We start from the raw sequence: 412,580 nt of genomic DNA on the forward strand, positions 1-412,580 counted from the left end.
CAGTGTTAAGACAAAGACCCCTTTCTATACAGTTCCACCCCTCCTACACCTCTTTCCCCCTCCCCACCCCCTTCCTTACTGCAGGCAAAATTGGCAGTGGAGAGGTTTTGAGTCAACAAAGCAGTGGGCTGGGGAAGGGAGCCCTGAAGGGGATTCCTGTCTCGGAGACATTTGCTGACAGTAGTTACTGTGACAACAAGGAGGGCCTGCCACAGACCCCCAGGCAGCCCCTGCTTCCTGCCAGTGGCCCCTGCCCAATTCCAGCTTCCTGGGCACCCCCCCCCCCCCCCCCCGTCCCACTGCACCCGCTTATTCACTCCTTTATTCTGTCATTTACTCCACAATCTTTGGATACCAACCATGTGTCCGGCACCTGCTTGGCTGTCTCATTCAGTCCTCACTGCTACCCAGGAAGTGGTCTGTTGTTCTTCCTTTAACAAAGTAGAAAGCTGAAACTCCAGAAAACTGAAGTGACTTGCCCAAGGTCACACAGATGATAGAGCTGGGATTTGAACCCAGGTCTGTCTGAATTCCCAAATCAGTGTGTGGCCAGAAAGCCAGGTGCCAGGTGGTGAGCTCCTTGAAATTTGAGACTTCACCATCTTTAGCTCTGTATCCCTAGACTGTGCCCAGGGCCTGCACACAGTAGGAGCTCGGTGCATGCTTGCGGCATGAACATTAGGTTATTGGGGGGGGGGGTGGCAGGGGTCAGCAAAGGTAGGAGGCTTCGGAAGAGTGGGCCTTCCGGTTCGGAAGCAGCCATACCCAGATCCTGCAATCCATGCGCTTCAGGGCGTGTATAGAATGCCCACAGTGTGCCAGGCACTGTATTAGGATCCCTGGATACAAAGATTTTAAAAACTCATTTGTGCTTTGCCCTAAAGGAGGTCTTTGTTTAGCTAGGGAGACAGACAAATAAACGGATGGAGTTAGCGGTGCTGGAGAAATAAGTATGAGGTGCTGCGGGATTCCAGGTGGAACAGGGGCCTCCATGTGAAAAGCAAAAACAATAAAGGCTTTTATAAGACAATGTAGAAAAATATCTCCATGACCCCAGGGTAGGGAAAAATTTCTCAAACAACACCCAAAAATAACACTAACCATAAAGGGAAAGATTGATACATTTGAGTGCATTAAAATCAAGAAATTCTGTTCTTCAAAAGACACCGCTGAGAGAGAAAAGGGAAGTCCCAGTGGGGAAGAGATTTGCAACACATTCAGCCACCAAAGGGCTCATCTCCAGAAGGTGTCAAGACCTCCCACAGAGGATGATGCGGGAGACTGACGACCCAGTGGAAAAACTGGACTGCAGAATTGAACATCGAAGGGGCCAATAAATATGTGAGAAGGTGTCTGACCTGATTAGTAATCAAGAACATGCTAATTCAAATCCCAGTGAGATTGTATTATGTACTCGCCAGATGAGCACACATGGAAAAGTCTGCTCCAACCCAGTCCTCGTGAAGCTGTGCAATGAGGAGTTGTCTGATACCTATTGTGTAGCAGCCCGTCCGTAGGTAAGTCGTCAGGTCAAAGATGGTGCGCCTCAAAGGCGAATGCGTGTAGAAGAATGTTCCTGGTAGGCATGGTTCATGAAGGCCCCAAACAGGAACCAAGACACAGCATAGATTGGGTAGCCAAGTACAGGGGAAGGGAGGGGAGAGCACAGTGGATTCCACCTGAGGGGCTGCGGTATCTGGGAAGGTGACCTCTGAATGAGCTTTTGGAGGGTGAGGTTTCCTAGTTAAGGAAGAGGGAGGGAGAGCGTTCTAGACAGAAGCGTCCCCGAATGCACAGGTGGGGTTTCCCAGCAGTTCCCGTGTGTCCTGGAGGCAGCGGGTTGGGGTGGCAGGCAGGGAGGCGGGAAAGGCGAGCAGAGAGGGGTTGGACTTGTCCACGTCAAGGCCTCCGTGAGCCATCACAGGGTGTTTGGCTTAAATACAAATTTGGGAGTGAGTGAGGAGCAGGGAGCCCTTGGAGGGAGGGAGACTAGTTGGAGGCCATTGCAGAAGATGGTACAGGATGGAGAAGAGAGTGGCTGCGTGCTTGGTGGGTCTGGGCACCATCTCTGAGACAGATGGGGATGGGGGATGTGAAGGAGCTGAGGTGACTCCCTGGTCTCTGGCTTGGGGTGCTGGGTGCATGGGGATGCCACAACGGAACATCCAGGGACCGAGGAAGGAGCAAGGGAGGGGTTGGAGGTTTGAGGAAGGAGCTAAGAGCCGTAGTTGGGGACATGCTGCTTTGGTGTTGCTGCAGGATAGACAGGTGAACATCCGGGACAGCAGGACAAGCTTGGACACGGAGCTACAGATACCAGAGCCATTGGAGCAAGAAGCCGTGGGTTTAGATGAGAAAATTCAGGGGTATGGGAGCCAGGTCAAGACCAGCGGTCATAGGGGGAGTCCTGGGAACCAAACAGAGAGGCAGTGGGCAGAGGAGAAGTGAGCGGCAGACACAGGGAAGGGGCAATCAGAAAGTAGGAGGTTTGGAAGAAGGCGCTGGTGTCGCAGCAGGCTGAGAGAAGGCTGGGGGTCTGCGATGTGAAAACAGGGTATTGCAAATGGGGGGGTGGGTCTGGACTAAGCCCAAGGGAGGAGCAGAGGGAAGTTGGGGGGGGTTCTGGTTTGAGGATCTCTGTTTTCTCTGATAAGTCTGTGTGAGGGAGGGGCAGGCCGGCAGCCTGGTAGGGTGGTGAAGGCTTAGAACGGGAGCTGACCACCAGGGGCCCAGTAGCCTGGAGGGCCAGGCTGACGTCAGGGACCATAAATCTGGAGTGGCACCAGTTTGCACGGTTGGGTGATTTTCCTATGCCTTCTCGCAGCCTGGGAATCCTGATGAGGAAAGCAGATGACTGGAATCCCCCAGGGCTGGGAAAGGCGGGGCCGGGGGTGTGGGAATCGAGGGTGCCAGGGGGAATGAATGATGTGGCCGATCACAGGCAGGTCGATAGGGGAGGAAGAGAGCCAGGAAGGAGCTGACAGCCTGGCAGAGTGCCTCGTTCAAAGCCAGTGCTCTGGTCCCGTAGCTGAATGAGCAAGACAGAATGGGGGAATTGGAGAAATCTCAGTGAAAGGAGACCAGGTTTGATGGGAAGGAAAGAAAGAAGTTGTGGTCCAAGAGGGGGATATTGAAGTTTAAGGTTTTATAGGAGACATTCCAGGCGGGATGTGGGTGGCTGAGGTGAGGAAAAGAAGGTCACTGAGGATGGGGAGGCAGGGGAGCCAAGATGTGAGGAAGCTGGGGTGTCCATGTGGACATTCAAATTACCCAGGATGATGGCAGAGGATACAGAGGAAGACTATGAGCCGGTGACCAAGTCCTCAAAAGTTGTCAGGTGACCTCTGGGTGGATAGGTGCTATCGGCCGGGTTGGGGTAAAGAGTATAATGGCTGGATGGTAGGACCCTGGAGGTCTGATTTTGAGTGGGAGAGGAAGGATAACGGAGGAAGGTGGGAGAATGCCGACTCTTTCCCCAGCCTGGCCAGTTGCCTCTTGCAGGCTCACCTGCTCACTCTCTTCTTGGCCTTCGTTGTTCTTTGAGTCTGAAGGACTCCACTTAATCCTTGCGTATATACAACTCCAGTACTTGCTTTTCTCCCCTCAAAATGGTAGGGCAGGGCCTTGCCTGTAGAGTGGATTGTGGCCCCAGTCATATTCTGAGAAATGGGCCATGCACGCAGCACGAAGAGGCCTGGACACTGCAGCTTGGGATGTTGATGGTGGAGCTGTTCTGGATCAAGCTACACCACCTGCCAGGCTTCTCTGCCTCTTCCCCATCTCCTTGGGACATGCAGAACTTTTCTACCCTTCAACTCCCACATGGAAAATGAAGCCAGTACAAAGAAATGCTGAGTGTTAGGGCATGAGCTAAGGTGCGGTGGTATCAAGTATCACGGTGGCTCACTCTGTTTAAAATGCCTCATCTCCTGTAGCCCCTATCAAAATCCTGCTTGACCTTCAAGGCCCCTGCAGGAGGTGTCACCTCCTTTCTGATCTCCCCCTCTCAATGTCAGCCACTTTGATAGCAAGATTCTTGGTCCTTCCATTTTGCATTTGTGTCCACTTGGTCGCTAAGAGTCTGTATTTTCTATACAACTTCATTCTTGAAGGCAAGACTTCTGAAGGGGCCATGGGGACAGTTAAGGCACAGCCTTTGTGGGAAGGAGCTTGCATTCTGGCCATACAGTCAATGAATTCTGATTGATTTCTGATTCTGAAGGGCTAGGACTTGCAAATAGAAGGCTGGGAGAAAGGTGGGTAGGAATTACCCTGAAACCACGGGGAGAACCTTTCAAGGTTAGAGGCTACACCCAGGGATCTGGATGTGGCGGGTAGGGGGCAAGGGTCAGGACTTCTGAATTTTTGGACCCCTCAGGTGGTTCTGAGTCTTACTTCTAGTTGGGAACCACTGTCAGGGAACTATAGTTAAGCATGCTGGGGACTGACAAAGGAAGAAGAGAAAAATTACATTCAGACTGGCCACATAATAGTGACAGTCATTCATGAGCCCTGTGCACAACAAAAAACTCATCACTGTGAAGCATAGTAACAATTGGGCACGTCGTTCGAAGGTGCCAGCTCATTTTTTTTTTTTTTTTTTTTAATGTAGGTGACATTAGATTATGGCTCTCAACTTCTTGGGACTGGCCTGGCTGTTGTTGCCCAAAGCACCATGTGTTAATCACCGCATTTCTCTCACTGGTTCTCCTCCTGACTCGGTCTTTCAATCTTTTGGCTTCCAGAGCTGGGTACCCAGGAAGAAGAAAATTAACACACACCGAGCTCCTACCATATGCCAGGCACTTGAAACACTTATCTCTTTTCATCCCCAGAGTTTCTATGTTGGGGAGCACCGTGGGGGAGAAAATGGTTCAGAGCAGTGACCTCTGCTGAGCCAGGTTGAAGCCGAGGTCCTGAGGTTCACCAGCATGAACTTGGAGCAGTCTCTTCACCTCCACAGCCTCGGGGTCTTTCTTTGTAAAATGGGGCTAAGTCAGTTTACCTGATCGGGCACATGGTGAATGTGTGACGCATTACAGCTCTTTCTTGCCATTTCCTCCATTTTACAGGTGAATGAGCGGAAGCCCAGTAGCTACCCGTACCGGCACGCAGGTCGGCTGGCTGGTCCAGGCTCTTCCCTCCACCGTGCCACCTCAGGGCAGCATGGCCAGTTAGGGAATGTGTGCCACTGAGGGGAGCTGGGGGTGGGGGTGGGGAAGAGCACCTGTGGCCGTTAGGACTGGCTTTTATGAGCACTTTCCACCAACTGGCTCCCTCCCCCAGGTCTGCAGCACGTTGAAGTTCTTCCTGTTTGCTCCCAAGCAGATGGTGCTGGAATCTCTCTACACCAACTCCCATTCATAAATCACGGCCATTCCCCTGGTGCTGGAGCAACTTTCTAATTACAGTGGGGGAGGTGTGCCTGTATGTGTGTGTGTGTGTGTGTGCGTGTGTGTGTGCGTGTGTGAGTGTGTGAGTGTGAGTGTGTGCGTGTGTGTGTCTGAAGAGACTTAGACACTGCTGGCCAGAAGATGCAATCTCTTTCCCATTGTGGGTACAGCATTCCCCCCTCTCCACCCCTCCCAGCCCCCCCTGCTTTATGAGGGAAGTTGGAGGTCTGAGGCCTGAGGGGGGAGGCCCTGGTGGGAGTGTTTCCTGCTTCGGGTGGTACCCCCCTCCCCCACCAGAAGGGACCCTAGGACCAGGCAGCCATTCTTACCTCACACTTCCTGGCCCCAGGTACTGGGCATGGTGGTAGGGCAAGGGGAAGGGTGACGTTAACAGAGCCCCTAGTGCGTCCCTGGTGTCCTGACAGGTACTTGAGAGGTTGTAAGGGGAGTGGGGGTTGGAAATAGGGATGGAGACTTGGTCCCAGTCCGATCAACTCTTATCTGCCAGAGCTGAGAGTGAGTGGAGGGCTGGGAAGACAATGACAAGCTTGAAGGAAGCCAGGCTGGGGACCCTTGCTGGGCACCATAGCTTAGACCCCAGCGCTCTCTGGGTCCCTTATCTCAGGCCCCCAGGGCTGTGTGTGAACATTATTTCCATACATAGTCATACACCTGAGTGGGCAAGTGAATTTGGATACTGTTGTGGATCTGGGGCCTCGTGCTTTTGTGTGTCTGAGCAGTCTGTAAATGCTAAATCATCGTATGTGGCGTCCATACTAGTGTGTGAGTAGGAATGGGCCTGTGTGGGTGGGGTAGAGATTTGATTGTGTGGTTTGGGTGTAGAGAAGAGGGTCGTAGGGAGGGGTTGTCTGTGTTTAGGGTGGGAGTGGAGGGGCCGTGTGTGTTAGAGACCAGGTGAGCAGGTGTGGGGTCTGTTGTTTGTCCAGCCTGCACGCGTTGGGACAGTGTGATGCTGCATGCCCGAGTCCCAGTTCCCTCTACCCCTTCCGTTCTGAGCACCTGACGATGGAGGCTTGTCCATGGGTTCGGATTCTCTCCCTAGTCCCTGGGGCTTCACTTGGAAATCTGAGGCTTGAACTGGCCCCTTGCAGTTTGCCATGACAGATGGGGGTGGGGAGGGGACAAGGGCATCTCCCCAACTGGGGCAGGCCAGGAGGGGGCATTCAGTCCCCGAACACCCCCACCCAGAGACAGTGGTTGCCCTGGGGCCTCAGGGCCGACCCTCAGTGTCTCTCCTCCCCAAATCCTTCCCTTTGTCAAGGGACCCCAATAAAGGTGATAAATGTGATTCTGCCTAGGACCCTTCTCTGGGTGAGTCTGCCTTTCAGGGAGTCCTCTTTTTCCTTCCCCTGCTCCCAGAGAAATCTGAGACTTTACCTGCCTGTGTTCCCTCACCTGCCTCTAGCCCTCACCCCAGTGTTAGGTGGCACATGGAGGGGAGAGGGGTACAGTCACCAAAACAGAGGGTCCTGAGAGGGAATGCTTTATTTGCCCTGCCCTCTTCCTTCCCCGCTGCTCACCTTCATCCCTCAGCACTCCCCTAAGCACCTCCAAGCTGTCCCAACAGAATATGAGTGACACACTTGCCACTTGCCTGCTGTGTCTCCAGCCACACGGTCATTGTACTTCTCTAAGACTCAGTTTCTTCATCTGTAAAACGGGGATTAAAATATTATTGTAAGGACTGATGGGGGCAATGCATATGAAAGGGGCTAGAAATGATGAAAGGCTATATTCATGTGCCAGCTATTATTACGGCTGGTTTTTCTTTTAACTAACCAGCACTATCCATTTCACGGATGAAAAGACTTGACCCTGTGTTGCTCCCGGGCTTTTTGCCAGGAGCCCAGCACTCGTTTGTTGCCCAGCCCTCATCCCAGTCCTTAGCAAAGAAGAGGCCCCCCCTTGCTATCACTTCCTCCACCTGCCCCACCTTGCCTACTTTGAAGACTCTTAAGTATCTTTCAGGCAACAGCTCAAAGGGCACCTCCTCTGGGAAGACTTTCCTGATCCCAAGAGAGTTGGAGTCTCCTCTGCAGGGCTCCCCGGCTCTCTGAGCACATCTTGTGGCGGCTCTTATCAGCCGCTCTGTAATTGTTTGTTTTCCCAACACTGTTTCACAATAACTGTGCAATTTACAAACACTGCCGGTGTGGTGTGATCTAGCTGCTATAGCTACTGTTGAGGTCCCGCCCAGGTTCTAGTTCCTGCGGGGTCCTGCGGGGTCAGCCCTTCCAAGGTAGAGCCTCCCCTCCCCCGAGCTCTTACCTGTGACCACCCCCATCCTAGGGGCCTGACCTAGAACCTGGCTCCGGGAGGTGCTTGGTAAATGGTTATTGACTGAAGAAACACATGAATGAGGGAAGGAGTAGAGACGCAGAACAAGACAGAAGGGAAGAGATGCTTCTCGTTAACATCTCTTCATAAAAGCCAGCGAGTTCCTACCTCCAGCTGGTGTCTGAATTGGGGCTGATCATAAAACAGGGAGGCCCCTGAGGCTGAGGGCGGCTGGCTGGCCAGTGGGCTTTATAGGGCGGTTTTATGGACTCAGCTGAGATGTGGTGATGAGAAGCCAAACTTTAAACATCCTCTTAAAGTTCGCTTTCACTCCCTCGGGGTCTGCGAGCTGAACAGTATTGAGGAGAGGCCTGTTGAGGAGGTACCAATGGAGGGATGAGGAAGATAGCATCATCCACAGGGACCAAAAGGAAGTAGGCTTCCTTCTGGGGCTGGGATGCAAAGAGCAGGTGCACGTGATGCGGAGGGGAGCAGGTGGGCTGACTTGCTACTCTTTGACTTAAGGGGTCATTTCGTGTTTACTTGCTGCAGCTTCACCGATCTCTGCTCCCAATATCACCCTGCTGTCTCCTGACCTCTCCCATTTTTGAACCAGACAGAAGTTTCCAGAAGGAAAGAGGAACCCAGGTAAGGATCAGAATCTGCTCATAGGCTGTGAGCCTGGCTGAGCCCCATGCCAGCCAGGCCTGTGAGTGCAGGGCCCATGGCTCCCCACCTCTGCTGTTCACCTTGTGGGAAAGAGAAAAGCAACCAGCCTGAGCAACTGAAGAAAGGGCTGGGGAGGGAATTAGAGCTGGAAAAAGGTCAAAGAGACAAGGAAAGAGAAAAATCCAAGAGAGGAAATAGTGGAAAAGAAATGCAGGAAGGGGATTAGCATTCAGAGAGGCCACAAGGCAGGCTTCACTGAATTTATGCTGTTTGTCTAAATGGAATTGGAAATACAGCAGAAGAGTTTGTCTCTTGGAAGTTCTGGCCAATTTGGCCCACTCTCTGCCATCTCTGCTCATTTTGAGTTATTGTGCTCATTGTGTCAAGTATTCATTCCCCAAAAGTTTATTGAGCATCTATTATGGGCCATTCTACAGTCTTGCCACTAACATTAGCACAAGAGTACTAATAGAGGCTCACATGCCATGTGTCTAAATGCCTAAGATTTATAAGTCAAGCTGGCTACTTCCCATAATGAGAGGGGCCTTGCACACATGCACTGAATACTAATTTACACATCCAAGCGCATCCACAGTTTCCAGAATCAGGTGGCACTGCACCATTCTTTGGTCTCCTGATCTCCAAATGGGGATAGAAGCCTATGCTAGCCCTACAAGTAGGCTCAGAAGTGGGGCCTTTCCAGCCTGGGTCTAAGGGTGGCACTACCAGGAACCATACAGGGGCATCTATCCAAGGCTACAATTTTCCGCTATGCATTCTGAGTGTATCATTCTCCTAAAATATCACCACTTTTCATTGTCAACCAGCAAAGGTCCAGCTCCTTACTCTGATCTGGCTTGAAGCTTTCATACCTGATAACAAACTTTTCCATTTATAGCGTTAAAAAGACTGTAAAGCCCACTGGTGGGGTACTTGGGTGGCTCAGTGGGTTAAGCGTCTGACTCTTGGTTTTGGCTCAGGTCATGATCTCGTGGGTCGTGAGATGGAACCCCTGGGAAGCCTGCTAGAATATTCGCTCCCTCTGCCCCTCCCCCCACCCTCGGGCCTCCTGCTCGGCAGGGAGCCTGCTTCTCTCTCTCCCTCTGCCGATCCCCCTGCTTGTGCTCTTTCTCTCTGTGTGTCAAATAGATAAATAAAACCTTAAAAAAAAAAAAAAGAAAAGAAAAGAAAAAGAAAGCCACAGGCCCCAAATAGTGTCACTTGGGCCAAGTCACCAAACCAGGGCTTAATACAGGAGGATGACCCGGCCAAGCTTCCCCATCCTTAGAGCAGTGTTAGCGTTTTTTTTTTTTTTTAAGATTTTATTTATTTATTTGACACACAGAGCACAAGCAGGGGGAGCAGGAGAGGGAAAAGCAGGCTCCCCTCTGAGCAGGTCCCTGGGATCATGACCTGAGGGGAAGGCAGATGCTTAACGAACTGAGCCAGCCAGGTGCCTCAGGAGTGCTAGCGTTTTAGAGGTGGGCAACCTCCACTCAGAGGGGTTTCCCCAGCTGGTGAGAGCCTTGAACCCAGTACTGGCTGATTCAAGCCCAGGGAAGGTTCTAGGCCCTGGAGAATGCAGGGCTCTCACCTACTGGCGCTGGGGCAGAGGCTCCTGGCTTGGTCCATGTGAGCTCAAGTAGCCTGGATTGTCCCAAGGGCCTGGTGTCCTTGTGGCCAGTCTTCCCTGGACCTGCTTTCAGAGGTTAGGCTTGTGGCTAGCCGGTTTGCTGGCAGGATTGATGGCTATCTCTTAGGGAATGGAGAAGTCAGAACCCAATTAAAGGCTTTTCAACTCCTGCCAGAGTCCTCAGCCACAGAGAGGGTGCCCTTGGCTTTGGGGGCCTGAGGCTCATTCTCTGGAAGCCACTAGCCCTAGCGGGACTGAGCAGCCCCCTACATGCCCAGCTCCTACCGGCCAGGAATGATCAAGGTCAGGTCAGGAGGGGCACTGCTCTGCCACCCTTCTGCCACTTCTGTGGCCTGGCCCTGCAGGGGCTGGAGGGGCTGGAGGAGAGATGGAGAGACCCTGGACGTGGGAACAGGGTCCGGCAAGACTCCACCCCATCCACACCCTGCTGAGTGGATGAGTGCCTGGGTGAGGTGGGGGGAAGGGGCCTGCTCCTCCTTCCTTGGCTTGGCCTTGCTTGATTCCCCGGGGCAGGAAAAAGAAGGAAGGGGAAAGAAGAGCGATTGAGCACCTATCCTGAGCCAGAAGCTTTACATACATTAGCACATTTAATCCTCACAGCAACCCCGAAGGGAGGATTATTATCCTCATTTTACAAGTGACAAAAATGAAGCTCAGAGAGGTTAGACATCCCACTCGGGCCCACACAGCCAGTGAACGGTGGCGCGCGGATTCAGATGTGGGTCTGCCCGACTCCCAGCCACGCTCTCTCGCTCTGGGGAGGATGGCTTGACCACCGCCCACCCCCACCCCCAGAACTTCCAGGCCCGGGGCGTTCCCAGGCACACTCCATGTGTGCATATGGCCTCTGGAGACCTAAGCCTCCCGACTCTTAACAAAGCCCCTTCAGACATTTCCGGACACTTCCCACCCCTGTTCTGGGGTCCTTGGGAAAACCAGGTTGCCTTTGAAGGGGCCCCCCAGGCCCATCAGCATCTCTACTATTTCACACTTTCCCTTCAGGATCATCAGATGAGGAACAGCTGGGCCTGCAGATTTATTAGGGTTTTGCAAGGGATTCTATCCGTTCTTCCGTCCCCAGCTAAGCCCCACCCCCGCTCCCATTAGTAGCCTCTGGAAAGCCAAGAGAACTCCTTTGTCAATGCCCCAAACCCACATAGCTGGTGTAATTCTTGCCTCTCTCACTCCTCGCACCCGGCAGGAACCAGCCATACATCTCCCCAGAAACACCAGAGAAGAAGAGAGAAGAGAGGAAGAAATCAGAGCGATTAGGGAGGGTGGGGATGGAGAGGGAGAGAGAAAATTCTACCTCTCTGTTTCAGAAAACAGAACACAGGACAGCCCTGGCTGGAGAGGCAGGAGACCCAGATTTTCCTCCTGGTTCCATCAGCTGCGTGGCTGGAGACAAGTCATGTGATCTCTCTGGGCCTCAGTTTCCTCTCTGTCGATGGGGGACAGTATCCACCCTGAGTACCTAGAGGGGGAGGATATGAATGTGAAGGCCAGGGCTTTGCAATCTCCGAAGGCCTGTCCCAGGCCCTTCTCGTCTCTAGCTGGCACCTGGGAGCAGTAGGTGCTATGCTAACGTGTGAACCCCGCAGGGTGGCCCACCCTCATACACTGAACATACAACGTGACCATGGAGTTTTCCCACTCACAGCCTTCAGAAACATTGAGCATTTCTCATTTTTTCCCCACTGACCTACACCTGTGTGACATACATGTGTGGGAGCCTGTGACGGTCATGTGACATGAGGAGAGCCAAGGGGAGGAGGCACAGGAAGCGGTGGGCGCTGGGGCACAATATGAACATTCAGCGCCAAACAAAAAACAAAAGGCCGCAGCTATCCCAGGGGTCAGGGTTCCACTTGTAACCAGTTGTCACAGGTACCACTTGCAAAAGCTGGCCAAAGCCCTCAGGGAGTTGAGCGGAGGCCCAGGCTGATGATGATATTTTAATAATGAATCATTATTAATCATTCTAATTATTAAATAAAGTATATTAATATTTGATTAACTATTAAGGTACTAATGATGGTGCTTGTGAATTAGTGGCTCCAAATGATTGCGATAATCATTGCAATAACGCTATGCTGAAGGAATTTTTTTGCCAATAGACAAATCAGAAAGCAATCGAGGTATATAACTGGGATTGCAGGGCTGATATGTAATGACAACAAAAAGTAAGGACGCGGGTGTCCCAGGGCCGACTGTCAGCCCGGACCACCAAGCTTGGCCAAAGGGCTCCGTCACAAGAAGGCTTTGTGCTAGCCCTGGCCCAGCCTCTGGAGCCCACAACAGCCGAGGCAGGAAGGCGGCCTGGGCCTGGGGGCGGCTGAGCCTTGAGAGTGGGCGCTGAGATGCTGGTGCAGGAACTGGGGGAGTAGGGCCAGCACAGTGACTGGGGAGAGCAGAAGTGAGAGCCAGCAGAGGGTGATGTGATGAGATGTGGGGGGTGAGAAGCACGCTGAGAACTGGCAGCAGAAGAGCTCTCCTGAGCTTTGTGCCAATCCTGCAGCCAAGTATTGCAATATAATCACCAGGTGTTAAGAAAATAGAAATAGGGTCTCCAGGCACCTGACAACGTGGCAGGTGAGGAAGGCAGAAACTGACAACACGGAGAGATGACTGAGGTCCAGGGACAGTGAGGCGCACCTACCTCTGCCCGCAGGAGCGGGGATGGGCTGCTAGAACCAGAAAGACAACCATGCCTTGCCCCTGTAATTAGGCAAAATGCTTACTTTAGTTGTTTAATAAAGTTGTAGTTGACTCTGGGTGATTTGGCTATTCACCAGGAATTCTGTAATTCCTTTGTTTTAAAGTCCCCACTTAAGAACTTCAACCGGGACTGGGGCGCCTGGCTGGCTCAGTCTGTAGAACATGCAACTCTTGATCTCGGGGTTGTGGGTTCAAGCCCCACATTGGATGTAGAGCTTAGTTTGAATAAATAAATAAAACTATTAAAAACAACAACAACTACAACAACAAAACTTCAACCAGGAGAGACCTGCCTACAGTTCTTGTGTCCAGGCAGAACCATTCATGCTGTAGAGTCCAAAAAGGGACATCCTGATCAGTGGATCCTGACCAGGGACCTTGCTGAGTTTGCAATTCCCCGACAGGGGTGAGCAACCCAAAAGTTAGGATAAGTCCTGCTGTCTCTTGGGCAGAAAAGCAGGGTCACCTGATAGAATTGGGTAGTTACACAGCCAAGAAAGACCTCAACATTTTCGTTGACCAGCCAGGAGATCAGGAGATGGAAGAGGAAGACTTGGGGTGATGGCCTCTGATTCCCCTGTGAGAGATGGCTTTTAGGAGTTATTCAAACCTGCTCTGAATTCTTCCAAGATCCAGTTTGTCCAGGTCCTTAACCAACTAGAAATGGCAGTCAGCTTGGATGTAGGCAATCTAGCTGGATTGGATTGGAAGGAGAAGGGCATTTTCCAATATTCAGACATTGCCTGTTGTGGGAAGGGGCTGGGATCGGGGTTCACACTCTTCTTGGCTTGAATCCCCAGAAACCTAATGGAAGGCTTTGCCCTTTTTGTAATCGTGCTTACTGTGTGGTGTTAGAAGAAAGGTGAATGCACGGAGGCCGCCATTCTTTGTTGTAAAATGGGAAAATGCCTATGACCTAAATATCTCCCAGGGCCCCAAGTCTGTCAGTGAGTGCTAGTGGTGCCCTCCGCTGGGGCAGCTTGCCAGAAGGATGTGCACACAGTAGGTTCTCATGAGCACGGGTGCCCTCCCCTCGCCCTCCTGGCCTGAGCTCAAATAACTCATTTAAGTTTATTGTAACAGGTCAAGGCTCACTGGCAGATTTGCTTAACCTCACACCACGTTGGGTATACACATTCCTTACTCTAAATAACGGTCACTCGTTCTCCCCCTGCCTTGAAACAACAGGCATTTCATTCACCTCAGCTGGCAGCGCCCGGCAGACCGGCTAGCTGGCTCACACAGGTTGAAACATGCTGCAGCTTGTTCCTGCTCCGTCTCTCCTCCTCCTCAGCTCTTCTACCAGCCACATGCAAAAATCTGCCCCATTACTCGATTATCGCATTTCATATAAAATTAGGTATTGCAGGTCTCCTGTTATTCATTTAGCTCGGCACAGTCTGAGGGCATGACTCAGAGGCGCTCCCAGTTTCACCTCTTTCTAGTCACGGCCTCCTCCTTTATCCTGACCCCAGGGAGACCCTGTCTTGTCAGGACACCCTTCTTCCCCCCGAGGCTTGGGTTAAACTACACTCTCAGGTCCCTTGGTTCCAGGACAAAGGGCCTTTTCTGACCAGCTCCAGTTCCACCCCCACGAACCCTCCCTCCCCAATGTCTCCTGGAAGTACCCAGATGAATGACCTCCATTTGCCTCCCTCATGGTGTGGCCTGGAGCCCTGTGGAACAGTCCTGTGCTTACCCTGGCTCTGGCGGCTTTTTCATTCTTCTCCCTGTCACGAGACTAATGGTTTCTCTAAAAAGCCTCAGCACTCCGGGCTGCAGTGTCAGCAGCTCTGGGTGGCCCAGCACACACTTCCTCCAGGTACATGTGAGCATGCTGAAAATCCTGGTCCCACCCGCACATCCCAGCCTGGTAGCCTCCCCCTGTTCTACTTTGCAGCCTTCACATTCTCAACTCCCACATTTACATTTCACTGGAGTCAACCCCAGGCTCTCTGGGATCCCCTCATCAATCCACAGTGATGTTTTTGGCTATACCTCCTGCCCCTGGAAATGATTTCCCACCACTCCAGATGCAGACACATGGACCTCCTTCTCTTCCCAGCACACTTTCCTTTCTGTGCCCAACTGTCCTCAGAGGTGCCAGGAAACGCATTTGGGGTTCATTTGCTCATTCAGCAAAGTTGTCTAAGTACCTACTATGCATAAGACCACATCCCTTACCTTCAGGATTTATAATCTAAGAGGAGAGTTGAGAAAAAACCTGTAACTATAACATAGGAGAATAATAATAACATAGGAGTAATAACATGGGAGGAAATGCCTCTTTTGAGGGATAGGATGCCGGTGAGGCTTCATCAGCATATCACTCTGGGAATTCTGGGTTATCATGTCTGAATGCCAAGGACTCCTAAGAAACTTTAGAGAAAACTTTGGGTCTGGTAATCAGGTCTCAAGAGATTGGGTAAAGACTCTTAAAGACAAGACTAAGGATGAATCAACTGTGGTTCTGCCCTGTGGACCTGGAACTCACCATCAGCTAGAGGGGGGTGAAGGAACATTGAAAACTCCAAGTTCCTGTTGATAAGAATAAGCTGAATCAACTTCCTAAGAAAGCCTCTCCTATAGGTTCCTTTTGGCAATAAGCCCTCCTAATTGCTCAAAGTCTATGAGACTATTTGAAGCAAAAATTATAACATTGTCTTGTGGGTTTTATAATGTATGTAGATGAAATACATATGATAACTAGAGCATAAAGATGGGGGTAGAGAGTAATGGACCTTTGTGGTTGCAAGTTTTCTACATTTTACTTGAAATAGTAATTCTAAGTGGACTGTGAAAAGTTAAGGATGTATATTATAATCCTTGGGGCAATCATCAAAAAATTAATGCAAAGAGGTACAGCTACAAATCCAATAGATAAATTTAAATGGAATTCTAAAAATCCAAAAGAAGGCAGGGAAGGAGGAACACAGAAATAGAAAACAGAGGGAGCAAATAAAACTAAATGTAACCATATCAATAATTACATTAAATGTTAATGGACTAAACATTCCAATTAAAAGGCAGAGATTGTCAGAATAGATAAAAACGAAAAAAGACCTATTTGTAGTCCACAAGAGATACTTTAAATATAAAGACACAGATATGTTGCAAATAAATGGATGAAAAATGATATACATTCAAAAGCTGGAGAAACTGTATTAATATTAGGTAGAATAGACCCAAGCCAAAGGATATTACCAGAGATAAAGAGAGATATTTTACAATGGTAGAAGGAAAACATAACTATGTATGCAACTAATAACAGTGCTTCATGCACACAGTGAAGCACATATTGACAGAATTAAAGGGAGACACAGACACTACCGTAATCAGAGGTGGAGATTTCATCAGTAAGGGTGGAGTTGTCTGATTGCACATCTGGGACCAATGGGTTTGGGAGGGCATCCTCTAGGCCAGGGCTGGGCTGTGGGCTGTGGACTGTGGTGAAATGCCCGATGGAAGAGGCCGGGAGGGAGTTAAGCAGCAGTTCAGCAACAAAGCCTGGAGAGATTCTTTGAGGATGCAACATTAATGGTTCCAGGTGATTTTTATGGAGACCCTATGGCTCAGGCCCCACTTGAGGTGGGGAGGACGTGGTTGAGGGTATTGAAGCTGGTTCTGAAGATAGCGGTAATAAAGCCCATGTGGCAATGGTCACTCTGTTGGCTGTTCCAGAACAGGATGCCAAGTAGTAGAGCGGAAAGCAACAACGGAAGCCAAAACAAGCTTCACTCATTTCATTATTAGCTGCTCAGGATCCCTTTATAATATACCTGATGATGCGGGCTCAGGTGTCAAAGATTACAGCAAGAGCTAACCTTATCCTTAACTGTTACCAAGACTGATGGGGTCTGGAGAAGCCAGAGGTAGCCCAGTATTTCTCAAGCTGAGTATGCATCAGAATCCCCCGAAGGGCTTGTTAAAACAGATTGCTGGACCCATGCCCAGAGTTTCTGTTTGAGCAGGTATGAGGTGGGATCTGAGGCTGCTGCTGCTGGTCTGGAGATATTCTCGGAGAACCACTAAGGTAAACAAAGTGCCAAGGGGGCCCAGAAGAGGGAATAGGCCTTTGGCACACTGAGTCAGCATAAAAAGTCATAGTTGGAGGTCAGGGTGAGGGGCCTGCCAGCTAGAGGAGAGTCCAGGAGATGGTGCACTTCTGGGGCTGAACTGGAATGTCCATGGAAAGAGCAAAGTGGAGAAGCCTGGTAAGGTGGACCCGACTTAGCAACGAAGAACACAGGTTCAGAAATCAGATACGTGATTGCGAATCCTGATTCTGATACAAATTTGTGGCATTACCTAAAAGGGGTTACCTAGTCTCGCAGAGCCTCAGTTCCACAATCTGCCAAGTGGGGCCAATGCTAATGGGTACTGTCCGGATGGTTAGTGAGGGAGCGCACGTAAACGCCTGGCATAGGGTAAGAGCTCAGTTAATCAACGCCAGGCTATTGCTGAATACAAGACTAAGGATTTGCAGGCAGCAGAGAGAACACGGCTGACCCGTCTGTGGGCTGACATTGAATCAGGCCTGGGCTTCAGCCAGCTAGTCAGTATTTTGTGAAGCCCTTCCTGAGGACGGGGGTCTTTTGGCTCAAAGAGTTCCCGGCCTCCTGCTCAAGTTCGGTCACTTTCCTCTAAGTCAGGTTGCCCCTCACCTCCGGCCCTGCTCTGTCCTTCCTGAGGCCCTTGGCAACCAGGCTGGGGAGCTGAGGCCGCTCCACCGGGGGCCCAGGCAGAGAAGCTGCAAGCCACCTAGCCTCTGGATTTATGCCCCTGGCTTTGAGTTATCAGCGGGCATCCAACAGAGCAAACGGCAGCAGCTTTGGGATTTCTTTTTTTAAAGTAAGAAGCGAAGGGGATTTAGTCCATCTGTATTAAGGAAAGGGAAATCATTCCCCGCCCCCCAGCCCCACCCTGTGTTCTGAGATAAAATGGTTCATTTCCATGAAAATTGAAACTCAGAGAAGAATCCTTGCTGCGGTGTCTTTCGGACTGTGAGCTTAAAGGGGGGTGGAGCCCTGTGCCCCGGACCGGACCGAGAACCGTGCTTCTTCCTTATCTTCTCTGGGTACCACCGAAGGCCCCAGTGCATGGGCACTGGCTTCTGAGTGGCCCTTGGATTGTTCTGAGCCTCTGTGCCGGCGACTCTGCAGGAATGTAGGTGCTGGCTTAGATCAGAATGAGGTTTCCATAACCCTTTGGAAATTGCATTCAGGCTCCTATTCCCCATCTTCCGTGGGAGCCAGCTTATTCCCTGGGCCACTACCCCTCACCCTAACCCCATATAATTCAAGCTTGCTTTTCTGCTTCTTACCAGTCCACTACTATGGCCTTCGCGTGTCTCGTGACCATGTCCTTTTGGGGTCTTCCCATGGAGAATGGACAGGGACAGAGTGGGCAGGCACTGGTCCCCAGTGGCTAGAATCTCCCCTGGCAGTTTCCTTACCCTGGGACTCGTCCACCAGCAATTCTGACCCCTTAATAAGGGTGCCCGGGCCCCCAGTACCACCTCAGTTAACCCCCCCTCCCCGCTTTCTGTTTTTGTGGTTTGAGTGGAGCTCAGGATGAAGCCAAGCTTGGTCATCTCGGGGAAGCATTGTTCGTGGTTGGAAATCATGAGTAAATTTTGAAAAATAGTCAAAGAAAATCCTGCTTAGGGAAGCAAGTTTCCCAGCAGGGGGAAAAAAAGCCAACTGGCAAAGTCCAACAGGAATAATCAGAAATAGTCTCTGGATTATTCACCTCTGGTATCACCCACCCCCTCCCCATCCTTCCCTGAAGCATGGGTAACCGAGAGATACCCACATTAAGGTGATTGTCTAGGAAGAATCAACTTGGACGTGAAGCCAAATTCCTGAGCAGTTTCCACTGCAGTCCAGATTCCCTCACACTGCCTTCTCCAACTCCTTCTTCATCCAAATGCAGTTCACATTATGCATCTGCTACCTGGGGGCTGTTGGCCCTGGCAGATGTTTGCGGCAGAACCCTGGGACCGATCCAAGGGTTAGACCTTCTGGGCCCTGCGTGGGGAGGTACAGCTTAAAGGTGTAGGTGGATTTATCTCATCGGCCAAGTATTGCCTGAGTGAGTGTCTGCATGCACAAAAGGGCAGTGAACTCCTCTCACTTAGCCTTGCAAATCAGTCCCCCAACTTTCCCAGCCCATGTGGGGGTATTTCCCTCCCTTGGGGCTGAGTAGAATAAATGAGGCAGCAGCTCAGGTGGGAGGCGGGGGACCTGGTTCTGAACTGGCTGAGTCATCCCACTGCCCCCCCCCCCCCCCACCCTCTGCCATAGCTTTCCTTTGGCTCCATCTTCCCTTGCCCCAAGTAGGCATCAGCCCCCCTGCCTCCACTCTCCATAGAGACGCCTTCTTCAAAAGCAAATCTGAGCATGCAAATGGCTTGAGATTTGCACACAAGGAAAATCAGGTACAGAGCTCTGCAGAGGCCTGGAAAGGAGATTGTAAGGGAAGGCTCAGCCCGGCTTAGGCCCGTTCTTAGTCTAGGGGGGCCAGGGGGCTTTCTACATGCAAGTATGGCTTGGTCCCTGCTGGTCCAGGTTGTGGTCTGGGGGAGACGCCCCGCTCTTAGGGGACGTCAGCACCAGAACCACAGGAGGTGCTTAAGTAAGCCCCGTGCTTCCTTTACCACCCTGGGGGGAGGAGGGTGCTCCTTTCGGAACCCCTTCGGCGAGCACTCTGCTCGGTGGGGCGTGGTCCTCCAAGGATGCTTGTGGAATGACTCTGGGTCATCTGGAATGCAGCAGGTCATGGGGGTGAAGGTGGCTCACGGTCCTTTCGCAAGCCCTCCTCCACCTCCTTGGGACCCAGGAGTGGCAGGGTTTTTGAGATTTGACAGGCTTATTTTTAGTCTGGATTCTAGCTCACAAGCCCAGTTGTTTTTCAGTTTTGCCTAATTTGGGGCAGGTTGTGGTGGTGTCTCCCAGGACCCTGGCTTGGGCTGTTGAAGGTCTGAAGGACGTGAGCTGTCGGGCAGGGAAGTCCCAGCAGCTTCCGGTCCCAGGGCATAGGCAGAATACAGCCTCATCAGCCACCCTGGGGCCTGGGCCGGCCGCTCCAGTTGGAAGGGGAAGGAACCTGGGCCTCCCAGCACTGAGCCTTTGGTGATTTGGGGTGGGAGGGGTGTAGACTTAACATCCTGTTTAAATTTGGCACTCTGTCGCATTTTTAACAGGGGTTACGACCCGCCCTCCTCCCTTTCCCAGGCCTATCCTTACATATTCCTCTAATCAATTTTTCACTTTTGGCTCTAATTCGGCCCTTCACCTTGGAGCTTTGGGCCTGACCGAGGGAGGAGCAGTGTGATGATCAGTGTGATTTCTTGAATGCTGCCTCTGAACAGAGCTGACCACGGAGAGGCCTCCTGTGGAGGGAAGCCCAGCAGCCGCGGGGGCGGGAGTGAGGGAGGTGGGGTGTGGGGGGGGTGGGGTGTGGGTGGGGGGGGGGTGGGGGGCGGGGCACGAAGATGGGCCCGAGGAGAGAGGCGTAGAGGAGGGTGATAGAGAGGAGATGAGAGTCAGGGTGGGGCTGCCTTTGGGAGGGCACTGTGTTGTCGCCCATGTTGGGGCTAGAGTGGTGGTACAGGAGGTCTGGGAGGCAAGGCAGGAGAGAGGGGAAAATGCCTAATGACAGCCAGCCACAACCGCCCATGAGCCCGGTTCCCTGGCCCACCGGCCATGTGGCAGAGGCTCTGCCGAGCGAACACCCAGCCCCTCTGTGACTCCCGGGCGGAGGAGCCCACATTCCTGCCCAGCAAAGGCCGCTTTAATCAAGGCTCCAGATCCTTCCTGCAGCCGCCCGGGGGGGACTGTAACGCTAAACACATTAGTGTGTGAGATTGAAAGGTAACACATTCTCATGGAAGCCCCCGGAACAATGGGCCTCGGGTCTGGGTTTCATTTGGAGGAACTGTGCGGTGGGAATTTCTCTAATCAAATAAAAGGAAAAATGAAAAACTTTATCGTTCGCAAACTTTAATGCTCTTAATTGCATTAATTTGAAAAACATACAAGGTCTTTCTGAGTGTTGTGTTGGAGCCTGATAGGAGAGGAAGCTCAGGGGCTGGCTGGGGAGAGGCATGGGTCTGATGGCAGCAAAGGGTGCCTGGGAGAGGTGGCTCACCCCCCGGTCGCCCCTCCCAGCCCTGGTATTTCCGGGGCCTCCGAGGTGGCTGAAGAGCCCTGAGAGCCCCATCAGGCCACTTGGCTTGGACCTGCTGCTGTCACTCATTCCTCATCTGCCCAAACCTGAGGGGGGAGGGCAGATCCTCTCTGTTCTGTCAGCACCCACGGCCCAGGGCCAGCTGCTCATCCTGCAACACACCCCACCCTGGATGCTTCCAGAAGCCCAAATCCCAGTCTGCCCATTCATTTCCATTTTCCCCTGTAGGACCTGTTGGAGTTCACCAGCCTCTTCCTCTGTCTCTGTGGTGGATGGAACAGAAAGAAACCACCTGCATGAGGGCCCTGAGTCTGTCAAGACGTGGGTCGAGTTCCCTGAAGCCTGAAGGAGTCAGAGCGTTCCCCCTGCTGCCGGGCCTGGTGCTGTAGGTGTCAGGCCGGCCGCATTTCTCACGTGGAGTTCAAGGGCCTCTCCGGTGTGGCAGCTGAGGGACGATGAACCGGGCCCTGCAGAGGGCTGTGGAGCTGAGGCATGGCCCTCCTTGAGAAGCTGATGAGGGCTGGAGGCTGCTCCTCAGAAAAGTGCAGATTTGTGCATGTGTGTGTGTGCGTGTGTGCACACACACGCACACACACACGAACAGGCTTGCACACGATTTCAGAGGTATCACAAACACCTGTAACCCGTGTCTGTGTGGGAAGAACCAGTTTACGCCCTGCTCCTGAGTCTTGGCAAGGACACTGACTTGCTGGAAGTCCTTCTGCGGGGAGTGGAATTCCAGGACTGAGGGTGAGGACGGCTCTCTGGAGTTGAGGAGGACCTGAAAGGCTGATGTTGAGGCATGTGACTCACAGAGAGATGGGCCAGGCTCTGGGCATGTGGGGCTTTAACCCCAAGCCCTCCATTCTCAACTTGCATGACCTTGAAGCAATGAACCTTCTTCTGTAGGAATAACGTCAAGTCCACCAGGGCGGTGGGGAGTAGTAAACGAGGTACGCTGCATGCAGGGCAAGCAGGAGGGGCTTCGTAAATGTTGGTTCCCCTCAGGCCCTCGGTCCTTAGGTGACAGTGGGTGGAGTGAAGACCGTGTGTCCATGGAAGTTACAGGGTTTTGTGTTTAGTGGCTACCAGAAAGGGTCCTCTATCCATCCCACAGTTTTCTCCCTGAATCACTGTTGTCTTGTGGCTCCTTCAACCTGAGATTCCTGTCTCATCTTTGAACTTGTAGTGAGCTCATCTCTTCTCTCAAGTGTCACCTCCTCTGTGAAACCCTGAAAAATCCCTGGAAAGACTGATTTCCCCCGGGGGGAGGTAGGCTGGGGATGTTGTTGTTCCTATTCTCCAGAAAAGTGAGCCTCTGAGAGGTTTGTTGACTTGTCCAAGGTCACACAGTAGCAGAATCAGGACCCTTACACCCGATGCTGGCCCCCATTAGCTAGTGCTTGCCATGAGCCCAGCACTGTGCTAGTCATTTTGGATCTGTGCGCCTGGTGCATTTTACAGAACCCAGTGTCTTGGCTCCAGGTCCACATTCTTTCTCAGCACCACACTGCCTCCCAAAGACAAGGTTGGAAAACCAGGAGGCTCCCAATGCTCTTTTTAAATCTTCCTTTGTGAAGAATTCTGTCAGCCATCAGCCAACACCAGTTACTCAGGGCTCTGCGTGTGGACTAATGAGGGACACAGTTCTTGCCCAGGGGGAGTGCAGGTCCCCAGGGAGGCCAGACCTGCAGCCCTCCAGGGGGAAACAAAAGAGAGACAGGACAATCTGTGTCCCCTAAGCATCCCACCCTCATTTCTGCCACTTCCCAGCTGTGTGACGTTGAGGAAGGACAAACCTCAGTTTCCCTGTTTGTACCACAGGGAGCAGGAAGCGTGAGACCTTCGAGGACATCCCCAGCCCTAGGACTCCAGGAGTCTGTGACTTTTGAGAGTGCGTGGGCTAGCAACGTCCCAGGTGCAGGGAAGCCGCGAGCAGCGGACGTTCTCACCAAGGTGCCTTGGTCTGCTCTAATCTTGCAGCCTCATTGTCTGCCCGAGCTCAGACTCCGGAGGAGGGGCTCATCAAGGATAAGGGGAGTCCTGGCTGAAGATGATTTACAAAAGCAAGGATGTGCCCAGGTTAGGGGGGCCTAATGGTGTGCTAGAGAGCAGGCAGATGTGCTCCCTAAGCTGGCAGATGTGATTTTTTAAGAACTTCTGAAGGCAGAGTCCTGGGGGAGAGAATCTTGTGGGCTCGTCTCTTCTGTGCCCCAGCACATGCTCAGTGACTTATGAACATGACCTGATTTAATTCTCCCATCCCATCTATTGGGAAAGAATTTTGTGCTCCTCCCCCCACCGCCTTCTCCAGCTCCCTCCTTCAGGGCAACTCAGAGGCCAAAGCAGCCTAGGAGGTGTGGAAGGTTATCTGGCTGGGAAGCCGCAGAGCAGAGATTCAAACCCAGGCCTGGCTGGTGCCAATTCCTAGGCCCTGTCCACCCCACCATGTCACCCTGCGTCTCATCTCCATTGGGCAGGAGCGCAAATGACAGAGCTGGCTGCTAAATTTCAACCCCGGGGATACTCAGAGAAGAAAACCTCAAATGAAAGGGTTGCAAACTGAATGCTCGTGAGCCTTGGTCTAAGCAAATCTAGTATACCCAAATCTAAAAATAGCTCCTTATATTGGAACTCTTTCCCATATGAATTCATTCCCATATGAAAAAGAATCACTGGTTCTTTTCTTCAAGAAGCCAACTCCATTAGTGCATTAAAAATACGACTCCAGTTGCCAAATGTGATTTCATATGCAATCCCCTCTCCCCACCCCCAGTCCCAACACACTTCTCACTCCTGATCCCAAAGGAATACTCCGCCTTGCCTAAAGAGAGGTTCGCCTCCAGTGAGGGGGGCTGGTAATCAACATGGCAAACACATGTCCTGGATTTTCTGAGACTGGCTCACTTTCTAATATTAGGTTTCCATTGTCCCATGAGAACGCTTGGAACGATCAGGCCTTGGGGTCTGATGCTTTGGTTCATAAAACGTGGAGGACACTGTCCTAGCAAACCCATCTTCTAGGCTGGCAGGGCTGAAGGACAGGCCTGGCCAGAGAGGGGGTGATGTGGGGAGTCCAGAGAACTAGCCTATGTGGTGGGCTGGCTATGGGGTGAGTCAGCTGAGAGGCAGCCCCCTGGGTTCCTGGGATCTATTAGTGAGCATGCCATGCAAAACAGGCAGGCTGCAAATATCCTGGGCTCCCTCACAGGCGCTCCTCTGCCTGGGAAGTGGGCGGGCAGGACCTGGAGGGTAGCCAGGGAAGAGCAGCTCCATGATTAAAGGTTTGGAGACCAGGACTTTTGAAGCAAGGCTGGGATGGCTGGTTATTTATGCATTCAGCTCTGGGCCTTGCCTCCAACCGACCCCACCCACCACCCAGCAACTCTGACCCACAGCCCAACTCTGGGCTGCACGCTGGGCTCTGGGAGGGTGGCAGGGAGGGCAAGGATTTCCAAAACCTTGACTTGAGGACTTGGAGTATGTTGGCAGGGGCTTTAATGTTAACACATGCATCATGAGTCTTCCCAAAGAGCCCTTGGGGTAGGAATCACTAGCCCCATTTTAGAGTGGAGACACTGAGTTTAAAATGCTTTGCTCAGGGCGCCTGGGTGGCTCGGTCGGTTGAGCGGCTGCCTTCGGCTCGGGTCGTGGTCCCAGGGTCCTGGGATCGAGCCCCGCGTCGGGCTCCTTGCTCCGCGGGAAGCCTGCTTCTCCCTCTCCCACTCCCCCTGCTTGTGTTCCTGCTCTCGCTGTGTCTCTCTCTGTCAAATAAATAAATAAAATCTTTAAAAAAAAAAAATGCTTTGCTCAAGGTCACATGGCCAAGTCGAGCCTGCACCCAGGTCTTTTTTAAGTTTTCATTTTAATTCCAGTTAGTTAACATCCAGTGTTATAGTAGCTTCTGGTGTACAATATAGTGATTCAGCAGTTCTATACATCACCTGTGCTCATCAGAACAACAACACAACAAGTGCCCTCCTTGTTCCCCATCACCTTTCAACCCACCCCCCACCTACCTCCCCTCTGATACTCAGCAGTTTGTTCTCTGTAGTTAAGAGTCTGTTTCTTGGTTTGTGTCTCTTTCTCTCTCTCTCTCTCTCTCTCTTTTTTAAGGACCCAGCTCTTTGGATTCCCTTTCATCTCAGCAAAAACAGACATGGCAAAGTGTGAGATAGAGAAATCTGACTAAATCCCTCCAATGACTGGGTTGTTGCCCCAGCATTGTCTGTGTGTGAAAATAAGAGTCCTTAAAATAGTAATCAGAAGGAGGTTGATGCTACGTACCACTTACTGAGCAGCTGCTACATGCTCAAGATCACAGTATGTAATCCTTACCACAATTTCCAAGGTAGGTATTATAATCCTTGTTTTGCAGATGAGGAAGCTGAGGCTCCAAGCATTACCTGAATTGCTCATGGTTGCAGACCCAGTAAAAGGCAGAACCAGGATTTCAGCTTTCATTGTTTGGTCTTCAAAGCCCACAATCCTTCCAACCCCCCATGCCCCACATGACACCGATGTCATGGTTGCTGGTACTGCTGTATCATTGGAAAGAAAGCGTGGGGCATGACTGAAGAGCATTCTGGGAGCATTCTTAAAGCCAGGGAGGGTTATCCCAGGAGCTGCTGGCTGACCAGCTATTTCCTAGAGCCCTACACTAGCTCATTCCCTTGCTTGGGCTCATTCTGTTTCCTTCCTGCATTAAAAATCTTTTGTGTGGTTCTAGGGGCGCCTGGGTGGCTCAGTCCATTAAGCATCTGGCTCTTGAGCTCTCCTCAGTTTTTTTTTTTTTTTTAAAGATTTTATTTATTTATTTGACAGAGAGAGACACAGCGAGAGAGGGAACACAAGCAGGGGGAGTGGGAGAGGGAGAAGCGGGCTCCCCGCTGAGCAGGGAGCCCGATGTAGGGCTCGATCCCAGGATCCTGAGATCATGACCTGAGCCGAAGGCAGACGCTTAACGACTGAGCCACCCAGGCGCCCCTCTCCTCAGTTTTGATCTCAGGGTCATGTGTTTGAGCCCCACGCTGGGCTCCATGCTGGGCATGGAGCCTACTTAGAAAATAAATAAATAGGGGCACCCAGGAGGCTCAGTTGGTTAAATGTCCTACTCTTGATTTCTGCTCAGGTTGTGATCTCAGGGTTATGGACTAGAGCCCCGGTCAGGCTCCACACTCAGCAGCCAGTCTGCCTCTCTTCCTCTCCCTCTGCCACCCTCCCTGCAACTTGGGCTCGTGCGTGCACTCTCTCTCTCTCAAATTAATAAATAAATAAAATCTTTCAAACCAAACCAAACCAAAACAAAAAAAAACTATTAAAGAAAGAAAGAACTCAGGACTAGGGGTCCCATAGGCTGGGTTTTGGTAGCCTTGGTCTATGGATGCCTCTGTGCCCTTGGACAAGTCAGCGGCCCTCTCTGGGCCTCGGAACTGGCCAGTGGGCTTTCCACTGGAGTCAGGAAATACAAGGGTCATTAACAGAGGGTCCCTGACCTCCAGGAGTTCCTGTCTAGAGAGGAATGTAGTCCGGTAAGTAGATAATTGTAAGCAAGATGGTTACTTCTTTAGAAGGATGGATAGCGCATTGAGGGGAAAGAGGAAAGAACAGAGAAGACAGTGACCAACCCTGCCTGGGGGAGGCAGGGAAGATCTTACAGAAGAGGTGACATCTGAATAAGGATTTGAAGGATGATGGCAGTTTGTCAGACAGAAGAGTGGATGGAGGTACCCCACTTCGGGGTTTGGTGGCCTGTATTCATCACCTCACCTCTACCTCTCTTCCTGAATTCCGATAATGATGTGCCCTGGGTCGCTACTTAGCTGGAGGTATCCCGGCACACTTTCAGAAACCTCAACTCAGCCACTATTTAAATCCTGGCAAAACCCAGTGTGAGAGCAGCTCGCAAAGGAAATGGGTGGTAAGATTGGAGCAGAAACCAGAGAAGCAAGCCAGAAGAAGGGGTTTCAAGAAGCAAATATTCAAAAACACTAAGAGCTATGGGATCAGGAAAGATGAGGATGGTGAAAAGCAAGAAAATTGGGTCACCTGGGTGGCTCCGTCGTTAAGCGTCTGCCTTCGGCTCAGGTCATGATCCCAGGGTCCTGGGATCGAGCCCCGCAACGGGCTCCCTGCTCCGCGGGGAAGCCTGCTTCTCCCTCTCCCACTCCTCCTGCTTGTGTTCCCTCTCTTGCTGTGTCTCTCTCTGTCCAATAAATAAATTAAATATTTAAAAAAAGAGAAAGAAAAGCAAGAAAATTATTGGAATAAAGAAAAAAGACTGGAAGGAAGTATTCCAAAATGTTCATAGTAGTTTCCCCCTCGTGGTGGGGGGATCACGTATAGGTAATCATTTTTCTGCTCCTCCCTACAACTCAGTAACTTGCCAGTTTTTCTACAATGAAGCATTTATTTGATAACCAAGAACAAGAACGACGGAAACTTGTTTAGAAAAGAAGTCACTGGTGACCTTGGCAAGAGCAGCTTCAGTAGAGTTTGCCGCCAAGCCAGATTGCAGGGCATTAAGAAAGTGGCAGGGGGTGAGAAAGCGGAAGAAGCATGCGAGGAACACTCAGAGAGCTTTGGCAGTAGATGGAAGGACAGGGGTGATACCTGGAGGCAGCAGGGCCAAGCAAAGATGTTTGTTCTTTATTCAGTGTGGGAGGGACTTTTAACGGTAAAGAAATGTCCTGAGTTAAAAAAAAAAAAAAAATCAAGATCTTATAAAGGACTTTTCTGTCTCTTCTGGAAGTAAGAGACAGAGGGAGAAAATTTATTGGAATTTCTGGGACTTTTTTGTGGCTTGTGGGGACAACAGAAAAAAAATAATATGAAACTAGGATTGTCTCGAAACATGTAGGCTTTGTGGCTGCTGCTGAATGTTGTGTGGGTTTGGTTTCCAACTGGGAAGGAAGGAACAAAGGAAGGTGACGCTAAAGAGGGTGCAAAGAAGTGGGGGACACCCATGCTTACAGCAGCATCATTTACAAGAGACAAAGGCTGGAAGCGGCCCAAGTGTCCGCTGATGGGGGGAATAGCTAAAATGTGGTGTGTACATATGATGGAATATTATTCAGCCTTAAAGAGGATGGAGATTCTGAACCATGTTATAACATGGATGAACCTTGAAGACATGATGCTAAGTGAAATACGCCAGTCACAAAAGGACACATGCTATCTGATTCCACGTGTACGAGCTTCTTGGAGTAGTCAAACTCAGAGAGACAGAACGTAGGGTGGTGGTTGCCAGGGCCTGGGGGGAGGGAGGAATGAGGTGTTATTGTTTAATGAGCACAGAGTTTCAGTTTTGGAAAACGAGAGACATTCTGCGGATGGAGGGTGGTGACGGTTGCCCAACGTCGTGAATGTACTTCATGCCAAAGAACCGTGCACACAAAAATGGTTAGAATGGTAAATTGTATGTGATGCATATTTTACCACAATCTTTTAAGGTGAAAAATACGTAAATATAAGAAGAATTACGGAAGGAGAAAGAGGAGGGGGAGCCGAGTCGGGGAGGAGTGGAGATCTAGGACTCCTGGAAGGCGGAACTGGGGGCCTGGTGTCCCAGGGGGGATGCTTTTGGAGAAGTGCAAAGGACATTTTGTATTCAGAGCAGAATGAGTGGGAAGAGTGGGAGGAGAAATGGAAAGACGTGTGATGGAGTAGGGAATGGGATCAGGTACCCAGAAGGAAAGTCTGCCCCCATGTGCTATGATGGCTAAGGTTTAGAGAGCAGGTTAGAATCATTCATTCATTCATTTGCTCGGTGAGGTGTGACTCTCGCACAAACAGGACCATCAGCATATACACAGTGCCTTCGTGTGAATGAGAGGAAAAGCCCTCAACCTCCTTCCTGGGCAGACACAGCCTCGAGGGTGCAGGGCTTAGGAAGTAGACAGTATCTCTGAGGGAGTGGGGATTTCAACCCCTACCTGGCCGCTCAGCCGAATGTCTTTTTTTTTTTTTTTAAGATTTTTATTTATTTATTTGAAAGAGAGAATGAGAGAGAGAGAGAGAGAAAGAGAGAGCACATGAGAGGGGGGAGGGTCAGAGGGAGAAGCAGGCTTCCCCGCTGAGCGGGGAGCCCGATGTGGGACTCGATCCCAGGACTCCAGGATTATGACCTGAGCCGAAGGCAGTCGCTTAACCAACTGAGCCACCCAGGCGCCCTCAGCCGAATGTCTTTACACTGTAAACAACTTACTCAAATGTACCCGACGGCCTGTGTACCAGGCACTGTGCTGGACCCCGTAGAGTTTCCTGAGCTATGGAAGTCCCAGCCCGTAGTGCCCTGAAGTATTCAATGTTGTGAGGATTGAGGGAGCAGAAGAAGAGAGGAGAGGCAATCAGTTAGACAGCATGGCCTTGAACTCCATGCACTTTGCTTCTGTGGACAGGAAGCAGAGATGCAGAAGATGACAGGAGTGAGTGGGGCTGGGGCACTGGCACTGCAGACCTGATGCAGGTCAAAGGCACAGGGACATGGAAAGGACCACACTGAAGTAGCTAATCTGAGGTCTAGGCTTCGGAGGCAGCCTGGTCTGATTGGGGAGGAAGGGACCCGAGGAGAGCAAGTAGGTGTGAGGTGTTTAGTCTACTTATCCCCTGGAGGAACTGGCTGGTAACACTGGGCGCCCTGGGGCAGTGCTGCCTCTCCGTACTAAGCTTGGCACGCAGAGATGCATGGTCAGCAGCATTGACTGCTTCTGGATCATCCCTAGGGCAGGATGCTTACAACCAATTTTAGCTAGAGGTTGTCTCACCTGCCAATTGTATCTGGTATGATCTGCCTTTTCCACTATGAGCACAAGATAATGATCTTCAGCCTATATGTGTCCCGAGGTAATAGATTTTTGGGGTTGGGGAGACCAGGGTTCAAATCCCAGCTTTTAGCTCTACAATTTATAAGCTATATAACCCTGGATAAGTCTCAAGTATAAACTCAATTATACCATGCCCCAGGAGTTTATAAAGATTGAATGTATATAGCACTTAGCACAAGGACTATAAAAGTTAATAAATTCTCGGTAGGTGTCATTTCATATGTGTGTGTGTGGGCATGCGTACACACACTCTTTTTGGAATGTCTACATCAGTAAGGTCAATGGGCTGGTACAACGTAACGGTTGGGCTGGCTCAAGCTTCTCTCTGTGGGCATACCAGAGACCCATTCTGTTTGATTTGTCTTGGGTCTCTTTTCTCCCTTCTGGTTTCTTCTCCAAATCCAGTGAGCTCAGAGGTAGGGTTGCCTCTGCTGATCATGGCGGGGCCTTTCAGAGCTTTAACACCACAACTTGTACTTCTGTGGTATTTGTGGTGAAGTATGATGTAGAATGCTGACTGGTACACTGTAGTGAGGTAGGGATTGCTGTAGAGAGGTGAGGGACCTGTGATGAGGTGGGGTGCACCGGGGGAGGTGAGGGACCTGTGATGAGGTGGGGTGCACCGGGGGAGGTGAGGGACCTGTGATGAGGTGGGGTGCACCGGGGGAGGTGAGGGACCTGTGATGAGGTGGGGTGCACCGGGGGAGGTGAGGGACCTGTGATGAGGTGGGGTGCACCGGGGGAGGTGAGGGACCTGTGATGAGGTGGAGTACACTGGGGGAGCTGATGGCCACTGAGATGAAATGGGTACAGTGGTAAACTGAGGCCAGCTGTGGGGAGGAGAAATGCTCTGGTAGGGAAGCTTGGCCCTCCACAGCCCTATTTGTCTTTCCATGTCTACTCTTCCATTCTTAAATTAGACTTCTCCTGGCCAGGGTCCCTTCCCTAATGGACCTAAAAATACCGCTCTCCCACAGACACCACCCTCAGAAGAGCCCTGTGACCTCATGCCCCTGCTCCTCCCTGCCAGCCCTCCTTGCTGCGGGACAGTGGTTCACTCTGTACGGAGCCCACTTCACCAGGTGTGGCCCTGGCACTGAACGTGGTCTGACAGATGGACGAGTCCAGTAAGGAGCACACACGGGTTGGTTCAGCACACATGCCCCGAAACCTCCCAGGTGTCACCCACTGTGCTAATCTCTGGGGATGCAGAGCTGAGTAAAGACTGGTCTCCACTCAAGGAGCTCAGTGTGGTAGGGGACATAGACCTCCTGGATTCCCCTGGGCTTAGAGTGAGGCTTGAACCACATACTCAGAGCACAGAACAGACAACTAGCTCTGCCTGGGAAAGTCTGGTAAGGCTTCCCAGAGGTGGTGACCTCTGAGGTGGGTTTTGAAGGGGGAGTAGGAGTAGAGAGCCAGGGACCAGGCTTCTAGGTTAGCTCTCAGTGGTTCCGGAAGGTTCTGACCAGGGTAGGGGTGTGTGTGTGTGTGTGTGTGTGTGTGTGTGTGTGTGTGTGTGTGTGAACCTCTAGAGGTTCTCCAGGGACCTACGGTGCCATTCCGATTTGCTGAAACCCATGGGGACCTCAACAGGGTGATAGGGGGCTACAGTGGGGTACAGCTGTTTCTATTTAGAGGGAGGCAGGAGGGGGTTGGTCCGAGAACGCGGCCATACCCATCTCTCCCAGTTGTAATCCATTCATTTCCAGTCAAGGAGGGAGGAAGGGATGGAGGGAGGGGAGGAGCTGGGTGGGCTGGGCCGGACTGGCCTGGCCCTGGAGGGACTGGCCGTTGGGAGGATGATGTTTATTTGACTATGGTGTATATTTAAAGGTCTCAGTTACAATGGGCCCCGGGCGCTCTTTAACAAGCTGCAGCTGTCCAGTTGCTCATTCACTTTCCTGACATCTTTTCTGGGCGGTTCCTGGGGGAGCGGCCCGGGGGCCTTGGAAGGCTGACAGCCTGCCCCGAGTGCCGGAGCCACCGTGATGAATGGTGGTGCTGCCCCATGCAGGCTAACGTCTTCCTGGAGCAAGGCCTGTTTGTGTAAGACAAACAATCCCAATCAGCTCCGGAGAAGGCCCCCGGTGGAGGCCCCGGCCTCACCTGCCACCACCTGCCACCACCTGCCACCGTCAGCCCCTCTGCCTCCCTCGCTGGGAAAAGTCACTTCCAGGCCAGGGGCTGTAGGCACTGTCCTCAGATGGGGACAGGGCAGGATCTCTAAGGCAGCATGTCTTTGGAGGTGAGTGGAGAGAGAGAGAGAATTAACCCTCCACAGAGAAGCGGCTAAGCAGGCAGGTGCCACGGAAGAGCAGGGACTTCGGGGGCCGGTGTCTGTTCTCCGCTTCTCTCTACCTGTGTCTCTGCTCCTGTTACGCCTCTCTTCGCCTCAAGTCCCTCAAAGATAGAAAAGGCCAGTTTGTCAGATCGACGGTTCTCAACCCTAGCTGCACACTGGGGCCACCTGAGGAACTCTTACGAAATATGCCCAGGCCCCACTCGCAGAGATCTGCTTAAAGTGGGTTTCAGAAAACTGCATTCCCTCCCCCACCCCGCCAAGTCTTCAAGTGACTGTAATATGCAGCCAGGGTTCCAAGCCATTGCTTCGGGTGGTTCCCAAGGTCTGACTCTATGGCTTATTAGGCCTTCCTTGAACATCCCCGGTTCCTTAGCACCCACCTCCGGGAAGCCATTAATCTGCAGAATGTGAGCCCCCAGATGTCCCTCCTCTGGGACTTCCTCCTGAACAAACCCACTTGGACTGGAGTAGGAAGGGACCTCAGAACTCAACTGGTCCAAATTGGCTTGAGCAATGGCAAAACCGAGGAATCCTCTGTGTGAGCAAACCTAGCCCCCATGGAAAGGGGTTCGTATCTGCAAGGCAACAACAAGGTGGGAGATCATTCTCCTCTGTAATGAGGATGAAGAACAAGACGGAAGCCCCGGGATTCTAACTTCGCCCTGTCTTCCCACCTAGATTGCAAGACCCTTACGAGCAGGCGTCAGATCTCCTGGTTTGGTTTTGTTATCCTCCGCCTGACTTAGCATTCCGTGACTGTGTGGATGGACCGACAGACCGCTGCACAGATGGATGGATGGGATGAATGGATGGAGCCATCCTTGTTTGTAGATTTGACTGTGCGTCCCCCGGCCTGCCATCACTGCTGTCCCTGCTGTGAATAATGGCAGGACAGGGACTGTCCTTCAGAGGCACTGAAGGAACCTGCTGGCCTTGGGACTAGGGAGAGGGCCGTTAATAAGGAGTAAGCATCCTAATCTGGTCTTTACAGACTTGCCGCGAATGGCAGAGCCAGATTACATGCCCATGATACTCCGCTGTGAATTCACAGCACCCCAAGCCCAGCAGAGCACAGTCAGGAGTTTCCCTGTCCTCAGAGGTCATTTGGCCAAAAAAGCCATTTCTGCCAAAGGAAGAATGTGGTTCTGCACATACTGGATGGGGAGGAGAGGGCCCCGGTGGGAGGTGAGGACAAGACTTAGAGCTATGCCCTGGGTCCGAGGGACCCGCAAACTCTTCGTTCCCCAAAATACTGCTCTCCACTCAACCCGCCACCTGCTGTGGAGCCCACCCTTTGTTGAGGGTGCAGAGGGGAAAGAGAAAGTCCCTGCTCCCAAGGAGCTGACAGTCAAGGAGTGGAGACCATCAGGTAAAGAGCCAAGTGCTAGTGAACCCCTGAGGAGAAAATGCTGGCAGGTTGGGGAAGTCAGGGATGGCTCCGCAGTGAAGACCACATTTCTGCTCAGTAGGAGTTCTTCAGGGTGGGTCCCAGGAATCTGAATTTTTTAAAAAAATTCACCAGGGAGTTCTGTTGTGCAGACAGGCATAGGAATCTTTTGGTTCGTGGACGGCAGGGAAGGCATCACAGAGAGAGGGGGTTGCCCGTGCAAAGGGAGGGCGGTGACCCAGGGGCCACACAGGAAATGGCAACTAGTCAAGTGGGTCTGGAAGCCAGTGTATTTGGGGGAGAGAAGATGTGACTAGGGTGGGAGGATGGACTCCAAATACCTTTTTGTTAAAATAGTCTAAAATAATTCCCCCAGGAAGCAGTAATCCATTTCAGTCCTCCTCTTGCGTACTGATTTGCCCAAGTTGCAGGGAGATCTGGTGCCGATTACCAGGTCTCGGTGCATTAAGTAATGCAACAATAAAATTTGGGTCATTGCAGCACAAAGTCCCCTTTATTTTGACAAGTGTAGTTTTTACTCTGAAGTGTTATCATAAATAATTAAATTAAACCAGTAAATGGCTTGTAGTATGCTTTGCTGAAGTAACAGAGTCTCTGTAACCCCAGACACTGAGCCACTCCTTTGGGGGCTGCTTGGCTCAGAAACGTTTGGGAATTTGTCAGAGCTCAAGGGTATTTGAACAAGTCAATGGACAGGGTAGAGCAGAAGGCTCATCGCATTTCCCTGCTGGCCCCCTTTCCCATTGGTGTGGCTTCAGCTGTGCCCCCCGCCTGTCATCTGACCTGTGGTGGCTTGACTCTTGAGGGGAGCTGCTCCCTAGCCCTGAACTGGCCTGGGCTGGAGGGGCCGGGGGGCCTAGGACACAAACTGGCCAGTCCTTTTTTTTTTTTTTTTTCTTTTCATAACCTTGCCCACACGCCAGGACATCGGTAAGTAGATGCTTTAGATTTTAGTGGGGAGGGCTTGCAGGGACTATCAAGACCATATAACTCCGCACCCCTACCTGTTATTCCCATATAGACAAGGAAACAGAGGCTCAGGAAAGGGAGGTGACTTGCTCTAGTGTTTGTTGGCTGATGGGTAGGGACAAGCAACATGCAGAGTGAGTGGAGAGGCCTCAGACCCAGAAGGACAATGTACTAGAGAGGCACAGGGGCTGGAGGGCAGAAGGCAAGGAGAAACAAGTGGCCGTGAGGTTTTTGGGAGGGTGGGAGCTTTGAGCCAGGTTCTCGGGGGACATCAGGATGAGACCCTGAGGAATGATTGCCAGAGTCCTCAAGCATCCAGACTTCTGCCCACTGCATCTAGACAGTTCTTACATAAAGCAAGGGAGAAGCCAGATCTTTCCAGTAGAGAGGGAAAAAAGGTGCTGGAGAGAATACCCAGAGGCAGCGCATGTTGGTTAAAAGCAGGGAGAAGTTTCCAGACCCTCCTCAAAGTAAGCAGATGGCCTTTCTCCTTTTTTCCACCCACTCCGTGCCCCTACCCATACTAGGCCAACGTCCTCCCTGTGGGACATTCAAGCATCCATTTCCCTCGTCCCCCCAAGGGTCTTCAAGAAGGTGGCAGCTGGTAGCTGGTTTGGAGAGGGGTGCATTTCCATCACCCCCTCCTTTGGTGGTCTCCTAGACCTGTAGGACTCCATGCAGGGACGCTCCATTCTTAGAGCGAGAACTCCCAGCAAGAGTTCCATTACCTGGGCTCCCTTAGAGTCCCAGGCCTCTTCCAGGAACTCCCAGCGTTGGGGCCAAGCCAGCTCTGAGGCGAGCATCGCAGATGGCTATTCTGGATGGAGGAGCCCATCAGAATGAGGTGCCTGACAGCACATGTGGCCTTTCCGCCCCGCCCCCCACCCTCCCCAGACCGGGTGTTTTTCATGGTGCCTTTGGTGGAAAGGAAAGCATGTTGTTCTAACTCCATGAAACACGGAGCTATGTGAACAGTAGACCTGGAACTTGGAGCAAAAATTACCTACAGGGTAGGCAGAACCACACCAGAAATCCCAAAGAGGAGGCAGCCGAGGCCCCAAGGTTCCAAGGTGGCGTTTACCAGGATACACACTCAGACGTTGGTGAGGTGTTGGGTGGTGTGGACTTTTGCCCTGGGGCTGTGGAAGAAGGGCGGTGGAGGCCTGGTGGCCTGAATGGCCCCTTCTCTCTTCCTGCCATGCAAGACATCCTTCACACGGCTAGGGACAGGGGAGGGGCAGTGAGCTTGGCTGACCTGGAAACCTTGTCAGGTGCTGCCTGGCTCACTGGTGCTAGGCCACCTCTTGGGCAGTGGTGGCAGAACAGGGGTGGAGAAGGAAAGGTGACCCGCACACCAGCTGGGGTCTGACACTGCCCCTAGAAATCCACCACCAAGCTGGGTCCTCAGGGAACTTCTGAACTGTCCTCCCCTCCAAGAGCCTCTCCCTCTTCAGAGTCTCCATCTATTGGGGAAGCTGGCTCTGAGCCCTGAGGCCCAGCTGGGGACCCTCTCTGTAATTGATTTGTCTCTGTGCCCACCGCCATACATAGTAGGTGGTTAATAAATGCTTATTGAACAGAACAGGGCCTCTCTAAACCAGGCCTGATACATGGGGCCTTGGCCCAGAGGGAGCAGTTTGGGGAGAGGCCGGGGAGGTCCGAGCCCCGTGCACTGCCCTCGGCCCAGCCCAGTCACCCATCTCTCCCCTGTCACAGTCAGAGCCTGTCTCCTCTTCACTGAGTATGTCTGCGGCTACTGCGTTCCCTCCCTGTCAACATGGTGCGGAGATGTGTGGCCAGGTTGGGGGTGGCCCGCAGCCCCAGTCAGTGCCAGGGCTCACCACACCCTCCTTCCTCCCCACCTCCCCAGAGGTGGCTTGCTTGGCCATGTGACAAGGAGCCTGCAGAATTCATTTAGTGAGAAAGGATTTGATGCTTCACCTCCCACTCCTCCAGCCAGGCCAGAGAGCACCTGGGTGCCCCTCCTGCTCTCCCTCCCCTTGGGCCTTTCACCCCCTAATCCATGGAGTGGGGAGGGGTCACGTGGACCCCCAGCTCTCGACAGGAAGCTGTCGGCACCACTGGCTCGCAGGGCCGGCTCCCTCACCGCCTGGAAGGCAGGCTGCCTTCCCCCAGCCCAGCTCACTGAAACCCAACTCCTCTTCCCAGCTGCAGCACGAAAGAGCCCCAGGCCCGGCCTTCCCGGGGGACCCTGCAGCCTGCAGATCTCACGGTCAGGGAATTTTCCCCTGTGCAGTGTTCCAAGCCGGCAGAGCCTCCAGCACAAAGAGCAGGGAGAGACAGCAACCGTCCTTCTCGCTTCACCAACCTCTTTCCCCCAGTCTAGAGGCAGGGGAGACCCAGTGGACAGACGCTGTTCCCTGGAACCCAGGGGCAGAGGAGCCCCAGAGGACAGAGACCATCCTTTCTGGGGAGGCTGGAGCCTTGGGAAGCCATCCCTGGAGGGCCCCCAGCCCAGATCAGTTTACAGCAGTTCCCATTTCTTCCAGCTCTCCCTGCCGGCCCTGACATCGTCACCACCACCCCACCCCCCCCGCCCCGCCCCGGGCCTGACATCCCAGTGGCCACGCTTGGCGGGCGGCCTGTGTCATAGTCAGGCCTGCTCAAAAAGGCCTCCCATGATCCAGACAGAAGGGGATTGCCGCTGGGCAGTGGGGAGCCACTGGTTCCAGAACTCACCCATCCCCTTACCTGGAGAAAAAAATCTATGTACAAAAGAAAAATTGGGTTTTTTATTGTTGTTCCTAAAAACAGACTTTCTCAAACTCCGCTAATAAACTGCTGTCAAGCAACAATCCTGAGAACAGTCCAGAGACGACCCCTCAACCCCGATGTTGCTTTCTGCAGTTTTCCGTTAGCCACGGTCAGCTGTGGCCAGTTTGGAAGCAGATGACCCTCCTGACGACCCTCGGAAAGTCAGAAGTAGCCTAACACTAGGTCACAATGCCTACAGTGCCCGGATGTCCTTCGTCTTGCTTCATCTCATCACATAGGCATGTTACCACCTCCCATCACCACAGGAACAAGGGTGAGTACAGTCCCAGAAGATATTTAGAGAGAGAGAGAGACCACCTTCACATAACTTGTTACAGTAAAATTGTTCTATTATTACTTAATGCTGTTCATCTCTCACTGCGCTTAATTTAGAAGCTAAACTTTATTATAAGGATGTCTAAACAGGAAAAACATAGGATCTATAGGTTCTGGTATGATCTGCAGTTTCAGGCATCCATGGGGGTCTTGGAATGGATCCCCTGCAGATAAGGCAGGGGGAACTACTGTATAATAGAGCAGAAAGATTCAGAAAGCAAGGAATGTTCAAACCCCAATTTTACCACTTACTACCCAGTAGGGACACCCCAAGTTACAGTATACACAAAACTGAGCCTCATTTCTCTCTCCTGTAATACGGGACTACTATCATTTGCCTCCATTCACCTAGCAACCATGAAGAGCCTGCTATGTGCCAAGCCTTAAGTCTGTTGCTGGAGACTGAAAAATAACAGGATCTCCACCCAAGGGGGTCACATCAAATAATGTGTATGAAGGTGCTTGGATAACTGAAATGTTGAAATAAATAGATGAGGGCCAGCTGTAATGATCTCATTAACGGTCTGTGAATGAGGCTGCTAAAGTGATTCTTACAGTTCTTAAAAACAGTTTTAAGCAAACCAGACTTGTCTCTGTAAACTGGCCTGCACTATTTATTTGCTTAGCAAACCATTTCTTCATAGATAGTGCAAAAGGAAAGACTTCAGACCAGCCTGAGGCCGACTTTATCCCAAATTCAGAGTCAGTGGGGTCTGAATTAATTAGGTCTTTCTGTAGCTTAATGTATAAACCTGGGCTCAGGAAATTTGGCCTTTAAAGCAGGTGCCCTTTCAAATGAGGTGGGTTTCATGTAACTATTTTAACTTCAGCTCCATTACCCTTTATGGGCTGCAGGGGGGAGAGGGGGCTGGATCTGGTGTAAGTCTGCTCCCGTGAGTGGGAAACCAAACCAAAAGAGCGGTAAAACAGTGTTTCCCAACCTGTAAATTCACACTTGCAGCCATCACCTGGGGGTCTCCTCCAGCCCCTTGCGGGCAGGGGCCAAGGTTCCCCATCCTACTTACGGGGCTAGTCGCCTACTGGGGTCTCCTTCTTCTTTGGACTTTTCCCCCAGCCCAGCTTTATTGAGGTATGATCGACAAATAAAATTGTATGTATTTAAAGTGTACAACACAATGATCTGATATACATATGTATACATTGTGAAATGATTACCACAATCAAGTTAATCAACATGTCCATCACCCCACATTGTTTCTTACCTTTTATGGGGTGAGAAGGCCTAAAATTTACTTTCTTAGCAGATTTCAAGTATACACTACAGTATTAGTAACTATAATCTCCATGTTGTACATTAGATCCCCAGGACCTACTCATCTTATAACTAAAGGTTTGTGCCCTGTGACCAATACTTCCCATTTCTTCTACCTCCGAGCTCTTGGCAACCATCATTCGACTATTTCTAGGAGGTTGACTTTTTTTAGATTCCACCTTTGAGTGATACCGTATTTGTCTTTGTCTGACTTATTTCTCTTAGTATAATGCCCTCTACTTTCATTCATGTTATTGCAAATAATAGGATTTCCTTCTTTTTTATGGCTGAATAACAGTCCATTGTGTATATATATCATATATTATATATATCTGAAGTGTATATATATATCTATATGTATATATATGTCACATGTTCCTTATCCATTCGTCTGTCAATGGACACTTTATACCTTGGCTATTGTGAATGATGCTGCAATGAACGTGGAAGTGAAGACTTTTCTTTGATGTAGTGATTTCATTTCCTTTGGATATTTACCCAGAAGTGGGATAACTGGATCAAATTGTAGTTCTAGTTTTAATTTTGCGAGCAACCTCCATACTGTTTTCCATGATGGTTGTACCAATTTACATTCCCACCAACAGTGCACAAGGATTCCCTTTCCGTCACTTCCTGACAACACCTGTTATCTCTGTCTTTGAAAATAGACATCCTAACGGTTGTGAGCTGATACCTCATTGTGGGTTTGTTTTTTTTTTTTGCCTTAAGATTTTATGTTTAAATAATCTCTACACCCAACGCAGGGCTCCAACTTACAAACCTGAGATCAAGATTTGCATGCTCTACCTACTGAGCCAGCCAAGTGCCTTCATTGTGGTTTTTATTTGCATCTCCCAGATGATTAGTGATTAGTGAGGGTTGAGTATCTTTTTACATAACTGTTGGTTATTTGTATGTCTTCGAAAAAAATATCTAGGTCCTTTGCCCATTTTTTAATTGGGTTACTCTTTTTTTTTTATTGCTGTTGAGTTGTGAGAGTTCTGTATATATTTTGGGTATTGACTCCTTTCTGGATATATGACTTTCAAATATTTTGTCTTATTCCATAGGTTGCCTTTTCATTTTATTCCTTGTTTCCTTTGCTGTGCAGAAACTTTTTAGTTTGATGTTGTCCTCATTTGTTTATTTTTGCTTTTGTTGCCTGTGATTTTGGTGTCAGCTCCAGAAATGAATTGCCAAGACCAATGTCAAGGAGGTTTTCTTCTAGGAGTTTTACAGATTCAGGTTTTATGTCTAAGTCTTCAATCCATTTTGAGTTGATTTTTGTGCATGGTGTCATAACGTAAGGGTCCCACATCATTCTTTTGCATGTGGCTGTCCAGTCAGACTTCTTCTTCTGGCTGGTGGGTCATCTCCAAACTCCCTAGCCATCAGGGTCATCTCAGCCACTGGGTCACAGGTCACTCTCTGGCTTAGGAACCTCTTGGCTAATCCTGAAACTCCTCAAACCCCCCCCCCCCCCACCCATAGGTCTTTCCCACCGCCTCTTACTATCTGCCCAGGGGGATTCCAGGTCAACTGTCCCTTTAGCCAGTCCAATACTGTAGCCACTAGCCACATGTTGAGCCCTTGTGACCAGTCCAAACTGAGATGTGCTGGAAGGTATAAGATACTCACTAGATTTGGAAGACTCAGTCTGAAAAAAGTCATGTAAAATATCTCATTCATAATTTTTATTTTTGATTACATGTTGAAATAATAATATTTTGGATATATTGGGTTAAACAAAACACTATTAAAATTAATTTCACCTGTTTCTTTTTAATTTTTTTAACGTGGCTACTAGAAAATTTGAAATGACACCTATGGCCCCTATTCGTGGCTCCCTTTAGATCTCTGTTGGACAGTGCTGTTCTAGGGCATCATGAGTAAAAAGTGCCTAGGCAGATTTCAGTGGCCTTTCTAAACCTCTCCTTCCCTTTGCTTCAAATGGAATTCAAAGTACCTCCTTCTGATGATTCTTGGGAGAACCTGGATGAGCTGAATTGTGAGAGCACCTAGCATATCCAAGTTAACTCAATGCATGCTGGGTTCCTTACCTTTCCCTTCCAAATCTCATTTCAAGTGCCTCCTAGAACAGTGGTTCTCAACTCCGAATGCACACAGATTCTCCTGGGCAGCGTTTTAAAAATATACCCAGCCCTAGGGGGGTAGGGGGATGGGTTAGCCTGGTGATGGGTATTGAGGAGGGCACGTTCTGCATGGAGCACTGGGTGTTATGAACAAACAATGAATCATGGAACACTGCACCAAAAACTAATGATGTAATATATGGTGATTAACATAACAATAAAAAATTAAAAAAAAAAAAATATACCCAGCCCTGGGCCTCATTCTGGCTTTATTGGCCTGAGTGGGGCCTGGGCATTTACATAATTTCAAAGCCTCCCCGCCGCCCCCCCCCCCCCCCCCCCCCCCCCCGCCATCATTCTTATGCATAGCCAGGGTTGAGAAACTTCTGCTCTGGAAGAACTCACTCCATCACCCCTCAATGCTCTGACCCCCTTGCTTTATGTGGCGCCCCTGTAGCATCTTACATGTGTTTTGTGCTATTTTAATTATAACCAACATTTCTGAAAGCCTACCAAATGTCTGGCACTTTCCATATATTGTCTCTAATCCTTACCACAACTCTGCAAGGTAAATTAGATTAACCCCATTCTGCAGATGAGGAAGCTGGGGCTTAGAAAGGTTAAAGTAACTTACTTGTTCAATAAGTGGAGGGGAGCCATGGGGAAGACTTCAATCCCGCTAAGTCTGACTCCAGACTGCGAGCCATCGACCACCTGCCTACACTGACTTCATTTTAAATTCTTCAGTAACGAGAATATAAACTTCCGGGCGCAGGGATGGTTTCTTCCTGCTTGCAACAGGACTTATGATTCATTCAGTACCCCTTGATAAGTACTGAATAAACCTCAGGGTGGGTCTGTTTGAGAGCAGCCCTGAGCAGACTGCTGGGCTGGGCCCCAACATGGGGATGACTGGGGTCTGTGCTGCACTCTAAGCAGTGGGCCATGGCGTTTGGGGGGTACCTTCCCAGGCAGGCCCCTAACAAGTGCGGGAAGGCTCTGGAAAGGACAGCAGGCCCAGGGGCCTGATTTTTGTGCTTCCTGGGTTGCTGGCAGGTGACCCAGTCCCACCCCCCCACGGTACCTCCCCTGCTAAAAAGGACCCCTCCCCAGTCTGCCACAACCAAGGGCTGCCTGGATTTTCTGGACCACCTCTGGGTCCATATAATTTTATTCTTTTCAAAATAGGTGGTTTATGAAAGGCTTGGCTAAATGTGATTCAAGCTTTCTACTTTCGTAAGACTTCAAATACAAACATGCTTAAATCAGACAGTGAAAGCCTTTATCTTTACTCACACGACAGACTCACACGCAGCCGTGCAGAGGACAGGCCAACTGCAGGTGACATGGGAAGAAAATTGTAGTATCATGACAAGTGGTGGGAAAATCCAGATGCACATTCTGGAAATGGCATAATTACAATTATTAAAAGCTTCAAAAATAAAAAAGAGGTGGGAGATCAGGGAAGGAACTACGCGAGAATGTTACCAGGGGTTGTGTTGTGGTGGTGAAATTACAGATAAGTCTTTTTCTTCTATGTGCCAAATTTTCTGCAATACGTCTGTATGGCTTTTATAATAATTGGAAGGAAAAATTCCTTTGGGGTGACCCATCCCAACACAAACCATAAGTCTGATCTGCACTGCCTCATCCTGTCCCTCAGTCCAGGCCACCTCATCCCTACCCCTTCCTGGGGGATGACGCCAACAGAGCTGGCGACGCGCAGCAGGCCACCCTGGCAAGCTGGCCAGCCCCTTCCTTGGGATGAGGACTTGGACACCTTTTTCCACAGCCAGTCTGGGAGTGGAAGGCTGAAGGGCTGTGTCCTCCTCTTCGAGAGCAGGGTCCTTTGGCCTCCATAATCCGATTCCTGTTGTTCTGCAGGAAGGGATGTGGGAAGGCCTCCTTCTGGAACTCCCTGGCGCCTCCCCAACATTTGGAGACAAGTCACCCTGGACATTTGTTGCAGTCAGGCACAAGGGCAGGGCCACCTCGTGGTCTGAGCCTGGTGCGTGCAGGGTGGGCCAGTGTCCAGAGGTGCAGTTCCTGAGAGCAAACCACCTTCCTTTCCTCTTAGGTTCTCTCCCTCCATGGGGTGCCTGGGGACCCCACCCAGAAGCTAGCCCCACCCTGCCATGTTGGGCCAGCCCACAGAGAAGCAGGCAGTGGGCAGAGTGGTTCTGAGCTTTGGGCCCAATCAGACCTTGTTCAAATCTTAACCGGTTTTGCCGCTAACTAAATGAGCAATCTCAGGAAAATGACATCTGATCAGAGCCTCCTCTGAAAAATGGCGCCCTGTCCGGTGGGGCTATGGTTAGGATCAAATGAGAAAAAAATGGACAGAAGGCAACTAGCACAAGCTTTACAAGCAACAGCTATCGGGGTTTCTGTCAGCCTGGGCCCTCCCGAACTGGGCTCCTGGGGTTTAGGGAGGACCTTGGGGTTGGCGCCTTTTGGTGCTTTGCTCTTAGGGCCCTGCCTGTGAGGCTGGCTTTGGGGAAGGCACGTGACTTCGGGCTGGCTACCGACCCCCTCCTCTTCTCCCTTCCTGCATGTCTGCTTGGCTCTGGAGGAGTGAAGTCATCCCTGAGGGAGAGCACCTCACTCTTCTTCAGGGGGTTATAATCCCTGTCCTCTTGCTGGAGGTTGGATGATGATGATGATGCCAGGGCTGCCCCCATCTTGCCCCATCCTGACCACCCCCAGGCCCACCCTGGCCACCCCCCACTGCAGGATCAGGCAGCAAGAGACAGAGACTCCAGTCTAGAAACATACACGGGCTTTGGGGGGGCCTTCTGAGGGACAGTGGCTGTCTTTATAGCACTCGCAGTTCTGTAATACTAATCATAATAATTATCATTGTGTAGCGCTCTGTAGTTTGAAAAGCACTTTGTCATACCTCATCCTCTCTCCTCCTCTCAACAAACCACCTTGTGGGGTGATATTGTTATTCTCATTTCACAAATGAGTCCGCTGAGGCTCAAAAAGAGTAAGTGATGAGGACAGATAGGTGATAAAGTGATGTCTCCTGACCGAGAATCCTGGAAAGTAAACATGGTAAATGGGGTGGAGGGCGGTGTTCAGTGACAAGTCTCTCGGGGCCTCTCCCTTTGTTTTGAGACCCTGCACACACCAAAAGGAGGTCCTTTCTGTCCTCCCTTCAGTAGAGAAAGTGTGAATCTGATTTACGTGGAGGTGGGGAAAACAGAGGTGGAGGGGAGGTAATTTTCCCCAGGTGCTGGGTTTGAAATTAATAAGCTGAGAAGGCAGATGCCTCCCTGCCATGGGTGGCGCTTCAAGCATAGGGGGGTTTGCTGGCCCCACACCTGGGCCCTGTTAGGTGGCTCCCACCAGGACATGACCCAGGCCTTCCCACAATGAGGCCACATCCCTGGACGGGAACAAAGTTCTCCTTTCTGGTGCACCGCTGGCCCTGGGGGCAGAGAAATCTCTGCAAGACCCCCCACAGTGCGCAGAGGGGTAGGAAAGGAATCCCTTCTTCCAGTTGTCCCGCGCCTGGGTCAAGTGCCCGTGTCATCTGCCTGCCAGGATGGGGGCAATGGGGGCAGACTCGCTAAGAGCAGGTGAGAGCTGCTTGCGGATGGCTAGTCCTCATTTCCCCGCCTGCGCTGCGGCGAGAGTGCTGGCCCAGGGTCCCCCACCGCCTGTGAGGCCCAAACCCAGTGACAAACACTTGCTTCAAGAGGCTTTGACTTCCATGTTGCTGTGAGGTGCCGGGGGGGGGGGGGGGCGCGGAATTGGGGGAGGAAAGGAACACCTGGACAAAGTGTCCCAAACCAGCTGTCACTCACTTTGGCCACTGCCTGTCCCTCTGCCTTTGTGGCTGGGGCCGGGCCGTGTGGTGGGACTATTTCCGGCATGCACAGCAGGGGCCCAAATGTCCCCTGCAGCCGGCCAGCTTCCCAACATGAAACCCTAGCCCGGAGGTCCCGGGCCCCTTCCCGGGACAGCAGGCAGGCAGGGCCTCACACTGGTTCCTGGAAACTTTATGGCCCCACTCCCAGCTCTGCTTCGTGCCTCTCCCAGGGATTGCTCGAATCATAAAATAAGGCATTATAATAACAGTTACCATTTATTGATCACCTACCGTAAGCCAGGCACTGTGTGAGGTGTGTCATTTCTATCCTCTCATTAGTCACCACCTTGCCTTGTTTGTTCGATACCCTGCTTTAGACAGAGGTATGCTATGTAGAGAACAGGTATATCGTTTCTCATTCATTAAATTTGTTGCTGATGGATCCGTCTGTACATCTATTAGTCTCTATCATTTTCAAGGGAAAATTTTATATTGTTTGGCTTTGCGGCAAACTTTCAGAAAACTTTGTCTGAGCCAGGCTGCTGGTGGCCACAGTGGGCAGGACCTCTGCAGACATGTCATCTACAATTCATGAGCATCTTTCCAGTTACAGCTGTTCTTTGCATCAAGGAGGCTGTATTTTAGATGTTTCTCTGCCTGTCTTTCCCTTGCTCAACAACCGAGGCCTTTCCTATCAGAATTGGGTGGGGGGGGAGTGTGGACGTTCTGAGTCCAGCTACAGATTGGTGGGTCATGGTGGCCTTGGCAAGCCCTCCTCCCAGCCACTGGGGTCCTGGGACGCTGCCCCTGCCCAGAGCTGCCAGGAGAGTGGAGGGTTTGAGGGGAGGGCTGTTGGTGAAGGGTGGGAATGGGGATAATTCCTCTAGCTGGTGGCAGGAGCTGGCTAGCCAGAGGCCTTTTTCACGGCCCAATGCAGTGCGGCTCTTGTGTTTATGAGCTTTGTGAGAGTTAGATGGCTCTGTATTAGCCACAGGTTTTTTGGGGTCACATCAAAGGTTAGAAAGCCGTGGAAAAAGTTCTTTCCCCATGAATCACACTTCCCAAAAATGTAATTCTCTGAGAGGAGCCAGCTTGCTTTATAGAGCTGACAGGAGAAAGGGGATAGCAGGGGCTCCTGGGGGAGTTTTCCTGAAGAAACCTTCTCTGAAAGGCTGGACAAAGGAATTCTCAGAGAGGAGGGGAGTCAGAGAAAAAGAAAACCTCACTGGGACCAAGTTGATGGACTAGCCTTTGAGGAACGGGGTGAGGTGGCTCAAGGGCTTCAGATGCTGTTGGCCTGGAAGGGCTGGGGCCCTGCATCGCTTAACTCCAGGGAGTGCCCTGGCTTGTACAGTGCACAACCTGAGCAGCCACACAGGACAATCCTATCTTGCCTTGTTCCCTCCTAGATGGATTAGTTATCTTTTTAATGGGCTGCCATAGAATCCTCTAGATGGTCATAGAGTATAATTATCTATGTACTTTCCTGCACCCCAGCCCCAGCCACTTCATAGTTAGGCTTCTGAGGACAGGGCCCATATCGTCTTAGCTTTTGCTTTCCAATCTGGCATATTGTATATGCTCATTAAATGTGTGTGGACCAAATAAATAAACATTGTTAAAAGAGTTCTTCTAGCATTTGGGGACTGGGATGGCTAACTCAGAAGAGCTTTGATTTCTTTGAAGAAAAAGTACTATCCAAATATACCCACTCCTTTAAGACCCAGATGGACTGCTACCTGCTTTAGGAAGCCCCCTTGAGGAATTTTTGTTCACTTAGTCCCTCCTTCATTTCTCAAACACTTATCAGCTCCTCTCTCAGGCACCATGAGGGGCTGCCCTTGAGAAACCCGGTCGTGGTGGGATGACAGATATGCACGCTGGTTGTTAGAGTAGGGTGGTCAAAACTGTCAGAAAGGCCCATATGAGGCGTGGGCAGGGGCTACAGGGCACAAGGAAGGGAGTGGCTCATCTCTGTCAGAATGGCAGGCTTTACAGAGGGGTGAGGGGCAGGGCTTGGAGGAGACATGGAGGGAAACGGTCTTTGCTCTGCTCCTATCTAGGCTTTGGTTCTCTTGAGCACAGAAATGTTAAGGGTCTACTCCAGGGTCACATAGCTTGTAAGTGGGTCTCAAACCTGATTCCATATCTTGTGACATACCACCATCTCGTTTTCTGTGCTGGAGCCTAGGCCTTAATAAGGCATCCATCCAAAAGCCCTTGTAGTCTCCCAGAGCATTTGATGTAGGATGAGTCCTCACCAGTGGGTATGGAGTTTATTCCTGCACCATCCTAGGGACCTATGCAGGCCTCCTTTTATCTGTGGTTGCCCTGTTAGCAATCCAGCTTGTTCCCAGCTCCTCACCTGTCTCGCTCAACAGTTTGATGCTCTGCTGACCTACTTAGCAGCTCTCATGCTCTCTGCTTTGTTCTTCAGGACCTGCCTGGCTATCTCTCTCATGGTGGATTATTTCGGTTTTGAACCCTTGGGCACCTCGCCTCCAGCTTGTCATGGGGCACTGAGGGCTTCAGTTCCTCCAGGTCTGGGCACCTCACTCCACCAAGCCTCCTGCAGTGGCCGACCCCAAACAGCGTCCCAGCCACCCCTCCCCCCAGCTGCCAGATACCCGCAGCCGTCTCCTCTGCCAGGACTCCTTCTCCTTCAGCTTACCAACTGTGACGCTGCCCATCCCTGCCCACTGCATTGCAACAGCCAGACAGCCTCGGTTCAAGTCCTGCATCTGCAGGTTTTCAGAAGTTCCTTAACTTTCCTGAGCCTTGTTTTCCCATCTGTAGAACGGGAATAATACCTCACAGAAATATATGGACACCAGTTCTGTACCTGGTACATGGCTTAGGAGTGAGAGTTGATAGCAGCTACTGCTTATAAAAGCTTTTCAACAGCTTTTCATCTTGGCTTTGTCTCTCTTAAGCAGGGTGAGGTTAGGTGTCTACTCCAAGGTCTCCTGGCTAGTAAGTATGTCTCTGACCTGATTCTTCACCTCCAGATATTGTGACATACCACCATCTCCCTTTCTGTGCTGGAGCCAAGCCTTGATAACTTGTCCATCCATCGGTCCCGATTGTCCCTGAGGTGTGCAGAGAAAGCCTGCATTCACCCATTTTACAGGGAGGCAGTTTGGGCCCTGTGCAGATAAGCGAGGTGCCCACATTTGCACTGCTCATCAGGAGGCACCCGGGTGGGAGCCTGTTTTGATTCTGCATTCTGTGGTCTCAAACTACATCTTCCCACCTCTTTTCCTCCACTGTTAGAGCATCCCAGCCCTCTTCTGAGAAAGTCCTCTCTCCCCACGTGCAGAATACCAGTGAGGCTGGTCTCCATGGCCCCAAGCAGAGAGCGGCGAAAAGGACCCTCTAGATAGAGGGTCGAACGCTGGAGCTTTGGGAGCTGAAGAACACAGCGCCTGAAGCCCTGGGAAGGAGGACGCTGCTGGTTGAGATCCCCTCTTCGTGCCCGTGAGTCAGCCCAGACTGCTCTCCCCGCACCCGCACCCCGGCCCCTGGGCCAGAGCAGCCCTGTGGCCGGTTGGCGGCTGTCGCCCAGCCCCCAGCCTCCTCCCCGGGCGCCCCCCCCCCCCCCCCCCCCGCCCCGGCCGCCAAGGTTGGCAGCCTCGTGGCCACGCTGCTCGACTCTGCGCCTCTGCTCCTCAGTTTATTCCTTCCAGATACACAGTTGCTGCTTTTTATTTGGATCACTTTTCTGCGTTATGGTATTTCGGTTGTTTTTCCAATCTCCCTTCCCCCCGCCCCCCCGCCTTTCCCCCGTGGCAGGATTCCTAAGAAGACTAGTTTTTGGAGAGAGCGGCGAGCACATCTGCTCTGTAGCTGCAGCATTCCAGCAGGGCCCCGTCAGGGGCTCGGGGCTCGGGGAGCCGGGCGGCGGAGGCGGGCGCGCGGGGCCCAGGGCGCCCGGCAGTTGAGGCCGGTGGCGGGCACGAGCACTGCGGCAGGCAGGGCCGAGCAGCCCTGGAGCCGCGGTTTGCCAACGGCCCGGCCCCGCGGACTGTGGCTGTTGGCTCCCTCGGCTCAGGTCTGTGCGTGCCCGCCTTGCGCCGGGAAGGAAAGCAGGAGCCTTCGAAAATACCCTGGCTTCCGTCTCCTCTGTCAGCAGCTCTGAGGGGTGCGGGTCCCACGTGTGGCGGGTGTGGGAGTCCGCGGGGAGTGTGGCGGCGCACGGGCGTGTCCTAGAAAGAGTGCGCTGGTGGCACGCAGGCTTGGACGTCACGGGGCGTGGGTTCGAGTCCTGTCTTCCCCACCTACAGCTGCGTGCGCTCGGGCAAGTTAGTGTGAAGGCGGGAACGCTTCCCTCACAGCAGTGTTGTGAGGGTTTACGGGGCCGATACATGCAAATGCCTCTTGGCACATAGTAAGTGCTCAGTAAATGTTTTCGTTATTATTATATATGCATGGGGATAGGTGTGGAATTTAGTAGATTTGGGGTGTGCTTCTTGGACTCCGGAGTGTGAGAACTGCCAGGGGAGCTTGTTAAAAGTGCTGGATTCTGGGCCTCACCTGCAGAGATTCTGATTCAGCAGGGCTTGGGCAGGCTCAGAATTTACTTTTTTTTTTTTTTTTTTAAGATTTATTTATTTATTTGAGAGAGAGAGAGAGAACGAGCAAGAGAAGGGGAAAGGGAGAGAGAGAATCTGAAGCAGACTCCTTGCTGAGCTAGGTGCCCGACATGGGGCTTGATCTTAAGACCCTGAGATCAGGACCTGAGCCGAAATCAAGAGTCAGATGCTCAACCGACTGAGCCACTGAGGAGCCCCCAGAATTTACATTTTAATTCAGAGGCCCTGGTGATGCTGATGCACTAGTCTGGGGTCTGATCTGGAATCGTCTGAGGTATCTGGGTTAGTTGGTCCTTGAAATCCTGGGCTCTGGTACATCCATCAGAACCGCTCTGTCGATGTGACTGGAGACTGGCTGAAGGGGTAGAATGGGGTGAGGCCAAGAGGTAGGCAGGAGCCACCCCAGGCAGAGCCTCGAGGCTCTGAGGAACTAGGGTTGTTGGGGTTTTAATCAAGGGACTGACAAAGTCCTACTGAGTAATTTGGGTTGGGCCAGCCTGGTTTACAAACCCAGGGCACAGCAGATGCAAGGAGGGTGTAAAATTGCAGTTTGCTCAAGGCCAGCGTGGCAGAGGGTCTATGCCCTGAAAGCAGAAGAAGCAGTATCTGGAGAGAGAGAGAGAGAATCCTCCAGATTGAGCAGCTGCGCCAACTCCCTCCTCCCTCAGGCCCAGCATTGGAGCTGTTGGCAGAGCATCCAAGCAGGGTCCGCCTGGGCTCTGTGAGCCGAGTCCCTGGGCGGCCGAGCCAGGCCAGGGCCAGACTGGAGGGCATGGCTTAGGATAAGAAGCTGGCTCTGTCAACTCATCCACTCAGGAGCTTGCAGTTTCTTGATTTATTTTTCTCTTTCTCTCTTAGTAAAGATCTTTCAGAAGAGTTCTTTGTTTTGACTGAGCTGGGAAAGAAGGAGGTGGGCCGTGCTGAAGCCAGTTGCCCACTCCAGAGAGGAGGCTGGGGAGAGCAGCTGTGGGCCCATGAGGCTGAGGTCTGGGCAGCTCTGAGAGCTGGGTCCCCCTCCCCTGGGATCTCCTTTCAGATGGTGAATTTGCTGTGTCTGTAAGTGCATGTGAAGGTGAGTGAATGAGTGTGAGTGTGAGTGTGTGTGTGTGTGTGTGTGTGTGTGTGTGGATGTGCATAGGTTAGTGTTATATATGTGCGTATTCCTTCAATTCATTTAATAGTGGCCACAAATATTTACTGAGTGTGTCCTCTGTGCCAGATGTTGTTCCAGATGCCTGGGATACATCAGTGAGCAAAATGAAGATCCCTGCCCTCAAGGAGCTTACGTTCTATGGGGATTTTGTACATCTAGAGGGGATGGATGGGCTTGTGTGTGTGTCTGTTGTGCATTCACACGTGAAGAATGGGGAAGAATACATGAGTACACAGGCAGACCTGGGTCAGGAACCATCTGCCATTTTCCAAGCATATGATCCTGGGCCAAATACTTAATTTTTCTGAGCCTTAGTTTTCTATGAAATGGGAAAATAATGTCTTTGTCTGACAGTTGTTGTGAAACTAAAGGTAAAAATACCTGGAGAGCTCTAGGCAGAGTGCCTGGTCTATGATAGTTGCCAAGTGATATTTTTTCTTCATGTCTTCCATGAAGTCGGAGGAGATATACCTACGTGTGTGTGCCAAGTTCATGTTTGTGTCTGGGTGAGGTCTGAACATGTGGGTTCTCCCCAAGTGAGAACCTCTGTCCCTCAGAGTATATCTTGTGCTGTGGAGATGTCTCAGGTCTGATTAAAAGTGTTGGTGTTGCCTGGAAAGTTCCTTTCTAAACAAGAAGGTCTGTTAGAAAGCAGGGAGAGAAAGGTTACTAAGTCTGGAATCCCATGCATTGGCCCATTTAAGCCTTGGCTTGGGTCTGTCATGAGTCCTTCCAGCTGCAGTGTGAGTCTGTTGTTTGAAGTTCTGTTTTTAGTGCACACGAAGAGTCTTGGCCAACCCTTACTTGAAACCCCCAGCTGCAACAAACTGCAGCTTCTCTTTCCCCAGTTTCGCCACCCCCTGGCCATGCCGAGACCTTCTCAGTGCCCAGATCATTCATAGGTGTAAATCTAGAAGATGGATCCAGAACCAGGACCCAAAAGACAACTGTGGGGGCAGGACTGCATTTCTGGGTAATCTGTGGGGACTTTGAAGATCCTTGCTTTCTCCCACATGGCCAGGAGAGAGGGGGTTCGAGTTCCTGTTCCCCTCCTCTAGACACTTTCCCACTCAGAAAGTCCATGGGTTGGGCCATGTGCTCTAAGAGGCTGACTCAGAGTGTCTACCTGCAGCAGCCTCAGTGTCCCTCCTCTGTTCCATCTCTAAGTGCCCATAGGATGTCCAGCTGAGGAGTTGACACTCAATGTGCCTGAAGCCATATCCATCTCTTGATCCCAAGCCAGCTCCCTCTGGGTGTTCAGCTGTTCTGATGAACAACTCCAGTTTCTTCCATTCACTCCAGCTTGAAATCGCTGAGTCATGCTTCATATGTCTTTCTGTTTCATTTCCTACAGCTAATCGCTTATCAGATCATTTCAAGTTAGTCCCCCAACCAGGCCTTTGCCACTCCCATTCCTGCTGGTCAGAGTGTCATTGGCTCCTATTTGGTCTCCCCCTTGGCCTCCTTGCCCCCAGCTCCCCTCTCCTGACCAGCCAGTCCACCTTCCTAGAGCACCGGCATGTGCTCGGTGCCCACGTCCCCCACTGCCCCCCACTGCTCCCTTCAGCCCCAGCGCCCTCTCCTCTCCTCCATAGACTCCACTCCAACCTTCTGGTCCCTTCGTGGTTCCCAGGACACTGTGCACACTCCTGCTACCCTACCTTCGCTGGAATTGTTTCCCTTGCCTGCAATCCTTTTCCCCATCCCAACATTTTACCTAAATCCTAGCCATCCCTAACACTATATAACACTCATGGTTTTGGAAACATTCTGAGCAGGGGCGCCTGGGTGGCTCAGTCGTTAAGCGTCTGCCTTCGGCTCAGGTCATGATCCCAGGGTCCTGGGATCGAGCCGAGGGTCGGGCTCCCTGCTCAGCTGGGAGACTGCTTTTTCTCCCTCCCTCTTCCTCTACCCCTCACCCTCAGCTCATGCTCTCTGTCCCAAATAAATCAATAAAATCTTAAAAAAAAAAAAAGAAAAAAGACAACACGCTGAGCAGGTGGGAAAAGAGGGGAGGAGAGAACTATAGTTGCTAGCAGTTTGCTAGAGGAAGAGCATTTAGTTCAGGTTTGGGGTAGCCTTTTCTTTGGGGAAAAGCAACGTAAGCCTGAAAACCTGTAGTCACTGTCAGCTGAATGCAGATGTTCATTGTTCTGGTTCAGCAATGTAAATAGCCATGCCTTGGGAGAGAGGGACTGCCTTTGCGTTCCTTTTTCTCCCAAGGTTTGAGGAGAGGAGTTGTGGAGGAGGGGAGAGCCTGGACTGGTCCCTGTACAGGAGACTTGACTATTTTCAGCTCGAGTTTGGAGAGTTACTTGCAGGAGATGGCAAGCGTAGATAAGCGGGCTTCCAGAAGAGGTTGGAGAGGGTCTGGCACTGTTGCTTTGGGACCCAGGGGACGTACCTTGGCACAGAGTGGGGGAGCAAGATACTCTGTCCACCCCTACAAAGATGCAGCAGCTCTCTAGAATCCTGGGGGCATCACAAGAGGCAGCAGTCATGGATATAGTGGGGGGGAAACCCCACAAGGACCATCTCCAGCAGAGGCTCCTTTCATGGGCTTCCGTGAGCCCCGCATGGTGACTGCTGTGGATAGACGGATTTGTGACATCATCGGAGATGCCCCATTGGGAGCTCCCAGAAATATTTGAGGGAAATATTGCAAGGAATGGGGCTCACTGTCACTGTAACTCATTGTTAAAGTAGCAACAAATCATTTATACCCTCAGCAGGTGAAAACGAAATACACTAGCGATAGATATAAAAACCATGCTGCACCATTAACCACGATTGCCTCTGGGTGCCAGCCAGTATCCCCGAGCGTTCATATTCGTCTTTACATTTTTACGGAACCTTCCAAATGTCCCACTATAAGCATTTGTAATTAAAAAAAAACAAAAGCCATGCAGAATATTTTCTCTTTCCTTCCCCTTCTGGGCCCAAACGAAGACTCAGCCAGGCCTAAGGCCGAAGGCCGCTGTGGTTTCTTCCCCTACTAAACTCCTACAGCGATTCTTGGGTGCAGACTCGCATCCATTCATTGTTTTAGACCCTTGAGCCCGCTCCTTCGGGGCAAGGAACACATGGCCTTCTCCTTGCCCCCTGCCGCTCAGCTCACTCTGGTTTGGGGAGCTACTTCTCAGAACCCGCTCGGCCCTCACACTTGCTGTGCCATCTGCTGACACCCCCTCTTCTGCAGTCCCCCCAGACAGGTTGTGGGCTCCCTGCTTATCACCTTCAGTTTGGACTCGGATATCACTTCTCAGTGAGGCTTTCCCTAGCCAGGCAATTTTATTATTTTGTTTATTTATTTTTAAAGATTGTATTTATTTATTTGAAAGAGAGAGCATGAGACAGCACAAGCGGGGGGAGCTGTGACAGAGGGAGAAGCAGACTCCCCGCTGAGCAGGGAGCCCGATGTGAGACTCGATCCCAGGACCCTGGGATCATGACCTGAGCTGAAGGCAGATGCTTAACCCACTGAGCCACCCAGGCAACTTTAAATTGCACACCCTGCCAGCACCCTTTCCCTGGTCCGGCTTCATCTCTTCCTATGACACAGATCTCCACCTGCCATGCTATGTGTTATACTTCTATCCTTTATTACCTGTCCCCTTACACTAGTATGTAAGCTCTGGGAGCGCAAGGATTGTTGTCCCTTTTGTTCTCTGCTGTAATCTCACTACCTGGTATGTACAGAAGATGGACTCTGAGAAACAAACGGAAGGTTCTAGAGGGGAGGGGGGTGGGGGGATGGGTGAGCCTGGTGATGGGTGTTAAAGAGGGCACGTACTGCATGGAGCACTGGGTGTTATATGCAAACCATGAATCATGGAACACTACATCAAAAACTAATGATGGAATGTATGGTGATTAACATAACATAATAAAAAAAAGATGCTCAAACAATATTTGTTGAATGAGTGAATACATTTTATGAGACCGATAGTTACCACGTACCAGATACTGTGGTAGGTGCTTGTAATCCCCTCATTCAGTTTTCACAGACTTTGAGGTAGGTAGCATTCTCTCTTTTAAAGAGATCTTTTAAAGAGATCTCATCTTTTAAAGATGAGGAAACCAAAGCTCAGAGAGGTTGGGTAGCTCCGCGGGAGCCGCATGCTATCACGCAGCAGAGAGTAGGACTGGAGTGCAGGTTCGTCTGCTCCAGGGGCCAGGAGCTTTCCATTTCAGCTCTCCTCTGTCCCCCTGGTTCAGGTAATGTGGCTGTCCCTCACCGTGTTCGACACCCAGTAGGGCTCCTGAATATTCTCAGGCTGAGGCTGTTGCTTCCCTTGCACGAATTCCCTCACTGCTGGGACCACAGAGCTGCTGCTTAGAGGTGTCTTTGCTCAAAAATGGGCTCTTCTCCCTTCTTTTTTTTTTTTTTAAAGATTTATTTATTATTTATTTTGAGAGAGAGAGAGAGAGAGAGAGAGAGAGCACATGAGAGGAGGGAGGGCCAGAGGGAGAAGCAGGTTCCCCGCTGAGCGGGGAGCCCGATGCGGGACTCGATCCCAGGACTCCAGGATCATGACCTGAGCCGAAGGCAGTCGCCCAACCAACTGAGCCACCCAGGCGCCCTTTTTTTTTTTTTTAAAGATTTATTTATTATTTATTTTGAGAGAGAGAGAGAGAGAGCACATGAGAGGAGGGAGGGGCTCCTCTCCCTTCTTGTAACAAAAGACCCATAACCCTACAACTGGAGAAGCCAACGTGCCCCTCTCCCTCATCACTGCCTCTACTCTCTAGCCTGCATGCTCTAGGTTATGGTATAAATGAGCAGGATGAGAGCTTTTCTTTCCTTCTCTCTCGGCCCCATTTTCCCAAAGGGAGGTTGGTCGCTCCCCTAAGAGCCTTCTGAAGACCGGAAGGGTGGAATGCCCATAGGAACCCAGAAGATTTAAGTTCAAGTTCTGTTATCTGCCGCTCACTAGCTATGTCATGAGCTTGGGCAAGTCATTTAATGTATGCACTGACAGAATGGAAGGAATTCTTCTTTCCTGCTGGTTTCCCTATTGCACTGTAATATTGGCCAATGTAGGACCTGCCTCATGAGGCTGTTGTGCAGACGCGTGAGACAATGCAGTTGTCATACTTAGCACCATGGCTGACACATAAGGCTTAGTAAATGCTGGCTCTTATTGTTACCGGACATGCCTGGCTTGGGAACTGGGTGGGGTCTGCATTACATTCAGTCGGTAGAATGTGGTGTGGGGTGGGGATTGTTGCTGACCACTACTTCAATCACCCATGAAACTTTTTCCTAGAGTTTCACACTTCCGAGTTTGGAATTCCTTGTTCAAAGTCACAGTCATGACTTTTAAAAGGCCTTGATTAGGACACTTTTCAGAATACCTAACCTCCCTAGGCAGTACACTGTGTTTCTGCTGGGAGGTGATTGTTACCATCTCTGCTGGGCTGCACGGTTTGAGGAATAATTTGTACAAGCATCAGTTGCCATCATGACCAAGGCAAGGAGCATAATTATCTCAAGTGGGAACTGTGATTGAGCCTGTGAATTGAGGCCTGATTTACAGGGGCTATAAATGAGCTGCCTGCCACCTCTGGAGCATTATGTGCCTGCTCCATGCTGGGGCTGTAATCAACCTGAGCCTGTTTTCAAACACCCATTCTCCAAGTTCCAGTGGGTCCAAAGTCCGCACCCTGGTAAGCGTCAGGATCTCTGCAGAAGCTGTGGCTAAACTGAGAACTTCCCATTGGCCGTTGTCAAGAGAATTTCCTTTCCTGGCGTTGCTTCCTAGTTGTCGTATAATAATAACAAGTACGGTTTGAAGTCATCCATCTGCCACCACTCTCCGAACAGCAATGCCCTGCTCTCCTCACCCGGTGTTTCACCCAACACACACTAGTTCTGCTTGTGCCTGAAGGAGGGCGAGAGAGGGGATCCAGGCCATTTTTCTCCGCCGTGTGAATGACCATAAGCAACAGGAGGCGTTCATCATCTCTTGCCCTCGCCATGGCCAGTGTCTGCTCTACACATGGGCCCAGAGGCCAGACTTTTAGTACTTCTGAGAAGCCGATGATGACATTTGTGACATGGGAGGTCTTTCATGCTGAGGCAAGGGTACGAGTTCTGGCAGCCCTTTGTGCCATGTGCAAACAACACTGGGAATCATATTCGCAGGCCCGCAAATGTTATTAGATTGTTCCATGGCATAGAAGTCTTAGTTTGAGGCTTAACGGAGAGAACAGACTAAAGTAGACTGAGGCAACATGGCCTCTAAAGGGCAAAACATGCTGAGTTTGAGCAAAGAGACACATTCTACACGTAGTCAGCACTCTGAGCACACTGGGGAGAGAGTAGGCAGAGCTGGAATCCGTTCGCAGAAAATTCTTCAACTTTGTTTTAGCTTCCTTTTTACCCCCCTGCAGGCCAGCGTCTTGTCATAATTAGCCTGGCTACATAATACTTGTTTGTATCTCCAGAGAGACGGCAGTGTTTAAAGAAAGAACGTGAGTCCAGAGACAGATGACCCAAGTCTGGAAGGACTCCCACAAAGAAGGAAATGTAAAATGGTGAAAAATCAAGCTTTTGACTCAGATTTTAGTTCCAATCCTTCTTATACACTATCTGTGAGACCTTTCTGGCTTTTCTGACTCTCTTTGCTTAGTGCAAAATGGAACAGATATGTACCCTGTAAAATTGTAATAAAAATCATCAAAAGATATGTAAAGCATAAAAAAGCTGGCTTCCCTTAGGTATTAAATAAATGGCAAGAATTACTGTCTTGAACATCTACAAAATGGAGGTGTTTAGTAATACCTACTTTGCAATGTGGTTGTGAAAAGCAGGGGTAGGAATGCCTTTGGCCTATAGTAGATGTTTAATAAATGGTACTGTTATTAGTCCTGTCTTTGCTAGGTGTTAACACATCCAAATTTCAGCAGAGTCACATCTGGTACAGGTAAAACGGGGTGGGGGGGTGTATTTCTATGCTATTTCACTGCCATAAGGACTGCAATGGGAACTGAAGATAATTCTACAGGCCCTGCTTGTGTTTTGGAATTGTGATAACTGAAATCACACACAACATACTGGAAGCCAGGAATGGGGAACAATGTGCTAAAATGAAACACACTAGATTGGGGGGCCAGGGACTTGTGACCTTAGGCAAATCACCAAGTAATCTGACCCTCAGGTGCACACACTGCTGGTGAGAAAATACAAATGCGAGAAATATCACTGTTATTGTTCTTTGCAGGTAAAGCCAGTCTTCCCACGTTAATCTTTGGAACCCAGCAAAGTCCTTGGCATATAGTGAACACTCAGTATTTGTTTGTTTAATGAACTATGAACTGCCCAGAAGTCATCTTTTCATTCATTGGTGAACGTTTTTGCCCATAAGCTTATAGTTTCGATCTCAGTCTAGTTTGCTGGATCCCTGGGCCTGTGTCCCAAAGTATTTATTTGTATTCCACACCAACCTTAACATAGTCAGAAATGTTATTTGAACACAGCTGAAAGCAGGAAAAAACTGGCAGTAAAGTGTAGAAAAGCGGCTCTTCCGTATATGGCAGCTGCGGGGTTGGGGGTAGCTTCACAGTCCCCTCTACACCCATCTCTGGTTTGGTTACCACTTTCCCTATTATTCTCTGTATCTTTTCCACAGGATGTATCCCCAGAGTGAAAGTGGCAGGCATTGCAGAGGCCTGAGCAGCTCATGTGGATGATCCTTCATGGCTAGTTAAGAATGTGAGCAATGCCTTACTAGTCTCCTCCAAACGGGAGGTGGCAGGTGGAAAACAGCACGTAGAAACAGGGATGAGGGCCCTAGGCTGCCTAGTGCCAGGGGAGAAATCTTGAAATGGAACTTCTCGATAGTAGGGGACATCACATGTACCCTCCACCCACAGGACACACCGCATCACATGTACCCTCCACCCACAGGACACACCGTTCCTGAATTGTTACAGTATTTGGTTTGTGACAGCTTTGATAGAGAGCTGTTGAGAGAACGGAGATGGAGGGGACCACAACACTAACAGTCACCATCACTATGCACTGAAATGAGTTGTTCTGGAAAAAGAGCCCTGGCAAAGGTAGGGTGTTTTCCAGCTCCATCATGAATCAAGTCTTCTTCCCATGTTATTGAGGGGCACCTGTGCCCTTCAGTTATTCCCAATACCATCTCCCACCCCTAACTTCTGCTTTTCCTTTCCCTCCCCTCCACATGCCCCATCCTTCCCCCTCAACCCCCAAAGTCCGACTGAAGGTAATTTCAGGCAAGCCTCACCCAATCAGCCCAGCTGGGTTAGGGGTCCCTCTGCAGCCTTCAACTCACTGTTCTGTAATTTCTGGTTTATTTTCTTAATCTCCAGTTCCAAAATGTAGGACCTTTATCTTGTTCAGCATTCTATCCCCAAATGCCCCAAACACCACACAAAAGAAGATGCTCATCAAATGTTTAATTTATTAAGTGTACCAGGGTATAGTTCTAATTTACTGTATTTTCATTTTTCTCTAGATACTATAATAGCTAACAAATAGAGGTACAGGTCAGTCTTTTTCTTTATACAATATAGACAAAAAGCACTGGGAAGCTAGCCACCAATCAGCTATTTGTTTTCGTGGTACCAGATGATCACACTGCTGAGTTCCTTGAAACCATTAATGTACGGCATTACAATGCTGCGTCATTTGTTCAAGATCACAAAACAAAATGTAAAGTTTTCCATCCATTTTACAAAACCTGCCAAACCACAACAAAATCCTACAGGAAAAAGTAGACCAATCTCATTTATAAATATCAATTTAACAGTATGTAAAATGTAACAAAACACAGCAAGATACAAAACCTAAATCCTAGTTACACAAATACAACTTCTAATTAACGACCTACCCCCAACGATACTACTTATGACTCCGACAGTAGCTTTTTCATAACCACGAGGACCCCGCTGGCCACCTTTCCACCAGCCCTCATCAGGGGCAGATACCAGCCCTATCACTGGCCCTGGCCCTGGCCCTGGCCCTAGCCCTAGCTCTCATACTGGCCTCAGCTCTGGCCTTGGCTCTGGCCCTGTCAGCCTCATCTGCCAGGGCCTCACGGTACTGCACTGGCCAGTGCTGGGGTTCTTTCTTATGGAGTTTGGCCACGAACCCCAGGACTTTCATCTTGCTGATTTCCAGGTTGCTCCGGGGACCCCAAGAGAATTCACATTCCGGCGGATTGGTGTGAGGCACCTGCCTGTAACTGAGGTATCGCTGCTGCACAAAATCTTCCATAATAAGCCTCTTCGGGTACCCGAAGAGGAAGTGATACTTTGAGGGGCGTACCCCCAAACGACGTAGCATCTCCCAGACCTGTGTCTCCCTGGCACTATTACCTTTCATGTAGATAAGGCCCAAGATCATTATTAAGAGACCCAATCTGGGGCCATCTCCTCCCAGATCCTCCTCCTCCTCCTCCTCCTCCTCAAGAGGTTTTAGTTTGTTGATCAGGATGTAAGTGTGGTGCTTGCGGCCAAACCGTTTCAGCTCGAAACCAAAGACATACCGCAGATGCTCTGCGGCCCTTGCGATGATCTCAGGGAACAGATCCTTCAAGTCTCCGATTACGTATTTCACCATCTCGGAGCGAGTGATGGGACTCTTCTTCTTGTCCTTCACCAGCAGGAACTGCACCAGCTCGGCCACCGTCCGATCCAGACGGCGGTAGGCCCTGCGCCGGGCCAAGGCTTTGGCTGCCAAGGTCCTTGCGCCTTTTGGGGTGAGGGCGGAGTCCGCAGCCCCCTCCTCCCTCCGGGCGCCAAGATCCTCCTTGGGGGTCTCTCGCAGGAGGGGGCTCGGGACCTCTTTCTGAGAAGCGGTCAGGGCCTGAGTCTCACCGTCACGGCCGCCATCCTTCTCCCTCTCGGCCTGAGGGATGGGGAGAGCCCCGTTCTCGGGTTTCAGCAACATGTTTCGGGCAGGCAGGTGCAGAGCGCGTACAAGGCCAAGGGGTGTGCAAGCCGCTGCGCAAACCCCGGCGGAGGGGGGAGACAGAGCCTGGGGCAGCGGGAGGAGGAAAAGGAGAGAGGTCAGAGGGGGCTTTCGGGATGCTGGGCTGCACTGCAGAAGTCTCGGGACCCTTGCCGCAACGCCTCCGGCGCCGAAGATTTGCGCGCCGCCCCGGCGCAGCCTCAGTGTGCGCCCGCGCGCCGGTTCGCCGGGCCACTTCCGGCCAGCTCAGCCAAGATGGTGGCCCCGGGGCCGCGCCAAGCCCCGCCCCTTCCGGCTCCCTACGGGTTTGGGTTTGCACGCCCGGGCGGTGGGAGGTGTACCCTCAGCGCTGCCTTTTAGGCTCCAGAGTTGGGGCAAGGTAATCAGGGCTTTCTCGTCCAGGGCATGCAGAATGGGAAATGTTTCCATGGACAACGTTGAAATAGGGTTGGCGTTCTAGCCACGTCTTTTCAGCAAGTGCTTATTTTAAGTGTATCTAGGATTTTGAGTGATTTTACTGGCCCGAGTGCAGAGTGCAGGGAGGTGAAGGCTGGGAGATAGGGCTGTGAGGGCCAATCAGGGAAGAACTTTGCACAGGATACTAGGGAGATTGAAATTTATTCTAAACATGATGGGAAACTACTACTGGGAGTTTAAGCAAGGGAGTGCCCGGACCGGATCTCTCTCTTTACAGTCTCTCTGGTGGCGGTGTGAGGGATGGTTTGGAAGTAGGGACGACCAGAAGCTAGGAATCGATTTTGGAGTCTTTTTATAGTGCAGAATAGGAACTGAGACTTGGTTTGTCTTGTTCATTGGTGTATCCCCAGCGCCTAGAACAGTGCCTGGCACCTACAGGCTCTCCATAAATATTGTAAAATGTAGGATGAGGGGGCAAGGATAGATTCTACAGGGGTGAAAGGAAAATACAGCTGACAGAAATATTGGCCGATTGGAGGAAAGGGGAGATTCTTTGACCTAATCAAACTTAACTACTTCCATTACTTTTTATCTTTTTGCATACCCCCAGTTCTTTCCTCTCTCCTCACTTTCCCTCCCACCCTCCTTTTTCCTCCCTCCCTCCCTCCCTCCTTCCCTTCCTTCCTCCCTCCCTCCCTCCCTCCCTCCCTCCCTCTCGCTCTCTCTTATTTCAGGACTCAGCTTAAATGTCACCGTTCCAAAGCCTTCCTTAATCTCCATGCATGGAAGTTATTTACTGCTATCTCTGAATCACCATAGCAATTTACATTTATTTAGCATTCACTTATATAGACCTTATTATATCCTAGGCTCTGTTCTAACCACTTTTCGAATATTAGTTTGTTTAATTCTCATTGAGGTACTGTTATCATCATCCCCATTTTATAGATCTGTCTTTCCTATGGCATTTGCTATTTGCTAGCTATGTAATCTTGGGCAAGTTACCTAAGTTCCCTGCCCCTCAGTTACCTTATCAGTAAAATGGATATAATAGCAGTAACAACATTATGGAGATTATGTGAAGTAATGCATATAAAGTATTTAACGCAGTGCTCAGCACATATTGAGTGTTCAATAAATGTTAGCTATTATTTATTGCATATTTTTAATGTGCTGATACTGTGCTAAGTGTTTACATGTATTAACTCATCTAGTCATAACAGCCCTGCTAGATAAGTGGTATTATTATTCCCATCTTATAAGTGAAGTAACACAGAAAGAGGTTAAGTAACTTCCTCAACATCACGACTGAGATTTGAACCATATAGTATGACTCAAAAGACCATGCTCTTAACCACGATATTAATAGATGTTAATTATTATTATTGACCATACTCTGCTTTGTATTATAATTATTTTTGTGCTTATCTTATTACCCTCCAAAACCAAACATCCTAAAAGCTAAGGCTATGTCTTTAACTCTTGAAGAACCCCTCAGAGTCAGCACTCAGTATATAATTGTCACTGAATAAATGACGAAAGGTTTTTTTTTGACAGGAAATAACATTTAAGTAAATATCTGACAGTCAGATTTTTCTAGATGTAATCATGAGCTCTTCACTTTAAAAACTTCTGAAAATGTATACTCACTTATAGTATCTGACTTAGAAAAACTGCAAGTGTGTGAATGAAGCAGAAGGATGTTTATTACGGTCTAGCTTGAGGCTGTTACTAGTTTTCATTGTGCCAAACATTCTGTGTACAATATAATTTCATCCTCACAAATCCCTATGAAGAAGGTATTTTTACCCTCATTTTACCAATGTGAAAATAGTCACAGAAATCACCTGTCTCAAACCAATCATCTGTTAAGAGCTGGACTGGAGACGAGAACCTAGAGCTCTCTCTTCTGAAGACTGTACTCATGACTGTCTTCACGTACTCATGCTGGACTGCCTGGTTATCTGTTTCTCCTGAAGGTAGAGAGAACCACTCCTACCTAGAAGGACTGTGCTAGAGATAAAAGAGTTCATTTACGTATTCTCTCAATCCAAGCATTGCCAAGAAGATATGTAGGAGATAGATGCATGGGAATGAGCATATAGGAGATACACTGAATGGAAAGAATTTTGAGGGAAAAATTTGCAGTAATATGACTGGATTTTAGAAACTGAATGAATAATGTAATAGTACACATCAAAAAAAAAAGGAACTACTGATACAACATGGATGAGTCTGGCGGACATTATGTTAAGTGAAAGAAGAAAGATACAAAAGGTTACATACAATAGGATTCCATTTACTTGGATGTTCAAGACAGGTTAAACTAATCTATGGTGATAGAAATTAGAACAGTGGCGGTCTGGAGTGGGGTTGACTGGAAAGGGGTATGCAGGAACTTTCTGGGAGTGAGGGAAATGTTCTGTGTCTTGATTTGGGTGTAGGTATTTGTCAAAACGTGTCAAACTGTACCCTTAATATCTATGCATCTCACAATATGTAAATTATACCTCAAAATTATTTTAAAATTAAAATACTAAATGAATAAGCCTTTGGGTATAAGAGGTGGGGGGGCGGCATGAAAGGTGAATGGCTTTGTTTTTACCATTTGCCAATCCCTGGATGCTACAGTGTTCTACCGGAAGGGACCTAGACAATCGTTTTTACCGTTCTGATCATGCCTACCTTATACAGGACCAGCAGACTTTGTAAACAACCCTTACGTAAGCTATTAGAAGGGAGGCAATGCATACCTCTTTGTCTGGGGAGAGAAGCAGCAAAACAAACACTTTGATAACTATTGCTTGAAACCTTCTTGAGGGTGGATCTTTCTTTGAAAGCCCACAGTGCTTAGCCCCTTTTAGTCTGCAGAAAGGGATAAGGGAATTACACTGGAAAGGCAGAATTGCGGGATGAATTATCTTGGAAATGTCCAGCACTTTGTGGGTGTAGAAGAGGTGTGTCCCAGAACAAAGCCTGAACTAGGTCAGAAGTCCTGAGCGCTGGTGTCCCTCCTCACCCACTCATTTGGTGACCTTGCCCAGGACACTCAACCTCTTTGGGCTACTGTTTCCACATCTGTAGGCCTCCTTGCCTGGCCTGTCCCCACAGAATTATTTTGAGAAAGATTATAAATGCAAACATACTTTTAAAGTGCTCTACATTAAGAAATACAAAATGTTACAGACTTTTTTTTTTTTTAAAGGATAAGTGGTAGAAAAATCTCAGTAATGAGTGTGACTCGTCTCTCATGCAGACGTTTTGGAACGAGTTTACACATTCCTGGTTGAAAAAACCGTCTGGCCAAAAAAGATTAAATAAAGAAATGTCAAGTCCTGACACTCCTTCTAAGGCCAGTGAACGCTTTGGTGGGGAGCCAGGGTTATCTTGTTGGATTCCTTCTAAACTTGGCAATAGAGTCCTCCAAACTCTTGAGTGCCTTCTTCACAGAGATGCTGAGTAACATGTCACCCCAGATTTGAGTGAGTCCCAGTCTGCACAGGTGCTTGTGCCCTTGCTATTTCTTCCGACAGTTTTGACAGCCATGCAAGCTGATCCGGCTCGAAGGGATCAGAGGAAGAGCTTTGTCCCGTATTCCTGGGCCAGGCGGGGGGGTGGGGGGGTGGGGGGGTGGGGGGGGTGGAAGGAGCTCAAGCTCAATTCTGTTACAGCGGAATGGGCAGAGCGTGAACCCGTGGGTCCTGGAGGAGCGGCTGGGATTGAGGCAGGATGGCTGGGCGGATGATTCGACCTGACTTGGGTAATGAAGATTGTTTGTTACTGTTTGAAGAGCAATTGTGTAAGCAACAGTGCTTCTGTGTTAGGCTGCCTGTGACCCACCAGTATCTGTAACCTAACACCCAGTGCAGAGGAGGAGCAGAGCCTGACCAGCGGGGGAGGGGAGAGATGGGGGAGGAGGATGGCGTGCACAGGGCCCCCTTCTCCCTCCTCCACCGTCCCACCCCCTCTCTAAACCTCGAAGGAGAGTTGGCGAGAAGGCATTTGCCACCTGGACACAATGAGACCCAGTGCGAGGGGCAGGCGTGAGGCTGGCTGCGAGCCAGGGCCCTAGTCTGAATGGCCGTCGCCAAGGGGCTGCCAACAGCCCATCTCTATCCCTGAGGGGCCAGGCCAGGACCCAGGCGGGGGCCCTCAACATCCAGCGCCGAGGCCCAACTCACACCATTCGCTGGCCGTGATCAGAATGCGTGGGACCCACGGGCTTTGAGCAGCTGAACAGAGCCGTTTCCCCTCCGCGGGCCGCCGGTTCGTTTGGATTAGAGCAGGCTCTCCGGAGTCCCTTTGTTGGCTGCTTGTTATTCCGCACGCACGGAGCACTGTGCATTCATCTTTATTAGTTCTAATTGCTTCCCTATTCTAATGGGATCTTGATATTCCCATACAATTGAAAGGAAACGTATTCATTAAAATAATTCTTCTCCTAACTGCCGCTTCAAGCTGCTCTTCTAAGTGACATTGTCTCTCTAGCTGTCGCCTGCTGAGGCCTCTTATTAAGACTCTAGTCAAAAGCCAACTTTGGGCAGCAAACTTTCCTTGCAGGAGTTTCCAGACACTGAAGAGAGGGCGCTTTTTAATCGGCTCACACACTGAAGTTGGAGGCCAGCTGGTATAATTGGGGGTGCTGCTCCGGGGGGCTAGGGGGAGAAGGGCTGGCCTCCAGCTCTGCCTCCTATAACAATGACCCCTTTCTGCACACCAACCGGCTAATTTCGAGGGCTCCCCCCCCCGTGCCCCCATCATCTGTGTGAAACTTCTTGTTTATGCCACAAGCAGTTACTAGGTGTGTTCTAAGTGCGAGGCGCTGAGTAAGGTGCCGTGAGAAGTGTGAAGACCGAGCTGTAGTCTCAAGGTGTTTATGGTCTCCGTGGGTGGCTCCCAAGTCCCGGTCCCTAAAGTTAGGCAGGAGAGGAAAGGCTGGGACCGCTCTCTCTATTCAAAAAAGCTTAATGGGATAGAGAACTTAGACAAGCCGGCTGCTATTCCATAAATGTGTTTGGTTTCATAACCAAAATCTTTCAAGCCGTGAGATCAAGGGGGTAATACAAGAAGCTTCTTTGGGACGTTGGGAGCCATTGATCTATCTGGGGGGGAAAGAAACCATTATACAAAAGAATGACTGCGAAACGTATGTTCTTCCCACGAGTGGTGCAAATAACATGCTGGAGGAGTTGGGAGGAGGGGAAGGGAGCATGTGCTGGGTCCTACATTGTTGTCCGAATGGGATTTTATCCCTGTAACAGCCCTGCGAGAGAAGCGCGATTATTCCCCATTTTACAAATGGGATCGAAGAGGAATTAGGTGCTTCGTCTCGTGTCAAGAGCTGGAGGTTCCAAAGCACAGGCTGTTTTCAGGGCAACGCGTGATCTGCCCCGTGTATCTGTCAGGAGCACACCGGGCAGGAGCCGTCAGAGTTTAATGTGGAAGGTGGCGTTCGTGTCCCCTTGAGGCCTTTGGGGGGACTGTCAGAGTGGGGTGCACGGGAAGCAAGCGTCTGAGCAGGAACACAGAGGCCGGGAAGAAGCTGGAATATCGGGAAGTGACGGGAGTCCAGGTGGCCCAGTGACTGGGGAGCGTGTGCCGGAGCAGTGGGAAGGAGGCAGAAAGGCGGGTAAGGGCCGAATTGTCAGGGGCCTTGCCTGTTGGGAGTTTGGATTTTAGGCTACAGGTACATCTCCAAGGAGGACCCCTGAGCCTCCAGATAAACACAATATCTCTTTCAGGAGCGCCGATTCTCCTTGAGGTGAATAATTTTAGGCATCTTCATATTAAAGGAAATTCAGATACATCATGGAATAGAATGTGCAATTCTCAAGAGTTTTTAAGAGGAAACAGAAGGCTTCAAAGAGCGGTTGGGTGTGCTGGCAGGGGCTTCAGGCTGCGCGGTCCCCTGGGGGCACTGAAGGCATTGCTTTCCGTCTGCTGTTGGCGTACTTCAGCGGGAAAGTTTGAGAACTACTGACTTGGGATAAAATGTTTTGGTTTCGGGAATAAAATAATTAGCTATATTTTCAGAAGGGTGGCAGGGGCTTGGAAGATAGATTGGACAGGGCAGGGACTGAGGGCAGGAGTCCAGTGAAGAGAATGTTGTGGTAAACTCTCAGGAGACATGAAGGGCTCAGGGGGCTGCCCAGGGGCCTCAGAGCCCGCCTCTCTGCCTTGGCCTTTCTGGAGGGGGGCCATCCGAGAGAGCCCACCTCCCCCCACAAGCCTCTCCTTCCTCTTGAGGGGCTCAGCAATTACTCTAGGATGGCCAGGAAGGCGGTAGCAGAAGCAGCCAAAGGAGGGCCTGGGCCAGGAGCGGCCCCTCGCAGATGACCTTCGTGCCCTGGTCATGTCACTCACCTTACGGCCCGCCAGCCACCTCCCAACCCAGCAGGTTTGCAGCTTTAACTGCCCCTCTCCTTTTGGAGGGGTGACATTTTTTAGATAGTTTAGAATTTGTCTTTTTTTTTTAAAGATTTTATTTATTCATTTGAAACACAGGGGTAGAGAATGAGAGAGAGAGAGAGAGAGAATAAGCAGGGGGAGAGGGAGAGGGAGAGGGAGAAGCAGGCTGCCCACTGAGCAGGGAGCCCGATGCGGGGCTCCATCCCAGGACCCTGAGATCATGACCTGAGCAGAAGGCAGATGCTTAAACACCTGAGCCACCCAGGCACCCCTAGAATTTGTCTTTTAAAGCATTATTTTTTTAAGCATTAAAAAGTTTGTTAGTGCTTTATTTTTTCTCATTTTAGAAGGGATTGTTTATTGTAGAGCACTGAAAAAACCTTGAACGTCCAAAAAAATAAAGCAAAAAATACCTATAATTCCACTACTCAGGGGTAACCACAGTTAACAAATACCTTGGTGTGTATCCTCCCCCAATTCTTCTAAGCATATACATTTTAATTTTTTAGTGGAGTTATCTAGTATATGCTGGTTTATATACATATGCTATATATTTCTTTACATACTGTGCATCTTTCACATTAATAAATATTTTTCTGTAACAGTGATTTGTGATTGAAAATATTCCACAGACTCCCTGTTACCTTTATTTTTATTTTTTTAAGATTTTATTCATGTATTTGACAGAGAGCGAGCGAGCACAAGCAGGGGGAGCATCAGGCAGAGGGAGAGGGAGAAGCAGTCTCCCTGGTAAGCAGGGAGCCCGATGCGGGGCTCCATCCCAGGACCCTGAGACCATGACCTGAGCCAAAGGCAGACGCTTAACGACTGAGCCACCCAGGCGCCCCTCCCTGTTACCTTTAAAGCCTATTTTTACATACTTAAGTTGTTTTAAGTTTTTCCTTATTACATACAATGTGATGAATTTACTTGTGGCTAAATCTTTCACAAGGCAATATTACAAATAGTATTTCCTTTTATTTTATATTATACAAATAACCATTTCATTGCAGTGAAATGAAAGTTAAGACAAGAAGAAAAGTAAGCACCTGTCTTCCTACCATTCAGATATCATACCTGTTTACCTTTCAGAGCCTATTCTTACAGACTTTATTCTATGCACGTATTCGTATCTGTACCCAAATACATGCACCCAGTAAAGTCTGTAAGTCTAGTATAAATATATTTTTATGAAAATAACACTGTTTGCCAACCTGCTCTTCCTTCTTACTATGTAACGATTATCCTTGTCATTTGGCAGTGTTCAGTATTACTTTATTGCTTTCTAGTAATACATTGTATAAGTATACAAACATTTCTTTGTCCTGTGGTTCCTCATGTGAATTTTTTCCGCAGCATTCTTTTTTTTTTGAGAGAGAGAATTCTTTAAATATTCAGGATGTTAAATTTTTGGTCATTTCGCAAATTTTTCCTGGGTTATTTATTTTCCCTTGAGGCTTGTTTAAAGCAAGTGTTTTTCTCTTTATTTTGTGATTATAGAAATAAAACAAGGTCATTGTACAAAAGTTAAAAAATATAGATAAAAATAAAAATAATTAAAATTAGATAACCCTAAATCCTCCTAACTGGAGATAACCACTATTAATATTTTAGAATGTATCTTTCTAGGTTTTCCTGTTTCCCGATATATAGAAGAAAATGGCCATATAGATATGATTTTTTTAAAGACAAAATTCTTCTATATATATTTCTGTGATCTACTTTATGCACCAAATCCATTTTGAAAATCTCTCATGTCAGCACAAATGAATCTGAACCATCATAGATTAAATTAAGTTTATTTTAAAAATAGACAATACTTGGTGTGCCTGCCTTGCTCAGTCGCTAGAGCATGTGACTTTTGATCTCGGGCCCATGTTGGGCAGAGAGATCACTTAATAAAAAAATTTTTTTAATAAAAAATAAAATAGACAATACCTTAGTTCAAAAATAGTTCAAAAATCAAAACAATATAAAAAAGTAGATATTGTGGGGTGCCTGGGTGGCTCAGTTGTTAAGTGTCTGCCTTCAGCTTGGGTCATGATCCCAAGGTCCTCCTCATCAGGCTCCCCGCTAGGTGGAAAGTCTGCTTCTCCCTCTGCGTCTGCCTGCCGATGCCCCGGCTTATGCTCTCTCTCTGTCAAATAAATAAATAAAATCTTAGAAAAAAAAGTAGACATTGAGAATTCTTGCTTCCATGCATGTCCTGCTTCACCTGGTTTTCTTTCTTTCTTTTTTTTAAACAGACAGGGTTTTATTACTTTCAGGTGTACAATAGAGTGATTCTACAATTCCATACATTACCCGGTGCTCATCACTAACAAGTGCACTCCTTAATCCTCATCCCCTATTTCACCTGGTTTTCTGATTTCCATTCCCACAGGTCACCGCTTTTAATAGTTATAATGTTCTTTTTTGAAAATACAAGCAAATGCAATTATGTATGCCCCATCCTTTCTTACACAGAAGTTAGCACACTATATATATATTATCAGGCACCTAAAAAAACCCCCAAAAACCTAATAGTATACAGCGGAGACTTTTTCTTATCACTACATAGAGAGTTTCCTGGTATAACATGGTATAGATGGATCATAATATCTAACCAATTTCATATAGTTGGGCATTGTGGTTATTTTCAAACTTTCAGTATTACAAACAATACTCTAATACATGCAAATGTAATTTTTGTATGTGTGCTAATATATTTGCAGGAAAAATTCTGAAGGTGAGATTGATGAATCAAGGGGTAAGTATATTAATATCATTAATAGCAAATGCCAAATTGGACTTCATAGGGGTATACCATTTTGTATTCCTACAGCATTGTAGGAGGACGCCTATTTCCCTACAACTTCCTCCCATCAGTGTATTTTGGATATGTACAAATCTGATAGGTGAAAAATGGGTATATCATTGCTACTACAATTTACACTTTCTTATTAACGAAGTTGAACATTCTTTCATGTGCTTAAATCTGTTTTTGTTTTTGTTTCTTACCCTGAAAACAGGTATTTTTTCTATTTGGTTATTGGTGTCCTTGATTCACAGAAATAAATTATATATTATAGTGATTGACCCTTTGTGAAATGAGTTGTGATTTCTTTTCCTCCAGTTAGTCATATACTTTTTTTTTTTAATTATGATGCTTTTATCATACAGGAATTTTAAGACTTTTATACAGCTGTACTTATCAGTCTTTTATTTCATGATTTCTGGATTTTTAATCAATTAAAAAGGTCTTTGGGGCACCCGGGTGGCTCAGTTGTTAAGTGGCTGCCTTCGGCTCAGGTCATGGTCCCAGGGTTCTGGGATCGAGCCCCACATCGGGCTCCCTGCTCAGCGGGGAGCCTGCTTCTCCCTCTCCCACTCCCCCTGCTTGTGTTCCCTCTCTTGCTGTGTCTCTCTCTGTCAAATAAATGGATAAAATCTTTAAAAAAGAAGAAATAAAAATTTTTTTAAAAAGTCTTCACTATAAGATTATAAAGGGGTTCTATTCTAGTAATTTTTAAAAATAATTTTTAAAAATTTGAGTATAGGTGACACACAATGTTACATTATTTTCAGGTGTACAACATAGTGATTTGATCTTCTGGTGATTTTATGGTTTTATTTTGTGCATTTAAGTTTTGGATCCAGCTGATGCTTATCCTGGGGTACTGTATAAAAAACTGGCCCAGTATCTTTTTTCCAGGTAGCGAAACACCATTTATTAAAAAGTCTGTCTTTGCCTCACTAACTTGATATTTAGCATATATCAAATTTCATGTATGTTTCTGTCCCATTGGCCTGTTTGTGTATATAGCATCCTTTTTGGTACTGAGTGGTATTGCTTCCTATGTATATAAAATACTTTATTTGACAAATTTATTTTTATTAAACATCTAGGTTGCTTCCAATTTTTCAAATTCCATGGAGTGCCTCAGTGAATAAAATCCTTGCACACATTTTATGTATGCCTTTGTGTTTAAGTGGATCAATTCTTTCCCTTGGATAAATTTCATACATGGAATTACTGGGTCAAAAGGTATGTGCCTTCTTAGGCTTTTTTCGTACATCTTGCCAAAATGCCTTCTAGAAAGATTGTACCAATTTACACTCCCTCCAACAATGTATAAGTGCTGATTTCCCCTCACCCATGCCAGCTCTCAGTATTATCATTCTTTTTAATCATTGCCAATCTGATCAGCAAAAGAGAAAAAAGTTCTCTCATTGCTGTTTTAATTTGCTTTCTTTGAATGCTAGTGAGGTTGAATATTTTTTCAATTTATGGTGGTTTTTGATGTACAGAAGTTTTTAATTTTTTATGTAGTCAAATCTATCAATCTTTTCCTCTATGGTTTCTGCTTTTGTTGACATATTTAGAAAGTTCTTCCCCATCTTAAGATTATAAAATATTCACTTATTATTTTCTTCTAGTACCTTTATGGTTTCATTTCCATCTTTATCCATCTGGTATTAATTTTAATGAATGGTGTGAGCTGGGAAATAACTTGTATTTTTTATTTATTTATTTCCCAAATGGATACCCTGTTCTTTCATCACTGTTGAAAAGCATATATTTGTGTGTGTGTGTGTGTGTGTGTGTGTGTGTGTGTGTATAACTATTCCTAAAATGAACATCTTGAACAGCTGGATATTGAGGGTAATCCAGCTCTAGGCTTTGGGTCATCATTAGAAATATCAGTTATCATACTAAACAGGCACATACTGCGCTTTCCAACATATGTGGGCTTTTGAGTCAAACTGACCAACATTTGACATTCAAATTCCAGCATTGCATCTCCATGCTTAGGCAACTTTGAGCAAGCTCATAATCCTCCTTGAGTCTCGGTTTCTTCATCTGTAAAATGGGGTCATAATACTTACCTCCTAGGGCTGCGATGAGAATTCAATGAAGTAATGTGTGTAGCAACTGTCAACATATGCCAACATGTCACAGACAGTCAATGCGCATCACTTGTTCTTCACACACACACACACCCCCGCCCCCGCCATCTCATGATCCCCTGAGGCCCTTACTGTAAATAGGATATGCTGGAGAGGGAAGGGGTTGAGTGCTGTCTTTGCTTTTTATAGGCTTTCTATCTTTACACTTGTGATCAGACTCTCATTTGTTATGTCTTGCTGCTTTTAGTGTTGTTTCATTAGCAGCTTTTCTCTCCCCTTCTAAATATGCTGCTTTTCATTTTCTACCAGCTAGCAAACCAGACAACTGGATTGTTAGAAGTGTATATAAATTAAGAGTAACTGGGATCTGAGTGAGGGCCTGAGGGACTCTCCTGTTGTATAATGTAGTGGTTCCCAAGTCTGACAGCACATTCAAATCACCTGGAGAGCTTTTAAAGCATAGCCATGCCTGGGTCCTATCCCAAACCAATGAAATCAGCATCTCGGGTGGTGGGGCCCAGGCCTGGGTGTGTTTAAAAAGCTCTGCAGGTGATTCTCACTTGCAAGTGGGGCTGAGAACCCCTGGCTGAGTGCACTGGCTTTGTGAGATCTGTATTCACACCTAGTGGTCTTCCATTCTGGCTCTTTCCCAAAATGTGCCTCAAGTCAGGGGGGTGGGGTTCGCTATGGAGCAGAAAAGGTCAGCTGGTGGAGATGTTAGGGATGTTCTGGAGGCTGCTGCTTGCTGAAGAGAGCAGCTCCAATTGTCACGTCTTTGTCGCCCGGAAACTCACTTTCCTCTGGACGTTCGGAAATGATGTTGGCAATTTCTCTTCAAAAAAACAGAGCTGTCCCAGTCCCTTCCCTGATGCCTCCCGCCTCTAGGGTCTTCCTGGGACCACCATGGTTTTGACTCCTGAGGAGAGTGGGAGGCAATGAGAAACAAATCTTGAGAAGATACGTTGAGGTTTATTTCTATTTTGTTTATTTGCTTACATGTTCCTTTTTTCTCTTGGGCCCTTCTCTGTCCCCCAAAACACATGTAGGTGACACATGTCAAGCCTGATTGTTTGCCAGCTTCAGTGGATCCACTGTATCCATGGCTGGAGCCACCCTCTCCCAAAGGCGGGCTCACCCCCACCAACTGTTGGTGGACCTACTCTGTTACCTGGTGAAATAGATACAAGTGTGCTCAATACGGCCCACAGGAGGCCCTAAACATCGAGTCTCTTTGCTACGAGATCAGCCTTCATCTCCTCTCATGCTCCAGTTTTGAAAACCTGACTGTGGGCTTAGCCCATGGGCTTAAGTCTCCTTCTAGGTCTCTCCCTGGTTCCACCAGACCCAGTGGGAAGGAGTCACTGCCTTTCCTAATTAATTAAAACCAACTCCTCCGAGCTTAGCAGTGAAGGGAGAAATCTCTGTGGAGAGAGGTGCCTGGAATTTTCCCTTGGGGTTTCTCACTCCTCACTGACAACTAGTTGTGTCCCCACCTCTAATATACACATACACACACAGGGAAGCCATAGACCAGGCTGGATCCTTCAGACCAGCCTTTATTGCAAGTTGGCGATAACAAAAGAGGAATAAACAGAGAGAGTAACATGACTTCATATAATCTCATTGACAAGATATGACTTGATCATGAGAGTGCAGGGCCTGCCTCCTCCTCTTGAGGGGGCTGCCTCCATGTGGTCAGTACCGCCACAGCAGCCCTGGCCTCGGGGCGGAAGCCTGGACAGCTGCCCCTTTGAATGTTCAGATGGATCCACCAAAAGAATGAAGCCAAGAAGCAGATGAGGATTCCCCTTCTATCTGGTGCCATCATCTGAATTTAGTTTCTTGTCTGGGGAGCTGCCTCTTCCTGGGAGGGCTGACATGATTGCGTCTTCTTTTGTGGGAAATGGGACCTTGGATTCAAGTAAGGCCTTCTGGACCATCAAGGCTGCATGCAGGAAGGAATGGAGTGGACACACGACAGCTCACCTAACCGCCTTGACTGCTACAAGTGTGGCTTTTTTTCATTCCTAAGATACATTCAGTCGAGAGGCCTAATGTCACAACACTGTGAAATACTCTGTGGTGTTGATTCACCATGGAGCCATAGGTGAGCAAACCAGTGGTTATTTTTTTTTTTAAAGATTTTATTTATTTATTTGAGAGAGAGAGAGAATGAGAGATAGAGAGCACGAGAGGGAAGAGGGTCAGAGGGAGAAGCAGACTCCCCGCTGAGCAGGGAGCCCGACGCGGGACCCGATCCCGGGACTCCAGGATCATGACCCGAGCCGAAGGCAGCCGCTCAACCGACTGAGCCACCCAGGCGCCCAAACCAGTGGTTATTTATAGACTGCTGATGATACACTTTCCAAAGAGGTCCAATAGTTGTCTAGAGGGAGGAAAATACAAGTGTCTGGCAATTTGCTGAGACTTTTCCTCTACCTGGAAGTCCAGGTGACATAGATCTGCCTATTTGGGTGCTGATTTCTTCTTTACACCCAGGAGAGACCTTGTCCCCCATGCACTGGGGAATGGCCTCAGCCTACAACCCCAACCAAACAAACAGGACACAACAAAAGACTGGGGCCAGAGTGCGATGTGCTCACGCACTTACCTAAGGCTGTCTGTCTGGTTTGTGTTCCTGGAGGTTGTATGGCTATCATTCTTTGTTCCTTATCAGTCCGATAACCCCATAAACTCTGGCCCAGTGATCCTCCGTGGAGTCAGTGCTGCCCCCTAGAGGCATTTTAGAAACGCATGCTGTATTTCTGTTGGATTTGTTGGCTGTGTACTACTTGGGGAAGGCAGAGGGAACCAGACTTCTTGCCTTAGGTGGGCCCGTTTTGTACAGTGAAGATTTGTCCTGCACTTCAAATGACCTTTGAATGCCCCACCAGACATTCATGTAGGTAGAAAATCTCCTTACATTGGTCTGAGCCTAGAATGTAATTCCATTTTGCATGTAAACACAAAGTACTTTTTGCAGTTTTAATATACATTGACTTTTTCAAAATGCGAATGTCATATAAATCAAGAGAATACTGTGTTTTAGGTTTACCAGGAGTTGTTCGCCATTTCAGGAAAGCACAATACCAACAGCAAAATGCTCATGGTATTTGAGTTGCCAAAAGAGCACACCTCTGTTCATCTGTGTTCATACAGATCTGTATGAATATATAGTACTTTATTTAGTCTTGTTTCAGAACCTCAAATCTAAAGGAGTACCCATAATGTTCCAGTCAATATTTTTTACTTCTCTTAAATTCAAACGTATTCATTATAAGTGGGTATAATCACTTTCCATCTTCTAGTGTCGTTATACTCAAACATTTACAGATTAAAATGTATAATTTTATTCTAAATTATTTCCCTTTAGTTCTGTATCCTGTAGTTATAGCAGTATATTGATTCTTTTAAAAATTATGTGTCTAGGTGGGTTCTATTATCTCTAACTTTCATTTCAGAACAGTAAAGGTGGTCTCGTTTGCTGTAAAATAGTCACTGTAAACAGGGAGCATCGGGTGTGCTGGGATTGGGCCTCGCCACTCTAGGCAGCCTCCTGGAGGGTGTTTTGATTTATCTAATTTTCACAATAGCTCCGTGAATAGCTCTGTTCCTACAATGACCACCATTTTGCACAGGAGGAAACTGAGTCACAGAGACATGAGGTAAGTTGCTGCTGGTCACCTATCTGGAAAAGGGGGGGAGCCAGGCCAGAGAGTCTAGAACCCTCTCACGATACCAGGTCACTCTTCTGCCTTCCACCCACTAGATCGGCCCCATCTCCCTTGATTTGTCCAGGTGCCGAGGGCCTTTCTACCTGGAAGCCCATTCTCTGGCCTTGCCAGACCTCTTACAGGGCTCAGCAGGGACTCAGACTGGAAGAAAACAATGACTTTTCTCCTTTGGATCGAAGCTCAGTAGAGTAAATCCAAGGGAAGTGTTTGGCACAGAGCAGACCACTAATAAACTTTGTGGAGTGAATGAAGGACTGAGTGATTTGGTTGTGTTCTAGGGAGAGTGGAGCTGGGTCTTTCAGAACAGCCACTGGGCTTTTAATAATTTATTTCAGTAAATTGATGTGAGCTTTCCAGGGGTTGACACTAGGGTCAGAAGGCCCCCAGCTCAAGGATGGACACTTCCATTGTCTCCCTGGGGGTTGTGGGAGGCTGGCCACTCTTTTTTTTTCCCCCAGGAAGCACAGCTGTTGAAATAGGAACCAGCACATGTTTCTCACTCCTTCCCCATACTCACTGACATGGGTTCCAGGCCCTGGAGGTGGGTGTTTTGTAAATCACAGCCTTTCTTTGGGCCCTTTGGTCTGGAATCTGACTCTGGTCTGGGGATATCAGCTCCTAGATTAGGCAACCTGCAAAGGGATGCTGCTCTGTGTTTCTTATGCATCTTTGGCAGGGTCTCACTCGGAGCTGCTTCTTCTTTCCTACATTCAGCAAATATTTTCTGAGCTCTTGCTTTGTGCCAGATACTGGGGTGCAGGAATGAGCCACAATACATGGTCCCCACCCTCCAGAAACTCAGATTTAGGACAGAGGACTGACTTCCGCAGCAAAGTGCGGAAAGAGTGGTGACAAAGGAATATATAGAGGCTCTGGGAACCCAGGTCTGACCCAGACTGGGGAGAAAAGGGAAGCCTTCCTTGGGGGGTGGGGGTGGGGAGGGTGTCAACTGTGCTTAGTCCCAAGGGAAGATCATGATTTAGCAAAGACAAAACCTATTAGGATCCCAACAGGGAAGGAAGACACACTTAAGTTACGATAATGTGAGGAAGGTTTGTGTACAGAGGGGTTATTTGCAAAGGTGTGGGTAGCGGGGGGGGGGGGGTGGTGGTGGCGGGGGGACATCACAGACACCACAGGAACCCAGAGCCAGCAGCAGCAGAACTAGTACCACCTTTAGGCCAAAGGATGTGGCCGGGGTGGGGGGGGGGGAATGGGGGGTGCTCCTGGACTCTGGGAGGAAAGTGGTGTAAGTACAGGCCACCTTGATAGAAGGAGTGACCTCCCATCTAGGACCAGCCAGCCTGATACAACCTCACAGGGAGGGATTACATACTCTATTCTCACTCTTTCCTATCCTTGACTCTCTGCTGGTGCTCCCTATTGGCCAAACCTAACCAGAACCCCGAGAGCACTGGAGTTTGTGGATGTGATCCTACAGGGCAGTCTCTGGGGCACTGAGCTGGGCAGGGTGTGCATCTGAGAGGCAAGGAGAAGGCATTGCACACACTGGCTTGGGGAAGGCATTCCCTAGCAGGGAACTGTGTGAAGTCCCAGAGGTGGGGGAGAGGCTACCAGTTGGGGAAACGCATTCTTTAAAGCTCTGGCACAGCCTAGGGGGGCCGCGAGAGTTGTCCATCAGGAGAGGCCTTCTATGGCCTTCTGAGCAATTTGGAAATTTAACCCAAAGGCAAGGGCTCGCTAAAGAGTTTAGGCAGGAGGTGATGTGATTAGATTGGGGTTTTAAAATGGCCACTCGGCCCCTGGAATGCAGATGATCTGGAGGCATCACTTTGGACTAGAGACAGTGAGGCCTGAACCAAGACAGTGGCAGGGGAGAGAAAAAGACGTGGATGGGTTTTGAGAAACTTGTAGGAAGTAGGCTCAAGAGGTGATGAGGAATTGGATGTGGTGGTTGAGAAAGAGGGAGGTGTCAGGGCAATGCCCTGGTTTTTCCCCTTGGAGCTCAGGCAGGGGAGGGAGCAGTCTGGCTGTCCAGCTGTCACCTCGTGGGCTTTGCTTTCTGGATTCAGGGGAAGGTTTGGATGGGCCCTCGTTAGCAGGACCTTTGCTTTCACGGGGGCTTTGCAGGGGCTCCCTCGTTCATGCCACAGGTTGGCCTCACTTCACCTGTTCTGGGAGCAAACTAGTGCAGAGAGCAGAAGACCCCCCTTTGCTGCCACCCTGGGGTCTCCTGAGCTGGGACCTGCTCCCCTCCAAACTCCTGCCCTTCCCATCTGGAGAGAGGTTGTGTTTTCTTTTAATGTGCTTCATTGCAGGGGCAAATGAGGTCCAGCTGAGGGGAGGGTGCAGCACTGCGGGCAGAGTACAGCTCGGGGAGCTGGGGCAAGCACTGGGGCCATCATCCCTAGTTTTATTCCCCAGCTCTTCTGAAGGCCCCGTCCCCAGAGGCTCCTCATTCCTCGCCACCAACTCCGAGGAACCTGCTCCACGGTGTCAGGTCCCATTCCTTGGAGTTCTCTGCCCAGAAACCTGGAATAATTTTCTTTTGTTTTAGAGGGAAGTGCTGAGGTAGTTCTTTCGGGTTCTGAGAACTCGGGTAGTCATGGCAACACAGAAGGGTGGGGTGGGTGAGGTGGGGGCATTTCATTTCAAATGCCAGATTAAAGGAAAAACTTCTTGGGAGTTTGCCTCATTAAGACACAGCTGGATGCAGGCTTGCCCGAGGATTTTCTGGTTCAGGATTTTACCCGTTACATTTTGCCTATGTTTTCTTACCTGATGGGCAGTCTTTTGGGTCTTCTCTCTGAGAGTTTTGGCTCAAAGACTTCTCTAGGAATTTCAGCCCATTCCTGGCAGGAGAGTTGGTGGGAGTGTTTCTTTTGTTCCTGTCTGGGGCCCTGTCCTGTAAGCCTTTGTCTTACAATGGGACCTCAGCTTAAAAAGGGGAAAAAAAGGTAACGTGTTTACTGAGGTTTTTGTTCCATCTGTGAAAGGAAAGATGTTCACTGAGCAGCCGGTTTTGCTCTGTTCTCCCCTTTGGGTCCAGGATCTTTCTCCCAGAGTTTCACCTGGCCCAAGGACCACGTGGAGTCCAACGCTGGCCCTGGCTCTGGGGTCCTACAGGGGATCCCTCCCAACTGTTGTCTGAGGGAATCTAGGAGAAAATGAAGGTGGAAACGTTTAACCCAGAGACAGAATTCAAGTGTTTTTTTTCCTGAACTGCACTGTATATCCTGACTTGAGGCGACTTCAGCATTCTCCTTTGCTTTGCTGGGACTGGACTCCCCACTCCACCTCAGTCCAAGCCTTCTTTCCCAGCAGGGAATTTCAGTTCCAACCCCAGAAGACACTCAATCACATGGCAGTTGTCCAAATGTTAGCTGAACTCTTTCCCCGCACTCAGTAACCAAGTCTTGTCATTTATTCCTGCAAAGTCTCTCCTAGGTTCACCGTGTTATTAATGCTCTTATTAACAGCAGCCCCAATTATTGAACACTTAGAGCCAGGATTTCGACGTGTCACCTAATTTAATGGTCACCCAAAACCCTGCGAGGCAGGTACTATTATTCTCATCTTACAGAGAAGGGAACTGAAGACCCAGAATGCTAATTTGTCTGGAGCACATTAGCTGCTAAGCGGCCGGGTGGCGTCTGTCTGTCTGATGCACACCCGTGTCCTTTCCACCACGGCATAGCCTGTATCCTCGGCCACCACCACGGCTTTCCTCCCCTCCCACAGATCATGGCTAGCTCTCTGCACAGGCCCCACACCTCATTTCCTCCCTGCTCCATCCCAGCCAGCATGGAGCCTCTGAAAGGTCTTCCTCGGGCTCCTTTCATTGCTCCCCTACTGGGCTCAGTTTCGCGGGTACAGAGACCACAGCTGTTTTGTTCGCCGCGGTGTCTATGGAACCTAGTCCATAGAAAGTAAACAATATACTTACTTACTTTCTGAGTCAATAGAAAAGGCCTCTTTCTTCCACCAGCCCTTCCTTTATTTTCTGTTTTTGGGTCCTTCCCAGCTGGAGCCACTGCTACCCTCCACCATCAGAGGTGGCTTACCTGGTTCCTGAGCCAATCCTGTCCGGGCGGGTGGGAGCCTATCAGAGCATGCGGGCGCCTGAGCAGGGCCCCTTCCTGTGGAGCTCCCATAGCTCTGGACGCTCCTAAGTCTGCGGGGAAAAAGGTTTTCTGCCATGATAGACCCAAGATCTAGGGTACAGGGGGTGAGTCCTGGGCCCCGATATGCCCCCGGATCCCATCCTTCCTTACTTCCCTCGCATATCAGCCTCGTCTATAGAGTAGCCATTTATTAAGCACCTACTAGGTCAGACACTTCACATACATTATCTCCTTTAATTGTCATAAAAAACCTCAAAAGACAGATACTAGCAACTCCATGTTATACCTGAGGAAACTGAGGTTTGAAGAGACTGCATCACTTGCCAGGGGGTTCACAGATAGGCAGAGGTGGACGGGGCTCTGAGCAGGAGCGTATCTCAGGTTGGAACTTTTGCGATTTTCCTTCACTGCCCTTCCTCTGGGGGGGCGGAGGCAGGGCTTCTGCTGCATTCTACCCATCAAACCTCTAAATCCCTCTCCATTTCCTGGGAAGCCGACAATCTCAGGAGCTAACAATCATAGTTAGAACAGGTACAATTTTGTGGGCACCTGTATATGCCAGAAGCCCCACAAAGGACCTTATTTAATCTTCAGCCCTATGAAGTGCTTGCAAGGAAACAGAGACGTTAAGTGTTGCCTCCCATGTCATACGTCCATGCAGTGAGGGAGCAGGGATGCAAACCAGGGCTGCTGGGAGTCCAAAGCTCCTGCTCTTTACTACTCTTGCAAAAGCTGGCGGATGGTGCTTTCCTCTCCTCGCTGCACCCCACTTCTAGCTGAGGCCCAGCTGCCCAAAACCAGGTTGGCCCTGCCTTTCAGCCTCTGGACTCCTGCTGCCTACCCCACCTGCCTAATGGACCAACCTTCCAGCTCAACCCGGACCGCGGCACATTGGCTTGCCCCTCTGGCCGCTGCGCTTGGCACTGCTGGCCAACCTGGCAGGCAAGTCAATTCCTTTGGCCTCGCTTCCTCCACATCCCAAACTTTGCCCTTGCCTGTGTGCAGTGGTCCTTGTGTGATTCTCACCACCCGCCACCTCGACGGGCTAGGAGAAGCTGCTCTGACACCTCATGGCTTTCCAGGGTGGTTTGAGTGAGTCCAAACTCCTCTGCTTGGCTTCCTGGGCATCGTGGAGCTCCCAGCTTCTATCCACCAGTGACAAGCCTTCCCTGTGGCTCTGGGGCGCCACATTCTGGGGCCAGTCCCTGTCCTCAGCGGAGCCTGGCTCAGGGCTTTCTTGCCGGCTCCCGGCTCCCTGGTGACCGGCTGAAAGCTGATTCTGCCCTGTCTGCCATTCAATGCCTGCCTGAGTCCCCCTGCATTGACTCCTGCACCCTGCCTCCCTCAGCCTCCCCAAAGGAGGGCCCTAAACCTCAGCATGTCCCCACAAGCCCGGGTCCTGCCTCCCGACCCTTGTCCGGCCACTTCTCTTGCCTCACCTGGTGGGATATCATCCAGCCTTTTTTCCCTCAACATCTTCCTACTTGGACTCTGCCCCACCTAGAGAAGAATCAATCACTCAGCAGTGAACAATTTGTGCTTTGGGCCCACGTGCAAGACGTGGTGTAGGGGACTGAGACCTCCCAGCTGCCTCCTCCTCCCAGACCCACTGCCGTCTGTGCCTGGTTTTTGCTCTTCTACTAGATTCCACCACAGCAAATCCCCCTCCCCTCTCCCCACCTCACCAAAGGACTCCCAGGCTCTGAAGCTTGCTCTGAGGATGTAAGGCAGGGCTTTCCCAGGCTTCTTTGCACACCAAGAAAAGGGTACTATTTGTGTGGCGAACGGGTAAATGGAGGAATGGCTGACAGCCTAGGAAGAGCTAGCTGGGAGGTCCAGACACCTCAGGCTTGGCTCCCAGGGCTACAGGGATGGATGAGTCTCTGCTCACCTGGAACCCATTCTCCTGAGAAGCTCTCCTCTAAGCCATGGCAATAAAAATAGTAACTCCTTTTTATCGAGTGATTCGAATGTGGCAGGTGGTATGGTGGGCATTTATATTGCCTCTGATCAGCTCAGGTAGGTCATCATTACAGATGAGGACCCAGGCTCAGGGCCTCTCAGCAGCTTGCCCAAGCTGAGCCTCTCTGATGTGCTTAAAGTCGGAGTCATGGGATTAACCCTACGGCATTCCTTGTTTCCCCTAGAGGGGCCCATCTTGCAATGAAAGAGCTCTTGGAAAGCAAAGCTGTGTCTGATTCCCATCTGCATCCGCACCCTGCCTAGCATACGGCAGGTGCTCCGTGCTCCCTATTCTCCGGGTCCTTCTGGGAAGGCCAAGGTTCTTCAGGCGCAGCTCTCACTTTGATCCCAAAGGAGTCAATACAAATGTCTTCCCCGAGGCAGGCCAGACCCCTTATCTGGGGAGGCTGTTTGGGAAGAGGGGCTGAGCTGCCACCAAGTGGCTTAGCGGCTGTGGCCCTATGGAGTAGAGTGTTTCCAGGTTAGAGGCTGTAGGAGTCCCTATCTCTGCTCCTCCTCAGTGAGTTCTCTCCACACACTAATGTCCTTGATCATGGCCTCAAGGACTCTTTCCCACTTTAGGTCTTGAGAAATCTTAGGTGTCTCTATCTATAAAGATAATCCTGTCTTTATACCCAACTCCTCATGGCAACCCACGACAATCTTGAGAGAGGGAGAGGGTCGGGGAACTGAGAAGCGGGTCCTGTTCCTGCCTCCTGCCTCTATTCTATCGCGTCGAATAGACAGTGTGAGGTCAATGCCACCCTAGGAATTGCTGAGCTGGTCCCATTTCTCCATGTATAGATGGTGAAGCCAAGGCCAGGAGAGAGGAAGCGTGTCCTGCAGGATCACACAGGGAGAAGAGGCCTTGACTCCCCATCCGGTGCTCTGCCCGTAGATCTGGTTGCCTCAGCACCAACGCTGTTCCCAAAGCACTGCCACCCAGTTTGGGGTTCTGGAGTTTGCTGATTTTTCTCAGTTGCTTCTTGGTTGGAGGACTCAGCACCCCACCTCTGGGAGTGGGCATTGGCGGGTAAGAGCACCTCAGGGCAAAAATTCAAAGGTGCCCCGTAGGTCCTTGTTGGTCCTCACAACCTCACAAAATGGCAGTCTGCGCCCATGTGGCCCACACTCCCTCTGTTCCCATGGTCTGGAAGCCCAGGGGGAGGACACTTGCCTCTATCTGGAGGGCTGTAGTTGCTAGGGGCCCATTAGCGGCGCAGACTTTCCATCGAGTAGAGGTCTGGGCTTTTTGGCCAAGCCAAGAGCCTGGCCTGTTCTTCAGCCTGACAGGACCAGTTGGGTTAACCAGGAGTTGCTCTCCTCTTTGTCGACACCATTTCTTCCAGAGGGAAGGAGCAAGCTTTCTGCCATCTACATATTTTCAGCTGAGTTATATTTTGCATAAAGTAAACTTAGCAAACAGAGAACACAGTGAGAATATATTTGGCTTTGAAACGTCAGTGTTCTGACAGGCATTTCCTATTAGCTATCTCTGAGCCGACCAGCCGGGCTGGGTTTTGCTTAAGTGGCATAATTCTCCAGCAGTGGAGACAGCTCATTCATTAGTCATTCCAAAAGCCAAATACAAAATATCCTTCTCTAAGCCAACTCCACCAACCAGCTCTGCAGCCGGGCGGAACAATGAAACTATCTTGCTTACCGGGCCTGGCAAAGGTCAGCCCGAGAGCCACCTGTCTGCCTAGCTTTGGAGGATGGCTTTGGCTTGTGTTCTTCCTTCCCTTTGGAATAGGAAGGACACATCTTCCTCGGGTTGGCAGAAGCTCGAGGAGCCTTTCAAAGGGTGGGCTCCATCCCATTTCACTACTGAGTCATTTGCAGCAGCTTAAAGCCCTGATTGAATGCATTCCCTTTTGTTTATGTTTGTTTGTTTGTTTTTCCCCCTAGGTTCTAGAAGCTAAAGGTACCTGTTCTAAAAGGAAGCAAAGGAATGTGTCCCTTCCTGCTTGGGTCTCTCAGCTGAACTTAGCCCTTCCTTGATTGGCACCTTGCGTGTTAGCTCTTTTAATCCCTGTGCAGTGAGGGCTGATGTCCCCATTTTACAGATGAGGAAACAGCAGCTCAGAGAAGTGAAATGATTTGTCAAAGGTCACACAGCCAGCGTTCAAACCTGTCAGGCTCCAAAATGAATCCTCTGTCCTCTCTTTCAGGAAGCTTCCTTTGGGATGATTATCTGAATTTAAAATGAAAATGTACGTGGGGGTGAGGGTCTCCTCTCGACTTCGGAAGAACTAAGCCTGCCATGGTGTCCAGGCACCCAGGGTAGGGTGCACTGAAAAGCCAACCAGGAAGAAAGCCAGGAAGGCATGTTGCTCTAAAAGGAAGATTGAAAACACCCTGGGGTGGGAGTTGGGGTGGGTAGTTTTGACGGGGGCAGAGCTTGGTTTGAGGTAGGCCAAGAGCTGGGACCAGAACAGGGACAGAAAAGGGGTACTTGTAGTTCCGTGGGCCAGCTGGGGATTCCACACATGCCCCACTGAATGGGCCATCTGACCAAGCCTGCCCAAGCAGAAGGCCAAGGGATAAAGACTCTACTAACATCCAGTAACCGGGGGGAACACCAGAGCAATACTGAGAAAGTTCCTGTGCAGAGGTGAAGAGCTGGAGGTTGTGACCACAGCTGGGGGTTGGTGTCAGACTCCCGGGAGGGTCTAATTAGCACTCCAGGTGCAGAGCCCGAATAATGACAAACACATTCACAGGTGCCCAGGCCAATATGGGGGGTGGAGGGGGAGACAGGTCAAATCAGAGGTAGAATATATATACATAAGTTAGGAATGAGAATCTCAGAGTCCTTCCAAAGCAGACATCCAAAGCCAAAACTCTTGAGTGGTGCCCTCCTTAGCCAGGCATTAAGACCTTCCTCAGGCTGGCCTCAACTCACCTCTGTAGTATCATTTCCCAACCTCCTCTTTCTGTCTCAAACTATTTGTTTTTTTCCAAACACATGTAGCACTTTTACTCTATAGCTCTTCCACACACTATTTTCTTTACATGCACGTCATCTCTTCCATCCATAGCCCTACCTAGCAAACTCCTACTCACCCTTCAAAACCCTGCCTAAATGTGCCTGGAAGCCTCCTCCTTCTTCCCAGGATAACTTTTGTCTGTGTTCCTGACCCTTTGTCTATGACTTTGGTAAATCATTGCGTCTAGTGTACTGTCAGAGACCCTGTCCAATTTTATCCCTGGATTCCCAGGACCCAGTGGAGAGATGGCATTTAGAAAATACTCAAATCAATTGATAAAGCAGTGCAGCCTGAATGGCTATGAATTTGAAAACATGTGCCACAGAATCATTGTGCCTCAAAATCTACCGTTGATCCAAGTGAACCATCTCTCTGATGTTTGAACCCTTCATCTGTATTCCTAGCCTGATGTAAGGTACACCAACCACCTAATCTAGTAACTGGTATATATTGGATGCTTAGCGAATGGTAGCTGTTGTTGTTTCTCAGGGACTCAAAATGGACCTAGGTGAGTCCAGAGAAAGAATACTGACTCTGGAGTCAGGGCTACCTCTAAGCTCTGCCCCTAAGACCCCAGATACTTTGGCCAGGTCATTTCAGCCTTTCGAGATTTCAGTTTTCCCATATAAAGAGTAAGGAATCTAACTAGGGACGCCTGGGTGGCTCAGTTGGTTGAATGTCCAACTCTTGGTTTCGACTCAGGTCATGATCTCAGGGTCATGGGACTGAGTCCTAAGTCAGGCTCCATGCTCAGCGGGGAGTCTTCTTGAGATTCTTTCTCCCTCCCCCTCTGCTCCTCTCCCTGCTTGTGTGTGCACGCCCACGCTCTCTCTCTCTCTCAAATAAAGAAAATCTTAAAAAAAAAAAAAGAGTGAGGGATATAACTAGATGTCCTATAATTGGATCCCTTCCAGCTTTAAAACCAAACCAAAAACCAAAGCCAACATCACCAATAGAACTTAGGGATTCCAGCTCTGGTCTTCCTGGTGTGATCTCTGATCAGAAACCAGGGGACCAACCCTGACCTTCATGGACTTCTGGGGGGGTCTGCTCTTCCCCCAGGCAGTGCCAATCCTCCAGGAGACAGAAACTGCTCCTTGTCCCAAATCCCGGCCAGTCATACCTTCTTTAACATTCTGGAGCGGGAGGGAGACAGTCTGGCATGGAGCTTGTGGCAAACTCCCTCTTTCTCCCCAAAACACCAGCTATGATTAGCTGCGTCTTCACCATGAAACTGCAGGGGTGTGTGCGGGCGAGTCACAGATGTTCAGTTCATATTTATAGAGTGCTTGCAAGGTGGGGGGGGGGTTGCTTTGTGGCTGTCAGAAGCACCCCAGTTCCCTTTCCCTACCCCAGCAGTTGTTGAGATTTTAGGACCCCAGTACTTGGGTTACAGCTTTTAAGAACCTTCCTCTGATGACTCCTAGCTCCTAGACAGCTCTTTCAGCCAGACCTCTGTCGATCGGAGCAGGTCCCCTGGAGGTGGACAGGGACTTGCCCCTCCTCCTATCATGTTCCCACCCCTCCCAGGAGGCCTGTCACAGGGTCAGACCCAGGCCTGAATGCTCTCTCTCTTGAACCCCTCTCTCCCTGGTCCCTGCCATCCCTGGGGCTGCTGCAAAGGGATCAGGAGATCTCTCTAGGAGCGGTGGGTTTGAACCTTGCCACCTTTAGGGGCCCCTGCTCCTACCACCCGTCCATACCCTAGGCTCATTCTGTGACTGCTGATGGCAGGCAGGGCTGCAGCCAATGGTGCAGGAGTCCCCGCCCCTCTGAGCTGGGCACTCTATTCCCGAAGGTGCCCCCCACGCTGCCTTCCCATCCTGAGATGGAGGACCCTGAGCTCCCATCAGGAGCTGGGAAAGAGGTGGAGCCCTCTTAGGTGGAGGCATCCTGGCAGGCAGGCAAGTCCCAACAGGCAGCCCAGGGCTGTGGTGTGCAGACAGTGAGTCACCCGGGTCCCCCGCTGCTTACTGGACAGAGCCCGAATAATGACAATAATAACAGAGACCCAGGGTGCTGTTATTAACTCCCACCTCTCCGCCCAGGGTGGTATCTCCTCCATCCATCTGACAACCCTCAGGGGCAGGGAGGAGCTGAGGGCAGAGATTTTGTGGCCCTGTCTCAAACAGGGGGAAACTGAAGCCGGAGTTATTCTCCACTGAACCTGCGTAGTCCTGAGGAAAAGACACTGTCATCCTGACGTCAGGAGAGTCCTGTGTGGGCCCACAGTTAGTGGTCCTCCACACGGGCAAAGCTCTAGGCTAGGAGGGGGAAAGAACCTCCCCCCTGCTTTTAGTTTGGCAGTCTATCCTCTAACCCTTACTTATAACATCCCTAGGGGGTAGAGATGATTATTATCCCCATTTTAAGGATGAGGTACCTGAAGTTCAGAGAGGTTAGGTAACTCTCCCATGGTCACGCAGCAAAAGAGTGGCAGAGTCAGGATTTGAACCCAGGTTGGTTTGACTGTGCCTTCTCGGCCACCTGTGCAGCTGTGCATCCACAGTCAATAATCCCAGGGTCTCCAAGGCTGGCTTCCTTGGCCTTTGGGCCTGGCCTTTCTCCATGGCCTTCCCCTCCTGGACTCACTCTATCTCAAGATTAGGGCTCTTCCCAGGGATCCCTGGAGGCCAGCTTTCATTTTCATCTTTGAGCAGCCGTGGAAAAGTAAAGACTCAACACTTTAATTTTGGGGTCTTAGTAATTATCTGGTATCCACCGCCCACTCAACTCTACCCACTACTTATTATAATAACAACAATAATAATTTAGAGAAGCAGTGATGATGCTCACAGCATTCACTGATCCCCCTTTGGAGGCTGGACACACACAGAGAGAGCCTCGCCCTTTTGAAATTTCAGAATGCCCCTGGATCTGGGAGTGAGGACTATTGGATTCTAGCCTTAGTTCTGGCAAGGAGGCCCAAACATCATATGGCTGTGCGAGCCCCTAACTCCCTCTGTGCCTTTGTTTTCCTCTCCGTTCAATGGGGTTAATAATCTCTCGAGACGATGTGCTTTACGCTTCTTGAAAGAATGTCGTGGTCAGAATCTTTTCTTTAAGCATCGCCACCCCGTATTTGCCATCAAAAAGGACCCAGGAGTCCGATGCCTCCGTGAGGCATGCTCTTCCTGTTCCGGTCTCTCCCTGCTCTGGCTGCCCACCCCATGGGAAGGGTGCGGGGTCAGAGCTGGGTGGGGGCCGGGGGCAGGGGATGATCCCCTGGCTGCAGTGGGAGTCTCGCTCTTCCAGCCCTCATCCTCAACAGCTGCCTCTGCCAAGGCCCCGGAGCTAGAAGAAGCAAGGCCATTGCCTGAGTGCAATAAATGCTTTTATTAGTCCTTTTATTAATGATGGTTGGTATTTGTCGAGAAGCTGGGACAATAGTTATTCCAGTAAGAGCATATTAAGCTCCCGCGGACAGACCCTGTATATCTGATGTGCCCTGGCCCCTGCTGTCCCCAGGCACTGCTTTATTACAAGGCAGCACACCCCTGGCCTCCTAGCAACTCCAGGGGAGAGGAGTGGGGGGAGGTAGGGATAAGCTGGCGTCATTAAACACACAGGCCTTTACAGAGGTTACCATAAGCCAAAAGCAGGAAGCTTTTGCTTCCCCCCTGAGAGCTTAGGGAGACTGTGATTTTTGTATTCTTTTTTTTTTTGTTTTTTGCCACCTCTGGGCTCTTGGCTGTTTTATAGCCGGAGCTGCTCACGATGAGTCCGTAAAGGAGGAGGGCATCCTTGAACCATTTGTTAAATTTGAGACCATTCCTGTTTTTTGTTTTCAGCCATTTTGTATTACTTTTTTTTTTTTTTTAAAGACACACTTACAGTACTTACTATATGCAGGCAGTGTTCTGAGTGCTTCTCAAATACGGCTTTATTTACTCCTCATGATATTCCTATGAGGCAGGTATCCCTATTTCATGGATGAGGAAATTGAGGCCCAAAGAAGTTAAGTGATGTGCGCAAGATCACACAGCTAATAAGTAACAGAGCCAGGTTTGAACCCAGAGGCAGTTGTCTCCAGAGTCTGTGCTCTTTATCTGAAATTTTAAAACTGAGTCTGAAAAGAACTGGGAAACGTTTCCAAAATTCATCAGCTTTGTTGTGTTAACAGAGGGAATTCGCTATTTTCCTATAGGGGATAGTATAAATTATAATAGCAATCCCCAGAACCAGAGTAGCTGTGAATTGAAAGGATCTGATCTACTCCCCTGGCGAATACAACAATTCTCTCTGCAGCATCCCTCATCTGTGATCCTCCAGCTTGAGGGAATACCTCTAGTCATGGGGAATCATTCACTCATCCGGCAGACCATTCTAGCTTTGGACGATTCTCACGGTTAGGAGAAAAAGTTCTTCCTCGGGCTGGACTAAAATTTAGCTCCTGGAACTTATTCTCATGGACCTACTTTTGTCCTCTAGAGTGAGGGGCAGAGAAGCTTTCTCTCTTGTGTACAGGTTGGTCCTTAAAGTCCTTGAAAACAGCTTTCATAACCCCTTAAATCTTTTCCTTCTTTGGGGTTACACTTCCTTAGTTCTTTCATAGTCCTCGTTTGTTACAATTTTTAGATTCTTTATCTTCCTCTTTCTCCTCCTCTGATGCACGAGAGTTTGTCAGTGCTCATCCTGGAGTGGTGTCAGAAGGAAACCCAATACACCAGGGGTGGTCCAGCAGAGCCAAGGGAGAACAGCATCATCACCTCCTTCTTTCGTGCTTTACGTTTCCAGGGACGCAGCCTAAACTTGCTTTAGGTTTTTGGAGAGTCACATCACACCCTTGACTCCTATTGAGCTTGCAATGCATGTGGAGCTCTGTTAGCTCCATCTTCCAAATTCTGAAATTATACAGCTGTCTTGTTTTCTTGAACCCAAGAGCGGGCCTTTACGTTGACCACTAGTACATGTCATCGTGTTGAACTCAGTTCCTTGTTTCAAGCTATGAAGGTGGACGTGGAACCTTACTCTTTTCCCTTATTTAGTGATTCCATTTTGTATCATCTGAAATTCTGATAAATATGCTATCTGCGTTCCCATTCCAGGTTCTCACCAATTTTTTTTAAAGCCGAATAAGAGATTTTCCAAGGTTGGGTGGAGAAAGATGAGGCAAAGCTGGAGTGACGTCAAAGGGATGTTTTCCATTTGGATCAATGTGAGTGACCAGCACTGTGCACTTTCTGGGGAGGTGAGCAGGGTAACCAGGTAAAGACTCGTACGGCATCACCTCTGCGTCAGAGCCTGTGAGCCGTGACAAGGCAGGAAGGCAAATACTGATAGCTTGGTTCATAGATCTGATTGTTTCCTACATGTCCATCCTCTGCTGACAAAGACTGAGAGCTGAAATGGAGGGTGTATGAAGTGGAAGCAAGGCCCTTTGTGAGGAGACAGACACAACTCCCAGACCAGAAAAAGCCAGGTGATTGCTGTGAGTGTTAAGACCTCCAGAAGTAAAAAAGAAGACCTTCTTGGAGCAGAGACAGAGCTAACAAAAAAAGAGCTTTAGCAATGCTGCATGGACTTTGAATACATTTTTCTCAGCTCAAAAAACCATTCCCTTCTGTCATTCCTTAGAGGTCACACCTAAAAGCCAAAAGAATCAGACTGAGGCCCCATCACTGGGGTTCACAGCGGGGGCTCTCTGCTTATGCCAAAGGGTGTTGGAAATCAATTTAATGTTTCAGTCTCGCTGCCAGGAGCCCTTTAAAGAACCCAGCCCACTCACACCACGCACCGCAGGAGTATATTTTTAACTCTCTTCTTAATAGTCACCCAAACTGTTCCCCTCCTTGCCCATTTTGACCCGGTCTTCTCATTCTCTCACTCCCACGGTTTCTTCCCCACAGGCCCCCTCCCCACCCCCACCAGGAGTCTGGCACGCTGTGGTGTCCCAGACACCTGAGTTGGATGTAGGGACTGAGGTAGATTTTGGTGCTGAGGGGATAATTGTTGGTGGCTGAGGTTATGGGGTTTCCAAGACAGTCATGAAGCGGAAGTGGAGCCAGGCTGCCAAGTCCAGGTAGGACAAGGCCAGAAGGCTGAACTGGGACAGTGCGTGGGACCAAGTGGGAGCCAATGGCTGGGGCAGAACAGAGCTGTGGACACTGAACTGATGAGCAGGCAGGGCTTTTATGGGGCTCCTGTGGCCCAGGCAGAGGCAAGCTTCTCGGGGTCAAGGCCCAGGCTAGGGGAGAACCTCCCTAGCTCTGTGACTCCCTGTTATACACTCCAGCCCTCATACCCACCTCAGACTCTTTCTTGGTCCCATAATGCACCGAGACTCTGTCTTACTCTGTTTGAGCTGCTATAACAAAAATACCATAAACCGGGTGGCTTAAGCAACAGTGATTTCTCATAGTTCTGGAGGTTGGGAAATCCAAAGTCAAAGCCCCAGCTGATTCAGTGCCTGGTGAGGTCTTGTTTCCTCATCCAAGATGGCTGTCTTCTGTCTGTGTCTTCATATGGTAGAAGGAGGCAAGAGAGCTCTCCACGGCCCCTTTTCTAAGGGCACTAATCCCATTCATGAGGGCTCCATCCTCATGACCCAGTCACCTTCCAAAGGCCCCACCTCCTCATACCATCACACTGGGGATTAGATTTCAACCTACGAATGGGGGCGGTGGGGTGCACATAGAATTTAGTCCATAATAGATTTTATTTATTTATTTGAGAGAGAGAGAGAGAGAGAGAGCACAAGTGGGGGGTGGGGGTGAGGTGTGGAGAAGGGCAGAGGGGGAGAGAGAGGCAGACTCCCCACTGAGCAGGGAGCCCAACGCGGGGCTTGATCCCAAGACCCTGGGATCATGACCTGAGCCGAAGGCAGATGCTTCACCAACTGAGCCACCCAGGCGCCCTGAATTTAGTCCATAATAGACCTCTTGGTCAGTTTGCTGAACTTGACGTGCTTGGTCCATTCTCAACTGGGTAGGTACATCCCTTCCTCTCAAAGGGCTCATAATTGTGGTAAGAGAAGTTCCTGCCTCAGCTCACTGGCGCCCCACTAGGTGGACCACCCTGCCTGGCCTCTCTGCTTGGCACGGGGGGGGGGGGGGGGTGTGGGGGGGTGGCAAGGGTGGGTGGCGGGGTTGAGTGGGGGCGGGGCTGGGGGGGTGGACACTTCCTGGCATCAGGCACTGTGCCCAATAAGATCTGAGCTCAGACAAATGGGGAGGCCAACCTCAAAAGGATGGAGACTACTTATCTGCACAGAGCCAACATTTCCATTAACTTCGTAAACTGAGACCTTTGTTCAGTTAAGTCATTAAAAAGAGGATGAAAGTAAATGGCATGTGTCCTTTGGTCATATACATGGAGGGGGCCCACAAACAAACAAACAAACAAAAAAACCCCTACAGTTTGCCTGGATGGAGTATTTCACTTTACAACGTGCCTTTCTGTCACACCGGTCTGGTCTCTGTCAGACCAGAGGCCTTATTTGTCATTATGATTATTTGCTATTATTAGGCACATTCTTACTTGCCTGTGGTCTGCTTCTTTCAGGTCCAGGCTTGTGGGCCTATGTTAATTTGCAGGGTTGAGTTATTTACATTGTATTATAATCTAGTCTATCCATTTCCTACACTTTCCTCCTCAAGATGATCACTAATTCAAAATGAATTAAATTCCGAAAGGCAGCGGCGGGGGAAGAGGGGACAAAACCGGATTTGAGAAGAACTGTAGGCTTCTCTCTGTATTTTGCCTCAGCGTCCTAGACCCCAGCGGTAGGAGCCAGTGGGCATTCCCACTCTCGGCTCACTCCAGCTCGGAAGCAGAGAGAAACGGGAAGATAACCCAGATAAAAACACCAACTCCACCCAAGTGACTCAAATGAAGGCGCGTCTCTGAGTCTTTGTGTTTTCCTGAAACTCGAGGTCTGAACATAGACAAGAACTGTCCAGCTGCCTCTGCTCCAACGGGAGCCCCAGAAGTCTCCAGAAAGCCTCTGACCCGTTCCCTTCCCGCTCTGGCTCTGTTTCCTTCTTTGCCGAGAGTCCCTATTTGTCAGAGCAGAAGGGGATTGCATCAGTCAGTTTTGAATCAGACGACACAAAAAATAAGTGACAGCCCTCCTTGGAAAGGAAAAAAATAGTGCTGATTTTTTTTTTTTTTTAACCACCCCTGGCTTGTTAGGTCACACAAAGTATGTTACGGAAGGGGGCCGGGATTTCAGGTATATAAAGGGACAGCAATGTAATCACTGAATGGGATGGGGGTTGGGTAGGAAAGCAAGGGCTGGATTCAGCCTCACGGTTCCCCTTCTCCCCCTGCAGGTGAGAAGAGACACAGGAGAGGAAGCAGCAGAGCGGTATAGGGAGGCGTGGGGAGGCATAGGGACGCAGGTGTGTGTGTGTGTGGGGGGGTGCAGGTGTGCCCCTGAGCACACTGCTACAAGGAGGAAGCAGAGAAAGGCGTCCAGGATAAGAAAAGAAAAAGGGATGGAAGCTGAACCAGAAAATACTCTGGGCAATAATGTGAGAAGCATATGCTACATTCTTCCACTTCGTATGTATTTATGGGCTGCTACTCTGGGCTGGGCATGTTCTAGGCTCCGAGGCTACAGCAATGAGTGAAATCAAGCCCTTGCCTTCAGGGAGCTTATGTGCTAATGTAATACATGGCAGGCACTAACATACATCATCTCATTTATTGACCCTGCAAGGTGGTTACTATCATCCGCCTGCTATAAATGATGAAACGGAGGCAAAAAGAAGCTGTAGATACTTGCCGAATCTCACTGTAGAGCCAAAATTTGAACTCAGGTCCATCTGAGTCCAGAGCCCCTGCTTGGAACCACTGGAACGCGATAGATGCACCTAATAGGGAGTCCTGAGCTAAAGCCCACGGGCCCTGCCTTAGTTGTTAGATCTCATTGGGCAGACCAGTTTTCCTCCTTGAACCTCAGACTCGCCTTCTGTAAAAAAAAAAGAGGGGTTGGGGGGTGCCTGGGTGCCTCAGTCGTTAAGCATCTGCCTTTGGCTCAGGTCATGATCCCAGGGTCCTGGGATCGAGCCCCGCATTGGGCTCCCTGCTCCGCGGGAAGCCTGCTTCTCCCTCTCCCACTCCCCTGCTTGTGTTTTCTCTCTAGCTGTGTCTCTCTCTGTCAAATAAATAAATAAAATCTTAAAAAAAAAAAAGTCCTTTAAAAAAAAAGAGGGGTTGGATTAGTTGATCTCTGAAATCCTGTCTAGCTCTGCTCTAGTGTTGTTATTACGGGGGGGGAAATTCTATATTGGTACCCTCCCCCCTCCCAGGTACCACTTGCGGAGGTAAGCAGAAGCTCAGTAGATGTTCCAAAAGAGATGGACACCCAGAATAATGTTTCCCACGCTGGGTTCCAAGGGTTTCTTTCTAGGGATTCTGGAGTTTTCCGTGAGAATTTTGCTTTTGTGAATCAGATTCCTTGAGGGAGAGAGAAGCTCCAGAGAGAAACCGCTTTGGGGTTGCCCTCCAGGCCAGCAGAAGAGGGAGAGAAAGGGGGTGGGAGGGAGGATGGGGAGGAGGGCCCGCTGGAGGTCTGGGGTTCTTTTTTTGCTTTTTAATACCTAACCAGTCGGTACCTTGCACAGGTCCATCCCACCTGAGGCTGGGGGAGGTGGAAGGCAGTGGGCCCATCTGAGACCCAAGACTCAGAGCCTGGGAGGGTAGGTGTGGTTCAGAATCGTCAAGGTTCAGGATCTGCGAGGATCCAGCTAGCCTGTTTGAGGGAGGAGGGACGTGTTGCCAAACGGTAACATGTGACCGAGCAAGGTGAGCCGGGTGCCAGTTCTTCACCTTAACCCTGCCTCACCTCGCCTGACCGGTCAACCGCTCTAATGTGAGCTTTGTTGACTGGGAAAGTGAGGCGGCAGGAGTCTGGCTCGCCCAGTGGCTGAATGCAGCCCAGGTCCCCCTGATAAGCTTAGTCAACTTATTAAATTACACAGGAAAAATCGAGATGGAATATTAATTCTGCACACCTCTCCTCTCTGCCTGGGGAAGCTGCCTTCCTGGGTTTCACTTTTCAAAGGCTGAAACAGATATGGAGATTTCGCGCTGAATTAAAGGCGAAGGGTGCTCACTTCAAGTCTTTTCAACACCATTTTGGTTCTGAGCCTCGTGGAGCCAGTGGAGACCCAGTCGCCATCTGGCATGAGAGGCGTTAACTTGGAGTCTCTGGTCAACTCTAGACATCAGATTCAGAAACAAAGAGAATTAATTTCAGAGGCCCCCTTAGACAGACCCTCCCCCCCCGCAGCCTGTAATTTGAGAGCCCATGTAGTGACTTGCTAGGTATTAAAAAGTTCGGTCTGGGAGGTCACCTGCAATGCAGAACGCCAGGTGCCAGGGCTCACCCCACAGGGCAGGATTATCTTATCAGCCAGGCTGATAAAACCAGGAAAGTCTGGCCATAAGGAACAAATATTTATAAGCCCAACACCTTTCAGTCCCTAACAGATTAGGCACAGACTGTGAACAGGAGCAGAGGGTGAGTTAGCAATCTACCGTGGGCATCAAAGCCTGGTTCCTGATCAGAAACTTCCTGGGCTTGTCCTGTCTCATTAAGAAAGCCCGTTGAATGTCAAACTGTTGGGGAGGCATTTTCACCTGCCTCACCTGAGCCTCCTGACAGCCTGGTGAGAGCTATTATGACCCCATTTTATAGTTGAGGAGACTGAGGTGCAGGGGTTAAGTGATTTGCCCATTGGCCCAGCTCGCAGGTGGGACTTGAACTCAAGTCTTCTGAGTCTAGATCCTGTGTACTTTCCACGCTGCTCCTGCCCTGGTGGCCTTGACTGTTTCTCACCTGGTCGCAGACCCCGTTCACTGGTAGATGAGACAGACCAGAATCATATGAAAAGGTAGAAGGAGACCCCCCCCCCCCCCCCCCCCCACCGCCATGGGGATGCTCCAGAGGTGCTATTAAATAGCTCTTGGCCCCAAATATGTAATCCCTCCTGGTCTCTCACAGGGCTTGGAATTCATTCCTTTGGGTCCCCAAGTCTTTTCTGTTTATTCATTCTCCCTGGGAGAAGTGATTAAATGATTAAATGCAAATGAATTAGAATGAGAGGCCCTTGGTGTCAGAGGAGGAGTCACTGATTGGAGGGGTCACTGATTTGCCCTAGTGTGGAGAAGGGCGGGGGGCGGGGGGGTGGACCTGGAGGAAGCCCCCTCCCTTGGGATTCCAGGTTTCTCCTCTGCCAAAGACAAAGTCAGACTAGATGATCTGGGACAACCCTACCGTTTGGACCTCTCAGGTGAATTCTCTGGGGATCAGGAGCCACTTAACACTCTTTTCTTTGCATCCTCAGCCACGAGAGTGGGAGTGTTTGGGAGGAAGCAACTTTTTTTTTTTAAGATTTTATTTATTTATTTGACAGAGAGAGACACAGTGAGAGAGGGAACACAAGCAGGGGGAGTGGGAGAGGGAGAAGCAGGCCCCCTGCCGAGCAGGGAGCCCGATGCGGGGCTGGATCCCAGGACCCTGGGACCATGACCTGAGCCAGCCGAAGGTAGATGCTTAAGGACTGAGCCACCCAGGCGCCCCGGGGAGGAAGCAACTTCTAAGCTAAGAGGAGAAGAGGTGAGTGGGTGGGGTCAGGACCGGCCGTGCAGAGGCCTGAAGGTGAACACAAATGTGCATACGCGTGTGTGAGCGCGCGTGTGCATGTGTGCATGCGTGTGTGTGTGTGTGTGTGTGTAACCACGGGCCTGAAGCTTGGGTTACAAGAGGGTGAGAGGCGAGCCTCGAGAGAGAAGCAGGAGTCTTGTAAAACCGTGTCAGGGAGCTTGGGCTTTATCCTAACAGCGGCAGGGAGTCAGGAAGAGTTTAAAGTCAGGAAGTGGCATGACATTTGTGTCTTAGAAACTGGTGCAAATGTGCAGACTAGATTGAAGTGGGGGCCCAGGGAAAGCAAATGAGGGGGGGCCCAGGAGGAAGGGCAGTGGGAGAAAGGCTCCAGGTGGACTTATTTCTGCTTCCCACCCCTTTTCCTCTGCCGCAAGGCTGGACTGGTTGTCATAGCTGTATTTGCAAGAGAGGCAATAATGGCTACCATCTACAGATAGATGCTTCCCCTGTGCCAGGTGCTGTGCTTGCTTTGTCTCATTTAACCCTCATAATAACCCGAGGAGGTAGGAAGTCATATCACCCATATGTTACAGATGAGAAAACTAGGCTCAGAGAGGCCAGGTGCCTTGCCTTGAGTCACACAGCTGGTAATTGTAGCAGCAGGACACAGGTGGAGATGCGGCTCATTCCAAAGCTCCGGCTTTTAACTACTGGATGCCCTGGCCCCTGCAGTTGGTCTGCACTCGCTGATGGCAGGATGGAGCCCTCCTGGCCAGCTTCTTGCGGCAGAGGAGAACTCGAGCAGTCATTGTGGGTACAAATGCAACTTGCTGTGGATCTTCTGTAACGCAACTGCAGGTTGTGTCTGGAGAGGGTGTGGGGTCTTTGGGAGTGTTTGGGCTCCCAAGGCTAGTTTGCCTTTGCCTTCAGGGGAGAAATGGAGCCGGGAGTGGGGCCGACTCTGGTGCTCATGACCTTGCCCTTCATTCCCCTTTCGTATGAAGGGGACTCTCAGAAGCCATGGAGCTTTGGGAACTATTTCCCAATCCAGAGGGGAGCCAAGAAGTCACACTTCCCAGAGGCGGGAGAACGGCCACCACCCCTGTCACATGCTGCCTCTTCCTAAAGGGGAGCAGGGCTCTGTGTCTGGGTCAGGGAAGCCTGAAGGGCCCCCCCAAGGTGGGTAGAGCCGGGCAGTGCCCCCAAAGGCCAGGGTGGAGAAGATCAGGACCCTCCAGGGTCCCTGGAGGCCCTCAAATGGAGTGGTGAAATTCACCCACGTCTAGCCAGTGCTAAGGAGCAGGGAGGCTACTTGCTGAGAGCTTGAAGTGCAGGCTTCCGATCTGGACCCCGTCATAAGGAGCTGCATAACTGTGGAAAACTTCCTCCCCTGCTCCCTGCACCTCCGTTTTCCCCCCTGGATGAGGTAAACCCTACAGCCACCCTTCCCCCAGCTCTGGAGTCTGAGTATCCAGGGCCTGGATGATGAGGCTGTGGTCCATGCTGGCTGGCTTCACTGCCCTCTCTAGCCACCAGGGTCCATCCTGTCTCTCGGGGCCACTCTGGAGCCAGGCTGGACAGCAGGCTGCCCCTTGGGCCCTCCACAGCCCGGGGGACCCCTGCCTGCCTACCCTAGGCCAGCACCCTGCCCATGCCCGGCTCTCCACCCCCCTACCCCATAAGGAAACCAGCCCAGCGGGATTTGCTCTGGCAGTTGGAAGACAGGGCTGGCTTACACCTGCAGCAGGGCACACTGATTAATTTATTTTTGCATCATTTTGCATTACCTGGCTCCAGGGCCTCCAGCTTGACATGCAGATTTATGTAAAAGAGACCTGTCATGCAAATGAGCCAGGGCTGCCACTTGTTTTAGTAACAGGCAGGCCTGCCCGCATCACTGGTTCCGGCCCGCTGTTCTTCCCATGGCCCACTGGTTCGCACGGGCCGAGGAGGTCCATCCCCCCACCGTGCAGCCTCTGTTCTGCTCACAGCCCCAGCCAGATGAGAAGGCAGCTTGACAGCGAGGTTAGAAGGAGGAGGCTAGAAACCCCCGCTTCCCTGAGGAGTTCCTGGCTGAGCTCCTCGTTAAGAGACAGGAGATGGAGGGACGAGCACACGAAACAGAGAGGCAGACGGGGATTCGGAGGGGCCTGGAGACAGAGCTGCGCCTAAAGCAAGTGCAAAGAGGGACAGACGGATGGACAAAGAGCGCACAGATAGAGCACAGGGTCGGAGAGGGTGAAAAGCCAAGAGAAGCAGAGGCAAGAGACAGAAGAGGTAGGACATGAGGAGGGGGATGCCAATGGGGGGGGCGGACGCCAAGAAAGGAACAGATTTCGGAGTTGCTGTGGAGGAAGAAGTGAGGAGATAGCAGCAGCCTGGCTGGCGGGGCGGGGGGTGGGGGAGAAGCGAGGGAGGAGATGGTGACGTGGCTGTGACAGCTTGATGTGGGGAGCTGGGGGAAGGAGGCCCGGGCAGAAGGGGCAGGAGAGACCTGCAGGGAGAGACACGGGAGCCGCCCTCTTAGAAGCAGGCAGAAAGCGTCGCTGCCACCTCGTAAGCCCTTGATTTGCATCCGTCCATCTCTATTTATACACATGGAGCTGTAGACACAGACGGATATAAACCACACAGGCACACATGGGCCCGGAGAACGCATTCGAGAACCGTGTCAGGCTCTAGAAGCGAGTCTGGGAGGTTATCTAGGACAGCAGTGTGCAGTCCTAGAACAGAGGAAGGTTCTCTCCTTCGCAGAGGGCGTGGAGGAGAGGTCGCACGCCCCCACCTCCCGGCCGCCCTGCGTAGCAGCCAGCACCCCCGGTGCCGGAATGCTCCCTCCGTGCCTGTCTGGGCCAGGCTCCCCGGCTCTGTCCTTTGAATGCGCTCCATCTGAGCATGAAAGCAAGCGAGCAAGGTGGACAAGTCAAAAAGGAAAGAGGAGACCGTCTTGTTCCCGCAGCCTGTTTGGAGGGAAATTGGCTGTGTGGCAGCCGGGGGCTGTGTGTAGGCCCTGGGTGGGTGGTCTTGAAGCACTGGAGAAGGCTGGGAAAGCGCCCTGTGGCTCTTGAATAATCTCCACTTGCCCCGGGGAAGAGCTCCAGGATGGAGACAGGAGGGGGTATGTCTTCAGTTTCCAAGGGGGCAGCCCTGAAGGTGTCCTCAGGGACCCAGCAGCCCCACATCATCTTCTCCCGGGAGAGGGAACTCTGACCCAGAAAGGTCCAACAGCTTGGTCGGCGCAGAGGTAGGCGAGGGGGCTTTTGCTAAGCAGCTATCTTTCCCTCCAAATTGTCCCCCTGGCATTGATGATCTTCCCCTCTTTTTCTGTAATTCCTCTGACTCGCCCACATCAGTGTTGGGCACGCTCACAGCCCCCTGAAGAGTGGATGCTACTTTTACTCGGAGACAGATGAACTTTGTACGCGTTGTGAAAGTTCTGGGTGCACTTCTCACCGAAGCCCCAGGAAGACGTAAGGTTCAGTTTAGTACGGCTGTGCTTGCTGGTGCCGCAGCAAAGCCAACAGACAGCTCGGCCCAGTAGTGTGTCACGTGCACCCCTGGATTTCATCTGCAGAGATCAGCTTTCAGATGGGGTCTCCCAGCACCCAGCACATCTCTGGGAACCCCTCCCCCCGCCCCCCCATCCCTCCACATTCACACAGAAGTGAAGGTCAGCTCCTCGGACTCACTGCCTGAGCCTGATCCAGTCCACCTGGTTTAGCGACGGAACATCCAGCTCCACTCTGGCCCAGTCATTTGGGTCACCCTAGCCCGCGTCAAGTGTCACCTTCATGTTAATCTCTAGTTCATTGGTTTTTCACCTCATGGGGGTGAGAGAGCATTTTGAGAACCTTAGTAAAGCCATGGAGATTCTTTTTTATGTTATTTGACAGAGAGAGAGGGAACACAAGCAGGGGGAGTGGGAGAGGGAGAAGCAGGCTTCCCGCTGAGCAGGGAGCCCAGATGCAGAACTCTATCCCTGGACCCTGGGATCATGACCCAAGCGGAAGGCAGACGCTTAACCGACTGAGCCACCCAGGCGCCCCTGGAGGTGCTTCTTATAATAACGTCCATATTCACAAGATTTTCGCATAGTGTCAAGGGATTCGTGGACTCTCTGAAGACTGACGGAAGAGTCCTCCTGGCATCTTCAGGCCTTAGGGAGCCAGTGTCCATGAGTGGAAGTCCCAGGACCCCACCCGTTTTGGAGGGAAGGTGTAGATAGCCCTGACAAGGTGGCATTCTCGGACACTTTCCACAGAGTATCTTCTTTTCCTCTTTCAGTCTCAGAGATTCCTTTCTGGGCAACCATTTCTTCCATGTCAAAAGTCAGACCTAAGCTGCACTATCCCCAATTACATATCAGAGAAGCTCAAATGACACATAATCCAAAACTCATTTCTACTTTCCACTGGACTCTCTCTCTGTCTCCCCTCTCAATGATCCCCTTCTCGCTCAGTCTGTGACCCCGACTCCATTTTGCCAGGGCTCAGCTAAGCGCCAGATCCTGAGGTGGCTCCAGAAGATGAGCAGAGTAGGTGATGCATTTGCAGAGTTGAAAGCTGGTACGTCTTGTCCCCTCATCAGCCAAGGACCGTGGATGGCCACATTCTCAGAGGAAGGGTCTCTGAGGGCAAGAGTGGGTGGGAAGAGCAGAGAAGCCAGCGGAGAAACCGCGTGGAGGAGGGGGCTACCAAAGTGAGGTTTCTCTCTGCAGATTTCAGCCTCTGAGCACTGTCCCGCCCCCCAACCCCACTCCTTTCCCAAGAGCTGGTGAGAGGAGGTGGTGGGCTGCAGGCCCTTGGCCCAGGCAGGAGGAGCTGAGAGGCCTCTGTATAGAGGGGGAATGATGGGAGGGCTGGAGTCTCTGGGGGGCCAGGGCAGGGTAGGGGCATGGGAAGTTCCTTGTAGAAGGCCCAGGACTCAGGGTGGGCCGGGGCTCAGAAGAGTGAGAGCAGGCCCCTCGCCAAGGGGGTCTAGCCAGCCTGTGGGGTGGCCCAGGCATCCAAAGAGCTTTTAGATGGAGAAAGCTGCTTAATCTTCCCCTGGAAATCAGGAAGTTGGAACCCACACAGCTGATTAGGGGGCCAGAGGAGCAATTTCAGAAAAAAGATTAACAGAATTAAAGTCAGCTCAGAGGGGAGTAGAAGAGAGGGAGCCTGGGGCAGGTGGGGGCGGAGGGGGTGGTCTACAAGCCCCCCGCCCCACACCCTTAACCCAGCTAGGAGGGCTTTTGGGGAGGAGGTGGGGAGCCTTGCTGGGGTTGAGTGTCCGAGTGAGAGTCAGGCCTGTCATCCAGGTGGGATTCCGAGGGGGTGAGGGTCAGAGTAGACGGGGACTACTCTGGGGGTCCGAAGATCATGAGCGAGCTCTGAGAGGGGGTAGCAAGAGGCCAGGAATGGAGCCCAAGTCCAATTTCCATTCCAAGCAGGGCCATTGTGGGGGCAACTCTGCGGTGGGTGCCTGGTCCTCTCAAATGTCCCTTTCCTCCAGGGCTAGAAACTCCAGCCCCAGCTCTTCTGGCTAAGAGGGCAAGAAAGGGTATGGTGGGTGAGTTATTACGAGCAGAATGTATCCCCCAGGCCATCCGGGGGCTGAGGGGGAGGGACGGGGGCTACTGTCCCAGGAGACCCTAGGTGGACAGTCCTGGGCGATGGTCTTGTCCTGCTTCAGGTCTAGACAGGTGCTCCTGGGGCCGGGGGACAGCCAGGGTTCAGGCAGAGACTCTGGTGACTGCTGCCCTGCTCTGCTGCTTGCTGCAGTCACACGTGCTCATGCATAGACAGCCCCCCCCCGCAGCCATACTTGCTCGCATATTCCCTCCCCACCCCCCCCCACATGCACACTTAAACATACATTTAAATAACTTGCAGACGTATATTAGCAAAAACATTCCATCTGGGCTGGGATTTCTCTCATTGCTTTGAATTCCCCTGGGTTTTAACTTGAAAAAAAAAAAAGGAAGAGGCAAAGATTTGACTAATGTTGGGTTAAGTTTTTTTTTCTTACCCCTTTCTTTCTTGGTTACTGACTGCCAAGAATTTATGTTTGTAAAAGGAAAAGAATTAACTGTGTTGATTAAGAGGCAAACTCCCTGGAAATGTTCTTTCTTAACCCTTTGGTACCTTCTCAGTGAGAGATCCTGGGGTTCCCTGGGGCAGGGCGTGAAGTCCATCCTTGGGCCGGAAGCCCAAAACCTTCTGAGGGACTAATCCTCCCCAAGGAGGGAGGCAAGCCGTGCCCTTCTCGTGTTTGAGCGTGAGTGTGTGTGTGTCTATGAGCAGATGCGTGTAAGTGGTGGGAGAGTCTGTGTGTGAGTGTGGCTTCCCTGAGTTTGCGTGCAGGAGAGGAGTGTGTACACGTGTGTGAGGGTGCGCGGGCAGCAACTGTGAGTGCATATCCCTCAGCAGGTGTGAGGTGTGCTGGGAGTTTCTGTGGCCTACTGGCTGTGTAGTAAGACCCCAGGCAAGTGAGGGGACATTCACTTTGACCACATAAGCAGGAATTGATTTGTCAGGAGCAGGGGCCTGAAGGGACCAAACACAGAGCGGGGAGGCAGAGGGGCTGGGGGTGCAGAGGCTTCGACTAAGGAAGCAGGTTCTTTCTTGCTATCTAGCAGCTGTTACCATGGACTAACCACAACCCAAGGCTAACCCTGGCCATTGGTCAGTGTCCTTGCATAGGGAGCAGGGGGTGGTGACTTTGATCCCTTTCCAGCTCAGCCTGAGCACCCACAAAGGGTCGCCCCCACTCCCTTTTCCCTTTGGCAGCTTCCCAGGCTCTTAGGAAGAGCCTAAGTTGCATGACCCCCAAGGGGGCTGAAGCCTCTGGGCAAAGGGGGAGATGGACCTGGGGCTGAAGGGTCTGACCAGAGATAGGATGTTGCAGGGAGAAAGAGAACAGAGAAGAGCTTGCTAGAAGCTCAGAGCCTCATGCATTTGCATCCAGCATCACAGAACCCTTTGGAGGTCCCTGAACCCTCTACGTGGCCTCACTCCTCCTGGACTTGGCACAGGCTGCTTCTCTCCAACTGGATGAACCTTCCGTCTGTCCTTTGTTTAGCCAATTCCTACTTGTCCTTCAAGACTTAGATGCCACCTCCTCTAGGAAGTCTTCTTTGCCGCATGACTTAGCTGTCCCCCTCTTACATAACAATACCCTGGGCACACAGGCGCTTTCCATATGGTGTAATCCTTACATCTTCTCATCCTCAGCCCAGGGGACCTGCTTCACATCAGCCCTGTAAGGCAGATAGCTCAGAGATGATCAGACCCATTTTACAGGTGAGGAAAATTAGGTCACATGGCTGCTGAGTCACATTGGCTATACCGTTAGCTTTCATGGACTCGGGTGTGGCCTCTGGGTCGATGCACTCAAAGAGACGGAGGAATTTGAGGGATGAGTGATCATAGTTTCTCTGCGCCCAGAAAGTCCCACCTTGAGTCACCTGCCTTTCCCTGACCCTGACCAAGACACCAGCAGCTTCCCTGCTGAGTGGTGGTGACTCATCTCCCTTTTGCCACCTCCCCAAGGTACTCTCAGCCAGGCCCTCCTCCTGGCTTTCGCAGGATCTGACTCAAGGTCCCTTTCAGGCAGGCAATATCTGTGGAGCCTTCTGGTGTAAGGCCCACATCGAAACAAGAGGAGGCATTTGAGAGTTATTCATGAAAAGCAGAATGCCATGAGCAGCATTTGGACTCTTCAGGGAAAAGAGAGATAGGGCTACAGGGCTGGGGGCAATTATGTAACAGCATCGTCAATTACATCCTTGTGTGTCTTTAGCATCTGCTTCCAAAGAGCTTTAAGTACCTTCAGGTTTATTAGGCTATTTGATCTCATAAAAGTCCCACAAATAGGTGGTGATAGTTATTATCATCATTTTGTAGACGAGGAAACTGAGGCCCAGAAAGGTGTTAAGTGATTTGCCCAAGGCCTTACAACAAGGAAGTGAGGAATAAGGCTGGGTCTGTCCTATTTCTAGAAGTTTCTCTAGGTGTTTCATGCATGGGACTCCCTTTTTGGTGTCTACATTCCTATGAGGTAAGGTGTGGACTTAGCAGGCTCGGAGAGTTCTGTACAAGGTCACTCAGAAACAGTGAGTCAGGCACCATTATATTGAGGTCTGTTTCCTCTTTCACTTCCCCAAACAATTGTTGGGGAGCAAGCTCACTTGTTGCCTATTCAAAGATCAGGAGTTATTTGCACAGTCGCCCCTGAAGGTTTTAATAGTAGTGGTGATATAAAAAAGAGGTCAGCGCTCCCACCCTGGGAATCCTTCCCTCTTGCCCCACCAATGCCCCTGCCAGGTGGAAGATGTCCCCACTAGTCCTGTCTGTTGCCACAGCCTCTGCACTGATTTCCTGTCCTCTGGTGTCATTCCCACTCAGTTCTCTCCATGACTGGTTTTCCGAAAGCTCTTCTCACCTCTCATGAATAGTGGAGCCCCATTACTTCCAGCCTCGGCTTGGCATTCAAGGCCCCACCCCATCAGGTCCCAAACTATCTTCCCAGGCATGGATCCTCCCCTTTGTCCTCCTCTTCAAAACTCTGTCTTCAGCCAAGACTGTAGGACTCGCCCGGGCATGCTTTGTGTTTCTCCAACTCCACAGTTGACCGCCAGATCATTCTCTCGGCCTAGAAATCTGCTCCCACCCTCTTTGCCTGCTAGATTTCTATTTATCCTTCAAAACCTATGACAAATGTGACTTCCTTTATGAGGACCTCTTGATTCCACCACCGGGAGATGGTCTTTCCTTCCTGGGATGTCTCACTTGTTTATATAGGTCTCTACACAAGCAATTCTTGGATGGTGTGTGTTGTGGTGACGGTACAAAGCCTTGGGTGTTTGTAAAGCTTCAAAGATTGCAGAATTCTACAATCTTGTGTGTGTGTGTGTGTGTGTGTGTGTGTGTGTGTGTTTATGTTTTGGTATGAAGGGTGAGCACAGTTATGCAGAACACTTGAACACAAAGAAGGGACTGGACATTTACTGGGTGTGGAATGTGTCAATCACTTCTGCTCTGCCAATGAACATAGAGCCAGATGTCTCCCTCAGAGGAGAGAGAACACTCATTATAAAATGTATAAACACACTTGGAGGAAGAAAGAGTAGAGAGGGGAAGGAAGTGAGTAAGTGTGTATGGATCATTCACTATATTCCAGGCACTATGTTAGAGAGGAAATTTCATGTGAACCATGAGCTCACTTAACCCTTACAATAGCGCTGCAAGGTAGGGATTATTGCCCCCCATTTTGTGGATGTGTCATTTGAGAGTCATGTTCCTTTGGAAATAGGCTTTGAGAGGAAGACCTGAATGCAGAAGATTACTTGGGGAATGCTCATGGAAGAGCCTCCGTAAGGGGGTCATGCGAGCAGGACTGGGCAGAGGGAGAGGTTATATGGCAGTGGGCCTGCCCAGAAGCCTCAGCCGCTCCCATAGGGCATGCTAAAGCTTGGATGGTCCTTCAAAGATGTCCCCATCGAGGTAATGGGACACCTATAGGGCATGCTAAAGCTTGGGTGGTCCTTCAAAGATGTCCCCATCGAGATAATGGGGCTGGGTCATTGTACCCCCTGGAAAGGGGCATCAATTAGGCAAGACAGTTAGCTCCTTTCAGCTGAGGGCAATTCCTAGGAGGACAGCACACACTGCACATACACCTCCAGACCTGAGAGGTGCCTCTCTGGCACGCACAGAACACTGCTGGCCAGTGGAAGGGTTAGGGACTGATCTCAGGACTATCTTGGTCTTGAGGCACTGGGTGCCTTTCAATTCATCTCAGAAGACAGCCTGGCCACCCTATGCCCAAGATGCATCTGCAGAAGGCCATGCCCAGAAAGTTCCCAGTGGAAATCACCCCATGAAGGAAAAGGTCTCCCGTTTTTATGAAAGACCTTGGGTGGATCCAGTGTCAGATAGTGCATGAGAAGGCAGGTTTTGCTCAATCTAGTTACCGATGTTTTCTGTTACTGTCTGGTTCTTCCTCTTTGGAAACTTTGATGGTAGAATCCAAGCATGCCATTCAAAATATTTAACAACCAGTAACACAACCTGGACAGCTGGAGTGGGTGCTGGCAGTATGGGTCCCGGCTGAATCTGAATCAGACCCGGTAGCTCCTGGAGGACAAGGCTGCCGCTCCCTGTGAGTGCCATGCACTGAGGAAGAAACTGGGAAGGACTTTCTGCCAAAAACAGAGGGACGTGGGTCTACCGATTAAACTGGGCATTTGGTCCAAGATGGAAGTATTAATTTATGCTGTAAGCTTCTCCGTTTTGTAAGGACTGTGTCTTATTCAGCTCTGTATTCCCCCACACCTAGCGGAGTAAAATTTGTTCCATGAAATCTGTATGACTCTGGGCAAGGCACCATCCTGCTCTGTGCCTCAATGTCCCCATAAGATGAGAGGTTTCCAAACCCTGTTGCTCCTTGATCAGGAGAATCTGGAGAAGCCCCCTCGGGAGAAGGGAGGTGAGTGGGCCAGGCCCAGGGCCTCTTGTCCCACCTTAACCAGAACAACTCGCCTTGTATTTGTTTATGCTTCCATACGGTTTCACTTAAAGCAGCATTCCTCAGCTAAAAACAAAGCCTGGGAACCACTCGGCTGCATATGATATCTGAGGTCCTTACACAGAGCTCTGACGTGCTCAGATGTGAGTGAGCGAACAGACAAATGGACAAATGAACAAACAGATGCATGGATGAATGAATGAATGAATGAATGAACGGACGATCGAACAAACGCTGTGCACCTAGCTAAAGCAGGCCGGTCCTTGGTTACACTGCTCTGGCTGGCAGATGGCCAGTGTCCTGGATGGCTGGGAATTTACACGGGGCTAGATCAGAGCTCTCCCCCTACCCTGTCAGTTGCAGGCTTCTGGGTCCACCACAGCCACAGACAAGGCCTCCTCCCTCCAGGCGCCTCGGATGCCACTGGATCTGACAGGCACTTGTCTTCTTTGACTCTCCCCATACGTTGACTCAGCTGAAAGAGATACTGACAACAGCAGCACAAGTCACTGGCAGGTTTGGCAAAAGACTCATTGGGTTTTCTCGGTGTGTGTCCCGGGGTGTGGCACCAGGTCTGGCTTGCTTTGGTTCCCTTCCATCCCAGGAAAAGGACTCCCGATTTTGGCCTTGCCCTCCCTCCCTCCCTCTTCCCCAACCCCCCACCCCCTTCCTCTTCCCTTCCTTTCATTCCTCTAAGGCAGTGGTTCTCCACCTGGGCTACACATTGAAACCGCCTAGGGAGACGTAAAGACTACAGGCGCCCCGAGATTCTGATTTCTTGGCGTGGGGTGTGGCCTTGGCAATAGGATTTGGAAAAAGCCCCTCGGGTGATTCTAATATGCAGCCAAGGTTGAGGACCACTGGTCTGAGAACGTGGAGGAGGACATCCAACTCCAGCCTAAACCATTTCTAGCTGTGGGATTCAGATATGTCTGCTAGACTGGGGGATGCCTGGGGCACGGGCATTTATTAGCGGTGCGGGGAAGGAAAGGGAAATGGAGGGAGGTACACCTCACTGCAGCCCTGCCTCTACCTACCCTAGCATCTCAGCCCTGCGGACAGAGAGACCTCAGAAGCAGCCAATGGGGGGTTCACAGGGGCTCCTGTAAGACTCAGAGAAGGCAGCCTTGTTTGGTGTCCAGGTGACAGGGTGTGACAGAAGGGGAAGGGGACGGGACCCCCTGAGGTTCCAGTGCACGAAGGATACCAGGTGGGCAGTACCACCCTTTTGGGGAGCTTTGAGACAAGGTGCCAGGCATGGGCGGTGGCCTTCTGACAGGGCATGCCAGCAGAAAGTGACCCTGGGCCGCATGGCGTCAGAGAGCAAAGCGGGGGAGACAGGGAACATTTGGTAAGACGTGGCATCCACTCTTGATGGCGTCCTGTTCACAAGCACATGTGGGGCGCCCCCAAGGAGTCCTGCACACCACAGGGTGAGCCTACCGCAGATGGGGGCAAGCGGCACCCGGACTTACAGATGGTGAGGCCTGTAAACACGTGGGTCCCAGATACAAGCCACAATCATGGCACCAGGAGTGACAGTGCGGTGGTAAGATACTCCCAGAGGTGTAGCAGAGAAGCCGACGTTTGCCAGGATGCTCTGAGATTGCCCCCGGCCAGGTGAGCGCCCCTGAACAGCTCTCGTGCCATGTGCTCACCGTCCAATCGGGGTCCTTGCAACTCAAGGCTTCTCTGCATGTGTGTTCTCGAAGTGAATTATTTGCCTTACTTCCTGTGCAAGCTCTTGCTCTCTCTCCTTTTAAATCACATTTTCTCCTAAATTAGAAAGCCTCTTTAATTGTTAGCAGGAGCTGGGGTTCTGCTCCTTGCATGGACAATATCATTAAACATTGGAAAATAAACAAACTGGGGAAGTTTAAGACACTGTCAAACCCTTTGCTTCCCAGAGGGCGTCTGGGGCCCCGGCAGGACAAGGTTCTGCTGGCCTGGGTTTATACTGTGTTGATGACTTGACCCCTCCAGCTGTGAGAAGCCAAACTGACAGCGGGGTTGTTTTTACTGAACTTCGCAGGATTGCAAACTTGATTTGGGACGCATTTGCGCTGATCTGCGCCGAGGTCTCCAGCGGCTGCACGGTGCTTCCTCCTCGGGCAGAGTGCATGACGGGAGTGGGCCAGTGGCTCTCCGAGCCAACAGCTGTTGTAAACCATCTCTGTCCTCCCGAGTTCTTCCACGGGGCTGGGGGAGGAGAGGAGAGCCGCGGGAGGGGGCGGTGTGTGAGAACATTTCTTTCCATCTTGCTGAAATGTGAGTCTAATGAAATGATAATGAGGTTGTGGCCTTTAAGCTCCATTGAGCTTCTTGCGCGTTGTGATTTTACCCAGAGTGGGGCTAGTTTTTGAAATGATTAAAACTATGGATTCCTAGGCCTGTGTGGCTTGAATTGGAATTCATTAGAGGCCCAGAGGTGAGGGATAAACATTTCTCCCTAGTTCAGCCAGGAAACAGACCCTATCTTGTAGGACCCTCCGGCCAGCCCACCCACCTCCGCAGCAGGACCCCTGGCAGCACGACAAGCCGGTGTGGGAACGCAAGACAATAAATGCACCCAGCATCCACAGGGCGATGGGTTCCGAAGGTCCCAGCAACACATCCCAGCCCATTTTCCTGGGACGTCTCCCTCATGTGGGAGGAGGGAAGTTCTGAGTGTTTAGTCTTGATCCTATTTTCTTACAGGCATGTTAAGTGAAATGTCTTCTCTGTGAAAAGAAACACACAGAAACTCCCTCCAAAGTGTGACCCAGAAGAATGCTGGAAGGAGGAACTCCAGCTGGGAGTGGCGGCTGACACCGTGGCCTGAACTTGGATCTCTTGAGCTCCATCTTTCTTGGGAGAGAAGAAAATCTTGCCTCTGATTTTTGTCGTCACCACTGTGCTGGCTCCCAAGAGCGCAAGATCACTCCTTTCAGGTTCTAGTGCTGGTTCTCTAGAGCAGAGATAAGCTGCCATCTTTTTAAAAGTCACTCTACCTTAAGAACGGTAGGGAGGTTCCTCAAAAAATTAGAAAGAGAACTACCAGCAATTCCACTTCTATTTACCTGAAGGAAATGAGAACAATAGCTCAAAAAGATGTCTGCATCTCATGTTCATTGCAGCATTATTTACTATAGCCAAGGCATGGAAGGAACCTATGTTTATTAATGGATGAATAAATAAAATGTGAGAATATATATATAAAATATGGTATGCACGCATACAGAGGAATATTATTCAGCCATCGAAAAGAAGGTAAACTTGCCACGTGTACAAAATGGATGGAACTTGAGGGCATTATGCTAAGTGAAATAAGTCAGAGAAAGACAAATACCATGTGATCTCACTTATATATGCAATCGAAGCCCCCCCTCCCCCAGCGCAAGAAACCCCAAACAAAACAAAAACCGAATTGGGTAAAGGGGGTCAAACGGTACAAACTTCTAGTTATAAAATAAATAAGTTAGGGGATATATATGGTAACTGTAATTAAAATACTGAATTTCATGTTCAAAAATTGATAAAAGAGCAGATCTTAAAGGTTCTCATTGCAAGGAAAAAATTGTAACTGTGGTGATGGATGTTAACTAGACTTCTTATGGTGATCATTTCACAATATACACAAATACTGAATCATGTTGTATATCTGAAACTAATATAATGTTATGTCAATTATATCTCAAAGAAGAAAACCCTTACTTCATATCAAAGGAGGCCAAAAAGAAAATAATTACAGAAAATGTTGATGGCATAAGGATGGGCATGTTTCCACAATATGGGTGTCCTGTTCTACCTTGCACTGTTTTTAACTCTTTTCTTGCCTTAAAGGGCTAAAGCAATTTATATACACTTGGCCGGGCCCCCAGCCTGTGTTCCTGTTGGAGGCCACTGTCTTAAAACTGGTCAATCTCCCATCTTAGTATCTTCTCTGACAAGCCCAAAGGATGGCATTCTAACAACTCACCTGGGGCTTCCTACTCACATGGAGGTTCTGGTCTGAAGAGCAGGCTTTATCCACAGCAGACTGGGAGTAGTGTAAATGACTTAAGGAGACAGGGTGCTGTCCTCCAAATGGGGAAAGCAGCCAGGCAAAAGTCCCCATTGACCTCCATCCCCTCCTTCTTTTATAGCCTCACTGGGCAGTTGTGGTCATAAAACGTGCACAGCAATAGTTATATTCAGACTGGAGCATCAAGGTCCGCCTTCAAGGTCACATGTACCATGATCATGTCCACATTTTGGAAATAATGTGCTATATCTCTAATTTTCCTGCTCACCTTTTTACAAGTCAGCTCAGGCATCACCATCCTGAAACCCTCCCTAAACAACACGAGTGGGGTACATTTCCTCCCGCTTTCCGAAGCTCTCTGGGCATCTAGAGCCCCTCGTACCACATTGTGTCATTATTCATGTCTATTTCTCTTTGTGGCTCCCACTAGACTGTGGGCTCCTTGAAGGCAGGGCTTACATTTTATTCCTTTTTGTGTCTCATTACCCAGCGCAATATCTGGCCCATAACATACCTGGGCGGATGACTGCTGGGTGAGCAAATGAAGGAAGGAAAGGATCCATGGTGCATGTCATTTGATTCTCAGGACAACTTTGGGAGCCAAGGGGGGGGGGCAGGAAATGAGCTCTGATTTCCTGCGGGGGAGGGGCGGTGGAAGAAAGAAACAAGAAAAGGAAAAAGAGAAAAGAAAAAAGAAAAGAAAAGGAAAGGAAAAAAAAAGAAAAGAAAAAAGAAAAGCGGAGCCTCCAGGAGTGTAGGGGACTGAGGCAGGAGACTGAGGTGTGCATTTGGCGGCGCGCACCTGCCCAGATTCTCTTCAGGCACTCGGCTGTTGGAGAGTCTCCCCCAAGGTGCTCCTCCTACGCAGGTGGTTCCCGAGCGGTTCCTATCAAGGTCCTTTTATTACCCCCCACCCCCAGCACCTGGATTTTGAAAGATTTGGCCTAGCAAATGAACGGCAATTATGCAGTAATAATGACTCCATTTTCTCGTTTTTATTAATAAAAGACATATGCGACATGCCACTCAGCTCTTGCCATTGAGAGAAAACGAGTTTCCCCCATTAGGTGAACAGAATTCCGCCCGGAGGCAGACAGCGCACAAACCACCTTCTCTGGCTCGGGCTGGGAATCTCGGGGCTGCACTTGACAGCCTGCGCTCAGTTCAGCCCCCAGCCGGCCGCCTGCCCTGCGACTCTGAACTCCGAGGAGACAGGGGCCCTTTCAGCTGCTCCCAGCTTGCCTTCCCGTCGCTGCTGGAATCAGCAGACCCTGACTTCTGGAGAAGCATCACTGCGATGTGTCAGCTGCTCTGGGAAAGCCCGGAGGGATGTATTCCAAGACCTGTCAGGAGAAGGGGTTTACGGTCAGTTAGGAACCGTAAACTCCTTCCCATGGAATTGTCGGTGGAATTTTAATACTCTGTCTCCCTCCGTCTGGGCTCTTCCTTCCACTCTTGGCCGGCTCCGCCATGCATATGGAGCAGGGCTCATGTTTGAGGGTCCCCAGGGATGGCACACGGCTTCACTCGGTCCAAGTGTCACAGCTGAGTACGGGAGGTGAAGCTCAGACAGGACGCCTTCCCAACCGCCGGCCCGCAGGTCCGTGGGCCTTGGCAGGGCTCCCTGCCGTTCAGTTCATTTTGCGGGGCTCCTTCCCTGTCAGAGCAGCCCTGAGGCCCTGCACAGGCCTGAAGGGAGGGGGCAGAGGGAACACTATCCGGGCTTTCTTCAGGCAGCAAACACTGAGGGCCTCTGTACCGAAGGCCCACTATGTGCTAGGCAGCGAGCTAGCAGCTGGGAAACAAGAGGGACACTGTCCCTGTCCTCAGGGTGCCCCTTCCTGCTCCTATGCGGTTCTGATCACCTCACAGACGGTAAATAACAAGCAGGAAAAAGGGGAAAGGGGGCGGGGGGAAGGAAGAGAGAGGAGGTGGCCCGGAGGAAGGGTTGTGGTCAGGAACGACCTCGGGAGAGGATGAAACAGAAAATCCGGCTCTCTGAATGGTTTGGGAGCCCACGTCACCCCCCTTCCTGCAAAATGGCTCTCAGTCGTCCTCTTCGTTCTCCAGGTGACTTGTCCCCCACGTCGACGCTAATAACTCCAAAGCCCCTATTTCTTGCCCAAACTTCACTTGTGAGTGTCAGACCCCTTATATCCAACTAACTTTACCCGGAGGTCCCAGAGGCAAACCATCCATGACCAAACTCACCATCCGCCATCAGTTACTTATTTATAATCTCTGATTTCCTCCTCCTCCACCAGATCATGAGCAATCTGAGGCTAGGCCCATGTCTTGGTTACCTCTGTGGCCCCAGCGCCCACCATAGCCCCTGGCACATGGTGGGCGTCCAGGAAAATTTGTTGAAAATGACCAATACCACTCCACAGAAGAGGCAGCACCTATAGGATCAGCTTCCCTCCTCTCCCCCTGACTCTCATCTGTTTCCCAAGGAAACACCATCACATGACTGCAACTCTCAAGACTGTTTTTTTTTGTTTTTGTTTTTTTTAGTAGAATTAAAATGGAACCGGTGTGATATCTTCATCCCACAGGGAATCCTTTGACCAATTTTGGGCTGGAAGGGGGCTGTGAAGACTTGCCTTTCCATCCTAAGTCATCACGCACGGGGCTGGATTTGCATATGTTAATATAGAGAACTGTAGCGATTTAATGAGAAGCAGTGGGCCATGTGGGTGAGCAGAATTCCTCAGAGTATTTTTTTCAGATGTCTTAATTCACTCTCTTTGTTGTATTGCGGCAGATCCAGGTGTTTGGATTGAGTTGGTCCTGGCCCCCACTCCCCTCCCCCAAATCTCTGAAACCACAGATCTTTCTAGATTCCAGACTCAGCTTTCTGTCCCGAGGGTGATGGGGGGAGCATTCTGCCCACCTGGGAACAACCCCCCCAAAGGAGATGGCCCCAAGGAGCCGGCCCCAGGCCACAGAGCCCAAGCCCAAGGGTTGGGGGTGAGGGGTGTTCCTGAGGGGGCGAGGGGGAGAGAGTAGAATTCCAGAGACAAGAACCCTCTATGGAGACAGCCCGCTGGGCTTCCAGCCCTCCATCTGGGTTCCACTAAAAACACATTTTGCGTGTTTCTGTTGTTCCTAAGTCTGGGTTTATTTCAAGGGGAAAATTATAAAGAAACATCTCTGCCTTTATTTCAACAGCAGCTTGTGCTTGGGTAGATTTTCATCTGTCTGGCCTGTCCTGCCCGAAGGTAAAAGGAGGGACTAGGGTGGGGTCCCAGAGAAAACGGGCCCCAAGAGGCCCCTCTCCAGAGACTGAAGCTCTAGGTTCTGCTTGCTGTCAGTGTCCCAGACCAGTGGGTCCGTCACTGATTCTCACCTGTCCAGCTGTTAGCAGCATCCATGGCAGAGGAGAGCCTGCTGGTTTGTGAGAATGAGAGGTGAGAACAGGGGAAGCACAGAGCAAGGAGAGAGATGCTGGGGCTGCCCCACCTGGGAAATCTCCACAGACAAAGGCAAGTGACAGTGTCCCCACAGGTATTTGAAAGGCTTCCTCTTTGAGCCCAGAGCAGTGTTTGGCAGGTGACCACCCAGGCGAGTCTGAGTTTTGCCCTGAGAGGAAGCCAGAGGTGGTAGAGGCCCATCTCAAGGATTCAGGTTCTAACCCAGTCTGAGTAGCCCGAAGGCTACCCAGTGTTCCTGAACCTGAATCAGCTGGCACCTCAGAGAGAGGAAGGATGAATGTCAGAGCTAGAAAGGCTCTTAGCCACCTGGCCCAATGCTTTCATCTCACTGATGAGGAGGCAGGGCCCACGGAAGGGAAGCTACTTGCTCAGGCCACACGGCGGGTCAGCGAGTGGACTAGACTCCATCCCGGGCTTTGGTGCTGTCTGGCACTTCTCTGCCATGCTTAGTGGGCTAAATGGCCAGATCTCCACGGGGCGGGGGCGGGGGGATGGGCAAGAGCTCTTATAACCATGCGATGCATGGGCTTACATGTCTATGTGCATACAGCACGTACACGGTCCCTCGGACTTTGTCAGCAGAGCTCATCAGTACGCACCCCTCCAGAACAACCTGGTCCTCTCCTCTCGGACACTCAGGCTCCAGGCAGACATGGGAACTCAGAACACTATGGTACATACGGTCCTGTCTTTGCACCAAGCTGGTGTCAGACACAAAGGGGGAATTCTCAGCCCAGGCCCTAGGCCCTGGCCTTCACCCACCAGAGAGCTATTCTTGCAGAGCTCGCTCTCCCTCCGAGAAGGGCCTCTGCAGTGACGCCAGTCGACCTGCTTAGGAAGGATTTGATTGCCCCCTGGTGGCCATGCGTGGCATCTTCGGCCCTTGCTCCTCAGTGCCTCAGTCTATTCATTCATCAAACAGGCAATGAGTTCCCCGCTGTGGGCCAGGGAAAGGAGTGGCCAGTAGACTGCAGGAGATTGATATGCAAAGCAACAGTTACAATGAAGCTTGATTAATGCCATTATAGAGGTAAGCTTAGAATACAATAGAAGCTAAGAAAGAAGTGGGTAGGTCGGTGTCATCCCAGCTTCCAGGCAAGGAACCAAAGATTCCTCAAGGGGTGTGGGAGGACCTGCTTCCCAGGCTGTGCATAAGCAATCAATAATTAACATTCATTTGCCCAGGAGTTCACAGGTCACCAAAAATTTGCACTGGCCTTTTTTAGTTTATCTTACTGATAGTCTTATGAGGCATATATAATTATCCCCATTTTACAGATGAAGACACTGAGGCTCAGAGCCGCTAAGTAATTTATTCCAAGTCATTTGTAATTGACTCTTACTTGATTAGTACAGTTTCCAAGCTACTCCAACCGGACCAGACAGCCCATGGGGAGGAGGGTACGCCAGGCAAATTTGAGGGTGGGGGGTGACCAGCTCTGCCACAAAAAGATTGGTAAGTTGGGGTCTGAACAGCTAAGCGGGCCCTCTCCCATCCCTCAGGAAGCCGGGTTCTCTTTTCCCAGAGCTGCCCAGTGATGCCTGGTGGGCCTCACCGGGCAAATGCCAACTGGAGAGTCCTGGGCCGGGTGGCTACATCACATGCTCCTCACATACCTAGAAGTGATGGACGTGGGAGAGGGACAGTTGGTTTCCTCTTCACGGCCACTGGGCATGTGGTGGGATCAGAGTTTGGGAGCCCAGGATGAGCACCAGAGGCCCTGCTGGAACCGTGGTAAGGTTGGCCGGCTTCGGGCTGGGGCACAAAACCCTAGGAGGAGCCTCATCTCCACGGCCCTCCGCTGCCAATTACCTGCCGCAGGTCCCACTGGACTCCCTGTTAAAGAAGAAGGAACAATTCGGGGCAGCTGTTTAAAAGCAGGTGGAGTAAAACGGCTGACAGTGGCAGGGGGAAATCATCTACCCCTGTCAGCGCTGGAGACCGACCTTACATTCCTGGCCAAGGGGGTTGTGGGCCCACTTAGGCTCCCCTCTCATCCTCATGCCCCAGAGCCAGGTCCTCAAGGGGTCTTGCTGACTCCATCCCCAGAACCTCCAACAACCCTGCTGTGGGCCTGGGCCCAAATCCTGTCACTCTCTGCTTGGAAATCGTTCGTTTCCCAATTTTTCACTCTCTCTCTCCTCCACACAGCCTCCCTTGACAGGGCAGGACCACTCTTGGTCCCATCCGCTGGAGTCCCTTAGGGCGGGTCTGGACCCCAGGATGTACAGACAGGTCTCCGTGTTGGGGTGCCTCTGGAAAGAGGCAGTTAAAGGCTGCGGAGAAAGAGCAGGACCAGAGCAGGGTGAAGAGCCCCCCAGTATGGTAAAGCACCGCCGTGGCCTTGAGTGTGCACGGCCGGGCAGACCAACAAGGTGAGCCATGGCGCATGCCAACATTTAGGTGCGAGATGATGGGAAGTCCCTGCTGGGGCTCCGAGTGACTTGCACTTCCCCCACGATTCTAGGCCTGTGTGTTTTCTAGTGAGCTATAAAATGGCCATCCTAGGAAGCCATATATTCCAAGGGTTGGACTCAATGAAGAAGGTCCTTTGGACCAAAGAAATTGGCAGGGGGGTGGAGGGTCTAGATTCAGTGAACCTTCACCGGGACAGCCGACTATGGATTCAACACCGTGATAGGCACTTGCTCATACTGAGTCCCATTTCATCCCCACCACAGACCTATAAGGCAAGGAGACTCAGAAAGGTTAAGTAACTGGCCCAAGGGCACAAAGCAGTAAGTGACAGCATGAAGATTCAAGCCCAGACTGGCTCATTCCCACGCGGTTTGTTACAAGAGCATCTTTGGACTTTGCTAATTTCTGGGCATGCTGTGGAGACTTCCATGAAAGAGTCAAATATTTGGGAAGCCAAACGTTCAAGGGAGGGAGTGCCAGGTATTTTTGTGTAAGCAGATTGCCCCTGCCGCGGAGTCTAATTTCCCTGCCAGCTCGGCCCTATCCCAGGACGCGTCATCTCTGGCATGCATCTGGTTTTGCCAGTGCTCTGTGGAACAGCATTTTCAAGGACTCCAGTGCTCCCCAGGCATACAAATGTCTCTCCTTCATTTTTCCTGTTAAGCAGATTTAAAGAATGAACTAAGAATCTTGGTCACCATTAATTTCACAGCCTACAATTATTTGCATCCTTTTTTTTTTTTTTGCTTGAGTCATTTTAAAAAGCCCTTATGATTCCTTTAATCCCCTTTGGTAGAGCAATTCCATTCTGTTCTCTCTTAACCTCCTCTCTCCTGAATGTCCCCCACCCCCCACCCCCACCATGGAAAGCTTTAAATAATGCAGCAAATTCTTGTTTCATTTCCTTTTCTCTGTTTCCAGATGGATTTTTCTCCCCAGAGCATCCCTGGGAATCATTTCTGTCAGATGCTTCACTGGGTGTCCCTTGGTTTTTACACTCATCTGTCCCCTTCCACCCTCCCCCCACACAACCCCCAGCCCGAAATTGCAATTTGCTATTTTAATTATAGCCTCTCTTGCCACACTTGAGGGTTTTTTTCTCTTTCCAGCCCTCTACCTCGCTTAGATTTTAATCCTTTCTTCCAGGGCAGAGAATTCATTAAGATTTCTAGATTCCTCCAAATTGCCTTTCTTGACTGTGAATAATTCTTCTTAGTCTACGCGCGACTCTGATTGTTCAGATGCTGAATTAAGTTGCTGAGCAGTGGGGTCAGGGTGGCCTGCGTGAATTAGTGGCCCCATTCAAGTGCAGATTAAATCACGGTCCTGAAGATGAGGTGTCCCTGGGTCTGTCTGGTCCTTGGAGTCCTGGGGCTGACCTTCTCTAAGACCTGACAGTGGCCCTAGGGCAGCTGGCCACATGCCTCTGCCTCCCTGGCCAGCTGGTGAGAGCTCCTGGGACTGTCTTTGGGTTCCGTGAGTCTCTGCTTGTTGGCTGGACTGGGCTGGCCTGGACCACAAGCCATCCGGGGCACCTGCTGCTGTTTCCCAGGTACCGGCTGGGCCTGTGGGCTGAGGCTGCAGCTGGAAATGAGTCTGGGCAGGAAGGGAATGGGGAGATAGCCTATGTCACTAGGAAGGTGATGAGGGGAGGACCAGAAGGCAGTTCTCCAACACATTCCAGGCATAGAAGCTGAGCTACTCACCATGAAGAGGAACCACTCGAAAGCTACCACCCATCCTGTTTGGGCTCACAAACCTTTCCCTGTTCTGTCCTTTAGGCAAGTATGTAGGTCGGTACGAGTGAAGGTCATTTACTGTAGGATCCTGTAAACCTCAGTTTTGAGCCTGGCTCATTCAGAAACACGGGGCCCTCCAAGGTGGCCTAAAAGCCCCTAGGGAAGGGTGGTACTCGTACAGCGGCATCACCTCAGGACTGGTGTGATGCACTGGCCGTGAAAGGCCACTGAAGGGCAACAGTGATATCATTACACAGGCGAGGACACGAGAGATGTCATTCTCTCATTTGCTTATTTCCGACCTCGTTCTAAAAAAGGGATTGGAGGCCAAGGGCCCCCAGCTGGAAAATGGACCAAGGAAAAATGCTGTTGACATCCTAACGTGTAAGATAATGTCTGAGATTGTCTCCAGTGGGGGTAAAGGAAGTGAATAAGAGGGTGGCCCTGTAAGGCCAGGTGAGTAGGGAGAACACAGAGGTGGAGGCCCTAGAGGGCCTGGTACAGGATCATCAGGAGGAGCAGAAGGAGCAGGTGGGGCGGTGCATTCCTAGGGAACTAGTCCTAGAGAGTTGCCGTGTTGGGAAAGAGCAGGCACAGACCTTCCAAGACATCTGAAATACCAGAGAAGATGGCAGAAAATGAGGCAAATAAATGGTTACAAAAGCTGGGATCATATCATTCTGCAACCAGTGCTGACAGGTGCTAGGTGCACTTTGCATCTAATGCTTTTAGGTATGAAGGATTTGTTTGTATGTCTTTTATATTTCCTTTAATAGTTCAAAGGCAGTAGCTGTGCCAAAGAGTGACTTGGAAAGGTATGTTTTGCCCTCCTCATCTTCATTAGTCACTCCCTCAAGAAACACTAACTTAAGATAATGCTTTTTGGACATAGGCAGTCAATATCTTCTTCATCTTATGTAAAATGTGACTACAAGCCCCTTTAGAAAAGTTGTTGTTTTTATTGATCTGTAAAGAATCAGCTGAATGCCCACCACAGCTCTGAGACAAGTCCCCAGTTCCGGCTACCAACCAGACTGCTGTTCCTAACTCTCTCCAAGGCAGGAAGCCTGGTCTCCACTCCGGGGGCATTCCACAATGCAGCTGCTGGAAGGAGAAGCTCAGAGTGGCCTGGGGCCATGCGGGGTGAGTTCATGGCAGAGTAGAGATTTTAGCCAGGCTGGATGCAGAAGAGGCTCAGGTACACTTCCCTGGGGAGGAGGGCAAAGATGGAGGTGGGGGAGAGTCTGGCTGTTCAGGGAGACATAGGGGTTGTTCTGTCAGAAGGGAAGGTATGTGGGGCGGAGAAGTAGAACATGAGGTTGGACAGATCGCGGTGCCAGATCCAAGGAGGACTCGCATGCTGGGTGAAGGAGGTAGGTCCGTGTCCTTGAGCAGGGCCCTCCAAGCTGGAGTGAAAATCAGATGTTAGGAACATTGGTCACATGGAGGGTACACTGGAGGGGGGGACTGGCCGGGGAGGTCCATAGGGAGGCGCTGACTCAGTCCAAGGGCCTACACTAGAGTGTACGGCATGGAGATGAAAGGATAAAAACAAAAACAAAAACAAGTGAACTGGAAAGGAAATGACAAGAGGAGAGGACAGCCCCAGAGTGAGAGGATTGGAAAGTTACAAAGAGAAAAATGCCCAGGAGCAGGACCCAGGGGTATTTGATCATCCCAGATGACTTCCCGGCAGGGGCTGGTTAGTTAGGCTGATTACTGCTGTCCATCCCTTGCTAATGTATGCACAAGAAGAGCCAAGAGGCTTTCCAGAAGCCTCCCCCAGGAAAACGGCCCATTGAGGCAAGTAGGGGTTAATGTGGTCTGCAAATACACTGAAGATGAATCCTCAACATACTTTACTGCGGGGTAAATGTGATCAATTATTCACATCGGAGAGTGTAATAAGCAGGTTGAATCTGTGGCACTAGGCCTCTTGAGCTGTATTTTACACTTAGGTCCTCCTTTTATTCCTCTTATTTAATCATTTTCAGAACACCTGACTTAAATAGGTGTTTCAGGTCCCATTTTTCCCTCTGCAAAAATAAATTATATCATACATTCATCTCATGACATTCTGACATTTACCATAGTCTTACATTAAAATAGAGATGATTAGAAAGCAAAGAGCTTGGTAATGAGGCACAGGAGGAAGCTGAAACACACTATCTTAAGGTTACCCCTTCCAGCCTTCATGGAAGAAGGTCTGTTCTATAGAGAGGCTTCAGAAAGCTTGTTTGCATATGGGATACTCCCCACTTACGGTTAATCTGAGGGAGTTAAATCTTTCCTTTAGAGCTGACAGGGATGCTCTCTCCTGCAGAGTGGGGTGTCTGGGTAGAGGTTCTTATAGCCCTCTAGGTGTCTGTAAAATGTATAATGAATGGGGATTTTGTAGCCAAGAGCCTCCCACTCATGGGCAAACTTTCAGTGGCTCCAGTCCATGATGGCTAATCACCCTGAACAATGGTAGATTTGCTTTACCTTCCTCAGGCAGTCTCCCCAAAAAGGGCACAAGCCTCTACGAGTAGAAGGTTCTTGGGGAGAGAACATTTCCATCATAGTTCCACTGTTTGGAACTTAAAGTGGGCGGGAAGGTGCTAAGAAACCGCAGGAGCAAGAAGGAAGACTAAGGTATGGCTGAGGGATGGGGAAGAGAGCGTAGGGAGGAAGTGGGGGGAGCTGGCCAGGAAGTGGCAGACTGAAGAATTAAGCCCAAGGAGAGAAATGACCCCTGGAAAAAGGCAAGCTGAGGTGGAAGGAGAGGGGCAGGGAACAACAGGGTGGGAACGAACTTTGGGAGAGAGAATTAGGCTTGCAGAAAGCAAAAGGAGCCAGAAAGGAGGGACATGGGAAGGGATCAACAAGAGAAAGCTCTGGGAACAGTGTGGGAGTCAATGCCCACCCCCAGCCATTCTGAGGAACCAAGTGAAGGGTCATGAGTTGTCATCTATTCTTCTCCCAAATCTGCTTCTTCCTGTGTGAAGCCGGACACAGACACACACGTAGGAATAGTTTCTGATTTCTTCATTGCATTACTGTCTATAAAGTACTTGGCAAACTCAAACTGCTTCCTTCCTTCCCTACTCTGATGTTCGGGGTATGCTCCTCTCCTCCATTGTAATAGCCAGGCTGAGCAGGGCATTGTTGATGTTTAAGTATAAATATGAGACAGATGGAAACTAATGGGGTCTGCAAATGCTAACGAAGTGGTGGTCTCTCTGTGTCTTGAAAATGGGGTTTCGGTGCCCTGGGCAGCCCATTCAGCACACCCTGTGAGATGTGACAGGGGCTCTGACCAGGACTTGTTTCAGAGGGAAGGGATGGCATGGATTGCAGTGGTTGGGGCAGAGTGCTGGGAGCCTTTTCTTGCAGAGGAAGAACTGTCAGCAAATGTCTAGAAGCATGTTTCTTCTGGACATGCAGCAATGACTACAGAAATTCCAGATTTGGGGGCGGGGCGTGTTGTTCGTATGTACTATACTATGTAAGAAATCAGAGAGAAAGACAGAAAAACGCAGCCCACATTTCCCAATGGCTATGCAATGTGAAAAGACTGATTTTTTTTTTTTTTTTTACCACTGAGGTGAGAGGTACCTGATGTTCAGTAGAGGTACGTACCAAGGCAGTGGGAATGACAGACCGAAGTAACACAGCATGCCTTTCGGGAGGCTGGCTGGCAAGCCCGGGGCAAGGAAACATCGAGCTGCAGCCCACGCCGCCGAAGCTGCTCAGAGCAGGAGGAGGGTGTAGCTGTCTGTGGGCTCTGGGCGTGGACCCCCCACAGTCCTGCTCCCAGCCTCCCAAGCAGGTTCATCAGAGCTTCCCTATGAGCGGTCCTTCGTGCTAGATGGTGAGCCTGGACGTCAGACTCCCCCGGGGCAAGACGGTGCTGAGGACGGCCAGGGCCAGAGTGGAAGCCTGACGTGGGCAACCTTAGCTGCGCAGGCAGAGGGCCGCCAGGCCACCTTGGAGCCCAGTCAGTGCAGCAGAGCCATGAACTGGAAGAAAGAACTTTGCAGCGCTCTCTCTCTGCAGAGCCCTTCTCAATGTCTTGCTTAAGGTTTGTCTTTAATTTCATTTGGTCCATGAAATGCAATCCATTTTTACTGAGCCTACATTTATTTATTTTTTTAAAGATTTATTTATTTGAGAGGAGAGAGACAGAGATAGCAAGTGGAGAGGGAGAGGGAGAAGCAGGCTCCCCGCTGAGCAGGGAGCCCAAAGCAGGGTTCGATCCCGGGACTCGATCCCAGGACCCTGGGACCGTGACCTGAGCTGAAGGCAGATGCTTAACAGACTGAGCCACCCAGGCGCCCCCTGAGCCTACATTTAAAGACTGGCCCTCAAGGAGCTCCCAGTCCAGTGAGTCCTGTCTGAGGGACAGATGAGCGACCTAGTCATCTCTCATTGAGATTAATGCGTGATGGCCGTTTGGGCAAGGTATGGAAGTGGCACAGAAGAGGGAAGAAATGGTTTACTTGGGGGATAAATAATTAAAAGCCAGCAAGCATTTATTAAGTATTCACCAGGCTCCAGACACAGTGCTAGAGTCTTCCATCGATTAACTCCCTTAGCGATCAGAAAAACCCAATAAGGTAGGTCCTATTGGTATTCTTGTTTGACAGAAAAGGACACAAAGGCACAGAGGGTTTAGAAAAGTGACCCAAGTTTACATAGCTAGTCCGTGGGAAAGCAGGACTTGAAGCCACTGCATTCAGCTGACCTCCTAAGATAAAAAATGAAAAAGGAGTTTGCCTGAGAGAGAAGGCGGGGGAAAGCATTGCAGGCAGAGGGAAGAGCATACACAAAGCAGGAGGGCATGAGGTCCCGTGGCATGTCCCAGGAATCGTAGGCGGCTTGCTTTTGCAGGGGCATGGAGGGTAAGAGCAGGGAGGGGTGGCATGTGGGGTTGGAGAGGCAAGCAGGAGCCAGACCATGTGGGTCTGAGAGCTTAGACTTCACCCCCTTGTCGTGAGGCATCCTTGGAGGGTCACCGGGTCAGATACACTCTTAACAAAGACCACTCTGGCTTCTGGATGAATTGAGGGGTGTGAGTGGAGAACAGTTGGGAGGTTGTGGTAACAGTGAATAAGTAAGACAATGAGGAACTGAACGAAGGTAGTAAAGGGGCCAGCTTTTTGAGAATTTGTTCAGAAGATTGAGTCAACAGGCCTTGGTGGCTGATTGAGTGTGTGTGTGTGTGTGTGTGTGTTCCTGTGGCGGGGCGCGGGTGTGTGTGTGTTAGAGGAGTGAGGAATGGTGAGGATGAGCCCTAGGTTTCTGGCTTGGGACCTGCTCTGGCCACCAGTTGAGACAGAAAGAGCAGATTTGTGGGAGGGTGAAGGTAGGGAGCCAATAAGTTCAATTTTGGACACGCTGCTTTGGGGGTGCCGACAGACTCCCAGGTGTGCAGAGAGCAGTGGGCAATTGGATACAGGGATCTGGATGGCCTCGGCCACCATTGCATCTTCTCGGCCCCATCCTGCAGACAGTTCCTCCTCGGGAGCACAATGACAGGAAACATGAGACGATAGGATGTGGAGCTGTCATGGCTAAGCGTGATTAATGTGGAAGAAATGGAGTCAGGATTGGATGGCCACAAACTGCTCTGTTGGACACAGCAGAAAGTGATCAAAGACGACAGGATAAAGGTGGTAATGGATGCTCAGAATATTCACTCCACCAGACAGTGGGAATCCGTAAGCGGTGTGGAGAGAGAATTCAATAAAGTCGTGATTATCTTTAATTTTTAGCGTCAACTTTTAACTCAATACAATGAAAATTTGTTGAACCATCATCATTTTCATTGGTTCAGCATGTATTGAGCACCAATGTGTGCCAGGTGCCTTTATGAGAGCTGGGGATATATAGCAGTAAAGAAAACAGACAAAAATCCCTGCCTCGTGGAGCTTACCTTCTGGTGAGAGAAGGTGCGCAGACAAATGATAAAAAAAAAAAAAAGAAGAAGAAAGAAAATAGATAATATTCGGGTATCCGCTAGCTTATACAGCATCTTCATGCAAATTAAGGGAAGGTCCCTCCTCTGGGTTGAGGCAACACTGTGCCCGGGGGCACAGCTTAGGGAGCAGAGCATTGGGCCCACTCTTGCTCCCTCAGCCAGGTACCCAACTCACATGCCCTGTATGTGGCAGCCCTATAAAGAATGCCAGTCATACGATGGAGATATAGAAAATAGGGGAGACCGGTGGTAAAGGGGAAGGGATGCTGCAATTTCAAAAATGAGAAAGCCTCCATGAAAAGATGACATTTGAACAGAGACTTGAAGGGGGTGAGTAAGCAAGCTGTGTGACTCTTTGGGGGAAGAGCATTCCCAGGCAGGGGCAACAGACGGTGCAAAGGCTTGAGACAGGAGCATGCCTGGCATATCTGAGGAGCGGCGGTGTGGGGGTGGGGGTGTGGTAGCTCGGAGAGCGGGGAGCTGGCTGGAGCAGGGAGAGCAAGGGGGGAAAGCAGGCAGACGGGATCAGAAAGGCAGCTGGGGGCCAGATATTGCCGCGTAGGGCCATTGTAAGGACTTTGGCTTTCACTCTGAGTGACATGGGAAGCCTTTGAAGGGTTTTGAACAGAGGAGGGACATGCTTTGACTTATTTTTAATGAGCTCCATCTGGATGCTGGGCTGCAAACACAGTACAGGAGGGAAGAGCAGAAGCATGGCACTGTGGAGGAAGCTACTACAGTGGCCAAGGTGAGAAAAGATGGCGCCTCGGACCAGGGTGGGGCAGCGGACGAGGTGAGGAGCGGTGGTCAGATTCTGGACGTATTTCATGAAGCCAACAGAATTCGCTGGTGGACTGGATGGAAGGGAGGGTGGCCAGCGGGCGGGGAGGAAGAGAATGACTGCAGGTTTCTGACCTGAGCAATGGAGCAATGGGAGAACAGAGTTGCCAGGTCTTGAGAAAGAGAAGGCTGTAGGAGGCCACACGATGGGGCCAAATGTCAAAACTTTTCATTCGAGCACTGATGGGAATGTGCAAACGGCCCTCCCCTGTAACAGGTCCTGACCCTTGCAATAAGCCCACATTACCCAGGACAAAACCGAGAGCCAGAAAATCTTGCCTGCACCTTGCCTAGCTAGGAGGAGACAGAACTCGGATTCAGAGGGATCTGTGACTCTGATGCCATGCTCTTCAGCCCATACCACATTATCTCAGAGAATCTCTTCCCCATGAGGGGCGGCGGGGGGGGGGGGGTGTTGTGCAGACAGGAGCCAGGCTTAGCTGCTCAGGAGCCAGGGAGGTTGTCTCTCATTCACCTGCCATATCCCCAGCACTGGGATTCAGTTGGAGGAACCAGTAAACAACACTCCCCTTCTCAGCTCAGCTTGGGACCTGTTGAGAATCATGCAGATAAAAAAATCAGCTTTATCTTTGGTAAACGTAAGGTAGAAAATGAGGCTGAATGCGTGGCCATGGTGGACTTCCTGATGTTGCTCCCCCGAGCTGAGCTGGTGGAACTTGGACGCTGCAGGCCTCTTCTGGAACCATCACCTAAAGGAGCAATCCAAATGCAGGTGTTCTGCAGACGGATTGGCTCCAAGAGAGAGAAAGGGAGAGGAATGGGTCGAACTCGGCATGCTCAGGTCCTTCTCCCAAACTTGCTCTTAAATAAATCTCTGCACCTCTCATAAGGAGCATGGAAATGAGGTACCCACTCCCCAAATCTGGCACACACTAGGTGCTCAGCAAGTGTTTGTGCATTTTTTTTTTTTTGGTACAGCTAAAATACAAGCAAGCACTTAGTATCTTGTAAAGACCGTAGAAGGCAACTTACACACATTTACTCCTTGTCATAAACCTCTGAGGTAGGCGCTAGTTTTGTTTCCATTTATTAAATGAGAAAATGGAAGCATTGAAAGGTTAAGTACTTAACCTAGTACTTAAGCCAGGCAGTTTGTCCCAGAGTCAGACCATGGAATGAGCACACTGACTCCCCTCATGTGCTGGTAAAGATCCCATGTGATAAGCGTGTTATTAGACCTTAGTCTAAAGTGTGCTGGGAAGCAGATGACTGAGCAGTTAATTCTGCCTGGAATTAGTGTGGGAGGCAGAGGGGGTCATGAACAGTCACAGGAAGGTGACAGCTGACATGGGTCTTGAAAGACAAGTAGGGATTTGTCAAAGGGACAAGATTAGGGGAGGGAGGAAATGACGTTCTGGCTGGAGGGAACAGTGTGGGCAAAGATCCTGAGCCTTGAGCTATATATGGTGTCTTTGGGGAATAATGAGTGGACCAGATGGCTCAAAATAGAGATAACAAAATGGCAGCACACTCCCCAAATTCAACCTGAATTTATGTATATACATACAACACACATATATATAATATATATAACATGTCAGCTGTCACCTTCTTGTATTTTGTGTATATATATATATAAATATATCTTTGAATTGTCCAAACACTTTAAAAATGGATGATTTTGCAGAAAACTCTGGACTTTTGACTTTTTTTTGAAAAACCAGAAGATAACCCCAGGTTTGCTTTCGCATATGGCCACCTTTGTCAGGAGCCGGGGAGCGGCTGCCTCCTTCAGATGCACATGTGTGCCTTAGGTTGCTGACATCCTTACCACTCCCTCGCGCTCCTGGGCCCTGGCCTACTTCACCCATTTATTTAAGTAAGCTCCCTGATTCCTTCAGGCTTTTGAGCTTGCAACCCTTGGGCTAGATGCTCAGACTTCATTTTGAAGGGTCGAGAGTGCTATGCCAGGACTTTAAATTTTACCCTAAAGGCAACCAATCCCAAGTCTTTGAAGGTTATTAAACAGAGGAGCACAAGATCAGAGGACTACAAAAGACAGGGTGGATGGGAGAGAGATGGAGGCCATGTTGAAATTATTAGGCACAGGGGTCCCAGCGGATTCTTCTGGAGAATTCCTCTTCTGACTGAAGCAGTCCTTGCTCCAGGACAGTTGTTGCTGTGGGCGCTGGACTTGGAGTCAGAGGGCCTGAAATGAAAAAGAAGATCATCCTTCTTTCAAACACCGTTACCCCCACCTCTGCGGTAAATCCTGTCTGCTTAGTAAAGAAGAAGAAAACAAGCACACACCTGGGTCCAAATCTTGGCTTTGCCATTCGCTCCCTGGGTACCTACCTCTGGCAAGTCATTTAACTTCCGTGAACCTCAGTCTGCTCGACTCTAAGCCAGGAATCGCATTACCCGATTTGCAGAATGACCGTGAGCATGGAGTGAAGAAAGATGTTCGAACATGTGTGTAGATGGTAGAGACCCCAAGGAGAGTGGAGGTTCAGTGGGATTGAGATCACAGGAAGACCCTACGTGTGGGGGTTGGCTCGGAGAATGTCAGATGTCTAGAGGTGGCCCAAACGCCGGAGTAGCAGGGTTTCTCTCATCTTGGGGCTTTCAGCAAAGATAGGCCACCTCGAGCTGCATGAACAAAAACATAGGCATAAGGACTTATATCCTCTGCCTCTCCCCACCCTCCAACACACACACACACACACACACACACACACACACACACACACACACACAGGAAGTTTGGTACAAGAGCAAAAACCCAGCATATGGTCTGATCTGGATTTGGTTTCTTGGGTGGAGGGTGGGGTACCCAAACGGCCTGTGTCCTGCCCCAGCACCTCGATGACTTAGGGATGGAGGTGGCGCGGCCAGCTTGGTCCCAGCCTCTCCCTTCCTCTTACCCTTCTCTGCCCCCCAGCTCCTCCCTCCCCTCCCCCACACTGTCTCCAGCCCTGCAATTCATCACAGCTCTGTGTCCGCACCCTTTGTGACCGCGTTTCTCTGCAGCACCACTTTTGCATTTTGATGTTCAAACAATATTTTAGCCAATGCGTGGCAGCACTTGGAGGCTGTGCGAAGGCCTTTTACATCTGTTACTTCATTTGATCCTCACCAGGTCACTGTCAGGTAGGCAGGGAAGATATTATTAGCAGGTGATCATCAAACTATTTAGCAACCAATATCCTCGGGGCCCAACTGATTGGAATGGATGCAGGCCATAGCTAGGAGCGTGTCCTCCCTTGGTGGAGGGAGATCCAGAAAAGGGAAGGGTCCCAGAGTCGGGACCAGGAATGGGGAGGCGAAGCGGGTCGGATTTGAAGCATTCAGGGAAATGGCTTTCTGCCCAGCAGTCCGGAAGCATCTCTGTCTCTCAAGCATCTGTAACCGCACCCGTGCTTACAAGTGCCTGTGACTATCAGTCCAATCGTGCTGATGTGGGAATTGAGGTCCGGGGGCGGGGACAAGTAACTGGCCCAGGGTTAGAGGCGAAAAGAAGACCAGAAGTCAGGTCCCCTGACTGCACGGGCAGAGGTTTCTCTACCACCTCAGAGTGCAGGCTGAATGCAAGAGCTTTTGTTTGCCTCTCGGCCTCCCGGATGATAGCACAGCAGCCTGGAACATGGGCAATTGCTGCTCTTGAAATATGACTTCTGACCCCACACTTCTCTTCACATGTCTGTCACCACACCTTATCTACTCACCATCTCCTCTGTCTCTCACCCTTGAGTGTGTCATGATTCTACCCCGAATTCCCTCACTTGACTGTTGCATGGATGGTCTTCACTGATCCCCATACCACCTGCTATTTATCCGGCTCAGAACAATTACCCAGAGACTCCCTGAGGCCCTCATTCCTCTCCTGGGCTGCCCAGGGGACATCTCCCCGAGGCGTCTTCCTAGGTACCCCACCTCTACATACCCCCGAGTGGTCTCACCACCTTCTCCTCCCAAACTTGCTGTCAGTGCCTATAGACCATAGAGGAGTCACCTGGCAGAAGACCCACGGGCACGTGCCCCTTGATGGCCATCCTCCTGCCATCACCTGATGCTCTCAGAAACCCCAAGTGAAGGTCAGTTCAGAAGTCAAGGCTGAGGCTGGGGTCTGAATCCACCAGCTCTTGTCCCACCCTGAGATCACGATCCTATTTTCCTTTGCACTAGCCTGGTAACTTTTAGGTGAAAGTAATTTTAATTTTCATTAAACGAATACAATGTTTAAAAAGTCCTGCTTTAGGGCGCCTGCGTGGCTCAGTTGGTTAAGCGACTGCCTTCGGCTCAGGTCATGATCCCAGGGAGTCCTGGGATTGAGTCCCACATCAGGCTCCCAGCTCAGTGGGGAGCCTGCTTCTCCCTCTGACTCTCTCCCCTCTCGTGCTGTTTCTCTCTCGCTTGCGCTCTAATAAATAAATTAAAAAAATCTTAAAAAAAAAAGTCCTGCTTTAAAAAGGCGAAAACAGTCCTACTAAGTAGGTACCACAAAGCAAATTGCTCCTTGTTTCATTCTCCCCACCTCTGATTGCTGCTTCTCAGAGGTAATTGCTTTCAACATATATTGCTGTTTCTATTCTGTTACCTCCATTTTCCTAATGGAGGTAAATGCTTACATTGTAATTTTAGGTTTTTCCACTTTAGACATTATCTATTGACCTCTGTCTCAGACGCTGTCAGTGCCTCACCTGTATCCCTTAGACCTTCCCATGAAGCAGTCTTCCTTACTCCCAACCTGCACGCCTGTGCCTGAAGGCCTTGGGGCTCTGTCCCCGGGAGCAGCAGGCTGACATTCTAGGAAATGAATATGCCATCTCCCCCACCTCCTGCAGCCCTCCACTAAAGACTGTCAGGGGCTGGTGTATAAATACTTCAGCTTCCTCCTCCTCGGGTGGAATAATTCCGAGGTCTGTGTTTTGCCTCATTTCCCAGAGTCTTCCCAGTGGGAATAAGATGCAATCACTCACAGTGGTGCCGGGCCTAATCCCATACTCTTTATTGCTTGTTTTGCCTTCCCTGTGTCACTTTCTCTAAGTGTCCCCTGCACTTCCCAAATAAACTGCTTCCAGCAAATCCTTGTCTCAGGGTCTGCGCCTGGGGAAATCCAAACTAAGACAACTTCCATAGGAAGATGGGGACTTATCTTTCTTATAGGCCCTTTCCCTGACACACACACACACACACACACACACACACACACACACACTCCTCTCTCTCTCTCTCTCTCTCTCTCTCTCTCTCCCTCCCAATATTGTTGAGGATTTTTAGTTGAATCAATGCTCAGTGTTTACATTATTATGACTAGGTAAATATTGCTCATAGCTGAGTGACATAATAAACTATGTATGATTACATTTCTTTTTTTTTTAATAGTATTTTTCTCCTAAGGTTGATAATTGGTTTATTTTCTTTGCTTAGTTTTCTATGTACTTATCACTAATTCATCCCTAATCTTTCTTATAGGCTAGAACTCTCTCTATATAGTTAGATAAATCATTTCTATAAACATGTTGCATTATTTTCTTGGAAACTTCACTCCTGAAGCCTGAGGTTTTCCTGTTTCAATCTGGATTGGTTGCTTTCCGGGGTTTGCTGCACGACTGTCATCCTGGAACTTCCTTCATCATCTTTCTGGAAAGTTCTTCCATCTTTCTCCTATATTAGATTCTCTCCTTTTCTTGGGTCCTATGTCTTCTTTCTTGGTTTATTCCTCATTATATCCTTTAATAGCTTTATGAGAATGGTTACATCAGAGACATATTTTTTTGAAACCTGGTATGTCTGCAAATAACTTTGTTCATCTTTTATTGATGGTTTGACTGGCTAGAAAATTCTAGATATAAAATAACTTTCTTTCAAAATTTGGAAGAAATTGCTCTATTATCTTCCAGCTTCCATCCAGCATTGCTTTTGTTTGTTTTCGTTTTACTTTATGTAGGAATTTATTTGAATGACATGTTTAATATTTATACATGGATTGTTTTAGTAGCTGTTTTATAATATGCTTATACATTTTTGTATTTTAAGTGCCTTATATATTAACTCCACATTTTTTATTTTATGAATTCTTTTTTTTGGTAATATTATTGAGATACGTTTTTGGATTTATAAAATTTACCCGTTTCAACTGTACAACTTAACGATTTTTACCAAATTTACCAAGTTGTACAACCATCATCACAAACAAGTTTTAGAACACTTTCTAAATGTATATCTTCTAGAACAATCCATTAAGATCTCTCATGCCCTTTCAGCATTGCTTTTGAGAAGTCTGATATATTTTGAACCCCAATCCTTTGTATGTGGCCTGATATTTCTCCCTGGAAGCTTTGAGGATCTGCTCTTTATTTCCGATGTCTGAAATATCACAATGATGTGCCTTAATATGATTTTTTAAAACTGTCCTAGAAAAAAATTTAAATTATTTCTTTGGCAATGATTTCCCCAAACTTTTCTCAATTTCCTCTTTCTGGAACTCCTGTTCTAGTAGTGAACCTTCTGGAATACTCCTTTAGTGTTCTTTCCTTTTTCTCTTACTAGTTCTTTTTTAAAAAAAATCTTTAAGTGTTTTACATTTGGGAGACTTCCTCAAATTTTTTCTTCTAAACCTATACAATTAAAAAGCTTTAAAATCTTTAAAAAAAATTTTAGCTATCTTTATTTCCAAGAGTCTTTGAAAAAAACAAAAACCTCTAAAGTTTCTTTTTTCTATAGCTCCCTCATCTTGTTTCACGGGTGCAATGGGTTTCTTTCCCCCTAAGGATATTAATTTTGTTGTTAATTTTTTAAAAATTCTCCTTAAATTGTCTTTTTCTTCTGAGCACATTGAAATCTCTTTGTGTGTGTGCAAGGCTGGTTGAGTGGTGGACCACACCACAGGATTATCTGGTAGGAAGATGATCTTTTACTGGACATAGCTCCCCACCCCCAACCAGATGTCAGTATCTAGGTCATTCTATTGGGTCAGTTGGCTTACCTAGTAGACCCTTCCCCAACCACTTTCCTTTAGAATGTAAGCCAGGCTTCCAGCGTTCTGGGAGCCCAACACTGGAAGAGGTGGGTGGTCACATTGCTCAGGATGGAGATTCCCACTTAATGCTCCTGTTTTCAGTATGGTGACTTAGCTCTTCCATCTGCCTTGCCTGGTGTCTTCCACAAGACCAGAGCCTCTCTCCCTTGGCATCTCCAGAGAGTATACCTCCATATTTTGCTGGGGTGAATAGAGAAAGCCATGTAGATACAGGGCTGGGAGAAAGAAATCAGACTTTCAACTCATACTTTTGTTTTCAGCCCAACTCCATCCCATCAGCTTTCAGGTTACCTGGCACCTCTATTTTCTAAATACTTCTATTTTTGTTTGTTTGTTTTTAAAGATTTTATTTATTTGACAGAGAAAGAGACAGGGAGAGAGGGAACACAAGCAGAGGGAACACAAGCAGGGGGCGTGTGAGAGGGAGAAGCAGGCTTCCCACTGAACAGGGAGCCCAATACGGGGCTCGATCTCAGGACCCTGGGATCATGACCTGAGCCGAAGGCAGACGCCTAACGACTGAGCCACCCAGGTGCCCCTGTTTTTGTTTTTCATATCAAGTTGGCTTCCTTCTTGAAAACTTTTCTACCCCCTGCCTGCCCCGTAGGCGGCTTTCTTGTCTTTACTAAGTCAGTCAATAGTCAGCCAACCACTATTCATTGTCTAAATTTTTTTGACATCTTCCATCAGCCATTGTCTCTTCTCTGTTCCTAGAGTTCTTGTGGGTTTATACTTTATTCTTTTACTGTCATTTTAGGAACGGAGTCAAATGCATACATAGAATGTGCCAAGTCTAACCAGAAATTCCCTTCCTGTTCTGCTGCCACACTCTTAAGCCTGACTCACACTTCCAGTCTGAACTGCTTACTATTCCCCAAACAGGCTCACTCTTTCTGGCCCCCTTACCTTTGCTAATAAAGTTTATAGAATACTCTCCTCACCTTCCTTGTGTCCTTCATATCGTATCCATGAAAACTTCTCCAATTGCTACTGCTAGAAAAACATCTTGCCCCCCTTATGCCCATTATGTCTCACCTCTCCTGAAGGCACCTCCTACCAAATGGTATGTATGCCCATCACCTCTCCGATATAGGTTCCTTGAGGGAAGCAACAATGTCTTAGCATCTTAAGTCCCTTTCAACCAGCACACTATAAACTTGAGTAACAAGAACCATAATAATCAAATGTCTGCCCTCCTGTGCACATTTTTTTTAAATGTGCCTTTTAACCATATTGGCTTCTAATACAGTAATTCTGCATGGTAGAGTATTAGCTTCAATTTTTAGATGAGGAACTTGATGCTCTGAGATGTTAAACAACTTGCCCGAGGTCTAGTAAGAGGCAGGATCAGAATTCAAATACTGTTCTCTCCATTTCTAAAGTCCAAATCCCACCTGCTGTGTTTGAGTTATCTTTATTTTTTTTAATTTTGGAAGTTATCTTCTTCGTTTTATGAACTTGGGTAATTAACATTTTTCTTCCAACTGTGGGCAATTCCCACCACTCTGGAAGTATAGGTGCATTGTGGTTATCTTCTTCTTCCAAACCCTTGTCCCTCAAGCTGAAGTCTGCTCTCTTCCAAACAACTAGTGATAACTAAGGGTAAGGGCATGGGCTCTGAAGACAGGTTTAAACCCAGACTCCTTCACCTATAGCTATGAGTGTGGTGGGCAAGTTACAACCTTTCTGTGCTTCAGTTTCTCCCTCTGTAAAATGGACTTTTATAGTAATAAGGTTATGATGAGATCTTAAATATTATGGATTATGTATAAAATAATGAATACCTAGTGATTCCATAATGATTAAATAATTTAAGTTAAATATTAAATATTATGTATTAAATGAATTAAATACATGTAAATTCCTTAGACAAGTGTGTACTCATTAATGCTACTATTCTTTTCACATACTTGATCTCATTTAACTTAATTTCAAACCAACTTTATCAGGTAGAAATTATTATCCTAACTTTGCAGTGAGGAGCCTGCTATACAGATAAAAATTAAAGTCTGACTCTAAAATCATGTTCCTAATGACTATGCTACACAGCCAGAGATAGATGATATTTGTGGACATTTTTCAGGCTTTTAAAACTTGGTAAATCTGTGAACAAGAAGACAGTGGACACCTTTGGTCTCTAGTGCAAGTCTAGAGAGAATGTGAGCATATCACTACTATGTTGGGATATGAACCACCCTGGGCTGAGAGTCAAGAACCAGCCCTCATTGCTGTGAGACACCTCCCTCCCCCCCCCACACCCTCCCCTGGTCCCAATTCTCTCCTCTGTAGGATGAGGGGGTTACCCTGGCCAACACCAAGAGCCCTTCGGGGTTCTCTTGCATAGGCTTCCAGCAAAGCTAGGGTGTTATCTGCTGAATGCCAGCACCATCTGGTGGCCACGGGCCATAACCCAAGCCCATTACCTCCCACTGCCACCTGGTGGCCACCAATGCTACATTAAGTTTGCCTGGCATTTCAAATTAAATAAATAAATAAAAAATCAGTATGTTCACATACGTTATCTTTATAGCAACCAGTTAAGATAGGTAGGACAGGTGGTAGTACTGACTTTTCCCGACAGGGAACTCGTGCTGGAAGAAGTGAGGTGATGAACATGGAGTCATACAATGAGCTGGTTGTTTGGCAGAGCCTGGCTTAAAAGTTTCTGGGAGATTAAGCTACCTCTGAAAGAGATTTAGCAGGTAATTATTGAGAACCTACCAAGTGCAAAATGCTTCCCGTAGGTCATTTCATTTAGTTGGAACATACAAATGAGACTCAATGTGGTTAATTCACTCAGCGTAGGCTGTGGCAGAGGTAGGATTTGAACTCTGAGTCTATAGTTCTAGCCAGCCATATTTATCCTCCTCCTCCCCAATGCCTGGGGCTGGCGCCTGAAATAACGAGGACGTTTACTCCCCAGAAATCTGTAATTCCTCTTCAGGATTGAATCCCTAATTTTTAGCTGGGCTGATAGTCCCCCAGAATAAAGACTATATTTCCCAGGCTCCCTTGCAGCTAGGTGAGGACAGGCCTGGTAAAGGCAATTTCAGGTAAGAGTCTTTGAAGGGACAGGGCATAATTTCCTTTGCCGGCAGCTTCTAAAATGGCTCCCAGTGAACCCATTTCCTGGCAGTCGTACTCTTGTATAATCCCCTCCCCTTGTGTGTGGGCTGGAGCTAGTGCTCCTAACAAATAGAATGTAGCAAAAAATGATGGGATGTCCCTTTCAGATCAGCTTATCTGTGACTTTCATCTTGCTCACATTCTTGATGGCTCTTCTTGTTGCCTACTTGGATGAAACAAGCTACTATGGTGTGGGTTGCCTTATTAAAGAAAAACACAAGTGACAATGAACTGAGGGCACCTCTGGCCAACAACCAGTGGGAACTGAGGCCTTCAGTCCAATGGCCTGCAGGAAGCAAATCTTGCCGATAAGCATGTGAGCTTGGAAGTAGATCCTTCCCAATTTGAGCCTTGAGATGTCTGCAGCCTGAGCCACCACCTTGATTGCAAACTTGTGGGAGATTCCAAGGCAAAAGTCCCAGCTAGCCACATCTAGATTCCTGATACAAAAACTGTAATACCTGTTACTGTTTTTTTTTTTTTTTAAGATTTATGTATTTATTTGAGATAGAGAGAGTGTGGGAGTGCTGGGGGAAAGGCAGAGGGAGAGGGAGGATCTCAAGCAGACTCTGCACTGAGCACGGAGCCCACTGTGGGGTTCGATACTACAACCCTGAGATCATGACCTGAGCCAAAATCAAGAAACTAAGAGTAGGACTCCTAACCGACGGAGCCACCCAGGTGCCCCATACAAGTTACTGTTTTAAGCCTGGCATTTTTAGAGTAGTTATACAACAGTAGATAATTACATACCTTCTCCCTTCCTTTTCTCTTCCTGGACAGTTGGAAGGTGAATGCAATGGTTGGAATGGATGTCTTGGACCATGAGATAGACTTGGGAATTGAGGCCCTCCATTGTGCAACAGTGAGACAGGGAGTCTGGGTGCTGATGCACTGGAACTTTGCTATCATTTTGAATTTTCTTTCAGTTGAGCCCAACTCTTCCTTTTTTTATGTTAAAGAGGTAGTGTGTATCTTTCTATGTAAACAAGGCTATCCTCATGCAAAATGGTGAAATAGGTCAAATTTGCCTTTGATGCTTTTGTTGTTTCTGCATTTTCTCTACTCCTTTCCTTACTCTTTCCCTGCTCTAATGCCCAGTCCTCTTCAGTGCCTGCCTAGGATCCCCTTTACAGCCCAGGTACCAGACCTGGACCTCCCTCTCCATCCATTTTTTTGCTCCTGAGTTCCAGCAGGACTCCTGTGATGCTTATCCTCAGTTCAAAAGGCTGATCAATGCTGTACTTAGTTTTTGCAAAAGTATGGGTAGGGCTGGAAGACAAAATACTCTAAGCAGATTTCAAATGATGGCATTTCTGGAATTGTGGAATTATTAGAAGGAGAAATTCTTTTAAATAGTGAGATCTCCAAGTGTCTCTGAATGGAATGCACATGGGCTGCTACATACTCTAAGGCTGAAGGGAAGAAGGAAATGGGAAGGCACTAGACTGAATGGGTGCCAACTTGTTGTCAAGAATACAAAATGGCAGAAAATATAGATATTATTTATTTTATGACTTCGGGAAGCAATTTATGACTCCTGAATCCCCTACCCCTTCCCCCCACCCACTGCTTCTTTTTTTGTTGTTGCTATTCTAGAAATGTTTGGATCCAAAATCTGATTCTTGCTAAAGGTCAGAAGAATTTGGCCTTTGAGCTCCCATAATTTATTTCTATCATGGGTCTTAATAAGTATTGCATTTTCATTGTTTCTTGCTGGCTAGAAATCAGGGGCTATTTCTCATATCTGTGTTCCTGGCACCAAGCATGGTGTCTGACACATAGTAGGTACCAAATACATGCTTGTGTATGCTGTAAGGGGGTTCTTTATTCCTCAAGAAGCATCCTCAGGTCCGTGACACCCTGTGTGACACCCCTTCCACATACAAATATAGACATTGCAGAATTCATTCATTTATTTAATAAAAAATTATGGAGCTCCAACCGTATGCCAAGTACTGTTCTAGAAGCTAGGGATAAAACCATAAATGAAGCAGACAAAAATGATAAATTTTCATAATGCCTGTGTACCAGTGGAAAAGACAGAAACTTAGTGGATGAATAAAATATATAGTATGTTGGACTACAGTGAATACTATAGAGAAAAATGAAGTTTAAAAGGGCAGCAAGGGAATGCTGGGAGAGGGAAGGGTGGTCAGGGGAAACCTCATGGAGTTGATCGTGGGAGGGGCTGTATGTGCTGTGCAGATATTCTGAGGGCTCCCCTACACTTCTTGGCCTCCCTTGTAGTAAAGCAGGGCCAGGTGGCTGGTGCTGGCCAATGGACTATGAGCAGAAGGAGCACATGTCACTTTTTGGCCGACGCATTGAGAGCTAATGGGCCTTTTCCATCCCCCTGCCTTGGAGAAGTTGGAGGCCATGTGTTCAGCTGAGAGTGTCACCCGATGGAAGGAACCTGGGTCCCTGAGACTGGGATGGAGAATACTCCTCCACCATCTACCTTGTATTTATTGCCCTGACTAATGCAGTGGCATTTGAGCAAAGCCCCAAAGAAGGTGAGGGAGTGAGCCACGTGGTTATCTTGGGGTGGGGGGGAGGCAGGTATTCCAGGCAGAGGGAATCTAATAATGACATTATTATGAGCTTGAGTAACTTACAGATACCCAATTTCACTTCTCTTGGATATTTTGACTCCATCAAGAACTTTGTATATCAGGTTCCTTATTAAAAGAGGCCAATTTATCTTGTGATTGTGAGCAAAGAAAGAAAAATGACACACTAACCCATCTCCCAGTCTCTGCGCCTTGTTCCCAGGTACCCGCCATTTATTCCTTCAGGACAGATGTGGCTTACTCACGATGCAATGTTAGTAGCAATGTCTGGACCATGCTGTCCATCCTCCCTGCTGTGGGGAGAGCTGGAGGAGAAGGACTGTGTATGGGGACATCATCCAACAGCAACAGTCCTTGGATGCTGCTCCCCATCTAGTTCCTGGCCCTCAGAACAGCCAGCCCTCGCTGACTCCCATGCTCCCAGGCTCCTACATCGCACGAGGTTTTTTTCTCATCAGTTAAATTTCTCCTAAGACCAGTTCCCAGAAGTTCCATTTTAATTACTATCTGTTCAACTGCTATGTCTTACTTAAAAAGAGAAGTTTAATAAATCCAAACATTCTCCTGTCTAGGTTTTACTGACCTGTACAAAGTTAACTTTGACGAATGGGACATTTTAAGCCAAAACATACTCTCTGAACCCTAAACATAGTATAACTTTTGGTACTCTTTCCAAAGGCAAGAAAATTATCACAACGTTCTGCATAAAAAAATTCCAATATAGAAGCTGGCACCATTTTTACCTTTTTATTTTTTCTTTTGACTTCTTTTTTTATTTTAATTCTAGTGTAGTGAACATACAGTGTTATAATTATTACCTTTTTAAGAAAAATTCCACTGCCTATGTTTAGATAATTACAAATGAAACTTTAAGAAACCTCATATATCAATGTTGCTCAAACTTAAATAATGCTCAGCTTCCTTGTAAGGGAGAAAGATTCTCATAGGTCTCTAAAGTCGGCTTATTTTGTACGATGTTGCATATATATACAATTATGTGTATATGTATGCATATATATATAAATATATGGAAACACAAAACTAAGGGAAAGACCCCTTATTATTATTATTATTTTTTAAATATTTCACTTATTTGACAAAGAAAGACACAGTGAGAGAGGGAACACAAGCAGGGGGAGTGGGAGAGGGAGAAGCAGGCTTCCGGCTGAGCGGGGAGCCCGATGCGGGGCTCGATCCCAGGACCCCGGGGCCATGACCTGAGCCGAAGGCAGATGTTTAATGACTGAGCCACCCAGGCGCCCCGACCCCTTATTTTTTTAAAAGATTTTATTTATTTATTTGTCAGAGAGAGGGAGAGAGAGAGAGTACAAGCAGGGGGAGTGGGAGAGGGAGAAGCAGACTCCCCGCTGAGCAGGGAGCCCAATGCGGGGCTCGATCCCAGGACCCTGGGACCATGACCTGAGCTAAAGGCAGACGCCTAACCCAATGAGCCACCCAGGCACCCCCAGAGACCCCTTATTTTTACAGATTTTTGTGTATCAAACCAGAACAAATTCATAAATTAAATACAGACAAGGGGCACCTGGCGGGCTCAGTCGGCAGAGCATGCGACTCTGGATCTCCAGGTTGTGAATTCAAGCTGCATGTTGGGCTTACTTAAAAAAACCAACAAAACAAAACCCTCAAATGAGGAAACTAAAATGTATAAGGTTGACTTAATGTAAGGAATTAACATTCCTGTTGCTAAACCCAGAATGGCCCTCACAACATATTTTACCGATTTCAAGAGCACAGACGTATTTAGCCACATAACTTGTGCTGACTTAATTCTAATAACTGTTGTGTGTACAGTACACCAAAATATAGTCTGGCTATAACTTGGTGTGACCACATCATTTATTTTTAAAGTCCCTCTCTGTTGTTGTTTTTTTTCTAAGTCTGCAACAATTCACTTAGTTCTATTTGCTAATCACATATCCAAACATAGGCAGTGAAATTGCATTCCCAGAATAACTATAAGGGGTCGATAAATTTATAAAGATATTCCACCTTACTAGTAATCCAATACAAATTAAAATGAGAGGCATTTCCTCTATCAAACTGGGAAAGCTTTATTAAAAGGATAAAATAAATGCTGATGGGTATATGCGATGGGCACCCTTGAACTCTTCTGGTGAGAATGCAAACTGGCCTGACCTTTCTGGAAAGCAATTTGGCAGAAGGTATTCACAGGCTGAAAAGCTTTCAAAGCCTTTGAGTTAGTAATTTCACTTAAAGGTTTCTATCCTAAGGAAATAATTTTTAAATGTGGGCAAAGATCTCTGTATAAGGATGTCAATGTTCTTGTTAGCAGGAAAAATATAGGTAACCCCCTAGATGTCCAGAAATAGAGAAATAAACTGTATTATCAACAGTTATGTAGCCATTACAAATAATATTTGTGACAACTTTTAATAACAGTGGCTAGGGCTCAAGATATAACACTGAACAAAAAAACAAAAACAAAAAAGTATATAGAACTATATATTCATATAGTTCTCTTATGTCAAAAAATGTAAACGTGTAAAGAAAAAGGCTCAATGAAAATAAGCCAAAATGATGAGTGCTGTTCCCTGAAATGTGGGTAATTTATACTTTACTTTTTGTATTTCCTGAATTTTCCAAGCTTCATGTAATAAGCATACAATATTTTCATTTTTTAATTAATGCAAAGTCTTGTAAATGATAACATGTCAGCTTAGACTGTCTTTAAAATAATTCTTATTGTGAGTTGTAATCACTTTCCTACAACATCCAGCAAGGGTCCTAGATTTACTTCCTAGAGTTACACAGAATATGTCTATAACTACTGTACAGATAATTTAAAAAGGTCAGTGAGCAGGGCGCCTGGGTGGCTCAGTTGGTTAAGCGACTGCCTTCGGCTCAGGTCATGATCCTGGAGTCCCGGGATCGAGTCCCACATGGGGCTCCCTGCTCAGCAGGGAGTCTGCTTCTCCCTCTGACCCTCCCCCCTCTCATGTGCTCTCTCTCTCTCATTCTCTCTCTCAAATAAATAAATAAAATCTTCAAAACAAAAAAGGTCAGTGAGCAGCCTTCCCCCACCTCCCATCATCATAACCCAGCCCCCCCATTTCTGCCGATTTCCTTTCTGCCTAACACTTTTAACAGTTCCTGTTAGACACAGTTTCTCATCTCACCAGCCTGCTTACTCTGTTCAGCCAGGCTCCTGTTAAATAGTTTTCCTCTAAAAATATGATACTGAGAACTGAAGGCAGGTCATGGTCATGCCATTCCTCTGCTTAAGAACCTCCAGAGCCTCTTACCAGAAGAGCAGACGCCCCCAGCTTGGCGTTCAATGTCCTCCTGGATCTGGTCCCAGTCTTTCCAGCCTCACATCCTATTGTACCTTTAACACATTCTAAGCCGTGCTTTCAAACTATGGGTTGTTATGCATTAGTGAGTCATGAAATCAATTTAGCAAGCAGCATTAAAAAAAATAGAATAAAATATAAAATGGCAAGTTACATTGCATATACTGAAGGCAATTACTGACTAGGATTTACACACAAACACATACACATGCTGTGTGTGTATATGTACACATATATATGTGTGTGTGTATACATAAATATAAAATATATAAAATTATAATATATATTATATATGTATATAAAACTATGTGTGTATATTGTTAACCTGAAAAACAAAGGTTATTTTACCAGCAAAAAATGGGTCTGTTAGGGAATAACCAAGAATTGTAGTCCCAGACAAGAAACCTATGGTAAAACTATAGGTAAGTCCAACAAACCCAAGGAACTTATTTGATGGTAGAAGAAGGAGGAAGTTGGGAGGGATTATTTTGAAGGAAAGTCCATTGGTGAAAAACAGGAGTTCAGGTTTTTCACTGGCTCAGTTTCAGGGGTAGTCGATTTCTTGTAGGAAATGCAATGTACATCTTTCCCTGTTGGGTCCTATAATTGAAGGGTTCTCTCCTGTTGAATAGTCTTCTTTTTGGGTCTCTATGTAATTGACAATTCTTCCTGTAATTGACATTGAGTAGTAGTTGGCTCCCCCTTCCAACCTCCCCTTTTAGCCTCCTGAGTCCAATTTAGTGAAGTTTCTTTTCTTTCTTTCTTTCTTTCTTTCTTTCTTTCTTTCTTTCTTTCTTTCTTTCTTTCTTTCTTTTTTTGAGAAAGAGAGTAAGCAAGAATGGGGTGGGAGGGTGGGAGTAGGGGAAAAGAGAGAGGGAGAGAGAGAATCTTAAGCAGGCTCTCGAGTATGTGGGGCTTGATCTCATTACCCTGAGATCACTACCTGAGCAGAAATCAAGAGTCAGACGCTTAACCAACTGAACCACCCAGGCGCCCCTAGTGAAGTTTCCCTATATTACTCTCTCTGTATAGTGAGCATGTGTGTGGATATATATATATATATAGTCATAGCCAAAATATATTTCTTACTATAATGATCAAAAAAGTTTGAAAGCCACTGCCCATGCCACAGCCACATTAAGCAGCAGCTAGTCCTCAATTCTGATTTGCTCTGTCTTTGATCCCATTGTTCCCTCAGCTAGGCATTCTCCCTGCTCTCTGTCTACCGAAATTCTTCGGGGGCCCTAATGAGATACCACCTTCTCCCTGAAGTGTTCCATCATTTTTCCTCATCTGTGATCCTAAAGTGATGGTCTCCTACCTCTCTTATACCACTCAAAAGAGCCTGCCTTGCATTGTAGCTATGTCTGCATACTGAGTGCTTAGACAAAGAGTGTCAGAGGGGCAGGGCTGTGTCTTACTCACTTCTGGGTCCTTTGAAGGCCCAGAAGTATAGTGAGCCTAGCTGATGTGCAATAAATATCTGCCCAACTGAGTATTTTCTAAATGGCCTTCCAGGAGCAACTTCTGTTCTTCCTCCATCCATTTTCTTGACTAAGGCCCCAGCAGGCATAAGATCTATGCCTTGGGCCTAGTGTTATCTACAGTGGTGGCTCTAAAATCCAGTCTGTCCTGAAAGCTTTCATCTTTCTTCAGGAGGAATAAGAGAAATAAACATACATTTTTATCCCTTTAAAAGATATCTCCTTTATTTGAGCATGTGTCTTTCCTATATTTTTGGTGTTAAGATGTATTTTTTGTGGATCTATGTTGATAAGTTAGAAAATAATAGTTGGTTTTTCGTGCGTATTTATTGTCCTTACTTGGCAAAATGAAAAGCTGGCAATTCTATGTTTGTCTTTGAAAAGATTAAGTAAAAATTTACTGGTTGCAAATTCCAAAATCTGGGAAATCAACTGTCCTTTCTGGGCTGGCTGAAGGTAGGTTCACTTTCTTAAAGGTCAGATGAGTTCATTGACATGGGGCTGCAGGAGTTTCTCTTCCCATTTCAAAGACTGCTGTTTATTCGTCTGTGCTTCCATTCTCCTATTCCCCAAGACGTTATTCACCCATTAAATCCCGGGCGTGAGACACTGTATCTCTGGCCCTTTAAATAGGGGCGTGGTATAGAGGGGCGGAGAAGGGTGCGGGGAGGAAAGCGGAAGCGTGGCCATCAGTGGTATATACTGCGCGTGCGTGAGGGTACAGCAGGGGGCGGGGTCACGTGGGCCGGGGGTCCTGGGCTGGAATGGCCGCAAGCGCAGGTAACGAATCTCCCGGGAGCAGGCCAACGGGGTGGGGACAGTAGTGAGCCGCCGTCCCCGAGGCGGGAGGAGGACGCACGCCGGGTTCCTGAGCCTCGGCCCTTTCCCCCGTGCGGCGGCGCGGCCTCGGAGTGGCTGACAGAGAAGCCCCAGGCGGACTAACTGGACTGGGGCTCAAGAGCCGGGTGGGGTTGACTTTGGGGCGGAGAGGCGTGTCCTGCGTTTGGCCTGCTGTTGGGTCAGGAGATTTCCACTTGTTCATAACGAATGTGGGGCTGAGGACAGGTGCACCCGCTTCCCTGATTGTGAGACTAGGAGGTGGATGATCACTCTCCTCCCCAGGACCGAACAGGTGTGCAACCCGCCTTTCGGGCCCGGCGCACAGGTGTGGCCTCGTCTGCCCCTCAAAGACTGGGATGAGTGTGCTCCCCAAGTGTGAGGCCGAGGCCTAGATCAGGTGTCCACCTCTTAGGATTGGTGCGCACCCTGTGAGGCTGGTTCCAGTTTGTCTCTGCCTGCAAGGTGAGCTCCAGAGTGAGAGCAGGAGGAGGGACAGGTGGGTCTCTAAAGTTTGAGGCCACTCTTGTGTCCTGGTTAGTTCTCCAAGTGTGGTGCCTGGGAAAAGAGGGAAACAGCTGCCCAAAGTGTTTGGGTTTGCTTCAAAGGGAGGTTAGGGTGGGATGAAGTAGGGTCAGCCAGGGAGGTTCCATGGCTATGGGTTATCAGGATCAGGTGGGAGCCTTCTTCAACTAGGCATACCGCCTCCATAATCTCCTAATATTAGACTCATATAGAATGGACCAGAAGGCTTGCGTCCTCTGCATGCCCACCCTCTACCACACAACCCCCCCCCCCCCCAAAAAGAAAACACACAAACAAAACAATCATGGGTGTTGACTTGTGGCACCAACTCCGGATGTCTGTGATTGGGAGGTAATTACATGTCACGTGTGTGGCACCAACTCCGGATGTCTGTGATTGGGAGGTAATTATATGTCAGGTGTGTGTGTTTGAAGTCTAATACAAATGGGGATGGAGAATCTACCTATGTTTGTGTAAGACATGGGTTTGTTCATGGTTAAATTTAAGCAGGGAATAGATACTGAATCCTCTGGTAGAGCTGGCCTGTTCCATTGAAAGCAGAGTAAAGATAAGTGGGGGAAAAATTCTGGTTGAACTATGGGCTTTATATGTCAAAGAGACATATGTGAAAAAATTCTTTCCAGAGCTCTAAGATAATAGTGTGTTGATTATCCTTTATTTTCTTTGTATCTGGACCAGCATCAGCGGTTGGATGTTTTTTGTCTTCAGGATATTGAGGCATTTCTTAGCTGTATCTCACTCTTTAATAAAGATGTCAACCGTTGTGATACAAAGTGTCAGTTATGTATGTGAACGAAAAGTGAGACGTTTTGAACTTGAAGAAGTATGTTTAACTTTCGATCTGTTTATAGTTGTCACAGAGATTAGATTGCCTCTTGAGCCACAGCTTCAGGTGAAATCTGTATATATTTGTCAGATCAAACTGTTCTAGTCTTAACTGAATCTTGAATTTATGTTTGAATTGTCTTCATTCTATTAGCCCCTGTGTTAACATCTTCCCAGAATAAAGAGACAACTCCTCTACCTTCAGTAGTTACAAATTCCAGGGAAGGACAATGATTGGCCAAATGGATACAAGAATGTCATGTGCCTACTTCTCTGGCTAGGTAGATAGGATATTTGATTGGCAGCACAACTAAAATTACTTGTTTGGAGTGGAGAGGGCAGTTTTCCAAAGGAAAGGTGGTGAAGGGATGTTTTAACTGTAATCAAATTTGTTTTTCCTCTGCAGTTGAGCAAGAAGTTTCCTTTTGCTCTTTACAAAAAAAAAACCAAAACTCTTGTGACTATGTCCTTCTTGACACCTAACCAAGAGAAATTGAGGTGACAATTAATTGGAAGTTAATTAAGATGAGTTGGAAAGCCACCATGTACTCAACCTACAACTGAATGGGATCCTGTCTTGTGTGCATTTAACTTATAAGAATTCACTCATACCAATTTAGTGAAGAAGAAAGGAGAATATATGTCAGCCTACACAAGGCCCATGTGCTTCTTAGGAGAAGTTTTCTGGGGGGGGGGGGTGGATATTTGAAGAGTGATTTTTAAAAAATTTTTTTTAATTTTAATTTTTTTAAAAGATTTTTTTTATTTATTTGACAGAGACACAGAGAGGGAACACAAGCGGGGGGAGCAGGAGAGGGAGAAGCAGGCTTCCGGCGGAGCAGGGAGCCCGATGTGGGGCTCGATCCCAGGATCCTGAGATCATGACCTGAGCCCAAGGCAGATGCTCAACCGACTGAGCCACCCAGGCACCCCTGAAGAGTGATTCTTATAATAGTAGGGACTTACTGGAAGCTGGAAAGAAGTGATTTTTTTTCCCCTCTTTCATTCATTTTACTTATACACGTATAAAACTGATGAATGATATTAGGCTTTATGCATAACATATTCGTAGACATAGTTCTTACTGTTATTTTGTATATTGTCATAGGGGATTAGTTTTTTCTTTTTTAGAATGTGGCTGAAGGTTATGCCTGACAATTCATAATAATAACTTAGTAACATAATAGTAACTTAGCATCATACGACCAGACCGGCAGGTCTTAGGTACTCTTCTTTTCCTCCACTTTTCTTTTTAACATTTGTTTTTCTATATGCACTTCCTAAATTTTAAATGATTACTCTTCTCATTTAGACATTTACTAAGAGAAAGAGAGACAGAGGCTTGGGCTTTTTCATAGTGGCAGCTCTGAGCATTGTGGGCCTAAATGTGCCTATTCTTGGAAAGAAACTCAGGGGCCAAGTGTGCATCTCATCCAAGTACGTAGCAGCATTGTTACCTACACGGGGTCTGTTTCTGAAGTGCATGAGTAAGGTGAAACTTGAGTACCCCTGAAAAGTACCTGGGAAGGAGTCACGGCGGAGACTGACATATCTTTCAGGATGTGCAACACACCCAGGTTTTGCTCTGTGTTGGAACAGCATACTATTTGTTATTTTGAGCACATGTGAAATGGATCATTATGTATGAGGCATTCAAGAACTGAGACTGACCAAAAGGACAACAGATACCAATCTCCTATCCCATGCTCACCCTGAAATGTATAGTATTAAGTGGAATGGTGTGCAGAGTCCCCATTTCTGTGTGAATCATTTCTTTTTTTCTCTTTACCTTTGCTGAAGATAGATTGAATTCCTGTAAATGGAATGGACATATGATACATTTCCACTGTTTTCATCTTGACTTTGTAGGCTGAATTAATGTAAAAGAACATAAAACATCTGAAATTGTGGAGTTTGTGTCATGTTATACATGAACTGAGTGATCATTAAAAAAATCAGTGTTAAGGATTGTAAAAAAATCGGGGCGCCTGGGTGGCTCAGTCGTTAAGCGTCTGCCTTTGGCTCAGGTCATGATCCCAGGGTCCTGGGATCGAGCCCCGCATCGGGCTCTCTGCTCGGCGGGGAGCCTGCTTCTCCCTCTCCCACTCCCCCTGCTTGTGTTCCCTCTCTCGCTGTGTATCTCTCTGTCAAATAAATAAAATCTTTAAAAAAAAAAATTGTAAAAAATCTCATCTAGGTGCAAAGAATGGAACTTGCAAAGTGGTAGGCTTTTGGGGGTAGAATGACTAACCCTATCTTATTTTGAATGACCAGAACTGTTATTTGAAGCCCTCGAAGCCAGTGATTCAGTGTTGCTTGGCTGCTTATGCGGGGGAGGAAGGTAGGGATTGGTGAGTTGATTAGCACTAGGAATACAGTGGTGAACAAGGCAGATCTGGTCTTTGCTCTCCTGGAACCTGTATTACTTTCCTTCCTGAGGGAAGGCAGTGGTGGTTCAGACACTGAAAAAATGATTGCAGTGTGACAAGTTTAGTGAAGAAGGAGAACGATGTTATAAGTGCATATTAACAGGGAACCTAGTTCAGTTGAGCAGGACAAAAAAAAGGCTTTTTGAGGAAGCAGAGTTTTAGCTGACATCTGAGGGATGAATATGATCAACAGTAGTTGACAAGCCTGATAACGTAAAGGTATAGCTTAATTATAACTTGGCTTATATGGCATAGATTCCTATAGGCTGTGAGTCAAATAATATCCTATGAAGCTTAACAATTATAGGTAATAAAACTGATCCATTTAATTTGCAACACAGGTCTTAGTCCTGTCTTCCAATTCTTGTGTTAATCAGTAAATATTTATTGAATGTTATATACCTATGCAAGTCAGTGAGCCCAGTGATGTGCAGTATACAGAGAAGCATGGCTGCATTTCTTTCTTTCTTTCTTTTTTTTTTTTTAAAGATTCTATTCATTTATTTGAGAGGGTGAGAGAGAGAGAACACGAGCAGGGTAAGGGGCAGAGGGAGAAGCACACTACCCACCAAGCAAGGAAGCCTGACACGGGGCTTGATCTCCCCAGGACTCCAGGACCATGACCCAAAGCAAAGGCAGACGCACAACCAACTGAGCCACCCAGGTGCCCCACATGGCTGCATTTCTATTGTATAGTTGGGGACAAAAGACATAGCCACATGGTGAGTTAACTAATGAATCAGTATGAGGAAAGTGCCAGGGCACTGTTATAATGAAGACATGCATTCTAGATTCAGAGGATGCTTAGGGAAGGAAGGTGCCTGCAAGGAAGGAAAGAAGGAACTTAGATAAATGGAGAGGAAAAGGAAAGGGAAGGGAAGGTGAACAAGCATGAGCAGACATGGATAGAAAGGGGAAGCTCTTCTTGAAGGACTCAATACCGGTTAATACGTTTAGTTGTAAAGGAAAGTAAGGTCAGCTCCTGTGATATCTGGAATCCTAGGCTTAGAATTTGGAGTTTTATTATTTTCTTTCAAATTCTTATTTCAATTCTAGTTAGTTAACATAGAGTGTAATATTGGTTTCAGGAGTAGAATTCAGTGATTCGTTACTTACGTACAACACCCAGTGTTCATCATAACAAATGCCCTCCTTACTATCCATCACCCATTTGGCCCATCCCCTGCCCACCTCCCTCCATCAACCCTCATTTTGTTCTCTCTTGTTAAGAGTCCCTTATGGTTTGCTTCACTCTCTCTTTTTTCCCCCTTCCCATATGGTCATCTCTGTTGTTTCTTAAATTCCACATGACTGAAAGCATATGATATTTGTCTTTGACTTATTTCACTTAGCATAATATACTCCATCTCTATCCATGTCATTGCAATGGCAAGATTTCGTTCTTTTTAATGACTGATATTCCATTATGTATATGTGTGTGTGTATACACACGCCACATCTTTATCCATTCATCAGTCAGTGGACATTTGGGCTCTTTCCATAATTTGGCTATTGTTGATAGTGCTTCTATAAACAATGGGGGGCATGTGCCCCTTTGAATCAGTATTTTTGTATCCTTTGGGTAAATACTCAGTAGTGCAATTGCTGGGTCATAAGGTAGTTCTATTTTTAACTTTTTGAGGAACCTCCATACTGTTTTCCAGAGTGGCTGCACCGGTTTGCATTCCCACCAACAGTGTAAGAGGGTTCCCCTTTCTCCGCATCCTCGCTAACATCTGTTGTTTCCTGTGTTGTTAATTTTAGCCATTCTGACGAGTGTGAGGTGGTAGCCTATCACGGTTTTGATTTGTGTTTCCCTGATGATGATTAATATTGAGCATCTTTTCATGTGTCCGTTAGCCATCTGGATTTCTTCTTTGGAAAAATGTCTATTCATGTCTTCTGCCCATTTCTTAACTAGATTATTTGTTTTTTGGATATTGAGTTTGATAAGTTCTTTATAGATTTTGGATACTAACCCTTTATCAGATATGTCATTTGTAAATATCTTCTCACATTCCATAGGTTGCCTTTTAGTTTTGTTGATTGTTTCCTTCACTGTGCAGAAATTTTTATTTTAATGAAGTCCCAAGAGCTGATTTTTGCTTTTCTGAGGTCAGAGAGGTTTCTGCCTATGTTCTCCTCTAGGATTTTGATGGTTTCCTGTCTCACATTTAGGTCTTTCATCCATTTTGAATTTATTTTTGTGTATGGTGTAAGAAAATGGTCCAGGTTCACTCTTCTGCAATGAGCTGTCCATTTTTCCCAACACCATTGTTGAAGAGACTGTCTTTTTTCCATTGGATATTCTTTCCTGCTTTGTTGAAGATTAGTTGACCAAATAGTTGTAAGTAGAGTTTGGAATTCTATACTGTAGGCATTGGGATCTGTTCAAAATGAGTCCATTTACTAGAGAAAGAGAATAGAAAACAAAGGTTAATCATCTATTGTATTTTTCTTCACAAAACAAACCACGAGAAGACCAAACAGGCAAAGAAGTGGAAGAGAAATACTTGGATTGGGAAAGCTGGAAACAAAGTTGGAATGTGATATTCTTTCCATATCATGATTTCATGATACCTTTTTGGGGATACAGTAAGTGAAAAAAGTAAAACTTGATTCGACTCATCATACTGTGAAAGGTGTCTCATATGACACTTTTAGGAGGAAAAGAATGCCAGTGAATTAAATAGGATCCTGGAATTTGAGCACGGTAGGGAGGGTCTGCCAAGGTAAAAACAAAACAACTACTACAACAAAAAATTGGTAGAAGAGTTCTGTATTAACCCAGCCTAATACAGGTCACATTCTGGAGTTCTTATTCTGTTCATCTGTGTTAAAATGGGGTCATTGATGTTTATATGATACATATACTTATTTTTAAATGGTCCTTGAATCTATTATTAATTGGTTGGGAATAACCTTATTAATTAAGAGGGAATAGCCTTCAGAACTGTCAAGATGTCAGATAATCTTAAATCAGAACTATTAAAATATTTATCAGTGCTCAGAAGAGGACAACATACTGGGTAATCCTGATTCTATGACGTACGTTTTCCTGTCGGATTGCTGTGATTTCATTCTGGGAGAGACTAAGAAACCATTGATTTTAACGATTGTACTGCAGGTACTGTCCAGCTTGGCATCCCCTATAGGAACACTAGATTGCAGAATGGTTGGGTGGAGAACTAGTTGTAGAATTGAGTCTTGAGAGGAAATTATCTGTAGTTTATTGCCAGCCTTTGTCCTGGGATAGCACTTAAGTGGTATCTGAAGGTAGTGTCTGCATCATGTGTAATAGAAGTGTTCTATATTAAGCATTTCATCATTGGTCTGTGTATTGGAATGAAGAACTTGCTCAATAAATATTTGGGCAACACCAAGTGATGAGGGAAGGGTTAGTATTTCAGAATGTTGGCAATGGGTCCAGAAACAAATTAATTGAAGTTTGTTAGTGTAGTCATTTCCTGTTCCTGCTGTAACAAATTACCACAAATGTAGTAGCTTAAAAAAAATACAGATTTATCATTTTACAGTTCTTTAGTTCACTAGTTCACTAGACTAGCACTGGTCTTATTAGGTTAAAGTCAAGCTGTTGTAGGGCTGGGGTCCTTCTAGAGGCTTAAGGAGAGAATCCATTTCCTTGCCTTTTGCAGCTTCTAGAGACTGCCTAAATTCCTTGGCTCCTGGCATCCTTCCTCCTTCAAAGCCTGCAACATAGCATCTCTCTGACCCTGCTTTTTCTTTTCTTTTCTTTCTTTTTTTTTTTTTAAAGATTTTATTTATTTGTTAGCACAAGCAGGGGGAATAGCAGGCAGGGCTAGAAGCAGGCTCCCTGCTGAGCAAGGAGCCCAATGCAGGACTGGATCCCAGGGCCCTGGGATCATGACCTAGGCGAAGGTAGATGCTTAACCAACTGAGCCACCCAGGTGTCCCTCTGACCCTGCTTCTTTTGTCATATCTCTTTTCTGACACTCTCTTTGGCCTCCCTCTTCCACTTTTTAAGACCCTTGCGATTATACTGAGCCAACATGGATAATCTCTGCAACTCCAGATCCTAATTTAATCACACCTGTGAAGTTCCTCTGGACATGTAAGGTAACACAGTCACAGGTCCTGGAGATTAGGACAGACATCCTTGGGCACTGCTGTCTTGCCTACCACACAGGCAGGTTCAGGCACAGCTCAGTTTCTAAAAAATGTGGAGACACTGCTCTAGTGAACTCCTTTGCAAAAAATACCTGAGTGTGGTGATCTTTTGATTCCTAGGTCTATTTGGGTTGAATAAATTTGCTGAGTAACATAAAGGTCTAATTGCTGGTAAGTGATAAAAGAGGAAGTTGATGTGAAAGCACAATTTTAGAATGACTTAATAGTATATCACACTTTCATAATTAGACGTTTTTCTGAAGCGTCTCTCATGCTTTGCTGGGGGCTGTGCTAGTCTTAGATAAAACCCCTACATTTAGCTGATGAAGAAACTTCTAATCTGAGAGCAGAAGTAAGTGTATCCTTCCAATAAGGTGTCCTTATGATATACTTAGAACTAGCTAGACCTTTACAAAAGTACTCGATCTTGTGCCAGGATCTTTAACTTTGGAAGAATGTGGAAATCTTGAGGAAATTTTAAATGATAATAGCAAATATTTCTTGAAAACCAGTTGTGTCCAGGCATTATTCTAAATGCTTTACAGTCATTATGTCATTTATTCCTCACAGTAGCTCTGCAAAATAGGTAGTTGCATTCTAAGAGTCAGGTCTCTCCGTTTTAAGTGATTTAAGAAAGAGAGAGAGAGAGTGCGCGAGCGTGTTGGGAGAGGATGCTGGCTTACGTAGCCAAATTGCCAGAATGCTGTGGCCAGAGCGAACATCAAAGACTTGAACATGGGGTCCTGAGTGGTATCAAGATACTCTGACCTCTTCTCTGGTTCTGTTTGTAGGTTGATTTTATTCTTGCTAGAGGATCCGTTCCTAGAATGTAAATTCTTTTAGTAGAGGTGGATCTCCAGTGACAAGTATAGTAGACGTTTAGGTGTTTAGTTGATATATATTGAATAAATGACCTCCTTTTCTGCAGAACAGGGTCGGGTGGAGGGTAGGGGTGCTGCTCACCCTTACTATTGTTTAGAGAACAGTGGAAGCGGCTTTTCCTCACCAGTTCCATTTTAATGAATCCCAGTGAAGCACTCTGGCTACATTATGCACTCTCTGTTACTAGGGGATTTTTGATTGGCAGCCTCCACAAGAACCACATGGTTTGAAGGAGCCCTGCCCCCAGCAAGAGGTGCTGCTCTGGGCAAACAACACAAATGGCCACAATATTTCATCTTAAAAGGTGTAGAAATAGAGGGGCTCAGAAAGGGTAGACAAATTGACCAAGGTCACAGATAGGAACTGGTAAAGCCTAGATCCAAACCTCATTTTTAACGGACTCTGGCTTATGTTCTTTGCACTTTGCCAGCATATCACAATAATAGGAGCTCGGTGAAGTGGAGGCTGGAAATGGAGTAGGGTAGCATGGCAAGATGGTGCTCTTTCTTCAGGGGATGCTCGATCACGTAAAACTTCTTGAATGTGGTATTGGTGTTCACAGATGCTGAGTGGCCCTGAGAACCTCTTAAGTAACACCAGATAGGAGGTATAAAAAGCCAGAAAAAGAATTGTTTTACTTCCTGAGGTATTTTGCAAAGACCAATGTGAAGAATGAAATGTTTTCAGTTATTAAGTCATTTAAGTAAAAGTGGGGTTTTTTTCAGGTGTGGCTATTGTGGCCTTTTCCATTATTCTTTTTTTTAATGTTTAAGAATAAAACTTAATAACCGTCCTCAAGAATCACTGAATGTGAATTAGATTATGCTTGTTTGCAAACATTCCTTGACTAATTGTAATCATTTTTCCTAAGTGGTACAAATAAGAGAATTTTATTAAGAAGGAATTTGTCGTGAGTCTTTGAAGAAAGGCATATAAGTTAATATTGCTTCTGCCCTTGGCTCACTGCAAAAGGAGAAGTACATTTAGTACCTGAGACTGGAAAGCTACTTTCAAATGTTGCCAGAAACAGAGTGCCCTCAGTTATGTCTTCTAGGAATGTATTCGATATCATGTGTTTGTAGGATGGAGCCTTGGAGTCTATCTTCTGTAACATGTGAAAGAAATTAGTCTGTATTTGGTAATATACCAAATGTACTAGCTAGAAAAATTGGTTTCAGCTCTTTAAAAATAAGTCTTCATAGTCTACATGTCTTACATATAATAGATACTGATTTCTTTTAATCTGATAACAATGAAACTTTGCACAAAGTGAAATTCATCATAAATACTAAAAAAAGGAGCCTAATTGGACAAAATTATCAATGAATTTTGGGCATTTTTTTTTCTAAAACAATACCAGCAACTAATTTTCAACTCTTTTTTAAACAATTAGTTCTTTTAGTGGCTTAGTTGTCAGCCTTTCCTTTTCCTTCACTTCATTAAGGAGTGGGATTGAGAGAAGTTCATATGGTGGGCCATGGACAGTATGTAGTTTGAAAAAGCTTCCCATAGAGAGTTACTGCATGTTGCTGGGTACTTTTTTCCCCATTGATTTGATAGTAATAAGTTTTTGTGACCAGGAGAATATTCAATTACAATTTGACCTAATCACTTCTCACCATAATTTATGAAATAACTAAGAAATGCAGTTGTCAGACCTTTGTATATTGCTTATGACCTCGTATATTGTTTTGTATATTGGTAGTCTAGAAAACAAAATGACCTTTGTTTTTACTGTCATTATTACTATGGCGTTATTTCTGTTTTCATATTTTTATTTCTTTATTTCTGAACAGGCAGAGCTCAGGGAGGGACTTTTAAAAATTTGGCCACTTGTAGCCTAATTAGAACACAAACTAAAAACACTTAAGAACAGATTTAATCGTTAAACTTGTAATTATTTTTTCCTGAGTATGTTTTTAGTTTTCTAGAGATTTTGCGGACAATTGTTTTCTAGGCAATTTTGCAAGTAAACAAAACTCTTTTTGATACGGCATTGTATCCTTTAGAGCTATGAAATATATAAAACATTTGCATACTTTTTTTTTAGTATTTCAGTTTTCTCTGAGAATGTCCATGTTTTTCTATGACTAGCTTTCTTCCTAGAAATCCTAGAAATCCCTAGTTGGGCTGTGGTCTTATTTTATTCTGCCGTCATTGTTGTCTCCCATAATCTGAACGCTTAGGTTTGCTAGTGTCCTATTAAGTGGCTAGCTATCTGTCCTGGGTCCTCTGTGTCTACACAAGCTCCCTGAGACATCTGTGGCCCTGGATGGATGCCAACAACAAAACTGATCTGTATGCTTTTCTCCAGGGGAACTGGAGATCTACTCTGAGGTTTGGGAGTATGAGGGAGGGGTTAATTGCAGTTCTTGGCACCAATTTACTCTCATGCTGTTAAAACATAAATCTGGATGGTACCAAGTCTAGTGGCTGAACTTAACCGGAAGTCTGTCACTATCACCAGACTTAATGACTTTGGGTGGTGGGCCACTTCCCAGACTCCTGAGTTAAATGTTCCTCCTTTGTGCTCCTATAGAAACTCTCCCCCAATATCATACCTCAGACCATACTGACTTCTCTTTGCCTTACAATCAGATGATTGATGAACAATCAGTTTCCACAAAAGTCTGACCAAGTAAGTCTTTGGAATGTCCAATTGAGGAAATCTAAATAATGTATACTTTTTCTTTTTTGAGAAGAGATCATTCAGGTCATCATGATCTAAGGCCAAAAATCAAAACAAAACAAAACAAAACTTGGATTGACTGAATTATAATTATTATAAATATGGAAAATGAACCAGACCATGAAAATGTGGAACAGAGCCCCAGTGCCAAGACTACTGAAGAAGAGCTGAATAAGTCTTTCAATCTTGAAGCTTCGCTTTCAAAATTCTCTTACATAGATCTGGACAAGGAACTGGAGTTCAAAAATGATCTGGTAAAAATTCAGCTTTTGTTAAGATGGTTAGAGCTATGACCTAAAGATTCAGTCTGTCATTTTTGCATGAATTAATAGAAGTCTGTGTGCAGTTTTATGGGATAATATCACTCTTCATTTGTGTATGTCATTACCATTTATGAAGCACTTTAACATATGTTCTCATCTGAGCCTCCCATACTCTGATAACCCATTTTATAGAGGAAGAAGCTGAAGTGCGGCTGGCTATGTTAAGTGAATGCTCAAGATCATAGAGCTAGTGCGAGGTTTAGAAATCTTGTGCAGTGATTTTTTAAAAATATTTTATGTAGTCTTTGAAAGTAGGCTCCACACCCGGCATGGGGCGCGAACTCATGACCCCAAGATCAAGTCGCATGCTCTACTGACTGAGCCAACAGGGCATCCCGTGTGCAGTGATTTTTTTTTTTTTTCCCATTGATTTGATAGTAATTTTTTGTGACCAGGAGAATATTTAATCACAATTTGCTTGACCTAATCACTTTTCACCATAATTTATGAAATAACTAAGAAATGCAGTGTCAGACCTTTGTATATTGCTTATGACCTCGTATATTGTTTTGTATATTGCTTTCTACACTTAGAAAATTGGGGCTTGTCATGAGACATGCCGTTTTGTCCTGTTTAGAATGCACATGTCAGAGTTCATGAACAGAAGCTTTCTAGACAGGGCTGTCAAGATGGTGCAGTCAGTGTATATTTGTCTTCGATAATCATTGAATATGTGGATCGGATAGGAAACAATTCTGTAGTCTTTTGACCTGATCCTTCCTACCATGGATCATCGAGTTGGCTCTCTGCATGATCAGTTTGGTGATGTTTGTCTCTTAATTGGTAATGGTTCTAATAAATTTAAACACCCTCACAATTCTAAGAGGGAAAGCAGCATTATATGAAAATAATTTCTTTTCTCTATTTAGATTGATGACAAGGAGTTTGATATTCCTCAAGTTGATACTCCTCCAACACTGGAAAGCATACTCAATGAGGTAAGTGTATATTAATGATCACCGTCATTTTATGGAATTGATTTTAATGCTTTTGGGTTAACTATAGTGTATGTATCTAGATCTGCACCGTCCAGTATGGGAGCCACTAGTCACATGTGGCAATTTTAATGTAAATTAGTAATAGTTAAGTAAAGATTAAAAATTCAGTCTCAGTTGTACAGGTACATTTTAAGTGCTCAGTTGAAATGTGGCTAGTGGCTATTTTAGTGGATAGCACAGGTGCAGAGTATTTCCACTGCTGCAGAAAGTGCAGTTGGACAGCACTGATCTAGGCTCTGAACTTCTCAAGGGCAGAAGCCATGTGTTGTTCATGTCTGTGCCCAGTACAGTGCCTTATACTTGGTAGATTTGAGAAAACATTTTAGTAAGCAAGTTGAAATATTAAATTCACGTCACTTTTGAGACTTGTATTGTTTCAATAATGTCATCTCTACCAGTGATACTCAGATAGCTCATCCTCTGTTACTAGAGAGCAGCTGCAACCTTGAAATGCACCTCATCATCCTTCTGTGTAAAGGGAAAACCTCCACAGTGTATCTTATGAGTACCATCTTTGTTAAAAAGTTTCTCAGAGTTTTGAAATGATGTTATTCTTTTCTGAATTAGCAGGTCAGAAAGGCTTTATAAAGGAACTTTGTGGAAGTAACATGTTGGTGAAGTATGGGAGCTTTTATGTACCTGGCATCTGCTGATAATTCTTGAACTCAGTCTTCTTGATCTTTTAAAAATTTGCTTAAGACTCCTTTTGGAAGTTTTAGCTTCGAATTTGAGAAAGATTTTTAAATGCGTGAATCTGTTTTGGATCCATAGTTTTCTAAAGGATAATGATGCAGAGGTTCCCCAAAAGAAATGCCCACTGAATGAGTTGGGTGTTGGTCTTTATTACTTTTACCCCTATACTTTGCGGGTTGTAGCCAACACTTTATAGGATGCAAACTACTTTCCTCTGTGAATTGTATCTTTTATTATTCTTGTATGACTTTGATTTCTATTTTTATATCCATTTGATGTTGCTGTTACTTTGAATATATTTTAACTTAGAAAATGTATGATCTGTGTTAAGATGTAGCATTTTAAATTTTGATACAGAAGGCTTTGGTCAATGAAAGAATAACTGGTTACAGTGATACTTATTTACTGCCTTTCTAATAGAGAAGAAATCTTTCATTTAGAGATGAAGAGATTAATTTTAGTCAGTTAATGTCTTAATCATATCCTCATTTCAATTATTTTACTAAGTGTGAAATAAAAGTAAGCCTAGAAAGTTGTATACAAAGCCATATTTGAACATATTTGTATAAAAATGGCAAAGGGCCCTGGGGTGGCTCAGTCAGTTGAGCATCTGACTCTTGATTTCAGCTCAGGTCGTGATCTCAGGGTCGTGGGATCCAGCCCTGCATTGGGCTCCACGCTCAGCAGGCAATCTGCTTGAGATTTTCCCTCTCCCTTTACCCCTCTCGCCAACCCCCCCCGCCAATAAATAAATAAGTAAATAAATCTTCAAAAAAATGGCAAAGAAAATGCTCATGTGAATGAAACTAGTTCATAGTGAAGAAAAACCGTCTTTGCACAATTTACTTATCTATGAGTAACAGTAAGTACAGTCATTAGTGGTTTACTGAGAAGATAATAATAATTCTATCTGAGAAGATAATGCCATCCTCAGTAGTAATTTGCATGCCTCATGTATTTGGCTTGTGGCGTTAGGTGCTGGGATTATAAAATGCCGTATGGCTGTCTCTGACCTTGAGAGAGAACTAGAACTGGACATCGGCCAGCCTTCACCTCTCCAAGGAGCTGGGCAGGTGGATAAGTGAAAGCAAAGATAAAATTTAAGTTGTAGAACTGTGCAAAGGCTATTGGGGGGAAAGTTTTAAAATGATTTTAAAAAAGAAAAAAGTGGAAAGGGCAGAAGTGCAAAGTGACTAAGCACTCGTTCCAGGATATGTGGGTGCACATATTGTATAATGTTCATTAATAGCAGTCTGCTGAGAGGTTGGGAAGAAATGGACATCCAAGATGTTTTATAGACTGGAAAGTTAGGGATTACGGAGACATCATGAATCTCAGAATTTAGGGTATGAAATAATGGCAACAGGCCTTGTCATTGTCTGAAACTGTGCTGCCTCTGAGGTTTTTAATTGTGAAGTTCCATTCTCTAACCATGGCCACCCCCTTGCCTCCCATTTTCTTACTTCCTTAAACCTGTTCTTTGACCTAATCAAGACCGAGTCTCTTGTTTCTTCCTAGTCTCCCAGTCTGGGTAGTTCCTGCTTCACTTCATTTCTACTGTGCAGCCAGATATTTATTTTGAACTTTTTACTCAAGTGTGGTGTATATAGAGGAAAAGTGCACAAATCGTGTGTAACTTGGTGAATTTTCACAAACTGAATGCACTGTGCAACCAGAATACATACGAAGAAATAAAACATTACTAACACCCCAGAACCTCTTCGTGTGCCCCTTTAGTACCTAACCCCAGGATAATCACAATCCTAACTTCTACTAGCATTGATCAGCTTTCTTGCTTTGAACTTCATATAAATGGAATGATAGAGTATGTGTTTTTGTGTGTCTGACTTGTTTACCTCAATATTATGTTTTTAGATTCATTCATATTTTTGTATGTAATTGCTCATTCCCATACATAAAAAAATTTTTTTTTTAAGATTTTATTTATTTGTCAGAGAGAGAGAGCACAAGTAGGGGGAGCGACAGGCAGAGCAGGCAGAGGGAGACGCGGGCTTCCCGCTGAGCAAGGGGTCTGGTGTGGGACTCAATCCCAGGACCCTGGGATCATGACCTGAGCTGAAGGCAGCCACTTAACCAGCTGAGCCACCCAAGGCATCCCCCCATACATAAAATTCTTTATGTATATACCATTATTTATTCATTTTACTTTTGATGGGCATTTGTGTAATTTCCAATTTCTGATTACTATGAAAAGTTGCTGTGAGGGGTGCCTGGGTGGCTCAGTCGTTAAGCATCTGCCTTCGACTCAGGTCATGATCCCAGGTTCCTGGGATCAAGCCCCGCATCGGGCTCCCTGCTCCGCGGGAAGCCTGCTTCTCCCTCTCCCAATCCCCCTGCTTGTGTTCCTTCTTTCACTGTATTTCTCTCTGTCAAATAAATAAAAATCTTGAAAAAAAAAGTTGCTGTGAATATTCTTATTCATGTCTATATATGTATGCATATACGTGTATACACACACATTTCTGTTGGTTTTATACTTGGAATAGGAGTAGAATTGTTAGGTCATGACATATGGGTATGTTCAGCCTTAGTAGATACTGCCACAGGTTTTTTAACGTGATCAGAAAAATACATACTTCCAGCAGCCATATATGGGAGTTCTGAATACCGTTATGCTCATCAACTTTTGAATTTTCTCCTTTTCACTTTATCCATTCAGGTCTTATAGGTGTGTAGTGATACCACATCATAGTTTTAATCTGAGTTTCCCTGAAAACTGATGAAATTGGGTGCCTTGACATAGGGTTGGGCCATTTGGATGTCTCTTTCGTGAATTGCCTTTTCATGTCTTTTGCTCACTTTTTTAAAAAAACTTATTTATAGGAATTCTTTATATGTGATGTATATAAACCCTTTATTAGATATATGTATTGCAAATATCTTCTTCCATTCTGTGGGTTACTTTTTCACTCTATTAATGGTTTATTTTGATGAGCAGAAGTTCTTAATGTAGTTCAGCTTATTTTGTTTTTCCATTATGGTTAGTTTTTTTGTGTGTCTTGTTTTAAGAAAATTTTGAAAATTCCAAGGTCATGATGATGCTATCTTATTTTGTTTTAAAATCTTTCTTTTTCTGCCTTTCAAACTTAGATCTGCAATTCATCTGGATTTTTTTGTATGTTATGGTGTGAGGTATGAGCCAGCACCATTTACTGAAAAAAAAAAAAAAGTGATGTCACTTTTGTTTTAAATCAGGTGATCATATATGTGTGGGTCTGATTCCATTGGTCTTTCTACACCTGACCTGATATCACATTCCAGTGTTTGATATAATAGGTTTTGATATCTAATAGTCTCAGATCTTTGTTGTTGCTCTTCAAGATTGCCTTGGTTATTCCTGGTCTTTTGCATTTCCATGTAAGTTTTAGAATCACTTTATTAGTTCACATACAACGACACATACACACACTGAAATTTGATAGGATTATGTAGATTTTACATATCAGTGCAGGAAAATTCATATCTCTGCTGTGTAGATAGTAATTTTAAATTCAGCCTTATTGATAGGCTTCAGTTCTCTTCTTTCCTTCACTTTTTCTTTCATGTATTCTGTAAGCCCTCAACCCTGGCTTAGTTTAACTGATCTGTTTTCTTTAATTACATCCCCAGGCTGCTTAAGAAAATCAAATAAGATTCTGATTGGCCCTCTTGCTTAAGCCCTTGGTGCTGCAGTTCTCATTTCTGGATTATTTCCTTTCCCTTTTCCCTGCAGCAGTTGTTCCATTCTACAGCTCTCGGGACAATCTCTCCTTGCTAATTCTAGCCTTTTTCTTAGCAGACGTGTGTGTGTGTAGATACCTGAAAAGCAGTTGGAAATATGGGCCTAAACCTCAAGAGAAATGTTGATACTGAAGCTTGGAGTCATTAGCATGACATGGGACTTGAAGCTATAGGTATGGATTAGCTCCTTCATATAGGAAGTTTGTGAAACTGGAAGAGAAGAGAGCTAAGAATATAATTCCAGGGAATAGCATCAATCAGAGGTTGGGCTGAGGAGAAAATAGAGAACATGACTGGTAGAAGAGGCCTCATAAGTTGGGAGGAGTAGCAGGAAAGAGATGTACTGGAAACCAAGGGAAGAGAAAATTTCAAGACGTAGGGAATGGTCAGTAGTATTAAATGATGCCAAGAGGACAAGGGTGTGCTTACTGAAGACAGACCAGTGGATTTGGCTAGTACCTTTGGCAGAGGTGGTAGTCAGTAGCTAGCAATGGTAGAGAGTACAGATAATGAGTTGAGATTGCTCTCATATAGGCATTGATGGAAATGGTAAGGCAGAATGCAGTCCAACTGAAAGAGTATGATCAGAGCATTTTTCTTTAATGTCTGTTGCTCAGAATCAGCCTGTTCAAAGCTAAACTCCTCATTCTGCTTTATCTGCCATTCTTTGCTTAGCTCAACAGTATCATCTTTTGCCTGGTTGTTCAGGCTAGAAACCTTGGAATCCTCTCTGATTTCTCCCTTACCTCCCCGCCTCCCAGCCCCCGCCTTTTAAATGGTAACCAGGGACCTTGGGTTTTCTCAGTAATGTCTCTTTTATTTTTTCTTCTCGACCTCTTCTGCTGCATTCTTAGGCTCCACTCTCTTCTTTTTCCTTGACAATGCCATATCTTCTTAATGGTTCTTAATAGTTTCCTTGCCTCAGTCTCCCTCAGTACCCTCATCCATCTTCCTACTGCCCCATTTATCCTTGTAAAAGGTGGTTCCCGTCATGTGTGTCTACTTCTTAAACATCTTAGTTGCCTTCCTACTGTCTACTATATATAGTACCCTAGTTCATTAAATGAGTGATACATGTCTGGCATTGTACTGGGCACTAGGGAATATAGTGGTAGACAAGGAGGACATGGGCCCTGCTGTCACCTGGCTTAATGGAATATAAGGCTTTTTACAGTTTGGGTCCCAACTGATATTTCTAGGATCACCTCTAACTCCTGCTCATATATTTGAGGACTATGTCCTTTTCCATGAGCAAAAAAAAAATTTATGAAATCAGTGTGTTTGCAGATGCTCTTTCAAGCCCAGGGTGCCTTTCTTCTGTTTGTCATATTTCTCACGGCATACTATTTGTAGTAAGGTGGTGTTTGTTTTCTTCTAATTAGCCACGGGCTGTTAGTTAACTCATAAAGCATCTATAGAGGTTTGAATTTTATTTTTTATTTATTTATTTATTTATTTATTTATTTATTTATTTATTTATTTGAGAGAGAGGGAGAGAATGAGAGATAGAGAGCACGAGAGGGAAGAGGGTCAGAGGCAGAAGCAGACTCCCCACTGAGCGGGGAGCCCGATGCGGGACTCGATCCCGGGACTCCAGGATCATGACCTGAGCCGAAGGCAGTCGCTTAACCAACTGAGCCACCCAGGCGCCCTAGAGGTTTGAATTTTAAAAAGTATTCTGCTGCTAACAATAATTTGCATAACTGCTTCCTGCTACAAGGAAGAAATTTTTGGAGTGAACTCTGTAGAGACCAAGATCTATCTAGATTAATTTTCTCTTCTATGCCTCTCTGATCAATAACAAGGCATGGAAAAGAGATAAAAAAGCAGAAATAAGCCCATGAATGTTTTCGAGAAACCCATTAATGCCTGTCTGCCTTATAGGGTATTTGGAAATGTGAATTTATTGATCCATATTCTTCCAATTTAGACTGATGATGAAGATGAGTCTTTTGTTCTTGAGGATCCTACATTGTTAAACATTGATACTATCGATTCTCACTCCTATGATACTTCGTCTGTAGCAAGTTCGGATAGTGGTGACAGGACCAACTTAAAAAGGTAAGTATTCACTTAAATCACACTTGCATATGGTTGCAGTATTGATCATTTAAAATGTAAATATCTCTTTATCCTACAGTGTGGTCTGCTGAAGCCCTGCATAGGGAATAGAAGGCCCACTTGGGTGGAAATAATATGCTTATTAGACCCTAAAGATTTAGGCACTGTTGAGGGGAGAAGCTAAAAAGGTGGATGCCATGACCACTGTCCTCTGCACCCCCAGTAGGAAGCCCTAATAGCAGCCAGGGGTCCCCTGGAAGCAGTAGAGCCCTAGGAGGGAGCACAAGTCCAATTTGGCACAGTGTCTGCGGTAGAAACATGGAGTTTGGTTCACCTCGCCACCCTTATGCTTTCTGCACTCCCCATCCCCTTCCTCCCACTCTCTAAGGTCAGTTCCAGCATTCCTTCATTCCCTTGGAATGGGTTCAGAGGAGAATCACAAAATGATTAAAGATTTGGGAAAAGGACTTCTAACCCTAAATAACTTCATTTTGGCTGCTTTTCACCTCCCAAATTCTTGGAGAGCACATGAAAAGGAAAGCGAAGTGGAGGAAGCCTAATGTAAATACTTTATTGAATTCATGTGTAACTTTAATGTTGATAAAGTCATGTGTATTTTTTCCTTTCTTAAATTTTGCCTGTATTAGTGCTGTCTTCTTTAGCCTGTCAACTCTTGTGGGATAGGGACCGTTGCTGGATATATTAACCTGTTCATCACTATCTCCTACAGATAGATGAATATGTTTTTTCCCTCACTTTATTGAGATATAACTGACATATAACATTAGGCAAATGTAATGTGTACAGTGTGATTCTTTGATACACTATTTATTGTGAAATCATTACCACAATAGGGTTAATTAACACCTTCATCACCTCACATAATTACCATTTCTGTTTTGGTAAGGACATTTAGGATCTACTCTCTTAGTAACTTTCAAGTATATAACACGTTATTGTCAGCTATAGCCCTCATGCTGTACATTAGATCCCCAGAACTTATTCATCCTACAACTTGAAGTTTGTACTCTTTGACCAACATCTCCACATTTCCCTCACTCCTCAGCCCCTGATAATACTGTTCTTTAGTCTTTTTTTAAATTCCACATGTAAGTGAGATCATATAGTATTTGTTTTTTTCTGTTAGACTTACTTCATGTAGTATAATGCCCTCAAGATCCATTCATGTTGTCACAAATGGCAGGATTTCCTTCTTTATCATGGCCCAATAATACTCCTGTGTGTGTGTGTGTGTCCTCTTATTTTTACCCATTTGTCTGAAGATATTTCCATATCTTGGCTATTGTGAGTAATATTGTAATGAACGTGGCAGTGCTAATATCTCTTTGAGATAGTGATTTTGTTTTCTTTGGATATATACCCAGAAGTGGGATTGTTGGATCATATGGTAGTTCTGTTTTTAACTTTTGGGGGGAACTTCCCTACTGTTTTCCACAGTGGCTGCACCAGTTTACATTCCCACCCACCAGTGCACAAGGATTCCCTTTTCTCCACATCCTCACCAACACTTGTCATCTCTTGGCTTTTTTTTTTTTTTTTTTTTAAAGATTTTACCTATTCATTTGAGAGAGAGAGCAAGAGAGAGCACGAGTAGGGGCAGGGAGAGGGAGAAGCAGACTCCCTGCTGAGCAGGGATCCCAATGCAGGGCTCGATCCCAGGACCCTGGGACCATGACCTGAGCCGAAGGCAGACGCCCAACTGACTGAGCCACCCAGGCGCCCCTCTTGTCTTTTTGATAATAGCCATTCCAATAGGTGATATCTCGTTGTGCTTTTGATTTGCATTTCCCTGGTGATTAGTGATGCTAAACAGTTTTCCATGTACTTGTTGGCCATGTGTATGTCTTCTTTGGAAAAATGTTCAGATCCTCTGCCTATTTTTTACTCAAATTCCTTGGTTCTTTTTTTTTTTTTTTACTATTGAGATAGTAGTCTCCCTTTTCCACAGGGGATACATTCCAAGACCTCCAGTGGATGCATAAGATTTGCAGATAGTACTGAATCATATAAACTACATTTTTTCCTGTATATACCTACAATAAAGTTTAATTTATAAATTAGATACAGTAAGAGATTAACAACAATAGAACAATTATAAGAATATACTATAATAAAAGTTATGTGAAAGTGGTCTCTCAAATATTTTATTGTACTATACCTACCCTTCTTATAATGTCTTGAGATGGTAAAATGCCTATGTGATGAGATGAAGTTAAGTGAATAACATATGCATGACATTGGGTTAGGCTACACTATTGACCTTCTGACAGTACCTCAGAAGGAGGATCATCTGCTTCTGGACTGTGGTTGACCACAAGTAACTGAAACTATGCAGATAAGGGAGGATTGCTGTATTTTTTGGATATTAACCCCTTATCAGATAAACAGTTTACAAATATTTTCTACTGTCCCATAGGTTGTCTTTTCATTTTGTTGATTTTCTTTTGCTGTGCAAAAGTTTTTTAGTTTGATATAGTCTCATTTATTTATACTTGCTTTTGTTGATTGTATTTTTGATGACCTATACAAAAAATCCATTGCCACCACCAGTGTTAGGGAGCTTTTTCCCTGTGTTTTCTTCAAGGAGTTCTATGGCTTAGGTCTTATAGTTAAGTCTTTAATCCATTGAATCCCTATAATTTTTGTGAGCGGTATAAGATAAGGGTACAGTTTCATCTGCATGTGATTATCCAGTTTTCCCAACACCATTTATTAGAGACTGTATTCTCTCCCCATTGAGTGCTTTTGATTTCATCGTCAAATATTAGTTGAGTGTATATACAACTGTTTATTTCTGGACTCTCACTTTTGTTCCACTGGTCTCTCTGTCAGTGTTTATGCCAGTACCATACTGATTTTTTTGTTTTGTTTTTTTGTTTCATACTGTTGATTACAGCTTTGTAATATAGTTTGAAATCAGAAAGTGTGATGCCTCCAGCTTTGTTCTTCTTTCTCAAGATTGCTTTGGCTAATTGGGGTCAGTTGTGTTTCTAAACATGAACAATGAAATATCTGAAAAGAATAAAATAATTTATAGTAGCATCCAAAATGATAAAATACTTATGAATAAGTTTAACCCAGGAAGTGAAAGAGCTGTACACTGGAAATTGTAAGACATTGATGAAAGATATTGGGGACTCAAATAAATGGAAAAATATCCCACGTTTTTGGATTAATATTGTTAAAATGTCCATACTCCTCCAAACCATCTGTAGATTCAATGCAGTCTCTATCAAAATCCCAATGGGATTTTTCACAAAAGTAGAAAATCCTAAAATTTGTATGGAACCATGATAACTTAAATGATTTTGACCATCTGGTCTCTACCTGCTTCAAAGATACGATGTCTTTTAACGAATAAGTCACAGGAACAAAAGGCACAACATAAGGAATACAGTCAGTGGTATTGTAATAGTGATGTAACGGGACAGCTGGTAGCTGCACTCGTGGTGAGCATAACATAACGTATAAACTTGTCAAATCACTAAGTTGTACACCTGAAACTAATGTGTGTCAACTGTACTCAAAAAAACATATATGGTGTCTTTTTTTTTTTTTTTTTTTGCCTTATTTAATGTCAGAACTCTTGCATAGCATCAGTCTGGTCCCTGCTTACCATTTTGACCTAATCTCTAAGCACCTCTACTCCCATCCTCCTGGTCCATGCCTTTTGTGTACTTACACTCCCCTCACACACTGTGCACATTTACATCTTCATATTTCTGTTTGTGCTTTTTTGTTGCCTGCCAGACTCCTACTAGTTATCCATCAAGGCCAGGTCAGACATCTTTTTTCCTATAGCTGTCCCTGATATCCCCCTAATAAATAAGATTAAACTCCTCTTTCTTTCATCTCTGTAGTGCTTTACCCGTTGTTATTTCCTAACATTTATCTTTTAAGATTAAGTTACTTATGGGGCGCTTGGGTGGCTCAGTTGGTTAAGTGTCTGTGTTCAGCTCAGGTCGTGATCCCAGGGTCCTGGAATCGAGCCCCGAGTCACGTCGGGCTCCCTGCTCAGTGGAGTGTCTGCTTCTCCCTCTGCCCCTCCCCCTGCTCCTCTGCTTGCTCTCTCTCTCTCTCTCTCTGTCACTCTCTCAAATAAAATCTTAAAAAAAAAAAGATTAAGTTACTTATTAGTCCCTCTAGCTAGGCTGCAAGGTTCTTGAGACTAGGAGGCTTGACTTACTTATTTTTGTATCCCCAGAGCATACTTTAAGTCACACAGAGGAGGTGCTCAGTGTTTGGTAGAAAATTAAAAATTACTTTTTGTGCGATGATGAGTTGGGTAAGTGAAAGGAGCTGTTAGTAGGAGCAGCAGAGATAGAATAATGAGTGGGGAATTTGAGGTGCTTGGTGGAAGAATGAGAGAGGGCGGTTAAAGATTGGAAGGCAAGAAAGGTGGGCAAGGGTGGACGGTAGGTAGAGGTAATATAGACGTGCAGGGCAGGATAGGCAGCCTTCTGGTGAGTAGTAGAACCTCTTGCCATAGTTTAAGGTAAAGGAGGAACAGTTTGAATCAGTGAAAAAGGAATGGTGGCTTTATTCATTTTCCTGCTTGTGCTTCTCTGAAGTTCAAGGTGGGTTTAGTACAATATCTTAATGTAGGACCTATAGACTCTTTATGCCTCATTGCAAACAGAGCTAACAAATTAACAGTGCTGTTTTCTACTTTTTTTTTTTAAGATTTTATTTATTTATTTGACAGAGAGAGAAAGAGGGAGAGCAGGAACACAAGCAGGGGGAGTGGAAGAGGGAGAAGCAGGCTTCCCGCAGAGAAGTGAGCCCAATGCGGGGCTCGATCCCAGGACCCCGGGATCATGCCCCGAGCCAAAGGCACACTTAACGACTGAGCCACCCAGGCGCCCCTCTACTTTTCTTATTTTTATGTGTGTTTTGGACTTTCAAAGCTTTGAGACCCTGCTTTTTCAAAAAAATTTTTTATGTTCTTCAACATTTTCTTTCTTTCTTTCTTTTTTTTTTTTAGAAAGAAGAAATTACCTGATTCTTTTTCACTCCATGGGTCAGTTATGCGACATTCACTTTTGAAGGGAATTTCTGCCCAGATAGTGTCTGCAGCTGTAAGTATTTTGTTCTCTTCCCCAGATTTGTAACCTACAATGGCATAATGAAGTAGGAATGAGCATAAAACAAAGCACAGCACTTCTCTTGGCTGGAGGCTTAAAAACAAAAAAAATAGAATCTGGCTTTCATGGGTCTTGTGTGATTGTTTTTGACTCATAAGACATGGCTACACATCTTGACGTAGAAATTAGTGCAGCCATGAAATAAAGGTCTGCTCAGAGTCTCTGGTGTGCCTAAATGAAATATGGCAGCAAGCCTAAAAGGAACACTATCTGCCTTTTCTTTAAATTCCTTTTTAGTTTAGTTGCCATCTTGTGTATTTGGTTGAGTTAGAATGCTTGTTTTTTTTAGTCTTTTCATATGGAGAAATGATTGATCAGAATCTTTTACAACTGAGTGATTTTCTTGTAATTCACAAAACTCTTTTCATGTACCTTATTTTATTTACTCTTACAACTTTGAAAGTAAGGAAAGCCATATCCTGTTTTACAAATGAGAAGAGAGGCTCAGAGAGGTGATATATTAACTTGTCTTACATCATTGGGTTAGGAGATAGCAGAACAATTACTCCAAATTGGAGTTTCTGGCTCCAGCTGTAGTGCTGCTTTGTTGTGAAATGGAGGTGGTATTGGTGAATGTGGCCAGTGTGTAATGGCTGGAACAGAATATCTGTGGTCTTCTTTGAAAATTTTTTTAGAGCACTGAGTTGATGAAAAAATTTTAATAGATCACCAAGACAATGGATGCTGATTCTGGTATGTTTTATCAAATTTTCAAAGCCTATAATTCTGTGTGGTCTTTCAGTTTTAGTTTTCTGAATTCATTGTGTAGATCTTATGTATAAGATAACAAGATATCCTTCATAAGATATGTACAAAGATGACATATTCGTATCCCAGGAACTTTGACTTTTTAAATGTTTTCATAGAGCTTAATTGGTATTTTGCATATTCAGTTTGGACAAAGTTTTAATTTTCCAGAAGAGTAAGAGCTTGATATAGGAATGGCATCATGACATCATAACCACATTACAGTTGTCAGATTTATCCAAGAAGACTTCTGTTGCAGAAACCAAACCAAACAAACAAAAAGGCAAAAAGGAAAGAAAGTGTTCTCTGTGGGCAATTGGTATACCCTGACCCAGCTCATATATCATGAAGTCAATTTAAATAGAGAGATAGTCAAACCATGGAGGGAACCTGGGCAATTGTCCTGCCTCTTTTAGGTGGAGAGTAACTCAGATTTGCTAGAATGGGAACCACCTGTTGAGGATTACATTTCCATGACGTTTTCTGAATTTAATCCTTATGTAGGTGATGAAATTCATTCCTTTCAAGATCAAGATGAACCAGAACAGTCATTTGACCCACCTGTGCAGTTTTAAAAATATTTTGAATAATGGAGACTGAACTAAAACTCAGACACTGAACATTGATTAGATAAATCTGTTATTTAAAAGGGTTTCTTCTCCCTCTTGAAGAGGAGGGAAAAATTCTAATAAATCCCAGAGTGTTTGCATTCTATTCTTATTTCATTGCTATGGCTGAGCTCCTTTGGTCTGTTAAAATGAAAACTGCTTTTCTTGTGACAGTGCTCATACTCTGCTTTCCTAATGTTGGATTACCGGCTCAATTTAAATTGTATGCTTTTCTGTGATGGTTGGTTTATTAACATGTAAAGCTAGTTATATTTTGGGGTATCTCTCCTGAATAGTTGTTCAGTAATGCCTTCAGCCATGTGGATAGTGATAGAGATGTCAGTAGGATTGCCTGGGGCCTTGCTCATCATGGCTTTGTAGTCCATGCGTGGATGACACTTAGGAGAGATGAAACTTTTGGAGTTGTGAATGAAGGTCACAGCTCATTCACAGATAAAAGTATTATCACAGATGACTATATTTTAAACTAATTCAAATTAATTTTAAAGGTTATTTGTCACTTTGATGATCACCTAAGATAGTAGAGATACCCTAGCACAATGTCCCCAAATGTGTCCACTATAAGCTCCTGACATGCCGATTAAAATGCAGATTCCTGGGCACCGCCCCAGACCTACTGAATTGGCATCTTTAGTAGTATAGCATAGGGGTCTGCATTTTAACAGGTATCTTAGATAATTTTAATGTAGCCTGGCTTTTGAGAATCACTACTCTAAGGTACAGAAATTTATATACTAAATTTCTATAATCTCTAAAGTGCTTCCCACATCTCTGATTTTTTAGCTTTTATTTTTTACACATATTTTTTATTTTTTTGTTTGTTTTTGAGCTTTTAAAGTAAGCTGACTTCTTAATGAAATCAGAAGTTACTTTATGTTCTTCATCTGCTCTCTCATTCTTTTTCCCTATCCAGGACACAAATCAATCATTCATCAAATATTTATTGCATGCATCTTAATTGTCAAGCATGTATACTTAGGTATACTTTATACACACATATCCATACAAGGTTGGGTATATCCTGCTATCCAGAACATTGAACATGGCAGCCTTGTGATTGTTCTTCCTTATATTCCTGTGCACTGAAATAAGTTTCTTGAGTTAGTTCCCAGGAAGCTCTAAAGTTGTATAAAATAGATTCTGCCTTCTGAGAAATTCTAATAACTAGTTGACCACATTGACAGGGACGGACAGAAAAGAAATGTAGAAGTGTTACTAAAGGGCCTGGCCTGGGAACTGAAGCTGAGTTTGAGACACAGTTCTACCACTTCTTGAATAAATTTGGGCAAGTCAGTTATGTTCTTTAAAATTTGTTTTCTTAATCTGAAAAGTCAGAAAAATACATGTTTTATCTCTCTTGCAGTTTGAGAACCAAATAGTGTAATATATGTATGTGAAAGCTTTTTGCTACTACGGTGCTTATCATTGTAAGCTCTTATTATTCAAAGTTACAAAAGCATCAAATAGATACCTTTACGTTTATATGATACTTTACATTTAATTTGATTCTCAGGACAACTCACTGAGGTATATAGGGCAGTATTTGCTATTTCCTTTAACAGATGAGGAGACTAATAACCAGAGGGTTAGAGAGGGTTAGGTGACTTTTCCAAGGTTACTGTACAGAGTTAATTTTTTATTTTCTTATGCCTGAGGACTGACTGAATACACCCTACTTGGGTTTAATTGAGGGGTTATTGGATAATCGACTGGATAGGAAGCTTAGAGGAAGAATATTTTAGCATGTTCCCCTTTTATAAAATCTTTAGGTACTGCTATTGTTTTAACTTATAGTGCTTAGAGTTTATTCACATTATTGAAAGTGGAACTTCTTTCCTCTGTTTTTCTTTGTTTTCATTTATAATCAGTATCTTTCCTAAAGCATTTGTTACAGATAGTAGAATAAAATAATCCACTCTCGTGCTCTTTATATTTTGTTGTTATGTGCAACTTCTGTGGTTTCTCTTAGTTTTCTGTTTTAAAATGAGAATATCTTTTCAAATACTCTTTTAATTTCACTTAGGACAAAGTGGATGCTGGCTTGCCTACAGCAATTGTAAGTACACTTTAAATAATCCTTTAAAGGTAAGCTTGGGTTTGATTGGGTTTTCTTAGATTTATTCTTCTAATGTTCAAAGTTATTGCATAAATTATAATAAAATCATAGGTCATTTACTGTCAGTAATCAGATTTAAAATTTTTCCATATTGAATGTTCTCTTCCTTTCTAGTGTATTGTTATTCTTCAGGCTTTTGTTTGAGAAGCATATAATGGAATAATGAGTAGCCTTTTCCAGATTTATTTATATATGGTCGTCCCATGCCCAAGTAAATTTGCTCCTTCTGTAATTTGGCCTCCCTTTGGTTATAAGGGAGTGGAAAACAGCATTTGGTGAAATCACTTCGTGGTAAATAGTACATTTAATAGTTCTGCACTCCCTTGCCAAGCCTGCCAAATAGTAAATCTGTGGCACGATCATAGAGAACTGGGGGATATTGAAAGCACACTAGTGCCTTCTTTGCTTGAACACTTCCAGCTGTCTCCTGTAGCTTTCTTATTAGTCAGTTGGTGAGGAAGTGGGCTGAATTTTGAATATTTCTGGTGCCTTTTGGCTCCTGTGAATAAACTGGAGGGCTTTCTCACCCCTTTCCCACACCTCATAGCTGGCTCTTGGTGGGGAGCATAAGTGCCTCACTTTGTCTGGACCCCTGAATTTTTGTTTTTTTTTTTTTAAATTGCTTTAGAGGAAGCTAAGTGGTGTGTTTTTGCCTATAATGTTGAACATATGATATTTTGATATTGTTACCCTTGGAGTAAATTTAGAGGGATTCCCAGAAATAAAACGTCCTGAGTTTCATTTCCCGTTTTGCCTCCTAGATGAAATTCTCCTTATTTATAATAGTTGGTATGTCATCTGGTGCCTAAAGGAAAGAAGACCGACAAATTCAACGTGGATTGTTTCAAGATCCTTGATGTAATGTTTCAAAATGTAATCTTCCCTTTTGTTCTCAGGCAGTGTCCAGTCTGATAGCTGTGGGTACATCTCATGGATTGGCTCTAATATTTGGTAAATTTTCTAAGTACTTTCCTTACTGTAGATATTAAGTATCCTTTTGGATTTTATCTTTTAATCGTTGTAAACTTTGTTTTCTTGTGAAAAAAATCAGAAAAACTTGAAAAGTAGCAGTCAGTAGGTTTTTTTAAAAATTATTTATTTATTTATTGTCAGAGAGAGTGAAGGAGTGTGCACGCGTGTACATGTGCACAAGCAGGGGGAGCGGCAGGTAGAGGGAGAAACAGGCTCCCGGGACGTTGCGCATGGAGCTGGTGTGGGATTTGATCCCAGGACCCTGGGATCATGACCGGAGCTGAAGGCAGATGCTTAACCGACTGAGCCACCCAGGCGCCCTAGTCAGTAGTTTTGTAGTTAAAATTACTTGACCCAAGTTCATTCTGTTGCTCGTTGCAAGTTTTTCTTCTCCATGAATTTGTAAGTTATCACATCATATCTTTTGACTCTGCAGACCTAGACAGAAAGAATATAAAGTTGAAAGGGACCTTGGGTTGTCCTCTTGTTTGCCTCAGTTTGTGGTGGTGGTGATTTTTGATTCTAAATCATATCCTAGCAGGTATTCTGAAAGATCTTGAGGAAAAGAGAGTCACAGGCTTTCTCAATAATTTTTTGTAACTCAAACTGACAATAAGTTCTTTTTCATTTACATTGTACATCCCTCTAACCTTAAAAATTTCTATCCTATAATCACATTCATTTATTGGTTGAGAAGAAAACTTAACATTCATTTGTATAGTAGATGGATAGTGTTAACTATTTTCTCTTTTTTTTCCTACATGAGACTAAATAGTCCTAGTTTCATTATTCTTTGCATTACTTTTGAATTCAGTACTATGAGCAGAACATCTTCTGTTTTTTTATTTAAAAACTATTAGATATATTTTTCTGTCATTTTTTAATGTTCTCTTCTGCATCTTCAGTCTTTTGCATCTCTCTTAAATGGAATTCCCAATAAGATTGTATTTTAGTGAAGAATCTACAGTATATTATATAAGGATTACCTGGGAACACTTTAATACACAGTACTACAGTACAACAATTTAATCTCTGTTGGCCTTGCATCATTATTTACCATATGAATTAAAAAGTGGTTATTTTCCCTTGTTTTTGAACAATATGAATTCTTTTTTATAAATATGCTAAAAATCTTTATCATCTGATTTTAACAGTCTTTTAAGAGGTGATTGATTTAAATAATAGAGTTATTATTTGGGAGTGTGAAGAATGAACACAAAATATAATTCTCTTGAGAGAACTTTAGAATTAATTCTTTGAATAATTTTTTTCTTATTTCATAATTGATATGTGTTCATAGTAGAAAATTTCGATGAACAAACGGTTGAAGATATAACAAACTCTACCATCCAGGAATAATCCCTAACATTTCTGTATGGCCCTCTAATCTTTTTTTTTTTTTTTTTGTACGAGTGTGTGTATATGTACACACCCAAAATGGAATCATGTTAATTTGTAACCGGCTTTTTCTTCATAATGAACATCTTTGCATGTAATTATATATTCATCTGTAACATCATTTTTAATGGCTACATAGTATTCTTTTAAATGGATTCACCATAATTTAGCCATTTCCTACACTAAGACATTTGGGTTGTTTCTTAAAAAACAGTATAGCAATGAACATCTTTGTAACTGCATTTTTGTGCACATGATTACTTCTTTAGAACAAATTCCCAAGATGGGGTTGCTTAAGGACAGTTGCTTATAAACATTTTATTTTTTATTTTTATTTTTTTCCATGTTTCATAATTTAATTAAATAGGAACATTTTATACACTTCTGATATAACCTAATCGCTTCTAGGAAGTTTTACCAGCCTCCTCTCCTATCAGGTGTAAGAATGATTATTTTCCTGGGGAGGCATAATTGGTGTTAGATTGAAAGGATTTGGGGAAAGGATCGTAAAAGAACCTTTAGTTTAGTGTCCTTATTTTACAATGAGGTGATTGAGAACTAGAGAGATTAAGAGAGATACACAGAGCCAAGTTCAGAATCAAGAAGTACTGAATCCCAGGTCAGTGCATTTTCACCATTCTCTATAATTCTGTCCTCAGAGAAAAGGAGGCAGATTCCAAGATACATGAAGAAAAGAATAGAAGAACTAAGATGAATGAGAATCGAGTATAATGTATATGTTTATCTGTCAGAAGAATGCATGTTGAGTTTTTGTTCCCACTTAACCAGTGTTCACTTTTCCTCAACTCCGTCCTCTTTAACATCCCTTCCTTACCACAGGGTTATAGGAATATGTGTCTGTTTATAATCAAACCCATGTAGAGCTACTGCAATGAATTAAATGAATACTTTAAAAATAAAAACCCAACAGAGGAGAAGAGTACATTATCTTTTGCTACTGTCTTCTACTTCTTAATTTCCTTGGGCCTGCTTCTTAATTTTTTTAAGTCTCAACAGCATTGCTGTAGATATGATGAAATGGTAATCTTTCATTACAGTCTCATGGGAAAGGAAGTACGCCAAAGTGAACATTTTGAGAAAGAATCATAATAATCTGGTTATGCTTTGGGTTTTTTTTTTTTAAAGATTTTATTTATTATTTATTTATTTGACAGAGAGCACAAATAGGCAGAGCGGCAGGGAGAGGGAGAAGCAGGCTCCCCGCTGGGCAGGGAGCCTGATGTGGGGGATCAGATGTGGGGGATCATGACCTGAGCCGAAAGCAGACGCTTAACTGACTGAGCTACCCAGGCTCCTGCTTTGGGTTTTTAATCATGCAGTTTGTAACTTTTACTCAATATTTCTTGTGGGGATCTGATTATTTGGACAGTGAGTTTTAACAAATGGATTAAAATTTGCCTGAATGACAATAACAAATGGCAGAGTGATGATACTATGAAGTGTCTGGATTAGAAGTCTGGGTTAAATCTGATCTCATTTAAATATCTTTGCTGATCATAGGAAAAGTGTAGCAGGAAGAATTGTACTTGTTTTAAGTTAACATTAGATTCTTTTTGGAATAGAGGCCTGGGTCATTAAAATAGTGATCATTGTAAGCTTCTTAAAGGCGATGTATATTGCCTATTTCAATGGACTATAGGTATGTGATGATTATTATGTATCTTGGTTTTTTCCTATAATATGGGAGCTCAAAATTCAAATCTTCATAAAGATGTGTCCCTATTCCAAGGCCCTTAGTTTCCTATTTTTGGGGGGTTGTTAGTATACTGAAGTAGATTATCTTTTTGAAGTTGTTTTTATTTCTATCAAACTTCCTGGACTTGGAATTACTCACTGTGCTATGATTTGGATATTATGCATTTTCTCTTTCCCATAATCAATACCTGAACATAATCATAAATTGGTTAATCACATTTAGTATCATTCCCGGAGATAACTAAAGGTTGTCTCTTATACTTTTGAAATTTTACCTGTCTTTCCTCTGAACTTTTGAACTGATTTCTTGCTTTTCTCTTTCTTTTGATCTTTTCTCCATGGATTCAAAGGAAAAGGTATAGTAATTTTGGTTTGCATGAGTGACTGTTTTTCTTTTGACCTTTTTAGTGTTGAAAGAGAATGCTGTCAATTATAGTTGATGCCTTCTTATGAAATGCTTACTGAAAAAAACAACAACAGCTAATTGAAACTGGTTAAAGCAGGGAATGTTAAAAATTATAAATATATGCATACTTTCAATGTTTTATTTTGATTGAAAATATGCAAATACTGATTTTTCTCCTTAATCTTTTGATACAGTCCAAAGCCTTTTCTTTGAGTTTGTATCTGCCAGTTGGAGGTCAGCAGCTCTTTTTTTGTAATAAACTGCATCGGTAATGCATCACAAAGAATTTACACTTTTAATTAAAAAGAAAAAAAGGTAGAAGCTTAGGCATCTGTGAATCAGTTGAGGAGTACAAAATTGTAGATTTTTTGTCCCCCAAATTGTGGATTTTTACCAAAGAACTCTTCAATCTTTGACCGTTATCTTGTCCACATCTTATTTCATGACAGGTTTTCAAAGACACACCTTTACCAAGTTTTTCATGAGCATTCATTTAGTTTTCATGGAAACAGTAGCTCTTTCTTTTTCACTCTATTTCATCAGTTCACCTATTGTTAAAGTTTTTAAAGTCCAGTAACATTACAGTGGCATGAACAGGTTTAGAAAAAAAATGAGCAGGTTTAGAACACAGCTAGCTTACTGTAAGCGTCAGCATTCTAGGTGATAGCCAGTTAGCCGTGGGAATTCGCTGTGTCCCAGGCTTCTGTCAGTGAGCTTTACAGAGGGGTGAGGACTTGAATGCTGTGTGTTGGGTGGAGGTCAGGTAAAGTGCTTCTACTGTTCCATGATCTTTAATGAAAAATGTTTTGTACTACCTCTTTTCTTATTTTCTTTTGGTCTTACAGAATATTTTAATATGTACAAAGGGTAAGGAAAGAGTAGTATTGAAGAATGATGAATGCTGGCAATGAGAGCTCTATACATACTATTAAATTTGATTTCTTCTAGGATCTAGTTATTTCCTTCTTTGAAGGTCTTTGGGAACTAGTTAAAGCAAATTAGGGATGAAGAAGTAGAGGATTGGGTCAATTTTGGTATATAGAAAGAGCAGAAATTCTCTTGAAGTATGTTCAGATTTAGATTTTATGGCTATTACAGATTTATACATTACTTCTGGCTTTTCTTTCCTATTTAGCACATTACTCTTAAGCCCAGAATATGCTGAGGAGATCTGCCCTAAGCAACGTATACTTTGAAAGATAGATTAATAAAAGAAATAGGTATAATTCATTGCAGTGTTTGTGATAACTAGGCTTCAAGTTGTCTTAATTGGTAAGCTATTATCATTAATAATAATTCCTTGCATTTTTGTAACATTTGATAGTTTTCACATTTTTCATAGGCATTTTCTTATTTAAGCTCTGTGCCAACTCTGTGAAGTTTATAGGAAAGCTGATAGTCTCATTTCATATTTCTTGCCTAGAGTTATTTGCTTTATAAGGACCCACTCCAGTTTTTTTTTAAAGCTAAGTTGACAATGCCAACCAAATGTGATTTTATGTGACTCTGTAAATGAAATTAGCTGTATTGCTAATTTAATGGTTTCTCCCAACAATAGATAAAGCAGACTTTGAGAGTAGGGGAAAATAGAATTTTTCCTTAAAAATTAAGGTGATCAGGAGCTCCCTGGAGGAGTGCAGGATGGAGAGCCCTGATTTTTTTTACCTCTTTTGCTTCTGTCCAGGTCCTTCTGTTCTTTCCATATAACTTTAGAATTCAAGTGTTTGGAAGAGGTTTATTTTTATTTTTACCAAATACCCTTTTCCAGAAGTGTCCAGAATAATCTGGGATACGGAATGTTAAGTTACCTTAGCAGAAGAAACCTCTCCCATAAGATTCTGATTTCTTCTTTACACAGAAATTCTACCTTTTCTGAATTTAGTCTAAATTGCGTGATAGCAGGTTTGTTAATATGGTACTATAAATATAGAATGTATAAAGACAGCAGTAAGAATTGACAGATATCTTTGTGGAGTTAAAACCAGAGTACATTTTATACATTGTCCATCACCTCACTGCTGTGCTTACCGTATAAAGTGACATTATAAACGTAACAAATACATTGTAAAAATCAAGGGAAAAAGTTAATGTTTTCATTAACACAGTCCCGTGGGATGTAAATTCATACATATTTCAGGAATGACCAAGCTTGATAATTTGGTCCCCTGTGTTGCAGCTAGTTTGTAGTACACAGGACCCATAGGAAAGCAGACCTGTTTCGGTTTTTAATCTAGAAATTTTTCTTCCTTTTTTTTATTTCCTCCCTTAATGGTACCCTTATTCTTTATCATATTCCCACATTCTCCTATTCTTACTCTCCTTGAGTTATAAGAATACTTAAAATAGTCTAAAGTGTGAACTTTGTTAAATCTGAAAGCAGTAGTGAGTGTCTTTAAGTATTGGTGGATCAGAACTGTGTACCGTTTGGATCTCAAAGCACAGATTACAAAGGATCCCAGCAGGATGCTATTTAGATACTGCTCTGTGCCTGAAAGGCTGGCAGTCCAGACTCATGGGGTTCTTTGTGAGGCTGATAGGGAATTTCTGTCTTTGTCCTCTTACTTTCATTCCATCTGTTGCCTCCACACACGGCCCAAAGTAGTGGTGTGTATATATATGTGTGTATCTGTGTGTGTGTGTGTGTGTGTGTGTGTGTGTGTGTGTGTGTGTGTGTGTGTGTAGAACACTGTTGCCTAACGATCCTATCTTGACAGTTTGCAAAATAAGATATGTGGATAAATCCACTAACTGTATGAGGCATCCCTGACAAGATAAGGATCATGGATAACACTGTTTTGGCAGGCAATTTCAGTAAAGCAAAAATAAAATGAGGTGTTTTATTCAGAGTTGGGAAAATAGAATAAAGGAAATTTTAATAATTTGGATCAAATTGGGAGAGGAAGGAAAAATATGTGAGGAAGGAAAAAAATCTGTCATTGTAATCGTTCTAGAGGTGAATAAAGATAATGGCATTTTAAATACATTTTAAGTACATTTGAATATTCATCTTAGAAGGCTAAAAGCCAAGATGATTTCAGAAAACATTGAATATTTTCTATGTGCCAGATACAGTGCATCCATTAATTGTGTCATAACTCTTTTGGGAGATGGGATTGCTATTTGAGCCAGTTTATGAACACAGAAAAATGTTCTTACAATATTCACTTTGGATGGGCAAAAAGTCTACATAGTATTATTCCCTAGATCTGACAATGAATGTCTTTAGGTTCTTTCTAATAACTAGATTTACCCTTAGAGAAGGAAGATTTGCAAATGTGGAAGCTATTCAGATGATTGTCAGATGCCTCCTGAGTGCAAGGCACTGGGCTAGGTATTCTGGGAGTGTTAGTTCACTTATGATCTTAGCCCTTAGAAACGACATGGTCTAATAGTGGAAGTAAGACATAATTACCTCCAAAGAATAGCATGTAAGTAGTTAAGGGAGGCACAAACAATTGCTGGGTGAGTTCAGAGAACTCCAGATTGTGCAAATATGGTGAGTTTTTTTCCCCCTAAACAGTTAAATTTTGTAGGCATGCCTTCTTATACTTGAATTTTTTGTTTCATTATTTTCAAGTGGGCACAATAATGAACTCTACACAAAATAAGCATTGCCTAGGAGAAGTCTTAGAGGAATTTCTTTTACTTTTTAGATAATAAATTTTAATATTTGAATGCCTCCTGAAGAAAATCAGAATTGACTAAGGCAAGATCCTTACTCTTAAATAACTTAATCTAGTAGAGATTTGAACTATTTGCTTTTAGCATATCAAATGTTGATGCTTGAGAGTAATTTTCTTAAGTAATTTAAATATTTACTCTGTAATTTTGTTTGCACTGTTATTTTGCCTAGGAAACCTTTTCTTTGTGGATAATATAAATGTAAATTCAGCCAAATTCTGAATTAATAAATTTTGATTTTTGAAAACTTAAAGCTACTTTAAAGGGTGGTATTCTCTGTAACCTTGCATCCTGAAAACAGCAAGAAATACAATTTTAGAATGAGACAGATGAAAGATCATTCATTTGTTCAAAGAGATAAAGATTACTTATGGATTTTTTTTTTTACTTATCATTAGCAAGTTTTATATTCTTACTTGTAGATCTTGGTTTTTTCTTCATTCTTAGTGTCTAATTCAATGCCCAAGCATCTACTACATGCTCAGTAAATACATTAAAATGAATGTAACTTCATCCTTTGATTCTTTTGATTGTTGCTACCTCCCAAGTCTTTGAAAACAAGCTGATACTAAATACGTATTTTTTCACTCCTTTCATTTCTTTCACCTGATTTTACAAATATGCTTTCTTTAGATCAGAATCAAGCTTTGCGACTTTGTCTGGGTAGCACTAGTGTTGGAGGTCAGTATGGAGCCATCTCTGCCCTCAGTATCAACAATGACTGCTCAAGACTTCTCTGTGGCTTTGCTAAAGGACAGGTAAATGTGAACTTTATTTTATCCATAAGACAATGTTAAAATCATTTAAAAAAAACCCAGTATCTCTATACCACCTGACACCTGTCAAAATGGCTAAAATTAACAACACACAACACAGGAAACAACAGATGTTGGCAAGGATGCAGAGAAAGGGAAACCCTCTTACATGTTGGTGGGAATGCAAACTGGTGCAACCACTCTGGAAAACAGGATGGAGATTCCTCAAAAAGTTAAAAATAGAACTATGCTATGATCCAGCAATTGCAATACTAGTTATTTACCCAAAGGATACAAAAACACAGATTTGAAGGAGTTGATGCACCCCGATGTTTATAGAAGCATTATCAACAATAGCCAAACAATGGAGAGAGCCCAAATGTCCCTTGATTGATGAATGGATAAAGAAGATGTGGGTGTGTGTGTATACGCGCGCGCACACACACACACACACACACACACACACACACACACACACACACACACACACTGGAATATTACTCAGCCATCAAAAAGAATGAAATCTTGCCATTTGCAACTACATGGATGGAGCTAGTGTATTATGCTAACTGAAGTAAGTCAGAGAAAGACAAATACCATATGATTTCACTCATCTGTGGAAATTAAGAAACAAAACATAAACATGGCAAGGGGAAAAAGGGAAGCAAGCCATAGAGACTATTTTTTAAAAGATTTTATTTATTTATTAGAGCATGTGAGCAGGGGAGGAGCAGAGGGAGAGGGACAAGCCGACTCTGTGCTGAGCATGGGGCCTGACAGGGGCTCGATCCCACAACCCTGAGATCATGATCTGAGCCTAAACCAAGAGTCAGATGCCCAATCGAATGAGCCACCCAGGCACCCTTAAGAGACCCTTAACAATAGAGAACGAACTGAGGGTTGTTGGAGGGGAGGTGGGTGGGGGATGGGCTAAATGGGTGATGGGTATTAAGGAGGGCACTTGTTATGATGAGCACTGGGTGTTATATGTAAGTGATGAATCACTAAATACTACTCCTGAAACCAATATTACGCTATATGTTAACTAACTAGAATTTAAATAAAAATTTGGAGGAAAAAAATGAAGTGTGATAACACTGGAGCTAGGAGAAAAGCATGGGTAGGAGAGATGAGGGCACTAAGTATGTACAAAGCAATTGTTTAGGCAAAACGCAAACATAGCTATTACAGTCCATTTGTTGATATTTGGGAATTCACTGCATTGAGTTCTGTACATGAACTCATGTTGGCAGGAGTACCTGGATGTGAAAATAAACTTGCATTAAATTTACCCAGTTTGATTAATTAAACAAACAAACTAGTATTTCTAGATCAATATCTCAAAGACCAAAATTTATAAAGTGACATGTCTGTAGAGTTAACCTTAGATTGCTTGGTCTAACTTTCGTTCAGTTTTTAATAATTGTCATCAACTGAGCCAGAGTCTGTGTTTTTTAATATCTTAATTTATGAGTCTATATAAGTAAATAGCTTTTACCAGGCTGTTATATCAAAATTTACTTCCTTATAGTAGCATAGGTAATTCTTGCTGCTTTTTAAATACACTATATTCTGTTTTCACTATTCTCATTACTGTGTTCCTGGATAACTCTAAGAATTGCTTTCTACTTCTGAAACTGGCAATAAGTTTTGGCTTTTCTCATGTGACTTATACATCACTAGTTGGTTTGGCAGTGAGCCTTTCTTATAATTTTTACCAGTGCTAAAGAGATTGACTCATTGAAGAAATTTTGTACTTCTTGGTGTAAGAACAATGTTTAAAATCTGAAGGGAAAAGTAGGTAGGGCAGGATGAAGGGGAGATGAAGATGGAATAAAAGGCCCTATGCTTTAATAGATCTGCAACCTTCAATTATGTTTCAACTTCATAACTTTTTGCCTGCCATGTTTATAGACCAGGGATGGATTATTTCAGCCACAAGGCAGGATACTTAAGTCCAAAAAAGAGCAATAGATTGGTTTTTGAAGCATTTAGTTGTCTTACAGATCACGATGTGGGATCTGGCCAGTGGAAAACTTCTGAGATCAATAACAGATGCTCATCCTCCAGGAACAGCAATATTGCATATTAAGGTAATACCTGTTTTTTGTCTAATAATTTTTATTATATTTGTATATGCATTTTTAAGCACATTTCTTTATAAACGGAATCCTTGAAAATGAAGTTTTCTTTGACGAGCCCAGTAGGATGCTTTGCAGGTTAGAACTGGAGATGGGCTAGCTACCTTGGTAACATTCAGCTGCACGTTGGGTTGACGTCTGATAGAGCAGCAGAGAGAATAAACCAATATGTTCCCAGACCAGAGGTTGGCAGCAATACCCTGCTGAAAAATCATATGGAAATTAAAAAGTTCTTTTTACCTTTTGTTCAGTCCCCCAGCGTTGCTCTGTCACACTTCGTTGGGAGTTACCTGAGGTTCAAGGCGCCAGCTATGAAAGAACCAAGGTTTGCTTTACGTTCAGAAACAGCTCTCTTGGTTTATTTTCTTTCAGGCCTCTAAGGGAAAAGCATTAAGATTTGAGTCTTGGCTTTGTCCTTACAGGTCTGAAAAAAATAAGTCAACTTAGGTAACAGATTTCATTTATAAATACAATGTGAACTTTGGTTTGTGTATGTTGTCAGGCCCATGTTCAGGAGCATAAAAGGTAAAGGACTGTAACTAGGGAAGTCTAAAATCAGATCTTCTAGATTTTAATCATGTACACATTTGGTTGCTTAGCTGTGCAGACCTCTCTTATCCATACATATGCTTTTTAAAGTCTGTAAGCATCTGGAGTTTATGTGTCTGCATCTAGGTTAGTTACATAAAAGTCTTTTGTGACAAAGCAGCATTGAAGCCTTTAGTAACAGTGAAAGCAACCAAGACAAGAGTAGAATGTCCCCTTTTTCTGAACATCATGGCAGTTTTTCTTGACCTCTTTTTCTATGGCATGTTACAGTTTGTGTTTATGTCTTCTCTCCTTTAATAGATGAAGATTTTTGAAACCTGAATCTGTTTCCCATTTATTTTTGGATTATGCATGGTAACTGCTCAATAAACGTTTGGTTGAAGGGATAACTAATTGGTGGTGTTTGTAAAAGGACAGTTCACTTACTGAAAAAAGCAAAATCCTTGAGAGAAACAGGAAACAGAAGAGGTAAAGGCAGAGAGGAAAGAGAAGAATGCAGCTGAGGTTGATAGCATAGAAATAGTAGCCATTGTGTTGCTTGGGATTGGTGGGTGATAAAGGCCTTGCATGCAGACACTGTAATATTGGAATAAGAGGTAGCAAGTGATACATATATGATTGAATACTTCCAGAGTCTTGGCTTGACAACAGCCACTTGCTCTTTAGTACTCTTATTCATTGTTCTCCAAACTTAACCCTATATCCCAGCAATAACAACTTAGGCTTACATCCTTAATGCATATGTGTGTGTGTGTGTGTGTATTTATTTAAAAAATACTATAAATGTAGTACTGTACTAATATTTAAGGACATTACAAAACACATAGATAAATAGAAAACTAATAAATAAACGTGCAAGTTCAGTTGATTTTCCTACATTCCAGGTATATACTTCCCACTCTGGCAATTGCTCCATGAGGCCTTGAGAACAAAGGTGTGGGTCTTCTTTGTTATGCCTGTGTGTGGGAAGAATAATTTTACAGTAGTCTCCTGTACCTCAACTGTCCCTAAGAGAACAAAGACATGACATTTAGGTTGGCTCACCAGCCTTTGGGGTTAGGGAGACCGGTCACTCTAAGTGACTCAGGTTATTCAGTTTGTATCCTACAGCGTTCACATTTACCATACCTCATAAACCCTTAGGACTGTCATTGTGAACATTAGTTGTTATTTTGAGTTTTCCAGAGTTGGTAATAATAACTGAAGTATACTCTGTCAAATAAGATCAGGAGGCAGCACATATTTGGAATCGTTCCATAAAAAGTATTTAAACTATTTTAAGTATAGTGGATTAAGTCTTCAGTTAGAAAACATATTAAAGTTTATTTCCCAAAGATAGCAAATATCTTTTACTATGTCTTTGTTCTTGAAAACAAGGCAACTGCAAATATATCTAGCATACCCTCTTCAGTTTAATAGCAGCTTAGAAAAAGTTAATGTTAAGAACCCAAGTGGAGAACTTTAGGGCTTTTATGAGTTATACTTTGTATTTTTCTTTGATCCTGATGAAAGGTAGGTTTGCTTTTTTAAAGCCTCAGTTTTTTAAAGGTAGCCATTTTTATTCTGAATATTGGTAAGTTTGTATATTTAGAATGATGAACTAAATCGAGGTGATTTCAAATGCTACTAAATGTGTTGTTTTTAGATTTTTAAGATGTTATAATTTTTTCCCTTTTTAATACTTGACTGGTTGTTGAAAAATCTCTAAGAAAGTGAATTTCTTCTCTGTTTAGTTTACAGATGATCCAACTCTTGCAATTTGCAATGACAGCGGAGGCTCTGTTTTTGAATTGACATTTAAGTAAGAGACTAAAGGACATTTGTTGACAAATGAAAAGACTAGCTGTGGTTTAATGACTTGATGTTGAACATGAAGAGGTCTGGAAAACCCATGTGATTACAAATAGGTTATGGCTGTATATTATGACTTGGAGAGGCTTATAGAACATTTGGAGATCCAGGCCTGGCCACCCAGAATTCTTTCTCAGTAGGTCTGAGTTGGGATTCTGAACTCCTGCTCCCCAGGGAATTCATATGAGATGTCAGTCTTGGGAACCATAATTCTGGAGTATGTCACTAATTTTGGTTTAGGCCCCAGGCCCAGTTGATTATGTATAGGAAGGTTTTTATTGCCTTGGAATTGCCCTATTTCTCTATAAGAGCGAAGACTGTCTAGATACATGGGAGGAAATTTATGAAGCAGAGTTGTTTTTTTTTTTTTAACAAATAGAACATAAAATTCAATGCACATTGTGTTTCCATAAGTTCTCAAAGTAAGGACTATGTTTCTTATATCTCTCATACTTTCTCACATTGCTAAGCCCAAAGTAATTGCTTACAAAGTACTATTTATTCTGCTAATGTTTAGTGAGCATCTCCTATGTGTAGGCATTGTTCTAGGCACCAGACTTGCAGCTGTGAACCAGACAAGGTTGCTACTCTAATAGAACTTACATTTTAGTTGAGGCGGGGGTAGGGACATGATAATAAATGAATACATAAATGAAATAACTTCAGATAGTTATGAGTGCTTTGAAGAAAATAAGACGATTCAGCTTGCTGGAGTGTACTTGAGGATAATTCAGGAAGGTAACATTTGAGCAAAGACCTGAGTGATAATCTGATCAACAAATGCAAAGATCTAGAAGTGTTCTAGGCAGAGGGATGTTCAAGCACAAAGGTTTTGAAGTGGGCACAAATTTGGCTTGCTGGAGCAACAGAAAGAAGGCAGTTGTGGCTGGAGCGTGACTTTGTTAGTAATGGGAAAGAGTGAAGGCAGGAGCCAGATCATATAGGACCTTTGAAAACGTGGTAAAGACTTTGGGTTTTATTTTATGTACAGTGGCAAGCCATTGGAGTGTTTTTAGGAGAAGAGTGATAAATCTGACCTAGACATTACAAAGAACCTGCTGATGTCCTATGGAGTTGGATTGTTGGAGGCAAGAATAGGAGTTAGAAGGCTAGTGTAATCCATGCTAGAGATCATAGCGCCTTGAATCATTACTAAATCAGTTCTGAATTTTTTGGTTACCTTTGCAGGAGAGTGATGGGAGTGAGAACATGTGAGTCAAGATGCCTGTTCAGTGGCTCCAAGGGTGAGGTTTGCTGTATTGAGCCTCTCCATTCGAAGCCTGAGTTGAAAGATCATCCTATCACACAGTTTTCCTTACTGGCCATGGCATCCTTAACAAAGGTTGGTTGGTATATTTAGAAGGTGAAACTCATAACTTTTAGAGGCTTTGAATACCAAAAATTTGAAAATTATAGGGTAAACATTAAAAATACATTTTTCTTCTAAAGATACTGGTCATTGGATTGAAACCATCCTTGAAAGTGTGGATGACTTTTCCCTATGGACGGGTGAGTAAGCCTTTCCATCTTATTGGCAAAAAGACCATGTCAGGAGGGGGAAATGACTTGAAAGTGGCGAATTCTGTGGGATTATCAGAAAACGGGTTAGAATGGAAGTCAGTGCTCCAGAGATCATTGTCTGGACTTACCTTGATGTGACCCAAAGCAGGATAAGCTGGTGACTGGAGCAGTACAGATCACGAGGTCTATACTTTTTTACCTTTATTGTTTTAAGTTGTTCTCTCATAAACAACTGCTGCTCTGATACAGAATTACTGATAGAGAACACCCCACCATAAAATCTAGCATAAATTGCTGCTACGTAGTCTTTCTTTTGGCTTTTGCCTTTAGTATTTTACTTTGGAGGATGACACTTCCCAGCATCTATGACGCATACCCCAGTTTCCCTCTCCTTTCTGGCTTGGTTGTTTTCAGAAAGTTGTGATCTTCTAGTGTGTATGTGAGGAGAGGTATTGATGGGATGAGATGGAGAATGATGGTACAGAGCCATGACTAGTTGAGAACACATCCCCTGTGTCAAGGGAGACCACTCTTCTGTTTGTTGGTTGATACTCCATTATCTGTGGGCCTCAGGGGAAGCACATCTGCCCTTTCAAATGGCATGGCTAGCTTAGATTGCATTAATGTTCCTTAGGTTAGCTTCACTGGCTCACTGAGGTTTATCATGGTGGTGTATGTTTGCATTTTTTTGTATGTTTTTACTGGTATTTTTTTCCAATATTAACATTTTCAAATAGAGAAGTAGAAAGAATTTTACATTGAACATCTGTATACCTACTATCTAAATTCTATCATTAACAGTTTACTGTACTCTATTAACTATCTCTCTCCATCCACCCATCAAATTATGTTATTTTAAGTGTATTTCCAATAAATTGCAAAAGTCAGTACTCATTTGCCTTAATATTCAGCATACATTATGTTTAGAGTTCAATATTTGTTTCTCTGGTGTAGCATTTACTTACAGTGAGTTGCACAGATCTTGATCATACATTTGCTGAACTTTAACAAATATATCTATTTTTATAACCCAAACCTCTATCAAGATATAGAACATTAGCATTAACCCAGAAAGTTCCCTCATGACACTTCCCGGTCAGCCCCTGCTTCACTGGAATTTTAATGAGAAATTGGGAGAAGTTTTATCAAGGAACACTAGTCAGATACTCTTTTTAATTAGTTTTCTCTTTGTCCTGCTGTCTGTTAACTGTGATGTCTTTTTTTTTTTTTTTTTTTTCTTTTTTGGCCTTTTCTTCACTTAGATGGATCCTTCCAGTGTTCCATTGCTGGCCTGGCACTTTGTGGCAGTGCATAATTATGTGAATCCCATGCTTGCCTTCTGCAGAGGAGATGTTGTTCATTTTCTGTTGGTAAGTCTTGATGCGATGCTAGATCTGTTATAAAGTCCCTTATAATATTTTTTTCCTGATTCACTAGTGATTTACTATTATGTCAAAGAAATATGCTACTATAATTCTTTGGAGAGAGAGCGATCATTTAATTTTAATTTTAAGCTTTAATGATTAACATGGAAAGCAATTGATCACCTCAACTCCATGCCCCTCCATGGTGTATTTCTCAGTTCATCTCCTTTGAGTAACAAATAATTAATAGTTTATGTGTGTGTATAAATAAACGAATGCATATATGTCTATTGATGGCTTACCTATCTACATATAGTGTATTTATTAGACAACAGGTATCATTGAGCACATACTGTGTTCTCTACACTGATGGACACAGAAGCAGTTAAAGGAAGTATTAAACATAATTTCTTCTTTTACACAACTTCAAATACTGTTTTAGAAACAAAGCCAGTATGCTCATTATTACTAGGGATGTTTAGGGATTACTACTACTATGTTTAGGGATTCAACTATGTGATGAGAACTAAAAGTTGATAAAAGTTCAGAGTATGGAGAGATTGGTATGGACTGGATAGGCCATGGAAAACTCTATGGAGGATATATAGCAACTACTGCAGGAATGGTGGGTATGCATATTGGGGGAAATGAGATGAACTGAAGTTATAGAGGTAAGAATGTGCCCACATAATCTCTTTTTGGGTTTCCTAGCTCAGTGAAACAGGGACACCACTGTCCACCTAGTTTCTCCAGCTAGAAACCTAGGGGTTGTCTTTCAGTTACCTTTCTCCCTCATTTCTGCTTCTTCACCGCATCCTGTTGACTCTGTCTCTATCATCTGAATTTACTCCCTTTTTGTCTCCCCCATTACTGACTGCTTCCCTAGCCTAAACCACTGACATTTCTTCTATGTTGGCTCTGGCATAGCTGTCTAACTAGACTCTGGCCTCAGTGTCTTTGCATATGCTCTCACCTCTGCTGGGGAAGGTCTGTGCCCTCTTCCACTTTAGTCTACCTAACTCATGATTAACATTGCCTTCCTGACTTCCTGAACTGTTTTCTGCTACATAATACCCACAAGACCTTCCATCTTCTCCTTTGATAATTTTCAGTACTTTTAAAATCACTTGTCTCATATTTTTCTTTCTCATTAAGTGAAAGCTCCATAAATCTAAAGATTCCAGCCACGAGGACTGTGCCTGCATATAGTAGATGCTTAATAAATGTTCACAGAATTAATGAGAGTGAGAAACCTGTGGAAAATCAAGTTGAATATATGGTGTAGATTTAGATAAGGGGTGGCACACCATGGCTGTTTTATAAATAAAATTTTATAACTTGTTTTATAAATAAAGTTTTCTTGGAATACAGTCATGCCCATTTGATTATGTATGATTTATGCCTGCTTCCATGCTATAGTGGCAGAATTGAATAGTTGTGACAGAGACTGTATGGTCCACAGAATGTCGAATATTTATTTATTTATTGTATGTCCTTTTACAAAAAAAGTTTACTGACCCCTGATCCAGATTTTATAATATAATTGGCCTAGACTAGGTAATGAGGAGTTGTTACAGGTTCTTAGCTAATTAAAGAGGTAAAGATGTGATTAAAGTGGTATTTTAGGAAGATCAGTATAGAAGTAGCAGAGAAAATAGATTGTAGGTGATAGCAGGGAAATGGAGGGTTTTGCTCTTGTGCCAAAGCAGGTTATGAGGTCTTTAGACAAGGATGCTTGGTTGCAGTGAGAGTGAAGGATGACATTTTGAAGGAAAGACGAGGCTTCTCATTTTACTGGACTTCAGAACTAAAGGACATAAATGAATCTTTGTGTTTCTGACTGCATTTTAGAAGCATGAATTATTTGAAGAGCTGGGGTTACAGAGGATTTGAATGTGTTGAGTTAGAAGCGAAGGTGGGATTCTTAAGTGTTCTCTCAGGGAATGTCCTCTGGGCAGACGGCAGTCTAGGTCTGGAGTGCAAATGAGAATTTCAGGATAGAGAATGTCGTTGAAGCTGTGAAAATCAAAAGCCAGAGCATACGTAGCCTTGGCAGGTACTTATGAGGGAAAGGGAAAAGAAAAGGAATCAAGAAAGAATGTTCCAGTAAAGGCACACAGGGGTAGGAGGGGAAGTAGGGCACTATGGCCTCACACAGGAGACAAAGGAGAGGCTCAGGACAATGTCAGCTCCAGGGTAATACCATTATTAAATAAAGATCAAGAGAGAAGACCACTGAAGATAAGACCGTTGAATATGCAAGTAGTTGGTTTTGTTTTGCTTTGTTTTGTTTTAAGATTTATTTCTTTGAGGGACTGAGAGAGAGAGAGAGAGAGAGAGAGAGAGAGAGAAGACTAGTGGGGGGGGGGCAGAGGGAGAAGCAGACTCCCCACTGAGCAGGGAGCCCGATGCGGGACTCCATCCCAGGACCCCAGGATCATGACCTGAAGCCGAAGGCAGATGCTTAACCGACTCAGCCACCAAGGCGCCCCCACAAGCAGTTGTTGATTAGAAACTTTTCAGAGGACTAGTCGTCAGTGGAATGGAGATGGAAGCTACATGGTAGAGGCTTATTAAAGAAATGGGCATCGAGAAGAGCAAACTTAACATTCATAGTGTTTGGCTGCAAGAGGAAAGAGAATGGTTAAATATCTGTAAAAAGCAAATCAGGGAAAGGGTTTTGTTTTTGTTTTTTATTTGAAGATGGAGAAGTCAGAAACATGTTAGATAGCAAAAGGAAAAGTACCCTTAAAAAGGAGTGAGTGAGGGCGCCTGGGTGGCTCAGTCGTTAAACTCCTGCCTTTGGCTCAGGTCATGATCCCAGGGTCCTGGGATCGAGCCCCAAATCGGGCTCCCTGCTCGGCAGGAAGCCTGCTTCTCCCTCTCCCAGGGGAGCCCGCTCCCCCTGCCTGTGTTCCTGCTCTCGCTAGCGCTCTCTCTGTCAAATAAATAAATAAAATCTTAAAAAAAAAAAAAAGAGTGAGTGAATATGCCAGCAAGGGAGAGGTAATAGTAAGCAGGGTGGAGGGGGTGGGATTTAGACTATGTATAAGTGAAGTGATCTTCTTTAGCAAGGACTCCAGCGAATCACAATAGGTGATGTTGGCGTTTTTTTGTTCGTAAAACACTTTCAGTATATGCCAGATAGGGAACAATTTGGTGTTTATTTTCATTTTTCAACTGATTGGCCCTGGGTCACATGGCTGTAATAGTGGAACCGAAGCACAGGCGTCTAGATCACATGCTCCTTCTACTAGCACATTGTTTCTTCCAGGGCAAGTGACTTAGTGAAGCAGAGATGAGTGTACGTGAAGGGCCTGCATTAGGAGGGCTTCGTTGTTTGTTCAGGTATCTGGTGAGGCCAACACTGTAAGTGATGGGATTAGAAAACAAAGGGATTGGGGCTTGAAGGGAAAGGAAGCCACCTAGGAGGCTACTCTGGGAGAGTGTCGGGCAGCCCGGGTTGACTAGGATGTCCTGCATTTCACAAGGGTCAGATGTACATCGGGCTCTCTTCTGCATGCTCTGTCACCTTGGAGCGGAAGCAGGGAGAGCAAATTATAAGGGTGCAGGTACACATATGTAAATAAAATACTGACACTTGAGTTCTCCTGGGACATTTTGGGCTGTTTGAGCTGTGACAGTGTACTTCAGAAAAGTCTAGTTTTGTCACTGCAGCTTTTTTTTTAATGGACTTTTTGACTTTATCATACCATGTGGTTAGTCCCATTTTATGCTTTAACTGTAGCTGAGTACAGTCGCTGATGGGATGCAGTTAATTTGTTCTGAATTATAGCAGAGTGAACACACGTTACAGGACCGACAGCCAGACCACTGAGCAGATGTGCCTCATATTTTGTACGAATCATGGTGTGAATTGATTTTTTTCATTTGTGTAATAGTTTCTTTAATCGCCAATGATTTGGGCTTGTCCATACTGTGAATGGAACTCATTTTCTAGGTGGAGTATAATTAAGTAGCTACAAAAGCCCCTCAAAACATAGCTGGTATTTAGGTTGTTTTTATTTCACCATCAGGTTAAGAGAGATGAGTCTGGAGCAATACATGTTACTAAGCAAAAGCGCCTTCACCTCTACTATGACCTCATCAACTTTACTGTGAGTACTCAGGTTAATGTGGCCCATTTATCTCAGGTAATTGTTCTGAGACCCCGTGTATTAGCACCGCTAGGATTTCTGCCATGAACCCTGACATCGGGGATTATGTAAAATATGGACAGAAGTAAGGGAGTCTGAGTTTGGTGTAATGCCACATTACTTTTTTGGGGGGGGGAGTGGGGAGAACAAGAGAGAGGAGAGGGAGAGGCTGAGGGAGAGAGAATCTTACCCAGGCTCCATGCCCAGTGCGGAGCCCGACACAGGGTCAGTCTCACTCTGACCTGATCTGAGATCATGATCTGAGCTGAAATCAAGACGTTTAACCCACTGAGCCATCCAGCTGCCCTGATGCCACCTTACTTTTAATTGCCTCTTAGCCTATGGCCTGCCACACAGTGGCAGGGTCAGAAAAAGTTTTCTTTGATGTCCTGATTAGTTCAGAGGGGAATTAATTCAGAAGAATTTGGGTGGGTTTCTTGAGGATCGTTGCCCAGCTTTCTTTGTAAACACATTTTTGTACTTCTGAGCTTGTCCTAACTGGTTCAGAAGTTTATCTAATTTATTCTTTTTTTTCATGGCTAAAAACTTTGGCAGAACTTTTTCCTCCACCATACATCTCTGTTTTAAGCAACTTTGGGGTTTAAAAAAAGTATTTCTTTTTATATCAAAATTTTTTTTCAAATAGTGTGTCAGCTTTGCAAATACTGCAAATACAAATATTTGCATTATAATATTTCTGGGTTTCTGTCATTAATGCTTTTGGCATATCAATACCCAGTGAAACATTTTGTATATGCAAGAATATAGGCACCCCTAAATAAGAGACAGAGCCTCATTTTTCAAGTAAAATGGCTAAAAAAATTTTTCCTCTAACTTGATGATATGTAACTTTTAAGGATATAGATAAAATGGATCTTTTCTTTATAATATACAATTTATTTAGTTGTACATTGCCTTTTAATCTCACAGATAGACGATTTAGAAATGATACTTTGTTTCCATACACATTTCATGAAATATTTTTGTTCAAACTCTTCTCATGAATGTAAGACATCAGTGTCTTTGTCATCACCAGGACTCCTGTTGGATTATCTAACACTGTTTCCTAGAATTCATAATTACTTCTGTTTAAGATGTTTGAGATATGGCACTCTTAAAATCTGCATATGATTCTGTCCCTGGAAAATTTTCTCTCAACCACAAGTAGCCATTCTCCCCACAGTAGGGTAGTAGGTGTTTTCATTTGTCCTGTGGCCTATCCATGATGTGACAGTAACTGCATTGCTTTATAAATTACCATTAAAAGTCTCGTTTACAACAATGTCAGCAGTTGCAGTTGTGAGGGTCTAATCTTAGGAGTAATTGCTAAACCTGCTGACCCTCTTTGTCATTCTCTTTAAACCAGGTGACCTTTGATAGCATCTAAAAACTAGTACTGACTAAGGTTGTATAAGGCTAATAATGTGTCTTTCCTAAATGATACTTTGTTTTTTTTAAAATGAGAGAGCACCTTATAAGAGCTCTTTGTAAATGATTTGAACATCAAACTCCCTGTTTTCTGAGAGATAAATTTTTGGGGGAAAAACAGAACAAAACCCTTCCCTTATAGTAGCCACAATACAGTGATAAGGGTGTATTTTCACTTATGTTAAAAGTAATCATTTTAACTTGGTTGTTTTTGATATGGGAGTATGCACATAATCTCTGATGACATGGAATAGGTCGTATAAATAAAACAACGTGAATACCAGAGAGAGAAAGTACTTTATTCTGGCTAATTTAGAATTCTAATTGAGCAGATTTTAAAACTCCATTTATTTCCTGGGGAGGGATTGAAATTTTTTAACAAATTGTTTTGAAAAGAAGAAATTGTAGGGGTGCCTGGGTGGCTAGGTCAGTTGGGTGTCACTGCTTGGTTTCAGCTTAGGTCATGATCTCATGGGTCATGAGATCAAGCCCTATGTCAGGCTCCACGCTCAGCCGGGAGTCTGCTTGAAGATTCTCTCCCTCTGCCCCTCCCCCTACTCACATGCACACACTCTCTTGCTCTCAAATAAATAAATCTTTAAGAAGAAAAGAAGAAATCATACATAAAACCCAAGAAATTTATCAAAATGGCATCCTTCAGATTTTTAATATTACTAAGTTATTATCTCTGAAATTATAATAGTACTTATTAAAGAAAATTCGGAATATAGAGAAATAGAAAAGCAAGGAACTCTCCCATAATTGGTAGGGAAGTTTTAAAGGAAATACATATTTTAGAATGCTTCTGTTTTAAAGTATGTATTATGTAAATGCTAACAATTATTTGACCACCTAGGTTTTTGAGGTTTATTTGCCCTTTTATTTAACTAATGTGAAAAACATGAGAAATGCATAGTTTGTCATTTTGCTTAAGTCATTTGTGCCAGTGTACCATTTAAAGAATTTTACTAAAACTAATATATACTGTAATATATCTGTTGAAACTCTTAGTTACCTTTTTGATTTTATTTATTTATTTATTTTAGATTTTTTCATTTGACAGAGTGCACACAAGTAGGAAGAGTGGCAGGCAGAGTGAGAGGGAGAAGCACACTCCCCGCTGAGCAGGGAGCCCAATGTGGAACTCGATCCCGGGACCATGGGATCATGATCTGAGCCGAAGGCAGACGCTTAACTGACTGAGCCATCCAGGCGCCCCTATTTATTTATTTTTAGAGAGGGAGGGACAGAGGGAGAGGGAGAGAGAGAATCTTAAACAGGCTCCATGTCCCTGCGGAGCTCACGGGGCTTGATTTCACAATCATGACCTGAGCCGAAATCAAGAGTTGGATGCTTAACCAACTGAACCACCCAGGTACCCTTCTTAGTTACCTTTTTTTAAATACTATGAATCATTTCAACACTGTCAGAACTCAGAACTGTGTTATGCACTATTATCCACTGCTGTCTAGCCACTACAGTCACCTAGTAATTCTTGGTGTGATTTTGTTGTCATCAAGTTACTAAATGGGTAAAATCGTCAATATAATTTAACTGAGTGTCCAGGCTTTCTTTTTGTCCTGAATGATTGTGTGGGATGGGCCTCACCTTTTTTTTGCGGTGTGCTTGATTTGCAGTGGATAAACTCACGCACAGTTGTGCTCTTGGACAGTGTGGAGAAGTTGCATGTGATTGATCGGCAGACTCAAGAGGAATTGGAAACAGTGGAGATCTCAGAAGTTCAGCTGGTCTACAACAGCAGTCATTTCAAATCCCTAGCCACTGGAGGAAATGTTAGCCAGGCACTGGTAAGGGTAATCCATTATCTTAGAATTGCTTTGATAAACTTGGTATTTTCTTGTTTTTTGTTTTAGAAATTGGAACTGTGTGAAGTTAGTTATCTTTATGTCTAGATTGAAGTGGATATGGATGTGTTTGTAAGTGTTCAGGAATGTGAACTAAAACAGTAATTCCTGTTACCTTCTATTCAGAAATGTGACTAATTTCATACCAAAGAATTTTAACTTTTATACTAAAATAATGAAATTGAAAATTTGTGAGAAAGAAATTGTAAAAGCAGAATATTTTAGAAAGTTTAAAATGGTGGTAATAAGCCTGATAGATTTAAGGGATGAATGACTAGAGATAGGTAGCCTGACTTGGGTGATTGTAAAGGCTCGAGCAGGTGTGGTGGCTGTGGGCATTAAAAGATCAAGATGGCTTTGAAAGAAAGGAGAGTCTTTAGGAATAGGGGATGGATGAAATGTAGGAGTCTGGAGAAAAGGAAGACACACAAGTATTACCTTGGTATTAATTTTACTGTATATTAACCACAATGATGGCCTTTAGCAATTTACACAGATAGTTTACAGTTGTGATTTCCTAAACCAGCAATCTGTAAGCAGGAAATTTAGAGGCTTTCCTGGGTAATTTCTTGAAAAAAGATTAGTAATGATGTTCATATTTAATGAGACCTGTGTGATATGCAGCCATTGCTCAAATCTCCCTGAGCTATTAGAACTTCAGAGTTTAAAAAATATATGAAAGGGTCTTCAGCCACAGAATTTAGAAACCAAGACAATCCAGAGTAAGAAATGGTAATGCGGTAGAATTCACTAAAGACTAATTACTGTCCCACACTTAGGTATTTTCTTGTGTCTGAATGGTTATTAGAAATGGTGTTAGTCTTTGAACTTGCAATTTTGACCAAGATGGAATAATGGGCACTAGATTTACTTTCCTGTGTAGAAGGAAAAAAAAAAACTTTTCAAATACTGGACATCAGGCAATGAAGGACAGCAATCCCTGACAAAATGGGAAACAAGTGACATGAGCCCTGTGATTATCCTAGATTCTAGCCTAGAGAGAGTTTCCAGGCTATAGCTCAGGGATGAGGAATCCAGTTGGAGCCTGAAGGACTCCATAAGCTGAGACTGTTGGAAGACTAAGGTGGGTTGAGTTTGCAGGACCAGGTACTGGAGAGGAGAGCAAGCACTATACCTATGGTTCCCCTTGGGTATTCAGCAGACTACTGATCAGCAAATGCTTATCCTTCCCAAGGTCAGGGAAAGAATTATTGGATGGGTTTAGAAGGAACTCTATCCAGTGCTCACACTGGCTTGTTTATACCAGCCAGAATGGAAAACTTCATGATTTATAGGGCATTGGGTAGAATACTCAGGGGCATCTTGCCTCTGTAGTGGCGAGTAATTAGGACCAGAGTAAACACTGTTTTGGTCCCCACTACAAATCTTAAAAATAGGACCAGAAAGAATCAAACTGTTTTCCAGGCAACTTAACTACCTCACAAAACAAAGCACAGGAATATTAATACTACAGAAATTTCTAGAACCCAACAAGGTAAAATTCACAGTGTCTTGATATTCAATCAGATTACTAGGCATGTAAAGAAGAAGAAAAACACAATTTATAGTGAGAAGAAAGATTAATCAAAACTGACTTAGACCTGAAACAGGTGTTAGAATTAGCAGATAAGGACATAACAGTTATTACAACTATAGTCTGTAGATCTAAAAAGTTAAGTAGTGACATGGAAGATTCTAAAGAAGATGCAAATCTAACTTCTAGAGATAAAAATTATTAGTGCTTGAGATGAAAAATGCCCTGAATGGGATTAATGTCAGAGAGTAGACATGATAGGAAAAAACATTAGTTAACTTGAAGATATAGCAATAGAATCGATCCAAAATGAAACACAGAAAAAATAATTTTAAAAAATATTTGTGACCTGTGAGACAGCACTGAGTAGCCTAATGAGCAGTTGGAATCTCTGAAGAAAAGGAGACAAAAAGAAATGGAAGAAATAGTGGTCAAAAACTTTCCAAAACTAAAGAAAAAAGAAAAAGAAGAAGATAACAGGAGAGGAAGAAAAGGGGAGTATGTCAGAGGGCGAGACGAACCATGAGAGACGATGGACTCTGAAAAACAAACTGAGGGTTCTAGAGGGGAGGGGGGTAGGGGGATGGGTTAGCCTGGTGATGGGTATTGAGGAGGGCACGTTCTGCATGGAGCACTGGGTGTTATGCACAACAATGAATCATGGAACACTGCACCAAAAACTAATGATGTAATATATGGTGATTAACATAACAATAAAAAATTTAAAAAAAAAACTTTCCAAAACTATAAACACAAATTTTCAAGAAGCTCATTGAACCCAAGCACAGGTAAAATAAAGGAAACCATATATAGATTGACCAAAATGAGTGGTAAAGAGAAAAACTATTAAAGCAGCCACAGAGAAAAGACACATTAAATGCACAGGAGCAGCAATAAGTATGAGAGCAGATTTCTCATCAAAAACAACTGGAGTAATCTCCAAAGATAGACACATGGCCAACAAGCATAGCCAAGATGTTCAACGTTGTTCATCATTAGCGAAATGCAACGCAAAACCGCAGTGAGATATCCCTTCATACCCACCAGGCAGGCAGACATTCACAGGTGTTAGTGAAGATGTGGAAAAACTGGGACTGTTACATGCTGCTGGTGTGAAATGGTACAGCTGCTGTGGAAAAATTCTGGCGGTTCCTCCAAATGTTAAACATATTCATAAGGATTTATTTGAGTGGTTCTACTCCTAGGTGTATACCCAAGAGAAGTGAAAACATATGCCTACACAAACACTTTTTCACAAATGTTCATAGCGACATTATTCATAATAGCTGAACATTGGAAACAATCCACATGTCCACCACTTGGTAAATGGATAAACAAAAAGTGACTTAGCCATGTAATAGAATACTATTCTGCGATGAAGAGGATGTACTACTGACACATGCTACAACATGGACAAACCTTTTCAAAAATACTATGTTAGGTAAAAGAAACCATATGGAAAGATTGTTTGATTCTATGAGCTGTCCAGGAAAGACAAGTTTATGGAGATAGATGTAGATTAGTGGTTGCTTGAGACTGGGAGTAGGAATGAAGGTTGACTGGAAATGCGTACAAGGGATCTTTGCGTAGTGATGGAAATGTTCTAAAACTGGATCTTGGTGGTGGTTGGGCAACTGTAAATTTATTAAAAGTTACTCAATTATACATTTAATGAGTGAATTTTGTGGTATATAAATTATACTTCAGTACTGTTATTTAATAAGAGCAATTGACTATTTAAAACAAAAATATATTGTAATGTTTATGATAATGTAGAAGTAGTGTGTATGACAGAAATATATAGCAGCAGGGAGTGGGGCATAGAAGTATATCGTTGTAAGGATTTACATTATACATCAAATTGTATAATATTTAAATGTAGAAGGAGATAAGTTAAAGTTATATATTGTAAACACTAGAGCAGTCAATGAAGAAGAAGTGGTATAACTAAGTAAGATAATAGTGGTGACAAAATAGGATGTTAAAAAAAAATTCAAGGAAGAAAAGGGAACAGGCAAGTAGAAAAAACAGTTAATAAGATAATCTAAACCCAACCATATCAATAATTATAGGAAGTGGAAATAGTCTAAACATTTCAATTAAAAGGCAGAGATTGTCAGACTGGATAAAGAAAAGCAAGAACTAACTCTGTGCTGTCTATAAAACATATTAAGTACAAACACACAGGTACATTAAAAGTAAGGTGATGGAAAAAGACATACCATGCAAACTCTAATCATAATCACTAGCTTTCAGAGTAGGAAATATTGTCAAAAATAAAGAGAAATTTCAAATTGATAAAAAGGTGTTACAAGAAGACATAAGAACCTTAAAGATTTAAGTACCCAGTATCAGACCTGCAATATACATGAAGCAAACACTGACAGAACTGAAAGGAGAAACCAACAAATTCACAATTACACAAAATCCCTCTCAGTCATTATTAGAATTAGTAGACAGAAAATCATTAAGGGTGTAGAAGACTTAAACACTATTGACCAACTGACCTAAGTGACATTTATAGAATATTCCTCTGAACAAAAGCAGATTAATAACTTTGTAAGAGCATGTGGAACATGCACCAATATAGGATATATGCTAGGCTGTAAAACAAACTTCCATAAGTTGTTGAAGGAATCATCAGGGTGAATCTGGAAAAAAACCAAATATTTGGAAATTAAACAGCTGAGTCATGAGTCAAAGAGGAAAGCTCAAAGGAAATTGGACTATATTTTAAACTGAATGAAAATGAATATATAACATCAAAATCTGTGGTCTACAATTAAATCAGTTTTTTAAGGGTAACTTACAGCATTAAGTACTTTAGAAAAGAAGAAAGATCTCCAATCAATGCCCTTAGCTTCTGTCTTAATTAAGGAAAAGGAAAAAGAGCAAAATTAACTTAAATTAGATTGAAGGAAAAATAAAAAGGTGAACACAAATCAATTAAATAGAAAATGGACAGAGAAAATCAAAGAAATCAAAAACCGGTTCTTTAAAAGAGAAAATTGGTAAACCTCTAATGAGATTAATCAAGAAAAAGAGAAGACACAATTACCAGTGTCAGTAACGGGAGAGGTGTCCTCACTGGAGAGTCTATAGATATTAAAAAGATACGTGCATAACTTGATGCCAATAAATTCAACAACTTCTGATAAAATGGAAAAATTTCTTGGAATGCACCAATTACCAAAGCTGACTCAACAAGTAATAGAAAATCTAAGTGACTGTTGCATCAGTTAAAGAAATTGATTGATTTTCTGTAGAGAAGCTCCAGGCCCAGATAGCTTCGCTAGTGAGGTCTGTTATATTTAAGGGGGGGGAAAAGCCAATTGTACACAAAAGTCTTTTTAAAAAAGGGAGCAAAAGGGAGCACCTAACTTTTATAAGACTGATAATAAAATCAAAGATACTACAATAAAGAACACTATAGACTAATGTTCTCATAAGCATAGAAGTAAAAATACTTAAAGTATTAGCAAATAGAAATCAGCAATGTATAAAAAGTAATAAATTATGGGCGCCTGGGTGGCTCAGTTGGTTAAGCGACTGCCTTCGGCTCAGGTCATGATCCTGGAGTCTCGGGATCGAGTCCCACATCGGGCTCCCTGCTCAGCAGGGAGTCTGCTTCTCCCTCTGACCCTCTTCCCTCTCGTGCTCTCTCTCTGTGTCTCATTCTCTCTCTCAAATAAATAAATAAATCTTAAAAAAAAAAAAAAAGTAATAAATTATGATCACATGGTGTTTTTCCAAGGCATGCAAGGCTGGTTTGGCATTCAAAATCAGTATAATTTACTGTATTAGTTGATTATAAAAGAAAAACCATAATATCCCAAAAGACAAAAAGCATTTGATAAGAGTTCAATATCCATTTCTGAGAAAACTCAGCAAACTAGGAATAAAGGGGAATTTTTTCAACCATATGAACAAGGGCATCTATAAAAATCTTATAGCTAACATCGTAAAGTAGTATTGCCAAAAAAAACCCCCAAAAATCGAAGCAAAAGACACTGATTCTGATCAAGCATCTTCTAGAGAAAATATGGAAGACAGAGGAACATGTTAAAAGATTCCATGTGGATGTAATTAGCAAAATCTAGATAGGAGGAAACTATGGAATAAGTATTCTGGTTTCTCAGCAGTAAATTTTAAGGAAAATAAAGGAGTGAGGTGGAGGCAAAACCTGTAAACTTTTAAAGAGCATTAAGAGACATACCAGCCAGCTCCAATATGTGTCCCTTTGTTGGATCTTGATTTAGACACACGAAATGTAGAAAAAGCAAAAACAAAACAACAAAAACCTCAACAACATTTGATATAAATTATGAGACCATTTGAAATCCAAATACTGGATATTTCATATTGAGAATTTTATTCTTATTTCATATTACTAATTTTAAAAAGTATGCTAATGAAGTTGTGGTTATGTTAAAAAGGACTAATTTATTATGCATATACTGAATTGTTATAAATGAAATATTCGAAATCTGAGAATCATCTCAAAATTATACTGTGTATAGGAGAGTCTGTGGGAGTACAGGTGAGACAAGATCAGTGATGATCTTGTAATCAATGAGGCTGATTAACGGATGCAGAGTGTTCATTGTATTATTCTCCCTACCTTTGTATATATTTTTAAATTTCATAGTGAAAAGTTAAAAATTCATGGTTATCGGTTATTGACCATTCACATATTTGGGGACATTTATAAATATTAACATAGTTAAGTTTCATGGAAACTGCATGGTTTTTCAAAGATGGGAAAACTGAGTGTCAGAAGTTTGAAGCTTGTTTAGGGTAGGGTCATACCTTAAGTAACAGAGTCAAAATTCACAATCCAAATTTATCACACTATAGGTTTTGTTTCTCTTTTGCTGGACTAGGCTGACTCCCATATATTATGCTGCTTTGTCTTCCTGTATCTCCTTGTGTTTTAGGTTGATGTTTATTTCAAAGAACTTAGAGGTTACCATTTTCAAAAAGCCTTGGTCTTTGCCCGAAGCAGTGAATGTCTGTCTTCCAATAATGGGCAGACTGCAACAGTTTCCGTTTAGATTTAGTAAGTTGGCATATTCCTCCCATGTCTGTGTTATTCTGAAAAAATAATAGGACCATATGTAAGCAGGGAATTAATTATTTGCACTTTGTCTTTTCTGCCATTTCCACTGACAGACTGGCACTTGACTGACATTTTTTCCCCACTAATTTATGGGATAAAACTATGTTGACCTAAAATGTCTGTGTACTTGACATTCTTTAAAACTTAATGAGACTTCTAATGCATGTAATTGTAACTTTTTTTTTTTTTTATAGGCTTTGGTTGGAGAGAAGGCTTGTTATCAATCCATCAGTAGCTATGGTGGTCAGATCTTTTATTTGGGGACAAAAGTAAGCTCCTCTACTCTGTAACTTGGCATTTGTTTGTGTCAGGGTAGTTATGGCTGGAGGAGGTTTCTGGTAAAGAGAGCTGTGCATTATAAAGTGAATATCGATCAGCAGTAATCTGAAACTTTTAGGGGAGATATATATATGGTTTTTTCAAGAGGAATTTTTTTTTTCTTTTAAGTAAACTCTACACCCAATGTGGGGCTTGAGCTCACAACCCCAAGATTAAGAGTCTCATGCTCTAACTGACTGAGGCAGGCTCCCTTTTCAGGGGTTATATCGTTGTGATCTTTAGCTTATTTATTTTCTCTACTTTTAGACGTATTTTTACTTTCATTTAGGTTATCATAGGATGCTTATTTTCTTGATTCAAGGATATACTTTCATAATCTTCACATTTATGTTTTCATGACCAGGAAGATACCTTATCATGTATATTTGTCATATGATTAAGATGTCCTTTAGCTTAGATCAGCTTAGGATGTATTAAAATGCATTGAGGTGTTTGACTTAGAATAGAATCACTGGAATAGGAACTTTTTTGTATATCAATTTGTTCCTTATTTTTTTTTTAACTTGGAGAAATATCTCTTCATTATTAAAATTCAAAATAATATTGTTAGTGTAGGGATTTGGGGCATTCTTTGTTCCTTTCGTGTGGAGTTAACTCCTTGGACGTAGACTTAGTGACCATTAAATGTTTGTTTGATTTACTCTTTAATGTGGGCCCTTGAAAACCCTTTAGTAGATACCTCTAACTGTAGTATGCAGTATTTTTCCTTGGATGGAAAATGAGATGTGGCACTGGGACAAATGTGTCTCCCAAGCAAGGCTGTTAAAGATGATCATTTTAATTACAGTTTCTTTATTTTCCAGTCTGTTTATGTGATGATGCTGAGAAGCTGGAGAGAGGTGAGTTTAAAGTAATTTTATATTAGAGCTGCTGAATTGATCGTATCTTAACATTTCTGTTTTGACTTTGCAGGAAAAGATTATTTGGATTTGTGCTTTTTAATTTTAGAAGTGTATATCAGAATCACTATTAGGTACTTGATTTGATAAAACTGGCTATAAATTGGGATTACATTTAGCTACATATATCAGAAAATTTAAAATAACAGTGGCTTCAACAAGATTTCTCTCTCATGTAAAAACATTCTGGAGGTAGGGAGTCTGTGGCTAGTGCGGCAGCTCTCTGGTCTTTGGCATACCACCCTGGTCCACCATCCTTGTGTGTGAATTCTTGTCTCTAGTTCATTCTATATACCAGTATGGCTGCTGGAGCTCTAACTGTGAAGTCCACTTTCCAGGCAGGAGGAAAGGGAAGAGAAGGGCTGGCCCCTGCCTTTTAAGGTTGTATCCCAGAAAGGCCAAACAACACTTCCACTTACCTGTCATTGGCCAGAACTTAGTCACATGGCCCCAAGTGGCTGCAAAGGAGTCTTAGAAATGTCCTTAAGCTGGTATATTGCTGTCTCAGGTACACATGGGATTTGTTACTAGGGAGGAGGGAGTGAATGGATGTTGTGATAAACAAGTAGCCATTTTTGTTACAGTGACATTCTAGCTTTTGTCTCTTTTCATATTTAGGCCTTGTGGCTGCCTGTATTAGCCCATACGGTCACTGTACTATCCAGTGTGTTAAGAAATTATTTTTCTTAGAAATAAGATAGTCACAGGGATGCCTGGGTGGCTCAGTCAGTGGACCGTCCAACTCTTGGTTTTGACTAATGTCATGATCTCAGGGTCCTGGGGTAGAGCCGCGCGTCAGGCTCCATGCTCAGTACAGAGTCTGCTTGGAATTCCCTCTCTCCGTCTCCCAACCCTGCTCGTGGGGGATGTGCTCTCTCTCTCTCAAATAAAATATAAAATCTTAAAAAAAAAACAAAAACAAATACAGTTACATGGTTATTGGAATAATTTTAGCTGTTAAGTAACAACTTTTGAAAAGGTATTAGGTAGAATAGGAATTCCAACTACTAGTTGGTCAAACAAAGGGGTCTAGCTTTTCTCATTTATTCATTTTAGAGAGTGGATCATCTCCTGAAACAAGATTGTCTTACAGAAGCCTTGGCTCTTGCATGGTCTTTCCATGAAGGAAAAGCAAAAGCAGTAGTGGGTAAGTTAACAGAATACCAGGGTAGTAGACATTGTTTAGAGTAGAAAGAATGAATAATAATATTAATAATAAGCACTCATAGAATACTTGTTAGCTTAGCATTCAAATATTTTATGAACAAGATGTTATCAAACCTTACAGACTTCCATTGAAAAAGATTAATGACAGGATTTGGAGTTTTAATGTCGCTTTTTAAATTCTTTCATAAGAAGAATTTACTGTTGGGATAAAAGGGAGGTAGATTGATATGTTATCAGGTCCGGTAGTTGGGAGATGGCTCTTATTATGGCATATTATGGAAGAACTCTGGCCATTGATAGGTACACTTTTTGTTATAATTATGTCTCTTGTTAGCACGGGTTGTAAATAGAAGACCACAACAGTTTCAGTCCTTAAGATGTGGACTTTGTTTTTATGCTGGATTTTGCTTCTCTACAGGATTATCCGGGGATGCCGGTAAGCGAAAGGCTGTTGTTGCAGATCGAGTGAGTATTTTAATAGGGGCTTTTCTTGGGTACAGTGCAGGTTTGTTTTTGGTATTAGTTAATAATTTAGGGGCATAATTAGGTAAATGGCTACAGTCAAGGAGAAAGTATATTAAAAAAAAAAAAGTCAGGTTAGAATTCCCTTGTGTCATCCCGAATGTGTTTAAACTTTATCACCCTTCCTTTTTTCCCTTGCTCACTCTTATGAAGATGATAAAATTGTAAAATAGCCAAAAGACAGCAGAAAGGAGGAGGGAGAAAGCCAAAGATCTGGATTATTTCTGAGCCTAATTATAGCCCATAAAAAGTTGACATGTGTTAGTTTTCATAAACAGGTGATTATGAGAAATAGAAATACTACATGTGTGTTTGTGTTGCCTGAGGTAGCAGAGAGGGCTGTTGTATTATTATTATTAATTAGCATTAATGCTAATATTTAATGTTGGCTTTGTTTTCCCAATCTAGACTTGGTTGACTCCATTTATTATATAGTCATTACTCTTTTTTTATTGTGCAAATGCATTGGTAAAAATTATATTTCAAATTAGTGTAAGCATATAGAAAACATGAATAGAAATTGGTCACTCTTCAGACTCATGAATAATTTTCTCAGTATCTGCTAAAATACTTTAGGAATTTGTGTTCTATCTGTGTTCTTGAGGGAAAGACCTACAGCAGAGCATTTCTGAAGAGCTTACCTTCAGTTTTTAATTTCCTGAGCAACAAAGATACCACTGAGGTCTAGAACCTGGAGATTAGCAAATTAGTAGTAGCCCTGAGGCTGAAAGAAATTAGTCTAGGGTTAAAAATAATGGGAAATAAAGCACTAAAATTTTAAATTATATTTTTAATAAAGCTTGATTCTGTATTATTTAGGAAGATCCATGTATATTAAGTATTGAAAAATATTAGAGTATGTTTTGATTTTCTATACAAGGCTATTTTCCTTACAGATGGTAGAAATCCTGTTCCACTATGCAGATCGAGCTCTGAAAAAGTGTCCAGACCAGGGAAAAATCCAAGTGATGGAGCAGCATTTTCAGGTACACCTTTGCATGTGCTTCTAAGAGACAGTGCTATGAATAGGTCTAATACTGCTCCTTTATAGTACTTGAGAGTGGGACTTTCCTGTTTTGGTTCAACATTTTTCAGCATTCACAACTTTATTTCAGGGCTTTTGGAGCATTCTAAATGATGAAATTTTGAAGTAACAGGTCACATGGGAACAGACGCCTAAAATGTTGTGGAGTGTTGATGCAATTAGCTACTTAGTGCTATGTGGAAGGAAAGGATGTGTCTATAAGGGTGCATACCTGTGAATTGACACCTTACAGGGGCTGACACCTTTCTGATAACTAACATTTTTGTTAACTAGGCTAGTTGGAGAAGAGGTGTACTACCAGGGTTTAAATTTAGTTCTAGAAGCACCGGCAATGCAGCAACAGATTGGTTACCCCCCAGAGAAAGATCTCTAAAATAGGCTAATGAATGGTCTTTAGTTTCTCTTGGAACTCAATGAAAATGGAAGGCAAGGAACAATGTAAAGACCTGTACAACTTTTATTATGCGAGTTGTACTGTTTGTTGTGATCTGCAGTTATATTTATTGCAAGTCTCTGTTCGTCCTCCTCACATTTTTTGAGTTCCCTCACCTCTCCCTTCCCTGCCTTCACTTTTAACAAAAATCGGAGGGTCAACAAACGTTTTCTAAAAAGGGCCCAATGGGAAAATTTAGGCTTTGAGAACGGGCCATATGGTCTTTCACTTATTCCTCTTTGTTTTCTTTCTTTTTTTTTTTTTTAAACCAGCCCTTAAAAAATTTAAAAACTGTTCTTAGCTATGAGCCATTCAGAGACGGGCTGTGGGCAGAACTTGGTCCGTATGGCAAAGTACACAGCCCCTGGCACTGGACGTACAGTGTGTAAAATAGACATGGTCCTTGCTATCTTAAGTTTGCAATCCAGTCAAAAGAATTTTTCTTGTGTACATTAATGGAAATACTTAGAAGAAATCTAGGGGTTTTGATGTTCTGAAGAGCAGCCACAGCTTATATATTTCCACAACTCCGTTCGATGCCAGTACCTTTGCAAGACAAGGATGGATAGTGCAGTTAAGAGCTGGAGGGTATGAGCGGAGGGTTTGGTTTCCTGAGTTGTGCTCTTTGATGCTACGGTAGTGAGCTTCTGGCAGAGTAACTTTTATTACTGTCTTATTGTAGGCTCATTAAATTTATCAGTAAAGTAGAGGAATAAGCCCCAATAAAATTATGAAATCAGATAACTTAGGAGGAAGGCATATGGCAAAAAGAAAGCCATACTGGGAACAATACTGTTTGGCACTAATACCTTGTATGTAAATAAATTTGCGTAAACCATTGCAGTATATATATATATATGTGTATATATATATATATATATATATGTGTATATATATATATATATGTATATATGTATATATATATACACATATATATATATAAAATATATATAATATTTTAACAAGGGAATGTCTATTACCAAGAAGTGATGGGATGGTATTTATGAAAGAACTTTGGCCATTGAAAGGTACACTTTTTGGAAAGAAACCTCTAACAGGGAACACTTGGAGGGGCTAATGAGGGGTGTGTGTGTATATGTGTGATACAGAAACCACTGTGCTGGGGAAGAATGTGGCAGAGAGCTGTAAAAGAAGAAAGGAAAAAGGTGGTGTTCTGGTGGGGAAATGCAAAAGAATCTTCCATGACAGGGACTATAGGTGATTGTGTCTAATCCAGGTTATAAAATTTACAGAGAAACAAACTGTAATAGGGATGTGTTCTTTAGATATATATTGGAAGTTTCATTCTGCTAAAAGAGTATCTGCTACAATTTTTGATTAATGATTGAGTCTCCTAGAAGGTAGAGGAAACAGTGGTGGGAACCATTATTCTGGATTTACTTTTTACCAATAAGTAGGGAAATAGAATGGATAGACTCTTGAGGGGGGAAAAATACCACTTTATTTTAAAGATTGTAATAATGTTGAGAAATAAGCTCAGCTTGAATCCTATATGTTAGAAAGCACATGTTTCAGAAGAAAAATACGGGCACAGTCTCATGGTTATAGGCTTCAAAAAACAAATGGGCTCACAAAGAACAGGAAATTCTTAAATTTTGACATAATAACCACAAAAATTCAAAAAGAAAGGAAATGGGGAGGAATGTTGAGAGAAGTATCTGTCTACAAAGCACAGACCAGCTATGAAAGATGGAGAGTGGCAGATAATCAAAGATATATGTCAAAGGCATCATGAACCTCTAAGACTGTCGGAAAGGAAAATAGCCCCCAGATTGTGCTACCAAAATGCTGAGGGCAACCCATAAAGGGATTTTGACCAAGATTCACTGAGTATCTACTACATGCCAAGTACTATGTAAAGTTTTTTTTTAATATAATTTTTATTTAATTCTCACAAAAACCCCACGAAGACAGATGCTGTTTTTAATCCCCATTGCATGGATGAGGGAAGTTGAGCTGGAAAAAGTTAGGTGATTTTCCAAGGTAGCATTGCTGGTAAGTGGTGGGCCAGTACTCCCATCTAGGCCTTTCTGGTTTCAGAGCCCAGCTCCTAACTGTTGTTTTATATGGTTATTTTCAGAGCAAGTGCAGGGAAAGGATCCATGAGAAAGGGAGACTGATATTAATAGGGGATCAAGAATGAGAATTAGAGCAAACGTCTAACCCATTTAATGTTTACTATGTGGCAGACATTGTTAATGCTTTACACATATTAACTCATTTCATTCTTTCATAACTCTGTAAGGTGGGTAGTGTTGTTATTCACACTTACAGATGAGACTGAGGGACAGAGAGGTTAAGTGACCTGTTCCAGGTCACCCAGTTCATAAATGATAGAGCTGGGATTAGAATCCAGGAAGCTGGGCCTCAGGGTCCACATCTGGATTGCTATACTCTACTAAAGAACAGCACTTCTTATTTTGCCTCCACTTTCTATGAGCAGAGAAAATGGTGTTTAAAGTGGAAAAGCCTAGTTAAAAAAACATATGTATATTTTAAAGATTTTATTTATTTATTTGAGAGAGAGAGAATGAGAGCACATGAGAGGGGGGAGGGTCAGAGGGAGAAGCAGACTCCCTGCTGAGCAGGGAGCCTGATGCAGGACTCAATTCTGGGACTACAGGATCATGACCTGAGCCAAAGGCAGTCGCTCAACCAACTGAGCCACCCAGGCGCCCCGCCTAGTTAAAAATATATTAAAGAAAAAGCTGAAGGCCAGCAAATGTGACATATAGTTCATTGCATAATGATTGTTTAAATCTCAAAACCCAGTGGAATTATAACCCAGATACTGTTTGAACAATCTGTGTCGCTATTCATAATTTTTAAGTAACTTTGGATTCATTTTTAAATAAAGTATGTTCAGTTAAGCATGGATGCCTAAGCAGAGGAGACATAATTTATTTCCCTCAGGAGGACAATTTTATTCTGGAAAAGGTGATCTTTAGCCCATTAGAATGAGTGAAATACATGTATGGTTAGCCACAAATCTGCCATTTTAAGTGTTTAGTCTTAAATAGTTGATCATGAAATCATTAAATAGGTTGACTCTTAAAGTGTATTTTTTTTTTTTTAAAGGAAGAGGACTTAGGAAAGTATCCACTGATAACTCCAGTGTGGTTTATGAACATTTTCCATGAGTTCACTTGAAAACGACCATGTTAAACTAATAAATTACCTTTTTGAAAGTAATATGAGGACGGTATATTCATGGAATGCCTGTCACATGATACCTTTTCATTCAAGCATTTGTCTAAATTTTCCATTATCCTAATGGCTGAAATAGATCAGTGAGTAGTAAATAGATTGGTAAATAGTAAATAGATTTGCAGCTAGATAAACATCCCTACCCAAAAGAGTATTGTTTGGTGGCTTAGTATTAATTGCATTTTAGGGCGCTTTCATATCCAATTTTTTATAATTGATTTGGATGAAGATATAGTGTGTGGCTTGTGAAATTTAGGTGGCACCAAGAATCAAGGTTCAGAATGATCTTGACAAAATGCCGTCAAAATTGTTACAAGATGAAATTTAACAAGGATGAACATCAAGACTGCATTAGATCCAAATAATTAAATTACATGAGTACTAGATTGGGAGGATCTCGCTGGACAGGGTTTCAGTTGACCACAAACTTAGCATGAGTTAATAGTGTGTGAAGGCCCAGAAAAGGTAAGTAATAGTACTACTGGGTTACCTGTTGGAAATAAAAGTTCTGAGATTCTTTATGGACTATTGACAGATTAAGCTACATCCCACAACTAGGATGGTGGGAGATTTAAAGAACAGCATTTGAAAAAACTATACTGGGTTTGTTTAATCTGATGGCTAAGTAAGTGGAGACATGCCTGCCTTCAGATGATGAAGGCCTCCAATATGGGGGTTTACCATATTGTAGCAGAAGGAAGGCTAGTATCAGTGGGTAGAAATTAGGAGGCAGTGTATTTCAATTTAAAATTACCTACAGAAAATGTAAAAGCTCTTGGATTTATGTGCCTCCTACTGTTGAATGTTTTGAAATAGAGGAAGACCAGCAGACCAAAGACTTTCTTTGTGGGGTGGGAAGATCTGATATTCTCTATCAGTGTGAAGAAATGATCATTGGAAACATAACCTCTAATCCAGTTAGTTGAAATTTCTAGTAAGACTGGTTTCTATTTCAGTTAAAATACTGAAAATTTATATTTTACCAGTAGGTGGCACTCATTCCTGCTGCCTCAGTTTTCATCTTTGCCTTTGATGAGGAGCCCCACCTTTTCCTTAGAGTGAGGATATATACCACCATTCGGTATTTTCGCTGTTTTCCAAAGACCAATCAATATTTTGTCCTTTCTTAACTATAGAAATAACTTTGGGATCTTGTAATATTTTTGATACACTGTGGCTTTTATTTATCTGAGAAAAGATTTGAACCTATAACTATATTTGTATAATAACTAGTAGGATTAAAAGGAATTAAAGTGTTCTCTGTCTCATACATCTTGAGCCTCACTGTTGTTTCTGGTCAAGTGTTCTGCATCCCAAAACAAAGTCAAACAGCAAACAGATCCCTTCTTAGCTCCATGCCCTCCCCAGTAGCCTGCTGCCTCTTGTTTGCACGTCCTATACAGAGCCAAACATCTTTTAAGTGTTGTCTTCATTACTCACCACCCTCTCATTCCATGGCTGTAAATTCAGTGGACCCTTTTTTCCTTACTCTTAGTGGTCCTCAGTAGTGTCCAACACAGTTAATGACTTCTTGAAACAGTCTGTCCCTTTGACTTCTCTGGTGTCCTACATTTCAGGTTTTTTCTCTCTCTCTTGCTGCTTACTGGCTTGCTTTGTTCCTTTTTCCTTCTCATCTTTTTAACCAATAAACATTAGAATTCTTCACAATACTCTCTTGTTTCGGAGTCAGTGTTCTCAAGATGTTGTCTGGACCATTTATTTCAAAATCACTTGAGAGGATTGGTTAACAGTGCTTTTTCTTGAATTATTTGCTAGGTCTGCTGAATCAGGCTTTCTGGGATTGGTGATCACGATTTGTAATTACCCCTGAGGTGACTCTTAAGCAGGTTAAAGTTTAAGAATCATTGCTTTCTCACCCCGTAGGTGATATAGACAAAGGACTATCTTACCAGTATTTCCAACCTAGATTGTTTTCCAAGTTCTGAGATCCATATAGTAAGTTGCCCATTTACATCTCCACTTGGATGTTTTAGAAGTACCTCAAGCTCAAGAACATCCCTTCACGAAGCCTTTGCTGATGGTCCCTATTTTTTTTTTTAAGATTCTATTTATTTATTTGAGAGAGAATGAGAGATGGAGAGCACGAGAGGGAAGAGGGTCAGAGGGAGAAGCAGACTCCCCGCTGAGCAGGGAGCCCGATGCGGGACTCGATCCCGGGACTCCAGGATCATGACCTGAGCCGAAGGCAGTCGCTTAACCAACTGAGCCACCCAGGCGCCCTGATGGTCCCTATTTTAAGTGAATGGATCCACTATATACCTAAAACAAGTTGAGTGATTCTTATATTTCACTTGTTCCTGTTGATTCAGCCCCTTGACTATGTGCCTACTCTGTTTACATCACGCCATCCATTCTGCCACCATCCTGGTGCGGGTCACTCTCCTCTTCTCTTGGTATATTACCGTAGCCACTTCTGTACATATTCTTACTGCACTTTATTCTAGAGAGAAATGTATATCAAGTGTAGACATGAGGCTCTCTGGGTTTTAAGATATTTTAAATTCCCTAGCAGTTTCTGCATCATACATCCTCACCTGTCCCCCTAATTCTCTGTGTCCCTACCATGCTAGAATTTTCAATTTCTTGACATCCCTATTCTCTCTTAACTCAGAGTCTTTTCCCATGGTGTTTTCTCCACGTAAAAATTCTTTCCTGTTTCTTTTTAGCTTAACCAGCTCTTGTTTATTTTCGAGTCTGAGCTTAAATGTCGCTTCCTCTGACTTCCAGATTAAGTCAGGTGCATTTCTTTGTAAAATACCATGCAATTAAATTACTTACTCAGTATCAGTCTTTCCCAGCTAAACTTTGTAAGTCTAGGAACTGATTTTTCCCAGCATCTGGTTTAGTGCCCTTGACTTGAGAAATACTTTTTGACAGATTTTTTTTTTTAAACATGTATTTATGTTGTGTATACAGTGTTTGTCTTGGGCATATGTGTGTGTTTTTTACATAGGCTCCACTGCCAACGTGGGGCTTGAACTTACAACCCGAAGATAAGAGTCACATGCTCTACCGACTGAGCCAGTCAGGCACCTCTTGGGCGTATGTTTTAAATCCAATTCTGGGAGGTTTGAACTGAGAATAGAACTTAGTGTACACAACACAGATGTCTATAATCATGGCTCATATTATTTGTGTGCTGTGTGTCTGGCAAGTATTTCATTTAATCTTCATAACATACTTGAGTAATTATCCATTTTATAGTTGTTTATAGGTGTAAACAGACACACACAGGGTTGAATAACTTGCCTAATATCATACAACCAGTAAACAGTAGAATCATGGTAGGCATTCAGGCTGTCTGGTTCAGAGAGCCTTTACCCTATACTCTGCTAGGTTTCATGCACACTTTATATTCTTTGATTATCTCAGACCAATATGTTGTTAAGTAGCTCACTTTGAAAAAGGACTAAATAATATATAAATTTTAGGAAGATATTGAAATGTATAAAAAAGTAAAAATACAAAATGAATTCATTTTAGTATAGTCATGGTAATCATATTTGAATGATTGAGGACCATTTTATTCTTCATCTTATTGGTCACCCATAGCATTCAACACAGTTAATGACTTCTTGAAACTGTCCCTTTGGCTTCTCTGATATCAGAAGTCTCTACTAACAGTATTCTAAACTCAGAAGCTGGTCAGTTAACTGTGGAAGCAGTTTCATATATTTTGGGATAGTTTATCTTGCTACACTCACCTTTTTTTATGAAACAAGGTAGAGGTATAAATAAACACGAGGCATTTTAATAATATGAAGCAAGCCAATAGGATTTGAAAAATAATATTTTAAAAGATTTTAAAAGTAAAGCCTTACATTAATTGTGTTCAGGCTCTCCTTCCTGCTTCATTTTCCCCTCCATGAGAAGCAGGTCATTCAAGGCCATGGTTGTAGCCGCTGTTAGCATATGTTTTTGTATTAGGAGTTCATGCCAAAGAGTGGACAGAGACTAAAAGCTGAACACAGAGTGAAGCAGTAGGAGCCTCCTTTTCTAACTCATACTTCCTTGAGGTGATTTGAGGAAGGGACAACAGTGTTGGTGTCTAGCACACCTTCTCCCTGAGGCTTGATTAAAATGTTGGTTCTGGGGAGTTAGGTCTTTCCTAGAAGATTTGTTTTGTTATCATACCTGGAAAAAAAGAAGGAAAAGTACACACACATACGTACAGAGAGACACGTACATCCACATAGCTGCCTGTGGTGTCTGTATACTAATACTGGAATATAGCTGCCTACCTCTGATAGCTCGTGGAGAGAGATCTATTGGTCTATGTATGTGTGTGTTTAGGAATGCTTGTCTACTGTGGTATATATATATTCCAGGCTTTGTTAAAATTTTGAATCATTTTCAAAGAATACAGTTTTCATTACCTGACTGACTTCTAGAATACAAATTATGAGAATGAATGCCATTACTCCAAAAAGCAAAGGAATCTGCGTTTGCTGTCTCATTTCTTTTCACATCATCCCTATGAAAGAGGGAAAGCCAGAGAGGTTATCTTCAGTTGGTAGACGGTAAGATAGTCACAATGCAATAAAATGATCTATTCACTCATTCAAACAATTGACAGGCTTAAATTTAGGTTTTTTGTCTGTCAGCTCGTTGTTTTATTCACATATCTATTGCCTTCTTTAATCTTAAATATATACACTTATCTAACAAGAGAAGTAATTTGCTGTGACCAGTTATAGCACTGTGCATTGAAAAAGAGATTAGAGAAATATTTACTTTTTCTTTTTTTTTCTTCTCTTTTTTTTAATTTTGGAGACCAAACTTTCAGCCATTTTTCAGAGGCATTCTGCCGGGTTTTGAGACTGAGAGGAATATTCCTAAAGCAGGTATTTCTCACTGTGTTTGTGTTGAAAGTCTTCAGGCAGATAGCCACAAGCAGCACCCAGCACAGGCTGAACTTAATGGAAGAAGGGTCAGAAGTTTGCATGTAGGCCCTTGATCTCTCAATATCCCGTGGAGAGGCATGCATAGACCAGGTCTGACTGGATGGACCGAGGTTTTGCTTCAAGAGAAGGACCTGTCCTTTCCCATTTTCCTTTCTTTTAGGGCTTTTGTGAGAGCAGCCTTCCCAGTGGGCTAAGTGGGGTGATCGTCTGAGCTTGGGCACCAGCTGCTCAGGATGGTCATATACTAGTCCTGGAATGTCCGCTGCCTACCTCTGACTCCAGATCCTGTGCAAAGTTGGGTCTGTGCTTAGTCCTTACTCCTGGGAGATGGAGAGCTACTGATCCCACCTAGCTTATTTTCAGGCATCTAGGAGATTGCCACCAGGGGTAATCCACTGGACAATCTAGTTTGTCTCTTCATAATTAGATACTGGAAAGGAAGGTTTAATATATGGAAATAGATTTGGCTTTAATATTTCATCTTGTTTATAGTTCTAAATGTTCAAAATTGATAAGGATTTGGTTTCTTTAGGAAGCCAGGGAAAGCATTAATTTGAGTAAGTTAGCTCTGTTTAAGTGAGTTGAGAACTATGTGTATCCTTTTTCTTTTTTTAAAATTAATTTTGTCTTGGGATAATTGTAGATTTACATTTAGTTGTAAGAAATAATACGGAGAGATTCCAAGTACCTTTAATGTGGTTTTCCCCAATGGGCACATCTTGTAAAACTATAGTAAAACTGTATATAACCAGCATATTGACCCATATAGTAAAGATACAGAACATTTCCATCACCAGAAGGATCTCTCATTTTGCCCTTTTATAGCCACACCTTCTTTCCTCCCACCCTCATTCCCTTCTTAGGCCCTGGCAATCTTTAATTATTTCTCTTTATATAATTTTGTCATTTCAAGAAGTTATGTAAATGGAATTATATAGTATGTAGGCTTTAGGGATTAGCTTTGTTTTTTGTTTTTTTTTTTTTTAACTCAACATAATTCTCTGTTGATTCATCTAGGTTGTTGCATCTGTCAGTCGTTTGCTGCTTTTTATTTCTGAGTTATATACCCTTTCCTACTCTTCATTTAGAACCACATTACACAGTATTATAATTTTTGCTTCAATCATAAAACATAAGAAAGCTCAAGACAAGGAATGTCTATTACATTTACCCTTGTTGCTATGTACTTTCTTTCCTGATGTTCCAAGGTGTCCATTCTTTTATTGTTTCCTTTCTGTTTAGAAAACTTTCATTAGCCATTCTTTGGGGGTAGTTTTGCTGACAGTAAAGTCTCTTCATCCTAGAATGTCTTGATTGCCCCATCATGCTTCAAGGATATTCCACTGGACTTAGGATTCTAGGTTGACAGTTACTTTCAGCACTTGAAAAATACTGTGCCACTTGCTCTGACCACCATGGTTTCTGATGAGAAATCCAGTCGTTCAAATTGTTTTTCGTACAGGTGTCAACTCTTTAATGCCACTTGGAAGATTTCTGGGTTTTTTTCTTTTTTTCTTTTCAGTTTTCAGAAGTTTGAAAATGTGTTTGGTGTGGATTCCTTTAGATTGATCATACTTGGATAAATCTGTATAGTGTCTTCTGCCAAATTTGGGATATTTTTGGCCATTATGTCTTCAAGTACTTGTTCAGTTCTACTCTTTATCTTCTTCTGAGACTCTGATGACATGTTAGGTCTTTTGTTCTAGTCCCATAGGTCCCTGAGTGTTGGTTCATTTTATTTATTTATTTATTTTCAGCCTGTTTCCTCCTACAGATTGGAAATTTCTGTTCTTTCTTCCAGTTCATTCATTTTTTTTCCTCGGAACTATCTGTTATGCTGTTGAGTCCTTTGAGTTTTTTAAAAATTCAGTTATTGTATTTTTCAGTTGTAAAATTTCCATTTGGTTCTTCTTTATATCTTCTGTTTCTTTGATCAAACTTTCTATATTTTTATTTAAGATTGTAATATTAATTATTGAAGCAGTTTTATCATGGCTGCTTTAAAAATCTTTGTCAGATCATCTGACATCTCTGTCATTTTAATGTTGGCATCTCTTGATTATCACTTTTTAATTCGGTTTGAGATCTTTTTGTTCTTGGTATGATTTGTGATTTCCTTTTGAAACCTAAACATTGTGGTGTTAGGTTGTGAGACTCCAGATCTTATTTGAACTTCTGTTTTAGCTGCTTCCTTCTGATACTGCTCTGACAAGGGAAGGGGTTCTACCGTCTTGCTGTTAGGTGGAGGTAAAAGTACAGGTTCCCTTCCATTGATACCTGATAGAGGGGGCTCATCCTCACTGCTGGGCAGAGATGAGAGTTCTGCTCCTTACTAAGTCTTCTCTGATACTTCACTGGCCAGGGATAGGAATACCTCATTACTGTCCCTATGTGGCCTTCATTGACGCATGGTGAGAGTAACATTACTACCACCAGATTGGGCATTGGTGAAAGTTCTGATTCTCTTATAAGTCTCCTCTGACACCACCCCTTGGGCCTCATGACATGAATTCCACTAGCACTCTCCATGTGGGAGGAGGAGGGATTGGTCACTGCCTTGTTGGGATTGAAAGTCCTCACTTTCTTAGACTTCTCTGATACCATCCTGCTCAGTGGAGGGAGAATTGGGGTACCTTGTTATATGCTGTGGAGGGTGAAAATCTAGGTTTTCCACACAGCTTTTGCTGACATGGGTGGGTGTATTAGTCAAGGTTTTCCAGAGAAACAGAACCAATAGGAGATATAGACATATATAGATATATACATATATAGATCTCTCTCTATGTATATATATATAGAACCACATCACACAGTAGTATGATTTTTGCTTTAACCATAAAAAGTGTGTGTGTGTGTGTGTGTGTGTGTAGAGAGAGAGAGATGATGATGATGATAAGGAACTAGCTTACTTGATTCTGGAGGCTGAGTAGTCCCAAGATCGTCAGTTGGAAAGCTGGAGATTCAGGAGAGCTGATGTGTAGTTCCAGTCCAAGTCTTAAAGGCTTGAGAACCCGGAAAGTCAATGATGTAGTTCCAGCCTGAAAGCTGGCAGGCTTGAGACCCAAGAAGAGCAGATGTTTCTGCATTAGGGAGGGCAACCTGCTTTACTGAATCTACTGATTAATATGTTAATCTCATTTAAAAATTTGCTTACAGACACACCAGAATAATGTTTGACCAAATATTTAGGTACATTGTGGTCCAGCCAACTGGACACATAAAATTAACTGTCACTGTGGGTGTGGGGCCACTTTTTTTTTCTGTGCTGTTTGGCCAGAATAGAGCAGATATATATATATTTTTTTTTTAGAGCAGATATTTTTACAAGTTTTTTGGTATTTTTTTTTTTTTTGGCTAGAGAGAGTAGCTTTCATTAGAGAGTAGCTTTCATGAGCCTTTTTCTGTCTGTGTGCATGGGCATTTCCTGGTTGCCAAGCTTCTTCAGTTCCAAGTCTGGGATATATGGTAAAAAGGAACCAGGGAGCTCACCACTGTGTTGTTCCTTAGGTCCTGAGATCCCGAGTAGGTCTGCCTTCTTCCATCTTTCAGAGTCTTCTGTTTGTGTTGTATATGTTGTGCAGGGTTTTTAGTTACATTAGTAGGAGAGATAGGGACAAATATGTCTGCTCTAGCTCCCTAGAAGTGGAAGTCTCCTATGTGTCCTCTTTTCAAGGCATTTCAAGGTTCCTTGGATAACGAAAGAGAAGGGAGTGAGCAGAAATTTAGAATTGGAGAGAGTTTAGGCTAAGAGAACTAGGAAGTGCTGCAGGGAATGGAAGTTGGTGAGTGGCACGTAGTAGAGATTCGCAAAGAAGTAATTAAAGTCTACACATGTATTCTAAGACTAAACCACTTGTAATAATGTCACAATTCTTAATTTTTAATCTTAGTTCTCTGCTAAAGGCCCCTTCAGTGGTTTTCCATTATGTTAGAATAAAGTCCAGAATCTTGCACATTGTCCCTTCCTCATCCAGTGCCAGGCTTTGCTTTCTGTGCCCTGGTCACACTGTCTCTCTGTCTTCAAGGTTCTCTACTGTCTCTTATGTCTGGGCTGTCCTTCAAGTTACTGTTCCTTCTCACTGGATGGCATGTTCTTACCTATAGTTTGGTTGGTTACTGCTGTCTCTCAGATACCCATTTAAATGTCCCATTCCAAGGAAGGCCAACTTAGGTGAGGCCTCCTTGCTGTAAGTTTCCCTGGCATTTCATATTTCCCCTCTCTTCCCTGTCATCATACTTCATTGTTAACTACTTTAAAAAAAAAATCTTTGGGGCACTGGGTGGCTCAGATGGTTAAGCGTCTGCCTTCGGCTCAGGTCATGATCCTAGGGTCCTGGGATCGAGTCCCGCATCGGGTTCCCTGCTCCTTGGGAGCCTGCTTCTCCCTCTGCCTCTCTCTCTCTCTCTCTCTCTCTCTCTCATGAATAAATAAATAAAATCTTTAAAAAAAAATAAAAAAAAATAAATCTTTGTACCAAACTATAAGATATGTATGTTTTGTTAAATCTGTATCATTAACACCTAGCAATGTCCCTGGTCTATAGTAGATGCTTTATATAAATATAAATATGGCTTAGACATATTTGTGTATATCCTTGTCTCCATGTTATAGCTTCTTCTGTAATGTTGAGATTGACTGTACGTTGTTGTATTACCTGTGTCTGTTCTTTTTTAAACATTCAATTTAATTTTTTGTATTAATTATACATTTGTATGATTTAAAAATCAAAAAGTATAAAAATGTATACAGTGAAAGGTCTGTCTCCACCGTGATGCCATCTGCCCAGTTCCCACCTGCCTCTCACCGTTGCAACTTTTTATGCATATTTCCAGATTTTCTTTATGTAAATACAAGCAAATATACACAGCTTTAACCACCCACCCATTCATATTTTTTTCTTTTTTAACACAAATAATAGGAAACTATATTTGTGATTTTGTACTGTTTTGCCACTTAGTATATCTTGGAGATCTTTTTATATTGGTTCATGGAGAATGTCTTTTTTTCACTTTGGTAGTTGCATAATATTTATTTTTTTACGCTATTGTAAATAGTTTTTTTTTTTAACTTCAGTTTCAGCTTGTTTGTTTCTAGTATATGGAAATGCAGCTGATTTTAGTATATTGAACTTCTATCCTGCAATCTTGCTAAACTCCTTCTTTATTAGCTCTAATAATTCTTTGTATATTCCACCAGATTTTCTACATAGATAATCATGTTGTCTGCAAATAAAGACAGAATTATTCCCTCTTTTCCAATCTGGATGTCTTTTATTTCTTTCTGGCCTTATTCCACTGGCTCTAGTATGGCCTCCAGTATGATGCTGAATAGAAATTTTGAGAGTACACATCCTTGTCTTTTTTTTTTTTAAGATTTTATTTATTCATTTGACAGAGAGAGACACAGCGAGAGAGGGAAGACAAGCAGGGGGAGTAGGAGAGGGAGAAGCAGGCTTCCTGCTGAGCAGGGAGCCCAACGCGGGGCCCGATCCCAGGACCCTGGGACTGTGACCTGAGCCGAAGGCAGACACTTAATGACTGAGCCACCCAGGCGCCCCGACATCCTTGTCTTGTTCCGATGTCAGTGGGAAAGCATCAGTCTTTGATTTATAAATTTGATGCTAGCTATAGTTTTTCAAAGATGCCCATTATCAGGTTGAGGAATTTCTCTTCTTAATTTCCTGAGATTCTCTTATTTTTAGGAACAAATGCCGTTGATTTTTGTCAAATTGTTTTTTTGTGTCCATAGAGGTGATTTTGTAGTTTTTTTTTTTCATTTGTTAATATGGTGAATTGTATTGATTGATTTTTGAATGTTAAATCAACCTGGCATACCTGGGATAAAGTCATGTGGTTAATATGTACCATCTGTTTTATAAGGACATCTGTGTTCATGAGGAATAATGATCTGTTGTTTTCTTTTCTTGTAATGTCTTTGTGTAGTTCTGGTATTGGTGTAATCCTGGCCTCATAGAATTATTTGTGAATTATTCCCTGCTTTTCAACTTTATGGAAGAGTTTGTGTAGAATTGGCATTGTTTCTTCCTTAAATGTTTAATAGAATTCACCATTGAAAGTATCAAGGCCTTGGGTTTTCTTTGTAGGAAGGTTTTTAACTACCAGTGCAAATTTTTAGGTTATATATTTCTTCTGTTTCTTCTTGAGTAGGGTTGGTGTTTTCTATCTTTAAAGAAATTGGGCCATTTCATCTAAGTTGTCAGACATATTGGGAAAAAGTTGCTCATGACATTTTAATTACCCTTTGTATGTCTGGAGAATCTATAGTGATGTCATCTTGTCATTCTTTATTTGGTTAATTTCTAATTTAATTCCATTGTGTCAGAGAACATACTTTGTATGACTTGAATCTTTTTAAATTTGAAACTTGTTTTATGGCCTAAAATACATCATCTATCTTAGTAAATGTTCTGTGTACTTGAGAAAAAAATGTATATTTTGATGCTGTTGGGTGGAGTGTTCTAAAAATATCAATTTACAGATTTATTTAAGGCTATCAATTCAATATGTATCATTTTCATTATTTTGTATATAATCTTCAACTTGGTATTCTTTCTTTGAAGAGTTTTAGAGAAAGTTTATTTTTAAGTGGATAAAGCACCTTATTTTCTGATAGGTTTTATTGTATCATGATCAGATAATGTGTGTACTAATGCTACCTTTTGGAGTTTACTTGGATTTTCTTTGTGGCCCAGGATATGGTCAATTTTCATTAGTATTCAATGAGCATTTGAAATACAGTGCTTTGTGTGTTTTCACAGAGAATAGTTCATTATCAATCAGATTTTTTATAGACCTTTTAAATCCTTACTCATTGTTTTCCACCTGATTTCTCATGGACGGTGAGAAATAAAGTGCCTTTTGGATTGTGCTCTTTTCTCTGTTTCTCCTTCCATCTTGTGCTTTATGAACGTTAGCATTGTATAATTTAGTATTTACTGTAGAGTACTTTAGCTTATAGAAGTAAGTTTATCTTCATCATGATTTATTTATTCATATAATTGCCCTTTTTAGCCTGAATTTTACTTATCTGACAGAAATAGCACATCTTTGGTTTTTCTTTGCAGGGTATACTTTTGCCTATCCTTTTATTTTCAATCTTTCTGGATCACTGTGTATTTGTATTTGTTTACTACATAGAACTGGGGGTTTGCTTTTTTGAGATTTCAGATTTTTTGCTTTTTTCAGATTTTATTCTGAAAATCCTAAGTGAGGTAAACCAAATGTATTTTGTTTTTCTTTTTTTAAGGAAGCCTTTCACCACTTACTCTGTTTTTATTTGTGCATGTACTTCTGATATTTGGGAATGTGTATTTAATTCCAATGATTACCTTTAGGATTATAGCTAAAGGTATAGTTCCCTTGATCCTCTATTTCTTTGGGCATTGTTCCTTGCAGTGATAAAAATTAGCATTGTATTTTCTTTTTCCTTTCACCTCAACCCCTCCTTCATTACCACATTTTAACCATTATCTCAGTATTTGCTTTTATCCTGTTAAAACAGGCTTTTAATTCCAATTTTAATTGTGAGATTTAAAGGTTATCTTTTGACTACCACCTTACAGATGAAGCCAATGAATCTTTTCTACCTCCACCTTCTTTACTTTCTCCTCCCTGTTTGTCTTAATATAAATCTTTTACTCATCATCAGAGGATATCAGTCTGTTTTACTTTTGCCATTAAATGTAGTTCATGCTTATCACCAGGGTTTTTGCTGTGGTCTCCCTGGCCATTTCTTGGTTGCTGAAGCTGTTTCAGGAAGAAAGGTTCAGGAAAACAATAGTCTTTCCAGTTGTTACATTTTCAAATTGCTGGACTCTAGTTTTTATTTTGAAAAACATTTTGGCTTTTCTTAAGGATCTTAAAGATACTGCTCTATGACATTCTGGCATTGAATATCACTGTGGGGGAAATCCTAGGCTAGGCAGCTGTTCCCCGCCCCCCCCCCCCCCCCCCAATAATTAACTGATCATTTCTTCTGGCTGTTTCTTGTTGGAATCCAGAACTTGACTGCACTGGGTCTTGGTGTAACCATTCTATGCCATTTTTTCCCTAGCATATGATGTGTTCTTTCAGTATCTAAATTTAAGTCTTTCTTGTGCGCGCTCTCTCTCTTTTTTTTTTTTTACTTTCAGGAAAGTTTTTCTTGAAGTGTATCTTGAACTGTTTGTTCTATTGCACTGCTGGAGTTTTCTTATTCAGGGATTCCAGTTATACATATATTGACATTTTCTCTTTCATTTCCTCCCTCTTCCTCCCTTGCCTTCTCTCCTTCCCCCTCCTCCTTCCTCCTGTTTCTCTCCCTCCCTTCTTACACACCACCAAATACTTCATTCATTACTCATTTGTCTGCAGGCTGGATGTCACCCATCACTGTACTTACTGTTTAATTAGGAAGATAAAACATCCTCTTATTAAAGATACCAATGATATCCAAATTTCTAAATCCAATAAACACTTTTCAGATCTTATCCATCCTAGTGCTGTGTTAAACAGTGATGATCAATCACCTTTCCTTTTTGAAGTTCTGTATCCTTTAGCTATCTATGACTGTGTGCCTTTCTGATTTTTTTTACCTTTATGATAGTTCTTGAGTTGGATTTTGTTTCTATCATCTGACCATATTGTAACTATTCTTAGAATTTAGTTCTTTGTCCACTGGTTTCTAGCTCTATCTATTATCCCGGGACAAGTTTATTCATATACATTGTTTCCTCTCATGACTTAGAAATCTATAATTTTTTTTTTTTAAGTAATCTCTGCCCTCAGCATGGGGCTCAAACTCACAACCCCAAGATCAAGAGTTGCACTCTCTGCTGACAGAGCCAGCCAGGCACCCCTAGAAATCTATAATTGTAACCCTGATGTTTTAGATTACTGAATTTCTTATTATTCAACATCAAAATAAAGATGTTCCTAAAATCTGCCATAGTCCAAACTGCACTTAGCTTCTTTCTTCTAACACTTCTACCTACAATCCTTATCTCATTTTGTGACATCTTCACTTCACTCAACCGTCACTTAAGCTAGAAACTTAGGAGTTATCATAGACTCCTTCCTATACCGTCCAGCCCACAACCAATCTGTCACCAAGCTCCAGTTTTACTTTATAAATATCTCCTAATTCTGTCTGCTGTTTTTTAGGTCTACCATCACAACCCTAGTTTAGTCCCCATTTCACTTTGACTGCTGTGTAATAGCCTTCTACCTTCAGTCTTGGTTTTCCAGATCCTCCCATCGTAAAATCACTTGAGTGATCTGTGCTCAGTGTATGAATCTGATGATTTCACTCTCCATTAATCTCTCTAGTAAGTGTATCCTTAGTACTTAGTACTAGGCCAAGCACTTCTTTAATTTTTGCATTTAATAATTTTAAATATATTTAATAGTTTCTCATACTTAAAGTTTTAGGAGTCTACCTCTGCTATTTATAGTTTCTGTTGCTGTTTACTCATGGTGAATTATTTCATGTGGTGCTTTAAAATTTTTTGTTTTGAACATCAGTCGAACTTACTTTGCCTGTGTTAAGTACTGTCTCCAGAGAAATTTTGAATTTGCTTTTTTCAAGTGCCCCAGAGTATCCTTTTTCAGAATCATCTTTTATGTTAATTTCTTGGCTTGATTTTTCCTATCCTAAGGAGATAGTGTAAATTCAAATCTGAAATCCACCTACAAGCAGGATATTGGTTATAGATTCTTTTTTTTTCTTTTTTTTTTTTTAAGATTTTAGTTATTTATTCATGAGAGACAGAGGAGGAGAGAGAGAGAGGGAGAGAGAGAGAGAAGCAGAGGGAGAAGCAGAGGGAGAAGCAGGCTCCCAAGGAGCAGGGAGCCCGATGCGGGACTCGATCCCAGGACCCTGGGATCATGACCTGAGCCGAAGGCAGACGCTTAACCATCTGAGCCACCCAGGCGCCCGGTTATAGATTCTTACAGAGTACAAATTTACCCCCACTGAGTCCAGGCTGAGACAGATGATCTTTCTTGTCATCTTCCTGTGCTTATAGGCAGATTTCCCTCCCTCTTTTCCTTTCACTAAGGATGTAGCTTTTCAAGAATCCTGGTTTTAGGAAGATCTTTGCTTCAGTCTCTTATGTTGCAAGGGTCTAAGGTCTCAGCTTCTTTCTGACATTAAAACCCAAGCTCTTAATGTGACCAACAAATCTATAAGACAGTCTTAGTGACAGCTTAGGGCTTATTGCTTTGGTTTTCAGTTCCCTTTTCATTTTTAGACTCGTATTGCCCTTACTTTCTTAGAAACTCAGCTGTGTATTGTAAGGAATGTTTATTAAATTTTCCCCCAGCATTTCTAGGGAGATTTTTTTTCCCCTCCAGATTATCTGGCCCACTGTATTCTCATACAGGGTTGACACTTGCTGTAGCTCTAACACTTTTCACATTTTTCACATGATCTGACACTTTAAAATTATTTTAGTTCCTGTTTTTGAAGAATCTAAATAAGATTTTAAATCCTGTTGTAAGGAATATTGATGACTAAAGGAAGCAAAACGGAATCTTTTCAGGATTGTAGGTCCTTCTGATACCTCTCTCAAATAGAAAGGGTTCCTCGGTTTTGTTTTGCCAAACAAGTGTTAGCATGTAGTATTCTCTTCTTCACATAGTGTCTTCTCCCCTGGTGGGATTTTTTCTGCCTAGAACTTAGGCCCTCTAGGATTTTTTTTTTTTTTTTGAAGGAAACCATTTCCCTGCAGCCAGCAGAAAATGAAAGAGTACTACTGAAATCTAGTGCTTGGTTACTTGACAATTTCCAGGAATAATAAGCTTCTGTTCCTCCCTCAAACTGTTTCTCTTGAAAAAGGCCAAAATTATGGGTTGTCATTCACTTGATACAAGTCTGTACAAGATGAATTTAAAGCAATCAAAATGTTATGAAACTGAGAAGTTAAATCAACCTTAAAATAGCTGGTTTGGAGGATTGTGACAAAATATGGACAACCTTAATCACCTGAGCCACCAACAGGACCAGCTGTATTCTATTATCAATCTGATGTATTCATATTTTTTCTTTGCAAATTTTCTTTATTAAGGTTGTGAGATAAATACATAGTTTTCATCTAAAGTTTGTTGTTGTGAACTCTTTGTAAATTCGTAATATCTACATAATATTTTATTTAAACAGCAAATTTACTTAATGACTTTGCCATGTTGTGTATTTAATTCCAATTTCTTCCTCTCCTCCCTCTTCTCCTGCTACTTCTGTTATAGATCTGCAGTGAATACCTTAATGCATTAAACATTTTTTTTTTCTTAAATGTATTTAAGATAAGTTTCCAGATAGAATTACTGGGTAAAAGTCTTTTCACATTTTTAAGATTTTTGACACATAGTGCCAAATTACTTACCAAAAGCATGGTATAAAGTTATATTCTCCCAACAATTTACCAGTGTCTTAAGCAGACCACTTTATGTCGAACCAGGGGTCCATGGGACAGAGGTGTGGTGCTGATAGTTTCTTTATGGTTTTTCTTCAGGACATGGTGCCTGTCATCGTTGATTACTGCCTGCTGTTGGAGCGAAAGTAAGTGTACAGTGCCTGTCAGATTCAATTATTTTGAACCCAGATTGCCTCTTGTTTATATTATAATTTACTGATACGAAGTCTATGAATTTGGGTATTTTTTTAAGAAAGTTTAATTTACAGAAATTCGATTAACAATTTCCAGTCCATTTACCTAGTGAAACTAACTTTTCCAAAATAGATGCTGTGGGTGTATCATCTGTATGTTTGTGTGGCCAGATAGTGGAGGCAAACATAGCTAACAAAAGAGCTGTCCTACTAAGAGATCTTAAAAGTAAAAGTGTATGATTCATGTCCTGTAGATATATCCTCTTTTATGAACTATTACTAAAACAGTTTTACACACCACCCAAAAAAGGGTAAAATTCAGAGTGCTTCTGTTGGTGGTTTTTAGAGCCTTTTGTTGAAAAGATAGCAGTGTAAATACACTCTTGATTTGGCTTTGTTGGTTTAAATAGTAACTGTATAAATTAACCAACCTTTGCTAGTTCATAGTTTTTTCAACTTAAAATAATAACTCCTCTCTTGCTAGGTATTGCTGTAGGCCCTTTACATTAATTTATCTAATTTTTATAACAGTGAGGTAGGTGGTATTATCCTCTTCATTTTATTTCATTTTTTTTAAAGATTGTATTTATTTATTTGAGAGAGAGAGAGAGAGAGAATGAGAGATAGAAAGCACGAGAGGGAAAGAGGGTCAGAGGGAGAAGCAGGCCCCTCGCCGAGCAGGGAGCCCGAGGCGGGACTCGATCCCGGGACTCCAGGATCATGACCTGAGCCGAAGGCAGTCGCTTAACCAACTGAGCCACCCAGGCGCCCCTATCCTCTTCATTTTACATAGGCGGTTCCAGAGGCAGAAAGCCATTAAAGAACTTGGCCAAAGCTAACTCACACTTCTTTTGAGGAGCAAAGATGGGATTCCAATACAGGCAGTCTGGCTCCTGAGTTCTTGCTCTTAGCCACTAGTTTGTTTCTGAGTGGTAGACAACTGTGAGGATCCAGTGCAGATACTCCTAAAACCCTGTACAGCACTGACCTGACTCATGAATTTATGTTCAGGTAGCCTGAATCATAAAACATTGGATCATACTTTGAAAGTATGAATGTATATGAATGTTATCAAGAGGGTAGTTATTTGCTGTGTCAGACCATTAAGTCATGAAGAGCTATAGTTTCTGCTAAGTCCATTCTAATGTTTCAGCTATAGTGTTATATATATATACATATATATATGTATATATATATACACTATCCAGTGTGTATATATATATATATCCATATAACACTATCCAGTGGAGTATGTTGTGTTCATGGTTGGGATATTGGTGAAAACATTGCTTTATGTTACTCATTTTCTCCTCTACAAGGGCCTAAGGGAAGGGAAAAATTTCCCTCAGGTCTACTGCCAGAAATATGTTTGCGTCTCCTGAACAGCTAGTTCACTTTTAGCTAATGGGCAGTGAATTGTATTGCTAATTAACTTTCCTAGAAAGCTAAGAGCCATGGTAGCTTTTCGTAACTTGGTTTTCTCTTTACCCCACTTTTCATACTCCCTTACTTTTATTTATCTTTATTTTTTAAAGCAGCTCAATAGTTTATGGATCAGTTTTACATATTTTATTTAATCCTCATAATTGCAGTGTAATGTTTTTCTCATTTTCAGATGAGGAATTTGAAATGTAGAGATGTTCCTAATTCTAATAAGTACTGGGATCAACCCAAATCTTCAAGTTGACATAATTATGAGATAAAGTACCTAAGACTGAATTTTGTTTAGAGTAAGAAGGCATATCTTTGTAAAATGGATTATTTCCACCTAGAATGGTACCTGGCACAAAGTAGTTATCCAGTACCTGAGCGCTGAATTAATGAAATAATTCTGCCACTTGGTTTGCAGGGTGACTTATCTTGAATATGTGAATACTACTCTCACAGTGATGTAAAGTTAAAATGGTCCTAGTAGTTGTAAGATGAAGGATTATATAGGGAAAATGAAAAAATAGGTTTGTTCTTTCAGAAATATTTATTTCCAAAATTTTCTGAAAGAAACTTTTTTATATGATTTGAAAAAGAAATATTTCCAACTTTATGTAATCTGTGGACTGGCTGAGAATGCAATAATTACTTCATTAAATCATGGCCTATAACCTAGAAGATAAGATCTGGTCTAGATTTTTACCAAATTAGGATCTATTTACTATTTTTTGCTTTTACCAACTTCTTTCTTTCCATTAAATTTCCCTCACTCCTTAGCATGTTCTCTTCTGGGCTGTGTCAGAAACAAATACAGTATTTGTTGTTGGAGATCTCAGAGAGAAATACCAGCAGTTACCGTATATACCTCACCTCCAAAGGGAAGGAAGATCTCAAGGGTCGTTTTCCCAGCTCTTCCCTCTCTGGCTCTCCTTCCCCCCCACTCATCCATGCTAGATATACTAGATACACTCATACATGCCTAGATCCAGGGACCGGGATATTTTCCTGGGACTGTACTGTAAATAGTATGACTTCCTTCTCTCTGGATTCCATTTTCAAAGGCTGAAGGTCAGGGCGTCTGGGTGGCTCAGTCGGTTAAGCGTCTGCCTTCGGCTCAGGTCATGATCTCAGGGGCCTGGGATCAAGCCCTGAGTTGGGCTCCCTGCTCAGCGGGGAGCCTGCCTCTCCCTCTCCCCCTCCCCCTCCACCCTGTTCATACTCTCTCTCTCTCTTAAATGAATTAAAAAACAAAACAAAACAAAAAAACCCTCAAAGGCTGAGGACCGGATTGTACTAGAACCTGCTTCTGCTTAGCAGTGGTCCAGCATGTGTATTCTTAACTCTCTTTCCCCCACTTTTTCTGCTCTGAAGATTCTAGTAAGGGCAGAACAGACAGGGCAGCATTCCCAGCAATGTAAGAAATGCGATACTAGTTATTGGGTCAAATGTTACCTTTTGTGTTCTAGACTGTGTACTTTTATGCTTGCTTAGTTCTCACCATCCTGGCTTTTCTTTTTCATCAGAAAGATCCCATATATGGGGTCAAATAGGCCAGTTGATCAACCTCAGTTCTTTTTGTCTAGGTCATCTTTCGGTCTCCTTCCATTCCAGACATGCAATGATTAAAGATAGATTAGATATGAAAACTCTATATATACTTTAAATAGTAAGTAGTTCAGTGTACTCACTCTCAAATGGTAGAGTTTTTAGCATTTTTTCTTAGAGTTGCCATAGACCATCAGGTTAAAAGTGCTCAATTCCCTAGGATAAATTGAAGTGGAGGATTAAAATGTATGTATCTTCAATCCAGTATGGTATCTTTCTTCCTAAGCTGGACCCTCTCTTTATGCCATCTTCTTTGACATTTCGTTCCATTTAATGTGGAGGATCTTCTCTTCCACATTCCCCAATTTTTGAAATATCTGAGCCATTAAGAATACTTTAAAGAATGCTTAGATTGGGGGCACCTGGCTGGCTCAGTCGGTTAAGCGTTTGCACAGCTTCAGTTCAGGTCATGATCTCAGGGTCCTGGGATCGAGCTCCCCATCAGGCTGCCTGCTCAGACAGCAGGGAGTCTGCTTCTTTCTCTCCCTTTGCCCCTCCCCCTCATGCTTGCTCATTTTCTTGTTCTCTCTCAAATAAATAAATAATCTTTAAAAAAAAGCTTAGATTGTGCATAACACAAATAATTTTACAAAACATAATCTAGTACTCAGCTAATTTCAGGTAATTTCCTCCACTTCTAGGGTCATCACTTAGACACTCAATCCTGGCCCCCTAATGCTTTTTATCTTAATAGCTTCTGATAGAGTACATTGTTTTTATAGTCACCCGTTTTCACACACTGTTTCTTATGTAAGTCCAGTTATAAATACAATACGTATTCTGAACTGATTTTAACTGAGTACCACAACCGGTGCACTATGATCATTGTTACTTCAGTAATAATTCATAGAATCCCATATCCAGCAGTAACAGTAATTGAACTAGTGTATATATGTATTCCCATTTATACTTAAGAATTCTTTTATAGTGTAAAATCCTTTTACTGTGGCAGGAACCACTTTTTTTTTTTTTTCCTCTTTAGGGCATACTGACCTGTATGTTACAGGCATCTTTTTTGGTAAAATTGGCTTTATAGTCTTTTTGTGAATTGTTTAAAATCAGAAGTGACAGGAAATTCTGTTTTTGAAGACTTGTACTTTTATTTTCATAATTTGATTTCTTTCACAGTTGACTTTCAATTTGGTAGTGTATATTTTCTTTTTAGTATTAGACAAAAGATACATCTTAAGCTTTATGTAGGACATTTTTTTCTTTTGAAGATTTTATTTATTTATTTGACAGAGAGAGACACAGCGAGAGAGGGAACACAAGCAGGGGGAATGGGAGAGGGAGAAGCAGGCTTCCCGCTGAGCAGGGAGCCCGATGTGGGGCTTGAACCCAGGACCCTGGGATCATGACCTGAGCTGAAGGCAGACGCTTAACGACTGAGCCACCCAGGCGCGCCTATGTAGGACATTTGATGATTTGTCATTTTGCCTATAAAACGGTTGGCATAATTTCAGTCTATTTTGAAAATAGGTCCAGCGTTTATTTGAACTATAATCATAATTTTGAACATTGTTTAAAAATAGGTTCTGTGTTTCTGTATGTGAATTATATCTCAATAAAGCCATTATAAGACAAAATAGGTGCTGTGTGTAGATGATCTTGAGCTTTTATCACTGTAAGCAGATACCCAAAAAAGAAGCCATCATTCAGATGACTTGAATTATATATAAATCTGAACCAGAAATATTTCTGTTAGATCTAAAGTGAATCTGAAGTGGTCTTTTGATAGGGTGTTTGTTCATTCTTGTTCAACGTCAATATTATTGTTTGAGAAACAGAAAGGTTGTAATTATCAAGCATGGTTGAGAAGTTGGATGTTTTAGATACTGTTTTCTTGATAACTGCATGTTAATATTTTAAACATCAAAGCTAGGGGAAAAAGATGCCATGCCTTTATTTTATAACAGCTGTATTGAAATATAATTTCAGATACCATAAAATTCACCCTTTTTAAAGTGTACAGTTCAGTAGTTTTTAGTATATTCATAGAGTTGTACAACCATCAGCAGAATTAAGCCATGCCTTTTTTAAAGGAAATCTTCACAAACTGTGATACTTATATCAGAAAATAGAGCAGTTTGAACATCATTTCTTATAGTTCATTTGAACTTTGCCATTACTTTTGTAAATAAGGAGAGCAGCCCAAATCAGCTTTGAATTTATTGAGTCCTGCGTACATTTACAGGGGATTTATTTATTTGGCTCCAGTTATATCCGTAGTAAAGACTGGCCGGTATTAAGGACTGAGGCTCTTGCTCCCCTTCTGACAGTCTGGCTTTGTACTGATAATCAAAGCTGAGTTCTTCACATGCTTAAAATTGCAAAATTGATAATGCGCAAAGTGAATTTGGCCATTTTCTCTATCAGTTTGAAGTTAAGAATGGTAAACCCCGAATAATGTCTTTAATATACTCATATTAACGTAAAGTGATGTTATGTAGAAAGAAGACCTCTTTGGCTCTCTGTTACTCAGAATGGACTTTGTATTATACTGGCTACAGGGTGGCTAAGTTTGAAGCGATAAACAGCAGTTTTAAAGTTAGGACTTCAGGAAACAAAGTCAGTACCCTCGAGTATAATTCTGAAATACAGAAAGAAACACAAGAGCTAAACACTTTTTTTTGGTATGTACTTTTCTTTCTTCCTTCTTGCTTGATGCTGTAATAAATATTCTCCCAAAATGATGAGAACATGTCTTTGAATTTTGTTTTATTTTTACTTTAAAGTAGGGATACCAATAGGAGTTGCTGAGTTTTATTTTTCTTACTTCTTTATTTATAGGCTCTGACTGGTTAAGAAAGAAACATACAGTTTTGCCATTAATCTTACCAGCATTACATGCTGCTGTTTGTTACAGGACTGCCTGGTTTGTCACCTTTTATGCTCTGTTTACTGAATTTTTCACTCTTTAATTTTCCTGCGTAGGGCTCTTGGTGTCGAACTAAAATATATAATTATCTTCCCTAGCATGTTGTTTTTAACAACACATGGCAGAGTGGAAGGGCTAGCAAATATGGTATTTTCTTTATATTCATTAGAGTTACTTTGTACTCTTCATCTTTGTTGCAGTAAAGTTTCATTAATCTCAGTTTCTTTTACTTGGTTAATAATTGGTAATCACAAAAATGTGTTGGACTATTGATTAAAATGAAACTAACGTGAAAAATATGAAGCAGAGGGGAAAACTGAGATAAAAATTACATTTGTGGATATGAGGAAAAAAATAAATGGATATGGATTTCCCTCCCAGGATACTGCATATACTGTTTATTGAAAAGTGGCATGTGGTTCTGATGCATTTGTAGCCAGTTCTCTTAGCATCTGTCCCCTTCCAGGACTTCAGCTGAGGCAAGGACCCCATCCTGCTCCTTCCAGAATCTTTCTTGACCTTTTAATGGAACGTGTCACAAAAGACCAAACCTGCAGATGAGCCAGCTACCACTTTTCACAAGTGACATGATACACATATTAAGAGATAACACATTCAGTAAAAAATAGTCTTAGCAGATAAATGGAATTAGCACAGTTCTTTTTTTTAAACTATTTATTTATTTGAGAGAGGATCGCACACGTGCGAGCCAAGGGAGGAGCAGAGGGAGAGAATCTTCAAGCAGACTCCCTGCTGAGTGCAGAGCCCCAACAGGGACTCAATCTCAGGACCCATGAGACCATGACCTGAGCACAATCCGAGAGTCGGACGCTCAACTGACTCAGCTACCCGGGTACCCGAGCACAGTTTTTTTTTATTAAACAACAAAAGGGAATGAATGAATCGGGTGAATGATAACAAGGTAGTACAATGTATGAATGGGAACATGGAAAACATTTAATTTTGCCAGTCATCAGCTAATTAAAAACAGTGATATTATTTAATTTATACTTTAAAAAATTATTTATTTGACACAGAGAGAGAGAGAGCACAAGCAGGGGGAGCTGCAGAGGGAGAGGGAGAAGCAGGCTCCCCACTGAGCAGGGAGCCTGCTCCCAGGATCCTGAGATCATGACCTGAGTCAAAGTCAGACACTTAACCTGAGCTACCCAGGTGCCCCTCATTTACACTTACTAAATTATCTGGTAGAAAAACCAAACATAATTGTCTGGTGAAACTGTACAATTCTACATCGCTGGTGGCAATGTAAATTGGTGCTGTGATACTTTTTGAAGAGGATTTAGTAATACATTTCAAATGCCACAAAATTTTTCATATTTTTTGACTTAAGATAAATTTCTTAAAGTAGAATAACTAAGGAACTAAGTCCCCCAAATGGGAAAGACTGTATGTAGATATTCATTGTGACATCACTCATGATAGTAGAATACTGGAAGTAAGTGATATATACAACACTACAGGAATACTTAAGTAAATTCTGTTGTGGGCACCTGGGTGGCTCAGATGGTTAAGCGTTTGCCTTCGGCTCAGGTCGTGATCCCAGGGTCCTGGGATCGAGTCCCGCATCAGGCTCCCTGCTCCCTGGGAGCCTGCTTCTCCCTCTGCTTCTCTCTCTCTCTCTCTCTCTGTCTCTGTCTCTCATGAATAAATAAATAAAATCTTTAAAAAAAATAAAAAAAAATAAAAAGTAAATTCTGTTGTTTCAGTATGGTGAAATGTTGTGAGTTAAACAAAATGGTAAATTTAAAGAGTAGGTAGTATCTTAGAATGATGCTTCTTATATAATGTTGTGGAAAGTGGAATTTGGAATTATATCTCTGACAGTAAAATTATTTGCGGACTATTTGCAGAAGAAATATGAAATAAATAAAACATAATTTTTGAGTGTGGTGCATTTAGATTAATTTAAAAAAATTTGTTTCTGCAATAAGATAGATTCCAGATACATATTTTTTTTAAATAGTGAACATTTTCTCCCTCTTCATCGATAATCACTACCTAAATCCTTTGGGAAGCAAGGGATAAGAACTAGATAAACATCTTGGTGCGCTAATAATCTTACCATGTAATGCTGGTAAGATTAATGGCAAAACTATATGTTTCTTTCTTAACCAGTCAGAGCCTATAAATAAAGAAGTAAGAAAAATAAAACTCAGCAACTCCTATTGGTATCCCTACTTTAAATTAAAAATAAAACAAAATTCAAAGACCTGTTCTCATCATTTTGAGAGAATATTAGAGCATCTGGAGATCAGTTGGGAATATTTAGCTATCAGGAAAGAGGAAAGGATAAATAGGAATAGTCTTTTTTTTTTTTTTAAAGTAATCTCTGCACTGAATGTGGGGCTCAAACTCATGACCCCAGGATCAAGAGTCACATGCTCTACTGACTGAGCCAGCTACATGTCCCTAGGAATAGTCCTTTTTCATTTTTCTACTTCATCATGTTCATTGTACTACCCACTGACATATCACCATTGTCTTTAAGAAACAGTGTGCCATAATAGATTCAACATAGGATTTAGGTCAGAAGGCTGAGTTCAAATTCTGATTCTATCACTTGTTGGCTATGTGACTTTCTGCAAATAATTTATTCAGCTTTTCTTGGTTGTAAAAATATTGGCGGAAATCATTAAGATACCACATGTAAAATGTTTTTCACAGTATAAAGCTCTATGCAAGTATTGTTACTGTTTTTGTTAAACTTGTCAGTTGAAATAGGAAAAAGAGGAGAAACAGCAGACTGAATTTAGTGACTGCTCAGAATATTCCTAAAAGTGTGTTTTTTCTTTCTGTTACAGGGATCTTTTATTTAGCCAGATGTATGACAAACTAAGTGAGAATTCAGTGGCCAAAGGAGTGTTTTTGGAATGCCTTGAACCATATATTTTAAGTGATAAATTGGTGGGAATGACCCCCCAGGTAATGAAAGACTTGATTGTTCACTTCCAAGATAAAAAGTTAATGGAAAATGTGGAAGCCCTCATTGTACATATGGATATCACCAGCCTAGATATTCAGCAGGTGAGTTTATAGAAAATTTACTAATATATAGAATAAACATCATTCCTTTATTGCTTATACTTATCTGACTGATTGGGCCCCATTGTCCCTTCCATCAACCCCATATTTACTGAGCACTCTTGGGAAGATGTTTCTTAAACTTGTATTTGTCAATATATTTCTTAGGACTGTTTTTTTAATGAAAACTGGATTATGATCTCCTACAAGCCAAGAGTCTTCTATTTCTTTGACATCCCGCACAGTACTTAGCATAAAGTTTACATTTGGTAGTTGCTCAGTAGATGCTTATTGACTGATCCTTCTTCATCCATTTGTTTATTCAGTAGTACCAGTTTTCATCCTGCAAGTGAATTTCAACTATGAGTACTTTTGCATGAATAATAGAGTATTTTCACTTCTAAGAGTATGAAGCCATTTTTCAGAAAGCTACTTTGTGTGTCCAGATTTGATTAACTTCTATGCAGTGAGTTTTGAAATGCACAACATACCATAAGAAGGAAATTACAGGATGTCTTAGCTTGATCAGCCAGCCCGTTGTTTTTCAACATACCTCCAGTATATCTGAGGTCTCTACAGTAAGTTTCAGTCTTTAATTGAGGAACAGTATATACTTTGGCCTTAGACATTTCACTCTTATTTAGTCCTAGTAATGGGCATGCTACTCCTTCAAAGGCACAAAGGTGCAAAGATGCTAATAAGTAAGCCCTGTTGAGTTAAAATATGGATGACTTAAAAGATCTTAGAAAAACCAAAAGTAGGTTTTTTTTTGTTTTTTTTGTTTTGTTTTGTTTTTTTAATGTGCAGAATCACATAAAGTGAAGGGTTTGGAGAAATGGTTATTGTTTTCTTCCTGGAAGCTCTTTATGAATGGCTGTGAGTTTGCAAAGTAAAGCCAGATCCTCTTTTATGTACGCCTTTCTGTTGTATGGGTAATTTAGCATAGTCTTCATTTCAGGTAATAGTTCCAGTGATTTGAGAGCATGTTATCAATCTAGTTTTATTTATGTATCACCAGTATAAGAGAAATTTCTCATTTCTTCCCAATATTTTTAACTTTTCCCCAACACTATATAAATATGCTCTACTCTTTTTTTATGTTAAAACAGTTTTAAAAAAATCTTTTCAGTTTCCCTTCTCTCCATAGGAAGCCTTCTTACCTGTGGGTTACTGCCCCAAGTCGCTCTTCCCAGTCACAGCCAGATGTCTTGAAAGCATTGTCTAGGTTGTACTTCCATTTTCCCCACATCCTAATAACTTTTCAGCCTTGCTTTCAATGGAGTCAGCAATGCCCTCCCTGTCCACTGTATCAAGTCATATTTCTTACTCTTTCAGTAGCATTTGTTTGTTAATTCAAGAAGCATTGATTGTCAGGTTCCCAGGATGCTTCAGTGACCCTAGTGGACAACCCTTATCCTCTCAGAGGCTTACATTTTATTTATTTATTTTTTTAAAGATTTTATTTATTTATTTGACAGAGATACACCAACAGCGAGAGAGGGAACACAAGCAGGGGGAGTGGGAGAGGGAGAAGCAGGCTTCCCGCCGAGCAGGGAGCCCGATGCAGGGCTCGATCCCAGGACCCTGGGACCATGACCTGAGCCGAAGGCAGACGCTTAACCACTGAGCCACTCAGTTGCCCCCAGAGGCTTACATTTTAGCCAAAAAGTTTGATAGTAAACAGATAAACCAGAAGTATGAAAAAATGAGTGTTATGTTAAAAGTCAAATAGGTAGTACAGTAGAAAGAGGATGTAAGGCTATGTTAGATTGCTTAACTGTAGAAAGTCTTCCTGAGGAGGTAACATTGAGTCTGAAATCCGAATGACAAAAAGAAATCAGTAATGCAGAGATCTTGGAGAAGATTGTTCCAGGTAAAAGCAACAGCTAATGCAAAAAAAAAAAAAAAAAAAAAAAAAAAAGCGTTGAATGTTAACGTTACAGATAAAAGGCAAACAGGCTGGGGAGCTTGGTTGAAAAAGAGAAGTAGACCTTTCGGGGCAAGGTATAGACTTTTCCATTTTATTCTGAGTGCTCTGGGAAATCGTTGAAAGGTTTTAAGCAAGATGATGCAGGTTTACTTTAGGGTAACAGAATGAAGGTGGGAGCCAAGTACAGAAGAAGTAAGGAGATTAGGTACTGGTCCAGGAGATGGTCCTGACCAGAGATGGTTGCAGTGAGATGGAGAGAGAGGACCTGATTTTGGATATGTTTTGACAGTAGGGTTGATGTGCTGATGAATTGGATGCAAGGGTGTAGAAGTGTGGGAAAGAAAGAGTTTAAGGACGACACTTAGTTTTTTGGCTTGAGATAAAGGTGGATAGTGATTCCTCTAAGAAGGCTGGAAGACTGGGTAGGTCTAAGTTTGAGAGACAAAATGAGGAGTTCTGTTTTGCCATTTTATTTTGAGAGAGCTACTAGACATTCAGGTGAAGATAATCAAGTAAGTGGTTGGATATCTGAGTCATAGGAGAAGTAAATGTCTTACTCATCAGTACAGAGATGTATGATCACAGCACTGGCTGAGAGAGGGTAGTGAGAGAAGAGAAAAGGGCCCAGAACATGCCTTAGTCTATACAGACTCTCCCATGATGCTTCACTTCTGTTTTTCCTCTTAATTCTCTGGCTGCTCCTTACTCTCCTTTGCCACCCTCTCCCCTTCGACTTCCTCCCTCTTCCCTTGTCACTCTGTATAACAAACCGCTCCTAGGAACAGAATACAGAGTACACTGCAAGTCATTGCTGTTCCTCTTCTAAATATTTTCTGAAATTAGTTTCTCTCCATCTTTAAACACTTCAAACTTCTTGCTGCCTTGAGACTTTCATCTTTACTGCTTCAGCCTGCATAGTCCTTAGATTCCATCTCTGCTTTTGGCTCATACGCGTGCATTCTTTAGGCCCTCGCTTAAATATTGCTTCCTCAGGGGTGACCTGAATACTCTATACACCAAATCAGGTTCCTTTGTAACACATCACATTTGTAAATGAATTAAATGTGTAATTGAGTATCTCCCCTAGTTTTAGCTCACACTGTTTTGTGCTCCTCCCTTCTTTTGGTTAGTGTCCAAGATGAACAGTAGTTCTGTAAGGGTAGAGACTAAGTCTGGGTTTGTTTGATCCTAGCAGTGGGCCTGAATATAGATGTTCAGTTAAGTAATTTGTAGAGCTGTTGACCAAGGGTAAAATGAATATGGAAAAGGGGTAGATAGAGAAAAAAATAGACATTGGGGATGTTTAACAGTAGCTATTCTACAATTAAAAGTAGTGTTGAACCTCCAACAACTCTTACCCTGGCATTGTGTTTGAGTACTGTTGACCCTTGAACAACATGATTTTGAACTACACAGGTCTGTTTATATGTGGACTTCTTTCAATAAATACAGCACAGTAGTGTAAATGTATTTCCTCTTCCATATAATTTTCTTAATAACATTTTCTTTTCTCTGTCCTACTTTATAGTAAGAATACAGAATATAATACATATAATGTATGAAATTAAGTGTTGCTCGACTGTTATCAGTAAGACTGCCCGGTGACTGTAGGCTATTAGTAGTTGAGTTTTGGGGGAGTCAAAAGTTATATATGGAGTTTTGACTGTGCAGAGGGGTAGGGAGGTGTCAGCATCCCTAACCTCCACATTGTTCAAGGGTCAACTGTACTTCAGTTTTTTTTCAGAGAAGGACTAAGAAAAATTAGGGAAGAGTATTCAAGATTTTCTCCACTGTTAAAGCTCTAAGGAAGATAATTGGTGAGACCCAATTGTATGGAATAAGCGACTCTTCCTTTTTTTACAGGTAGTTCTCATGTGTTGGGAAAATCATCTGTATGATGCTATGATCTATGTCTACAACAGAGGCATGAATGAATTTATTAGTCCAATGGAGGTAAGATACTTCCCAACTTGGACATATATTTAATATTGTCTGTTAATGGCTTTTTCCTATTATCCATTTGCTTTGAATAGTTTCTGTTTTCATCCAGTCGCCTAATTCCTTGTAGATTTGTAATTAGACTTATACCCATTTTAGCTTGGGACTTTAGATAGCCTTTAATTTCACACCTTCTGCCATTGCTTTCTTTTTTATCTGCATAAGTAGGTATTTAAATCCCGGGGAACAAATAGATACAATTAAAGATAATGCTTGCCTGTTAGACTTTAAGTTTTGTTTTTTTTTTCTCCCTAAGATTTTTGATGTTATAGTACATTTTCCAAAAGGTATAAGAAATTTATTTTATATACTTACTGTGTGTAGTAAATATACTGTTGAGAAATACTCTTTGTAGATACATTGTGCTGGGGGAGGGTCCTGATAACAGTGAAAGATCATTATTTGTTAATTGCTGATTTGTTGCTTTTCCCAGTTCAGCGATTACAGCATGCATTATAATTTACCCTCCTTATTACTAAAAAGCATTTGGGCTTATTTTAAAAAGAACCAAGTGCCATATCCATCTTGTTATTTGCCTTAAATTGAGGACAGAATATAGGTAATGGATTGTGGATATATGTAGTACCCTGCCAGCCCATTGTTTTATGACAATGACTAATTGCCTGGCTCACAAGAGCCAGGCATCTGCAGAAGGCATCCAAGCAACTTTTTTTTTTTCCCCACATTTAATGGCCATCCAAAACTATCTTCAGTATTACTAAGCCAACAGTTAATCTTGTGATATTTCAGGCTTCATTAAACACACTTAACTTGGTAGGTGAGTATCACTCTAATTCAGAACTCCTCCAGTTTTGGTAGCACCTCTCTTCTCTTGGTCAGTTTCCAAAATGAGTGCCACAGCCCTCTTCCCCTGGTTTTGACCTTGATTGTGTGCCTAGTACGTCTTCTTTACATTTAACACCTCTCAGCTGCTTCCCCACCGAAGTCCAGTACTTCCCTGGTAAGAGCTGTCAGCCGTGTCCTCAGATCCAGGACCTCCCTGCACACAAAAAATGTTTTCTATCTCACTACTAAACCACAATTAGGAAGAATTAATGCAGTTTCTATGAGATGCCCCCATTGGATGGTCCACTGAGGGAAAGTCCCGAAAAATTCCCAGGGAATCTGGAGAGAGCCCCAGGCGGACAGAGGGTCCTCATAACGGCCATCAAATGTGAGGCATCCCAATTATGGGGGGGTCTCCTGATCCTGTGGGGGCATCCACCAAATGTGGGGTGCTCTGTTTGGATGGGGGCCTGTGGTGCCCGCAGTGAAAGACTTCACCTAAGACAGAACAAAAAAGATAAAAGTTTATTGAATACACTGCAAGGGAGTAGTGGGCAGAGGAGAGACTTCGACAAGGCCACGGTTATAGGGTGGAGTGAGGGAGTATGGGGATGTTTGGAGTTTTCTCTTTTTTTGGTAATCTTAGAAACTGTTAGGGCCTGTGGCTGTTTCGAGGTGGGTCACTTAATGAGACTGTTTGCAGTCAGCTCAGTAGTAGCTCTGGGCCCTTTTACCTTGATCAGATTTCCATTGCTCAGCCCTTTGCCTAAAAGCGGCCTCTACAATTTCTAGTTTTTCTCAAAGTAATCTTTAGAAACAGATCCTGATTCAATACATTCTGTGGTGATAAAAATGATTGCAGGGTTTTTGTTTTTAGGGCTTTTTAAGTTTTAGTTTTGTGTGTTTCATTCCTCAAAGTCTGGTTTGCATTTATACCTATGCATCTCAGATGAACTGCTGGGCAAGGTTGGCTTGTTTTGTGTTAAGAGAAGTTTTCAAGTTTAATGGTTTTCTGAAAGAGCTTGGTATTAAATAGTCATTTGGAGAGGTTAGCTAGCAATGGGAGGTTAGGGGCACTCTCTCATTTCTTTTTTATAATTTTCTGCCCACAAGGAAATCACTTGTCCATGTTTAGTTATTTTTGTACTTAAAGAGGTCTAAATTAAAAGATGTCCTGCCTCTTGAAATTTTCTAGGTTTTCTAGAATGACAGTGGTCATCACATTTGAGATGACTACCACAGTTTCTGATGAAATCTTTCCTTAGTTCTACCTCTGGCTCCTTCTGAGGTAAAAGTAGGGCCCTGTGTTTGAGAGTAAAGACTTTTCCTCTAGCAGTTTAGGTCCCAGGGGTAGAGGGAGGGCTGCGAATTAACTGACAAAAGACCGATTAACAGCAGAAAAGATAAGGTTTATTCACACAAGTACTAGGAGCACTTAGTAAAGGGTACTTTACTGAATAGCCAGAACTAAAGGTTTATATACCGGTTTAGCAAAATGTTGGGTAGCGGGAGGGAGGGACTTAGGGTTTCCCTGGGAAAGAAAATATGGATTGGTTTTTTGGGCTTTTTGATGCTAATGAACAGTTTAATTTGCATTTCCCAGTGCTAAGGGTCTGTTCTCTGCCAAACAGGTAATTCCCTCTGAGGAAGGCCAGTGTAGTTTTGTCATCAGTCCTACTGTGTTTTCACGGGCTATGCTTAAATTTAGATGTTTCCTTTTGTGTCTGGTGTTGTTCAGATGTTTTCATTTTAAAGTAATCTTCATTACCACTTTGGTAGGCTATTAATCCCTTCATTGTCTTACTATTGTTTTTAAATAAAGCATTTTGAATAACCTAGGGATATTTTATATCAGAAATTACAATCTCAACAAAGACCTTCATCTAACTGGTTATTTATTAAATGGTTTCTTTAATTGTTTCCCAGTGGTCCTTCGATAATAGTTCATGGCCACATTAAAAGTTTTGTATTTAATCTCAACAGCAAATACCTAATTCAGTCAGAGAAAGGTGATTAATAGCGTAAGATTCTTGATTATGTTTTTGAAAATATTCTTTTTTAAAAATGATGGTGATTGTTTTCTTTTTAATTTTAATGCAGAAACTTTTCAGAGTCATTGCTCCTCCTCTGAATGCAGGAAGGACGCTAACAGGTATAAATTTTCTAAGTCTTTATTTTTTTCCTCCTCTTCGTAGTTTAAGATATTTAAATTTCATAAAATTGACCAATTTTATGTGTACAGTATGAATTTTGATAATCGTATATAATCATATTACCACCACCATAATCAAACTGTAAAAGGAGCTAAAGTTCCTTCATAGTAAAGTTACCCCCTGCCCCTTTATACTCCAGCTTTTCCAACCAGGCAAACCTCCAGGCAATCACTCTATTTTCCGACACTACTTGTCTTGTAAATGGACTCATACAGTAGGTAATCTTTCGTGCTTTATTTCTTTCACTTAGCATAATGTTTTTGAGATACATCCAGGTTGTTGCATGTATTAATATTTGTTCCCTTTTACTTCTGAGTGGCATTTCACAGATTGAATATACTGTCAATTGTTTATTCACCAGATGATGGACATTTGACTTGCTTCCAGTTTGGAACTAAGTAGTGTTGCTACAACATTTGTGAACAAGTTTTGTTTCTAATTAAACTTAGGAGGAAATTATAGTCCCATGCGGTTGTAAGAAATGACACAAGAGATCATGTATACTCTTTACCCAATTTCCCCCGGTGATAACATCTTGCAAAACTAAAGCACAGTATCACAACTGGATGTTCACATGGATAAAGTCAAGATACAAAACCATTTTATTACCACAGTATCCTTTATATTGCCTTTATCCCACATCACTGACCCTAAGCTGTGAATACGTTTTTGTGTGGGTATATGTGTTTATTTTTCTTGGGCAAGTACCTAAGAGTGGAATGGAGAAGATTATATGGTAAATACATGTTTTACTTCCCAAGGTACTGCTACTTGGTTTTTCAAAATGACTGTAACATTTTGCATTTCTGTCAGCAATATGAGACTTCCAGTTGTTCCATATCCTAGCAAACACTTGGTACTGGCAGTCTATAAATCTTTGAAAAATTTTAGCCATTCTAGTGGGTGTATAATGGTATCTTGTGATTTTAATTTTTATTTCCACAATGGTTAGTGATGTTGAACATCTAATCCGTTCTTGCCCATTCACATACACACACGCGCACACACACACACACACACACACACGTGTGTTTGTATTTTTTTTTTTTTTAAGATTTTATTTATTTATTTGAGAGAGAGAGAATGAGAGAGAGAGAGCACATCAGAGGGGATAGGGTCAGAGGGAGAAGCAGACTCCCTGCCGAGCAGGGAGCCTGATGCGGGACTCGATCCTGGGACTCCAGGATCATGACCTGAGCCGAAGGCAGTGCTTAACCAACTGAGCCACCCAGGCGCCCGTGTGTCTGTATTTTTAATCAGTTAACTCTTTAGCACTTTTTTGGGATTAGAGAGGTGGTATTCCTGGACTTCATATTAGTGGGTTGTAAAAGTTCCAAGTGAATGAATCCCCACCAGAGACTGTGAGTTCTTTATATGGTCTGGATATGAGCCCTTTTTCAAGATATATTTTGCAGAATTTTCTCCCAGTCTGTTGCTTAGCTTTTCACTTTCTTAAACATGTTTTTCATAGAACAACAGTTTTGAATCTTCATTTAAGTTCATTTTATTCATTTTTTCTTTTGTAGTTTTAGACGTTTGGTGTTTTAAGAAATCTTTGTCCAATTCAGTGTCATAAAGATTTTCTCCTGTGTTGTTTTTTCTATAAATTTAATAGTTTCAGCACTTATATTTAGGTCTGTAATCCATTTTGAGTTAACTTAATTTTCCTATGGAATGCAAGGTAAAGTTCAAGGCTTTTTTTTCTCATAAAGCTATCAGTTTCTTTACCACTTTTTGAAAAGATACCTTGTTTCCATTGACACATTTTTTGTTAAAGAAAATTGGCAGAAATGTATTTTTGTCAAAAATCAATTGAGCATATAAGTATGGGTCTCTTTCTGTGCTCTTTATGTTCCCTTGATCTATGTGTCTGTGCTTAGGCCAGGATTATACTGTCTTGACTGTTATAGCTTTATAGTGAGTCTTGAGATAAGGTACTTAAATCTTCCAACTTTTTCTTTCTCAAAATTGTTGTGACTAGTCTAGGTCCTTTGTCTTTACATATAACTATTGAAATCAACTCATTGCTTCCTTTTAAAAAACATATTAGAAATTTATTTGAGATTGCCCTTGACCCTATAGGTTAATTTGGGAGAGATTGCCATCCTAACACTGTTGAGTATTCTATGATTGTGATCTGTTTCTCCATTTATTTTGGTCTTTTAAAGTCAGTTTGGTTTCCCAATTTCTGCAAAAAGGCGGCTGGGATTTTGATAAGGATGCTTTGAATCTGTAGATCAGTTTGGGGATTATTGCTGTCTTAACATCATTAAGTCTTCCAGTCCATGAACATAGGATATCTTCCCATTTATTTAGGTCTTGTTTAATTTCTCTCAACGATGTTTTGCAGTTTGTCAGTGTGTAAGTCATATACTTCTTTTGTTGAATCTATTCCTATTTTACTTATTTTGATGCTATTATAAATGGAATTGGTATTTTAATTTCATTTTTGGAATATTCTTTGTGAGTTTATAGAAATGAAATTGATTTTTGTATATTGATCTCATATCTTGCCTTCTTGCTGAATTCATTCTAATTTTTTAAATGGATTCTGTAGAATTTTCTGCATATGTAAGATCATGTTATCTGTAAATACAGATAATTTTACTTCTTCCTTTCTAATCTGAATGCTCTGTTTCTTTTTTTTCCCCTCTAATTGGCCTGGTTAGAACCTCTAATACACTCTTGAATGAAGTGGCAAGAATAGACGTCTTGGCAAGAATAGACGTCTTTATCTTTTTCCTGATCTAAGGGGGAAAGCATTCAGTCTTTCATTATTAAATATGATGTAAACTGTGGGTTTTTCATAGATGGCCTTATCAGTTTGAAGAAATTTCCTTCTTTTCCTGGTTTGTTGAGTGCTTTTAATATGAAAGAATTGGATTTTATCAAATGCTTTTTTCTGCATCTATTAAGATAATCTTGTGGGGTTGTCCTTTATTTTATATGGTCTGTAAGATTTCATTGATTTTTATATGTTAAGTCTTATATTGTTGGGATAAATACCCCTTGGTCATGGTGTATACATCTTTTATAGATGCTGTTGGATTCAGTTTGCTAGTGTTTTCTGTTTTTTTTGAGGACTTTTATGTCTATAAAGGTTTTATATTCTTTAGTTTTATATTCTTTGCATGTCTTTTTCTGGTCCTCGTATCGAGTATACTTGATCCTTGGTATACTTGCATTATGGGATGAGTCAGGAAGTGCTCTGTCTTCTGATCTTTGGAAGAGTTTATGAAGGATTGGTATGCTTTTTTAAATGTTTGGTAAAATTCAGGGGTGCCTGGGTGGCTTATTCAGTTGAGTGTCTGACTCTTGGTTTTGGCTCAGGTCATGATCTCAGGGTTATGGAATTGAGGCCTGGGTTGGGCTCCATGCTCAATGGGGTCTGCTGGAGAGTCTCTCTCTCTCTCCTCTCAGCCCCTCCTCCCACTCATGTTCTCTCTCTCTTTTGCCCTCCCTCCCTCTCCCTTTCTCTGTCCCTCTCTCTCTCTCTCTGCCTCTCTCTCCAAAAATAAAATAAATCTTTTAAAAAGGGGCACCTTGGTGGCACAGTTGGTTAAGCGTCTGACTCTTGGTTTCAGTTCTGGTCATGATCTCTGGGTCGTGGGATTGAGCCCTGGATTGGGCTCCTTGCTCAGTGTGGAGTCAGCTTGGGTTTCTCTCTCCCTCTGCCCCTCTCCCCCACACTCACATGTGCACACTCTCTCTCGCTCTCTCTCTCTCTAAAATAATAAATCTTAAAAAACATGTTTGGAATTTGGTGGAATTAGTGAAGCCATGTGAACCTGAGATATTCTTAGTTGGAAGTTTTTAAGTTCAGTCTCTTTGCTTGTTATAGTCTGTTCAGATTATCTGTTTCATTTTGAGTCAGTTTTGGTATTTCTAGGAATTTGTCCATTTCATCTGTGTTATCTAATTTGTTGGCATATAGTGCTTATGGTATTCTCTTGTATTCCTCTTATTTTTATAAGGTCAGTAGTGATATCTTTTATTTCTGATTTGAGTAATTTGAGTCTTGTTTCTTGGTCTGTCTAGCTAAAGATTTGTCAATTTTGTTGGTCTTTTCAGAGAACCAATTTTGATTTCATTGATATTCCTTATTTTCCTTTCATCTTTCATTTATTTCAGTTTTAATCTTTAATATTTACATCCTTCATCTTACTAATTGGGTTTGATTCACGCCCCCTTTTTTTTTTTAGCTTTTTGAAGTGGAATTTTAGGTTATTGATTTGAAATCTTTTTTCTTTTTAAAAATAGGTGTTTATACCTACAAATATTCTTCTAAGTAATGCATTAGCCGCATCCCATAAATTTTGGTATTTTGTGTCTTTATTTTAATTCATCTCAAAGTAATTGCTAATTTTCCTTCTGATACTGGTTTTTTAGAAGTATGCTATTTAATTTCAATGTATCTGTTATTTTCTCACTTTTCCTCCTGATACTGATTTCTGATTTTATTACACTGTGGCCAGAGAACATACTTTGTATGATTTCTATCTTTTTAAATTTACTGAGACTTATTTATTTTTTATTTTGAGAGAGACAGAGAGAGCCAGGGGAGGGGCAGAGGGAGAGAGAGAATCTCAAGCAGACTCCATGCTGAGAACAGAGCTGGACGTGGGGCTTGATTTCACAACCCTGAGATCATGATCTGAGCTGAAATCAAGAGACGCTTAACGAAGCCACCTAGGAGCCCCAAGACTTATATTATAGCCTAACATAGGGTCTTTTGTGGAGAATGTTCCATATGCACTTGAAAATAATGTGTTGAATATGTTTTGTTGTTGAGTGGAATGTTCTGTAGATGTCTGTTAGGTCTAGTTGGCTTATAGTTTTGTTTAAGATTTATATTTACTGTTCATCTTCTGCTAATTGTTCTATCCATTATTAAAAGTGGATTTGTGAAGTCTCCAAGTATTACTGTTGAATTGTGTTATCAGTTTGCTTCATTTTATTTTGGAACTTTCAATGCTTCAGCAGACAGCTTATAATTCTGCCTTAACCTTTTACTTCCTGCATGTGCAGAGCCTCAAAGTCTGCCCTGAGTAGATTAGGACTGTACCAGGTCTTTCCTGGATATGTGTACAACCCTATATGTCCTTCTAGAGTTCTGGAAATATGTTGGAACTTTTTAAAGCCCCCTGCAGACTCCCATTCTCCAGTTTTTCCTTTTAAGTTTTTTGTTGAGTTTATTGGTTCATTCTGGTAGTACCACCTCTGGCACCTGTAAAGTTAAGTTGGACTGTTTTTGACAGATGTCCTGGGTGGGGGCAGGGGGATGTGGATAGTGCTGTTTGCATTGAGTAAGCTCTGAGTCAGGACAAAAAAAAGACAAGCCTTGAGAATGGAGCTTCTAAGTGAGCTGCCAAATAGGTCAAATATTTATAGTTCTCTGAGGTTGAGGCTTTGGGGGAGTTCCAAACCCATTTTTTTCCTTCAGGTGGCCACTAGGTTACTGGTTTGTGCAAGGCTGTTGGTTTTCAGAGCTATGGTAAAACTGGGGAAAGGGGGATAGGACTAGGTAACATGAAAATGTCATAAAGCTCACAGAAATAAAGAATACCTTTGACGGGTTCATTAATAGACTGGACATAGCTGAGGAAAGAACCTCTGAGCTTGAGGACATAACAACAGAAAGTTCAAAAACTGAAAAGCCAAGAGAAAAAGACTGAAAACAGAACAGAACATCCAAGTGTTCTGTGGGAACTGTGGGAGAACTACAAAAGGTGTAACATACACATAATGGGACTATCAGAGGGAAAAGGAAGAAAGGAACAGAAGCAGTATTTGAAGTAATAATAACTGAGGGTTTCCCTGAATTAATGTCAGACACCAAACCACAGACCCAAGAAGCTAGGAGAACAGTAAGCAGGCTGAACATCAGCAAAACAAACAAACAAACAAAAAACCCCACACCACACCTATGTATATCATATTTATACTGCAGAAAAGAAAAAGATTCTGAAAGAGGCCAGAGGAAAAAAGAACCTTACTTGTAAAGGAGCAGAAATGAGAATTACATTTGACTTCTTAGAAACCATGCAAAAAAGAAGAGAATGGAGTAAATATTTAAAGTGTTGGGAACAAATATTTAAAGTGTTGAGAGAAAAAAAACCCATCAATATAGAATTTTGGACCCTGTAAAATTATCCTTCAACAGTGAAAGGGAAATAGACTTTCTCAGACAAACCAAGTGGAGGGAATTTGTTGCCGATAGACCTGTCTTATAAGAAATGTTAAAAGAAGTTCCTTAGAGAGAAAGAAAATAATACAGGTAAGAAACTCAGATCCAAGAAAGAGCATCAGAGAATTAATAAATGAAGGTAAAACAAAAATGTTTATTTTTCTTATTTTTTTCCCAAAGAATTGTAAAATGTACTATATACGTATTGCAGCTTTTCAGAATGCCATCATTGTCACTAATGATTATTGATACACAGCAGGTGATTTCATCAGGCCTGTGGATTGGCATCCAAATAGAGTCTTATGCAGCAGCAGCATAGGTGCTGCTCCCAGCCAGAGAGTTTACGTTAGTTTAACTTGAACAGTACTATAAAGGAGAGCAGTTCCAACACCAAGAAAATAACATAAAAGTGACACCACCATGGAATCAGGCAGGCAAATGAGAACACATGTCCTTCTGGGCTTCTATGGCATAGCAAAATTTGAAGTGCAGTTTCCAGAAAAAACAAACACAAAACGAAACAACTGACTTTATCCCCTCATCCTTGGGGTGTTTTATGGATCTGGAAGTTTTGTGTTGCATATAGAAAAAATTTCTGAAATTCAGTTCACAGAGGAGACAAGGACAGGGAATGGACTTGGTTCTTCCCCTGCCCTAATGTTCTCTCGACATGGGGGGTACGGGGGTGGAGTTTTATCTCTTTGCAAAAAACACTGGACTTGGGTGGGCGTACAGACATGGATGGCTTTTAGTGCCCCTTGCTAAGTCGGTCTGCAGAGACCTGGGCTTTGTGGGGGAAATGATCTTCATCAGGAGGAAATTTGATTGACAAGCAGGGAAACTATGAGGACTAGAGAAAGCCCAACCTGGTCCCCCTCCAACCAGCCACTACAGAGGACCCTAAACTTTTTACTGGAAAAAGGGGGCTTCCTCAGGGGTGCTCAGTCTTTTCAAAGGTAATGGCATGTCAGCCAATATCTAGAGGAGTGAGTATGCCCCCAGAACACACCCCCACAGAGAAACCAAGAGCTTAGCTCCAACAGCAGTTTCCAGAAACATGCCCTCTGGTTTTCTTGGGATGCGCCCCAACTTTCACAAGCTGCTCTGTCATGAGCCTCTGCAAATGGCATCCCCTGGGCATGAAGCCAAGGGATGCTGCAGCATTGAGGCGTGAGCTGCAATCCTGGAGTATAATTGGAGGGTCGTGCTCTGCCCTTAAGCCAGCTGAGGTCATGAACACACTCTCCTGCTTCCTTCTCAACAGCAAATACAGACCACACTACCAAGCAACAAGATTCAAACAGTTTGGCTCAAAAAAAAAAACCTCTGTTTTTCTTTTCTTTTTTTTTTTTTGATCTATCAGATAATAGTTCAAGATTATAATAGCAACAGTGGATTTGATTATGTGTGTACATAGACTTATGTGTGTATGTTTATGTATAAATGAAATGAAGGACTGCAAGGACACAAGGTACAGGAGGGAGGAATTAAGAGTATTTTGTTGGCGTAAGATAGTTATACCACCTGTGAAGCAGTATAGTGTTATTTGGAAGTAGATCTGGATGGGTAGTAAATTTATGTTGCAGACTGGAGAGCAACAACTAAAAAAAGGATGCATAATTGATATACTAGGAAAAGGGAAAAATAGAATTATATAAAATGTTCAATTAAAACTGCAAAAGGCAGAAAAAGTATTGAAGACAAAAATATGAATAAAGAATATGGACAAGAGATAGAAAACAGTAACAATATGGTAGATACCCACATATATCAGTAATCATTTAAAATGTCTGTAGTCTAAATATACCAATTAAAAGAGAATATTAGAATGGGTCATAAAAACAAGACTCAACTAAAAGTTGTGTATAAGAAACCCATTTTAAATATAAATATAAGGACACATTAAAGAAACAGAGAAAGATATCCACAATAACACTAATTAAAGGAAAGCAGGAGTAACTATATTAATTTCAAACAGAGCCAACTTCAGAACAAATAAACTTATCAGGGATAATGAGGGGCATTATATAATGATTAAGGGATTAATACTTTAAGAAGACATAACAATTCTTAATGTGCATGCACCTAACAACAGTGCCAAAATACATTAGGCAAAAACTGATAGAATAGTGAGGAGAAATAGATAAATCCACTATTACAGTTGGAGATTTTAACACCCCATATCAGAAATGTACAGATCCAGCAGGCAGAAAATTAGTAAGGACATAGGTGAACTCAGCAGCACCTTCATTCAACTGGATATTATTAACATCTGTAGGCTCTTTCATCCAACCATAACAGATTACACATTCTTTTCAAGATCACGTGAAACATTTACTAATAAGAGAGACCACATTCACAGCCATAAAATACACTTTAAGAAATTTAAAAGAATAGAAATCATACAATGCCTGCTCTTAGAGCACAGTAGAATTAACCTAGGCAACAAGGGAAAGAAAGCTGGAAAATTCAAAATATACATAGAGATTAAGCAATACACTTCTAACTAACAGGAGACAAAGGAGAAATCTCAAGAAATTTAATATTTTTAATTAAATGAAAATACTTGTAATATGTGAGATGCAGCAAAAGCAGTGCTCTGAGGGAAATTTATAACATTGAATGCATATATTAGAAAAAAAAGAAAGATTTAAAATCAATACTCTAAGGCTTCTAGGAATTTAGAAAAAGAGCAAATTAAGTCCAAAGCGAGGAAAGAAAAGAAATAATAAACATTGGAGCAGAAATCCATGAAATTAAAAACAGGAAGTCAGTAAAGAAAATTGTTGACTTTTTTGAAAAGCTATTTCTTTGAAAAGGTCAATAAGATTGATTAGCCTCTAGCCATACCAACAAAGAGAAAAGACACAAATTACTAGTATTAGAAATGAAAGTGAAGACATCAGTACAGATCCCATGGATATTATAAGGATAAGAAAGGAATATTATGAACACTTACATGTCCACAAATTTGATAACCCTCATGAAATAGACTAATTCTTTGAAGGATACAAGAAGAAATTGACAATCTGTATAAGCCTACATCTATTATGGAAATTGAGTCAATAATTAATAACCTTCTTGGACAAAAGTGCCAGGCCCAGATAGGTTTCACTGGTAAATTCTACCAAACATGTAAGGAAGAAGTTATACCAATTCTCTACAATCTCTTCTAAAAGACAGAGCTAAGGGAATACGTCTGACTCATTCTTTGAGGCCAGCATTAACCTAGTGCCCTAATAGCAAAATCAGACAAAGATGTTATAGGAAAAGAAAACTTCAGACAAGTATCTCTCATGAGCATAGATGTAGAAATACTCAATAAAATATTAGCAAATTGAATTCAAGAATGTATAAAAAGAATTATTCACTACAACCAAATAAGACTTATCCCAGGTATACACGGCTGCTTCAGCGTTTGAAAATTAATTATTCCATTCCATCAGTAAGGAAGGGAAGAAAAATTTCATGATCATATCAACAGATGCAGAAAAAGCATTTGACAAAATCCAACATCCATTCATGAAAAAAAAAAAACTCTCCGTAATTGAGGAATAGAGGAAAACTTCAACTTGATAAAGAACATCTATAAAAAAAACACTACAGCTAACATCATACTTAATAGTGAGAAATTTGAAGCTTTACTGCAAAATCAGGGTCAAGGCAAGGATGTCCCCTTCTCACTGCTGCTCTTAACATCATACTAGAATGCAAAAAGACCTAATGCAAAAAGACAAGAAAAGGAAAAAATAAAACTGTTCATAGGTGACATCATTTATATAGAAAATGTGAAAGACTTGACAAAAAACTCATGGAACTAATAAGCAATTGTAGCAAGGTTGCAGGATGTAAAGTTAATATACAAAAGGCAGTTACTTTACTACATACTTGGAATAAACAAGTGGAATTTGAAATTATAAACATTACCATTTATATTAGCACCCTAAAAATGAATTACATAGGTATAAATATAACAAAATATGTATAAAATCTATATGAAGACTACAAAACTGATGAAAGATATCAAAGAACTAAATAGATGGATATTCTGTGTTCATGGAGTGGAAGACTCAGTATCGTCAAGATGACTTTTTTTTCTCAACTTTATGTACAGATTCAGATGTAATCCCAATCAAAATCCCAGGTAAGTTATTTTTTTGGATATTGATAAACTGATTCTAAAATTTATATGGAGAGACAAAAGACCCAGAAGAGCTAAGTCAATATTGAGAGAGAAGAACAAAGCTGGCAAACTGACACTACCCGAGACTTAGTATAACTACAATAATTGAGACAGTGTGGTATCAGCAAAAAAAAAAAAAAAAGAAAAGAAAAAAAAAGAAAAACAGGTGAGTAGAACAATAGAATAGGAACCCCAAAATAGACTCATAAATATAGTCTGAACTTTGACAAAGAAGCAAAGACAATACATTGGACAAAGATAGTCTTTCCAACAAATAGTGCTGGGACAATTGGACATCCACATTAAAAAAAAAAAATTGAAACACAGAATTTACACCCTTTACAAAAATGAGTCCAAAATGGATTTTAGGCCTAATTGTAGAATGCAAAGCTAGGAGAACATCTAAAATATAGCATAGGAGATAATTGGCTGTGGTTATGGTGATGAATTTTTAGATACAGCACCATTCAGTGAAAAGAAGATACCATCCATCAAAGAAATAATAAGCTGGACTTTGTTAAAATTAAAAACTTGTGCTCTACAAATGACAATATCAAGAGAAAGAAAATAATCCACAGATTGGGAGAAAATATTTGTAGAAGACTGTTACCTGGGGCGCCTGGGTGGCTCAGTCGTTAAGCGTCTGCCTTCGGCTCAGGTCATGACCCCAGGGTCTTGGGATCGAGCTCTGCATCGGGCTCCCTGCTCCACGGGAAGCCTGCTTCTCCCTCTCCAACTCCCCCCGCTTGTGTTCCCTCTCTCGCTGTGTCTCTCTCTGTCAAATAAATAAATAAAAATCTTAAAAAAAAAAAAAGACTGTTACCCAAAGTATACAAAGAACTCTTGAAACTTAGCAATAAGAAAATGAGCAACTGGATTTAAAAATGAGCAAAAGATCTGAATAGCCATCTCACCAAAGAAGATACACAGAGGTCAAGTAAGCATATGAAGAGCTATTCACCATCATTAGGACATTAAAAATTAAAGCAATGAGATACCACTACACGCCTATTGGAATGGCCAAAATCTGTAACACTGACAACACCAAATTCTGACTGATGTGGAGCAACAGGAACTCTCATTTATTGCTGGTGAGAATGCATAATGGTACAGCCACTGTGGAAGATGGTTTGGCAGTTTCTAACAAAACTAAACCTACTTATACTCTATGATCCAGTAATTATGCTCTTTCATATTTACCTAAAGGAGTTGAAAACTTATGTCTACACAAAACCCTGCACACAGATGTTTATAGCATCTCTCTTTATAATTGCCCAAATTTGGAAGCAATCAAGATGTACTTTAGTAGGTGAATGGGTAAACTGTACATCCGTACAGTGGAATATTATTCAGCGCTAAAAAAAAATGAAGTATCAAGCCATGAAAAGACATGGGGGAAACTTAAATGCATATCACTAATGAAAGAAGCCCATCTGAAAAGGCTACATATTATATGATTCCAATTATATGACATTGTGGAAGAGGCAAAACTATGGAGACAATACAAGAATCAGTATTTGCTAGGGGTTGATAGGGATGAGTAGGCTGAGCACAGAGGACTTTAGAGAAGTGAAACTATTCTGTACAGTACTGTAATGGTGTTTGTACCTCAGCATGCATTTGCCAAAACCCATTGAATGCACAGCATTAAGAGTAAACCCTAATGTGAACTGTGGACGTCATGTGATGATGTGTCACTGTGATTCACTGATGATAAGAAATGTACCACTCTAGAGCAGATGTTGATAGTGGAGGAGATTGTGTGGTGTGGAGGTAGGGGATGTATGGGAAATCTCTATACCTTCCTCTCAATTTTGCTTTGAACCTAGTGAAACTTCCCTAAAAAATGAAGTTTATTAATTTTTAAAAAGTTTGGAATTAAAGCAGTATGTAATTACTCATAATTTCGAGCAATTCAAGTTTATTTGCACTTCGAACAACATAGATTTGGAGTATTTAGAAAGGATGACCTATTAAGAAATGTACACTTGCTTGCATTATGCACGCTATTTGTATATCAAAAATAAAAACTTCAGCTTATCATCATTACCAATCACAAATTCTTATAATCTGCACACGCTAAGAATTACTAATCACTTTATCCACTCTTGAGTCTTCTACTCTGTTCTCTGTTGCCCTTGACCCCTTGGCCTAAAACTAATCTATGTCTCTTATTTTAAACATTTGTGAACAGTGGCCTTCTCAGCCCTAGAGCACAATAGGTAGTAAGAGTCCATGTTACAAATGAGAAGACATTATAGTTATGCCTTAATATTACTTAATTGGTCATGATCTTTAACTCATCAACTCATTGCCTGTTCTACACCTTCCCCTGGTCCCAAGCTATTGGTTAAGCCAACAGTGCATGGGTCTCTACCCTCAGATGTATGCCTTCTCCTGTACCCTTGTTTGACTCATTGATTTTGTATCTGTGAAAAGAATCTAATGGAAATTCTAAAAACAAGAATTAAAGTGGTCTTATCCCAAATTGTGTATTACTTAGGAAGATACTTACCTTAATTGCCAAGTTTCATTTTTTGTTTCCACATAAAGATTGTATTTCTAAAAGGTTTGAGAGAGAATTGCTGAAGATACTTTTTCTATTTTAGATGAGCAAGTTGTTATGGGCAACAAACTTCTTGTATATATTAGGTAAGAGATTTTTAAAAAAAAAATTTATGTGTGTGTATGCTCCTTCCGTAATGTCCCCCTGTATTCTTAGAGGTACGGTCATCTCCTATGTGTATAGTGCTTTTCACGTTTCAGTGTTTGCATGTACAGTATGGTTCTCAACCATAGGTGATTTTTGTCCCCCGTTGGTGACCACCCCCCCCATGTTTGGCAATGTCTAGAGTCATTTTTGTTTGTCACAGTTGGGGCTGGGGGAGAGACGCTGCTGTCATCTAGTGGGTGGTGGCAGAGATGTTGTTGAGCATCCTGCAGTGAACAGGGTAGTCCACACAACAAAGAATTATCTCTGTCAAAATATGAATAATGCTGAGGTTGAGAAAGCCTGGTGGTAGAGTATTTTACTTTTACTACTGGCAACTCTGTGGAATATGTGTTGTCTCTATTTTATATAAAAGGCCAAGAGATGTGTTTAGATCATGAAAAAGTTAGTGACAGAGGTTAAGCTGTGAAATGTTTATCTCCTTACTCCTCGAACAGGGTTCTTCCCAACAGACTATGTAGGCTCAGAATTGTGTCCTGATAGAACTTAGATAGATAACTGGCTGCCAGGCTAGCAGGCAGGAAGGTGACAGACAGAACCTGCCAGAGCATTATTTTAGCCCCTATCTAGTGTCAGTGTTAACTTTGGGACGTGTTTCACACTAGTTATGTTGATTTTTTTAGAAGAACATTGTAGCATCCACCTAGTACCGAATCTGCCCTTTAAACTTCTCAGAATATGCTGTCTATAATCCAGCATTCAGAAGGGATGACAAGGTCAAAAAAGTTTAAAATCAGTGCCTCCCCCCCAAAATGAGGACATAATCAGAAGACATCTTTATAGTTCAGCCCACAAGGCATAATCCATAAAGCATTAGCTATAAGGAGGATCTGATTTAGAGGTAAAACTGTACAGTTAATTTCTCGTCAGGTTCTCCTCTCCCTGAAGACTTGTCCTATTGTGGACATTTTCCAGACATTTGTTAACCTAGCTCATTCCGTCTTTAATCACTGTTCTTAGAGCCACTGGTTTAAAGTCTCTGAGAACATTAGGCTTTTCACTGGTAAATCATAGCATAATGGTGCCATTAGGTTTTTTTCTGGTGCTGAGTGTGAGACTTGCCGATAGTCTGTTCTCATTCCTTCTTGTCCGCTTAATGTGGCCTGGGTTTTCCTCAGGAAGAATAAGAAGAAATGAAAGTGCTTACTCTGTCACAGGGTGTGTTATTTCACCACCATCCCTGTTGGCCACAGTTTCTGAACTGCCTCGCATCTTGATCAGGTGTGACCTTGACCTGACAAAAGCTGAGCCTGCTTAAAAATCAAATGAATATCTTGGGTTTGAGAAAGAGTGTGTACTCAGCCCGTTACAAGTCACCAACTCTTTCTCTTTCTCTTTCTTCTAGCTGTTGTCTTGCAGGCAGAGCCTATCCCCTTGGTGACATCCCTGAAGATCTTGTTCCCTTGGTTAAAAACCAGGTTGGTGCTCCTTCCACGGCATTTTTATGATCTGCACTTCTTGTTCAATGCAAGAAAGATGAACTGTAATTGAGGGTTACACATGAGTCAGGAGCTATCTGCAGTGGTAGGAGAAAGCCTCCCCACCATCACTGCAGCCAGGAATTGGAGCTGAGACAGGTTAGAAAAGTTATAACATGGTGGCAATTTAAGCTAAATTCGACCTGCCTTTATTTTGTCCACCTGGGAATCGTTGCTTCAGCAATATACTTTGCAAAGAGAGAAAATAATCAGCTTTTCTTTCAACTTGCAGGTTTTTGAATTTCTGATTCGCCTGCATTCAGCAGAAGCTTCCCTGGAGGAAGAAATCTACCCGTATGTTCGGACTCTGCTACATTTTGACACAAGAGAATTTCTAAATGTATTGGCACTGGTAAGAGATAATAAGATTTTAAGGTATTTTTAGAGGAACCAGGGTGGTAAATTTTTTTAATAGAAGGATGTGTATGCAGGTATAATTTTTGTGCCCTAGCAGTGAGCAGTAAACATTTCCAAATGTTTGATTTTGTTGTGCCACCCCTATATCCTAATTCTTTATCTCCCTTCCTTCCCTCCCTCATCCCTCTCTCCCTTCTTCTTCCCCCACTGCCCCTGTGTCTCTCTGTCTCTTTCTAACACATCCTTATCAAAAAGTTAAAGCAGTGTAGATGTGTGGTACATTTTTTGGTTTCATAAATTATATTAGTTCACATACTGAATATGGAAGAAAGCTCTGAAGGACATGTAGTGGTGATGATAGTGGAAGTCACTGGAGTTTCAGTGGAACATGGAAGCTTCCTGCTGAAAAAACCACCTTATACCTATTTTTTTATAAAGATTTTATTTATTTATTTGAGAGAGAATGAGAGAGAGAGAGCACGAGAGGGAAGAGGGTTAGAGGGAGAAGCAGACTCCCTGCTGAGCAGGGAGCCCAATATGGGACTCGATCCCAGGACTCCAGGATCATGACCTGAGCCAAAGGCAGTCGCTTAACCAACTGAGCCACCCAGGCGCCCACCACCTTATACCTATTTAATTAAAGATGGATTTGGGTGAGCCAGGTTCTCTGTGAAAATGCCCCCAAGGGAATAATTATATAACATATCTTTCTAATTAAATAGTATTATAGTGTTTTTTAAAAAGCTTTTGATAACATGGACAGGGTTTATATTACAGTGTTTAGTGAAGCAGCAGCCTCACAAATGTATAAGACACACACAAATGTTACATATGCACAGTGTTTAGAGAAAAAAGACCAGAAGGAAATACACCTACGTACTATTAGTTATTAACTGTGAGATGGGGCAGATTTCTCTGATGAGCATATAGTAACTAAAATTAAAAAACAATGCCCATGAGAAGGATAAGATTCCCAGTTATAGTATAGTTTTAATTGGTTTATTTGAATATCTGACTTCAGAAGTGGTAATTTTAATTGCACAGGAAGAAGGGAAAAGAAACTTAGAAGTGGAAGTCCGATCTAGTTGGTTTAAGAAACCTTAGAGAACCTAAGGGTACTTGCTATCTGGCATGTAGGAAATGAGAAAGAGAAAGTGGTGAGGCAAGGGGTACAGAAAGAGTGGTAGAGAGCAACAAAGAATTCTAAACTCATTTTCGTTTTTTTAAGGGCTCTGGTAGCACTGAAGACCACTTGGAATTGTGCTGACTTCTGAATTATGATATGAGGATTGATAATAAGGCTGCAGTGCAATCTCATTTGCTTAACAAATAGTTGAGTGCCATATCACATGGTCTGTACTGCCTGGGGGTGCACTGTTGGCTTACAAGCTATAAAGCCTGCACTGGTGGAGGAAGAAGATGTAGACTTTGGGGTCAATAGTTACAGCGCAGCATAGAACATGCCATTGGAGAAGTGCAGGATGCCACACACACCTACGAGAGGAATCTAATGGAAGGTTAAAGAAGGTTTCTTGTATGGAATGATGCCCATGTGAGTCTCAAAGGATGAATAGAGGTTAGGTTAAGATTAGGGAAGAATATTCTAGGTAGAAGAACAAAATGTGTAAAAAAGCCTGGAAACAAGACAGAGCAAGGTATGCTCAAGGAATTGGGGAAAAAAAAAAATCAGTATGGCCACATCTCGAAGTGTAAGGAAGCCTATAGTAAGAAACAAATCCGAAGAGGTAGATAGAGACTGAGCGTTGTAACCCCTGGTGAGAAGTTTGGACTTTACAGTAGAGCAGCAGGTAGGCACTAAAACCTTTTAGGTAAAGGAATATCATGATTTGTAGTTTAGAAAAATTCCCTCTGACTACTGTATGAAAATGGGTTGAAATAAGACAACTTTGGAGGCGAGAAGATCTGTTAGCAAATTTTTGTACTAATCTAGGGAGAAGCTAGGGGCGCCTGGGTGGCTCAGTCGGTTAAACGTCTGCCTTTGGCTCAGGTTATGATCCCGAGTCCCTGGATTGAGCCCCGTGTCAGGCTCCTTGCTCGGTGGGGAGTCTGCTTCTCCCTCTCCATCTGCCCCTCCCCCTGCTCCTTCTCTGTCTCTCTCTCTCTCAAATAAATAAATAAAATCTTAAAAAAATAATCTAGGTAGAAGATTAACGGTGACTTGAATTAGGGCAGTGACACCAGGGATAATAAGACATGAAAAGATTTGAAAGATATTTTATGAAGCAGATTGGCCTAAAACTTAGGGCTTATTGCACAGTTGGATGTGAAGGATAAGACAAATGGGAAGCATCGGGGCGCCTGGGTGGCTCAGTCATTAAGTGTCTGCCTTCGGCTCAGGTCATGATCCCGGGGTCCTGGGATCGAGGCCCGCATCAGGCCCCCTGCTCCGTGGGAAGCCTGCTTCTCCCTCTGCCTGCTCTGCCTGCCGCTCCCCCTGATTGTACTCACTCTCTCACTCTCTCTCTCTCTCAAATAAATAAATAAAATCTTAAAAAAAAAAATGGGAAGCATCAAAGACTCCTAGATTTCTGACTTGGTTAACTGGATGTATAGTGGTTTGTTTATTCAGTAGAGAATGAGAGGAGAAACCGGTTTCTAAGGAGATGAGGGGGTAGGACAGGGTTGTGGTGAGGGGTAGGGGGAGATATAGATATTAATTCTCTGTTGGACTTAATGAATTTGAAATGCCTGAAAGACATGTGGAGGTTTTCTTCCATGCTTGTATCAAATGTTGGCCGCAAGCCCAAGTACCAGAGCTGGTGAAATTGATAAGACCTAGGATCTGAAATCCTAGATTCACCACCTATTTTGCCATGATTGATTGATCATATAACCTTCCTAATTCAATTAATATATCTTAATAAAAAACATCTTCAGGGAGACATAAAATAATTTACATGACAGATTTTTTAAATCACATTTTACCACCTTTTTTTCATTTAGGAATATTTTTTTCAAGTAAAGTTTTTAAATTTAGCTTCCTTGAGGTACAATTTAAGCAAAATGTAGTTCATCCATTTCAAGAGAAGAGTTTGACAAATGTATACAATGTTGTGACCTCTCCTACAACCTAGATACAGAATATTGCCATGACACCAAAAAGGTCACTTTTGCAGTTTTGTAGTTAGTCCCAAACCCCAGCCCCTGGCAATTACCAATTTGCTTTCTAACACTGAAATTTTGCCTTTTCCAGAAGGTCATATAAATAAAATCATATACTTTGTAGTTTTGGGGGGCTTCTTTCACTTAAAATAATGCTTTTGAGATTTATTAGTGCTGTTGCTTATATCAATAGATTGTTCCTTTTTTTTTTTCTTTTAAGTTTTTATTTAAATTCCAGTTAGTTAACATACAGTGTATGTTACTTTCAGGTGTACAATATATAGTGACCCAACACTTCCATAAAGCACCCGGTGCTCATCACAACACGTGCGCTCCTTAATCCCCACCGCCTATTTCACCCATCCCCTGCCCACCTCCCCTCTGGTAACCATCAGTTCTGTAGAGTTAAGAGATGGCTTCTTGGTTTGCCTCTCTCTCTTTTATTCCCTTTGCTTGTTTGTTTTGTTTCTTAAATTCCACATATGAGTGAAATCATATGGTATTTGTCTTCTCTGACTTAGTTCACTTAACATTATACTCTCTAGCTCCATCTATGCCATTGCAAATGGCAAGACTTCATTCTTTTTTATGGCTGAATAATATCCCATTGTGTATATATACCATATCTTCTTCCTCCATTCATCAGTCGATGGACACTTGAGCTGTATCCATAATTTGGCTGTTGTAGATAACGCTGCTATAAACATCGGAATGCATGTATCCCTTTGATTTAGTGTTTTTGTATTCTTTGGGTAAATAAATACTCAGTAGTGCAATTGCTGGGTGGTGGGATAGTTCTAATTTTAACTTTTTGAGGAACCTCCACACTGTTTTCCAAAGTGGCTGTAGCAACTTGCGTTCCCACCAACAGTGCAAAAGGGTTCCCCTTTCTCCACATCCTTGCCAACACCTGTTGTTTCTGTGTTGTTGATTGTAGCCATTCTGACAGGTATGAGGTGATATCTCATTGTAGTTTTTGATTTGCATTTCCCTGATAAAAAGTGAGGTTGAGCATCTTTTCATGTGTCTGTTGGCCATCTGTATATCTTCTTTGGAAAAATGTCTATTCATACTCCCATTTTTTAATTGGATTATTTGTTTTTTGGGTGTTGAGTTTTAAAAGTTCTTTATGTATTTTGGATACTAACCCTTTATCATATATATCATTTGCAAGTATCTTCTCCCATTCCGTAGGTTGCCTTTTAGTTTTGATTGTTTCCTTTGCTGTGCAGAAGCTTTTTGTTTTAATGTAGTCCCAATAGTTAATTTTTGCTTTTGTTTCCCATACCTCAGGACACATATCTAGAAAGAAGTTGCTATGGCTGATGTCAAAGAAGTTACTACCTTCACTTTTCTCTAGGATTTTTACGGTTTCAGGTCTCACCTTTAGGTCCTTAATCCATTTTAAATTTATTTTTGTGTATGGTGTAAGAAAGTGGTCCAGTTTCATTCTTTTGCAGGTGGCAGTTCAGTTTTCCCAACACCATTTGTTGAAGACACTGTCTTGTTCCCATTGGATATTCTTGCCTGCTTTGTTGAAGATTGTGGGTTCATTTGTGGGTTTTCTATTCTGTTGCATTGATCTACATGTCTGTTTTTGTGCCAGTACCATACTGTTTTGATTACAGCTTTGTAATATAACTTGCAGTCTGGAATTGTGATGCCTCCAGCTTTGCTTTTCTTTTTCAAGATTGCATTGGCTATTTGGGATCTTTTGTGGTTCCATACAAATTTTAGGATTGTTTGCTCTAGCTCTGTGAAAAATGCTGTTGGTATTTTGATAGGGATTGCATTAAATCTGTCAATTGATTTGGGTAGTAGACATTTTAAACAGTATTTGTTTTTCTAGTCCATGAGCATGGAATAACTTTCCATTTCTTTGTGTCATCTTCAGTTTCTTTCATCAGTATTTTATAGTTTTCAGAGTACAGGTCTTTCACCTCTTTCATTAGGTTTATTCCTAGGTATCTTACTGTTTTTGGTGGGGTTGATTCCTTAATTTTTCTTTCTGCTGCTTCATTATTGGTGTATACAGAAATGCAGCAGATTTCTGTATGTTGATTTTTGTCCTGCAACTTTATTGAATTCGTTTATCAGTTCTAGCAGTTTTTTGGTTGAGTCTTTAAGGTTTTCTATATGTAGTATCATGTCATCTGCAAATAGTGACAGTTTTACTTCTTCCTTACCAATTTGGATGCCTTTTATTCCTTTTTGTTATCTGATTGCTGTAGCCAGGACTTCCAGTACTATGCTGAGTGAAAGAGGTGAGAGTGGACATCCTCATTCCTGACCTAGAGGAAAAGCTGCCAGTTTTCTCCCATTTAGGATGCTGTTAACTCTGGGTTTTTCATATATGGCCTTTTTTATGTTGAGGTATGTTTCCTCTAAACCTACTTTGTTGGGGGTTTTTATCATGAATGGATGTTGTACTTTGTCAAACGCTTTTTCTGCATCTATTAAAAGGATCGTATGGTCCTTATCCTTTGTTTTGTTAATGTGATGTATCACATTGATTGATTTGGGAATTTTGAACCAGCAACCCAGGAGTAAATCCATTTGATCACAGTGAATAATTTTTTTTAATGCATTGTTGGATTTGGTTTGCTAGTATTTCACTGAGAAATTTTGCATCTGTGTTCCTCAGGAATATTGGCCTGTAGTTCTCTTTTTTTTGTGATGTCTTTATCTGGTTTTGGTATCAGGGTAATGCTGGCCTCATAGAATGAATTTGGAAGTTTTTCTTCCTTTTCTATTTTTTGGAATAGTTTGAGAAGACTAGGTATTAACTCTCCTTTAAATGTTTAAATAGATATTAACTCTTCTTTAGAATTCACCTATGAAGCCATCTGGTCCTGAATTTTTGTTGGTTGGGAGTTTTTTTTATTATTGATTAAGTTTCTTTGCTCGTTATTGGTCTATTCAAGTTTTCTCTTTCTTCCTATTTCAGTTTTGGTAGTTTATAAGTTTCTAGGAATTTATCCATTTCTTCTAGGTTGTCCGTTTGTTGGCATATAGTTTTCGTAACATTCTCTTATAATTGTTTGTATTTCTGTGGTGTTGGTTGTTATTTCTCTGCTCTCATTTGTGATTTTACTTATTTGGGTCCTTTCTCTTTTTGATAAGTCTGGCTAGGGGTTTATCAATTTTATTAATTTTTTCAAAGAAACACTCCTGGTTTCATTGATCTGTTCTATTGGTTTTTTTTTTAGTTTCTATATCATTTATTTCTGCCCCAGTCTTTATTATTTCCTTCCTTTTACTGTTCTGGGATTTGTTTGTTGTCCTTTTCCTAGCTCCTTTAGGTGTAAGGTTCCATTGTTTGAGATTCTTCTTGCTTTTTGAGGTGGGCCTACTATGTACTACCATGTACTTCCCTCTTAGGACCACTTTTGCTGCATCCCAAAGGTTATACTGTTGTGTTTTCATTTTCATTTGTGTCCAGGTGTTTTTTTTTTTTTTAAGATTTTTTATTTATTTATTTGACAGAGAGAGACACAGCGAGAGAGGGAACACAAGCAGGGGGAGTGGGAGAGGGAGAAGCAGGCTTCCCACGGAGCAGGGAGCCCGATGTGGGACTTGATCCAAGAACCCTGGGATCATGACCTGAGCCGAAGGCAGACGCTTAACAACTGAGCCACCCCGGCGCCCCTGTGTCCATGTATTTTTTAAATTTCTTCTTTGATTTCCTGGTTCACCCATTCATTGTTGAGTAGCATGTTGTTTAACGTGGTCTTTTGAGATTTTTTTCTTATGGTTGACTTCTAGTTTCATAATGTTGGGGTCAGAAAGGGGGCATGGTATGATTTCAGTCTTTGTATTTGTTGAGGCCTGTTTTGTTACCTAATATGTGATTCATTCTAGAGAATGTTCCGTGTGCACTTGAAAAGAGTGTGTATTCTGCTGTTTTAGTCCATCTGGTCCAATGTGTCATTCAAAACCACTGTTTCCTTGTTGATTTTCCGTTTAGATGATCCGTCCATTGATGTAAGTGGGGTGGTAAAGTCCCCTACTATTATTGTATTATTATCAATTAGTTCCTTTATGTTTGTTGCTAATTGTTTTATATATTTGGGTGCTACCATTTTCAGTGCATAAACATTTATGATTGGTATATCTTGTTGGATTGTTCCCTTTATTATTATATAATGCCCTTCTTTGTCTCTCATTATAGTCTGTTTTAAAGCCTAGTTTGTCCAATATAAGTATTGCTATTCCAGCTTTCTTTTGACAGCCATTTGCATGATAAATATTTCTCCATCTCCTCATTTTCAATCTAAAAGTGTCTTTAGGTCTAAAATTAGTCCCACGTAGATGGGTCTTGTTTTCTTATCCATTCTGACACCCTGTGTCTTTTTATTGGAATGTTTAGTCCATTTAACATTCAGAGTTATTATTGATAGATATGTATTTATTGCCATTTTATTACTTGTTGTTTTGGAAGATTTTCTGTGATCCTTTCTTGTCTTTTTTTTTTTTTTTAAGGTTTTATTTATTTATTTGACAGAGAGAGAGAGAGACAGCAAAAGAGGGAACACAAGCAGGGGGAGTGGGAAAGGGAGAATCAGGCTTCCGGCTGAGCAGGGAGCCCAATACGGGGCTCGATCCCAGGACCCTGAAATCATGACCTGAGCCGAAGGCAGTCACTTAACCAACTGAGCCACCCAGGCGCCCCGATCCTTTCTTGTCTTTCTCTCTTTCATGTTTTGCTGGTTTTCTTTACCGTATATTTGGATTTCTTTCTCTTTATTCTTTGATGTTTATTAGTGGGTTTTGATATTGGTTACCATTAGGTTTGTATATAACCTCTTCTGCAAATAGAAGTCTATATTAAGTTGATGGTTGTTCAAATTTGCACCCATTCGTTTCTCCTCTCTGCACATTTTGCGTATATGTTATTATATTTTATATCCTTTTGTGTGTGTGAGTTCCTTGACCGAGTTTTACAGAAATATTCATTTTTACTGCTTTGTGTTTTCTGCATTTATACGGTCACTTTTATTTTCTCCTTTCCCCTCAAAGAGTCCCCTTTAATATTTCTTGCAGGGCTGGTTTAGTCATCACAGACTCTTTTCGTTTTTGTCTGGGAAACTCTTTATCTCCCCTTCTATTCCAAATGGTAGCCTTACTGGATAGAGCGTTCTTGGCTGCAGATTTTTCCTATTCAGCATTTTGAATGTCTCGTGCTACTCTCTTCTTTTCTATTTCTTCTTACTTTACTTTTGTTCATGTCTTTTCTTCCATGGGTGGCTTGTATGCCTTTGTGCTTCACAAACTGTCGTTCTCCATTAGGACCTCTTTGTGTTATTCCTGTTACCAAGCATTGCGTAAGTAGAAGCCTCTTTGTGGAATGATGTTTTAACAGTGATGTGCCATGTTAGTGGCAGCTGTTAACTTCAACCAAAATATGTCATTATTTATATCATAATATTCATACTGTGGTATATCACCACTTAATTATGTTTATAGAAGTAAACTTTCAATATCTGTTTCAAGGCAGTGAATACATGCTGCCAAAAAGAATGGATAAGAAATTTTTTTACTAGCTGTCACTGCTGTTCCTTTTTATACATATGTTAATTCTCCATGATTTGTGTTTTAGTTGAATAGCACTTGTATTAGCAGATAATACCTTCTATTTGTATCTGCCCTGTGACATCTTACTTTGGCAAGATGAGGTGGGATAAAAGTATGTGTTTGTGTTAGTGTGTTCATGTTTGTTGTTTTTGTAAACCTGCAGAGAGAACTGAGAGACTTTCTAGTTCATCTTAGAACTAGGCGGGGTAATATTTCACCCACTTAAACATTAAAATATCTTCTATTTGAGTTTCCAGATTGAGAGTTCTTACAGTCTCCTTGGTAATTCATCTCAGCATTTTTCAACTAACTGGCAGCAAAGTAGTCTAGTTGAAGAAAGAGTTTAAAAAAAAAAAGATTTTGTTTTTCTCTGTCATTACGTAGACAATCGAGCATCCATTTGTTTAAGGCACTTAGTGTGTGTCAGGAAAGTAGAAGGAAGGGCATGCTAACTGGAGAACATCATGAGCAGAGGTACTTGGGAGAAGTTAGGGAAGTTCAGGGCCCATTTAAAGAATAGCAGTAGTTTGGTTGAATGTAACTGTGATGTAGTTTTGAAAGTTCATGGCTGTGAAATTCCTTTTTTTTAAATCTACTAATTTAATTTTTAATGGGACAATATATAGTTTATTTTTTTAGGAAAATAAGCAGTAAATTATTGCTGTATGGATTCAAACATTTCTAAGACCCACATGTGCTAAGTGAAAACCATGGGAAAGATCTTCAAGTCTTTCATCATTTTTATTATTTAATTTCATTTCAGTTTTTTGGTAGTGAACACAATTCTTATTCTCATATGTGCATTTTATAGGTATTAGGTATTTTCAGAATCTGATGCTGTCATTTACTTTGGTGCGTGTTTTGTTCAAAATATATTTGACTCTACTTGCCCAGGACATAAAAGTGCTATACTTGGCAGTATTTTGAAAATAAGATACCTAGTCCTTGTATGTGTGTAGGCTTGAGGATTTTAACATTGTGACAGTTTTACCATAATTTTTAGAAAATGTCTATCATTGAACATCATTTTTTTTAGTTGTCATGGAAATGATGAAAGTTATTTTTCAGGAAAGTTAATAAACTGTACTTCAGTTATTATTTCCAAATAGCATGGTTGGAATGGTGGCAGAGCATCTAACATGTAGCTCATCTTCTCAAACCCTTATTCACAAATTGCCTTTTGTCATGGCATGTTTTTTCTTTATCATTGCCTATGAACTTTCTCAAATCACTTTTGGTTGTATGGTAGTTGCTATATTTTTATACTTGTTAATCATTTTTAAAGTCCCAGGATACCAGCAATAGTAAATGCTATAGCTTTCTACCTAACTTGCTAAAAGCAACTTATTATTTAAAGGAATATAAGGAAAAACCTGATGAGGAATGTTTACCTTATTTGGGATTTTACCTGACTGTTAATAAGAATTTAATATCTTGTTTCCTTCTAAAATGTGCAAATAATAATTACTTGTATAAAATTTCTTCCTGTTAGACTTTTGAAGATTTTAAAAATGACAAGCAAGCCGTAGAATATCAACAACGAATTGTGGATATTTTGTTGAAAGTAAGTATTCAGAGGATAGATGTCTTTGTATTGATGTTTGTTTGTTTTGTTTTTAGGGGGCAGGGGACACAGGGAGAGGGTTAGAGGGAATCTTAAGCAGGCTCCACGCCCAGTGTGGAGCCTGACGCGGGGCTCGGGCTCATGACCTGAGCCAGGATCATATGCTTAACCAACTGAGCCACCCAGCTGCCCCTGTATTGATGTTTATTTTAAGGAAGTTGAATTGTTTTATAGCAAGTTCTAAAATGATCTTATTTAATGAAGCAGTGTGTTGAAATCATTTAAAAAATTTTATTGTGATATCTTTGTCTTCCAAACCTGAACGAAATACTAATCATTCTTTAAAAAAAAAATTTTAATTTATCTCCGCTATAGACTAGATAGATATAGGATACAGGGTACTGGTGTGAAATGCATATTGTGGTAGTTGCTGTATTGGTATGATTATGTGAAATAATGGTGACTACCTTCAGAATGCTTTGAGAAGATAATTAACGTGAAGAATCTTCTGTCTCATACCAGCATTGCTGTGTTGTTAAGGTGGTGCTGTCATGAGATGACAGGAGCAACTTCAGAATGATCAGAGGCACGCAGAGAGGATCATCTCAGTTTAAATCCAACTAGATTCAGTCCAAAGCTATTTTGAGATCCACTCTGCTGCTAATGAATGGATGCAGAGACAGATTCTTTTCCTTTCCATCTGCACAGCTTGGATCAGGCCAGTTTCTTCCTGTAGTTGAAACCTTAGAATCTTGTCCATTTGGCTGTAAAATGGAGATTTCTTCCTCTCAGCGAGTTTTAGATTATTTTGGACAAGAGACCAAAATTAAAATGTTCTCTAATTATGTATGACATTAAGGCATTACATTTGTAATAGTTCTCTATAATTTTTAAAGCACATTTATATACCTTATCTTATTTGAGCTGTTTATTGACGTAAGATAGGCAGTGATGAGTATGAGAATAGGATCGCTAAGCCCCCAAATAATGCCAGTTTGATCCAGGTAGGTGGTGTGGAGAAGTTTTACTTGGATTTCCTAAATGGTCTCTCTATACCTAATCTTGTCCTCCTCTAATTTGTGATCTTTCTTTTATTCTTCTGTGGCTCCCTATTATTGGATCAGTTGGAATTAAGTTCTGCTGTGAGAGAGATTCAAAACAACAATAGTCTAATTGTGAAGGGAATTTATTTTTCTCATAAAAGTCTGGAGGTCAGCAACCTGTTCTAGTAGAGTGGCTTCACAAACTTATCAGGGATGCAGATGCCTTCTGCTTTAACTGTTGTTATTCTTAGTCTGTGGTTCCTGTCTTTTGGTCCAAAATACCTTCTTGGGCTCCAGCCATCGCCTCGACCCTCTAGCCAGTCTGAATGCAGAAAGAGATGAAGAAGAGAGTTCCCTCTCTTTAAGAAGACTTTTTAGAAGTTGTGTACTACAATTCAGCTTATAACATGTTGATGAGAACTTAGATATATTGCTTCTCAGCTGCTAAGAGAGACTGAGAAATGTACTCTTTATTATGGGTGACCATGTGTTTAGCCTAAAATGAGGAGTTCTGTTTCTAACTTAGGAGGGAAGAGCAGATGTTGGAGCACAAGTACTAGTTTCTGCCATACTCATGTAAAGTTGTTGAACATGACATCCAAGATCCTTCTGTATTTTCTGGTCCCTGATTACTTCTCTATAACTGCTCTCCTCTCCTCCCCCTAACACACCCCCCGTGGCACACACACACTCTGTATTATGAACTTCTCAACCATATTAAATTATTGCAATTCACCAAATTGTGTCATCTTTATGTCTTATGTTCTTTGTGTGTGTTTTCTTTCATCCTGTCATGCCTTTCTTTCCCTTTCTCTGCCTGGCAAATTCCTAACCATTTTCCAAGACATAACTCAAATATCATCCACGAGAAACTCTTTTAGAATCCTTTCCACACTTTCAGTTTGATTAGTTGCCCCTTCTCCATGTTCATACAACACTTTATGCTACACATGGCACACTGTATGGTAATTGTTTACATGTTTCTTTTCCTGCCTGCAGTTTCCTGTAAGCAGAGACTGTGAGGATTTTTGTGTGTGTGTCGTAGTTTTAACATGACCAGAATATGTCCAGCACAATGCCTGCATGCTGGTATTTCCTATTTCTCTTCTTTATCCGTTCATCTGTTGATGGAATTTAAGCTGCTTCCATATCTTGGCCATTGTAAGTAATGCTGCAGTAAACATAGGGGTGCATATATCTTTTTGAATTAGGGTTTTTGTTTTCTTCAGATAAATTCTTAGTGTGATCCAGGAATTCCATCTCTATTTTTAATTTTTTGAGGAACCACCGTACAGTTTTCCACAGTGGCTGCACCGATTACATTCCCACCCATAGTGCATGAGTCTTTCCTTTTATTCACATCCTTGCTTAACACTTGCTATTTCTTGTCTTTCTGATACTAGCCATTCTGACGGGTGGGAGGTGGGGTACCTCATTGTGGTCTTGACTTGCATTTCCCCAATGATTAGTGATGTTGAACATCTTTTCCTGTGCCTTCAGGTTACCTTACTTTTAAACCCCAGAATGACTCCCTTCTTCCTGTGTCGGTAGGCAGCTTTTTGGTAGGGTTACTTAAATTTAATTTAAATTTAACTTTAGAAGGATTCTCTTTTAAGAATTCCAGAGGGAAACATGTTTAATATTTCTTTGAAAGCCACCTCTGGCAATTCAGTTCTCATACAAATTGTGCCTAGAAATATGCCAAAAATCACTAAAATGTTTTCCTTTCAGAATATGAAAGTAGTTTGTGCTCCTTCTCTAAAATGGCATTGAACTCAATTGTTGCACAGCCTATAAAAGAATCTTCTCATGAGTCTTCAATAATGAGGCTTCCCACCACCTTTCTAATGATATAATTTTGTGTCAAACCAGATGGTATATTGAATAAATGGTCTCTTCTGCTCACCAGGTTATGGTGGAGAATTCCGATTTTACTCCCTCACAAGTAGGGTGTCTCTTTACATTCCTTGCCCGGCAGCTTGCAAAGCCAGACAATACCTTGTTTGTAAACAGAACCCTTTTTGATCAGGTGAGTGTCTTTAATGATGAGAATTGTTTTTATTATGTTTACTGTTCATAGAAAAATTGACTGGACTATACATTTTTTAATATAATAGCCTGGTGGGTAAATATCTTATCAGGTAGGAGCCTCTTCTGGTTTTAATTTGGATTAAATTAGTTGATTTTTTTTTTTTTTAACTTTGTGTCTGGATAGTATGATTTTGCCTAGTAACTTGCTCTCTTGGGAGTATGGCTTGTAGAGATTGGCTTATAGAAATTTTGTTCTCTGTTATTCTGTTGCTCTAAATTGCCTAGAATTCTTTGCTCAAGAATTTTTGAATTTAAGAGTTCACGGATCTCATTGGTAGCATGTCTATGATGTTGATCATCTGGAATAGAGATCACTATTAGAAAGACTGAATTTCCTTATAAATGACTTTGACTCTGAAGGTATCTCCTAATCCCAGTTAAATATCTTCTATATATCCACAGGTGGCAAAGAAAACCCTTTTTATCTGGAGAAAGTTACCAATAATGACTAGCATTTATTGAGCACTTCATAATACCAGGTTCTGTTCCAGGGTTTTTTTGTTTGTCCTAAAGATTTTATTTATTCATTTGAGAGAGAGAGAGCACAAGCAGAGGAAGTGGCAGAGGTAGAGGTAGAGGCAGGCTCCTGGCTGAGCAGGGTGCCTGACACGGGGCTTGATCCCGGGATCATGACCTGAGCCAAAAGCAGATGCCTAACCGACTGAGCCACCCAAGCACCCCTGTTCCAGGGTTTTACATGTATGTGTTAACTCATCGCCATTGTAATGGTAGTCCTGAGATTGGTATAGTTGTTACGCTCGATTATGCAGATGAGGAAACTAAAGCCTGGAGAGGTTATGTCACTCATCCAAGTCCATACCTAATAAATGTTATTATTAGCGGTAAGTGTTGTTATTAAGTGTTAATTGAGGTTAAGACTCAAATTCAAGTGGCCTGACCCTATAAAGTCCATGCTTTGCTCGGTCCTTGGTATCAGGGATCTTAAGGTTAAGGTGTGTGGACGGCGCTGTCTTCCTGCCATGTTTCGGAACAGTAACGATAAGACAGATACATATTAAGTTGTTAACATACTTGAGCTAGCTGTGCCATGTAATAGGCCAGTCAGTGAGGAAGATACCATATATCTGTGGTGTCTGTTATGGCCAAGTGTGAATGAATTGATAATTGAAAGGGTAGGTATTGTTGTTTTCATGACTACAGTGTTACGGCATCCATGTTAATATCCAATAAAGAAAATATCTTTTCTTTGACCAGGTCCTTGAATTCCTCTGTAGTCCTGATGATGACTCCCGACACTCTGAAAGACAGCAGGTATGAACTACTGGAACTCTGCTTGCTAAAGGATGGGAAAGAGGACAGAGTAAGCTAGAAAGAACCCTTCTGTGCTAGACCTCATGAAACGTAAGGGGAAAGGTACTTGCAGTAAACTCTAATACTAAGATAGTGGCAACCAGGCAATAGTGTGGATGGTTGTTAGAGGTACATTTGTAAAGAATTTATATCAGACTAAATTCCTAGGCAGACTGGACCTGTCTTGCATCCAGCATGACACCAAAGAGAGTTACTCATCCTTCTCCATGAAGTAGCAGCAGTTGACCGCTGTTGTGTCCTGCTTTCTCCCCAGGCCATTTATCTGATACCCACTCCTAGCTGCTATGGCTCTGAACCAGAAAGCCTGCAGGATCCCCTTCAACTTTAAGGAGTGTTCTGTAGCCCCCCTGCATTAGGGTAAACATTGCTGGGGACTAGAATCCATCTGTCCCGCTAATTGCTATGAGACTGTAACTGTTTGATTACCACTTCTTTCTACTTAGGCCACTTTCTTGAGCATCTCTTCCAGGAGTAGGATTCTTTCAAAGCTTACCCACTATAACTGTGAGCACTAAGAGAGCCTGTTTAACACTGATGGCCAGAGTTTGTCAGATAAGCAAGCTACAAAATATAAGTACTTGGAGAGCTACACTGGTGTTTTTTTATGGTAATAGCGCTCAACAGCTGGAAGGTTGAGACTCAGATAAAGAACGTAGGATAGCAACAGTGACCCTTTTCTCTGCACAGCTGTGGCCCAGTGACTGCTGCAGACCTGCTTAGGGGCGAGAACAGCTGTTAAATTTTGGTTATCTCAAATTATATTGAATACAGATAATGTGGACCCCTCACTTTGCCCCTATTTCTCTCGTGGCAGGAAAAGTGAATCATGGTATGCATGGTGTTTATATAAAATGATAAACACTTTTAATATAAATAACTAAATTAAACAGAAATAAAAATCAAATCTAAACATAAAAGTCAAACTTTGAAAAGTAATCCTCGTATAGTAATGCTCTGTTTTTGGAAGTCCCCTTTGAGACTAGGTTTTTTTCCTCAACTCGTTTGAGAAATACAGAAAACTGATACAGTAAATTGCTCAAGTGCATAACTAAAATTAGAACCCACTTCCATCCCTTCTAATCCAGCACTTATGTATCGTGTATTATATATAAAAATTTGTGTCTGCACTATTTTTGAGTGTTTTCTGGTGGTATGCTGCTAAAATTTTACAGCTGGTCCCCCCGGTGTAGTTCTGATATGAATGTTGGTTGATATTTTCAGTATTTAAATGAATAAGATGAAGGCACAACAGTGAAAGCATGACAGAACTTCACACATTCATCAGTGACTTCTGTGCTCAATCAGTTCTTGAATACTAGAAAAATAATTCCTTAGTTTTTTGTGCTATTCACAGTATAATGACTACGACATGCACGCTTTTAAATTTGATTGCCTATTTCCATCACTCTCTTACCCAGGGATTGTAATTTTTTTTTTTTTGTAAAGGGCCAAAGAGTAAAAACATTGTAGGCTTTGTGGGGCACATGGGCTCTGTGTCACATACTCTTCTTTTTGTTTGTTTTACACCCCTTTAAAAATACAGCAACACTTGATTTTTACAGCATTTGCTAATTTCCATAGTGTAAGTACTCCCCTCATGGCTGATTTCAGCCTACCAACATGATGTTACTAAACATAGAACTGGGAAGAGATGCCACACCCTTATATAATATTTCCACCCAAAGATGCAGTAACTAACCTCAAGAGCATACATAGTAAAATGTAGTAAAATAATTAGGAAGTGGTGAGTTTTGCATATTAATTACTTTTTAAAATTTTAGTTATTATTTAACAATTGCTGTGCTCAACATCTGGCTTACACAATTCCTGAAAATATAACAGCTCTGTTCAGTTGGTAAGACTGGCTTCAGCAATGACATTTCTATTATGTTATTCCAAACTGAGGCTCCCAAGAGATGGGTTCACTCCATAGTTCTATATAACAGTACATTATAGTGCTCAAAATGGACTGAATTAGGGTTCTGAAAAGTAAAGTATGGATAGGTTTCATTTCTTCTCCCCCTTTTTGTCTTTCTTTAACTTGAAAGTAATCAGTTTCCTGTGTTAGAAAAATACTTTGTTAAATGGTTTCCTGAAGTTCTGGAAGGGACATGTTAACTTTGGATCTTGAACTTAAATATAAGAGAAAGCTTCCTCATATTGTTCTAGTGACTATGCAATGATTCTGTTATCTTTTGAGGTTTATTTAAAAATATTGATGATTCAGTCTCAACATCCTAATCACTTTTGTAGTCTTCTGCTTGGTGTGGTAAAAATTAATTATATGAACCCCAGTGTTTTTGTTTGTTTTTATGGTAAAATATATATACCATAAAATTTATTTTAACCATTTTAAGTGTCTATTTCAGTGGCTTTAAGTGTATCTCATTGTTGGGCAACCATCATCACCGTCCATCTTCAGACCTTTATCTTCCTGAATTGAAACTCTGTACCCATTGCCACCTTCCTCAGCCCCTGACAGCTACCATTCTACTTTCTGTCTCTGTGAATTTGACTACTTTGGGTTCTTCATATAAATGGAATCAAATGGTATTTGTCCTTTTGTGACTGGCTTATTTTACTTAGCATGTTTTTAAGGTTCATCCATGTTATAGCATGTGTCAGTTTCATTCCCTTCTAAGGCTGAATAATATTCCATTATATGCATATACTATATTTTGTATATCCATTCCTCCATTGGTGGACATTTGGGTTGTTTCCACCTTTTGGCTCTTGTGGATAATGCTGCTGTAAGAAACCCCAATGTTTAAGTAGAGAAATTAACGTGTAAACATGGATACTACCTGTGGACAATAGATTTTAAAGAACCGTGAGACATAAAAGGCACCAGATAAGGTGCCTTTTTGGCTTAGTGGAGGGTTAATTAGATATTCTAATAAGGCTTTATTTACAAACACTGTGGCATTCCTTCCATGTTTGAAAAATAGAGCCATTTATCTTTTTATAAGACTTAATTACAGTATCATCCTCATTATAATAGTAGTCTTCTGGTACCTCATACAGGGGAAAGCCAAGCCAAAACATCAACTAATAAGACCAAAAAAAAAAAAAAGTTACGGTTTGTGTGGCTGAATGGACTCTTAACAGAGCTAGTAAATAAAAGTGGATTCCAGAGTGTTTTTACTTGTTTGTTTTAAATATTCAGGTCCTTTTAGAATTGCTTCAGGCTGGAGGCATAGTTCAGTTTGAAGAGAGTCGGCTCATCCGAATGGCAGAAAAAGCAGAATTGTAAGTGGTTTTTAAGTTATGCATTAGTTCCCATATACTAAGTTACACTTCTCTAACTGGAAGCCAGTTGATGCATTGCCAATTTTTAATTAAGAAAGCTATATGCAAATTACAACAAAAAACCTAAATGCAAAAGTTTTTGTCTTTCAAGTCTAGAAATTAAGTAACATTTGCAGAAATTAACACTGAGTAAATTTGAAGTGCTTGTACATTTGTTTTAGTATGAAAATGAAATAACAGTCTTATGATTTATAATTTAGTTTTATTTACTTAAAAGTTCCACTATTTTATAGATTTTTGAGTCACTTATTCATATATATTCTAAACAGTGCAGAATTTAACATACCAAATAAGATAACAATATGTTAACACTATTACTTTTCTCATTTGTTGAATATTTCATTTGACATATTTAATTCTGAACAGAGAAACATCACATAGTTAATTGATAACTCATATATTAACTGTTTCTATGTAACACATTGTTGCTTTAACATTTATTTTGTACCCAGCTTTTAAATTTCTTATAAACATAATACTCATGTTCAGCATTTTAAACCTGTATTTAGAGGAATTGCAGATACTCCTCTCCCTTAGATACTATAACTTCATTTCACAGTAGAAATCACACCTACTATATTCATTTTTCCTAATACTAACCTCTGTAAGCAAACTTCTTGAAACAATAAGCTAATAACTGCCTGCCTGTCAGTACTCTTAAGTTTTTCCTTTTATGTTCTAGCTATCAAATTTGCGAGTTTATGTATGAACGAGAACACCAATATGACAAAATAATTGATTGCTACTTACGTGACCCACTAAGGGAGGTGAGCTGTGAGGTGCTTTACCCTTTTTTCTTACTCAGTCCTCCCTTCCCCTTATTGAGTAGAAATAACTATTAAGTAGGTATAACTATTCAGTAGAAATGTTGGGACATGTGTTTGCTGATTCAAGGTTTTCTTCATTTATACACCAGGTTTTTATCGAGTGCCTCCTATTAGCCAAGTGCATACTGATCATTAAAACAGATATATTTGCTACAACTTTAGAACTTCTAGTTTAGTGATGGAGACTGACAGTAAGGAAACCAAATACTTAATTATCACAGGTGTGATGAGTGAAGAGAAAATGGATGCAACTTGAGGAGATATTGGGGAAACTGACTTCTGCAGAGCAGCCAGGGAAGGTGACATAGAGACTGAGTTTTGGAATTTGAGGTGAAGCCAGTCAAGCAAAGAGCCAGCAAAAAAGTTTTCCAGGATAGGGACAAGGATGGTAGAGAAGGGCAGAGTGATGTGAGATGAAGTTAGGAATGGGGATAGGGTCCACCAAAGATAAAAGTGTATGATATTCCCTCATTTGGTTAGTGAAATTGAGACCAAAATTAATTGGAATGGATTTGGAACTTCCAAGAGTGTACCCTAAACATTAAACTCATTCTCTTTAGTGTTAGTTTTCTAGCAGTTTAACTATCTACAAATGGTTTACCATCTCCAAATAATAGATAATTACCAAGACTGGTACAGATAGTGGATAGTGACTATTGCTTGAGTGAATGAATGAATAAGTTGTATTGTCTCGTGTTCTTCAGGAAGAAGTCTTTAACTACATTCACAATATCTTATCCATTCCTGGACACAGTGCAGAGGAGAAGCAGTCTGTATGGCAGAAAGCAATGGATCATATAGAGGTGCTGATTCAATAAAACTTGTTAAATTTCCCCATTTGTATGGATAGCTCCCAAATTAAGTGTATGCTAACTAAGTAATGGCAGGTGTCATATTAAGTTGATCTACTTGAGGATTAACATCTTTTTCAGATTATTTCGCCTTATATATGTATTCATAAAGTCCATGTCCTATACAATTTATTATATCGTGACTTCTGAAAAGAACCCAAGTTCAGTCAGCCGGATGACAAACTGGGTTATTAGTGGGTGTTTAGAACCTTAGAATGACTCTGAGAGTAGTATTGGTCTTCCCCCCTAAAATGTGATAGGGAGCCATTCACCCCAATCACCCAATGGAATTTTACAAACAGTACTCTAATGCATTGTTCTCTCTCCTGTGTAACAGAGCGATGATTCTGATTTTGTTTATGCATGCTGTGTTACAAGAATACAGGAGTTGACTTTGGAGCAAGAACTTTTTTTAAAAAACAAGCTTATAGATGCCTAAATGGAGAGACTGATACATGTGTGATGAACATGTGATCACAGCGCATTCTAAAGAGGGGCCCCAAAATCAGTCCTCACATTAGTTTCCTTAGATTCATCATGTACATTGCAACAGAGTTAGCAGTTTTTTGAATCTATTCTGTTTTATGGATCACTAATAATTGAAAAAAAAAAGTGTAAGGAAAGATGCTGAGGTAATACTAGTTTTGGAGATAACAGATCTACAAAGTTTTTCTCCTTGTAGCAAGGATCAGCTGATGGGGGAACTTCTGGTGATGGGTTTAGAGATGTGGTGAAAGATAAGTGATTATTCAGTATCTTTAAAAAAAATGTTATACATATGGAAAATGATAAAAAAGGATGAGTTCTGAAACTTTGAGGAAACATTGCTTGTTACGTGAATTCTTTGTTCTAGTTCCTGACGGTTTTAAAGTTTAGAGAGATGAGAAATGTGCACAGCATCTTGTGTGAAACATGCGCTGTGAAGGGTAGGGCAGTCTGTCACCAGATAGGTGGTCTGAAGTAATTGCTACGCTTTTTCGTCTGTAGGATTGAGAACATACATGTTATTTAACGTTACCCTGTTCCTGCTAACAAGATGAATATATCTTGGTGGAAAGAACCCAAGAAAACCTTTCTCGATTTTCATTTGTATCTTTTTTCCTTTAATCATTTTGTATTCTTTTTCCTTTCATCAGTCCCTTTGTCTCCATAGTCGCATTATGGCTTCGTATTCATTTCACTTCATCTGCATTATGCAGTGGTTTGAGCACATGGACTCCAGACATCCGAAAATGAAGCTATGTCTCTGCATAATGTGAAACATGATGAATTAATCAATGAGTAAACAAATGACTCAGCAGAAAACCCCTACTGGAGAAACAAGAAGTGTTTTTGCTGCATAACAATTATTTCTGCTGATTGTTTTCCCCACATCTGCACATTTTTTCACCTTGAACTTTTTAGTATCTCTTAAGGCCACAATTACAAATATATAGACTTTTTGTTGAAGAACTTCTGTGGCTTCAGTAATGTGAATAAAATCAACGTTCAGTGTGTAGAGGGGCAAAAGTACTCAGAATCTTCTGACAGACACAGTGTGTAGATTAGTGGTTCTTAACACTTTGGGGGTTATAGACCTCTTATGAGAATCTAATGAAAGATTTGGGCCCATGGTGCATAATATTGTGCATGTACACAGCTACCTAATTTTGTTTATAATTTCAGGGATCCACAGACCGCCTAAAAGCTATTCTTAGTTTGGGTCTGTGGATTCCAGGTAAAGAATCTCTAGTTTCAATGGTTTTTCCAATATGGACAAAACATGTTTCATTAAATTTTTAAAAATATTTTTTATTTTGGGGCGCCTGGGAGGCTTAGTCAATTGAGCATACGACTCTTGTTTCTGGCTCAAACCGTGGTCTCAGGTTCAGAGATGGAGCCCTGTGCCGGGCTCTGCGCTCAGCAGGGAATCTGCTTGAGATTCTCTCCCTCCCTCCTCCCCCCAACACCGCTCATACACATGTGCACACACTCTCTCCCTAATAAATAAATAAATCTTTAAAATATTTTTCATTTTGAGGGGCGCCTGGGTGGCTCAGATGGTTGGGCGTCTGCCTTCGGCTCAGGTCATGATCCCAGGGTCCTGGGATCGAGCCCCATGTCTGGCTCCTGGCTTGGCGGGGAGCCTGCTTCTCCCTCGCCCTCTGCCTGTCCCCTGCGCATGCTCTCGCTCTCTCTTTGTATCTCTCTGTCTCAAATGAATAAATAAAATCTTTAAAAATATATATATATATATATTTTGAAATATAGAAAACATCCCCAAAAGTGCATAAAACAAATGTGCCGTTTAATAACACATTTAAAAAAGCAAACATCCTAGGCCCAGATCAAGAAATCGAGTTATTTCCAATACCCCAGACTCTTTTTGTGTATCCTTTCCTGATCACATTCTCTTGCCTTCCCTAATATGCCCAGGATCCTCGTTTTTCTGTTACTTTCCTGCCTTTCTATATATATACTGCTACTTCATATGCCTACATCTCTAAAACGACGTTTGTTTTGCCTTTTTCTGAACTTTACATAAATGAAGTTCTACTCTTTGAAGTTTGTATATTTTGTTGCAGGTAGCTGTGGTTCATTTTAATTCTTGTATAGTATTCCATTTTACAATTATATTAAAATTTATTCATTTTTACTTTAGTGAACATTTCTATTATTTCTAATTTTTGGCTATTAAAAGAAATCAATCCATGAGCATTCTTTTTTTGTTTTTTTTTTAAGATTTTATTTATTTGTCCGAGAGAGACTGAGCAAGCAGGGGAAGTGGGAGGCAGGCCCCCCGCTGAGCAAGGAGCCCGATGCAGAACTTGATCTCAGGACTCTGGGATCATGACCTGAGCTGAAGGCAGACACTGAACCAACTGACCCACCCAGGCATCCCCATCCATGATCATACTTACACATGCATCTTAAGCACAGCATTTCTTGAGGGCAGTCTAGCATTACAGCATCAGCTGAGAATTTGATAGAAAGGCAGTTTCAGGGGCACCTCGGTGGCTCAGTGGTTAAGCGTCTGCCTTCGGCTCAGGTCATGATCTCAGGGTGCTGGGATCGAGCCCCCCGTATCGGGCTCCTTGCTTGGCGGGAAGCCTGCTTCTCCCTCTCCCACACCCCTTGCTTGTGTTCCCTCTCTCGCTGTGTCTCTCTCTGTCAAATAAATAAATAAAATCTTAAAAAAAAAAAAAAAGGCAGTTTCAGTCTTCGCTTCAGACCTAGTCAATCTGAAACTCTGGAGGTGGACCCAGCGGTATGGTTAAGTAGGCCCTCCAGGTGATTTTGATGCATGCTAACATTTGATAATCTCTTCTCTAGGGGCATATAATTGCCAGTTAATTGAGATAAATACATTAAACTTCACCAGATGCCTGCATTGTATGAGATTTTCCATTAGCTCTGTATCCTTGGTAGACTTCAAAATTTTGCCAATCTAGTGCATGTATGATATTTTATTATGTTTGAAATTTACATACCCTTAATTACTAATGAGATTGATAATCTTATTTATTGGCCATTTAAATTCCCTTTCTGTGATGTGCTTGTTGAAGTATTTTGCCTATTTTTCTATTAGAATGTCTCTTGTACTTACTGATTTATAGGAGTTCATCATGTATCCTGGATGTTAGTCTTTTTTCAGTGATAATATGTTGTGGATGTCTTCCACTCTGTGGCTTTTTTCAGTGGTTCTTTTTAAGAAAAGTTCTTTTTTTTTTTTTAAGTAGTCAAATCATCAATTTTTTCTTCTCTACTAAAGGAGAAATTCTCCTATATTATTATCTAAAAGCTTTCTTGTTTATTTTGTTTTTGTCTTTGAATCTTAGGTCCGCTTGAAAGCAGTTTTTGTACATGGTATAAGAGTGGTGTCCAATTAATTTTCAAAGTATGGATGTCCAGTTTTCCCAGCAACAGTTATTTTAAAAAGTTGCCTTTCCCCATTGCTTGGCAGTGCTACTTTGTCATAAGCATATCAAGGATCTATACGTTTGATCTGTTTTTCAGCACTCTGTCCGGCTTTACTGTTTTGTCTCTCTCTGCATCAATGCCACCCTACTAAATACTGTTGTTTTATAATCTTGAAGAGAGTATTGGTTATTCTTGACCTTTTATACTTTTATTTATTTTTAAATTTTAATTTTAATATAGTTAACATACCGTGTTATGTTACTTTCACGTGTACAGTACAGTGATTCTACAATTCTACACATTACTCAGTGCTCATCGTGTAAGTGTACACTTACTTCTCTTCCCCTGTTTTACCCGTCCTTCCACCCTCATTCCCCCTGGTAGCCAGCAGTTCTCCATAGTTAAGAGTCTGTGTTTTTGGTTTGTCTCCTTTCTCCTTTGTTTTGTTTCTTAAATTCCACATATGAGTGAAATCAGTCATATGGTATTTGTCCTTCTCTGACTGACTTATTTCACTTATTTCACTTAGCATTATACTCTCTAGCTCCATTCATGTTGTTGCAAATGGCAAGATTTTGTTCTTTTTATGACTGAGTAATATTCCATTGTGTATATATACATAACTTGACTGTTGTAAATAATGCTGCAGTAAACACAGCAGTGCATATATCTTTTCAAATTAGTGTTTTCATATTCTTTGGGTAAATACCCAGTAGTGGAATTACTGGATCATATGGTAGCTCTATTTTTAATTTTTTTAAAGATTTTATTTGAGAGAGAGCAAGAGCGAGAGGGATCACAGAGGAAGAGGGTGAGGGAGAAGCACACTCAACCAGTGAGCGGAGAGCCAGATGCAGGGCTCAGTCCCAGGACCTGGAGATCATGACCTGAGCCACCCAGGCGCCCCTATTTTTAATTTTTTGAGGAACTTACACACTGTTTGCCACATCACTTTGCATTCCCAACCACAGTGCATGAGGGTTCCTTTTTCTTCACATCCTCACCCACACTTGTTTCTTGTGCTTTTTGATTTCAGCCATTCTGACAAGTGTGGGGTGATACCTCATTGTAGTTTTGATTTGCATTTTCCTGATGATAAGTGACGTTGAGCAACTTTTCATGTATCTGTGTGCCATCTGTATGTCATCTTTGCAGAAATGTCTGTTCGTGTCTTCTGCCCATTTTTAATTGGATTATTTGGTTTTTTTAGTGTTGAGTTATATAATTCTTTATGTACTTTTGATACTAATCCTTTATTGGATAGGTCATTTGCAAATATCTTTCCCATTCCGTAGCATGTCTTTTAGTTTTGTTGTTGATTGTTTCCTTTGCTGTACAGAAGCTTATTATTTTGATGTAGTCCCAATAGCTTATTTTTGCTTTTATTTCCCTTGCCTCAGGAGACATATCTAGGAAAATGTTACTTACAGCCGATGTCAGAGAAATTACCTCCTGGGCTCTCTTTTAGGACTTCTATGGTTTTACGTCTCACGTTTAGGTCCTTAATCCATTTTGAGTTTATTTTTGTGTATGATGTAAGAAAGTGGCCCAGTTTTATTCTTTTGCACGTTGCTGTCCAGTTTTCCCAGCACCATTTGTTGAAGAGGCTTTTTCCCATTGGACATTCTTACCTCCCTTGTCTAAGAGTAATTGACCGTGTAATCATGGGTTTATTTCTGGGCTCTCTGTTCTGTGTCTGTTTTTGTGCCAGTACTGTACTGTTTTGATGACTACAGCTTTGTAGTATATCTTGAAATCTAGGATTGTGATGCCTCCAGTTTTGTTCTTCTTCAGGTCTTTTGTGCTTTCATACAAATTTTAGGATTATTTGTTCTAGTTCTATGAAAAATGCTATTGGTATTTTGATACGGAGTGCATTAAATCTGTAGATTGCTTTGGGTAGTATGGACATTTTAACAATATTGGTACTCCCAGTCCATGAATGTGTAATATCTTTCCATTTGTTTTTGTCATCTTCAGTTTCTTTTATCAGTGTGTTAAAGTTTTCAGGGTGCAGACCTTTTACCTACTTGGTCAAATTTATTCCTAGGTATTTTATTATTTTGGGTGCAGTTGTAAATGAGATTGTTTTCTTAATTTCTCCTTCTGCCACTTCATTATTAGTGTGTAGAAATGCAGTGGACTTCTATGTATTGATTTTATATCCTGTGACCTTACTGAATTCATTTATCAATTCTAGTAGTCTTTTGGTGGAGTCTTTAGGGTTTTCTATATGTGGTATCATGTCATCTGCAAATATGTTACCTCTACACCTACTTTGTTGAGGGTTTTTATCATGAACAGATGTTTTACTTTATCAAATGCTTTTTCTACATCTATTGAAATGGTCATATGGTTTTATCCTTTGTCTTGTTGATGTGATGAATCAGGTTGATTGATTTGCAAATAATGAACCACCCTTGCACCCCAGAAATAAATCCCATTTGATCATAGTGATTTTTTTAATGTATTGGTGGATTCAGTTTGCTAGTATTTTGTTGAGAACTTTCGTATCTGTATTTATCAGAGATAGTAGCCTGTGGTTCTTTTTTTCATAGGGTCTTTATCTGGTTTTGGTGTCAGCAAATGCTGGTATATCCTCATAGAATATATTTTGAAGCTTTCCTTCCTCTTCTACTTTTTGAAGTAGTTTAAGAAGAATAGGTATTATCTCTTCTTTAAATGTTCGGTAGTGGGGCGCCTGGGTGGCTCAGCCGCTAAGTGTCTGCCTTCGGCTCAGGTCATGATCCCAGCGTCCTGGGATTGAGCCCCGTATTGGGCTCCCTGCTCGGCGGGAAGCCTGCTTCTCCCTCTCCCACTCCCCCTGCTCATACTCCTACTCTCGCCGTCTCTCTCTCTCTGTCAAATAAATTAATTAAAAAATGTTTAAAAAAAATAATAAATGTTTGGTAGTAATCACCTGTGAGGCCATCTGGTCCTGGACTTTTGTTTGCTGGGAGTTTTTTAATTACTGATCAATTTCTTTGCTGGTTATGTTTGTTCAAATTTTCTATTTCTTCTGGATTCAGTTTTGGGAGGTTATATGTTTGTAGGAATTTATCCATTTCTTCTAGGTTGTCCAATTTGTTGTCATATAATTTTTCATAATCTCTTATAATTATATTTCTGTGGTGTCAGTTGTTATTTCTCCTCTTTCATTTTTGATTTTGTTTACTTGAACCTGCTGCATTTTTTTTTCGATGAGTTTGCCTTAAGGTTTATCAATTTTGTTGATTTGTTTCAAAGAACCAGCTCATGGTTTCATTGCTCTGTTCTATTTTTTTAGTTTCTTTTTTTTTTTTTTAAAGATTTTACTTATTTATTTGACAGAGAGAGACACAGTGAGAGAGGGAACACAAGCAGGGGGAGTGGGAGAGGGAGAAGCAGGCTTCCCGCGGAGCAGGGAGCCCAATACGGGGCTCGATCCCAGGACGCTGGGATCATGACCTGAGCCGAAGGCAGACACTTAACGACTGAGCCACCCAGGCACCCCTATTTTTTTAGTTTCTATATCATTTATTTCTTCTCTAATCTTTATGTCTTTCCTTCTACTGTTTTGACTTTTGTTCTTTTTCTAACTTCTTTAGGTAGAAGGTTAGGTTGTTTGAGATTTTTCTCACTTCTTGAGGTAGGCCTGTATTGCTATAAACTTCCAACAGCTTCTCCTGCATCCTAAAGATTTTGAGCCATTGTATTTTCTTTTCCATTTGTTTCCTTTTTTTAAGATTTTATTTGTTTATTTGAGAGAGAGAGCACAAGGGAGAGAGTATGAGCTGGGGGAAGGGCAGAGAGAGAGGCAGAAGCAGGCAGTGGGGAGCCTGACATGGGGCTCAATCCCAGGACCCCAAGACCATGACCCCAGCCGAAGGCAGACACTTAACCGACTGAGCCACCCAGGCACCCCTGTTTCCATTTATTTTTTTATTTATTCTTTGATTTCTTGGTTGATCCATTGATTGTTTAGTAGCACGTTATTTAACCTCCATGTATTTGTGGTCATTCCAGACTCTTTCTTTTGGTTGACTTCTAGTTTCATAGCATTGTGGTTGGAAAAGATGCATGGTGTGATTTCAGTCTTCCTAAATTTGTTTGGACTTGTGGCCTAACTTGTGATCTCTTCTGGAGAATGTTCCATATGCACTTGGGGAAAAAAAATTGTGTTTTCTGCTGTTTTAGGATAGAAGGTTTTGAATATATCTGGATGGATATCTGGATTTCCATCTGGTGCAGTGTGTCATTCAAAGCCACTATTTCCTTGTTGACTTTCTGTTTGGATGATCCTGTACATTGATATAAGTGAGGTTTTACAGTACCCTTTTACTCTGTTATCAATGACTTTCTTTCTTTTTGTTATTAACTGCTTTATGTATTTGGGTGCTCCCATATAAATATTTACAGTTATATCTTCTTGTTGGATTGTTCCCTTTATAATTATATAGCGTCTGTTATTTGCCTCTCGTTATACTCTTTGTTTTAAAGTATAGTTGTCCAATATAAGTATTGCTACACTGGCTTTCTTTTCACTTCCATTTGCATGGTAAATGCTTTTTTAATCCCTTCACTTTTGATCTGCATGCATCTTTAGGTCCTGAATGAGTCTCTTGTAGGCAGCATATAGATGGGTCTTGTTTTTTTAATCCATTCTGTCACCCTTTGTCCTTTGATTGAAGCATTTAGTCCATTTGCATTCAAAGTAATTATTGATAGGTATGTATTTACTGCAGTTTTGTTACTAATCTTGTGGTTCTTTTTGTAGTTTTTCTCTGTTCCTTTCTCTCATGTTCTCTTCTTTCATGGTTTGCTGGCTTTGTTTAGTGGTATACTTGGATTCTTTACTCTTTCTTTTTTGCATATCTTTTACTGGATTTGATTTGTGTTACCTTAGGTTTATATATAACATGGGTATAGTAAGTTGATGGGCACTTAAGTTTGAACCCATTTTTTACTCCTTTCCCTTCCAGGTTTTAGGTGTATATGGTGGCATACTTTATATCCATTTATTTTGTGAATGCCTTGACTGATTTTTATAGATATACTTATTTTTAATGCCTTTGTATTTCCTACTTTTATTTACTGTCTTTCTTTTCACTCAAATAGTTCCCTTTAACATTTCTTGTGGGACTGTTTTAGTGGTGATGAATTCCTTTAACTTTTGTTTGAGAAACACTTTTATCTGTCCTTCTATTCTTTTTTTTATTATTATTATTATTATGTTATGTTAATCACCATACATTACATCATTAGTTTTTGATGTAGTGTTCCATGATTCATTGTTTGCGTATAATGTCCTTCTATTCTGAATGGTAGCCTTGCAGGTTAGAGTATTCTTGGCTGCAGGTATTTTTTTTCTTTTAGCCTTTGAATATATCATACCACTGTCTTTTGGCCTTCAAAGTTACAGCTGAAAAATCAGTGATAGTGTTACGTGGTTTCCCTCATAAATAACTGTCTTCTCTTGCTGCTTTTAAAATTCTCTTTTTATCAGTACTTTTTGCCTTTTTAAATACTGTGTGTCTTGGTGAGGACCTCTTTTGGTTGATTATGTTGGGAGCTCTCTGTGCCTCCTGGATCTGGATTTCTGTTTCCATCCCCAGAATCGGGAAGTTTTTGGCTATTATTTCTTCAGATAAATTATCTGCACCCTTTTCTCTCTCTTCTTCTGGAATCCCCATAATGTGAATTTCTACTTGATGGTATCGCTGAATTCCCTATTTCCGTTTTCTTTTTTCCCCCCTCTGTCCTATTCAGCTTGATTGTTTTCCATTACTCTGTCCTCCAGGTCACTTGTCTATTCTTCTGCTTCTCCTAGTTTACTTTTTATTTCATGTAATATATTTATAATTTCAGTAATTGAGTTCTTCATCTCTGTTTTGTTCTTTTTTATATTTTCTCTTTGTTAAGAGTCTTACTGAGGTCCTCCACTCTCTTCTCAAGTCCAGTGGGTATCTTTATGACCACTAATTTAAATTCTCTGTTAGGCATATTATCTCTTTCATTTAGCTCTCTTGCTGTGATTTTTGTCCTGTTCTTTCATTTGGGACATATTCATCTATCTCTTTATTTTGTTGAACTTTCTGTGTCTGCTTCTGGGTGTTAGGAGAGTCAGCTATGTCTCCTGCTGTTGAAAGTAGTGGCCTTATGAAGAAGAGGTCCTGTAGTGCCCTGCAGCATGATGTCCCCTGTTCACCAGTACCTGGTGCTTCAATGGGTCTTCTATGGGTGTTGCATGCATCCTACTATTGTAGTGGAGCTATCTTTGCTTTTAGTCCAGTTATCTGCAATAGCTCTTTGCCTTTTGTGGTCAGGGTTTGTTCCCTGTATCGTTAGTGGGTCAGTCTGGGGCCACCTTGGTCTTGAGGTGAGTTAGACCATGCGTTTGCCAGAGATGTGGTAGCCCTGGACTGCAGGAGACTACGGAAGTGGGGCACGCAGTGCTGGCAAGGTCCACACTGGCGAGAGGGAACTTGCAGCTGCTGGGGATCCAGGCAGGCTAGGTTGGAGGGGTCAGATTCATTGAAGTGCCCTGGGGCAGGATGCATACTGTTAGCAAGGTTTGTGTGGTCTGCTGTGGGAGGGACCTGGAATGGAAACCTGGCTGAAGGAGGCATGTCCACAAGAGAGCTGGGGTGTGGTGGTGGTGTATGTAGGTTAGTTAGAGAGTATGGGTGCTGTGCTGGTTCCTGCAGGTGGCTGTGTGTTTATGCTGGGGCGGGGGGAGGAGCGGGGGAAGGAAATGGTGCCCACCAGCTCCTTTGTTCCTAGAGAGGTCTCCCAAGGATCCCTGCCCCTCCAGCACATGCTCTGAGATTAGCAGAGCATTAACAAATCTCCCTCCCCTATGCCGTATGCATTTTTCAAACTAATGCTGCTAATGTTGTATCTCCTCAGGACTGTTTTTTGTGCCGTCTCTTTAAGGGCGGAGACTCAGTCTCCTCTCACCCACCAGGCTCTCTCACTAGTCTGCTGATTTTCAAAGTTCCATGTTTAAAATCCCACTGATTATAAGTTTTCAAAGCCGTGTTATGGAGATTCATCTTCCCGTGTAGGCTTCCTGATCCAAGAGTCTGTTTCTCTCCCCTCTCCATGCCCAAGGTGTCCATCCCTCCTGTGGACAGTCCCATTGGTCCGTTTAGCTCCCTACCATGTCTCCACCCTTCCTACCTGCTTCAGTGGGGTCTCTTCTCTATATTTAGCTGTGGAGAGTTTGTTCTGCCAGTCTTCAGGTCATTTTCTGGGTAATTTACACTAATGTAGGTATTACCTAGTTGTATTGGTGGGAAGTGGTGAGCTTAGGGTCCTCCTACTCTGCCATCCTCCCCACCTATCGACCTTTTATACTTTTATTTATTTTTTTATCGACCTTTTATACTTTTAAATATATTTTATTATCAGCTGGTCATAGCAAAACAATTCTTTTATCCTTATGATAGTGACAGGGATTGCGCTGAATCTCTCAGTTATTTTAAATTTAATTGGCATCTTTACAATATTGAGTCTTCCGGTCTGTGACCATATGGTATAAGCCTTTATTCAAGAGCTTCTATAAAGGTTTATAATTTTTTCAATAGAGATTTTCTATTCTTCATTAGATTAACTGTCAGAATTTCATATTTTGATCATAACAGTGCTATAGTTAGTGGTTTTTTTTTAAAATGTTTATTTCCAATATAAATACAGTGTTTAAGGATTTTTATGGAAGTCTTCTATTTTCCGGTATGTTAACAGTTTTTTCATAAATGAGTTTTTTCACCTCTTCTTTCTTATTCTATAGTTATGGTGAATCTTACTGATGTTAAACTAGCCTTGAATTCTGTGGATAAATGTAACTTGATCCTGATATTATCCTTTTTAAATATTGTTGGACCTTGTTTTTATTTAGGATGTTTGTATCAGTGTAGTACTCCTTTCTTACATTGTCCTGTTGAGTTTAGATATCAAAGATTTTGCTAGTCTCATAAAATGAGCTGAAGTTTTGTTTTGTTTTGTTTTGTTTCCTATTCTCTGTAAGAGGTTAGTTAACGTTGGCATTATTTCTTCCTTAAATGGTTGCTAGAACTCACCAGTGAAGCTCTTTGGACCTGGAGTTTTCCATAGAGAACTTTTGAGTATTCACTCAATTTCCTCAGTGGTTAAAAATCAGTGCAGGTTTTTCTAATTGTTAAGTCGGTTTATTAAATGACATTTTCTAGGAACTTTTATCCATTTTGTCTAAATTTTCAAATTCTTGATATAAATTAATCCATAATAATTTCTTTTTAATATCTTCAGACCGATAGTAATAGCCCCTTTTTGTTTGTGATGTTCATTAGTTGTGCCTTCTCTGTTTTTGAGATGTATTCTATAAAAGTAGTATAAACTACAATTACTTATATCTGTTCATTATTATTGAAGAGCAGCTACTAATACAGGAATATTAGATATATCATGAATGTTGCAGTCACAGTAACTTGTCTCATTTTTATTTGAGAATTTACCACATTGATCTGTTGTTGGTCTTTGCATTTCAGCCATGTAAACATGCAATTGGAAGGATAGAAGAGTAGGTCACAGAAACCAAGTTAGAAGAGAGTTTCAAGAAGAGAAGTAGCCAGTAATGTCTAGGAAAGTTCAAGGAGAGGGCAGATTGGAAGTCTTAAATTTGACAGAAAATGGTTAATAAACAGTGGTCAACCTCTTTGTCTCATTTAAGACTTGTGACCTTAAATTGGTTTAAGACACTCCTTGTTCAAAATCTGTCAGGCATCAGGAGTAAAATTTTCAAATTCTTAGCTGGAAAAATTGCAGCTATACTTTTTTTTTTTAATTGCTTCAAGTTATTACTTTAAGCTCAAGGGTGAAATTCACTGACAGGAAATTTGAGAAAGCTTTTGTTCCTTCTGTTCATTCTGTAGATATCAAGGCTTAAATCCAGTTTTAGTGCTTTCATTTTCTAAGCATGAGTTACCTTTTATATCAAAATCTAATTTTTTACCTGGCATATTTCTAATTCAACGTGCCTTTAAATTGAGACCTTACATTGAGGGCTTCTGAAATGCAGTATAGAAGCTCATGAAAATACTGAAGTAGATAATCATGCTTTACATCTATGGAGATTCTATTTAAACTTTACATAAAAGATCATTTTATCTTTTCCTTTCCCTTTAGGAACTTGTATCCCTGAGGCCCTGTAAAGCTGCAGAGCTGGTTGCTACTCACTTTTCTGAACAGATTGAAACAGTCATTAAAAAACTTCAGGTAAATATTGCAAAAATATATTGGGAAGAAGCATCTAGTGGAGAGACAATTATTGAACATCCACCTAAGAACTCTGATTGTAGTAATGTCTTCAATACATAGTTGCCATTTAAGCATTTTTTACACCGTGTGTGTGTGTGTGTGTGTGTGTGTGTGTGTATTTGGGAGCAATTGTATGATGATCTCTGCATCTGGAAAGGAAAGAGTTCATCTTTCTGCATAATAAATAGTAATATCACAGAAACATTTTTAGAACTATGCCCTGTACTTAATCTAGAATTAGTAATCCACAGAAGATCCCCCCTCTTTTTTGTTTTTTGTTTGTTTGTTTTTTACTATAGGAACTATAGCTCTATTGTCTTTGAGGTTGATGTTATTTATTATTTATTCAGACTTTTGTCTCAAATTGGGTTAATGCTGACTATTTAGAATTTTTCTTGGAAAATCTTAATTAGAATACAGTTATATTAATGTCAAATATTGAGATGCTCAGTTTGAAGTATTATTAGTGACCCTAGTATCGCACTTGTCACTATCACTGCAGTGCTGGCAGTGCGTTTTGCTCACTGGTGTTAGGTCCACAAGTGATAGAGGTAGGGAGTAGGACAATGACAGCAACATAAAGCATGGCCTAGAGTCCTCAAGTGCCCATAAGTGTAGGAAGTGATAACTGTGCAAGAGGAAAACCAAAGCAGTGAGTGGAGGGCAGCTGGAAGGAGAGACAAAGATCTGGAACTTATTAATTTAAACACTTATCATGGCCTCACCATGTACCACAGTATGGTAGGCCTTGGGTTGCCAATATGAATGCAGCCTTTTCCTTAATTTTCCATGTGGAAGAAAGAAGCACTTATATAACCATGCAAGGTTATAAGTGCTACACCAGACACATGGAGAAAGTGTTACACAAGCAAGAGGGGAGAGTGACTGAGGCCAGGCAAGAGCTCCCAGACATGCCTGGGCTGGGTCCTGAGTGATTGGCATCAGTTTTCTAGGCAGAGAATTGAGACTAACTTTCTAAATAGAGGATTCTGGGTATGTAAACACTTGAAGGCATGAGACAACATGCATATCCAGAGAATGGCCAGGTCTGTGACTATGACATCCTGGTGACAGTGGTGGGAGGAGCATTCAGGTAAGCCAGAAAAGCTCTGAGGGAGGGAGGAGTTAAAGGTATAGGAGCTAGAAACTAGAGTTTGCACTCTGATACTGAACTGTCTTATGTGTAGTGCTAAGAAATTATACCATATCTTCTAGATAACCTAGAGAATTACTGAAGGTTTTCAGCAAAAGGACATCATTAGATTCATTTTACAGAAAATTAACTTTATAGTGTGGGGAGTGGACTAGCAAAGGGAGCATATGGAGAACAGAGACTACATAGACAAGTTAGAAGGTGAAGGGTCTAGGCAAAAGATGGTGAGGGTGGAGACTACGTCAGTGGCAGTGATGTGGACAGGTTTAGGATGTGTTTGTGAAGTAGAACATGTAGGGCTTAGAACTGAGTCGAAAGTGATCCGAGAGGTTAAAAGTGACTCCCAGACATCGGGCTTGGCTGTCCAGCATGATGAGGTCCGTTAACTCAAGATAAAGACACATCCATGGATTCAATAAATATTATGTACCTGCTGTGAACCAAAAACACTGTTATGTGCCGAGGATACAAAAAACATATACATGTGTCCCTGTGCTCAAGGAAGAAGAAGGATAAGCCAAAAGACAGTTGCAGAATAACTGGACTTGAATGATGATAGAGCATTGCCCAGGATACTGAGGAAGTACATGGAGAGTCATCCAGTCCATTCTAGTGATGAGGACAGGAGGACACTTCTGCTACAAATACTCTCAGTCCACAGAGCCTCTCCCTTCTTTAAAAGTCAGCAGTTTCTGATATATCTCCTCATCTTTAAGTGTTGTTACTGTCATTTAAAATGTAAGGCTATCCAATGTAGGATTTTCTGTTTTCCTTAGTCTCTAAAGATCCTTAGAGACAGGCCAAGTAAATGAATACAATGTCACTCATCAGACAAACATAAAAAAGCTGAAGTGTCATGGATTTTTTTTTAAAAACTGGCTATTTGTGGAGTGCTTGTAGAGTCGTACACATTTCTTTTAAAGAAATGAGGTGTTTATTTATTGCAGAGATTTACTGAATATGAGAGAATCCCACACAAAATTTTATAAAGTGAATTTTCTTGGTGGCAAGAAATATGCTTCTGACCAATTGTTTTGAGAATTCTTGAAATGAAAAAGCCAGACTATTAAGTTATAACCAGAAGGAAAGTCATATTTAAATAAAACAAAATGATAGACCAGGGAAAAGATATAAAATCAAAGACTGATAAACATATTTTAAATGTCATCTTCTAAATTACATTAATCCTTTCCAGTTTTGAGTTCTGTGCTTTATACAGGTGAAATTTGAATATATCCAAAAATAAAAAAGAAAAACTAAGCTATAATTTTTGCTTAGCTTTCCTAAGAACTTAAAAACATTATTTTATTCATATAGTATTTTAAGGTATCTCTCATTTAAGTCTCACCTCTACCCTGTGCAGAAGGCAGAGAAAATATTGCTCTTCTCTTTTTCACATAAGTAAACTGAACTGCTAAGAAAGTCAGTGATTTATACAAAGTCACATAGCAGATAAGTGGAAGAAGCAGAACCCAGATTTTATGGCATACTGACGGCTAACATGTTGCAGTGTGTTGTCTCTTCTGTAGCTGATTACATTGGGGAGTTAATGAACTTTTCTGGTGCTGCTTGCTGTTTGGGCCTCAAACTCCCACCCTACTTAGGTTATCTCACAGTAGGCTGTCCTCCCAAGAAGAGGACCAGGTAAGGCAGTGGGAACCCCTCAGTGTAGCTAAAATGCGCTTGTCAGCATGGCATTTCAGAGCACCTGCCATTCCTGGGTCCCTATGCTGAGAACTGCCAAGGGATGGATCTTAGTAGAGGGTTTGTTTTTGTTGTTGTTGTTGTTTTGCAATAATAAGGCATTTGTGTTTCTTCTGCACTCAAAAATGGAATGTGTGACAGTGATTTGAATTACTGGGAGGAAATGACCTCCAAATGACTTGAGAATTTCTTAGATCTCTACAGAGGACTTGGTGGAAATTTCTGCACTTCAAAGGGATACTCTAGTTTGGCATAGTTTGAAGAATTTGTTTTTAAATATTGTATTCTTAATTGTTTTTCTATTCAGAACCAGGTTTTGCTTTTCAAATTTTTGAGGAGTCTTCTTGACCCAAGGTATGTTAATAAATTTAAGTTTTTTATTATACACAGATGAAAAATCAAAGGACATAAATTGAGGTTAAGAATACTGGCCCATTGTGGGGTGCCTGGGTGGCTCTTTCGGTTAAGTGTCCAACTCTTGATTTCAGCTCAGGTCATGATCTCAGGGTCCTGGAGCTTACTTAAAATTCTCTCTCTGCCCCACCTTACCCCACCCCCCCCCCAAAAAAAAGAGAAAAAAAGAAACTGGCCCATTGCATCCAAATAGTATAATCAACTTTTGATTTTTAGTGTTAGTTTGAGTATAATAGTTTCATAGATTATACCAAAACATATGATGAAAGTAGATTATATCTTGAGGGAATACTTTTCTTTGCATTTGAACATGAGCATACATGTTGAGTTGTTATCATTGTCAAAAACAATAGTGAAGCCAGGCCATGAAGACATGTTTTAGGAAGAATCTGATGACCAACTAGCTTCCCCCTTTCTATCCTAACTTCACTGCTTCCTTTTATTCCATGCTGTGGATTGATAGCTTTACTTTCAAAGTAAATACCTAATTCCCAGCTCACCTCTAAATTTATTCCCTCTTAAATCCTCATTTGAAGTGTTAGTTTTAAATAACTTCTTGTGGTGGTGTGAGAAGCAAAGTTTAACCTTTTTTTTTTTTTTCAAGTGCTACTGTGGTACTCATCAAATAAAACTAACCCAGAGAGATGATGAGATTAGTAATGGATTTGTAAGCAAAGCAGCTCTGTGTGTGAGATCTTAACATTTTGCTGGGACTAAGTGGACTAATTGGGAGTTGAGTGGAATAATATTTAACATCCTCTAACACAGTCACTCTGTCTTAACTGGAAGTATGTGTCAGAATCACCTTAGAAACTTGTAAAAATACAGACATCTGGGCCCGAACCCACAGAATCATTGTGGGTGGGGATATTTTTGATGTACACGCAGAGTTAAGCATCAGTGGCGTTGAGTGTAATATTCCGGTATGACAGACTTTCACGTCAGACATACAAACTTTTATGTTGTGTTATAACGTACACTAGCCATTGAAAACAGTCATTTAGTTACTTTAGTGGTAATCTCAGTTTGGGTTATTCCAGTATTCTGTGCTACTTTTACATACCAAAATGCCAGTAGTTTTGTTGATTGTAATAATTTTTTGAAATCTCAGTCATTTAAATCTAGAGCAGGCCATGCTGCATTTAAATTCAGTCATCCAGATGTGCATATGCAGATATTTAGAAAAGCAGTCTGACTATATACCCCGCATCCCTGTTCAAGTCATCTTCAAATTATCAGTGTTTTAGTTCCCTGTTCTCAGAATATCAAACGAGGCTAGATACCTTTATTTTTGTTTCTGTTAATCATTTGGCTCTCCCTCAGAGCCATTTTCAGCCAAGGCCTACTTCTATAATGAATGGATAGAAACATCTTAGATATCAGTTGGGGGCCGGTGGGGAAAAGATGGGGAGAGCTGGGGACAGAGATGTGAAAGAAGAGTGGAGGTTCTGGGCAGACCGAGGAAGGACCCAACTTCAGCCCCAGCCCTTTCTTCAGATCCTGTGCACCCCTTTTCCCGTGGCCCAATTCATTCTGTTCCTCTCTTGTGGCACATCCATTCTCCTCGTCGAGTGGAACTGTTGGGGTTCGGAGCCTCAAGAATTCTTTCTTGAGACGTCTCCGGTGCTAAAAGGTGTTTTTATAGCATGGGACAGGACCCTTAAGCAGAAAGGGCTGCCCCGAGATTGTGAGGAGAAGCTGGTTGTATACTCTGGGGTTGGGGGAGGTAAAGACAGGGACGTTTCCGAAAATATTTTCATATACTAAAGAGGACTCTGAGGATACTGACAGCCTAGCTATTGTCAAGCTAAGGTTATTTTTCCCTCTAGCAAGATATTAAAATTACGATTGGGAGTTCCTGGAAGAATGTATAATCTGCCTGCCTCAAGTATTTGTCAATGGACTGCAGGTTATAAGAAAATTTCATCTACATTTCCTTTTTGCCTTTGTTCCCCACCTCACTAGAACCTGGAACCTCTTCCCTTAGAATAATTTATTTGATCAAGTCCTTTTTCCCCCAACCATCCTACCTGGAGAGACCCAAGCTAGAAGGACAGAGGAAGTTCAGCTTTGTGCTTGGCCTTTTCTCACATGGAATACAATACAGAAGATGATATTGACCAAATCTGACTTTTTATAAATAAAACAATACCAGTATCAGGTGATATAAATATCACTACAGTTATTACTCTGAATGACTGATTTTCCATCACATTTCAGCCTTTTGAAATAAATATGCTTTTTGACTAATCTGAAAAAGGGATTAGAGTCTTGTCAGGTTCTGGGAAATAAGGGAGTATGGAAAAGATACTTAGAGGAAAAAAACCAGCAAGAATAGGTAGACTGGGCCTGCCTGGCAGTTTTCACTGGCAGATAGTGGAGACTGTTTTTTGCCTTTGATTCTTCCCTTTCTGCTCTTAAGCAATAGTTTGTTTTGTTTTGTTTTGTTTTGTTTTGTTTTTAAACAGCTAGGTTCTCCCCCCACCACTCAAGAAGCTCTTTTAGCAGTATTTTGGCGAGTAAGGAAAATGAAAGAAAACAGTCATTTTCAGATGGAGACTGTTTGGATATGTGTGTCATGTCAGAATATTGCCTTTTTTTTTTTTTTTTTTCCCCACAAAACCTGAGTTAATAGGATCCTTATATATACATTTTTTATTTAACATTTACAAGTGTTCATTGAGTTGTTTTTGAGGGGGTAGCCTTTTATTTTGTCAATACATTTTTTAAGGGACAAATCATCTCATTGAGTTATTTATATTTCTCTCTTGTCTTTATTTAATTTCTTTGTTATCTTTGCTATGTGTATAATGTCCTCAGTAGAATTAACTGACCTACAAAGATATTGGTGGCATCTGTACATGGATAGATAGTTTTTGGCAGGGGAGTTAATCCTACAGAAGCAAATTACTTGCCTGAATTGAGGCCAACAGCTTGGGAGAGAACGGATTTGCATTCCCTTCCAATTCCCTTCTTTGGGACAGCTGCTACATAAAGCCCACCCCACCCCCACTCCCTGTGTGAGCTCCTGCCAGGCCAAGAATTCTCATGGGAGTTCTCCTGATATATTTACATCCAGATGTAGGCCTTTTGTGCAGTGGGGATGCTTGAAGGATAATACAAAAGGACATTGATGGTTTTTGTGGGGCTTTGAGCTGCATGAGGAATGAAGAGAATGTGCGAGTATATTTATATTCACAGTATTTTCCTCAGTACACTTCTCTTGGTAATGTCGATTTAGCTTTTGTTAACCATGTCCTGGAGGCCTCTGAAATGTGGTATGATTTTCTTGTAGGAAAAAAAAAAAACCACATAAAAGTCACATTGTATTTCTAATCTTTAATCAAAATAAAGTAAAAATTGAGCATTGCTAAGAAAATGAGTAGCTTTGCCAAGGAGCAAAACATAGATTATGGAAATGGTTATATATTGGATTTAAGTTGAACCTGTGTTTCTGTGGATAATTTTTTTTTTAATTTTTTTATTGTTATGTTAATCACCATATATTACATCATTAGTTTTTGGTGCAGTGTTCCATGATTCATTGTTTGTTCATAACACCCAGTGCTCCATGCAGAACGTGCCCTCCTCAATACCCATCACCAGGCTAACCCATCCCCCTACCCCCCTCCCCTCTAGAACCCTCAGTTTGTTTTTCAGAGTCCATCATCTCTCATGGTTCGTCTCCCCTTCTGACATACTCCCCTTTTCTTCCTCTTTTCTTCCTCTCCTGTCTGTGGATAATTTTGAAAGGATATTTTAACATATTGACATTCATTGTTGAAAAAGCATATTTCAAAATTAAAATAAAAAATTAGAATGTTATAATGGCACCTGGGGGGCTCAGTAGGTTAAGTGTCCGACTCTTGATTTCAGCTCAGGTCATGATCTCAGGGCCATGAGATCGCGCTCCCCCCCACTTCCCCAGTTGTGATCCGGGCTCAGCAGGGAGTCTGCTTGAGATTCTTAGCCATCCCTCCACCCCATCCCCCCCAGTGTGCACACAAGCACACACACTCTCTCTCTACAATAAGTAAAACCTTAATAATAATGTATTATGTTCGTGAACTTTGACATAGGAAAATTCATTTCTACTTGAGTGACTTCCTATGCTTGTCCAGGCTTACCACCAGATATCATACTGTTAGGATAAATTCTCTTCTACAGTTCAGAGGTTCTTCTGGCTGGACTAAGAATCAAATTGACATGAGTCGGATTAACAGGAGAAAAATTTAATTTCATATGTATGAAAACCCCACATGCGTGAGAGTTTCAACAACAGAAAGGTAAAAGGAGATAGATATGTCATCATGAGCTAAGGAAGGGCAATATAGGGAACTGGGGCTTCAGAGCGGAGGAGGGCAATTCACAGGGCAAGAAGAAGAGCAGATGTTTAGTATTCAGATATTTGCCCTGCCAGTACAGATGGGTCACTCAGATAAAATTTCTCTCTGATAATAACTCTTACTCTGGGAAAGTCTCCCAATTTATGTTCTTTTAGGTAGTTAATGGAGGGGCAAAAGTTTCTCTTTAGCTCACAGGGCCTTGATTGCCTTTAGCTCAAAATAGTCCATATACCAAAGTAACACGTTTTGAGGAGACTTGTTCTGAACCCTTCAGTATCTTTGGTTAGTATATCGCCGGCAGCTCAGGTTCAGCCTTTTAAATCATAACATATAATTTCCTAATCTCCAGGCCTTGCGGATGGATGGATGGATGGATGGATGATAGTAAGCAAGCAAGAAAGAAAATAGTGTACATATGTTTATTTTTTTATTCCTTTATTCAAGACTTACTTATAATGAAATTGCTGTCTGCTAAGTACTGTGCTAGAGGTTGAAATGGCTCAAAATTATACTCACTTTTTCTCAACCCAAACCTGCTTCTTTTTTATTTTCTCTCGTAGCAAATGGCATTATCTGCCCATTTATTTCATTTAACAATTTACTGAGTAACTACAGCATGCTAAGCATTCTGACAGGCATGGAAGAAGAAATAGTGAATAAGATGGGCCCTGTGGGAATTTACATTCTAATGGAGGAAATAGATAAGTCAGCAGGCAATTACGTTTAAGTGTCTTAAGTAAAATTCTGAGAGTAATGATGGATTCCTCACTTTGTTTTACCTACTCCAGTCTCCACCTTCTCAGCCACACTACACAGAACCAGCCATGACATCAACCTCTTGGGTACCTCCTGTATATATGGGGCTCCTCTGTTCTGTCCCCTACTGCCCTGGTTCAGCTGCACAGTATCTCTCTCTTGATCCCTCCTGCTGGCCTCCTAACCAGCCTTCCTAATTCTTCTCCTTCCATTTCTAAGCAGGCAGAGTTCTTCTTCTCAAAGTTCTTTCTGTTCCCTTATCCAAGGCAAAATACAAACTCCTCATGGCCCTTGTTGATGTGATTCAGGCATATCTCTGCAGCTTCATTTTCTTCCTTTTTCCCATTTCTCTTTGCCCCTGTATTCCTCGGCAGTACTGGCCTGTTTGTTCAGAGGAGGCACTACATGTTGTCATTCCTCCCTTTGCATATGTGTTCCTCCCTGTTAGTCCACTTTGTTTTCTCGAGAGCAATTTAATATATGTATTGTATATATATATTTAATTTATATATGTTATTAAGAGCTCTCAATCTATACATATGCTTTGATCCAGTGATTCAGTTTTGGAAAATATTTTTTAAGGAAATAGTGTGAAAGAAAAAAGTAGTTAATATTAAGATACCTGTATTAACATTTACATAGTGAAAAAGCTATTTTAAAAAGAAGATGGGGGAATAAAGGCCATATATGAAAGACCCACAGCTAATATCATCCTCAGTGGGGAAAAACTGAGAGCTTTTCCCCTAAGGTCAGGAACATGACAGGGATGTCCACTCTTACCACTGTTGTTCAGCATAGTATTAGAAGTACTAGCCTCTGTAATCAGACAACAAAAAGAAATAAAAGGCATCCAGGTCAACAAGGAAGACGTCAAACTTTCACTCTTGTCAGAAGACATGATACTCTATGTAGAAAGCCTGAGAGACTCCATCAAAAAAATTGCTAGAACTGATACATGAGTTCAGCAAAGTTGCAGGATATAAAATCAACAGAAATCTTTTGACATCTATACACCAATAATGAAGCCACAGAAAGAGAAATCAAGGAATTGATCCCATTTACAGTTGCACTAAAAACCATAAGATACCTAGGAATAAACTTAACTAAAGAGGCAAAAGATCTGTACTCTGAAAACTATGGAACAGTTATGAAAGAAATTGAGGAAGTCACAAAGAAGTGGAAAAACATTCCATGCTCATGGATTGGAGGAACAAATATTGTTAAAATGGCTATACTACCCAAAGCAATCTGTATATTGAATGAAATCCCTATCAAAATAACACCAACATTTTTCACAGAGCTAGAACAAGTAATTCTAAAATTTGTATGGAACCAGAAAAGACCCTGAATAGCCAAAGGAATGTTGAAAAAGAAAAGTAAAGCTGGAGGTGTCACAGTTCCAGACTTCAAGTTATATTATGAAGTTGTAGTTATCAAAACAGTATGGTACTGGCACAAGTCAGACACCTAGGTCAATGGAACAGAATAGAGAATGTAGAAATGGACCCACAACCATATGGTCAACTAGTTTTCGACAGAGCAGTAAAGAATATCTAATAGAAAGACATTCTTTTCAACAAATGGTGTTAGGAAAACTGGACAGCCACTTGCAGAAGAATGAAACTAGACCACTTCCTTACACCATACACAAAAATAAATTTAAAGTAGTTGAACGACCTAAGTGTGAGATAGGAAACCATCAGAATCCTAGAGGAGAACATAAGCAGCAACCTTTTGACCATGGCTATCACAGCTGCTTACTAGACATGTCTCTGGGGTGCCTGGGTGGCTCAGTAGGTTGAGCGACTCTGCCCTTGGCTCAGGTCATGATCCCAGAATCCTGGGATTGAGTCCCACATTGGGCTCCTGGCTCGGCAGGGAGCCTGCTTCTCCCTCTGACCCTCTCCCCTCTCATGCTGTTTCTCTCTCTCTCTCTCTCTCTCTCTCTTTCTCAAATAAATAAATAAATAAAATCTTTAGACACATCTCTGGGGGAAAGGGAAAACAAAAGCAAAAATGAACTACTAGGACTTCATCAAGATAAAAAACTTATGCACAGCAGAGGAAACAACCACCAAAACTAAAAGGCAACCTACAGAATGGGAGAAAATATTTGCAAATGACATAATGGATAAAATCTATAAAGAACTTTTCAAACTCAACACCCCAAAAATAAGTAATCCAATTAAAAATGGTCAGAAGACATGAACAGACATTTCTCCAAAGAAGACATACAAATGGCCAACAGACACATGAAAAAATGCTCAACCTCCCTCATCATCAGGGAAATACAAATCAAAACCACAATGAGATATCACCTCATACCAGTCAGAATGGCTAAATATTAACTCAGGAAACAACAGATGTTGGCAAGGATGTGGAGAAAGTGGAGCCCTCTTATGCCGTTGGTGGGAATGCAAACTGGTGCAGCCACTCTGGAAAACAGTAAGGAGGTTCCTCAAAAAGTTAAAACTAGAACTACCCTATTATCCAGCAATTGCCCTAGTAGGTATTTACCCAAAGGATACAAAAGAGAGTGATTCGAAGGGGCACGTGTACCCCCTGATGTTTATAGCAGCATTATCAACAATAGTCAAATTATGGAAAGAACCCAAATGTCCATTGATTGATGAATGGATAAAGAAGATGTGGTGTATATATACACTATGGAATATTACTCAGCCATCAAAAAGAATGAAATCTTGCCATTTGCAATGATGTGAATGGAACTAGAGTGTATTATGGTAAGCAAAATAAGTCAGAGACAAACAAATTTTAAGGTTCTGTGTGGCTTTTATAATCCTACCCTTTCTTTTCTACTTATGTTACTGTTTTTTACTCATTGCTTTTATTGCCCTTGTTTTTTGTTTCTTTTTTTTCTTGGTATTCTACCTTTGGTTTTAATTGAGCATTTTATATGATTGCACTTTTTTCTCTTAGTATATCAGTTGTATATATTTTTAGTGGTTTTCCTTCAATTTGCAATGCACATTTATAACTAATCCAAGTCCATTATCAACATCATAGTACTTCATGCATAGTGTCAGTGACTTGTAACAGAGGATTCCTAATTCCTCCCTCTTGTTCCTTGTAACATTGCTGTCATTCATTTCACTTATCCATAAGCTATAATCACTGAATACATAGTTAGTATTATTGTTTTGGACAGACCGTTTTCTGTTAGATCAGCTAAGAATAAGAAAAATAAAACATTTTATTTTGCCTTCATTTATTCCTTCTGTAATGCTCTTTCTTTATGTAGATCCAAATTTATGACCTATATCGTTTTTCTTCCTTTTGAAGAACTTCTATCGTTTCTTGAAAGGCAGGTCTACTGATGACATATTCTCAGTTTTTGTCTCAGAAAATATTTTCTCCTTCACTTTTGAGAGATAATTTTGCTGGATACAGATGGATCTAGATACAGATGAATGGGTTTTTTTTCTTTCAACACTTTAAATACTTCCCTCTCCTCTCTTCTTGCTTGCATGGTTTATGGAGAGAAGTCTCATGTAATTCTTATCCTTGGTCCTCTATAGGTAAGGTGTTTTCCTTCCCTCTGACTTCTTTCAAGATTTTCTCTTTGTCTTTGATTTTCTGCAGTTTGAATATGATCAGCCCAGTTACAGATTTTTGCTGTTTGTCCTATTTGGTGTTCTCTGAGCTTCATGATGGGTAGTTTGGGATCTGTTATTAATTTGGGGGAAATTCTCAGTCATTATTGCTATAAATGTTTCTTCTGTTCCATTTGCTCTTTCTTCTCTTTATGGTGTTACCTTTTATACTTATCCCACAGTTTTTGGATATTCTATTCTTGCCCCCAGGTTTGTTTTTTTTTTTTTTTTCCTTGTATTTCAGTTCGGGAATTTCTATTGACATGTTACTGACATACCTTGACGCTTACTGATTCTTTTCTCAGCTGTGTCCAGGCTGTTGATGAAGCCATCTAAGGAATTCTTCATTTTATTCAACGAATTCTTATTCATGTTTTTCATCTCTAGCATTTTCTTTTGATTCTTTCTTAGAGTTTCCATTTCTCTACCTTCTTTACCCATCTGTTCTTACATGTTATTGCTTGTTCCCTTATAGCCCTCAGCATATTAATCATAGATATTTTAAATCCTGTCTGATAAATCCAGCATCTCTGCCATATTTGAGTTTGGTTCTGATGCTTGCTGAGTCTCTTCAAACTATATCCTTGTTTTGTTTCTTAAGATGTCTTGTAACTTTTTATCGAATGCTTGAAATGAGGTACGGCATAAAAGGAACTGAGGCAAATAGGCCGTCAGAATGACTTTATGTTTATCTGGCTAGGAGTAAGGCTGTGCTTACTGTTTACTGTAGCCATAGTTGTCTGAGGGGAAAGTTCCTTGGGTGTCCTCGTTTCTGTTCCCATGATTGGCTTTGGGTTTCCCTAGAGAGTTTAACTAAAGTCTGAGCTGTGTAGTTCTTTCAGTTATATTTCTCTGTTATTATATAGGCGTGCCCTGTTGATGTGGTGGTGAATTACGGTGAAGGGGAAGCATTCTGTAGTCCTGTAGATATAGTGTTCATTCTTTTGGTCAGTTGTATCTCTGGGTAGTGACCCTCCCAAGGACTTCTCAGTAGCCCCTCTGCCCTTTAAGTGAGACAGGAAGGCTGGAAAGGGCAGGACTTTGGTTATTTCTCTTCCCTCAGCTTTTTAGGCTCTAGTAAAATAGTTTTCCTTGAAGGCAGTTGTATTAGCTTGCTAGGGCTGCCTTAACAAAGCACACAACTGTGTGGCTTAAACAACAGACATTTATTGTCTCCATTTTGGAGGCTAGAAATCCAAGATTAAGTGTTGGCAGGGTTGTGTCCTTCTGAGGGCTGTGAGAAAGAGCCGGTTCCATGTTTCTCCTCTAGCTTCTGGTGATTTGCTGGCAATCTTTGTCATTCCTTAGCTTGCAGAAGCCATCACCCTGATTTCAGCCTTCATTTTCACATGCATTCTCCTTGTACATATGTTTGTGTCAAAATTTCCCCTTCTTTTAAGGATACAGGTTATGTTGGATTATGAGAACACCCTCCTCCAGCATAACCTCATCCTAACATAACTAATTACATCAACAAGTCGCTTTTTCCAAATAAAGTCACATTGTGAGTTACTGGGAGTTAGGACTTCAACATAGGAAATTTGTGGGGGACATCAGTCTGTAACAGCAGGCCTTGTTAAGAACAAAATGCTCTGGATATATTTTTAAATGGCTACTTTTTTCTCTACTGGAAGCATGACTAGATTTTTCTCCAGTCTTCACAGTGAGAACCTGGTGGCTCCTCGAGGTGAAATTCAAGAAAGTGTGGGAACTCCCCCCCAACCAAGACTTGGCTCCCTAGAATATTTAACTCCTAAGTTTGTCCACACTGAATCTCTGGCATTTTGTCATTTACAGTTTACATTTTCCTACCCCAGTACTGGCTCCAGCAGCAGTGGTTTCTGCTCTTGGCTTCTACTCCAGTGAGCTCTGATTATTTATATCCACCTGTCTGTTGCTCTCTAATTTAGGGGTGGCAGTTTGCCCCATGACCTCAGCGCTCAGGTAGGTCAAAGACGAGATGTTGATTTTCAGTTTGCTCAGCATTTTTCCTGTGAGTCTGGAAGTGTTAACTTTCAAGCTCTTTACGTGCCAGACCAGAAACTAAATGTGTCTGTTCTCTATATGTTCAGAATTATATGTGGATGTCACATTAGATTTATAGTAGTCTGACCCAGCATCAGTTCAAAAACTATTTCTGAAAACTGTGTAAAGAATGTCCCTGTAGCGGGGTCACAGAACTGCATCTCTTTTGTCTCCAATTCCATCCATCCCTTTGGGGAGAGAATGGCATCACGCGTCTCATCCAGACCTGAAAGTTAGGTACTACGCTGAAGTGGCAGGACCTGCACCTTTCCAGTCTTTCTTTGACTTAGGCCACATTGAAACAATTCTTGCTAGTGGGATTACTGGCAGATTTTAGTGTTAAGGAGAGCTTTGCAGTGGCAAGAAAATGCACATTGCAAATAATCTCATGAGTTCTTATTACCATTATTAATAGTGGTATTTTGGAAAAATTGTTTTAGCTAACCCTGTGAGTTTTTAATTTTAGTCTGTACAGCATTGGAATGATCCGGGTACTCTTTATACTTGATAAGGTTATGGAGCTAAATTAATTTTCTATGAAAATCATTAGGCTCTTATTTCTATTAGCTTATAAAAGCCATTTTTACTGCTTCTGCAGGAGAACATTCAAAACAATACTTTGTTTTTTTGTGAATATCTGAGCAAGAATTCTGTTAAGATTTGGAGGGGCGCCTGGGTGGCTCAGTCATTAAGCGTCTGCCTTCGGCTCAGGTCATGATCTCAGGGTCCTGGGATCGAGCCCCGCCTCGGGCTCCCTACTCAGCGGGAAGCCTGCTTCTCCCTCTCCCACTCCCCCTGCTTGTGTTCCCTCTCTCACATTCTCTTTCTCTGTCAAATAAATAAATAAATAAAACCTTAAAAAAAATTAAAAAGATTTGGGGAGGACATTTTGACACTTGATTAGTAGTCATACTAGGGAAAGAGAAAGTGAAAAAGTTCCCTGCAGATCTAGCTTACATCTGCTATTAACATTGATTTGATGTGGCAGAATCTTTGCCATTAGACAGAATGGTGCACTTGTCTGCTTTGGTCTGTGCCTCATACAAGTTGATGAGGGAGTGTGGTTCTTCTCTGTGAGGAATACTGGCAGCTCTGCACAAAGTAGAGGGCCATCCTGGAGATACACACTACTGAATTCTTTCTTGCGACAGGTCATGTTTCCATCTAAGCCTCTCCTGTCCAGTTTGTGGGACATTACTGTTGGTACAATTCCATATACATTTTGTAGGTATTGTCTTTACTATCTTTAGAATCACACTTAACAGTGTTGCCCAGGCAGATTGGCACATTCATTTATGTTTTGTTCAGATGACATGGGATTACATTGTGGCTTTTTTTTTTTTTTTAAATTGGAGGGGAGGGAGGGGCAAAGGGAGAGGGAGAGAGAGAATCCCAAGCAGTGTCCATGCTTGGCGTAGAGCCCAACGCGGGGCTCATTCCCACAACCCTGATACTGTGACCTGAGCCGAAATCAAGAGTTGGATGCTTAATGAACTGAGCCACCCAGGTGCCCCTACACTGTGGCATTTTTAACGTGGAATGTATATGGAAAGCTGGAAGTTCAGCTTAACAACCTTGTAAAACAACATGATGAGAATGAAAACTACAGGGAGAATAATTGTCTTTACTCTTGTGTGTTTTGAGTGATGCGTTTGAATTCTCAGTCTAAAAGGTACCAAGTAGTCATCAATATGCCACCATCCGGATTTATGGGGATGAGCAGGGAATTCAAGCAGTCAGGATTTAGGCTAAGCTAAGGTGGCCCTAAATTGTCAAAACAAGTTACAGGGAGATTGTGAAACTCTCTTCCTCAGAAATTTTGAGTAGTCTAGAATGGCCTATTTTTGTGCGATATTTAGAGTGAAGGAGAGAGACTAGGCTAGACTTTCTTCATTCCCATGCAACATTTATTTTCTTTGTCAAATATTCTTAAGAGAATTTGAATTTTAGAGGCATTTTAATGATGTAACTTATTCAAAACTGATACATAGTTTACCCTTCCCCAGAAATAGCCAAATGTACAAGATCATAAATCTAAATTATTTTCACAACCTGAGTAAGGGTGGATGTTTTCCCCAACCTGAATTTTGGTGCGTGGTGTGTGTGTATTTGACAAGGCATACATATGCTTTCTTTTAAAGCTGACAAGAGAAAAGTCTTGTGTGTGCCTTGTGAAAGTCTACCTTTTACATATGCTTAAATGTTCATATCCTGTAAGTCAGGGCTGTTATTAAAGTACTAAAATTAATATTAAAACATTTTAAAAGATAAGATTTAGGTCTAAAATACATAATTTTGATACATTAAAGTTAGCAGTGGCCAAGCAGGTAGCTAATAGAAGAGTAACAAAAGTAGCTTGGATAGAGAAATGGATATAACAAATTATATTTATGTGCAAGACTGGATAAGCAGCAGTCAGAAATAAATGTAAATTCATTAATGTTAGCTTATTTATTAAAGTTTTGACTATGTTGATGTTGCCTGGTCATCTCCCAGCAGACATATTATTTCTCTCAGAAATGAATGCCTCAAAATCTATTTGAGAGATTTGCTTGGTTTGATGCATATTCACATCTTCAGTACTTGTAAAGAGTTTTATCAGTAAACGTTCTGGAAAGAATCACATACTGGGATTCATTGGCAGATGCTTATGTCTAGTCTTAATTTGCTCCATAGTCTTGCATTTATAAGACATAATAACACAAGTCTGATGTAGATAAAATATTAACACTGCCTACAATGTGGTATAAACATCTGAAAAGAACACTGACGCACTTTAACATCAAGGATCATTGATTAGCATTCCCTTTTTCTTTTACTGAGCGTTCTCTTGAGACAAAACCTTACTCCTCCATAAAGAACCATCAATTCCCTGCATTATCATGTGCACTTTCTATTTTGTCCATGTAGAACTTTCTGACAGGATTCATTCATAGCTCAATCTGACTTCAGAGCCCTAGTCCTTGTAATTCTCACCCTTCTATCCTGTATTTGGTTCCCTTTTTCCGAAGGCAATCCACTGTGTTACGGCCAGTTAATTCAGTTCTTATTCAGTGTACATTTACTGAGTACTTATTTCTTTTGTGCCAAGACTATGTGAATGCTGGGAGACATCGAATGCCACACAGCCTTTGCTCTCAGAGTGTATTGTGTAGTTGGGACATGGACACTTAAAAAGATAATTTTCAAATTCTGCCTTCCCAGAAGACAAGTTTTAGGAAAAACTAAGGTGATAGTCTACATAGGGAATAACCAGTTACCAAATTCTGTGTTAAAAGCAGTTGTGAAATACAAAAGAAAGAAAAGAGAAGAAAAAAGTAAGGACACTTGGTCTTAGAGATTTACAGCCAATTTGAGGACACACTGAATTAGCCCATCAGCAAGTATTGACAGCCCCAAGCAGCAGAACTTAATTAATGAGTTCGTCACTCAACCTCTGGTCCGGATGGAGTGTCACAAGACTCTTAATTTAGGAAAGATTTCCTATGTCTAAATATAAGTCCTCTTTCTGTAACTGAAATCTCTTACTTTTTAAAAATAGGGGAGCTATACCATCATTTGCAGAGTATTTATAACCTCGGATTAATCTCAGTGGAGTCCAGAGATTCCCTCCCGTGGCTGTTGGTGTGCTGTGCCTGGGTTACAGGTGTACCTGGAGACCCATCCACTCTGCTCTTGGGGCACCCATAGTCCCCTGTGATCAGTCTCACTTTACGCTGATGGGCCATACGAATACCGTCCTTCTCTGTGGGCCATGATGTGAGAAAAGTTGAGAGGTGTTGCTTTAAACCATCTGCCTTAACATTTCTTCAGAAGGCTAGTTTCCCAAGCATTTTTGTATCTTATTAACCCTATTCTGATTCTTTATATAAGGAGCTTTAGTTGGGGAATCTTGAAGAGAAGATAGGGCTCTCAGAAGGAACTGACTTCTTTTGAAGCTACAGAGATGATTCTTGTTCTGTGATGAGCAGTAGTTGATTTTCTAAATAGTTCTTTTTGGCCACTGGTAGTTGAGTGTCCACCATGATAAAAATAATACTCTTATTTCTCTAGCCCCCCCTTTTTTTTTTTTAAGTAAGCTGTTCGCCCAGTGTGGGGCTTGAACTCACAGCCCCAAGATCAAGAGTCGCATGTTCTACCAACTAAGCCAGCCAGGTGTCCCAGTATCTCTAGCTCTTGGTGGGCATTGTGAATAGTGGGGCTTTGTGAATAGCTGACATACAAGAAAAATGAACACATAAATATTGTGTACCCTGTTGTTCATCCACTTTTTAAATATGTTTTAACAATACCTAAATAATTAGCCCTTACAACATGCAGGGCACTGTTGCAGGCTTTAGGAATTCGTTAATAAGAGGGTGCCTGGTGCCTACCCTCCGAGAGTTTATCGTCTTTATTAAGAAAGATAATTAAAGGCGCCTGGGTGGCTCAGTCGTTAAGTGTCTGCCTTCGGCTCAGGTCATGATCCCAGGGTCCTGGGATCGAGCCCCGCATCGGGCTCCCTGCTCGGCGGGAAGCCTGCTTCTCCCTCTCCCACTCCCCCTGCTTGTGTTCCCTCTCTTGCTGTGTGTATCTCTGTCAAATAAATAAATAAAATCTTTTAAAAAAAAGATAATTAAAGAAGTAATTATGCCATGCTGTGATTGGTACTATGAGCGAAGTATAGTAGGGACACCTGTTAAGACTGGAAGATGATTTAATATATAGAGTTACTCAACTTTGGTATTTATTTAGAGGAGCTTTCACTGGATACTATTTCCTTAATTATTCAATGTAAACTGAGTACTGTTGTGATGTATATTGTCTCTGATGTAATACACGGTTCACCCTAACAACCTAAGTAACAGTGAGACTTTGAATTCATGATTTACCTCACCAGAAGGTAGTCTTGGTTTCAAGGTTTACATACTTCTTACCTGTGTCCTTATTTATAGATACGATGAAATAATGCTTCTCTCTTGCCATTTATGTTTTCAGGGAAGGTATTCATGTAAATCAAGAATTGCTGCAGATGTCTCCCTGTGTTACGGAGCAGTTCATTGAGCTGTTGTGTCAGTTCAGCCCAAACCAGGTTATAGAGACACTGCAGGTCCTTGAGTGCTACCGCCTGGAAGAAACCATCCAGGTAAGACCAGTAATGTGGAGCAGACAACAGTAAACTCATCCTAATCATTCACCAGTTTAAATATGAGCAGAAGGAGACTCACATGTTACATTACGTAGCCCCTGGGATTGAACCCAGATAGTCTGAATCCATAGCGCATGCTCTCCATGGTGCTGCCCCTTAATTCTAGTAAAGTCAGAAACAACACGTGTCCATCATTGTTATTAATCAAGTTTCACAGGCATTCTAACCAGCACAATAAGCCTAGAGGAAGGAATACAATAAAAATACTAAAAGGAAAAACCAGGGTCTTGTTTGCAGACACTGATGGTTAGATAGTCAGTCCTGTTGTGCTTAAGATAGGCTTAGTGGCGGCCGGTAACCTTCGGCCAGTCATTGCCTTGAACCCCTTCCCTTGCTTCCTCCTGTTTCCAAATGAAAATGACTGTGCCTGTGCACACGTGTGTGTACATATACACACATATTATATTCTAATCTATAAGAGGTCCCCCACTTAGTTTGTTTTTAAGCTACCATTTTCTCTCCTTGCTGTTACTGTCAGTACTCTGTAGAACAGAGCAGTAGCCTCTGTTCTCTGTACCACCTCCTGAACTGCTCACACACTTTACAAATTTTACATTGTGATATATTTAAAATATATAGAAATGTGCAGAATATCAAATATCTGTGTAGATTTAGATGTTCACATTTTGCCACACTGGCTTCAGATCTTTGTTGTTTGTTTTAGAAATAAAGCACCCTTTATCTGTCAGTTCCCCTCTGTCTCCTGAGGTCACCACCAACCTGAAGATGGAAAGCGGAGCCTTCCCCTCCAAGTTTTTTATTTTCCCTATATATGTATTTACCTACAAAATGCATGATACGGTCTTACAGTTTTTAGAATTTGTATTAATGGTATCATATAGTACATATCCCATTGAAAACTTGCTTTCTTCATTAAATTTTTTAATTTATCAGTTTTATATATGTAGGTCTAATTCATTCATTTTAATAGTCAATTGAATGAATGTGCCACAGTTTGTTTCCCTATTAATAGACACTCCTATTGTTTCTGATCCTTTACCATTATAAACAATGCTACATTATACATCTTTGTACCAATTTTATGTGCCCATGTGAGGTTTGTGTAAGTAATTATCTGGAGGTGGAATTCTTAGACAATAGAGTAGCTTATTCTGCTGTTATTGCCGAGGTCATCTGTTTGTTTCTATTCTTATCATCTGTGGTTGGTATTTGCTGTTTTTCCACATTCTTGCTGATTCCTAACGTTTTTAGACTTAATTTTTGCCAGTGTGATGGGTATCATTGATTCCTCATGACATCGACCATCTTTCCATATGTTTAATGACTCTTTGGATTTTCTTTTCTCTGAATTATCTGTTCATATCATTTGCCCATTTTTCTATTGAGTTTTTGCCCTTACTGATGTGTAGAAATTCTCATTTCTGCATCTCTAATCCTCTGCTGATTTTATGTGTTGGAGATGCCTTCTTCCAGTCTGTTGTGGCAAGCCTTTTAACTTGCTTTTTAGTGACTTCTATTTTATCAGTCTTTTCCTTTAAGGTTTAAATTTTTGTGTGTGAGTCTTACTTCCTTTTCTACTCTGATGGTATAAAAGATATCCTCTTATATGAGTTTTATAGTTTACCTTTTTACATTTAGGCCTTTAATCCATCTGGAATTTATTTTTATAAACAGATCAAGAGAGGGATTTCTACATTTTTTCCCTGTGTGTATAACCAGTGGTCCATGTGGCATTTTGTGTCCTTACCTCACTGATTCATAATGCCATACCGCTGTATACCGAACCCCCAGGTAGACGTAGATCTGTTTGTGGGCTCTGTTCTGTTCCTTTGGTCATGTCTTTCCTTATACCATTACCACATATTTTAATTAATATAGCTTTACAATAAGGCTTATTATTTGAAAGAAGAGTCTTCCCTCATTCTTTTTTTTTAAATTCTATGTCTACTCTTAGGCTCTTACTATTTCACATCAAATTAGAAATCACATTGTCAGATTCCTTAAAAAAAAAAAGTCCAGAATTTTGATGAAATACATACATTGAATTTTAGATGAAATCAGTCAGGGAAGATTGACATTTCACAATGTAGAGTCTTCACATTCAGGAACCTGGTTGTCTTTTTAAAAGCCTTTGATGCTCTCTAGTGAGGTTTCAGTAACTTTTATATGATATACAAGGTTCTTACATGTGTTTTTTTACATTTGTTCCTAAATACTTACGTTCTTTGTTAACAGTGTGAAAGGTTTTTTTTTTTTTTTTAAGATATTATTTATTAGAGACACAACGAGAGAGGGAACACAAGCGGGGGAGTGGGAGAGGGAGAAGCAGACTCCCGCAGAGCAGGGAGCCCGATGCAGGGCTCCATCCCAGGACCTTGGGACCATGACCTGAGCCAAAGGCAGACTCTTAACGACTGAGCCACCCAGGCGCCCCAACAGTGTGAAAGTTTTTTGAAATGACATCTTTTTTGATTGCTGCTGCTGTATGTTATTAATTTTTGTACATTGTTTTGTATCAGAAAGAATCTGAATTCTTCATTCAAATAGTTTCTAGATTTTTTTCTTTACATCAGTACTACTTTCCAAGAATAAGGGTAGTTTTTTTTTTTTTTTTTTTTTTCAATCTTAACCTGTTTTCTCTCTCTTATCAGATGTGTAGGAGCTCTAGGATACTACTGTATAGAAGCAGTGACAGTATGCATTCTTGCCTTGTCTCTGACTTAAAAGAGAATGTGTCGGGGCACCTGGGTGGCTCAGTCGGTTAAGCGTCTGCCTTCGGCTTGGGTCACGATCTCGCGGTCCTGGGATTGAGTCCGGTGTTGGGCTCCCTGCTCAGCAGGGAGCCTGCTTCTCCTTCTTCTGCCCCTCCCCCTGCTCATGTGCTTTCTCTGTCTGTCTCTCTCTTTCAAATAAATTAAAAAAAAAAATCTTTAAAAGGGAATGTGTCTAACATCTTACATTAAATGTAGTGTTTATTTTGGGCGTCTGGGTGGCTCAGTCGTTAAGTGTCTGCCTTCAGCTCAGGTCATGGTCCCAGGGTCCTGGGATCGAGTCTTACATCGGGCTCCCTGCTCGGCGGGAAGCCTGCTTCTCCCTCTCCCACTCCCCCTGCTTGTGTTCCTGCTCTCGCTCGCTCTCTCTCTGTCAAATAAATAAAATCTTTAAAAAAAAAAAAATGGGTACTGCATTTTATCAAATACTTTTTTTGTGTATTCATTGAGAGGATCATAGGTTTTTCTCCTTTGAACCTGTTAATATGTTATTTGTGCCTCTCTTTTTTCTTCTTGCTAAGAAAGTTTTATTCTATTTTATTAGTCTTTTCAAAGGCTATTTGGGATTTGTTAAACTTCTGTAATGTATTCCCTTTGTTTCTTTTCAGTAGCATTATTTTCTGCACTTCCTGTCTTTCATTTCTCTTAGCTTACTTGGTATTTTGTTTACTTATTAGAAACTCTTAGTTTATTGATGTTTATTAAGATCTCACAAGTTGTTATGTCGTGTTTCATTGCCATTTTGTTCTAAATATTTCTGGTTTATGTTGTTCCTATTTATGTGTATGTGTTACCTTTTCTCCAGCGGATATACTCAGGTAAATGACAATTTTAAATCAGTGAAGAAAAAGGTAAATGAACATGGTTTAGTTAGAACTGGAAGATGGGCCACTTACAATACTAGAAAGTAAAAAATTTCATATTACACCAGACAGTAGTGTACTACTGAGGTATGAATTTATTATTTATTGTCATGTTGTTTTCCTCCTTAATAGGATCCACAAAAATCTTTATCTTTTCTTCTTTCTTAGATTACCCAGAAGTATCAACTTCATGAAGTCACTGCCTATCTATTAGAAAAAAAAGGAGATATTCATGGTGCCTTCTTAATAATGCTACAGGTAATATTTTACTATATTTGCTTTGTCATGTTTCTTTCCAGCCCTCCATTCATCAACCCATCTTTTTTTTTATTGAGATATACTTGACATGTAACACTGTATAAGTTTTCATCCATCTTAATCTCTTGTGTGTCAGAGTAAGTTGCAGACTACTACATTTTACCACTGAATATTTTTATCATGACTAGAGTTTAGTCATTGACTAGAGTTCAGCATTTCTTTTTGGTATTTTTTTTAAAGTGAAATTTACATTTAGTAAAATGCACAAGTCTTAAGTGTATCATGTACTGAGTTTTGACAGATGCATGCCCCTATGTTCCTAGTCCCTAACAAGATAGAGAACATTAGAGAAAGTTCCTCATGCTCCATCACACTCAGTTTCCATTCCCGTACCCCCACACATAATCACTTTTCTGATTTTTTTCACTGTGAATTAGTTTTACCTATTTTATACACTTATGTTAATGGGTCCTTCAGTAGTACTCTTGTATAATTCTTCTTTCAGCATATTTTTGAGATGTATCAGGAGTTTGTTTCTTTTATTACTGAGTAGTATTTAAGTGTATGCATATACTACATCTTGATCCATTCTCTTGATGATTGACACCTGGGCTATTTCTAGTTTTTGGCTATTAAGAATAAATCTACTATGATCACTCTTGTACACAAATGTTTTCATTTTCGGGGTGCCTGGGTGGCTCAGTTGTTAAGCGTCTGCCTTCAGCTCAGGTTATGATCCCGGGGTCCTGGGATCGAGCCCATCGGGCTCCCTGCTCGGCAGGAAGCCTGCTTCTCCCTCCTCCACCCCCCCGCTTGTGTTCCCTCTCTCACTGTCTCTCTCTCTCTCTCTCTCTCTCTCTCTCTCTCTCTCTCTCTCTGTCAAATAAATAAATAAAATCTTTAAAAAAATAAAAAATAAAAAAATAAAGTTTGTTATTTATTAAAAAAAGAAAAAAAGTTTTCATTTTCCTGAAGTCAATACCAAGGAGTGGAATTGCTGGGTCACAGGATAGGTGTAGGTTTAGTTTTGTAAGAAATGATCAGACCTCTTTCCAAAGTGGTTATTCTATTTTACATCCCCTCCAATAATGTATAAGAGTTTTGGTTGCTACACATTCTCACCAACAGTTAGTGTTCTATTTTTTTACAAAATTTTTATCTACTTTTTAAATTGTTATAAAATATATATTACAAAAATTTACCATTTTGATGTCATTAAGTATATTCACATTGTTGTGCAGTTATCACCACCATCCATCTCCAAAACTTTTTCAGCTTCCCAAACTGAAACTCTATACCCATTAAGTAATAATCCCTCCCCAGCCCCTGGTAACCACCATTTTTTCTGACTCTATGAATTTGACTACTCTACCTCATATACATGGAATCACACATTATTTGCTTTTTTATGTACATTTATCATAAAGTCTTCAAGATTTATCCATGTTGTAGCAGGTGCCAGAATTTCATTTTTAAGGCTGACTAGTATGCCATTTTATGTATATGCCACATTTTGTTTACCCATTCATCCACTGATGGACACTTGTATTGCTTCCACCTTTTGAACATTGTGGATAATACTGCTATGAACATGGGTGTACAGATATCTTTTCAAGACCCAGCTTTCATTTCTTCTGAGCATATAACCAGAATGGAATTACTAAATTAAATGATAATACTATTTTTAATTTTGAAGGAACTGCCATATTGTTTTCTATAGTGGCTGCACCATTCTACATTCTCATCAGCAGTGCACGAGGGTTTTAATTTCTCTACATCTTCTCCAACACTGTTTTCTTGGTAGTAGCCATTTTAATGAGTATGAAGTATTATCTCAGTGATTTTAAATATTGTCATCTAGCTAAGGATTAGGGATATCCTATTTATATTTAAAAAAAAAAAGTTCCATATTGGCTTCTAGTTTTTTCCTAGCTATGTAATCACTAAACAGGCTAGGAAGAGTAGTCCACAGAGGCTTTGTGTAGGCTCTCAGCCTCTTTTAATGTGTAAGTTACCCCTACATCTCCTTTTTCCTTGCAGTTTATTTGTTGAAGATACCGTGAATCTATTTTTAAAGGATAAATTAAAAGTATTCCTGGCATGGATGGGGGAAAGAGAAGAAGGATATCCTTGCAGGGAATAAGACCATCATTTACAAAGGCACGGGAATACAAAGAAATATGAACTGCTGGGAGAGAATCCAGCAGCTCAACTAGGGCTCCACTATCAATGTATAGACAGGCGGGGCTGGAAGCAAAGGCTGGGTCCAGATTTGGGAAGATTTTGTAGGACACACTAAAGAATTAGGACTAATTTGTTACCATACTGAATCAGTTAAAGGTTTTTAAGCAAAAGAACTGACATGATGTTGTTTCATGAAGATTGCTCTGGTAACTGTAGGAGGATGGGGGGCCTACCGAAAAGGGGGAAGTAAAACTTGGGGAGGAAGCAGCCCTCACGAGGCTGTGTAGTACAAGTAATGAGCCCATGAGGCTTGAGTTAGGGATGGTGGTGGTGGTGGTGGAGTGGGGAGAGGATTGGACTTGAGAACTATTGATCATTTGAATATGGTGTGGAAGGAATAGGAGGGAGTGGTTAATGACAATTGTGTGATTTTTAGCTTTACATTATTAGCCTGTAAGGGACCTCAAGGAAAGGAGCAAATTTGGAGTAGAAAGGATATATTAAGGTCAGCCTCAGTGTATATTAAGAAGCCTTTGAGGGGCACCTGTATGGTGCAGTCACTTAAGCATCGAACTCTTGGTTTCAGCTCAGATCATGATCCTCAGGGTCGTGCGATTGAGCCCTATGTGGGCTCAGCGGGGAGTCTGCCTGAGCTTCTCTCTCTCCCTCTCCCTCCACCTCCCCCCACATTCTCTTTCTCTGTCTCTCTAAAATAAATAAATCTTAAAAAAAAAAAACCAAAAAAACCACCTTTGGAATATCAGTTAAGGCTTCCTAAGGATCTAGTATTTGGTATAGCAATGGACACTGCAGTTGCATATTTAGAGGTGTCACACTCAAGGCTGTGCCCTATGCTCTGGAGACAGACTTTATGTTCTTTTTTAATTCCCACCCTTCCCACCCACCCCTTTTTCTCATAGTCCAGTATGAATTTGATTCCCTTACCCAAGGTCTGGATAAATCCTACTCCTTATTACAGTGCCTAGAGAATGTTACTGATGACTGGTGGTAAAACAGAAGCAGAAGCGGGGAAGGATAAGTGACACTTGACATTTTGGGTCCCTTCCAAAACTGCTAGCTATGCTTTATGTACACACAAGAATTCTCTTCTGAATCACAGTAAGGGACCATTCTTCGTAACTTTGTTGTTTCTTCAGGTTTGTCCTTTAAAATGTGTTAGCCCGGGTGATGGGTATTAAGGAGGGCACATGTTGTGATGAGCACTGGGTGTTAAAAAAATAAAGAATTAAAAAAATAATAAATTTTAAAAATAAAATGTGTTAGTTCACATATTTTTGGATTAGGTAACTGTGTTCTTTTTACCTCCTGCATTTTTTTTTTTACCTCCTAGAGACTACAAAGAAAACTTCAAGAGATAACACATCAAGATGAAAGTAAGTTCTTGAGTATAATTTACAATTATTTCTTCCCACGGACCCTGTGTTTTAAAAGGTGTTGTCTAACAAACAGCATTTATTAAATAATAATTACATTGATCTGTGTAAATACTTTAATGTGGATCTCAATTTTAGCTCGTTTTCAAGAGCTCATAATAGGAAATCATGTAAACCATGTGGCTTTGTGATGCCAGTTGTCAGTGGAGTTCAATGTACAGAAAAGTAGGCACTTTTCACTGATAGTGGGGTTGTTTTGTTATATTTCTGTGCCAGTTTTTGGTTATATATAAATGAGGTACCTAACTCATGTCTTAAAAGTTACTATAATGTACTGAGCAATAGCAAATCAGAGCTTCTAATCACTAATAGCCAGTGTTTCTGTAGTGAATTTCTGTAATTTTAGCACAAAGCAGTAAAACTTGACAGTGTAGAGTCTTAGATGGCCTTGTCACAGACAGATACAAAATTCCCATTATTTTCCTTGACATTTTAGAAAATAGATTCATTTTTTAAAATTGTGGTAAAATATACATAATACAAAATTTATCATTTTAATCCTTCATAAGTGTCCAGTTCAGTGGCATTGAGTCCATTTACATTGTTCTGCAACCATCCCCAGCATCTGTCTCCAGAAGTTTTTCCACTTCCCAAGCTGAAATTTTGTCCCCCTGAGACAGTTAATCCCATTCCCTGACCCCGGTCGGTCCCTGGCACCTACCATTCTGCTTTCCCACTCCGTGAATTTGATGAGGTACCTTCTGTAACTGGAATCGTCCCGCATTTGCCCTTTTCTGTCTGGTGTGTTGGCCTAGCATAATATCATCGTAATTTATCCGCGTTGTAGCACGTGTCAGAATCTCATTCCTTTTTAAAAAGACTGAATGATATTTTGGTTTATGTATGCACCACATCTTGTATCCTTTCGTCTGTCAGCAGACACTTCAGTTTCTTCCAACCATTGTGAAGAATACTGCTGTGAACATGCCTGTACAGGTGTCTTTCTGAGACCTTGCTTTCGTTCCTTCAGGATAGATTCCCAGACGTGTTATTGCTGGATTAAATAGTAATTCTCTTGTTAATTTTTTTTAAAGATTTTATTTATTTATTTGACAGAGAGAGACACAGCGAGAGAGGGAACACAAGCAGGGGGACTGGGAGAGGGAGAAGCAGGCTCCCCGTGGAGCAGGGAGCCCGATGCGGAGCTCGATCCCAGGACCCTGGGATCATGACCCGAGCTGAAGGCAGATGCTTAACAACTGATCCACTCAGGCGCCCCTCTATTGTTAATTTTTGAGTGTCCGTTACACTCGCTTCTCCAGTGACCACATCAATGTACTTGGTCGTCAGCAGCGTACCAGCAAGCGTTACGGTCTGTCCAATCCCTCACCAACACTTGTTCTTTTCTGTTTTCTTGCGGGTAGCCATCCTCCTGGGTGCCGAGTGGTAGCTTAGTGTGCTTTGGCTTTGCATTTCCCCATTGACCAATAATGGAGAGCATCTTTTCATGTACTTATTGGTTACTTGTATATTTTCTTGGGCAAAGTGTTTATTCAAGTCCTTTGCCTGCTTTTGAATAGGGTGATTTCTTTTCACATTATTGAAATTTTCAAAATAGCTCTTCCAAAGTTCACATGATAGGTGATTTTTAGATTGTCCTACCTTTTTAACACATCAGCACATTTCTTAGTCCCCCTTGGCCCACACATTTCCTTAAACTCCTTTACCCTCATCTGTGTTTTCTATGGCTAGGTCCTAGGTGATAGGGTCTGTGTTATATCTGAATCATTTTGTATTATATGGCATCTTTTTGGAACCTCAGTAAACAGTTGACCCATATTTAGTTCAGCTAAACATTTAATTATTATTTTTGTACTGTTAGTCTGTTTAGTCAGTTTATGATAGATTTATTGCATTTATGATATTTTTCTTATTGTTAGAATAATTTTTGCACACATTACATGAGAGATTGAGGGAAAAGAAGAATGTTTCCGCAAAACCCCTACAGTGTTTTACAAGTGATATGTGTAAAGAAGCCAGTTCTCTGAATTTAAATTTCTTTGAAGATCAATGTCCACTATTTACTCTCAGATTTAATTTTTTCTGTGTGCCTACGAGTTTTGGAGGGTTTGCTCATTGCAAGACATGGTGCTAGTATGGGTTATACACAGATGGCTAAAACACAGCTCTTACCCAAAGAACCATAGTCTTGTGAAAGAGACAGATATGTAAATAAAAACTGAATGTTGGAAGAATCAAGTATTAGAAAAGAGATACAGTGACAGTGGCAAATGATTGTGAAAAATTAGGGAATGATTTGTAACTGATGAATCAAAGGTAGTTTGTGGAAGATGTGACCTCTGAAGTAAGCCTGGAATGATGAATAGAAGTTTGATAGGGAAAAACAAGGAAAGGCCATCTGGGCTGAGGAGCACGTGAGTATGAAAGTACCTGGCCAAGAACTCGGAGTAAGAGCGCAGAGGGTGAGAACATGAGCCAGATGCTTACTCAGGTCAGAGGTTTACTTATGTTCTGTTTTTAAAACTTTGAAGCCTTTAATGACTTTTATGGATGAGACTGATACATTTGCTTGTGACAGTATAAAAGAGAATGAGGGAGGCAAGTATTAGAAGTCAGAAGTTTAATTAAGAGGTTGTTGCTGTAGTTCACAGGAGGTGAAGAGCACCACAGGGTAAAAGGCATGGGCATGTGAGGGCACGGAAGTAGAATCAACAGAAGTGGCAATTTATTTGGACATGTGGGTAAAGCGGGGAGGGAGCATCAGGGATGATGAAGATATATAAACTGACTTAAAGATGATGGTTTCATTAACTTAGTTTGGGAAGTGAGAAAAAAAGTGATTTGGGTTTTGTGCATATGAATTAAGGTGCTTGCAGGACATCCGTGGAGAGATGGATAGAGTCTGTGGAAAGTTCACCCTGCAGATGATGAAAGGAACGAGGACTACAGGTGTATATTTGGAAGTTATTAGCAAGGACCTGAGAGTTGAAACCACAAGAGGAAGTGAAGTTATTGGAAAATGAAAAGGAGAGGGCCTAAGATAGTATCTTGGAATACTTATATCTAAGAAATAGAGGGAAGAAGAAATGGTAGAGCAAGAAAGGTGAAAGGTAATCTTTCTGCTGACTAACCCACAAACAGATGATCGGGGCTGTTCCATAGCTGAAGCATATTAAAATGCTAAGTGTGATGTGCTTTATATGTCCTGTGAATGTGAGGCATTTACATGGAAATGAAATTACCTGTTTTTAAGCATTAAGCATTGGTATCATGCTTATGGAAGATTTCATAATAGAAAACCAGTGCTATGCAAAGAAAAAATAGTCTAATTTTTTTTTACAGAAGCTCTGAGGATCATCAGTAATATATCCTTAAGTGTTGTTAACAATTTTTCTGAATCTAGAGGCCAAAGAGGAGCTCTCATTGAAGGATGTTGAAGATACCATGGTAGAGACAATTGCCCTTTGCCAGCGAAATTCACATAATTTGAACCAGCAGCAACGAGAGGTAGGAGAATGGCTACTTAGGCATATCAGAGTCTGTTCTGGTCTGAAACTGGGAATTCATTCTATTTCTGCTGCCCTCTCAGCCACCTGAGTTTAATTCAACTGGATTTTAATCACTGTTTAGTGCTCCCGGGAGTATCAGCCTCCTAAAGTTATTGTGAGGAGTGCCTGTCCTCTTCGTTCTCACAAAAGTCTTTATATTCCTAGACCTGGCTGTGCTGCAGAATTTAGGCACGTGAATGCTGGATGTCCTTGTTCCCTTTGGACTGAGATTTTGTGTATTCCGTGTAGTGATTCTGTGGATGTGTCGTCATTTATCATCTCTTCTATCCTCTGTGGAGGAAAATGAGCATAAGGAGCTAGAGGGAAACCCTCGGGGGATGCAGAGGAAGCTGGAAAAGGTCAAAGAAGGCTGTGATGTAGTTTCTCAACCCTGGCTGCACATTACAGTCACTTGGGGAGCTTTGAGAAAATCCCAGCACTCAGGCTACACCCCAGAACAATTACATTAAAGTCTCTGGATTGAGACCCAGTGCTAAATCTTCCCACGATTCCACTGTATAGCCAAGGTTGGAACCACGGCTGTAACAGATTCCAGACTGCCAAAAGGAAGAGCACAAAACTGAAGGAGGTATGGCTGAGCACCTGGTGCAGGTGGGAGTTACAGCAGGGAAGCAGAAACTAAGGGGGCGAGATGTGACTTGACAGCCACATTCTACTGCAGTTTTCCGAAGAAAAGTTGCAGCGTGATATGGCATCGTAACTCCTCGGTACCTGCCCCTCTGGGCTGCAGCCTCTGACTTGGCACCACCTAACCCCTTTCTCTTCCTGAGGTTCTGAAATGGGAAGTAAGGCAGATTTTTTATATATATTTAGCCATACATGTTACAGTGAGAATTATAAACTTATTTTTGTTTTCTGTCCTTTTGAGTTGGGTAAATTTCTGCTTTATGTTTTTGTCTAGGATTTTTTAAGGCCATACATTTCAAAAACCCTTCAGAAGATAAATTGTGTACAACAAGCACATTTACATAATAGAGGTGATTTTTTTTCCTTATTAAAAAAAAAGCTTTTTGTGTGATATACATACTCATTTTTTTAAAATCTGCAATACAGAAAGTTACGCAGAAGAATGTTTTTTAAAAATTGCCTTGTAAGATCCTATCATCCAGAAATAACCATCATTATCATTGGGTGACCATCAGTCCAGATACTTTTTATCTGCCAAGATTGACATAATTTTAGAAAAGTTGGATCAGGAAATGCTTGCTTTTATAAATACAGTATTCAATCTCAGGAAACTTTCTGAATAAATATTTCTTCGCCATACTATCTCTTAATTAATATCACTACAGCTTAAAAAATATCTGAATGACTGTAATAGATTGGAATCATTGTTTATAATTACATTTCCATTTTTATAATATCTGTGATTCCAAGCCAGTAAGGAAATTTACGTGAACTCAGGCTTGCTCCAACCTCTCTTCTCCATCCCTCTTAATTTTAATTAGTTATGTTATTTTACCTCATTGAGGCTAATAACACATTCTTTTCTGTGTCCACAATTCCCATATATTGTTTAATCTTTTGAAAATGTATTACAGGTTTTTCAGTAGTCCTTTTGCCATGATTTTTCTATTCCTCAGTTTTTATTTTCATTTATCTTTTGGTTGGCTGGCTGTATTTGAACTTGGTTACTTTTTTTTTTTTAAGGTTTTATTTATTTGACAGGGGCGCCTGGGTGGCTCAGTCGTTAAGCATCTGCCTTAGGCTCAGGTCATGATCCCAGAGTCCTGGGATCCAGCCCCACATTGGGCTCCCCGCTCAGCGGGAAGCCTGCTTCTCCCTCTCCCACTCCCCCTGCTTGTGTTCCCTCTCTCTCTCTGTCAAATAAATAATCTTAAAAAAAATTCCTCTTCCGGGGTGCCTGGGTGGCTCAGTCGTTAAGCGTCTGCCTTTGGCTCAGGTCTTGTTCCCAGGGTCCTGGGATCGAGCCCCACATCGGGCTCCCTGCTCAGCAGGAAGCCTGCTTCTCCCTCTCCCACTCCCCCTGCTTGTGTTCCCTCTCTGGCTGTCTCTCTCTCTCTGTCAAATAAATAAAAAAAAAAAAACTTAAAAAAAAAAAAAGATTTTATTTATTTGACAGAGAGACAGCCAGAGAGAGAACACAAGCAGGGGGAACGGGAGCAGGAGAGGGAGAAGCAGGCTTCCTGCAGAGCGTGGCTCCATCCCAGGACCCTGGGATCATAACCTGAGCCGCAGGCAGACACTTAACCACCTGAGCCACCCAGGTGCCCCTGGACTTGGTTACATTTTGATAGAGAAACATAAAAGGGTAGAATTCTTTAAGCTTAGTTCATACATACTTAATTCTAAGTCTTTTTCACTTTTCAACCCTTCCATCTCCTCTCCAATATCTATTTGATACTCCTCCATCTTCTCACGGAAAATTTAAAGAAAAAGGATAATTATGTTTTGTTAGTAGGGCTCTTTAGGTTCACATAAGCTGAAGTATGTCCAGATTCACATGTATTAATCGTAGAATTAGTTATAAAAATCCATGCCTCCAGAGCTCTAGGGATTATTCTGACTATATTTGAACTCTGTATCTCTTAATCAGAGACAGGAACAATGCTTCTTTTGATGTGGCGAAAGGAAAACTTATTCGATCTTTTTTTTGTCTGAGTTGGAATTTGTTTTAGTAAAAATATTAGATGTTAGACTTCTTCCTATCCTTTGAAATTTTTACTTCTCTATGGCTATTATTACTCCATTCACTGGCTGCGTGTAAGAGAAGTCTGTCTCTCCCTGTCGTAGGCACACACACACACCCCACCCTCCAACAACTGGTTTCTGCTTTGTTTCTGAACGAGTTTCATAATAACAAAAATATTTGAATGTAAATTTTATATAAATACTATCTTATGTGAAAAATGCTAGACTGATTTTATATAATACCAGACATTAAGTGTGGGGGATTTTAATGGTGGTTTGTCTTGATTCTCTTTGTTTTGGAGAGTGAGAACAAGAGCTGTTGCCACAGACACTCAACTAACTAGAAGATTGGAAGTATTCGAAAGACTGACAATGGACCGTTGATAATATCTCTTTCCAGAAGTTGTCATCACAAGATTTAATGTTATGAGTATTTACTTAAAGCAGACTTCAGGGAATTGGGCTATTAGTTCTTTCTCAAGTTGAATCTCTACCTGTCCTGCCTTTGTAAATCTGTTTATGGGGCTGCCCTAATACAAAGTGATTACATATAATGAAGAGTTTGGCTTTGTTATGCATATAATTCCCTGAAAAGAAAGCTGTTTATTACACAGCATAAGAAAGGAATTCAGGTTTAGTTTGTTGCTCGCTGTCAGGGGATGGTTCGTGTGGAGATTTAATTAAAGAAAAATAATTCCTCTGTGTAGAGTATGAACATATCCCGTGGCTATTACCTCTACAGCCATGCTTCCCCCAGTCTATCATTTATGGTCTAGAACAGCTAATCTTTACAAAGGTTATTCTTCTAAATTGTCTGGATTAAACAAGAAAATTTAAAAATCAAATTTCTAAACATAGTAAATGTAAAAACAAAAGGTAAGCCATATATAATTCAAATAAATTACACAATTAAAATTAACTACACAGAAATAAATGATGTGGTTATGAAAACACATTAAAATAGGCAACTAAAAGGTAAGTTAAGTAAAGCTATCTAAGAATAAAATATAAGACTAAAAATTCACAAGTATTAAATAAATTAAAATTTCAATAAAATAAAAAAATTGCCAGTATGTAATATAGTTAAAATCAGTATCTTGAGAACTTGAAGAAATACATCAAAAGTTATCAGTATAGGGGTGCCGGGTGGGCTCAGTTGGTTAAGCGACTGCCTTCAGCTCAGGTCATGATCCTGGAGTCTCAGTATCGAGGCATTGAGGCATCAAGGCATCGGGCTCCCTGCTTAGCAGAGAGTCTGCTTCTCCCTCTGACCCTCCCCCCTCTCATGCTCTCTCTCTCTCAAATAAATAAATAAAATCTTTAAAAAAAAAAAAAGCTGATCAGTATAAAATCTTGGGCTTTATAAAAACCTTAAATGGGAGCAGATAAAGGCTTCCTAGTAGGGTTCTTCAGTTGGAAGGTCACCCAGTGGAAAAGTTACAGGCCCCGCAGGCTGTCCCCCTCTGCCTTAAGAGGCTCCCATATCTCCAGTGCCATAGAACTTGTACTGGGTCAGGTGGTGGGGTATGGAACATGCCCTCTTCTCTAAATAACCGCTCTTGTTCTCCTCTGCCCTTTCTTCATGACTCCCAGATGTTTGCGGGAATAGATTCCTTTCAAGACATAGAGTTAAGGCCTTTGTAAATGATTGTCCAACAAGAAACCATGTTTGGAGGTTTAAAATGTATTAGTTTGATTTTTGATTAAAGATCCCCCCCCAAAAAAAGGAAGAGCACAGAATTTGGAGTCAGAGTACCAGTTTACTGGTAGTATGATCTTTGGCAAATTACTTTTCTAAACTTTAGTTTCTTATCTCAAGTGAAGATCATTCTTATTGCGTAAGGCTGTTATGAGATTGAAATGAGAAAGTGTGTGTAAATCATTTAATTGAGGACCCAACAAAATAAGAATAAATAAATGGTGGGTCTATTAATTTATCTCCTGATGTGGTTGGAAATGTTAATTGAAATAATGTTAACTTTTACTTCTGGGTCTATGATGACTAAGGAAATACAAAACAGCACTTTGTAGAGGGGAAAACTTTGGACAGCCTTTATTCATTTCTCTTGCTTGATGTGGCTGAAGAGAAATGGGGGGAGATAAGATAGCAGAGGGGGCAGGTGGTCCCCTTGTCCTCTCCTGCAGTACAAGGGGTCACTTAGACTTGGTCAGTGGTGTGCATATAGCATATGGTATGTCAGAACCTGGCTGGCGGCTCGGCCCTGTCTCCTTTGAACAGGCCTTCTCCTGAAACACAGAAGGTTGCAGTTCCAAGGTCTAGACTTATTTCAGTTTCTTTATTTTCCCAAGGCGTGTGGTAAAGATACCTGTTCTAGCTGTGGTCATTGCTTCTTACTGTCTTGTCTCTTCCCAGTCAGGTGCTCTGTCTTTTCTTTTTAAAAGGTTTATGAACAAATGTATGTGAGAGGTACATCTCAACCTGTAAAACACAATGCTGATGTTAATCTTAAAAATAACAGAGTGCTTTGGTTTCCTCTGACATTATAGGCACTCTGGTTTCCGTTGTTGGAGGCAATGATGGCCCCTCAGAAGCTGTCTGGTTCAGCTGCACCTCATCTACACCCTGACGGTAATTACATTGATCAGAGTCCACCTATACCATCACCCGTTTTGATCTGTGAAAAATTATCATTATGATACCTTTTCCCAGTATCACATAGTCTTACTGTTTTTCTTAATGAAATCACAGTATAGTGTTAATCTCATCTTTTATGTTCATTTCTTTCTATGGCACCAATTCTGTCATTTGTCTTGAATAATAGTAGCTTTGTTACTTATCAGCAGTTACCTTTAAAATATCCAACTGGCCCTGGTTAGCTAAGTTTCTAGGAAGCGTTTATATAAATACACTATTTTCCACTGACTTAAAGGGAAAACCAAAACCTCTTATTTTAAACTAACCTTAATATTAACATTTTATTATTTTAACAGCTCTGAAATCTTTGACCATGCAAGTTCTAAACAGCATGGCTGCATTTATTGCCCTACCATCAATCTTGCAAAGAATCTTACAGGTGAGTTAAAAGGGGAGAAAATTCAATGCTGATCAGTTTCAACTAATATTCTAGTTATGCTTAAATAACAAACAAATTAATGTTCAAATGGGTCTCTAGAGTAATGCAGCTGAGTTTTGACCTTGCTGACTATTTAACTTACGACCGTCTTCCTTGAGCCTTTCCTGGTGCTCCAGGAGGGTGGGTTTGCCTGGCACACACTGGCGACGTTCTGTGAGGGTGTGCAGCCTTCACGAGTTCACTGGCATCTGGGGATTCAGATATACAGGCTTCCTATTCATGTGCTAACTGGGAGAGAACCACTATTTATTTCCAGCTAATTGTGCTTTTTTAGATTAAAAAAAAGATAACCTACAAATTAATATAGGCATTTCCTAATCGTTGGTTGTAACTTAGGTTTTCCAACTCATCATAAAAAATTTTTTTTATGTCCAGCACTCACCCCTGTTCTAAATTCTGCCCAACTTTGTATCCACAGTCTTTGTAGGAAATATCACTTCAGCCTATTTCTGTCAGCAAAAAGGCCTGAACGTTCCCAACATCATCAAAAGAACACTAAAAATACCCTTAAGATATATTTTTCGAAAAATCTATGAACATTCCTGGGGAAACAGCAGGAATTGTCCTTAGAATCCATTTTGTCTTCCTTCATTTTATGCAGCATAGACACACACATACAAAACCAAACCAAACCAAAACAAAACAAAACAAAAAAAACCACCAAAAAAACAGTACTATGATGCCACTGGTCTTTATAATTCTCAAATGATTTTTCTCCCATGAAGAATGTCCCTGGCAGAGGTGCCTCGGTGGCTCAGTCATTAAGTGTCTGCCTTCAGCTCAGGTCATGGTCCCAGGGTCCTGGGATTGAGTCCCTCATTGGGCTCCCTGCTCGGCGGGAAGCCTGCTTCTCCCTCTCCCACTCCCCCTGCTTGTGTTCCCTCTCTCACTGTGTCTCTGTCTGTCAAATAAATAAATAAAATCTTAAAAAAAAAAAAAAAAAAAAAGAATGTCCCTGGCAGCTCTCTTTTCAGACTTGCCAAGCTCAACTTGCATCTGGCATGAAGTGTCCGGGCCTTTGCTGACGCAGACTGCTGCATCCGTAGGCTCTCACCACAGATTATGTACCTGCACACATACTCGCTCATCTGATCCTTATCATGTGGTGGAAAATTCTTTGATATAAACTACTTCTCTTATATCCATTTTAGAATATGTTAGTCATAATGTTTTTAATCATATACAAAGTAGTAATTTCATAAGGCAGAAATACTTCAATTTACCAAGTACAGAAAAAATGATATCTTAAAGTCAACAGTGGCTTCTCTCTCAGTGTATGCATTTTGCTTTATGTTGAGCTTTAACCACACTTTGATACATAAATTACAATAAACAAAAAATCGATTTTTCTCTTGGCAAAAGCTTGCGATTTTTAAAAATTTTGTTTTTCAAGGCTCCTAACTTTGAAGGCTTTTGATATTAGAAAATCTTCACTTTATTTTGAGTTACATTGGCATTTATTTTTTTATTTTTTTGGCATTCATTTTAATTGTATTCTTAGCATTTTCTACCTTCACTGGTAGAAAAGGTACCTTCCACCTTCTACTCTCACTAATGAGGAGAGTATGCTCTTTCTTAAATTCCTCATTTGCATGTTTGTGATTACTATAATAACAACTCTACCTTATATTTGTATAGAGATTTTTATTTTTTTCAAGGTGCTTTCACAGATAGTATCTCATTTGAAGCTCACAACAATCTCTTCGGGTAGGTGGGGCTTCTACAGAAATTTCTCTTGATGAAGGAGGAAACTGAAGTATAGAAAAGTTAGTACTTGGTCTGCTGTTAGTGGCAGAACCCGGGCTACCACGGAAGTCTCTCACTTCCTAACTTACGCTCTTTCCTATTATATCGTGTAAGCTTTTCAGTTGTTTCAGTGCCTGGTCTTGTGAGGAGTTAACTAATTGTTTATTAATTATATGTTACCCTGTTTGGTCATTTCCTATATAGATGAAAGGCTTAGCTCTTGTCCTAAAAGAGCTTTTATGAGAGACAGAAAATGTTCTGATGTAACTATTCTTTGGGCTTTAAGCAAGTAATGGTGGCCACCTGAAGGATTCTCTGCTGTGAACCCCACATAGGGTGATTGCCACTTTATCCCTGCATTTTCAGGCCATGTGATTACAGCAGGAGCAGCATCTGACAGCAGGACCCTGACTCCACTAGATTGACTCAGGGTGAGCAACTGGCCTAAGCAGGGTCAGTCAGTGCCTTTTCCAGGAAATTGTAGAACTAGACTTGAAAAGGACGAATGAGCCTCTCTTCAGGTCTCTACGTTATATAAGGTACAGAGTTCAGCAACTGACAGTGACTACTTTTCCATCATGTGGCTGAAATAGTAAAAAAAAGTTACAGAGAGAAGGAGAAAAGTAAAGCAGACACACAAAGAGGAGAATAGACAAGATGCATGAAGAAGAGAAGACACCAGGAGAGGATTCAAGACACAGGGAGAGGAGACGTGGCATTTGATGCCTGATGGCATTTGAGTCCTTCATTGTAGTTCTGAAGGCTCGCCTGCATTCCTTTGCTTGGATCCTTGAAACAGCCCAGTATCTTTACAATAGTTATGTTTTTTTAATAAGTTGGAATGAGTTGGGTTTCTGAATATATCTAGTCAAAGGAGTACCAATAAAAGTATATCTGAAACAGACTGGGGAATTTGGGAAGATTTCCTGGAGGAGGAAATGTCTGAACTGAATCTTAAATAGCCTAAAGGAATTAGGGGGAAAAAAGGAGATAGGACTATTCTAAGCAGAGTGAACTATATATACAAAGAATGTGAGGTAAAACATGGTACATTTGGAGGAGTTGCAAGTGTTAAGTATGCTTGGAACATAGGACAAGAATAAAGGTGAGTCACGGAGCTGAAATTTGAGAGACGGGCAGGGACTGTGCTCTTAATTGCTTTGTGAAACATAAGGTAGGACTTTGGATTTAATTTTTAACATTAGGAGATTCTCATCAAAGGATTTTAAGTAGAGGAATGATGGGATGACGTTTCTCTTTAGAAAAATTGTTCAGCCAATATGTTATACAGGATAAATTGGAAGGGATCAAGACTGAAGGCCTAGAAATACCCAGAATGTAATAGGTACTCAAAGTTTGTTAATTGAGTTGCATAGAATGGCTAGGAGAAGATGGATTTGGAAATTAGTAGAATCCACTTGACTTTTTGACGTTTAGAGGTAGGGAAACATAAGAACTCATGTTTCATGGGACTAACCGTGAGCAGGGGAGAAATATGAGACTGGACTTTATGGGAAGAGGTAAAAGTGGAGACATGGACTTGGAAGTTGTCAACATGGAAGTGGTAGTTCAGTTCTTGAAACTAGGTGAACTTTAGGAGGAAACGAATTAGTGAGAAAAGCAGAAGGCTAAAAGTGGAGTTCTTGGAAACATTTAAGAATCAGGTCTATTTACCGATTTTTATTTACCATTAGAATGGAAGGACCTTCGGAATAAGACTTTACTTTGCTAGTACTCTATCACCATTACCTAGCCCAGAGGCACCTGGCATAAGGTAGGAACTAAATATTTTTAGAGTGAATAAAAGTCAAGGGTGGAGGGATTCCACTTCTGAACCAAAATAGAGTAACGGAGACCAGATTTGCCCCCTTGCTTGAAACAACCAAAAAATTGGACAAAGTATATGAAATGTTTTCAAAAAACTGGATATCAGGCAATAAAGGTCACTGATAACTAAGAGACAGGAACCAGACAAGGTAAGCCCTATGTTTGCCCCAGCTTAACGTCTTGAGAGACTTTCTAGGCAATCGTGCAGGAAGGGGGATCCCAGCCAGTTTCCAACATATTCATTGCTTTGAGGAGATGGAGCTGAGAATCAAGAGACCAAGGTGGCCAGAGTTTGCAGGCAAGTACCAGGCAAGAGAGCTCTGGAGATGTGCAGAAGGCCCCCCTCTCAAGTATAAGTGCTTGATCTGAGGAAACTAGCTAGGCCAAGGAAAGAACCACCTGGAAGGATCAGAGGGAATAATACTTGCACTCACACAGGGCCAACAGCAAGACTAGAATGAAGACCTCATAATGCACAGAACAGGGAGTAGAGTACTCAGAAGTACTCAGTAATGGGAAAAAGCCCTAGACTACACATAGCTCCAGTCATGCCTTGCAAATCCTAATAGCAGGACTTGAAAGGATCATACCTTCCAAGTAATTTAACTGCATCCCAGAACAAAGATTAAAAATAATCCTAGGAATACAAGAATATCCAGGTCCCAACAGTGTAAAATTTGTAGTATATGACATTGAATCAAAAATTACAAGGTATTCGAAGAAGCTGGAAAATGAAACCCAGATATGATGTTGGATATTAGAATTAACAGACAAGGACACCAAAACAAAAGAAAAGATAAGTGAATTTGAAAACCTAGCAATACAGACTATGCAAAATGAAACAGAGAAAAGTGAATTAAAAAAAAAAAAAGAATTCGTGAACTCTGGGACAATTTCAAGCAGCCCAAAATATGTGTCCTTGGAATCCTGAAAACAGGGTGTTAGAAAAAAAAATACTTGAAGAAATATTGACTGAATATTTTTCAGATTTATTGAGAACTATTAGCACACAAATCGATAATCCCAAACCTTAGCAATATGAGGAAAACTACAAGGCACATCATAGTTGTTCAAAATCAGGGATTTAACAGAAAAGCTTAAAAGCAGCCAGAGAAAAACAGGAATAAAAATAAATATGACAACACATTTCTGCCAAACAGTTTTAACCACTTTGACCTAGTTGACATTTACATACCAACTATAACAGCAGAATACAAATTCTTCTCAAGTTGTACATGGAATATTTACCAAGATAGACTGTACTTTGGGCTATAAAGCAAGTGTCCATAAATCCAGTGTTTTGGATTATAACCATTCTAATAGGTGTGTAGTGGTCTTACTGTTTTATTTTTTTTTATTTTTTATTTTTTTAAAGATTTATTTGAGAGAGCGAGAATGGGAGAGAGAGTACATGAGAGGGGAGAGGGTCAGAGGGAGAAGCAGGCTCCTTGCTGATCAGGGAGCCCGATGCGGGACTCGATCCCGGGACTCCAGGATCATGACCTGAGCCGAAGGCAGTCGCTTACCCAACTGAGCCACCCAGGCGCCCCGGTCTTACTGTTTTAATATGCAGTTCCCTAATGAACAATGACTTTGAACACCTTTTTATGTGCTCACTTGCCCAAATCCGTGTATCCCCATTATTTGGGTTGTTTGTGTTTTTTAATTGTTGAGTTTTAAGAGTTCTTTGTATATTTTTTTACAAGTTTTTATCAGATATGTTTTGCACATATTTCTCCCAGTTGGTAGCTTATCTTTTCATTCTCTCAACAATGTCTTTTCATTAAGCAGAAGGTTTTTTTAATTTTAATGAGATCCAACTTTTCAGGGACTTTTTTCATGGATTGTGTATTTAGTGTTGTATCTAAAAACTCATCGCCAAACCCAAGGTCACTTAGATTTTTTTCCTATGTTCTAGAGTTTATAGTTCTGCATTTTACATTTTAGGTCTGTGATCCATTTTGACTTAATTTTTATGAAAGATATAAGGGCAGTGTCTAGAGTAATTTTTCTACAATGTGGATGTCCAGTTGTTCCAGCTCCAGCACCATTTGTTAAAAAGACTATCCCTTTCTTCATTGAATAGCCTTTGCTCAGTTGACTGTATTTATGGGGGTTTATTTCTGAGTGCTCTCTTCTTTTCCAGTTATCTATTTGCCAGTGTCACATTATCTTGATGATTGCAGCTTCTTTGTAAATCTGAAAATCAGGTAGTATCAGTCCTCTGACTTTGTCCTTCAATATTGTGTTAGCTATTTTGGGTGTTTTGCCTTTCCATTTAAACTGTAGAATCATATTGTCTCTATCCACAAAGTAACTTGCCAGCATTTTGATTGAGATTGTCTTTGTCTGGTTTTGTCTGGGTAATGCTGGCCTCATCAAATGAGTTAGGAAGTGTTCCCTCTGCTTCTGTTTTCTGAAATAGATTGTAGGATATTGGTATAATTTCTTCCTAAATATTTGGTAGAATAAACCAGTGAAACCATGTGGGCCTGATGCCTTCTATTTTGAAATGTTATTAGTTAAGGATTCAATTTGGTTAAGAGACCCAGGTGTGTTTATTATCTATTTCTCCTTGTGTGAGTTTTGGTAGATTGTGTGTTTCAAGTAGTTGATCTCTTATATCTGTTATCAAGTACTCCAACCAGGAGTTTTTATGTTCTTAGGTTTTGGGGTGGGGTTTTTTTTTGTTTGTTTGTTTGTTTGTTTTTATCTTGTCCCTTGTCATCATTTTTTTCATTAGTCCCAGTTTCTAATCCACTGCCAAGTGTTCTCCACTAGAATATTTTCTAGATTATTTCCTGTGTTCCAGCAGAGTACATGGAACATAGTATATACTCGATAAATATTAGCTGGCTCAATCACCTCAGTAGTTCTCAGCAGTTCATAAAGCACTTTTGTGTTCTTTATCTCCTTTGACCTCTGTGTACATTAAGCTGGGGAAGTAGTGAGATCCCCATGTTGCTCCTGAGGAAAGTGCTACATTAAATACCTTTCCTTAGCTTACTCAGTTATTAAGTAGCCATAGCTGGAACATGAACCTAGGTCTTCCAACTCCAAAGTTTAGGCCTTCTGTACCTACCATCAGCCCTGGCATATTTCAGATCCACCTCCCTTTATCAGGTCCCCTGGAGAGAAGAGAGGGAGTAACAGTTATTTAGACTGAGCAGTTGCTCAGACAGTTATTGTTTTTCCAGAGGAGATGTTCTCATAATAGGAGGTTCTCAGAGATCTTCTTGACCTCTAAATATTTATTCAAACTGATGCTTGGAACCTGAATTGTGCAGCCTTCTTCCATGAACAGTAGATGATAGGTTAGTTGGGAGTGTTTTTAAGGGACCATATTTATGTTATATAGATTCTGCCTTCACAGTTTGCTTTTATTGAGCTTTCCTCTGTGGCAAAAAGTAATTCTTGGCTTCTGAAAAGCTGTCTCTGACTGTCTTACTGAGGAAATTAAAACAAACAAATGATTTAATGCTAACCTACTGAGGGCATTATTCATATTTTAAAGTAATGCTTGATTGGGAAAGATTTTAATTACAAAACAAACCACATACATGCTACAGTAGGTCCCAGAAAGCAAGAGCGGGGAAAAGTGGCCGTCCATCTTTTTCTAAAGAGCTTTTTAAAAACCAAGTTTATGTGAAGTGCTCAAGTGTGCTCTTCTTTTATGGTTTACAAATAAGTTGAAGAGAAACCTCAGCAGTTATTCATTGCTGAAGAATCTGACATCTTTGGAAAATAATTTGAAAAGCTAGTGGATTGTGTACATGCTGTGCTAGAAGCCTTGAGCTCCCTTTTGCACTCTATAATTTATGTGTTGTCCCAGCATGAGGTAATTTTCATGATTTTGCCTTTAAATTATGCATATTAAAGTGAAATGTACTGATACAAATATAGACATGACCTATAAAGATGTCTTCCTTTTCCCAGAATTTAACCTTTTAAAGACCTTTTTATTCTCCAAACCATCCTTGTCAGAAACAAATGACAGAGCTTTTCTGTGCTAGACTATATTAGTGTATTGAATGCACGTATTACAGTAGATAATATAATATGCTTTTTATAATAAGGTATTACACTGTCCCTTGATACTTTGAGAAATAGCTGTATTAAGAGCTGACCAAAAGTATAATTAGGCATAATTTAGTTCAGAAGCATTAACAAGGATCTATTTTCATGCAAAAAAAAATTAAAAGAAAAAATTATCTGGTGAGTATATGGCCTGAGTTGTTTTTCTAATAAAAGATTAGTCTAAGATATCTAAAGTCTGGTCCTTTATAAATGGTCTGCACATGTTTGACAGGTATCTTTACCTTAGTGACACATTCTCTCGCTGTGAAACAGAAAATGTCCCCATTAAGCTTCAGTGATGGTTTAATCCAAACTTGTAAACGTGTTAATTAGTACACAAATAGAGTTTTTCTGTGCCTTTGATTTCTCAAGCATAACCTCAGCAGCAGGGACCAGGAACCTATGGGAGACAATCTTGTGCTGCTCTACACCAACTAAAAGTACTAAAAACTGATCTTGGTTAGAAACTACCCACCCAGTCTTCCAAGAGCCATCATCAGAGTCTAAAAGAGAAAAAGAAGTAAATACTCAGACTATGTGCTATAAGAGCAGGAAGACAAGATTTCTTCTCCTATTTCTGAACCTCTCTCGTATGTTTTTCCTGCTTTACATTCTTGTCTTAATATCTGAACTCACAATTACTTTTAATGCACCAAGATTTTTTTTTAAGATTTTATTTATTAGAGAGAGAGAGCGCGGCGCGCGCATGCATAAGCAGCAAGGGGCAGAGGAAGGAGCAGGCTCCCCGCTGAGCCAGGAGCCCAATGAAGGGCTCCATCCCAGGACCCCAGGATCATGACCTGAGCCTAAGGCATACGCTTAACCGACGGAGCCACCCAGGTGCCCCTAATGCACCAGGATTGTAATAACAACCACTCCCTAAGTAACCAGAATGTTACCCATATTTTCCAGCAAACATTAGCTTATTATTTACTTTATTAGTTTATATATCTATACTTGGGAGACCAATATAACATGTTAATTAAAAACATGGTTTCTGGTATGCCTGCGTAGCACAGTCCTTTGGGGGTCCAACTTTTGATTTCAGCTCGGGTCATGGTCTCGGGGTTGTGGGATCGAGGCCCATGTTGGGCGGCTCAGCACAGAGTCTGCATGGATTTCTCTCTCCCTCTCCCTCTGCCCCTCCCCACTGCATGCTCGCTCACTCTCTAAAATGAATGCATCTTAAAAAAAAAACAAAAAACATGGTTTGTGAAGTACCTAGATTCAAATCCCGGTGTATCTGCTTACTAGTTCTGTGATCTTAGGGAATTTTACTTAGCCTTTCTGAGCTTGAATTTCTTCATTTATAAATGTTCTGGAAGGAATGTAATGATATGGCACATATAAATAGCAGGTTTTTTCATTGTTGCTGTAGAGTTGGACTCCCCTTTTTGGCATGGGAAAGTCGTTTATGTCAGACATAACCTCATATTAGAGTAAAGTAATAGACTTGACATAGTTATTAGCAATGTTTTAATTATAATTCTCAGCCTAGCCAAAGGTACAGTAAAATGAACACACAAATATGCTGATGAAGATAAAAGTTGCATAATACGACTTTGTGGTAGAGCAATTTGGCAGTATATATCAATACCCATAAAAATCTTCTTTGAATCTGTAATTCCCTTTCTAGAAATCTTCTCTAAAGAAAGAATCAGAGATTCAGACTAAAATTTACAGCTACCAGCATTTAACAGTCATGAGTGGGATTTGGGAAGGGGGAGGCAAACTTAAATGTCCAACAAGAGAGAATGGTTGAATGACACATGGTATTTTCACATGATTCATACTCTGTGGCTGTTATGAAATAATTTGATGATACTGCTCACAATATACTATCATGAAAGTATGTAAAATACTCAAATTCTGTACACTGAGAAACACATCTGTCTCTCTTATGCTTTCTCTCTTTTCCCAGAAACAAGACTAGAAAAAATGTGCATCAAAATATCAATAGTGTTTATCTCTGTGTGGCTGGATTTGTGGGGGGTTTTTTGTCTGTTTATTTTTTTCTTTTTTAATTTTCTTATTGTTATGTTAATCACCATATATTACATCATTAGTTTTTGATGTAGTGTTCCATGATTCATTGTTTGTTCATAATACCCAGTGCTCCATGCAGAATGTGCCCTCTTTAATACCCATCACCAGGCTAACCCATCCCCCTACCCTCCTCCCCTCTAGAACCCTCAGTTTGTTTTTCAGAGTCCATCATCTCTCATGGTTCCTCTCCCCCTCTGACTTACTCCCCTTCATTCTTCCTCTCCTGTTATCTTCTTCTTTTTCTTTTTTCTTAAAATATGTTGCGTTATTTGTTTCAGAAGTAGAGATCTGTGATTCAGCAGTCTTGCACAATTCACAGTGCTCACCGTAGCACATACCCTTCCCAATGTCTATCACCCAGCCACCCCATCCCTCCCACCCCCAACCACTCCAGTAACCCTCAGTTTGTTTCCTGAGATTAAGAATTCCTCCTATCCGTGAGGTCATATGATACATGTCTTTCTCTGATTGACTTATTTCACTCAGCATAACACCCTCCAGTTCCATCCACGTCGTTGCAAATGGCAAGATCTCATTCCTTTTGATGGCTGCATAATATTCCATCGTGTATATATACCACATCTTCTTTATCCATTCATCTGTCGATGGACATCTTGGCTCTTTCCACAGTTTGGCTATTGTGGACATTGCTGCTATACACATTGGGGTGCACGTACCCCTTCGGGTCCCTACATTTGTATCTTTGTGGTAAATACCCAGTAGTGCAATTGCTGGATCGAATGGTAGCTCTATTTTCAACTGTTTGAGGAACCTCCATACTGTTTTCCAGAGTGGTTGCACCAGCTTGCATTCCCACCAACAGTGTAGGAGGGTTCCCCTTTCTCCACATCCCCGCCAACATCTGTCGTTCCCTGACTTGTTAATTTTAGCCATTCTGACAGGTGTGAGGTGGTATCTCATTGAGGTTTTGATTTGGATTTCCCTGATGCCGAGCGATGTTGAGCACTTTTTCATGTGTCTGTTGGCCATTTGGATGTCTTCTTTGGAAAAATGTCTGTTCATGTCTTCTGCCCATTTCTTGATTGGATTATTTGTTCTTTGGGTGTTGAGTTTGATAAGTTCTTTATAGATTTTGGATACTAACCCTTTATCTGATAAGTCATTTGCAAATATTTTCTCCCATTCTGTCGGTTGTCTTTTGGTTTTGTGGACTGTTTCTTTTGCGGTGCAAAAGCTTTTTATCTTGATGAAATCCCAATAGTTCATTTTTGCCCTGGCTTCCCGTGCCTTTGGCGATGTGTCTAGGAAGAAGTTGCTGCGGCTGAGGTCGAAGAGGTTGCTACCTGTGTTCTCCTTTAGGATTTTGATGGACTCCTGTCTCACGTTTAGGTCTTTCAAGCATTTGGAGTCTATTTTTGTGTGTGGTGTAAGGAAATGGTCCAGTTTCATTCTCTTGCATGTGGCCGTCCAATTTTCCCAACACCATTTGTTGAAGACTGTCTTTTTTCCATTGGACATTCTTTCCTGCTTTGTCAAAGATAAGTTGGCCATAGGGTTGAGGGTCCATTTCTGGGCTCTCAATTCTGTTCCATTGATCTATGTGTCTGTTTTTGTGCCAGTACCATACTGTCTTGATGATGACAGCTTTGTAATAGAGCTGGAAGTCCGGAATTGTGATGCCGCCAGCTTTGCTTTTCTTTTTCAATATTCCTCTGGCTATTCGGGGTCTCTTCTGGTTCCATACAAATTTTAGGATTATTTGTTCCATTTCTTTGAAAAAAGTGGATGGTATTTTGATGGGGATTGCATTGAATGTGTAGATTGCTCTAGGTAGCATTGACATCTTCACAATGTTGGTTCTCCCAATCCATGAGCATGGAACGTTTTTCCATTTCTTTGTGTCTTCTTCAGTTTCTTTCATGAGTATTTTATAGTTTTCTGAGTACAGATCCTTTGCCTCTTTGGTTAAATTTATTCCTAGGTATCTAATGGTTTTGGGTGCAATTGTAAATGGGATCGACTCCTTGATTTGTCTCTCTTCTGTCTTGTTATTGGTGTATAGGAATGCCACTGATTTCTGTGCATTGATTTTATATCCTGCTACTTTACTGAATTCCTGTATGAGTTCTAGCAGTTTTGGGGTGGAGTCTTTTGGGTTTTCCACATACAGTATCATATCATCTGCAAAGAGTGAGAGTTTGACTTCCTCTTTGCCGATTTGGATGCCTTTGATTTCTTTTTGTTGTCTGATTGCTGTGGCTAGGACTTCTAATACTATGTTGAATAGCAGTGGTGAGAGTGGACATCCCTGCCGCGTTCCTGACCTTAGGGGAAAAGCTCTCAGCCTTTCCCCATTGAGAATGATATTCGCTGTAGGTTTTTCATAGATGGCTTTTATGATACTGAGGTATGTACCCTCTATCCCTATACTCTGAAGAGTTTTGATCAAGAAAGGATGCTGTACTTTGTCAAATGCTTTTTCTGCACCTATTGAGAGGATCATATGATTCTTGTTCTTTCTTTTGTTAATGTATTGTATCACGTTGATTGATTTGCGGATGTTGAACCAGCCTTGCAGCCCAGGGATAAATCCCACTTGGTCGTGGTGAATAATCCTTTTAATGTACTGTTGGATCCTATTGGCTAGTATTTTGGTGAGAATTTTTGCATCCATGTTCATCAAGGATATTGGTCTGTAATTCTCCTTTTTGATGGGATCTTTGTCTGGTTTTGGGATCAAGGTAATGCTGGCCTCATAAAATGAGTTTGGAAGTTTTCCTTCCATTTCTATTTTTTGGAACAGTTTCAGGAGAATAGGTATTAATTCTTCTTTAAATGTCTGATAGAATTCCCCTGGGAAGCCATCTGGCCCTGGGCTTTTGTTTCTTGGGAGATTTTTGATGACTGCTTCAATTTCCTTAGTGGCTATAGGTCTATTCAGGTTTTCTATTTCTTCCTGGTTCAATTTTGGTAGTTGATACATCTCTAGGAATGCACCCATTTCTTCCAGGTTATCTAATTTGCTGGCATAGAGTTGCTCATAATATGTTCTTATAATTGTTTGTATTTCTTTGGTGTTGGTTGTGATCTCTCCTCTTTCATTCTTGATTTTGTTGATTTGGGTCATTTCTCTTTTCATTTTGATAAGTCTGGCCAGGGGTTTATCAATCTTGTTAATTCTTTCAGGGAACCAGCTCCTAGTTTCGTTGATCTGTTCTACTATTCTTTTGGTTTCTAGTTCATTGATTTCTGCTCTGATCTTTATTATTTCTCTTCTCCTGCTGGGTTTAGGCTTTATTTGCTCTTCTTTCTCCAGCTCCTTTAGGTGTAGGGTTAGGTTGTGTATTTGAGACCTTTCTTGTTTCTTGAGAAAGGCTTGTATTGCTATATACTTTCCTCTCAGGACTGCCTTTGCTGTATCCCAAAGATTTTGAACAGTTGTGTTTTCATTTTCATTGGTTTCCATGAATTTTTTTAATTCTTCTTTAATTTCCTGGTTGACCCATTCATTCTTTAGTAGGATGCTCTTTAGCCTCCATGTATTTGAGTTCTTTCCGACTTTCCTCTTGTGATTGAGTTCTAGTTTCAAAGCATTGTGGTCTGAAAATATGCAGGGAATGATCCCAATCTTTTGGTACCGGTTGAGACCTGATTTGTGACCTAGGATGTGATCAATTCTGGAGAATGTTCCATGGGCACTAGAGAAGAATGTGTATTCCGTTGCCTTGGGATGGAATGTTCTGAATATGTCTGTGAAGTCCATTTGGTCCAGTGTGTCATTTAAAGTCTTTATTTCCTTGTTGATCTTTTGCTTAGATGAGCTGTCCATTTCAGTCAGGGGGGTGTTAAAGTCCCCCACTATTATTGTATTGTTGTCAGTGTGTTTCTTTGCTTTTGTTATTAATTGCCTTATATAATTGGCTGCTCCCATGTTAGGGGCATAGATATTTACAATTGTTAGATCTTCTTGTTGGATAGACCCTTTAAGTAGGATATAGTGTCCTTCCTCATCTCTTATTACAGTCTTTGTTTTAAAATCTAGTTTGTCTGATACAAGGATTGCCACCCCAGCTTTCTTTTGGTGTCCATTAGCATGGTAAATGGTTTTCCACCCCCTCACTTTCAATCTGGGGGTGTCTTTGGGTCTAAAATGAGTCTCTTGCAGACAGCATATCGATGGGTCTTGTTTTTTAATCCAATCTGATAGCCTGTGTCTTTTGATTGGGGCATTTAGCCCATTTACATTCATGGTAACTATTGAAAGGTATGAATTTAGTGCCATTGTATTGCCTGTAAGGTGACTGTTAACTGTATGTTGTCTGTGTTCCTTTCTGATCTTTGCTGCTTTTAGGCTCTCTCTTTGCTTAGAGGACCCCTTTCAATATTTCTTGTAGGGCTGGTTTCGTGTTTGCAAATTCCTTTAGTTTTTGTTTGTTCTGGAAGCTTTTTATCTCTCCTTCTATTTTCAATGACAGCCTAGCTGGATATAGTATTCTTGGCTGCATATTTTTCTCGTTTAGTGCTCTGAAGATATCTTGCCAGTCCTTTCTGGCCTGCCAGGTCTCTGTGGATAGGTCTGTTGCCAATCTAATGTTTCTACCATTGTAGGTTACATATCTCTTCTCCCGAGCTGCTTTCAGGATTTTCTCTTTGTCTCTGAGACTCGTAAGTTTTACTATTAGATGTCGGGGTATTGACCTATTATTATTGATTTTGAGAGGGGTTCTCTGTGCCTCCTGGATTTTGATGCCAGTTTCCTTCCTCACATTAGGGAAGTTCTCTATTATTTGCTCCAATATACCTTCTGTCCCCCCCTCTCTCTCTCCTTCTTCTGGGATCCCAATTATTCTAATGTTGTTTCATCTTATCGTATCGCTTATCTCTCGAATTCTGCCCTCGTGATCCTGTAGTTGTTTCTCTCTCTTTTTCTCAGCCTCTTTATTTTCCATCATTTGGTCTTCTATATCACTGATTCTCTCTTCTGCCTCATTTATCCTAGCATTTAGTGCCCCCATTTTTGATTGCACTTCATCAATAGCCTTTTTGATTTCGACTTGGTTAGATTTTAGTTCTTTTATTTCTCCAGAAAGGGTTTCTCTAATAACTTCCACGCTTTTTTCAAGCCCAGCTAGTATCTTTAAAGTCATGATTCTGAACTCTAGGTCCGACATCGTACTAATGTCCGTATTGAGTAGGTCCCTGGCTGACGGTACTACCTCTTGTTCTTTTTGCTGAGGTGATTTTTTTCGTCTTGTCATTTTGTCCAGAGGAGAATAGATGAATGAGAGAACAAAATGCTAACAGGTTTACAACGTCCCCAGCAAATATACTGTATACAAATCAGAAAAGACCTGAGACCAGGGGAAAAGAAAGGGAAAGATAGAAAAAAGAAAGAGAAAAAAAAAAAAAAAGATAAAAACAAAAACAGAACAATACCAAAAAAGCAGAATATGATCAAATATGATCAGGCTAGTGCATAGATCAGTGCCACACACTAGATTTGGGGCGTGTTTTGGTCTGTTAGAAAAAAGTGCCTCCTAAAATTTTAAAGGAAGAAAAACATATATGTACAAAATAAGGGTTGATACAGTGAAGGGATGGAAGGTAACTGTAAAGATGAAAATTATAAAAGATTTTATAAAAGGACTTGATAAGTTGTTTGAAAAAAGAAAGAAAATTTAAGAAAAAAAAAAAGGAAAAAGGGAGAGAATGTGATCAGGCAGGAGACTAGAACAAAGCCATACACTAGTGATTTAGGGTATATTTTGATCTGTTAGAAGAAACTGTATCTCAAAATTTTAAAGAGAGAACAACTTATATATATATGGCAAAAATAAGGGTAACTACTATGAAGGGATAAAATATGACTCTAAAAATGAAAAATAAAAAATGTTTTTTTTTTAAAAGGATTGATAAGATGTTGGTTGAAAAAGGGAAAAAGAAAAATAAAAAAAAACAGTTAACAAAAATTAACTTTGATGAACTAATGAATCATGGTAAAAAAAAGCCATGAATTCTATGTGCAGTATTCCCCTAGCGCTGGAGTTCGCCCGTTCTCCTTGTGGTCTTGGCTTGCTGGCTGTTCGTGCTGATCTTCTGGGGGAGGGGCCTGTTGTTGTGGTTTCCAAATGTCTTTGCCGGAGGCTGAATTGCCCCGCCCTTGTCGGTCCGGGCTAAGCAAGCTGCTCGGGTTTGATCTCAGGAGCTTTTGTTCCCTGCAAGCTCTCGGTACAGCCTTGGAGGACCAGGGCAAAGATGGTGGCCTCCCAATCTCCACCCGGAGGAGCTGAGAACTCGGGGCCCCACTCCTCAGTGCGCCCCCAGAGAAAAGCAGTCACTCCCGTGTCCCCGGTCTCCGGCCGCACTCTGTGCTCACCCGGCCTGTGATCGAGCGTTTCTGTGTCTGGCACCCGACCCCGTGTGGAGTCTCCAAACCCAGCAGATCCCTGCGGTGCGTTCCCGCACCGCTCCTCCCCGGGAAGTAAGGGGAGTCTCCCCGGCTCTGCCGCTTGTTGGGTCCCTGCTGGAGGAGCAGTGGCCCGACTGGGCCGCGGATCACAGTTTATGGCAACCCCTAGCTGAGAGCCCGTGCCTCAGCTCCGTCTCTGCAGCCGGCTTCCCCGCTCCGATACCTGGGAGCTCTGCTGCACTCAGGTACCCCCGGTCTTTCTGTGACCCCGAGGGTCCTGAGACCACACTGTCCCGGGAGGATTCCACCCCCTGCTTAGCCACTGGAGCGATGTGCCTCAGCGGAGCCGACTTCTAAAAGTTCCGATTTTGTGCTCCGCGGCTCTATCACTTGCCAGAAGCGGCCGGCGGAGGCCCCTCCCCCGCCGTCTATCCTCCCGAATATCGCCTCGGATTCACTTCTCCGCACGTCCTACCTTCCAGTAAGTGGTCGCTTCTCTGTTCAGAGAGTTGTTGCTACTCTCCTCTTCGATCTCCTGTTGAGTTCGTAGGTGTTCAGAATGGTTTGATCCCTATTCAGCTGAATTCCTGAGACCAGACGAAATCTAGGTCTCCTACTCCTCCGCCATCTTGCTCCGCCCCCCCTTGTCTGTTTATTTTATTATTTGTTTCTGTACACTTCAGTGTTTTCCAAATTGTACATAATAAACAAGTTACTTGTTATACCTCAGCAGAAAAGCAGTGGAGGAGAGAGTGGGTGTCTAGGTATCTGTTGTTTATCAGTAGTAACTTTATTGAAAAAAACTTTGGAAAACTGAAAGCTGCTCCTTGGATCCAGAAACTAAACTGAAGTCTTGTCTCCTTAACTGAAGCAATTTAGTTGATGGGGGCCAGGAGGTGGCCCAATGTGGGTCACAGGAAGCGTTGTTGGACAGGTTCTGATATTCAGGTGAACGTTGGTTTTCATATAGCAGATAAATAAGGGCGCAGAGAGGGACAGGTGATGTTTAAATATGAAGGAGAGGAAGCTTCTTGCCGAAAGAAAACCAGGGTGAACTTTAATGGGACTTGCAAAAAAGATTGTTAAGTAAGGGGCTTGTATCACTTAAATTTTACTTATCTTTTCAAAATATTTGTGATGGCCAGAGGGAAACCTATATGCATTTCCCGTGAAAGGTTCATAGAAGAATAAATACTTCGTGACTGTGGGAAAGTGTTTGAGTATTTGGCGTTTCCAGATAACTTATATATTAATCTTAAAATACCAAGAACAGAACTATAAATTTTTGCAACTTTTTTCTAATTAGGATCCAGTTTATGGAAAAGGAAAACTTGGAGAAATCCAGGGACTTATTCTGGGAATGTTGGATACCTTTAACTATGAACAAGTAAGCTACTTTCTATTTCTAAGGCTGTCCTAAGGTAAAAAGAAGCTATTTCTTTTTTCTTTGCACCTATACTTTTTCTTTAAAAAAAATTCCTGTCTATTTAATGGAAGTTTGGTAGATTGAAGTGTATGCTTTTTAAAAGGTTTTAAGTCTCTTGGTGTATCTGTGTATACATACACACATAGATATTCTAGAATGTGGAAATGCATCAAATTTGGACTCATTGATTCGTTAGCAACGGAACAGTTCTTTTTTTCCAAATGAAAAGTGTCAGAAAAAATCTGGAAAAATAATTTAATGCAAAGATGTAACCCATGAAAAGAAAGAGTCAGCATGACTATAGAAAATTGCAAAAAAGGGGGCGCCTGAGTGGCTCAGTCGTTAAACGTCTGCCTTCGGCTCAGGTCATGATCCCAGGGTCCTGGGATCAAGTCCCACATCCGGCTCCCTGCTTGGCGGGAAGCCTGCTTCTCCCTCTCCCACTCCCCCTGCTTGTGTTCCTGCTCTCGCTATCTCTCTCTGTCAAATAAATAAATAAAATCTTTAAAAAAAAAAAATTGCAAAAAAAAAAAATTCCTTTTCTTTTGAATATTCTGAAGCAGATAGTTGCCACTAACCAAAAATGGTCATTAGTTTTCCTTTAACTCAGAACTGTCTATAGCATTAATTCCCAATAGGAGCCAGCATGGTATACAGATTTTTTTTCTTAGTATACATCAAAGTGACTCATGAAGCCACCTAGGAAAAGCGCCATTTAGGCATGTTAGATACAGTATCTACTCTTTTAATAATCCCAGAGAAGAAAAGAAAAATTGGGGGTGAAAGAGCTTTTCTTAGGGTGTTTAAGAACTGCAGTTTTGCTCAGTGTACCCAGTGAAACAGTGAAACACCCCTGCAGGCATGGACTCCGTGTTGGCAGAAGGGAAGCTGAGGGCAAGGCAGCAAGTTTTTGCAGACTCTTCGAAGAGGAGGAAAAGATGGGGTTGATTGGAAAGAATTGCAGTGGTAAGACTGTTAGACTTAAAAATTCTGCATTACAGATAAAATTAAAGGACTAGCGAGGAGGATGGGCAGTATGTCTTCCCATTTGGGACTGCACATCTAAATGATATATATGAATGTTGAGAATTAGATAGTATAAAAACAATACAAGCACACAGAGCCTAAAAGGGCTTAATGTGATAGCTGTGAAAATGTCTTTATGTGACTTACAGATGTCACAGTCTTAAGTAGATTCAAATGACTTGTAAGTGCTGATCAGGAAAATGTGATCTCTCTGCCCAAGGGAGATGAAAACTGAGTAATGGCCATTAGCTTTTTCAGTGAAAGGTTATTTGAAATATTGCCACAGATGCAGTTTCTATTAAAAACAAAAAACAAAAAATCGGGATTTTTTTGGTTGTTTGTTAATGCTTTGAATCATTCAGAGGGAACTTAGTATAGAAATGTAATAAATAAATAGGTTTGGCTTTATCTAGTCATTCGAAAGCCATCAGTACTGAATTAAGCCACAGAATGGCAGAGCACACGTTGCTCAGTAGAAACTAATGACAGCCTTTTATAAGTATTTTGAGAATCTTAATGTAGGCAGTTGCCATTACTTGCACAGCGAAGTTAACTACTTAAGTTTGGGAGTATTTGGTGTTTGTTTTATCAATGTTATGCCTTCATAGTATATTCTAACTTCAGTTGTTTGTGGCTGAAAACTCAACAGTGCTATTCCTCCCTCACCCCCTCTGTCTCTTTCACTTAATAAACCATTTGTGTGTGTGTGTTTGTTGTTTTGGTCTTTCATAGACACTGCTGGAAACAACTACTAGCCTTCTAAACCAAGATCTCCATTGGTCATTGTGTAACCTGAGAGCTTCAGTCACCAGAGGACTGAATCCCAAGCAGGATTACTGCTCTATATGTTTGCAGCAGTACAAGAGACGCCAAGAAATGGCTGATGAAATCATTGTCTTTAGGTAAGCAAGAGAAAGGAAATGTTATACATATGGTGTGTGACGTGTATGGTATTACCAGGCAGGGATACACGTGGATACACAGCCCTAGGCAATCATTCTAGCAGTGAACAGAACAAGGCAAAGTTCCTGTCAGAGACCTTAACATTCTGCGTAGGAGTTGGGAGACTATATGGGTGGAGACATAAGATGGACTCTGGAGCCAAACTTTTGGAGTTCAAATCCTGGTTCTACCACTTACTTCCTATGAGACTTTGGACATGTTATTTAATCTCTTTTCATCTTAGTTTCCTCATCTGTAAATTGGGATAATAATGATACCTTTTCCTTAGGGTTTTGTGAAGATTAAAGGAGATAAATTACATAAGACACCTGTAATCATGCTGACATATAGTAAGCATTATGTAAGTGTTTTAGCTTCTATTATTATAGACACAGGAAGATTGGTAGATTTGATGGTTGGAAGGGGAAGAAGTTCTCATCACATAAAGAGTCCACTCATTCAGCACATATTTATTGAGCTCATACTGTATGCCAGGCACTGTTCAAAGGGATAGGGTACAGTATGAACAGAACAAAGGATCTGTTCTCATGGAGTTTACCTCCTAGTAGCAGGGACAGACAAGTAAAATGCCTGCTGGTGACTATGGTGGAAAAAAATAAGACATGTTAAATGAGAACAGTGTTTGCTGGGGGAAGATATGTTATATAGAGTGATCAGGGAAAGCATCACTGATACGGTGACTTAATAACAGACAATTTAAAAATTAATAAAAATGTAATGATTACCTGGAATAAAATAAAGTATGGTGTAAAGGAATGTTGGGAGCTACTAATTTTGAAAGAGTAATTAGGGAAAGCCTCACTAGTTTAATGACATTTGAATAAAGACGGAAGGGAAGTGGACATGCAGTATCAGGGAGAGAGTTGCCCCAGGCAGAGAATCAGCAAGTGCAGAAACCATGAAGCTGGAGCATATCCGTGAACTTGAGTAGTGAGTGGGTAGGCTTGTGTTGACAGAGCAGAGTGAAGGAAAGGGAAGATGATAAGAGATGGCTTCAGAGGAAGAACAGGCCAAATCATGTAGGAACTGGGTCATTATAAAGAGTTAAAAGTTCTACTCTGAGATGAAAAGCCATTGGATGGTTGAGGATGGGTTTGACATGATCTGGTCTATGTCTTAAGGATCACTTTGGTATGTTGAGAATGGACTAAAGAAGGTCAACGGTGAAAGGAGGGAGACCAGTTAGGTTATTGCAGTAATCTAAGTGAGAGATGGCCCGAGGTGGTAGTAACGAAGTAAGAAATGGTAGGATTCTGGATATATTTTGAAGGTAGAGCTGATAAGATTTGTTTATAGATTGGATGTGAGGTGTGCAAGAGAATGGTCAAGAATGATGCCAAAGTTTTTGGCGTCAGAAACTGGAAGAATGTAGTTGTTTTTTATTGAGATGTGGAAGGTTGGATGAGAGCCATGCAGTGGGAGTAGAGCAGGATGGAAATCAAGAATTTGGTTTGACACATGTTGCCTATAAGACATCCCATCTGCATGTAGGTGGTATCGTAAAGCTATGGAACCGGAAGTAATAACCAAAGGAGCAAAGCATAGCTGTAGAAGAGAAAGAGTAGAAAAAGACTATAGGAAAGAATTGACTTCTGAGGTGGTCCAACATTTCAGGTTGAAGAAGTGAGGAGGAATCAGTATAGATGATTGAGAATTATATTCAACACTCAGTTCTGGGAGGCCTTTTTAGTAATCCACAGGGAATTTCTTCTTATGAATAGTGTAAGAATTTAATGTAGTACTGACATTTTCATAAATACTTAATCAAATCACAACTGTTGCCTTGGATTTGATGAGACAGACCACTCATGTTGTCATCAAGCTACTTAAATCATTATGATTTTCCCCAATTGCATTTTTTATACTATCTAAAAATATTTCATAGTTTGAGAAATGAACAGAAGTTCAAGTCATCTCCCAGGTGGTTTGCAGTCACAGTACTGTGATTCTGTTCCTACTGACAACTTAAGTGTACAAATGTGTGTCCAGATTTTAAAAGAGAGGACAGCAAAAAGCAAATTTCATTTCTTCCTAACTGTACAACAGTCAGTGCGTTCCAGCTTATTGGAAATCTTTATCACTTATAAGTACAGTCTAACGTAGCATATGTTTGGGGATTTTATGATGAGAAAAGTGTAAATTGGTTGTCTTCATTTTGCAGCTGTGGCCATTTGTATCACTCATTCTGTCTGCAAAACAAAGAGTGCACCACAGAGACTGAGGGGCAGACGAGATGGACATGCTACAAATGCAGCTCAAGTAACAAAGTAGGGAAATTAAGTGAAAATTCATCTGAAATTAAAACGGGGAAGACAGCCCCATCCCAGGTAAGACTTGTTTTCATGGCAAGATGGAGTTAGTCTTTTCTTACCAGTGTCTTTCAGGCCTGGCCTCATTTTTCTTGTAGGCCTCCACAAATTTACCTAATGGGTATCCAGTGCATGACATCTCCTGTTCAGCCCTGTTCAGTATTTGAAGAGCTTCTCCTCTTTACCCCACACTGAAAAACAGGGATTTAGGAGCAAGAGAAGACATTTCCTGCCCTTAAAAAGCTTAAGATCTAGTTGAACAGAGGGGATGTACACCCATGAGTTGGCTGAGGATCATTTGACCCAAGTAAGAGGTCAGCAAGTACAAATGCTGTAGTCCTCACAGTGTCTGTGTGCTGAAGAGTGCAGAGCTGTCACCCTGAAGTGGGGCCAGTGGACAAGGTAAGTTCACACGAGCTCTGTGCATGGTTTCCTCAGCTGCGTACCTTTCTTCAGAGAACGTCATGCAGTAGTGTTCATTTGAGAAATTTTCACTGCCTTTGGAATCTGTCTAATGGAGTAGATACAACTTTTGTTCATTTTACAGCCTTTCTTTTCTTCTTCTTAAGCAGGCAGTAGTGCAGTTGAACTCTCCTGCTTAACTTTTGGGAGAACAGAACTTGACAACACAAGGGGCCCAGTGTGAAGGAGGAGCTGTTGCTAACTGCCATGACTTGATCATTGTTCTGTTCTCGATTCATTTCCTCTTCAGAGTGAGAAGAGGTGTCACATTTGCTGTTTCTGCTCCTTCCTCTGTGCCCCCTATCCTGTAGTTGGCCTTAACATCACTTCATGAAAAGTTGAACCTGTTGATTTTCTCTCTGTTTCATCAGCTTACAGTGTTTTAGAAGTAGACCCAGAAAAAAACTTTGGCTTAGCTTCTCCCAGAGAACAGTTCAGAATTTTTATACTCTGGTGGTAGGCATTCATTTCTATTCATCCAGTGTGTATGGAACAGTTTGCCAGGCACTGTGCCAAGTGCTGGGGTCCAGTGGTAGACAAGACATTTTGTCTTGTGGAGTATATAACCAGTGAAGTTACAAACACAAGTTCTTTCTGACACCAAATATGTGGCAACTTTTCCAACACCAGGTCTGACACTAATTCTGTCAGTACTCTGGACACCAGCCAGGTGTCCAGTAATTCACTTCTGACACTACCTACCAGGAGCTGGCATCAGATTCCACAGGTTTAAGGATTCATTCACACAAGACTACTCTTACTTCAAACACCAGTTGCAAATGGGATGCCCCAGTTACCCACCCTTCTAGCTGACCTGACAGATTTGGAGGTTCCCATGATCAACCCCCCCTGTAGTTTGATAATTCACTAGAGCAACTCCTAGAACTCAGGAAAATGCTTTACATTTACCTGTTTATTAAAGGATCCAACTCAAGAACAGCCAAATGGAAAAAATGTGCAGGACAAGGTATGGAGAGGCTAAGGTTGCTTCCGTGTCCTCTCCCAGCACACTGCCTCCCCAGGACCTCAGTGTGTTCCCCAACGCAAAATCTCCTTGAACCTGGCCATTTCAGGGTTTCTGTAGAGGTCTCATTATGTAGGCATAATTGACGAAATCATTGGCTGTTGGTGATTAAACTCAATCTCTAGCCCCTCTCCCCTCCCCAGAAGTTGGAGATTGGGGGGCAGGACAGGGGATGGTAGAGCTGAAAGTTCCCACCCTCTAAGCATGGCCTGATCTTTCTAGTGACTAACCCACAACCCGAAGCTATCTAGGGTTCCAGAGATACCAGTCATCCCATTAGTATATAGAAGGCACTCCTTATCACTCCAGAGATTCCAAGAGTTTAAGGAGCTATGTACCAGAAACCAGGGACAAAGCCCAAATATATATATTTTTTATTATGCCAGAAGTATTTGCAGATGAACTATGCTGTAAGAGCAGATAATGAGTAGACTTAATCAACATGGGAAATCATGGAAGGCTTCCTGGAAGTGCCATGTTAGCTGCCCCTGAAGGAAAAAGGAAAGTACGCTAGACAGATTTACGTGCAATGGTAGGTAGAATAGGGATACTCTAGGCCAAGGGAACAATATAGATAGAACAAACATAGCATCTCTGCTGTGAAGCTAGACACTGAGCATAACTGGATCAACAATACTAGAGAGAGTGAGTGGTATGAGGTGAGGCTGCTGTGGTAAACAGGAATCATATTCATTACTTTGATGATTGTACCAGAGAAACAAGGAGGATATGGTGCACCTGGGTGGCTCGGTCGGTTAAGTGTCTGCCTTTGGCTCAGGTCATGACCCCAGGGTCCTGGGATCGAGCCCCATGTAGGGCTCCCTGCTCGGTGGGGAGCTGGCTTCTCCCTCTTCCTCTGCAGCTCCCCCTGCTTATAGTTGCTTTCTCTCTCTCTGTCTCTCTCTATCAAATAAATAAAATCTTTAAAAAAACAAAAAAAGAAACAGGATATTGAGGGGTTTTAAGGAAGGAATAATATCTGATCAGAGTAGCATTTTTTTTCCAGAGCAGTATTCTTAGAACATTCTAACTGCAGCGTAGAAAGTGAATTGAAAAGGCAGCAAGACTGGATGTAGGGAGACCCAAGAATAGTGAAGTAATTTAGAGGAAAGAAGTGGTAACTTGTACTAGAATGATAGAAGTTGGGATGGAGAAACTAGTACATATTTGAGATGTGTTTGAGATGCACACAAACATCAGAATAATTAATATGGTCCCTGCCTCACCACCTGCATCTCTGACCACTCCCTTCTCACCCTCTCATCCAGTCACATTCACCTTCCAGTTGCATGCTCTTTTCTGCTTCACTGCATTTAATTGAGAGAGAGAATTACCAGGACTTGGTGATAAATAAATTTGTTGGATGGGGCAGGTAAGACAAAGGGAGGAGTCAAAAATAGCACCCAGATTTCTTACTTGAACAACTGATGGATGATGGCACCATTTACTGAGATAGGAAGCAATAAACAAAGAACAGACTTGGGAATAAGAATTCATTGTTGAATTTAGAGACTTTGGCAGGACATTACAGGTAAAGGTGTTCGGTGTGATTTCCAGATTGAAAATTTTACTAAGTAGTCATCCGAAATGCTTCCTTTTGCATTTAGGGAAGGAAAGACAGGTCTTGTGATTTCCAGCATGTTTCCAAGCTGAATCCAAATGCTGATGGGGAAACCATTATTTATGCAAATTCTTAAGTCACATCTTGGGGCATTTTAGTTTTTTTTTCCTCTTTCAGTTATATCCTATTCATAAACCAACTTGTGATTGTGTGTATATGATTGCTTGGATATTACCAATTAAATTTTTTTCTTTCTAGATAGTCCTGAGCAGCTAAAATAGACCTTTTTTTCCTTTTTAAAAAAGTAAAAATATGTTTTATGCATGTAATTACATATTTTAATACATACTTTACAAACAGTAAAATTTACCTTCCATGAGTTTCAACAGTCACCTTTACAATCAAGATAATAGTATTATCACCTACTCTCAAATGTCTCTCATACCTCTTTGTAGTCAACCTTTCCTCCGCTTTCAATCCCTGGCAACCACAGACCCATTTTGAGTTCATTTTTAATGAACTAAAGATAAGGATTGGAGTTCATTCTTTTGCATGTGGATATGCATTGAATTGCCTTTGTACCTTAGTCAAAAATCATTGACTATGTATGTGTAGGTCTATTTCTTGATTTTCTGTTCTTCCAGTGGTCTATATATCCATCCTTTCTCCAATACTGTGGTTTTATGGCAAATGTGAATATCAGGTAATATGAGTCTTTCAACTTTGTTCTTCTTACTAACATTTGACTATTCTAATTCCTTTGCTTTTCCATATAAATTTTAAAATCAGCTTGTCAATTTCTACAAAAAAAGTCATGCTGGGATTTTATTAGGATTGTGTTAGGTCAGTTTGGGGAGAGTTGATATTTTAACAGTATTGAGTCTTCCAATCCATCAACATGGTATATCTATCAATTATTTCAATCTTTTTTTATTTATTTCACCAGTGTTTTATAGTTTGGGGCATATAAATCTTACCTGTTTTGTTTCTAAGATTTATTTCTAAGTATGTAATGACCTTTGATGTATTACATATTTTACTGTTTTATATTTTGCTTTCTAATTGTTCATTGATAGAATATAGAAATGCAAATTATTTTTGTATATTGACCTTGTATCCAGTGACCAGTGACCTTATAAAGCTTACTAGTTAGTACTAGTATTTTTCTTAATAACCTGGATTTTCTACATAGACAGTCATATCATATGCAAATAAAGACTTTTATTTCTTCCTTTTCAGTCTTAGGCCTTTTATTTTTTGCCTTATTGCATTGACCTTCGGTATAGTGTTGAATAAGAATGGTGAGAATAAACCTCTTTGCCTTGTTACTGATGTTAGGGGGAAAGTGTTCAATGTGTGATGTTAATCATAGACTTTATATGTGTAACCTTTATGTCATGTTTTAGGAAGTTCTTTCTTATTCTGTGTTTGGCTGAGAATTTGTTCCTAAATGGGTGTTAAATTTTGAAGCCATTTATACTACACTGGTTGCCTTGTACCCACATTCCCACACCTCATACAGCGAAGAAAGACAGTAACCTATTTCACTGACTTTCTTCCTGCCTTAATCTTAGAGCACCTAGAAAAGGGGAATTATCTTGAAATTGGACCTACATGTCAAAGGCAGCTTCATTTCTGAAGCTATCTGAGGCTGTCCCATTCTGGAAGGGAGGGGAGATGACTCAACCATTTCATTGTTTAGGAAACTCCAGTAAGATTACTGGTCAGGTCCTTTTGGAAATCTTTGATACTTCCTAATAATGAAGTAGTGATTCTCAAATCATATGAAGTATGATTTTCTTTTATCTTTTAGCTGTGTCTCTTATTTTTGTTACTAAAACATCATAAAAAGATCTAGTGGATTGGTAACACAAGAAGGAAAGAGAAAATGAAATTTAACAAATATATGCTGTAGATGTGTTTATGCTAATCTTCACAATTTTACGAGGGTGATATGTTCCTTATTTTACAGCTGAGGGAACTCTATGTAGCTCAGAGAAGGGAGGCCAATGTTTGAACTCAGTTTGTATAGGACCATCATCACCCCGAGGTTTCCTGCCTTTAAGCCTGTTTTGTTTTTAGCATTTTGGCTTTATTGAAACCTGGTAAGACTGATTTTTAAAATACATCCATACCATATTGGCTGTGCTAATTAAGATTTCTTACCATGTGTGAGCCATTCCATTTTTAATGATAAAAAATTTTAAAATGAAAATACTAATTTTGTATATGATGGCTTTTATTAAATTTTATTTCATGGAAGTTCTACTTCGGGACAGCTGGGTGGCTCAGTGGGTTAAGCATCTGCCCTCAGCTCAGGTCATGATCGCAGGGTCTTGGGATTGAGCCCCGCATCGGGCTCCCTGCTCAGTGGGGAGTCTGCTTCTCCCTCTCCCTCCGCCCCTCCCCCACCCTTGTGCGCACACACTCACTCTCTCTCTCTCTCTCTAATAAATAAATAAAATCTTTAAAAAAGAAAAAGAAAGTTCTCCTTTGTTTACTTAATTTCCTTTGAAAAATCTATCAACCCTGATCATTAACTTCCTAGCCAGTGCATGGAGGAAAACAAAATCAAGCTGAGATTGCCTATCAGCTCCCACTCGTTGCTCTCTACTCCCAGGAGATACTGCCTGCATTTGAACCTTCTCACTGCCTCTGTAACATGATCCTTCAGTCAAATCGCTTTTTGTTTCATTCTTTTCCAAGACTTTTGATGATTTTTTTACTTGTTCAGTTTCTGACTCCAGCTCAACAAGATGCAACAGTTACCCTCAAAACTGTGGTTTGGGTGGATGAGGCTTGTCTTCTTGCTGCTCCTTACCTCATTTCTGTTCTGCACAACTGGTCAGTGTGTGTGTGTGTGTGTGTGTGTGTATGTATAATAATTCTGACATATTAGTTGCCTCCCAACAGCATGTCTACACAGACATGATGGGAGATATTCCCCCAGAAAGCCTGCTCTCCTCTGGAATAACTACTTTTATTCTTTATGAGCAGGAAAAATGACTCAAGTTTCTTTCTTTCCTTATCTCCTCTCCTTGCCTCAGGTTTACAACAGCTGAGTCTGAAATGTTTAGATCCATAAATAGATCTTGCAAGTCTGATTCTCTAGTTTGCTTTCAGTACATATTACCCACAGATGAACTACATTGGAGAAATTAATTTCAATTGAAGTACTTATCATTCTACTGTATTTTCTCAACAAATGTTATTCCCATATACTATATAATGTAATAGTTTTCTTGGATTATTAAATTTTCTTTGCTTATTCCTTTATTAAATTTGTAGTAGTAAATAACCATCTTCATTGGCACTGATGAGCAAGAGAAGAAATTAACTTGCTTTTCATTTTTAAAATGATTGTTGATCAACAGGCAACATGCTATAAATTCAAGGAAACATAATTGAAGATTTACTAGATTGTAGTTTTAACTTTACATTATTAACTGGGCTTAGAATTCTTGAGAGCTGGTATTAAGCTAACACTTTTTTTTAGATTTATTTATTTTAGAGAACATGTGAGTGGGAGAAGGGGCAGTGGGTGAGGGAGAGAGAATCCTCAAGCAGACTCCCCACTGAGCATGGAGCCCAATGTGGGGCTCGATCCCAGGACCCTGAGATCATGACTTGAGCCAAAATCGAGTCAGACACTCAACCGACTAAGACACCCAGGTTACCCCTAAGTTAACATATTTTATGTGCCAGAAACATTCAAGCTGTTGTTTCTTTTAAAACTTAAAAGAGCATTTAGAGTCTCATTAGAAAGTTTTATAACCTATTGCTTGATATCTTTACAGAGTTGGATAAATCATCTCTTGTTGGTAGAAACGCATGTACATTAGTCAAATATCAAAGTTGGGGTTTTTTCCCCAGTAAGAGGTAAATATCTGAGGAGAAGGGGATTGGAAATAAACATATAGCCACCTCCTCATCTTTTAATAATCAGAACAGGAAAGAATTAAATGAAATAAGCTGATACTTTTCTTGGTACTTTGAGTTTTATTTCTTGATTTTTAGGGTTGTCTAAGAAAATTTTTATCTTTTGGAGTACATTTATAAGTAATGTCAGAGGGAAGTGTTTATAACTTCCAAGAAATTATTCAGTAAATGACATTTATTTGTGCTCACTGGTCATAGTTTTCTATTAACCATTGTCCATTGCTTATTTAGTTTGGATTCCCACTGTAAATTAGAGATTTGGTTTAGAGGCTGTTTACTGAAACCGGAACACTGATATTAATGCCTGTGTTCATTTGTCCATTTTTAAAGAATGTTATTTCCCTGTTATAAACAAGTTAGATGAAAATTAAATGCTAAACAGTGAAATTTCAGTATTTGGTGATAGCAGCATTTCTCAGAAGAATATCCTATAACTTAAATTTACAAGTTAAATGAGGGTTAATGTATCTTAGAAGTGCAGAGAGGTGATAAATGATTCTAATTTAAATGAATCTGTTTGAGGAGACTTTGGCCCATTTTCTAGTAATCTTGTTATTATACCCTAGTATTTAGTGATTCCTTTGGGCCAAATGCTATATTCTTGGGACTAAGTATACATTATTGAACACCCCCCCAAAACAGAAAATATATTTCCTACTATTATATAGCTTAGCATGTAGGAAGAGAGCTAGACAATAACTAAATTGTAAACAAACTATATCAAATTTGTAATTCCAAATTGTGATAGGTTGTGAGTGCTGTCAGGGCGAAGAATAGAACGTGGCAAGAATGGGAACAATAACATGAGGGGAACCTGCTCCAGAGGGTGGTCAGGGAATCTCCATTTCAGAGGTGGTATTTAAGCTAAGATCTGAAAGATAGGAAGGTACCAGCCATGTGAAGATGATCCACGCAAGAGAAAGTAAGCAGGGAGGCACTGGGGAGAGGAATGACTTGTTCAAGGAACTGAAAAAAGCTCAGTAGCTGGAACAGAGAAACTGAAGGGGACCGTGGCAAGGAATGAGGTTGAAGAGGTAGGCAGGACCATGTCCTGAGGAGCCAGGAAGGTCTGGTGAAGAGTTTACTTTTTACTCTTAAAGTAGTGGGCAGCATTGAAGGGTTTGAAACAGGGGACTGCTATGATCCATTTCCTCTGATTGTGGAAAATGGATAGACAGCCACATGAGCAGCTCCATGGTCACCACTGCCGGTGCGGTTTAAAAAATCAGATGCTTAAAGTCTTGGAAATTGGCTCACTTCCCTTTGATCCAGAAAAGGCTCGTGTCCAGGAGACCAGAGGATAACAATAGCACCCAAAGAGTGTTTCTAGTCTTTATGTCGAGCTGAAGCCTTGATAGGAATGTGGGCAAATGTCATTTAAAAAATTCTGTTGTTCAGTGAAATGTGAAAAATGTTCAACTCTACCAGTGATCAAAGAAATACAAATTAAAACAGCAATATGATGCCATTTTTTAAACTTAATAAACTGGCAACTTTTTAAAAATACACAGTAAACTGTCCTACATTTCAAAATACATATGTATTTACATTGATAAGGATGTGAAGAGACAGACACTTTATGCATTACCAGTGGGAGTGCATATTGCTACAGGTCTGCAATCCCTTATCCAAGTCCCTCTGACCAGATAGGTTTCAAAATTGAGAATTTTTTTGATTTTAGATTTCATTTTAGAAGGTAATACAGGGACTTCAGCTTCTGACAGGATTCATTTGGAGTTTCTCGGGGGAACATGGACAACACATATAACACTGTGGTTCTCAAGACAGTGGACATCAAGCAGTGAGGGAGTGTGACTCCTGAGAGATGAGAAACAAATAATGTAAGCCCTAGGTTTGTCCCTAGTGTACTGCCAGGAGAAAGTTTCCACGCCCTGGCACAGGGAGGGGAAACCGAGACAGAGCTCACCAGTCTCTCAGAGTTGAGGAGACAGAGCTGGACTCCAGGGGAGCAAGGTGGCTAAAGTTTACAGACCAGAGTATGGATAGGAGAGAGCTGCTCAGAGATCTGCAGAAGACAACTTTCAGTATTGAGTATTGTCCACTGTGTGAGGAAGTAGTACACTCGAGGCCAGAAGAAGAACCACACAAAAGGATTAGCAGTGCCCCCAGATTCACACAGAGCTAGGAATAATGCCAGCTGGGGGTACTGCATACATACTTCACAGGGCAGCACTGAGTACTAAGTCCTGTCTGAACCTTAGTATTGATGAAAAGTTAACCCTAGACTAATCGCAGCTTTGATCCCACCTAACAAAGCTTAAACACAAAACCTAAAAAAAGATCAAATTATTTCCAAGTTTGTTTTTTTTTTTAAGTTTTATTTTTTTGTAGTAATCTGTATATCCAACATGGGGTTTGAACTCATGATCCTGAGATGAGGAGTCACATGCTCTCCTGGCTGAGCCAGCCAGGCGCCCCAAATTATTTTCAAGTGTTTTAACCACATCCCAGAACAAAGTTCAAGAATATGTTAGGGATTACAAAAGTATTTTACCCAACAAGGTGAAATTCACAATGTCTGGCATTTGATCAAGAAAGCAGGAAAAATGCAAGTCATAAAGAGGAGAAGAAAATCAACTATATGACATTCTGGAGAAGGCAAAACTATAGAGGCAGTAAAAACATTAGTGGTTGCCAGGAGTTAGGGGAAAGGGGTGAATAAATGGAACACAGAGACTTTTCGGGCAATACTGTAGTGGTGGACATATGTCATTACACATTTGTCCAAACCCATAGAAGGCACAACACCAAAAGTGAACCCTAATGTAAACTGGACTTTGGGAGATAATGATGTGTCAGTGTAATGTGTCATCAGTTATAGCAAATATAGCCTTCTGATGGGGGATGTGGATAACGGGGGAGGCTGTGCATGGGTGGGAGCATAGGATGTATGCAATATTTCTGTACCTTCCTCTCAGTTTTGCTACGAACCTGAAACTGCTCTAAAAAATTCTTTTAAAAAAGCAATCCATTGAAACAGACCCAGAAATAGCACAGATGATAGAATGAGTAAACAAGAACATTAAAAGTTATTATAATTGTATTCCATGTGTTCAAGAAGCTAGAGGCGAGACTGGACATGTTCGATAGAGATGGGAAAGTTATCAAGTCAGTAAAACATCTAAAGATTAAAACTCCAGTGTCTGAGTTGAGCACAGTGGATAGGATTAACAGCATAACGGATATTGCAAAAGAAACAATTGGTGAACTTGAATATACAGCACAGCAGTTATCCCAAATCAAACACAGAAAAAAAAGACTGGAAAGGAATGACTAGAGCAGCAGTGAACTATGGAACAACTTCAGGTAGCAAAATACTCCTGTAATTGGAGTCCTGGACGGAGTAGGGATAGGGATCATACAGAAAAAGTGTTTGAAGAAATGTAATACAGAGAGTTCCGATTCTAGTAATGGCAGGGTAACCTGTATTGGACAGCCTTTCTGCTAAACAATTATAAGCTCTCAACAAAATTTGAGAAAGTTGTTTAGAGAGCAAGCAGAAGTTTCTGATGGCTGACTTCTCAAAACAAACAAACAAACAATAAAATGGCAACTTTGAAGGGCTAAAAGAAAGGTAATATGGTACATATTGTTACTACAGAACATTCCCAGTGGGGTCTAGGGCAGCATCCCATAATATGTGGGATAAATAAAGACTAATTAGCCTTACTTCAGGTCAAGTTTAAAAAAATATATTTTTTTGTTTCAGTGTTTTGGGGATTTCAGAATTAGAGGAAAAGGGGTGTGGATCCATCTTCCTTGTCAGGAGAAAAATTGGCAATATGTATTTTTAAATGTCCTACACCCTTTGAAGCAGGGACTTATATGTGCAATGGAAATAACACATCAAGAGTGTGTGTACCAAGTATTATATGCAAGATGTTTATGACAGCACTTTTTAATAAAAAAAGATGTGAAAACAACCCAAATGCCCCAGTAAACTTCCAATAGTTGGTGAAAATAGTCACAGTATATTTATGCAGTAAAGGGACTTCTTAATAGAAAAATCATGTTATGGAAGAACGGATGTGAAATAAACATTTTCAACAGGTAACATGGAAAGATCACAAAAACAGTGTGATTCCAAATGTTAGTAGTAGTTATTGCTGTGCAATCAGATTGTGATTTTTATTTCCTTTGTTTTGCCTTTTAGTATTTTCTAAATTTCTATTTGTGAACATATGTTCCTTTTGTAATCAGAACAATCAAGGTGATAAGGAAGGTATTCTTACTGCTATTAAACTTCAGATCAAATTGTTTCTCTAAGTCAGAAATCATTAACAAAGATGACAAAAGTTTAGCATTATTAAGGCCATAGCTTAATAGATCATCCATATTCCCAGATCTAGTGTGTGCACACCTGGATTTAAAGTGTCTCTTTCAAGCTGCATTGACTGAGGCATTTCCAGAAGGAATCCTGTCAAATGAAAAATAAGACCTTTCATGAGTGATGCCGAACCATTTCTGTTGCCACTTCAAACACTCTCTAACTTAATCTCCAGAGAACAGCTCTCTCAGATAAATTGTCCAGCATCACATCTAGTTCTTGGCTTGTTTTTAAAAATCTGCAGATTCTTTCATGAGGTCATTTTTTAAGCTTAAATATCTACTTTGCTTTGAAAATCTATTTTCTTCCTTTTCAAAAAGAGCATACCAGGAGTTAAAATTGGATCATGTTTAGCAAGCTACATCATACATCTGGAGTGAATTCCAGAGTATTAATGTCATGGTATGTTAAAGCAAAGACTGTCAAGTCTAATTTTTGTAGACCTGCTAAAACCGAAAGGACAGTCTGAACAGCCAGCAGTTTTGACCCCTGAGCTATGTTTTCTAAAGTTATTCTGAAAGTCAGAGGGGAAAGGCAAAAAAAAAAAAAAAAAAAAAACAAACCCCAAAAAACCAAAACAAAAACAACTACAACATGGTCTTTTTTGAACAGCTTGATGCCACAGTGATAGGAAATGTCTTCATCATCTGTACTGGAGGCTCTTAGAATTAGACTGTCAGAATCGAAGGGGCTGGAGAACTTGAATCCAGTTGCTTGCCTAATACTTATACCTCTGCTATATCATCCTAGACTGATCCTGTCTACTGTCTGTTGAACTGCTTGCAGTAAGGATTGTATTTTTCCTTGTAAACTAACAAGTTGCTGTTCCAATTTCAGATACTAATCCCTGTGTACTTCATATTTGCTAGAATTCACTGCTGACATCATGTGGACTTAGAGTTTTCTTTATGAGACAATTAGATAAGATTTAATTTCTTTAATAAATATAGGGTTATTCATATTTCCTGTTTCATCTTGGGTCCATCTTTGTAAGTTGCTTTTCAAGGAATGTGTCCTTTTAATTTGTCACATTTGGGGCGCCTGGGTGGCTCAGTCTGTTAAGTGTCCGACTCTTGATTTCTCCTCAGGTCATGATCTCAGGGTCTTGAGATCGGGACACCCCAGATCCACTGTGTGTGGAGCCTGCTTAAAATTATCTCTCTTCCTCCTCCTCTGCCCCTCTCCCCCTAAAGAATTGTCAAATTTATTGGCATAAAATTGTTCATAATAGCCTCTTTTAAATGTGTAAGTATTGCAGTATGGTAGTAGCATCTTTTTAAATTTTATTGCTGATATTATTGGTTTATAGTCTCTATTTATTGATCAATCTAAAGTTTATCAGTCATTTATACTTTCAAAGAACCAACTTTTGGCTTTGTTAATTTTCTCTAGTGTTTGTTTGATTTCTGTTGATTGATTTCTGCTCCTTACTTCCTTCCTTCTACTTAGTTTGATTTTACTTTTTCTTTTTCTAGCTTGTTAAATTGGAAGCATAGGTCCTTCATTTTAAACCTTTCTTATTCTCCAGTGTAGTATAAAGAGCTGTAAATTTCTTCCTCTAAGCACTGTTTTAGCTGCATCCTACAAATCTCTTTAAATGCTTTATTAAGGTATAACTGATATTAAATAAATTTACATGTACAAAAGTATACAAATAAGACATGTATTCAAGACATCCATGAATCCATCACTATAATCAAGGTACTGACCCTCTCACTGCTAAAAACTTAGTTTCTCCCATCTGTTCCCTGGAAATAACCAATTGGCTTTCTGTTAGAATAATTTGCATTTTCTAGAATTTTAGATAAATGGAACCATCAACTAAGTTCTTCTTTCACTTAGCATAATTATTTAAGATTCATCCATGTTGTTATAAGAGTTCATTTCTTCTTACTGCTGAGTAGTATTGCAATTTAATGCATATACCATGATTTGTTTATGATATCACCTGTTGATGATCAGTGTTTCTGGCTGTCCAGTTTCTGGCTGTTACAGATGAAGCTGTTTTGAAGATTTGTGTACAAGTCTTTGTATGGACATATACTTTTCATTTCTCTTGAGTAAATACCTTTGGAATGGAATGGTTGACAAATATGGCAAATGTGTGTTTATCATCTTAAGAAGCTACCAAACTGCTTTCCAAAGTGGTCATACCATTTTAGTCTCCTACCAGCATTGTATGAGGGTTCCAGTTCTTCCACATCCTTGGTATAGACTTTTTAGTTTCGGCTACTCTAGTAGGTGTGTAATGGTATCTCACTGTGTTTTTAATTTGCATTTTGTGAATGACTAATGATGTTGAGCGTCTTTTCTTGTGCTTATTGGCTATCCATACTCCTTTACAGAAGTGCCCAAGTCCTTTGCTCATGTTTTTGATCAGGTTGTTTTGTTGTTGTTGTTGGTTGAATTTTAAGAGATCTCTGTATATTCTGGATATTCATTCCTTATTTTGGATATTTATCCCATATCATTTGCAAATATTTTCTTCCATTTGATGAGTTGCCTTTTTATTATATTTATGTATTTGGTATACAAAAGTTTTTAATTTTGATGCGGTCCAGTTTGTCTATTTTTTTGTTAATTGTTGCTTGTGCGTTTGGTATCATCTTTAAGAAATCATTGCTAAATCCAAAGTCATGAAACTTTTCCCTGTGTTTCCTTCTAAAGAAGAGTTTTATCGTTTTAGTTTTTGCATTTAGGTCTTTGATCGACACTGAATTAGTTTTCATATACGGTGCGAGGTAAAAGTCTAACTTCATTCTGTTGCATATGGATATCTAGTTTTCTAGCACCATTTGTTGAAAAGACTGTTCTTTCTCCCATTGAATGGTCTTGGTACCCTTGTCAAAAATCATTTGACCTTATACGTGAAGATTTATTTCTGGTCTCTCTATTCCATTCGTCTACATATCTGTCTTTATCCCAGTAGCACAATTTTGATTACTGTAGCTTTGTAGTAAGTTTAGGAAGTGTGAGACCTCCAACTTTTGTCTTTTTCAAGATTGTTTTGGCTATTTAGGGTCCCGTGAGGTTCCATATGAATTTTAGAATGGATTTTTCTATATCTGCTACAATGACACTGGGATTTTGATAGGGATTGCCTTGAATTTATAGATTGCTTTGGGTAGTGTGAACATCATAACAGTTAAGTCTTACAGTCCAGGAATACAGGATGTTTTCTTTTTATCTTTGCCTCCTTGGCTCAGTTTATTCCTAAGTATTTTATTCATTTTGATGCTATGGTAAATGGAATTGTTTTCTTAATTTCTTTTTCAGATTGTTCATTGTTAGTGTACAGAAACACTGATTTTTTTTGTGCTGATTTTTAGCCTGCTACTTTATTTAATTTGTTTATTCTAACACTTACTTTTGTGGACTCTGTGGAGTTTTCTACATAAAACCTGTCATCTGAAAATATAGTTTACTTTTCCCCTTTCCAATTTGAATGGCCTTTATTTCTTTTTCTTGCCCAATTGCCCTGGCTAAAATTTCTAATACTATGTTCAGTAGAAGTGGTGAAAGCAAGCATTCTTATTTCTAATTTCAGAGGAAAAGCTTTCAGTTTTCTTCACTGAGTGTGATGTTAGCTCTGGGTTTTTTTTATACACGGCCTTTATTGTGTGAGGTAGTTTCCTTCTAATCCTAGTTTATTGAGTGTTTTTATCATAAAAAGGCAAAGAATTTTTCTGCATTGACTGAGATGATCATATAGTTTTTTTTCCTTAATTCTCTTAATGTGGGTATCACACTTACTGATTTGTATTTGTTGAAGCATCTTTGCATCCCAGGGATAAATCCCACTTGATCACAGTGTGTGATCCTTTTAATATGCTATTGAATTCAGTTTGCTAGTATTTTATTGAGGATTTTCCATCTTTGTTCATCAGGGATATTGGCCTGTAATTTTCTTTTCTTGTAGTGTCCTTGTCTGGCTTTGATATCAGGGTAATGCTGACCTCCTACAGTGAGGTTGGAAGTGTTCCCTTCTCTTCAATTTTTTGGGAGAGTTTGAGAAGGATTGGTGTTGATTCTTTGAATGTTTGGTAGAATTCACCAATGAAATTATCTGGACCTGCACTTTTCTTTGTTGGGAGGTTTTTGATTACTGAATCAATCTTCTTACTGGTTGTTGGCTATTCAGATTTTCTCTTTCTTCATGATTCATTCTTGGTAGGTTCTATGTTTCTAGGATCTAATTTCCTTTTGATTCCTTCTTTGACCCGTGGGTTATTTGAAAATGTAACTTAGTTCCTAAGTATTTGGGAATTTTTTTAGAGATCTTTCTTTTTACTAAGTCTAAGTGACTTCTAGTGTTATCAGAGAACCTTCTTTAGTATGACTTGGATCCATTTAAATTTACTGAGGATTATTTTACTGACGGGAAATAGTCTGTGTGGTGGTCCATGTGTACCTGAAAAGAAAGTGTATTCTACTTTTCCTGGGTGGAGTGTTCTATAAATGTCCAACTGATCTAGTTAGTTGTGTGCTGTAAGTCTTCTAAATCCTTTCTAAACATCTGCCTACTTGTTCTTCAATATATTGAGAGAGAATGGCGTGGAAATCTCTGACTATAAAATCTTTTTCTCCTTTCAATTCTATCAATTTTTATTTTATGTATTTTTAAGCTATTAGATGCATTGATATCTAGGATTGTTATGTCCTCCTGATGAATTGACCACTTTATTATTATTAAATGGTCTTCTTTATCCCTGGTATTAGTCTTTGCTCTGAAATCTAGTGCTAGCAGGGTTTATCTTTGCAAGCCATTTGTGCCTTTACATTTAAAATATGGGTTTTGCATGTAACATGTAGTTGAGTCTTGCTCTTTTTTTCTGATCTGACAATCTCTTTCAAACCTCAGATATTTCAGGATACCCCTATACCATCAGTCTTCTCTTCCTTGAGCTAAACATCCTTTTATTATGGTTTGGCTGATACTTTTTCTAAATTTTTGGCCATTTTATCAAATTCTTTTGTGCATGTCTTGCTTAAAAGGCTATTATGTCACAAAGGATACTTTGAGTTGGCCTCTGTAAGAAATGCTGACCATTGCATATTGCATCAGTTGATTAATGTTGTCAACAAAGATCTGTATCTATTTGGTTCTTCACCATTTGGTTCAAACCAGTCTCTGCCATCTGTTCTACTTTACTTACCCTAATCATATCTTTATCTTGGCTAACTACTGACTTTTGATCTCCAGAAAAGTTTCAAAGGGACTTAACCAAAAAAAAAAAAAAAAATCTATTCATTGTTGCTCTGAAAATGTCTGTTTTATCTCAGTTATACCAATTCTAGTTGAGTTATTTTGAGTGTGGGTCAAATAAAACTAGATTATAACTAAAAGGCTATTAAAATGTTTGCCTTTTTTTTCTAGGTAAAAATGTCTCCTTCTTGTCATCCATCCAAAGGAGATTCTGCTGTTAAGAAGGTGAGTTTTTTAAAATTTATTACGCTTTTATTTTAATTCCAGTATGTTAACATACAGTTATATTAGTTTCAGGTGTACCATATAGTGATTCAACACTTCCATACATCACCCGGCGCTCATCATGACCAGTGCACCCCTTAATCCCCATCGCCTATTTTACCCATCCCCTCCCCCCTCCTCCCCTCTGGTAACCATCAGTTGGTTCTCGATAGTTCAGAGTCTGTTTCTTGTTCTGTCTCTCTTTTTTTTCTCCTCTGCTCATTTCTAGAAGATAGTGAGTTTTAAAGACACAAATCCACCTTCCTCCTTCTGTGTGTTTATTATCCTCTCTTGAACAATTGTCTCAAAATGATAATGATTTTTAATCATCTCAATGCTGTCAAAGGTTCTTTCTGATTGGACACCTTAATGACATATCACCAGAATTCCTTAGCTCTTCCAGGAAGCCAAATGGGGGGTTGGGCCTACCATCAGTCTCCTGGCAACTAAGAACTTTCATTGTTCTAGAATTCCCATTCTATTTACCAGGCAGCTATCCTGATCAGTGAGTGGTAGCAGATAAAAGATATTCTAAGGAGGATAGTCTAAGGTATTCTTTCCCTACTAATATGCTTTCCCTCCAGATAGCTGTGCCAGAGAAAACTGGCCTGAGATATTAGCACTTCATACTGCATAAGCAAGTGCTCCATAAATCCTTGTGGGATGGAACCCTTACTTATGCCACTCCAATCCCTGACTGGAAACTTTGTAGCACAGAAAGGGTGTGAGTCTTTTCAATTGAGTGATTCTCAGATGGTGTCAAGAGAACCAGGCCTAAACTCCTCTTCTGTATACAGCTGCAACAGTGCAGTTGAAGTGTGGTAAACAAGCTGACATTTTTTACTGTTTTCTTTTACCACTTTTATTTTGCTGACAATAAGTGTCCCTGGATGTAGGTTTTCTTTCCTTGCCTTTTTTATGATTTCAGCCAGCATCCATGTCAGTGAAGAATTGTAGAACAAAAATAACAACTTGCTGGCTCTGTCACCTAACAGCAGGTTCTAGCTTCAAAGCCGTGTGCCAAAACTAGGTCCCTTTTCTCTGCCTATAGAATCCCCTGAGACGTTTTTAAAAGAAAAAAAAGAATGAAAACAAAATATGTTATCCGAAAAGCCCTATTCCCTGCTGCCCAGGAAACTCTCTTCCATTTTTGTGGGGACCACAAGGGCAGCAGACTGAGATGATGATTGCTGCTGCCTGGAGCCACCACACTGTGACCTTAGCCGGGGGGAGGGCTTGAGTCACCTGGTCTCGCAACGTAAACAAATGAGGAAATTGGAATCCAGAGGGCTGTTTTTTTGCCTAAGCTTTCAAGTGTTAGCTATGGGACACACTTCTAAAGTAGAGGTTAAAAATGTGCTTTCGATTCAACCAGACATGGGTTCAAAGATTGACTCTTTCACTTATTTATCTGAATAACTTTTTTTTTTTTTTTTTAAAGAGATGGGGGTTGCAGAGGAAGAAGGAGAAAGAGAATCTTAAGCAGGCTCCACACCCATCATGGAGCCCAATGCAGCGCTCGATCTCACAACCCTGAGGTCTTTTTTTTTTTTATTCATTTGAGACACACAGATACAGAGGGAGAGAGAGCATGAGCAGGGAGAGAGGCAGAGGGAGAGGGAGAAGCAGGCTCCCCACTGAGCCAGGAGCCCGATGTGGGGCTGGATCATCCCAGCACCCTGGGATCATGACCTGAGCTGAAGGCAGATGCTTAACCGACTGAGCCCCCCAGGCGCCCCAACCCTGAGGTCTTGACCCAAGCCAAAATCAAGAGTCAGACACTTAACTGACTGAGCTACGCAGGCGCCCCTAGTAGGATAATTCTCTTAGTCAGCCTTTCTGCTTCCTCTGCTGTAAATGATGGCACTACCTCTCAGAAATATCCTGAAGACTAAATGAGATACTATTTAAGGGCCTAACACTGTGTTTGACACACAGTAAGTCCTTGGTAAATTATTGGCACATAGTAGGGACTCAGGTATTACTGAAACTGGTGTTAAAACACAAATCCCCCAATCCTAGTTAGATGTCCTGTCACTTTATTATTGCTACGTTGTATTGTTGTCCATTCAGCCGGTATTTCTGTATGTAGATCCTGAGCTAAGCAAGGGACTACAGAGATGAAAAACATAGTCTTTGTTCTCAAGGACCTCAGCACTTATTGGGGAAGGTAGCCATGTAAACTGACAATGACCGTACAGTTTGACACATGCCGTGGAAGGTGCACAGGGTACACAGGAGCAGAGAGGAGAGGCTGTGTGGAATGACTAAGCAGATTTAATACAACTCATGTGTTCCCATGGTAAAAAGCCCAACGAAGAAGTTTGAGAAAAGCTTTGTTACTACATTATAACGAAAGCAAATCCTGCCATACTTAAAGATGTTTAAATACTCATTTAGAAATAGCTTCATGTAACCTATTTGTTAAACTTGGTAATGGCCTAGCTGTCTGTCATTTCAGGTGTCTGACCACTGTCAGGGGTGTAGCAGTGTTACATAAGTAGGATTCTCTTACTCCTGTAATCAGCATCAGACAAACAAACTTCCAAAGCCAATGACTGGACACGGTGGCCCCAGGTGGCATTCCTAAGTGATCAGGTACAGACTTATTCGCTGTCCATGCCAGAATTGGGGCTATCTCTAAAATATTTAATCCAGATACATCTTGGATACATTTTATTTTAGCAATGAGAGCCCATCTCTCATATTTACCATTCTGATTAACAGACATCAATTTCACCAATAAAAAAATTTCTGGGTTTTTTGAGCAAATGAGCAAAATCTTAGGTGTTGGTCGATAATGAACAGCCAAAGGACTTTGAGTAGCTGCTTTTGGGAATTCGTATTTGCTCGCAGTCTCTGAAATATGGATTCTTGGTTAGGACCACTGACTGTCCCTAAGTTGAAGCTTAAACTAAATAGTACATACTTAATATCACACTGTTATGATGTCTAGAATAACTTTAAAATACGTATTGAAACAGGTGCCTCTCCCAGACTGAGTGGTCAGGGAAGGCTTCTCAAAGAAGATAAAGCTTGATCTAGCGTTGAAGCACAAGGGAAAAGGTATTCCAGGTAGACATGGGTGAGTATAGGACATCTCAGAAATGGAGATGGTTCTGTGTGTCTTAAATATGGGAGCATGCAGAGGCTTGGTGAAATGAATGGGAATCCATATCACAAAAGAGCACTATTTTGTGAAGTTTGCTTTTTATCTTGAGGATAAGAGTTTCTGTCAAAGGTGAGATTAAAGGCAGAAAGATCGATCAGAAGAATAGACAGTGTCCAGGCAAGAAAAAGGTCCTGAAGCTGTGCTGTATTAATGGAATGAGATGAGGTAGATTCAAGTCTTATTTTTTCTCCCCCCAAAAGGTGTCCTTCTGACACCTTAAGTGTGAGCCAGCTGTCCTTCCCGTTAGGAGTTCTCCCTTATAGCACCCGGAACGAGTCCCCACCTACCGACATGTTTACCGGGCTTTGCTGACCTTGCCTCATTACTTCTGTGTCTGCCCCATCAGAGACTGCCTGCCTCAGGAAGGCACAGCCACCGAGTCAGACTTGTTTGCTATCATATCCCTAAGTGTAGAACCAAGTAGTCGGTAGTTGTCGAGTGAAGGAGAGATATGTCAAAGAGATTCCGCAGGATTCATAGCTGTTTACGGGAAGTGACGGGGGAGAAAGTAGTTTCTGGGCCTGAGTAAAGAGAAAGAACAAATGAAACCTCATTGCTGTCTCAGGCTTATAATTCCAGCGTGGTCAGTCCCTTGCTGTTTGGGCTACGTCAGCAGTATTCTAAGTGAGACCAGTGTGAAACTCAGCACCTAACTGGTACTTCTCTGGTTGTATACGTATTTTTGTGTGTATGTTTGTGTGTTTGTTCCTGCATATATATGAACATCTACAAATGTATTCTAGGTATCATCCTGGAGCTACATTGTCAAAGTTGCATTGACAGATGGAGGCCCCAGCAGTGTCTGTTGAACAACTGACTGCCAAAGTGATGTGTAGGAAACACAAAGGAGCAGTAATGTTCTTGATTTGAGCCTGAGATTCTCTGTTGACCAATAACCAAAGAAAGTGCTTGGTGACTGTGTTGTTAGTATTGGCTCTGGCAAGAGCTGCGCGGAAGTGCTGAGGAGAACAGAAGCCATTTTCTGTAGGGTTCTGCTTAACTTCCTGGGATAGGTGTCTCCTGTAGCAGTCGCTCTTCCACTCTGCTGCCACCTGTCAGAATCTAGCAAATTTTATGAACATGTGTACACAACTCTTCAAAACACAAGCATTTTGCATTTTAGATAGTCTTTTAGAAAGCTCTGGATTAGAAATACTTGTATATTATATATATGTGGCATACAAAATTTGTAATATTTATCTTATGTATATAAAATTTCTTCTTAAGTGGCTCTGATAACTTCAGTAAAGTTAGAAGATACACATGCTTCTCTAGGGCTTGTTCAGTGTTTGATCATGGATGACCGGAAATTTAAAAATCAGGAAGCGTTTTCCTAAGATAAAAATTACTGTAAAAGTCCCTTGCAATTGACTCACTAGAACAGATTAAAATTGGAGGTGTTGATAATGTTTGAGGTGACAAATGATTTTAGAGAGTTAGTTGAAGGCAGCATCAAAAACCACTCAGCTTTGATGCATCTTTTCTCAACTACTAAAGAAACACCAACCAGGAATTTGCAAGGTTGGGATTATTACATGCATGGTAACCAGAGAAAGTAATTTTGTCTTACATCTCAATCACAAAAGCATAGTTATACTCCCCGAGCCATCCCCTGTTTTAGATGAGCTTTCTCTGCTGGTGTGTTTGCAGAAGCCTGAGGAGTCCGGAACTCTGGCTAAAGAATATCCTCACGCTGGTAAAACCCACTGGAAGAGTCCACGGTTGATGGTCTTCCAGAGTGACTTCTTCAGCCAGGGACAAGGTACTGGGAGAGGTAGAGTGGGAAGGCTTTCTCATAAGTCTGGGGTAGAGTCAGTGAATATTCCACGTGCTTCAAGATGCCAGGCCTGGGAAGGACCAAGGTCAGTGAAATATAGTTCTTGCTGTCAACACATTTCCAAGTGAATAGTGACTGAACTGGTGGATTTAATAGCCAAACCTCCCAGAGACTGATGAGTAGTTCCTTAAGTATTCAAGTGTATGACAAGAATTTGGAGCAGTTTTTTGTTTTGTCCAAGTGTTCTAGTGAGGTAAAATTTTTAGAGTCCGTTCGCAGTCTTGCCACTCATGTCAGGAATGTAGATGACTGCACTCACTCAGGATTTTTATTGAATCGTTGGCAGGGAGAGGAGGGAACTCGGGGGCGGTATTTTTAAGGGGAAAAGCCTCACAGAGCCACAGTTTCCATAACAACAGGAAAAGCTGGCTGCAGTGTCTTGGCTGACTGGCCCCTCGTGAACAAAAAGGGATAGCCCTTGATGGAGGTATGCTGCCTCCTTCCCTATTTTCTTAGTAGGACTTAGATCCAAATGTGACTTCCATGCCTCTACTCATTTAAACGAAAAAAAAAGAAGAAGAAGAAGAAAACCAAGGGCAGGATGTAGTCTTTGTTTTTGCAGAGACAGGGTGGAAGATCCCCACAGGCCAGGTGCCTTTTTATGCTGACATGAAGTAGCTGGGGTGCAGTTACCTTCAGACAGCTGAAAGATCTGGAAGGAAACATAGGCATTCTTTGCAGTTCAGAGGACAGAACTGGTGCTGGTGGGTAGCTGCTGGTGGATGGAGATGCCAGCTTAGGTAGGAGAATTTTCTGATAGTGGGACAGGTTGCCTTGTGAGATTGCACATTATCTGTTACCGGAGGTGTTTGATCCTTGCAGGATGTTTACTGCCACTCAGAGCTGTTGCAGAGCTTTTCCTGCAGTGGGGGAGAGGTGGGCTGGTCAATTTTTAGATCCCTTGCTATGTTAGGATTTTATGAGTCTGCAGTTGTATTAAACCCAAATGACATGTCCATTGATGTGTACTGGATGATTTCAATTAGACCCTAACATCTAGCCTGAACGAGTAGAGTCTATTAAAACAAAAACAAAAACAAAAACAAATTTGGACTTAGGGAAGGAGAGACTTCATTCAAAAGAATAATTGCAGAAAGAGGAGGGGGCTTTTGCTATGAGGAGAATGTTCCAACCTTAAGATCCACAAGGGTGTCAAAAAATCAGGCAGGGGCACCTGGCTGGCTCAGTTAAGTAGAGCATGTGAGTCTTGATCTTGAGGTTGTGAGTTTGAGCCCTACCCCACACTGGGCGTAGAGGTTACTTAAAAGAAAAAAAAAAAGCAGAAAGGAATTTTTTTGCTGCGGCCAGTAAACGGGTAGAAAGAACCAGATGTGGGGGAGTAGGTGATAGATAGTTGATTAGAGATGTCTTTCATGTGGTCAGCTGGTTCTCGGAAGGGATCATTAAGGATTGTAAGCTGGCTCAGGTTGAGGGTGGATCAAGGGCTTGGGGGAAGGAGAGAAGCTTAACTAAAGTTTGGTCATCAGTTAACAAGCATTTTGTTCCATTGAATCAGGACAAACAGTTCTGCTCATCTTTTAAGAGGCCAAGAGTGGAAATTTGATGGGCCGGTGCCTAGCTTTGTCATAGATGAACCTGGTGGCGTGGTGGATTTTGTCTCAGACTTATGGGGAAGGGTGGTCTTTGCAGTAAGCTGTTTCCCACAATAGGGTATGGGGATTTCCTTAACTACAGCTATTCTTCAGGAACTCAGGGCTCGGGTGAAGTATAACATGGTCATGGGTCTGACTGCACTGCCATGTTCTTTCCTTACTCCTCATGGCCAGGGCCTTTCTGAAACCTGCTTACTAGTCCTCCTATAGAGGAAGAGAGTGTTAGCTGGAAACAGTTACAGAGGAGGACAGTGGTGACCACTTGCTTGTGGTATTCACTCTTGCTGATGATTGGGTGTATCCTCTGGCCTAAAGAGTGGGACTAGCTGAGCGTTTCGAAGTATCTCAGAGTTCTTACCCAATGTACAAATCTACTCCTCGCCAATTTCTTTTGTATTAATTGAATATTTTCTAATGTAGCATTTGGATTTCTTTATTGATATTTTAAATTAATGAACTTTTTTTTTTTTGAGAGGGAGCGCAAGCAAGGGGCAAAGGGAGAGGGAGAGAGAATCTTAAGCAGGCTCCATGCTCAGCACAAAGCCTGACGCAGGGCTCGATCTCATGGCCCTGAGACCATGACCTGAGCTGAAATCAAGAGTCGGATGCTAAACCGACTAAGCCACCCAGGCGCCCCATTAATGGACTATTTTTTTTAAGCAGTTTTAGGATTATAGAAAAAGTGATCAGAAGGTACAGTTCCCATACATTTCCCCCTCCATTTTCCCCTGTTATTAACATCTTGCATTCCTGTGGTACATTTATTACAACTGATAAGCTAACATAGATACATTATTATTAATGTAATTCCATAGTTTACAATAGAGGTCACATCTTGTGTTGTACATTCTGTGGGTTCTGACAAATGTATAATGAAATGTCGGCACCATTACAATATCATGCAGAATAGTTACACTACCCCAAAAATCCCATGCTTCATTTATTCATCCTTCCCTCCCACCTCCCAAACTTCTGGCGTCTGCTAATCTTTTTACTGTCTCCATAGTTTTGCCTTTTCCAGAATGTCGTGTAATCAGACAGTATGTAGCCTTTGCAGATTGGTTTCTCTTACTCAGTGATACCCATTTAAGGTTCCTCCATGTCTTCTTGTGGCTTGATAGCTCATTTCTTTTTAACTTTGAATAATATGCCATTGTCTGGATATACCAGTTTGTTGTTCATCCATTCACCTACTAAAGGACATCTTGGTTGCTTCCAGGTTTCAGTAGTTGTCAATAAAGCTACTATAAACATCCATGTGCGGGTTTTTGTGTGGACATGTTTTCGGCTCATTTGGGTAAATACCAAGGAGCAACTGCTGGATTGTATGGTAAGAACGTTCAGTTTTCTGAGAAGCTGCCAAACTATCTTCCAGAGTGGCTGTACTATTTTTGCATTCCCACACAGTGAATGTGAGTCCCTATTGTCCTACATCCTTGTCAGCATTTGGTGTTGTCTATTTTTGGATTTTAGCCATTCCAGTAGTGATGTCTTGAATGACATTCGATGTTGAGTATTTTTTCATAAGCTTATTTTACCATCTGTATATCTTCTTGGGTGAGGTCTTTAAATGTCTTTGAGGGTTTTTTTTTTTCTGGTTTTTGTTTTTTGTTTTGGTGGTGCTCTAGGGTTTACCCTATACATCTTAACTTTTCTGATTCAGCTTCTGATTTAAACTAGCTTAATTCAAGTTGTACATAGAAGTGTTACTCCTATTTAGCTCTATTATTTTTTCCCACATTTTGTGATAACTCTTCTACATGGTATATCTGTTAATGTTACAAACCCAACAATACATTGTGATAATTATTGCTTTACTGTCTTAGCCACGTTCTTAGCCCCAGTAAAGCTTTGTCCCTACCCATTTAAATATATTGCATTTCTGCATGTTATAGGCCAACATTACATTATATACATATTATTATATAGTTGCCTTCCAGTTCTTTTTACCATTCTTTTTTTGGTTTCTCTTATGTGGATTTGAATTGCTTTCCACTAATGACTGTGAACAGTGACTAATGAACTTATATTAGTATTTTTTTTATAAGGTGGGTCTGTTAGCAACAACTTCTCTCCATTTTTGTTTACTTGGAAAGTGTTTCTTTCATCTTCATTTTTGAAAGATAGCTTTGTTGGATATAAGATTACTGATTGACAGGTTTTTTTCTTGGAACACTTTGAATATACTATCCTGTTGTCTTCTGCCCTATCTTGTTTCTGCCTAGAATTTAGTTACTAATCTTACTGGGGTTCCCTTATAAGTGGTCGTTTTTCTCTTGCTGCTTTTCAAGATTTTCTCCAAGTCTTTAACTTGTAGCATTTTTACCGTGAGATATTTGTGGATCTCTTGGCCTTTGTCCTGCTTGGAGTTTGTTGATCTTCCTGGATGGGTAGGTTACTGCTTTTCTTTTCTTTTCTTTTTTTTATTAAAGATTGTATTTATCCATTTGAGAGAGAGAACACGAGCAGGGGTGGGGAGGGCGAGGGAGGAGCAGAGGAAGAAGCAGACTCTCCGCTGAGCCAGGAGCCCGATGCGGGGCTCAATCCCGGGAGTGCAGGATCATGACCTGAGCCAAAGGCAGACGTTTAACCAACTGAGCCACCCAGGTGCCCTAGGTTACTGCTTTTCAATAAATTTGTGACTCTTCAGCCACAATTTCCTCAAATATTTTGTTTTCTCCATTCTCTCTCCTCTCATTTTCTTACTCCCATTATGTATTTGTTGTGGTACTGATGGTGTCCTGTGTTTCTCTGTTCAGTTTTCTTCACTCTTTTTCCCCCCTAATCTTCAGCTTGCATACTCTATTGATTTATCTTCCAGTTCATTATTTCTTCTGCCAGTTCAGATCTTTTGAGCCTCTCTCCTGAATTTATTTTAGTTATTATACTTTAAACTCTAGAATTTCCTTACTATACTTTTTTGTAATTTCTCTTTATTGATATTCCTTTTTTTTAAGATTTTATTTATTTGAAGAGCGAGAGAGAGCATGCACCTGTGCACACAAGCAGCGGGGGGAAGGGCAAAGGGAAAGGGAGAAGCAGGCTCCCCGCTGAGCAGGGAGCCAGCAGGCATGGGGCTCAATCCCATGACCCTGGGATCACAACCCGAGCTGAAGACAGACGCCCAACCTAGTGAGCCACCCACGTGCACCTCTTTATTGATATTCTGTATTGGGGGTGCAACATTGCCATCATACCTTCCTTTACTTTTAAAAATCACACTTTCCTACATTTCATCCATTTCCTGTGTGTGTGTTTGTGTGTTTTTTTTTTTAATTGTTGTTTGTTTTGGGCGTTTTTTTGGTTCTGTAAGTATATTTATCATGACTGATTTTAGTGTCTTTCTGTTACATCTAACATCTGGTTACTCTCTAAGGCAGGTTGTGTTATCTGCTTTTCTTCCCCAGTATGTGATCACACTTTCCTATTTCTTTATATGCCTTGTACTTTTTGGTTAGAAACTAGATATCTTAGGTAACGTAGCAACTCTGTGCATTGATCCCCCACTCCTGGAGTTATTCTTATTTGCTCCACTCTACTCTACTCCAGGCTGCTGCAGCCTAAGCTGTTATTATTATTTTTAGTGACTGGTCGGGTTATTTTAATGAAGTCTATCCCCCTACCCATCCCCAAGTGTTAAGCCTCTGATATTGCTCTTTGGGAGATACAGCCTTGGGTTTGCCCACAGACAGCTAGATGGCAGTGGTATTGGTAAAGCCTCTCTCTTTTTCCTTGGCCAAACCAGCTGTTAAACTCTACTGATTGCTCTGTTGTTTTCAGCAATGCCCTGGGTGCATAAATTGCTCTACATACCGATTCGGTGAAATTGTGACTCCTTTGAAAGGATAGTTTCTGAGGTCTGTTTTCAATATTTGTTTTGACCTCCTTATTGGGGGCACCCCCCACCGCCAGCTATCATTTCCTCCGTTCTCTTCTACAGAGTAGTGGCCTGGTGCAGGTTGTGTCTACATTAAATGCATGACTCTCCTCCCAGTTGCCTTTCACCACAGTCTTCACTGTTCCTAAGACTACTCTTAGGTTCAAACTTCTCCACACTCAGTTGCAAATGAAGTCAGTTCCTTTGAGAAGAGATTAGGACCTGTTGTACTGCCTGCTTCTCCCCCAAGGAATAATCTCTGAACCAGAGCTCTGTATAACGGCAAGCTTCTCTCTGAATGACACGCCCACTTAGGACTTGAATGCTTGTTGGAAGAGGGCACAGCCTGAGGTCCTCTTGGCCTTTCCTGTGATGGAACCACTGCCTCACAAACTGGAGCAGGGGTGATCAGAGAGCCAGTTTTTTGTAGTGGACAGTACCCAGGATGAAGCCTGTATTCCATGGGTGGCGTCAGGGTGGAAGAAGGGAGCCCCCACCACTTCTTGACTGTGCTTGCCTAGGACTTAGCCTCAGCAGCAGGTAGCTGGAGGCAAGAGGAGAAATGCTGAAGTCCTGCTTCTACTGAAAAGAAAGCCCTCCAACTAGGAGCTTGGGAGAGAAGGAGCTTGGGAGAGAAGGAGCTTGGTGTTCTTGGCGGTAGCAGTCTGGGGTGGAGTCTCCCTCACTAGGCTGGGTGGGAGGAGGGAGCAGTCTTGGTTCAGAAACCACATACTCGCCTTTCTTACTGATTCTACATTGATTTTTTAAAAGAGTTATTTCTTGGGCGCCTGGGTGGCTCAGTCGTTAAGTGTCTGCCTTCGGCTCAGGTCATGATCCCAGGGTCCTGGGATCGAGCCCCACATCGGGCTCTCTGCTCGGAGGGGAGCCTGCTTCTCCCTCTCCCACTTCCCCTGCTTGTGCTCTCTCTCTCGCTGTCTCTCTCTGTCAAATAAATAAATAAAATCTTAAAAAAAAAAAAAAGTTATTTCTTCATTTGCTATTTGCCCTTAGGACAATTTCCGAGGTCTATAAAGGGTTGGTTTTAGGGGTGTGTGTGTGTGTGTGTCTCTATATCTGTCTGTAGAGATATATATAGCTTCAGTGGTGAAAAGGTCATCAGAGCATCCGTGCTGTCATGCTAGTAGGCGTCCATCTCTCTCCTCATCCATTTCTAACAAGCAGTGTCCTACCTCTTAGTGAAAACCCTCTCCTGAGGCAAGACGTTCCATCTTCGAGAGTTAGTCCTTATTCTGGCTGACAGATACCTGTTGATCCTGGCCCTTCCTCTGGAAGCCATTAGAAAGATACCTCATTCCTTTTTTATATAGCAGCCTTCCCAGTGCTTTCTGTAGGTGAAGTCCTGAGTCCCCAGGCCTAGTCTTCTCCTGTGCAGGCAGAACATTCACAGTTCTGTTCCTCACTCACTTCTCCCCCTCATACCCTACCTCTTCTGTTCCCACCGTGCTACTTTAGGGCAGGTCAGCTTAGAGCAGAACAAGATCATCCCTTTCCTCATTCTAGGTTCTCTAAATGAAACCAAAGGCACATTAGATTTTTAGCAGCCATTCTGCACGGTTGACTCAATGAACATGTTGATAGCAAGCTCCTGATTCTGTTCCCACACACCACTGACCCCATCCTGTGTAACTGCTGTTGGTTTCTAGAGCCAAGTGCAAGACTTGTATTGTTTCAGATTACCTCTTTGGGAATCAAGTTTTTTCATTCCATGCATTGGCCTCTTTTATCTTTATCCAGCTAACTAATAAAATATTTGTATAAAGCAGAGCCAGGGGTAGAGCCCCACAGAGACCTAGATAGCATTACTTATTAGTCACCAGGTTCTGTTAATTGAGAGTTAATGGGTGTGATTTTTCTGCTTCAAATAGGACACCCCTTCATGAACAGTTGACGTAGTTTTCAGAGTGGAGTTAGATCATAGGAGTCTCTCACAGTGGGGCTGTGTGTGGGGCCATGTCAGAGCCAGTGGTTGCTCTGTATTCCATCGTGGTGCCCTCTCAGTATATGCAGGTGAACTCCCTTACCAAAAGAAGTAATGTCCCCATGGCTACCATCTCCTTGGAGTTTTGGACCCTGCTGAAGTTCAGAGTATTGCTCAGGTTAGAAATGGGCCTTTCCCTTCCAACAGAGTTTCCTGACAAAGCTCTTAGGCATTTCCTACAATATGTGGCAGGGGTCTTTTTTTCTCTTCAGTAGGTATGACAGAGCAGCTAACAGCCCATTATTTTTCATTAAAACAACTCAGTAGGCCGTTCTTAATTGCACTCTGCTGAATGATCACCTATTTGTAAAGGTCATAGAATCCAAACAGCAGAGCTTTGCAAGGTTTGAGCTGCTCTAATGTATGTGTTGTTCTCGAGAGGCTGATCTCCTGTTACTGCAGAGTAGAGCTTTCTGTCTGGACTACTTTCCCAAATCAGTTCACGTGCCATCCCTGAAAGCTCACGCTCCTTTCGTAGTATCAGAACATGGGGTTGAGTCTGTTCAAGAAACAGTGAGAAGTCTTTGGTAAAGTAGAAGGAAAGGAAAAGATGAAGATGAAATGCAAACTGGTGCTGAGTGCAGTCTGTTCTCTCAGACAAAAGCCACTGCCGTGGGTCTCTTGTGTTTTGTTTTCTGTACATATCCTAGGGGCATTCTAGTTGTGATTTACATTTGGTTCTTCTCTTGTGCCATAAATAAGTTATAGCTCCCTGTTTTGTTTTGTTTTTAAAGATTTTATTTATTTGACAGCGAGAGAGGGAACACAAGCAGGGGGAGTGGGAGAGGGAGAAGCAGGCTCTCCGCTGAGCAGGGAGCCCGATGCGGGGCTCGATCCCAGGACCCCGGGATCATGACCTGAGCCGAAGGCAGACGCTTAACGACTGAGCCACCCAGGCGCCCCGTAGCTCCCTGTTTTGTGTGAAATATCTACTAGTGGTAGATATTACTCCAGATACAGCATATTCTTAAAAGGAGAGACTCCTCGGGGCGCCTGGGGTGGCTCAGTCGTTAAGCGTCTGCCTTCGGCTCAGGTCATGATCCCGGGGTCCTGGGATCGAGCCCCGCATCGGGCTCCCTGCTCAGCGGAGAGCCTGCTTTTCCCTCTCCCACTCCCCCTGCTTGTGTTCCCTCTCTCACTGTGTCTCTCTGTGTCAAATAAAAAAAAAAAAAAGAGAGACTCCTCTCTACATGGTTAAGTCACGTAACTTTTTCATTTATTGACTAAGTCAGTTAAGACTACCTTTTTATGGTACTAATTGGGGCAGTCCATATCTGTCTCTAGCAACTTCACAGCAATAGAAGAGAAAATAAAATTATACAGAAATATCTCTGCAATCATTGGAAAGAAGAAATTCTCTAATTCCAGTGTCCTCTCTGCATTTCACTTAGCTCCGAGAAGCCCTCTGTGCTTCGTGTTTACCTCAACAGTGTTGTCATTCCCCAGTCAGTGTGTACCTCCACTGTTCCAAAAGTCTTCACCAACTCCATGGTCTCTGTCTTCTGGGGCTCCAGTTCATGCTCCACCTCTTCTTATGCTTGGAAAACTTAAGTGGAGCCCTGTCACTAACAAAGTGAAGTCTGAATTGGTTTAGATTGACAGTGTGGGCTTTGCATGCATCACCAGCCCGCACTTCATCTTCATCTTCTTTCCTTCCTTCGTTAGTCGATGGAAATTTCTCATTTCCTAAACATAGCCAATCCCATGTTCATATATCTGCTTTTGTGATGCCTTGTTTGTAGCCTCCAGTTCAAATTTTGCTTTAATTCATTCAAAAAATATGTATTGGGCTCTTACTATGTGGCAGGCATGGGTCTAAGTGCAGGGCTTTGTAGGGAACAAAACCAGTCTCTGCCTTCACAGAACCCCCATTCTGGTGGCAGGGTTAGATATTAGACAAATGAAGATATGGTAACTCAGTTTTTTGTTTTTTGTTTTAAGATTTTTTTTTTTATGTTTTTGGCTCAGTAGGTTGAGTTTTCTTTTTTAAGATTTTATTTATTTATTTGAGAGAGAGAATGAGATAGAGAGCATGAGATGGGGGAGGGTCAGAGGGAGAAGCAGACTCCCCGCTGAGCAGGGAGCCCAATGTGGGACTCAATCCTGAGACTCCAGGATCATGACCTGAGCCGAAGGCAGTCGCTTAACCAACTGAGCCACCCAGGCGCCCTTATTTATTTTAAAGAGAGTGAGCATGCAGGTCAGGGGAGGGGCAGAGGGAGAGGGAAAGAATCTCCGGCAGACTCCCTGCTGAGCTCAGAGCCTGACATGGAGCTCTGTCTCATGACCCTGAGATCATGACCTGAGCTGAAATCAGGAGCCAGACACTTAACCAACTGAGCCACCCAGGTGCCCCCAGTATTTCAGATTTTGATAAGGCTATGGAAGAAAAGCATTATGAGGGAGATAAAAAGGGAGATTGCTGTTTTCTACAGAGTGATAATGGAAGGTTGACTTCCATTGTTCCAAGTCAGAAATACTTGGTAAGGACCACAGTGGTTGCCGTGCAACTCGCTGATGAGAGCATACACAGGCCTGTGTGCAGTGAGTAATATTTTCTGTCTAAAAAAGTGAAGGTGCAGTCCATGGGAACATGAGGGGAACGAGCATTCTAGGCAGAAGGAACAGCGAATGCAGAGGTCTTGAAGCAGGAGAATGCCCCCAGGAATAATGAGGCCCCTGCACATGGGCATGCATCTTGTAGGTGTGGTGGTGAGCACTCTTGGAGGTTCCCTTCATCCTTGTGTTCTAGGTCACTGAGGAGCTAGAAGTCCGTGGAGTCTGTGGACAATATGGAGGGGGTGAGAAATGTTGGAGGTTTGAAGAGAGGGGTGAAGAAGATAGGAAATAAACACATGGCAGAGTGGCAAGAGTGAGTAGACTAGGAAGTCTCAGGGAGGCTGCTTGCTGTTCGTAACCGTGAATTTAAATGTCTTTGAGGGGCACCTGGGTGGCCCTTTAAGTCATTAAGCTTCTGCTTTCTGCTCAGGTCATGATCCCAGGGTCCTGGGATCAAGCCCCGCATCGGGCTCCCTGCTCAGCGGGAAGCCTGCTTCTCCCTCTCCCACTCCCCCTGCTTGTGTTCCCTCTCTCGCTGTCTCTCTCTCTGTCAAATAAATAAATAAGTCTTTTAAATGAATGAATGAATGATGAATGAATGAATGAATGAATGTCTTTTGAGCCGATCACCTCTTACTCTGAATTCTTGTGAGCAATTCTTGCCCATTCTTCATTTGGCACTTGGCATACAGTACCTTCTGTTATTGTTTCTTGGTGTCTGGCCTAACTTTCTAACTTGTCATTTGTTGTTTTTCTTAAATGTGTTACATCTCCCCTGGTTCCTCAGCTGCTTTGAGGCAGCTTTCAAGACACACACAGAAAAGGACAAAAGTGAATTACTGAGGGTGTCAGAGAAAAATGAAAATATATCTGATTCGAATTCAGCAATAGCTTAAAGCATTTGGGGAGGAGGAATCTTGAATAAAACCACCTTGAAATCTCCACTTCCTAAAACAGGATAGTTTAGTGAAACTGGAAAGTATGTAAATCATTACTGTAACGGCCCAGTGAAACCCACGTGTGCATTGCCTCAGTTTTTGTTGCTCACATTCACTCTGGTTTCCAGGAAGAAAGTTTTATGTGTACCCAGGATATTGACTCCTTACAGTTTACACGGCCAAGTCAGAAATACTTGGTAAGGACCACAGTGGTTGCCGTGCAACTCGCCGATGAGAGCGTACACAGGCCTGTGTGCGGTGAGTAAATGCCCGCGCCCTTCACTCCCAGGCCTGGTGGTCCTGGGCAGGCATCGCGGGACCCAGCAACCTGCCTTACCTGTATTCTCCTCTCTTACTTCTTCCCTCTCTTCTTTGGGGTTATTTGACCATTTTTTTAATACTGATTTTGATTCTTCTGTTGCTTTTATAGCTAAATCTCTCTGTTTTGTTTTGTTTTGTTTTAGTGGTAGCTGTAGGGATTACAGAATACATCTTTACCTTATCACAGTCTAATCAGAGTTAATATTTTACTACCTAACACAAACTGTAGGAACCTTGCAGTGCTATAGGCTCATTTACTAACCTCTCATCATCTAGTTCTTTTTATAGTTTCCGTTTTTCTACTGGGGTTCCCTCGTGTATTTATTTATTAGGTCCATCCTTTAAATCTTTAAACATATTTATAAAATAGATATTTTAAATTCCTTGTCTGCTAACCCAGTATCTCTCTGCCGTCTCTTAGTCTGTTTTTATCAGTTGCTTTCCTGGTTATAAATCCTGTTTTCCTACTCCACTTATCTGGAGACTTTTGATTGTGTGGTAGGCATTATGGACACTGTGTTGTTGAGCATCTGGATTTTATTGACTACCTTTAGAGACTTCTGAGTTTTGTTTGGCCGGTTACTGTTAAGTCAGTTACATATTTTTGAGGCTTATTTTTAAGCTCTGTTCGGGCAGGTCTAGGATACCCTGCTCCTAATACGTAGCTTTCTGATAATCTCATTGGATACCCAGGGTGTTTATCAAGGTCTTTGCACTCTAGCTCGTTAGTATTCCCATGTCTTCCAGCACTTTGCAACCTCTAGAAACTCCATTTAACTCACAGCTCTGTTCTCTGCCAGACTTCTGGAGTCTTGCCCACATATGTGCAGCTGAGTATTAGGCCACAAACTTAAGGGGACTCCTGTATAGATTTCCAGCTAAGCTTCCTCCTCTTCAGATTTACCCACTGCCCAGCCCCAAATGCCTATCTCTGATTCCTCAGTTCAGCAGCACTGCCATGCTCTACTTGGACTCTCATCCAGAAAGTGTCTCCAGATAGAATTCCAGGGAAATCATGGGGCTCTGAATGTTTCCCTTCTGCCAAGGATTACAGTCCCATTCTGCCTTTTGTCCAAAGTTAGAAAACAACAGTTATATATATTTTAGCTGGTTTTATGTTATTATGGGAGAGCTGGTCTAATTCAGTACCATTACTTTCTAATGGCAAGATTTGGAAGTCTCTGTAGTTTGGGGGGAGTTTTTTAAAGTACAGTAAACAATAGCTTAATTATAACTTTCATTCACTTTCCATATTATCACTTCACTTCCCGCCCTCTACCTTCCAACAGCCATGTTTTTTTTTGTTTGTTTGTTTGCTTGGTTGGTTTTTTTTTAAAGATTTTATTTATTTATATGACAGAGAGAGACATAGCGAGAGAGGGAACACAAGCAAGGGGGAGTGGCAGAGGGAGAAGCAGGCTTCCTGCTGAGCAGGGAGCCCGCCTGGGATCATGACCTGAGCCAAAGGCAGACGCTTAACGACTGAGCCACCCAGGCGGCACCCCCAACACCCATGTTCTACGGAGAGAAATGGTTCAAAAGCTTTTCTGTCTTTTGGACAGTGAATTGACATCTCAGATAACCAGAGTACAGCCACAAGGCTGTACTTGTTCTCTTTTTCTTTTGATTTGTCGTTACATTGTTAACTTGTATTGGGTTTTGCTAATTTCAGGGTTAAGCTTGCTTTTCCATTTGATTCTGTATTCCTGTTGTTATCAGGTAATCATTTTGAGGTCTGTGTAGTTAAGATGGGCAGGAATACTAGAACTGAAAATGTTTCAGCAGTCATGGCCCTGAGAGAAAATCATTAAGGACCCTGCCTTCTCAGAAGAGCTCTTTGTCATAATTGCTAGCCCACAGTGGCATCCATCAAGATAATTGTTCGACTTTATTCTTAAGTAGGCAACAGTTAGATAATCAAAGGGTAGTAAGCCTTAATTACATATATGAAATGAATGCTTTCCCTGTTTTTATTTTTTTTAATAAGGTCACTGATAAGACACAGGAGGATTTCTGACTAGCAATAGAAAAAATGCCACCCCACTAAGAAGCTTTCTTTGTAACTCCATTTCCCATAAAAATAAATCTTACCAGATTTTTTTTAGATCTTCCTTTCCTGACAAAAAGGAAAGACCATAATATACCACAATGCAGGAGCCTAAGTTTGCACAGGACAGTTCCCTCAGGAAGGAAGGAGGTAGGGGTCCCAGCCCAGTTGTCATCCATTTTATTTCCCAGGACTACCATTTTTTATTTCTGTTTCTAATGCTGCAGAACACTGGAGGCAGCAACATCCATCAGTTATTTTTTAATGTGTTTGAGAATTTGAGTCAATGACCAACCTTTTGTAATAATAATAATAATCCCGTCAAGATAATAGGGAGGTTTTAATGCATTTGACCAAGAACGGTATTTTTTAAAGTTTAAATTACATTTTACAGTTGCCTAAAAGTTTTTAAAAGTCCCATTTTTTTAGGCATAATGAGATTATTAGCTTTGCCACCACAGGTCTTCCCCAGATTGTTGCCTTTCAAAGCGGGTTAGGCAAGGAGTAGCCAAGCATGGACAGGTGAATATACAGGTATCAGAGACTTCAAACCCATCTGGGGACAATTATTTTTGTGAGGGAGCAAAATGGGTAGACAAGCCAAACAAAAATTACTGTGTACCTCTACTTAATGACACAGTATGGCACTAACATTATGGATGGTCCCACCAAGGATCCTGCTGGGGTCCTCAGACACATGCACTCCTGGCACCCAGAGCAGCTCAGATGGCCCATGGGAAGTCCATAATACCTTATACACCCATAGCACCTTACGTTTGTCTATACAACAGAAAAAATACCTACATAGCCTACTTCATGAAGCTCTTCTGAGGTAACTGGAGTGGCCTCTGGCTTTATTCTAGTTAATTTTTTTTTTTAAGATTTTATTTATTTATTTGACAGCACAAGTAGGCAGAGCAGCAGAGAGAGAAGGGGGGGGAGCAGGCTCCCGCTGAGCAGGGAGCCCGACGCGGGGCTCGATCCCAGGACCCCGGGATCATGACCTGAGCCGAAGGCAGCTGCTTCACCAACTGAGCCACCCAGGTGCCCCATTCTAGTTACTTTCATGTTTAATGCACGCGTTAGCCAAATGTATGCATTAGCCTTTATTGTCTCTAATTGACACATGAGAAAACTGACCTATTAGATAGTCTAATCCTATAGCCCACTATCCCACGTTGGTGACAACTAACTAACATCAAGGATATCAGCCCAACTAATTAGTGTCAGAGCCAAGTTCAGAATTTCTTCTGTGATGGCAGAAAATAGTCATGAGCACCTAGTGTATGCACAAACCTGTCTTCACAGTGTTGTGGGTGAGGTCTCTCACTGAAGAACTTAGCTTTAGTTCTTTTTTTTCCCCCAGTAGAGTTAACATACAGTGTTGTGTTAGTTTCAGGTGTACAATATAGTGATTCAGCAATTCTGCACATTACTGAGTGCTCATCATAAGTGTACTCTTTAATCCACTTTAACTTTTTCACCATCCCCACCCTCCCCCCACCTCCCCTCTGGTAACCATCAGTTCTCTGTATTTAAGAGTTTGGCTTTTTGTCTCTTTTTGTTGTTGTTCATTTGTTTTGTTTCTTAAATTTTGCATATGAATGAAATCATACAGTATTTGTTCTTCTCTGACTTACTTCACTTAGTATTATACCCTCTAGATCCATCCATGTTGTAAATGGCAAGATTTCACTTTTATGGCTAAATGATATTCCATTGTGTGTATATACAGACACGCGCGCGCGCACACACACACACACACACACACACACACATCTTCTTTATCCATTCATCTATAAATAGACATTTGGGTTGCTTCCATAATTTGACTGTTGTAAGTAATACTGTGGTAAACATAGGGGTGCATATATCTTTTTGAATTAGTGTTTTCATATTCTTTGGGTAAATACCCAGTAGTGGGATTACTAATTCATATGGTAGTTCTGTTTTTAAGTTTTTGAGGAACCTCCATGGCTCCACAGTGGCTGTACCAATTTGCATTCCCACCCACAGTACAGTAGGGTTCCTTTTTGTCTACATCCTCGCCAACACTTGTTTCTTGAGTTTTTGATTTTAGCCTTCTAACAGGTGTGAAGTGATACCTCATTGAGATGTTGATTTACATTTCCCTGATGATGAGTGATGCTGAGCTTCTTTTTGTGTCTGTTGGTCATGTGTATGTCTTCTTGGTAGAAATATCTATCCATGCCTTCTGCCCATTTTTTAACTGAATTATTTGGGTTTTGGGTGTTGAGTTGTATAAATTCTTCATATATTCTGGATACTAACCCTTTATCAGATATGTCATTTGCAGAAATCTTCTCCCATTCCGTAAGTTGCCTTTTAGTTTTATTGTTTCCTTTGCTATGCAGAAGTTTTTTTATTTTGATGTAGTCCCAATAGTTTATTTTTGCTTTTGTTTCCCTTCCCTGAGGAGACATACCTAGAAAAATGTTGCTACAGCCAGTGTCAGAGAAATTACTGCCTGGGCTGTCTTCTAGGATTTTTATGGCTTCAGGTCTCACATTTAGGTCTGTAATTCATGTTGAGTTTATTTTTGTGTGTGGTGTAAGACAGTGGTCTAGTTTCATTCTTTTGCATGTTGCTGTCCAGTTTTCCTAACACCAGTTTGTTGAAGACACTGTATTTTTTCCTGTTGCATATTCTTGCCTCCTTTGAAGGTTAACGGACCATGTAATCATGGGTTTATTTCTGTGCTCTGTTCTGTTCCCCTGATCCATGTATTTGTTTTTGTGCCAGTACCATACTGTTTAATGTCTACAGCTTTGTAGTCTCTCTTGAAATCTGGGATTGTGATACCTCCAGTTTTGCCCTCCTTGTTTAAGATGGCTTTGGCTGTTGGGGTCTTTTGTGGTTCCGTATTTGTTCTAGGAACTTAGCTTTAGTCCTTAACATTGTCAGCTCTCACTGGGCTTCTTCAGCTCAGTCCTCCAAAATGTATTTTTAAGCACGACACTAATCACTGTAGCTCATTTCATCAACTCTTCTCTCTCCGGAGTCTTTTATTAAGACTTCATGGGCCTGGGCGCCTGGGTGGCTCAGATGGTTAAGCATCTTGCCTTCGGCTCAGGTCATGATCCCAGCGTCCTGGGATCGAGTCCCGCATCGGGCTCCCTGTTCCTTGGGAGGCTACTTCTCCCTCTGCTTCTCTCTCTCTCCCCCACTGTCTCTCATGAGTAAATAAATAAAATCTTAAAAAAAAAAAAAAGACTTCATGGGCCTGATAGGATGAGTTTCTTTAACTAGAAAGTAGAATCATGAAAGAGCTCAGAAAGATTGGAGGCCACCCATGTTTCAGGAGCCTGGCACAGGCACCTTGACCCCCAGCTAGACCTCCTCTGCTCCTGACACAACCTCCTGTGTCCCTGAAGAGTGACTTTCTGTCAGGCTTCTTCCACACTGATGCCAGGAGCAAGGCAAGTGAAAGAAACCTCTGGAACTAGACTGCTCCAATTCAGTCTGGCTTGCCCACCACCCAGAGTGACTTAGTTGCTCTAGCTGGGAAATAAGGATGACGGAAGTACGGCCCTCACAGGGTTTTTGTGACAGTTAGGTGAGCTAATGCACGCACAGCGCCCGGAACAGGGTGGTTGCTTGCTCAGTAACTGGGCCGCCGCGGGAGCGGTGGTGGTTACTCCCTTCACATCTTAGCCCACTTAATCCAGCATGTTCTTCCTGCTGCCGTGAAGTCACTATGTTCTTTTTCATCGTGGTACTGAAGGCCTTGGGTTGAGGGGTATTTTCTAGTCAGACACTCGTCCTCTCCACCTCCCACCTCGGGCTGCCCGCTCGGGAGCCGTCGCTACTGCGCCGGGTGAAATCTCCGTGACAGATGTTCTGCCGGGTGTTTCCCTCCTCTCTCCAGGCAGCCTAGCAACATCCCTGCTTATTTTGTCCCATCGTTGCCCGATTCGTCATTGACTGTGACCTACTGAGAGAGTGGAGGCATTCGGAGATGGGGATGAGGGAGAGGTCGGGGTCCGGTCTGGAGCAAAGTGTGTGTGGAGGGGAGTTTGAGTACCGGGGTTTCTGTTTGCAGACACGAAGCAGATGTGGCCTCCCTCTTACCTCTGAAGCCAGGGTTTCATTTTAGGCAAAACACGAAGGACCTCTAGTTTGAAACAGCTTAGGTAGTGGCAGAAGTCTATCCGAGGCCTGTAACGGAAAGATTTTAAAAGTGAGGCCAACAGCAGGAAGGGAGAAAAGTGGGAAAATGCGGTTCTCCCTCCACTCATCCCGCTCCGCCTTCAGCTCCAGCCCCGCCGGCAAGTTACAAAAAGGCCAGTAGAAGGTTCCTGGAATGCAGGAAAGACAAGTAATTATGTTGCAGAATTTTATGAAGTGTGTGTCCCCTGTCTCTGGCAAACTAGGCTTGGCCTGCTCGTGTGGGAAGACCAGTGGGAAAAGAAATGTGGGGGTTTTGATTTTGGGACCTTAGTAGAGATTCCGTGACTGCCCTCTCTCCACGGGTGGTGTGGGAGCCTTCGGATCCAGGATCCCTAACATTATCATTATCATCATGCCTGTTCGTAGGACTCCCGCCCTCGGGGCGGCGGCGGATCCCGGTGGCTTTCCTATCTCGAAGCTTGACGGGCTTGTTGAGTCCTTGGTTCCTGAAAGCCCTGGGCGCTTTCCTTCCTTCCAGCGGCTGTAATGACAGCTCGCCTTTGCACCCCGTGTGAGTGTCGAGCTTTGAAATGTGCTGGCGCAGCACATTAGCCCCACGTCCCTCTCCCCGGGGCTCTCCTCCTTTTCGGCGGCTTTGCTTGAACGCGGAGCACTGTGGGTCGCTTCCAGGGCCGCCGCTGTTTCTCCCTCTGATGTTCAGCCACAGTTTAACTTTCAGCTTTTATCACTAGACTTCATTACATGGGAAGAAGAAAATGTGCTCTGTCAGATAGCATCGAATGTGTTTTCCCCTCTCTTCCAATTGGAAAATCCTTCGTAATCAGTTCTCGGCAGGTGGGTTAGAGGGTCTGGGGACACTAGGCGGGGTGCTTCGTGTTTATGCATTTGCCCCACTGAGATTCCGCTCAGATCTGGTTGCTCCCGCTTTGGTGTTGTGCCTGTTGCTGATTTGGCAAATCCCTTTCTCTGTACAGCATCTTAGAGCGACTCTTCTTTCTCGTCAGGGCTATCGTGGGCCTTCCTGGGCTTCGTGACGGGATCTCTAGTGCCTGTAGTTGGTTGCCTTAGTTTGCATAGGATTACGCCATAAAAGCCATGAGTAACTTCAGTAAATGTTACTTTCTTACTTGAAATCTTCATGCCCTCAAATGCCTGTTACCTCCTGGGAGCCTTTCCTGAGTGGTAGAGAGCGGCCGGTGGTGGCACTGCCTTTCGCGAGATCAGAGGGTAGACCTGGGGGAGCGTCGTGACCCGCCCAGGTGACGCGGGGAGCTGTGACAGGATGAGAGCTCCGGGTTCCTGAGTCCCAGCCCCCCACTGTTCTCTCTTCCAGGGCACTTCTCTTGGGAGTATAGATCGCTGCCGTGTACTGAACACCCGGTAGACGCCAGGCCCACACGTGATCTCCAATCCTCACAATTCTGTAGAGTTTACAGAGAAAGACAGAGACTGAGAGAAGCTAAATAAGCGGGCCAGAGGCATTGAGCCAGTTGTTGCAGAATCCAGATGGAGCCCAGGGCTGTCAGAGCATGAGCCCTGTGTTCTTCCTGTGTCTAGGGGGCTTGTGAAAGCTCCGGGGAACTTGTAGCAAGGAGAAAATCTGCTTGCTTGCCCTGCCGGTCCCTTCCTCCATCTGATAGCAGATGAGTCGTTCCCCCGTGCTCTGTGCCGAGCACGGCGCTGGGTGCCAGGAAGCAAGAGACAAGAGGCCCTGTTCTTTTCTTTTTCTTTTTTCTTTTTTTTTTTTTACTTATTTATTTATTAGAGAGACAGTGAGAGAGGGAACACAGGGGGAATGGGAGAGGGAGAAGCAGGCTTCCCGCAGAGCGGGGAGCCCGATGCGGGGCTCGAGCCCAGGACCCTGGGATCATGACCTGAGCCAGAGGCAGACACTTAACGACTGAGCCACCCAAGTGCCCCTAGAGTGAGATTCTTTTAAGATAGTGTTATAGACCATGATGTCCTGGACCAGTAGTTGGAAACTATCGATCAAAGTTGTGTATATTTGGAGAGGATTGATGGTCCCTTAACATTTAGTGAAAGGGTCTCCTAAACTTAAATCTGATCAGTTATAGTCTGTTAAATTTGGGCTGTGTTTTTACTGCAGTTCAACCAACTGTATCTTGCTCAAAATCTAGCTTACTGCCTTTCCTTCCTTTCTCTTTGTTTTACATAAGAGAAGGAACTTTAAAGCCAATAACCATAATTGCTGTTCTTTAGTAGTTTTTATACAGTTTTTTTTGTTTGTTTCAACTAAAGAAATAGCAAAGAGGGTGATGGTGACAGTAGTTGAGGCCTCAGGACTGGCAGCATACTGTTGTTTAGGATAAGCTTTGTTTTTTTAAGATTTTACTTATTTGAGAGAAAGAGTGAGAGAGACAGAGCACGAGTGGGCGGATGGGTGGAGCGGCAGAGGGAGAGGGAGAAGCAGGCCCCCCGCCGAGCAGGGAGCCCGATGCGGGGCTCGATCCCAGGACCCTGGGACCATGACCTGAGCCGAAGGCAGACACTTAACAACCGAGCCACCCAGGAGCCCCAAGGCCCTGTGTTCTTAAGGCTCCCCCCCACTCCCCGTTCTCTCTCTCTCTCTCTCTGCAGCATCCCTTCCGTTGCCACGTTTGCCAGTGTGGACAGCACTGTGCTCTAGGGTCCCCCGTCTTTCCCTCTTGGCGGCCACGTGAGGACTAGGTACACGGGACCCGTGTCCCATCCCAACTGGGTCTGTGTGTGGCCCCCGCAGGGCCCTCCCATGCCCCCTCCAGGAAGTCACACCAAATGAGGACTCAGAGCGTCTTGGCCAGTTACCACGTGCTGGAGGCCTTCCCCTCATCCCAGCCACTTCCTGTGACACAGCTCTTCTCTTATCCCCTGTTACAAACAAACAAAAAAACACAACTACCTCAGAAAGAATAGGCAGCCTGCCTACGAATGTCATCTAGTGCCCGGTGAGGCCAGGGTTGGGCTCGGGCAGCCGCTGCAGTGTCCCAGGCACTTGGGGAGCAGGCCCGGCCTCCCCTACACAGGCCGCAGTCACGCCGAATGGCTGTGTCGGCACTAAGAAGTATTGGGGAACAACAGAAAGAGGCTTTTAACTACAAGTCGTGCTTGCTTGGTAAGTTTTCCTGTCTTCTTAAAAGGGGTGGTACCTATATTTTTGACAGTTAAAAATAATCCTCTCCCCAGAAGTGAATTAAATAAAATGAAATTGATATTTTCCCTGAAATACAGGACAAACATGCCAGAAATCACAAAGAATCTTTGCAAGTTCAAGTTCTTGAAAATAGGGAGACAAATGCCAGTGATTTCACTCTGGGCCAGGAGAGCCCAGTGGCTGCCTGCTCAGACACCTAAAATGGCCAGTTCCAGATCAGCCAGGATATGTGATTGTTCAGCAGCTGTTTTTTGAGCATTTGCTGGCTGTAGAGCATGGGGAGCAGAAAGGAGACAAAGATACGGTTCTGAAGTGCAGGGGGTCCACAGTCTGACAGACGAGACTGACACACAGAGAATCACACTGTAGTGAGTGCGACATAAGGGTGACACACGGGGCCCGCGGAAGCCAATCTGTTGAGAGGACTGGGGCACACACACGAGGCATTCTGGGGAGAGTGCTGGCTCCGTGTCTCACATCCAAGAGTGTGATCTGGGCCCAAAAATGTTGTAGTACCAGGGAGATTTTGATGGTTTATGTAGATGATGGGAGAGCATGTTGCAGACAAAGTCCTGCCGTGGCAAATAAGCCATATATGGTTATCAGATATCTCCGTAACCTCTCAAGCTTTGCTTATCAGCCCTGGAGGAGGTGAAATCTTTTTGCGGGGTTTTAATGTCCCACAGATTCTGGGATATTAAACCCCTCTTGTTCATCTTTGTACCCCAGACCCGATACTAGTAGGGACTCCGGAGATATTTGTTAAACCAGAGAGCTGGATCTTAGTGCATGAGGCCTGGGGGGGATAGGGCCAGAGCCTGCATAGGCAGGAAGCCTTCAGCAGACAAGCCGACCTCACGCAGGCCTGGTCCTTCCCCTCTCGGCCTCCCCACCGCACTTTTTGAGCCTGTAGAACCATGGAAAGAGTACAGAAATCCCTGCCTCAGTGATTATTAGTCATTTCCTGTATGCTTCCTTTTGAAAACTAGGGTCTTATACCAGGAAGGATTTTAAGACGGGTGAGCATCTACTAGGTCCTAGGCGTGTCTACAAATAGCTCACCCATTTTGCCTCAAATGACTTGTCTTCACTTTACCACGGAGCCAGTATGCCCAGCCAAGAATAGGGCATGTCCATCCTATGGCTTCCGGGAGGGTTCCAGGGTGGCCCCAGCAGCTGCTCCTCCGCTGAGTCTCTGGCGGCCCGGGGTGATGGCTTGCATGTAACCCTCAGGTACTTCACACATGCAACAGCCAGATTTTTCCATTCCTGCGGGGCGTCATCCTTGGAAACCCCTTCTTGTGGTATTTCCAAGGAGTTTAAGGGCCTAACAGAGGACTAAGACCCTGAGAAGCCACCCCTGCACACTTCTCTAGGCAGGTCATGTTGTTTGCAGTCATGTGTGGGTCTCTGTGTGTATGTGTCTCTGTGCTTCCTATTTGTTCTCCTGGCAGAGGGGGACTAGGGTTTATAAGGTAAAGGCCCTGTTTATGACCCTTAATTGGTTATGAATATTTTATTCCTATTAGGCAAGTCTCCTAGCCTTCTCTTCCTCAATTTACACAATCCCGTTCCCTTATTTAGTAAAACAGATGTAGGGCTTGCAATTCCATAAGATTCAAAATAAACCATGTGGCAGGAGCATCCTTATTAAACTTTATTATATCCAAGGGTTGCTAAAATGCATGTGAACCTAGTATGTTGAAAACCAACATCCCTGATCTGTGGGTGCCTTAGGAAAAAAGAAGTGCGAAGGGAATGGATGATTTGGTACAGCGGAATCAGTAGGAGGTAAAATACCCCTCAACCTGAGAGTTTCCTGTTACACAGGCCTCCGGACAGGAAGTCTCCCGCCCTGAGCCTTTCTAGCAACACAGGGTAGCAACACAGTGTAGACTGGGGACTAGCATTCTCGGTACTGCCCGCGAGCATGTTAGAAACCCAACACCTCAGACCCCACCCCAGACCTGCCACCTGGACTCTGCATTTTAACAAGATCTCCCAGGGATTCTTAGGCACATTCAGATCCAAGAAGTACTAGATCAGAAAGCGTGAATTCTGCATTTTCTGTCTCAGTGAGCAAACCCCCGGGGGCTAGAGTCATTTATTCTATGCCTAGAATAGACTCATCTGCCCATAGTATATCCTGGGGGGTGAAAGCAGGATTCTGTTTTTAGCAGTGGCATTTTCTACTTATGACCTGACCTTCACTTTCCCAAAATGATTTGAGTTGGTTTCCAAAATACGTCCAGTAGGGTGAAATAAATGAGGAAAACTGTATTATAAAACTGGGTTACAATTGCATACATAAATGTTTGCCACAAAGTCCTAAGCAGTTGCTAGGTGTACTAACCATTTAGCCCTGAGCTCCATAGTGATAAAAACAAAAAAGAAAATACAATTATTAGCAGGTCTGTGTCCAGTACAGCTTTTCTCAGCAAGGTCTGATGGGAATTTCTTCAGTGGGTCACCGTTAAGTGGCCGGTACCATCCACACTTATGTAACGAGTACAATAGTGCATTTCACGAGATTTTTTTTTTCTTACAATATCCCTTCAAGGCAAAGAGCTGTTTTATAAAAGTACCTCTATAAGGAGAGAGCTTTTCTGGCTCTTGCTGCTTCGTCATATGCTAACTTGGCGTTTAAACCTGCTGTGTAACTAACCAGCCTTCCCCTCACCATAATCCCCACCCTCCACTCCCTTCCCTAGTCTACTACTGGCTTGTTTCTGTTTGGACCTCCTTTATGAAACACAGAGCAACCGGGGAATAAGCAAAGGTGACATCGGGGTGGCTGGGCCCTTGTCATATGGCCTGTGGCAGTGGCAGGCCCCACAGCTGAGGCTTTGAATGGCCAATGAAAGACAAGTATCCCCCTTGTCCTTAACCTGCCCTGCTCCCCAGTTTATGCCAGTGATACTAAAGGGATATGGGAAATCAGGTGGCAAAACCATGTTTTTTGTTAAGTATCTCGAAGGTAATTAGGTAATTTTTCTTGTTTTGCTTTGTTTAAGCTAGGTGTGTAGTGTTTCTCAGACTTTCCGATCTTCTTGAGCTTGGATCTTCCCTGTGTATTTTACTTAGTATCTGTCAGAAGTGTGATACTCCACACACACGATCTCCAAGAATATGATCGTTTTCCTGCCAAATAATAGAGAAAAGCTGTCTTTAAAAATTGTCAAGCAAGTTTAAACATTCTCAGAGAATGATCTCTCCATGTGTCTGGCAGACCCAGAGACACGGAACAGAATGAAAAGCAGAGCCTCTGTGGGTCCCCTCTTCTCTTTTCTGGCTGCTTTGGATCGTACCGTCCTTCTCAGGATTTCCACGGAGCGGCCTTGTCCTCAGCCATCCCCACATCACTCAGGGCACCCAGAACTAAGGTGTTACCTTAGTGGGGCACCACTATGGGGTTCCAGGGGCCATGAGCTGTGAGCCTTCTCTCTGATAGCTGCCTTCTGGACCTTACAGGAGATCCTTTTCGCCCGGCCAGGAGGTGAGGTGGTAAAACAGCTTCCCACTAGGCTAGCGTGAGTGATTGCAAGGGTAGTGCTTCTTTTGTCTCTCTGAGCTCTTGGTCCATTGTACCCCCTAAGGATAGTAAAAACTTTGAGGAGAAGAAGCAAAGTCCTTCCTGGAAGACAAATTATAAATTTATGTAACCTCTGTGTAATGCTTTTTTTTTTAAGTTCAGAATTCTTCTTAGGGGGAGAAAATGGACATGACCGTACCTTCCTCATAGAGCGGCACCCTGTCACCATCCAGACCCTTCGTCACTGAAATCCTCCTTTACAGATACATTCATTGTGTATTTAGTGATGCTTTGATTCATGCCAAGAGAGGTTCATAATGAATACAGAACAAAGACTTCTTTTTACTAATCTTACACATAAGCATAACACCTGAAAGCAACATTTAAGGGGATCTCTAAATTGTAGTAATAAAAGCTAGCATGTACGGAGCCCTTGTGAGGTGCCAGCCATGTTAACAACACTTTAAATCTGTATCTCATCTAATTTTCAGTGACCCCATAATTTTCTTCTCTCACGGGTAAGGCAGTTGAGGCTCAGAAAAGTAACTTACCTGAGGTCACAGAGCAAGTTAGTGTCAGAACTGCTATTCCAGTTTACCTCAGACTCCAAAGCCTATGGCTGCCTCCCCCGGGATCCCATTTCTTTCCTGTAGGTAAGAGCGTTGGACCAGACCCACGGAGAGTAGACTAGAAGCTCAGGATCAGCGTGTCCGCCACCGTTGCAGGCGGAACGAAGCCAGACAGCTGTGGAAATAAGTTAAACTTCACCTCTTCCAAAAACCAGTAGACTAACCTTGCAACCCCGTTAAGTGGCTGCCAGTTTTATCATGAAACAGGGAAAGGACGTGATTTTGTATTTACAAAGCACCCTCCACGACCGCCTCTAAGAAGGGGCATCTGTGCCCGCCAGCTTCAGCAGGGGGTATGGGAATGCAGGCCTGGCCGGAGCGAAACTGCTCTGCGCGTAAAGGCCAACGGGGGTCAAGGAGCCCCGAGGGAAGCTTGTGCGTGGAGACCTAGAGAGACCACAGTGGGGACAGCCCCTCCACAGGTCAGCCTGCAGGGTGGCACCAAGGGGCTTCGGAAGGACATGCCTATTTCTAATTAATGTCCAGTATGGTCTCTCACTGCTGCTAGCCTGGATTTCCTCGGAAAGGCACGAAGGAAGACTGGGTTCTGGGTCAGCACTGGCCAAGGGCAGAGGCCGCCCGCGCGCACCGGTGTTTACCTTCTCGTTTCTGATTTCCAGGCAGCCTCGGAACCCGTCCTGGACCCCCAGCAAATCCAGGCGTTTGATCAGCTTTGCCATCTCTACCGAGGAAGCTCCCGGGTAATGTTTTTGGGGTGGCTTACATTTTTATTTCCCGGTTTATAATTACTGTTTGGGAAGGGTGGCGTCCTCCGGCCCTCACCCCAGCCGCCGCCTCAGTTTGGAGCCCTGGCCCCAGGGAGCACTCGGGAGTTAGCAGAGGACACGGAGGACGGGGGCAGAGCTCCGTCCCATCTGTGTGTGTACTGCCTTCTGGGGGCCTTTGTTTATACTAATGACGGCCCCGTCTGCGCCGGCCGAGTGTGTTTGGCCGTGAACACAAATGCTGAATGACGGGTACCCAAGACAGACGTGGAAACGCAGGCAGCCAGGGCGCCTGCCCGGAGCCTGTCTCCGGCGTCCTTCTCTCTCCTGCCATCCTTGGCACGGGGCGCACACTCGCCTGGTTTAGCAGGGCTGCTCCAGCGTCCCCGTCACCGCTGTGTGCCGGCTGGCAACGTGGAGGAAAAGGAGAGCGGGAGGAAATAAACTATGTCCTTACAGTTCTAGAAGGTGTAGATCTCATTTTCCATTGTCCAGAACTTAGGCGCACAACTGCACCTGGCTGCAGCGGACACTGGGCAAATGGGTCTTTATTGCCAAGGGCCAGGGGCTGAAATGACTGGGACCCGTCCGGAACCATAGAAGAGGACGGCCCGGGAGACCTGCTAGCAGTCCTGCCCCCGCGTCCGGCTGCACGCTCCCCAGGCACGTCCCGAGGGTGTCCGATAACTCCCTCCACCTGTTCTTCCTCACCTGCTGCCTGGGCACCCCAGCTAGTCACCCAGAGCAGAAGCCTGGCAGCACCCCCCCGCTCCCCACAACTCCCCGGGGAGCCCCCGGAGGCATCTTCTCTGTACCTCCTGTGGATTTCTCCCCTTTCCCTCCAAACGGTCACTCGCAGAGGCCACTGCAGGTCTTCTGTCCCTGCTGCCTGGGGAATCGCTCCAAACCCCAGTGTCTGGTCACCCCCTTGTTAAAAGTCTTTCCTGCATCTCATCCCCGGAAGGTGGAGTCCAAACTACCACCTTCTCCACGTCCCAAGTCCTACCTAGACTCCAGCAGGGCCCGATTTGTTCTTGGTGCTCAGCTTGAGCTCGCACACACCGTGTGTGGCTCTGCTTCTGTGCCTGGACTCCCTGCCCGCCTCCCTGCTCTTGTGCAAATACCTGCTGGGGGCCAGGGGCGGGGGGGGTGGCAGCCCCGAGGAAAAGTGGTGTTCCCTCTTGGAGAGTTGGTTTTTATTCCAGGAAGCTTCCCCAGGGGTCTCTGGAATGGGGCCCAGTGGCTTTACTGAGCTCTCAGCCTCAGCCAGGCTCTGCCCCACGAGTTGGCTTTCTGAGCCTCCTAAGGAAGCTCTGCTTCAAACTGTGGAGCCATTATTCAGGATTCCTTGATTTCCAGATCACAAAGTTACAGAAGTAGAACACAGACAGATCTTCTCTTAGGAAATAGAAAATATTTTTTCAGTTGATCTTTCTAAACCTCACAGGGTCTGAATGACTTTGAGAACTTTGAGTTTATGTAACATCTGTTGCCTGTTCTGTTCCTAGTCTTGTACAGAATTGTTCTTAGGGAGAACTTCACAGGCTGATGGGCAGCCGAGAGGGTTAGTGAGGATGAGAAGTGGCAAAGATGGGGCTCAGTGGACCAAGGGACATCTGTCTCCCGGGCAGGATGATGTGAGTGCATGCGCCTGCCGTGCGTCCCTCACCAGCTGAGTAACTCGCAGGTGGGGCTCCTGAGCCAGTGTCGTCAGCTGGGCCCTAGAGGGTCGCTGGGGCCGGAGTGCTTTAGATAAATGGGCACTTTGAACTGAGAGGCCCGTCTGCTGTCTCTCCAGTTCCCACAGTCCCTCGTAGTGAGTTTTCCACAGAAGTGATAAATGGATACATGTGACCCTCGTGCCGTCACTGCCTGGATGGAGAGAGAACCCCTTACCGGCTAGATCAGCAGAGGACAGAGTTCCTGGCAGGGTGGGTGAGTAGGAACGGGTAACAGACCAGGGAAGGCAGAACCATAGGTGGCTCGGCTAAGCAGAAATTGCCACGTGGACCTGGGGTTGAGTCCTGCACCACCACTCACCCCTGAGTGACTTAGGACACATTAACTCTGAGGACTCTGGGTGTTGTACACAGAGGGTTCTTGTGGAAGGTTAGAAACCATACACACATAGAGGACGTAGCACAGCGCACTCGTCGCAGTGACCTTGCACTAGTAGAAGTTCCTGCAGACGTGGGGTCCGGAGCCTGACCCAGACATGACAGCCCTGCCATGTCTCACGGCTCCCTCCTCACAGCTGAAGTCGGGGCCAGACAGGTTACACAAGAGACGTCAGAGCCAGGGATCGTAATCCAGGGTCATTGCCCTGGGATCCAGAGCCAGTTTTATTCTTCCCTGCGGTGTAGCCCCGTCCCTTGTGTATCTGAGGCAGGGGAACTGAGGCTCCTCCGCCTCTGATCCGCACACCTTGGCTGATGGGTGTCCCTTCTTTTGCAGCTGGCTCTCCTCACAGAGCTCTCCCAGAATCGCAGCAGTGAGAGCTACAGGCCATTCAGTGGCTCCCAGAGTGGCCCTGCTTTCAACAGCATCTTCCAGAATGAGAATTTCCAGCTGCAGCTCATTCCCCCACCTGTGACTGAGGACTGAGGCCTCTTGGGGGGCCTGGCACTGGAGGCCAGACACGATCCTGATGCAGCCAGGGAGGGACCCCTCTCTCACTGGCTTGGCCCCTCCGCCTGCCCCCTTCTGAGCCAAGGTTGGTTGTCCATGCCTGGGCCTTTCTCCACACCCATCATCCCCCGGGGAGACTCCCTATCTCTCCCAGGATGTTGCAGCAGCATCAGTTCACCAACCAGTTGATTTTGTTTGCTTGTTCAGCAAAGGAATGTCTCATACTTCCATCCAGCTTTTTAAGAACATATGCTTTGCCCTTTGGGACTTTTTCCAGTTTCCCTGAAGCTTCGAGAATAGATGGGACTCGGGCAGATGGCATTCAGGACTCTGTCCTGCTTGGTCCCCTCCAGCTGCTGGGTAACATGGAGGAACTCGAGCTCTTGCTGCCGTCGGGAAGATGGAACAGTGCTGGGCCAGGCTGGAGGAGAACTGAAAGCAAACACCCGGGGGCAGGGCATCGCCCTTTTGATGCGTTTATGTGAAAACCCATTTGAGTGTAAGCTTTGCCCTAACAAACAATAAATGCCTCTGTGTTTAAGTTCTGCAGGCCTGCTGGCCAGCTCTCGGTCTGTCCAGTCACGGGGGACATGTAGAGCCCTTGTTGCCACAATTCAGTTTTCTTTTGTTTAAGATTTTTTTTTAAATTTATTTATTTGACACAGAGAGCAGGAACACAAGCAGGGGGAGAGGGAGAAGCAGGCTTCCCGCTGAGCAGGGAGCCCGATGCGGGGCTCGATCCCAGGACCCCGGGATCATGCCCTGAACTGAAGGCAGATGCCCAATGATTGAGCCACCCAGGCGCCCCCACAATTCAGTTTCATTAGTTCAAATTCAACCCTCTTTTACAGAAAAAAAGAAGCTGAGACTCACATGATGAATAATTTAACCAAGGCAGCACACACCTGAAACGGCAGGGGGGCTCGGTCAGTTAAGTGTCCGACTCTTGACTTCTGCTCAGGTCGTGATCTCAGGGTTGTGAGATCGAGCCCCACATGGGGCGCCATGCTGAGCATGGAATCTGTTTAAGATTCTCTTTCTCCCTCCCTCTGCCCCTTCCTCCCCCCCCCCCGCCCCCCCGCCGGCTCTTAGTGCTCGCTCTCTCCCTCAAAAAAGAAAAACAGCAGAACAAAGTTGAGTGCAAGATGGCAGTGTAACAAGATCCTGAACCCGTCTCCTCCCAGGGGCACAACAATCAACAACTACATACGGAATAATTCCCTCTGAAAGGGAACTGAGAATGGAACAACAAAGCCTGAAAGGACAACATCAAGCTGGGACAGAGGCAAAGACATGGACTTGCCGGGGGAAAACATCAGCCACGGGGAAGCACAAGTGTGTACAGAACTCTTCCCTGAGGAGTGAGGGATTTGAGCTGCACATCAAATACACCCCAAACCTTAGATCACCCACAGGAGATCAGGAGAGATGAGCCCCCAAAACACCAGGTTTTGAAAATCAATGGGGATTATGTCCAGAAAAACTATTAAACTGTAAAGAATGGAAAACCCACTCTTAAAGAGCTAAGGCAGAGACTGTACCCAGAAACCAGTGCAAAAACACCCAATTTAAAAAGCACATAGACTAAGTAAAGGAGACCCATTTATTAACCTTAAAGCATCTGCCAAAGAGACAGGAAACAGCAGATTCCCCCTAGAGGCTGAGATACTGGTGGGCCATTTTGGAATTCTCTGTCTAATATGCTAGCCCCGCCGACAGCCCCACCCAAACGCACTGCAGTAGGCCTCACACCCCGCAGTCGGGCCAGGGGCCAGCCCGCCCCCCAGAGTACCATGGCCATAGCCCAGCACAATAGGAGGGAGCACACAGCTCGCATAGGGGACCAAAGGAGATTGTCCTTCTGCATCCCACAGGACACCTACAAAAGGCCACTTCAGTATTGAGAGAGGTCACTGACTTACCTAATGCTCAGAACCGTGGGGAGGTAGGCAAAATCGGGGGACAGGAGAACAGCTCCAAACAAAAGCACGAGGCCTCAGGAGAAGGACTAAATGAAACAGAGATTTGCAAACTACCTGATAAAATGGTCATAAGGATGCTCACCAAACTCGGGAGAAAAATGGACGCACACAGAACTCCCAACGAGGAGAATATATAAGAAAGTACCAAACAGAAGTTATAACTGAACTAAAAAAATACCCTAGAGGGGGTTCCACAAGGGACTGAAGTAGAAGAACAGATCAATGAGCCGGATGAGGAGCAATGGAACTCGCCCAGACAAAGCAGCAAAATGAAGAAAATTTTTTAAAAAGTGAAAATACCTTAAGGGACCTTTGGGTCTTATCGAGTAGAATAGCATTCACATTACATAGATCCCAGAGAAAGAAAAAAAGGGCCAAAAAGTTTATTTGAAGTGAAAACTTCTCTAATCTGGGAAAGGAATCAGACATCCAGGTCCAGGATCAACCAAAGAAAACCACACCAACACACATTATAATTAAAATGGTAGAAACTAGGGGCGCCCGGGTGGCTCGGTCATTAAGCGTCTACCTTTGGCTCAGGTCATGGCTCCGGGGTCCTGGGATGGAGCCCCGCATGGGGGTCCCTGCTCAGTGAGTCTGCTTCTCCCTCTGCCTTTGCTCCTCCACTCCCCCCCCCCAGCTTATGTTCTCTCTCTTTCAAATAAATGAATAAAATCTTTTTAAAAAAATCGTAGAAATTAGAGAATCAGGAGCAGCAGGAGGAAAAACAACTTGTTATATATAAGGAAAACCCCATAAAGCTATCAGATTTTTCAGCAGAAACTTTACTGACCAGGAGAAAATGGCATGACATATTTGACGTTCAGAAAGGAAAAAACTTCCAACCAAGAATTCTCTGCCCAGCAAGATGACCATTCAGAATTTAAGGAGAGATTAAGAGATTGAGAGATTTTTGCTTTCCAGATAAGCAAAAGCTAAAGGAGTTCATCACCACTAAACCAGCCCTACAGTTAGTGTTTTAAAGGGATTTATTTTAAGCTGAAAAGAAACGGCACTAATAAGGAAGCATATTAAAGCAAAAATCTCACTGGAAAGCAGTCCCTGGCTAGCTCAGTCAGAATAGTGTGTAACTCTTGATCTTGCGATTGTGAGCTCAAGCCCCACATTGGGTGTAGAGATAAAATATTTTTTAAAAATTCCACTGGAAAAATATAACAAACCTAGTGGATCAATCACAAGGCAAGCATGAAGGTTAAAAGACAAAAGTAGTAAAATTAAGGAAGGTGGTCCAAGATGGCAGCAGAGAACGACCCTAAACTCACCTCCCCCCACTGACACACTTTATATACACCTATGTAGAGAGCAATTCCTTCAAAAAAAAACTGAGGGCTGATCGAACAGCCCAACAAACAGTAGAGGGACCACATAGAGAAGACTAGGAGAGATGGAGACATGGTAACCATGGGAACACACCCCCCAGTGTGATAGGGAAGGAGGTCACTGAGGGTCCCAGTCCAGACTCCCCTACCCTGAGGCACAGTAAAAACAACAGGGGCTTAAAGGCTAAATGGATTATAAGCGAAGCGAATCCATCTACTAACCTTAGGGCAGCCACCAAACTGGCAGGGAACCGCTGGAACTCTCCAGGGTAAGAGGCGTGGTCCGTGCCATTTTTTGCACTCGTCCTCCACCTCGATAGCATAGGCAGGAACAGGGTCCAGGCGCTCACACCAGCCTGTTAGGACTGCCCCACTGCACCCTGGACCCCTGGCCTACACCAGCTCCAGCCATCCCCTTCAAGATAGCTCTGGCGCAGTGCACTCTGAGACTACCCCCTCCACTCCCAGCAGGCAGCCAACCCAGCCATCCCACCAATACAGCCCCAGTGCAGCACACCCAGGGATTCCCTCCCAGCCCATGCCCACTGTCCTGCAACGGCCCCAGGGCTCCTCTGGTCTTTGCACATTCCAGCCATCTCACCAGGGTGGCCCTGGCATGGTGTACCCCAGGACCCCCAGCCTGCCCCAGCTCCAGCCAGCCTGCCAGGTCAGCTCTGGCATTGTGCACCCAGGGACCGCCCCCAGGGTGGCCCTGACAAGGCACACCCTAGCTCCCCCAGCCCATGCCCACTCCAAATCCAGCTGTCCCATCAAGGTGGCCCTAGCGTGGTGCACCCAAGGATGCCCTGGCATGTGCTCACTCCAGCTACAACTTCTGTGCCAAGGCAGCCCTGACATGGAGTGAGTGCCCTGAGATACCCCTCCACCCCAGCCCACACCCGCTTAGCTCCCGCCAGCCTGCCAAAGCTTCCAGTCACAGTCTCCACAGGAAATGCTCCTACACGAGGCCACTCCTTCCAGACCAGGACAGGTAGCCGTTCCACCTAATTTATAGAAGCAAACATAGAAAATCAAAATAAAATGAGACAGAGAAATATGTTTCAAACAAAAGAACAAGATAAAAACCCCAGGAAAAAAATTATAATGAAATAGAGGTAATTCATCTGACAAAGAGTTCAAAGTAATGGTCATAAAAATGCTCATTGAAATTGGGAGAAGAATGGAGGAACACAGGGAAAACTACAACAAAGAGAAATATAAGAACCAATCAGAGCTGATGATTACAATAATTCAAATGAAAAATACACTAGAGGGAGTGAACGGCAGATAAGATGATGCAGAAGAATGGATCAGCAATCAAAGAGAGAACAGGGGAAATCACCAGAACAGGGAAAAGACACAAGAATTTTGTAAAAGTGAGGATATTTGAGGGGTCTCTAGGAAAACACCAAGTATAATAAAATTCACATTACAGAGGTCCCAGAAAGAGCAGAGAGAGAGAAGGGGGCAGAAAACTTACTTGAAGAAATAATGGCTGAAAAACTTCCCTAACCTGGGAAAAGAAGAAGACATTCAGGTCCAGGAAGCACAGAGTTCCAAATAAGATGAACCCAAAGAAAGCCACATGAAGACATTTATAATTAAAATGGTAAATGTTAAAGAGAGAATCTTAAAAGCAGCAAGAAAAAAACCAAATAATCCTATACAAGGAAAACCCCATAAGACTATCAGCTGATTTGCCAGCACAAAATTTGTGGCCAGAAGGCACTGGCAGGATATATTTAAAGCACTGAAAGTATTCAACCAAGAATACTCTACCTGACAAGATTATCATCTAGAATTGAAGGTTCCCAAATAGGTAAAAACCAAAGGAGTTCATCACTTAACCAACCTTACAAGAAATGTTACAGGGTCTTCTTTAAGTGGGACAGAAAAACTATAACCAGAAATAGTGAAACAAATGAAAGAAAAAATACCACTTGTGAAGGCAAATACATAATAAAGGCAGTGGATCAGCCACTTACAAAGCTAATATGAAGATTAAAAGGCAAAAATAAAAAAATCAACAGTATAAGAAGTTGTTAAGGGATACACAAAATAAAAGATGTAAAATAGAATATCAAAAACAAAACTAGGGAGGGGGAGTAAAAATGTAGTGCTATTAGAATGTGTTCAAACATAAGCAACTATCTGCCTAAAATAGATGTTCTGTGTTTGTTTGTTCCCATATATAGAAACCTCATGGTAACCACAACCAAAAACCTACAATAGATACACAACAAAGAAAGAGAAAGGAGCCCAAACAATATTGAGAGGAAGAAAGGAAGAGAGAGAGGAAGAAAGAGAAAGAGAAAGAAGAGAGAGGATAAAAAAAGAAAAGGAAGGAAGGACGGAAGGAAGGAGAAAGGAAAGAGAGAGAGAAAGAAAGGAAGAGAAAGACAGACAACCACCACAAGGGAAAAGACCAGGAGAAGAAGGAACAGGGAGGAACTACCAAAACAGCCAGAAAACAACAAAACAGCAATAAGTATGTACTCATCAATAATTACTTTCAATGGAAATGAACTAAATTCACCAGTCAAAAAATGGAGGGTGGCTGAATAGATTTAAAAAAAAAAAAGACAACAGGGCGCCTGGGTGGCTCAGTCGTTGAGCGTCTGCCTTCGGCTCAGGTCACGGTCCCAGGGTCCTGGGATCGAGCCCCGCTTCGGGCTCCCTGCTCGGCGGGAAGCCTGCTTCTCCCTCTCCCACTCCCCCTGCTTGTGTTCCCTCTCTCGCTGTTTCTCTCTCTCTCTGTCAAAATAAATAAATAAAATCTTTTTTTAAAAAAAAGACAAGAACTATATATATGGTGCTTACAAGAGTCTCACTTCAGATCAAGAGACATGCACAGACTGAAAGTGAAGGGATAGAAAAAGATAATTCCATGCAAATGGAAATGAAAGCTGGAGTAATTATATGCATATCAGACAAAACACACTTTAAAACAAAGACTAATAAAAGACAAAAAAGGCATTACATAATGATAAAGGGGTCAGGGTGCCCGAGTGGCTCAGTCAGTTAAGCATCTGTCATGATCCCAAGGTCCTGGGATCGAGCCCCATGTCAGGCTCCCTGCTCAGTGGAGAGTCTGCTTCTCTCCCTCTGCGGCTCCCCCTGCTTGTTCTCCCTCACTCACTCTCTTGCTCTCTCTCAAATAAATAAAATCTTTTTTAAAAATGATAAAGAGTTCCATCCAGCAAGAAGATATAACACTTGTAAATATATATGCACCCAACATAGGAGCACCAAAGTATGTACAGCAAATATTAACAGACCTAAAGAGAGAAATTGAAAGCAATGCACCAATAGTAAGGGATTTTAATACCTTACTTTCGTCAATGGATAGATCATCCAGGCAAAAAATTAATTAGAATATATTGGTCTTAAACAACACATTAGACCAGATGGACTTACTAGATATACACAGAACATTCCATCCTAAAGCAGATGGAATGTACATGGAACATTTTCCAGAACAGTCATGTGTTGGGCCGCAAAACAAATCTCAGTACATTCAAGAAAATTTAAATCACATAAAGCATCTTTTCTGATCTGAAACTAGAAATTAATTACAAGAGGAAAATGGGAAAAAACACAAAAATGTGGAAATCGAATAACATGTTACTAAACAACCAGTGAGTCATCAAAGAAATCAAAGGAGAAATAAAAAATTACCTAGAGACAAATGGAAACAGAAATAGAACATATCGGGGTGCCTGGGTGGCTCAGATGGTTAAGCGTCTGCCTTCAGCTCAGGTCATGATCTCCAGGTCCTGGGATCGAGTCCCACATCCAGCTCCCAGCTCAGTGGGAAGTCTGCTTCTCCCTCTCCCTCTGCCTCTCCCCCTGCTTTTACTCTCTCTGTCTCTCTGTTTCTCTCTAATAAATAAATAAATCTTAAAAAAAAAGAAATAGAACATATCAAAATCTATGGGGTGCAGCAAAAGTAGTTCTAAGTGGGATGTTCATAGCAATACAGGCCTACCTCAAAAAAATAAAAATCTTTCTTTACACCTAGAGAGTGTAGGTGTAAAGAACTAGAAAAACAACGTCAAGTATTAGTAAAAGGAAAAAAATAATAAAGATCAGAATGGAAATAAATGAAATAAAGACTAAAAGGACAAAAGAAAAGATAAATGAAACTAAGAGCTGATTCTTTGAAAAGATAAACAAAATCAACAAACCCTTAGACAACCCAAGAAAAAAGAGAGGACTCAAATAAAATCAAGAATGAAAGAGAAGTTACAGTTGATACTACAGAAATACAAAGGATCATGAGACTACTATGAACAATTATATGCCAGCAAACTGGACAACCTAGAGGAAATGGATAAATTCCTAGAAATAAACAATCTTCTAAGACTGAATTATGAAGAAATAGAAAATTTGAATAGTCCAATTACTAGTAAGCAGATTGAAAGAGTAATCAGAAACCTCCCAATAAAGAAAAAAAAAAAGGTCTGGGATAGGTTGGATTCATTGGTGAATTCTACCAAACATTCAAAGATTTACTACCTGTCCTTCTCAAACTATTTCAAAAAATTGAAGAGGAGGGAAAGCTGCCAAACACATTTTATGGGGCCAGCATTATCCTAATACCAAAGCCAGACAAGGACACCAAAAAAAAAAAAAATAGGCCAATATCCTTGATGAACATAGATGCAAACATCCTCAACAAAATATTAGCAGATGAAATCCAACAATACATTAAAAGGATCATACACTATGGTCAAGTGGGATTTATTCCAGATATTCAAGGATGGTTCAATATCTGCAAATTAATCAACATGATACATCACCTTAACAAAATGAAAGATAATGATCATATGATCATCTCAACAGATACAAAAAAACCATTTGACAAAATGCAACATCCAATTATGGGTAAAAAATCTCTCAACAAAGTGGGTATTGAGTACCAAAAGTGGGTACCTCAACAAGTTGTCGTATATGACAATCTTACAACCTAACATCATACTTAATGGTGAAAAGCTGAAAACTTTTCCTTTAAGAACGGGAACAAGAGAGAGAAAAAAGAACGGGAACAAGATAAATGTGCCCACTTTTACCACTTTTATTTGAGAAGGTATTGGAAGTCCTAGCCAAAGCAACTAGCCAAGAAAAAGAAATAACAGGCATCCAAATCAGAAAAGAAGTAAAACTATCACTATTTGCAGATAACATGATGCTATATATATAGGATACCCTAAAGAATCCACCAAAAAACTGTTAGAACTAATAAATGAATTCAGTAAAGTTGCATGATACAAAATCAACATACAAGGGCACCTGGGTGGCTCAGTCCGTTAAGCGTCTGCCTTTGGCTCAGGTCATGATCCCAGGGTCCTGGAATCGAGCCCTGCATTGGGCTCCCTGCTCGGCTGAAAGCCTGCTTCTCCCTCTCCCTCTGCTGCTCCCCCTGCTTGGGCTCTCTCTCTGTCTCTCTCCCTGTCAAATAAATAAATAAAATATTTTTAAAAAAATCAACATGCAGAAATCTATGGCATTTCTATACACTGATAACAAAAAACAGAAATTAAGAAAACAATCCCAGTTACAATTGCATTGAAAAATTCTGAAATGCTCAGAAATAAATTTAACCAAGGAGGTTAAAGACCTGTGCACTGAAAATTATAAGATGCTGATGAAAGAAATTGAAAAAGACACAAATGGAAAGATATTCCATGCTCATGAGTTGGAAGAATTAGTAGTGTTAAAATGTCCATACTACACAAAGCAATCTACAGATTCAATGCAATACCTATCAAAATACCAATGGCATACTCCACAGAACTAGAACAAATCATTCTAAAATTTTCATGGAACCACACAAAAGATCCCAAATAGCCAAAGCAGTCTTGAGAAAGAGTAAGTAAGAATAACAGACCCAGGGCACCTGGGTGGCTCAGTTGGTTAAGTGACTGCCTTCAGCTCAGGTCATGATCCTGGAGTCCCAGGGTCAAGTCCCGCATTGGCTCCCTGCTCAGCAGGGAGTCTGCTTCTCCCTCTGACCCTGCCCCCTCTCATGCTCTCTCTCTCTCTCAAATAAATAAAATCTTAAAAAAAAAAAGTAACAAACCCAGAGTTACCACACTCTCTGATTTTACACTATACCACAAATTTAGAGTAATTAAAACAGTATGGCATTGGTACAAAACCAGATACAAAAGTCAATGGAACAAAACTAAGAGCCCCCACCAAAAAATATATATATATAGACAATAAATCTATGACAAAAGATCCAAGAACACACAATGGAGAAAGAACTGTCTCTTAAATAAATGGTGCTGGGAAAACTGGACAGCTACATGCAAAGGAATTAAATTAAATGACTATTTTACACTACACACAAAAATTAATTCAAAATAGATTGAAGAATGTAACACCTGAAACCATAAAATTCCTAGAAGAAAACATAGGCATAAACTCCTTGATATTGATCTTAGTAATGTCTTTGTGGATCTGACTCCAAAGGCAAAGGTAAAAAAGCAAAAATAAACAAATGGGACTACATCAACTGCACAGCCAAAAAAAAAAAAAAAAATCATTAAACCAAAAGGCAACCTACTGAATGGAGAAGATATTTGTAAACCATATATCCAGTAAGGAGTTAGTATCCAAAACATACAAGGAACTCATACAACTCAATAATAACAACAAAACTTGATTTAAAAATGGGCAGAGGATCTGAATAGACATTTCTCCAAAGAGGACATACAAGTGCATGAAAAGGTGCTCAGTATCACCAATTATTAGGAAAATGCAGATCAAAACCACAATGATATATTCTTTAACCCTATTGGAATGTCTGTTATCAAAAAGGCAAGAAATGACAATTGTTGGAGAGGATGTAGAGAAAAGGGAACCCTCGTACACTATTGGTGGAAATGCAAATTGGTGCAGCCACTACAGAATGCAGCATGTTTATTCCTCAAAAAATTAAGAATAGAACTACCATATGATCCAGGAATTCAACTTCTGAGTATTTATCTGAAGAATATGAAAACACTAATTCAAAAAGACATATGTACCCTTGTGTCCATTTCAGCATTATTTATAATAACTAAGATATGGAAACAACCAAAGTATCCATTGATAGATGAATGGATAAAGAAGATGTGGTATATTTACAAAGTGGAATATTATTCAGCCATAAAAAAGAATGAAATCAGGGCACCTGGGTGGCTCAGTCAGTTAAGCATCTGCCTTTGGCTCAGGTCATGATCCCAGGGTCCTGGGATGGAGCCCCACATCAGGCTTCCTGCTCAGTGGGGAGTCTGCTTCTCCCTCTCCCTTGCCCTTCCCCCTCCACTTGTGCTCTGTCTCTTGCTTTCTCTCTCTCAAATAAATAAATAAAATCTTTTAAAAAAAAGAGAGAGAGAGATCTTGACGTTTACAACAACATGGATGGAACTTGTAGGTCCTATGCTAAGCAAAATAAGTCAGAAAAAGACAATTACCATATGATTTCACTCAAATGTGGAATCTAAAAAAACAAAGCAAATAAACACATAAAATAAAACAAAACAAACTCAGATACAGAGAAAAGACTAGTGGTTACCAGAGGGGAAGGGGGTTGAAGAAGGGTGGGCAAAATGGTTGAAGGAGTCAAGTGTTTGGTGATGGATGGTGGTGACCACTTTGTAGTACATACAGATAATGGAAATAAAAAGCTCTACACCTGAAATGTAATTTTTTAAGTGACAGATCAGGGATTTGAACTCAGAACTGTGATTCCAGATATTCCGGATGCTCCCTGCCCAAATTACATATCAGGTTTCTCAATGAGCCTAAAATTAAAGCCAAAGGCACTGGATATTCTCAAAACAAAATTTGGTAATTGCCCTTCTTCATTTTATAGTCTAAAGAGCAAAAGCTATTCTGAATATCAGAACTTCTGTTCAAATCAAGGCCAGTAAACAACAAATGACTCTTCTTTAGCCCCTGCCCTATTTTCTCAGTCCTTGAGTTCTTTAACTTCTCATTCCAGTGACAGTACCATTGAGTAAATTATAGCATCTTGAGATTCAGGTCATGCCTTCCTAAGAGTATACTCTGGATTGGATTTGAAGAGCCCTCTTGTCTCTGCTGAGGGTAGATGAGGAACGGACTCTGAGTGCTGGGCAGGCCTGGGCACTGGGGATGTGGCAGGCCTGAGCTGAGCCCCAGTCCCTGCCATCTGGAAGCCACCGTCCCTGTCCCTTCTCATGGCACTGAGCAGATGTTCTACTCCGCAGTGATGTCAGGTCCTGCTTCGAAGCAGTCCCTTAGGGGCAAGTATTTGTCCGGAAGTATTTCTAGACTCAGCAACATCTAGACTCTGCTGACATCTCCATGGAGCTCACAGAGGGGAGCAGGGGAGCTCCCAGGATCCAGGAGCAGCCTAAGAGCCAGCAGCTCTAAGGGTCCCCCACTCCAGCCCCAGTGCTGAGCTCCAGCGGCTTTACTAGGTCACATGCTCACCCCTTGGCTGTGACAGATGGTAAAGGAAGGCTCTGGGGAGGAAATTTCCATAGACCCTTCAGGTGCAGTTTGGGAGAGCAGGTACCTGGTCTGAAGAGTCTCTTCTCAAGCTGCCCCGCTGTGGGGGAGGAAGAGATGACCCTCTGAAAGGACATCAAGGCCCTGATGGGGGAGGGGAGTGGATCTGGTTGGTCAAAACACAGCAGTATCCATCACAGCTTTGTTCCTTCCTGGTAAACAGTAAGTATTTGAATATTACTGTGGCCCACCTGAAAACGGTTACTCTCAGCTCCCAGCTTCAGCCGAGTGCCCCTGCCCACTGTGTTTGCCGCCCACCACCCCACCACCACCACCAAGGGGAGAGTCCCGCCCAGTTCTCCACAAACAGCAGAATGGACTGCCGGAAAGAGTGCTGGGTTGCCACTCAGGAGCCCCACCACTGGCCCACATGAGAGCTGAGGAAGGCTGTCTGCTCTTCTGAAAAATAAAAATAAAAATGATCTGCTCCATCTATAGCAAAGGTCCAAATGATGGGTGGGAAGACGATTTCCAAAGGTAACACTGCCAACCAGAACCTTCTGTGGTGAGGGGGAGGGAAGGTGTCTGTGGAGGAGGGAAGCCAACAGGGGGCCTCATCAATGATGAATGCTTTAGTGAATAAATAATTCAGAGCTTTGGGGATCCTTTTAGAAACAGCGTGTTTCCACTCAGCTCTGCCTACAGAAAGTGTTTTTCCAAAGGTGCATCTCCAGAATTAGATGCTTTTGACGTGCCCGAAGATTCAGGGAAGGCCTCTTCGTGTGTTGTCCTCTGGGCAGCCCACCACCAACTCCAGGCCCCAGGGAGTCAGAGCACCCTTGAACTTCTGGAGGGCAGCTCTGGCTCACCAGCTTCCATCCCAGGGGCCCCTCCTTCTGCCAACAGCCTCCTCTACACGCTGATACTCTATGAAGCCTTGCATAGCTCCTGGAGGAAAATGGCAGTTTGATTCACCCTTTGTCCACACTTGGGGGGGCTTCCTCTCCGTCCCCATCACTTGAGAGCAGAATTGCGTTCTGTACACTCCCGTATCCTCCATAGCACAGTGCTTAAAATGTAAAGGTATTACCATATTTTCTTTAAAGTCACTTTTTTTATGGACAGAATGTTCACAAACCTGATGCGTACACCTGGATGAATTCAGTGAAGACACCTGTAGAACCAGCACCTAGATCAAGCAAATAGAAATGACCAGCACCCCAGAGGCCCCCTGAATTCTCTGTTCATCATGCCCTGCAAGTTAACCACCATCCTGACTTCCAATAGCATAGTTTTGCTTGTCTTGAACTTTATATAAATAAAGTACATTATGTACGCTTTTGGAAGTGGCTTCCTTCTCCAATTCTGTTTGTGAGATTTATCTTTGTTATTCCTTCTCATTGTTGAATAGTAGTCTATTATATGAATATACCATAATTCATCCATTTTTTTAAAGATTTTATTTATTCATGAGAGACAAAGAGAGAGAGAGAGAGAGGCAGAGGGAGAAGCAGGCCCCCAAGGAGCAGGGAGCCCGATGCGGGACTCGATCCCAGGACCCCGGGATCATGACCTGAGCCGAAGGCAGACGCTTAACCGAATGAGCCACCCAGGCGCCCCATCCATTGTATTGTTAATGGGCATTTGAATTGTTTCCAGGATGGGCCTTTTACCATTCTTCTTCCTGTCTTTTGGTGAACATACGTATGCAGTTCTGTTGGGTATAAGCTTAGGAATAATCTTGCAGGGTCAAGGGGTAGATGTAATCGACACCTTTTTGAATATACGCCGGCCTGCATGAATGTCTACAGCTTCGGCGGGGGACACGGGATAGGTATGACAGGAGATGCGCACCCCCACCCTTCACCTGAGCTTGGCTTTTAGTGCACAGGCCCTGATATCTGCTTCCTGTCCCAGCCAGCAGGTAGGTGGTTGGCTCAGGAGACTGACAGGCTCTGCTTATGAAGTTGCTGGTGGGGCTGGGCCTCAGCTTCCCACTGGAGCTCTTCTCCAAAACCGAGGAGCCTGGTGGCCCCCGTTCTTGCCTGACATCTGTTCCCTTAGAACTCTGCACCACGACTATCTCAAAGGTCAGGATCTGCTCCTAATAGTCTGCGGGGTGCCATGTACCAAGACTTCATGGTTTGCCCAACCCAGCCTCTTCTCTCTAGAAGGATGTGTCTGCCCATCACCCGTCAACATTCCCACACTATACTCTCACCTCTACCTGAGATGGTGATTCCTCCCTTCATTCCTCTTTGAGCACCCCCTCCAGACACAGAGCAGTCCCCCAACCCGGGGTCTTCCCAAAAGCTTCTGGCCTATGTGCCCTCTTAGAGTGGTATTGTGGATAGACTGCAATGGCTTTTCCAGGTCCTTCTATAGATATGTGGATGTGCCTACATTTACTTTGCGAATTTTGGCATCACAGTTCACACAGGCAGGTTCTAAACATGAGGGCAGAATCTCAGCCCTTTGTCTACTGCATGGGGCCCTGTTTAAGCAGAGATTAGATAGGTGATGAAAGAAGAATATGCAATAATTAAGAAAGCAGTTGGCATCAAAGGCCCCACCCCAACAGGGCTGAGAAGGGGAGAGGGCAGAGGCAGCAGGTAACAAAAGGGCTATGATCGGAGGCCGATTCCCAACAGAGTTCTTCGATCCAGGACCCACCCGAGCACAAGGCAGTGTCTGAGCTCCCAGGCCAGACCCTGGTCCAGGTCAAGCCAAGCTGGGCACAAAGCCAGAGCGACTTAGCAACAAGGGCAACATCAGGGGTGCCCAGGGGGCTGAGCTGTAGCTCACTGACGCCTCCACCTAGAGCCAGGGCCGGTCCAGGGAGAGGTGGGCCTGGGTGTGTGCAACGGACCACCTCAGAACCTCAGGTGTGGGGAGGAGAGAGGCAGGTGAGTGAGCACAGAGGGAATAGGCCGAAGCAGGGGCAGAACAGGGTTTGACTGCACAGGCTCAACAAGTGACGGAGTCACCCCAGTTGGCT

General features: G+C 42.6%; 2 protein-coding genes across 8 annotated transcripts; one reads left to right on the forward strand and one right to left on the reverse strand.

Moving 5' to 3' along the window:
• Nucleotides 1–58,883: 58,883 nt before the first annotated feature.
• On the reverse strand, nt 58,884–60,641 carry MAGEF1 (MAGE family member F1). The gene has a single exon (XM_027584412.2). It carries the CDS (start codon nt 60,391–60,393, stop codon nt 59,416–59,418), a length of 978 nt encoding a protein of 325 aa, XP_027440213.1. The 5' UTR covers nt 60,394–60,641; the 3' UTR covers nt 58,884–59,415.
• An 82,950-nt stretch (nt 60,642–143,591) lies between these two features.
• On the forward strand, nt 143,592–398,345 carry VPS8 (VPS8 subunit of CORVET complex). Of its 7 annotated transcripts, XM_027584606.1 has the most exons (49): nt 143,592–143,658; nt 155,249–155,489; nt 156,428–156,496; nt 162,921–163,051; nt 168,057–168,150; nt 171,616–171,648; nt 172,605–172,659; nt 176,145–176,150; nt 180,515–180,639; nt 182,643–182,729; nt 185,060–185,127; nt 186,366–186,519; nt 186,627–186,686; nt 187,961–188,068; nt 192,100–192,180; nt 195,285–195,455; nt 202,360–202,434; nt 203,308–203,343; nt 204,460–204,550; nt 204,989–205,035; nt 205,989–206,078; nt 226,234–226,280; nt 235,062–235,284; nt 239,075–239,164; nt 242,096–242,147; nt 255,188–255,230; nt 256,655–256,727; nt 257,020–257,139; nt 267,334–267,405; nt 270,358–270,477; nt 271,755–271,811; nt 275,038–275,120; nt 275,863–275,959; nt 276,712–276,810; nt 289,903–289,992; nt 293,199–293,245; nt 309,024–309,171; nt 312,998–313,087; nt 316,623–316,665; nt 320,090–320,193; nt 325,416–325,497; nt 325,860–325,942; nt 343,375–343,455; nt 345,253–345,422; nt 347,645–347,810; nt 364,504–364,557; nt 380,720–380,849; nt 395,044–395,124; nt 397,603–397,749. In XM_027584606.1, the coding sequence occupies exons 2-48, from the start codon at nt 155,337–155,339 to the stop codon at nt 395,088–395,090; spliced, it is 4,245 nt and encodes a 1,414-aa protein (XP_027440407.1). In that variant the 5' UTR covers nt 143,592–143,658; nt 155,249–155,336; the 3' UTR covers nt 395,091–395,124; nt 397,603–397,749. The 7 variants fall into 7 exon arrangements, with proteins under 7 accessions (XP_027440407.1, XP_027440402.1, XP_027440404.1 ...); XM_027584601.2 differs by lacking the exon at nt 380,720–380,849 and having other exon boundaries at nt 397,603–398,345; XM_027584602.2 differs by lacking the exon at nt 380,720–380,849 and having other exon boundaries at nt 143,639–143,658; nt 155,246–155,489; nt 397,603–398,345.
• The last annotated feature ends 14,235 nt before the right edge of the window (nt 398,346–412,580 follow it).

Source organism: Zalophus californianus, chromosome 1 (assembly GCF_009762305.2).
Source record: "Zalophus californianus isolate mZalCal1 chromosome 1, mZalCal1.pri.v2, whole genome shotgun sequence".
Classification (NCBI taxonomy): Eukaryota; Metazoa; Chordata; class Mammalia; order Carnivora; family Otariidae; genus Zalophus; species Zalophus californianus.

What these genes read in the sequence shown, in the direction of transcription:
- MAGEF1 (XM_027584412.2), bottom strand. Translation starts at nt 60,393, where the DNA reads ATGTTGCTGAAACCCGAGAACGGGGCTCTCCCCATCCCTCAGGCCGAG.
- VPS8 (XM_027584601.2), top strand. Translation starts at nt 155,337, where the DNA reads ATGGAAAATGAACCAGACCATGAAAATGTGGAACAGAGCCCCAGTGCC. An exon ending in TGCCTGCTGTTGGAGCGAAA is followed by an intron (nt 226,281 to 235,061) that starts GTAAGTGTACAG and finishes TTTCTGTTACAG; the next exon opens with GGATCTTTTATTTAGCCAGA. An exon ending in TCTTGCAAAGAATCTTACAG is followed by an intron (nt 325,943 to 343,374) that starts GTGAGTTAAAAG and finishes TTTTCTAATTAG; the next exon opens with GATCCAGTTTATGGAAAAGG.